The 576,716-nt window shown below is 21.6% G+C and overlaps 158 protein-coding genes and 1 pseudogene across 158 annotated transcripts in view, besides 1 other annotated feature; 76 read left to right on the forward strand and 83 right to left on the reverse strand.

Moving 5' to 3' along the window:
* Positions 1-1,717: 1,717 nt before the first annotated feature.
* PY17X_1202000 (fam-a protein) lies at positions 1,718-3,185 on the forward strand (the record flags this gene model as incomplete). The annotated part of the gene is made up of 6 exons (XM_722057.1): positions 1,718-1,851; positions 2,017-2,239; positions 2,331-2,400; positions 2,538-2,647; positions 2,744-2,962; positions 3,102-3,185. 6 exons carry the CDS (start codon positions 1,718-1,720, stop codon positions 3,183-3,185), a joined length of 840 nt encoding a protein of 279 aa, XP_727150.1.
* Positions 3,186-5,435: 2,250 nt separating this feature from the next.
* PY17X_1202100 (early transcribed membrane protein) lies at positions 5,436-5,858 on the forward strand (the record flags this gene model as incomplete). The annotated part of the gene is made up of 1 exon (XM_022956674.1): positions 5,436-5,858. The coding sequence occupies one exon, from the start codon at positions 5,436-5,438 to the stop codon at positions 5,856-5,858; it is 423 nt and encodes a 140-aa protein (XP_022812540.1).
* A 1,129-nt stretch (positions 5,859-6,987) lies between these two features.
* Positions 6,988-9,099, reverse strand: PY17X_1202200 (PIR protein; the record flags this gene model as incomplete). The annotated part of the gene is made up of 3 exons (XM_022956675.1): positions 6,988-7,095; positions 7,190-8,941; positions 9,082-9,099. 3 exons carry the CDS (start codon positions 9,097-9,099, stop codon positions 6,988-6,990), a joined length of 1,878 nt encoding a protein of 625 aa, XP_022812541.1.
* A 2,909-nt stretch (positions 9,100-12,008) lies between these two features.
* PY17X_1202300 (PIR protein) lies at positions 12,009-13,199 on the reverse strand (the record flags this gene model as incomplete). The annotated part of the gene is made up of 3 exons (XM_022956676.1): positions 12,009-12,074; positions 12,163-13,047; positions 13,185-13,199. 3 exons carry the CDS (start codon positions 13,197-13,199, stop codon positions 12,009-12,011), a joined length of 966 nt encoding a protein of 321 aa, XP_022812542.1.
* Positions 13,200-15,674: 2,475 nt separating this feature from the next.
* On the reverse strand, positions 15,675-16,847 carry PY17X_1202400 (PIR protein; the record flags this gene model as incomplete). Its single annotated transcript, XM_022956677.1, has 3 exons — positions 15,675-15,740; positions 15,832-16,704; positions 16,830-16,847. The coding sequence occupies 3 exons, from the start codon at positions 16,845-16,847 to the stop codon at positions 15,675-15,677; spliced, it is 957 nt and encodes a 318-aa protein (XP_022812543.1).
* Positions 16,848-19,350: 2,503 nt separating this feature from the next.
* Positions 19,351-20,458, reverse strand: PY17X_1202500 (PIR protein; the record flags this gene model as incomplete). The annotated part of the gene is made up of 3 exons (XM_022956678.1): positions 19,351-19,437; positions 19,524-20,306; positions 20,444-20,458. The coding sequence occupies 3 exons, from the start codon at positions 20,456-20,458 to the stop codon at positions 19,351-19,353; spliced, it is 885 nt and encodes a 294-aa protein (XP_022812544.1).
* A 2,615-nt stretch (positions 20,459-23,073) lies between these two features.
* Positions 23,074-24,157, reverse strand: PY17X_1202600 (PIR protein; the record flags this gene model as incomplete). The annotated part of the gene is made up of 3 exons (XM_022956679.1): positions 23,074-23,160; positions 23,247-24,035; positions 24,143-24,157. 3 exons carry the CDS (start codon positions 24,155-24,157, stop codon positions 23,074-23,076), a joined length of 891 nt encoding a protein of 296 aa, XP_022812545.1.
* Positions 24,158-27,396: 3,239 nt separating this feature from the next.
* Positions 27,397-28,292, reverse strand: PY17X_1202700 (fam-c protein; the record flags this gene model as incomplete). Its single annotated transcript, XM_720501.2, has 2 exons — positions 27,397-28,095; positions 28,212-28,292. 2 exons carry the CDS (start codon positions 28,290-28,292, stop codon positions 27,397-27,399), a joined length of 780 nt encoding a protein of 259 aa, XP_725594.2.
* Positions 28,293-30,457: 2,165 nt separating this feature from the next.
* PY17X_1202800 (PIR protein) lies at positions 30,458-31,540 on the reverse strand (the record flags this gene model as incomplete). The annotated part of the gene is made up of 3 exons (XM_022956683.1): positions 30,458-30,544; positions 30,632-31,390; positions 31,526-31,540. 3 exons carry the CDS (start codon positions 31,538-31,540, stop codon positions 30,458-30,460), a joined length of 861 nt encoding a protein of 286 aa, XP_022812546.1.
* A 3,569-nt stretch (positions 31,541-35,109) lies between these two features.
* PY17X_1202900 (fam-a protein) lies at positions 35,110-36,557 on the forward strand (the record flags this gene model as incomplete). Its single annotated transcript, XM_022956684.1, has 6 exons — positions 35,110-35,240; positions 35,384-35,621; positions 35,711-35,780; positions 35,950-36,053; positions 36,147-36,377; positions 36,534-36,557. The coding sequence occupies 6 exons, from the start codon at positions 35,110-35,112 to the stop codon at positions 36,555-36,557; spliced, it is 798 nt and encodes a 265-aa protein (XP_022812547.1).
* Positions 36,558-38,388: 1,831 nt separating this feature from the next.
* Positions 38,389-39,938, forward strand: PY17X_1203000 (fam-a protein; the record flags this gene model as incomplete). The annotated part of the gene is made up of 6 exons (XM_022956685.1): positions 38,389-38,465; positions 38,635-38,890; positions 38,986-39,052; positions 39,214-39,323; positions 39,425-39,658; positions 39,834-39,938. 6 exons carry the CDS (start codon positions 38,389-38,391, stop codon positions 39,936-39,938), a joined length of 849 nt encoding a protein of 282 aa, XP_022812548.1.
* A 1,485-nt stretch (positions 39,939-41,423) lies between these two features.
* PY17X_1203100 (PIR protein) lies at positions 41,424-42,613 on the reverse strand (the record flags this gene model as incomplete). Its single annotated transcript, XM_022956686.1, has 3 exons — positions 41,424-41,516; positions 41,607-42,473; positions 42,596-42,613. 3 exons carry the CDS (start codon positions 42,611-42,613, stop codon positions 41,424-41,426), a joined length of 978 nt encoding a protein of 325 aa, XP_022812549.1.
* A 2,291-nt stretch (positions 42,614-44,904) lies between these two features.
* PY17X_1203200 (PIR protein) lies at positions 44,905-45,973 on the reverse strand (the record flags this gene model as incomplete). Its single annotated transcript, XM_022956687.1, has 3 exons — positions 44,905-44,991; positions 45,078-45,851; positions 45,959-45,973. 3 exons carry the CDS (start codon positions 45,971-45,973, stop codon positions 44,905-44,907), a joined length of 876 nt encoding a protein of 291 aa, XP_022812550.1.
* Positions 45,974-49,585: 3,612 nt separating this feature from the next.
* Positions 49,586-50,821, forward strand: PY17X_1203300 (fam-a protein; the record flags this gene model as incomplete). Its single annotated transcript, XM_022956688.1, has 5 exons — positions 49,586-49,716; positions 49,846-50,092; positions 50,181-50,250; positions 50,371-50,480; positions 50,561-50,821. The coding sequence occupies 5 exons, from the start codon at positions 49,586-49,588 to the stop codon at positions 50,819-50,821; spliced, it is 819 nt and encodes a 272-aa protein (XP_022812551.1).
* A 742-nt stretch (positions 50,822-51,563) lies between these two features.
* Positions 51,564-52,724, reverse strand: PY17X_1203400 (PIR protein; the record flags this gene model as incomplete). The annotated part of the gene is made up of 3 exons (XM_022956689.1): positions 51,564-51,629; positions 51,718-52,587; positions 52,710-52,724. 3 exons carry the CDS (start codon positions 52,722-52,724, stop codon positions 51,564-51,566), a joined length of 951 nt encoding a protein of 316 aa, XP_022812552.1.
* A 3,043-nt stretch (positions 52,725-55,767) lies between these two features.
* PY17X_1203500 (fam-b protein) lies at positions 55,768-56,738 on the reverse strand (the record flags this gene model as incomplete). Its single annotated transcript, XM_721416.1, has 2 exons — positions 55,768-56,496; positions 56,670-56,738. 2 exons carry the CDS (start codon positions 56,736-56,738, stop codon positions 55,768-55,770), a joined length of 798 nt encoding a protein of 265 aa, XP_726509.1.
* A 1,806-nt stretch (positions 56,739-58,544) lies between these two features.
* PY17X_1203600 lies at positions 58,545-59,714 on the reverse strand (annotated as a pseudogene).
* Positions 58,545-59,714: a sequence feature (YIR protein, pseudogene;~PIR protein, pseudogene).
* Positions 59,715-62,700: 2,986 nt separating this feature from the next.
* PY17X_1203700 (Plasmodium exported protein, unknown function) lies at positions 62,701-69,005 on the reverse strand (the record flags this gene model as incomplete). The annotated part of the gene is made up of 2 exons (XM_022956690.2): positions 62,701-68,763; positions 68,895-69,005. 2 exons carry the CDS (start codon positions 69,003-69,005, stop codon positions 62,701-62,703), a joined length of 6,174 nt encoding a protein of 2,057 aa, XP_022812553.2.
* Positions 69,006-73,673: 4,668 nt separating this feature from the next.
* On the forward strand, positions 73,674-74,939 carry PY17X_1203800 (conserved Plasmodium protein, unknown function; the record flags this gene model as incomplete). The annotated part of the gene is made up of 1 exon (XM_726375.2): positions 73,674-74,939. One exon carries the CDS (start codon positions 73,674-73,676, stop codon positions 74,937-74,939), a length of 1,266 nt encoding a protein of 421 aa, XP_731468.2.
* Positions 74,940-77,154: 2,215 nt separating this feature from the next.
* On the forward strand, positions 77,155-79,552 carry PY17X_1203900 (transformer-2 protein homolog beta, putative; the record flags this gene model as incomplete). The annotated part of the gene is made up of 7 exons (XM_022956691.1): positions 77,155-77,209; positions 77,769-77,886; positions 78,004-78,092; positions 78,553-78,630; positions 78,766-78,853; positions 79,089-79,382; positions 79,528-79,552. The coding sequence occupies 7 exons, from the start codon at positions 77,155-77,157 to the stop codon at positions 79,550-79,552; spliced, it is 747 nt and encodes a 248-aa protein (XP_022812554.1).
* Positions 79,553-80,034: 482 nt separating this feature from the next.
* PY17X_1204000 (conserved protein, unknown function) lies at positions 80,035-81,278 on the reverse strand (the record flags this gene model as incomplete). The annotated part of the gene is made up of 3 exons (XM_022956692.1): positions 80,035-80,083; positions 80,421-80,510; positions 80,803-81,278. 3 exons carry the CDS (start codon positions 81,276-81,278, stop codon positions 80,035-80,037), a joined length of 615 nt encoding a protein of 204 aa, XP_022812555.1.
* A 1,213-nt stretch (positions 81,279-82,491) lies between these two features.
* PY17X_1204100 (conserved Plasmodium protein, unknown function) lies at positions 82,492-84,039 on the forward strand (the record flags this gene model as incomplete). Its single annotated transcript, XM_022956693.1, has 1 exon — positions 82,492-84,039. One exon carries the CDS (start codon positions 82,492-82,494, stop codon positions 84,037-84,039), a length of 1,548 nt encoding a protein of 515 aa, XP_022812556.1.
* A 1,677-nt stretch (positions 84,040-85,716) lies between these two features.
* Positions 85,717-88,431, forward strand: PY17X_1204200 (conserved Plasmodium protein, unknown function; the record flags this gene model as incomplete). The annotated part of the gene is made up of 1 exon (XM_719580.2): positions 85,717-88,431. One exon carries the CDS (start codon positions 85,717-85,719, stop codon positions 88,429-88,431), a length of 2,715 nt encoding a protein of 904 aa, XP_724673.2.
* A 1,140-nt stretch (positions 88,432-89,571) lies between these two features.
* On the forward strand, positions 89,572-93,843 carry PY17X_1204300 (DnaJ protein, putative; the record flags this gene model as incomplete). Its single annotated transcript, XM_022956694.1, has 1 exon — positions 89,572-93,843. One exon carries the CDS (start codon positions 89,572-89,574, stop codon positions 93,841-93,843), a length of 4,272 nt encoding a protein of 1,423 aa, XP_022812557.1.
* Positions 93,844-95,455: 1,612 nt separating this feature from the next.
* Positions 95,456-96,354, forward strand: PY17X_1204400 (conserved Plasmodium protein, unknown function; the record flags this gene model as incomplete). The annotated part of the gene is made up of 5 exons (XM_022956695.1): positions 95,456-95,580; positions 95,712-95,792; positions 95,939-95,969; positions 96,063-96,148; positions 96,294-96,354. The coding sequence occupies 5 exons, from the start codon at positions 95,456-95,458 to the stop codon at positions 96,352-96,354; spliced, it is 384 nt and encodes a 127-aa protein (XP_022812558.1).
* A 2,218-nt stretch (positions 96,355-98,572) lies between these two features.
* Positions 98,573-101,800, forward strand: PY17X_1204500 (conserved protein, unknown function; the record flags this gene model as incomplete). Its single annotated transcript, XM_022956696.2, has 1 exon — positions 98,573-101,800. One exon carries the CDS (start codon positions 98,573-98,575, stop codon positions 101,798-101,800), a length of 3,228 nt encoding a protein of 1,075 aa, XP_022812559.2.
* A 1,445-nt stretch (positions 101,801-103,245) lies between these two features.
* On the forward strand, positions 103,246-103,951 carry PY17X_1204600 (conserved protein, unknown function; the record flags this gene model as incomplete). Its single annotated transcript, XM_722779.2, has 4 exons — positions 103,246-103,254; positions 103,447-103,500; positions 103,646-103,804; positions 103,889-103,951. The coding sequence occupies 4 exons, from the start codon at positions 103,246-103,248 to the stop codon at positions 103,949-103,951; spliced, it is 285 nt and encodes a 94-aa protein (XP_727872.2).
* A 1,747-nt stretch (positions 103,952-105,698) lies between these two features.
* PY17X_1204700 (ribosome-binding factor A, putative) lies at positions 105,699-106,458 on the forward strand (the record flags this gene model as incomplete). Its single annotated transcript, XM_722780.1, has 2 exons — positions 105,699-106,076; positions 106,231-106,458. The coding sequence occupies 2 exons, from the start codon at positions 105,699-105,701 to the stop codon at positions 106,456-106,458; spliced, it is 606 nt and encodes a 201-aa protein (XP_727873.1).
* Positions 106,459-107,127: 669 nt separating this feature from the next.
* On the reverse strand, positions 107,128-107,586 carry PY17X_1204800 (N-terminal acetyltransferase A complex catalytic subunit ARD1, putative; the record flags this gene model as incomplete). The annotated part of the gene is made up of 1 exon (XM_722781.1): positions 107,128-107,586. One exon carries the CDS (start codon positions 107,584-107,586, stop codon positions 107,128-107,130), a length of 459 nt encoding a protein of 152 aa, XP_727874.1.
* Positions 107,587-109,426: 1,840 nt separating this feature from the next.
* PY17X_1204900 (conserved Plasmodium protein, unknown function) lies at positions 109,427-114,541 on the reverse strand (the record flags this gene model as incomplete). Its single annotated transcript, XM_722782.2, has 1 exon — positions 109,427-114,541. One exon carries the CDS (start codon positions 114,539-114,541, stop codon positions 109,427-109,429), a length of 5,115 nt encoding a protein of 1,704 aa, XP_727875.2.
* Positions 114,542-115,848: 1,307 nt separating this feature from the next.
* Positions 115,849-116,739, reverse strand: PY17X_1205000 (40S ribosomal protein S20e, putative; the record flags this gene model as incomplete). The annotated part of the gene is made up of 2 exons (XM_722783.1): positions 115,849-116,105; positions 116,640-116,739. The coding sequence occupies 2 exons, from the start codon at positions 116,737-116,739 to the stop codon at positions 115,849-115,851; spliced, it is 357 nt and encodes a 118-aa protein (XP_727876.1).
* A 2,877-nt stretch (positions 116,740-119,616) lies between these two features.
* PY17X_1205100 (membrane skeletal protein IMC1) lies at positions 119,617-120,453 on the forward strand (the record flags this gene model as incomplete). The annotated part of the gene is made up of 1 exon (XM_719527.1): positions 119,617-120,453. The coding sequence occupies one exon, from the start codon at positions 119,617-119,619 to the stop codon at positions 120,451-120,453; it is 837 nt and encodes a 278-aa protein (XP_724620.1).
* Positions 120,454-121,667: 1,214 nt separating this feature from the next.
* On the reverse strand, positions 121,668-125,108 carry PY17X_1205200 (MKT1 domain-containing protein, putative; the record flags this gene model as incomplete). Its single annotated transcript, XM_719528.2, has 1 exon — positions 121,668-125,108. One exon carries the CDS (start codon positions 125,106-125,108, stop codon positions 121,668-121,670), a length of 3,441 nt encoding a protein of 1,146 aa, XP_724621.2.
* Positions 125,109-127,947: 2,839 nt separating this feature from the next.
* On the reverse strand, positions 127,948-131,565 carry PY17X_1205300 (uncharacterized protein; the record flags this gene model as incomplete). The annotated part of the gene is made up of 1 exon (XM_720782.1): positions 127,948-131,565. The coding sequence occupies one exon, from the start codon at positions 131,563-131,565 to the stop codon at positions 127,948-127,950; it is 3,618 nt and encodes a 1,205-aa protein (XP_725875.1).
* Positions 131,566-133,390: 1,825 nt separating this feature from the next.
* Positions 133,391-134,393, forward strand: PY17X_1205400 (conserved Plasmodium protein, unknown function; the record flags this gene model as incomplete). Its single annotated transcript, XM_022956698.1, has 2 exons — positions 133,391-133,776; positions 134,000-134,393. The coding sequence occupies 2 exons, from the start codon at positions 133,391-133,393 to the stop codon at positions 134,391-134,393; spliced, it is 780 nt and encodes a 259-aa protein (XP_022812560.1).
* Positions 134,394-134,737: 344 nt separating this feature from the next.
* Positions 134,738-135,725, reverse strand: PY17X_1205500 (60S ribosomal protein L13, putative; the record flags this gene model as incomplete). Its single annotated transcript, XM_022956699.1, has 2 exons — positions 134,738-135,334; positions 135,714-135,725. 2 exons carry the CDS (start codon positions 135,723-135,725, stop codon positions 134,738-134,740), a joined length of 609 nt encoding a protein of 202 aa, XP_022812561.1.
* A 2,239-nt stretch (positions 135,726-137,964) lies between these two features.
* PY17X_1205600 (WD repeat-containing protein, putative) lies at positions 137,965-145,613 on the reverse strand (the record flags this gene model as incomplete). Its single annotated transcript, XM_022956700.1, has 2 exons — positions 137,965-143,618; positions 143,726-145,613. 2 exons carry the CDS (start codon positions 145,611-145,613, stop codon positions 137,965-137,967), a joined length of 7,542 nt encoding a protein of 2,513 aa, XP_022812562.1.
* A 2,356-nt stretch (positions 145,614-147,969) lies between these two features.
* Positions 147,970-151,038, reverse strand: PY17X_1205700 (uncharacterized protein; the record flags this gene model as incomplete). The annotated part of the gene is made up of 1 exon (XM_722255.2): positions 147,970-151,038. One exon carries the CDS (start codon positions 151,036-151,038, stop codon positions 147,970-147,972), a length of 3,069 nt encoding a protein of 1,022 aa, XP_727348.2.
* A 3,079-nt stretch (positions 151,039-154,117) lies between these two features.
* PY17X_1205800 (uncharacterized protein) lies at positions 154,118-156,265 on the reverse strand (the record flags this gene model as incomplete). The annotated part of the gene is made up of 1 exon (XM_720914.1): positions 154,118-156,265. One exon carries the CDS (start codon positions 156,263-156,265, stop codon positions 154,118-154,120), a length of 2,148 nt encoding a protein of 715 aa, XP_726007.1.
* A 3,644-nt stretch (positions 156,266-159,909) lies between these two features.
* On the reverse strand, positions 159,910-160,512 carry PY17X_1205900 (conserved Plasmodium protein, unknown function; the record flags this gene model as incomplete). The annotated part of the gene is made up of 1 exon (XM_022956701.1): positions 159,910-160,512. One exon carries the CDS (start codon positions 160,510-160,512, stop codon positions 159,910-159,912), a length of 603 nt encoding a protein of 200 aa, XP_022812563.1.
* A 1,539-nt stretch (positions 160,513-162,051) lies between these two features.
* Positions 162,052-166,298, forward strand: PY17X_1206000 (conserved Plasmodium protein, unknown function; the record flags this gene model as incomplete). Its single annotated transcript, XM_022956702.1, has 6 exons — positions 162,052-162,140; positions 162,356-165,110; positions 165,288-165,445; positions 165,610-165,714; positions 165,843-166,058; positions 166,172-166,298. 6 exons carry the CDS (start codon positions 162,052-162,054, stop codon positions 166,296-166,298), a joined length of 3,450 nt encoding a protein of 1,149 aa, XP_022812564.1.
* Positions 166,299-166,529: 231 nt separating this feature from the next.
* Positions 166,530-168,061, reverse strand: PY17X_1206100 (conserved protein, unknown function; the record flags this gene model as incomplete). The annotated part of the gene is made up of 4 exons (XM_022956703.1): positions 166,530-167,033; positions 167,178-167,278; positions 167,402-167,638; positions 167,923-168,061. 4 exons carry the CDS (start codon positions 168,059-168,061, stop codon positions 166,530-166,532), a joined length of 981 nt encoding a protein of 326 aa, XP_022812565.1.
* Positions 168,062-168,840: 779 nt separating this feature from the next.
* Positions 168,841-170,247, forward strand: PY17X_1206200 (ADP/ATP carrier protein, putative; the record flags this gene model as incomplete). Its single annotated transcript, XM_723321.1, has 3 exons — positions 168,841-169,048; positions 169,179-169,511; positions 169,754-170,247. 3 exons carry the CDS (start codon positions 168,841-168,843, stop codon positions 170,245-170,247), a joined length of 1,035 nt encoding a protein of 344 aa, XP_728414.1.
* Positions 170,248-170,835: 588 nt separating this feature from the next.
* On the forward strand, positions 170,836-171,789 carry PY17X_1206300 (conserved protein, unknown function; the record flags this gene model as incomplete). The annotated part of the gene is made up of 1 exon (XM_722551.2): positions 170,836-171,789. The coding sequence occupies one exon, from the start codon at positions 170,836-170,838 to the stop codon at positions 171,787-171,789; it is 954 nt and encodes a 317-aa protein (XP_727644.2).
* Positions 171,790-172,196: 407 nt separating this feature from the next.
* Positions 172,197-174,500, reverse strand: PY17X_1206400 (methionine--tRNA ligase, putative; the record flags this gene model as incomplete). Its single annotated transcript, XM_722552.2, has 1 exon — positions 172,197-174,500. One exon carries the CDS (start codon positions 174,498-174,500, stop codon positions 172,197-172,199), a length of 2,304 nt encoding a protein of 767 aa, XP_727645.2.
* Positions 174,501-175,284: 784 nt separating this feature from the next.
* PY17X_1206500 (U3 small nucleolar RNA-associated protein 25, putative) lies at positions 175,285-178,272 on the forward strand (the record flags this gene model as incomplete). Its single annotated transcript, XM_022956704.1, has 1 exon — positions 175,285-178,272. The coding sequence occupies one exon, from the start codon at positions 175,285-175,287 to the stop codon at positions 178,270-178,272; it is 2,988 nt and encodes a 995-aa protein (XP_022812566.1).
* A 165-nt stretch (positions 178,273-178,437) lies between these two features.
* PY17X_1206600 (conserved Plasmodium protein, unknown function) lies at positions 178,438-178,907 on the reverse strand (the record flags this gene model as incomplete). Its single annotated transcript, XM_022956705.1, has 3 exons — positions 178,438-178,486; positions 178,662-178,729; positions 178,839-178,907. 3 exons carry the CDS (start codon positions 178,905-178,907, stop codon positions 178,438-178,440), a joined length of 186 nt encoding a protein of 61 aa, XP_022812567.1.
* Positions 178,908-179,391: 484 nt separating this feature from the next.
* PY17X_1206700 (conserved Plasmodium protein, unknown function) lies at positions 179,392-180,387 on the reverse strand (the record flags this gene model as incomplete). Its single annotated transcript, XM_022956706.1, has 2 exons — positions 179,392-180,241; positions 180,359-180,387. 2 exons carry the CDS (start codon positions 180,385-180,387, stop codon positions 179,392-179,394), a joined length of 879 nt encoding a protein of 292 aa, XP_022812568.1.
* A 751-nt stretch (positions 180,388-181,138) lies between these two features.
* Positions 181,139-182,139, reverse strand: PY17X_1206800 (conserved Plasmodium protein, unknown function; the record flags this gene model as incomplete). The annotated part of the gene is made up of 2 exons (XM_723923.3): positions 181,139-181,968; positions 182,130-182,139. 2 exons carry the CDS (start codon positions 182,137-182,139, stop codon positions 181,139-181,141), a joined length of 840 nt encoding a protein of 279 aa, XP_729016.3.
* A 1,276-nt stretch (positions 182,140-183,415) lies between these two features.
* PY17X_1206900 (nonsense mRNA reducing factor 1) lies at positions 183,416-187,309 on the reverse strand (the record flags this gene model as incomplete). The annotated part of the gene is made up of 1 exon (XM_723922.1): positions 183,416-187,309. The coding sequence occupies one exon, from the start codon at positions 187,307-187,309 to the stop codon at positions 183,416-183,418; it is 3,894 nt and encodes a 1,297-aa protein (XP_729015.1).
* Positions 187,310-189,192: 1,883 nt separating this feature from the next.
* Positions 189,193-191,025, reverse strand: PY17X_1207000 (DnaJ protein, putative; the record flags this gene model as incomplete). Its single annotated transcript, XM_034637620.1, is given in 3 exon segments — positions 189,193-189,468; positions 189,485-189,805; positions 189,820-191,025. 3 exon segments carry the CDS (start codon positions 191,023-191,025, stop codon positions 189,193-189,195), a joined length of 1,803 nt encoding a protein of 600 aa, XP_034493567.1.
* A 1,216-nt stretch (positions 191,026-192,241) lies between these two features.
* Positions 192,242-194,485, reverse strand: PY17X_1207100 (peptidase, putative; the record flags this gene model as incomplete). The annotated part of the gene is made up of 2 exons (XM_022956707.1): positions 192,242-193,823; positions 193,971-194,485. The coding sequence occupies 2 exons, from the start codon at positions 194,483-194,485 to the stop codon at positions 192,242-192,244; spliced, it is 2,097 nt and encodes a 698-aa protein (XP_022812569.1).
* Positions 194,486-196,776: 2,291 nt separating this feature from the next.
* Positions 196,777-197,700, forward strand: PY17X_1207200 (conserved Plasmodium protein, unknown function; the record flags this gene model as incomplete). Its single annotated transcript, XM_022956708.1, has 2 exons — positions 196,777-197,323; positions 197,561-197,700. The coding sequence occupies 2 exons, from the start codon at positions 196,777-196,779 to the stop codon at positions 197,698-197,700; spliced, it is 687 nt and encodes a 228-aa protein (XP_022812570.1).
* Positions 197,701-198,859: 1,159 nt separating this feature from the next.
* Positions 198,860-200,614, forward strand: PY17X_1207300 (conserved protein, unknown function; the record flags this gene model as incomplete). Its single annotated transcript, XM_722187.2, has 1 exon — positions 198,860-200,614. The coding sequence occupies one exon, from the start codon at positions 198,860-198,862 to the stop codon at positions 200,612-200,614; it is 1,755 nt and encodes a 584-aa protein (XP_727280.2).
* Positions 200,615-201,319: 705 nt separating this feature from the next.
* On the reverse strand, positions 201,320-202,899 carry PY17X_1207400 (uncharacterized protein; the record flags this gene model as incomplete). Its single annotated transcript, XM_722186.1, has 2 exons — positions 201,320-201,472; positions 201,652-202,899. The coding sequence occupies 2 exons, from the start codon at positions 202,897-202,899 to the stop codon at positions 201,320-201,322; spliced, it is 1,401 nt and encodes a 466-aa protein (XP_727279.1).
* A 1,559-nt stretch (positions 202,900-204,458) lies between these two features.
* Positions 204,459-205,641, reverse strand: PY17X_1207500 (CCR4-NOT transcription complex subunit 5, putative; the record flags this gene model as incomplete). Its single annotated transcript, XM_022956709.1, has 5 exons — positions 204,459-204,529; positions 204,642-204,801; positions 204,992-205,052; positions 205,151-205,298; positions 205,524-205,641. 5 exons carry the CDS (start codon positions 205,639-205,641, stop codon positions 204,459-204,461), a joined length of 558 nt encoding a protein of 185 aa, XP_022812571.1.
* Positions 205,642-208,161: 2,520 nt separating this feature from the next.
* On the reverse strand, positions 208,162-208,862 carry PY17X_1207600 (DNA/RNA-binding protein Alba 3, putative; the record flags this gene model as incomplete). Its single annotated transcript, XM_022956710.1, has 3 exons — positions 208,162-208,271; positions 208,447-208,609; positions 208,812-208,862. The coding sequence occupies 3 exons, from the start codon at positions 208,860-208,862 to the stop codon at positions 208,162-208,164; spliced, it is 324 nt and encodes a 107-aa protein (XP_022812572.1).
* Positions 208,863-211,320: 2,458 nt separating this feature from the next.
* PY17X_1207700 (conserved Plasmodium protein, unknown function) lies at positions 211,321-212,435 on the reverse strand (the record flags this gene model as incomplete). The annotated part of the gene is made up of 6 exons (XM_034637621.1): positions 211,321-211,374; positions 211,488-211,514; positions 211,661-211,704; positions 211,803-211,869; positions 212,129-212,151; positions 212,300-212,435. The coding sequence occupies 6 exons, from the start codon at positions 212,433-212,435 to the stop codon at positions 211,321-211,323; spliced, it is 351 nt and encodes a 116-aa protein (XP_034493568.1).
* Positions 212,436-213,021: 586 nt separating this feature from the next.
* Positions 213,022-215,568, reverse strand: PY17X_1207800 (uncharacterized protein; the record flags this gene model as incomplete). Its single annotated transcript, XM_726050.2, has 1 exon — positions 213,022-215,568. One exon carries the CDS (start codon positions 215,566-215,568, stop codon positions 213,022-213,024), a length of 2,547 nt encoding a protein of 848 aa, XP_731143.2.
* Positions 215,569-216,251: 683 nt separating this feature from the next.
* Positions 216,252-217,061, forward strand: PY17X_1207900 (conserved Plasmodium protein, unknown function; the record flags this gene model as incomplete). Its single annotated transcript, XM_022956712.1, has 1 exon — positions 216,252-217,061. One exon carries the CDS (start codon positions 216,252-216,254, stop codon positions 217,059-217,061), a length of 810 nt encoding a protein of 269 aa, XP_022812574.1.
* A 304-nt stretch (positions 217,062-217,365) lies between these two features.
* PY17X_1208000 (cell differentiation ATP-binding protein) lies at positions 217,366-217,947 on the reverse strand (the record flags this gene model as incomplete). Its single annotated transcript, XM_726051.1, has 1 exon — positions 217,366-217,947. One exon carries the CDS (start codon positions 217,945-217,947, stop codon positions 217,366-217,368), a length of 582 nt encoding a protein of 193 aa, XP_731144.1.
* A 1,213-nt stretch (positions 217,948-219,160) lies between these two features.
* On the forward strand, positions 219,161-220,134 carry PY17X_1208100 (conserved Plasmodium protein, unknown function; the record flags this gene model as incomplete). Its single annotated transcript, XM_022956713.1, has 2 exons — positions 219,161-219,268; positions 219,457-220,134. The coding sequence occupies 2 exons, from the start codon at positions 219,161-219,163 to the stop codon at positions 220,132-220,134; spliced, it is 786 nt and encodes a 261-aa protein (XP_022812575.1).
* Positions 220,135-221,906: 1,772 nt separating this feature from the next.
* Positions 221,907-223,262, forward strand: PY17X_1208200 (uncharacterized protein; the record flags this gene model as incomplete). The annotated part of the gene is made up of 4 exons (XM_726262.1): positions 221,907-221,924; positions 222,365-222,502; positions 222,631-222,709; positions 222,796-223,262. The coding sequence occupies 4 exons, from the start codon at positions 221,907-221,909 to the stop codon at positions 223,260-223,262; spliced, it is 702 nt and encodes a 233-aa protein (XP_731355.1).
* Positions 223,263-225,032: 1,770 nt separating this feature from the next.
* On the forward strand, positions 225,033-226,735 carry PY17X_1208300 (PPPDE peptidase, putative; the record flags this gene model as incomplete). Its single annotated transcript, XM_022956714.1, has 9 exons — positions 225,033-225,225; positions 225,330-225,389; positions 225,484-225,557; positions 225,652-225,653; positions 225,802-225,891; positions 226,190-226,230; positions 226,315-226,406; positions 226,531-226,613; positions 226,714-226,735. The coding sequence occupies 9 exons, from the start codon at positions 225,033-225,035 to the stop codon at positions 226,733-226,735; spliced, it is 657 nt and encodes a 218-aa protein (XP_022812576.1).
* Positions 226,736-227,948: 1,213 nt separating this feature from the next.
* PY17X_1208400 (transmembrane protein 147, putative) lies at positions 227,949-229,653 on the forward strand (the record flags this gene model as incomplete). The annotated part of the gene is made up of 8 exons (XM_022956715.1): positions 227,949-228,025; positions 228,193-228,265; positions 228,361-228,417; positions 228,534-228,598; positions 228,689-228,789; positions 228,896-228,960; positions 229,080-229,204; positions 229,401-229,653. The coding sequence occupies 8 exons, from the start codon at positions 227,949-227,951 to the stop codon at positions 229,651-229,653; spliced, it is 816 nt and encodes a 271-aa protein (XP_022812577.1).
* A 97-nt stretch (positions 229,654-229,750) lies between these two features.
* PY17X_1208500 (roadblock/LC7 domain-containing protein, putative) lies at positions 229,751-230,557 on the reverse strand (the record flags this gene model as incomplete). Its single annotated transcript, XM_022956716.1, has 4 exons — positions 229,751-229,876; positions 230,019-230,070; positions 230,174-230,240; positions 230,464-230,557. 4 exons carry the CDS (start codon positions 230,555-230,557, stop codon positions 229,751-229,753), a joined length of 339 nt encoding a protein of 112 aa, XP_022812578.1.
* A 948-nt stretch (positions 230,558-231,505) lies between these two features.
* On the reverse strand, positions 231,506-234,007 carry PY17X_1208600 (rho GTPase-activating protein, putative; the record flags this gene model as incomplete). The annotated part of the gene is made up of 5 exons (XM_022956717.1): positions 231,506-231,946; positions 232,055-232,905; positions 233,128-233,240; positions 233,588-233,701; positions 233,919-234,007. The coding sequence occupies 5 exons, from the start codon at positions 234,005-234,007 to the stop codon at positions 231,506-231,508; spliced, it is 1,608 nt and encodes a 535-aa protein (XP_022812579.1).
* A 3,144-nt stretch (positions 234,008-237,151) lies between these two features.
* Positions 237,152-239,140, forward strand: PY17X_1208700 (RING zinc finger protein, putative; the record flags this gene model as incomplete). Its single annotated transcript, XM_721501.2, has 2 exons — positions 237,152-238,222; positions 238,325-239,140. The coding sequence occupies 2 exons, from the start codon at positions 237,152-237,154 to the stop codon at positions 239,138-239,140; spliced, it is 1,887 nt and encodes a 628-aa protein (XP_726594.2).
* A 1,225-nt stretch (positions 239,141-240,365) lies between these two features.
* PY17X_1208800 (conserved protein, unknown function) lies at positions 240,366-240,995 on the forward strand (the record flags this gene model as incomplete). The annotated part of the gene is made up of 1 exon (XM_721502.1): positions 240,366-240,995. The coding sequence occupies one exon, from the start codon at positions 240,366-240,368 to the stop codon at positions 240,993-240,995; it is 630 nt and encodes a 209-aa protein (XP_726595.1).
* Positions 240,996-241,994: 999 nt separating this feature from the next.
* On the forward strand, positions 241,995-242,333 carry PY17X_1208900 (conserved Plasmodium protein, unknown function; the record flags this gene model as incomplete). Its single annotated transcript, XM_721503.1, has 1 exon — positions 241,995-242,333. One exon carries the CDS (start codon positions 241,995-241,997, stop codon positions 242,331-242,333), a length of 339 nt encoding a protein of 112 aa, XP_726596.1.
* Positions 242,334-243,057: 724 nt separating this feature from the next.
* Positions 243,058-243,387, forward strand: PY17X_1209000 (conserved protein, unknown function; the record flags this gene model as incomplete). The annotated part of the gene is made up of 1 exon (XM_721504.2): positions 243,058-243,387. One exon carries the CDS (start codon positions 243,058-243,060, stop codon positions 243,385-243,387), a length of 330 nt encoding a protein of 109 aa, XP_726597.2.
* Positions 243,388-244,585: 1,198 nt separating this feature from the next.
* On the reverse strand, positions 244,586-248,794 carry PY17X_1209100 (AP2 domain transcription factor AP2-I, putative; the record flags this gene model as incomplete). The annotated part of the gene is made up of 1 exon (XM_721505.2): positions 244,586-248,794. One exon carries the CDS (start codon positions 248,792-248,794, stop codon positions 244,586-244,588), a length of 4,209 nt encoding a protein of 1,402 aa, XP_726598.2.
* A 4,127-nt stretch (positions 248,795-252,921) lies between these two features.
* On the reverse strand, positions 252,922-255,459 carry PY17X_1209200 (conserved Plasmodium protein, unknown function; the record flags this gene model as incomplete). Its single annotated transcript, XM_722914.1, has 1 exon — positions 252,922-255,459. One exon carries the CDS (start codon positions 255,457-255,459, stop codon positions 252,922-252,924), a length of 2,538 nt encoding a protein of 845 aa, XP_728007.1.
* Positions 255,460-257,655: 2,196 nt separating this feature from the next.
* Positions 257,656-259,269, forward strand: PY17X_1209300 (eukaryotic translation initiation factor 3 subunit D, putative; the record flags this gene model as incomplete). The annotated part of the gene is made up of 1 exon (XM_719442.1): positions 257,656-259,269. One exon carries the CDS (start codon positions 257,656-257,658, stop codon positions 259,267-259,269), a length of 1,614 nt encoding a protein of 537 aa, XP_724535.1.
* A 3,272-nt stretch (positions 259,270-262,541) lies between these two features.
* Positions 262,542-268,640, forward strand: PY17X_1209400 (histone deacetylase; the record flags this gene model as incomplete). Its single annotated transcript, XM_722893.2, has 1 exon — positions 262,542-268,640. The coding sequence occupies one exon, from the start codon at positions 262,542-262,544 to the stop codon at positions 268,638-268,640; it is 6,099 nt and encodes a 2,032-aa protein (XP_727986.2).
* Positions 268,641-272,183: 3,543 nt separating this feature from the next.
* Positions 272,184-283,105, forward strand: PY17X_1209500 (zinc finger protein, putative; the record flags this gene model as incomplete). Its single annotated transcript, XM_034637623.1, is given in 3 exon segments — positions 272,184-275,183; positions 275,197-275,430; positions 275,444-283,105. 3 exon segments carry the CDS (start codon positions 272,184-272,186, stop codon positions 283,103-283,105), a joined length of 10,896 nt encoding a protein of 3,631 aa, XP_034493569.1.
* Positions 283,106-283,778: 673 nt separating this feature from the next.
* On the reverse strand, positions 283,779-284,951 carry PY17X_1209600 (structure-specific endonuclease; the record flags this gene model as incomplete). Its single annotated transcript, XM_721686.1, has 1 exon — positions 283,779-284,951. One exon carries the CDS (start codon positions 284,949-284,951, stop codon positions 283,779-283,781), a length of 1,173 nt encoding a protein of 390 aa, XP_726779.1.
* A 1,047-nt stretch (positions 284,952-285,998) lies between these two features.
* On the forward strand, positions 285,999-287,380 carry PY17X_1209700 (AP-5 complex subunit sigma-1, putative; the record flags this gene model as incomplete). The annotated part of the gene is made up of 7 exons (XM_022956720.1): positions 285,999-286,103; positions 286,220-286,341; positions 286,460-286,564; positions 286,658-286,703; positions 286,828-286,908; positions 287,093-287,144; positions 287,283-287,380. 7 exons carry the CDS (start codon positions 285,999-286,001, stop codon positions 287,378-287,380), a joined length of 609 nt encoding a protein of 202 aa, XP_022812581.1.
* A 586-nt stretch (positions 287,381-287,966) lies between these two features.
* PY17X_1209800 (26S proteasome subunit 4 protein) lies at positions 287,967-289,711 on the reverse strand (the record flags this gene model as incomplete). The annotated part of the gene is made up of 2 exons (XM_721689.1): positions 287,967-289,261; positions 289,663-289,711. The coding sequence occupies 2 exons, from the start codon at positions 289,709-289,711 to the stop codon at positions 287,967-287,969; spliced, it is 1,344 nt and encodes a 447-aa protein (XP_726782.1).
* Positions 289,712-292,287: 2,576 nt separating this feature from the next.
* Positions 292,288-295,245, forward strand: PY17X_1209900 (protein GPR89, putative; the record flags this gene model as incomplete). Its single annotated transcript, XM_721123.2, has 1 exon — positions 292,288-295,245. One exon carries the CDS (start codon positions 292,288-292,290, stop codon positions 295,243-295,245), a length of 2,958 nt encoding a protein of 985 aa, XP_726216.2.
* Positions 295,246-297,732: 2,487 nt separating this feature from the next.
* On the forward strand, positions 297,733-298,893 carry PY17X_1210000 (zinc finger (CCCH type) protein, putative; the record flags this gene model as incomplete). The annotated part of the gene is made up of 1 exon (XM_022956722.1): positions 297,733-298,893. The coding sequence occupies one exon, from the start codon at positions 297,733-297,735 to the stop codon at positions 298,891-298,893; it is 1,161 nt and encodes a 386-aa protein (XP_022812582.1).
* Positions 298,894-300,590: 1,697 nt separating this feature from the next.
* On the reverse strand, positions 300,591-302,767 carry PY17X_1210100 (tubulin subunit beta; the record flags this gene model as incomplete). Its single annotated transcript, XM_721120.1, has 3 exons — positions 300,591-300,879; positions 301,067-302,019; positions 302,672-302,767. The coding sequence occupies 3 exons, from the start codon at positions 302,765-302,767 to the stop codon at positions 300,591-300,593; spliced, it is 1,338 nt and encodes a 445-aa protein (XP_726213.1).
* A 2,117-nt stretch (positions 302,768-304,884) lies between these two features.
* On the reverse strand, positions 304,885-306,294 carry PY17X_1210200 (uncharacterized protein; the record flags this gene model as incomplete). Its single annotated transcript, XM_721119.1, has 1 exon — positions 304,885-306,294. The coding sequence occupies one exon, from the start codon at positions 306,292-306,294 to the stop codon at positions 304,885-304,887; it is 1,410 nt and encodes a 469-aa protein (XP_726212.1).
* Positions 306,295-307,986: 1,692 nt separating this feature from the next.
* Positions 307,987-309,094, forward strand: PY17X_1210300 (Plasmodium exported protein, unknown function; the record flags this gene model as incomplete). Its single annotated transcript, XM_724249.1, has 2 exons — positions 307,987-308,070; positions 308,249-309,094. 2 exons carry the CDS (start codon positions 307,987-307,989, stop codon positions 309,092-309,094), a joined length of 930 nt encoding a protein of 309 aa, XP_729342.1.
* An 849-nt stretch (positions 309,095-309,943) lies between these two features.
* Positions 309,944-311,002, reverse strand: PY17X_1210400 (adenylate kinase, putative; the record flags this gene model as incomplete). The annotated part of the gene is made up of 2 exons (XM_724248.1): positions 309,944-310,549; positions 310,880-311,002. 2 exons carry the CDS (start codon positions 311,000-311,002, stop codon positions 309,944-309,946), a joined length of 729 nt encoding a protein of 242 aa, XP_729341.1.
* Positions 311,003-312,029: 1,027 nt separating this feature from the next.
* Positions 312,030-312,854, forward strand: PY17X_1210500 (diphthine methyl ester synthase, putative; the record flags this gene model as incomplete). The annotated part of the gene is made up of 1 exon (XM_724247.1): positions 312,030-312,854. The coding sequence occupies one exon, from the start codon at positions 312,030-312,032 to the stop codon at positions 312,852-312,854; it is 825 nt and encodes a 274-aa protein (XP_729340.1).
* A 575-nt stretch (positions 312,855-313,429) lies between these two features.
* On the forward strand, positions 313,430-314,620 carry PY17X_1210600 (conserved Plasmodium protein, unknown function; the record flags this gene model as incomplete). Its single annotated transcript, XM_022956723.1, has 1 exon — positions 313,430-314,620. The coding sequence occupies one exon, from the start codon at positions 313,430-313,432 to the stop codon at positions 314,618-314,620; it is 1,191 nt and encodes a 396-aa protein (XP_022812583.1).
* Positions 314,621-315,534: 914 nt separating this feature from the next.
* On the forward strand, positions 315,535-318,117 carry PY17X_1210700 (uncharacterized protein; the record flags this gene model as incomplete). Its single annotated transcript, XM_725330.2, has 1 exon — positions 315,535-318,117. One exon carries the CDS (start codon positions 315,535-315,537, stop codon positions 318,115-318,117), a length of 2,583 nt encoding a protein of 860 aa, XP_730423.2.
* Positions 318,118-318,629: 512 nt separating this feature from the next.
* Positions 318,630-320,396, reverse strand: PY17X_1210800 (conserved Plasmodium protein, unknown function; the record flags this gene model as incomplete). Its single annotated transcript, XM_725329.2, has 1 exon — positions 318,630-320,396. The coding sequence occupies one exon, from the start codon at positions 320,394-320,396 to the stop codon at positions 318,630-318,632; it is 1,767 nt and encodes a 588-aa protein (XP_730422.2).
* A 1,609-nt stretch (positions 320,397-322,005) lies between these two features.
* PY17X_1210900 (uncharacterized protein) lies at positions 322,006-323,001 on the forward strand (the record flags this gene model as incomplete). Its single annotated transcript, XM_725328.1, has 1 exon — positions 322,006-323,001. The coding sequence occupies one exon, from the start codon at positions 322,006-322,008 to the stop codon at positions 322,999-323,001; it is 996 nt and encodes a 331-aa protein (XP_730421.1).
* A 560-nt stretch (positions 323,002-323,561) lies between these two features.
* PY17X_1211000 (metalloprotease, putative) lies at positions 323,562-324,992 on the reverse strand (the record flags this gene model as incomplete). The annotated part of the gene is made up of 3 exons (XM_022956725.1): positions 323,562-324,398; positions 324,612-324,716; positions 324,879-324,992. 3 exons carry the CDS (start codon positions 324,990-324,992, stop codon positions 323,562-323,564), a joined length of 1,056 nt encoding a protein of 351 aa, XP_022812584.1.
* Positions 324,993-327,100: 2,108 nt separating this feature from the next.
* Positions 327,101-328,315, forward strand: PY17X_1211100 (protein phosphatase PPM10, putative; the record flags this gene model as incomplete). The annotated part of the gene is made up of 1 exon (XM_725325.1): positions 327,101-328,315. One exon carries the CDS (start codon positions 327,101-327,103, stop codon positions 328,313-328,315), a length of 1,215 nt encoding a protein of 404 aa, XP_730418.1.
* A 499-nt stretch (positions 328,316-328,814) lies between these two features.
* Positions 328,815-330,416, reverse strand: PY17X_1211200 (tubulin--tyrosine ligase, putative; the record flags this gene model as incomplete). Its single annotated transcript, XM_725324.1, has 1 exon — positions 328,815-330,416. The coding sequence occupies one exon, from the start codon at positions 330,414-330,416 to the stop codon at positions 328,815-328,817; it is 1,602 nt and encodes a 533-aa protein (XP_730417.1).
* A 1,663-nt stretch (positions 330,417-332,079) lies between these two features.
* PY17X_1211300 (conserved Plasmodium protein, unknown function) lies at positions 332,080-336,052 on the reverse strand (the record flags this gene model as incomplete). The annotated part of the gene is made up of 2 exons (XM_022956726.1): positions 332,080-332,170; positions 332,469-336,052. The coding sequence occupies 2 exons, from the start codon at positions 336,050-336,052 to the stop codon at positions 332,080-332,082; spliced, it is 3,675 nt and encodes a 1,224-aa protein (XP_022812585.1).
* Positions 336,053-337,302: 1,250 nt separating this feature from the next.
* Positions 337,303-346,391, reverse strand: PY17X_1211400 (kinesin-4, putative; the record flags this gene model as incomplete). The annotated part of the gene is made up of 3 exons (XM_022956727.1): positions 337,303-337,399; positions 337,604-337,729; positions 337,909-346,391. 3 exons carry the CDS (start codon positions 346,389-346,391, stop codon positions 337,303-337,305), a joined length of 8,706 nt encoding a protein of 2,901 aa, XP_022812586.1.
* Positions 346,392-348,447: 2,056 nt separating this feature from the next.
* On the forward strand, positions 348,448-350,830 carry PY17X_1211500 (heptatricopeptide repeat-containing protein, putative; the record flags this gene model as incomplete). Its single annotated transcript, XM_022956728.1, has 2 exons — positions 348,448-350,592; positions 350,732-350,830. The coding sequence occupies 2 exons, from the start codon at positions 348,448-348,450 to the stop codon at positions 350,828-350,830; spliced, it is 2,244 nt and encodes a 747-aa protein (XP_022812587.1).
* Positions 350,831-350,926: 96 nt separating this feature from the next.
* On the reverse strand, positions 350,927-351,718 carry PY17X_1211600 (ribosomal protein L43, mitochondrial, putative; the record flags this gene model as incomplete). The annotated part of the gene is made up of 2 exons (XM_719156.1): positions 350,927-351,232; positions 351,383-351,718. 2 exons carry the CDS (start codon positions 351,716-351,718, stop codon positions 350,927-350,929), a joined length of 642 nt encoding a protein of 213 aa, XP_724249.1.
* Positions 351,719-352,769: 1,051 nt separating this feature from the next.
* On the forward strand, positions 352,770-353,633 carry PY17X_1211700 (PI31 domain-containing protein, putative; the record flags this gene model as incomplete). Its single annotated transcript, XM_719157.1, has 1 exon — positions 352,770-353,633. The coding sequence occupies one exon, from the start codon at positions 352,770-352,772 to the stop codon at positions 353,631-353,633; it is 864 nt and encodes a 287-aa protein (XP_724250.1).
* Positions 353,634-354,327: 694 nt separating this feature from the next.
* PY17X_1211800 (DNA2/NAM7 helicase, putative) lies at positions 354,328-359,184 on the reverse strand (the record flags this gene model as incomplete). The annotated part of the gene is made up of 1 exon (XM_721697.2): positions 354,328-359,184. One exon carries the CDS (start codon positions 359,182-359,184, stop codon positions 354,328-354,330), a length of 4,857 nt encoding a protein of 1,618 aa, XP_726790.2.
* Positions 359,185-361,862: 2,678 nt separating this feature from the next.
* On the forward strand, positions 361,863-362,693 carry PY17X_1211900 (succinate dehydrogenase subunit 4, putative; the record flags this gene model as incomplete). The annotated part of the gene is made up of 3 exons (XM_022956730.1): positions 361,863-362,134; positions 362,390-362,451; positions 362,674-362,693. The coding sequence occupies 3 exons, from the start codon at positions 361,863-361,865 to the stop codon at positions 362,691-362,693; spliced, it is 354 nt and encodes a 117-aa protein (XP_022812588.1).
* A 15-nt stretch (positions 362,694-362,708) lies between these two features.
* Positions 362,709-364,706, reverse strand: PY17X_1212000 (MORN repeat protein, putative; the record flags this gene model as incomplete). The annotated part of the gene is made up of 6 exons (XM_022956731.1): positions 362,709-362,810; positions 363,067-363,173; positions 363,317-363,406; positions 363,526-363,648; positions 363,755-364,366; positions 364,529-364,706. 6 exons carry the CDS (start codon positions 364,704-364,706, stop codon positions 362,709-362,711), a joined length of 1,212 nt encoding a protein of 403 aa, XP_022812589.1.
* A 413-nt stretch (positions 364,707-365,119) lies between these two features.
* PY17X_1212100 (ankyrin-repeat protein, putative) lies at positions 365,120-366,754 on the forward strand (the record flags this gene model as incomplete). The annotated part of the gene is made up of 8 exons (XM_022956732.1): positions 365,120-365,128; positions 365,221-365,257; positions 365,419-365,486; positions 365,719-365,916; positions 366,015-366,062; positions 366,280-366,330; positions 366,469-366,541; positions 366,690-366,754. The coding sequence occupies 8 exons, from the start codon at positions 365,120-365,122 to the stop codon at positions 366,752-366,754; spliced, it is 549 nt and encodes a 182-aa protein (XP_022812590.1).
* Positions 366,755-367,637: 883 nt separating this feature from the next.
* PY17X_1212200 (eukaryotic translation initiation factor 2 subunit beta, putative) lies at positions 367,638-368,442 on the reverse strand (the record flags this gene model as incomplete). The annotated part of the gene is made up of 2 exons (XM_022956733.1): positions 367,638-367,713; positions 367,808-368,442. The coding sequence occupies 2 exons, from the start codon at positions 368,440-368,442 to the stop codon at positions 367,638-367,640; spliced, it is 711 nt and encodes a 236-aa protein (XP_022812591.1).
* Positions 368,443-370,097: 1,655 nt separating this feature from the next.
* PY17X_1212300 (dolichyl-phosphate-mannose--protein mannosyltransferase, putative) lies at positions 370,098-371,810 on the forward strand (the record flags this gene model as incomplete). Its single annotated transcript, XM_022956734.1, has 7 exons — positions 370,098-370,222; positions 370,336-370,387; positions 370,773-370,833; positions 370,995-371,116; positions 371,266-371,411; positions 371,525-371,630; positions 371,745-371,810. The coding sequence occupies 7 exons, from the start codon at positions 370,098-370,100 to the stop codon at positions 371,808-371,810; spliced, it is 678 nt and encodes a 225-aa protein (XP_022812592.1).
* Positions 371,811-372,121: 311 nt separating this feature from the next.
* PY17X_1212400 (50S ribosomal protein L22, mitochondrial, putative) lies at positions 372,122-372,988 on the reverse strand (the record flags this gene model as incomplete). The annotated part of the gene is made up of 1 exon (XM_022956735.1): positions 372,122-372,988. The coding sequence occupies one exon, from the start codon at positions 372,986-372,988 to the stop codon at positions 372,122-372,124; it is 867 nt and encodes a 288-aa protein (XP_022812593.1).
* Positions 372,989-374,144: 1,156 nt separating this feature from the next.
* Positions 374,145-375,673, forward strand: PY17X_1212500 (conserved Plasmodium protein, unknown function; the record flags this gene model as incomplete). Its single annotated transcript, XM_022956736.1, has 5 exons — positions 374,145-374,210; positions 374,314-375,074; positions 375,218-375,313; positions 375,434-375,482; positions 375,611-375,673. The coding sequence occupies 5 exons, from the start codon at positions 374,145-374,147 to the stop codon at positions 375,671-375,673; spliced, it is 1,035 nt and encodes a 344-aa protein (XP_022812594.1).
* An 813-nt stretch (positions 375,674-376,486) lies between these two features.
* On the reverse strand, positions 376,487-377,507 carry PY17X_1212600 (inner membrane complex sub-compartment protein 1; the record flags this gene model as incomplete). The annotated part of the gene is made up of 4 exons (XM_022956737.1): positions 376,487-376,696; positions 376,868-376,942; positions 377,136-377,209; positions 377,435-377,507. 4 exons carry the CDS (start codon positions 377,505-377,507, stop codon positions 376,487-376,489), a joined length of 432 nt encoding a protein of 143 aa, XP_022812595.1.
* Positions 377,508-379,756: 2,249 nt separating this feature from the next.
* PY17X_1212700 (conserved Plasmodium protein, unknown function) lies at positions 379,757-382,224 on the reverse strand (the record flags this gene model as incomplete). Its single annotated transcript, XM_725539.1, has 2 exons — positions 379,757-380,003; positions 380,150-382,224. 2 exons carry the CDS (start codon positions 382,222-382,224, stop codon positions 379,757-379,759), a joined length of 2,322 nt encoding a protein of 773 aa, XP_730632.1.
* Positions 382,225-383,492: 1,268 nt separating this feature from the next.
* Positions 383,493-384,240, forward strand: PY17X_1212800 (BET1-like protein, putative; the record flags this gene model as incomplete). Its single annotated transcript, XM_022956738.1, has 4 exons — positions 383,493-383,624; positions 383,785-383,841; positions 383,953-384,027; positions 384,157-384,240. The coding sequence occupies 4 exons, from the start codon at positions 383,493-383,495 to the stop codon at positions 384,238-384,240; spliced, it is 348 nt and encodes a 115-aa protein (XP_022812596.1).
* An 856-nt stretch (positions 384,241-385,096) lies between these two features.
* On the forward strand, positions 385,097-386,887 carry PY17X_1212900 (protein ARV1, putative; the record flags this gene model as incomplete). Its single annotated transcript, XM_022956740.1, has 1 exon — positions 385,097-386,887. The coding sequence occupies one exon, from the start codon at positions 385,097-385,099 to the stop codon at positions 386,885-386,887; it is 1,791 nt and encodes a 596-aa protein (XP_022812597.1).
* Positions 386,888-387,405: 518 nt separating this feature from the next.
* PY17X_1213000 (proteasome subunit beta type-5, putative) lies at positions 387,406-388,218 on the reverse strand (the record flags this gene model as incomplete). The annotated part of the gene is made up of 1 exon (XM_722393.2): positions 387,406-388,218. One exon carries the CDS (start codon positions 388,216-388,218, stop codon positions 387,406-387,408), a length of 813 nt encoding a protein of 270 aa, XP_727486.2.
* Positions 388,219-390,123: 1,905 nt separating this feature from the next.
* Positions 390,124-390,651, reverse strand: PY17X_1213100 (conserved protein, unknown function; the record flags this gene model as incomplete). Its single annotated transcript, XM_722392.1, has 1 exon — positions 390,124-390,651. The coding sequence occupies one exon, from the start codon at positions 390,649-390,651 to the stop codon at positions 390,124-390,126; it is 528 nt and encodes a 175-aa protein (XP_727485.1).
* A 427-nt stretch (positions 390,652-391,078) lies between these two features.
* On the reverse strand, positions 391,079-392,719 carry PY17X_1213200 (heptatricopeptide repeat-containing protein, putative; the record flags this gene model as incomplete). The annotated part of the gene is made up of 1 exon (XM_722391.2): positions 391,079-392,719. One exon carries the CDS (start codon positions 392,717-392,719, stop codon positions 391,079-391,081), a length of 1,641 nt encoding a protein of 546 aa, XP_727484.2.
* Positions 392,720-394,464: 1,745 nt separating this feature from the next.
* PY17X_1213300 (DNA repair protein RAD23, putative) lies at positions 394,465-395,571 on the forward strand (the record flags this gene model as incomplete). The annotated part of the gene is made up of 1 exon (XM_724196.1): positions 394,465-395,571. One exon carries the CDS (start codon positions 394,465-394,467, stop codon positions 395,569-395,571), a length of 1,107 nt encoding a protein of 368 aa, XP_729289.1.
* A 3,852-nt stretch (positions 395,572-399,423) lies between these two features.
* Positions 399,424-402,363, forward strand: PY17X_1213400 (uncharacterized protein; the record flags this gene model as incomplete). The annotated part of the gene is made up of 1 exon (XM_718587.2): positions 399,424-402,363. The coding sequence occupies one exon, from the start codon at positions 399,424-399,426 to the stop codon at positions 402,361-402,363; it is 2,940 nt and encodes a 979-aa protein (XP_723680.1).
* A 1,281-nt stretch (positions 402,364-403,644) lies between these two features.
* Positions 403,645-405,452, reverse strand: PY17X_1213500 (heme oxygenase, putative; the record flags this gene model as incomplete). Its single annotated transcript, XM_022956741.1, has 6 exons — positions 403,645-403,770; positions 404,151-404,290; positions 404,477-404,558; positions 404,636-404,797; positions 404,896-405,022; positions 405,169-405,452. 6 exons carry the CDS (start codon positions 405,450-405,452, stop codon positions 403,645-403,647), a joined length of 921 nt encoding a protein of 306 aa, XP_022812598.1.
* A 1,307-nt stretch (positions 405,453-406,759) lies between these two features.
* Positions 406,760-409,945, forward strand: PY17X_1213600 (RING zinc finger protein, putative; the record flags this gene model as incomplete). The annotated part of the gene is made up of 9 exons (XM_022956742.1): positions 406,760-407,947; positions 408,057-408,177; positions 408,345-408,405; positions 408,505-408,615; positions 408,740-408,801; positions 408,918-408,955; positions 409,055-409,138; positions 409,239-409,339; positions 409,447-409,945. 9 exons carry the CDS (start codon positions 406,760-406,762, stop codon positions 409,943-409,945), a joined length of 2,265 nt encoding a protein of 754 aa, XP_022812599.1.
* A 1,160-nt stretch (positions 409,946-411,105) lies between these two features.
* PY17X_1213700 (conserved protein, unknown function) lies at positions 411,106-412,332 on the reverse strand (the record flags this gene model as incomplete). The annotated part of the gene is made up of 1 exon (XM_718735.1): positions 411,106-412,332. One exon carries the CDS (start codon positions 412,330-412,332, stop codon positions 411,106-411,108), a length of 1,227 nt encoding a protein of 408 aa, XP_723828.1.
* A 1,697-nt stretch (positions 412,333-414,029) lies between these two features.
* Positions 414,030-414,912, forward strand: PY17X_1213800 (rhoptry associated adhesin, putative; the record flags this gene model as incomplete). The annotated part of the gene is made up of 2 exons (XM_718535.1): positions 414,030-414,581; positions 414,679-414,912. The coding sequence occupies 2 exons, from the start codon at positions 414,030-414,032 to the stop codon at positions 414,910-414,912; spliced, it is 786 nt and encodes a 261-aa protein (XP_723628.1).
* Positions 414,913-415,971: 1,059 nt separating this feature from the next.
* PY17X_1213900 (cytochrome b-c1 complex subunit 7, putative) lies at positions 415,972-416,865 on the reverse strand (the record flags this gene model as incomplete). Its single annotated transcript, XM_718536.1, has 2 exons — positions 415,972-416,342; positions 416,658-416,865. The coding sequence occupies 2 exons, from the start codon at positions 416,863-416,865 to the stop codon at positions 415,972-415,974; spliced, it is 579 nt and encodes a 192-aa protein (XP_723629.1).
* A 1,869-nt stretch (positions 416,866-418,734) lies between these two features.
* On the reverse strand, positions 418,735-419,899 carry PY17X_1214000 (hypoxanthine-guanine phosphoribosyltransferase, putative; the record flags this gene model as incomplete). Its single annotated transcript, XM_718537.2, has 3 exons — positions 418,735-419,319; positions 419,451-419,544; positions 419,883-419,899. 3 exons carry the CDS (start codon positions 419,897-419,899, stop codon positions 418,735-418,737), a joined length of 696 nt encoding a protein of 231 aa, XP_723630.2.
* Positions 419,900-421,676: 1,777 nt separating this feature from the next.
* On the reverse strand, positions 421,677-423,458 carry PY17X_1214100 (phosphoglucomutase, putative; the record flags this gene model as incomplete). The annotated part of the gene is made up of 1 exon (XM_022956743.1): positions 421,677-423,458. One exon carries the CDS (start codon positions 423,456-423,458, stop codon positions 421,677-421,679), a length of 1,782 nt encoding a protein of 593 aa, XP_022812600.1.
* A 2,016-nt stretch (positions 423,459-425,474) lies between these two features.
* Positions 425,475-427,109, reverse strand: PY17X_1214200 (GMP synthase [glutamine-hydrolyzing], putative; the record flags this gene model as incomplete). The annotated part of the gene is made up of 1 exon (XM_718538.1): positions 425,475-427,109. One exon carries the CDS (start codon positions 427,107-427,109, stop codon positions 425,475-425,477), a length of 1,635 nt encoding a protein of 544 aa, XP_723631.1.
* A 1,699-nt stretch (positions 427,110-428,808) lies between these two features.
* On the forward strand, positions 428,809-432,892 carry PY17X_1214300 (NLI interacting factor-like phosphatase, putative; the record flags this gene model as incomplete). The annotated part of the gene is made up of 3 exons (XM_718539.3): positions 428,809-432,271; positions 432,450-432,651; positions 432,802-432,892. The coding sequence occupies 3 exons, from the start codon at positions 428,809-428,811 to the stop codon at positions 432,890-432,892; spliced, it is 3,756 nt and encodes a 1,251-aa protein (XP_723632.3).
* Positions 432,893-433,742: 850 nt separating this feature from the next.
* On the forward strand, positions 433,743-436,010 carry PY17X_1214400 (conserved Plasmodium protein, unknown function; the record flags this gene model as incomplete). The annotated part of the gene is made up of 1 exon (XM_724007.2): positions 433,743-436,010. One exon carries the CDS (start codon positions 433,743-433,745, stop codon positions 436,008-436,010), a length of 2,268 nt encoding a protein of 755 aa, XP_729100.2.
* An 873-nt stretch (positions 436,011-436,883) lies between these two features.
* On the reverse strand, positions 436,884-438,143 carry PY17X_1214500 (autophagy-related protein 18, putative; the record flags this gene model as incomplete). The annotated part of the gene is made up of 2 exons (XM_724006.1): positions 436,884-437,896; positions 438,014-438,143. The coding sequence occupies 2 exons, from the start codon at positions 438,141-438,143 to the stop codon at positions 436,884-436,886; spliced, it is 1,143 nt and encodes a 380-aa protein (XP_729099.1).
* A 1,928-nt stretch (positions 438,144-440,071) lies between these two features.
* PY17X_1214600 (zinc finger protein, putative) lies at positions 440,072-442,225 on the forward strand (the record flags this gene model as incomplete). Its single annotated transcript, XM_022956744.1, has 4 exons — positions 440,072-440,150; positions 440,291-440,357; positions 440,489-440,583; positions 440,805-442,225. 4 exons carry the CDS (start codon positions 440,072-440,074, stop codon positions 442,223-442,225), a joined length of 1,662 nt encoding a protein of 553 aa, XP_022812601.1.
* A 951-nt stretch (positions 442,226-443,176) lies between these two features.
* On the reverse strand, positions 443,177-446,942 carry PY17X_1214700 (U3 small nucleolar RNA-associated protein 13, putative; the record flags this gene model as incomplete). Its single annotated transcript, XM_724004.2, has 2 exons — positions 443,177-444,604; positions 444,795-446,942. 2 exons carry the CDS (start codon positions 446,940-446,942, stop codon positions 443,177-443,179), a joined length of 3,576 nt encoding a protein of 1,191 aa, XP_729097.2.
* Positions 446,943-450,927: 3,985 nt separating this feature from the next.
* Positions 450,928-453,456, forward strand: PY17X_1214800 (uncharacterized protein; the record flags this gene model as incomplete). The annotated part of the gene is made up of 1 exon (XM_720481.2): positions 450,928-453,456. One exon carries the CDS (start codon positions 450,928-450,930, stop codon positions 453,454-453,456), a length of 2,529 nt encoding a protein of 842 aa, XP_725574.2.
* An 827-nt stretch (positions 453,457-454,283) lies between these two features.
* On the reverse strand, positions 454,284-456,083 carry PY17X_1214900 (conserved Plasmodium protein, unknown function; the record flags this gene model as incomplete). The annotated part of the gene is made up of 1 exon (XM_722399.2): positions 454,284-456,083. One exon carries the CDS (start codon positions 456,081-456,083, stop codon positions 454,284-454,286), a length of 1,800 nt encoding a protein of 599 aa, XP_727492.2.
* A 1,129-nt stretch (positions 456,084-457,212) lies between these two features.
* Positions 457,213-460,799, reverse strand: PY17X_1215000 (conserved Plasmodium protein, unknown function; the record flags this gene model as incomplete). Its single annotated transcript, XM_022956746.1, has 11 exons — positions 457,213-457,274; positions 457,377-457,490; positions 457,610-458,090; positions 458,232-458,454; positions 458,581-458,642; positions 458,797-458,865; positions 458,990-459,172; positions 459,254-459,361; positions 459,496-459,570; positions 459,678-459,778; positions 459,902-460,799. 11 exons carry the CDS (start codon positions 460,797-460,799, stop codon positions 457,213-457,215), a joined length of 2,376 nt encoding a protein of 791 aa, XP_022812602.1.
* A 4,151-nt stretch (positions 460,800-464,950) lies between these two features.
* On the forward strand, positions 464,951-469,395 carry PY17X_1215100 (phosphoinositide-specific phospholipase C; the record flags this gene model as incomplete). Its single annotated transcript, XM_022956747.1, has 4 exons — positions 464,951-468,747; positions 468,883-468,961; positions 469,113-469,174; positions 469,296-469,395. The coding sequence occupies 4 exons, from the start codon at positions 464,951-464,953 to the stop codon at positions 469,393-469,395; spliced, it is 4,038 nt and encodes a 1,345-aa protein (XP_022812603.1).
* Positions 469,396-471,226: 1,831 nt separating this feature from the next.
* PY17X_1215200 (conserved Plasmodium protein, unknown function) lies at positions 471,227-477,649 on the forward strand (the record flags this gene model as incomplete). Its single annotated transcript, XM_720091.1, has 1 exon — positions 471,227-477,649. The coding sequence occupies one exon, from the start codon at positions 471,227-471,229 to the stop codon at positions 477,647-477,649; it is 6,423 nt and encodes a 2,140-aa protein (XP_725184.1).
* Positions 477,650-478,240: 591 nt separating this feature from the next.
* Positions 478,241-479,398, forward strand: PY17X_1215300 (conserved Plasmodium protein, unknown function; the record flags this gene model as incomplete). Its single annotated transcript, XM_022956748.1, has 3 exons — positions 478,241-478,485; positions 478,639-478,869; positions 479,287-479,398. The coding sequence occupies 3 exons, from the start codon at positions 478,241-478,243 to the stop codon at positions 479,396-479,398; spliced, it is 588 nt and encodes a 195-aa protein (XP_022812604.1).
* A 732-nt stretch (positions 479,399-480,130) lies between these two features.
* On the forward strand, positions 480,131-482,142 carry PY17X_1215400 (conserved Plasmodium protein, unknown function; the record flags this gene model as incomplete). The annotated part of the gene is made up of 4 exons (XM_724663.1): positions 480,131-480,199; positions 480,383-480,470; positions 480,634-481,561; positions 481,767-482,142. The coding sequence occupies 4 exons, from the start codon at positions 480,131-480,133 to the stop codon at positions 482,140-482,142; spliced, it is 1,461 nt and encodes a 486-aa protein (XP_729756.1).
* Positions 482,143-482,991: 849 nt separating this feature from the next.
* Positions 482,992-486,111, reverse strand: PY17X_1215500 (initiation factor 2 subunit; the record flags this gene model as incomplete). Its single annotated transcript, XM_724664.1, has 1 exon — positions 482,992-486,111. One exon carries the CDS (start codon positions 486,109-486,111, stop codon positions 482,992-482,994), a length of 3,120 nt encoding a protein of 1,039 aa, XP_729757.1.
* A 1,503-nt stretch (positions 486,112-487,614) lies between these two features.
* On the reverse strand, positions 487,615-489,512 carry PY17X_1215600 (GDP-L-fucose synthase, putative; the record flags this gene model as incomplete). Its single annotated transcript, XM_022956749.1, has 7 exons — positions 487,615-487,670; positions 487,825-487,891; positions 488,000-488,035; positions 488,132-488,196; positions 488,282-488,458; positions 488,597-488,879; positions 489,165-489,512. The coding sequence occupies 7 exons, from the start codon at positions 489,510-489,512 to the stop codon at positions 487,615-487,617; spliced, it is 1,032 nt and encodes a 343-aa protein (XP_022812605.1).
* Positions 489,513-490,803: 1,291 nt separating this feature from the next.
* On the forward strand, positions 490,804-494,745 carry PY17X_1215700 (merozoite surface protein MSA180, putative; the record flags this gene model as incomplete). The annotated part of the gene is made up of 1 exon (XM_719992.2): positions 490,804-494,745. One exon carries the CDS (start codon positions 490,804-490,806, stop codon positions 494,743-494,745), a length of 3,942 nt encoding a protein of 1,313 aa, XP_725085.2.
* Positions 494,746-496,038: 1,293 nt separating this feature from the next.
* On the forward strand, positions 496,039-498,736 carry PY17X_1215800 (male gamete fusion factor HAP2, putative; the record flags this gene model as incomplete). Its single annotated transcript, XM_719993.1, has 2 exons — positions 496,039-496,266; positions 496,478-498,736. The coding sequence occupies 2 exons, from the start codon at positions 496,039-496,041 to the stop codon at positions 498,734-498,736; spliced, it is 2,487 nt and encodes an 828-aa protein (XP_725086.1).
* Positions 498,737-501,114: 2,378 nt separating this feature from the next.
* Positions 501,115-507,459, forward strand: PY17X_1215900 (SPRY domain-containing protein, putative; the record flags this gene model as incomplete). Its single annotated transcript, XM_022956751.1, has 2 exons — positions 501,115-506,932; positions 507,188-507,459. The coding sequence occupies 2 exons, from the start codon at positions 501,115-501,117 to the stop codon at positions 507,457-507,459; spliced, it is 6,090 nt and encodes a 2,029-aa protein (XP_022812606.1).
* An 834-nt stretch (positions 507,460-508,293) lies between these two features.
* On the forward strand, positions 508,294-509,268 carry PY17X_1216000 (MO15-related protein kinase; the record flags this gene model as incomplete). Its single annotated transcript, XM_720462.1, has 1 exon — positions 508,294-509,268. The coding sequence occupies one exon, from the start codon at positions 508,294-508,296 to the stop codon at positions 509,266-509,268; it is 975 nt and encodes a 324-aa protein (XP_725555.1).
* Positions 509,269-510,363: 1,095 nt separating this feature from the next.
* On the forward strand, positions 510,364-514,329 carry PY17X_1216100 (conserved Plasmodium protein, unknown function; the record flags this gene model as incomplete). The annotated part of the gene is made up of 1 exon (XM_022956752.1): positions 510,364-514,329. The coding sequence occupies one exon, from the start codon at positions 510,364-510,366 to the stop codon at positions 514,327-514,329; it is 3,966 nt and encodes a 1,321-aa protein (XP_022812607.1).
* Positions 514,330-515,067: 738 nt separating this feature from the next.
* On the reverse strand, positions 515,068-522,060 carry PY17X_1216200 (uncharacterized protein; the record flags this gene model as incomplete). The annotated part of the gene is made up of 1 exon (XM_718918.2): positions 515,068-522,060. One exon carries the CDS (start codon positions 522,058-522,060, stop codon positions 515,068-515,070), a length of 6,993 nt encoding a protein of 2,330 aa, XP_724011.2.
* Positions 522,061-527,456: 5,396 nt separating this feature from the next.
* Positions 527,457-528,308, forward strand: PY17X_1216300 (uncharacterized protein; the record flags this gene model as incomplete). Its single annotated transcript, XM_723235.1, has 1 exon — positions 527,457-528,308. The coding sequence occupies one exon, from the start codon at positions 527,457-527,459 to the stop codon at positions 528,306-528,308; it is 852 nt and encodes a 283-aa protein (XP_728328.1).
* Positions 528,309-528,646: 338 nt separating this feature from the next.
* PY17X_1216400 (conserved Plasmodium protein, unknown function) lies at positions 528,647-532,944 on the reverse strand (the record flags this gene model as incomplete). Its single annotated transcript, XM_022956753.1, has 11 exons — positions 528,647-528,700; positions 528,992-529,049; positions 529,168-529,426; positions 529,634-529,709; positions 529,965-530,358; positions 530,560-531,412; positions 531,547-531,887; positions 532,046-532,096; positions 532,229-532,447; positions 532,683-532,736; positions 532,892-532,944. The coding sequence occupies 11 exons, from the start codon at positions 532,942-532,944 to the stop codon at positions 528,647-528,649; spliced, it is 2,412 nt and encodes an 803-aa protein (XP_022812608.1).
* A 569-nt stretch (positions 532,945-533,513) lies between these two features.
* On the reverse strand, positions 533,514-539,600 carry PY17X_1216500 (conserved Plasmodium protein, unknown function; the record flags this gene model as incomplete). Its single annotated transcript, XM_725956.2, has 1 exon — positions 533,514-539,600. The coding sequence occupies one exon, from the start codon at positions 539,598-539,600 to the stop codon at positions 533,514-533,516; it is 6,087 nt and encodes a 2,028-aa protein (XP_731049.2).
* Positions 539,601-542,485: 2,885 nt separating this feature from the next.
* Positions 542,486-543,487, forward strand: PY17X_1216600 (FAD synthetase; the record flags this gene model as incomplete). The annotated part of the gene is made up of 1 exon (XM_723229.1): positions 542,486-543,487. The coding sequence occupies one exon, from the start codon at positions 542,486-542,488 to the stop codon at positions 543,485-543,487; it is 1,002 nt and encodes a 333-aa protein (XP_728322.1).
* A 987-nt stretch (positions 543,488-544,474) lies between these two features.
* PY17X_1216700 (CWC16 domain-containing protein, putative) lies at positions 544,475-545,560 on the reverse strand (the record flags this gene model as incomplete). The annotated part of the gene is made up of 1 exon (XM_723230.1): positions 544,475-545,560. The coding sequence occupies one exon, from the start codon at positions 545,558-545,560 to the stop codon at positions 544,475-544,477; it is 1,086 nt and encodes a 361-aa protein (XP_728323.1).
* A 1,151-nt stretch (positions 545,561-546,711) lies between these two features.
* On the reverse strand, positions 546,712-549,371 carry PY17X_1216800 (cysteine--tRNA ligase, putative; the record flags this gene model as incomplete). The annotated part of the gene is made up of 3 exons (XM_022956754.1): positions 546,712-548,334; positions 548,612-548,766; positions 549,152-549,371. The coding sequence occupies 3 exons, from the start codon at positions 549,369-549,371 to the stop codon at positions 546,712-546,714; spliced, it is 1,998 nt and encodes a 665-aa protein (XP_022812609.1).
* A 713-nt stretch (positions 549,372-550,084) lies between these two features.
* PY17X_1216900 (methionine aminopeptidase 1b, putative) lies at positions 550,085-551,560 on the forward strand (the record flags this gene model as incomplete). The annotated part of the gene is made up of 1 exon (XM_719850.1): positions 550,085-551,560. One exon carries the CDS (start codon positions 550,085-550,087, stop codon positions 551,558-551,560), a length of 1,476 nt encoding a protein of 491 aa, XP_724943.1.
* A 675-nt stretch (positions 551,561-552,235) lies between these two features.
* PY17X_1217000 (uncharacterized protein) lies at positions 552,236-553,567 on the forward strand (the record flags this gene model as incomplete). Its single annotated transcript, XM_719849.1, has 1 exon — positions 552,236-553,567. One exon carries the CDS (start codon positions 552,236-552,238, stop codon positions 553,565-553,567), a length of 1,332 nt encoding a protein of 443 aa, XP_724942.1.
* Positions 553,568-554,145: 578 nt separating this feature from the next.
* PY17X_1217100 (nucleotidyltransferase, putative) lies at positions 554,146-555,750 on the reverse strand (the record flags this gene model as incomplete). The annotated part of the gene is made up of 1 exon (XM_719848.1): positions 554,146-555,750. The coding sequence occupies one exon, from the start codon at positions 555,748-555,750 to the stop codon at positions 554,146-554,148; it is 1,605 nt and encodes a 534-aa protein (XP_724941.1).
* A 1,086-nt stretch (positions 555,751-556,836) lies between these two features.
* PY17X_1217200 (heat shock protein 60, putative) lies at positions 556,837-558,777 on the reverse strand (the record flags this gene model as incomplete). Its single annotated transcript, XM_719847.1, has 2 exons — positions 556,837-558,437; positions 558,639-558,777. 2 exons carry the CDS (start codon positions 558,775-558,777, stop codon positions 556,837-556,839), a joined length of 1,740 nt encoding a protein of 579 aa, XP_724940.1.
* A 979-nt stretch (positions 558,778-559,756) lies between these two features.
* On the reverse strand, positions 559,757-561,852 carry PY17X_1217300 (tubulin binding cofactor c, putative; the record flags this gene model as incomplete). The annotated part of the gene is made up of 9 exons (XM_022956756.1): positions 559,757-559,909; positions 560,073-560,205; positions 560,323-560,390; positions 560,480-560,552; positions 560,707-560,780; positions 560,899-560,953; positions 561,073-561,293; positions 561,392-561,552; positions 561,795-561,852. The coding sequence occupies 9 exons, from the start codon at positions 561,850-561,852 to the stop codon at positions 559,757-559,759; spliced, it is 996 nt and encodes a 331-aa protein (XP_022812610.1).
* A 1,213-nt stretch (positions 561,853-563,065) lies between these two features.
* PY17X_1217400 (ribonucleoside-diphosphate reductase small chain, putative) lies at positions 563,066-564,601 on the forward strand (the record flags this gene model as incomplete). Its single annotated transcript, XM_022956757.1, has 5 exons — positions 563,066-563,152; positions 563,290-563,322; positions 563,442-563,578; positions 563,737-564,394; positions 564,509-564,601. The coding sequence occupies 5 exons, from the start codon at positions 563,066-563,068 to the stop codon at positions 564,599-564,601; spliced, it is 1,008 nt and encodes a 335-aa protein (XP_022812611.1).
* Positions 564,602-566,561: 1,960 nt separating this feature from the next.
* Positions 566,562-568,122, forward strand: PY17X_1217500 (enolase; the record flags this gene model as incomplete). The annotated part of the gene is made up of 2 exons (XM_022956758.1): positions 566,562-566,604; positions 566,825-568,122. The coding sequence occupies 2 exons, from the start codon at positions 566,562-566,564 to the stop codon at positions 568,120-568,122; spliced, it is 1,341 nt and encodes a 446-aa protein (XP_022812612.1).
* Positions 568,123-570,375: 2,253 nt separating this feature from the next.
* PY17X_1217600 (uncharacterized protein) lies at positions 570,376-571,890 on the forward strand (the record flags this gene model as incomplete). Its single annotated transcript, XM_722235.2, has 1 exon — positions 570,376-571,890. The coding sequence occupies one exon, from the start codon at positions 570,376-570,378 to the stop codon at positions 571,888-571,890; it is 1,515 nt and encodes a 504-aa protein (XP_727328.2).
* An 850-nt stretch (positions 571,891-572,740) lies between these two features.
* On the reverse strand, positions 572,741-573,472 carry PY17X_1217700 (conserved Plasmodium protein, unknown function; the record flags this gene model as incomplete). The annotated part of the gene is made up of 1 exon (XM_022956759.1): positions 572,741-573,472. The coding sequence occupies one exon, from the start codon at positions 573,470-573,472 to the stop codon at positions 572,741-572,743; it is 732 nt and encodes a 243-aa protein (XP_022812613.1).
* Positions 573,473-575,055: 1,583 nt separating this feature from the next.
* Positions 575,056-576,716, forward strand: part of PY17X_1217800 (Rab3 GTPase-activating protein non-catalytic subunit, putative) — a gene marked incomplete at both ends in the record, with an annotated part of 1,803 nt that continues 142 nt past the window's right edge. Inside the window, one exon of the mRNA XM_724222.1 lies at positions 575,056-576,716. This exon is cut by the window's right edge and continues 142 nt beyond it. Within this exon, the coding sequence (XP_729315.1) occupies positions 575,056-576,716 (1,661 nt within the window).

Consider the following 576,716-nt stretch of genomic DNA (forward strand, 5'->3'; position numbering starts at 1 on the left):
TTGACCACTATTATAATAAAAATAAAACTTCAATAACCATACATTTTTATAATATCATTATCAAACTTACCACCATTTTAAATCAAAAATTGAAAAGTATATATGTACAAAATAATCAAAATTTATTTTCATAACAAATCCAAAATAAAAGACATTCCATTATATATTTTCCATCTAATATTCCAATTCCTTTAACAATTATATAATCATAATAGTGATAATAAATAAATAATTCAATTTATTTCTCTTATAATTATTTTTAGACCCTGATCTTTAATACTTTTATTTATAATAATAATCTCACACATGAAATATATTATTTCTATTCAAATCATATAAAATATGTATATCCCCCAAATAAATCACCACACTATAACAGTAAATACAACCAATAAAAAAAATTGTACAAATTGTATAAATTGTATAAACACATTATATTCCACGGAATTACCGATTTATCATCATCCCCAAATCTTAAATCATAATTTAATTATTCTATTAACTTTTTATTTTTCTCATATTCACTAAACATATATTATCATACCTCGAACATTTAAACACTATCACCTCTATTTTTACATATCTCAATCACAGAGCAAAAAATACAATAAATAATTTAAATATAAAATTCCATCATATACCAAATATATTTAATTAATTCCCTTCTTTTTTAATCAAAATATACAGAAATTATAATTATAATTTTCTTTATAGATATTACACCACTATATTTATAATAATGAACGAAATATATCTGACTTATTTAAAATTTATATACTATTTTAAATTCAGATTCATAAATCCTAAACCCTTTCATCGTTTTATTTTTTTTTATTAAATTTTTATTTAATTTTGTTTTGTTTTATATTTATATATATTTTTAATTTTATTATAATTTGTATCAATTTGCAAGAAATAATGTATGCCATTACTATCACCGACAATATATAATTTTGACCATTTAACGAATTAGAAAAATTCTATTAAATTTTCAATTAAAGTAAAAAATAAAATTACAGAAAGCATAATTCACCATAATGTAAAGTTTATCATCCTATTATTATGATGAATTGGAATATGATTATTATAGTTATAATAGTTGCAACCATATATAAATAATCAATTTCACCATAAATTAAACTCTTTAATACATAAAAATATAAAAAACATCCATACTCAAATAAAGGAGAAAAATAACAAAACTATTATTTATTTTTGATTGCGTTTCTCTATGTTTTAAATTATCGGTGCTCATTAGGTAATACGCGTATCCATCCATACAATTTTTTCAGATCCATATAAATGGTTACAAATCTTATATACATAGATATTTTATAAAACTATGCTTTAATTTTAGCTAACTATAAAAACCAAAAATTTGTGTTCCCATAACGCGTAACATATAAAATATTGTAATATTAGAAAAATTAAAATCATAATATTTTTGTTGGTCTATAATTTTTGTACGTTGTTTTTTTTCTTTTGCAACGCGTTCATTTAAACAAAGAATAAGGCAAATTTATAAACCTGATGAAACATAAAAATTAAAAATTTGAGATAAAATTTTTCCCATTTAAATAATTATATAATTTTTTTTTTTTTTGAATAAGTTTAATTTTTTATAAATTCCTTGGATATTCTTTTCCTTCTATTTTAAATCTACTTATATACTGTTTTTACAATTTTTAAATTAATATTTTACTTATCAAATCAAAAAATGAATAAAAGATATATTACGATTACTTTGGCACTTTTAAGTCTTGCAGGATATATGCAAAATGTAGCACTTGAAATCGAAACTGATGCAGATAGTGCTAAGAATTCTACACCCCTTCCCCAAAAAGTTGATATGTATGAAAATATGGAAAAATAAATACATATAATATAAATATGCATATTCGCCAAACACATCCCTTCATAATCATTAAATATTTTAAATCACATTTTATAAATTCTTTTTTTTTTTTTTACGCATTAAAAATAATCTCACTTTCACCAATAATATTTCGTATACAGACTTGAGAAATACAAAGACAAAGTATGTGAAGACTTTGAAGAAATTTCAATGGCAGTAAAGCATGCAAACGAAACTGCAAAACTTTTACTAAAACTTTCTGAGACTAGTATAGACAATTATTCCCCCTATTTTACACAAAATAAAAACAAAATTATATACTCTAAGAAATTTGGAAATATAGATCTTGGAAGATTTCATTTTACGATTCCGTCTCCCTCTAAGGTATCAAATACCAAACAATATTTAACATATAAAAATAACTTCAAATTAAATAATCATTATTATATATATCCATATTTTTATTTTTCATTAGTACTCTGATGTAATAGAGAAGCTCTGGGATTTCGATGGTACCCAAAAATCAGATCCCAAGTTTATTAATGGTACATAAAAAATAATCAATAAATTTAATATGTCCTTATCACCCTTTATGCATCTTTCAATTTTACTGTTATTTTCATTAATATTTTGTTACATTCATAATATTTCATCTATATGTCCAAAATAATCATTTTTTTAGGACATCTTACTCGTGTATACGCCCCATTTTTAATCATGATGGAACAATCTAACATAAATCAAGAAAATAGTTCCTTCAGAAAAAAACTAGCTTTAGCCGCAAAAGTTAAAGTAAGGATATATTTTTTCCATTATTTATATTATTATTCATATTATTATACATTAATTTACACAATACATATATTTTGTTATTCATTAATTTTGTAGCAATCAAATGATACAACTGTAATTGTATGTCCTTCAAGAATTCTAAATTATCTCGGTGAAATTGATCAAAAAACTAATTTGATAGAAATTTTCGAAGATACAAGATCAATCGAAACTGGCATTAGTCCTGAGGGAGCATTAATCAAATTACGTGCTAACATAGCTGGATATGTGATTAAGCAAAAAAACGATAGCGTTCATGTTACTTATATCAATTCTGTAAGCAATATCAAAAAATAATCATTTTTTTCTCATTTTAAAATTTATCTAAAATATAGTTTCTCTATAACTCATATATTTTATGATATTCATACACAAATATGACATATTTTATATATTTATCCATTTTATTTCGTAGATTTATGATGATCCCCGTTATACCGAATCTATCTACGATAGAAGGAATAGAGGTATGACATATTCAAATCTTCTAGCCTTATAACAACGCACTTGATATAGTAAACAACAATATACCCCAAGTAAAACTCTTTCAACACTTTAATATTGTAATCGATATTTTAATCAAATTAATTTATGTTTATACGTAATATTTATTTAAATTACCGCCACATCATTTTTATCGTTTAAAAAATGATTATTTAGTATGTAATTTTTTTTTCCTTTCGAATTAAAATATATTGAATATTTTTAATTTTGTGACGAAATCAAATAATTAATGCTACAATTCAATTATTTTTTCTGTATTATCCCCCTTTATATTAATTCTATCACTTTTTTTACGTTAAAAATTTATGTTTCGTACTTTATTATTGTCATAAAACTTAAAACTTGTTAATAATTAATTGTATATCAATATACAAATATCATAAAATATATCGATCGTCATTCTCAAATTAATTACTTATCATTTACTTTTATCCACTCAAATATAAAATACTGTATGTATAAATATAACTTAAATATATATCTATATTTTTTGATTGTCTATTATAATAATATGCAATTTAATTAATATTAAACATAAGCATATTGTCTATTTTAAATATAATGTAAACAATCTATTAAACACACAGTTTATTATAAGTTTATACCTTCATATATAACGTATGATACTATTTCAGGTAGGAGTCATATATTAAATTCAAATAACTCTCCCACAAAATAATGAGTTTAAATAAATACAGTTACCTATCAAATAAAACAAATTTCTGTATATTGTACTACGTATACCTCAATATAACCTTAAATTCCGATTAACGCTTCTTATATAAAAGAAATTATGATACATTTAATAAGAACTCTTAAATATATTTACCACCAATTTAACAATAAAATATAAAAATTGCATAGTTCAACACATTTAACATTAAGTTATATTAACACGAAATTAAATTCTTATAATTTATAAAAATATATTTCTTTATTTCTACTTTTCATCCTCATTTTTTCTTACATATTTAGACTTAATATAAATCTTAAAAACTACAACTTATCATATACATATTTTTAATAACTTGTTTACTATATATATTTAAAACAATTCTTTAAACTAATAAATGTTATCAAATTATAAAAAATTATGCAAAATTATGCAAAATTATGCAAAATTAAATACAATATAACACTTAACCCTAACTCGAATATGGGTTCCACAACATAAAAACTATATAAAAATTATGCAAAAATTACTTCAAAATAGACAGTTTCTTATCGTATACCAATCATTATTACTATTCCTGGAATAATCACTACTCTTCGAATCATATATAATGATTCATTTTCTTCTGTATTTTTTTTAGTTTTTCTCTTAAATATCATCTTTGAAGTCGTATATCAAATCCAAATAATATATGCTCTCCATAGATAGATATGTAACCACTTTATTTATATAATATATCTATGAATATGTAACATCAAATATATTCTTTCTATTCAAATCATATAAAATATGTATATCCCCCCAATAAATCACCACACTATAACAGTAAATACAACCAATAAAAAAAATTGTACAAATTGTATAAAAACATTATATTCCCCGGAATTACCGATTTATCATCATCCCCAAATCTTAAATCATAATTTAATTACTCTATTAACTTTTTATTTTTCTCATATTCACTAAAAATATATTATCACACCTCGAACATTTAAACACTATCACCTCTATTTTTACATATCTCAATCACATAGAAAAAAATACAATAAATAATTTAAATGTAAAATCCCATCATATACCAAATATATTTGATTAATTCCATCCTTTTTTAATCAAAATATACAGAAATTATAATTGTAATTATAATTATGATTATAATTTTATTTATAATAATGAACGAAATATATCTGACTTAAAATTAAAAATTTTTATACTCTTTTAAATTCAAACTCATAAACCTGCAACATAAAACTGGACCGTGGAAAATAAACATGATATATTTCCACATCACATCTTCACGAAAAAAAATATATTAAATTTTTATTTAAGTATATAATTAAAAAAAATTATATAGTATAAATACTATCATTTTTTTATATCCTTTAAAAAACATTTTTTAATTACCAAAAACATTAAATATTCCTATTTTAATATTATTTATTGGATTTTATTTTTTATCTTATTGTTATAATAAACTCTTATAATTACATTAATTCCCTTTATATATTTATTATATATTTTCCTATTATTAATATTATTATATTATAATTTTTTTTACTTAATTATGCAAAAATGAAATTAACAAAAGCATTATATTTTGCTGCCTTTTTATTGGGCATAAATGTATTAACCCCAGGATCTAATAATTATGTTGAAGCCAACCCCGAAATTATAAACAGAATAAAAAAAAAAAATGCTAATAATTCATTTATTAGAAAAATTAAAAATAACAATGCTGCAGTTATATCTACTTTATTTGCAACATTAACATTAGTATTTGGTACTACGTTTGCTGTAATGCATTATCAAAAGAATGGAGTTACTAAAAAACCATCATCGGACAGTAAAACAAAACCCTTAACTGTCCCACGCAAAAACCCAAACACAATATCAGATAATAAAAGTACATTATCAACAACAAAAAGTGATACAAAACCATCACCATATAATTATACCACAACAGAGTATCCACCAATATCACATTGTAGTTACTGATGGATATTATCCATTTTTATGCCATATTATGAGAATAAACCAAAAATTGAAGTATATCACACACTCTGTAAAAATTAATTGATATAATTAATATAATTAAACAAGTCGAATTTCATTAATTCGAGCCATTTAAATATCTTTATGTTATACACATCCCTTTTTTGTAACATTTTATTTTAATTTATATATCCCATATATATATGTAATCCTATATTGGATTTATTAAAATGTATCAATATTTAATATTGCAATTCACAACTTATATATATCCGCATGCTTCATTTAGAATTATTTAATTCCGATACACCATTGAAACAACTTTTTGTTTTCCGATATTTCCCCATTTGTTACCATAAAAAACATATTGTCCATATAATACATATATGTCCTTTATAGTAAAAATAAACCGTGATTTATTCTGTATTCCCAATAGTATCATGACATATATTTTTATTTGTAAGTGATATTTGATCTTAATACTATTTATAGTAATGAAATTAATGAGATTGTCAGAATGATTCAATACAAATGTTACGTCATATGTAATAATTTTTTATATTGTTATTTAAAGCATATTGCCAATGTATTTTATGTACATATATATGAACATTATAATAAACTAACTAAAACACTGTTTGCTTTAAAAAACAATTTCATATCTATTCATAGAAAAAATAAAATATAACATAAATATAAACAATATAAGATAACAGTTTATTTATTTTTCTACTGTTGTAACACCACGTTGTGAAAATGTATTATTAAATAAAACATAATTGTAGAATAAAAATAGACAGTTTCTTTAAATAAAAATATTCATAAAATGAACATATTATGATATATATAATTCAATATAACCCAACCCTAACCCTGAACCCTTGAAATTTTGGAATATGATATGTATATATTTTTATTTTTTATAATATATTACTATATATATTTAAATTATTTTTTCTATTATAATCACATTTATAAACTTTCATAGACAAATAAATATTATCGAATTATAAAAAATTAAATAAAAATATAACTCAGGACCATGCCATATAATCTTCCTCTATATGTTTCTATATACTTAATAATATCATTTTTTTATCAACTCTATAATTATTCCATTAGTTATTTTCGATTAATGTATTTGCAACTTCCTTTCGGTATTATTTTCATTACACAATTTTTTAATCTTTTCCATATTTTTTTTTTTCTTCAACTTTTTTCTCCACCCAAATGGTAAATACTAACATAAAAATAGTAAAAATATATAATTATTTGTTTTTTATGCATACACAAAATATGTAGTAATACATATTTTTTAATTTTCTTTCTATTACCTTATACATAACGGCTAAAATAACGAGTGTTGCAATAATCATAACTGGATATGCAACTAATTTGTATTCTTTAAATAAATTTTCTAGAAACCCGATTTCAGATATCTCATTTTGTACATCGGATTTAATGGCTCTTGCTTCAATTCCTAGACTATGCATTATATTGGTAGAACCGTCTGGTGATTGAGATCGTTTCTCAGAGGGAATATCTGAAATTTTGTCTTTTCCACTATATGTTGAGTCAATTTTTTGTGTAGAAAGTGACTCTTGTGAATGATCATTTCCTTGACCATCTGATATTTTTGCTGGGGCATCTTGCATTTGCGTATTTTGTTGTACTGGTGTTTCTCTATCTGGTAAAGGAGGGGTAAATTCTAATACATTAATTGGTGGTTTATCCTCTAATGTTCTAGTTTTTTGTGGTTCATTTGCTTCCAATACTTCTTTAAGATATTCCATTATATCAAAATTTTCATAATAATCTGCATAATTACTATAAGTCTCATATAAAGGAAGCCATACATCCTCGTATAAATGTTCTTGAATATCATTAAGTGAACTAGTAACATATTCTTTGTATTCTTCAATATGCTTTTTAATTGAATCCCCATATTCTTTTAAAGCTGACAAATCAAAAACATCTTGATTGCTTTTTGAGGTTTGGGGCATACTTATGCTATCTTGATTAGTTTCTGACTCACTGCTTGGATTTATTTGACCATTTAGACTTTTTTGATGATCTGTACCTGTTTGACCATTTGGACCTTTTTGAGTATCTGTATCATTACTGAAAATCTTTAAGGCTGTTGGACTATCTTTTAATTCTCTATCACCTTTTAATGAAGAATCTTCAGATTTTGGCATTTTAATCCCTTGCTGATCTTTAGATTTAGGCTCTGGAACTTTTAAATTATTACCTGTATCTTTAGAGGGACCCTTTTGAATCCTTTGATCCTCCTCTTCTTTTTTACTATGTTGTATAGTTGGTGTACTTGTTACTGGTTTATCTCGAACACTCGGAATATTATCTATATTTGGGGGGTTACACTCTGGACCATTGAAGTTAAATTTTTTAAAATTTCCCATAGAATATGAATCTTTTCCATCAGATGTTGTAAGTTCTTGAAGGAGTTTATCTAATTGATTATCACCATTATCCTTCTCAATGGCAGAAGTTCTAAAGTCTTCATATATTTTTTTTAATTTGGCCAATAGATATCGATATGAATCACATTTAGAAAATTTATTGTAAAGGGATATATATTGATTAAAACATTTTCCAGAATTTTGAGAAAGAGTCTTACTTTTGGCACTGTTTTTTTTATGATCTACAATTGTATTACATATATTATTAAGTAACGTATATATTTCATGCAGGTGTCTAAGATTAGCATTTTTCAAATCATTTGTATAATATGAAGTATTCCAATATTTAAAACTACCCATATATTTCTTTAAATATTCATCATAAGCCGAACTTAAAGTAATTTTATTAGCTTTTTCGTTGTCTTTTTCTTTGACTACATCAAACAATTTATGAGCTAACCACAGCATAACATGATCAGAATACTTGTTTTCATTAGTGTAAACCTTCATAAATAAACCCTCACCCAAAGCACCAATACTTTCAATCGTATTTGAGCATGTTTTATTATTAATGCAATAATCGCGGTATTCTTTGGATTTGTTAATTTTATTATGTACGTCACTATTACCATTAAAAAAATCATCAGCTTGAAGAAATAACTCACACTGAGAAAAAGTATATATAAATTAATAAAAATATGTATTAATACAAAATTTATTGAATAAAATTTAATGTGACTTGTAAACAAATTAAACATAATAAAATAAAGGATAGCCATGTTTTATTTTAAAATAAAATTATTTACCATTTTTAGATCCCCCATTGTAATAGAATTTTGTTCTTAATCTATAGATTGATATCATATTGTTTTTATATAAAATATATATATTGACAATATATATACTGTAAATGAGCCTCCTATATCACATTTAACGTATTAAAAACATTAAAAATTTTAATAATAATTTAAAATTAATATGGAATAATAATACAATAATATTAATAAAGAAATATTATATTTACTGTTATTGATATTTGCTAAATTGCCTTAAATTATGGTTGGTTTAATACATATTTAACCATATGTATATATAATACAATTTATGCATAAAGTCAATATTACTAATAGTATTCTATATAATTAATTTTATTATAAAATATTAAGGAATTTTATAATGAATTAAAAAAATATATACTTAAACATATGTTTTAATATAGAACATAAACAACAACCTAAAACTTAAATACTGTATAAATCAAAAAATTAAGAAAGTATTATTATAATCCTTAAAAATATATAAATAGCCATTTTTTTTAATATATTAAATTTTTATATATTTGTTTCTAATATTATATACCACTGTTTTATTAAAATATTGTATTTTCAAATTAAGTTGCATGCTCCATTTTTATCCAAATTACATAATTTTAATATTATTTTTATTTAATATAGATAAATTCATAATTTATTTTAATAAGTTCGATAACTTTATTTTTATTCCTATATATTCCAATTTAGAAATATATCTTATTATGTAATTTTATAAAATATTTTGCACATCTTTCCCCTGGTTTAAAACGACATTTAACATTGAATCCGTATTTATTAAGCTATTTATAAGTTTAAATAAGCCTTTAAATGTAAATTTTTTTTTAAATAATACTTAGTAAATATTAACAAATAAATAAGTATTGATGGAAATTTTAAAGTATAATAGAAAACTATATGTAATTAGGTTGTTTATTGCACTTTGAGAGGAGAGAGATAAGGGAAGTATCATTTTTTAAGACAAAGCTGTACCCATATAAGACTCACCTATTCTACAAAGTTTGATTATCCCTTATATTTTCTACCATTAAAGCTTTCAATTCATGTATATATTAAAATTATTCATTAAAATAACTTAGAATTATTACTTTTCTAAATATATAGTTTGCTTTTATAATAAAATATATTTAGTTCTATAATGGAAAACTATATTTTAAGGAAACTATAGAATTATTAATATTATTTTGCTTGGTAGCGTTAATTCTAATATTAGCACATTAAAAAAATACTAACCCCAAATTATAATATTTCATTTGACGCTTTGTGCATATAATTTTAATCTTATTACAAGTTTAATAATATATATAATTAATATATAGCAACCTATTCGAATCAAATGAATTTAATGATTTCTTCGTATTTAATACTTTATCTATTATTATTTTGCTAATATATTACTGTATAGTGAAACGGAATAATTAACCCACTTAATACAAACATTTTGAATCAAAGTATAATATTTCCGTGTTTCATTGTTTAAAGTATAACATTTTAGAACATATATACTATCTCGTAAAACGATATATTTATAATACATATTTATTAATTTATATATTATAACCTAATAAAAATAATATTAGTTCGAATTAAATTAATTATTATTTGCCTTTTCTATAAAATTAATATTAATATTTAATTATATGGATTTTTCGCAACAAAAGAATATTCCAATATTAGTTATTATTAGAACATTTTATTAAATTATATGCATAGATATATAATAATAACGCTATTCTATTTATCATATTATTTATAATTATTATAACAAAATATGATATTAAATATATTAATATAATTATATTTTTTTAACTATTTTAAATATAATATATTTATACCTCAAAACTATAAAGCTTAAAAATTAATAGTGATTAATTTAATATTATACCATTATAGTAAATAAATTAATGTATATAGAAATATTTCTATAGTTTGAATTTAATAATTTAGCATAAAATGATGCTATATATAATCGAAAAATAAAAGGATAGTATACATATATCTATAATGTAATTTTTATTATTATGCATATTTTTATTGTATTATTAAATATGTTAGATGCATAAAGCATCTTTTATAGATAACGTTGCATTGTCGAATCTCGATCGATATACCATGCATCTATATTTTATGACTATCAATTATATATTGGTAATATGTTTAATTAACAATAAAAATATACCCATTAACCTGAAGATATATTATAATGTAGAGGAATATTCAAAATGAATCATCTTATAATTCATATCCAGATTCATATATAATGCCATTATTACAGTTTAATTGGTATAATATAATTTAAATTAAAGCAACTATACCACAAATAATAAGTTTACTAAATAAAATGTTTCATCAAATAAAGAAACATTACGTTATGTATAATTCGATATAACCGCAGATTAACAAATTTTATATAATAGACAATTATGATATTGAATAATACGACTTCATATATAGCCAACATCTATATTAATATATACAATATAGACATTTTATTTTAATCATATAAAATCAGCATGAATACTCAATTATATATATTATAACTTATGAAAAAATGTTATGTGACCCTTTTCATATTAATGGCAGTACCTATTTTCTTGTATATTTAGACATCAGCTAGGGATTAAACATGTGGAGATTGTAAATATATTTGATCAACATTTACAGGCCAATAAACATTATCTAATTATTCAAAATTAAATACAATATAATACTTAACCCTAACCCGAATATAGGTTCCACAAACATAACCCTGACCCACAACAGAAAAACACCATAAAATTATGCAAAAATTGTGACCAAAAATTACTTCCAAATAGACAGCTTCTTAACATATATCAACCATTATTACTATTCCTGGAATAATTACTACTCTTCGAATAATATATTAATGATCAGTTTCTTCTTTATTTTTTTAGCTTTTCTCTTAAATGTTGTTTTTGACCTCGTTTCCGAAATCCAAATAACGAATACTAATATAAAATGTTAAGAAACGTATTATTTTTTTGTTAACATTTCGTATATTTAATGAAAATAATTTATAAATTCCTTATTATTTACCTTATAAGAAATTCCCAAAAAAATTGGTATTGCAGAAAATATCGATAAAACTATAATTAATTTGTTTGTTATCGACGAACTTGATGGTGTAACATCAGAAACTTGTTCAGAATGGTCTTCAGAACTTTGTACACGAGGTTTTGTTGTTTTTATCGATGAAAGGTCTGGAATATCGTTACAATCAACATTATTAACATTACAATAATCTTTAAAATTGTTATAATCAGTTGATAAATTAGAAAATATTTGACTATATGAACTGTCTCCACTAATGCTAGAATTGTCATTAAGTTCTTTATATTTTTCAACAAATTTTTCAGCATTTTCTAAATTTTTCTTAGATTTTGGGTCGTCTGCATCAACCTCAGTATACATTTTACATAATGATTTAAATGCATCATAAAATTTAGACATAATATTAATATTCATCAAATATCCGTTTTTTTCTATGAACTCCTTAAAACTCTTATATCCCGTTTTTTCATTTAATGTATCACTACAATCATTATAATTATTATCTTTTATTTTTTTTTGACAATTATTATAATCCTTATTATTTTCTATATATTTAGTATAAAAATCATTTAAGTTTTTGATTTGTTCATCTTTCTTTAGGTTTAACATATTATTTAACCACACCATAATGTAAATAATAAACCTTTTAGACTCATCATTACTTAAATTGTCAAAATTAATAATAACAGCTTGCTCGAACAACCATAGACATCCAGCATTTATCCTATCGAGATCAGTCTTACATTCAGTTTCCCCTGAACCTCCATTAGAGCAATAATTCCTAATATCCCCTAATTTATTAAAATCATTACTTGTAGAGCTGTTTAAATCATCGGGTAAATAATTTATCAATCTATCTAACCTTGTACACTAAGAACACAATTAAAAAAGTATAATAAAAATATATGTTAATGAAATTCTTATAAAATCAAATTTAATGAATTTTATAGGTAATATAACATCGAACAATATAAGGAAAATCAAATTTTATTAAAAAAATTATATACCAGGCGATAATACATTGCAATTTTATTTTGTTTATAATATGTAGATTATGTAACATCATATTATTTTATATATTTTACGCTTAATAAATGACAAAATAATTGAACCATATCATAAAATTGTCTATGGTTAAACATGTTATTATTCTTAATACCAATTTAAAGATAATATGGAACAATATATAATTTTATGGTAGTTATATAAATTGCCTTATTTGTGGGTGTTTAATGCATTTTTACCATATGTATATAAATACAATTTTACATAAATTGTTATTCTTAATACCTTTCCGTATAATTATATAATAAAATATAAATAATATTATAATAAATTGAAAACATATCTTATGCATATTTCTTAATATAGAAAATAAACAACATCATATCTTTTGTTTTAATAAATGGTGTCCAAAAATTAATATACTGCAAAAATCGAAATAATTAAGAAATTTATTGTTATTATAATCTTAAAAGTATATAAATAGTCATTTTTTAAAATATATTAAATATTTACATGCTTGTTTCTTATAATATATAGTATATTTTTTTTTAAAATTATAGTATTTTCAAATTATGTTGCATGTTCCATTATCTTTGCAAATTACATAAATTTATAATATTTGTAATTAATATAGATGAATTTAAAAATAAGTTTAATCGTTAAATAACTTTATTTCTATTCCTATATATTTCAATTTAGAAATATACCTTATTATCCAATTTTATAATATATTTTGCATACTTTTCCACTGTTAAAACGGCAATTAGCACTGAACTCATATTTATAAGCTTAAATAAGTCTTTGGATATAGATTTATTTTAAAATAATACTTAGTAAATATTAAATATTAACATATAAATAAGTATTGGTGCAAATTTTAAAGTATAATAGAAAACTATACGTGATTAGGTTATCATGTTGACCTTTAAGAGGAGAGAGATAAGATATATTTACTCTTTTAATATATAAATTAAGTTGAATATTCGTTAAATGCTTTACATAGTTCATTTTTATCTCATATATTTTATTGTTATAGTTATCAATATATATACATTCAAATAATTTATTTAAAATTTTATATTTTATTAATTCTACGATAAAAAAATGATAATTTATATTACAAAATGATGATTCATTAAACAATGATAATATAATATGTAATAAAAAAATGGCATTTAACATGAATTGAGTATTTATCCTTTTCTATATTTATCCAGTTTTTTAGAATATAAAACCACATATCCCAATTTGGAAATTTAACAAATATATAAAAATTATATCATTATAATGTATTATTATGTGTCTTTTCAATAAAATTAATATTTAATTATATTAATATTTCTCAATAAAACCACATTTCAATATTAATTATTGGTATTTTATTAGATTATATGCATAGGCATATAATAATATATTTTATTTACCATATTATTTATAATTATTAGAACAAAATATGAAATTTTATTAATATACTTATATTTTATTTTTTAAATCTTTTAAAATATTATTTATACCTCAAAATATAAAATTTAAAAGTGAATAGTGATTAATCTATTATTATACCTTATGATAAATAAATTAAAGCGTATAAAGCAACTTATATTAATATTAATTAATTTTAATACAAATGTAAAATACAAAAAGAGAATAGTAAATACAATTAAAACTTAAAAAATATTGTATATGTAGTTCAATTTTTTATCTATTACTAAAAATGTTATAAGCATAATAATAATTTGTAGATTATGTTGTATTGTCGATTCTCGGTAGATATCCCATGCATCTATATTTTATAAATATCTATTATTATAGCTCATTTGACATAATATAATTTAAATTAAAACAAATGATACAAATTATATAAGTTTTACTAAATAAAATTTTCATCAAATAAAGAAACATATTATGTATGCATAATTCGATATAACCACAAATTAACAAATTTTATATAATAGGAATTATGATATAACAAATATCTATATTAATACATGAAATATAGATATTTTATTTAACCATATTAAATCGGCATGGACACTAAATTATATGTATTATAATTTATGAAAAAATGTAATGTGACCCTTTTCATATTAATGGGAGTGCATCTTTCTGGTTGTATATTTAGATTTCATTTCTGGATTAAGCATATGGGATGGTACATATATTTAATTAATGTTCAAATTATAAAAAAATAAATACAATATAACACTTAACCCTAACCCAATATGGGTTCTACAAACAGAATTTCAACCCTGACCCATAACATAAAAACTGTTTAAAAATTATACAAAAACAGTACAAAAATATAACAACTATGCATATATATCTTTATATTTTATTTATTATATTATTTAATTATTCTTATAACCCCCCAAAATATAGTAAAAAACTACTTATTTCCAAATAGACAGTTTCTTAACATACATCAATCACTACTAATATTTCTGGAATAATTACTATTCTTTGAATCATATATTAAAGACCCATTCTCTTCTTTATCTTTTTAGCTTTTCTCTTAAATATTGTTTTTGGGATCGTTTCCGAGACCTAAATAATGAATACTAATATAAAAAATAAAAAAAAATGTATAATTTATTTATATTCACAAATTACTCGATGTTGAATATATTTTTTAATTGACTTGTTATTTACCTTATATGCAATTCCTAATAAAATTAATATTGCAACAAATATAAGTGAAATTGGAATTAATTTATTTAATATCGATAAACTTGGCGGCATTAAGTCAGGATCTGATATTTCAATTTCAGAAACTGATGTTGATGTTCCAGGCGAGGAAGTATCCATTTGTGATACATTAGGACTTGAAGTAATTTGTGTTTTTTTTTTCGTTGTAAGTTCTGGTAGTTTATTTCGCATTTTAGGATTAGCAACAGTCTTTCCAAAAACAGTATAATCATTTGACATTGTACATAATAGTTTATTATATGAATTGCCTTCAACATTATTATTATCATTAAAAAGTTTTTCATATTCATCAACAAATTTATTAGCATATTCTAAATATGCTTTGCCACCATCTTTTTTATCAACATTATTAATCATATTGCATAAAATTTTGAATGCATCATAAAATTTAGGCACATTTTCATTAGAAATATTCACAACATAATTGTGTTTATTTATAAGATCAATATAACTTGTATATTCTGTAACACCAGTTATGGACTGTTTATATTCATTGACTGTTTTCATATGCTTACTATAAAATTCATTTAAATTGGAAAATTGTGTATTTAACATTTTATTTAACTTATAGCCTAACCATACCATAATATATACAGCAACACCAATCTTGGCATTTGCATTATTCGAAAAATTATTACTATCCCCATAAAATTTATTAAATAACCATAAACATCCAGCATCAATCTTATAGATATCGTTATCGCAGTTTCCAGATTTAGGGCAGTATTTCCCGAGCATTCCACGAGAAAAATTATATTTTCCAGATTCATCTAATTCATCGGAAAAAAATTTCCACATACTTTCAAATTCTCCACACTAAGAAACCATTTTAAAAAATCAAATAAAAATGTCTATTAAAATGAACTTATTATTGATTTATAGATAATACAATATCAAAAATTTGTAATAACAAATATTTTTATTCACGAAATTGTATATACCACTCTACTAGTTAACATATTGGAGATTTATTTTTAAACTATAAATTAATCACATCATATTAATTTCATATATATTGCATCAAAATATGGGACATAAAATTGGGTTCTCTATATAACAATTATCTGTAGTTAACCACATTTTATGTTTAGTATTAATTTAAAATTAATGAAAGTAATAATATAGTAGTAACACCATAGTAAGTTTATATAGAATTTATGGAAATTAGCTAAATTGCCTTAAATTGAAGATATTTAATACATTTTGGTCATATGTATAACATAATTTATGCTTAAATTTATGATTATTAATAATATCCATTATAATTTTATTATAAAAATTTAAGAAATTTGTAATGAGTTAAAAATACATATCCTTGTATTATGTCTCAATATAGAAAAATACAAATTTGTTTTTCATGTTTTAATAAACAGATTTATACTCATTAATCTGTAAATATATAAAAATTAATAAATCTATTATTGGTATATTTTTTAAAAGTGTATAAATAGATATTTTCTAATATATTTTAAATGTTTATATAATTGTTTCTTATAATATATAATATAGTCTTTTCTAAAATTATAGTATTTTGGAATTAAGTTACATGTTCCACTTTCTATACAAATTACATAATTTATATCGTTTTTAATGAATATAGATAAATTTAAAAAGAAATTTAGTGCGTTAAATAACTTTATTTTTATTCCTATCTTATTCAATTTAGAAGTATACCTTATTGCGTAATTTTATAATATATTTTATGGATCATTTCCATTCTTTAAAACAACAATTATCACTGAGCGCGTATTTATAAGCTTAAATATGTTTTTATATGTAGATTGTTTTTAAAATAATACTTAGTAAATATTAACAAATAAATAACTATTGATGCAAATTTTAAAATATAATAGAAAAAATGCGTAATTAGGTTGTTATTTTGACCTTTAAGAGGAGAGAGATAAGATATATTTGCTTTTTTAATATATAAATTTATATAAATATTCGTTAAATATTTTATATTTTATATTCTTCATCTTTATCTTATATATTTTATTTTTATAGTTATCAATGTATATACATTCAAATAATTTATTACAAATTCTATATTTTATTAATTCTATGATAAAACTATTATTTTTGTGATTAAAGATGATTCACTAAACACTGATAATATAATACGCGTTAATATGGAATAATAAAAAGAAATTTAATATTAATTGAGTTTTTAACCTTTTCTCCATTGATCCAGATTTTAAAATATAAAACTACATATCCCAAATTGGATCTTTAGCAAATATATAGCATTGATACCTCATAATGTATTATTATGTGTCTTTTCAATAAAATTAATATTTAATTATTTGAATCTTTCTCCATAAAACCATATTTCAATATTAGTTATTTGTATAATATTTTACTGGTTTATATGTATATAATAATAAAGATATTATATTTATCAAATTATTTACAATTATTAGAACAAAATATGATATAAACTTTTATTAATATACTTAAATTTTTTCTTTTAACTATTTTAAAATATAATTTATTTATACCTCAAAACTATAAAGTTTAAAAATTGATGATGATTAATCTAATATTATTCCTTTATGATAAATTAAAGCGTATAATGTAACTTCTATTAATACAAATGTAAAGGGCATACAAAAAAAGAATAGTAACTACAATTAAAACTTAAAAAATATGTATATATAGTGTATTTTTTATGTATTACTAAAAACGTTCGAACCATAATAATATTTTATAGATAATGTTGTATTATCGAATCTCGATCGATATTTTATGATTGTCTATTATATATTGATAATATGTTTAATTAACCTTAAAAACACACATATTATATGAAGGTATATTATATTGTAGAGGAACATTCAAAATTGATCGAATTATATTATACTTTGATATATAAAAATATTATACTGATCGGTTATAAAAATACGATTTGAATCAAAATAAATATGATACAAATAAGTTTTACTAAATAAAATGGTTCATTAAATAAAGAAGCATATTATGATATGCATAATTCAATATAACTCTATATTATTAAGACTTATATAATAAGGAATTATGATATTCCATAATAAAACTTCATATATAGCCAATATCTGTATTAATATATACAATATAGACATTTTAATCATATTAAATCGGCATGAACACTCAATTATATATATTATACTTTATGGTAAATATTGTATGTAGCTCCTTTCATATTAACTTATGCTTCTTTTGGGTTGTATAATTGGACTTTTAAACTTGATTTCGAAATTAAACATACGGGATAGTACATATATTTAAATAGTGTTCAAATTATAAAAAATGAATACAATATAATACTTAACCCTAACCCCAATATGGGTTCCACTAATATAACCCTGACCCACAACATAAAAACTATATAAAATTATGCAAAAATTACTCTCCAATAGACTGTTTCTTAAAATATATAAATCATTATTACTATTCCTGAAATAATCACTCTCTTCGAATAATATATTAATGATTCATTTTCTTCTTTATATTTTTTATTTTTTCTCTTAATTTTTGTTTTTGAAATCGTTTCCGAAATCCAAATAACGAATACTAATATAAAATGTTAAGGAATGTACGATTGATTTGTTAAAGTTTACATATATATAATAATTTTTTTTTAATTCCTTATTATTTACCTTATAAGAAATTCCTAAAAAAATTGCTATTGCACCAAATATCGATAAAACTATAAATGATTTCTTTCCTATCGACGAACTTGATGTATCTACAGATGTTAGTGCAGAAATTATTGTTTTTATCTCTGGAATAGATGAACTATCGCTACATTTATTTTTTAAATTATCATAATCAGTTGATAATATAAGCAATAGTTGCTTATAGGAACTATTATTAGAAATACTGGGCTTTTCATTAAGTTCTTTACATTTGTTAACAAACTTTTGGGCATTTTCCAAATGTTTTGTGCAATCTTGCTTGTTTTCATCAAATCCAGTATACATTTCACATAATAATTTAAATGCTTCATAAAAATCAGATATAATATTTTTATCCATACCCAAAAAATATTTTTTTTTATTTAAAAGATCCATATAACTGGTATTATCTTTAGTGCCATTTATAGACTTTTTATAATGTTCACTACCATTTATATATACAGTATAAAAATGACTTAGGTTGCTGATGTTGTTTCCTTCATTTCTGATTAGGCTTAACATATAACTTAACCATATCATAATGTATTCAACAATGGTGATCTTACTTTTTTCGACAGACTCAACCATAGAAGATTTCCCAAAAAATCCATCAAACAAATATAAACACCCAGCATTAATTTTTCCGAGATTATCATCACAATTATTATTACAATAATCTTTGAAATCTTTATCATTTGTAAATTTATAGTTTCCATTGCTCGATTCATATGTAAAATTCGTCCATAGATTCTTGAACCTTTCACACTAAGAAAGCAATTAAAAACAATTAATAAAAACGCGAATTATTAAGAATTTTATTAAAATAAAGTTTAATGATATTTATATATAATACAATATCAAAAAATATAAAGGAAATTATTATTATTAAAAAACACATATACCAGATTTTTATCCATTGTAATGAAATTTCATTTTAGATTTATAAATTGAGTAGAATCATGCTGTTATATATATACTGCACCAAATATGTGACACAAATACTTTAATCCTATATATATAGCAACTATCTGTAGTTAAATATATTATAAGTTTTTCAATAATTAAATTAATATAAAGTAATAAAATAATATTATTACTAAAGAAACTTTATATTCCTTTTTATGATAATTAACTAAATTACCTTAAATGGAGGGTTGCTTAATAAAATTTTGATTAAATATAGATATGATGCATTTTATACAAAAAAATCTATTATTAATAAAATATGGTATAACTTTATTATAAAAATGAATATATTTATATCTTATGTTTTAATAATTGCCTTTCTAAAACTTAAATACTGTATATATCTAAAAAATAAAAAGTCCTATTATTACTATAATCCTTAAAAGTATATAAATAGTAATTTTTTAAAATATATTAAATACTTATATACTTGTTTCTTATAATATATAATATTGTTTTTTCTAAAATTATATTATTTTCAGATTAAGTTACATGTTCCACCTTCTATACAAATTACATAATTTATATCATTTTTAATGAATATAGATAAATTTAAAAAGCAATTTAGTGCGTTAAATAACTTTATTTTTATTCCTATATACTTCTTTAGAAATATATCTTATTGGGTAATTTTATAATATATTTTACGCACATTTTCCTCTGTTAAAATAACAATTAGCACTGAGCCCGTATTTATAAGCTTAAATGAGTCTTTAAATGTAAATAGTTTTTAAAAATAATACTTAGTATATATTAAATATTAATACATAAATAAGTATTGATGCACATTTTAAAGTATAATAGAAAACTATGTGTATTAGGTTGATATATTGCACTTTGAGAGGAGAGATAAGGGAATTGCGTTTTTTTAAGACAATGTTGCAGCCATATGATATTTACCTATTCTACATAGTTTAATTATATTTTATATTTTCTGCCATTAAAAATTTCAATTCATCTATGCATTAAAAATAACTTAGAATTATTTTCTAAATATATAGTTTGCTTTTATATTTTAATAAATAATATTTATTTATATAATGGAAAACAATATTTTAAGGAAACTATTTAATTATTAATATTATTTTTCTTGGTACAGTCAGTCTAATTTTATCGCATTAAATATACTTAAATAAATGTTATAATATTTCATTTGATCTCGTATGCATACAATTTTAATCTCACCATACCTTTAATAATATATATAATTAATATATATCAACGTATTAAAATCAAATGAATTTAATGATTTGTTCGTATTTAATCCTTTATCTATTGTTATTGCTATTATTATTGTTATTGTTATATCACTGTAAAGTACAACGGAATAATTAATGCGTTTAATAAAAATACTTTAAATTAATGTATAATATTTCCTCGTTTCATAGTTTTTAAATTAAGTATTTTAAAAAATTTATATTATTTCGCAATAATAATATATTTGTGAATTTGTATATATACAATAACCTAATAAAAATATTATTGGTTCAAATTAATTATTACATACTTTTTCTATATACTCTACATTAATATATAATTGTATATATTCCCCAAATTTAACATATTTCAGTTTTAGTCATTTATACAATATTTGGTTCATTTATATCTATAGATTTTATAATAATATCATTTTTTTATATAACAAATCGTTTATATATACTATATCAAACTATAACATTAAATTTTATTAATATACTAATATTTTTTCTATTAACAATTTTAAAATATAATTTATTTATACCACAAAACTATAAAGTTTAAAAAATAATATTGATTAATCTAATGTTATACATTATGATAAATAAATTAAAGTATATATAACTATTTCTATTATTTGAATTTAAAACCTTAATAGAAATATAAAGAAAATGATACTATATATAATTGAAAATTAAAAGGACAATATACATATATCTATAGTACATTTTTTATGTATTACTAAAAATGTTAGATGCATAAAATTCCTTTTATAGATAACGTTGTATTGTCGAATATCGATCAATATATTATGAATATATATTATTACAGTTCAGTTGGATAACATCATTTAAATTAAAATCAATATACTACAAACAATAAGTTTTACTAAATAAAATGTTTCATCAACCAAAGAAGCATATTATGTTATACATAATTCAATATAGTCCCTGATTAACAAGTTTTATATAATGAAAATTATGATATAGCATAATATGAATTAATATATACAATATAGACATTTTATTTTAATCATATAAAATCGGCATGAACACTCAATTATATATATTATAACTTATAAAATTTGTTATGTAACCCCTTTCATATTAGCTTATGCCCTTTTTGGTTGCATATTTGGACTTTTGAACTTATTGAAATTAAACATACGGAATGATACATATATTGAATTAGTATTTAAATTATAAAAAAATAAATAAAAATATAATACTTAGCCCTAACCTGAATATGGGTTCCAAAACATAAAAATTATATAAAAATTATGCAAAAATTACCCCTCAATAGACAATTTCTTAAAATATATAAATCATTATTACTATTCCTGAAATAATCAATCTCTTCGAATCATATATTAATGATTCATTTTCTTCTTTATATTTTTTATTTTTTCTCTTAATTTTTGTTTTTGAAATCGTTTCCGAAATCCAAATAACGAATACTAATATAAAAACGGTAAACGTATTATTTTTTTTTAATGTTTGCATATATATAACGAAAATAATTTTTTAATTCCTTATTATTTACCTTATAAGAAATTCCTAAAAAAAATGCTATTGCACCAAATATCGATAAAACTGTAAATAATTTATTTCCTATCGACGAACTTGATGTATATACAGATGCTAGTACAGAAACGTCTGTTATATCTGGAAGGGATGTACAACTTTTACATTTATTTTTTAAATTATTATAATCAGTTGATATAGCAGACAATATTTGATTATGTAGAGTACTTTCAATATTACAGCCATATTTGAGGTTTGCATATTTGCTAACAAAATTAGTAGCATTATTTAAAAATGTTTCGCCATATTCATTACTTGCAACATTATCGTGCATATTACATAATAATTTGAATGCATCATAATAATTAGACATATCTTCAATAGTAATATTCAAAAATTCATTTTTTTTATTTAAGATATCTTTAAGATTTGTAATTCTATAGGCATCAGTTACAAATTTGTTATATTTATGATTATTTATTACATTATTATTATAAAAATCGTATATTTTGGTGGTACTATGCTCTTTGTATTTCTTTAATTTGTAACTAAACCATGAAATAATATATAGAAAAAATGGATTAGCAATGTTTTCGTTATAATTTTTAGTTTGGGACATAAGATAATATTCTGAAAGTAACCATAAAAATCCAACCGTAATTTTATCGATATCAGTAATGCACTCATTTTTTCCTGAATCTTTATTATAGCAGTAATCCTTAAAATGACTATTTTCATGAAATTCGAGTGTTATATTGTTGTTTAATTCATCGGGTAAATACGTCCTCAAAAGAACAAATTTTCCACACTAAAAAACATTTAAAAAAAATTGATAAAAATATGTATTAAGAAAATGTTATTAAAATAAAAATTAATGAAGTTTATAGAAAATATAATATCAAAAAGTTTACATACTAGACTATCATCCATTATGATGGAATATAATTTATAATCTCTAGGTTAAGGGGATATCATATTAGTTTTATATATATACTAAAATAGGTAATGCAATTATTTAACCCTATATACAGCAATTATCTGTAAGTAAAAATATTTTTATTATTCTTAATATTAATTTAAAGATAATATAAAACATATATACTTTTATGGTAGTTAGATAAATTATCTTGTTTTGGGGGATGTTTAATACATATTTTATTATATGTATATATAATATAATTTTGCATACGTTATTATAAAGATTAATATACTTTTATAATGAATTTAAAGTATTTTTGAACATAGGAAAGGAATATATTTATATCTTCTGTTTTAATGATTTCAATTCTAAAACTTAAATACTGTATAAATCTAAAAAATAAAAAATTATATTATTACTATAATCCTTAAAAATATACAAATAATCATTTAATAAGATAAACTAAATTTTTATATACTTTTTTTTATAATATATAATATAGTTTTTTTTTTAAATTATAATATTTACAAAATAAGTTGCATTGTTCATTTTTTTAATTACATATACATAATTTTAATATTATTTTTATTTAATATAGATAACTTCGAAGTCTATTTTAATGAGTTCAATAACTTTATTTTTATCCTATATAATTTAATTTATAAATATACCTTGTTGGGTAATTTTATAATATATTTTGCACATCTTTTCCACGGTTTAAAACGACAATTAGCACTAATTCCATCTTATTATGCTATTTATATGTTTAAATAACTCATTGAATGTAAATAGTTTTTAAAAATAATACTTATTATATATTAAATATTAATACATAAATAAATATTGATGCAAATTTTAAAGTATAATAGAAAATTATGTGTATTAGGTTAGTATATTGCACTTTGAGAGGAGAGATAAGGGAAGTATGTTTTTTTAAGACAAGGATATAGTTATATAAAATTTAACTATTCTACATAGTTTAATTATACCTTATACTTTCTATCATTAAAATTTTTAATTCATATATATATTAAAATTCTTCACTAAAAATGTCTTGGAATTATTTTCTAAATGTATTGTTTGCTTTTAAATTTTAATAAATAATATTGTACTGCATGTTTTATAATAAACTATATTTTTAAGGAAACTATAGAATTATTAATATTATTTTGCTTGGTAGTGTTAACTCTAATATTATCGCATTAAGGATTACTTAAACAAATGTTATAATATTTCATTTGATCTTGCATGTATACAATTTTAGTCTTATTACAAGTTTAATAATATATATAATGAATTTATACCCATATAGTGTACCAAATGAACATAATATATTAATCTAATATTACTATTGTTGTTTTGGTTATATCACTGTATAGTACAATGAGATAATTAATGCACTCAAGAGAAATACTTTAACCAATTAGTAATTTTTCTTGTTTCATTGTTTTAAAGTATAACATTTTAGGACATATATACTATTTCGTAATAACATTATATTTAGATTATATATTTGTTAATTTGTATATATATAGTAACCTAATATAAATATTATTAGTTCAAAGAAATTAATTACTATATATCTTTTCTATATAATCTATATTAATAATAATTATATGAAGTTTTCAAAATATAACAATATTTCAATATTATTTATTGGTATAATATTTTACTAGTTTATATGTATGGGTATATAATAATAACGCATTCTATCTATTATATTATTTATAATTATTAGAACAAAATATGATATGAAATTTTATTAATATGCTTATAATTTATTTTTTAACTATTTTAAATATAATATATTTATACCTCAAAATATAAAATTTAAAAATTAATAGTAATTAATCTAATATTATACCTTTATGAGAACTAAATTAATGTATATAGAACTATTTCTATAGTTTGAATTTAATAATTTAGCATAAAATGATACTATATATAATCGAAAGTTAAAAGGACAATATACATATATCTATAGTACATTTTTTATGTATTACTAAAAATGTTAGATGCATAAAACATCTTTTATAGATATTGTTGTGTTGTCGAACCCCGATCGATATTTTATGAATCTATATTTTATGACTACATATATATATTGGTAATATGTTTAATTAATCTTAAAAACACACATATTAATATGAAGATATATTATAATGTAGGCAATTGTTCCAAATGAATCGAGTTATAATTATACTCTGATATATAAAATTATTATACTGTTTGATTACAAAAATACGATTTGAATCAAAATAAATATGATACAAATCATAAGTTTTACTAAATAAAATTTTCATCAAATAAAGAAACATATTATGATATGCATAATTCAATAAAACCAAATATTAACTTTTATATAGGCAATTATGATATATCATAATATGAATTAATATATACAATATAGACATTTTATTTTAATCATATAAAATCGGCATGAACACTCAATTATATATATTATAACTTATGAAAAAATGGGATGTGGCCTTTTTCATATTAATGGTTGTATCCCTTTTTTGAGTGCATATTTGGACTTCAGCTCAAGATTAAACATACGAGTATAACACATATATTTAACTAGTGTTCAAATTATAAAAAAATTAATGCAAATAAAACTCTAACCAAAAACATCAATTCAATAGAACAAAACTATAACACACAGCACAGAATCATTACCAAAAATACAGGTTCCCCCAAAAGAAACCCTGAATCCTTTCATACATATATATATTACCATAATATTATTGACTCAAATAAATATAATGTATATATGAAATTGTTTATATTGTTATTCTATTAATAAACTTCAAAAAATGAAATTTTGTCAAGTTTTACTTTCATTATATAAAACATAAACATATGTATATAATATAAAATTATGTGCATACAAATAATAAATTCTATGATTATAGAAAATGGATAAATCTTATTTCAATTATTATTTTCGGAACATTCTTTCACAAATTACATACTATAAATAAGTACATACAACGAAAAAATTCATATAAATATATATATGTTAGTATTTTATTCAAATATATAATCAAAATATATTACATTTATTTTAATAATTACATAATAAAATTATAAAATTAAAATATGAGCTCGTAAATGTATAAAATACTAGCATAATTCATTTGTCTATAGGTATCACATGTCAAACATTGTAGTTTAAATGATAATTATAAATAATTATTTGGTTCGTTTTTTAGTTCGATATCATTTGAATATAATTATTATATGAAGATTATTTACTTTTTTTAGATTTTGAAGATTGTTTTTCTAATGATGCTTTTAATTTTAATATCTTCTCTAAATGTTCCTGATTTTTTGGAGTAAACTCACGCTGATAAGTTCCAAATCGAGATGTTATTTTAGGAAGAGATTCATTGCTATCTGAATATGTTACGGTTATTTGACAAAATGGGCGATCTAAGGGTACTTTACTATTTGAAGATGCGTTTGATCGTTTATTTATTCTATACATTTTAAATATATTAAAACAATTAAATCCTTTATCATCTTTATCATCTTTATCATCTATATCATCTTTATCAGCTATATTATCTTTATCATTTTTATCGTCTATATCATCTTTATCATTTTTATCAGCTATATTATCTTTATCATTTTTATCGTCTATATCATCTTTATCATTTTTATCGTCTATATCATCTTTATCATTTTTATCGTCTATATCATCTTTATCATCTTTATCGTCTATATCATCTTTATCATTTTTATCGTCTATATCATCTTTATCATTTTTATCAGCTATATCATCTTTATCATTTTTATCATCTATATCATCTTTATCATCTTTAGGGTTGCAATTATTGTCATTCCTTAATTGGGTTTCGCATTTAAATTCGATCTCATTTTGTTCGTTCCTTCTGTATCTTTGTCTGGTACTACGGGTGCATTTATTTCCTACACCATAATATACCTTAGAACGATAATACAAGGGCATAAACATACTAATATATATACGTCACAATATGTAAATAACCATTATTATATAATGTTCTATATGTTAATTTATATTTTGTTTTGGCAACTTACTCTCTGTTCAGAGCAATGTATTGGTACAACCAAAAGGGCATAGATGACGATACAAACTAAACTAAATATAATTTTATTCATTTTCTTATTAATAAAAAGTGTTACCTCGAATGTGTAAGCTTTAAATAATATATATGTTTTACTATTTTTCAGTTTCCTTTTTATCTACTATTATTGTAAAACAATAATGCTATTATTTAATATTAAATTATTAGAAATATATTCTTATATAATTTTTTTAATTTTAATTTATATAAATAATTTATTTCATATTTATGAAAGTATTTTATAATAAAATTGTGTGTTGCTGTTATTTTAAAGTATCCACAAATTTATAATTCTGTAATTATAAGTTAAAAAAATATAATATTTTATTTTTATTTTAATATAAATAATAACAATAAATAAATAATATAATTTATTTTAAATGCATAAAAATGTATATATTTTCTCTATGTATTTTTTGTTTATTTGAACCATTATATTTAATATAATAAAATTATTTTTAATACTTGACATATAAGTAGATGAATGCATTAATTTATATGTATATACCACCATATAAATATATAATAACTGCTATCATCAGAAATATAAAAATACCATTTATAAAATCCTTATATTTACGTTTTTTTCAAATAACAATCCATTTTCCAAAGATTACATTATTTTAATTATAAACAAATAAGTTTATGTAACAAGTTCAACCTTAAATATATTTTTTGCATATTTTTATATAAATAAGTCTTTAGTATAATTTAAAGGATCATTTAATATATGTTTGATACTTTATAAACTTATATTTTTCTATTGTCGTTTGTCTACAAGAAAATTAGTATATATTAATTGTGGTAATAAAATATTATATACATATGTATTGTAAATCAATATATGCAAACATATGAAAAACAATTAACAACAGTTGTTGTTTGCATCTAAATACATTCATATTTTTATACTTCTCAAATGTTTGATGCTGGTTAATAGTATTCTATATTTTATTTACCACTTTTTTGTAAAAATGTTTATTTCATAAATTGGTGTGTAACCATTTTATTTATAAATACATCTATGAATATATAACATTAAATATATTATTTCTATTAAAATAGTATAAAGTATTCGTATTTTTAAGTGTAATTCAAAAAACAATACATATAGAACCAATATATTGAAAGAGATACCAATTTATTTTTATCTCAAATCGAAAATGAAATATACTTAATGCTACTATTATTTTCATCATATTTATTTAACAAATGTTAAAACAATTTCTGTATTTAAACAATACAATATTTTGACATTTATAAATAATAATTAAAGACAAATAAATGTTATAATTCAGTTATAATAGAGAATCTCATCATATAGCAAATTTATTTTACGTTTTATTATAAAATATGAAACAAACTTTTGACATGTATCATATATACACAATACTTCTTCATATTAATAGACAAATTTACTATTTAGTATTCTTTAAATTTATATATTTTTTAAATTAGACATAAAATATAAGTTAATTAAATTTATCATTCCAAAGAATAATCTTTTCATTTATAAACAATAAAAATTAACAATATAAATAAATTAATAAATGGCACAGGATCGGCCTGCATAAGTTTGTATATATTTAATAATCCCATTTTCTCATAACGCAATTTATTATTTTACTATATCTTCAATTTATAACTTTTTTCATGTTTGTTCCTTACTTCCCTTCATTCCACCCCAGTTTCTCATATTTTGCGTTGTAATTATTTAAATCAGCGCTCTTTTCTAGGACCAAGTTGATTACAATGTTTGATCAATTTCCCCATAAACTAATAATCTCAAATTAATAATCAAATAGAAAAAGACATAGTCAAACACATTTACCATTAAGTAATATTAACACGGAATGCAATTCTTATAGTTTATCAAAATATATTACTTTATTCGTTCCTTTTCATCCTCATGTTTTCTTACATATTTAGACTTAATATAAATTTTAAAAACTAAAACTTATCCTATACATATTTAAAACAATTCCTTAAACTAATAAATATTATCAAATTATATAAAATTAAATGCAATGTAACGCTTAATCCTAACTCAAATATGGGTTCCACAAACACAACCCTGACCCACACCACAAAACTATATAAAAATTATGCAAAAATTACTTATTTCCAAATAGACAGTTTCTTAACATATATAAATCATTATTACTATTCCTGAAATAGGCATTCTCTTCGAATCATATATTATTGATTCATTCTCTTCTTTATATTTTTTATTTTTTCTCTTAATTTTTGTTTTTGAAATCGTTTCCGAAATCCAAATAACGAATACTAATATAAAATGTTAAGAAGTATACAATTTATTTGTTAAAATTTGCATATATAATAAAAATAGTTTTTAATTTCCTTATTAATTACCTTATAAGAAATCCCCAAGAAAATTGATACTGCAACAAATACAAATGTAATTGAGATTAGTGTGTGTTTTATTACTGATCTTCGTGAATATGTTGGAAGAGTTGGGAAATTGATAGATTGAGCAGAATTACATTTATTTTTTAAATTATTATAATCATTTGATAATGTAGACAATATTTGATTATATGGACTACCTTTAGTATTATTATAATCTTCATTAAGATCATCATATTTTTTAGCAAATTCTTTAGCCTTTTCTAAAAATTTCTGGCAATTTGAAATGTTTGCATCAATTTCAACATACATTTCACATAATAATTTAAATGGATCATAAAATTTAGATATATCTTTAATATCAATACTCATCAACTCTTGTTTTTTATCTATAAGATCCTTATAGCTCTTATAGTCACTAACATTATTTATATCCTTAATATACTCCTTATCGTTATTTATATATTGGTCATAAAATTCATTTAGATTGTTGATCTTGTCATGTGACTTCTGATTTAGTTTATAACTTAACCACGCCAAAATATATCCAACAATATTGATATTACCTTTTGCATAATTCGTGTACGAATACGAATCCCCAAAAATTGCATCAAATAACCATAAAAATACAGCATTCATTTTATCGATATCAGTCTCACATTTTATATCAGTACAAAAGGTGTTTTTAAAATTATTATTAAATTGATAATTTCCCTTGCTCAATTGATCGGGAAACGAATTCCTTACAGCAAAGAACTTATAACACTAAAAAAACATTTAAAACCAATTAATAAAATGTGTATTATTGAAAATTTTATTAAAATAAAGTTTAATGATATTTATATGTAATACAATATAAAAAATGTAAAGGAAATTATTATTATTAAAAAATGCTTATACCATTTTGTCATTCATTGTGATGGGATTTTATTTTTGATTTGGAAATTGAGTAGAATCATCTATTTTATATACGTTACCCCCAATATGTGATGCAAATACTTTAACCCTATATGTAACAACTGTCTGTAGTTAAATATATTATAACTTTTTAATAATTAAATTAATATAGAATAATAAAATAATATTATTACTAAAGAAATGTTCTATTTATGTTTATGATAATTAACTAAATTGCCTTAAATATAAGATTGATTAATACATTTTTGATCAAATGCATATATACTGCATTTTATAAAAAAATTGATGTTCTTACTAACACCTGGTATAACTTTATTATAAAAATTAATATACTTTTATAAAGAATTTAAAGTATGCTTGAACATAGAGAAGGAATATATTTATATCTTATGTTTTAATGATAGCCCTTCTAAAACTTAAATACTGTATAAATCTAAAGAATTAAAAATTATATTATTAGTATAATTTCTAAAAGTATATAAATAGTCATTTTTTTAAATATATTAAATATTTATATACTTGTTTCTAATACTATATACCATATTTTATTAAAATTATAGTATTTTCAAAATAAGTTGCATGCTCTATTCTCTATGCAAATTACATAATTTTAATATTACTTTTAGTTAATATATATACACTCCAATTATATTTTAATATTTTCAATAACTTTATTTTTATTACTATATACTTAAATTTAGAAATATACCTTATTGGGTAATTTAATAATATATTTTCTGCATCTTTTCCGCTGTTGAAATAACAATTAACAATGAACCCATACTTATTACGTTATTTATAAGCTTAAATATGTCTTTAAATGCATTTTTTTAAATCATACTTAGTAAATATTAAATATATAACACATAAATAAGTATTGATGGAAATTTTAGAGTATAATATAAAACTATGTTTAATTGGATTGTTATATTACCCTTTAAGAGGAGAGAGATAAGATATTTTTGCTCTTTTAATATATAAATTTAGATAAATATTCGTTAAATGTTCTACATTGATCATTTTATCTTATATATTTTATTGTTATAGTTATCAATGTATATGTATTTAAATAATTTATTAAAATTTCTATATTTTATTAATTCTATGGTAAAACAATGATACTATAATATAATATGGAATAATAAAAAGACATTTAACATTGAGTTTTTAGCTTTTTCTCTATTTATCCAGATTTTTATAATATAAAACCACATATCCCAAATTGGATCTTTAACAAAATATATAACATTGGTACCTTTATAATGTATTTTATGTGTCTTTTCGATAATATTAATATTTAATTATGATATTTCCACAATAAAACAATATTTCAATATTAGTTATTGGTAGAGCATTTTACTAGTTTATATTTATAGGTATATAATAATAACGCATTCTATCTATTATATTATTTATAATTATTAAAACAAGATATGATATGAAATTTTATTAATATACTTATATTTTTTCAAATAACTGCTTATAGTATATTTCCAATTTATGTATACCTCATAACTATAGTGTTTAAAAAATAATAGTGATTAATCTATTATTATACCTTATGATAAATAAATTAAAGCGTGTAAAGCAACTTCTATTAATACTAATTAATTTTAATAGAAATGTAAAGGGAATACAAAAAGAAAACAGTAACTACAATTAAAAACTTAAAAATGTTAGATGCATAAAATGCCTTTTATAGACAATGTTATGTTGTCGATTTTCAGTCGATATTTTATGACTATTATATATTGGTAACATGTTTAATTAATCTTAAAAACCAACGTATTAATACGAATATATATTGTAATGTAGATGAATATTCAAAATGAATCATCTTATAATTCATACCCAGCCACATATAAATCCTATTATCACTGTTCGGTTATCAAAATACGATTTAAATTAAAATAAATATGATACAAATAATAAGTTTTATTATATAAAATGTTTCATCAAATAAAGAAATATATTGTGTTATTCACGATTCAATATATCCCTGGGTTAAAAAACTTATATAATAGACAATAAGAGTTCTTATGTATAGTTAGCCAATTTTTCGCAATAAAATATATAATACGAAGTTATAATATTGCCACATTTAATATATATGAAATAATTATATAGAATTATATAGAAGTATTATAACTTATGGAAAAACGTTATGCGACCCCTTTCACATTAGCTTATGCCGCTTTGGGATTGCATATTTAAACTTCATCTCATGATTAAACATACGGGATGGTACATATATTTAATTAGTGTTCAAATTATGAAAATTTAAATTACAGTATATCCTGAACCCTAACTCAAAACGAAGATTCAGTGAACGAAATAACCCATAATACATAACCTTGACCCATAAAGGATTAATGCTTCGGCATTAAGATTATTATAATTAAAAAATAAATTAATTATATATATATACTTCTTGACTTTACAACTTTATGTTTCATTATTTTATTTTATATTTTATTTTATATTTTATTTTATTTTATTTTATTTTATATTTTATTTATTTGTATTTTTTTAAATTTTATATATACTATGTTTTACTATTAAAAGGGAATTTATAATTTGTGTTAATTTATAAAAAAACATAGGCATCAACATTATTACCAATAAATAATTTTTATAAAATTAACAATTTTGCTAGAAAAATGTTTAGTAAAATTTGTATTAAAAGTGACAAAAAAAATCACTTAATGTGTGATTCTCACAATATAAATTTTAGCATACTATTATTATGATGATATAAAAAATATTGTTATTATAGTAGTATTATTAATATATAAAATTAACTGAATTTCTCAGATTAAATTAATTATTTTAGTATTTAAAAATATAGTCGTATTCTATATTAATAAACACTATGCATCATCAAAGAAATTTTGTAAAACAAATGGAAAATAATGGAAAATAATGGAAAACAATTATTTGAATATAATTACTAATGTAAATATATAAATTATATTAAAATAAATACATATTTTTATATTATTTTCTTACTTTTATATTTTTATTTTAAATGATTAATTTTATATTAGGTAAAAACAACATATATTCTTTCTATTATATATAAATATAGTATATGTGTAATCCTATGCGCATTTTTTTCTATTATATATTAATGTAAATATATATGTAGTTCCATGCGTAATGGGATGTTTTATATGTTTTAAATTGAGTTTAATCAATTATAAAAATATAAAACTTGTGTATTCATAATGCTATATACTAAAAATATCATTTATATAATATAATTAAAATTATTTATTTTTAGATATTATGAATAATAATCAGTTTGATATTCATTATTTATAAAAGCTTCTGTTATTGAATTATTTAAATAAAAAATATATTAAACTTATAAATTTGATAAAAACATACAAATTTCTCTTTTAAATAATTTATATTTTTTTAAAATAATTAATTGTTTTTTATACTTTATTGGAGAAAATTATTTGCTTTAATTTTAATTATGTTGTGCAACTTTTCGAGTTATTAATTTTTAATTAAAAAAAATACTAATATATATTTTAATTTTTTGTTTGTAAAGTTTAAAAATGAATAACTTTTATGTTCAAATTTTTTTTTTTCTTTTAAGCATCTCCCTATATGTGAATAATAAAACCCTTGCAACTGATCCTGCTCCAGGAAAATCTACAACACTCGAATCAAAATATAATTATCTTACGTAAGAAAATACAACAATATATATATATTATATATTTCATTATGAAAATATTAAATATACACCATCGAAACAATGTTATAATGTAAATACAATACCTTTATTTTTATACACATAAAAAATATGTACATTTTGATCAATGATAGTCCAAAAGAAATATATGAAAAAAACGAGCACCTATTATGTACTGATCCAGAAGAAACTATAAAAGCAGATGAAGTTATGAACGAAGCTTTAAGACAATTAGAATATCATGCTGAAAATGTAGATGATTATGAAATTTATGAAAGATATGGTAATAGTGCTTTTTTTTTATTAAAAAAAGAATGTAATTCCGATCTAGATATTAAAAAAATGAAATATATAGCCAGTAAATCCTATGAGGTATCAATTAACGAACAATATTAAAGTTATAAACCAAATTAAAAAATTATTATAATTTATATAAATATATTTCTCTTTGTTTCCATTAGTATAATGAACTAATAGGCATGTCATGGGATCCCGATTATGCCAATTTTTTAAATAATGGCTTTTTGAAAAGTATACAAAACATAAATAATTAGTCAAATTAACATATTATTGTTACTATTTATTCGATATTTCATGATTTATTATTTCCATTGCTATATGATACTATTTATTGTTTCCCATATCTTTAAATCCATAATATTTTAATTTACATAATGTAAAATTATTATTTTTTTTAAAGTTGTCCGTGTGTACAATCCAAATTTAGTAATGGTACAACAACGTTACAAAGATAATTCTACGGACTGTCAGAAATATTTTTATGCCTTAGCTGCAAAATTTGAAGTAAGGAAAACTTTCCTCGTCTATTTCATTATAAATCATATTGTTCGTATTATTCACAATAATTTATGCAATATATTTTTATTAATTTTGTAGATATCAAAAGATAAAACTATAATTGTCAAGGCTTCAGCAGATATAAATGATCACGACCCTTCCAATGATAAATATCAAAACGAAATCGTAAAAAGTGCAAATTTATTCAAAACTGATATTGATTCTGAAGATGATATTAGAAATGGAAAATTAGAAAAAACATTTGTTAACCTAGCTGGATACGTCATTGAAAATACAGGCGATTGTGTTAATATCACCTATGTCGAATCTGTAATCGATATACATATTTTAACAACATAATAATTTATTTCAACATTTGTTAAAAACATATTGTTTTAAATAAATGTAGATATTTATAATATATACTATATATTGCAAAATATTTAAACATTTTATATATTCATCCATTTATTTTTTTTTTCTTAGATTAATAAATATTGTACCATTTAACAAAAATTCATTATTGGAACAGTTCTAGATTATTTGTCACTTCATAAATAAACATATATATTTTTCAGCACCGTAATATTAGAAGATTTATGTTAATAAAAAGATTTATTTCCATGCAGAATTTCCTTTTTAAATTACCATCATAAAACATATTTTTCCGTTTTGAAAAAGTTTATGTATTTTTTTTTGTCTTTTAATATTATAATGCATTAATATGTATTAATTTTTTGAATACTACAAATAGAACTGTTATAAATTATGAAGATCTTTTATTTATCATATTCCTTTCATTTAATGCGTATCACTCTTTTTTGTTTACAAACGTAAACATCATCTATAGGCTAAAATTTGGGGGGATATGCCATATATTCAAACGATTTATTATTTATGTATACTATTTAAGATGTTAAACTAATAAGTTTTTCAAAATTAAATCAAACGAGACACATAAACCTCGAAAAAATACTATTATTAATGTCATCAATTCTTTCTTCTTTTACTCATATATAATAACTCTTTGAAACTTTTAACATAAATATACTATTCATGCCTTCTAAAAAAACAATGTGTTTATGGTTATTTAAATATAACTCATAAGAATCACATACCATCGCTATCTTATATATATATTTATTTAATATATTTTCAGGTAACCAAATATTATTAAATATGAACAAATTAAATCAGCTTGTACCCAGAAATAGAACCATAAACACCTCAACACTGAGAAAATTGTAACTAAAAAATAAAGATATTTTTTGTATTTTAAGCTTTTTATTTTATATTATATATCTTGATAAGTGAAAAATATGTTTTATAATTCACATCAATTTGGAAAAAATATGTATAAATACTACTAGAAATACACAATTTTTATCGCCTTATGAATTATATTAGAATATATAATATAGTAAAATTTTGATTAATATCGATAAAAAAATAATATAAAACGGGAGCTACAATAATGCAAATTTTATTAAACTATTTTATCACGAAATGACAAATATAATTATTGTGGCATTGCACTATAAATAACACGCATGCACAATTGTGTTGTAATTTTTGGATTAAGTCAAATCCTTTTGATATTTAAAAATATAAAAACCATAATTAAATTCAAAATAAACAGCATGCTTATTTTTTAATATAATTATTAATTTAGTATCCTTCCTATCATAGTCGTTCATTTACTAATGTATGCATCAATAATTATATTAAATTGATGTTTATCAAATGTTGCATTAAAATTTATAATCTATATTTTAAATTATTAGTTTGTTACTAGGTAAAACAACACAGAAAAGGCTAATATAGGATTTTCGGCATATGTGCAAATATAACCCCACATATCACCACATATATATTTTAGTTTTAATTCAAAGAACTATAAAATAAAAAAATTGTACATTAATAATGCAACATTAAAGATATTATATAATTAAATCTATTTATTTTTATCATTATAACATTTGATAAACCAAAACCCATAATATTATGCACATTCGTTATTTATGAAAGCTTCGGTTATCCTCTGCTTGCAACCAAACTAATTAAATATAAAATATGTTGAATTTATAAATATAATAAAGTTATAAAAAACTGACATTTAAATACATATTTTTTATTTTTTAAATAAATTTTATTTTTATTATTTTTTCGAATATTTGTTGCTTTGATTTCAATTTTATTTACACAACTTTTCGAATTCCTAATTTATAGTTTTTAATCTAAAAAAAATATAATAAATTTATTATTATTTTGTTTATTAAAATCGAAAATGAGTAAAGGATATATTAAAATATTTTTTTCTCTTTTGATCTCATCCATATATATGAGCAATAAAGCCCTTGCAAGTGAGGGTGATGTAGGTATTGAAGCTATACGAAGATTGATTCGATCATCTAACACGTAAGAACATATGACAGTGTATATATTCGTATCGAATATAATTTTGGATTTATATCTTCCATATATGAGAATATAATCCGTATTTATGGAAATGTATATCTACATAATATTGAATAATAAACATATCAGTCTATAAATCCATTTATCTTTTTTCTTTACAAATTAAAAGCAGGTTTAGTTTCCTCAATGATTATTTAAAAGAAACAACCGAACAACCCTCCTTCGACGTATGTATGGATCCTAAAGAAACTAAAGAAGCAGAAAATTTTATGAATGAAGCTGAACTCTTATTACAACAGCATGCTGCAAGTACAGATGATTACAAATTGTATCGTAAACACGATGAGGATTCAATTGAATATTCTAAGAAACAAGGAAATACAACCATTTATAAATTTAATCATAAAGTCAAAAATCCCGATAAGGTATGAATTAACGAAGAAACATTTTTAAGTCATGAAATTAATTTCAAATTAAAAAATAATTCTACATATATATATACTTTTCCCCTGTTCATTAGTATAATTATATAATAAGCATGATATGGAATCCAAATACCAAATATTTTGGTGATAAAATTGTTAAAGGTATTAACCAAATAATCGATCAATTTAATATACGATTCACAATATCCAATATTTCATCTTTTATTATTTTCAATATCCTATAATATTGTTTTTTATCTGTTAGTCGTTAAATTTCGTAATACCCGAATTTAAATATGTGTAAAAATATATTTTTTTTTTAGAAAAAGTTGTACGTGCATACTCTCCAAATTTAATGATGATCCAACACCGTTACAAAAATGATGATATATCGTTCCATGGATATTACTATGCTTTAGCTAAAAAAGTTCAAGTAAGGAAACAATTTTTTTCGCACATCCCTCTAAAAATGAACATTTCCACATTATATAGTGCAATTTATACAAATCATATACATTTTTGATTCATTTTTAGGTATCAGACGACACAACTATAATTGTCTATGCATCATCAGATATAAATGACTACAACCTTGGTGATGAAACAAAATATAAAAACACTATTGTAGAAAGTGCAAACTTATTCAGACCAACAATTAATTCAGAATATGATGTCATAAGTGGAGAATTGACAAAAATGTTTGTTAACTTATCTGGATTTATAATTCAAAAAAAAAGCGATTGCGTTGATATCACCTATCTCAACTCTGTAAGCAATCTAAAATTTTTAATAACTTAATAATTTTATTCCACAATTTATTTTGTTATTTTGTTATCCTATTTTAACATTTATATAAATGTAAATATTTATAATATATGATGTTCACCCACACAAAACTATAATATTTTCTTTTATATATTTTCCATTTTTTTTTTGTTCACAGATGAATATTAATACCGCTATTTTTGAAGATTTATTAATTAGAATAGTTCATTCATCAGAAATACTAAATATTCTGAGATCAACCGTCATAATTTCCAAGAAATAAATGTGCATTCCTCATAATGTTTTTGATCATTTTAATGCTGTAATACATTATTAATAAAATAAATATGCTTTCACATATGATTTCTATTTTAAATTATTGCCATAACCACATTTTTTAATACAGTTTGATTTCTATATAATTTCTTTACATCGTTTTAATATAAGGATGCATATATTTATTTTGGTGAACGACATAAATATAACCATTATAATTTGTGAAAAATATTTCTTTATTATCCCTTTTCATATTAATATTGATAATCCTTTTATATGTAAAAATAGATAAATTAGTAATTTTCTGGTACTATTCCCCTTATTTTCATTATCCTTATACAACCCCCATTGTTATTATTAAGCTTAAAAATCATTAACTATATCAATCACCATCCTCTAAATAATCTATTAATGATTTATTTTGTCTTTCTTTTTTTCTATTTTAAATTTTATCTTTGGAAGTCTTTTCGAATTCCAAATAATGAATACTGATATATTTTTAGAATTATAGAAAAGGAAATTATAATTCGAAATCAAATGAATCGACTATACAACATTATTTTATATAGATTATTAAAATGCATATATTTATATTATAATATTACACAAGAATGCATTTTTTAATTGTCTTTATAAACCAAATTACTTATATTAATAAGTTTATTTATAATTTTTCAATATTTATATAGACTTTTAAATTCAGATCCAAAGAATCTGAACACAAAACAAAAACAATTAATTAAATTTATAATTCTAAAGAATTGTACTTTCTTTTATAAACAAAAAAATCAACAAAAAAAATAAATTAATAAATGGTACAGGATCAACTTCCATAACTTTCTATGTATTTAACAATTCCATTTTCTCATAAACTCAATTTACTACTTTACTATCTCTTCAATTTATAACAGTTTTCATGTTTTTTCCTTACTTCTATTCATTCTCCCGCAGTTCCTCATATTTTGCATTGTAATTATTTAAATCGGCGTTCTTTTCTAGGGCCAAAACGATTCCAATGTTTGATAAATTTCTACATAAATCACAAATTAACAATAAAATACAAAAATTCATAGTATAGTTCAACACATTTACCATTTATATTAACACGAAATGCAATTCTTATAGTTTGTAAAAATATATTACTTTATTCGTTCATTTTCATAGTAATCTTCATCGTCATTTTTTCTCTTACATATTTAGACTTAATATAAATCTTAAAAACTACAACTTATCATATACATATTTTTAATAACTTTTTTACTATATGTATTTAAAATAATTCATTAAACTAATAAATAACATCAAATTATAAAAAATTAAATTACAATATAATACTTAACCCTACCACGAATATGAATTCCACAAACACAACTCTGACACACAATATAAAAACTATATAAAATCATGAAAAAATTACTTATTTCCAAATAGACAGCTTCTTAACATATATCATTCATTATTACTATTCATGGAATAATCACTACTCTTCGAATCATATATTAATGATCCAATCTTTTCTTTTTTTTTTTAGCTGTTTTCTTAAATATTGTTTTTGATCTAGTTTCCAAAATCCAAATAACGAATACTAATATAAAATTAAAAAAAAATGTATATTTTATTTATATTTACAAATTCCTCAGTTTTGAATATATTTTTTAATTGAATTATTATTCACCTTATATGCAATTCCTAATAAAATTAATGCTGCAACAAATATAAGTGGAATTGGAATTAATTTATTTAATAGTGATAAGATTGGTGATATTATATCAGAATATGATACTTTAGTTTTAGAACTCGATTCTACCGTTTCACTCGAGAAAACTATTTTTGTTTCTTTATAATTTGATGCAACAACATTTTCAGCTGTTTTTTCTGTTGATAATGAAGGAAAATTTAATGATGTACCAATGACGTCGCTTTTTTGCAAAACAGAATAATCACTTGATAATGTAGAAAATATTTTACTATATGAACTGTCTTCAGTACCAATATTATTATTGAGTTTTTGATGTTCAGCAACAAACTCTTTAGTATATTCGAAATGTGTTTTTCCAACGCCTTGTTTACCAGCGTTATTAAACATATTGCATGATTTTTTAAATAAACTATAAAATTTAGACATATCACTAATATCAATGTCCATCAATTTTTCTTTTTTATTTATAAGATCAATATAATTTTGATACCCCGTAACACCATATATATTGTTTTTATACTCCTCGACATTTTGCATATGCTTACTATAAAAATCGTTAAATGTGGTAATTCCGTCTTGTTTTTTTTGATTTAACTTATAACTTATCCATGTCATAATGTATGTAACAATATTCATATTTCCATTTGCATTACTTGAAAAATTATTACTATTCCCATAAAATTTATTAAATAACCATAAACATCCAGCATGAATCTTATTGATATCACCTTCACAGATTTTTTTAGGGCAGTAGTTATTTAGCGCCTCAACTTTAAAATCATATTCTCCAGATTTAGTTAAATCATCGGGAAAAATCTTCCAAAAAGTATCAAACTCTTTACACTAAGAAACCATTTTAAAAAATCAAATAAAAATGTCTATTAAAATGAACTTATTAATTTATATATAATACAATATCAAAAATGTGTAATAACAAACATTTTTATTCAAGAAATTGTATGTACCACTTTACTAGTCAACATATTGGAAATTTATTTTTGAACTATAAATTAAGTACATCATATTAATTTCATATATACTGCATCAAAATAGGGGCGTAAACTTGGATTCTCTATATAACAATTATCTGTAGTTAAATACATTTTATTCTCAGTATTAATTTAAAATTAATGAAAGTAATAATATAGTAGTAACAGCATAGTAAGTTTATATAGAATTTATTAAAATTTGGTAGGCTGCCTTAAATTGGAGATATATATTTTGGCCATATGTATAACATAATTTATGCTTAAATTTATGATTATTAATAATATCCATTATAAAACTTAAATAATTTTGTAATGAGTTTAAAGTACATCTCCTTATATTTATGTCTCAATAGAGAAAAATACGTATTTGTTTCTCATGTTTTAATAAATAGATATATACCCCTGAGCCTGTAAATGTGTACAAATTAATAAATATATTATTACTATAATTTTAAAAAATATAAATAGTTATTTTTTAAAATATAATAAATTTTTATATACTTGTTTCTTATAACATATAATATAGTTTTTCAAACTATGTTGCTTATATCTCTATGCAAATTATATAAATTTATATTGTTTTTAATGAATATAGATAAATTAAAAAAAAAAATAATGCATTAAATAACCTTTTTTTATTCGTATATACTCCAATTTATATGTATACCTTATTGGGAAATTTATATTTTATTTTACACATAATTTCCATTCTTTAAAAAAATTAAAACTGAAATCATATTTATTAAGCTATTTATAAGCTTAAATATGTTTTATAGTATATTTTTTTTAAAATAATACTTAGTAAATATTAACAAATAAATAAGTATTGATACAAATTTTAAAGTATAATAAAAAAATATTTGTAAATAGGTTGTTATGTTGCCCTTTAAGAGGAGAGAGATAAGATATATTTTCTTTTTTAATATATAAATTTAGATAAATATTTGCTAAATGTTCTGAATTGTTCATTTTTATCATATATATTTTATTGTTATAGCTATCAATGTATACACATTCAAATATTTTGTTAAAAATTCTATATTTTATTAATTATATGGTAAAATAATGATAATATAATATGCGTTGATATGAAATAATAAAATGGAATTTAACATGAATTGAGTCTTTAACCCATTCTACAATGGGTTCAAATTTTTATAATATAAAACCACATATCCCAAATTGTGTCTTTAACAAATATATAAAAATGATACCTTTATAATGTATTATTATGTGTCTTTTTGATAAAATTAATATTTAATTGTATGAATCTTCCACAATAAAGCAATACTTCAATATTAATTATTGGTATTTTACTAAATTATATGTATAGTCATATAATAATAACGAGTTCTATATATCATATTATTTATAATCATTAGAATAATATATGACATGAAATTTTATTAATATACTTATATCTTATTTTTTAAATCTTTAAAAATGTAGTTTATTTATACCACAGAACTATAAAGCATAAAAATTAATAGTGATTAATATATTATTATACCTTATGATAAATAAATTTAAGTGTGTAAAACAACTTATATTAATACAAATGTAAAATACCAAAAAATAATAGTAACTACAATTACAACTTCAAAAAATGTTAGAAGAATAATAATGTTATAAACTGTGTTACATTATCGATTATTAATCGATATTCCATACATCTATATTTTATGAATATCTATTATTACAGTTCGGTTGGACAACATGATTTAAATTAAAATCAATATGGTACAAATAATAAGTTTTACTAAATAAAATATTTCATCAACCAAAGAAACATATTGTGTTATACATAATTCAATATAACCACAGATTAAAAACTTTTATATAGGCAATTATGATAAAGCATAATATGAATTCATATATAATCAATATCTATATTAATATATACAATATAGACATTTTATTTTAATCATATTAAATCGGCATGAACACTCAATTGTATATATTATACTTTATGGAAAATATGATATGTGACCCCTTTCATATTAGATTATGCCCCTTTTTGGTTGCATATTTAGGCTTTTGAATTTCATCTCGTGATTAAATATACGGGTATAGTACATATATTTAATTAGTGTTTAAATTATAAAAAATTAAATAAAGATATAATACTTAGCCCTAATCCGAATATGGGTTCCACAGCATAAAAACTATATAAAAATTATGCAAAAATTGTGATCAAAAATTACTTATTTCCAAATAGACAGTTTCTTAAAATATATTAATCATTATTAATATTCCTGAATTAGTCACTCTCTTTGAATCATATATTAATGATTCATTTTCTTCTTTATATTTTTTATTTTTTCTCTTATATATTGTTTTTGAAATCGTTTCCGAAATCCAAATAGCGAATACTAATATAAAAACGGTAAACGAATTATTTTTTTTTTAATGTTTTCATATATATAATGAAAATATTTTTTAATTCCTTATTATTTACCTTATAAGAAATTCCTAAAAAAAATGCTATTGCACCAAATATCGATAAAACTGTAAATAATTTATTTCCTATCGACGAACTTGATGTATCTACAGATGCTAGTGCAGAAACGTCTGTTATATCTGGAAGGGATGTACAACCTTTACATTTATTTTTTAAATTATTATAATCAGTTGATAAAGTAGACAATATTTGACGATGTGGGGAACCTTCATTATTATAGTCATTGTTGAGCTCTTTATATTTTTTAATAAAATCATTCACATTATTTGACAATGTGGTACCATAATTATTCGTTTCAACATTATCATACATACTACATAATAATTTGAATGCACCATAAAATTTAGACAGATCTTCAATATTAATATTCAGCAAATCATTTTGTTCATTCATAAATTCCTTAAGATTTGCAATTGTATAGGCTTCTTTTATAAATTTTTTATATTTATGATTATTTATTACATGTTTAGTATAAAAATCGTTTATTTGGGTGGATTGGTGATCTGAGTTTTGCTTTAATTTGTAACTAAACCATGAAATCATATATAGAATAAATGTATTAGTATTATTTTTATTATGTTTTTTATTTTGTATTGCAGAATAACATTGTCCAAGTAACCATAAAAATCCAATCGTAATTTTTTCGAGTTCACTTTTGCAGTCTTTATTAGGGCAATAATTTTGGAAATCACTAATTTGTTCTAGATCGAATTCTGCCTCTTCATCTAATTCATCGGGTAAATACTTCCTCAAAATATAAAATTTTGAACACTAAAAACCCATTTAAAAAAAATGATAAAAATATGTATTAAGAAAGTATTATTAAAATAAAACTTAATGAAGTTTATAGGAAATATAATATCAAAAAGTTTACATACTATAGAATCATCCATTATGCTGGAATATAATTTATAATCTCTGGGTTAAGGGGTATCATATTAGTTTTATATATATATATACTAAAATAGATAATACAATTATTTAACCCTATATACAGCAATTATCTGTAGATAAAAATATATTTATTATTATTAATTTCAATTTAAAATTAATATGGAATAATAATATAATATTATTACTAAAAGAATATTATATTTTTGTTTATGGTAATTAGATAAATTACCTTATTTTGGGGGGTATTTAAACATTTATTATCATATATATAATACAATTTTGCATAAATTGGTATCCTTAATAACACTCATATGAGCATTATTATAAAAATTAAAGTAACATTATAATGAATTTAAAATATATCTTCTTATACATATGCTTTAATATAAAAAATAAACATCATATCTTTTGTTTTAATAGCTGTCCTTCTAAAACATAAAAACTGTATATATCTAAAAAATAAAAAATTCTATTATTACTAGAATCCTTAAAAGTATATAAATATATTTTTTCTAATATATTTTAAATATTTATATACTTGTTTCTTATAATATATAATACAGTTTTTTCTAAAATTATAACATTTACGAAATAAGTTGCATTGCTCCCGTTTTTAATTGCATATACATAATTTTAATATTTTTTTTACTTAATATGGACAAATTCATAATTCATTTTAATAAATCCAATAAATTTATTTTTATTCCTATATAATTCAATTTAGAAATATATTTGATTGGGTAATTTTATAATATATTTTGCACATCTTTTCCACGGTTTAAAACGACAATTAGCATTGAAACCGTATATATTGTGCTATTTATAACCTTAAATGAGTCTTTGAATGCATATTGTTTTTAAAATAATATTTAGTAAATATTAAATATTAACATATAAATAAGTATTGATCCAAATTTTAAAGTATAATAGAAAACTATGTGTATTAGGTTGGTATATTGTCATTTTAGAGGAGAGAGATAAGATATATTTGCTCTTTTAATATATAAATTTATATAAATATTTTTTAAATTTTCTACATTTACATTTTTATCCTATATATTGTATTGCTATTGTTATCAATGTATATGCATTCAAATAATTTGTTAAAATTTTTATATTTTATTAATTATATGATAAAACAATGTGTTTATGATTAAAGATGATTCACTAAACACTGATAATATAATATGTGTTAATATGGAATAATAAAAGAAAATATAACATGAGTTGAATCTTTAACCTTTTCTTTATTTATCCAATTTTTTAGAATATAAAACTACATATCCCAAATTATATTTTTAACAAATATATAACATTTATCCCTTTATAATGTATTATTGTGTCTTTTCAATAAAATTAATATTAATGTTTAATTATATGATATTTCCACAATAAAACAATATTTCAATATTAGTTATTGGTAGAGCATTTTATTATATTATATGTATATAATAATAACACTATTCTATCTATCATATTATTTATAATTATTAGAAAAATTATTAGAACAAAATATTATATTAAATTTTATTAACATTCTTATATGAAATTATATTAATCATTTGAAATATAACTTATTTATGCCCCAAAACTGTAAAGTTTAAAAATTAATAGTGATTAACCTATTATTATATCTTTATGATAAATAAATTAAAGTGTATAAAACAACTTATATTAATACTAATTAATTTTAATACAAATGTAAAGAGAATACAAAAAGAGAATAGTAACTACAATTAAAACTTAAAATTTAGAAGCATAATAATATTTTATAGACAATGTTATATTGTCGATTCTCGATCGATATTTATGAAACTATATTTTATGGCCATCTATTATATATTAGTAGTGTATTTAATTAACATTAAAGCATACCCATTAACCTGACGATATATTGTAATGTAGAGGAATATTCAAAACTAATCGAATTCTAATTTATACCTCATATATAATAATATTATACTGTTCGGTTATTAAAATACGATTTAAATTAAAATAAATATCATACAAATAAGTTTTACTATATAAAATGTTTCATCAAATAAAGAAACATATTGTGTTATTCATGATTCAATATAGTCTCTGATTAACAATCTTTATATAATAGACAATTACGATATTGCATAATACGACTTCATATATAATCAATATCTATATTAATATATACAATATAGACATTTTATTTTAATCATATTAAATATATATTAACACTCATTTTAATATATTATAACTTATGGAAAAAATGGTATGCAACCCCTTTCATATTAATGACTATATCCCCTTTTTGTTTCATATTCAAATATAATCTCGAGACTAAACATACGGAATAATAAATATATTTAATTAGTATTCAAAGACCAAAAATATTATCAAATTATAAAAAATTAAATTACAATATCCCCCAAACAATAGACCAAAATGCAGATCCAATGAATAAAATTATAACCCATAATATATAACCTTGACCCATAAAACAAAAACACTTCGACATCAAGAATATTAGAATTAAAAAATTAATTATATATATATTTTTTGACTTTACAACTTTATGTTTCAATATTTTATTTTTATATTTTATTTATTTGTATTTTTTTAATTTTGTATATACTATGCTTTACTATTAAAAAGGAATTTATAAAAAATCATGGATATCAATATTACTACCAATAAATAATTTTTATAAAATTAAGAATTTCGCTAGAAAAAATTTATTTAATAAATTTCGGTTAAAATTGGTAAAACAAATTACAGAAAGCTCGATTTACCACCATATATATTTTATGATGAATTATTAGCATTATTATTGTGGTAGTAGATGCTGCAACCATGCATAAACTTAACTATAATTTTCAGACTGAATTCATTTTTTTAATGTTTACAAATAAAAGACATTTTTATACTAAAAAAGAATCATCATATAAAAATTGAAAAAAGAAATAAAAAAAAAATAATAAAAAAATTATTTTAATATAATTATTAATATAATTTTTATATTACTTTGGTCGTTTATTTATTAATGTAAGCATATATAATTATATTAAAATTGCATGCTACCCAAATTATATTAAAACAAATATATATTTTTATTTTAAATGATTGATTTTTTATTAGGTAAAAATAGAATCGTTTTTTTCTATTATATATAAATATAATTATATATGTAATTCCATACGTAGTGAGCTGTTTATATATTTTAGACTAAGTTTAGTCAATTATAAAAATATAAAACTTACGTATTCATAATGCTATATACTAAAAATATCATTTATATAATATAATTAAAATTATTTATTTTTAGATATTATAAATAATAATTAAATTATGAATCATAATATTTTTGATATTCATTATTTATGAATGCTTCTGTTATTAGCGTTGTTTTGTGATTAAATTAATTAAATAAAAAATATATTAAACTTATAAATCTGGTAAAATAATACAGATTTGTCGTTTAAATAATAATTTGAATTTTTTTAAAAAATATATTTGTTTTTTATACTTTATTGGAGAAAGTTATTTGCTTCAATTTTAATTATACTTGTCCAGATTTCCGAGTTATTCATTTTTAATTAAAAAAATACTAATATATATTTTGTTTGTAAACTTCAAAAATGAATAAATTTTGCATTCAAATTGTTTTATTTCTTTTAAGCATCTCCGTATGCGTGAATACTAAATCCATTGTAGCTAATCTTGATCCAACAAAAGATACAGAATCCAAATCAACAAAATGTTATTCTACGTAAGAAAATACAACATATATATTACATATTTCATTATGAATATATTAAATGTACGTCTTTGCAGAAATGTTATAATATAAATACAATAACTTTATTTTTGCACGCATTAAAAATATGTTCATTTTTAGAAATGATGACTCAGATGAAATATATGAAAAAAACAAGCACCTATTATGTATCAATCCCGAAGAAACTATAAATGCAGAAAAACTTATGAACGATGCTGTATCAAAATTAGAATATCATGCTACAAGTAGATATGGTTATATTTTCGATGGAGAATATCGTCCTTACAATATGCTTTTTTATAAAAAAAAATATCGAAATCATACAGTTGTTGAAAAAGTTGAATATACAATTAATGATCCGAATAAGGTATCAATTAACGAACAACATTAAAAGTTATAAACCGTATTGAAATTAAAAAATAATTATAATATTTATTTCTCTTTACTTCCATTAGTATAACGAATTAATAAAAAGGTTTTGGGATCCCGATAGTAACAATTTTTTGTATGAGAGATCGGATAAAAGTATACAAAACATAAATAATTACCCAAATTAACATATTATTGTTACTATTTATTCTTTCCCATATCTTCAAACTCATCATATTTTAATTATATCTATGCAATTTTATAATATGTTTTTAGGAAAAATTGTCCGAGTATACAGTCCAAATTTAGTAATCATACAACAACGTTGGAAAAAATGGCCGTGGTCTCGTGAGAAATATTTTTATGTTTTAGCTGCAAAATTTGAAGTAAGGAAAACTTTCCTCGTCTATTTCATTATAAATCATATTTTTCGTATTATTCAAATACACTTTTATTAATTTTGTAGATATCAGAAAACAAAACTATAATTGTCATGACTTCAGCAAATATAAATGATCACAACAGTAAAAATAAGAAACCCTTTGAAAACACATTAATAAAAAGCGCAAATTTATTCAAAACTGACATTGATTCTGAAGATGATATTAGAAATGGAAAATTAAAAAAAATGTGTGTTAACATAATGGGATGCATTATTGAAAAAAAAAACAAACATGTCGATATCACCTATGTCGAATCTGTAATCAATATACAAATTTTAACATAATAATTTATTTCAACGATTACTAAAAAAATATTGTTTTAAATAAATGTAGATATTTATAATATATTCTATAATTTCCAAAATATTTAAACATTTTATATATTCATCCATTTATGTTTTTTTTCTTAGATTGGTCGCCATCTTCCCAGTTACCTAAGACGCATAATTAGAAAAGCTTCAAAAATTTTTCCCCCTCATAAATAAACATATATTTTTCACCACCATAATATTAGAAGATTTATGTTAATAAAACAATTTATTTACATGCATAACGGTTGCTTTAAAATATCATCATAAAATGTTCTTTTGTTTTAAGAATGTTTTTTTGCATATTATTTGTTTATGTCTTTTAATATTAAGATGTATCTATACATATTAATTTTGTGAATACTATAAATATAACTGTTACAACTTATGAAGATCTTTTATTTATGATATTACTTTCGTTTAATCGCTATCACCTTTTTGAATTGCATATTTGAACTTCATTTCGCAATTAAAAATACGGAATGGTACATATATTTAATTAGTGTTTAAATTATAAAAAATTAAATAAAGATATAACACTTACCCCTAACCCTAATGTGGGTACCACAACATAAAAACTATATAAAATTATGCAAACATTATGATCAAAAATTACTTATTTCCAAATAGACAGTTTCTTAAAATATATTAATCATTATTAATATTCCTGAAATAGTCGCTACTCTTCGAATCTTATGTTAATTATCAATTTTATTCTTTATTTTTTTAGCTTTTTTCTTAAATGTTGTTTTTGAGGTAGTTTCCGAAATCCAAATAACGAATACTAATATAAAATGTTAAGAAGCATACGTTTTCTTTGTTAATGTTTACATATATATAATAATTTTTTTTTTTAATTCCTTATTATTTACCTTATAAGAAATTCCTAAAAAAATTGCTATTGCAACTAATATCGATAAAACTAGAATTAATTTATTTACTAGTGATGATCCTGATAATGTAGTGTCATAACTATGGGTTATCGTTACATGATCTGGTTGATCTGTTCCACTCGAGGATTCATATGTTTTAATTGCTTTAGAACCTTCTACATCAACATTTTGGGATGTTTTTTCTGTTGGTAATGAAGTAAGATTTATTGTTATATGTTTAATAACCCTGTTTTGTTCAAAATTATTATAATAATTGGATAAAACACGTAATACTTTATTGTATGAACTGTCTTTAGTATTATTATTATCATTAAGGAGTTCTTTATATTTATCAACAAATTTATTAGCATCTTCTGAAAATTTGTCATTTTTACATCCCGTATAAGCAGTATTCATGTCACATAATAATTTAATTAATTCATAAAATTTAGACATTTTATTAATATTAATATCCATATATTCCTTTATTTTATCTATGATTTTCTTATAACTGCTATAATTTTCATCATTAAGTTTATGCTTAGTGTACTCCGTGTTATTTTCTATATGATTAGAATAAAAATCGTTTAATGTCTTGATTCCGTCATGTGACTTTAGGCTTAATTTATAACTTAACCATATCATAATACATACAACCACATCCTTATATCTATCGTCATAATTTGAAGTACCAGATTTACCAAAAAATTCATTAAATAACCATAAACAACCAGCATTAATCTTCTTGATATTAGTGTCACAATTATTATTAGGGCAATATTTACTAAGCATTCCAGAACTAAAATTATATTCTCCGGACGCTTTCAATTCATCGTGAAAAAACTTCCTTAAAGTGTCAAAATTATTACACTATGAAACAATTTTAAACAAATTTAATAAAATGTCATTAAAATTAATTTTATTAGTAATATACAGATATAAAATATCAAATAATGCAATAAAATTAAATATTGTTAAAAAAATAAATATACCAAAATATAAGCCATTATAATGGGATTTCATTTTTTATTTGTAGGTTAATCTGCATCATGTTATTTTTATATAAAATTTATATACTGACAAAATATATCCTGTAGATGAGCCCCCTATATCACATTTATCGTATTAAACATATTGTTATTTTTAATAATAATTTTAAATTAATATGAAATAATAATACAATAGTATTACTAAAAGTATATTATATTTTTGTTTATGGTAGTTAGATAAATTACCTTATTTTGAGGGTTATTTAACACATTTTTTATCATATGTATATATAAAGCAATTTTGCGGAAATTGTTATTCTTAATACCTTCCGGTATAATCATATCATAAAATTAAAATGACATTATAATGAATTAAAAGTATATCTTCTTATACATATGCTTTAATATAGAACATAAACGGCATCCTAAAATTTAAATGTTGCACAAATAAAAAAATTTAATAAAATTATTATTACTATAACCCTTAAAAATATATAAATAGTCTTTTTTAAAATATATTAAATTTGCATATACTTATTTCTTATAATATATACAACCGTTTTATTAAAATTATAGTTTTTTCAAATTAAGTTACATGCTTCATTTTCTATGCAAATTGTATAAATTTATATTGTTTTTAATGAATGTAGATAAATTCATAATCCATTTTAATGATTCCAATAACTTTATTTTTATTCCTATATACTTCAATTTAGAAGTATACCTTATTGCGGAATTTATATGTTATTTTACGCATCATTTCCACGGTTTAAAACGACAATTAGCACTGAACCCATATTTATAAGCTTAAATAAGTCTTTAAATGCATATTGTTTTTAAAATAATACATAGTAAGTATTAAGCATTTATTATACCGTTTAGTTAATATTAAATACAACATATAAATAATTATTGATGCAAATTTTAAAGTATAATAGAAAACTATGCGTAATTAGGTTGCTATATTTACATTTGAAATAGGAGAGATAAGAGAGGCATTTTCTTTTAAGTCTGTACCCATGTAAGATCTACCTATTCTATATAGTTTAATTATGTTTTATATTTTCTACCATTAAAGCTTTCAATTCATCTATAAATTAAAATTCTTCATTAAAAATGTATTAGAATTATTTTCTAAATATATAGTTTGCTTTTATATTTTATAATAAACTATATTTAGTTCTATAATGGAAAACTACATTTTTAAGGAAACTATTGAATTATTAATATTATTTTTCGTGGTAGTGTTAATCTAATATTAGCACATTAAAAAATACTAAGTCAAAACTGTAATATTTCGTTTGATCTTGTATGCATACGATTTTAATCTGATCCCCCGTTTAATAATATATATTAACATATTCGAATCAAATGTATTTAATGATTTGTTCGTATTTAATACTTTATCTAGGGTTAGTACTATTATTATTGTTACCCTGATGCAATATTGTATGGTACAAAAAGCTAATTATTGCACTCAATAGAAATACTTTAAATATATGTTAAAGTTTCCGTATTTCATTGTTTTAAAGTATAATATTTTAAAATTCATATTATATTATAAAATAATATATTTAAAATATAAATTTTTGAATTTGTATATATATGATAACCTAATAAAAAATATTATTAGCTCAAAATAAATTAATTATTATTTGCCTTCTAGATAAAATTAATATTAATATTTAATTAGATGAAGGTTTCACAATAAAATAATACTTCAATATTAGTTATTATTATAACATTTCATTAGATTATATGTATAGCCATATAATAATAACTCATTCTATCTATCATGTTATGTATAATTATTAGAACAAAATATGATATGAAATTTTATTAGTATACTTATATTTTTTTTTTAACTATTTTAAATGTAATATATTTATACCTTGAAACTATAAAGTTTAAAAATTAATAGTTATTAACCTATTATTATATCTTTATGATAAATAAATTAAAGTGTATAAACCAACTTTTATTAATCTAATTAATTTTAATAAAAATGTAAAGGGAATACAAAAAGAGAATAGTAACTACAATTAAAACTTAAAAATGTTAGATGCATAAAATGTCTTTTATAGACAATGTTATATTGTCGGTTTTCGGTCGATATTTTATGACTATTATATATTGGTAACATGTTTAATTAATTTTAAAAACCAACGTATTAATACGAATATACTTTGTAATGTAGATGAATATTCAAAATGAATTTTATTATAATTTATAGCTACATATGTAGTATTATTATTATAGTTCAGTGGCATAATATAATTTAAATTAAAGTAATTGTGACACAAATTATAAGTTTTGATAAATAAAATGCTTCATCAAATAAACATATTGTGTTATTCATAATTCAATGTAGTCCCTGATTAACAAGTTTTATATAATAAACAATTATTATGTAGTAAATATGTGCGATATAAACACTTTATTTTAATCATATTAAATCTATATTAACACTCAATTGTATATATTATAACTTATGAAAATATGTTTTGTGGCCTTTCCATATTAATGGCTATACTTTTTTGGATTGCACATTTAGACATCATCTCGATATTAAACATACGAGGATGGTAAAAATATATGATCAACACTTACAGACCAATAAATATTATCAAATTATTTATAATTAAATACAACATAATACATAACCTAAAACATAAATTCCATAGAACAAAATTCTAAACCTAACTCTAAACCTAAATCTTCAATATAGCTTATAACTTTATTAATAAATATGTTTAAACGATTTTATTTAAAATAATTAAAAATATTAACTAAAAATTAGTAAATTCCCAATTTATTAATATAAAATATGTGTATGGGAATAAGGATAAATGAGTTTTGGGGGAACACTAAACAATGATAAATTAATTATATAATGTGATCATATATTAAATTAAAACATATATAATAATAAAAAAACCAACTAAATCAAATTTCATTATTCTATAGAACATAAAAAAATGTAACATTTATGCCATAAAACATTAAATATATTATTTTTAATCATTTAAACAAGTATATAAAACATAATAATAAAGATTGGTTATCTTCGTGATTTTTTTGATTTAAAGGGTGATTTAACTATTTTACAAGTATTTTTAATTAAGGAAAGAACATTCGATATAAATAGTACTGTTATGCACTTCCATCCTGATACAAACGTCACCAAAGATTCTCTAATGTAGAACAACGCTTTATTAAGTATTTTTTCCCCTGCTTTGTTTACATTTTGATTAACTTTTAATTTCTTATAATTTTCTTTTGATGTAATTTCATTATATTTATCTTCAAAATTAGTATTTTTATTCTCCAAAACATTTTCATAAATTTCCAATTGTTTAAAGTCTTCATGTTCTGATACATAAATATTTTCATTTTTTTTCGTTATTCTTTTATTATGTAACGGCTGTATTTCTAATTCACCATTCCTTCTATTATCAAGCTCTTTTTTTGCTTCTTCTAATTCTTTTCGAAGTTCATCAATTAACTTTTTAGCTTTATTATTATCTACATTATTTAAATCGGATGATGTATTATTTTCTTTATGCATCTTTATATGTGAATCTAAAGTATCTCGAAGATGCATTATTTCTTCTTCATAGTCACTATAGTCATTATCGTCATTACCGTCATTATAGTCATTACCGTTATTAAATCGATTTACAAGACTCAAAGTTGATTGATAAAAATCACTTAAATCGAATTGATTGTCTATATCTGCTAATATCCTATTATTTCTAAAAAATTTTATATTCCTTTCAAGGCATAATTCCTGCAAAGAAATGAAATATTTATTAACATATATATAACTAATTTAAAATGTTTCTTTAACTTAAGTGTTTTGCCAATACATGAAACAATAATATAAGGCTAATGTAAAACAAATAGATACAAAAACTATAATGAAATATTATTAATAATAAAAGAAAATAATGTGCAACTTACATTTTTGGCATATTCAAAAAAACAAATAATAATTGAAAAAAAAACAAATTTTAAAATACTGATTCTCATTTTGAGCTTTATTAAATAAATGAATATAACTATAAAAAAACTATGGAATTTATTTCATTTTCAATATAATTAATTAATATAACAATTGTAATAAACTTTGCTATATTCATTAAAAGTATTTATGGATAATAAATATTATATTTTTTTTTTTTTTTTCAAATAATTAATTTTCTCTAAAAAATACATAATTATTAATATTTTAATTATAAAAAATATATGTATAAATAATTTTCCCTAAATTTTTTTTTTTTTTTAATTTGTTATACAAATAATCTTTTAATATAATTTATAATACATTGTCGTGTTTAGTTATACAGTTTAAATATTTTATAAACTTATTATTTTCTATTATTGTTTACATGTAAACAAATTAATAAATATCAATTAAAATAATAAAATACTATATACACATATTTTTTTATATGAATTAATATAAATATATATGAAAACATTAACAAAGCACCATTGTTATTTACATTTAAATGGTTTCTTATTGTATTTCTCCAATTTTAAATATTAATTAATAATATTTTATTTACCACTTTTTTGTAAAAATATGTTTTTTCATAAATTGGTATGTAATTATTTTATTATAAATATATCTAAGAATATACAGCATAAAATATATTATTTCTATTAAAATAATATATTATATTCGTATTTTTAAATGTAATTAAAAAAACAATTAATTATAATTAAATTACAAAAAATAATACTATAGAACCAATATATTTTTATCTCAAATCGAAAAATGAAATATATTTAATTCTATTAGTTTTTATTTTTATCATATTCATTTAACAGATGTTAAGACACATTTAATAGTTAAACATTATATGATCTGTATTTTTATAATAATAATTAAAAACAAATAAATATTGTAATTCAGTTATAATAGAGAATTCCATTATATAAAAAAATTATTTTATGTTTTATTATAAAATATGAAACAAACTTTTGACATGTATCATATATACACAATACTTCTTCATATTAATAAACAAATTTACTATTTGTATTCTTTAAATTTATATATTTTTTAAATTTTACTTCAAATATAAGTTAATTAAATTTATCATTCCAAAGAATAATCTTTTCATTTATAAACAATAAAAATTAACAATATAAATAAATTAATAAATGACACAGAATCGCCCTGCATAAGTTTGTATATATTTAATAATTCCATTTTCTTATCAACGCAATTTACAACTTTACCATTTCTTCAATTTATAACTTTTTCATCTCTTTTCCTTTTCCCCATTTTCTCCCCAGATTTTCATATTAAATATTGTAATTATTTAAATCGGCGTTCTTTTCTAGAACCATGTCGATTCCAATGTTTGATAAATTTCCACATAAATCACAAATTAACAATAAAATATAAAAATTGCATAGTTCAAAATATTTACCATTAAGTTATATTAACACAAAATGCAATTCTTATAATTTATCAAAATATATTTCTTTATTGTTCCTTTTCATAATTATCTTCATTTTCATTGTTTCTTACATATTTAGACTTAACGTAAATCTTAAAAACTCCAACTTATCCTATACACATTTAAAACAATTCCTTAAACTAATAAATATTATCAAACTATAAAAAATTAAATACAATATAATAGTTAACCCTAATCTGAATATGGGTTCCAAAAACACAACCTTGACTCATGACATAAAAACTATATAAAATTATGCAAAAATTACTTATTTATAAATAGATAGTTTCTTATCGTATATCAATCATTATTACTATTCCTGAAATAGACACTATTCGAATCACATATTAATGATCCATTTTCTTTATTTTTTTATATTTTTTCTTAAATGTTGTTTTTGAAACCGTTTATCAAATTCAAATAACGAATACTAATATAAAAATGGTAAACGTATTATATATTTTTTGATAATCCCATATAAGAAACCATGAATATAATTTTTAAATATTATATTTTTAAATTACTTATTATTTACCTTATAAAAAATTCCTAAAAAAATCGCTATTGCAACTAATATCGATAAAACTGGAATTAATTTGTTTGCTATCGACGAACTTGATGATGTATCTTGAGAACTTTGTACACCATTTTTTTTGTTTTTATCGGCGAAATGGATGGAATGTCATTACAATTAACTTTATTATCTTTACAATAATTTTTAAAATTATTATAATCATTTGATAATGTAGACAATAGTTGATAATAGGGGCTATCTTTAGTAATATTCGAATCTTTGCTAAGTTCACATTTTTTAACAAATTCTTTAGCGTTTCTAAGCATTTATTACAATTTACCTTGCTTGCATAAAGTTCAGTATACATGTTACATAATGATTTAAATGCAGAATAAAGATTAGACATATCATTAATACCAATATTCATCAAACATTCGTTCTCTTCTATGAACTCCTTAAAATTCTTATAACCCGTTTTATTTTTTAATGTGCTACTACAATTCATACCATCTTTTTTACAATTAGTAGAATCCGTATTATTTTTTATATATTTAGTATAAAAATCTTTTAATGTAGTGATTCCTACATGTGTTTTTTGATTTAGTTTACAACTTAACCATATCATAATGTATATAATAAACACTTTAAGCTATTCATTACTTAAATCACTAATATTATTAACAACATTTTGCTCGAACAACCATAGAAATGCAGCATTTATTTATCGAGCTCAGTCTTACATTCCTTTCCCCCTGAATCTTCATTAGGGCAATAATTCCTAATCTTCCCATTATCATGAAAATCGCGTTCTGTAAAATTGTTTAATTCATCGGGTAAAAAGTTTCTCAATGTACGAAATCTTGCACACTAAGAAAACATTTAAAAAGGTATAATAAAAATATATGTTAATGAAACTCTTATAAAATAAAATTTAATGAATTTTATAGGTAATATAATATCAGCAAATATAAGAAAAAGAAAATTTTATTAAAAAAATGCATATACCAGGATATGATCCATTGTAATTTTATTTTATTTGTAATATGCATATTATATAACATCATATTTTATATATTCTACGCTTAATAAATGATAACATAATTGAACTTTAATATAAAATAGTTTGTGGTTAAATAAATTCCTATCATTTTTAATATTAACTTAAAGATAATATGAAACAATATAATGCTTTTATGGAACTCGTAAATTTCCATAAATTAGGGTTATTTGTATATAAATTTACACATAAAATTATTATCCTTAATACTTCCGGTATAATCCTATCATAAAATTAAGGTGACATTGTAATGAATTTAGAATATATCTTATACATATGCTTTAATATATAAAATAAACAACGTCACACCTTTTTTTTAATAAATAGTGACTCAAAACTAATATACTCAAAAATCGAAACAATTATTACTATAATCCTTAAAAGTATATAAATAGACATTTTTTAAAATATATTAAATACTTATATACTTATTTCTTATAATATATAATATAGTTTTTTCTAAAATTATAGTATTTTCAAATTAAGTTGCATTTTTCCATTTTCTATGCAAACTTATATTGTTTATATTTAATATAAATAAATTCATAATCCATATTTGTGAGTCCGATAACTTTATTTTTATTCATATATACATCAATTTAGAAATATATCTTATTGGGTAATTTTATAAACTATTTTACACATAATTTCCATTCTTTAAAACAACAATTATCACTGAACCCATACTTATTATGCTATTTATAAGATTAAATAAGTCTTTAAATTAATATTGTTTTTAAAATCATACTTAGTATATATTAAATATTAACATATAAATAAGTATTGACGCAAATTTTAAAGTATAATAGAAAACTATGCGTAATCAGGTTGTTATATTTAAATTTGAGGTAGGAGATATGAAGGAAGTATGTTTTTTTAAGACAAGGCTGTAGCCATATAAGATTTACTTATTCTACATAGTTTAATTATATTTTATATTCTCTACCATTAAAACATTCAATTCACGTATGCATTAAAAATGGATTATAATTATGTTCTAAATATATAGTTTGCTTTTATATTTTTAAGGAAACTATAGAATTATTAATATAATTTTGCTTGGTAGTGTTAATTCTAATATTAGCACATTAAAAAATACTAAGTTAAACTTTTAATATTTCATTTGATGCTTTATGCATACAATTTTAGTCTTATTACAAGATTAATAATATATATTAACATATTCGAATCAAATGTATTTAATGATTTGTTCGTATTTAAAATATTAGTATATTACTATCGTTTATGTAGCTATATTGTTGTATATTGTAGTGTTATAATTAATACACTCAATAGAAATGCTTTAAATCAATGTCGAAGATTCCTTTTTCCAATGCTTTAAAATAAAAAGTTTTAGAACATATATATACACTTTCGTAAATATAAGATATTTTAAATATTGACACATTAATTTATATATGTATAACAAGAAAAATATATTATAAAATAAAAACAAATTTATAGTTATATACCTTTTTTATAAAATATACACCATATAATAATTATATGACGTTTCTTAAACCAAACAATATTTTATATGTATATGTATTAGAATAACAACATTATTATATGTACCAAATTGTTTGTAATTATTAAAACAAATATAGAATGAAACTTTATTAATATACTTAATATCTACATTTTAACTATTTTATAATATAATGTATTATATCATTTCGTAATATATATAAACTATCAAAATTAATATTGACAATATAATTTTATACCTTTATGGCAAGTAAATCAATAAAAATTTATAAACTGTTTCTATGAATAAACATTTTAATAGAAATGTAAAAAATAATAGTATTATAATGGATGTCTAAATAAGGTTGTATATATATAATATAACGTATTTCTCTATTAATATACATAATTTAATAGAATCACAAATATAATGATTAACATTTCTTAAATATATAAAAATTTGTAACATGTCTGTTAATAGTTCTTATATATGATTAATCAAAAATTAACACTGGAATGTAAAATTTCTATATTAAATTTTAATTATATATGTTATATGTTGTTTAAATTAAAAGAGCAAATATAATATGAATATTATAATTTGTAATTGTCTTTTATAGGATTTCTTCATATTAATTCTGATTAATCATTCCATGTACCCATTTTTGTTTCATCTAGAAGTTAAAGAATGAAATTTTAATATATATATATATATATATTTAAAGAACCTTTTATTTATATTATAATATTAATACATAGTAAAATTAAATTTCTTTTTGAACCCTAATTACAAATTTTTAAGTAAAATTTTTTTTTTATGTAAGAAACAATTTTATATTAATTAAAAAGTTATTTTATAGAACTAAAATTGTTCATAATGAAGTAGAAGACACATAAAACAAAAAAAAATCATATAAAAACACATGCAATAGTACATAATTGTCTTTAAAATATATGAAAAATTACTAACATTGTCATACATTTTATAAGTATAATACTAAATCGGTACATTACATTATAAATTGTAATAATTACAAAAAATAGATACGAAAAATAGATACGAGAAATAGATACCAAAAATAAATACGAAAAATAAATACGAAAAATAAATACGAAAAATTAATATATAGCTTTACATACAAATCATTTTATTATAATTAATCCAATAAAACATTTGTAAATGATCGGAAAATTATTAAAGTAATAATTCGAGATAATACATACAATTACATAAAACAATACAAATTTATTATTAATAACTTGGTTTAAAAAATAATATTAAAAACTAATAAATCATAGTTTTTTTATGATATAATATTATTTTTATGAATAATAAACATTTTCATGTTTTAAAGAATAGACAAATAAGATATTTTCGATTAAAATTTTTGTTTTTTGATGTGATTTTCATTATTATTTTATATGTTTATTATCAAATTTACATCATTTTAAAACTTATTATATTGTTTTATTATGCTTGGATTATTTTTTTGTAGTTTTTTTATTTGCAACATCCTTATTTGGAACTTTATTGAGTGGAACTCGTTGTGCAAGTGGTCTATCCGGAACAGTAATTCGTGGTGCTTGTTGTGCAAGTGATTTATTTGGAACATTAGTACCTTTAACTGTTTGATCTGTCGCAGATTTGTTTGAAACTTGTCCTAGAACTTGTTGGCTTTTAGTTTGTTGGCCTGGTGTTTGTTGGCTTTTAGTTTGTTGGCTTGTAGTTTGTTGGCTTTTAGTTTGTTGGCCTGATGTTTGTTGGCTTTTAGTTTGTTGGCTTGTAGTTTGTTGGCTTTTAGTTTGTTGGCTTTTAGTTTGTTGGCTTTTAGTTTGTTGGCCTGGAGTTTGTTGGCTTGTAGTTTGTTGGCTTTTAGTTTGTTGGGCTGGTGTTTGTTGGCTTTTAGTTTGTTGGCTTGTAGTTTGTTGGCTTGTAGTTTGTTGGCTTGTAGTTTGTTGGCTTGTAGTTTGTTGGCCTGGTGTTTGTTGGCCTGGTGTTTGTTGGCCTGGTGTTTGTTGGCCTGGTGTTTGTTGGCTTGTAGTTTGTTGGCTTGTAGTTTGTTGGCCTGGTGTTTGTTGGCTTGTAGTTTGTTGGCTTGTAGTTTGTTGGCCTGATGTTTGTTGGCTTGTAGTTTGTTGGCCTGGTGTTTGTTGGCTTGTAGTTTGTTGAACTGTAGTTTGTTGGTCTGGTGTTTGTTGGCTTGTAGTTTGTTGAACTGGAATTTGTTGAACTGGAATTTGTTGAACTGGAATTTGTTGGGCTAGAACTTGTTGACCTGGAAATTGTTGACCTGGAAATTGTTGACCTGGAAATTGTTGACCTGGAAATTGTTGATCTGGAAATTGTTGACCTGGAAATTGTTGGGCTGGAAATTGTTGGGCTAGAACTTGTTGCCCTGGAATTTGTTGGTATGGAACTTGTTGATATGGAACTTGTTGGTATGGAACTTGTTGGTATGGAACTTGTTGGTATGGAACTTGTTGGTATGGAATTTGTTGGTATGGAATTTGTTGGTATGGAATTTGTTGGTTTGGAATTTGTTGTTGTGTATCTTGTTCCCCTGAAACTATTATTTGTGTACATTGCGGTCCTGAAACTATTATTTGTGTAATTTGTTGGTCTGGAATTTGTTGACTTGGAACTTGATGATCTGGAATTTGTTGACCAAGAATTGGTTGTCGTGAAAATCGTTGGTCTGGAATTCGTTGGTCTGAAAATCGTTGGTCTGGAATTCGTTGGTCTGGAATTCGTTGGTCTGAAAATCGTTGGTCTGGAATTCGTTGGCCTGAAAATCGTTGGTCTGGAATTCGTTGGTCTGAAAATCGTTGGTCTGGAATTCGTTGGTCTGAAAATCGTTGGTCTGGGATTCGTTGGCCTGAAAATCGTTGGCCTGAAAATCGTTGGTCTGGAATTCTTTGGTCTGAAAATCGTTGGTCTGAAAATCGTTGACCTGGAATTCGTTGATCTGGAAATCGTTGGTCTGAAAATCGTTGGTCTGGAATTCGTTGACCTGGAATTCGTTGGTCTGAAAATCGTTGACCTGGAATTCGTTGATCTGGAAATCGTTGATCTGAAAATCGTTGGTCTGGAATTCGTTGATCTGAAATTCGTTGATCTGAAAATCGTTGGTCTGGAATTCGTTGACCTGGAATTCGTTGATCTGAAATTCGTTGGTCTGGAATTCGTTGACTTAGAACTTGTCCTCGAAGTCGTCGTCGTGAAACTTGTTGGTCTGGAATTCGTTGATCTGGAGTTCGTTGGTCTGGAATTCGTTGATCTGGAGTTCGTTGGTCTGAAAATCGTTGGTCTGGAATTCGTTGGTCTGAAAATCGTTGGTCTGGAATTCGTTGGCCTGAAAATCGTTGGTCTGGAATTCGTTGGTCTGAAAATCGTTGGTCTGGGATTCGTTGGCCTGAAAATCGTTGGTCTGGAATTCTTTGGTCTGAAAATCGTTGGTCTGGAATTCTTTGGTCTGGAACTTGTTTATCTAAAATTTGTTTATCTGAAACTTTTTGTCGTGTAATTTGCTGACCAAGAATTCGATGACTTGGAATTTTGGGGTCTGGAACTTGTTTATCTGAAATTTGTTTATCTGAAACTTGTTTATCTAACATTTGTTTATCTGAAACTTGTTTATCTGAAACTTGTTTATCTGTAACGTGTTTATCTGTAACTTGTTTATCTGTAACTTGTTTATCTGTAACTTGTTTATCTGTAACTTGTTTATCTGTAACTTGTTTATCTGTAACTTGTTTATCGGAAATTTGCTTATCGGAAACTTGTTGTCGTGTAATTTGCTGACCAAGAATTCGTTGACTTGGAATTTTGGGGTCTGGAACTTGTTTATCTGAAATTTGTTTATCTGGAACTTGTTTATCTGAAATTTGTTTATCTGAAATTTGTTTATCTAAAATTTGTTTATCTGAAACTTCTTTATCTGAAGTTTGATGACTTAAAATTTGTTCATGTGTAATTTCCATATTTAAAATTTTTTGGTCTGGAAATTCTTGTTGTATAATTTTCTGGATTGAAATTTGTTTATCTAAAATTTGTTTATCTAAAATTTGTTGATCAAGAATTTGTTGACTTTGAATTTTTGGGTCTGTAACTTGTTTATCTGTAACTTGCTTATCTGTAACTTGTTTATCTGTAACTTGTTTATCTGTAACTTGTTTATCTGTAACTTGTTTATCTGTAACTTGTTTATCTGTAACTTGTTTATCTGTAACTTGTTTATCTGTAACTTGTTTATCTGTAACTTGTTTATCTGTAACTTGTTTACCTGTAACTTGTTTATCTGAAATTTGTTGTCGTGTAATTTGTTGACCAAGAATTCGTTGACCAAGAATTTTTGGGTCTGTAACTTGTTTATCTGTAACTTGTTTATCTGAAACTTGTTTATCTAAAACTTGTTTATCTAAAACTTGTTTATCTGAAACTTGTTTATCTGAAACTTGTTTATCTGTAACGTGTTTATCTGTAACTTGTTTATCTGTAACTTGTTTATCTGAAACTTGTTTATCTGTAACGTGTTTATCTGTAACTTGTTTATCTGTAACGTGTTTATCTGTAACTTGTTTATCTGTAACTTGTTTATCTGTAACTTGTTTATCTGTAACTTGTTTATCTGTAACTTGTTTATCTGAAACTTGTTTATCTGTAACGTGTTTATTTGTAACTTGTTTATCTGAAACTTGTTTATCTGTAACTTGTTTATCTGTAACTTGTTTATCTGTAACTTGTTTATCTGAAATTTGTTTATCTGAAATTTGTTTATCTGTAACTTGTTTATCTGAAACTTGTTTATCTGTAACTTGTTTATCTGTAACTTGTTTATCTGAAATTTGTTTATCTGAAATTTGTTTATCTGTAACTTCTTTATCTGTAACTTGTTTATCTGTAACTTGTTTATCTGTAACTTGTTTATCTGAAACTTGTTTATCTGTAACTTGTTTATCTGTAACTTGTTTATCTGAAACTTGTTTATCTGAAATTTGTTTATCTGAAACTTGTTTATCTGTAACTTGTTTATCTGAAATTTGTTTATCTGTAACTTGTTTATCTGTAACTTGTTTATCTGTAACTTGTTTATCTGTAACTTGTTTATCTGTAACTTGTTTATCTGTAACTTGTTTATCTGTAACTTGTTTATCTGTAACTTGTTTATCTGTAACTTGTTTATCTGTAACTTGTTTATCTGTAACTTGTTTATCTGTAACTTGTTTATCTGAAACTTGTTTATCTGTAACTTGTTTATCTGAAACTTGTTTATCTGAAACTTGTTTATCTGAAACTTGTTGTCGTGTAATTTGTTGACCAAGAATTCGTTGACCAAGAATTTTGGGGTCTGTAACTTGTTTACCTGGAACTTGTTTATCTGAAACTTGTTTATCTGTAACTTGTTTATCTGTAACTTGTTTATCTAAAACTTGTTTATCTGAAACTTGTTTATCTGAAATGTGTTTATCTGAAACTTGTTTATCTGAAACTTGTTTATCTGAAATTTGTTTATCTGAAATTTGTTTATCTGTAACTTGTTTATCTGAAACTTGTTTATCTGTAACTTGTTTATCTGTAACTTGTTTATCTGAAACTTGTTTATCTGTAACTTGTTTATCTGAAACTTGTCGTGTAATTTGTTGACCAAGAATTCGTTGACCAAGAATTTTGGGGTCTGTAACTTGTTTACCTGGAACTTGTTTATCTGAAACTTGTTTATCTGTAATTTGTTGCTCTGGAGTTTTATGATCTACTGTAGGTTTATTTGGAACTGTATTGCTTGTTACAGATTTACATATTGTATCTTTGTTTAAAGCATTCACATTTGAATGCCCTGTAACATTAGTTCTTTGTTTTCCATAATTATCATTATTTGTTTTGTTCACATCAGCATAACAATTCTCTGAAATTTTATTCGCATTATCTTGAGATTCATTATTAGATGATCCAAAATTCATAATTATAGTAGTTTTTTCTTTATAAGTTATTTTTGGTAGACAATGTTGATTATTAGAATCTACAACATCCTTGTTTTCTGCATTTTTTATTTCATTATTGTTTGATGTATTTTTTTGTTCGTTGTCTAGTTTATGACTATTATTATCATTTTTTCTACGTCTAGCCTTTGGTGTATCCTTTAATTTGTTGTTACAATATTTTTTAAAGGTTGCATAGTCATAATTTACTTCAATATCACTTGAATCGGTATCGTCAATATAAGGAATATCATTATTTCCATTTTTAGCCTTTACTGTATCCTTTAATTTGTTTTGATGATATTTTCTAAAAGTTTCATAGACATCAGTTTCTTCATTATCACTTAAATCGGTATCATTATCACTTGAATCGGTATCATTATCACTTGAATCACTATCGCCATCACATCCGGGTTTGTAAGTATAATCATTATCACATTCACGTTTGTAAGTATAATCATTATCACATTCACGTTTGTAAGTATAATCATTGTCGCATTCACGTTTGTAAGTATAATCATTGTCGCATTCACGTTTGTAAGTATAATCATTATCGCATTCGCGTTTGTAAGTATAATCATTATCACATTCACGTTTGTAAGTATAACCATTATCGCATTCACGTTTGTAAGTATAATCATTGTCGCATTCACGTTTGTAAGTATAATCATTGTCACATTCACGTTTGTAAGTATAACCATTATCACATTCACGTTTGTAAGTATAACCATTGTCACATTCACGTTTGTAAGTATAACCATTATCACATTCACGTTTGTAAGTATAACCATTATCGTATTCACGTTTGTAAGTATAATCATAAACTTTTTTATTTTCATCTACATAAGCACCGCAATTTTCATCATAATATGTCTCTGAGTTCTTTGTATCCTCTAAACTTGAATTATCATCATTTAATTTTGAATTATTTTCATCAGAATAATATTTTGAATATATACTATTAACGCGCAAATCATCCTGAGTATCTTTATACTTATTTTCTTCAGGTAAATTATTAGTAAAATCGTATCTTTCGACTATATAGTTTCCTACTTCCTTAATTTGTGTTCCACAGGAATCTATATAACTTGATAAAAGTGTTTTTATTCCTAAAATTTGTGATTCACAACTATTTCTAAAAGAGTCAATATTTTTCTTTACTTCTTCTATTTTTAATCCATAAGATCTCATATCTGATACATAATTACTAAAATTCAATAAAGTATTATGCGCTTCTAGTAGGGCTTTATTACGTTTTTCAATAGGAGCCAACGCTTTATTTCTTAATTCTAAAAATTTACTTTCAGAACTATCAGTGTCATTATCAATATTGGGATATATATTTTTCATAAAGGATATTTTGCGCATATTAATTCGTTCTTTAGTTTTAGGATTTGTTTTATAAAATGAACAAAGGGGATCATCGTATTCTTCCGCAACTGTAGATTTATTATTATTATTATTATCGTGTGTCTCATCTTCAAAATGTGATGCTAATATTCTTATCCCCTGTAAATTGAATTTATTTTTTATTACTATCTCATCATTGTGCAATGTAACAGGGATGTCCTAAAAAGGTAAAAGAAAATTATTATATTTTTATTAATACAAATCGAAATAAAGAAACAACAAATAAACAAATAACTACACATATTAAATGTCTTATTGCGCATTTTTGAAAATTTGCATTTTTATATTACATTAGTGAAATATCCTAATGTCCATATGAAAATTAAGTTCAACAATAAAATGTTTGTAATAAAGATTTTGTTAATCCTATACTCGGATTCTATTCTCTTTTTGGCACACATCGGTTAAATATTATACATATATAAAGGTGTTATATTTTTCAAATAGTGAAATATATGACACTTATTAATTCTTTAATAATCATTTTATATTAATTTTAAAAGGTGTTCATTGTTGTATATAAAAAAACACAAATTAGTAAATGTACACAGAAGTATAAAATAAAATAATATGAATTTATTCAAATAAATTTAAATTTAATTAATGGATATATTAAAATTTTAACAAACTAAACAATTATAGATGTTGAAACATGTTAAGAATTTATAATTCATAAAACTATGTATATTACAACCGGAACACAAATATAAAAAATTTATATACTAAAACTAATGGTTAAATAATTATATGATACAATTTCATAACCCAAAATACATGCATTGATATGGACACCCGTGTTTATTCTAAAAAATTTCAATTCGCATATCCTAAACAAGTATACATCAACACATTTAATAATAAAAAAAACACAATATTATGGAATCCGTTTAATATTAAATGAATTATTTTTTACGTTAATCATTAATTTATTGTTTTCCTTTTCATGCATAACAAATGTAGTGATATAATTAAATGTCAAAAAAAATGTTTATACAAAACCAACACACACAATTTTGGGTGTTTTAGATAATTTTTATAAAAATAAACATATATATATTTTTAATTTCATAACAAATAAATATGTAAAATATAAAATATTTTTATTAGTATTTTTTAATTAATTTTACAATATATATTTAAATTCGTGGATTTTAACTGTCAAAAATAATTTTAACTGATCCCATACTCTAAAAACACCAGTTTTTATGGTACTATATTTTTTGTATTTATTTAATTTTTTTAAAATATAATCTTTATTTTTGTTATTAAGGATATAATATTATTTAAAATATATTTACTATTATATTATTTTATTTTAGTTATTTTTATAATAAAATAAGTATATGTAATTGCATCTAACATCCAATTATGAGGTATTTTATTAAATCGAATTATAGAACCATTTTTGTTCTGAATCGAATATGTTTATTATGACAATAATCATTAAAATAAGGCAAAATATATGGGTCAAATATTATTTTCACTATAAATATATTATATATGAATTATTTTTGGTAAACATTATTTTTGAAAACATATATTTATAAGGTAATAAATTATTTTTAATTTATTGAATTATAACATATAATATAAATTTAGACGCTATGAATCAGTAAAAAAATATATCCTATACTTTTATAATAATAAAACAAAGTTATTTTATCTTTTTTTGTATATCTTTTTTCTTATTTATCCTTTTTATATCTTCCTATCTATCCTCCACTTTTTGTTGATCTAATTATTTTATTTAATAATTTATTTTATTACTTAATTATATAAGGATTATGAAATTATAACCAAAATAAAAAAAAAAATTATATTTATAAAAAAATTACCTGGTAAATTAAAATATATAGACTTATTAAAAAAATAAAAATTTGGCTAATAATGATTTTCGATATATACATATAACATTTATAAAAAATAATAATATAGGAAAAAATTTTGGATATAAAAAAATTGGCATTAAATATCAAGATATACATTCACGGAATCAAATTATTTATATAATTAAATACTTATATCAATTAAATATATGATTATCAAAGATACAATGTAGTAGTAATACATGCATTAGCTATGAATTTTAATATATGAAAAAGGCTATGAAAAAATATCATAATATTTTATAAATTTTTAAATGCTATTAAAATAAAATTATGCAATAGAATTATTCAAATAGAATCAAAAGAATAGTATTATAAATAATATGCATATTTATAAACAATTACATATATACTATTAACCTTATGAAAATAATACTATAAATAATTTAATATATCCAATATTTCATAGAATCTATGGATGAAATAATATACTGTATGAATATTATATCTGAGCGATATGTAAAGATAAGACATACATCACTATATAACACTCACAATAAATAACAGTGTGGCAAAATAATAATTTTTTTAAACATATGGCAAGTATTCGTTAATACTTTAATACATGTTTTCATTCCTTTTCATAAAATATTTAAGCATAAAACACTTAAAAGTAAATTATATTATACTAGATGTGATATGGTCCATGATAAAACACCTTTAAAATCATTGAGAAATTTTTGTAAGAAAAAACCCACAACCTTGATCAGTGTAATTTTTTACTCATAAATGTACTTCATATATTTTGAGTTTTATTCATTTTTTTGTCCATTGGTATTTTCACCTTTTCATTTTTGATACCCTAATTATATATAATACTCACAGTTCATTCAATATATCCATCTCAACGATGCTACTAACAAAATCTTCATTTTTTATTTATAATTCGAAAATATAAATATCTACCATTAAGTGCTTCACATTTAATATTTTTTTATAATCCGAATTACTACTATTTGATAAAATGAGAATCATGTTATTTAGGCATATTTTTTTGTATATATATTTGAGTCAATATCTTCTGTGAGTATGTTATTCTTAGAATATGGTAATTTGAAATACCAATATCCTCAAACTCTTCATTATTACCATTAAAAAAGTGTGCTTATTGAAATTTAGGAATGTATATACAACCATACTAATTTGAACCAGAACCTCAGTATATTTGTAAAGCCTATTGCTGCTAGCTAGTAATTTAAAATTGTCATAATTGTTATTATCATTATATTGATCAAAAGTAATTTTAAAACATTGAAGATGATATAAAATATATCTTCATTATTTTATTTTGAAAATATAGTATATTTACAGACTCAACACTTTTTATTGTTATATTCTGAAGATCTGAATCTTTAGACAATGTCTATTTTTATCATACTTTCCAAAAGTTTTCCAATTTGTAGATTCCCATGCCAAAATTATTTAGTTTAATAAACTTGTCATTACTTGAGTTGTTGTCTTTAGCATCATTAAATTCTTTAATTTTTTATTTTGTATCATATTTATCATTAGTATTATTGAGTTATAAATAGTTTAGGTCTTTCATAGTTGTTACTAAGGATTTCGAAATAAATTTAAGGATTATATTGTGTTTAATTAAGTTCTCATTATTTTAAATAAATGTAATTGTTAACTATAATTCTCATAATACCATATTTTTGATCATCTTTTATATCAATATTATAATTTTGATCAATTTCATCATTAAAAAATTATGCCCTTTTGCTCATAAATTTGTTTGAATCTTCACCCTTGGTAGTATTATTTCCAAAATTATTGATCGTTCCATATATACATTATTACTATTATTATCAAAATCAGAACTTAATGAACTCGGAGAAATTATTCGTCCATTTCATATCCCTCTGTTGTTGCTATTACAATCAGGAATTGCGCAACTTGAATAATGAATTTACAATATCGTAATCAAATGACAACCCTATTTATTCGAATTATTAAAATTATTAGAACTATTATTTTAGTATTAACATCGTTAGTGTTTACATTTTCATCACCTTTAAATTTTTAATTATGTCTTTTTAAAATAAAATATAATATATTTTCCTGATAGATGAATACTTATTTGTCAAATATCAAATATTTATTATGATGTTGTTATAATCTTATATTAATTGTCAATATTTGTATTTTATTTGGTTTTTAATATAAAATAAAAAACAAAACCAATAATAATAATAATAATAGAGAATATTATAGAATTTAATGAAGCAATAAACAAAATTAAACTGAAAAATATTTTTAGAAAATAAAATTTTGTCAATGCTTATATTCTCAAAAATGCGGAAATTAATATTTATGTTAACCGTCATTTTTTGTATATATTTTTTTTCGCTATGTAAATACTCCAGTATTTTGCGTTAATAATTTTTAGTGGGTTCTCCCTTTTCCACATTGTGCTAATTAAATAAAATTATATATATTACAATAAAATCATATACAATTTGAATAAACTAAAAGATTTAATTTATAATTTCATGAAAGTATATAAGACAAATGAAAACCAGCTCCACGTTTTTACACGAATAATTAGTTGAAGGATTTTTTTTCATTGAACAACAATAATATATATATTTATACATACATAAACAAATGGCAGTAAATATCCCTTGAATAATAACATAATTTTGGATAAATACGTCTTTTCTATTTTTTATGTATATCCGTCTATGAATGTTATGTTAAATTTTTGATATCACTTTGAAAGAAAAAAAATTTCATAGTTGTATATTATTAATGTTTGTTTTTTTTTTGCAATATATTTATTATATTTGATCTCAATAAACAAACAAATACCTATTTTTATGCTATGTTCAAAAAATAATATATATAACCATTAATTATAATGCTATTCCAAATAGTTTTCAAATTATATATCTCAAAACAAACATTCGAGAACAATACTGCTCTCCTATTTCGCTATTTTTTGGCTAGATTTTTTTATGCTATAATTTTTTTTTTTTTTGGCTATTTAAAAATTTTTGAATATATCCACAAATTTTACAACATCAAAATATTTCTTGCTCTCCATATTCAATAAATATATTATATTTTTTCTCGGTACTTTATTTTACACCATATTAAAAGATGTTTACTTAATATGCAACATATCGTATTTATTCATTTATATATTTTTTTATTTTTTATACACAATAATTCTCATAAATGTTTAATTTTTTTTTTTTTCTTTTAACAATATATTTACTCTTCGCTACCTGCGTTGTCAACGTAAAGGCCCAAAGCGAAAGTATTATAAAGACTGAGAGCATAGAGATTAGTTACGATGAAAATTCAAGACATTTATACATCGATAGCATTAATAAGGACAATTGCAATAAACAAAAATATTATATAAATGAGCAATGTAAAATAGATAATCCCATGGAAAATAATGCTGAAAATGAGAGAATGTCATGTTTAAACGGAGACAATTGCTCTGATATATTAACATATATATATGAAAAAAATGGAATAGATATAGTTCATGAAAAAGATTATCACAAATTCCCTTTTTACGATGATTTAAGTTATGAAATAATGGGATGCGATAAAATAGTATATTTAAATAAAAATATAAAGTGTGTATGTTGTATAGAAAATCGAAACAATGGGCTCGAAGAAAACACAGAAGAGCCAATCATAGATTTAGAAAAAACAAAAATTGACAATCTTTATAATTTCAAAGAATGCAAATGCATATTAAATTATCAATTAAAAAAAAATGAAATTATTAATTCTAACAAATGCGATAACTTTAATTGTGCAGAAGGATTTTGTACCCTTCAATTAAATGGACAACCTTATTGTTCTTGTTTTGAAAATTATTATTTTGATAAAAAACTTAATTCATGCACAAAACATGAACAACAAATTCAAAAACATGATGATGATTCAATACCAAAAAGTTTATCATCTGATCCAATAAATGATCCCCAAAGTTTTGACCAGGACGAGGATACAAACAATCACAAATCCACTAGCCAACATGAAGATACATCAACAAATAATGATACCAATGTTTTAATCCCAGATCCAAATCTTCAGGATTGCCAAGAAGATAGATTAACAGATGAAACTTCACAATGTAAAAAAGGAAACAAGGATAATGAGAATAATACAAAGGAAAATATTTGCCTTAGGTTAGAATGCTTTATTAATTCAAACAAACCCGAATGCGTTTGTTTAAATAAAAATGGAGATAAAATATCAAATAATATATTTGATGTTTCAAATATATCTATCTGCACACTTAATAATATTAATTGTGATTATGGTATATGTAATAACATATTAAATAAAAATGAACTTGGATGTATTTGTGATAAAAATTACAAATATAATCATTCATTAAAAACGTGTATTAGTTCCTCTAAAATACATATTTTAAATTTTACAATCTTATTTTTATTGTTTTTATTATCATTTATATAACATGAATTTCAAAAATTCATGTGTAACCATTGTTTAGCCATTTTAGCATACACTAAAAGATGCTTTATCATATTTTATTACGAGGTATTCACCCAATAATATATATACATATATCGTTTTAAACCCATAAGAACATCCTCACACTTATTCAATTATTTTATAAAATATAAAAATATGTTTAAATATATATATATATGTATTATGCACCAATTTGTATGGTCTTAAACAGACGATATTTATTCCTTTAATTTGAGGAGTTGTCGACTTATATGTATACCAATTTTATTACAACCGTATGTATTATATACTAAATATTTATGGTTTTGCAATAATTAATTTTTTAATAAAATATTCCTTTTTATAATATAAAATTTGCCATTTATAAATAGAAGCAACATAAAGTTCATAATGAGTGTCGAATTCGCGAATTTTACAAAGCACGAAATGGAATTCACATCATTAGAAACTAACATTTTCAATAATTGAAAATATAAAAGGTTGCTTTATTAAATATTCCAATGGAGAGTACAAATACATGCCATTGAATATACTCATACATTTCTTTATATATATAATTAGCAATTTAATAATTTGTTGATTAATTCAACCACATTAAGCATATGTTCTTATTTTTATTATTATATGAAACTATATTTCTTGTAAGGTATTTTAATACTTTTAACAAGTGCTGTTAACGGTAGTTAAAATCATAACACCGCCCAATAATTTTTAGCATGTGTTTTTTTAAGTATTACATTGAATATATTCCTTAATATTAAATTGTATGTACTAATGTGTTGTATTTTCGAGTCCAGTTGTTATGTCAAAATATTTATTTATATTCCTTTTTGTTCGATGTCTAACATTTTTTTTATTTAGTACGTGTACATAAAAATAATGAATTATAATCGTTCCGGAATATCTTTGCACACAATTTTCTGCATATATGGAATATTAATTTATAATAATTAAAAATTGCTGAACACAAAAATACGAAAAAAACAACTATTGTTTTCTTCACATTAACGTATTGAATAAAATTGTCAAATTGTCTTGGTTATATTTCTTTATTATTTTTTAAACACTGAACTACTCAATTTAAAATAATTAAATCCCAATTAAAAAGCATAATAACTTAGTAACATGAGACCAATATAATTTTCTTTTTTTATATACAAATTACAATTGCAAAATAAAATAAATCATTCTCGAATTTTATTCCCCTTTTTATTATTATTTATTTATTTTTAATATAATTTTTGTAATAATTTTATATTATAGCTACAATTTGTTAACAAAAATACAAACAGCCATATACCGTTTTGTAGTATTGGTTATATGCAAATATTTGTAATTATTAAAAAAATATATTCTAAATGTGAGCCCTTCAAAAACAAGTAATTTGAGTTTATAATATAACCACACAAATGAGTTAAAATATGTGCCATATTATAAAATAAATAAGTTAGTAATATATATAATTCTATGTTTCATTTATAAATTGATATTATATATATTACTTAATAGTTAAATTTTCCTCACACCAAAGTATTTTTAAATTAACAAATTGATCATTTAATCAAAAGAAAAAATATAATAATTTTATTAAGGAAAACATGCTATTTTTTAATAAGAATCCATTTATAATTTTCTTTTTAATTTATGCAATAATTAAATATAATTTGTATTTTTGTATATAGCCTCAATAAAACATCTTTTTGAAAATTACTAAGGGACTCACTTTTTTCGTTGTTCGCTTTTCCATAATAACATAATATTTTAGATAAAAATTGTATAATTTTTTATTTATATCACAAAGTGCATAAGCTTATGTAGTATTTTTTTGTTATGATAGCATAATGCTTGAAATTATAATAAAGTAACCTTTATTAAATATTTGAATAGAACGAACATTTTTACATATCACCTTATGTATATAAAAAATATAATATGTATATTATTTATATATATAATTACATAAATAGCTTATTTATAAATATTTTTTAAACTACCTTTTTTGTTCAATCTTTAAAAAAAGCAAACAAAAAACGTTTATTATTTAATTAACTCCTTATATTACTATAAATCATATACTTTTGGCATATTATATCTTTTTTATTATATTATATATTTTTACCTTATGTTTTTTTGATAAATTGTAAAATTTTGTATATCAATTTTTGTGAATAAATTAATAATATATAACAGTAATAAAATGAGTTATAGTGATGAAAAACGAAAATCAGAAGATCATGATCATAAGAATGACGGTAATTCATAATAAAATATAAAAAAATATATAAATATATAATTACATTAAAATTCATATACACAATTGAAAAAATACGAAAAAGAAACTATATGAATATATGTTGTAAAATCAAATTTATTATATTTATGTTATATATTATTATACATTTGTATGCTATAAGTACATTGGTAATATCAAGCATTAATAAGTAAATCCTATATCCATCAAATATATGAAATGATGTTATTATATACTGAAAATAATAAATGTCAATACATTCACATATTGTATTCAGTTTCTTAGAATAATGTCAATTCAATTAGTATATAGAAATATTTATGTATACTCTACAGCATATGCATAGTTGACTGCATAAAATAATACACATTACATATACTCTTTATATGCCTATTTATTTCTTTGATATTAAATTAACATGACTTTAAAATAGTTCTTACCTCAAAAATCACAACAATTGAAAACCAATATATATGTATATATGAATTTTTAATACTGTGCATGGTTTTATTATTATAAAATATTATTTTTTATATTCCCTTTTGTTAACTTATATACAGGATCAACTTTGTATGTATCAAATTTAAGCTCAAAAATAACAACCACAAAACTACAAGATATATTTGAAAAATATGGAACAATAGAAAAATGCTACGTTATTAGTAACCCAATTACTAAGTAAAGAACAACCCCGCAAAAACATGCTTTCTTGTGAACTTAATTTCTATGAATTAGTTGTTTCATAATTTTTTTTGCGATATATAAGATCCCACATTTTTTTTTACCATAATACAGAGAGTCGAGGAATTTTGGGTTTGTTACATTTAATTCATCTGCTGATGCAGAAAATGCTATGAATAAAGCAAATAAAATGGATATAGAAGGTTATTAGCAAATTCAATAAAAGCGAAAAAAATATTTATATGCATGTTCACGCAGTGATATATATATATATTATATGTATGTACAAAATTAATGTAATTGTTTCTGTAATCTGGCTCTACACTAATCAATACTTAAACATAATCAGAATAAGAGTTGCATTAAAATGCTCTCATACAAGTTTCAAATAAAATTCTATACAAACAATACTATATATTACTATCAAACATATATTCATTACTGTCAAACGCATACAAAAAATACATAATATAAATAAATAGTTATAAAAATTTGTCAACTTTGAAATAGTGCAAATCGAATACATGACTAATTATTTTATGCATTTCATATATGTTAACAAATATGCATATGCTCAATTTGTTGGATTTGTTTTTATAAATATCAAAACACAATTTGGAACAAAATTAAATAAATATTCTGCCTCAATTTTTTTAATAATAGGAAGAGTTATTAACGTAGAAATAGCCAAAAGAAATGAGCCACATGAGCCAACTCCTGGAGAATACAAAGGAGTACAAAGTAAGTATTTGCTGCAATAATTCTTACTAAAAATACAGTTTATACTGTTTATTTTTTTGTGTTTTCTTTGGATGTATTACTATATTAATACATTAATATATTATATTTTTTTTTAATTGCATAACCTAAATAAAGATATGCTGAAGAGGTATCCAATGCGACATGACTATTACGGAAGGAGATATGATCCACATTTTGACAGAAGAAAATATGATTCAAGAAGGTAAATTAAACATAATATATATTCATTTTACCCAAAAAAATTATAACATATTAGTATAATCTTCTTATGTGAATAATTATATAAAATATTAGTTTCTTGTAATGTCATACGATGTTACACCTTTTCCACTTTGACAAATTATATAATTTGAATTATGTATATATAAATATATCCATTATATAATAATATTTATATATATTAATATATATTAATATATTTCTTTCGTATTATATAGGCCTAATCCCTATAATCGAGATTATGGAAAAGGCTACGGATACAGAAATACTTCATTTAGGCAATATGATAAATATAATAGAAATTCTTATGAGCATAGACATTATGACCGACGATCTATAGATAATAAATATCACAAAAAAGGAGATTATTATAAAAGACGTTCAAAAAGTAGTGATGATGAAAAAAGATATTCAAGAGATGATAGTAGAAGAAGAAAAAGATATGATAGAACTAGAAAATCCACAAGTGTATCAGGCAGTGAAAGACATTATCGAAATTCTTCCATTGATAGGTAAAGTTGCATATCTTAATATTTTCTCTCAATAATATATTTCTTTTCTCCCTTAATCAACTGCCAAACAACTATTAATCATAGATACAATTATACTATATATAACTTTTATAATCCTTATTATTACATGTTTTTCCCTTTTTAGGAGTTCATTCCAAAGACGAAAATAAAAATTTTAACTGATGTTAAATGAAAATTCTTTTAACATTTGAAATATTATATATAGAGTTCTATATTTTTTATTATTTACACTTAAACAATTTTCCGTTTTTTCAAATAAAAAACAAAATAAAAATAATATAAAATTAAAAAATTAGCATTTGAATATTTCATAAAAATATAAAATTTTAAAATTATAATGCACTTATAAATATTTACACATTTATAAACTCAAAAAATATATTTAAAAAATTTTTAAAATTTTAATTAAAAAAGTAATTATTATTATCTCATGTAATAGTATCAATGGCAGAAATAAAATATCAATAGTCATCATACACCAGCGATAATTCATACATATTTGTGCACGTTTCATTATCAGTTATTGTAACAGAGAATGGAAAATTTTATAAAACATCTATGAAATAAATAAATACTATACTGTATTCATTTTTTTTAAAATATAAATGATACATCTTACGTTTGGGTTAATTTACATATATCCATCGTCATATCTCCATCTTTTTAACAATTTACTATAACTACAAAAAAAAAATAAGGCCAAAATAGTTCAAAATAAATAATAATTATAAAAATATGAAGCAAAAAAAGTATTTCTAAAAAAATAATTCCACAAAGCATTTACCAAAATATACATATGAATATCTTCATCAATAATACTCATTAAAAAATATATGCCACAACATAAAAATATAAACAAAATAATCATTAATGTAAAAAAGGTCTAAAATAAAATGATCTCACAAAGTCCCTCATATTTCATAATGAACATACAAATAAATAAACAAACAAATGAATGAATGAACAGATGGAAGACATGCATATTCATTCTATATCAAATTTATTAAAAAATTTTACTTGAACGTCTTTATAGGCAATCCCGCTTTTTGTCTACAATAATTTTCACACATTTGCAACCACATCATTAATTCGGCCCTGGTATTTGCCCTATAAAAATATAAAATGTATGTTTATATAAAAGAAACTTTAATTAAAAAACTATGAATTATTATATTTTTAATTCCATTATTATTGATTATGGTTTGTAAAAATATGATATTCTCAAACTCTACAATGATAAAAAAAAATATGATCACATGCGCAAAATCAAAAACAACAAAATAGTTAGATATATAAATAAATAAGTAAAGGCTGTAGTATTTCTAATTCAAGTTATTGGCAGACAAAAAAACACAGTGTGAAAATGAATATGTAATTCTTCTATTTATATATTCCCTACCTTATTGGATGGATTTGAGAAAATTCAACGAAACAATTTTTTCCCTTTCCTTGTATGCACTGTTCTGGGAAATTTGAATAAAAAGATGTAACATACTCTTTTTCACTCTCTAAAAAATTTTCATTTAAATATGCAGCAAATACCCAAAACAAAAACCATTGGCTATGACAAGGATGCTTAACATTATTTGAATTTAAGCTTTCGTCAAATAAATAAAAGTTTTCTTTTTTTATTTTTTCAATATCACTTTCATCTCCCCCATTATGTTCTTTAATATTCATTTCACTATTTACTTGATGATTTCCCCCAATATTATTATTTTCAATGATATTTTTTTTATTTGTCAATAAATTATGTTGTAATGTGAAATCTTTTTCTCTTTTGTTATTATCATCTTCGGAATATTTATTTCCATATAATTTTTTTTTGGTATCATCACGTTTTTCAAATATATTAAAAGACAGTTGATTCCCCATCACGCTTTAATATGTATTTTTTATTTGCTTTTTAATTAAGCCGAAAAAACACTTATTTATAAAACATTATAATTTGAATAGTTTCCAATATACTTAGAAAATAATATAATGTATAACTCATTCACCGCGAATCATCATAATGGCTGCTAACATATATATATAAAGATATATATATAATATATACAGGTATGTGCTACAAGTTCAATAGTCTATCTTCCTTTCAGCTTTTTTCCGTTCTCTTAAATTTCCTTTTCACCAGTATTTTAAATATTAGCATTATAATTTTCCTTTTTTATTACTTTGCTTGTTCCCTTCCTTTATTATACAATTCTCATTATCAATTTTGTGTATTTATTTTGCTACATAAGATTTCTATTATAATATTTTTACAACGATAAAAAAAATTAAAGATCGAAATAAGAAAAACATAAAATATATATATATTTATTTTATTGATTTTTGATTACTCATAATTTCACAAAAAATATAAATTCTTCATAATTTGTTCCTTCTTTTGATTATTAATACATATGTGTGAATTATATGCATACTTTAAATCATAAAAAAATATATCTATATATATAATAATTTTTTACATAATGTGCTATTTAAAAAAAGTTACACCTGTTTATTATAGTTTTATTTATTATAGAATATAATTACATTGGAGAAAGATATAAAATAGCATTCCACAATTTTTCATAAATGAAGAAATTCCAGAATATTAATATTTAACTTTTTTTTGTAAAAAAAAGCAAGAAAAATAAACAACGAACATTTGCATGTTTATATTTCCCCATAGAATTATCACCACTTAAAAAACAAAAAAAAAAACATATAATACACAACGAAACACCCAACATATATTGGTAAATCACAATTTTATAGGAAACATACACAAATAAAACATACATATAGGTGATTATTTATTTACTTATAGAAATATATAACCAAACTATATTGTAAAGCGAAAATTCATAAAAATGACTGATTATTTGACATAATAAAAGTAATATTGTTGAATGATGGGAAGGGATAATTAATGGAAATATTTATTTAAACTACATTTTACCCCCATATTAGCATATTAACATCTTATCATATTAAATAAATTGTCAGATGAACGCATCGATATATTAGTAGTTTATATGATTCATACGCTCTTTAATTGCTTTGTTCCTTCTGTCATCCTTTACACACAAAAAAAAACATAATGCCTTATTCAAAAGATGTTACGCATAAACCCATTGTTATTATTTTTATCATATTTTTATTTTTTACGCAATTTGTTATAATTATATGCAATAAAAATAATATATTGAGGGATACACATTTTCTGAAGTATAAAAAAGCATTGCATCTGCAACCAAAAGATAAAAGGAAAACAACAACACACTTTAATTTTATATACCCATATAATAAACTGCACATAAGAAGCAATGAAAAAGAACATAAATTAAATGATGATCTTAAAAATATAATCTTATTATTTGGAAGGATAGCTGAACCATACTATCCTCATACAATAGAGCAGTTTAATAATTTTAAAGAGCCATACAGCAAATATATATATACGGATAATATATATAATTCAACAAAATGGGCAAATGTTTTTAAGGATAATGAAAAGGTTAATAAAAAACAGTTTTATCAAAAAATATGTCAACTTAAATTTAAATGGCCAATTAATGAAGATGGAAATATCACAGAGCATGATTTTTACAACTTAGTAATAGAAAGATGTTTAAATAATATTAACATAATACGGAACAATATACACAACTTAAAAACACTTTTTATACAAATTTTACAAAAAAAACAAATACATAATGAAACTAATCCATATAATAATGAAAAAGATACATTTATCGAAAAAGAAGAAATTTCACGTGCTCAAGATTTATACAAAAAATGGGAAAAGGAATTGTTTACAAGTTCTGCAACAAATGAAGAGGATATCTCATCATCAGAAAAAAATATGCAAATGCAAAATGATATGAAAATGAAAATGATGGAAGAATTATATAAGTTTAATTTAAGTGACATGTTTAAACAGCATAACAGATCCTACACTAGATTACTAGTTAATGAATTATTTACTAGAGAATATCCATCAAAAAGAATAACAGATATGTTTTTATATTTAATTTTTCAAAAAGATATAGAAAGATTTTCTTATGATGAATTTATAATGCATCTAAATATATTAGGAAAGAAAATACTACTATATAATTGCAACCATGATTCAAATATATATTTTGATAATTTTTTTTTCTTAATGAAAAATGAAATTAAAAAAAAGCCAAATCATATTAAAAAAAAAACACAGATTCCTTTTTCAGATTCTAAAATTATGAAGACAAAAAAGGACTATACTATTAATAAAAACTCATATTGTGATAACAAAAATCCAATTAAAATTATAAAAAATAAATCAAATCATAATATTATATCACAAACAGGAATGAAAAAAAAAATAAAACCACACCAAAATCCAATTAAAATAAACCCCAATACCACAAATCAGATATTGGGAAAAGATAAAATGCAAACCTGTGAAAATTGTGGTAAAATAAAAAATATAAGTAATCAATCAAGTTTTTTATTATCAACAAATTTAGACAATCAAATAGACATTGATCACAATGAAAAAACAAAGAAAAACATTCAGAGAAACACACAAATCGGAAAAAATTGTTTAAAGAGTAAACTAATTTTTATAGTTAATTATATTTTAAACACGATCAAAAATATTTTTTAAAAAAGCAATATTTTTGATACTATTACATATCCTTAAGCTAACATTTTATTACTCATTTTAAACACATATGCTCCTATTTAAAAACCTTATATTTGTGTTTAATAAAAAAAAATATCATTTGTACAAATTATATCCTATTAAAGCAGTTACAAGTTGATCTACCAAAAGCAATAAAAGTACTATTTTATTGTATTCCCTCTTAAATACAATGAAGAAATTCCCATTTTTTTTGTATTGATTTTTCCCTTAGTATGAGTACTAAGAAATATAAATACTTTTATGTTTTCTTACTTTTAGTCTTCTTTTATTGTCATTAATTTTTTTTATTAATATTTATAATTAATTTTGTTCATTAAATAAAACATTATATTAAAGTTCGTTACAAACTTTTTATATTATTTTTAATGCATATATTTATGTGAATATTTGCATATTTTGCACATATTATGTAATATATATGTAACTAGTATTGTATATTTGTTTACCATATTTTTAATTCTTTAAAATATTTTATAAAAATATATACACATTTATTCCCTACAATGTACATGTCATTTACAGATATACCACTATATCAAGTATGTAATTTTTGTTCATATTGTTTTTTTCCTATATATACATCCCCTCTGAGTCATTAAATGTTTTGTTATAAAAATTGTACATTTATTACGACTTTCGTCTTTATTTTTATGCTTATAAAGTTAAATAAATCAAAGATAAATTATAAAACAAACAATGAGGTATATAAAATTAGCACTTTAAATAATAATTATTATTACCAAAGTATAGACCCTTTTACACAAAAATTGTAAACTCCCCTCATACCCATTTTTTATTTCAAAGCATTGTTGTCGTCATTACAAACGTTATTATAGTTTATTATTATTTGATTTTGTTTTATTTTTTGGTACAAATCGATTCACCATCTTTCATAGAGTGAAACTTAAAAAAACTTAAGGCCTTTATTTATTACCCCTTAATGTATTTTTTTGTTGTAATAAACTATTACACAAGCGTATGTGTTAATTACAATGATTTATTATATTTTTTTAACTTATTTAACAATAATATAATAATCTATGTTTTATGCAAAATTCTCATAAAATTACATGTAATTTTTTTCACTGTTTTAAACAATTAAGTAAAAATAAATTAAGTACGAAAATTCCATAATAATTTTTTTTCTTATATATTATATTTGCAAGCATTGGTATTACATATAAGCCTTCTTGTAAATTCGTTTCCTTAGCTAATTTTCCGTCCTACTTATTTATTTATCATTATTTTTTTTTTTTTTAGTGCACATTATATTTTTACTACTATTGCTAAGCATTATTTATATGCTATCATATTTATTTATATATTTATTATATGTTTTTTACACCTTTTGCATCATTTTTTTAATGTATATAAATATATTTACATTCATATGATTTTTTACAAATATAATCCCAAATAAGATTTATTCCTTAGTCCTTTTTTTTATTTATATTCGTATCTATACAATTTCATATTTTCTTTGGGAATATTCTTTATATGTGTGTTATACCTGTATATATATTATTTTTAATGAACCATTTCAAATATACACACGTATTTCCTCGCTTATTTCGTGTGATTATATAGCAATTTGATTTTATATTTAAAAATACTACATGCTAAAAAGAAGCCACAAAAATGATTGGTAAGTTTATTTCCCAAACATATGACAAAGTAAAAAATAATGCTGACAAAGTCAGGTTACATGTAAGTATTCAAGCAATAAAAGCAAAAGAAATTTTTGGATCTGTAAAGCCAAATACTATTGATGACCTCGAAGTATTATTAAACTTGGAACTTCAACAAATTGATTCCGCAGAAGCGCTAGTAGAAACATATAAAAAATGGATATACAATTTATCTCAATCTGAGGAAAGTGGCTGTATAAGATACTATAAAAATATTAATAGGAATAATGAAAAAAATATATCAAATGGAATAAGACAAAATATTAATCGCTCATTTAATAGCAATAGTTCCTTTGAAATAAAAACAAATAAAGATTCATCTATAATACCATCTATCGTAAATTTTGATTCACTAAATAGCTACAAAAGCAATAGTAGCGAACAAATTAATACACATGATAACAATATTAATACAGTGCAGGTAGAACCCACTTTTTCCGAAAAAAAACATAGTATCGAAAATTCAAGTGTTTCATCAAATCCATTACATGATAATTTTAATACTACAGCCAGTATTAGTGATATTACAAATAATAAAAATGATAATGACAATAGTAATAATAAAACATTAAACACTTCCCAAGAAGATATTTCTTTAAAAAAAAGGGATTCATTTGAAGAAAACAGAAAACAAAACCAAATTAACACAAAACAGCAATACGAAAACAAAAATAATATTAGATCAAATCACTTAAATTCTGAAACAATGACTAGCAATATATATCATGATTGTTATGGATATAATTTCAAAGAAATTTTTTTAAAAAGTAATATATTGGAAAAATCTATTAGTTTAATAATAGAAAAAAGAAAAATACGATTATCATTAGTTGGGCCAATAGAAAAAGACGATTTAGATAATCCACGTACTACTATATTAAATATGTTTAAACATTGCTTAATAGGAAATGAAAAATTGCATAAAAATATTTTATTCATTATATTAACAACAGATCAACTGTTTGATAATCATAAAGAAATATTTTTAGAACTTTTTAGTATACTTAAATATGATTATAAAGATGTATACTTATCTAATATAAGAAAATTAGTATCATCTGAAATTGTTTCACTAAAAAATAAAATTCAATCCTATGATAATGAATATTCACTTCCTAATAAACTATCGAACATAATTAATAATACCCCCCAAATAAGTGCATCTTATACTGATTTAGATAAATGTACAAAATATTTATATTCAACTGAAAGTTTTGAAAGTTTATCAACTGAACTAGTTTTTGACGATAATAAAAAATCTCAAAGAATACAAGAAAATTTACTAAACCAAGATTCTACATCTAGCCAAGAAACACATACAGACAAAGAAAATTTACATTCTGCTGCGCAAGCCAAACAAAAAGATCAAATAACACATTCAATAGACCCAAAACAGACCAACCTAAATAACATGGCCGAAGAAAATATTGTCCAAAAAGGAAATCCAGACAAAGAAGAAAGATATATTGACACAAAATCAGAAAAATGTGGATACAAAACAATAGACTCTTTGACTGAAGAAAGAGAAATGATCGAAATTAATAAAATACAACAAATAAAAATTTTAGCATCTTCTAAATTATTAGAATTACACAAAACAATCGAAAATATATTACTCTTATCAACTAAAAATCGAGAAAAACGAAAAGACGATATTAAAATAAAATTAGAAGAATTAAAAAAAATTATGAATGTTTGTAAAAAGGATTGTGAAGTAATTCTTAACGAAACCGAAGATTCAAAATTACATTTAGAAAATATATATGTCAAAGAATTAAATATAAGAAATGATCATATTAAAAAAGCTCAAGAAAATATAAATAAAATCGAAAATGATATAGATGAATTGACAATAAAAAAAAATGAACTATACAAAGAATATCAAATCATATGTAAAGAAATTAATATGAAAAATAAAGAATTATCAGAACAAATGTCAATATTATCTTTATATAAAAAAGAATTAAATGACACAGAACACAACTATTTAAATAAATTATCCAATACTAATAAATCAAAGCATATGAATCAAGAAAGAAAATTGTATATATCTAACTTAGATATTATTTCCGATGAAATATTAAAAGAATATGAAACTTCAGATCATTTAGATACAGAAAATTTATCCTCAAAATCAGACAAAATTAAAATACCTATTATGTATGTAGTTACAAAGCACCTAAATTATTTAAAAGACAAATTGCTTCTTTTAGATTTATTGTTAAAATTTTATCTCAATCAAATTAACGAACAATTAAAAAATAAACAAAACTCAGATATATTATTTACAGAAAATAAAAATGCTATTCATAATGACCAAAATGCTGATTGGAATAAAAAAGAAAGCCTAGAAAATGATCATGTTCAAAATACCAATAATGCCGAAGAAAATAAGCCGAGGTTTGGTTCTTCTTTACATTATGATGAATACGAGAGAAAAAAAAAAATTACCAAATATAAAAATTCTTATTTTAAAGTTATTGAACAAATTAGTAAAATATGGATTACTATACAAGAATTTTATGATTTAAATAAAGAACAAATTGACCAACAACAAGACGAATTGAAACAATCTGCTCATTCTATTTATAAACAAAGTGATGAAATATATAATTCTATCAAACTATATATAACGGAAAACAGTTCCCTTATGTCATCTATTTAGTGAACAAGAGAAGATATATATATATTATATTATTGTATATATTTTTCATTTTATCTTCTCTATAAATATGCCTAATATAGTTATTATTTTATATTATATTTGGTAATTATTTATCATGCCAATTTTTTTTTTTATATTATAAACACCTTTCAGATCACTTTTAGGCGATTTTGCCTTTTTTCTTTTTTTTTGTAAATAATATTTACACTACATTTTCCGTAACCTTTATTTTTAGTTTAACCCAAAAATTGTTTTATCTAAATTTCTATGTAGAATAATAAAACACTTGGAGTTAATAAAATAACGTGTTTTATTTTATGGTATATGAAAATAAAAAATATTAAAAAGTCCAATGAAAAAAAATCACATATAATAAACTTTATTTTTATTTAAAATTAATTAAAATTATTCACTATATCCCCTCCCAAAACGAGCTAATATATATTTTTTAAGATGAAAACATTATTGCATTATACATACACATATCTATACATGTATTTTAAATACTCACTATCTAGTGTATGCGCAATTGTGTAACGTATATATACACACGCGAATGTAAAAATATATATTTTTTTTAACATTTTGATTGCCCAACTTTTTACACCTCAAGTTTCCATTTCATTTGCAAAATATATTAATTTTTATAGAAAGGAGGGAAAACAAATAATAATAAATTAACGTTAAATTATAAGAAAAAAAAAAATAATAATACACATAAATAAAATATGAAAGTATATAAAAAATATATATTTTTTTTGTTTATTTATTCAATTATCTTTTTATTGTGATCTGTTATTCCTTTTCCATATTCGTACTAAAAACATCCATAACACATGATACATAATACATAACATATAAAAAGCAAAATAACGTAGTAAATATAACATCAAAAAGGCAATGAGAGATTGTTATAAAAAAGAGAAATAAATATAATAAAAATATGTTTTTTTTTCTCAACAAATACTACATAATTCCAAATACTGAGGGGTTTACATAATATTCACACTTAATTTCATATTAATAAAAAATATCAATCGAAATTGTCATTCTGTAACATCCCGAATCAAAATATAGCAAAATAATAAATATGCTTCAAATGGCATTTTAATACGTTGAAAAAGGTACACCATTTATAATATGAAAAAGACGAATAAAACAGGAAATTTATCTTTAAAAAATAATAATGATAATAATGCTTTAAATAAATACCCCAATTATTTTAATATAAATAAAATTAAAGAATTATATAATTTCCAAAATGATCATGACTATGAAAAAATTTTTAATATCTCTGGAAAAAAAACACTTGGGACAAGAAAAAGAGATAAACTCGGCGAAGGAAATTATATATCATTATCAAAAAGTGGGAATAATATGATAATGCAAAATAAAAAACTAAATGATGTTACAAAATCTGCTAAAATTACAAAAGGGAATCGAACAAATTCATCTGAAAACATTACAAACGATTTTCCTCACTCTAATGAATTACACACATCTATGTCACAACAGGTATTTACTAATTTCAACTCACCAAAAATTAAAAAAAGCCAAAGTAGCAAGGAAAATAATTCACAAACAGTTCATAAAAATAAAAAAATTAAACTAAACAATGTTTATGATGAATCATACTTTTTTAATAATTTTTTGGACAAAACACCAACGAAAAATATGACCAATAATAATATAGATCCACATGATCAAGTTTATATAAAAAGAAATAGTAAAAAAAATATACAAAGAAATAAAAATAATGACTCAGCTACTAGTCCTAACAATATATTAAACAAATATGATTTCATTCGATATATATGTTCTCCTACTAAAATTGGATGCAATGATAATAATGAAAAAAATAAATCTGATATATCGAATAAACAAAAAGATATAACTGATTTACAAAAAATACAATATTATAATAAAAAACGAAAAATAACACATGCTGAAATGGTCAATAATTCGGATTCTAATGCTCAAATTATTAATCATAATAATAATAGTAATAATAATAACAATAGTAATAATAATAACAATAGTAATAATAATAACAATAGTAATAATAGTAATAATAATAATAATAATAAGCAAAGCACATTTTATTATTATATTCAATCCGAAAACAATATACCAAATAAATTACCAGATTCAACGTGCTATAATAAATATAAAAATAATATGCCTATAAATTTGTCTATTGATATTCCAAAAAATTCACTTGACGAAATTAACACAGACATAGAATCAAAAACACCTACAAAAAAATATACCAATACAGATCAAGATGATTTTCAGGATAGTAATAAGAGAACACCAATAGATCTAAACAGTGCGGAATCCATAAATAGACTAAAAAAAAACTTTTTTATAAACAGTAAAAAAATTTTTATAAATGATTTCAAAAAAGAAGATACAAAGGATAAAGCAAAAAATTTCGATATGAATAAAAATGAATCCGAAAAAAAAAAAATGTATAATAATTTAGGTAATTATGAGAATGACAAAAATGTTGAACAACCCCAACCTACTCATGATTGCAATAATTTAGAGGGAATTAATTATAATAGTGAAAATTTCAAATATGTTGGAAAAAATGATAATTCAAATTTTTATAATAATGTAATTAATTCAGATAACAATGAACAAGATTGTGATGACAATAATCATGATGAACAATATTATTTTGGTTATTTTAACAAATTTAAAGAAAATAAGAAAAAAAGTTATAATATTTCAAAATCTTTATATAGCTATTTAGATCTTCCTTATAATTGTTCTAAAGATGAAATCAAAAAAGCTTATAAAGACAAAATAAAAATTCATCATCCTGACAAAGGAGGAGATATTAAACAATTCTTAGAAATCAAATTGTCTTATGATATTTTAATTGATGAAAAAAAAAGAAAAATGTATGATAAATATGGAAACACTATACTTGAAATATTGATGAGTGAAAACTTTAATGATTATAATATATCATCAGATGAAAAAAGTTATGCAACAGAAAAAGACGATGAAGAAAATGAAGAAAAGGAAGAAGATATTGATGACGAATCTTTAAGAATATACGATTTATTTGTACAAAAATATAACAATGTTTCATATCTTCATAATCGAGGAAGTCTAAAAATGAACAGCAATCAATATAATCAATTTCAAAAATTAGTTTATCATTTTTTTAATAATCAGCAAAATTGCATATTTAAAAATATTTTTTATATATATCCTATTTATTCTAAAAATATTCCCCCATTTAGTAAAACCGAAACTTATAATAGTAGCAAGAAAAAAAAAAAAAAAAAAATATATACTAACATAAATGATAGTAAAAATTCTACAAATAGTTTCAATGAAATTCATTCTGAATATGATAATGATTATGCAAGTATAAATAAATATGATGGATACATTGAAGATAATGATAAAGACGATTATACCCAATCAAACGATAGTTTATTCGAAAACTCATCATATTCAGATATAGGAAAAGAAATTACGATTAATGATATAATAAAGAAAAAAAAACGTATTAATATATTTGAAGAATTAAATTTGCAGTTTAATAAATTTTACAATGATTCTATAATTCAAAAAATAAATCATTCTGAAAAATTTATAAATACCTCTCAAAATTTACATCATAAAATACCCCCTTCTCATACAAATAAACCTTTTGAAACAAAAAATAACGATACTACTCCTTTTGTGAAAAATAATATTTCAAAAGATGTAGACTATACACAATTTACACATAACGACAATACATACAACTCTAACAATGGTTATGAAGACAAATATAACTTTTTTAAAGATATACAAGTCTCTCCAATTAAGTACAAAATTATTAACGAAAGCACTGATAAGGATGTTGATTGTTTTTATAAATGGTTTGATTTTTTTTTTAAAAATGATATAGATATACCCCCTCCAAACGATCAGAACATTCAAGAAAATCAAAAAGAAAATGAATTATCAAAAAAGAAAGAAACCCCAAGACAAGAAAAAGGACAATATAATCCATATTATGAAGAAGGCAAAAATATTCCACTTTCGAAAAAATGTCAAGTAGGACAAAATTTGAATTATAAAAATAAAGAAAATCAAAATGATAATACATTCCCACAAAGAAATATATACACAAATCAAACAAAAGATTTTAACACACAACAAAAAGCTATACCATTTCAAAATAATAATAATATATACAATATAAACAACGTTCATATAAATAAACCTACGGAATATACCCCTTTTAAAAGTAATCCTAATATGTTCCAATTTTTTAGTCAAAATAATCAATTTTCCCCACACACATACAAATATGAATATCCTTATAGTCATTCATATACCATTAATAAATGTGATAATAATAATCATTCAATTTCGAATAAAGAAAATATAAATCCATATTCTTACCATAATAATTCCCCAGTAAATACAGCTTACCAATATATATCTGATTGCCAAAATGAAAATTTACAAAAAACATGTTTTTATAGTAATCCTTGTTACAATAATATGAACCAAAATGTATCATCACCTAATTTATATACTCCAATAAAAATCCATGATAAAAAAAATGCACAAAATTCTGATAATATCCCCATTGTATATAGTTGTGAAAAAAAGAAAGATGATATATTGATAAATATTGAAGAAAAATATGGTTTCAATTTACTCAAAAAAAATGAACAAAAGATTAAAGACATAACATATGATTTTAATTATATTTATATAGGACATAATGTTAAAAAAAAAAAAAAATTTCTTCTATTTATAAAAGAGGAAAGTATAAAAAATTTTCTAAAAATAAAATTATTAATTCATAAAATAAAAAACAAGTCAAATTTAAAACACATATCGTTATTTCAAAAGGAAATTGATAAAATTATTAAAAATATAGAATATATATTATTATTCGTAACATGTAAAGATGAACTAATACCTTTAACCGATTTCTACTTGTTGGATAAAAATGTATATTCAAAGGAACATTATTGTATACCTTTACACATAAAAAAAAATACCATAATTTTAAGGCCAACTTATTTTCATTTAAAATGGGTTATATATACTCTACAATCATTTATCCTTTTTAATTTGTTTTTTCAAAAAATTAATAAATATATGTGCTCTTTCCCATTTTTTAATTATAAATATAACTATTTTAAAAATTTTATCATATCCGAACAACAAACAGAGAAAGATACTATTTCAAACACATATATTTTCTTTCATAATTATATTATCAAAAATAAACAGAAATATATTAAATATTTCCCACACAAACTAAATTTATATCTTAAAAAATTGGAACCTATAACTCCATCAAATGGAAAATATATACAAATTAATTTATCTCCCCTTTTTGTGTTGACACCTTATAAAAATTTCGATATAACCGAGTATTAAGACGACAAAAAAAAAATTAAGACATATATTATCAAAACACAAATAAATATACCAAAGAATAATTCATATGCATGTTAGCATCATTAAAAATATTCGAATTATTTATTCGCTGAACTTATCTTTTAAAGCGAATATCAACTTTTGTATATTTTATGCAAAAAAATAGAATAAATAATAACATGTGTTTCCCTAATATAGTAGACCAATATTTATAACCCATTTACCAAATAGAAACAATAATAAATATTCCCTATATTATGATTCATACTAAATATTAATAATTCATTAACATAGTATATACTAATGTTGTCACTTTTTTATAATTATATTTGTTTTACATGTAGTAAAATATGTACCTTTAGTTAATATTGTTTCTAACAATTTTTTTAAGCATTTTATTATTTCCTTTTTCTTTATATACTTCTATTCCCCTGTTTATTAATAACATTGTTTATGTAGATTTATCATATTTTATTATCTTCTAATATATGTTATGCTGTAAATTTACTTGTATCCCCACGTTTGTATTCAATACATTGTATTTTTATGCTAAAAAAATATACATCATTTTATGCTTTCCATATGTTTGTGTAAATATATTCATGCATATATATAACCGAAAACGAAAAAACTTCCATTTTTATATTTTTTTTTAATTTGAAATTCTAAGATATTTCTTTCCGATCCCATAAATATTAATATGCGTATATTCCAATTAGTCTCATATATTTTATGTATACAAAATAAAAAACATCAATGTTAATTTTTATTTCAACCTTACTAGAATAAAATGCAAAAAAAATACACCCGATTTCTACACATTCTATAGTTATGATATTGTAATTTATTCTTTTATATATATTGTGTATGACATTTTTCTTATATGTATCAAATTATGTATCCCCCTCTATACAGAACTATTGCCCATGTAACTTAATTATAAATAATTTATTATTATATTACCTATTTATTTTATGTACAATACATTTCAATAATAAATAAAAGGAAAAATACTATATCACAACATTTCTTCAAAGTTAAATTTACAAAAAAAAAAACAAAATGCAACACATATGCAAAAAATATGGGTATACATTCAATTAATAAATATAATAATAATAGACGAAATGTATTTTTTTCACGTATTTATATTTTCATACAAATATAGCATATAAGAATATCCATCAATTGCAGAATAATATAAACAAAAATTAAAGAAAAAAATATAATATACATATGCTGCAAAAAATATATAACAAATATCAAATAAAATAAAAATAATTAATAAGCAAAAAAAAAAAAAAAATATATATATATAGCCACAAAATTAATAATTATAAAAAATATATATAATAAAATAATTAATGTTATAAAATATAAATCACCAAAAGTATAATATAGAATAATATATTAATGCATTAGTACAACACATATGCAAAAAGCGCACATACATATAAATACATGGCCCACATTTTATCATAGGAAATTTTTAAACAAAATAAATAAATATTCAAAAAATAATATAAATATATAATGAAAAATAAAACAAATTCTTTATTTTAGCATATAAAAATATAAAATTAAATTAATTTATTGATATCTGTTAAAAAAAATGAGTCAATTGAATAATAAAATTTTAAAGGCTAAAATCGAGGGTGTTAAAAGTGACGATCTGGATTTATTTAAAAGTTCATTAATACCATTCGATGCTACATTCGAAGAGTATAATCCAGAAGAGTAAGTATAAATTTATATATCCATTATATATGTATATTTTTGTTAGTCTATATTTTATACACATAACAATATTATATATTTTTTTAAATCATATATGTCCACTTTCCCTATTTCATTTATTTCTTTTCTAGGGAATCGATTATAATTCAATTTAAAAACCCCATTGAAAAACAACATTTAGATGTTTTAGGAAACTACACTATTAAACCAATGTAAGCAAATCCATATATATGTATCCATATTTAAAGGAATCCTAATTTCCTTATTTATATATGATAACATTATATAAATATTAAAAAAAAAACATTAAAAATTTAAATACTATATTATAAATTAATCCATAACTTTCTCTATATAGAACACTTGAAAGCAATGAAGATAATAATCAGGTATAATATATGCATCCATAATCATATATATTATCTTTATTATTATTTATATAAACAAATATATTATTATATTTTTACCCTTCGCCATTTTAGGAACTAAGAAAAAGGAAATCGAATCTAATATGCGACAGAATAATTGTCGATGATCATGATATTATTAAATTTTTTATGAAAACTACGTAAGATACATACATATATATGACGTGTTAAGTCTTTTCTCAATATATATCATATATTTAAAACACATTCATATATACAATTATATACCAATATTTTCTTGAATCGTTAATAATTTTTATTATTCTCATTTTTTTTTTTTTTTAGGATTATTATCCCAGTTATATTTGTGTTGTTGAGTTTGTTAGTATTATTTTCCATTTTTTAAGAACAACAAAAACAATTTCCACAATCTAATTATATATATTCTATTTAGTTACTATTTATTATATTTATTTATTAATGTATTATAATATCTCTAATTATATATTTGTTTTTTTTTGTGGAAGAGAGTGATTTTGCATGTTGCCAATTAGGAATAAAAAATAAGAGGCACTTGCTGCCTTTCTCTTATGTTTATTGTTTTCTTTTGATTTTATTAAATTGTTTTAACTAATTAATTATTGTTATTTTCGATTATACTCAAAACTACTATCAAAAAAATGTAACTCATAATTTGCCATTCCAATGTGGCATTAAAACTTTGTATTAAATTGAATTGATACACTATTATTATTATTAATTAAAAGAACAATGTAATATATTACCAAAGTAAAAACTTCAAAACTGATTAATTTAGTAAAATATGCCTACTTCGAAATAGGTTTATCCCTTCAAATTATGAAATATAAGTTAAATGAACATATTTATATTTGCCGTTTTGGCTATATTATTACATATATATTCACAAAAAAATTATTATAGACACAAATTTAATTTATATTATGTATTATTATTTTGTAATAAATACCATATCACTTTTGAGTAAACCAGTTCAATGGTTTCGAAGTATCTTCTTACATTTGTTTTCACAATATTTGTTGGGAAATGTATTATTATCAACATTAATATGTGTTTTATATTTTTATATAGAAAATTATGTATCATAGAATTATATATATTCATTTATGTTAAAGGCCAAAATTAAGGAGAATAAATTGGAAAATATAATTACCCTTGATTATTATTTTCACAATATTCCTATATATAAGTATATTGAATATAAAAAGAAATTTATAAAATTATTTTACAACAAATAATGAATAATATTAAAATATATACAATGAAAATTAAATATATTATTTTCCTACATTTACCTTTTTTATATGTAATAATATTAAAGGAAATTCTCGAAAATTAATTGTCTAACATGTTTTTTACATACACACTTATTTATAATTTTTTTTTGAGAAATATCTTAGTATGTATAGAAAAATTATTTTGTTTTTTAATTTAAGTTATATTTTATTTATTACATGTTTTTTAATTTATTTATCGTAGTTTATATTTTATAATGTTATTTTATTAATAACATTTTTTTTCAAAACAAGTTGGTGCACTATTTTACACACGCATTTTTTTTTCCAATTTTTTTCCTTCCACACATTGTATACTTATATAATTACAATTAAATAAATCTCCACCAAATGCTTCCAAATATTAAAAATTACATATACCGTAATCTACAATTATTTTTTTCTTCTATTTTCTGTGTTATTTCGAAGATTACTATATATTTATTTCCATATGTTTATATATTTACCTATATATATGTGTAATATATTTGTCGTTGGTAATTTTGTATTACTCTTTTTCGTATAATTAATATATAGTTATCTTCGACTTTCAAATAATTTAAAAAGAGAAAAAACAACAATTTTTACATTTAATCTTTCAGTTTATTATGAATTCATTTTTCATTACATAGGAAAGTTTAGTTTTTAATTTACAAATTTTATTATTTTTTTAGTAAGCCATTGCTGGCTTATGTTGCTATTACTTATCGTTTATTTATATATTTATTTAGTTTTTTATTAATATTTTAATCTTTAATAACCTATAAAAATGTGTTATGCTTTAAAAATACATTATATATAATGTGTATACCATTTTTCGTGTTATTGTATTATTACTCACATTTACAAATATGTAAGACTTTTTCATTTAACACAATTTTTTTTTTATAATTCTTAATATTAAAATTATTAATTTTATTTAATATTTTTTTTGCAATTTCATTTTTATATTTGTTCTAAACAAATGGGTACATTTATGTATGTCCACATGTTTATCTCTTTCAAATATGTAATTCTTTAAAATGAATTTGTTAATTTTTTAATTATTATAACACACACTTTAAACTTTGCATTTTTTTTTTTATTTGGTATATCCTTCTGTATGTATTCATATAATAATGCCAATGTTTATATACACTCAGGCATATCAATTTATTCGTGGTTTTAGCCATAAGACAAATTAAATAATACATTTTAGAGAAATTATATATAGTGGCTATGCGAAAGTAAACCAACAAAATACAAATCTACAATCAGAAGAAGCATAATAAAATAATTTTTATTTTCGTTCTTTTATACGCTTCTCAAAAAATGGAAAACCACAGTGCACATTCGATAGATATAAAATCAGAAGACTTTGTTGTTTTAATAGCATTGCAAAGCTTACAAACATTTATAGTAACTGGATATGCAGCTATTGATAGTAAAAAGTTAATTTTGGATTTTAAATATTTATGGACAGTACTTCTTGGAACAATATTATTTATATCTTCATTAATCAGTTTTGTTATAATTAGAGCATTTGTATATTCAAAAAATAGTATAGGAAAATATATATTAGAATTATTATTCTTTTTTAGTATAATAATTACTTGCATATTATCAATTATATTTGATTCTTTTAAAATCTCAAATATGCAATTATTATTTTTTGCATTTTCGCTAACTGGATATTCTTATTATAATTTAATAACATTATTATTTTTTAGTGTATTATCAGGTATATTAATTCAATACAATTTAGCTATAAGTGGATATATGCTGAATGCTAAATATTTACTTTTCAGTGATATAATTTCATATACTTTACAAATAATCGGTGGACATGCATTATATTTTCGTATGTATAAATTATGTAACCTGATTGTTATGTCAAAAAAAAACCCTTGTAAATATGTAGTCATATCAAAAGAAGTTAAAAATTTAGAAGAACAAATATTTAAAAAATTAATCAAATCATATATTTGTATTAATTCAAAAACATATTCAGATATTTCAAGTGTAAATAATAATACCAACAATGACCATAAATCTATAAAAGATGGTTTACTTGATCTCAAATTTAAATCACTAAATATCCATAGAGACCATAAATATATGAGAAAATATAAATTATTAAATAGTACAACTGAATTCAATAAATTCAATCATACTGATAGTTTTTCAAAATATTATAATACAAAGTATTCTAAACTATATCATAATTCTACATCAAAACTCCCCAATATATTTCCATTAAAAAATGATTCAAATATAAAACAATCAAATAATTTACATAATTTTTTATCGAAGAAAATAAGTAACAAATCTTTAAAAAAAAAAAAAATTTCACTCAAAAAAAAAGCTAGTATAGTAGGTAGCTATGATTCTTTAAATTCTTATACAAAACAATCAAATAAAGAAAATCACGAATTGGCAATTCAAATTAAGGAATCTAGTACTGAAGAAAATTTATCAAAACATAAAGATAAATCCTCATTAGAATCTTTGACAAATCATCATTCAGTTATTAATATACCTGATAAAAATATTCCATTTGGAGTCCATTTTCCAAATTTTGCGAAAAAAATAGATAAAGCATCTGAACATAGACAACATGAATTAATTGCCTCAATTGGAAAAACTATCAAAAGGGATATAAAACAAACAAAAAAGAAATTAAAGCATGAACATATTAAGCATAATAAAGGCAAAAAAAAAAGTTCAAGTAAAAAAATACACATAGGAATAAGTTCTGATAATTCATACACCTCTAACTATGACACACAAAATGAATATGTCAATACATATCCAGCTAAGAAAAAAGACAATAAAATTCTTAACAAAAATAAACCACATAATATATATAATGAAAAAGTGGGGTATCAAAATTCGGTTGAAACCAGTACAAAGATTCCCATGCATGAAGATAAAACAGAAACATCTAAAAATAAAATAAATCATATTCAAAATTATAATTGCAATATTTTATCATGCATTTATTATGAACAAAACAACACTATGGATAACATTCCCATTGCGAATCAAAATGAAAATAATTATATTCATAAAAATTATATAATATGTGGTCAACCAAATTCCACAAATAAACTAAGTGATAATAATAATTATGATGATATAACGGCTACCGAACATACTATTGATATATTAAATGATGAAATTCATGAAAAACCCGAATTAATAGGAAGCGAGCAAAACTTATCAAAAGATGGTATATTCCATTATAAAACTAACAGAGGTAGTATATTGAGGTACAAAAACAAACATTATTTTAATGATGATGAATCATATAAATTTAAAAAATCTTTAGACACCAATAATGATACCAATTCATATATATACCGATCAATTAGTTGCAACATAAACAATTGTAACAATAATAATAATAATAAAATTATAAAATTCACACAACCATATTGTAACAAAAACAACGAGCTAAATTATATCAATAATCATGGGTTTAATTATAAATATGATAAACATAAAGCATTAAAACAACATCAAATTATGGATAAAATAATAGAACTTGATATATACAATACTGAAGATTATGAAAAAACATATAATAAAAATGGAATATATTCTATTGCAAAAAAAAAAAAAAAAAAAATTTCAGCAAAAAACGGAAAAACATATACTACAATATTTCTTGAAAATACAAAAATTAATTTACTATTTATATATATTCCTAGATTTTTTAAAACAATTTTAGATGCATCAAAAAAAACCTTTCTCAATTTAAAAAAAAAAAAAATATTAATGCAAAATGCTATATGGAAAAATAAAGTATTTATACCTGAATCAAATGCAGTCGGTATATTCAAAAATCCAAACATAGAACAATGGTATTTATCATGGATGGATGAATTTAACAAAAATATTATTATCAGAACATGTTTTATGAATATATATTTAATTATATATATTATGTTATTAGATTTTATTACAGCATATAAATTATATAATTCTAATATTATACTTAACCCTTTAAAAAAATATAATTTTTTAAAATACTACATCCCAAGATCAATTATCAATATTTTCATATATATTTTTTACATACTTTTTATCTCTAAAATGAAGAAAAGACAATATTGTAATATTAAAAAATATTATAATTCGACATTACTATTATGTCTAGCTAAATTTATTATAACTTCTTTTGATATATATATAGCTCTTACCTCTTTAAAATATTTTACATCACCATATTATATATATATGTATATACATATGCTAACTATCCAAACTACTATATTGTTAATAGTTAGATATCCTACACAATATTTTCTATTCTTTATATATATTATTATGTTTATCTCTTTATATTGCTCTTTTGCAATTATCAAATCTTTTATGGAATTTAGCTTTATTATCACATGTATATCATTTAATATAATATATTCATATATATTATGCTCAAGAACAATTGAAACAAACCGAAGGATATTATTCTCAAAATACGAATTGCCATATATATTATACCTGAAGGAAATTGTGCATTGTTTAAGTACTACCCCTAGTTGGCAATGTAACTAGCCAATATGTGTAAATTTGTGTACCTTCGATTACCTTTTTTTTTTTTCATAAAAATTATTACCTTTTAAAGTTGATATAATTCGTGATGAATATGTACACACGTATTGATAATATATAACTATATTGTCTGATATATTATTTTTTATCCCCTTTACATTTTAAAAAATATATTAATATATTTTTTTTTGTTCGCTTATAACTTTTAATGACATAACTTTTTTATACCCTATTTTTTTCGTAATTTTTAAGTTTCATTTTTTTTTTTCACTTTTTTAATTCCGCTCTATACTTGTTTACAAACATATTTTTAAAATTCTATTTTTAATTACACAAATATATACCCTATCAATATATTTGTATAAAACTTAAAATTGTTATTTTATTCTATTATAACTTTTGAAATATATATCTCATTCAATTTGAGAATATCATATGAATACAATCCATATTCCATGAAAAATCATTCTATAACCGTGTAAGCCTTTATGATTTTTTTATCTTTCATCCTGAAATTTTATTTTGGAAATATGCACATATCTTTGCTAGTTTAAAATGGTTATATGAGCAAATATTTTTTTTTCTTTATTTTCATAAAACTTGCTTATTGATTTATAGAGTAAATAATAGTGTGTACTCATATTAATTTGATATACTTCCAATATTATACTACTAACTCATACATTTTATAAAATCAGATAGATATATTTGTCAAAAATTGAAAACTATTATGTATGATATATACACATTAGTGTATTTAATTCTTTTGGTATTGTAGCAAAATATTTATTCCTTGCATTTTAACTTTTTTTTCCAAATTAAATACTTAAAAAAAAGCAAATAAAAAATAAAATATATCAAACTTATTAATATATGAACATTTCCATTCGTTGTAAAAAAATCAAATTATTTTTTTACATATATAATTAATATTGCATTATGTATGCCCAAAAAACAAATGTAATAATTCATATATTTAAACGGTCCAAAGTATATATATCCATAAATTTTATATTTTTTTATAACATAATTTGGGATACTATAATATTGTTACTTCATTTTGATATAATATTTTTTCACTTAATTTTTTTTACTTTATTTTTTTCCTCAAAAAATATAAACTTAATATCACTATTTTGAAAAGTACATAATATTTTTTGTATATAAATATATATATTTATTTAACCTAAAAAATTTTGAATTATTGCATTTGCTAAAATAATCAAATAGCCAATGCTAATCCTTTTCACAGTCCTATAAAGGTATACACTTTTTAAAGTGACAATAATATATATATGTTACATTTGCAACCCAAAAGAGGGGTACTGTGTTATATCCCCATAATTGCACATTACATAAATTTAAATAATGTCTCATATTTCATTACATTTATTTCTAGGCAATACACTTCTGATAATATCAATTGGCAACGTTTTAAATCAAACAAAATGCTATTCGTAAGAATAAAAATGATAAAATAAACTATTTTTTTCATTAAATAAAGTATTATTATATCTTGATAAAAGGGACATAATAATATATGATGAATATTTCTCATAAAAAAATTTAGAAACACAACTCCTAATGATATACCATAAATTTATAATATAAATTTCAAATTTCCCTTTTATAACATTTTTTTTACACAGAAAAACTCCCCTATCCGATATATATCACATGAAATGAAGTCAATTCCCAAACCGGTATGCCTAATAAACCCCTAATTTGCTATTAACTATTTTTTTATTTCTTTTTCCATTCCTATTAATGTAAATGATCCTATAAATTTTTTATGTCTCCCTTAAAAAATATTCACACAAATATATATTTAATTATTTTATTATATAGCCTCCAGGAACAGGGGTAGTATTTCATGGGAGATTACAAAAAGTTAAATATGCTATAAATTTTCCAAGTTATATATTTATAATATTTTCGGGATTTATGGGAGCTATGTCAGGAAATTTTTTTTATAAAAAATATATTTTACGAAAAAACCCTCCAAATGTAAGCCATTTATTTACTTGAAAAGCTAATGTACATATTTACATGCATATATATACACTTATGTATATACTTTTTTTCTTATAGCCATTAAGAGATCCAAACGACTTACCACCTGAAAAGCATCCACACACACCCGAAGATGATTAAAACATTTCATGTCCACACATTTGTATACTAACAATTTCATTAATTATATATTTAATATCCCATAATATTTGTTTTTCTTACAACGATCAAATAACGCCCAAGGAATATGTATATATATTAAATAATATAAAAACCTCCAATTTACATTACCTACTTTAATATATGTATTATATAGTAAGAAATAATAAATATCTTTTTATCAAATCAATTAAAAAACAATACACAGATAAACAGTATCGATTATACTTGTGAGAATTTTTTTTTTTTAAGTATAGCCAATATATTTATACTGACTAATAACAATATTTATTTATACAGGAATATATACAACAATCTTTTAAATGATTTCAGAAAAAGCTAAGATCAAAAAGGAAATGGAAAATACATATACCTATCCTTTTTAAAAGGGCAGTTTTGTAAATATAAATAACAAAATAATTACATAATTTTTGTGTAATTAAATACGGATAATTCATTTTTTTAATATATATACCATATCAATTTTATATTTGATTAAAAATGCATATTTAAGCCTTGAAACTACTTAAATTGCATATTTACATGTTTTTTTATGTTAAATAATATATTATTTTTTTAACAACACACACATATATATATAGTATGTGTGAATTCGCGAATAAGCACACCAAACTTTACTTTTTTATGTTAACAAATTTAAAACAAATTAAAACATACACATTAACAGTTTCGTTATTTTAATTTTTATTATAATACAACCATGCAACACTATTAAGCAACACCTTTCTACACACACATATATGCATACATACATATATATGCATACATATATATACATACATACATACATATATATACATATTTGTGCTTGCATATATAAATCTTATTTTACGTAGCCTGTTATAGTAATTTATAATTATATTATATAAAATAATGCTATAATGTTGATATTCTCAACTTAGTAAAACATTTTTCTCTCAATACTTATGGGAACGATCTACCCTAAAATAGCAATCATAAAAATGTATTTTGGATAACTATATTGTGTCCCATGCATGCCTCTTAAAATGTTAATACATTTCTTATCATATTTTTCATTTTAATTTTTGTTCATCAGTTTTAAATATAGTGTGATATTCTTTTTATATTGTATATACATACATTAATATTAACGAAGCTAAATATATAACTTTATTTTTACTTTTCTTCCCTCGTTATTTTATATATATCATATAATCATACATTTTTAATATGTTTATATTAAAATAATTTAAATGCGTTATATATATAATGTTTTTTTAAGTTTATTTATAATTATATACATACCTATTTAGAAACTTACGCGGATACTTGAAATCTCAAATTCTCCAACAAAATGAATAAGCTCATAACTTAAAAAATATAATGGATAAAAATATATATATAGTTAAATAATTTTTAAATAAATAATGATATATTGAATGCCTCGCTTTTTTCCCTTCATATTTTATTTTTTTTACCAATCCTAAAATTAACAAAATTTAAATAAATTAAAAAAAAATATCTAATTATGTACCAAAGTTGCAACATTCCAAAAAATGCCCAAACGTTTTATTATGGAAGTAGCACATATTCAGATATGTGTATTATACATATAGTTAGATAAATAAGGCAAACAAAATTGATATAGAGATATAAAAATACAAATGAATTTATTTCTTACCACTAAAACGATGATTAAAGTTAACTATATGTTTTTTTGTTATGAATGTAATTGAAACAAGCTGAAATGTATTTATATCTTATAGTTTTATTATCCATATTTACAAAAATTAATTACACATTAGTCATTAAACATAAAGCGAATATATTCAATCATATACATTTCCTTAATACACATATACCAAGAAAACAATTTAACAATATAATATATTTAACAAAAAAAGAAACTCCTCGCCATGAAATATATAGAAAACGATTTGAAAAAGAAATCAAAAATGCATTACAATCAATAATATATAAAAAAGGAATAAAATTTAATTACAAATATCATATTGATGAAGATATAATAGAAGGTATAACAATTCATAATGTTCAGCTAAGCCCTGATTGTTCTGTGGCTAAAGTTATTATCGAAATAATGGGAGATTCTGTTGATTCAAGACAAGTATATAACATAAATAAAATCTTCACATTTTTATTGTTCTTTTATAAATTATATACCACTTTATTTATTATTCCTTCTATTATTATATGTATATATATATGTATATATTTTTTATGCTCTATAAATGCCCCTTATATTTATATCACATTTTTAGGGATACATATGGATAAAGAAAAATTGCAAACACATTCGTTACAAATTAGCTGAACTTATTAAACACAGGAAAAGAGTTCCCTTTTTAAATTTTGTTTTAAGTAATTTAAGTGAACAAACACAATTATTTTGTGAAATTGAAAATATAAGGGAATATTATGGCGACATGTTTAAGGACGAATTAAATAACGAAATATTATTTGACAAAGAATACCCACAGGAAAATTAAACTTAAAAAAGAGAAAATATTTGACAATTGAAAATTTTCATCATGTACATCCACATATGTACATGTATTTGCGTCCTCTATTCTTTTCATTTTTTCATATTTTCATTTTTCACATTTTTTGTATGTATATCATTCAAATAAAGCAAATTTTACCACCCTGGCAAATACATAAAAACAACCATACCCTTGTTTTTACCGTCTTAAGTTTTTTAATATATTGATAACCCCAACATGGAATAATTACAAAACTAGGGAAATCCTCCAATTTTTTTTAAGTTTTAAATTTATATAATTAAAAAAAATATATATTAAAAGTAAATTTATTCTTAATTTGAATATTATTAACAAGTTTTTTAATTAAAAAAAATAATAAAATATAATATTAAAAAGTGTGTGCAATTGTGTAATGTACAAATTTTAGTTTAAACAAAAAACAACACACTCTTATCAATTTAACAATGAAAAATTAAAAAAAAATTATTGTCTCTTTGCTTTTAACGGATTATTAATATGTACAAATTAAAAAAAAAAAAGATATTCTTACAAAATATCATTTACCTAAAAATTGATACATGTATCTTTATTACTATATATATATTTTTACTATCTAATTATTATTTACATAAAAAAATAAATCTCTTCTTCTATAAAAATTAATTTCCATTACAATTATTTAACAAATTTATGTTCCATTTGATACGCATCTTCTTTATTACCATAATATAGGTGTTCTATTCCTTTAATTTTGTAATTTAACAGATTATAGTATAGATTTAAAGCAGCACTATTACTTACTCTTACATGCAAACAAATACTATTTACATTGTATACTTTATTAATAAATTCATGTGTCTGTGTTATTAAATAATAAGCTAGTTTTTGTTTTCTATATGTTTTTAAAACTGCAACAGACGTTAAATGCCCTTTTTTTTCATCTTCTTCCTCGAGTTTACCTAAAGTGTACCCACAAATTTTTCCCTCATAATCTTCAGCTAATTGGCTTAAAGAAGGCCATGATAAATCATGATAAAAATAATATCTCATGTTATAATTTTCTGGCAAATTAACACTATTACATTCTTGCATTGCAAGCAAATCATATACGTTACTCTTTCTTATTGACAACATTTTATCTTCAAACTCTTTAAATGTTAATATATATAATCATACGCAAATATATGCTCAGTTCGAAAATATTCCCCAAATTATTTCTTTATATCAGATTACCAAAAAATAAACACTTTTGTTTATATTTATATAAATTAAAGGCTTCTCAAATTTGTACTTTTATTTTATGTAGCTTTTTTCCTTATATCAAAATTATTATTTTTCCTATAAAATATCCATATATCAACCATAATCATAAAAATAATAAACAATATATATACTATATCGAGTTTAAAAAAAAACATAAATATATGCCTTTGTAACATTTCATCATTGGCAATATATTTTTTTTTTATTATTTTATAACTTCCAAAAATGACATTCGTTCGACTTGCAATGATATGCAATCCGTTACGCTTCAATATGTACAAATATATATACTAATATATATATATATATATAATACCAGTTTCATTCCTCATAATAGTTTTAATTTTATTGTTTGTTTACTTATTTTTTATCCTTTAATTAAGTATATGTATTTTTTCAGTTTTTATTTCACGTTTTATAACATTTATAAAAATAAGTACGTTATTTTTTTTATTTTCACAATATTCTCATAACCCTTCTTATAAAAATTGGACAATATTTATAAAAATATATACTTATATGCATAATTTGATAAATCATAAAAAGTATATTTTTACATTCATGAAAATAAATAAATTTTCAAACAAAACAAAATTATTAGATTCTCTCCAAAGTTGTAAATAACCATTATGGAAATAGTGTAATGCGTGAGTATATGAATAAATATATAAAATTATAAAATGATAAATTATAAAATTATAGTTTTTTTTATACTATTATTTAAACTCTTTAATCTATCATAACTCTAATAATTAAAATGGAAATCCCCGAAAGACAAATATCACCTAATATTTACTGAATCATCGTCCGGTGTTATTAAATATATCAGATAGTATGAATAGGAATAAAATATATACATTTTTATATATGCATATCAAAAGTCTGAATAAATAAAAAAAAAAATAATGTTTATTGGTCACATAAATAGTAATATTTCTTGAGAAATATTTACATAATATATTTCCCTCGAGTCTAAGTATTTATATAGGCATATATAATATGATCCTACATATGGATATTAACACATTAAAAAAATTTGTCTAAAAAATTCCATAAAATTTAATCATATCAAGTTTCTTTTTTTCTTAATTTTTGTGAAAAATAAAAATTAAATTTGGTAAAATATAAACAACATTGGCGTAATTTAATAAATATGTATATATAACAAAATAATATAAATCAAGTTTTACAACCATTGAATAAAACTTTAGACAATCATACAAAATAAATAAAAATTGGTATGATAAAAAATTAGTAAAAACTTAAAAAAAAAAATATATAAGTATTGTATCAAGCTAAAATATTTAGCAACATTGTTCCTTATCCCAAACAATCAGGACAAACTAAACAAATGAATAAACAATAAAAAAAAGTTAAAAAACAAGAAATAAAAAATGACAAACTAAATAGAATAAAAATAAATATAAATTAGACAAATTAATTAGGAAATAAATGCATTGAATATATATTTACTAGCCATTTAGTTCATCTCCCATTATTATCCACACTTTGGGTATCCATGTATTTCGTTAAAAGGGAAAAAATAATTATGATACTAAAAATTTATAACCAAAAAACAGCTAATAATTATATCTTGGCACATATTATATATATATTCATAAAAAAGTAAAGGCTAACTGTTTTTTTATAAATACTCGACAAGAGAAAAATAATAATCCCATGCTAATTTTAATCTGTTATATTACTCCTACTATTTTTTTATATTACTACAATTTCTTAACAATGCAGATCTTAAAATAAGAAAGTTATCAGAGTAAGTAAAAATATACCAAAAAATTTTCGAAATAAACATTAAATGATAAATATCAAAAGGCTCAGCTAAATAACCGCTAGCTGTATTTTCCCCATTTATAGCTAATTTACGCACTTCTGGGCACTTCATATTTTCTGGTATCTTCATAAAAGCATTATGTATATCAATAGATTCACTTAGTTGCACATTTTTTAATTTATAAAATTTACATCCCTTATTTTTAATATATCTCATAGCTATTTCTTCAGGTACCAATTTATTATATAATGTAAAACCGTCTTCAAAGAAATATTTCCATTCATCATCTGTTATCATACAACATGATATATGAATCATATAAATTAGAGATGTCTGTATCATAAATAATGGATATAATTCATATAAACCTATCTGTATTTCATCATATGATATTAGTCGTGATAAAAATATATCATTCGATACATGCCATTTTGGTACTACTTTATATGTCATTTTTTTCTTTCCCCCTTTTTTTAATAATTCTTCAAATAATACATTGTATTCATTCGAATTTTTTATGTAATCAGAAGGGTTTTTATTATTTTTTGTATTCCCATTTTCTATATATTTATTTCCACTGTTATCATTTCCTCTTTCTATATAGCTACTATGTTTCGAATTTTTTGTTTTTTTTGTTTTCTTACCTTTTACATCAAATAAATTGCAAATATTGTTATGCATTTTTTCGCCTTGTTCATTTTCCATAATACTTTCATTACTACTAGTAGTAAACGAACTGTCTATGTCGCTTTCTGAGGTTGTTTTTTCTCCGTTATTATTTTTATTTTTATTTTTTTTCAAAGAGTACTTGTAATTCATGTAATAAGATGAGCTAACCATATCAACTAACTTATTTTGTGTCAAACCAACTGCTTCATTAAATTCTCCAGTATTAACACCAAAATTCCAAGATATTAAAACAAATAATTTTATAATATCTAATACTATTTGATTTCTTAAATATATAGTTTCTTTTTTACACCCTTTATATTTTAATATATTTAAAAATTGATTTCTTGAATTAAATATATCCACGTTATTATATTTATTTTTAAAATAGCTTGTTGGTAATGGGAAATCAGGAATAACATATGGTATATATCTCATACAATTCATAAAACCATTAAAGTTCATATTTTTTGGTAATATATTTTTTTGATTAAATATATGTTTAGGTAAATCTGGGTCACAAAAACATATACCAAGAAAACATTCATTAATGGATGCAAAATTTGGAAACCCTTTTAATTTTCCTAAATTTTCAACAAACATTTTAAATGTATCTATATTTATTTCTTTTACTTTTTTTCTAGTATTACCCAAATTAAAAAATTCTTCATACATATTCGACATTTCTTCAATTGTTTCATCCATCTTATCAATATTAATATAAGTATTTGTTTTTGCTATATGTTCATCACTGTTGCAACTATCTATAGTACCTATTTGAGATTCTATAGTTGACCAATTCGATTTTATATTTTTTCTTTTATTTTCCATTTTAACTTTTACAGTCTCAGCACTGTCTAAATTAAAATATTCTACATTATACCCATTTTCTTTTATTTCAAAATTATTTATTTCATTTTCCTTCTTAAAAGTATTATCATAATTTGGATCTACTAGTAACCTGTATTGTTCATATATATTTTTGGTTATGTTAAAACATAAATTTGCATATTTATTATAATTATTATTCAATGGGTCCATAAAATCATCACCTTTACTACTATTTAGCATGGTTATTAATTTTTTATGTTCTACATCAAATACAAGCAAAGTTTCAAAAAAGTCTTCTACAGAATCAAACTCATAATAATTAAGTATATACTCTTTAAATTTTCGAATTTTATTTTGTATTCTTTTTTTTTGTATATATCTATAATAATCTGATTTATATGGAGGTTCACATGAATATAAACTATCAAAAACGGTTTGTTCTGTCATTTCTTCTTTTAAATCATTTACCAAAGCATGATGAACATATACTGGCTTATTTTTGTTGTTTCGTATTCCTACATCTTCTGAATCTTTTACAAAAAAAAATGCATCTTTAGGTATAAATATTTTATCAAGAAAAAAAAAACTATTTTTAAAATGTTCAGTTACTTCATTTGTTAATTTTATAATGTTCATATTATTTCTATCTATATTATATTTATAATTTTTATACATTTTATTTTTTTCTGGATTTAACATATAAAAACAACCTTTATTTTCATCATAATTTATAGGATACGATTTTAGTAAATAAAACAAACTTTCTAAAATTTGAATTTTATTACCAAAATTTTCAAAATTTTCACTATTATGTTTTTTAAATATTTCATAATTTACATATTCTTTAAAATAATTTTTATTCATATTTTCATCTATCTTATAGTTTAACATTTCACAAAATTCAGATATACTAATTTTTTTAGACAATTTATGCTTTATATATAAATACCAAAAAATACTTTTTATTTTATCTAAATTAATTATTTCATTAAATGATATACCAAGACTATATAAACATTTTTTTACTTTATATATTGTTTCCAATGATTTCACAATATTCATATCAAATTTAGAATTAGACTTATTCATTCTACATTTTAATACTTCATCAAAACAATTATCATGCTTATTATCCCCATTATTTTTTTTTCCCATATTATATAAATCGTTTTCAGAATATTTCCCATCGTTAAGTCTGCTATTACTATCACTTTCATATGCTGAAGTATTCAAACTGCTTCCTCTTTTATATTCATTTTTTTCTATATATTTTATAATTTTTTCATATCCATTTTCTTGTAATAAAAAATTATCAATACTAAATTTATATATTTTTGATTTTTTTAATTTTTTTAAAATTTTAAGCAATTCCATAATATGATTGGGGCTCAACTCGTCTTTAAAATTTATACTTTCTTTGTTTGAGTTTTTTTTTTTGTTCATTTTTATTTTTTTTTCCTGTTCATTTTCTAAATCACAATTTTCTGCATTGTTATTCTCAATACTATTCTCAACCCTATTCTCAATCCTATTCTTCTCTATTTTAAGAATTGAATTTTTTTTCACTTCATTAGTGTTACAACCTTTTTCAGATAGTTCATTTTCCTCTTTACTAATATTACCAATAGAATTAAAAATATCTTCTTGATTTTTATGATTTAATTTGTTTGTATTCCCAATTAGACATTCCTTTAACCCGTCTATATTTATTCCGATTCTCAAATTAGTTGAATTGTTTACTTTTTTGTTTTCTGCATTTGTTTTTTTAATACTATTATTTTGGATATTAGATTCTTCTATCATATGCTTACTATTTATTTCTTCATTTTCTTTATAGTTTTCCCCTTTTATAAAATTACAAAAATTATCATATTTATTTATTATATTATCTTTGTTTCCTTGTTTAATTATTTCAAAATTTTTAACGTTACACAATTTTGCATTAATAATATTCTTATTTGATTCAATATTTGAGGAATTATCACAAATATATTTTTCATTTTTTTTAATTATTTCATTGGTTTTACTTATTTTCCCTTCTCCTTTAATATCTTTTATCTCATTGCAATTATTTTGATTAAAACTATCTTCCACATTTTTCAACTCACACATTGTTACAACTCGTTCTTGATTTTTAATAACGTCATTTCTCACATCATCATAATTTATATGATATTTAGAATTCAAACAATTTAAATCCCAGATATTATTTCTTTCTTTTTTGTTTTTATTACAAGGAAGAGTACTACTACTAAGAGGGTAATATTCAATATTTTCATCATTTATTCTACTATTTTGTTGTGATAAATATTCTTGATCCTTATTACCGTTAACTAATACACTATTATTATTTTTCTTATTTTCCTGTATATTAAAGGAATTAACAGCTTTTAATTGAACCAACTTCTCATGATTTTCAGATTGAGATATACTTCCACATTGTCTTATATTAGGGATCCGAGTTTTATGATATATACTTGAGCCTATTGGGAATTTGGTTAGTGTGTGTGATTTAATTTTTGCATTAGGTACATCAATTGACTCTTCCCTCCATAAATTTACATTTTGTGTATCATTTTTTATAGAATTATTTAATACCATACTATTACAATGTTTAATCTTATTTCTCTCTATATTATTTGCACAAACTTTGGCGCCATTAATTAGAGATATATTATAATTATGAGAAGGTATATATTTATTTTTTTCACCAATTATATTTTTATTATGCATTTCATCATATTTGCTTTTAACAATTTCAAAACAATTTTTCATTGTCTTTTTTGTGTTTACATTAGTTTTTTTTTTTGAGTATAATTCTGGTATATTTTTACAAATGTAATTATTATTATTATTGTTGTAATAATAATTTGTATTTTTTTTATTATTGTTATTTATGTCTCCATTATTTATAACTGTATAAATATTCATACTCCTTTTTAAATTTGCTGCACATTGATTTTTTTGGGGGACATAGTCTTGCTCTTGCATTTTTTCAATAATTTTTTTTTTTCCGTCATTAAAACAGCTATTTAATTTTAAATTATTTGGAAATTTTATAAAACTGTTATTTATTTTATTATTTTGTAAATCCTCATTTTCTGTATTTATATAATTTAATGTACCAATTTCTACACTATTACACATTCTTTTTTTAAATGGAATATTATCTTTATAATAATAAACATTGTTATTTTTATACATTGGATATATTCTATTAACTTTAATTGGACTACTTGTTCTTGCATATAAGGTAGGTAATTTACCTTTTATTCCATAAGTCACATTTTTTTCTTCATTTATCCCATTTATGTTATTCAATAAATGCGCATTTTTTAAACACTTATTTAATACTACATTATTTCTGTCTTCATTCGTTATATAATTATTATTCATTTTTGTATATATTGTTTTATCCAAATTATATCGAGCATTTTCTGAATTTACTTTTCTTATATTCATGTAAGATTGATCCAACTTATTCTCATTATTACCACAGTTTGTTATATTTAACTTAGTATTCAAATAAAACATTTTTGTTCTGATCTATCTAGTTGAAAGTCTGAAAAAAAAACAAGAGCATTAATAATTATCGCAATGTTATAACACAAAAAATATAGATTATAAATTATATATCGTCGATTTTTTGTTGGGCATTTTCCCCCCCTTTTTTTGTTATCATTCATTTGATGGACTAACAAAAATAGATTATTAATTTGTCATTTTTAAAAGTACACACCTTTTAACACAGTACCATATATAATACACACATATACTACAATTTTAATACAATTATAAAAAATTAAATCTTTTCTACATAAATAAATAAAAATAAATAATATATATATATATATATTAATAACCAAAATAGAAATAATTAAGCCATATATTTTTAATATATCCTTAGAATTAATCATTTGTTGGATAATTTTTTATATAATATGTTTTCCATCACCCATAGTTGCCATCACCTGTATTTTCATAAGGATAAATATATCTACATTCAAATATAAAATACAATAAACAAATATAAATAAAATAATACTAGGACGGAATAGATAAACTAAATATATACAACGTTAATATTTTCACAAAATGCATAATTTTTAATGTTACATTGAATCAACCATTAAACACCGTGTTGTGCACTGAATTGCATTTTATATTGTATGATAAAATTAATATTCTATATTATAAAAATAGTAACAGTATGATGTAGTTATAGGTAAATCGATAAATTTTTAATCATATTTTTATTTTTTAATATAGACAAGTAATAATATCATATAATTCGTATTTTTCATTAATACATATTAAAGAAATATGTAAGGGTGGCATACAATAATTTTATAGAAAACGTTATAATAAATATTAATATCATGCACAATTTATATGAAGTGACATTTTTTATTATGGATTTTTGTAGAACATCGAATTGTATTATCATAATTCACCTGCACCCAACTTCATTAATAAGGGTATTTTTTTCAATACCATTATAAATGTTGTTTAATTTTTATACTATTCTAGAATTAATTTTATATTATACTTTTACAAAATTATTCAGTTATATCTTAAATTCTCAAAAAATATATAATATATGTAATAAAAATGAAAAAATATATATTTTTTACAATATAATTTAATAATAATTTATATTTAAAAAAATTATAAATTCGATAAAATATAATTGTAAAAAAATAAAATGGAAGAAGTATATTTCTAAAAATTATTTCTACATAAACCTTAATTTAAAAATACTCATTTGTCTTTTTTTTTTTTTATATAAAATTAGCATGTACTTCCGAAAAAAATATATATTATATATATCTGCATTAAAATTAAGAGTCTGTTATAATAACTTCAACTTCAACCACTGGATCTATATTGATGGATGTCATTTGTGTAACAACTTCACATTGTGAATATAAATCAATAAGTCTTTTATAAATTCTTAATTCAAATCTGTCCCATGTGTTTGTACCTTCTCCACAAGGTGATTTTCTTGTTGTTATTCTTAAGGTTTTGACTGGTAATCTTACAGGTCCAGATACATTTAAGTTTTTTTCCTTTGCTCCTTTCATAATATCGCTGCAGACTATTTAGGGATAAAAAAAATAAATACATGTATTTATATTCGCATATGTTATAATGAATATTTAGCATTAATATCCTCAAAATCTATGATGTGTAATATATAAAGCACTACATTATTCCAACTTCATATAAATTAATGGGAACTAATATTCGACACATATATATATATATACATACGCATTTATCAATAAACTAAACATTTAACAATGACAGTGCTATATGCATACATTTAGTGCCTCTTTATCATAATAAAAATATATACTTATCAATACTTCGTTTTTCATATTTACTATACATATATATATGGATATATCAATATAGTACTATAATAAGTTTACACTTATTTATAAATATGTACTTGTAATAATTAAAAAAAAACATAGGAGGCAGTACAACAAATATACATAAATAAACATATATATATATACATACATACATAAAGGTATGTGCATAAATATCCATTTTCAAAAGCTTTCTTTAAATAAAAAACGTATAAATAAAACATATTCACTAAATATAAAAAAAATTTAATTACCTTTTTCTATGGCTCTCAAATTCTTGGAAGTTAAAGCAATACGAATACGACGAAGTCTATACTTCTCATTGTCAATGGCTCCTTTCATTAATTTACTCATTTTGGATTAAACAATATATTTGAAAAATATTAAAAATAAAATTTTAAATAAAAAAAGTTAAATAATGAATTCGTTTCGTTTTATAGAATAATTTTGTTATTCTTTTATTTAATAAGTACTATAATTGTTACTTATTTTATTTCCTTCTTACGACATTTTTAAATATAAAAAAACATTTTTTTCCTTTATTAAGGGATTTTTATTTTTTTATTATATTATTGTATCTATTAATTTCTTGTAAAAAATATATAATATCCATAAAAATATAGTATATATAAAATATATTAAAGTATTTATATAAATTAAGAAATAATATTATGCGCATATACCAAATATATGCACAATATATTGTATACATAATAAAATGGATTAAAAAAGGGATACATATTAAGTATACCGTAATATATAATAATATTTTAATAATTTATTTAATGCATATTTTTTTACAATATAATTATTATTCAACTATACTATTATTTTAAGCCAATATCTAAATTAATAAAATTATGTTCCCTATTTAATGCATAACCATGTATTTACATTTCTCTTACCTTATAATAATTGCTCTCATTATTTTTTTTTTTTAAACTTTTAAAGTTGCTTGGTCATAATAAACTTTTGTATAAATACATTTTATTCTATTTCCCAAAATACATTTTTTTAATGATTTTATGTTATTTCAATTATTTATTTGTTTAATTATAAATCATGATATTTAATGTTCCTTTTTATTTACATATAATAACTTTTTTTGTAATATTTTTATTATGAGCAAAAGATCTTTTAAATGTACACCTATATCACCATAGTTCTCACATAAAAACTATATTCTTTATATGTATAATATCAAATTAGTATTTTTTTATATATAAAATATTAGCAAATAATATTAAGTGAAAAGTTGCATTTTATTATAAAAAAAACTTAATAAATGTATATTTACGAATTTTTTGAATATTTATTTTTTTAATAAATATTTATAAGTCCCATTTTTCTTTAATTGGCTCAATTAATTTATAATCATAGAACTTAAAAACAACCTTATTCATGATAAATTTAAAAATGTTATTTATAATTTTTTTACAACACTATTAAGGGGCAATTGATTTATTACTAGATAGCTAACATAAGTAATAGAGTGTAGATGGGAAATAAAATATAGAACTTTTAAATTTCTCATAAATATTTGAATTTACTATATTTTATTTATATATATAATAACGTTATTCTTAAACCTCACATTAGTATACAAGTTAAAGACGGAAAATTAAACTAAATAAAACTTATTTAACTTTTTTAAGTAAATAATTATAATAGAATATAAATATTGGTATTATAATATAACAAAATGGACATCTTTTCTTTTTTATATCTAACCATTTGCTTATAAAATTTATAAATTAACTTTCCAAAAATTTGAAAGTTTATTTTTTTTTAACATAACATATGTATCCCATTAGTTTCCATTCACCGAAAAATAATATTATTTATTCTTAATAACTATATATACAAATACTATAATTTTATAAAGTATCACTATTTATATACACCCCATTGTAATACATATTGATATATATACATGCTTAAGTTCAAATAAATATTCTTAAATATATATATTTTCCCCTAAGATATACAAGAAAATTATAAAAAAATCCTTATTTAATAAAATCCTATATTGATGTTCTACAATTAAAAAATAATATATTATACAAAAATATGAGTTCGTACAGATAGCTTAATTATAAAGACTGCGATAAAAAGCGAAGAAAATATTCGTTGTTGCTATTATGTGTATAGCTACATATATGTAGCAATATTAATAATAGTAGGAAAAAAAATATTTTTTTTTTATTGTTTGTACAGGCATTAAAAAAACGTGAAAATATAATATACATAATATTTTTTTCAATATACTTTTAATTCTTATTTGCAATTAAGATAATTCATATTTTTTCAAACATTATTATTTATGTATATTGTTCCGTATATACAGGGTGTGTAATATAATTGTGTATATAATAAAATTAACCTATTTTATATAGGTTTTACAAATTTTCATCTGATTTTTTTTTCTTTTTTTTTATGTATAACCATTTTGTGTGCAATTTTTTTTTTTATTTTTTTTAGTTTACAGCTGTACATATTATATTATACCACACAACAACAATGTTGTTTTTTGTGTGCATATTTTAAATAAAGGGAGAAATCTATATATTATAAAAGAAATTACACTATTAGTCTTTAATTAAAAATCGTTTAATATCTAATTATATTATCCATAATTTATATTTTATTACAATATTTAAAATACATAAGTGCATTTAGTATGTTGTGGCAATTATTTACCTGAATTGTTCATGACAATATATAGTATCAAGCTATTTTTTTTTTTTTTTGGTAATTTAAGTAATAACTATGTAAATATATTTGTAAATTTAAAAATAAATAAAATGTAATGTACATTAAAATAAATATAAATGCACAATTTTAATAAATTATAATATTAATTTTTCTTTTTCTTTTATATAATATACATTTTTTTTTTATGTTTTTCACAAATTTATTTCTTCTTAAAACTTAATAGAAAGTACTTATTAGTTCTATTTTGATTTTTATTTTTACAAAATAATAGTGTATTTTCTTCATTTGTTTGTATATATTTTTTAGTTTAATTTCTTGTTTTTTGTTGAAGTATAGTTATTTTTATATTTAATCATAAAATTTACACATGCTCCGTCTCGTTACCATATATATGAATTTTATGTAATAGTATAAATTTTAATTCATTTTTTAATAATATTAATTTTTAATCATTTATGATTTATTTTTATATATATAGCAAAAATTCAAATTTCTTTTAAAATAAAATAAAATAAAATGGATAATTCACATTTAAGCAGAAACAGTTATCAAAAAATAGATAACATAGACACTAAAGAGACATCAACCGTTGATAGAAAATGGGTTGCTCTTACAGCTTACCAACCAGTTGATGTTGTTACAAAGACTGTTGAAGTTCCAGTTATTAAGACTGTTGAAAAATTTGTTCCAAAAACTATTATTCAAGAAAAAATTATCCATGTACCAAAAAACGTCACACATATTGTTGAAAAAATTGTAGAAGTCCCAGAAGTTAAATATATTGAAAAAGTCGTTGAAGTCCCTCATATTCATTATAAAAATAAATATGTTCCAAAAATCGAAGTTGTAGAAAAAATTGTTGAGCGCCAAAAAATTATTGAAAAATGGCATGATAAAATTGTTGAAGTCCCTCAAATCAAAGAAGTTGTTAGATATAAAGAAATTGAAGATACTGAAGAAGTAATAAAATATGTTCCAAAAAACGCCAAAAACATAAATTGGGAAGAAGAGTACAAAAAATATACAGAAGGAAAAGCAGGAAGATTCAGTTTAAATAATACATACCAACAAAAAATGAATTCGTATAACCAAATAAATGAAAATGCATATGCTAGAAATTCACAAAGTAGAAGTATTAATATTATGAACAGCAAAAGTGTAAACGATCAAACTAATATGAGAAGTGACGATTTTTCTCAAGTAAATTTCTTTAATCAATATAATGGAGAAAGCATGGATCAACACATTATGATGCCATCATCAAGTTTTAATATGAATGGAAGCTTCCAATTTAAAAGATTACCATCTGAAGAAGCTAAACCCGTTGGATGTTGTACCGGTACATGCAGATAAATTATCCATTTTAGGAATCTGTAAGTTTCGTGAAAAATACAGTTAACAAAAACACACTCTAAACTAAATAATTAAAATTTCTTATGCATATATAGATTTACTTTTACATATACCAATTTTTGTCCCGATTTTAATTTAATACATCACAGTAAAATGAATACAAAAGTAAGATATTTCTAACTTTATTTTTTTGTTTTTTTTGTATAACAAAATGTATCCAATATTTTTACACAGATGAGCACCATGAATAAAACAATATTGTGTACATATATATGTGCATATGTTTGTTTTATGTTTGTTTTGTATTTGTTTTATATTTGTTTTATATTTGTTTGGTTGGAGGTGAAATACAAAATTTTGTTAATTCCGCTACAACTATTATAATGTATACAGAAAAACATAATCCTTTTTTTGGTTAAAATTGTTATACAACACATTTAATATAGCTTTCACCCCAATTTTTAGTTTAATTTATTATCAAAAATGAATATAATTATGTACATATATATTTAAATGATATAATGAGAGAATGAAAGGCAAAATTGGCAGTATTGTAACTGCAATATAGAATTGTTTATATATATCTACTAAGTGGTATATACTTATTATATTTTTTCATCCATACTTTCTATTTTATTTATTGCCTTCTTTCTTTTCATTTTCTTTTTTTGTAACATTTATAATTAATCCTAACTATAAACTTTATTTTAATTATATAACATCATTATTGTACTATATTTATTTTGTGTATTTAAAAATATTATGTACAACAAGATAAAATCGGGTTTAAAAAATAATGCAGTTTTAGATCTGTTTACATAGTAAAATATGTATATGAATATAAAAATTGGAATTATACGACTGTTCACATTCTAGTAATTTTTATCATATGCATATATATATCTATATTTCACAAAATAGAAAAAACAAAATATAACTGAGATAGTATACGTGATAATAATGAAATATCGACTCTAAAAGTGTTTGATACTTATGACAGCCCTCAAAAAAATATATATACACACATACATGTATGTGTAGTTAATTCAGTTTACATATGCTGTTTTATTTAACTGTTTTTTAATTTTTGAATTCAAAGCTAAATCGAATTAGTGAATAATAACAATAAAATCACTATTAATGAAAAAAATACATATTTTTAATTAAAATAAAATAAAAATATCACATATACATGTATATACAGGATACACATTTTATGCATTGTGATTTGAACAAATATCAATGTAAGTTGCACATTTATCGAGACCTATATATTGTATTTTTTTTTCCAAAAAACTATTCGCGGCTTTCATATCTGAAACCAAATCATATACATTCGTATGCTTTTCTAACTTTATAATTAAATTTAGGTGGTCTCTCCATGTATTAATTGCATTGCACAAGTCAATTATCGGGTTTAAAAAACTTGGAAATTTTTTTCTTACTTCCTTTTCAAATATATTAAATTTATTTCCTAATTTATCTTCCTCGGCACCAGAATTAACATTTTCATCATCCATACCCATTTTATTACTATCATTGTTACATTTATTATCATCTTTTTCATTTATGTCTTCAGAATTTATATTATTTTTATCCTCTTCATTATTATTGTATATATCTGATTTTTCACTTAAGTTATTTTTTCCTAACTCATCCGATAACTCTTGATTATCTTGAGTGCTACAATTTTTAATGTTATGCATTTGTTCTAAATTTGTGTTTGTATTTATTCCATCAGCAGCAGAATTACTACAATTTTTTTCATCTTTAGTATTTTTAGCTTTATTAATGGGATCACAATGTTCGTTATTATTTTCTATTACAATATCACTAGTTCCATTGCAACTACTAGCTATACATAAATTTTCTCTCTTTCCATCTGGTGTTGCTTGATTATAATTTTCGATTGAAATGTCGTGTTTATATATTTCGTTTTTTAAATCATCAAAATCGAATAACAAGAAATATTTTGTTAAAACTCCCATAAGATGATCTGTTACGAAAAAATAAGAAATGTCAGAATTTAATTGGTTATATAAATTGTCAGGTAATAAATGTATTAACTCCATATTCGTTATAAGTACATTAGCAATACATGCTTGCATTAATTGTCTTAATGTTTTTTTAATTATTTTTACAACAGAAAAAAATGCACATAAATCAAAATCAATTAATCCATCATATTTAATTTCTTTATTTGTATTAGAACTATACAAAGAATAGATTCTAGATAATAAAAGAACACTCTTTTTATCTTGGTCTTTTAAATTTTTTGAATTATTAATTGCTGAATATGCATTTTCTGGATATTTCTTTCCATTTGGAGGCAATAAAGGTTGGGTAGTTAAAAATCCGAATTTTAATAATTCAAATATTATTAAAATATTATTATCAATACTTTTATTTTTACTTTCAGATAATAATAAACCAAATAAAGTAACTCCACATCTTTTTGTAAATATACCTAAATTTTCAAGAAACATATAATATACTATACATAATATGCTATTAAAATTTTGATTATTTGTATTAAGTATATTTTTATAATAATTATTATAATTTCGTATTATTTTATCATTGTATTTTTCTTTATTTAATTTTTTTATTTTATAAGCTTCTTTTTCTTCTTCATTTTTATCATTATTCCCTTCAGAACTATCCCTTATTTTTCTGCTATCCTCACTACCAATATCTGAATTTTTATCTGAATTATCATCCCCCTCAGAATTTGATAACTCTTCTTGTATTGCTTCATTTTTACAAACAAGTGACATATTCATACTTTCGCAATATAAGTGCCATTTTAAAATAAATTGTAAATTCACATGCTTATTATTTTGCCGTTTTGTTTCTTCAATAATATTATTTTTATTTATATTCCATAAAAACCCATCAATTAAACTAATGTCTAAATATGTGAATTTGTTGTTTTTTTCTAATATATTATTTATATAATAACCATAATCAAAAAATTTTATTTTCCTTTTATAAAAATAAGGATTTAATTTAACAGATATCAATCCTAATATTCTACATCTATATTCTCTTAAATCAATCAATGAATCCCTATATTCAAAAGAATCTAAAATTGGATGTGTATAGTCAATCCATTCTCCCTGAGCTAACACACATAATATTTTTTTACTTAAAAGCCCAATTGACATTAAATAATATACACATGTTGGAAATCGAGATCCAATAACTTTTATGTAATCATGTGGAACTCCTTCATAATCCATATCTTCATTTTTATCACCATCGATTTTTATACTATCTTTATCCTCATTTTCTATATCTTTATTTTTTTTATGTTCAAATTTTTCCTTCATATTAATATTTTCATCATTTTCAAATTCGTTTTCAGAATTATTTTCTTTATCTATCGAATCACCTTTACAATCCGAATCAGGTTTTTTCGAATTGTCTTGTTGTGGTTCCTTACCATCCTCTATATGCACATTATTTTTCATATAATGTAAATTATCTTTATATATCTCTTCACTTATTTTATTGGGTTCAATACTTTTATCACCAGAATTTACCTTACCAGAATCAAAACTATCAACAAGGGTATCTATTGTGGTAAGGTCTTTTATTTTTTCATTGCATACATTATATAAATTACCATTAATACTAAAACTTTTATTATATTCACTATCTTCGTAATTTTCATCTTTAATTTTTTCAGCTTGATCACTTTTATTCAACAAATTATTATCATAAACATTATCAGTATTATAAAAATTTTTATCTTTATATGAAAAAAAACCAACTTCTCCTGATAATAATAAAACTATAGGAAATTTCAAAATAGATTTACATACACGATATCCCTCAATATAACTTTTTTTTAATTGATCATTTGGGAAATGTTGTAAATAACTAATTAGAGGTGACTGTTTAATAAATTCAATAGCATTACCAAAATTAAATTCTGAATTTCCACTATTAAAATGAGATAGATTAAGATAAGGAAAAGTTAAACAATATTCTGTACCAGCTAATAAACATGCATCTATAAATTGTTCTTTATTTATATTCCATATTTTTAATAAAATATTTAAATCTATCCATTCAATATAATTTTCTTCCCATATTATATTTATTATTACATTTTGAGGATTATATAAAATCAATGTAGGAGGACCTAATATTGTGTCAATTATATTATTAGCTAAAAAATAAGATAATTGAGAAATAGCTAAATAAGGTGCATATATACATTTATATCCTTTACTTTTTAAATAATGGAATAATACAAATGCCAAATAAGAATTACATATATTAGATACTTGAGAAAATTTTTCATAAGATAATTTTAATTCATTATTAACATAATATACCCAACCTTGTTCTATATTTTGTTGGTATTGTGCAGAAAATAATTTGTGAGATTTTGGTGTTATACCATCAAATACAAATATTATATCTATATTATATTTTCTAAAATATTCACATTGTTTATCTACTAAATGAAATATACATGGAGATATACATCCTGACACATCACTTAAAATATCTTTTAAATTATCGGATGCTCTTAAAAAATACAATGCATCTATTCCTAGTTTTAAATTTTTTATATCTTCTATGCTGCTTCTTTTTAATAACCCATGTTCTGTTAAATAACTTTGCAAATGTCGAACCCTCATTTTTTTTATTTTCTCGGATCTTCTCTTTCTACAACATGCTAATTTCTTCTTGTTATAGAACCAACCCTTTAATGATTATGCACACATACACACATATAAATAAATAAATAAATGCATATATATTTATATGTGCTATTAATTATCTAAAGATATATTTTTCGTTTTTCCCGGGAAATTTCTAACATCCGTTGTAGTAACTTGTGCCCTCCCAAAATAAACGCATATATACACGAAAAAAATAAAAAATAAAAAATGAAAAATTGAAAAAACAACAGAAATACTCAAATTATATAAGTTCCGAAATAAAACGCGCGCGTAAGTGTGATTCTGATAAAGAATAAGAAATGGGGATAAAAATGGAATAAAATGAGGATAAAGATGGAATAAAATGGCGATAAGAATGGAATATAAATGGGGATAAAAATATGACTACGTATGAGAACGTGGGTGGAACTATAAATATTGAATTATGTAGGATGTATGCAATTTAAAGAAACCAAACTTTACCGAAAAATTCAAATATACAGATAAGGCATGAAAAAAATTGAAGAATACCATGAGCACATTTTCTTTTTATTTACACACAGAAGTATTTAAAAATATATACATGTATAAATATATATGGACTCATTTCATTGGGTACGAACATATTTGTATACAATTATATACATAAATAAGCAAATAGATAATAAACATGAAAATTTATACATATATATGAATATGGATTCATTCACCAGATTAAGCAACTTACTTAAATGTGTTCAATCAACTTACAGACTTATATAATCTATATTTTTTCAAAAACTTTCAAACAGTGGAATTAATATATCGCTTGTTAAAACTCTTTATATATATATAGAATTTATGCACACACACACAATGTATAAATATACATAAAAATAACCATTTAATATATACATTATATACACATTTTTTTCAATGTATTTTGCACACATATATTTATTTTCTCATTATATTATACTATTAATATGTTCCTATATAAAATGTTTAACTTACGGCATAAAAAAAAATACTGTTAAGAAAAATTTAAGAGTAGAATGAAACATTCTATGCATATATATACATATAAATGCATAATTTATTTGATTAATTTTAACATATAGAACGGGCTTTAAAACTTTATCATTTCAAGGTATATAAATTACCTTAATAAGGATTTAAATATTATAAAAAAAAAAATTAAGTGTTAATTAAAAAAACTGACACATAAATTTTAAAAAAAGTAGCTACATAACTACGCTAAACATAAGATAGTTATTGTATATACATATATATAACTATATCAAACTTATATTAATTTAATTATTGGTCTCATATTCGTTTGTAGAATATTAATTTGTTTGTTTTTTAATAAATATATGTACACATGTAATATAGAATAGCATTTAAAATCAACATAAACATTATGTATATATTTTTTAATTACTATTTAATTGGTATTTCATTTATTTCTTAACGTTTTGAACTAGGCATATGCATATAATATGTACAATTTTTATCTAGTTAATATCCGTGTTTTAGCAAAAAAAAAAAAAAAAAAAAAAAAAAAAATACTTATAATAAATACAATGTATCATATATGTGCCAATAGATATATATATATAACATTTCTATGTTTTATCCCCTCTCATATTACATATGCCTTTAATCATCCGTCCAAAACAAATGTATTATTATATATTTAATTATATACATATGTAGCATGCCTATAAAAAATATTAAAACTTATCCTGATTTATAATTGCATTACAGTCGGTTTTCTGCAAAATAGTACACATAAGTACAATCAAAAATTATTTTGGCTTTATTTATTTTCCAGAAAAATGGTATATCTATAAAAGAAAAGGTGTACATATAATATATATTATTTACTTATAAAAAGCAAAATATATTTTAACTTCGAAATAGTATGTATATATATATATATATATATATATTTTTTTTTTTTTCCTTTTTTATAAAAAAATTATAATCTCTAATTTGTAAATATACTATTAATTATAATCAAATTATGGCTAGAGAATTCTCATTTTCTCCTCTAAAAAAATCATATTTTAAACTTTAAAAATTTTTTAAAAGAACTAAAAATTTAAGTATATTATATGTTCCTCTATAAAGCCAAGTTGTTTTAATACATTATACAAGTGTTATATAAATATTGCCCTTATATTTCATCCATATATATTTATTTTCTTATTTATTCAGTAATATAATCAGTTTTATACATGTTTCAAAACCTTAAAGTTAAATATAAAGCCTTTTCCAATTAGTAAAAAATAAACCTTATACATACATATCATTTTTTCTGTATTATCTAAAAAATATTTTAAAATGCATAAATTGCTATAAAAGTTTTTATATTTATAAACCCCGCATATATAAACAATAATATAAGAGTTATGCGAAAAAATAATAAATATATATATACATACATATGTATGTAGAAAACAATGGAGTCAATATTGTGAGATAAAACTTAGTGTGCATTTGTGTGTAAAGAGCACATTTTCGCTATTAAGTGTAATAACAATACTTTGCCCACAAAAAATTGTTACTTGAATTTTCAAAAAAAAAAATAAAAAAAAAATAAATGATGATTTCTCATTGTAGTGATATTATTCGCTTGTAAAATATTATACTATTTTCAAGTTTCATTTTTTTTTTGATAAATATAAAACCATATTGTGAAATATATAAATGAAAAAGATTTTCTTGTATGTAATATATATCGGTGTCATAAATTATATGAATGTATATTAAATTCTATTACTTTTAATATAAGATTATAATCTCAAAAAAAAGTATATACCAATTTTTGTTAGAAATATTCGGAAAATTCTCCTTTTATATTTAATAACATTGGGTCATCAAAAAATCTATTAATTGTTACATCCTCAGTAAGCCCTTTTCTTCGTCTAGTTTTTAACAAAAATTCTCTAGCTAAATGTTGAATAGGTGAAGGTTCTAATGGCCTTAAAATAACCGATTTGTCTAAAGGATCGCCAGGTACAATATGCCAATGATCAAACATACTTAAACAAAATGCTTGACCACTGGTATGGGTTCTTAAATCTGTTTCAAAACCAAATGATTCTATGGCAGGTATATAAGCATGTACCATATATAATGGTGTTCCTACTTTTGGAAAATCTTTTAATACATGACCTCTTCTTCTTGATAAAACATTATATACTGAAGAAACCGAATCACCTGAACATATTATTTCTGTAAATAAAATGGGTTCTAATAATCTAGGTGTAGCTAATAAAAATGAAGAATAAATTGCTCTTCTTGTAGTTGGAATAATTTGACCAGCTCCTCTATTAATTGGATCATCATCAATATCTGCCCTTAATATTTTTACCTTAACATTTTTCATATTTTCTTCTATTAATGGTCCTTCTTTGGTAGCCCAACAAAATCCTTGTATTATATTATTTTTTATTGAATATAAATTATCTTTATTTGTTTCATTATATAATGATTCATCCATTAAAATATTTGGACTATTATTTTCAGGACCAAATTCCCAAATAGATCTTATAGATAATATATCCCAATTATGCTTATTTGTTAATAAGGATATAACATCTTGATCTATGTTATAGTTTAATGTACTTTTCCTTTTTTCTGTATCATCATCTAATTTTGTATTTTTTTCACGATTTTTTTCGCGATTTTTTTCATCTTTTTCCACCTCTTTATTGCTATCGTCATCGTCATCATCGTCATTATCATCATCATTTTTTTTCGAACTTTGATAATTTTCCAAAAGATCTACTCTTTTATCCCCCCCCTTCATTAATAATTTATCCATTGTATGCAAATATTCATCTACGTTGCTCTTGTCATTTTTCTTTAAATGAACAAGTCCTTGAACAATATCATCCATTAACTCTTTTTGTATTGGTTCAGAAATCATATATATTTTATTTTTTTTATTTGGTGTTTCAGCAAAACAATTCAAAGCTGATGCTTCAGTAATTGTTTCATTAAATTGAACAACTGGATCGGAAACCTTTATTTCTAAATCACCATATAATTTTCTTAAATCATGTAAAACACAATCAAGATATAATTCTCCTGTTCCTAGAACTATGTGTTCTCCAGATTCTTCCACTTTTGTAGATGCCAATGGATATGTTTTATCAATTTTTCTCAACCCGTCTAACATTTTTGGTAATTCTGAAGGGTTTATAGGTTCACATGCAACTTTAAAAACAGAATTTGCACAAATTATATATCTAAACTTTTTGTTAAATGGGTAAAATATTTCTGCATCTTCATCATCGTTAAAAAATATTTTTTCATCATTTAATCCATCTCTCATGATATTTATATCAGTATTATTATCATTTTTTTTTTCAAATTTTTCTTTTTTCTTATTTCCTTTTTTCTTCATATTTGTTATTGTACATGTTTTATTTACACATATATCAATTCCACCTATTAAAACAAAATTACCAGCAGGAACCTCATCAACTTCTACTCTATATCTTCCTTCATATATCCATAAATGAGTAATAACTCTAGATATCATATCTTCATCATCATCTAAAGTATATCCTTCCCCTAAAATTCGAACAGTTTGTCCTTTTTTTAATGTACCACACATAACTCTACCAAATAAATCTAATACTAAACATTCTGGCCTATGATAATTTTTTACTATATATACCATTAAGTTATCTGTTTGATCTCCTTTTAAACATCTCATCATATCATAACACACTTTCGTTTTGAGTGATCCAGAATATATACTTAGAGTTTTATTTTTTGCATTTTCTAAAGGGGATGGACAATTATCTATTACTACATCTACAAATGCTGTAGTATCTTCAAAAATCATTGTACATATTTTTTTTAATAAATATTTATTATTAAATAAATAATCTGTTTTTTTTAAAGTTACATTTAATTTTTTTAAAAAAGGTATTAGAAAATCTTTTTCTTCAGATGTTACATAACCAAATATTTTATAAATAGGGAAAAGAATAAATTCAACAAAACTTCTTTTCTGATTTGAATAAACAGGAGATGGAACAAATTTAAATTTTTCTTCATCATAATATATATCACCCCATAAATATTTTGAAAATTCATCAATATTTATATTATATGAATTATGTAAATCACAATAAATTTTGCTAAATGATTTCAAACTAAAAAATATTCCATATAAACTTGAACTAAATAATACATTATTCTTTAGTGGTGATAATAACCAACTATTTTTTTCTTCCTCAGTTTTATTTAATAAATTACATATAGTTTCTATTTTCATATTTATTTCTTCAATTGTATAATTTATTTTATGATATGCATCATTTGGGGGTAATCTTAAATCCATTATTAATTTGTCTATACAATTTATTACTAATATGATTTTTACATTTTCATATATACATGCTTTTATTACATTTTCAGTCACATACATACAACCATCTACTACATCTACAACCAAACAACAACATTCACATACATTAAGGGAACATAAAAATTCGTCAAAAAAATTTACATGCCCAGGGGTATCTATTATATTAAATAAATATGATTTATATTTAAGATTTTGTGATTTTTTATCTAATAATATATTATTAGGAATGTTTTCATAAACTTTATTTTGAAAAATTAATGATATAGGTATAGATTTTATTGATAACCCTCGAGCTTGTTCATCTAATCGTGTATCTGTATAACTAGTTAAACAATCCATTCTCTTACTATTATATGGAGTTATTTTTTTTTCATTTTTTTTTATATTTTTTTTTATAACTTGATCAAATTCGTCACTTAATTTGAAGAAACTAACACTACTACTTCCACTATTATTATTTCCTCCACCACTTTTATTTACAAAATAATAATCTCCTTTTGTTTTTTCTCGAGTATATTCAATTAATCTATCTACTAAAGTAGTTTTTCCATGATGAAAATGTCCTGCAATACATATGTTTCTAATAAAATTTGTATGTGACATTAACTCAGAAAGGTATTTAAAACTAAAATTATTATTTGGTAATGATGTTTCTACTAAATCAAAATTTTTTCGATTTGCTTCTACATCTAATTTTTTTATAAAACTTATTCTTTCTACATTTGCATTTATTTTATTTATGGTTGCTTGTTCAATATCTTGAGTATCTTCTTCTTCAATAAAAACTTCAGCACCATCATATATTTTTTTCAATTCATCAATATCATTTTCATCCATTTTATTATCTTTATTTCCATTTGTATTATAATTATCCTCATCTTCATCTTCTTCTTCATTTTCATCTTTACTTTCTACATCACTATTTGATTTCTCACTTCTATTTTCACTATCTCCATCTTTGGATTCATCAATTTTATCGGAATATTCTTCTTCATCACTATCTATATCATCTCCTATATAATTCCCAAACTCGTCATATAAATTATTTTTTGATTCCATTTCAAAAATACTATATCTTTATATATGTATACATAAACTTGGAAAAAAAACACTATATAATAATTTTGGTGATTTTTCCAATTTTTTTATATTTAGTAAAAAAACAAATTCAATCAAAATATGACATGCAAATACTTTACTAACACCATTTGCATATTCTGGTATATTTATTTTACCATTTCTCAATTCTTAATTTTATTCGTTTCTTCTCTACTTTCGTTTTTATTTTTAATATACAATACATAACATATATAAATACTTACATTTGTTTATACATATATGTTCATCTTATATTAATACGTTAATTCCCTTTTATCCTCTTCCATTATTAATTGGTGTGTTTTTTATCTCTGTATCTTTTAATAAGTTTTATATTTTTTTTTTTTTTTTTTTTTTTTTTGTTTTCACACTTTCTACTTATAATCTATAATTAAGACTTTATTTTTTTTTTTTTATAAAAAGTGATGAAAATTTTCGTTCTATTGATAAATTATTTTTGCTAAAATTGTCCTAGCAATAATACAAGTCAAATAGGAATTTATTATTTCACTTCTTATAATTTAATATTATTATTTATCATTTTCTTATAATTTAATATTATTATTTTTTTTTTATTCATCATATTTTATATCATCATACTTAGATCGTTGATTGGCTATATATATTTTTTACGGTATTATAGGTATACATATATTTTAATATGTTGAATAATCATAATTTATATATTCAGAAAATTTATTTAAAAAATTATGACATAAAATAATGCATATACATTTAAGGGAAGTATCACTTAACAATTATTCTTTTATATTTTTTTGAAAAAGCGGAAAATATCACGAATATAAATTATATTGTTAAGTTATTATAAACCAGGATTTATTTTTTCTGATTTTTGAATTTATTTTATGGAGAAAAACCCTCAAAATGTCCCAATCATCCATTTGGTCAAAATAAAATCCCCAGGTTTATTTTCCTCTTCTCCTTACTTCTCTTCTTTTTGCAAGTTGGGAGTATGAATTTTTCGACATATTTCCAAACGCAATCCTACTAACATAAGGCCGACTTATAATTTCTATTTCACATTTTATGTGTTGTTCGCTAGCTTAATGTATAAATCATTGTAAGACGCATTTTCAAAATGATAACTCTTATAGAATTAAAAATTTATTTCAGTATCTATATTTAATAAAAAATGAGAAAAAATAAGGAAAAAAATGAGAAAAAAAATAGAGAAAAAAAATAGAGAAAATAATAGAGAAAAAAATAGAGAAAAGAATAGAGAAAACTGATTAAGACTAAAGATGTGTTTTTCGCAATTGTACACAATATAGTATTCGGTCAAATAAAACTATGATTTTCTTTCATTCTATATTTATTTTCTTTATGTTAAAGATAATAATAAAAAGTGTTATGGTATATCTTCATTTTGTATATATACCAAATATCATTATAAAAATGAAAAGTACACTATAATGCACCGTTTGTTTTTTTATATTCTTCACACACATATATGTTCACATATAAATTAATGTATATTATTATACATTCTTTATTTATTTCTTTATTTCTCCATTTCTTTTATAAAATAAAAATCGTTTTCTTTGTCAAAAATGTTATGAAAAATAAATTATGTAAAAATAAGACAAAACAGTCAAGAGGAAAACTAAGTTCATATATGATAATTTAAGAAAGGTACACAAAAAAACTGATATATCTATTTTTCTATTAAAAAAATTAAAAAAATAATAGTAATAGTAGAATATAGTAGGAATACAAAAAATCGACAACATAGTTAACGTCCCAAATAAGGACTATATATAATCCAATGGATGTAAATAATTATGTAGACTCAATAAATATTAAAAAGCTGAGAAATGAGTTTGTACAAAGTATACTAAAAGATGAGGAATATAAAAAAAAAGACGATAAAAAAAAAGATATAGTAAAAACATGTAAAAGTTATAAAGAATTTTGTGATATAGTAAGTGTAATAAATATGAAACCAATTAAAAAATATGAAGAAAAAGTTACATATGAAGATTATCTAAATATGAATATTTCTACAAATAATTTAGATAACTTAAAAAAAAAAAAAAATCGTCTTAAATTTTTTTCTATGAACTATTTGGAAAATAATCAAAAAGCAGATCAAAATTATCCCCTTTTAAATGATAACCAATCAATAATACGAAAAAAAATAAAACAATTCTTGTAAGATAATATATCATTTAATAATAATGCATCAAATTATATGTCTAACGAAATTGTTTCTATTGATAAATATTAACCCTAAATTTAACTATACACACAATATGCATATAATTGAATTGCCGTAAAAAATGATAAATTTTGTCATAATTTGTCATAATTTTGTCATAATTTTATCATAATTTTGTCATAATTTTGTATATTTTTTTTTCGATTCCCTTTTTAGAAACATTTTGGACAAGAATAAAAACAACTACTACAAATTTATAAAATTTAACTATAACTGCGACGAAATAAAAGACGTAATAAATTTTATAAAAAATAATTGGAATATTTTCTTTGAGATTGACCAAGTGGATGTTCATAATAATATAATAAATAATGAACAGATAAATAAAAAGAACAATTTTACATTCTCAAATTTAATACACTTTTTTTTTAATTTACTTAAATATTGGAATGAAGAAAAATTATTTCTTTATTTTACCCATGAAGAACTAAAAGATATTAATTCAAATATCAACATTATTTTCCAAAATGTGAAAAATACAAAATTACCTTCCAATGAAGATCATATAATAAATGACATTGAATGTTATATAAAAAGTATAAATTTATGAAAATAAGAAAATGCAAAATTGTTCATATTTTTATTATTATATTATTTCCATATTTTTTATGTATACCTTTTTATTATTTAATGTTAAAATTTCGTTATATGAGATACGGATCTTAAAATGTTTATTTATGGAACTCGTCTACATATAACTTATAAAATGATAATTCATATTTTCTTAGAAAAATAATAATAAATATTATTTTATTTTTTATTTTAAAAGTTTATAATGAATATTGGTAAGTAATATTTCAGCATTCTATTAATTAAATTATACTCTACATTCACAAACATACAGATATAAATACATATAATGTAGGGGTGTAAAAAAATTATATGTTTTTCTCTTTATATATATCCAAAGTTTTCCAAAATTTTGCGTTCTTCTGGTTTAATTAATCCTAATGCTTCTTCTTTTATTTTTTTCTTTTCATTTAATGTGTTAACTTTTTTTTTGTAATATATTTTGCTAAGTTCTTTTCGAACTTGTTCCTTTTTTTTTACTAATTCATCATAATTCCAACCAACTCTTGAACTTAATGTGCCTAATCTACAGAAACGTCGGTGCTTTTGTAATCTAAATGCTCTTAATGCACCAGGAAGTACATACTTTTTTTTCTTATCATATGGATATGGCATACCTACAAGAACCTTTAATTTACTTAAAGCTATTTTTCCTTTTGGAGTTTTATGTGGTAACATGCCTCTAACACATCTCCATAATATTTTTGATGGTTCTCTTAAATGAAGTGGTCCCTTTTTAGGGTTTGTATTAGTTCTTAATCTTAAAAATTCTTGATATTTTAGTTTATTTCTGTACAAACTTCCTGATATGTCAATATCTTCACACCTAACTGCTACTATTCTTTGTCCATTTAAAAGTTCTTTGGCAATAATGGAAGCTAATCTTCCCAACATATGCCCTTTACAATCAATAACATATTCCTAAAAAAAAAAAAAAAAAATAATAATATATAACAAAATAAATACGCATAATAATATTTTATTTTGAAGCCTATTAAAAAATATATAACTCACAAAATGAAAAATATAAAATCTATGCAACATTATTTTTCTCATTATTATCTCCCCCTCCCCCTCTCTAACAAATTATAAATACATTATTTATTTTTCCCATAATTTTACTATTTAAATATTTTATTCGTATTTCTTTTTATAAAGAAAATAAATAATTTTTTTAACCCAACATATCAAGCTCAAACAAATAATATCCCAACAATATAAATAAACATATATTTATGTAAAACCCTTAGTCATATGTATAAAATATTTTATATCTTAATAACTATCAATATATACTTACCTTTTTGTACATTTTATATAGATCCAATTGTAAATATAATTTTAATTGTATTTTGAAAAAGTTACAAAAATTCAAATCACATAAAATTTATTTCTTTAAATGTGGCAATTATGTATACAAAAAAAGTGTCACATTTGTAAATATATTTATAAAATCATTAAATAAAAAATGTTTTTTTTTTTTTTTTTTTTTACAATATATAATATATATAAATTATTAAAAGATTTTAAAAAAAGGAAATATTACATAGATAAATAAGCAGTTACATATTTATGCATATAAAATAAATGAGCATATTATATAAAAATATAAATATTATATATGTATATATTTTTTATAGAGATATTCAAATTAATAACCTATATTAGTAAAAATATATTTCCTTCATATATATATATATATATATATACATACACTTGGGGCATTGAAAATATTCTTACAAAATTTTGATAATAATACTATATTTTATACCCGCATAATATTTTTACATTTATTTTTATTTTTTTCGTGGATATAATAAAAAAAAAAACGTTATAATATATCGGTATATTTTCCAACCCTTTATTTCAATATTATTGCAAATCTGGCAAAATGTATTATATAATGTAATTATATTAGCACTTTATTTAAAAAATAAGGAATTAAACTATTTTTATGTTTTATTCTTAAATAATCATAAACCAATTTTTAAATTAAAGTAGGGTACCTCATAAATATTATCAATATTTAATAAAATTTTATAATATTAATAATTAATTGAATTTCATTTGTTCATTTTTTCATTTTTTCATTTTTTTGTTCCTTTGTTTTTTTTTTCATTTTTTTAAGTGTCAAAAAAGGAATACCAAAAATACAATCAAAAGCAAAAAAAGGGTTTTTTCCATTATCCTATAATATTTATTTGTACTTTACGTTATTTTGGTAAAATATATAAAAACAATTGAAAAATGGAAAATGCTAATTATAATATATGTTAGTTATATTATTATATAAATTTGCTAATTATCCCTATTTAATATAAATATTTATTTCACCCCCCCTACCCCCTTGGCTCTCTAGTTGATACACCACTGCTTAATAAAAAAAAATAATTTACATATTAGTGTAAGAAAATCTATAATATCTCATTTTTATTTATAATTATTTATATGTACAAATAAATAAATAAATATGTATATATATGTAAATATAATATTTATTTACTTAAATTTTAATTTGGAAAAATATAACAATTTCAATTTTATCCCATATAAAATAACACCCAAATATGTATTTTTTTTCTAACCATAAAACTGTTGTTTTATTTTATAAATAATCTGGGGACACATAACACAAGTTTATTTATATACATAGTATATATATACCCCTAAATTAGCTGAATATATAAAACTTCATAACTCAAAATAAATATTCAAAGGGAATATACGTGTTAAATTTTAATGGGCTTTAAGAACGTACACAGTTACATATTTTAAGGTTAAAATTTGTTTAACATTAAACATGCAATACAATACAATGAACAATTTTTTTTTTTTTTTTTTTTCATTCTATTTTATTTTTCCATATATATGCCCTTAAAAGGTTATTAAAATTTAATATTGCACACACATATTGAAATGCCTAAAATACGGTCATAAAATAGTAACATATTTTATTTCCTATTTAAAATATGGTAGCTAATTTCAATAATTACAAAAAGTATACACAATATATATTTTATATTAAAGAAAAAAACATTTATGGCAACGGAAAAATTTCCAATAAATGAAAAATAAATAATATGTTTCTATATAAATGTATTAAAAAGTAAAATATTATCTATATATTCAAAATGTAAAAATAGTTTTTAAATGGTTATAACCCCATCAACAAAAAAAATAAATAAATATTTATTGAACACAACAATACAACACAATAGAGTAAATCACCTTAATGAGCAAACTCAAAAAAATATATTTTTTTTTAAGTATATTACTCGTTTTATATAAACGGTATGTAAAAATAATAATCAAATATGTGAATATAAAATATATATGTACAATAAAAATTAAAAAAATTATAAATTTTACAATTATATAGAAATATGCAAAAACGGTGAAATATAATGTGCTTATAAATTCCCATTTTAAGTGGGTAAATTTCAAAAAAAAAAAAAAAAAAAAAAAAAACAGTTATGTGTATAGCTAGATCATTGTATTATTATAAAAGTATCGATATCTTTCATAAATTTTATTTTTTCAAATCCAACTCTTCAAGTATATATCAAATAAGTAACATTGTCTTCTCTACGTAATACCCATTCATTTTTCTTTTTATAAGTAATATTTATAAAATTATCCGACAAAAATAAATAACTTAATTTAATTTTAGACAATTGTATATCTCGTGAGCATTTTGATTGTACTTTTAAAAATCCACTAAATAATCCAGCATTTGAACAATTCCAAATTTTAAAAGAAAAATCTAATTTTGAATAAGATGCTAAACATGTTCCAGTAGAATTAAAATTAATACAATTTACACTTTTTTTATGCCCTTGAAATATTTTTAATTTTTTTGCATTTTTTAAATCATATAAATATATACACTTATTAGAATTATTTGCTACAGCTAATCTTTGAGTAAACTTATTAAATGCACAAATTGTAAAATTTTTTACTAATGTATAAATTAAACTAGTTGATAATTTTAAACATAACATCCTTACATTATTTGATGGGTCTAATGAGATTAGCAATATATCTATAATTATATTCATATAATAATTAAATATCCATTTATAATTTTTTATTAATATTATTAACAAAAATAATATTTTATTTATATATAATACACGTTTTTGTAAATTATTACTTATATATTGTAATGTCTTTAAAAATAAAAATGGTTCAATACGTCCTATATTTATTAAAATTTTTAAGAAACTAATATTATTTAATGACAAGGTATATAATTCAAAAATATTTAAAATAAAATGACATATACTTATATAATTATTCTCATTAAATGGGCATTTTTTATTTGAAAATATTTTATTTATATCATTATTTATATTACACAATTCACCATATATCTTTTTTTTTTGCTCTTCCATAATTTTAAACTTATTTATGTTATTATTATTTCCTTCATTCTCTACATTATTAACAATAACACTATCACATTCTCCTGATTCACTAGCTTTACAAACAACTGTTTTTATTTCACTATTTTCATCTGATATAACATTTTCATATGAGCTTAATTCTAAATCTTGTTTTTCAAAATGGTGTTCATTCATATTGCTACTACTATTATTATTATCATTGTTAGATTTCATTATGTAATCCTCTATGCAATTTTTTAAATTAATTTCACTTGAAGAATGGTGTAAAGATTCATTCCCTAATGTATTTGCTAATATATAATAATCTTTCAGATTTTTATAAAAATTTTCATTTATAATTTGTTCGTTACAAATAAAATCTTCATCTTTTATATTTATACTAAAATTACTATATGTAACATTTTTCATGTTATTAGTAAAAATACCTTTTTGTATTAATAAAATAAAATCCCAAGTTATTGAAAAGCTTAAAGACAATAAATGTATAAAATGAAATAATTTAAATTTATTAAATTTATTATAAGTATTTTCTATCAAATTTTGTGTATCCACAAATATATAATAACATATGTGATGGATAATTAATGTAGCCATACTTGCATTTGAATAAAATATTTTGGAATTTCTTAAATAAATTGATTTAACAACTAATAATAATAATAATAATGTTAAACATATTTCATCAGCATATACATAAGGATATAAATAATGTGATCCAACTCTTGGTATAATTATTTGTATTATGTATGCCCCTGTTGTATCATATAATGATATACTATCATTATTTTTTTTTATAATTCTTTTTTTTTTATTATTAATGCGCAATATTTCGGTAGCTAGTTTTGAATATTTATCTAAACATTCATTCTTCATATTTTGTATTAATATAAACATAAATTTTTGCAATTGAATTCTTATACTTTTATCATATGGATACATAGATATATAACTTAATAAAAATAAATTTATTTTATTATTATTTGGTAAATTATATATTATATATTTTTTTAAGTTTATTAATATATTATCATTATATTTATCTCGACACATTTTGAACCAAAAATTTATAAATCGTAAAATAAAACAAAAATACAAAGTGTTCACATACAAGCTTTCACAACATATTTCAACTGAGTTATCATTAAAAAAGTAAGATATATCTCTCTTGTTTTTTTTTTTTATTTTTTTATTTTCCCTTTTCGAAAATATGTTTATTGGATTCATTATTTTCTTTTTAATATCTCCTTCATTATATTTACTTCCTTTTATTTCACTACATCTATTTGAAATGTGTATTCTTTTATCAATGTCACTAACCCTATTTATACTACTTCTAACTGTTTTACCAATATGTTTATTATTCTTATTTTTGGGGATATACAAATATATACTTGATTTACTAGAAGAAGAGTCACATGAATACCACCCATCCATTTCATCATCTATATAATCACACATCCATTGTCTGTGTTTGTGTTTATCTATATTTTTATTTCTTTCAATATTTCGATTATTAGAACAATTATATTGTAATATATATAAATTATTATTCTGTCTATTATAATTTTTATCAGTTTTTTTTTCACAATTTATTTCAATATCTTTATATATTGAATTACTACTATTTGGAAGTTCCCATTTATCATTCACTTTTATTGGATACAAATTACTATCTTTATTTATTTTATATTTTTTTAATATATCTCGATTATTTTCACTATTCCAATTTTCTTCTCGACTCTCATAAACATATTTCCATTTATGCATTAGTGCACTAACTTTATTCTTATTCTCATTTTGCTTAGTCCCTAATTTAAGACCAAAATAAATGTATTTTTTTCTTAACGAGTCATTCAAAAAATATTTATTTTTAAATTGTTTGTTATATATATCATTATAATCTATATTTAATGAATCATAAAAAAATTTTTTTTTTTTTTTTTTTTTCCTTTTTTCTGCTGATAAAAATTTGTACATTTCCTTTTTGTATGTTCTATAATTTATAATGTCTTCATTTTTTTCCACATTTTTTTCCACATTTTCTGCATTCCCTTTTTTTCTGGATTTTCCCCGTTTTAACTTCAATGGGTACATTTTTGAAAAATGAAACAGTTGAGTATACTTAGGAATTATTAGCGAATAGGTAGATTCCTTTCCTTGTATACACATAGAAAATGGTAAAGATGGAAAATCGGTTAAGAAAAAAAATAATTCTTTACATAATTTTGTACATTTCTCAGGTAAAAAATAATGATATAACAATCTTCCTAATGGTAATGCCTTTTTCGATAAATGATTATCTCTAAATAATATATGACTAATAACTGGTATTTGACTTTTTACTAATAAATATGATTTTTTTTCTTTTTTTCCTCTAATTATATTTTCCATTTTATTAAATTTATTTTTCTCAAATTGTATCTCCTTATTATCTATTCCATCTTTCTCACTCAAATAACTATCATTAGTATTAGTATCATTATCTCTATTTATTTCCATTCCATCACTACTTAAAAAATGCTGAAGCGATTCTAAAGAAGGTGATGATGAAATTAATGAATAAGAACATGAACTCGGTTTATCAGAAACATCATCAAATATTATTTCACTTTCTGTATTGAATTCATGTAGATATGTGGTTTTATTTTTTTTAATTTTAATTTTATTTAAAAGTTGAATACTTGATACACTTATACCTAACCTAGTATATACATTTTCAAATGGAATATTTGATATTTGAGAATATTGAGAATCGTATAAATATCTTAAAAAATTTCCACTTTTATAATTATATATATAGACATAATTATTTACTAAACTAATATATAATAGTGAAGAATAACTATTTATATATACATTATTTATTAATTTAAAATTAATTTCATTTTTTTTTTCTAATTTTTTAAAACAACAATGAAAACATACATGAGTCATAATTTTTAATTTTCTTTCCATTTCATATCGTTTTTCCCATGTTTTCTTTCTTAACTTCATAATATATTTTTTTGCTTTTAATAATGACATACTATAAATATATGAATTATTATTTTTTACTTGATAATTTTTTATTCCATTTTTACAGTTTAAAATGTTTATTAGTTTATATTTATTTTCTGGATTTATCCAACTTGGCCTTTTAAAACCAGTATTAACATAATTTATTTGACTATTACTTTTTCTTTTTTTTTTATTCTTATATTTTATTTGACTATTGCTTATTCTTCTAACATTTATTCTATCTGTCTTATTACAAATATTTATCTCAAAATTGTTGCTTCCCTTTTGTTTTATCATTTTTTTTTTTAATCTTTCTTTTTCTTTTTTTAAAAATAATACACTATCCATGTTATCTTCTGATGATAAAATAATGTTACATTCATCATTTTTACAAAAAAAATTATTATGATCATTATTATAATCGATTTTATTCAAATTTATTAAGATCATATAATTACTTGCATCACATGTTAATACAAAAGATGTTTCTTCTTTTTCTTCTGATATATTTACATTATCTTTTTTTAAAAAATTCTCTGTAACAACTTTATATATACTACATATATATGAAAAATGACAATTTTTTATAAACTTTACTAAACTAAAATTATAAACATTCCATATTAATATATCTCCACTATTTGTTCCCCCAATTATATAATTATTTTCGACATGTAATACTGTTATAAAATTTTTTTTTTTATATATAATATCTGGAATGTATAAATCATATATTATTTTTTTATTTTCCACATATTTATAACAATTTATTAATACACACACAACTCGACTTTCCCTATAACTAATTATCACATATAAATTTAAATTATTTTCACAAAATGTATATGTAATTATTTCTTTATTTTTATTCTCATCATATTCAACATTTTCTTTTCGATTATAAATATTAGTATTATACATTTCTTCATTATTTATTTTTTCTATATTCATATTATAATCCTTTGTTGTTTCTATTTCCCTTTTTATTACATCATATTTATATCCTCTTTCATTATCTTCTAAAATATTATTTTTTTTTTTATTACCTAATAACCATATACTATCTATTTTATTTGTCTTATACCAAATGTTAAATAAATATTCATATACTATAATTCTGTTTAGTTTTAATTTGTTTACAAATAAAAAAAATACATCATCTTTCCATATAGATGATTTTTTTTTACTGTTCACATTTTTACGATAATTACTATTATTTTTTAATTTTGATATATTTGTATCTTCATTATAGCTATTGCTATTTTCCAATTTTGTTGATTCTATTGAACATGTGTTTTTTTCAATTTCACATAAATTCGACTTTTCATTTAAACTATTTTTATTTATACTGCTATAACTATAACTCGATGTATGTACCTTATAAATGCTGCTATATTTATTACTCGTCTTTTCCTCATTATTATAATCATTATTTAGATGCGCAGGGTTTGTATTCTCATTATTGTTGTTCTGTCTTATCTGACTGAACATACTACTACTATTGGAGAAATTATGTTCATAGGTATCTGCATCTTTTTTAGATGTGCTATATTTATTTCTGTAAAAAAGAATTGGACCAGGACTCTTAAATGAACCCAACAAGTTTTTGTCAACCTTCATTAAAAAAAATGATTTTATATTCGATTGAAAAGACAAAAACATGCTTGAAAATTTTAGAGGTAAAGTATAGCAATAAAAATTCCCTTCAGTTGTCCAGGCGATAATGCACCCACAAATATTCTTAGACATGTTCTGCATAATATTGAATGACCTTATTTTTGAGCTGTTGCTTTGGGACGCGCCTGCACAAAAAATGAAGAAGAAACGAGTGAAGCGGGAAGAAGCGGAAAGAAGCGGTAAGAAACGGGAGCACAAATATAAATGTGTGAAATAATAATGGGAAAGGTACCTGAAGAAAACCGCCAAATTGGCTTACGCAAAACTTGCATGCCAACCCAGTGGGCATTTTGAGTGCGTCTTTTGCAAGATTGATCAAAATCAGGACAAAATAAATCCATAAGTGGAACAAAAGAGGAATTTGCATTTTTTCTTTCATAAATAATTAACCGGTTTTTCTGTAAAATTATAATGTAGTTATCTATAATACCTATTTGACTTGAATTACCATTACCAGATATTTCTAAATCTGATTTTGATGATGGCAGATTTGAAATAAAAATTGGGTTAACATGATATACCCCATCAATTTGTTCATAAGTATCTTCTGTATTCTTTAAATGTTTATCTTGAGATTTTAAATTTATATCATTTGGTATATTTATTTTATTTTTTATTAACTCATCATATATACAATTTTCTGCAATATCTTCAATTGTTTCATTATACATTTCAATTTCAGTTTTATCGGTTCTTATAACAAATCTTGTTTTGCTTTTATAAAAATTTAATAAATTTGTTAAATCCCAACATATTATATCTCCATTATTTAACCATGCTGATATTAATACTGGACAATAAAATAAATCATGTAAATTTTTATATGTTTCTTTTTCTCTCAATTTTATATATTCTTCATCACATTCTTCCCCTTGCATATTATTGTTATTATTATCGTTATCTCCTACATTCCTACTATTTGAATTATTTTTTTCTCTTTTTTCATAAATGTTAAAAAATTTTCTTTTTAACAATTTCATACATTGTATTAAAGATCTTTGATTCTCTTTTTTTAAATATGGTACTAAACCAGCAGAAATACAACATATTTTTAAATTCGAATTATTACTATTATTATTATTATTACTACTATTAGTAGTAGTAGTTTTTTTTTTAGCATAATATAGTTTATAATTTAAAAATTGAGAGTTATAATAATAATTATGCTTACTATATCTATCCCGTTCATTTATATTATTAACTAATGATGGAGAAAAATATTTTACAGATTTTTCTTCATATACCTCATTAATTACTTCTTTACATCTTTCATTATTTTCTTTATAATTATCCATGGAAAAATTATTAGATTCTAAACTATCAGAAGATGATGAAAACATTTTACAATTTATATCACTATTAGCAATATCATAATGTGTATCATTACTATCTTCTACATCACTCAGTTCATTACTTTTATTACCCTCTTCATTACATTCCTTATTTTCTATAGATAAACGAGCTACAATTTCTTTATCTGTATTTGCCCATAAATCTATAACTAATATATCTTTATATCCAGATAACAATATAAATCTTCGATCTTGTAATACTTTCATATTATATATATAAAAATTATAATTTTTAAATATTTTAAAACATCTTCCTTCATCTAATGACCATAAAGCAATTGTATTATCAACATATAACGAAATTAATATTTCTTTAGATACACATTGAATAAGATATGAATATGATAAACCAAAACATAATTGTGTTACACTATTATTACATCCATTATTTTTATTATTTAATAATATATTATATGGTATTAGTTTTATTCGATTATTTATTTTTTCATTTTCATCTTCATCATTTTCAATACGTTTGTTAAAACTGTTACTATTGCTACTTTTCTTAACCTCTTCACAATTTGAATCATTGTTCGTTTTTCCCAAATCGGTTGATGATATTTTATTTACACTTTCATTACTTGCTATGTCAGCCTCATTACCATTTTTATGCTTTTCATTTTTTTCCACTCGAAAAAGTACTATGTTTCCTTCAGAACTTCCCAAAGCTAAGATATTACACTCATAGTTTAATCCATAACATGATATATTAAAAGGAGAAGAAAAGTTTGGCCATATTACTGATCCTAGTTTTAAATCTTCATTCATTCTTATTTCATATTTTTATATTAAAATTCAAAAAAAAAAATATATATATATATATATGTATATAATTTGTATCCCCATACATAAAGATAACAAACTTTTTAATTGTATATACTTGTGTGACAATTTTACTAAATTAAAAAGAATAAATAAAATCTATAAATAAAATTATGTTATATTTAATAATACTTCCAAAACTAACTATATTATCATATCTTTTTATAATAATTATATTTTCATAAAGCCCATACATTTTGATAATGTATTCCCCTTTAATTCATTATTATTTTTGTAATTTATTTTTATATCATTTTCAAAATTTATTCTTTGTGTATTATCCTTTTTATATTTTTTTTCTAATATCAATCTACTAATAAGTGCCACTAAATTTTTATCAAAATTTTTACTCATTTGTGATAATTTTTTTTTTTTTTTTTAATTTTAAAAAATATTTTTACCTTTTTCTCTATAATTAAAATTATCATTTTAAACAAATTTCCATTTTACTGTTTTTTTTTTTTTTTTTTTTTTTTATATTATGATATATCTTTACATTTCCCATCGAAATGATCCATCTCCATATTTTATATCTCAAACTTCCTATAATATCTATTTGAAAGATTGTTATATATATATATATATATATATTTTTATTTATTTTATGCCCCTATTTATGAATTATTACATGTATACATAAATACACATCAATGATATAAATAAACATTTGTGCATTCTTTGTTTGTGTTCATTTTATCTAAGGAATAGAAAAGTAAAACCATGACATCCAATCTTATTTTATTCATATTTCCTCTTTATACAAATTGGAAAATATATATAAAATAGAACAAATTTATTTAGAATTAATAATAACCAAATACACACACCTATATTAAACTCTTAGCTACTTTTACTTTCAAACCTTTCTAAATAAATAATTCAAATTAATGTCTATGAAATGGTAAAGCAGTATGTATATAAACAGGTCCCCTAAAGTGTATATTCTATATTTCTCAAAATAAAATAAAAAAAAAAAAAATAAAAAATATAGCCTTTATGATAAGTCTTTCCCCTCAATAACTGTAAAAGAGCATATGCTCACTTTTTTTATATTTCAACTTAAAACGAATAAAATATACTTTTTCAGTACATATGCTGGCTGTCTTTACCCATAACATATATATATATGTATATACTATTTATAATATTCCGATTTATGGAAATAATTTTAATTTGATTGTTTCTAAAAGCGCATTAAGGTTTTCATTATTAAAAAAAAAAAAAAAATTAAATGAAAGATACGAACAAAATAAAACATAGACCAACAAATACATAAACACTGAAGCCGCTTCTTAAATTTAAATAAATTCAAAAAGGGTAGAGATGGAATGAAAAGTAATAAATAAATTGCACATTAAATTATTTAACTTGAAATAAAATATTATGAAATGTCAAACAAATTATTAAAAAAAATAAATAAAAAAAAAAAACACGTATATATATATGGATATGTTAATATATACCCATATATATAGACACGCGGTTATATATATAGCATATTATCATTCCATCGACATGCTTTCATTTAATAACATATAAAAAAAATAATGAATATGCATTATATACATATTAAAATAAACTTCTACGATATATGCTTTTTTTTTTTCTTTTTTTTCCATGTCATATATTTAAATATGAATTGTATTTTATATATACGTAACATGGAGAAAAAAAAACAAAAAAGAAAAAAGAAAAAAAAAGGCAATAAACATTTTATTTTAAAAAATATAAACAATATATATACTATTTTTAAAATCAAAATATAAATATTTCATTAAAATAAGTGATGGTATATAATATAAAAAAAAAATATAAAATAAAACAAATTTTTATATATAAAATATTTAAGAACAAAATAGACACATTCGATGATTGAGTCATTATATATAGAAAATACACATTGCGTATATTATTAAAATAGTTTCTCAAATTAATAATTTATTTTCTATAATTTTTTTTTTTTTCTCCATATTTTTAATTATTTGCAAATTTATATTTCCTAACATAGCTTTATACAGACATTGATTAAATTCGTTTTTTTTTTTTTTTTTTTTTTTTTTTATCAAAGCTGTAATTAATTTGGCTATATTTTTTTATTCATCATTATATTATTCTTAAACTTAAACAAAAAATAAAATAAACTATCATAATGGTAAATCATTCCTTCCAGTTTTTTTTTTTCTTATAAAGACTATTTTCGGGTTTCTTATATTATAAGTTATTTCAATAAATAACTATAAAATCTGGGACAAATATTTTATTTAATTTTTTTATTAAAAAAAACTAAAGGGAAAACCCCATTTTAATCATTGTTAAGATTTTCCTTCATATCATTAATTTCATCTTTTCCCGTTCCCCGAAAATAAGTATCACTTTTATTAGTTTCTTCATTTCCACCGTCTTGCACCGAATATCCCGACTTGTTATTTTTGTTCATTTTATCTGATTCGGTTGTATTAGCTTCTTTTTCATGTTTATAATTTGTGTTGTCATCTTGCATTATGTTTGAATCCTGTTTGTCATTATTTTTTTCATTATTTTTTTCAGATTTTTTTTTTTTTTCTTTATTATTATCATACCCTTTTAGCCAGTTAAATTTGTTAAATATATAACTTTTAACAGTTTTTTGCTTTTCTGGGTTTTTACATTCATTATTGTTACCATTATTTTCTTCGTTATTTTCTATACTATCAATTACACAAGTATCCGATTTTTCATTTTTTTCACTTTCCTTATCATTATCCCTATTATTATTCCCATTCATTTCAGTATATTTATTTTCATCATCATAATTTTCACAGTTTTTATATTTTTTTCGAATTATTTCTTCTTCAGTATCATCATTTCGACTCCTTCTACTACCACTGCTATTATCTCTATCATTATAAGATAATTGCACTTTTTCATACATCCTTTTTTCATTTTTTTTTGTTCCATTCTTGTTATTATTTCCCATATCATCAGAATTATTTTTTTGATCTTCTTTATCATTTGTATTACTAGTTTGAATATTGTTAGAATCGATAGGAGTCGAAATAGATTCATTTCTTTCTTCATGTAAATTATTAATGTTTGTACAAAATTCATTTATATTATTAAAAACATTTGGAAAATCCACTGAATTAGAATTTATAGAATTTGGTGTATTATTATGATTACTTATATTTGTTATAATTATACTTGCAGTATCAAATAAATTATTTCCATCAAATAAGCTTTGTAATCCTGATAAATTTGAGCTCGAAAAAAAATTTGATGCCCCAAATATATTTTCTCCTATATGTGGTGCATTACTAGAATTATCTCGACCTTGATTATTTATTTCATTCGAATTTTCACTATTTATATCATTTTTCTTTCTATCGTTACATCTGTTCCCATCATTTGAACAACTACTTTTCTCCTGGTTATTATTTCCACATTCTTGATTAGTGTTCGTTTCATTTCCCCCATTATTTTGAAAATTATTGCTACTGCTACTATTGCTACTATTGCTATTATTATTATTGCTACTATTGCTATTATTATTATTGCTACTATTGCTATTATTATTATTGCTACTATTGCTACTATTATTATTGCTGTTATTATTATTGTTGCTACTATTATTATTGTTACTAGTTGGGAATCCATTTATTTCATCTATAGAACCAGTTATATTAACAATAACATGTTCAGGTCGAATTTGACTTTCCTCAAAAATATTTCTTGTATCTGAATTTCGATTCACACTTCTATTAGATGCTTGTTGTGGAAAAAATATTCTACTCACTCCTGAACCATCACTATTTGACCCATTTATAAAATTATTAAAAATATTTTGTATAATTGACGATGTGTTCATTGTTGCAAAATCACCCAACCCATTTAATTCATGTTCATCACCAAATTGTAAAAATCTTGCTTCAGTTCGATTCCCTGATTCACTTCCTCTTCTATTTCTAGAATCAGTTCTATCCCCATTATCATTAGATTCTCTATTTCCATTATCATTAGATTCTCTATTTCCATTATCATTATCTGTTTTTTCTTCCATTTCATTTTCGTTATTCCTTTCCTCATTGTTAGTTCCTACCCCACTTTCATCCTGACCAACATCAACATTATTCGAATTATTAAGAGAATTATTTCGAGATATTTCAGAATTTATTCGTTCTCTTAATTCTTCTCTTTTACAATTATATTCTTGATCATCAGTAGGTAATTCAAAACGACAAGTAGGACAAGAATTTCTTTCCTTTAACCATGGGATAATACAATCACAATGAAAAACATGTCTACATCGTTCATTATCTGTTATTCTATGAACTTGATCATTTTCTTTATATTCTTCTCTACATATAGCACATGATTCTAATTCTTGAGCTCTTTCAAATGTTAATTTTTCTATTTTTAAATTTTTTATTATTTCTTCAGAAGCTGGAGGAGGACCATTTCTGGATGGGTCGCTCTCCATAATAATTGTTAATACTTGATCTAAAGAAATATTATCAAATGAATTTGTTAAAATATTATCAATTATATCATGAAAATTTAATCTAATTGGCGAATTTAATGGAATGTTAGTTATATCTATAGCTCGAGTAATAATTCTCGGATTTCTTATATTTCGATTATTGTTATTTTGGTTAGCACCGTTATTATTATTATTGTTATTATTATTATTGTTATTATTATTATTGTTATTATTATTATTATTATTATCATTATTATTATCATTGTTAGTGCTGTTATTATTTGAAGTGTTGTGACTACTTAGATTGGATGGCCTCGAATTTGTTCCAAAGAAAACTCTACTAAACCAATCATTTCTGTTTCCATTACTATTATTAACATTTCTGACATTATTGCCATTTGTATTCTCGGCACTAACATCATTAGATCTGTTTGAATTCGATGAGGGTTCAAAATTAGAAGTAAAATTTATATTACCATCAACGGTTCTAAATCCGGTGCTATATATTTGTTGATACATATTTCGGAAGAACATCATATCACTAAAAATGTTATCATTAGGGTTAAATGCATTACTGCTATTTGTATATTCAATTCGATAGTTACTACTACTTCTATTATTTCCTACTCTCCCATTATGGTTACTACTATTTGTATTATTATTATTATTACTACTATTTCTATTGGAAATATTTGGATTATTTTGATCACTATTATTGGCATTTGATTGACTATCCCTATCATAATTAACTGAATGGAAACTAACTGGATCGTCTTCATCAATTTTTTCTACAAAACCAACATTATTGCAACTTTTACATTTTAATTCCCCATCACAAATAATTTCAACATCACTTGTTCTTTTTACATCTTCACAACTATGACAAAAATATTCATAATCATCAACCTGATTCATAATAAAGGCTCTTTCTTGTTTCTTTTTTGCCCGTATTTCGATATATTTAACTAGCCGTTATTATTTTTTTTTTTTTTTTTTTTTTAGCTATTTGCCTATTTAATTTCCTTTAAAAAAAAATTTTTTTATTGACAAAAAAATAAAAAATATGCAAAAAATAATTCAATATTTTTTTCAAAATATTTTAAAACGTGTATTTCATTTTTCATTTATAATTTGTGACCCAAAATTTTTAACAAAAAAACCCACGAAAATATACATATATCTGATATAGCTAATATAAAAAAGTAACATATATGTAGCTTTTTATGGGCGGTGTTTGTTTTCTCTACTTAATTATACATTTGTTTGTTTGTATGTTCGTTCGTTTTTTTTTTTTTTTTTTTTTTTTTATTTCCTCCCCCCCTTTTATTTTTGTTGATATATTTATGCTTACTTTATATATTACATACATAATCATATGCTATAATCCCGATTTACCAAAAATGTAAACATACATAATATATTTTATATAATTTTATCATGTCAAAATTTGTTTCTTTTTTTTAATTTAAAAAAAATATTGTAAAACAAAAAAAAAAGCAAAACTCGCATGTACATATAGAGTAACTATATATAGTACAAACTTATGACATTAGAACTTGAAAAATTTTTATATATAATAAAAATCGTAATTATTTTGATGCTATAAAAAAATAATTTATAATTTAATGGGGTTATATTTAAAAAAATGAAAAAAATTACTTTAAAATAACATGAATATTTCTTCCTATATTAACACGCATTCATTAATTTAAACATTTACAATAATATTTTTATATTTACTAAAAAAAGGAAAACAATATTAAAAAATATAAACTATATATGTATATAATTATTATATGCGCAAAATATAATATATATTTTTTTTAACGTGAAGCTTTTACACTATATAACATATTTATTTATATTATTTTTTTTTTGTATATCCCTTAATATATATAATATAGAATGTAATTTAAAACTCTTTTAAACTCACAAATATTTTTGCATTTTTAACAATTACACCACTGCAAAATATAATATATAATTTATATCCACTGATTAATAATATACATCCCCTATTAATTTTTATACTTAATTTATAATATATATTTTTTATATCTAAATTTTGTAGGAACACGCATATATTATTGCGAAACAATTCTTATATTTCTTAAAACTATGTGCTTTTAAACGCATATAAATATAAACATAAATATATGTAAATATGTATATATATATATAATATACATTATTACATTAATATAATGGGTATTTGCATATCTAAATATAATATTACACATTTTTTTTTATCATTTGCACTTTTAAGTATAATTTAAGCGAATAATTTTTGTGCATTCTATTATGTATGTACGCGTTTTATGCTTAAATTTACATACTATGTAAAATGCATAAAGGAGAATTAATTATTTATTTTTTTTATCTCCTATATTTATTACGCCTTAATACTACATATTTTATAATAAATTTTTAGTATTCCCCCCCCCCAAAAAAAAAAAAAAAAATATAGGGAAAGTGTCATTACATTCCTTATTTTTTGGTGTGTGGGGGGATTGTATTTCGTGTGTGTTACTAAAATATGTGTAATAAAAAAACGAGGAATAATAATAAAATATAGTTTAAGTCATGGAAACAATAATGCCCACTCATAATATATATATATATAATTATATACATATATATATATATATAATTATATACATAGATATGCACGCTATAATTACACAAACCCTATTAAATTCTAATATTACACAATTCCGTGAAACATTTGTCACCCATTAATATATTTTTGGGGGTTAGGAAAAAAAATACCTTAAGACCATATAAAGGAATATTTATTCATGTTATCGAATTTCAAAATTTTCCATAAAATAATAAAACCTTTATGATATTTTACAAGATATCATAATTTTATATGTTTGCACAATTCATATACATTTAATAATTAAAAAATATATTATCACATAAACCCTTCACTATCATATTTATTTTTGTAAAATCGTAAAATTATATTCAAAATTTTTAATTTTTAAGAAAAAAAAATATTACACAAATAATACATTGAGTAAAATATATCGAGGCATAAACGCATAATCAACAATATGACATAAGTTGTAATAATTTATAGAGGTTCCATATGTATATAATATATATATATATATGTATTATATTTTTTTTTTTTTTTTTTTTGCACACATTTTATTTGGATAAATTTCTGTTTGCTTTTGGTTAATAACTTTATATTCCTTAATTTTTTTTAAATTACCAAAATTTTCATATACTAATGTGTAAAAATTAATGGCTATATTTAAACAAAATGCTAATTCATACAACGCCTATATACAAATAATAATTATATCATGTTTTCCTCTTAAAATATTTTTTAAATTTAAGTTTTAATTTCCCTTTTTTTTTTACTATTATTAGTTATATTGACATGTTATATTCTAACAAATTCCTAGCTTTAAATATTTGCATATATGGTGATAAATATGGATTGTCCAAATGACCACATATATATTTCATGCATAAATATATTTTAAGTATATTTATTATTCCGTTAAGTTTATATTTTTATCATAAAATTAATAAATAATATTAAATTATAAAAGAATATAACGAAATAATTACAATTTGCAAACTATTACGAATTGTATAGTTTTATATTATGTGAAAAAAAAAATACACACACAAAAGTTATTTATTATATAAATTTAATTATTTTTGGTTAATTTTTCATGTAACCACAATGTTGTAATTGTCGCTAAATATGAAATAAGGGATTAACCAAACATTAGTAAAAAAAATAAAAATAATAAAAATAAAAATAAAAATAAAAATAAAAAAATGACAATAGTGATAAAAAAATAACAGTGATAAAATAGCAATAGTAGTGATAAAAAAATAACAGTGATAAAATAGCAATAGTAGTGATAAAAAGGGCATAGCGCGTATACACACGTCAAATATTTTTTTTTAATGTTTATTATCCATTTGATATGCGACGAAATTTATTACGAATACTGTTTTTAAATGATCACTTTTCAGTATTTGTATTATCATCATAAATAACATCTCTATCATCTTTTGGTGAATATTCATCTGATGTTTTATTATTTTTTCTATTTGTATTTCTTTTATATGGTTTTCTTTTTGAATTAGAACTTGGACTTTTTTCAGCACTTCTATTGTTACTTCGCTTTCTATAATCTTGATCTTTATCATCACCTGAGTATATATTTTCTCTATCACTTTTATATCCATGTTCTTCATCTCTTGTACTGTCTTCTCCTTTAACATTTTCTTCTTTTTCTATTGAATATTCTTCATCTTTTATTTTTTTCGAATTATATTGATTTTCTGTTTTATTATTTCTTCCATATCTAGTAGATTCTGTTTTTCTTATTTTTTTTGAATCTTCTCTATCTGAAAAATTATTATCTTGACCTTCTCCTAAACTTCTTCTATGATAATCTTTCCCTTCATCACCATCATTATATTCCTTTTCTTTTCTATCTCGATCAATATCTTCACTTTTATTATTTCCTCTTTTTCTCGTATAATTTCCTTCATCATGTTGTCTATGATTACTAACACTATTACTATATCTATTATATCCTGACATATCATCATCTTTATTTATTTTATTTTTTTCATAATTTTTATCATTTCGATATTTTTCTCGATCTAAACTATTACCATCACGATGTATTTTATCTCCTCCTGAACCCTGATGATTATATCCTTTATCTTTATTATTATAATAATGATGATCATTTTCTTTTTCTTTATTTTTATAAAATGAACTAACTAAAGAATCTGTATATTTAACTACTTCAACTGGAACCCCATTAAATTTTTTTCCATTTAAAACATCAATAGCTCTTTTCATTGTTTCATAATTATAATATTCTATTATTCCATAATATTCTTTATTATTACCATTATTGTTATATACAACATTTGCATAATTTACTAACCCAACTTCTCGACCAAAATCTTTTAAATCTTGCCAACTCACTTTTTCATCTATATTTTTTACTACAATTCTTAATGAATTTTTTTTTTCAATTGATTCAAATTTATTATCTGAATAATTTCGGGAATATTTATTTTCATAATTTCTTGGATCATTTCTATAATTATTATATACATTCCCATAACTATTATTATAATTATTTTTAAACGGGCTTAAATGATGTGCTTGTACGCTTAACTCTTCCCCCATATAATGTTTCCCATTTTCTCCACTTATTGCATTTTCTGCATATACTGGTTTTGAATATTCTATAAATGCAAATCTTCTTTTCCATTGAATATTAATAATATCACCATATTTGGAAAATTTTTTTCTAACTTCTTCTTCTCTTGCATCTGGAGATATATTTCCTACAAATATTTTACATGGATCTCCTTTTTTATAAGCATGACTTCTCATTTCTTTTGATCTTTCTCTCCTCATTATTCCAATATTCATATTATTATGATGTCTATCATATTCTCCCCTTCCTCTATCTCGATCTATAGAATATCTTTTCGTATCTATTCTATCATTTCGTACTCTATAAGTATTATTGTGATAATAACTTCCTCCATGTTTGTTATTATTCCATTCATGGTTATGCCCCCTATCATATCTATATTTGTCATTATATTTGTCATTATATTTGTCATTATATTTGTCATTATATTTGTCATAATTTCTGTCATAATTTCTGTCATAATTTTTGTCATAATTTTTGTCATAATTTCTGTCATAGTTTTTTTCATAATTTTTTTCATAATTTTTTTCATAATTTTTTTCATAATTTCTTTCTTTTGAAAAGTTTCTTTTAGGGGATCTATTATAAAACCGATCCCGAGGATAATTATGATGGTCGTTATGTGGGGGTGCATTATTATAATATTTTCTATCTTTGGAATTATTTCTATTTCTATCTACATTTCCACCTTCATATCTTTTATTATAATTATCATCATGAGGTATCCTATAATTTTCTCGGCCTCCATTTCGATCTCTTACATTTTCTCGACCCACACTTCGATCTCTTACATTTTCTCGACCCACACTTCGATCTCTTACATTTTCTCGACCCGCACTGCGATCTCTTACATTTTCTCGGCTTCTTGATGCATATCTTCGCCTTTCCCCTCCATAATATGGTTCCTTTTCTTTTGTGTGCATATCTGCTTTATTTTTATTATAATTTGTTCTCGAATTTTTTACTATAGAAACAATATTTCCTTATCTATATTATTCTTACTTTATTAAAATTATGTACTATGTCAAACTACTCTTAATTTGTATCTGAAACCGTACATGCATACATACATGCATACATAGAATATGTATTATTGAATTCAAGTTATACAACAAATAGTTGAAATATAATATCTCTCACAATACAAACATTACACAATTAAATATACGTAAGAATGTCTAAGCAAGTTATTGCTTTGATGCTACTATTATAATAGGGAAAATAAGTTATAGGAAAATAAACGTGGCATAATTTATATACATAAAATTGTACATACATATATATATGTGCATACTTGATCAGGTATATAATATACAATCTTGCATTCCCATTTTTTTATAAAAAATTTTATAGTGTATAAGCAATAATTATATATAAGCAGGTCATTACTTATATATAGAAATATAGAAATGTAGAAATGTAAAATGTAAAAATGTAAAAATGTAGAAATGTAAAATGTAAAAATGTAAAAATGTAAAAATGTAGAAATGTAGAAATTTGTTTAAACCGTTATGAATTTTAATTTGAATTCAAACTCTTCATTTCTAATATATTTTGTGTTAATTCATATTCTTGTACATTTTAATTTTTTTTAATTTTTGCTTATATTGTGATTTCTGGTTTTAATTCATATAATACATATTTAACAATTTTTTTTCCCTTTTTAATATTTTAAGTTATATATCATTTTTTTTGCATTGTATTTTTAACTGTTAAGTATTCCCAAATATATATAATATTACCCACATAAATCGTATAATTTTTATATAACTATATATATAGGCATTTTTATGCTAATGTTAAATATTATAATATTTTACAATCTTGAAAAATATAAATAAGTTAATATATATAAACATAAATAATTATTTACATATTTCAATTAATCATGCCATTACCATATATAATAAGAAAAAATGTTAATATATTTTATATATAAGAAAATTAAAACTATATATGTACATATATATATGTATATGTGCTTATTTATAAACATTTTTTTTGTGACTAAAAAAAAATATTATTATTATATATGCTTTCTTAAGGATATAACGCTCAATTTTTTTTTTAATTCATCTTTTAAATAACATTTTAATTGTTTCATTATTAACATATATTTATTTACATGTGTAATTATATACATATCAATATAGTTTTGTATTTTTCATAAGTTTTAATAAAGTTTTAATAATATTTTAATCTAATTATTAATATTAAAATATATATACTTGCTTATGAGATAAATAAACCCTTTGTGTTTTAAAAAAAAAAAAATTACTGACAAATTTTGCATTTTTTATGCCCTTATGTATAGTCTGCATTTATTTTATTTTTTGCTAATAAACTCATATGTAAATAATAATTATATATTTATAATTTTAATTGCAAACAATAGGTATAACCCATCATAGAGAGGGGAAAACGAAATAAAATTTTATAAACCTTTGTATCTTTATTATTTTATTATTCTTTATGCATTTTTACAAATTTTTTATACCATTTCTCGCAATAAAAATATATTGTATACAATTATTTGCAAAATATGAAAATAAAAAATTACTGCCAAATCTCTATAATACATATATGTGTGTGTTTATAACAACCTTAAGAGCCTATATACTTATATATACATATACATATATATATTATAATTATGGGCAATGGCTGCATTTTTTATTTGCGCCTGTTATATTATTCTTATTTATTGCATGTCTGCATTATTCTCATAAAGCGGATATTCTTCAATTATTAATATTATATATTTTTAAATAAAATTACAACATCCCCAAAATTTATATACATATATACCACATAAAAAAAAATAATCTCGAACAATTTTAATAAAAAATACACTTATTCTTATATATAATGTTAAATATTCACATATTATCATTATGGACAAAAATTATAAGTAATAATTAATCCCTTTTAATATGTATGCACAGTTCATAAAAAAAAAGAAACACAAAAAATTATACAAATATTTGTTCTTTTGTTTCATTCTTTTCTGTATGTATCATATAAAGTTTAATGTGTTATTATTTTACTTAATAAACTATTTGAAAATTATTGACAATTTAGACATTTTCCATATTTACTGTTTTAAACTTGTGTATATTTTATCTTTTTCCCCACACTCTCCATATTATATAATTGCCAATTATTCTCTCAAAAAAAATATGTACAAAAAAAAATATAAAAAAAGTCTTTAAATTAATTCTTTTGTTGAAAAAAATAAACATATTTAATTATTATTATTCCCCATTTTATATTCTCTAGTTACACACACATATATATATATATATATATATATATATATAATTATTCATGCATAGTATCTCTTAATAAACCTCATTTTCTTTCTACCTGTTTAAATTAAAAAAAATATATGAAACAATTTTTATTTTAGACTGAAATTTAAAAAAAAAAAAAAAAAAATTTGAATTCCTTTTATCCTCATATTTATTTTAATTAAAACTATATATAATTATTCTCAATATTATACCAAAAAAATAAATATAATTAAATAAAAAAAATATATATTGAAAATAACTATAAAACTTTTAGCTTTATAAATTTTGTACTTGAATTAAATTAAAATATAGTAACAATAATAACCTCTTTACATATTAATAGTTAATTTGAATTTACTGGTATATTTATATCCTTTAAATATATAATACATAATATATTTTTGAATATATATTATTACAATTAATATTCACAAATGTGTGTGTATATATTTTTGACATTTTCATATGACTTATAAATAATTTCTTCTTTTTTTTTCCCTAAAATATATATTTATTTCTATAGAATAATTTATTCGATTGTATTTTTATATATTATTTCCTTTAGTAACATTTTTTTTGCATTTCGTATATTCAATGATTATTACAAATTTAATGTCCAATAACAAAAACATATATAAATAAAATAATAACGTGATAAAATATAATTTGGAAGTATATAATTTTTTTATAACTTTTCAAAATATTATCACAAAAAACAAAAAAAAAATAAAATAAATAATTAAAACAGAAAACGAAAAGGAAAGGACAACTGTTAAAAATAATAAAGCCATATTCATAGTAGTAACCATGTGACGATAATAAATTGTATCTTCTTATTTCTTTATTCTTTTATAATTGACTCATACATTTTTAATAGTAATAAAAAATTAAATAATTATCTACACAATTATCTACATATATATATATATACATATGTTTGAGTTAACTGTTTATGCTATCATAATTTCTAAGCAGCATCATTCCCTAATCTTAAGTTAAAATATTCATATATCCACTTCCAGTTTATAAATTTAATATTGCACATATATTCCCCTATAATCAAAACAGTATATACATATATTTATTTATACTATAAAATTCAAAATTAATTATGATTCCTTTCAGTATCCATGTATATGTATGCATATGCATACGTGCGTGTGTGAAAATATGTTTCACCTTTTTATATTGATTTTTTTGTTGTTTTTTTTGGTGTTTTTTTTTTTTTTTTCGGAATACAAGAGTTTATTAAATGCCTTTATGGTGATCTGTATTTACGAAGTTTCATTAACATTGTTTAAATAATTTTCCAATTCAAACATTTTTAAATCAAGAAATTTATCAGTTTCTAACAATTTATTATACTGATTTTCATATTCTTTCATTTCTATTAATAATTTACTTAATATATCTTTTAATGAATTAAATTTTAAACTCGCATTTATTTGTTTTTCAAAATCTTCAGTACCTAAACATTTATTTAAGCTAATATATTCTAAATTATAATTATTATTTAAATTTTGTAATTTATTGTTTAACTCTTGTTTTATTAATTCATTTCTCCTATATGATATTTTATCATTTATTTGAATTTCTTCTGCTACATTTTCAAAAGACTCTTTTAAAAAAGTTAAAAATTTATTAGCATAATCATTTAATATATCATCATATTTAACATCTTTTACTCCTTTTAATTTTTCTAATATACTTGTAGCATTATATTTTTGTTCAAATTTTATATTTTCTGTTAACATTAATTTTTTTAGTAAAATTATATTCTCTTTATATGAATTTTCATTCTCCCTTTCTCCTTTTTCTGACGAAATATCAGAAAATAAAAAATTCCAAATAAATTTTAATTCTTCAACTGTTGACATTGTTTTTTTTTTTTTTTTTACTATATATCCCCAATGTTATATTTTTTTTTTTTTAAGTATATTTCACACAAAAAAAAATAAAATCATCATGCCTCTTTTAAATTTTTATAAAACTTATTTTAAATTAATAAATTTGAATTGCTCAAATTTTGAAATTTCGCAATTTTACAAAATTTTACAAAATTTCACAAAATTTCACAAAACACATTTTACATAAAGTGTATTCAATTTTATGTGGGATAAAATGTATATTTTTAATAATTATAAATTAAAATACAAAAAAATTAACATATGAAATAAACCAATCAAATTTATGTGCATATATGTTGCGCTTATATGTATTAAAAATATTTATGTAAAGCAAACGCATATTATCCCATATAAATATAATAATATAATATAATAATTATATATATATATATATATATATATATGATAATGATAGTATACAGGGTTAAAATAAATTTTCTCCTTATATATAAAAAAAAGCGAATATACTCGAATTTTACAATACATTCACGTATAATCTTACATTTTTTTATTTTTATTTTTTATTTTTATTTTTTATTTTTATTTTTATTTTTTATTTATTACTTTAAAAATATTAAATTTACGAACTTTTTCCTGATCATAAGCAAAATACACATATTACATATTCATCATAATTTTTATATGATATTAAATTTAAAAAAAAAATAATATTTAATTTTTAACAATAAAATTCATAAATTATGTGTGTTTCCCTTTTTAAAGAGAAATAAGTATAATTTAAATTTATAACTATTTATCTCAAAAAATAAAACCTACAAATATGTACACATATAATGAGATATATGAAGAGTAATATGTTCATATATTATTTGCACACACAAATATCTTTTTCTCTTGTATATAATTTTACAATTAACAAGACATGCTTGTTTAACAATCAGTATTATATTTAAGACCCTAATACTTATTTTCACAACTTTTTATTTTCTTCAATATATAAAATAAATATAAACAATTAAACCTTAAAATATAATTTCCTCGATCTATTACCAATCTTATTACATTTTCAATAACCTCATGAGACTCTCCATTTCATATTATTTGTTCAATCTTAATAACTTTTATTTTTTTTCTGTCCATTCGCTATATCTTCCTTTTTTCATAGTTTCAAATAACTTTCTGAAAATATATTTTTTTAAATGTTAAGTATCGCTAGAAATAGCATTCAAAATTATTTGCACACATTTTCGCACCTCTTTTGCATTTAAAGGTTGTAACAAATGCATGTATGTTCATGTAAAATATAATCATATAAATTATATTTTTCAACTTGTTCAATTCAATGATTATTAAGGCTCTATATTTCAGGGGTTAAGAATTCCCTTTTAAAAAAAAAAAAAAATGTTATCTATTTTGATGTTTCTCATATTCTAAAATAGTGTCATGATCTTGCTTTTATTTTCTCCTTACCCGATCATAATTATTTCGCTGATTAATCAAGTATGTATATAAATTTTTTATACTTATTAATTCTTTTAATTTTTTAAAATGACAAAACAATTAACCAAGGAATATTATTCATATTTTTCGGAGTCTCGAAAAAAAACGCTAATGGTGGAAAAGGACATAAAAACAAGGTATTACTCGGAGCCGAACAATGACTCTAAATTATGAACAAAAAATAGTAGAAAAAATTGTAGAAAAAATTGTAGAAAAAATTGTAGAAAAAATAGTAGAGAGAAAACACTTCCATGTCTCGAACTTATGTAGCTCCATTTAGTACATCTCTAATTTACATATTCCTAACTCTCCCCCCTCCCAATTTCTGTACTATTAATTTTTTTATTCATAGAACGATATTCCTTATAAAAGAAAATCTGAAACATATTTTTGTGTTAGACAATGTAGATGCAACAGTAGGGTTATCACTAATGAATGTTACTATATTTTTGCTTGGGGGGTTAACAAATAATACAATAAATGTTTGTATTTCAACATATTTACAAGGCATGATATTTATTTTAAGTTTATTATGTTATATTATCCAAACTAATTTCCAAAAAAGTATTATATCTGATATATTTTTTGTTATTCTTTTATTCGTATCTTGTATTTTCCCTTTTTTGTCAATAAAATTAAATGGCGGTTTTAATAGTATTATATTTTTTCCTATATCTATAATGCTTTTATTTTCAAAATATCATTTAAGAAATTTATTTTTATTAGAACTTGGATTGATACTAAAAATTTTAATATTAGTTATGGCTATAAATGTTAATGAAATAAATATATATATAATCTTATTATTATTATCTTGTTTTTTTTTTAGTATTTTATTTTATAGATATTTATATTTTTTTTCAAAAACAGTTTCTATTAGCTTTTCGACACCAAAAAACTTAATGATGATGTTTCCATACATTAATGAATATCAAGAGATATGCTTACTTAAATTAGCTGATATAATAATAGACATAAATAATTATATGGATGTAAAATTAAATATATTTTGTCATGATATTCCACAAATTAATTTAACAAAAGAAAAAAATAATTTTGAAAATTTACAAATGAATATTAGTAGAATCATAAATAAATTCTATACTTTAAAAAATCAAAAAATATTTTTAAATTTCCCTCCCTATTATTGTCTAAAAGCATTATATTATAAAAAATTAAATTTAATGACATTATATATCGAAAAAAAAAAAAAAAAAATTAAAAAAAAATATTCAAATTCTCATAATACACATTTATATTTTCTCTTAGAATTATCTAAAAAAATGAACAACTCTTTTATTTATTACGACATCCCATACAACCACTCCCCTCCACATCTTCCATTAAAAAATGGGGATACTAAAGAATGCGACCCTGTCGTGAAATCGGGCAAAGAAAAAGAAGATATAATAAGAAATGACAAAAAAAAAAATATCATAATAAATTACAAAAAAAAAGATATAATAATAAATGACAAAACAAAAGATAGAGTAAGAAATGACAAAAAAAAAGATATGATAATAAATGAAAAAAAAGAAGATATAATAAGAAAAGACATACCAAAAGATAGAGTAAGAAAAGACATACCAAAAGATAGAGTAAGAAATGTCAAAGCAAAAGGAGATGTAAGAAAGGAAAACACATCCAATGAAGTAAACAAAAATAATACAAAATCGAAATCAAGGAAAAAAGAAATAAAAATAATAAGAGATAAATTCCGGAATAGTTTTTTTTACTCTAAAATATGTTCTAAACAGATAGAAGACAATCCCCCTAAAAAAATAATAATTGATCATGTAAAAAAAAACAAAATAGAAAAAAAAGCAGAAATAAATAATTTATTTACAAGTACTATTGGAGATGATTCTGAAGCAAAGCTAAAGGTTGTGAACAAAAAAGAGAGAAAATCAAAAAGAGATGACAAAAAAAGGGACGACAAAAAAAGGGACGACAAAAAAAGGGACGACAAAAAAAGGGACGACAAAAAAAGGGATGATAAAAAAAGGGATGATAAAAAAAGAGACGACAAAAAAAGAGATGACATAAAAAGGGATGATAAAAAAGAAGAACGAGAACGAGAACGAGAACGAAAACGAAAACGAAAACATAATTCCAAAAAATATGAATCAACTCTCGAATCGAGCGCTACTGAAAATCTTACGATTATAAAACCGCATGTTGTGAATAAAAACAAAATAACAAAAATTATAGAAAAGCCGAATTTAATATCAACCGAAAAATACAGAGATACAAAAGATGAACAAATAAAAAATAAATTGAATAAAATTCGAAAAAAAAAAAAAGAAGAAAGAAGTAAAAATCACACAAACCAAGAAATACAAATCGAATTAGATATAACATATAAAAATCTAAATCATAATAACACAAAAAAACACAAAAATAATAATAAAAAAAAATTTATCGAACAAAAAAAACACGGACATGAAATATACACAAATGTATCAAATCAAGAATTATATAAAAAATCTAATATAGAAAAAAATAATGTCTTAGATAAAAGTGAGGATTCTATTTATGATAAATATATAACCAACTATAATGATAAAGCTAATTATAAAATTTTACCCAAATTTCCAAAAAGTTTAGAACAAAAAGAAAAGAGAATAAAATATAATTTCAAAAAAAATAATAACAACATTTCCAAATGCAATGAATTAAAAGAAAATGATTTTATAGAAATTAATAAAAATCATAAAAAAAAAACAAACTTAAAGGAAAAAAAAACATATTCTTTTTACTCAAATGAGGATCAATACATATCTGATGAAAAAATTATTTTTATAAATTTATCATGTTTATTTTATGTATTAATTCATAAAATTAAACAACTATTAAAATATATAGAAAAAATTAATTTAGTTGTTCAGTCAGTTGATTTTAAACAAGGAATTTCCCCTAAACAAAATTTTCTTTTGTCTTTTATAGATCAAAAAGCTGAACGCTATTATATATTATGGTCTAATATGTTTGATTTAATTTATCACATTGAAAATTTTATAATACATATTTTGTTAATACTTGTTTTTACTTTTTCTACCATTTTTATTCGAATAGCTCCTATACACCTGAGTCGGTCTTATGTGCTGGTACAACAAGAAAATAAAATAAAATAAAAGAAATAAAATAAAATAAAAAATTAGTAAAAACATTAGCAATATCAACCAATTTAATATTAAACCGGTTTAATTATTTACACACTAATTTTTCTATACTCTTATTGGAATGCAAAAAAAAAAAAAAATTTCCTTTCTTTAATTTGATAGTTCAAGATACCAAGCTTTATAATATGTTTTATCCTACGATTTTTTGTATCCCCAATAATTGCTATTTTAATTTTTATGCCAATTGTAAGGATTAAATCTGTAAATCCTAAAAACGGTTTTATTGTTAAAATCATATTTTTTATTTTGGGAATTTATATGTAAGAATATTTCTATTTAAAACAATACATACCTTTTCATTATGAATTAAACACACAGTAACACAAATGTTACACATAAATATTATGCACAAATGTTATACACAAATGTTATACATAAATATTATGCACTTTCCTTTTTTTCAAAAAATATAATTTTATTCCAGTATGATTTTATCTGTGATAGATTATATATGGACCATTTTTTTAGTTCACAAAAATTTTTGGAATCTAGAACAATCTATTCAAATATCTTTACTCAATGCATATAAGTAATTAAAATTTTATAATCAACATTATTTTTTTATATCTATTCATGTTCATATTATTTATTGATGTTCCTAATTAAATAAATAGATTCATACTAATAACTATTTTATTATTCCTTTTTACAATGTAGATCCAGCCTATTTTCAGAATCTGAATTTGTTTTTTTTGTTCCAGTTTTCTATTTTTTAATAATGCATAGACTCAAAAGTTTGTGGTATTTATATATAATATGGTTATTTATAATAAATATAATATATTGGATTTTTATTACTTCACCATTAGTAGGAATTAAATTAAATATCTCTCTCATAACTCTTATTATTATGTGTGTTTTATTTATTATTAGGTACTTTAATAAATATAATGACATGCATAATGGAATATTTCCATTAATATATTAACATACATATATTATCTCCCTATTATATATTCACAATTTTATTTTATTTTATTTTATAGACCTTTTGAAATCGTAAAAAGAGACTTATTTTCCAGATTCGTTTTACCCTATATTTTATTTTTAGATGATATTTTACATTTTGTTAACAATGAAAAGAAACTTAAATATTTGTCTTACATAGATTAGTCCCCATACACATACCCAAATATGTACCAACACCTATACATACATAAAATTCAAAATTATTAATATTTTAATTTATAAATAAATGAATAAGTTTTATTAAAACAATAGAGAAAAAAAAAAAACAAATATTACAATTAAAAATGCGTATAAATACTGGTACAACCAAAAAACACGTAAAAAAAATTCGGAAAAAAAATTCAAAAATTTCAATACAAAATTTATCTTGATATATTATTCCAAATTGGAATTATTCAAATCATCTACCAAATTTGGGTCGTTGTCTAAATTTTCCAAAATCATATTTTTATTCACAGGAGAAGAATTATTTAAATCTACCAAATTTGGGTCGGTGTCTAAATTTTCCAAAATCATATTTTTATTCACAGGAGAAGAATTATTTAAATCATCTACCAAATTTGGATCGTTATTTAAATTTTCCAAAATAATATTTTTATGCACAGGAGAAGAATTAAAAAAATTGTCTACATTATCATCCACAAAACATTTACACGAAAAAATTAATTCATATCTTTTATCATTATTTATCTTTTTTATTTTGTTTGATATATATAATTCATCAAATAGTACTGAGAAATATAATATATTAAATCTTTTACAATCATTATATAATGATTGAATTTCCCTTTTGTGAGAATTCAATATTATATATCCTAAATGCAATGGAATTGTGTAAATATATGTAAACGGTTTTAATAGCCTATATTTTATCTTCAACTAGCCAAAAAAAAAAAAAAAAAAAAAATTAATATATATATATATATATATGTACAAGTCAGGCAAACAACGATACAATATTTTCGTTTTATAATGTGTGCATTGTATTATTTACAGCATATTGGCGAGTTTTTATTTTCATACAAAAATTTCAGTGGTAAGCCCATTTTCATTTTGATTTAATGGAATAGCGATTTCACTTTTATGTTGTAAAGGGAGTTGGTTAGAGGAAGCATCTTCGACTCCTAACATGTGTGTAACAAATAATTTTTATTATATAAAAGATAAAACTATTTTGTTATATATTTTTAAAAAAAGAAAAAGAAATTATATAGCTATATATATATTTTTTTTTTTTTTTGGATTACCTCCGTTATATAAAAAGCATGTAGGATTTGCCCCCATTGGATAGTAAAAATATTTTACACTTTTTGCGTGAAGTGTGTAAGATAGTAAAGTATCGTTTGTAATATTTAAATTTATATTTAATTTCCCTCCTATAATTACTTTATTATCTTTTAATATAAAATTAAATATATTATCATCATTTTCCATAATGTTTATTTCGGGGGTGTAGGATGTCGTTAAAATTCCAAGTATTATTCCTGAATTTTATACATTTCATATAAAGATAATATATGTATATATATGCACACACATATAATGAATAAGCATACAACCATGGAGATTGATGCTAGTATATATGATCAAAGACGAATAAGGAAGTATATACAGTATTCTTTCAATTTTAAACGTGACATGCATAGTCTTTTATACGAAAAAATAAAAAAATAAAAAATAAAAAAATAAAAAATAAAAAATAAAAAAATAAAAAATAAAAAATAAAAAAATATATTTATTCACTTTTTTTTTATTATTCATTTCAAACCTCCTATAAAACATATTATAAAAGATATCATCAAATAGGTCATATTAAAGAATACTGATTTTTTATTTATTCGTTTCTTCTTGGATACTCCATTTTCATACATACTTTTTTTTTTATAATAATAATTTTCACTCTCCATAATTATTTTTAAACTTAATAAAATAACTTAAAAAATCGATATTAATAATGACAACTAAAATAATGGAAGTATGTCCTATATTTTTATTTGCTGAAAATCAAAAAAATAAAACAATCTGATTCCTAGCTTTAAAGCTCAATGAAAAAAACACCTCCCTTAAAAAATAAAAATATTGTGTCAAATATTTGATCTATTCATAAAGAATAAATCTTTAAAAAAAATATAATAAATTACATAAAAAAATAAAGTGACAAAATACCGAAATAGAGAAATGATCCAATAGCAAACACATGATAAATTTCTCCACAAAATATTTAAGACTATGTGTAAAAAAAAAAAAATAAGGTATAAAAATATAAAATTAACAGTTATAAATTTACAAAAATAATGCATACATCAATAAAAAAAACATATTTCTATCATTTCATATTTTACATGAAAAAAATTATTAATATAGAACTAAAAACATTTTTAATTTTATTTTAATAGAAAAATAATATATTAATAATAAATAAAAAATAAACAAACAAGTATGTAGAAAAGATCAAAATGAATGTAATAATATTCTCATTTTAAACATAAATTTTTGTGAACAAACCAAATTAAAAATTTATTATCCCTTCAAAATTTATTATAATATTCTATTTATTTTTTTATGAAATATTATCATTATTATCATCATTATTATTATCATCATCATTATTATTATCATCATTATTATCATCATTATTATTACCATTATTTATAGACTATTCAATCTTATTATATATTTTCATCATATGGAAATTTATTATTTAAAAAAAAAAAAAAAAATAAGTTATAAAGGGCTATTTATAACAACTTTTTTAACCCATGGGGGGGCAAACATAATTTCTAAATTTGCCGTTTCACCTTTTGAGAGAATTGTAATTATTAGACAAATACAACCTGTTTTTTTTAAAAATATATTGATTCAGCCAAATTTTACATATTTAAATATAATAAAAAGTAAGCAAAACGTCCTAAATACTTTTCTATATAAAATGACAACTACATAATATATATACATGCATACTATTATTGCCTAGCTTATTCACAAAATGAAAATTTCGATATTTTCTTCATTTTATTCATTAAGGTATATATAAAAACCAAGGGCTTACATCATTTTGGTGGGGATATAATGCTAGTATTTTTAATTTTCTATCATTCAGCTTTTTAAGATTATTATTCCATGATCAAATAAAATATCATTTATCTGACCGTATTAAAGATAAAGAATATTTAAAAAAAAATTATTTTTTGACAACTTTTTTTTTATTTTATACATCCAGTTCTTTATCTTCAGCTGTTTCATACCCTCTAGATACAATTCATAATTGTATGGCATTAAATCATGAAAATCTTAAAAATAAAAAATTATATAAAAGAGGAGTTTTTTTATTTATTTATGACCAGCTATTAAAGAGAAGTAATAAAAAAAAAAAAAAAATAATAATATATTTCTATATCTCATCCATTTTTATTTACACCAAATCAAAATATAATACATATCATAATACTTTGAATGTCTACAATTTAAGTCATATATTTATGTTCATATAAATGTGTAAAGGTTAATACTCCTATACATATATATTATCCTAATAATAAGGAGAAATTCATATGTATGTATATATGTATATTTTTTTTTTTTTTTTTTTTTTTTTTTAGAAATCAGAAATTTATATGCAGGATACAGTTTATGCTTATTAAACTTCATCCCATATTTAACAATCACAATTAAATTGAATGAATTATTTACAAAATATTTTACCGAAATAAATTTTGATAAAAAAAATTACAACTTTCAAAATGATAAGAAAAATAATATTACATTGAACGAAGAATATAAAGAATTATTTAAAAAAAATCCAAACTTTTTTTCTTATATTGTTTTAGGAGTCTTAACAGGATATATTGCACAATTTGCTACATACCCCCTTGAAACTTTGAGGAGAAAATATCAATATCGTGTTATGTATGAACAAAATTTTCTTAAATTTATAATTCATAATAATAAGTTAAATAATATAAAACCCAAAACATTTGTAAATAAAATGAAAAATATGTACAAAGGATTTACAGTACATTCCCTTAAACTTATTCCTGAATATTTAATATTCAGTTGTTTTTTTTATTACGTTAAAAATAATATGCCTATATAATAAAACAATTATTATTTTATTATATATATATGTATATTTTTTTTTTCACATTTTTTTTTTTTTTTTTTTTATCACTATTATACATGTGAAAATTATCCATATTTTTTTGTTAAAATTAGTTGCTTTAATTACGCACACATTTAATAACTGCTTCATTTTTAACTTAATAAGAATTTGCCCAACTTAAGCAAATAAGCAAACAAATAAGCAAACAAATAAGCAAACAAATAAACATTTACTGTTTATACATCGTTGTATACATTTAGCATGATGCATGCGTAGCTACCTCCTCTTTCCTACTGCAAACAATGTACCGCCATTTTGTGGGAAGCTAAAACGACATATTATTTTTAAATTTCAAATTTACTGTACAGAAATATATTATGATAAAAAGTGTCGTATCAAATAAAACTAAAAAATGTTATAAGAATTTATTTTTTTTTTTAAATAGCATAATATGGATATACAAACATTTGTGTTAGATTTTTGGGGAATATATATAGTGTAAAAATTATATAATTAACATGACATTTTTATATAAATAAAATAATTATTCTCTTAAATACACATGATGTTTCACGAAATAAAATGAGTATATACAATGTGAAATTTATTTTTTTTCCAAATTTAAAAAATAATTTTGTTAAAATTCAAAAACAATATGGTGGTACCTCATTACTAACAAAAATAGGGCAATCCTTTAATCAAGAAAATATAAAAAATATAAAAACAAAATTAAATAATTATCAAAAAAATTCATTAAATATATTATCGAAATCTAATGATACTAATATATTTAAAAATTTTATAGATATATTTAAAAATAATAATATTAAAGACAAATTAAAATTAGGAGATGATACAGAAAAAAAGGAAAAAGAATTTTTTAATTATTATATAAAATGTTTAATGAAATATGAAGGTATTTTTACATATAGAAAATTTAAATTTTTTTTAAAAGATTTATGTGATTATTTTAAAATATATAGTATCACATTTAAATATAAAAAAAAAATGAATCCACAACTTGAAAAATTAAAAAAACAATATGAAGTTTTAAATTCATTTTTACCTCATGAATTAGATTCAGATGATTATAAAATATTCCATTTAGAAAGCAAAAAACATTTAGCAGCTTCTGCTAATGTTGATTTAAATTTTATTAATGAATTGCTTTTATTTCATGATTCTTTAAAAACAGATAGAACATGGTTTTATCGAAAAATTGTATTCAAAAGAAAACTTCCCGAAAGTTTTGAAGAAAGAGAAATTGAAGCACCATATGATAGACCCGTAATCAAAAATTTTAGTTACGGAATTAAAGAATCTTCATTAGAATATGAACAATATATGAATAAAAATGGAAGAAAATTAAAATTTAAAAGATGGATTTCTAAAAAACATCCATGGTTTAGACAAAACACATCAGGAAAAAATAGATGGGCTACTAGACCATATACAAAAAAATTCCCATATTTATATTATTCAAATATACCTAAATACATGTATCTCTCTAGAAACAAACCTAGAATTAAAAAATAATCATATTTTAATTACTAAAAAATGAAAAAATAAAAAAATAAAATAAAAAAATAAAATAAAAAAATAAAATAAAAAAATAAAATAAAAAAATAAAAAAATAAAATAAAAAAATAAAATAAAAAAATAAAAAAATAAAATAAAAAAATAAAATAAAAAAATAATAAAATAACATTTACAGTCTGATTAACTTGAAAGAATATTCCATATTTTATCACTCCCCCATTTTCACAATTTGAAAAATAGCATATTACTAGAATCTCGCTTCGTATTTTTTCCTCTTTTTTTTCGTCTCTAGAATTGTACAGAACCAATTTGGTCGCTCATAAGAACCACACACACTGGCACACATCAAAATAAAGTCCCCAACCAACTTGGCTCGATTTGACTCAACTTTTTTTATATATTTTTTATACAATTTTTATCAAACTTGTTAAGACAAATTTGTCCGTTTGATTATCCAACATATTTATAGAAATAGAATCATTATCAATTGATTCAAAACCTATATTTTTCAAAATAGACAAACTAATATTTGGAATAAATGGATACATAAAAATAGAAAAAAATTTAATAGATTCAAATATTTCATATATAATAAAATTAAATTTTGTAGAATTATTTATTATTTTCCATGGTTCATTATAAGTATAAAATTTATTTATTTTTTTTATAAACATAATTAATTTTTCTAATAATAATGGATATTCCATATTATTAAATAATTTTATTAAATATGTTTTGCTATTTTTAAATTCGTTTAAAATAGTAAAATTATATAAATTATTTTTTTTTATAATTTTATAATTATTTTCAATACATAATGAAACAATTCTATATAATAAATTTCCAACTGAATTTCTAAGAAAAAATTCAAAATTTTCCAAATTTTTTTCTTTAAAATTTCTATCATCATATATATTTCCACTTCCAATAAAATATAATCGAATAACATCTTTATTATATTTTTCTAAAAGTGTAAATGGACTTATAATATTGTTTAAACTCTTTGACATTTTTTTATTTTCATTTTTTATTAATCCATGACATAATATATTTTCAGGAATTTTTATTCCTAAACTATTTAATAGACATATATATAAAATGCCATGAAATTTTAATATATCTTTTCCTATAACTTGAATATAAGGATTCCAAATTTTTTTAAATAAATTTCTAATATTATTTTTATCATCCATTTTTGAATTAGATAAATTTATTTTATTATTTTCAAAATTATTCAAATCGTTATATGTATCTACTAAATTTAAAATATCGTTATAAGTACATAATATTCCTTCTTCATTTTGTGTTATATTTTTTAAATCAAAATTTTCATCTTTTGAATTATAATACAATTTTATAACATAAGCAATTGAAGATATATATGATAATAATGCTTCAAACCATACATATATTGTTCCTTTTTGTTCATCTGGTATTGGAATTCCCCATTCGGTATTGTATCGACTTATACATATATTTTTAAAATCATTTTGAATATGATACATTATCTCTTTTTTTAAATAAGAAGGTGATATTATATTTTCATTACTTTTATAAAAATTAATTAAAAAACCTTTAAATTTGTTTATGTTAAAAAAGTAGCTATTCTCTTCTTCAATATAGATGATATTACTCGTAGCGATGTTTTTTTCGTCTTTTTCGCCTTTTTCTTTTTTTTCCTTTTTTTGATTTTCCATTTTCTCGACTTCCATTTCACTTAAATATCTTTCCTCATTTATGCTATAATATCCTCTATATACATCCTTATATATATATCCCTTATTTAATAAATATTTCCAAATATTCTGAACAAATGTTTTGTGAAATAAATTTGAAGTTCTATAAAATAAATTTATGTCTACATTTAACATTTCATTCATTTTTTTATAAAAATTAGAAATATTATTTAAATATTTATTTTTATCCATATTTAACTCTTTAGTTTTATTGTCTATTTTTAAACCATGTTCATCCATACCAGAAAAAAAAATTATTTTTTTTTTATTTTCTTCATTTTTTATTTTTTCAAATCGATATATTGTATCAACTAAAACATTACAATATGCATGTCCGATATGAGGCTTATCATTTCCATAATAAATTGGAGTCGTTATAATTATTCCCTTTTTATTTTCCTCATTTGTGTTTACATAATCAAAAATTTCTTTTATCTTTTTGCTGCAACATTCACTTTTGCTAAATTCGTTATTTTCTATGCGATTCGGCAATTTGTTTTTTTCTCCATTTTCCATGCGATTCGACAATTTGGGTTCTTCGCCATTTTCTATGCGATTCGGCAATTTGTTTTTTTCTCCATTTTCTATGCGATTCGGCAATTTGGGTTCTTCGCCATTTTCTATGCGATTCGGCAATTTGGGTTCTTCGCCATTTTCTATGCGATTCGACAATTTGGGTTCTTTTCCATTTCTTGTATTTACAATTGAATATCTATTTAAGACAGACAGTTTGGGCCCATATAAATAGTGATATATATATTTTTTTTTTTTTAAGTGTGTTTTTAAAAAATTATAACTTTCCAAATTGTTATATCTTTTTCTTTTTATTTTTGAAAAAAATGATGGAAAACAATTTTTTATATTCTCAAAATTAAGAGACCCAATGCAACTATTTTTGTTTATCCCATTACATACTTTTATAATCAAAGATATTTCGAAAAAAAAAAAAAAAAAAAAAAAAAAATATTTCATAATTTATTATAAAGCTATATTATATACATAAGCACATTTCTTCTCCTCGTTTATTTTTCTCGCAAATTTATACTTTATAATTTTTATATTCATGGTTATAAATCGGCATACATATACGTATAAATATGGATACATATAGATCTGCATACATATACAATTCGACATCAATTCAATGGATAAATGGTAATATCATACTACAACGTTTGTGAAAGTAAAAATGGTGTTACTCTAAAATTCGTTTTAACCCATTTTACAGAATATCCAAATCTGGTTTCATTTTATTTTATTAATTTTGTTTTTTATATTTCATCACAAACATTTTTGTACTTATTAAAAATGCATGCTGTATTATTATTCCATTTCATTTCTTTTTAAATTTTGATAATAACTTTTACTATTTAAACAAGTAAAAAAAAAAAAAAAAAAAAAAATGTATACATGATCAATTTGTTCACCTATTTTAATATTTTTTTTTTTTTTTTTTTTTTTTTTTTTTTTATATCTATACAGACTATGTATATAAACAATTATGCATATTTTAATTTGGTGTTTTTTTTTTGTAACTCTGAAATTATATTCATTTTTTATTTCATCTATATAATATGTTTATAATTTTTTAATAATACATAAAATTAGCAAACTTATTTGTTAGTCAATTTTATTCTTCTTATTCGATTATATTTATAGTAGTGATGCAAATAGTAGCTATCATTTGATTAGAAACATAAAGGAAGCAAAATAAAGAAGGTCACATATCACCCTTTCATTTCAACATTGAAACAATATGAAAAAATATAAAAAAAATAAAAGGAAAATAACATCAATTAATGAACTATACGAATTAGAATATGTTAAAAAGGAAAAAAAAAAAAAACTTAAAGAATTGAAATATAAAATTAACAAACGAAATGAAACAACACCACAAGAAGATGATAATATAAAAAATTTTAAAAACAATAATGATGATGAAAATGAAAAAAAAAAAAAAAAAATTGATAAAGCTTTGTTAGCAAAATATGAAAAATTAAAGCAACTTGAAAATACACCAGAAAACAATCAAAATAATGAAACACAAAATATAAATAATAAATCATATAAAACATTCTTACAAATTTTACAAAAAAAAAACAAAAATACATACAACCCACCACTTAAACCCAAACCTCCCCATACTCTACTGGACCCAAAGCAAGCTCCACAGTTCAGAAGTGAAGTGGAAAATGGGAATGAAAATGGGAATGAAAATGGGAATGAAAATGGGAATGAAAATGGGAATGAAAATGATAAAAATGGCAACGATAAAAATGGCAACGATAAAAATGGGAATGACAAAAATGAGGCATCTTCGTTTCAAAGCAAAGACGAAATATATATGAACATTTTAATAAACAATATAAAAAGTCAAAATGAAGATTTCCTTAATGTTAAAGAAAATGATACTGATAATAAAATAGCTAGCGAAAATGATCATATTTTAGAACACAAAGATATTTATGCAGATTATGCAAACAAATCATATAAATTAGTTGAAAATAAAATGGACTATTATTTTACATTTTGCCAAAATATTGATGATTATTTTATTAAAAAATTTTTACAAATAAAATCAAAAAAAGAAAAACACAACAATGATAATGCAGAATTAAATAAAAATCAAACAATAGAAAATATGTATGTTACTTCTAATTTATTTTTACAAACAAATATTTTTAAAAAAAAGACAAATCAAGAAAACCAAAAAGAATACTCCTCTCAAATTGACCAAGTTGAAATACAAAATGAAGATATAGACGAAAAAACTAATAATCTATTTTTTAATAACATAAAAATAAAACCATATTTTTTTTCAAATTATATAGAAAAAAATAATATCACATATTTTTTAATGACAATTTTGAAAACACATCCAAAATCTATATTAGATGATAATAATTATTATAATATATATGAACCTATCATAAATAAATTAAAAATATATATTTCAGAATTCAAATATCCTCTTGAATTTTTTAATAACCAAATATATGAATATATGCAAAATTATTACAATGTAGATATTAAAAAGGTTATAAAACAAGAATCAAATGAAGAAGACAATATTGATGATATTAAAAAAATGAAAAAAAAATTGAAAAAAAAAAAAATGAAAAAAAAAACATTTCGAGATGTATCAGCTATTTTAGAAAGAGATGAACTTAAAGCATACTTCCATTATATAAATTCATATGTCGATGTTTTTTATTCAAATCAAAATATTTTGAATTTCCATTTTATAAGATTACTAAACAGTATACATTGCTTAAATCATTTAAAAAAAAAAAGAAAAAGAAAATTATATATAAAAAAAAAAATTGAAAAATTAGAAAAAACACAACAAGTAGAAAAAGAAAATATACAACTAAAAGATGATTTTTGTGATGAAAGCTTTTCAAAACCCAAAGTTTTAATTTTATGTCCATTTAGATATATTTGTAAAGAATACGTAGATATACTAATTAATATGTTATCATTAATTGAAGTGAAAAATAAAAACCGATTTATTAATGAATATGATCTACCACCTGAAGAAAAAAAAAATCTTAAAAATATGTATATAAAAAAAAAACAATCATTTGATTATATTAATTTATATAGAGGTAACAGTGATGACTGTTTTAGGTTAGGAATCAAATTATTTGAAAATGAAAAAAAAATACAATTATATAGTCCTTTTTATGATAGTGATATATTAATATGCTCTCCTTTAGGCTTAGAAATTATTATAAAAGAATATAAAGAAACAGAAGAAAAAACAAATAATATATATAATGATGATGAATATAATTCAGATGATTATGAATTAAACGATACTGAAAATTCAGCAAAAAAAACAAATAAAAAAAAAAAAATTAACACAAATAATAATAAAAAAAAAAAATTATATGAATATGATTTTTTATCATCAATTGAAATATTAGTTATTGATCAAATTGATATTATATTAATGCAAAATATATTAACATTAAAAAATGTTTTAAATTTTATAAATAAACCATTATTAAAATGGCGTAATGCTAATATAAATCGAATAGCTAAATATGCCATAGATGGATATATAAAAAATTATAGACAAACAATTATTACTTCAAATATTATAGACACAAATTTTATCTCATTAATTCAAATGTCAAATAATTATAGAAGTTATTTAAAACTATTTATAAAAAACGATGATGATACTATTTTATTAAGTGTAAGAAATATACTTAAAATAAATCAATATTTCAAAAAAATTGAATGTGATGATATTTTAAAAATTGAAGAATGTATAATCAATTTTTTCTCAACAAATGTTATCGAAATTTTAACTAATATAAAGCAACTTATTATTTGTATACCAACATATATAGAATACATTAGATTGTATGAAATATTAAAAAAAAATGATATATCTTTTAAAGGTGTTAATGAATATACCACTGAAAAAAAACGAATAAAAATCCAAAAATTATTTAAATTTGAAAAAATTAATATTTTACTAGTTACAGCTCGTTTAATTTATTATGAACGATGTACTTTTAAAAATGCTAATCATGTCATCTTTTTCTCTCCACCTAAATTTCAATTTATGTATTTTGAATTAATTAAAAATATAACTATAAATTCACCAAACGCATCATCTATGTGTTACTACACTAAATATCACACATATGAACTTGAAAGAATTGTTGGACAAAAACGAGCAATCCACTTAATACATGAAAAACCAGGAAAAATCACTTTATTTAAATGAAATATATAATCAATCTCATTTATAATTATCCAAAAAAATATAAAAATAATTATACATTCTCTATATGGCTACAAACTGACATAAATACATGCCTACAACATATTTATTTTTTTTTGGAGGGGGAGGGGAGAATATCAATCTCTTTTTTCAAAAATCAATTTTTTATTATAAATCCTTTATGATGTTTTTGTATATATCAATATTTATTCCTTTTCTAAAAAATAAGGAATATCAAAATAATTTCTTTGTTTATTTTTTCGAAAAATTGTTAGGCAGTTCTAGCGATTTTTATATCAAAACATATGTTACTTAACTTTTTTTATAATAATTTCATTAAATTATTTATATTTGTTTAATTTGTTGTTTTTTTTATCATTTTATTGTCTTACTTTAAAATATTAATTTTCAAGAATTCGCCAAAACATTCAATTTCTAGATCTTCAAGTTGCGACATTGCCTGTAATAAATACATATACACACACATGTATGTATTACATGTTTTATGCATGTTTTTATGGATATTTTTATGGATATTTTTATGAATTTTTTTTTCTTTCAATTTTGACTTTTTTAGCTTTGGCTAGCTGTGCTTTATTATCTGATAAATTAACGTTTTCACATGACCCTTTATTCATTCTTAACTTAAATAGCTAAATAAAGCAACTGATTATAGGGAATACCAAAATAATCAAGCGAAAAAAAATGAAGTAAATAGGATAATTAAAATGTTTAAACTATGCGGAAAATCAAGGTAACTGATATCAAAATAAAACTTTTTGAAATATATAAAATTAAAATAAGGCTACTCGTAATTGGCAAAATAAAACTTTTTGAAATATATAAAATTAAAATAAGGCTACTCGTAATTGGCCAAAATAAAACATTTCCAAAAAATCAATAAATAGTCTAAAGAAAATGCAATGTTTCATATAAAATAAAACAAAATTAAAAAAAATAACATAACCTTATTAAAATTGCGGCATACACATGCATTAAAAAAAAAATATAGAGGGAAAAGTTTGCACACATAACTAGCTATATTTAAAAAAAGTATATATTTACATTGCTGTTCATATTTTATAAGTTTTGGTTTCTTAAGCATTATATATATATCACATATCACATATCAAACAATTTAGACAATTGAAGACTATTAATTTTCCCGGTATCCCAATTTTTCGCATTAAATACTCTGATAAATTTAATGTTTTTATATAAAATATTTTTGAATATTTTTAAACTATTTAAATTTATTTCTTTTATTAATATGTTTAATTTATTATCTTTTTTACAATTATTGAAATATTCTGAAAATAATTTACTAGTTACAGTACCATCATCATAAATTGGTTGATTTTCATTATCACTTGCTTTAAAAAAATCATGGCTAATATTTATCTGAAATTTTTCAAGATAAAAATTATTAAAGAAGTTATTTAATTCATTTGACAACTCTTCCTTTGAATAAGTTTTATTCTTATCTATATATTTATCTATAATAGGAATTTTATTTAAATATGAATTCATTTTGTTGGTTCCTATATGCAATGTTTCTTCATTATTTATGATATGTTCATTTGTCATATTGTTTATTTTATCTTTTAATTCTTCCAATAATTTGTTATTATTCAATTGGTAATTTAAATATTCATCATCAAATTTTATAATCTTTTTCTTTCCTTCATTATTCTTACTATTTATTTTAATAGCATTATAATTTTCTAAAACATGCTCCATAAGAAAGCTATCATTTCCTTTTATAGTTTTTATGATAGTTAAACCTAAATTTATTATTTTTTCAATATTTTTTTTTGATTTTTCATATTTTTTTAGTTTGATTACGTCTTCATCTTTTTTTCGAGGGTTTTTAGTTCCATCATATTCTTTAATTTTATCAAAGGAATAATATAAATGAAAAATTTTATTTTTAAAAAGAACATCTACTATAGATGACACACCTCTTTCAAATCTGCATTAATTAAGAAATTGTATAAATCTATATATAAGAATCTGTGATATGCATTCTCTTTCTTTTCAACATATATGCATGCGTTTTTTCGCATTGGATGTGTTGGATTTATTTTACTTTTTTGGAAAGTAAGTAGAGCGTTCCATTTTGCTTTCTTTTATCCTGTCTTTTAATATTCACCAATTTTAACATACAAAAGAAAATGGTGCTAAAATGGCAAAGAAAATGATACTAAAATGGCAAAGCAAATACAATTTTAATCATGTCACGTATTTCATGGGTTAATGCTTGAAAAGGAATATTCACTAAATCTGTAACATGAGGGTTATAAAACCATATTTTCTTATTATTTTCTTATTATTTTCTTATTATTTTCTTACTATTTTCTTATTATTTTCTTATTATTTTCTTATTATTTTCTTACTATTTTCTTATTATTTTCTTACTATTTTCTTATTATTTTCTTACTATTTTCTTATTATTTTCTTACTATTTTCTTATTATTTTCTTACTATTTTCTTATTATTTTTTATTCAATAATAATGTGCATGTAATTATATCCCTGTTTATTCAAACGAATTCAAAGAATCATTTAAGCGTACAATAAAAAGATATACATATGACGAGTGTATTTGCATACAGTGCTTTACAAACAATAAGCGAATTATTATAAATGCACAAACAATATATTTATATATTAGTATTTTTTGGATAGCTTCTCTTTATATTTTCAAACTTTTTAAATGAATTATTATTATAAGTAAAAGCTGGAATTAAAATAATATAATTTAAATTATTTTAATATTCTTAAAAATAGACAAATATAGACATTACTTATTTATATACATGTGCATATAAACATCGAAGCCTATATTATGTATAGTGTGTATATATATATTATTTTGTGATATCTTTATTTAGTTTTCCTCCCTCTATTTTCATATAGTCATTTGACATTTTAATGGATGGTAAGTCGTTATAGTAATATGGTATTAATGGTAGTAATGTATATGATTTTGATGAATTATTTTTTTTTTTTTTTTTTTTTTTCATATTGTAATCATCATATGATGAATATAAAATTTTATTATATATGTTACCAAAATCATTTATTTTGTTTTTTGTTGTAGTTTTAATATTTGGGTATTTAAAATATGTATGAAATTTCCGAAGCGGAAAATTAAATCTAGGAGACACTAAATTATCTTTAATACATGTTTTTAATTTATTTTTTAAAAAATTAAAATTATTAATATTATCACACTTAAAAAAAAAAAATTGTAATAGTTTATTTACATATCTTTTTAAAATTATTTCTAACCTAAATAGCTTATATATCATTTGGAAATTTTTATTGTCTACATTAAATTTCTTACTATAGTTTACATTATGACTCATATCGTCATTCTTGCTTTCGTTTGTGCTTCTCCGTTTTTTCTCCAAAAATTTCTCACTATTTGAGATGTCGAAAAAAATACTACAATTTTCTATCAATTTTGATTTAATTTTTCTTTCTATAAACCATAAGCTGTAGTATATAATTTTTTTTTCAACGTTTTTTTTAAATTTATTTGTTATTTTTAATCTATCAATAAATATTTTTAGTAATTTCTTTTCGCTAATTATCTTATTCAAAATTTCTATCCCCCTTCCTGTTTTTAAAGTGCTTGCAACTAGCTCCTTCCCTTCTTCAAATGTTAGAAATTCTTTTTTTAATTTATCGCTAACTTTAAAGGGGGAAATGGAAACACCAAAATATACATATATACATACATATACATATATATATATATATATGTGTGTGTGTGTGTGTGCATTTTGTAACTTATTATATTCATTATTCCTCATATATGAGTTTTTCTTCTTCAATTTTTTATAATTTCCTTACTCAAAGCCATTTAGAATTTTATCCACTTCGTATTTTATTCACTATTGAGAAATAAAAACAAACTATATGTATAGACATATGTTACGAATAAATCTACTAAATATATTATCAATCTATTTAGACAATAAAAAAGAAAGACATAATTTACGAGACCATACACAAATAATTATTTTATATTTTTATTTATTACGAAATTGTATTTAGTGTGCTCATTCAACTGTTTTATTCTTTTCTTTATTTTTCTTAACAACTTGACAAACACGTGGTTATTGGAAAATAAAATAAACTGTCAAATTATCGCATTTCTAATCAATGAAAATATATCAAAAATGTATCAAAAATGTATCAAAAATGTATCAAAAATGTATCAAAAATGTATAAAAAATATAAAATAAGTTATATTATTTATTCTTTCCTTTTTGGATGAAAATCATTTTATTAAAGAAATAAGAAATAAGAACGAATAGGGCATAATATATATTTTTTTAAATGTTATAAAAAATTCTGAACGTTCAGAATATTTGAGTTGCTAATTATTATAATAATAAAATATTATTTTTATTCCAAAAAAGGAAGTAAATGATTTAAATGAATAAAAGCCATTGGGCTTAAGTATGTTTGTTCTACAAACACAAAAAACATTTTTCTAAAAATTTTAATTATTCATTTTTCAATGAAACGTTATTTCATAAAAACAATCACCAAATGCATGTATAAATATTCTATATGTACAACTTATTTTGTTTAAGTAATTTTGCACACTTAATGGAAAAAAATGGTAAACCTTTCACATACACAAATATACCCAATATATAAATATACATGATAAAAAATAAATATATTTTGGTGATTCCTTTTTTATTTATTAATTAAACATAATTATTATAGAATAAAATTCCAAAAATCTTGTATTTATTGAATATTTATCTTGTTATTTTTTTTTGTTTATTCAGCTACTATTATTATCATAGTTATTCTAAACTGTCTAATTTAGTTAATATTCGTTGTCTTCTTATTTTATTTTTAATACAAACCTTAATAAATAAAACTGTTTAAATAAATTTATTTACATTAAAAGAAGGTACCTATCTTTAATATCCTAGTTTTGGGGTTATTTATTTTCATATTTTTTTTATATAATGCCAAAATAATGCGTATATTTTCGCCGCCTATATTTTCGCCGCCTACATTTTTACCGCATTTATTGCCTATTTGGCCCGTTTAACTGCTTGCCCCGCTTAACCGCTTAACCGCTTTCCCCGTTTTGGACTGTCAAAGTGTTATAACTAGTGGAGGTTCTTATTTTGTGGATTGGCATCATTATTTTGATAAAATAGATATGGAAATATGTCTCCATTTTTCGAACTAATTTTGTTATCAAGGTTAGTTTCATTAAAATTCCAACTCATGTAATTAACATCTCCATCAGCAATATTTTCAGAATTATTAATTCCCTTAAAGTTTGGAATGTCATCTGATATACTACCATTGGATTGAGAAAGCTGACTAAGATTGCTAATATAAGAGTTAAGAGAATATTTATTTTTTCTTTTTCTTTCATTAATAAAATTATAAATATCTTGATCAATAACTGACTCATTACAAATACTACTATTTGACATATTTTGACTCAAAATAGAATCATTTCTTTGATATTTAAATTTATGATTATCTTTATTATTTCCATTATCTCTTGTATATCTATTTATTCCTTTATCATATATTTTACTACTTATATTTTTTAAATCTTGGAAATAATTAAAATTAATATATTTTGATGGTTGCTTAACTGGTGTTGGAATGTTAATTGTTATTGGTTTTAAGTTAGATAAACATCCCTCTACAATTAAATTTTTTTTTTTAAATTGATTTAATAAATTAACCCAAACTGAATTTACATTTGTAATAGTTTCATTAGAATTAATTTTTTCTTTAGAAATAAAATGTTGTCTAGATAAAACTTTTGCATTACCACAAATTATTAATCCATATTTTGCTCGTGTTAATGCAACATTTAATCTTCTTGGATCATTTAAAAATCCAATTCCTAATTTTTTATTTGATCTTACACATGATAAAAGAATAAAATCTTTTTCTCTTCCTTGAAATGCATCTACAGATGCAACTTCGATATCTAAACAATGTTGATAAGAAATATTTTTTTGAAAAAGTGATGTAATATATGCTCTTTGTCCTTCATATGGAGTTATAACACCAATTTGTGTAGCTTTTAATCCCGCATTTAATAAAGCTCTAACTAAAACTTCCATATTTTGTGCTTCATTTCTATTTAAGTAACTTGTTCCAGATGCAGACATTTCTTCAAGTCCATTAGAATTATAAAAAAACATTGGATATTTAGAATTTGGCCATGGGAAATTTTTTAAAGGATATTCTCTTTCTTTTAATGTAATACCATTTTGTAAACATCCATCATAAAACACATAAGATGGAAATTCACTTAAACATGGATGCATTCTATATTGCACTTCTAATCTAAATGGTGTGATTCCTAACATAACCAAACGTTCAAATAAACTTTTTCCTAACCCAGAACTTGCTGCTTTTTTACATACAATTATAGGTCCTAATTGACAATGATCTCCAACCAATACTATTTGTTTTGCTCCAGTAACTATTGGAACCAAACATTCTGGTTCAGTTGATTGAGTTGCTTCATCAATTAAAACTTGATTAAAACGGAATCTTTTTAATCTTTTATCCATTGCACCTACACATGTAGTACATATTACATCTGCTTCAGTTAAAATTTTATATTCTGCATGTAAAATTAATTTTTTTAATCTATTTTCATCTTTTTGAGATAATTCACCTACTTCTTCTTTTAATTCTAATAATTTATTTAATTCTTCTCCTACATCTGTTTTAAGTAATTTAACTTGATTATGTAAATATAAATAATCAGCTATACTAGATACAGATTCTCTACTTCTTGCACATAATCTTACAACTTTTAATCCGGTTCTATGAATACGAACAGATAATTGATCAACAGCTACATTACTTGGTGCAGTAACTAAAACCTTTCCTCCCATTTTTGTTTTATGCATATGATACACTAATGTTGCACATGTTAATGTTTTACCAGTTCCTGGTGGACCTTGAATTAAAGAGAGTGGAGAATTTAAGCTTTTTTTAATTGCATCTATTTGTGAATGATTTAATGGAGCTAAATTAGGAGCAGAATAATTTACAATTTTATAAGAAGTATATAAATTATCATTTAATTTTTTATTATATTTCTTATTATCATTATTTAAATTAAACTCTTTTTTATTATAATCTATTGGTTCATCAATTATATCATGTCCTAACAATTTGTGATATAAATAGCCACTTAATGAAAATGAGTTAAAAGCAAATTCATTTAAAGCTAATTGCATACGATCATAAGCAGTACTTTTCCAAACAAATTCTACAACAAACCCTGTATTTATATTATAATTCCATGGTCCATCTATATTATATAATACTTTTAATTCTAATGCTATTTCTTCATTACTATTTAATCTAGATATATGACCTTCACAACCCCATATATTACCATTTGGATATGTATATGATATTTTTAATTCATCTCCTACTACTATTCTTAATTCACTTTCTTCTTTAATATATACAAAATATGCATATCTTTTTTTATTTAAACCTACATCCCATCGTATTGTAACATTAGTTTGTTTATGTCCCTCTTTTATTGATTTATCATAATTTGATTCTAATTCAATTAATGGAGAAAATGTTAATTTATAATCTATTGCATCTGTATATTTTAATTTTACTTTTTTGGGTTCATCATCTAATATTTTTAAATCTAACTCATTTATATATACATCTTTTTTATTTTTCCAAAATTCTTCTAACTTATTTACATTTACAGATGTTGTTAATTTACCTTTTTTTTCTGCATCATCTTTTCGTGGAATATTTACAAGCCATTCTAAAAAACATCTATCTTCTATAACTGGTTGCCAATTTTCTAAATTACATTCTTTTATTTTGGATTCTCCTTCACTCTCTTCATCTTGAATAGGTATATCTCTCTTCATGTTTTTATCATTTTTGCAGTTTTTATCATTTTTGCAATTTTTTTCATTTTTTTCATTTTTGCAATTTTTATCATTTTTTCCATTTTTTCCATTTTTATCATTTATAGAAATATAATATGCCAAGCATGGATCCCGACATAAAATAATAACTACCCCTTCTTCTAATGTTGGTAAAAATCCTAATAAAAAAACATTTCTACATCCACAGTTATAACATTCTAATATCGTTTCCCCAAGGACACTATTTTTATGTAACTTTATTTCTTTATGTTTTGATCGAACTAGATGTGTAACAATATGACTTCCACATGTTCCATAGGACCCATTACAAAACCATCTTTCACATGTATTACATTGTACAACACTATCAACATAATCTATTTCACAATATCTACATCTATAATATTTTAATTCCTCATTTTCAGAATCATTATTACTACCTTTATAGATGCTTGTTATATTTTTATTATTTCTTTTATTATATTTTTCTCCATATTCTTTTACATTTTTTGAGGAATAACAATTTTTATCTCTTATTTTTCCTTTTTTTTTATTTAATTTTTTTTTTATTTTATTATCTCGAATATATTCATCACTCAAAATATCTTCACATTTATTTTGTACTTGTTCATTTTCAGAATCAAAATAATGTTTTTCATTCTTGAAACTGATTCGGTCTTTACCATTTTCTTCTTTATTCATACAATCCACACTGGATTCACTATAACCTCTTAGATGTGATTCATTCCATGACATGGCATATGATTCTACATCTGAGCATGCTTCTGAAAATGATACCAATTTCTGGATTCTATTTTCATCTATATCAAAATTGGACCTCTTTTTCTCAGATAATTCACACAAATAATTACTTGAATTATTATTTTTTTTTGAATTTTTTTTATTTATATATTCTGTGTTTTGTATTTCTTCACAACTAGATCTTCTATCATTATGTTTCATTTCATTTATATAATCATCATATTTAAATAAATCATTAAAATTACATATTTCATTATTTTTCTTCTTATTATTTTTTCTATCCACTATATTATATAGATCACAAAAATTGTCTACATCTATTTGGTTACAATTCTGTGCTTTATTCATAATCTTTTTATTTTTCACAAACCTTGAAATCAAATATTACAAATTCAGACAAATATATAAATCATAACCTTACTATATAATTATGTGTATATGTCTGTATAAAATATGATCTTAATATTTGATATATACACATCTTTTACAATTTTGTAGAATCGTAATAGAATCACATATAAGCTATACACACATGATGTTATTTATAACCATATATCCTATTTGGAAAATATTGTAAAATATTAGAAACTATAATTTAGTATATATCACTTTTTTAACATATTATAATCAACTTATATATATTCCCCTTTTTCATATTTTTTAAATAAATATGGATGTTATTTTTCCTTAAGATATATCTATACACCTTTATTTCGACTTTTATCTTTTCTAAAATATATAATTTATTTGAAAAGGAAAAAAAAAAAAAAAAAAAAAAAAAAGGTAGAAGGGATAAATATGTAAACAATAACAACGAAACATAAATTTTTGTAAAAATGTAAAAAAATAATAAAATGCAGAAGAAAATATAAAACCTTTAACTATATGCCCCGAAAATGTTATCTTTTTTTTTTTTTTTTTTTTTTTTTAAATAAGAATATTTATTATGTCAAATAAAAGAAAGGTTGCGTATTATATGTTAGTACATACACAGATATATACATACATATATGTATATGTATATGTATATATATATACATACATTTGTGTACACAAATAATATAGAGTTTGTATGTTTCTATAAACATTTTTCAAAGCATACATGCACACATGTATTTATAATAACATACTATTATCAGCCCATGCACTTTTCCTTTAAATTTTATGTATTTTTATTTTTTTAATATTATATAAATAAATATACACATATGCTTAGTATGTTTCCTCGTGTGAACAATATTTCCCATAAAATGAAAAAAAATAAAAATATAAATATAAAAATATAAAACATCCTTATTACTGTTCATTCCTTCTTTAGTTATTTTTTATTTTATTATTTTTTAGTTATTTTTTATTTTATTATTTTTTATTTTATTATTTTTTGTGTGAATATATCTCATAATATTTTTAACTTTTCAATATCATACATGCATATATGAAAAATAACAATATATATAATATCTTTATCTTGTACTTTTTTTTATTTAAATGTGAAAAAAAAATATATGACCATTTGTTATCACAAAATTGTTTGTATATTTTATTATCATTTTTAAAAAGAAAAAATATGGAATTTTATTCTTAAGCTAATATAAGTTTTGTCCATTTTGTATAGAAAACATGTGTACTATTAGCGATTCAAATTGTAAGCAAATTATATCTATATATATCTATATGTATCCATTTCTACATATCCATGCTTGCATTCTTTTGTTCACCCTTTTTCATGCCTAGCACAAGTTCGATTCGTTAAAAATTGGGAAGTTGAAAAGGTGGGCAAATAAGACAAACCGTTATAAACATTGTCTATACATACAAAAGATCAAAAGATCAAATAATGAAATGTAATAAAATTTGTATTTGCATATGTGTATATTAATGTAGAATATGAAATATGATTAGATACTAAACAAATATACATAATAAGAAACTGTATAGCTACAAAACAATTCAAGTTTTACTTGGAATAAAACAATTCAATTCTATTTGGAATAAATATATAATGTTCGATTATTTTCAGTTATTTGATAAAATTCAAATTAAGTGGTTATGCCAAGTCTTTTCATCATTTTGAAAAATATTGATACTTTGACACATGTTATAAAAAAAATTAATTTTGTAATAAATTATAAAAAACAAAAACAAAAAAAAAATAATGAAGCATAATTAAAAAAAGAAAAAGAATTATTTGAATTCTCGTAAATATAAAACAATAACAAATTATATATTATTTATTCTCCCTTTTTTTTATTTTTTTTTTTTGTTTTAGAGGGGGTTACACAAATTTTATTAGCCATATGACCCTCAGTTTTTATATGCTCAAATAGCTTGTTTCTTGAATCAAAAGTTTGATTGCATATTTGACATTTTAAATTTTTAGAATTATCTTTTGTATCCATATCTTTACATTTGTTATTTTGGTCTTTATTTTTTTCTGCTTTTTCACAATCGTTATCTTGGTCTTTATTTTTTTCTGCCTTTTCACAACCGTTATCTTGGTCTTTTTTTTTTTTTTTTTTTCTTTTTTTTTTTTTTCTTATCATCCGAACTGCTTAAAGAATTATTCTCCTTTACAATATCTTCTTCATCCAAAAATTTAAATTTTTTTTTTTTTTTTTTATTCGCATATCTGGATAGGAAATCATCATTTGCCATTAAATCTATTGGTGAAGAATTTTCACTATTTTCTATATTATTAAAAATAGGGGGATTTTTTTTTTTTTTTTTTTTTTTTTTTTTTTTTTTTCCACCTTGATTTCGTCTGTCATTTCGCCATCTTCGCCATTTTCGCCATCTTCGCCATTTTCGCCATTTTCGCCATCTTCGCCATTTTCGCCATTTTCGCCATTTTCGCCATTTTCACCAAATATGTCGTTAAAATCATAATTTTTTGTGCTTTTCAAAAAATTGGTTATGTGCTTCTTTGACTTTTCATGTGAGTTATAATGTTTCATGGTTTTAAAATTCTTTTTACACACTTCACATCGATAAATAATATTTTCTTTTACGACATGTTCAGAATCAACAAGATCATCTATATGATCAGTTTTGTTTATATTTGAATGTTCATTTTCATCATTTTCATCATTTTCATCATTTTTAAAAATAAATTCTCTTTTATTTTCATTATGATCTAACATTTCTTCATCATTATAATATCCTGCTTGTTCTTCTTCCCATTTCTTTTTATGTTCTTCGAATAATAATTTTCTTTCTAACAATTGTCGTTTTCTTTTATTTTCGTTTTCTTCATTTTTTTTTCTTTTTTCTTCCCCAATTTCTACGATTCTATTTAAATATCTAATATCATATTGTTTTAAATGTTGTACTAATGATCTTATATTTTCATTATAATTTTTTCGTTCTTTTATGCTTTTTTTTTCACTTTCTTTTTTTAAATTTCTTCTGGTATGTCTATTTTCAAATTCGTATGATTTTAAATGTTCATTAAAAAAGTCAAATTTTTTTATAGTACTAAAATTATTCCAATAATCATAAAACTCATCAATACTTTTCCCAGACGTTTTAGAGTTCCCAAAACTCGGAGCATTAATTTGATCGCCTTTATTTTTATTATCATTTTTATTTTTATTCTTATTAATTTTTGCTAATTCTTCATTTTCTTCCTTTACAATATCTTCAAACAATTTTCTATAAACATTATAAAAACTTTTTTCACAATTATCATCATAACCATCAAAACAGTTATTATTAAAATAGCCCCATATATTTATATTCACTTTATAATTGCTATATGAATAATTTTGATCATCTTCTTTTTCTTCGTTTTCTTCTTTCCCTTTTATAATTTTATTACGATTAATGTCATACCATTTCCGTCTTTTTTGATCAATTAAACATTCATAAGATTCTTGAATTTTTCTAAAAATATGTGTATACTTTTTTAATTCTTCTTCTGAACAATTTGAATTTTTATCAGGATGATAATTTAATATTAATTTTTTATAATTTTTTTTTATATCATCAATTGTTGCATTTTTTTCAACTCCTAATATTTCATAATAGCATTGACACTTTTCAATGTCTCTCTCTTTCTCTTCCATTTTTCACATTGAAAATAATTTGTCTGAATCAAAAGATAGAGAGAGATATATAAATATGTACTCCTTTTGAATCTATAGAAAATTTTGGATACACTTTTCTGTATAACTATATATGGTCCCAATTCACCAAAAAGAATAATCTTATTTACATCACTATTTTTTTTTTTCTCTTCCTACAAACTAGCTATATATTCCTCGAAAAAAATATATATTCCATAATTATTAACACTAAATTATTTCTACTCGTATATACATTCTCACCAAATCACCAGCCGACATTTTTTCTCAAGCAAGGACCTTCTACGCTCATAAAAAGAGCTACATAAAAAGAGCTAGATAAAATAATAATAAATATGTATATATGTATATATATTTATTTATGCAACTGCAAATGATGATATTCTTAAAAGATTTCCAAAAACATTCAATGTAAATTAGTAGGAATTACTAATGTTACTTCAAATAACGTTAAACAATCTATACCCAAAAATTATTAACTTTTTCCCTTAATTTGAAAAAAAAAAAAAAATAACAATAATAAATGTACGTAAAAATGTATTTTTTTTTATATAAAAAAATTGAACGAAATTAACAAAATGAAACGAAGTTGAACGAAATTGACGAAATGAAACGAAGTTGAACGAAATTGACGAAATGAACTTAATTTTGCCATAACTACAATTCTTATATTTAAAAATAAAAAAAAAAATTATCACATTCTTACAAAAATATTATTTTTTTATATAGGCAAAAAATATTAAAATTTCCTTTTTATTTAATCTTAATATATTATGATTTTTTTGATGTTGTTATTTACATTAGTATATGTATACAAAACAACGATAAAAAAAAAAAAAAAAAAAATTGAAGACATATTTTTAATAAAACTTTAAGTTAATTTTTTTTAAAACTAAGTTATTAATTTAATATATTTTGTAAGTAGTAGGCAAAACTATACAAAACAATTCTATTATCTATGCTTGCTTTATTCATTTTTCCGAAATTATTTTTTTTGTAATATTTTAACACAAGCCGATAAACTATTTTACTCTTAAAAATGGGGTTTATTTCGAAAGAGTATTCCGCTTCATTCCATTTTGTTCCGCTTCGTTTTGTTATTTCCTCGCCCCCTTTGACAGAACTGTGGAGAAGGAAACACACTTATGTACATGTACAAAAAAAATGTGCAATATTTGTATCGGAGGTAAAAATTTAGCTACTTAAAAAAATTTCCACTTTTTTTCGAATTTATTAAATTAGCTATAATGGAAGGGTAATCTTCTGTTCTATAATTGTTAAGCAATATATCATAAAATTTTTTTTGAAAAGATATTAAGGTATTATTTTTTTTTAAGTTAATTTGATTAGTTGGAATATTTAAAAGGACACGTATTTCTGCAAATAAATAACTTAAAACAGCCCCAGAATAACAACTTGAAAAATGATATGGAAAACTAGTAGAATGTATTGAATAAAATGAAGAAAATTTATAAGGAAAATATCTTTCAATAATTTCATAAAAATTACATAAATTATCTTCTTCTTTATTTTTCCCTTTTTCAAAATTATTAATTGTATTTGAAAAAAACAAATGGGGATTAATGTCATGTATAACATAATCTATAATAGAATGTGAATATATATTAGAAAGTCTTGAACAATCAAATTTAATTGTTTTAAATAAATTTTCACTTATTTTTAAATTATTATCAGTTTTATTTGACAATATACTAATTATATCATAATTATTAGCTAAATGCTCATTTATATGTGAAAAAAATTCAGCATAATCTAAAGGAATGTTAAATAAATTTGATAAGCTCAAATTATTTGATAATAATAATAAATGATATGCATGCCCAAATTCATGAAATAATGTTAATATTTCAGAAGAACTAAATAATTTATTTTTAATAGGTACCGTTCTAATAAATTTATAATCTATTAATACATGTCCTGGACTTATTAAACATGTATTTGGAAGAGAATTCATTGAAGGAATTTTAAAATAATCTTTAAAATTTATGTCCATATATGGAATTATATATATATATCCTAAAAATACATTATTAGACATATTCTCATAATTATTTATTGTACTTCCCTTTTTCACATTATTTTGGTACCGTTCTATTTTATATATTATACTATCTTTTGGCCATTTTTTTTTTATTTCCTCATTTTTAATTTCTTCATAAAAAAAATTATATATTCTTGATATAATTTCCATAAAATTTTTTAAAACTATATTTTGTGGAAAATAGCTATTTATCAAATATTCATCTGACTTGTTCATAATTTTATTGTAATAATAATACCAATCATAAATGGCTAGTTTGTGTGCATTATTTTCCCAATAATTTTTTTTATTATTTTTATTGTTAAATTTACTAGAATTACTTATTTTTAATATATCATAAATTATTTTATCATAATCTTTTTCTATTTTTTCTTTAATTATATTAAGAAACTTTTCTATATTTTCATAATTATTTTTTTCCATTGTAAATTGTGATATAGAATAATGTCCCCAATTTTTATATCCTAATTTATTAGCTAGATCATATCTTTTTTTTAATATATTTATTATATCATTATTTAAATTTAAATTTTTATATGGACTGTTAAGTAACTCAAGTACTTTTTTTCGAATTTCAGAATCTTCTACTCCATTTAAAATATATTCATAATTATATTTACTTATCGGAATTTTCAATTTATTTTTGTTAAAAGTATATTCATGATTTTTTTTCCATTTTTCGTCTATTTTTATTTCGTTTTTGTCTATTATTAAATACCTAAGAAACGTAGCACAAAATAGTCAATATATAGCACTAGACCAAGATCGAACAAATGTACATTAAAAATGTTTAATCAGAATAAAGGAGAGTAATATAAATTGGATACACAATGTAATACATAAATATGATAATGTATTTACATACCTAACTTTAACATTATTAATTTTTTTCAAATATTTTGAACAATCTTCTTTTAATTCATTAAATAAGTTCCCAACCAATTTATCATTTCTTATACGTATACTATATGGAATATTTTTTTCATCAAGTTTTTGATCATCGTTATTTTTAGAGATATATTTAGAGATATTTTCTTCAATATATTTCAGTATTATTTTTTTACTAAATGTTTCCTTTTTTAATTTTGTGTGTGTAGCTAACAGATAATATAAATTAAAACATTTTTCTACGATTTTTTTTTTTTGAATATTATCATTAATTATTTTATTTTTTGTATTAAGAAGCTTATTAATTTCACATGAAATAAAATAAAAATTAACTGAATCTTTGTCTATAGGAAAATTAATTATTTTAGAGTTTTTGACATGATCTATAATTTCTTTATACAATTTTTTTTTTTCATTCCCATAAAAAATTTTAGGAATATTTGAAAAAAATACACAAATGCATTTATTTATAACATTATTAAAATTCACCATTTTATTAATGTCTCTTTATTTTACAACATATACATATTTTTTTCCAAATATTTATAATTTCATAAAACTTGTCATCATTTAATAATGCTTATTATTATTACTATTACTATTTATTATTATATAGTCCAGAATTCCCAATACATTTTCCCCCTTTACATTTTAGTATAATAGTATGTTTTGAAAAAAAAACCTATATTTTCATATTTATCAATATTTTTAAATTGTAATATTATTTTTCATCATATTCAATTTTATTTATTTTGCCTTAATATACTTTCTATTATGCATGGAAAAGAGAAAAAAAAAAATAAAAAAAAAAAAATAATAAAAAAAAAAAGAAAAGAAAAAAAATAATAATCCTTTTTTATCCTAATTATAATTATTAACCCTTTTAGTATTATTACATATATAATTCTTCACTAAAAAAAAAATTTATAAACAATCGAAAAATATTTATATACTTGAATGTGTGGAAGGAAAAAATAACATCAGCATTCATTTATATAGAACAAGGAAATGCATAATTTTCCATTTTTCTTAACCTATATATTCAAATTAAAAAATTAATTTAAAAACAACTCTTCAAAAGAATAGCACTATTATATTAGCTACACATTTTTTTCCCAAAAACGATATATTATTTTTTTTTTATAAAAATTGTAATATTTATGACTATATAAACAAGTTTGTATTTACCTCAAATTTTTTAACCAACAGTTGATACAACACGTTTCAAACGTAATGTTAATAAATTATTTTTGTACATATTTTATTTAAAGTTTGAAAAAGGTGTAAATAGCCAAAATGGCAACAATGATAATGGCGACAATAATAATGGTGATGTATAACTATGTAAGAACAAATATATATGCACACCATTTATGCAAATGTGAATATCTTAATCTTTCGCATAGTATACAACTTATTTAAATTTCTGTTTTTAACGTTTTCCTTGAACTTGGTTAGTTCCACTATTTCATCTTCCAAAGAACAAAATTATTTAACCAATTCAAAATCGGACAGTTATTTTTCTCGTAAAACATTACTCTCACATCTTTTTCTTCTTTAATCATGTACAACTAAATTTAATTTTTATAATAATTTTTTTCGTTATATACACTATTATATTTTCTGTAGAAAAATTGTATATACATAATACATACATGATATTACTTTTTTTATGTTGCCCTTTGGTTGCACATAATTGCATAATTTTAGTTTGCCAAATAGGATATATTTTTTTTTTCAAGATGGCAAATTATCCATGTTAGACATTTTTTTTTTTTTTTAACAATTGTATCTTGTAACGTTAAAAAAAATTATGAATTGTACATGTATATATATATATTTTTTTTTTTGTTTTCGAATTATATATATTGATAAGATGGTTAATTATAATAAAGATAAAAAGGTAAATTTATAATGCGTAGATATGTACACATATGCATTATTAACAAACAATTAATTAATAAATGAAATTATAATTCAAAAAAATATGTACAACTTCTTAACGAGATCAAAGGAAATATAATTTATTCAGAAATATCCACAAAATATGGACATAAATATTTAACCACAACATCCATCTCTTCCCAAAAAAAATAATAAAATACTATCATTAATAATAATAAAATGTACCAAATTAATTTATAAAAAAAAAAAAAAAAAGTGAAGCGAATATAATATCGAAAAAAAATATACACACTATATTATAGATATATATTTATGTACAGATTTTGAAGCGACTTAGAATTTTCCTTTTAACGTTTCATAGATCTTTCCAAAAATAATTAATAATGAAAAGGTATAACCACAAAAATGTATACTTACACACTCATTATTTTAATTTGTAAATCTAATAAAAATTTTTATGAATATATAAATAATTATTAGATCGCTAGCTATTGTTAGTTATATATATTATTTTTATTTCTATATTTGCATACTTCTATAATTAGTGATTTTATTTATCAAAACTGTCCTTAAAATTGGGGTTTTCCAACTTTATGCCCATTTCGTCCATTTCGTCAATTTTTTCCATTTTTTTACCCAATATATTCCCATGGTTGCTTTATTTCTCTTTTTTTTGCGAGTAGAATAAAAACTCTAATTTTTGTAATATATAAAATAAGAGAGGCCACAAAATAAAAATAAAAACAGAAAAGTTCAAAACGAATAAGACGACCCAAAATAGTATTACTGCCAACATTATCACCCCAAATAGTTACCGCAAATAGTCACCGCCGATACACCACCGCAAACCCTTTTCATCATTTTTAAGAAAAACAAACATGCCTGATAATTTGGAGCTTTTACATTTTTATAACATTTACAATGATAGAAGAAATAAATGGAAAATTGGGATAAATAAATTAAATTTGAATATTGAAAATTATAAAAATATGAAAACAAAAATATTCTTATATGTCTTATGGAGTATATTATTATTTATATATTTTTTTGAATTTTTATTAAATTTGTTATTTCTAAAATATATACAAAATATAAATATAATAATTAAAATTATTTTTATATTTTCAATATCTGAATTTATAACAATTATTTTATTAACAACACAAAGTATTTATGGATATTTATATGATAGCTCACTAATATTACAAAAAGCATCTCAATCATTTTTTATTTTAAGTGTTTGGTGTTTTTTAAAATTATTATTTTATATTATCTTAATAATTTTATTATCAGCCTTCTTAAATTCAAATATTATCCTTAATACACAATTGCTATATTTTTCAAATCAAACTTTATATTTTAATTATCTTATCAAACTAATTATAACAATTACGGCTGTTAAATTTGTTCTCACCTTTTTCACAGGTAGGCCTAACTTGGCCATCCATTCTGTCTGCACGTAGTATCTACACTATTATGCATCTACACTATTATGCATCTACACTATTATGCATCTACACTATTATGCATCTACACTATTATGCATCTACACTATTATGCATCTACACTATTATGCATCTACACTATTATGCATGTAGTATGTATACTATTATTATGTATTTTTATATTTTTTTTTTTTTTTTTTTTTTTTTTTTTTTTTAGGCCAAAAAATAAACTACGTCTTTAGCTGCATTCGAACGTCAATTATTTTAAAAAATAAAATTAGGAAAGATCTTGAAAAAAAATCATTTTTATTTGAAGATCAGACATATGGAACCTTTACTATGAATTTCAATGTGTAAATATTTATTTGTAATTTTTCATTACATATTTTTACACTTATCTGTATTTATTTTTTTTTTAAATTAACTAATTTTGTTTTTCATTCAACCCATTAATTTCCGTTGTTCTAATTTAATTATTTTTATTAATTTTTATTCGATCTTAGTTTTTTTTTTTTTTTTTTTTTTCAACATTTTACTACAATGTTTTGTACACCCTCCTTTGTTTAGTTTTTATTTTTTAATTTTTGACATAATATTATTTTTCTTTATTTTTTACTTCTCTTAATTTCTCTTTATTTTTTACTTCTCTTAATTTCTCTTTATTTTTTTACTTCTCTTTATTTTTTTTTTCTCTTTTTTTTAATTATAAAATACCCTTTTAAATAACATACAACTGTGCATATCATCATAAATGCATACTGTTTTATTTTTTTTCCAAAAGTTTTGCAAAAAAAATTATATGCACACAAATATTTTTATTTTTTAATTCTTTCCCTACCTTATTACTAATTCAATTAAATTTTTGTATATTTTTTCTGGATACAAGTTTGTTGTATTTTTATACTTTTATATTTTTATACTTTTATATTTTTATACTTTTATACTTTTATATTTTTATATTTTTATACTTTTATATTTTTTTGTTTTTTGTTTTTTGTTTTTTGTTTGAGGCCCCGAATTCGATTTCAAATTTTATGTAATACTATAGAATCATTTTTCTACCATTTCCAACATATCTAATCACTCCACTTATTCACATAAATATTTATTTGTTTCGTTTCTGTGTCTTTATAATATGTTTATTGAAAAGTAGAAGCTGATGAAGTATACAGATATTGGTCGCTACATAAAAAATGTTAATTCATAATTCAAGGATTGCCAAGAGAATCTAATCGACCTTTTTTAAGAATTGCCAATATAATCCAATCGGCTTTTTTTAAGAATTGCCAATATAATCCAATCGGCCTTTCATGTACATGTGATAATAACAGAAAATGGAAAGGAAACAGAATAAAAAGAAAAAGAAATCGAGACAACTCGGGAAAAGCGACTAAAATACGATCATTCAAATATGTCAACACATCATAGTAGCCTATCAATATATGCATTCATTTTTGAAAAAATGAGAACAAAATTGAACAAAATTGAACAAAAATAAAAGCGAAATATAGCCAAAATGAAAATAGTATGTTTTATCTTTTTTCTGATTACGCTGAGTAATATAAATGCAGTCAATTTAAGAAACTATCGTCTTTATTCCACCAAAGAAACATCATTTTTTCGGCCCCAAACAGAAATTAAGAAAAATGAGAAAAAAAATAAATCCACAGAAATAAGGAAACTCAATTCTGTCAATTTGAAAATGATCGAAAAGGGACATACAATAAAACAGAACACATGTAAAAAAAGAGAAAAAAAAAAAAAAAAAAAAAAAAAAAATACACTTTTTCTAACACAAAAAATGTTCAAAAATAATGTTCAAAAAAATGTTAAAAAAAGCGTTAAAAAAAGCGTTAAAATGATTTTAGCACCAAAAGGGTCAATTCATGAAAAAAAAACAAAATATGTTTTAGAAGATCCTATAAAAAGATATCCATGGGAAATTAGTATCCCTTTTCATGAAACAATAACAAAAGAAATAAGTTCAGATTATAATTTTTTAAAAGGTGAATGGGCATATATAGATCATAGAAAAGATGTAAGAAAACCTTGTGGGAAAATAGAAGGGGGGTTAGAAAATTATGATGGAAAAGGGTTAAAATTAAAAAAAGGTAAAGATAGACAAAGATATAAAAAAATACCATATTATTTAGATCATGGTGTAAGTTGGAGAAATTATAATTTTGATGATCTTATACAATTCGATTTTGAAACAGATGGTAATCAAGATCAAACTTTTTTAGAAACTGAAGAAGATTTAGAATATAGACAATGGGGAAATTGGAATTATATTAATGCAAAAGAAACAACACAATTAAATTCATTATGGAGAGATCCTGTTTTATCTAAAGATCTTTCAAATCTTATATATCCATGGAATCATAAAATTATAGAAAATCATATAATACCACATGGTCACATAATACCAACATGTTCAATACCTGAATATAAAATCGAATGGGAATTAGCAGCAAGAGGGTTTTTTGGTGGATATTTTGAAGATCCTAATTGGAATAGAATCAAACTTTACAAAATTATGAAAAAACTTATTATAGAATGGCATGAAATTAATAAACATAATAATAAAACTAAAGATCAAATTAAAAGAATAGATGAAATTAGAACTGAATTATTTGGAATTTCAAGTAAAAAAAAATATACATCAAAACAAATTAAATTAATTAATGATCATGCATATTTAAGAGCTAAAGAAATTTTACTTGATCATATAATTAATCCTAATAATGATTCAGATTATATTTCATATTTCCTGGATAGACATGAACCTATTGATTACATTGGAGGGGGTGACTATAATTGTAATCAAAATGAAATACAAAATAAAACTATTGTACTTAATATGTGTGTATATCCAGTTAAACAACAGCATGAATCATATTCTAATAATATGTCAATATCTGAAATGGCAGAAATGTATCATTATTTTATGACTGAAATAAGAAATGAAGGTCGATCACATCAATTATCTGAAGATCCTAATGATGATAAATATCAATCTTATGAATTACAAAATGAAAGAAAAAAGTTTCCTGCTCTTGTTGCATTATATAAACCTTTATGGTCGAATAAAAAATATGGCGAAGAATTTGGAGATGCATTAACTCCTAATCAAAAATTGTCTTCTCTTAATTTTTCAAAATTTAATGTTAAGCTTTCTTTGAAAAAAAAAAATTATAATTTAGACAACCAGGCCCAACATAAATTAAACTATGTCGATGATTACAAGCACATTGACGACACATATGTGTAGTGTCATTTGGCACGTTTTGCCACGTTTTGCCACGTTTTGCCACGTTTTTCTAATATTTTTTCACCTTTTTTTTCACATTTTTGCCACGTTTTTCTAATATTTTTTCACCTTTTTTTTCCAATTTTTTCACATTTTTTTTTCACATTTTTTTCCAATTTTTTCACATTTTTTTCCACTTTTTTTCCAATTTTTTCACATTTTTTTCCAACTTTTCCAACTTTTCCAACTTTTCCAACCTTTCCAACCATTTTACCATAGCACGTGTAGGCGTTTTAATGAGAAAAGAAACATTATGAAATCGAATTTATACGCATTGTTCAAGTGTTTTAAATGGCGGCATAGAAAAATGCCTGTGAAAGGGATACACAGGTAAATAGATAAAAAATGGTGTGGTAAATTTAAAAAAAAACAAATAAAATGAAGGGAATATATATTTCAAAATTGTCAAAATGTAGAATAGTTACTAATAAATATAAAATCATGAAATTACCTGGCAACATTTAAAGAACTTCTATAATATGTCAATGTTGTTATTATTATAAAAAAATAATATTCGAATATAGGAATAATATATGTAATCAATTTAAAAAATATCAATAAATTTAACAAAAAGATAACATACATATTTATACACAATAAATGGTCTAATATACTTCTTACCACAAATTCTACATTTTCCATATCTCAAAATTATAATTTTAAATCTTAAGACAAATTTAACAAAGCCCCATAACATTTCATATAGTTACACAATTTATCAATTTCGACTTCTTCTTTAAATATGTCCAACCCTTTCTGTATAACAAAAATAATATCTCCAGCGAATTCGACCGGTTTCTCTATAGGGGCATAGTTTAGCTGAAAATGGGAAAATGGGAAAATGGGAAAATGGGAAAATGGGAAAATGGAAAAATGGAAAAATGGGAAAATGGAAAAATGGAAAAAATGGACATTAAAAAAATTGAAAAAATTACGACCACAATCTTATGCACTTTCAATTTTTGCACTTTCAGTTTTTCACTTTCATTTTTGCCCACCTTTTTTTCTCGGGTATCAAAAAAAATAATGTCTAATTGAGGAGGAGGTTGAGACTCAAAAGCAGGTAGAAAATATAAAGTTCCATTAAATTTTTTTTTTAATTTTATAAATTCTATATAACATTCATAATAAGGTTTTAAATCATTATAATATATACTTGTCATTTTTATAGAAATATTTTTTAATATAATTTGTTTGGAATGTTTTGTATCAAAATAAAAATCAGGAATTATTTCTGATGATATATATGCTAATACTCCACGTCCTTCAATTCCATCTTTAGAATAATGTATTTCTAGTTGACCATTATTTTCATTATTATAAATTAAATATATACCTTTATTTAAATTTATTTTTGTTTTTCTTACTTCTGGTGGAGGGCCTATACAATATTTTTCTTCGGGTGGGCTAGGTGCAGCTGCTGCTCCAAGAAAATTTAATTTTGCTTTTTTTTTAGTAAATAATTTACCTTTCATATCTTTATTTATTAGAAGAGTACCTTTTTTTTTCGGGGATATTATTTCATCTTCTTCTTCTTTTTCTTCCTCCCCAATTTGTAATTCTCTTTTTTCTTCTTCTTTTTCTTCTATCAGTTTTAATAATCTTTTATTTTCCTCTTCTTCCTCTAACATTTTTAATCGTCTTTTTTCTTCCTCTTCTTCCTCTAACATCTTTAATCGTTTTGTTTCTTCTTCATCTTCTTCCAATAATTGTCTTTTCTTATTCAATAGTTTTAATTCATAATCATCATCTTCATATCCAACTTGTAGTTCGCCTAATTCTTCTTCATTACCTCCACAACAAAAACAACATAAAAATTTCCCTTTTTTTTTTCCAGTTTCATAATGTTTAAAATTTACATTTCTATTCTTTTCAACTTTCCCTTCATCTCGGGAATATCTTTTATCCGCTTTTTTTTCTACACTTTTTTTCCTACTTTTTTCTACACTTTTTTCTGCACCTTTTTCTACACTGTTTTTCCCACTTTTTCCCCCACCTTTTTCTGCTTTTTTGGGGGGATCCTTTTCTAAACGTGCCTGCAATTTGTTGTCCGTTGGGTTCGATTGCTTTTCCACGTATATTGACTTATTCTTACTATTTTTTTCCTTCTCTTTTTTTTCATTTTCTTTGGCATTATTTTTTAATTTATTATGACCATGATCTTTCGAAGTATTTCGCTTTTTACTTGTATTTTTTTTTTCATCCTTACCACTCCTCCTTTCTACTGTCTTCACATTTTTTTTCATCCTTTTTGTTATGACTGTGTAATTGAAAATTTTTTAGTCTCAAATTTTTAACAAAAAATTGGTGAAAAAGAAACAAAGAAACAAAGAAACAAAAAAACAAAAAAACAAAAAAAACAAAAAAAAATGACCAAGGGAGAATGTTCTAAAAACAAACAAAATTCTTATAAGTAAAATAAAAAATACAATTTCTCCCACACACAAAAAAAAAAAATTTACAAATATATATCCCCTGGCATAGTACTTAAAATAATGTTATAGAATTTCTTTCTTGCATGTATATATTTTAAATTATGAAGAAAATTATAATTTTTTTAGTTTTATGTGTGTAATGTATTATAGGTTTTATTTAAAATTATGAATATTCTTTTTTGTTCTATTATGCTATACTAAGAATAAAGTAGTATAAAACTAAAATTGAAAAAATAAGACATCCCGCCCCAAAAAAAAAAAAAAAAAAAAAAATGGACTGTCTTATAGTTACATACACAATAATATATACAATTAAAAAAATAATGTCTATTTTGTTAATAATAGTGTAGAGAAAAAAAATTAAAAAATAGCATGCATGTATACATTAATGCATGTTTTAAAATTTTCAAAGAACACAAAAATACAACAAAAATTAAAACTTTAAATTTGCATATAAGCGTGAAAAATACTCTCAGATATTGTTACATCATAAATGGTTTTAGCAAAATCAGCATATGCATATATATAATATAAAAAAAAAATCAAATTTTAAAACGTTTTAATTTTTTCATAATTTATAAGAAATTTATTATAGTTAAAATATGTTTGCATCATATATGCCAGTTGTAATAATATTAACATGCATTATCCATTTTGTAAAAAAAAGAAAATAAAAAAAAAAAAAAACAGTGAATTATTTGAGTTAATTTTATTCACCAAATGTTCTATAAATTAAGGAATGGTAGTATATAATAAACAAATATTCTGTCTTTTCTACATTTATTTTTATTTTTTTAATATTTTTGTGTTTTAAATTTACATTTAAACAATAATTTTTATAAAGACATAAAAGCTTATTATATTTTTATAAAAGAAATTAATGTTATATTACAACGTCAGTATTATATGCTTTAAGCTTATTCATATGATACAGTATAAAAATAACAAAAATAACAAAAGCTTTAATTTTGTTGTTAAAGCTAGCTTTTATTTATATACCATAATCTATATATGTTAACTTATTTTTCCTTACTCTCATAATTTTAATTAAGTACCTTAATGATATGGAAACTTTGTTTTTATTTTTTAAAATTATGTATTATCGTATAAATTAAAAAAAAAAAAAGACGAAAATCGTGAAGAAAAATTTATTAAAAATAAAATATAAACATTGGTCATATAATAATGCCAATATACTTGTAAAAAAAAAACAGAACTATATACATCATAAAATATACAAATAATAAAAAAATATAAATATATTATTATATTGTATATATATCTTATTCTTTTCTAAAATATATATATATATGTGTGTGTGTGTGTGTGGCCATATTTCCTTTATTGGTTTGCATATCTTTACAATCACATCATATGGATGTCTCATTTTCGAGATATATATGCTCAAATAAAAAATTTTCTTTCAGTTGGTTGGACCATGCTAATAAAACAGGGACAAATAATAGGTATATAAAACATGGTAGATAGACGGATAAATTATAAATAGTTTTCACATGAACATTTTTAGCTATATAGCTATTTTTAATTATTACTTGTTTCATAATCAAATGAAAAATATGTTCCTTTCTCTGATTTATCATTTGAAATTCGGATATTATTTCCATAAGGGAAAAACCAAGTTGTGTATTTTTTGTGATATTTCCATGACTTTTTTTTCAACTCTTTCGAAGCTAAATGCTGCTGATAAGTTCCCTTTTGCCAAGGAAAAATAATGGCACATGTGTGTGCAATTTTTTTTTTTTTTCATAGTTGTATATATATTTACATGACTTGTTCATAAATAAATATTTTTGTTCATACTATATCGGTCTCATTTTGCACATGTAGGAACAACTATATATACATATATATACATACATACTCGTAGTTTTAAAGAACTTACTGGTTGATAGTAAAATATAAAAAATAGTGTATCCAGATTGAATTTTTCAAATAATTGGGGGCTAAATAAATGATTAATTTTTTATTTATAGATATGTATGTTTGTGTATATATTTGTATTAAAAATTTATTATTTATATTTTCCTTTTTTTATTAAAACCTTTGAAATTCCAATAAGGGTGTTGTAGGAAAATATTTACATGGGTTCCCCCATAACATTCTAGGTATGTATTGCCTATATTGTTCTCTATCACTTTTTATTATACAATTTTTATAACTTCCTTCGATCAATTCTTGTAATTTTAATGCTGAAATATGTGCATAAAATAATATGTTAATAGAAAGCGGTAAAATATATTTTGGCGAGCAAATTGTGGCACAAACACACACATATATTTATATAAATATTTGACAGCTTGGCTATATTTTTGTATAAAAAAGTATATAATTTAAAACACAACTTTTTCAAATATATACAAACATATGTATGCATATATACAGTTATATATTTTTTATTTCATTTTTTTTTTTACAATTTCTTTCCAACAACATTTGAGTAGATTTAGACAGTTTACTATTGTTGTTTATCTTTACTTCTTCATTGCCTTTTATCGAATTATTTATATCTTCCTCATTTTTTTTTTCGTCCATATTTCACAAAATGTAAACTATTAAGGTCCAGTGGTGGTACATGTATATTATATATATGTATATATTTCGAGTTTGTTTATTTTCTATTTTTGATAATTAAAGCAAAGCTCATTCGAGGTCATTTCTTTTCGACGCTGCCAATTAATTCAAAGAAACTTGTGTTTGTTAAAAATAAAAATATAGAAATCGATATATATATATGTACATACATACATGCATACATATATGCATAATTTAATAAAGAGAAAGACTAGAATGATACGATTAAAAAAATATCTGGTCAGTTAAAAATAAGCTATTTATATAAGGGATAAGCTAATAAAATGAGCATCATATTTTGTGTACAGAAAAAAAGTCAAAAAAATACATCATGATGTTATACAAAAAACATGAAATAACATAACAAAATTAAATAATCTTATACCAATTAATCATAATAAAAACTGGGGGAATGTTAAAATAATAAGTATGCATATATAATAAAATACTAAAGACGCAAAATAAACAAGAATGAAATAGGAATAAGGTATTTAAAAAAAAAAAAAAAAAAAAAAAAATTAATAAAATCTGTGCACACTAAGGTTTGTAATTTAATATAGAAACACCAATAAAAGGAAATATAAATTTATAAAAAATGTACATATGCATATTATCAGATCCTGCAATTAAACAATATTTTACTTTCCATATTTTTATATTAATCTAGGTATCATCATAAAAATTTATAAGAATAAATTGTAAATATAGAATATAAAAAAGAAAATTGTATATATATTATTCTACCTATTTTTTTACACATTAAATTTACTTATACATTGTAAATCACATAATGTTATAATTAACTGAATGTATAAACCCTTTTCAATTTGGTAATGTCATGAATAAAAATAAACTTGAAATTTTCATAAGATTTATTTTTTTGAAAAAAGAATAAACACCAATGAGGTTTATATTAAACTGAATTACATAAAGGTTGTTCTATTTTTATATGAATATTTTATGCTTCATTTATATTATCCTAAATATATTGTAGCTACATATATAACTCCTTGGGCTACCAGATGAATATTTATTGTATTATACACAAGAGTGTTTTTTTTTTATGCATAATAATATATATCACGAAATAGAATGAACTGAATAAATAATAAAGTAAATATTTTATTCTACTATGTTTTTCAGTTTTTTTATATTAAACAATTTTAACATTAGATTTTACAATATAAATTAAACATTGATTGAATGTGTATGTTCAATTTTGCATTTTAACTACTTGATTAATAAGTATTATAAATAATTTCACATATGCATATTTAAGTTATGCTGATAATAATGATACACACACATAGATATTTTATTTGTATTATAAAAATGTACATAATATTCCTCCTCCAATTTATGGCTAGTAGATTAAAGTATATATAAATATATTGGGGGTGGTGGTCTTGTTACTTAAAAAGGAATAATAAAATACTTCAAAAATATTAACGTTCATATAATATATAATTTTACTAAAAAAAAATAAAATATATTTTTAAAAGTGGTCATATAATTCATCCATAAAAATATTTTTATATCGCATTTTTCAAGACTTGTAAATTAAAATAACCAAGTATTATTATAAACATTTTAAAAAACGTTCTACATATTTACCTTCCCTCATTTTATATATTTTTTCCACATTTTAAAAATGATTTAGAAATAAGGAGTAGTATATACACTTATTTCAATAACCAAGTGAAAAATAGAAAACATATAAAAATCATCATTATATGTGTAGAAATGTATAATTTTATATATTTCGTATTAAAAATTTTTTTTTACATAAATGTTTTCAAAACATGTTTATGCAATTTTTTTTGTATATGTACAAACAATATGAATTGTTTAAGACCAATCAAATTAAAAGTTTTATGTAGGAAAAAAAAAACATATATATACACACATATATGAATATATACAAAAAACAAAAAGTATATAAAAAATCCTTTGAATTTTATGTATATAAAATATATGCCTTGGTCCTTCAAAATATTATAATATGTTTCCTTTAAATTCCTTTGTTTCGTCTACTATCTTCATTTTTTAAATTTACTATTGCTATGTTTTTTCAAGGATTGAAAAATATGTATTATACATAATATTATATTATATTATATACATATCCATACAATTCAATACAAGAAAATATATAAGACGGTCTTCTTATAATTATAATTCTTTCTTTACATGGTATACTTTTTCTTTTATTTTTTTTTCAGTTTATGTTTTTAGGTCATGTGAAATATATATATAATAATATATATATTCTGAACATGCATAATTTTTTTTGTTTGTCTCTTTATTATGGAATAAATAATTTTAAATTAAACCCGCGAGTTTATTTTGCATATGTATTGTAACACACATAAATGTTTTAAATACATATATTGCTGGGTATATATATTTGTGTATGTATATATTTATATATAATTTTTGCATTGCATATATGTATATATATGTGCAATATATTTAATTTATTTAATTAGCAACAAAGTCTGGGTGTTTTTTAAGAACAATTGTTATTTTTGGAATTCTTCTATTAATTCGATCTGAACTGAAATAAGCTGTTTGAATTTTAATAATTTGGCCTAACAAAAAAAAAAAAAAAAAAAAAAAAAAAATAGTTAGTCAATAAGCTATAATTTATGAACAAGTCATATATTCTTTGAATAAACTTAAAAAAATGCATGCATTTATTATAATTGTGTACATATCAATGAACATATATATATGTACAACTATGAAATATGGAAATAAACATACCGATATCTTCCTTTTCCATTATGGATGCTGCACCAATTGCAATTTTTGTAGCACTACCCAAACCAGTTATAATAACTTCGTCAAATGGGCTTTTTTCTTCATTTCCTGTGAACATTCGTTTTCCTATTCTGGCATAGAATGTTGGTTTCTTTGTCATGGAGACCTATATATACAAAAAAAAAGAAAAGGAAAATTAAAAAACAATAATGATAAATAAATAAATAAATAAATATATGTATGTATGTATGTATGTATGTATGTATGTATGTATGTATACATAGAATAATATATTATATAGATATATACATATATATAATATATATATATTTTTTTTTTGATATATATTAAATTGAAGAATTTATTACTTGGATAGAGTTTTCAGCTCTTTCTTGTGATATATCTTCAGTGCTTGTCATTTTTATAGTTTTGTTAAAATTATAAGAAAAAAAAAAATTGTAACTTAAAGTTTATGATAAATTTTATTGAAAGTTTTATATATATATTATATTTTTATATACAAAAAATATAAATAATAATGTAGAAATGGTAAATAAATGTGGTATATATTATAAAACGTTTTAAAAAAAAGTTTATGTGAAAAAATGTAATAATTGTTAATATTTTTTTGAAATAAATAATATAAGCCCCTTGAATAAAAATTAAAATTTTAAAAGATGACCCTTTTTTTTTAATTAATATATTATTTAAATAAAAGCATATATATATAATATAAAATAATAAAATAGAAAAATATTTACCCACAAAATGTGCTTTATTGATGTTTTGATGTATGTATATGCAATATATATTATATACTATTTTATGGAGTTATAAAAAATAGAATTTATTATGTTCGTATGAAAAAAAGATATTAAAAAAAAAAAGAAATTTCAAGTTATTATTACAATTTTAAATATGTAAATAAAGAAGATACGGAAAAATAAAAGTGTCATAATAATATTGCTATATTATATATGTAGGTGCATGTAAATATATCTTGATAGATATATATAGGAAAAAAAAAATTATAATATTTTTACTATATAATAATGATTTATTTGTATTTAAAGCAATATATATTATTCTTATTATTAATATTACTAAAGGGGGTAGAGTTATTAATTTTTATTTTTAATAAAAATTCGTTACTTTTTTCACTTCCACACGAGGTTAATATTATATACTAATTAAATGAGTCGTGCCAAAAAAAATAAAATGAAATACAATATATATATAATCTACAAAAATTAAGTTATATATTTTTTTAATGTAAAAAATTATTATATATATATAGTACACACAATAATATTGCTTTTTGATAGCCAAAATTTGCAGTATTTATTTTTTTTGCTATTTTTTCATAAAAATAATTTTTCAAAAATTAAAATAACATTATATATATATATAACAATAATATAATAAGTTCATATGCAATCTCAATTAATCCAATCAATCCATCCAATCAATCGTTGATACAAAATCGGTTATAGTTTGAGTTTTTTTTTTTTTTTTTTTAAAGTACGTACATAAGGGTAGGTACGAAACACATACAATTATATATAAAGATTTTTCAAATACATAAAATATTATATTTTAATGTTTATATCGCTTTTATACATATTTTTGTTCATTTTGTTCATTTTGTTCATGTTTGTTCATGTTTTTCATGTTTGTTCAGGTTTGTTAGAAATTAAGGTTATGACCGTTTATAGAAGAACTATATTTTCATATATGATGCTTTTATTTATTATTTATTTTATTGTAACGTTTGCAAGTAAGCATAAAATTGGTTCATAAAAATGAACATTTTATACACATTTTTTTAATTTTATAAAAATAAAAAAATGAACAAAAAATAAAAGTTGCAATATGAATATAAAAGTTAAGAAATAAACAATATTATAAAATAATGTGTAAGTAATTATTTTTATATTTTTGAGAAAAGTTTATTATAATGTTGATTTTTGTATAACACCTAATAATCTCAATCCCTTTATCAATTTTATTATATATTATTATTATTATATATTTTATTATTATTATTATTATTATTCGATTTATATTTTATGTAAGAGAGAGAATATCTCACAAATATACTAGCCTTCTTATATTTTAGTCAATATCTATATGTAACTATAACTTCTTTTTTTTTTTATCCCCACGAAATAAGTGTATTAATATATAAAAAGATAAAGAGAGGAATACCATTAATTTCTATATATTTTCTTAAATATGTTTTTTTACTCATTTTAATGATCCTATTTCAAATTTTGTTCCCATACAAATGTACTTATATATATATATATATATATATACATGGGTAATGTAAAACACACAATAATATTATGACCATTTAAAAATATAGAAATAAAACTTTTCAAGGGGCTTTAAATTATTTACAATTTTGATTTCAAGTTTTTTTATTTGTTTATACAACGCTTAATATATTTATAATATACTATTTTTTAACAATATGGTATATTATCATTTTTTTTTTTTTCATTATCGATTTTTAGAATTAATTTCAAACCCTACTTGCATCCTTATCGCTACAAATCATATTCTCTTAACATTTTTGTGATTTAAAATAATAGGGAAAAAAAAAAAAATATATTTTTTATGTGTGTAATATTTGAGATAAAGTATTTTATTATAATTATTTTTTTTATGCAAATCAATTTTTATTTACACATTTTAAATAGCTAATAATAATTGAGTTTATTAAGAATGTTATATTTTATTTTTTCAAAACGTTAGAAAAAACGGAAAAAAAAGAAAATATATTACAAACATGTATTATTGTCTAAAGACATTCAAACATATTAATTTTATTTTTTTATTTTTTTACTTATTATTTCCTTCTACACATTTTTGTCATATTGAAAAACTTTTATAAAGTTTTAAATACTCGTTAACTTCTTCTGATAACTAAATTAACAAATTTTATAAATTAAAATCAAATGTATTTAAATTGGATAAAATATATATATATGTATATTTACGTATGCACAACTAATTTATCTCCCTTTTTTTTTTTTAACTTTATTTAAGAACATTTTTTGGTCAATCTGAAATTAAAAATATATAGACTCTATGTGTAAATAAATTATGATATAAATCAAAAGGAAACAAAATATGTAAAAAATTTAATAAATGAAAATATATAAATTATTTATTTTTTTTCTTGTTTATATATATTTATCAAATTAACTACCGAGTCAAATGTGCTCATAATGTTGTTCATAACGTCTTTCACAGCTACAAAAAAAAAAAAAATTATTTACAACATATACTTATTTGGCTTATTTTTATAAAACGAAAAATATAATATTTTATAAAAAAAAAAAAAAACATACATTTGTGTTTATGGTCATCGATTTCTTTCATATACTTTTCGTACAATTCACTGGACGAAGGTTTATTCTGAAATTTTGTATAGAAAAGAAAATTAAAAAAAATATATATAATGTATAAATATATATAATATAAATATACATATATGGCGTAATACATTTTCAGCTAGCGAAAAAAATATTTATTTGTCTTTTTAAAAAAAATAATAATGCATATATAGTGTTATAAGTTAATTATTTTATTTTAAGCTATTATTCCTTGCCGTAGGTAGTAATATCATAATAGGTGTATCATATTCCTTTATTTGTTCACCAATCTCAAACTTAACTTTTTTATTATCACCATTATATGCTTAAATAAGCGAAAAAAAAATATAGCTCGTTTTAATTATTATATATATTTGCACACACATTTCAATTATAGAAATTTCACAATTTTATATCGCTTAAACATGTTCAGAAATATCATGCATATTATTATTTTTTTTTTTCGACGATACATAATTCTATATTAAAATGATCATCTTTTTCCACCTTCCCTCTGACGAAATTTATTCCTTCATGATAATTTGGTGTAAAATTCATAATTTTGTAGAACAAGGTAAATAAAAGAATTTTAAAAATATAACTGTGCATGTTAACAACTACTGGCTTATTAAAACAGGAAAAGAGAAATCACAGTTTATACTATAATACAAAAATATTGTATTGAATTGGCACAAATAAAGGAAACAATGTAAGGTTTTGTCTAGTTCGGAAAAAAAAAAAAATTTAAATACTTTATGACTAAACAATGAAAAAAAGACAAATACTAAAGATACAAATTATGAAAAATTATGAAAAATTATGAAAAATTATGAAAAATTATGAAAAATTAAATTACAAAAAATAATAGTTATCCATGTAAATATTTTTAAAAAAATATAGTGATTAAAACAAGGGGAATATGTATGATAAACTTAGTAATATATACATTTGTTTTAAATAGAATGAAAGAAATAATATATTAAGACAATGCACTATAAAATATGGGTATTAACTACGACAACAAAATAAGCAATTAAAAAGGCAATTAAAAAAGAAATTAAAAAAAGCAATTAGCCATTTTCTCAAATATGTACCCGTATGCAAAATCATGCACACATATCTTGTAGGCATTTTTTTTTTCCAGCTAGCCAAAAATTAACAAAAAATAGATATATATATGATTATCACCATTTTATTATTGCGCGTTCATAATATTATTCCGTTGTACATTAATTGCGTCAAACTTTTCTTCAGAATTCATCCATCTCCAAGAATAAAAAGGTATAGCAATTATGTTATAGCCTTTTGTTAATAAATAATTTATTTTTATTAATATTTCTGTTTTTGCAAAATATTTTTCATTATAAAAAATATCATATGGATTGTAAGAAATGTCATTAATCAAAAAGATATCATGTTGCTTTTTTTCATCATTATTTACATCATTACTTACTACATTATTATTTCGTTCTAGTGCTGTATTAATTAAATTTAATTCCTTTTGCTCATTAGAAGAATAAAAATAGTTTTCTGGCCCTAAAAATATATAAGCTATATAATTATCATATTCTAATAGTGGAATATAATACATTCCATCCTTGAAATTCATTTTTAAATTTTTCGTAAAACTTTGAACTATACTAAATAACTCTAAGGCCAATATTTTATTTACCATAATAGTAGGTTTTAATGCATATGGTAAATTTATATTATCTTCATTATAACTATTATAAGAATTATTACATTCTTCATATTTTTCAACGTCTTGATTTGATATACCATTTTTATCATCTAAGCTTCTATTCCATAATTGAACATTTTTATAATTATAATCTATGAAATTGTATATAATATATTCTTCCATTATGTAGCTATTTTTTTTTTCATTATATTTCTTTCCTTTTTTTATTATTGATGAATAGTGATTTAAACATTTTTCTAATAAATCTGTATATTTCTCTCCTTCATTTTGATCTATTATTTTATTTCCTTTTACAATCAATACACTGTCTTTTAATTTAAACAAATTAATCATAGATGATAATATTACACTATGATTATCTACATCTTCGGATGTATGAAAAATTTTGAAATATCGATTTATTAATTCTACATAAAAATTTGTTTCTTTATCAATATAAAATAAAAAATTTTCTTTAAATAAAGTGATATCATTGAGTTGCAAAAATGGTAAACCCCATATTATTGGAATTTTTAATAATGACGAAAATAATTTAATTAAACATGTAAAATTTATATAATCTTTTAATCTAACTATTTCTTTGCATATATAATTTAAATAAAATTTAAATTTTTTTTCATATTCATCATTTATACTATTTTTCACTAGAAAATTGCATAAAGACTCAAATATATCTACACATAAATAACAAATAGAATTTGTATTTAATTTAGTTCTTAGATCTATATTAGAATAATTATTATATATTTCATTTTCTTCATTTAATAATCTAAAATTAAATAATCCATTTTTTATATAATAATCATTAGGATATTCATTTCTTTTAATAATTTCCAAAAAAGGTGCATCATTTTGTTCCAATTTTTGTTCCACATCAGATCGATACATTTCATTATCATCATTATTTACATTGCTCAAAAATAGTTCTTCCTTTATTTTTGTCTCTTCGTTTTTATGTCTATCAGTTTCACAAAATTTATTCTTATCTACATATTCTACCAAACTTATATCACCATCGTCTTGTTTATTTGATTCCACTTCTAGTAATTCCCTTCTTGTGTTAGTGCGTAAGAAATTATTAACAAACAATATGATTTCATCATATTTAAATTCTATATTAATATTTTTTATCTGTGATAATATATTTATAACTTTTATCGCTATTGGAAATTCTAATTGTAAAAAGTTCACATCAGTAAAATATTTATTTATATCATATGTATTGATATATAATTTATGTAATGATATAATTAAATCAGCTAATTGAATATTTGTAAGTTCTGAAATGTGTAAAGGTAGTTTTTTTTGAAGAATTGTATTAATGTCATTATTTATAAAAGAAAATTTCGAATATATATATGCAATTTTTATTAAATGGTTTATGTCTAAATTGTTTTGATTTTTTACAAAAATATTCACAGAAGAATATAAAAGCATTTCTTTTTTTATATTTAAATAAGAAAAAGATATCAAAACATTTATTAAACTTTCAATATCAAACATATGCAATATATTTAAAGTTGCAACCGATATTCTGTTAAATAAATTTATATCTTTTATTTGAACTTTGCAAAAACTTAAACATATAGTTGATATATTTTCTGGTGTTGCTAAATTTATTTTATTTAAAAAGGCAAGAGATAATGAAGCAAATAAAGGAATAAATAATAAATTTAATTTAGAACATAAAAAACATATATCACATATTTCTTTTATTGAATATTTACAACTCTCTATTGATATTTTATTTAATAAATTTTTTATAAATTCTTCTTTTTCATCTAATTTATTATTTATTTCTAATGATTTTATTATCCTATAACAGTCTTTTCCATCAAGTAAAGTTATTTCACTATTTACTCTCGTTTTAAATATTTCATAAATATCATTATTGCTCTTTGATAATCTTATAATGTCAAGCGAATATTTTCCTAAATTTTTAATCGATAATTTTCCGATATCATTTTTATTGGGTATATAAAAATACCTTTTAAAACACCACAAAAATATCGTATTGTTTTTTGTTACTTGTTTAATCATATTTTCTACACTTCAAATCATTACAGCAAGCCACCAAAAAATACATTTTTTCAGCAATATATTTTTTTTTAAATAATTAAAAACTTATACCAACAAACATTGCAATATTTTTATTCCTTTTCAATGTTTTAACAATTTCTCAACGCGAATATGTATGCATTATTATTTTAAAAAAATTTTCTAAGGAATTATGTGTATGAAAATTAGTGAAAATCGCTAATAAGTAAGCACATAAATAGTAATAATAAATATGTATGCATATGATCTATGGCTGTACATCACGTCGTAAAACTACCTTGCTTGGTCATAATTTTTTTCTCATTTTTTTTTTCACATTTTTTTTTCCTATTTTTTTTTCTTATTATTTTTTCGCATTTTTTTTTCCTATTATTTTTTCCTATTATTTTTTCGCATTTTTTTTCCTATTATTTTTTTGCATTTTTTTTCTATTTGGCTGATTAAATGAAGAAGGGGCATCCGAACAAATAAATATTTGTACACAGGCTTTCCCCTTGGGTACAATCCAGATCAAGTATATTTAACTCAGGGGAATGCAACTATTTTATTACAGCTTTCTATATTTTACTATATATATGTTTTGTTTATATAGCAATACAAACACCCTATATTTTTCGTAATAATAATATTTTTTTTATTTTATTTTTTTTTTTTATTTGTGATTGATGGCTCCCTTTAAACCTTACAAGTTCATAATTTTTGATAATAATTTGAAAAACAGCCATTTTTACACCAAGATAATTTCATATTTGAATTTATCACTTCTTTGCAAAGAAATTTATATAAATGAAAAATATAACAAAATAAATTATGAAAATGTGTGCAATAATAAGCTTGTATTTTTTTCAGAAAATAATTTACTAGAAAAATTAAAAAAAAATGTATCAATCAATGGGGAAAGTATGCATAGTAAGTCAAATTTGCTGACCATAAATGAAAATATAATAGACATACAAAAGGCAATTAAAAAGGATTTAAGTTCTAAATCTTGCAAAGTTCAAAAAAGTGAAAATATACCTCAAAAAAATGAAAATAGCCAAGCTATTGACGATACCAATAAGCTAGTAAGCTTTCTTACTTATGATAACCGAGGAAAAGACGAATTTTTAAAAGCACTAGATCTAAATAAATTATATAATGTAGATCATATAAATATTTTATGCTTAAATAATTATAACTCAATAATAGATTTATTAAAAAATAACCCTTTTGAAAATAAAAGAATTTCAATTTTTTGCCCTTTTCATATAATAAATAATGATGATAATATATATCAAAAAGAAATTATAAAAAAAATTATAGATTTTATATATCCTATAATTAGTGATTTTCTTCCACTAAATTACAAACATGTTTATATATCCGATTTGATTAGAGCTATAATTATAAATTCAGAACTTTGCCAAACAAGCTCAAACAAAAATCTCGAAATATTCAAATTTATAGACATGATGGAAATTATTGGAAAATCTTGAAATTTTATCATTTTGAGAATTTTATTATAGATAATAAAATTAAAGGTTAAAAAAATGGGGAAAAAAAATGGGGAAAAGTAATAGGAAAAATATAAGAAGTGGTGCAAAAAAATACAGAGGTGGCGCAAAAATAAACCGGAATAAATTTGTAACTATACTAATGTGAGCACATCAAATTAAGTCGACTAATCTTAGAAACACAAGCTAATGCTTATATACTAAACATATCGACAAATTGAAGCCTGGATGGAATAAAAAAAAAAAATCAAATTAATTGTTAATGTAGTTTTCATTGTGATAAATGTCACCCATCTTCGTCTGCTTGGCTAATTAGTTTCCATTTTTTTAAAATATTAATAAGTGCTTGTTCAGAAAAATTGTCTCCACCTAATTCATCAAAGCCTATTATGGAATGCTCCGTTTTTCCATTTTGTATAAGCATTAGTGTAGGAATGCACCATATTTTTAATCTATCACATAAAAAAGGAGATTTCTCTGCATTTATTTTTATAAAGTTAATATTAATATATTTTTTAGATAAATTAATTAATTTTGAATCTAAATATTCACATCTCCATGTAGTATTCCTATAAAAATGACAACATACATTAGTTGAATTTTTACAAATATCAAAAAATTCTTTTTCAGATAATATTTCATTATATACACCATGACCCATACTTAATAATCTTCTATTCTCATTATGCCTATTTTTTAATTCTTGTAATCTTTTATTTTTTATATTTTCCAATTCTTCATCATTATCATCATATATTTTTCTTTCTAATGTTTCATATTTTTTTATTTCATGGTCTATTTCTTTTTCTTTATCTTTTAGAGCTTCTAGTATTTGCCCCTCTATATTTTTAGTTATATTATTATTCATTTTTGCATATAAACAATTCAAAACTATTTATATGTCTGCATGTATGTATGCATGTATGCATGTATGTATGTATATATATATATATATAACAGATTGAACTTATTATAAAATCACCATGTTTTTTGTATATACATATACATATACGTATACATGGGTTGTTTGGGGTATGTATGTATATATTTATATGTACACAGTTCTATATGTATTATTACATATATATATATAGAACTTAAAAAATTATAGCCAGTTTTCGTTTTGAGGACATTTATTAATATATCTTTATTTAGTTAGTATCTCTTTTCTCATTTATTTAAACTCTTAACTCGATTTTTATATTTACCATGTGTATGCATGGATGTATGTATAGTAGATTATAGATAGAGAAAGATATGTTCATATAATTATATATTTATGTACAATATATAAATTTTATAAATTAGTCTTTATTTATATTAATATGTACACAATTTTTTATATAATATATATTTTTTTAACTTATACATAAATAATAATAATAATATATACAATCGTATAAGTGTGAAACAAATTTATAATTTTATTTTTTTTAAAACATAAATTATTTGGACTTAAAAAAAAAAGAGGAGATACGTTAATTTCCACTAAAAATATTAATATAAAAAAAAAAAAAAAAAAAAAAAATATACTATACAATATTTATGTGTGCCTTATTATGTGCCCATTTGTACTCCTTTCTCATTTTTTATAGAATTAATTGTTTGTGTTTTTTGTGAATTTTTTCGAACTTTTTTGAATTTTTGTAATTTTTTCCAAACTTTTTCGAATTTTTTTCGATTTATATTTCCATTGTAGAATGTTTTTGTGTTGGTCTCACTTTTTTTTTTTGAGTACAACATTGAAAAGAGAGTAAAATAAAAATGATATAAATAGCACAAAATATTTACTTGTTAATTTGTTTGTTTATTTTATTTTATTTATTTTATTTTTTTTATTTTTTATTTTTTTTTTTCGGAATTTTCTTTGCCTTTTTTATGGATTATTAATTTGTTAAATTTCCATAGTTGAAAATATTAAGATTGTTCAATTCTAATTATATATGATAAATTTTTGCCATTATATAATATATCTACTTTTGCTTGTATGTAGATATATATATATTATACAAAAAATTACATAATTTATTTAATTTGCATAATTTATTTAGTATATATACATAAAAAATACATCTTTTTTAATGGAAGTCGAATTAAATAGCAACCACAATGATGCTTTTTCTGCATCAGCAATTATTGGAGAGAAATTGTTACGCGGGTGGACATTATTAAATGCCAGTTGCCACATCGTAAGGATTCTAATACGTTCATTTTTTCTGACCTATTTTTTATCGTCATTTTTATCGTCATTTTTATCGTCATTTTTATCGTCATTTTTATCGTCATTTTTTATCGTCATTTTTTATCGTCATTATTTACCTGATTTTCTGACCGCTTGCAGTGCAAAGTAACCCCGTTGGTAAAGGAAAAAAACAAGGAAGAAAGTTTTTGTGCATATTGCAATTTATATATTAGAAAAGAAAAATGTGAAAATGAGGAAGAACCCAAAAATAATAATACATCTTTAGAAAATAAAAAAATAAATAAAACCATTAATGAAAATGAGAATAATGAAGAAATAAAAGATACTATAAATAATACAAAAAATAATAATATATTTGAAAACTCAAATATAAAATATATAAAAGAAATAAAATTACAAAATGATGAGTTTAATGAGATACTAAATAAAAATAATATTTTTCAAAATGAAATTAAAAATTTATTTGAATATAAAAATTATATAAAGGAAAGATGTGGATATGATGTTGGCAAATGGTTAAAAGTAGACAATAATAATTTTGATCAAAAAAAGGAAGATGCAAATTCTTACATAAAAAAAAACAATTTCGATAAGAGCGGCATTGATAAGAGTGGTAGTAATAATAATATGGATGTCCCCGATTTACAAACAAATAAATATAGTCAAATAGAAAACGAATTATTAATTTTAAACAAAACAAAATATACTCTTATTAAAAAATTAGAAAAATATTCCCATATCTTAGATAGTACAAATATAAAAGCAGAAGAATTTGAATATACTAATGAAATAAAAAAAACTATAGAAATATTAGAAAAAATAAATAACCTAAAAAAAAACCTTGTTATATAATTGTTGAGATAAAGAAAGACATAAACAAAATAGATCCCAATATGTAATAATAAATCACTATATATATATTTTTTTTTTTTTTTTTTTATTTATTCATTTAAAAATTAATATTACTCTAATTTATGTACATACTTTTCTATATCTAACTTTTTTTTATAAATATCATTTAAACATAACTAGCTTAATTTGTTAGCTAATGCAGTCATATCTTGTCAACACAGTTTCGATATTTTCCCAATTTTTCCAATTTTTCAAAATTTTCAAAATTTTTAAAATTTACGATTTTGTGTACCCACTTTGTCAAGCGGCTAATACCAACTTAGTCTCGTTCTTAATCCAAAAAAATGTAAAAATAAAAAAATAAAAAATGTAACCCCATCATGCTAATTTGTAAGCTCATTGTAATATTTATTTTAAAGTATACCCAATTTGTTATTACTATATTTCTGAGTAATAAAATGAAAACTGTCCAATATCTCACCAATTCACTAATTTTGACAATATGCCAAATATAAAATAGCAATAGCAAATTTAACAACAGAGTCAGTATATATGCTTCCTAAATATTAAATACCAACTTAGATTGTCATATAATTTCCTATTTTCCTACCCTATATAATACCATACTTATGCATACATGCATACAATATGGATTCATTTTTTTGCATTAATTTAGTTATATATATGCATGTATAGCAGATGTATGGGTTCCCATTTGCTCTTAACTTTTAAAATATGTAGATAAATATTTAAACTAAAATAATAATTTATAAAAAATAGGAAATTTTTTTATAACATATATTTATAATACATACAAAATGTTATAGAAATGTTTATTATATGATCTTTTAAATTTAGTAGTTATAGATATATATAAAGGTTTATAATAGAATAAATGAAGATAGATAATATATTTTCTTTTCTTTTTTTTTCTTTTCTTTTCCTACATATATATTATAATATATTCAGTTGTATACTATTTTGATAAGTTTATTTAAAATAAGGAAAATATTTATGCATGTATAAATTAAATGCATACATATTTCATCTATAACAAATATGCTCATATATTAGCAAAAAAAACAAAAAAAAATCATAAAAAAAATATGATATTATAAATATTTATAGAATATATAATGTAGTGTTATAATGTAGTACTATGCAATATTGTAAATATTTAAAAAAAATAAAAAAAATAAAAAAATAAAAAAATAAAAAAAACTGTATACCTCCCCCCATTGTGAATTAATCCGAATCACCATGCTTAAAGATATTATTTTGGCAATATGAACCCCCATTTAAAAATAGCAATATATTAATTAGTATTATTTTTAATTATTTTTTTTCCCGTTTTAAAGTGTAGTATCATGCATATATATATAAATACAATACATACAATATGTATATAATATTATTAATTAGCATATTTGAAATAAAGAAAATATGAAAATATAAAAATATATATTATGGTACATTTAAGAATGTATATAAATATTTTATAACCACTGAAAAGAAGATGAAGAATAAGAAAACTGGGAAATTTTGTAGCCAAATTCAAAAACTATAAATTATAAAATATAAATAAAATATATAACATAAAAATATATAATATAAAAATATATAAAAAAAAAAAAAAAAAAAAAAAAAAAAAAACATAAAATAAAATAAAAAAATATTAAATTAGAAAAATAAACAAATTCATTTGGAAAAATAATATATTTGATTTTTCTTTTTTTTTTGTTTTATTTATATAATATTTAGTATATTTAACCATGGAAACTAATCAAAATGTAAGTCAATATTCATATTTTCTACTATTTTATTATTATTGTTGCTATATTTTCTACTATATATATATGTAAATTGTTTGTTCTTTATATCATATATTGTAAGCCCTTGCTTTAGATCTTCACATTCTGTTCTCTACATACATCATATTAGTATGTATATATATATATATTATATATACATACATGCATGTTAAAATAATACATATTCTGTTTAATATTGTCTCTATATTTTTGTAAAAGAAATATAGAAACAAATCAAATTGAACCATATCACTACTTTATATATGCATGCACTGATTATTCGTTCAATCTTATTCTTTTAATTGTGACTATTGCAACTGCAATGATATTTTGATTCTTCTTTATTATTATATTATGTTATATTTTTTTATTTTTTATTTTTTATTTTTTATTTTTTATTTTTTATTTTTTTTTTTTAGAGCCCAACAAAAGGTTGCAGAGTATATGTAGGGAACTTGCCCTGGAAAGTAACATGGCCTATTTTAAAGGAACACATGAAAAAAGCAGGAGATGTTTTAAGAGTTGACATTTTTGAGGATACACAAGGACGATCAAAAGTGAGTTACTCATCTATGCTAATATGTTCCAAATATGGATACGTTCACCCATTGAAGTGTTTTCCATTTTTTTTTTTCCCATTTTTTTCCCATTTTTTTTATTTTTTTTATTTTTTCCCCCATTACAGGGATGTGGGATAGTAGAATATTCGTCGTGCGAAGAAGCACAAGAAGCAATCAACCGTTTAAATGATTCAAAATTAGAAGGTAATATTTGATCTTAATTTTATTTATAAAAAGTGTTTAGTTATTTGTTTTTATTATAAAATAATAATTATTTTTTTTGAATGTAGATCGACTTATATTTGTTAGAGAAGATAGAGAAGAAAATTCAGGAAGTTTTGAAAAAAAAAGGTTTAGTAATATTAGAAAAGATAAATTCTATGATCCAAGAAGAAGAAGAGATTTTGAATATAGAAAAGATTTTAGGAGAGATGAATATAAAAAAGATTTTCGAAGAGATAATAGAAAAGATGAATATAGAAAACCTAATGATTTTAGAAGAGGCATTAGAAGAAATTGCACATTAGTAGTTTATAATTTACCTCCACAAAGTACATGGAAAGAATTAAAAGATTTGTTTAAAAAACATGGTCGAGTAGTAAGAGCTGATTTAAAAAATGAAGAAACAACATCAAAAGAACTTACAGGAACTGTAATTATGGAAAGTGATTATGATGCTAAAAATGCAATCGATGCTCTTAATTTTTGTAATTTTGATGGATATATATTAAAAGTTAATTATGAAAATAACGAATAGCCAAAATATACATACATATATACAAATACAAAATAATAATTCAATTATATCTATTTAGTTTTTTATTTATAAAGTCACACACATGTATGTATGTATATATATATGTATATATGTATGTATGTATATATATATGTATATATGTATGTATGTATATATATATGGTGTATATATGGTGTATGTTGTATATACTTGAAAGATATATAAATGTTGCAAAATAAATGCATTAAATTAAATTAAAAAAAAAAAAAGAAAGATAAAAAAAAATATTTTATGTGGAAAATAAATAAGTATGAATTTATACACACAGAAAAATGTATATATAAATATATTTTTTTCAATTTTAAGAATTATTTTTGTATTTGAGATTTTCAAAATTTTTAATATATTTTAAAAACATATTACAAAAAAAAAAAAAAAATGCATAATATAATATATGTATTATTAACTTTGATATTTTTCTATGTTTTTTATATCATAGAAAATAAATAAAAAGCAACTCCATAAAATACCTATTTATTTGAAATTATAAATTATATTAAATAATTTTTATTAGGCATATATAAAGATTATTAATATACTACACACTTTTATCATCTATATATGATCATATTTATATACTAAGTTAGGTAAGGAAAACAAATAAATTCTCAATTTAATATATATTATGTTACACACCATTTTGAATTATGATATGTACATGTGTATACAATATGTACATGTGTATACGCGTTTTTTCAAAGTGTTGTATACATTATGTGAAATAACTAAAATTAAAAACATGCCAATATATTCCTTAAATGTATACATTTATATTTAAATTAAGATTTAAAAAAAAAAAAAAAAAAATATAAAGAAAGAGAGTAGGAAAAGCATATATTGGAAAATGGGAAAATTTTATAAAGTACATTCATTATATAATTCTGATAATAATAAATAGAATAAATAAACATACACAAAGTCTGTAATTATAACATTAAAAAATTTCCAAATAAAATTATTTATTTCTTCTATTTTTAACGTTTTTTTTTTTTTTTTTTTTACAAATAATTTTTTTCCCCTTTTTATTTTCCATTTTAGTGCATAGTATATATAAAACAAATAAAAATAAAAAATAAAAATAAAAAATAAAAAATAAAAATAAAAAATAAAATAATGATAAAAACAAAACGATGATAAAACAAAACGATGACCAAAATAAGATATTTGCAAAGTTTGTAAATGGAAAATTAAGTAAAAAATAAAAATTTTTCAAATATTGTATGTTTAAAGACATTTAAAATAAATCTTATTTATATTGTTATTTAATTATATATATTACTATTTTCCATAATATATACAAATAGTGTAATATACAAATAGTGTAATATACAAATAGTGTAATATACAAATAGTGTAATATACAAATAGTGTAATATACAAATAGTGTAATATACATATTTGTATATGCAACAAAAAAACAAAATTAAATTAATTTTTTACATAACCATTGTTTTTATTAAATGAACTAATCAAAACTTTCTACTTATTCTAAATTAACCGATATAATTATATGTATAACACAATTATAAATTTGTTCAAAAAAAAAATTAAAAAAAAATTAAAAAAAAATTAAAAAAAATTAAAAAAAATTAAAAGAATTCATTATTGTATTATTCCCAATATACATGCTTCTATATATTTTTAATTAATATGACTTGTACATTTTTATTAAAGTATTTTTTTTTCCAAATATATTTGTTTTATTTTCAAAGTATTTATATTTCCGTAGAAATGCAAAGCAAAGAAAAATTAAGAGGTGGGAATTCTATAACACTGGACAATAAAGATGTAGAAACATCTCAAATTAATGATTCTACTACAATATATATACCAGATGTTAATTCAAGCATGGTTTATTTAAATATATACGATTTAGATCCTGTTTCAAAAGTTCTTAATTCTGTTGTAAAGCCTATTGGAACAGGTACATATTCATTTCAAGCATTTCAAACACTTCAAACACTTCAAAATTTATTTATCTCTTTCTACACATCTTAATATATCATTACAACCATTTCCATCTTAAAGGCGCTTTCCATGCTGGAGTTGAAGTATATGGTTATGAATATTCGTTTGGTTATGTGGCGGGTAAAGAGATAAAAAATTCGGAAAAATTCGGAAAAAATGCAGAAAAATTCGGAAAAAAAGACCAAATTAACCCACATTCATTTTTTATTGTTAGATGGTAAAACTGGAGTAATGAAATCGGATCCAAGATATCATCCCTATCATGTTTATCGTGAAAGTATTTCTATGGTAATTTATTTTTCACACACACACACATATTATATATATATATTTTAAGGACAATAAACATATTTTTTTTTTTTTTTTGCATTTTTTTTAATAGGGGTAAGGAAAATTACATAAAAAATAGTATCATTAATAATAATATAAATTAAAATCGGATTTGTTTATATAAATAAATAAATATATATATATATATAAATAAATATATATATATATATATATGCACATATTCGTTTTCACATTTTAAAAGTAAAACACCATTGACAAAAACCGAAGTTAATCTCCTTGTCGACGTTATGAAACTTCAATGGATTGGAGACACATATGATATATTATCAAGGCAAGATATTATGAAAAAATAAAAAAAAAAAAAATAAAAAAATAAAAAAAAATAAAAAAATAAAAAAAAATAAAAAAAAAAAATAAAAAAAAAAACTTCATTATTATACAAGCCTATTTTATCAAGCATGATAAAACTCGGGGGAAAGTATAATAAATAATTTATTTATACAAATTTGTAATAAAACAACTGGATTGGAAAATATGGCACATTTATTATTTGTTTGCTTATTTGTTTGCTTATTTGTTTGCTTATTTGTTTGCTTATTTGTTTGTTTTTTGTTCATTACTTTTTTTAGGAACTGTTTAAACTATGCCGATTATTTTTGTAATTTATTAGGTAATGCACAAAAAGTTGTAATCATAAATTTGTGTAGACATTTAATTTATGCAATTATTTATTTTTTTAATAAAATATTTATAGATGTTGGAGGGGTACCTGATTGGGTAATGAGTTTGCAAAAAAATCTAATCTGGGTCAAATCAAATATTAATGTTGCATCTAGTAAATTGAAGGTATTAAAAATGTGAACAAATTAAGAGATAGCCAATTAGCATTACATGGTTGTATGCTTACATGTTTGTTTGTATATATTTTATAATACGAAATGACTAATGGGAGCTTCCCTTTTTTCCATAGGAATTAAATAAAGCTTCTGGATTGCCAAATGTTTTAAATTATGTTAAAAAAAAGTGCATCAAAAAAAATGAAAATCCAAAAAAGTAAAGGAGAAAAATTTATATTTCTTTATATATTTACAAAATAATATAATATTTTATTTCAATTTTTAATCCGTATTTTATTTTAAAACACTTATTACAGATGTAAAGTTGTTTTAAAATAAAGCTATTTTTAATTTTAAAAATTATCAAAGACAAAACAAACCCTTATACTATATATTATCATACCATTTTTCGTTTGTTTTATTTCAATGTTCTATTTATATTATGTTTTATTTGTTTTGTTAATTTTTTAATCTCCTAATTTTTTATAGCTTTTAATAATAAAAAAAAGGTGTGCATATATCAAATATAGTATAATACAGTATAATATAATACAGTATAATATAATACAGTATAATATAATGCAATATAACATAATATTATTTTTTTTTTTATTTTTTTATCAATTTTAACACCCTAGCGTAGCATATTATATGTATGCATGTATATATCTTATTTGCGTTTTCACTAATTTGTTTTTTTTCCTTTTGTATGGTCTATTCCCCATATATATAGATTCATTTTTTATATGCACACACATATGTTTATATAAAAATTTATGTACTCTCTTTGATGTGTTTCGTTATTTTCCGTTTTATTTTATACGATTTGTTCGTTGTAAATCATATATATATTATATACAAATATATTATATATATTTATACAACAAATATAATTCAGTATTTTGTCATTTCATTCAACTATATATAGCATGGCATGACCTAACATAACACGATATGACATGACAAAGCATAATATAAATATTAATTTGTGTGAAATTTGCAAATGAACAATCATTTACACACTATTATTTTTTTTTCTTATCGGATATTTTATAAAAAGAGTAATAAAAGATAACATAATTTATTGCATATTTTTAACAGCTTAATAATAAAACATTTTCTTAAATTAACTAAATGTGAAATAAAAAAAATAAAAAATATATGCTCAAAAAATATACATAAATATCTTATCCACTTTTTAATATTTCATGTATCCACCACTTAATAGGGAAAAAATAAAAAAAATAAAAAAAAAAAAAATAATAAAATAAAATAAAATAAAAGGATAATTCTTAATATGTGCATACATAGTAGTTGAGTACACTTTTTCTTTTTCTTAAAAAATAAAAATAATAAAACATCTTGCTCACGGATAATATTTCGTGTATTTTATATATGGCTTTATTTTGTTATTTATTATATCTTAGCTACCAAAAGGTTATATATATTTTTCGTTTTATTGTATAGTTACATAAAAAAGTTAAAACATATTTATGTATTATGTAGGATAATATTTTAAAAATAAAAATTAATATACAAAATAAATACTAAAATGACGCTTTTCCATTTTGTTAATTGTTCTATATCCGTCTTTGCCCCTTATTATATAATATCAGATGGATATAAATTGTAAATTTATTAAAATAAGATATTTATATTTTTAACACTTTTTTCCTATATGCTATCATTTTTTGTGTGTATTATATTTTTTTCTTTCAATTTGTAAACCCATTTCATTACTCAAAATGAATTATTATTATTTTTTTTATTTTATTTTATTTTTTCTACTTTATTAGATCAAAAAATGAAGGATCCACAAAATTGTTCTTTATAACATTCTTCTATTACTTTGCCTCTCAAATTGTTAAGGTTATATATAGTTTGACTTCAAAAAAATTTTAAATATATATTTATATTCATATATAACTGTCAAAATATAATAATTTTTTTTTTTTTGTTTGTAGTTGTTTGCATTGGCTTTCCTTTCAATAGGACTTATACAGAGCATGACAATTTTCAATGTATAAATACAAAAAAAAAACAAAAAAATACAAAAAAATATGCACATACATAATTAGCACCCCCTTTTCTTTGCTATCCTTTATCTTTAAAACATATTTCATCTTACAATTTTTAGATCGTTTTTCAAGAGGCTTGGAATTTTATTGATTTAATAGGGCTCTATTATGTTTTATCACATAAGTATGCATTCAAACTAGTTCATATATATATATCCTTACTCAACTATTTATTTCAAATAAATATATTAAAATGATATATACAATTTCGTAGGCAAATGCATATGTTCAACATAAAAAGTAGGATATTGTCTACTGGCCTTAGTTGGGGGTTTTGTGAATCAGTTGCCACAAACTTTTTTCCTTTTTTAATTGGTAATATATCCATATATATCATGAAATATTAATAATATATATTTCCTATTTTAATTACTCTTATTTTATTTTATTTTATTAATTTTTTTGTCTATAATTTTTACAGGAGGGAAATCAGTTGATTTTTCTTTGAAACATATTTATAGGTCTATATCAGCAAACACATTTTTGGTACGTTTTTTTTTTTTTTTTTTTTTTTCAAAAACATATCAACTTAATAATTTTAGAAGGAAAATATGCATACATATGTGTGTATTACATTTTTATGTTAATTTTTTTTATTTTTGTAGATCTCTAATTTGAGTAAAACTTATTTGTTATATTTATGGATAAAAAATGTGCAAAATAAAAAAAAAGTCAATTCAGTTAATTCGCTTTTAATATATTTCACGTTCATCCTTCCCCTTATAAATAAGTAAGAAAAATGAAAAAATGACCAAAATAAACAGAACGAAAAAATGTCGGATTGTATTTATTGTTGCAATACGTTTTTATAAATTCACGAAAAAAAATGAAATGAGACCTTTCTCTTTTCCCTCAACTGTCTTATCAAATAGTTCACATGTTGAAATGGTCATTTCTTATCATTTTTTAACTTCTTTCATTTGCAGAATTATTTTAATAAATGAAGACATGATTAGTAGCGTGATATTTATTAAGTTGACTGTCCTTTTTTTCATTACCTTTATTTTCTTTTGTTCCGTAAAATATATTTTTAATTCACAAACTGAGAAAGTAGAAATCGTCAAAGCCAACTCTTCACATTCTTATGATAACGATGTAAATGTTAAGAATGAAGATAACGAAAACGATATGAATAAAGGATTGAAAAAAAAATATAATAGAAAAAAAAAAAGCAGATAAATTGTGTTTTTAATAATGGCTATTATGGAAGTATAAATATGTTAATGGCATATACATAATAAATGATTTACAGTTTTGTTTTTTATTTTATTTTATTTTATTTTTTCTGATTGTACATGTCTTTACAATTTTGCTGTGTAATTAGGGAATATTCCCCATAATTGCATAGGATATATTCTGTTTCCTTGTTTGTTCGGATTCTTAAGTTATTATTAAATTCGCTCTATAAGGAAAAGATTGGCGATAAAAACATGTATTATATGGCAATATTATATATAATCATATACCACACATATATCCAAATTGTTATTATTTTCATTAATTTTTTATGCCATTTTAAGTTTATATTTTTTTTTAATTTTTACTTCTTGAGGAAACAATTCTTTAACACACTTTTTTGTTTTTGTTAATAACCCTCTGTAATTAAAAAATATAAAACAAATACAATAAGCTATTAGTTTAAAATTGGAAAAAAAAATATATTATTTCCTTTATTTGCTTTTTGATTTGATAGACTTACAAAAATAGTGACGCTTGCTTAACTGCATGCTCATAATTGGCATCTTCGTTGTACTTCAATGGGATACCTATGTTCATTAATAAATTCGAACATGTATATATTTTTTTTTTTTTCGAAATTACATTGCATTTTTTATGCCCTTACAAAACAATAGCAACATGTCTACACAAATCACAAAATATCAGTTCTTGCTAGCGAAATCAATATATACAATTTTTATTTGAAGACACATATTTATATGGAACATATTACTTATATACATGATTTTATTTGTGTGTGTATGTGTTTACCGTCAGAATTTATTAATACATATGATACAATTGAAGAGTTATTGCTCATCCAGGCGTTTAGTGACTCACTTATTTCACTTGAGGAACTAGCCATTTTCTTTTCGCTATTTTTTTTTTTTAATATTTTTTTTTTCAATTTTTTTTTTTCAATATTTTTTTTCGCTGTTTTTTCGCTGTTTTTTCGCTGTTTTTTCGCTATTTTTTTGCTGGTTTTTCCCTATATTTCCTTTTTTTTTATTTCTGTTCTCATATTGCATTTACTGCCCCTCTTTGTTAGGACACCGTTTAAAAGAAAAATTAACACAAATTTAATCGTAATAATAATGCAACAAATATCAATACTAAAGATTTACTAATATAAAAAAGACATATATGAACATTAATTGTTCATATGTTATATATTTTATGATAATACACGCAGTTATGTACTTCTATATTCGTACATATGTGCATATATGTATATAAATTACAAAAATGTGGAATATTCTAAAAAATAAAAAGATAAATAAGTTTTTATACTTTATAGAGGTAGCATTAATTAACAAAAAAAAAATTATACAAAAAATGCATAAAAATTTATAAGAGCTATCATTATATTGTATGAAAGAGAAAAGACAAAGAGAAGCCAGTATGTGCACTTTCCATTTTTACGCTAATATGTATATGTAGTACATCTATATGTGCATGCAATTTTTTGTTCATTAATAATATTTCATTAAATGCACAATTTCGAGAAATTCGAAATTTGCATTATCCATATATGGCCATAATTACGTATCACAAAAAAAGAAAAAATTAATATGCAAAAGCCCCCAAAATAATCCCATAAATATCATCATACACGGATATATTGTGTATGTATATTATATTTTCTTATTCAAATTAATTCTTTTTATTTCTTCATCGCTTTATATATTTATTGTTAATACGCATCATTTTTTTTTGAAATTTTTCTCAATATATTTTCTCTTCACAAACACACATATATTTATAACTTTTTACACTGCTATTTCTCTCATTAGATACGGAAAATATCCCCTAATCATTCTATAGTTTCACTTTCCCTTTTGAAAACAACTTTTTTCCCTTCCGATGCAATTGACTCCTGTTCCTTTACTTGTCCTTTTTCTGCTTCTTCTTCCGATTCTTCTGATTCGTCTTCTGATTCATCTTCTGATTCTTTTGACCCACCTTCAGACTCTTCTGATTCATCTTCATCTTCAGATTCTTCTGCTTCTGCTTCTGGCTGTGTTTTGCCATCTATTTCGTTCATTTTTTTTTTATTTAAATTTTCGGCACTATTAGAATATCCAGATCCTAGAGTTTTATTTGATTCGATTGACTTACTTTTTTCCTCATCTTCATCTTCATCACTTGATTCGTTTGTTTCTGAATTTTCACTTTTATCTGCATGTGAATTTGTGTCGTGATCAGTACTCTCCGAACTATCACTATCGCTATCTGAGACGTTAGTATCTTTAGCCTTTCAAAATAAAAAAAAAAAATAAATAAACAATAAATCAATATAATGGACAAATAAAAGGGGACTATAACATATTTTATTAATGAAAAAAAAATATATATAACATACTATTAAGAATTCCGGATTTTCGATAAGCAATTGCATGCACTTATTAGCCATAGGTATACATTCCACAAATAAAAAATGTGTTTTTTTTGGCTTAAAAAATGTTGGTGCGAATATTTTCCCTAATGTTTCTATAGTCATATTATTTTCATTTGAATATTTTGAAACAGTCTGAAAGAATTGTAATATACATAATATACAGTCTCTAGTTCCTGGTTTTAATTTATTATATAATTTTTTAATATTTTCTTTTATTGTTTTATTTGATGCTGATACTGTTTTTAAATGATATAGTCGTGTAAATGCATCTTTTCCTAATAACCCATGTTTTTGTGTATCTAGAAACAACCTAAATGAACATACCAAAGAAGGAATATTACTAAAATCGGTTGTAGGTTCTCCATATTCTATATCTCCAATTATATTATATATTGTATTTGCATCTGTTTGTAAATAAAATAAATCTTTTGTTGTAATCGTCTCTGGTTTGCATAAATAAGTTAAAAAATCTACAAGTATAGAAGGGATATGCTTAAAACCATTATAACTTTTTCCAAATCGTTGACATAATATTTCTAAATCTGCAGAAAATGGTGATATTGGTATTCCTTCCCCTAATAATACTTCTTCATTTCTTTGTACAATATAAGGAAAATGCTTTAAATTTTCAGTGGGATTTATATTTAATTTTAAAAACAAATCTTCTAATTTTTCGACGTATTCCACTTTTTTCCAAAATTTTGTTGAAACAAATGGGGTTAATATAGTTAGCAAAGATTTGGAAAAAAAACCACTATGCACTAGGTACAATTTTTTCAGGTTTTTTTTATATGTTCTTGGTAAAGTATCATACCCTAAAAAAATAATATATATATGAAAATATGTTCATGTTAAAATATTTATAAAAAAATAGTAAAAACAATATTAAGATATATGTTTATAGCTCGAAAAGACATATCAGAAAAATACATGTTTAAAGTTTAAAACATTATTCCCTGTTTCCGAAATATATATAAATTTTTCACATATTTCCATTATAGTATATATACAAAAATATATCCATGAATTTTTCTTACATTGCTTGGCATATCCATATACCATATTGCTAAGCCAATTTGTGTGCGTTTCACATAACACAAGCACATAATTATTTTTGACAATAGGATCTAAAGTCATGATTACATATCTCCTAAAAGAGAAAATTAAAAATAGACAAAATTAAAAATAGATAAAATTAAAAATAGATAAAATTAAAAATAGATAAAATTAAAAATAGATAAAATTAAAAATAGACAAAATTATATATGGAAAGATGATAAAGAAATGTATTCATTTTGATGTTATAAAACAAGTATCATAATTTAAAATAATCCATTTTATTTTCATTTGCTGATTTGTTAATATTTATAAAATAATATAAAACAAAACAAAACAAAACAACGTAGTCATGATATATGACATCCATTGATATACACATTAAATATTTTTATCGAAATTATATTTTATTTATGCTTATTTTTATAGTTTTTAAGTTACAATGTTTTCTCAGGATCCGCTCCAGATGATATTATAAAACAAGGAATCAATAAAACAATATGAGAGCCATATCCATCTTTCCCTATTGTTTTTAGTAAGTCTGTATTATACAGCCTAAGAAGGAATAAAATTTCACATACATATGAATATATGAATATATGAATATGTATAGGTATATTATTTTACACATATGCGTATATAGAATTAATCATTGGTTTTAAAAATGGACATAAATAATAATCCACATGAATGTATATGCAAATAATAAATAACAAAAACAGAATGGAGGAAATTTCTTATTTATATTATTTTTCATAAAAAAATTATATACTCATCAAAATTTTCAGATTGTGATTTCTTCAGCAGTTTTTCGTATTCCAGCAAAATTTCCTCAGGAACTTCAGTATCGGAATCAAACATTTTTTAATTATAAATGTTAATAGTAAAAAATACAAAAATAATATGAACAATAGATATTGTACATATAAAAAAGTGGGGACACAAAAAAAAAAGTAAATAAATCAGATAAATGAAACGATATATATAAATATTATATCTTCATTTATTCATGTTTAAAAGTGTACAAAAAAATTAAGCCCCTTTATAATGCGGTGATAATGACATTAATATTCATGCAACTTTCCGATTTAACTTCATTTTAAATTTTCATAGCTATTTATAACATTTTATGAATATTGGGTTGTCTTTTTTTTTTTTGAGTAATTAAATAAAAGATTTTTTCCCTCTTTTTTATACCCATACATAATATTTTATTATCTTTTATCTATGAATATGTTTCAATTTAAAAAAAAATAAGCAAAACAAAAATGTTAAATTCGCAGAATAATTATATATATATATATATATATATATATGTATATGCTAATTCATTTAAATTTCACATATCCGATTTTTCGTGAAGATTTATATTTCGTTGGAATTATAATAAAATAACATATATATGATTTTTTTTTTTTTCTCTTTTTATCTTTAAATTTATATAATTTTTCGAATTTTAAGTAGGGCGTGTACATATTTTTATATTATTTTTTTTTTTTACATTTTTAAAAAAAATTTAAAATATGGCATGTTAATAATATATTAAAATCAAACAAAACATTTTGTTTTTTCTTTATTTATGCTCTCTTTTCGTAAAAATAGAATTAAGCTATTTATTTTATTTATTATAATTATATTTTTACGATCATTATACGTTAAAATATTATTTATAAGTCAAATGTCACGTCTCTATGATAGCAAGTTTAATAAATTCGATGGCGAGCCTAGAGCTTTTTTATTATATCTCAAACTTTCATTCACCAGCCAAGCGCTATATACATACGCTATATACATACGATATATAATACGATATATAATACGATATAAGCATCACACAGGTATAATGTTGATATACCGTCAGTTCACGGGGAGTGTTCTCAAAAATATAGCTAAAAACATGCTCTTAAAAAAAGGTGAACATATCCAGTATTAACTATATTTATTATTTATATATTTATAAATACAATATACACTATCAATATGTGTGTATATTGTAATAACGTCCAAATAAATATATGCTTGTTTCCGCACAATGAAAAAGGACTTTCATAATTGCACACACACAACAAAGCATATATTTTTTTTTTTATTCTAGCTATAAAATAAAATCCTTAATAATCATTAAGTATATATGTATAATTATTCTTCGTAATTTCTAACTTAATATAACATTTTTGTTATGTCTATACTCTTTTCATTTACCTTAACACACATTTATAATAGAAAAATGCAAAACTTTTTTTTTTTAATTATTACCATGAATGCATATTCTTATATAAAATGTATGAACTGTTCATGTAAAAAAGAAAAAATATAGCCAAAATTATGAACGTAATAGTAACCGAAAAATAAACAAATTAACTAATCAAAGACATCATCATGATGCACATATATTTAATTTGGGAAGTTCTTAGATATTCTATAAATGTTATAAGGATGAAAAAAATAAATTTAATATCCTTAAAATAAATATATATTCATAATTTAGCTATTTAGTTATATATATGACTATGTCGAAAATATATGTTCTATGTGTGCGCGTGTATACACTATATATCTTTGCATTTTTCCAGTTATACATTATTTTTTTTAATTTTTAATAAAATAATAAAAAAAATAATTTTCTATAAATAGGTAAACTACTCTCGATTATATAAAAAAAATGGTGGTAAAATAATTAATATTAATTTCATAATTTTTTTTTTTACAACATATGTTATAGGCAACTGGTGCGTGCAACCAACGGGATTTTAAAAATAGAATTGCATAATTCAGTTGCAAAACAAAGTTGATTTTTGTATATTTAACAACATAATACTAATTTAACGAATCATTTTAAATATAAAAATACATATAACAAAAAAAATTCTAATTATTATCCTCTTACCCCTAAAAAAAAATATATAAAAATATAGTATATATACCTCAAAATATTTTCCGCACATACCGCATACATAATCATAGACTCCATATTTTTTTTTTTTCGCATGTTGTTTTTTTTATATTTATTTATTATGCATATTCTAATTCATTATCATATATTTTAAAAAATAAATATATATTTGAAATACATATAAATTATTTAATATATATTTTTTTATTTTCTATTTGAATAAAAGTATTTTTAACTTTATAGAATATTTTTTATTTTAAACAATATGTCATTCTATTAAAAAATAAAATGAAAATTTTCTATACACATAACATATTTTTTTAACAGCGACACATTTTTATGATTGTTAAAGTAAGATGTAAATTTCTACAAACATTGTATTTCATAATATTTTTTTTTTTTTTCGTCTACATTTTAATTTTTTATATACCTGTATTTTGATATATGTAATAATTTTTTACCGTTTTATTATTTTGTCTATTTTTATATTATTTCCGTTATTTTTATTCATTTTTATGTTAAATTATTTCCTTAACAAAAAAAATACAACGGTTCTTTTAATCAAAGATTACCAGTTTCTATTGTAGAATGTGTATATAAAAATAGTTGAATTATTTCCCTCAATTTCATAAATTTTAATTATATAATAAAAAATATACATAAAAATAATAATAAATTGAATGATATATTTTTGTTTTAATTAAAAATAATTCTTCTTTTCAACATTTTGACAATTTTTTTTCACATTATAATTAAATAAGTCAAAAAGGTGGCAAATCGAATTTTAGTAAATAAAATTATTTATATCTATCCTGTATATTTTCTATAATTTTCATTTTTAAGTTTGACTTAATTTTTTTTTTTTTTCCGAACCAAACAAATTTAACACAATTTATAGTAGTTAAAGAATTTTATCCTCTCACAAATTTTAAATTGCAATAATATAACAGACAGAAACGAATACACATTGAATCGGTAAACATCAAACATACATGTACATAAAGACAAATCCATTCCTACGTGCCATTAAATATATATACAAAAATTTAGACGAATCATAGATAATAATATAAAGGAATATTTTTATGCATAAAGAATGAAAATACATAGATATGGAGAGAAAAAGTGGAAAAAGTAAATATATGCATTTTTTGCCTATAATTAATTCACAAAGAAAATTAAATATATTAGAAAAAAACAATGTTTTAGAAAAAATTCATATATTACCAATAAAAAAAAAAAGTTCAAATTATCATGAATTGTACAATAAATTGAATAAATTAATAAATGAAAAAAGTATATTGTACGAAGGAATTGTTATTAGCTTAAAAGATGGTTCTGAACATTCCGACTTGAAACTAAGCAAAATTCCTCATATAAATGAAAAAGAAGAAAGCATAAAAATAAAAAATAAAATAAATAATGATGATGTTTTTGGAATCGATAAAATTTCAACAGATGAAAGTTCTTCTGATGAAAATCAGACATGTGATGTAGACCTTCCTTTAAATGATAATAATAATGATAATAACGATAATAATGATGATAATGATGATAATGATAATAATGATGATAATGATAATAATGATGAGAATGAAAAAATGTCAGAATTAATTGTTAATAATGTCGATTATGTTATTATTAATTGCATACCATCAAAAGGTGTACTTAATCATGATACCTTAATTTATACTGATGGAAAATATGTTGATTATTTAAAAAAAATAGAAATAATAATAATAAATGATAAACATTATAAAAAATATGAGAAAAATATTAAAAGGAAATTTATTTCTTTTAAAAAAATGCTACTTAAAAAGAGTAATGATTTTTTTAATGGGGCCATGTCTTTATTCCCATTATATTTTAATTTTATTCCTGAATTGTGCATGTCAAAAAATAGAAATAAAGTTTCAAAAAATGAACAGTGCTCGATAGAAAGGATACCCAATCTTGGCACTTGTGATGAATGCGATACAAATAAAACAAACAAAACGAATAGAACAAACCAAATTAATAATATTATAACACAAAAATTTTTGACGACCCATTTAATTCCCTATTTCAAAAACAACAGAAATAAATTATTTTATCCTGGAAAATTATTTAATGTAAATAATTTTTCTTTTCTAGTTTCTAAAATAGATGTCGACATAAGTGCTGGTTTTATTGATGATTTAACTGTAAGTCTTTTTAACTCATGATTTTGCATTCTTATTTTTTTTATTCCTTTTTTTATATCTTATAAAATATTTATTTATAATTAATATTTTTATATACTATAGGAAATAAACCTTAGGTTTGATAGTTATGAAGAATATACCCATGTACATATTGTTCCTCTTTATGATACCTTACCAACAACATATAACTATAATTTGTTTATAGATTATATAAAGCCATATATAGAGAGACATTATTTAAACACGTTTTCTATATATGATACATTTTTTTATAGAGGTGTACAATTCAAAATTATGGGGGTAGAACCAATTAATATGAAATGTGGAAAAGGAAGAATAAGTGCTAATACATCAATTTATATTCAAGGTTCAGTTAAACCAACATTTTTTGATGTAATCTCAAATAAATCATTTAATTATATAAAATCGTTACCATTTGAATATAAGCCTTATGCAATATTAAATATTTTACAGCACCTCGACACTGATTCATTATTAAGATTATTTCCGTCTGCAAATATAAATATGGAATCTTCTACAAAAAATGAACAAACTATATTACATAGTTTAGCTCCTCTTATGTATATATATAATAAAGAAAACATTTCTTACGCTTCAAATCGGGGCGATTCAAGCAGAAGCGATTCAAGTAGAATCGATTCAAACGGGGGCAATTCAAGCAGAAGCGATTCAAACGGGGGCAATTCAAAAGATGTTATAATTGAACAGAGCAACGGACATAGTGAACTTAATAACAACATAATAAATGAACAATGTGTAGTTTGTTTTGAGCATTTCATAAATGATGATAAATGTATTAAATTAACATGTCTCCATACATATCATTGGAAATGTGTACAGAATTGGTTCAGGTTTAATTTGACATGCCCTTGTTGTCGCCATAAATTGAACATTTAAATTGAATCGCCAAAAAACCAAACCTATTTATGTCTCCATATTTTTTATTCGGCATTTTATTCATCATTTTACTCGGCATTTGTTTTATTTACATTTCGGGATATGAAGATGCACCATTTGAATCGGTTCATCTGTCAATCCGTTTTTGTCTTTGTTTTAGTATAACTTAAATATGTATATATATATGCATGTAATATATAAATTATAAAATGTTTTTTTAAACCATCAAATATAGTCTTAGCATTCGAAAATATTGTTGTATATATCAAAACAACAAACTAGATGATAAGAAAAAACAAGATAAAATTGGTTCACTGTATGTGGAGGGTGTTTGCTAATTTTAAATAATTGTTTTAAAAGTGATTCGGACATAAATAATATATATATATTTATATATATGTATATGTATATATGTTGTATGGATGAACTATCCTTGACTTTGACTCATTGCTAATGTTAATATATTTTGCTTAAACTTATTCATAAAAATTGTTGGCAATAATACATTTCATGAATAAAAAAAATGAATACCAAAATGATAATTCATTAATTTCGGAATGATGTTAATACGCAAAACCGATATGTACTATATATTTTTATCTTTATTTTAACAAATGAAAAATTAAAAATAATTTAAATAATTTTTTTTTTTTTTTTTTTTTTTTTTTTCTAATTTTATATAATTAAAAAATATAAATACCATAATAGGATATATATAAATATCGTAATAAATTTATTTGATATTTTTTAATTATAGCTGTATATATTTTTATTAATTTTATAAAAAATAATAAATAGCTGAAGAAAAAGAAATAGCAAACATTATTCAAATTTTGGTTAATATGATGATGTGTTATTCTAATTATTTTATCAATTAATCTCATATTATTGTATAAAAATTGATTAAGTATATTTATTGTGACTATATATATAACAATTTGATTAGTAATGACTCAATAATGATCCTACTGCTAACGTCATTATATATAATCGAATTAAGCTATATAATAGGTTATTTAAATTTTTGAAAATATAAATGTATTAAAAAGGGATGTAGCCAAAAAAATACAACATATTTTTTTGGCTATCTGTGTTTAAAAGATTTTTATATTTTCCATATTTATCAAGTCTGTTATTATGTCTGAGTGTGCAATTAAAATTGTGAATTTTTTCTTTTAATTTTTTTCCAAAAAAAAAAAAAAAAAAAAAAAAAAAAAACGAAAATATGAACTTTGTGAAAACTTATATATATAAACAAGAGTATACAGAAGAAGGAATAAAAGAATTGGAAAAAGATGCAAGAAGTGTAAAAGAAATTGATGAAAATAAAATTCTAAAGGATTTGCCAGAATTTAAAAGAGGTAATAGCTTTTTAAGTTTATCTGAACAATTAGAATTAAATAAAAATAATAAAGGAACTACAACAAAAGAAAATCAAGATAATGGAAATTTAGATGATATTCCAAATATAAATGATGAAAATATAGACATATATGGAAATAATGAAATACATAATAATTACAGTGTTGAAAAAATTAAAGAAAGAGAAAAAGAAGTTGCTGATGAATATAAAGAAGCAATAAAAAATTATGTTAAAAAAAAAGAATTAATAAATATAGCATCACATGATGATATTTTGAAAGACGATATTAATCATGATTTTAAAAAAATAAAAAAAGAAATTATTAATAAAAAAAAAAATAATAATGAAATAAAAACAAATATTAAAGCTATAATTAAAACTACAAAAAAAAAAACAGATAATAAAAATAGCCATAAAGAATTATCTCAAAATACTGAACAAACACAAATTCCTTTTCTCTTATCTGGATATTCTGACAATTCAGATGACTAGCGATACATCTCCGTGGCTGTTTGCATATTGTTGTATTTGAATAATATAGGGTATCACCTGTTTTTATATTTTCCTCACCTTATATTTTCCTCCTTATTTTTTCCATTTTATTTTCCCCATTTTATTTTCCCCATTTTATTTTCCCCATTTTATTTCCCCAATTTTATTTCCCCAATTTTATTTCCCCCATTTTTTGTGTCTCCATTTTTTTCCATTTTCAACTTTACAACAGCTTTGCATTCCCAACATTAAGGAGGAGTGTACATAAAACTATGCATGAATTTTCATACAATTTGTTTAAATATTATATTCCACAAAAAATATCATAATTATACCTTTGTTTTATAACATTATTATTATATGCCTTCTCAAAAAATAGAGGTTTATTTATTCACCCTCCATTTTTTATTATTTTATGCGGGAAACGTTTTATAAAATATAATTATTTTTTAATGTCATCTTTCGTAATTAAAAAAATAAATAAAATCCGGAACAAAATATAAAAATATAATAAAATTAATTTGTTTTTTTTAAATTTGTAAAAAAAAAAAAAATAAGAGAAATAGTGAGTATAAAGCGATGAAAGAAAAATAATTTTAAATCAAGTCGCAATCAAAAAGGGAAACCCAGAATATCACAATATCACAGAATATCCCAGAAAATACATTATTGCCATAATATACATTTTTTTACATATTTCTATGTGCTTATTTTAATACAGTTTTACCAAAATATATATTACCGAATAAAAATTGAACAATAATTAATTTCTAAACAATTCGCGAAACAATTCACGAAACGATTCACGAAACTATTCAGGTGAGTGATTTACCAAAGTATTTTTTTTTAATTAAAGGCTTGTCAATAATAAATAGAAATACCAAACATATTCGTATTTTCTACATTTCAAGATTATAGAAAAGTACAAGAATTGGGGTTTATCATCATATAGATATTATTTTTGTTTGTTTTCATTTTTCTAAGTTTAACGATTTTGCAATGGTCTTAAAAGATAAAAAAAAAAAACTTCAATCCTTGCGATATTTAAAAAATAAGAATGCAAAAAAGTATCCTGAAAAAGAAACAAAGCAAAATGAAAGTGATGAAAATAAACAAAATTATTTAGATGATAGTGATTTACCAAGTTATAATAGTAATGATGATGCATTAATTAAAGATAAGGATCAATTTTCATATATCCTAGATTCAGATGAGGAACCATATGAAATAAAAAAACAAAATAAAATGAATATATCAAATAAAAATAAGCAAAAAGAGTCACACATAAATCTTGTATTAACATCAGTAGCTTTAAATATTCCACCAGGAATGATATAAAAAAATTATAGGAATATGTATATAGATAGTAGTTAGTAAATATTAATTTTTTCGAAAATTATAACTTATTCTTTTTTTTTTTTTTTTCAAATTAATGATAGTCTTGTGATTTTCCAAATCTGGCTAGTATTATAAGTCTATCAGCTTTTCAGTGAACTTATTTTTTGGTATTTTTCTTTTTATTTAATTGTTACAATAAATAAAGTACTATAAACAATAATTTTTTTTTCATTTTATATTTAATCCCATCAAAATGTATTGATGTTGTGTGTGTACATATATATATACATATACATATATATTTTTTTTTTTTTTTTTTTTTTTTTTTGTTGTTTTTGTTAAGTGTTCATTTTTACGTATAAGATTTTATTTCACCAACTTTTATTTTGTAAATCACACAAAATGTTTAAAATAAAAAAAAATATATTAACTTGAAAAATAAGCGATAAATAACGAGAGATTGTATTTTTTTTATTCATGAACCCTGAGACTAGTTCTCTACATTTTTTGTAAAATGTGTTTGAAAATTAATTTAAATATGTGCATATATACCTAAAAAATTATCCAAAAAATGCAAAAAATGTAAAAAATGCAAAACTAATACATTCACTACTAATCGTTAATAAAAGAAATATTTGTGTATACAATTTTGATTATTTTATATATCATAATATTTTACTATATATATCATATAAGTATCTATAAGGGAAAAGATGAAATAAAAATGATTAAAATAGGTCGAATAAATTTATACAAAAAGATTAAGGAAAAAATTCCTTATGGAGTTAAACAAAGCCAAAACTATAAAGATGCAAAAAAACAAGAAAGATTATCTTTAGAGGCTAATAGAAAATTAAAAGAAAGCCGAGGTATGTTATTAGAAGGAAAAAAAAACTTATTTATGTGTTTAAGGCAAAATAGTGATATAAATTGGTATAGAGCTGGTCAAATATTAAAACATTTAGAAATCCATCAAAGAGCTAAACCAGAAATTACTTCAAAAATGAGAGAAAAAATTACAGATATTGCAAATTTTGTAAAAAAAGGAAGATAAAATTTGATTTTTTATAAATCTATTACCCCATAAATATATTTTGATATTATGATAATATTTAACAAATCAAATTATTTCAAAATATCCACATATTTTATGTAACTATAATTATTTAATTCAAATAAAGAAAATATTTCATGTGCTTATTTAAATTTCTTACCATGTTATAATTGTACATACATTCATATTTTTTTTTATATCCAATTGTGCTATATATAGTGTAATGTAATGTAATATAATGTTTTATAATGTTTTATAATGTTATATAAGCCTTTTGTTTTATAACCCTTTTTTGTGTGTATAGCTTTTTTTTTTCTTTTTTTTTTTTCTTTCTTTTTTTTCAAATTATACATATACATACAACAGTTGACTGGAAAGAATATTGCTAACTTAATTCACAAAATAATTCATGTTACTTTTTTAAGTATTTTTTATTAATAACGATGAGTGTGGATAAAAACATGATATGATAAATTTACAATTATGTTTATTAAAAAAGGAAAGACGAAGCATAAGAGTGAAGAATAAAATAATTATAAAGATAAAACAGTAAGCTAAATTTAATAAAAAAAAATTAAACTAAATTAAATTAACACATAATAGCATTCATATGTATAAAAACACGCATATATTTTGGTACGTACACACATGATACGCACATAACACAAATATACGTATATACACACGTACATGATAATAATAATAAAATAATAATATTAATATGGGATATTATACATTAATAATAAATAAAAACATATTAATATTATTTGATTAAATTATTCAAAAAAAAATAAAAAAAATTAAATTATTAACAAGACAAAAATTGAAGAAAAAAAAAAAAAAAATCAAAAGCGAAAAAAAAAATGCATAATAATAAACCCATAATGAAAAAATATGTACATACTATGTATGATACAATATTTTTATTTTGTGTTCAAAATATTTTTGCTAATTTATTAAGGTTTATTCTTTCCAAATAATTTAATACTTCATGTATTTAAATAATTTATGACAAAATAAAATTACAATATTTGCCATTGACACATTCAATTTATATCCATTACACACTTTCATAAAATAATTCAAATAAATATTTCTATCATCCCATGCGACAAATACATATAAATAAAAATATTATTCATGTGCTATTATGTACACGTAAGACATCCCCACTAACTTAAATTTTTGATATCACTAACTACTCTGTTTTTATTTCTGATTTTGAATTCATATAATAAATAGATGAATCATTTATATTTCCATTACCATCTTCATTTCCATAGGTATTAAAATTATTACCTCCATTTTGGTCATATGAATTATTTGTATTATTATTTTCACCTTGTATATTATTTCCCATATCATTATTATTAGGAATATTAGTTCGATCTCTAATTATATTATTAGTTCGTGTTTGTAATTCAGTAATATTTGTATTATTGTCATTTATATGATCCATTAAATTATTTATCATATCTGAATTTATATTTCCATGATTATTATTACTATTATTTTGGATACCATATGTTTGATTTAACATATTTCTGTTTATATCATTTGCCATATTGTTTGAAGATATTGTATTAATATTATGGCTAGCTAGTTCATTATCCATTTGACCATATACAGAATTATTATTATTATTTGGAACATAATTTATTCCATTATTTAAATTGTTATTTATTTTATCTTTTTCATTGTTTGCATCTTTGTTATTTCGAATGCCATCATTAGGAGTCATGTAATTATTATTTGTATTGGAATTATTGTTTCTATTTATAGAATCTAAAAATTCAGAATTTATTACATTTCCAGAATTATAATTATTATTGTTATTATTTGCAACATGATTTATTCCTACATGCTCTAAACTATTTTTATTATCTTCAATCAAAAAATTGGTTAATGGATTCATTTTATCTCCAGATATATTATGTCCATCTATATTTTGTACATAATTATTTATATTATCATTGTGTGTATTAACATTATTATTATTTGGAATAATATTTCCTACTCCTCCTGTATGTAAATTATTAAAATTATAACTATTAATTTTGTTAACTTGATTTATATTATTATTCATTGTATTTCCAAGATTCCTCCCATCCATTCCGGTATTATCATTTTCTAAATTAGCATCTTTTGCATTTATATTTGATGGATCCATTATTTTATTATCATTGGGTGCATTAATAACTCCATTCGGGTCTAATCCATTTATTGCATTTAATTCAGCAAGGTTATTCATACCTGGCGGTACTACAACCATACCATTATTTCCAACACCCGGGGTAGTGTAATTTTTAAATGCACCGATATTTCCTGGAAAATTATTATTAATTGGATTTGATATATTGCCTATATTAGAAATATTTCCAGAATTACCTCCATGCATATTCATATCCATGTTTGGATTATTACCAACTGCCCCGTTTATCATTACCATATTATTCATCATATTATTATTTCCAAAATTATTTGAAGCAAAATTTGGTGCATTATTTTCAACAGCACCGTTACCAAAATTATCCTTAAAATTTATATTTATCATACTATTTTGATTATTTCCATTATTCATCATATTTTTTGCATCAATATTAAATATATTTAATAATTCTTCATCCGTAAAAGGAACAGCTTTATATGCACATTTAACTGTATGTACAGCTAAACTATGTGCTTTATTGAATCCCCATTTTTTTAATAAATATTTTGAAATTTTGGGTTCTTTTGAATTCTCATTTTCTAAATATTTAGCAAACCATGAATATGAGTATGGATCAAATCTCACTCCTTCAACAGGTGTTAATGCATTAGCTCTTGCCGTTAAACTTTCCATACGTCGGCCTCTTGGAGCTCTAGTTCTTTTTGTAGGAGAGAAATCATTTTCACTATCTTGCCCATCACTATGTGGAATTTTATTATGTACACCCCCTCCTATAGCCCCAAGCATTCCATGATGTTGATAAGGATTTGCTCCAGAATTAGTTACATTACTTCCTAAACCTTGACCATTATTAAAATTATGCATATGTGGTAATAACATATTTCTATTCATCCCTTTATTGGCACCATTAGTATTATCATTCATGTTATCATCATGTTCTAACATTGAATTATTATCTAACATTGAATCTATATTATTGTTTAAATTATTATTTAATAAATTTCTTCCTCTTTTATTTCTATTTTCAGTTGTTGTTGCACCAGCTTGTTCAGCTTCCAATCTACATTGTATAGCTAATTCTTTAGCTTTTTCAAAACCTAGCTTTTTAATTGGAAACCGTCGCATTTGGAAATTTTTGCCAATTGACCAATAAGCTAGCCATGAACCTTTTCTATCATTATATGAAACCCCTTTCATAGGTCTAGTACAATCTTTATCATATGGATCCATACATTCTAACAATTCTCCATTATCATTAATTCCCCCATTATTATTACTAGCAATATATCCTCTTCGTATACTTTGTTCGATTTCATCTAATGATAGATGTGAGTCTTCGCTTAGTTTCCTTTTTGGTGGTCGACCTCGACCTCTTTTGATTCCTTTATTTGTTTCACTTTTTAATAAATCTTTTTTGGTTAATATATCATTGGGTGCAGTAACTAATGTCATTCCTAACATTGCATTATTATTTTCACCATTCATATTTCCCATATTGTTCATGCCATTTAATTGATTTATCCCATTTAGGGTATTCATTCCACCAATGTTAGACATGCCATTAATTGTATTCATATTTCCACCTCCCATATTATTCATACCATTTTGAAGTGCTCCGAGATTATTACCATTTGTCATAATCATATTACAATTATTTCCCATGAGTGCATTATTACTTCCATTAGGTGCACCGTTATTATAATTTGGATCCATTTCATTACTACTCATTTGAGTATTTATAAGACTAACTTTTATTAATTCATTTGATATTCCATCCATTGCTTTTCTACCATGTACATGAAACATTGGTTTACATCTGGCGCCAGCTTTTTCTGCTTCTTGTCGAGCTTTAACAGCTAATATTCTGGCTTGTTCAAAACCATATTGTTTAACTGAAAAATATTTTCTTATTTCTCTTGTATTATCATTCCAAGCAGCTAGCCATTGTTGTTTTTTAGGATTAAATCGAACACCTGGAATTCTTGGCAAATATTCAGGATGACCTTCAGTATTAGGTTTATTCCAACTATTCATTGTATCATTTTTTTTTATTTTTTCAAGTTTTATATTATAATTTTTATTATTTATATTAGTACCATTACTATTCATTCCGATTAAATTATTTCCATTATTATCATAATCTTGAGTTCCTCTTCCATTACCACCATTATTATATGTACCGTCCATAAAATTTTGATCCATAATATTATTTTCATCCATATCTGAATCATATAACATTTTATCTTTTAAATATTCTTCTTGATAATCGTAATCAGATTCTTTATTATTATTATTATTATATTTTGAAGTATCATCATTTTTATTAGTACTATTTTTATTTGATTTTTGTTCATACTTTTTTAAATAAGATAAAACATTATCGACATCTGCATTATTAGAATTATCTTGTTTATTATTCATCATATATTTTAAATTATTAACTGATTCATTTGGTAATTTTGTTCGCATAAGACAATCATAATAATCGTCTACCATATTTTCATTTTTATCACAATAGTTATTCATATTTCCTCCACTATTTTGGAAATTATTTTGATTTATAACTTTACCATTAATACTTAAATTTGCATTATCTTTTGATGACCCTACTACATTTGCTAAATTAAAATTATTATTTACATTAGTGTCATTTGGTCCATTCCCATATTTGTTATTATTATTATTGTTATTATTAGTATCGAAATTCGAATTGTTAACGTAGTTTAGTTTTTTATTTATTATTGCTTCTTCATATTCATTATGTAAATCATAATAGTTCATATAACTATTTGAATTTTGTTGTGAATCTGCTGCTCGCAGAATATTTAATTGTTGTTTTAAATAATCACAAACAGAAATATTCCAAGTAGATGGTAATTTATTATAACTTAAACATGGGCCAAACACGGCTATATAATTATGTAAATCTACAACTGTTAATGCATTTTTTAATCTATTTAAATGATATAAAAATGATATTTTTTCATCAGAATTATTTGAATCAGTACACATATCCTTTAAGATAACTATTAATTGTTGTTTACATATTTCTACTAATGATGGTACATCTAATTTATCTTGTTCAATATAATTCATATATATTTCATCTTTTTTTTCATATGCTACTTCATTTCCACCTCCTTTAACATTATTTAAATTTTCTGCTAATTTTTCACTATTTTCATTACCATCTTCGTTTTTTGTATTAATATTATGCTCATTAACTAGCGTTTCCATATTTCAAAAAAAAAATTCATTAATTACATATATTTCTAAATATCTTTATGGCTACATAAATCGACCTATTTGTGCACTTTTTGATGCACGTATAGAAATTCACATTAAATAATGTAATAGTATATATGCATGTATAAATAAGGATATATTTGCATTAAATTATACCTTCATTTATACATTATACATATATAGTTGTATTTTTGTCTAATAATTAAATGATATCTCCCTTATATATAAACATGTCGAATACACTTATACGTATATATATATATATGTATGTATTCTTTGTTTTTATTATTTTTTTATCATATATTTTACATATTATATATGCCTTAACTTTCTTCAAACATATACAAGCATCTTCTTATATTGTGAAGCTATCATATATTGAAATTAAGAGCATTTATAGTTGTTTCCTAATAGCCCATTAATACATATATAATAATGGAATCACATTAATATATTTATGCTAATAATTAAGCCATGTTAAAGCTCCTGCATTTTTTTAATAATAATTTAAGTACATACAAAATATACATAAAATATATACTCTCTATCTATATAGAGATATATGTGTCATTGATACATAAAAATTATAAAATTGCAAAATATACAAAAAAAAAAAAAAAAAAAAATGCATATGGTTCTATATATAGTTCATCAAATTAACAATATAAGTGTGGCTCATTTTTTCTCGTTAAAAAGTTATGTATTGCTATTGTTATTTTTTTTTTTTTTGTTTTTGTTTTATAAACATATATATATATAATATCATTCAGTCTTTAGTGCAATCACCCATTTTCATATATATCACGTGGAAATGTATAAATAAAATATACAAGTAAATAAATAATTGTATACATGCACGCATGTATATCTATTAAAAATGACATGCACTTATATTAACAAATATATATGACTATTTATTGTGCTATCATATATGTGCAATATATACATATATAAATTAAATTTGTTCTTTAATTGCAAAAAAATTTAATGTATTTTTAATTAGCACATGTATGTGTAAATAGTGTTATAAAACGAATAGATATATAAGTATGTATAAGCACATGTATGTATATATTATATATATTACAATATATACAATATATACAATATATATTATATATATTATATATATATATACATATATATATATATATATATAACATATACAAGTTAAATGTGTATGCATATATATTCAAAATTCAAAAAAAAACTAAGAAAAAAGTAAATATTCTTAATTCTGTAATATATGCTCTTGGCTTATTATCCTTTTTTACGCTTTTATTCTTTTTTTTAAGTTTATTTATATAACCTTTTGTGCTATCCTTTTGTTAAATTATTCTTTTTTTTTTCATCTAATTTTCTCGTTTCAATTCTAAAATTATATATTAATGTATATTTATATATAATTTTTTTTGAGCACTTTGTTTTCTTTTTTTATGTTTTAAGTTATATTTATATTTAATGTGCATAAGCAAATTTACGGAAATCAAAAAAAAAAAAATTTCAATTTAAAATCATAAAACATAGAAAAAAAATTCTTTTATATGACATTATTATATTCATTTTAATATTTTTTTTATGTTTTTTTTTAAATATATATTTAGTAGGATTTATATATAAATACTATTTTCAAAAAAATTGGTGAAGTTTTTATGCTTATAATATATCTTAAAATATATTCTGCCTTTTTTTGCATATATATAATAATAGTATATATATAAAATGTCCATAATATTTATGTAATGTATGTATATATATATGTAAACATACCATATATTGTTTCAAGCTTAATATATGCACTTTTGTGGGTTTTTTTTCATGAATGCACTCACAAGCAAATTTTTCCACAGAAAATGGTTAAAACATATATGTCAAATATTATATGTATGTAATTTATTTCATTGCTATAAATTTATTCACATAATAATATATAGTAAGCATATATATATATTTACTTTAAATACATTTATGAATTATAACTGCATAAAAATATACGATTTCTCTTCATGGAAAATGCACAATCAATTATTTATGTTAATACAAGCATAAAGTTTTATAAGGATTTTTTTTATTGGAACTTATAAAAAAAATTAATTTTTTTTTTTTTTTATAAATTTAAAAAACATTTACAAATAATCTACTTGTGATATTTTATTTTATAACATCATCGTCTCTTTTAATTTAATATATTAAGAACCATCAATATATTATATTATATATATTTTTCCATTCTAATTTTTATTATTTTATAAATAAGCTATATATTTATTTTTTTATTTTATCGCATGAAACCAGATTTAATATACATTTTATATACGATAGATATCCATATATATAATATGTATATGCAATTGAGTATGTATATATTATATATATATATTATATTTATATTTTTTTTTTTTATACAAAATAAATGGGCATATGCATGAGATTATTCTAAGCATGCAGGAATTTTTATATGCCTTCATGCGCATTTAAAATATTTGTAGCTTTTCTTAAAAAATTCCTTTTCTATATCCATATATATATAATTGCAAAATAAAAATATAATTAGAATATATTTAGCATAAAATCTAAATTAAAAAAATATATTTAATGGAAAATATTATTAAAAAAAAAATTGTTAGCATGTATATGTAGGTTAAATTATTATTCTAAGAAACATCAAGTTATAAACATAAATTATTTTTTTTCTCTTAAAATTAAAAATAAAAATAAAAATGGGAAAAATATCCCATTGAATATTATAGGCTAGAAAAAATTAAGATATTTTTTTAATCTATCTTTTCAACATATTTTACATTTTCAATAAGTGTGAGAAAATAAACTGTTATTATTATGTATATATTATATGACAAAATAAGGCTAATAAATTATTTTAATATTTCTTACTTTTTATGATTAAATTATAAATTTTTATTTTCTATATTTTTTTCGTTAAATCTGTTAATTTATTTTTACATATATTTTCTCCATTATAACATTCAGGTTTCATTTTTTATAATAAGTTGTAAATTATATTTTATATTTTTAAGAAACAAAATATCTACACTCTATTTTATTTTTAAATTTTATCATCTTGTTAACTTTATTTTCATATATATAAATGAATATATTGAGATGTTATTGGAAATATTTTAATTCTATTCATTTTTTCCTTCAAGTTTTGTCTCATTTTGATCTATAGTTATAATGCCATACAAAATAAAACCTATATAATAAATTATGTGCATATTTAAACTAATAAAGAATAATTCAAAATTTAGATAAATAAATATCACATAATATATAAAATGTGACACCAACAATTATATATATAACAACTCGCTACTTACTACTTATTACTATAAATTAATATGTGGAACTTAATATATATAATGATTTATTTTTTTTTTAAATCGTTCAAATATAAAACTTTGAGATGACATAAAAATAGTAGTGCATATAACACTATCTAGTATATTCTATATAATTATTTTTATATTTTCTTTGTTTTCTTATCTTTATTTTTTTTACTTTATATACTAATTATATATGTCCCACAACCAAATTTAGATCTGACATAAAATATTATGTGTTTACATATTTGTTTGACATGAGTTTTAAAAAAAAATACCATATGAAAAAATATATGAAAAAATATGTGAAAAAATATGTGAAAAAATATATACATTTTGTCCACATTATTTTTATACGGTATATACTATACGTTTACAAAGATAGGGGGAAAATAAAAACTGTCTAATGTTTAGCAAAATAATCGATTTTTGTTTTTTTTCAAACGTGTCTAAATGTAACAACTCAAAAGTGGAAACTCAAAAGTGGAAACTCAAAAGTGACAATTCAAAAGTGATAAATCAAAAGTGATAAATCAAAAGTGATAATTCAAAAGTGACAATTCAAAAGTGACAACTCAGGTTAGACACAATTTTTGTGAAAAATTTTGTCGCAATTCTTGAGAAATTGTTTTTATAAAAAACATAATAATAAACAAGCTGGAATTTTAAGTTCCACTTTTCAAAGAAACTAACATTATTGTAAATTGAAAAAAAACTAAGAGTATAACTACAAATATAATAAAATAAAAAATGACTTATAAATAATATTTATGAACTTAATTAGTTTTCCTCAGAATATGTTCTCATAAGTTTGCTCAATAATGTTAATCTCGATACAGCCATTCTGAGATAAAATTTAAACAAAATAACATTTTTTATATCTTCATTAAATGATTCAAATATTTGTTTACACCCACCAGTCAACCCTTCTATATATTGCAAAGAATCTATAAATTTATTTTGTTTTATATTATTGAATGCATAAGATAAATTTAGTAAATTTTCTTTTAAAATCGAATTATTTTTTAGAGTTCGATTCAATATTATATTAGAGGTTGTATCATAATTAATATAAAAATAAGAAAATAAATTACTTAATATTTTATATAAATAATTATTTGAATGTTGATAAAAAGCTTCCTTTACACTCAATTTATATAAATAATAAAATTTATTTTTAATTTGTTCTTGATTATTATTAGTTATTTTATATGTACATGTAAAAAAATTATCTGGTAATTCTTTAAGGGTTTTTTCTAAAAATGTGTCTTTTTTTAAATTTTTTTTTAAATCTTTTAAAATTGATTCTATTGATAAATCATGAATTATACAATTTTGTAAATAAACCAATTGATGTTGTATATCATTTATATACTGTAATTTTTTTTGTCTAATTTGATCATTTTCTATATTTTCCTTTATTATATTTATATGATATGCATAGGTATTTATTTTTTTTAAATAATTTTCTTCAATTTCTTTTAATTCATTTTTCATTTTATTTTTCTCTATATCTATTTCTTTTTTAGTTTGATCAATTATATTATTTTCAAAGCTTTCTTTTTTTTTTTCATAATTTTCTCTTAATATTTTTTCTTCTTCTTTTAATATTTTTAACATTGATTTTTTTAAGACTTTTTCTACTTTTTTTTTTTTTTTTAAAAAAATATCATTATATTTAACTGTTAATATTTTTTTTAATATTTCCTTTTCTTCTTCCAATAATATATCTTTATATCTTTCTGTAACTAGTTCATTTACATACATGTCAACTATTTTATTTTGTAAATCTGTTTTGCTTAAGCTATTTATATCTGCTTTAAAATTTGTTAACTCTTTTTCTAATATTTTTTTTATATATTTATCATTATTTATTATATCTCCTTTTTTATTATTAATTGTGTTATCCATTTCGTCAACATTATAAGTTTTATTTTCTTTTTCAAGTTCAATAGTTTTTGTTTTTTTCTCAGGAATTACTATAGATTTATCTGATGTGTTCTTTGGCAAAATATTTATTTTTTCGATTTTGTCTATATATATTTGTTTTTCGTCTTCTTTATGTCTCTTATTTTCATTGTTCATATTTTTACCTAATTGTACATCTTCCTTGGATACAATATTTTCATCACTTTTAATAATTACATGAAGATTGTCTTTGCTATCCTTAATATTGGATTCTTCATTTACAATATCATTTTGTTTTTCTTCCATATATTCTTCTTTTTTAATATTTTCAATTTCATTTAATTTCATACATTCTTTAAGTTTTATCATGTTTTTCTCTATGTTGTCTGTTTGTGTTGACAAATTTGTTTCCATTATAGATGATGTTGTTTTGGGTTCTTCTGTGTTATCTTCATAATTGTCCAGATGTTTAGTTTTTTCATACAAATTTTTAATAGAATATTCTTTTTCATCTTGTTTTATTTTGGTGTTAAAATAAAAATTATTTTTGTCTTGTAAACATTCAACATCTCTTAAGTTAATTTGATCAGATTCGTCTATTTTAAGGTTATTATTATTTTCATAATTTTCGAAATTTTTTAATTTTTTAAAAGCATGGATTATATCTTCTATATCGTTATATATATTGTCTTTATGTAAATCTTCATTTTTTTCATCACAATTTATATTTCCATCTTGTTCATTCTTGATGCATTCTTTTTCATTTTTCTCTTTTTTTACTGTATCGATTTTAGCTTCGTTTATTCCTAGCAACTTATTTATCCATAGTGTCGAATTTGCGAAGTTTGCGAAGTTTGCGAAGTTTGCGAAATTTGTGAAATTTGTGAAACTTTTTATAGCAACCTGAATAAACAAATAAGTATAATTTAATAAATAAGAAATGAATTCACTAATATAGTTTAAAATAATATTTAAATTTACATTTTGTTTTATATATTTAAACACATTATCATTTAATTGGCATGTAAATCTTTCAAATCTTATTTTTGCTAAGTTTATTTTTACATGTATAATACTATTTAATTTTTGATCTTCTTCTATATAGTTTTTTATATTTTTAACTAAATTTATACTTTCATATGTACCATAAAATAAGAATGTTACAAAAATCATTCTTTTTAAATATGCATATGTGTAAGAGGTTGTATTTTCTTTTTTCTTTTTTATATTTTTTTCAATTTCATTATTAATATCGTTAATTTTTTTATCATTATGTATAATTTTTTTATCTATTTTAAAATATAATTGTTTAAATTTGAAATTAGTCTTGTTATAATTTTGTCCAATCCAAGTATTCTCATAATTCTTCAAAACATTTTTGTATCGTAAGATATTTCGTAAATATGTCATTATATTATCTTTCCCTTTGTATATATTTTTATTTGTTTTTTATAGAAAGTTGAATTGTAAGTGTATGTCTGTGTGCATATATTTACTGCAAGATTGCTAAAATATATACACACATATATATGTATACACATTTCAAGATATATTCAAACTTATTTCAAAAAAATGCATATTCCTACAAAAATATCTCTTTATAATACAACACCTTAATATAAGCACATGTATGTATAACATATATTTAACCAATTATATTACTTATTTGGTAAAACATTTTACTTTATTTTTTGTCATATTTGAATTTGCATTCTTATTATATTTTTTTTTTTTCCAGAGTTATATGATTTAAAACATGTCTTCGCGAAAATACATGATTTTATAACAGAATAATTCTTTTATTATTATATTTCATAATATCATAATTTAATATAATTTGATTTTCATATGCTTGCCAAATTTTGTTTGTATTTTCTTATTGAAGAAAATTATGAAAAAAAAAACAAAAAATCGAACAAAATAAGCAAAAAAGTTAAAACAAAATTACAAATAAAATAATGCTAACTTAGTAAATAAGACTTTTGCTTACACTAAGTTGGCTGCAAATTTAATTCATAACATATTAAAAAATATGTATAAAAAAAAAAAAAAAAGAACGCTACACCTATTTACAAAATAATAAAATTAATATATTTTGGTGATATGTTGTATGTTATTTTTTAATTTATAACATTTTCTACTTTGGTCGTTGTATCTCTTTTTTTTTAACAAAAAGGAAGAACTATATGAAATAATATAATGATATATTTTTTCTTTTTTTTTATTTTATTCTTAAAATATGCTTTGCCAAATTAAATGGAAAATCAACAATGTAAACTTTGTCCAAAAAAAAAAAAAGTATTGTGGAAAAAAAAAATATATATTTCATCTTTTGAATAAAATTTCTATATCCATAATTTGACATATTTGAGTATATATATTTAAAAAATGTGTAAAAAAAACACCAAACAAATAAACTAAAAATATATTAATCCTATGTTAAGTGAATAATATCATATTGTTTTATCACACACAAAAAATCCCAAATAAATAAAATATTTGAAAAAAAAAGAGAAAGTATATAGTTTTTCCTATTATAGAATAAATAAAATAATATATACCATATTTATACCATATTTATTCCATTTTTATATCTATTATATTATAAACAAATTTGTATATCCCTGTTTTAGTATTGTTCTAATATATAGAAAGGGGTGAGATATAAAAAAAAAAAAAATTATAAAAATATTATAAGAGGAAACAAATATGCATATAAGTTCATAACCTTAAAAATTATATAGTTTAGCAAATATCATATCTTCGGAAATTGGTCAATTTTAAAAATAAATAATAATAAAATAAGCAACAATAATATGAAAAAATATATTATAAAAATAATATTTACCAGTACTACTAATATTATATATATGTAAGTATGTTAAATTACCCAAAGCCTAAAATTAACATACCTACTATATTTAATTATGCCTTATTTTTGTATATAACGAGTGGATTGGGAAAAAAATAATATTACTATGGCATGCCATATATAGTTACCATATATATATATATACATGTGAATACATATTTTATATACTAAATATGAATTTTTTCGAAATTTCAACTACAACATTATAAGCTTACATATGATATGCACTAAATATATTTTTTTCCCATTTTAGCAAAAAAAATATTAAATTTTCATTTTTTCCCTTTTTTTTTTTTTTATGTATTTTGTATTATACATATATTATTTTTTATATTTATTTAAATTATTCTTTAAAGGTATAAGTATACATTGTTATAGAAATTTAATGCTCGAAAAAGCTGTTGGCTTTTAAAATTTAATATATGGAATTTTAATGAATGTCGAAATTTGATATATATTAAGAAATAGTATAGAAAAATTACACAGTATAATATATACATATGTATATTTATTTATCGAGTTAAGTGAATTTTTTTTAAATTTGGTATATTTTACAAAATATATTGATTATCACAAAAATCGGAAAATTCCCTCCATTTTATTATTTATTTCCTTTTAAATTTCTTAAAAAATAAGTTAAAATATTTATTATTAATAAAAATATAGTCAAAATATACATAACTAATCTAATTAAATATAGTGATTTATCCCAATTTCAAATATATATACACAAAATGTCAACGTTTAAATTATTTGGTGTAGTAAACAACAGAACATGGGGACCTGACATAAAAAATGAGGAGTTGGTAAATTCCTGCATGGAAGATATAAAAAAATATCAATTTGAACCCTCTATGAAATTTGAAAAGATCGGGAAAATATGCGATTTTACAACCACTAGCTATCAAAAGAATATAAAAGATATAAATAAAAATTCAGGAGATGGTGATAATGCATTTGAAGAAGAATTACAATTTCAAACTGTTGATTTAAGAACAGGACAAAAACCTAAAGGTACTTTATTTAATAAAAAGAAAATAATAAATAAACAAACAACCCAAGCATTTACTCAAAAACAACAAGAAGAAGATAATTTATATAGTAGTAGAATTAAAACAGCTGAACAAAAAAAACAAAAAATGTTACAACAAGCTAAAACTGCTAGATTAAATGCTCGCCATAGAATATTTACAGAATGGAGTAACGAACCAACTCCTTCATGGACAGTAGATTGTGAAATTATGTTTAATGAATTACCTAAAAAATTAATTAAAATTGATCATTTAAAAATTGAAGATATATTTTTCCGAGGAAAAGTATTATATTATGATAAAAGATTTGAAAATATTAATGTTAAAAATCCACCTTTTCTTGCTCATTTAAATAAAGATGCAAATGTATTAGTTTGTAAAGCTAGTGATGATCAAACATTGATGGAAATTTTAGATAATGAAGAAAAAAAAGCTAAAGAAAATAATTCAACTGGATTAATTATTGTTTCTACTGATCAAATATTATCATGTCTTATGTCATGTGTGCATTCTAAATATTCTTGGCATTTAATAATTAAAAAAAAAGGAAATAGAATTATTATAGATAAAGATGATGATTCTATTATTGATTTATTAACAGTAAATGAAAATTCATTAGATGCACCAACTCAAGATAGTGAAAATAAAATAAATTCATTACAAGCCTTAGGTTTAGAAGCAGTCAAAATTAATGAACGATTTAAAAATCATGTTCAATTAAATAATCAAATAGCTGAACAATATGATAATACATCATTTAATTCAAAACAATGTAATAATAATTCTAACATTCTTTATAGATATAGAAAAATTAATCTCCCTCCATTAATTCATGGATCATCTAAAACTAATTGTACAATTATCACAAGAGGAGAAATACATTCAAAAATAAAAGGATCAAATAATGCATATGTTTATATTTGTTCATTAAATGAGTATGATATTAAAAGTCATAAAAATTGGAGATCTCAAATAGAAAATCAAAAAGGTGCTTTATTAGCTAATGAAATACGTAATAATACATATAAGCTTCATAAATTTATATGTCAAGCTTTGTTAAGTGGTTGTGATGATATTAAATTAGGTTTTATATCCAGAAAAAATGCTAATGATTATGAAAATCATAATATATTATCTATTCAATCTCATAAAACAAAAGATTTGTCAACACAAATTGGATTAAAATATGAAAATATATGGGGTATACTCAAATTTATTGTTGATAACATTTCAGACAGATCAGATGGTAAATATGTTATTCTCAAAGACCCACTAAAATCTTTATTACGTTTATATTGTACACATGAAGATGATTAAATATGTTTTGAAAAATAAAAATGGGTATAGAAAACTCATATATAAAATTTATATACAATTTGTTAGTTTATAAGTACATGAAACTTACTATAATGAAATGTATTTTACCTTGATATTTTATTCCCATTTTTTTTTTTTTTTTTTTTTCTTTATCCCTATTTTTTTCCCATTCTTATTTCTTATTTTTTTCTTTTACCATTCTTAACAATTTTCGATAATTCCCTATATCCTTATTTATTACACACATATCTTATTTTAATTTTATTACTATGCATAAATTACAAATATACATGTGTGCAAATACCTTATTTACACATGAATATGCGGAAAATATATAGTTCGACAAAAATGCTCAAGGGGTTACGAATTTGTGTTATTTCCACTTTGTTTCGCAATTCCTTTTTTTATGTTATGTATACAAATGTGCATATGTATGAAGAGTGGCTTATTTTGAAAATATACATGTATGCATATAAGGAACAATTTATATATATATATATATATATATATTTTTTTTTCTTATACTTTTTACAATACATATACAAAAAAATGTGCTTATGGTTTTTAACACATAAGTTTTGCATTAAAAATTTAATAACATAGATATGAAAGTATATCGTTTTTTTTTCTTATTATGCCTAAAACGCTTCTAATGAAAAATGCACACAAAGTTGCGTTTTCATAAATTATAATAATTCAAACAAAAAGGAAAATGGGGATGAGGATAAAAAAGTAAAAATCCATATATAGATATGAACGAATCAAAAAAAATGTACAAATATTGTACTATATTTCACCTAGGAAATAAGAATATTTCTGTATACATATGAATATTTTTTTTATATTTATAAAAGTGGAATTAAAAATAATATCAACGGTGCAAATTATCACAATGGAAAGGGAAAAATTAACAAAATAAAATTAGATACTATTATACAAGTTTTATTACATTTATTAATATGCTTAAATATTCTATATCTGTATATACAAATTCATTATTTGTTCAATTTAAACAAGTTCAGATTAAGAATAATCCTACAAATAAAAAATAATATTGGAAAAAAAAATTTTAATGGCGCTTTTTCTTAGTGTGCTTTAATACTTTTTCAATATGTTTTAATTTCCTTTCTATGGTTTTTTAAAAATTTTTTTTTTAATTATTTCAGCATTTATTGTAGAAATAAATATTCCATGAGCACACACAAACAAAACATATATGCATACCCAAGGGTAAGGTCTTTTTTCACATGCGAGTTAATAAAATAGCAACGTATATTAGTGGATTAGATTATTGTTTGATCGTTATTTTTCTAAAAAAATACTTTAATAGTAATGCATTTTTTTCTTAGTATTTTATTTTTTTTTACTTTTATTTAGTTTAAAATTTATGTTATCTCCTGATGATAATGATTTAGTAACATATTTAGAAAATATATGGTTGCAATAATAATTGTGAAACCCTTTTATATTAAAATATAATTTTTTAGTTAAAAATGTTTTTACTTGATATATTTTATTATAATTGTACCTTTATATATTTTACTTATAATAATATTTCACATTAAATTTCATTATATATTTATTTTCCGCCTATTTGGCAATACAGATTTCATATATCCAATATAATATTTTTTTATGAAATATGTATATATTATTATTCAATACTAATTAATATTTGCAAAAAAGAAAATAAATTATTATAATAAAAAAATAGGTATCACGATTTCATAAATATAACTTTTTAGAAAGTAGAAAAATTATTTTAAAATACTTGTAACATGCATACATTATATATTTTTTCTATGTGATCTTAAAAACAAACAAAAAATTGTCCCTGAAAATAGTAAATCCGCTTATATATAATTTCCCATTTTCATCCTTTCAAAAAAAAAAAAAAAAAATTTATTATGTATACATATAATTTTGATATCACCTTTCTTTCCCATTATTTATATTTTATTATATATGCGCATAAACTAATTTAGTTAATTTTTTTTATCCCAACTATTTGAGTAATAAGAATAAATAGTTTCAACTAAAAAATGCTATAATTTTAATGTTCTTCAATCTAAATATATTTTATTATGACTCAAATATAACTATATAATAATAATGTTTTTTCTATATTAAAAAAACAAAAATAAAAAACATATGTAATATATTATATATTCCAATTTAAATGGTTTGGCAACGAATGAATGTTAGGTGTGTTTTTTTCTCTCTTTTTTCATTGTTTAGTTTTGTGTTTCCTTTTTTCTTTTAATTATATTTATTTTTTATTTTTTTTATTTTTTTTTTAGTATTTTAAACTAAAATCAATTTTTTATAAATACGATTATATAACTAATTCTTTAATGTTACATATGCATCCATTTATTTACTTTGTACTATTATATTATATTATACTATATTATACTATATTATATTATATATATATATATATATATATACTATTATTATTATTATTATTATTAAATGCATGGTAAAACTTATGCCTATTATGTGTATAGTTTAATATTGTTAAATAAAAATTATAATAATAAATATGAATACAATTATGCATCCCCATATATGCCCGAGTAAATAATTCATATTTGTATATATATTTTTATTGTGTATATATCATGATTATAGAATGAATTAATATTTTCTATATATATAGCTGTGTAATTTTACATGTTTGAAGACTGGAAGTTCTTATATATAGTATATCGAAATATATATATAGGAGAAAAACATGCAATAATAATAAATTATACACATTACACACTTATATTTTTTTAAAAAAATGAATTTTATTTGCATAATATATTTACTTCATAAGATTATTGACTAAAAGAATTAGATAAATAGAGTAGTAAATTTTGTCTAAAATATTTTATACTTAAAAAAAAAAAATAAAATCAAAAGTTAACTTTGATTTTAGCACTTTTTATAAGAAGGAAATATAAAACAGATATTTTCACAAGAGCGATATTAAAAAATAATAAAAAAAAAAAGAAGAAAAAAAAAAAAAAAAAAATTGGAGATGAAAACAAAAATATGGAAGTTTACTAAAAGATAAATTTTACAGTATATAAAATATTTATGATAATAATATTAAACAGAAAAAAAATTAAACGTTTTTTTGTATTTGCACGTAAATATATACACATTGTATGAATAATATACAAATATATATATTTGTGTATGTATAAAATATATACATTTGCATATAATTTATTGTAAAAAAAATAAAATATATTGCTATAGATTAAACACAAAAAAAAAACATGAAAAAGACCGATTCAAGCAATAATGAGAAGAAACAAAAAAAAAATAATTCAATTAACCAAGACAGTACAACCAATTTGAATCTTTCAAAGAAAAGAATAATATTTAATAACTTAATTGTAGACAATTTTAGAAGTATAAATGATATAAATAATTATTTAAGAAACTCTTCATTAAATTCAATTGAAACTCAAAATAAAAATGTGATAAATGATAGCTATGTTGAAAATTATCTCAAAGATAATAAAAAGAAAAAGTCTCATAATTACAATTTTGATATAGAATCGATCGAAAAGAACCTAATTACCGAGAGTTTATTTAATTATGATAGTAATGAAAATATTTTTAATAATAATATTTCTGACATTATAAAGCACAGTATTACAAATAATAAAAATATAAGTAATGATTTGAAAAGAGTATTGAAAACAAAAGGAAAATCTATTCAAAAGGAGAGACGAAAAAAAAAACTTAAACACATTACATATACAAATAATGATACAAATAAAAAAAAAGAAAAAAGTATAATAAGCATAATTAAAAAAAAAACGAAAATTTCTAATATTTCCGAAAATATTTCAACAATAGCTACAATTTCTAATAATACAAAAAAAACTCACAAAAAACAAAAAAAAATATTTTTTCAAACTTCTAGTAATAATGAAGATGAATCTAATAGTCATAAATATGCATTAGATAAAATATATGGATCTTTGAAAAACAATAATAGTTCAATAGATCCTGTGATAAATAATTTTTATATTGAGTGTGATAATAATAATATAATTTCATCTGATGAATACTTAAATTATTATAAACATGGCTATTATAAACCACCTAGTGATATATATGATAATGATAATTATATTCATAATAAATATCAAATTTCGAATATATATCCGAACACAAAATATAGCTACAATAATTTTAATTCTATTATTAAAAAAAAAAAAATCTCAAAAAAAACAAACAAATTTGATCAATCAGAAAACGATTGTATAGGATTTTTGTGTGATGAAGAATATATGTGTGAATATTTACATTTTGATGAGAATCATGTTGAAAGTCCAGATAGAATAAGATGTATACTCAAAGCATTAAAAGAAAAAAATATAATTAATAAAATGGTTCAGATAAAATGCAGAGAAGCTTTGTATGACGAAATTAAAGAATGCCATACAAGAGCTCATATTAATAATATATTTTATTCATTAAAAAAAAAATTGAAATATAAAAAACAAAATGTTATTTACCCATTTGATAAACATGATACTTATTACACTTTTCACACTGGGACTGTTTCAAAAAGAGCAGTTGGTGGACTTTTAAATTTATGTGATGCTATATTGTCAGATAAAAATGAAAAATTTAAATACATTGATTTTAAAAAATCGCTTCGTTATAATTATAATTTTTTTAAAAATAATTTTCCTGATAACTTAAAGAAATGTATAGGAAGAAATATTAATCATAGCACACATTTAAAACGATCAAAATCTGATAGCAATTTATCTTCACTGAAAAATTCACGACGTAATTCTTTCCTTAATAATAATAACAACCCTAAATTTAATACCAATAACTATGCGAATTATAGTGACAATTTCTTAATTAAAGAAGGGAGGAACAAATTGCCAAAAAAGAAAAAAACATCATGCTATTCTTATAAAGCTATGTGTGAAAATTTTAAGAATAATATAGACACTTCTTATACCCAAAATTTAGAACACTCTCAGGAATATTTTCCTAATTTTAATAATAAAGCAAAATTATATAACAGTGATTCGAGTAATAATAATAATAATAATGCATATACAGATGATGTAGGAATTGAAACACACCAAGTGGCGCCGTTAAATTCTTCCGAAAATCACCTATTCAACGAATCTAAAAATAATAACAAATTCAAAAAAATGAGAAGTTATTCAACTACAATATGCAATATAAAAGATAGTGATAGTAATAATATAAATCATATTTCTGAAATAAAATGCGGATTTGCTGCTATTAGACCCCCTGGACATCATTGTAGTAGAAATAATCCATCTGGATTTTGTATTTTTAATAATATAAGTGTCGCTTGTAAATATATATATATTAAATATGGAATAAAAAAAATTTTTATTTTTGATTGGGATGTACATCATAATAATGGAACACAAGAAATATTTTATAATGATAAAAATGTTTTATGTTTTTCTATACATAGATTTGATTCGAATAAAAAAACCAAAAAAAGAAAAAGCAAAGAAATAAATAAGGGGAAAAATGCAAAAAAAGATTCTTCTGTATATAATCAAAAAAACGAAAAAAAAAAAAAAAAAACTATCCGTGCAAACACAACTAGCAATATTAGTACTGCTGAGAGTGTTGCTACAACTGCAAACCTTAATAACTATAATAATATTATTAAAAAAAAAGGAAATAAAAATAACAAAAATGAAAATGTAGAAAATGGCATAGATTCTTATAACTCATCATCTGCTAATTCTGTTACAAATAAGAAAAAGAAAAAAAAACCTAAAAAAAAAAAAGCAAAGAAATCACGTACAGCAACTGAAGAAAATGGATTTTATCCACGAACAGGTGCTAAAAGTGAATTGGGAGAAAAAAATGGATATAAATTTAATATTAATGTACCTTTAGAAAAAGGTTATAACAATTGCGATGTATATTATGTTTTTAAATATTTATTATTGCCAATATTACAAGCATTTCAGCCTGAATTTATTTTTATATCTTCGGGTTTTGATGCTTCAATTAAAGATCCGTTAGGAGAATGTAACTTAACTCATACTCTATATGAATGGATGACACTACAATTAAAAAAATTTGCAAAAATTTATTGTGAAGGGCGAATAATATTAGTTTTAGAAGGAGGCTATAATTTAAATTATTTGCCAAAATGCACATTGGCATGTTTAAAAGCTTTAATTAAGAAAAACATAAAAATACCAAAGCAAGAAGCAGCACGCAGTAATAATAACAATGGTGGTAATAATATCATGCTTAATAACCATACAAATGAGGAAGATAAGAATAACAAGGAAACTAATCATAATAATAATGACAATAATAATGACAATAATAATGACAATAATAATGATAATAATAATAATGATAACAATAATAATAATAACAATAATAATAATAACAATGATTCACAAGAAAGTCAGTTCAATTTAGAAAAAGATGACCTTTCTGACAAGCCACTTTATACGTTTACAAACGAAAATACCGATACACATGCAGAAAATGATAGCGAATCTCAATTAACTAAAACTCAAAAGAATGTTACCATAAATAATGATAACACAAGTTCAGTGATAAATAAAATGAATGAAATAACCTCAACTTTGGAAAATGAAAAATTAATAAAATTAAAAAATGTTTCAAGAGAATTTTTAAATACATATGACCATGAAAATTTTTATAAATTTAATAATTTAGAAAATTATCCAAAAAAAAGTGATAAAATATTCAATTATTATTGTGAAAATCCATATCCTAGTAATAAAAAAAAAAAAAAAAAAATATTTACTCGAGGAAAACTTCATTATTCTACTTATAAAGTTATTAAATACTTTTTATGTATATTAAAAGGTGAACCATATTATTTAAATGTTAATTTACCACCTTATAATAAATTTGTTAAAAAAAAAGGATTAGAAAATGATTCTTCATCAAATCTTGGTCATAAAATAAATCTATGTAATGAATTATATAACTCATCTGATGATAATAGTTATGGAAATGAAATTTTGAGTGGATATGCAAAAAAAAAAATTAAAGAATTAAACATGCACAATCAACAAGCCAAAAAAACAAATTCATTATCACCATCATCATCATCATCTAACATTTCAAATAGTGACTTATATTTTTCAAATGATGATCTAGATGATACTGAAACCAATTCGGATAGTAATCATTATAGTATGCAAAAAATTATTACACTCAATCAGCTTAAATCAAGAATAAATAGTACTATTAATAATAGCAATAGAAATAAAAACAATAAAAATAAAACTCAAATAAATGAAATGGAATTTTCCAATTCTATTAATAATAATTTTGAAAAAAACAATGAATTTTATGACTTGACAAATTATATTGATAACGATTTTTTAATTAATATGAGTAATAAAAAAAATGAAAACAAATCAGAAGAAAATTTGCATAAACAAACTATTGCTAACAATTTAAAAAATCAAGATAATTACCAAAATTATGAAATTTCAAATGTATCAAAATATAATGGCATACATAGTTATATTAATGGAGACTTAACAAATATTAAATATAATCAACGTCAATTACAAAATTCATTTGCAATGTATACACAAAGTAAAAAGGGATATATATTTTTTTATGGAAGTGGTCATAAAAATCAATGGGTATTGCCTGTAAATAAAAAATTAACCAAAATAATAAAACTATGCTCAAAGTCAGAAGCCTTTTTTTATGCATGGTTATATCTATGCTGTGATAAAAAAATTCCCATTACAAACACACAAGAAAATTATTCTTCAATATTAGAAGATAATATAACTGTTGAAGGAGCAAAATTAAATAAGTACTTTTCTGACCAAGAAATAAAATTAGGTAAAGAGCTTCTCAAATTTACTGTTCCATGTTATCAAGTTTTTTTAGAAGAAAATCAACTCATGCAATTGGGTCGGGTAGAAGAAATGTATGAATCTCTAGATGAAGCAGAACGAAGTGAAATAAAATCAGAAAATAATAATTCATACCAGTACAATGAGCATAGTAATAATGCTAGTGGCAATAATGCTTCGAGTACAAATAGTATGAACGTTAATAAATATATAACATATGATTCACAAAGCAATTCTGATACGAAAGAAAATGACACTCCAAAAGAACCAGAATTTTATGAATCAAAAACAATGATGAATGAAAATATAAATTATGAAAAAGAGAGAAATGATTTTTTTGATGTAATTGAAGAAAACAAAGAAGATGATCAAGATAGGGAAAAAGAAAATTGTGAAGATATGAAAAAAGAAAATTGTGAAGATATCGAAAAGGAAAATGGTGAGAATAATTCTGTCCCTATAAATATTGATAACAATAATGATCTAATAAATGATACATATGAAAATAAAAATCATTCAAATAAAAATCATTCAAATAATAATTCGTTTGAAAATAATAATGATTACATAAATTTAATAAATAAAAATAATGATCTAAAAAAAAAAATATATGGAAATGATTTTAAAACAGCTATCTGCTTACGCAATGTATTAAGCTCTATGAGACACCCATGTGCTATGGATATAAAGATGGGAATAAAATTATATGGTGATAATTGTGATGAAGAATCAATACAAAAAAAAATTGAAAAAGCGAAAAATAGATCTTGCTTATCACATGGATTCCATTTAACTAGTTTAATAGGATGGTGTAAAAAAAAAAAACAACCATTTTTTATATCAAAAGAAGATGCACATTTAATAAAAGATGACGACAAATTTGTCGAAGCTTTTTTATCATATTTCTTAGCATGCGATAATATACAACTATCCGTATTTTTATTAAAAAAAATTCTTATAATATTAGAACACATGAAATTATTTTTTGAAAATCAATCTTATTTTGCTTTTTGTGGATCAAGCTTATTGTTTGTCTTTGATTCGGATCCTTCAAAAAGTCAATCTGAAGATAAAAATAATGACGAAAATATTAACAACTATGATAATTCAAATATCGAAAATAGCAATGATGATAATGATAACAATTTTACATTTGAACAAGAAACAGATAAATCAGAAAGTAGTAAAGAACACGATGATTATTATCAAGAAGAGGAAAAAAAAACATATGACGAAATATTTAATTTTAGCGATTACATTCAAAAACAATTTGAGGAATCTCTAACTACAGAAGAAAAAATTGCTTATATGGATTCAAAGTTAAATGCTAATGTTTTAAAAAGTGCCGGTGTCTACATAATTGATTTTGCTCATGCAAGCTTAGATAAGAAGGAACAAGATCATGGATTTTTATTGGGAATAACTTCTCTTCATCGCATAATAATCAAAACTATTGAAAAAGTAAAAGCCTTGATTTGACCATTTTGATATTTTAAACCCTAAACCGTATGGTACATACAAAAACATTGGGAATAAAAAGAAGTATCTCTCTATGCTAATTTTTATTTTCATTTTCAAGTGGCAAAATAAAATTGATCAAAGCGAAACAAAAGAATTTCCGTATCTACACTATCATATGGCTAAAGGTTTCATGGATATTATTAGTCCGTTATTTATTATTAATAGTTATAAATATTTATTTTATTATTTTTTTTCATAAAGCAATTTAATTCTTGATAAAATAGTTTTTACTTACACACACATAATGTATAAGTGTATATATTACTATTCTATTTTTTATAAATAAATACTTTAAAAAAATATATTTTTTTTAAGATGCTCAAAATCCGTAAAAAGTTGTACTACTTAAAAATATTGTAAAATTTGACATATATTTTGTAGCCCATTTTATTAAAATAAAATTCATTTTATGTTTCATTTTTTTCTAAATAAATACCAGATTATTATTATACAATCGTATGTTTATTTATTTTACTATTTTTTATTTTCCCATTTTTTATTTTCCTATTTTTTATTTTCCTATTTTTTATTTTCCTACTTTTTATTTTCCTATTTTTTATTTTCCTATTTTTTATTTTCCTATTTTTTATTTTCCTATTTTTTATTTTCCTACTTTTTATTTTCCTACTTTTTTTAATATTAAAAAATTATATTTTTGTGCTATAATAAGATATATTACTTTGTTAAACATTCAATACATATTGGTTTATGAAACAGTGTATAAATATATAAATGCATTGCGTGTATGTAATATTTTTCACAAAAAAAAACTATTATAAAGGCAGCCTTTTTAACATTATTTTATTTTATACTTCGCACTAATAATCATCTTATTTATTCAAAAGGTTATATAAATATTTTATTTTAAAAAAAATTGGCATTCTATGTATATGTTGTCGAAACATATATACATTATATGGTATACTTATTACGAAATCTTAAAATTCTAAATATTTTTCACACATAAAATATATTGATTATTTATAAACTTCAATACACATTTTACATAAAAAAAAAAAAAAAAATAAAAAATAAAAAAAAACATTACAATGAAGTTTAAAACGTATAGCCAATTTATAGGAGTAACGATTTGTACTATTCAGAATAAATCTTAAAGCAATGAAATTCTTATTAGTTTTTTTCCATACATATCTTTACACATTAAATACAGAAATATTATTATTCAATGATCTTTAATTGTGCATGTTATAAAAATTATAAAAAAAATTACAGCAAATACTCAAATAGTAACACATATTTCATTTTTATATTTTTTTGACAATTCTCAATTTGTTTGATGTATGTCATAAAAATAATATGTACATGTGTATAACAAATATTTAAGTATCCCATTTGATCCTAATATTTTGTACATTTGTTTTCCTATCTTCTTTTTAAAACGCCCATTGAACAATACTATATTTTCATGAAAAATAAATGCATTGTTGTTCAGGAGTTTAGAACCAATAGTGATGATCCTTGTATACATATATATATGTATGCTCGCAAAACCATGTAATATATTTTCGTTTTAATTATAAAAAAAAATTATTACTATTTTTTTTAAAGGAGAGTGAATGAAATTTTGTTGTTTTATGGTTAGTGTCACATAATAGATACAGAAATTCGCAATTACCAAGTGTTTTTTTCTCTCTAATAATATTAGGTTCACATTAATATTATACATTATATATACATATTATATATATTTTTTTTTTTTCTTTTTTTTAAGCTTTCATTATAAAAAAACTTTCTCTATATTAATTAAACATTAAAAATATAGTGAATAAATAAATAAACATATAATATATATATACTATTTTTTTATTCCAAATTTCTTTTCGTTTAATTTTAAAATTGTTTTTTACCTTATACAAATTAGGTAATAAAATTATATATTATATAATGGGGCTTTAATGCGAAATAATGATACAAAAGAGTTTATAAATATTACATAAATTTTTATGGATTTTTTAAATCAATGAAATAAATTTATATTTATATTTATATAAATGGAATATGAACCAATATCATAAAATTAATACTTGCTTTTTATGCGTATATATTAATATAATATTACAATTTTTTACGATATTTTAAGCAGTGTTTAATTATTTATATATACGTAATATCTTTACCATTTATTTATATGCCGATTTTTCCATGATATATATAATATATTTCCATATAATTACATATATACATATATTATTAAATATACTTGATTTTTCGTGTTTTTTTTTCTCTTTGGTTTGTTTGTTTCTATTTATTTAACATTTATTTTTATTATATTTATTTTTCTTTTCCGTTTCTTGCATAAATAATAAAAAATATATACTTTTATTTTTCAATTGTATCTTATTTTGTAAGCATTTATTAATTTTTAATATATTTTAAGGTTAATTTTATGCCGTACAATTTTCATTTTGTTAAGGTTTTAGCGTTTAGCCTGTTTATTTATATATTAAATATATTTATTTTATTATTTATTTATCATTATATATAATATATATAATATATTTTATATATTTTTTGCTTTTAAATCATCTTTATTAAACTTAAAATAAGTGAATACATGTGTTGTTATTTATATACATAGTAAAACGCTTAAAATGGTAATATATAGTGCATATATATAAAATATATAGTTCTTTCATATATTTGTATTAACAAGTGTTACATAGTTATATGCCTATATATATAATATATGAATGTATAAAGGGGAAAAATATAATATGTACATTATTTATCAGAAAAGGTAAAATTTATGTAATTTTTCCAAACATTTTTGTGTATATTTAAAAATAATTAATATAAACGTTTTAAGGTTATATATTTTTTATTTTAATTTTATTATAAATTTTTTTTTCTTATACATTCTTACATTATTTTACTTTTTTTTTATGAATAATAGGGCATTAAAAATTTAATAAATTATGCAAATGATATATATTTTTTGAAATATATTTAAAACAGACACATTGCTCTAAATATATTAACACGGGTGGTGTATCAGTTTGTGTGTGTATTCTTACAACTTAATATATATTCGTATTTAACTATTGCTTTGTTTGTAATTAATATAAAAATAGTCGCATTTTCAAGTGTTCTTAAATTGTGAACAATTTTTTATTTATTTATAAAAAAATAAGCAACGAAAAATATATATGTATCATGATTTTTAATGGATGATCGATCAAATTTTTATGCATGTTGGAAAAGATGTTTTATTTGTAGCCCTTTTTTATGTCGTATATGCATGCATATACTTCATATTTAAGCACTATTATACATGTGCTTGTTAAAAAAAAAATAATTTATTTTTTTTTTGATATACATACATATAGGCTAGACATATCGATATGTGTATGTCTGTATGTGCGTGTTAATATATATATACGACGTATTTACTCTTATATATATGTATGTTTGCACTAATCAAATAATTTTTTAAAAATAAAATATTGACAAATTTTTTTTGACTGGTATGCGTACTTTATAATGGAAAGGGGTAGACCTGCCGGAAGGAGAAACAATGATTTGATGAGCACGTGGAGAGAAGGAAATTCGAGAAATGATAGTTCAGATAATCATCAATTTTGGTCAAACATCGAAAATCAATATTTTTCAAATTTTGATAAAAGGATAATAACTACATTTGAAGATCATATAAAATGCACTGATTATATATGTAATAAAATAAAAAATAAAAAAATAAAAAAAGAAATATTTCAAAATATTAAATGTCAAAAAAGCTCGGTTAAAATTAAATTAAATATAAATGATAAAAAAAGTGAAAAAAAAAAAAATGGCGTAGAAAACATTTCACAATATATGTTTCAAAATAATCAATTCCTTAATAATACTCCATTTGGACAGGAAAGTTTAATCAATCAAAATAATAATCAATTTTTAATAGATCCTAAAAATGATATAAGAAATTATAAAACAAATAGAAATCCACTAATTAACGATAAACAATATATCGGAAATGTGGACCATATAAATAATATAGAAAATATGATAAACATAAATCATATGGACAATCGATTTAGAGATTACTCAACAATGTTTCGTAATGAAACATGTTTTATCGATTGTATGCCAATGGCAGGTAATAATTTATTATTAAATACAATGCATAATAATCTAAAAATAGAAAAAAATGAATCAAATTATCCTGATGATATGAATAAAAATACAAATATATCCTCAATAAGCAATACTAACGAAACAAATGATATAAAACAAACTAATTTAAATCATGCTGATTCTTCTGATAATAAAAATATAAATACTCAATTTGGTAGTACAGATACAGATGCTAACATGTTTAATTCTAGCATCGATAATAGTGATAAAAACATTGTCATTAATAATTTAAACACTGATAATTCTAACGATTTAATCCAACATGAACATACAGAAAAAAGTAATAGTCCCAACATTAATGATCAAACAAATGTAAATGAAATTGATAATAGTGAAAATAAAAATCATGACATAAATGTCAATGATTCAAATACTGAAAATAACACCGATGTAACTAATAACAATGAATTGCCAAAATCGAACGATAACGAATGTAGCGGAAACAGTAATGATAATGATAATAATAATGTCGACACTCTCGATAAATCCGAAAATGACGACAATGCGAAAGGAAGCGAAATAAACGATTTGCAAAATGGATCGGAAAAAAATAATACACCGGTTTCCAATCGCTCACAAAATGAAACATTCCTATCTAGTGAAAATAAAAATGATGTCATCGAAAATGTCGTTATGACATCAAATAGTAATGAAGACAACGACAAGAAAAATGACAATGATGTAAGTGATTCTGTTTCTCTAATTAATAAAGAAGATACAACTGATGATTTATCAAATACACATAATTTATCTAATGATCTAAATAATTGTGATCCTTGTAATAATAATATCATAGAATACTCTTCAATTAAAAACGAAGAAAATTTGAATCCTAACAATACCATGTCATATGAAATGAGAAATATGAATAGTGAAGATGTAATGGAAAATATAAATAATACCACAAATGCAAAAGGAATGGATTCATCTTTTATTTCAAACATTGACAATAATGATAACAATTATTTTCCTCCATTTAACAATTCATTTAAACAATTTAATAACAATACATATCCTAATTCTATGAACAATCCTTATGATAATAAAATAAAAACAAATATGAATATCTATCCAATGTCAATGAACAATTTTAATCGAGATATGTATTCCTCTAATGGTATTCAAGCTCCCAATATGTACCCTAATATGTATCAAAATAATAAAAGTGATAAAATTGAGGTAGATAATAATCAAAATGATTCTAGCAAAAAATCTTCTATTGGAAGTATTTCTACTAATACTGCAAACATAAATAATGATTCGCTCAAAATTTTGTATCAATATGGAAATAAAGGAATGGTTAAAATGGATAATATTCCTTTAGGTAATAATAATTTTGGAATAAATGAAGAAAACATGTTATTTATGAATAAAAATATGACCATTTATAATAATGGTATACCTGGGGATATAATTAATGGATCTAATAAATCTTTAGCTTTTAATGATATGATAAATTTTAACAGAGAAATGCAAAATTTAAAAAATAATAATTTTTATCCAAATGGATATTACAATTTTAATGAAATGGGAAATTATCAAAATGCTATGGCATTCGATAAATATAGTAATGATAAATATTTTCAAAAATTAAAAAGTGATAAATCTAAAAATAAAAGAAAAAATGGAACAAAAATGAGAAAACATAATCAAACTGATGAGCAAGAAAATCAATATAATTTTGGACAAGAAAAAACTCACACTAGATTACGAAGTTCTAGAAATGATGGAAAATTTTTTAATCCCTTTTTAAATAAAAAATATGATGGTGTGGGAAGATTACCATATATACATAATACGCCAATTCCTAACGGTTTACATATATCTATATATGTGCCCAAAAATTATGATTTTTCTGAAAACAATGAAAAGCCAAGTATTTATGACAATAAAATTGAACATGTTGAAACAGAAAACAATTGTGATAAAATCACAGATAATCTTGATAATCCCGATGTTAACCCTCTCAATAACACTAATCAAGTTTGTGATACAAAAAAAACATCAGAACAAGAAGACACATACGAAATAGAGACATTGGCAAGATTATTAACGGAAATTACTTTAGGGGATAAGAAATTTTTATCAAACCGACATATAACAATGGAAGACAAAGAAAGGTGTTATAAATGTTTTTTAGACGAATTAAAAAATTATAATACATTGCCAATTATATTAGGTAATATATTACCATACTGGAATAAACAAAAAAATAATAATTTGGTATACAAGATTAAAAACTTAAGAACTAACAATGCAAAACCAAAGTATATTCCAATTCAAAGTGTGAATAAAGTTTTAGCACGAAAAAAAATTAAGAAAAAAAAAATACTCAAAAAAAAAAAAAAAAAAAAAAAAAAAAAAAATAAAAAAAAATGATACGGTCACAGTTTTACATAGTGATTCAAATTTAACTGAACAAAATGCTTTAAAAAATGAGAATGTTTCAAATGCAGACAAAACTAATGAAGAAGTAAGTACTGAGCAAAATATGTCAACTAATAAAACTGAGAATGAAAAGGAGAAAACAATCATAGAAAATGATAATGAAAAAAATCCATCTTCACATATACAAAATAATGAAAATGAAAAAAAAAAAAAAAAAAAAAAAAAAATCATGGAGAAGTTTTTTTCTAATAAATAGTATTAGTAGTAGTAATAATAATGAAACTGATGATAAAAATGATGATAAAAATGATGATAAAAATGACGATAAAAATGATGATAAAAATGATGATAAAAATGATGATAAAAATGATGATAAAAATGACGATAAAAATGATGAAAAGCCACAATCAGAAGAAGGAAAAGAACTGATTGCAAACGAAAGTAACAAAAAAACATGTTCTAATGATGAAAAAAATAATATAGTAGATGCAAATGAAAGCAGTACAATTAATGAAAAAAAAGAAAAAATAATAAATTTAAAAAAGTCAAATCTTAAAAAAAAAGCAAAAAATAAACTTCGCCATTTGGGAACGTGTGGAAAATTCGGATCATTTAATTTTTTAAAAAAATATAAATTTAGCATACCAAAGAATAGTACTGTTCCATTTAATAGCTCTATATTTTCTCTTCAAAAAAATCAACATATGTCAAATGTTTATTTTGAGTTTATATTGACAAATATTAATTTAGATAAATATAAACGCAATATATTAAATGTAAATTATAATCATAATAATTCTATTAATAAAAAAAATAAAATACATTGTATCAAATTGTCCAAGCTACGAAACACTAATGCTAACATTTCAACCAATAGTAAAAGTAAAAAAAATATAAATCAAACTTTGCAAGATAAAAAAGAAAATAATGAATATACAACTACAAAAAAAAATGAAAACACAATAAATAGTAGCAATTATTTAGATGGAATAGTAAATACAACTAGCGATAGTTTCTTTGGCGATTCTATTTTATTTACATCAAGTAAAATAAAGCAAGACGAATGCACAGATTCTGTAGAACAATCAAATAACATTATTAATTCAGAAAATAATACTGAAAAAAAAAATATTGAAAATGAGACAAATACAGTTAATGGAACTAGAGAAGTTGATGTATTTTTAAAAAATAACAATAACAAACATAGTACATATATTAAAAATATAAATGAAGAAATATGTGTTTTATTTTCAAGATATATGCATAATATTAAACAACAAAAAAAAATTATTGTAAAATTATTAGATAATATAAAAAATGAAAAGAAAAAACCATATAAATATTGGTATTCAATAGAAGATAAAATGATTAATTTTTATATAAACGAATATTTAAAAAATAAATTAAACACTAAACATACATATACATTATCAAAACAAATTGTCGATTTATTAAAATTAAGATTAACTATTAATCATAGTTCTCAATTACCTAATAGTTGGACTGAAAAAGCTTTATGCAATATTTGCAGCTTAGGTGAAGATTGGGATGATAATCCGATTGTTTTTTGTGATTGTTGTTATACACCTATGCATTCTTTTTGTACTGGATTCAGAAATGTTAAAAATCAAAATATAATAAAAAGAAATCCAAATATGTCTGATAAAGGAGATTCACAAAATTGTGATAATGAAAAAGAAGAAAGTTCGAAATATAAAAATAATAATTATAAATATGGGACCCAAAATAATGCATATAATAATACTAACGGAGTTAATGAAAAAAATGAGTATTATCAACAATATAATAAAGAAGGACAAATTGCAAAAAATTATTTTAATAATAATGAAAAAAATAATTACATGCATAGTGATATAAATAAAGATGGAAATAAGTATACACATGATAACAATAATTGCTCTGGAAAACATGGTATTGATAAAAAAAAAAACAAAATTAATTTAAATGTTATAAATTATTTAATGGAAGATAATTTTATTAAACTAAACTCTCCAAATAGTATGTTCAGTTCAATTGTAAGTAATAATAATGACGAAAAAAATGATAATGAAAAAATAGATAGTGAAAAAGAAGATAACCAAATAAATTATACTATATTGGATACTCAATTGAAAAATAATGAAAATATGAATGTAAAAAATGAGCACGAAAATAAAGAAGATGAATGTTATTATAAATGTGGGTTAAGTGATACAAATAATGATAATAATACTGGCCAAACTGATGAAAAAAAAGAATCTTATTTAGATACTTCGATATTTACAGATGATAAGGAAGAAAGAAAAGTTGAAAATGAAGAATCGAATCAAATAAAAATGGAAAATCCAATTATCGAACAAAACATAGATCAACCAATAGATCAACAAAACAATAAAAAAATAAAACAAGAAACAAATAAAATTTCTACTGATGTGGCAAAAACTAATACTGGATATCCATCAAATACAGAAGAAGAACAATGGATATGCCCACTTTGTTCTTATTTAAGAAATCAGATATTATATATTGAAGATTCGGTTGCATTTAAAATTATTAGGCATTTAAGTGGACCTCAAAAAAAAAAAGATATTGATTTATTAATTAAATCATGCAATGAATATACTAATGAAAATAATAATAACACTCAGGAATCTGGTGATACTGCTAATAATGAACAAAATAATAATAAAAATGAAGTTGATGATAAAAAAAAAAAGGAAACATTTTCTTATACACCACCAGAAGAAATAATTTTTCAAAGCAACTCTCAAATGGATGCATATAAATATAAATCGGTTATGCTTTTATTTGACATTGAGTATGATATAAATTATTATAAGTTAAAATATCAAATAGAAATAAAGGATAGTCATGATTTCTTTGAAAAAATTGTTCTTAAAAATCCGAATATATATAAATATAAAAATATTTTTAATACTATTATGGTTAGTAAAATTGATAAAGATAATAATTATACAAAATTTTTAAATGAAAATATTAAAATGTTTAGACAAGAATCTGTTTATATTAATCCAAATTTTGAAGATAGTGATTCTGATGATACAGAATATGAAAAAAAAAAAAAAAAAAGGGGTCGAAAACCTCTATTAAATAAAAATGAATATTCTAATAATAAACTATATCATGATAAAGTTTCAAACAAATGTATAAATAAAAAAAATAAAATACGATCAAAGCAAAATAATATAGTTAATAAGCCCCCATATAATAAAAATAATAACGTCACTTTAGATGCTAATGGCAATGTAATAGTTAGAAAAAGAGGAAGACCACTTGGAAGCACTAAATTAAACAAAATGAAATTGCTTGCTCTTAAAAATAAAAATATTACAAAATCTGAAATTACTACAAATGAGAATCATGAATATACAATTCAGGAAAATCAGGATGATTCTATTACTACTGGTCAAAATTTATATACTTCGGATCTACCAAACAGTCAGGTAAATACCTTTTCTTCAAATTTGAATGAATTAGACAATATTAATAATAAATCAAATCAAAATGATAAAAAAAATAATGATGACTCAGATGGCTCTCCATGTGACATTAATAATGAAGAAGAAACAATTAAAATGGATTTTGAGCTAAAAAAGGAAAATCAAAGTTTAGATATTTCTTCCAATAAAAATAATATTGAATTTGGCCATTCCACTATTTTTCCAAATGTTAATAATAATACAAATGAAACTAATATATATTTGGGATTGGAAGAAAATGGAACATTACTAAAATATAATTATAGTAAAAATTTTTCATTTATTTTTAAAATTCCAACATGTTGTATCTGTGAATTTGGTTCATTTTATCAAGGAGGAGGACCAATAAAAAGAACAAAAAAAAAAAATCAATGGTGCCATATTCGATGTGCATCAATTAGTAATTGTATAATAGAAGACAAAATTGAAATTTGTAATAGAGAAAGAAATAAATATAAATGTTCATTATGTTTACGCACTAATAATATAGGTATAATAAAATGTAATGTTGCTGATTGCTATAAATATTATCATATATCATGTGCAACTTCTTCTAATAAATATTTAATAGAATTAAATGAAAATAATAAATTAGTTTTATTTTGTTCAAATCATTCTCAAAAAAAAGCGCCAACAGAAATATTAAGAAAATATCAAATTTTAAGAGAAAAAGAATATGCCAAAAATAAATTAGAAGATAAAATAAATGTTGGAAAAATGTTTGATGCATATACATTACAAAATTATTTAAAAATAAGTGACATGAAATTATTTAATCTTTTATCATTATCTTCTTTATCTATATTCAAAGATTCTGTTTATTTCAATTATGATCAATATAATCAAACTATGAAAAATTATTACAATAATAATAATTATAATCCAAATGAAGATTTTACAGATCTTTATCAAAATTTTGATCAATATTTATTAGGCGAAGGAAAAGGCATTTTTGACAATTCAGGATTAACTAAATCTTGTATGAAAAAATCACTAATTAAAGAAAACGATGATTTAAATTCTGAAGCTAAAAATGAAAAGGATCAGATAGATGTGAGTGATAATGGAACTAAACAAAATTCTATTAATGAAGAAACTGCACAAGATGCAGAACGTGAATATGTTGATAAAATTAGAGAACTTGATAATATTAAGGAAGAAAATGATAAAGCAGAAAATCTTTCCCATGTAAACAAAAGTGAAGCGGACCAAACTGAACAAAAAGAAAATAATAAAAATAGCTATGATGGTGAAAATATGCTTTTGGAATTAGAAGAAACAAATAAAGTAGAAAATATGCCCATAGATATATTCGATATAGAAAATATCAATAAAATAAGTACTAGAAAATGTAATAATATTATAAGTATAAGTAGTTTTAAAAATATATATAATGAAAATTTATTAGATGAAGATTCCTTATTAAAATTAATAATATACGATTTTTTAAACCTTCAAAAAGATATACAAGAATTTAATAGTAACATATTAAGTGATAAATATAAAAGATTAAAAAATTTTGAGACTATATTATTATTGTATCCGCATTTTAATGATTATCAATTGAAAAAATTATCTGAATTAATATTAGAAAAATATAATTCAAATATTTTAAACATAAAAACAGATGATTCATTTTTTGCATTTTTTAATAAATTTCTTTCATTGTTGAATAGCAAAAATCTGATGATATGCAGTGTTTGTTTATCAAAAGCAATTTATACTGAAACTCGAAAAGATGCAAAAAAATTGGAAACTGAGGAAAGTCAAAGTTCCATAAATACTTCTAATATTGATAGCCCAAATAATTCCATTAAAACTACACTAAATGAAACAAGTCAACTAAAACGAAAATTAAGAGGTACTTCTACCAATATAAATGATAGTTTTGAAAATAAAAAAGAAAGAAGATTAGGATCATTAAGTGTTTTAAAAAAATGCTCACAATGTAATGTATTTATATGCTACTTTTGTTGTCATAGAATGAATATAGACATGATTAAAAATTATATAAATAATGATATAAAAATGAAATCAATTGAAATTGCAGAAAATATTAAAAATAAAGATGCAGTTCCTCGCCCACATGTACGCACAAATAAAGTTGGAAGACCATGTAAAAATCCTCTTAAACTACTTGCAGCAGCAGCAGCAGAAAATTCTTCTATAACTTCCTTAGCCCCCAATGCAAATATTCCAACAACTTCTGAATCAGCCACAAATTCCAAATTAGAAAATAACGAAAATTGTCAAAATCAATCAAATGTTTTGAAAAATGATTCAAATAATCTTAATACTCCAATCAATGAACCTTCAAAAGATAATCCGAATTGTGATGTAAATGAAAGTAAAGAAGTAACAGTTCAACAAAAGGAACAACAAAATAATGATAGTCAAGGTATTAATAATGGTATAAACACCAATTTAGATGCAGAAAAAAATACAGTAATTGTGAAAAAAAATAAACCTGGAAGAAAAAGAATCGATCCTAATAATAAGAATATCATGTTGAAAAACACTATTCCCAAGAGTAATGAAGATGAAGAAGAATTTATATGCCCAAGATGTGAATATTTTAAAATAAAGAAAAAAATTGTTTTTTGTTCTTATTGTCCAAGATTAGATGGATTTTTAAACTGTTTTGAAGATAAAGTAAAAAAAGAATTATTATTTGTTCATCCTAAATGTTTAGAATATGTTAATACTGCTTATTCAAAAAAAAATAATATTAATGAAACCAAAGCAGGAGTTTTAAAAAAAGTATGCAGCTATTGTAGAATAAAACATGGTATAGTTATTACATGTAGTAATACAGATTGTGATGCTTCCTTTCATATATCTTGTGGTATATTATTAGGATGCAAAATGGACAATTTTTTTGGAAGAGTCGATATATATAATCCTAAAAAAGCTTATTGTTTTAAACATACTTTTCAAAGCTGTAAAAAAAATACATTAACTAATTTTATTAATACAAATAAATTATTTTATTTTGAAAATTTTTTATATTTCCCATTCAATCATTTATATAATTTCTTATTGGGTACATATATTTTTAATTATTTAAATAAAAAATGCATAAATCATTTATTGAAGCCTATCAAAATATCTGACCCACCATCTATAAATGCAATATTTGAAAAAACACAATTTAATATTATGAAAAAGAATATGATGATACCATTTAATGATTACAGAAAAGCAAATAAAGACAAAATGGGTCTTAATAGCGAATTCGATTCCTCACAACCCAATGCAAATATATACAGTAATGATATTGTTAACAATTCCAATATGTCTCAAAAAATGTTAAAATCAATGGGTTATAAAAATGAAATAAACTCTGCATTATCTCCATCAATGAACTCATTAATGAATATGCATCCTGACTATATGTCAGCAAATAATTATAATTTATTAGATCCTATGAATAAACTAAAGGAAAATGGATTAGTCTCAGATAAAAGAAATATAATGAATATGCCACCAGAATATTATAAAAATGGCTATTTAATGCAGAATGCACATAATAATAAACAAGCTAAAAATAGTCATGGATTTATTGACGATGAAATAACTGGAAATACAATTCCCACATCAGAACAAAATGATACTAATGAAATGAAACAATTTCCAAATTATGGTTTTAATCCTAGATCTATTGATAATAATAACCTTATGTATTATAATAAAAAAATAGAAGGTAATTCTACTATGCTTCCATTTTTTAACAATAATATGGATCCATTAAATCAGCAAAACCTTTATAACTATTATGGTCATAAATATGAATCAAATATAGATAAAAATAATATTTTGAATAAAAAAGGAAATAAAAATAATGGCATTAGAAGGAAAAGAAGAAGAAGAATGAATCAAGATAGTGCAAATCCATACAAAAAAATTAATACAAAAGTTATGAACACATTAGAAAATAATAATGATACAGAAGCTCCTGTACAAGTAAAAAAAAGAGGTCGCGGTAGAAAAAATAAAAATCTCAATATTGATAGCACTAATTTAGATAGTATAAACCCTTATAAGCAATCTTATGATGATCCAAAATCATATTTAAATCATGATTTTATAGACCCAACTAAAAATTATAGTAAATATACTAAAGAATTCGATACAGATTTAATAAAAGATGAAAAAAAATATACACAAAAAAATGAAAACGATATTAATGATGGTCAAATATATTGCCCAGTATGTAAATTTGTTTATGAAGAATTAAGTGATGGTTCACCAGCTGATGGATTAAATTGGATTGGATGTGATAAATGTGAAAGATGGTATCATTGGATATGTTGTAAATATTCTATTGACAATCCTCCAGATATGGAAAATGATTGGTATTGTAGTATGTGCTTAAACAGCTAATACCATGTTCATTATTATATTTTATTTTGTTACCTATATATTATTATCTTTACTTTATCAATTTTTTTGTTTATCCCTTATTGATTACTACTAATGGAAATATATTAAATGTACTAATTTTTAAAAAAACACTCTGACTATTTTGAGTTATATATACACGAATATATGCATGTAGTGCATACTTATTCATCCATACAGATATACTAAATATTTATATGTGTCATTATTAAAAAAGTGTTATATTAATATCTTGAATTCTGTATTCGTATATTAGCAATTTTCTACATTTGCCTATTCATTACTCATTATTTCTAATTTTTTTTAATAAATAATATGACAATTTTTTTTCTGTTTATGCAAAATTTAATTTTATTTTGTTAATATATTTGATTTAAATTTTTATATAATATACTATTGCATATGACCACTAAGCCAAATATTTGTGTTCTTTCAATATTATGTTATTTTAAAAATTTAAAAAAATTTTAAGAATTCTATGTTTTGTAAAAAATAAATCGTTTCGCATTTAAATAAAAATAAAGTAAGAATGAAATATATCATAGTTTAAAAAAATAGCATATAAAAAAGTGACAAAAAAAGAAAGAGGTATATTTAAAGCTTACATTATTTTATCGGTTTCAGCTGACATGAGACACAAGAGTCGATGTGTCAGCTAGTACGAATTAAAGAAAATTTTTCTTGCCTGTTCATATGTAAATTCATTGAGGATATAATCCTTTAATGACATCGATACATCACTAAGTTTTTGGTTGAAGCGCTTGGTATTAGAATATTTATCAAATGCACTTGATTCTAAAAAGGTTTCTATAGTTTTATATTTCTTAATAATTTCATAAGCTTTTATTGGACCAATACCTGGTATTTTTGCACTATAATCGCAACCTGATAAAATACAAAAATCTATAAACTGTTCATAATTTATATCCAATTCATTTAAAATTTCATCTTTATTAATTATATGTCTTTTTTTTTTGTTAGTTATAAATCTGATTAAATTTGGGGCTCCGAATGCTAATGCATCTGTATCATCAGATACAACGATATCCTTTTCATGAGAACATTGGATTGCACACTCTTTTTCTGCATCATTTTTTGTTATAAAAATAGGGATTTTTTCTAATAACAGATAGTTATATATATCATTAGCGGTTTGGGAATTTATTTTTATAAATATATTTTTTTTAAATAAATCATGAGTACCATCTTCATCAACAATTATCTCGACCTTTTCTTTTTTTCCAGTTTTTTTTTCACATATTTTATTTGGGCTTCCTTTTTTATCACCAAATGGGGTAATTATATTTGTGATTTTTTTTGAACTCCCACTGAGAATATTCCCAATGCTACTATTACTTGTATCGCTTAATCCATCAGAAGAACTCAGTATATTTTTATGAGCATCTACGTTTAGTATATCGAACAATTTTTTTTTTTTTCGTATTGTATCTCTTTCTTTCCATACATGTCTTTTACATTTGTAGTCGATAGGTTGTAGTTCACATCTAGCCCCAATATCTTCAATTATATAAAGAGTATTTATTTTTAATGATTTAAAATATTCATGTTGATTTTTTAATAATTCTATACTTTTTTTAATAATATATTGCCTTATTAATATATATGTACCTAATTCATTACCTTTATACTTAATATCCCTGTTTTTGTCATTTAATATGTGTTTCCAAGCAACATACATAAATTTGTAAATAAAAAATGTACCATCAATTATAAACTTCTTTCCTTCAAAACTTTTTATGTCATCGATTTTTTTAATGGTACTAGGAATTTTTTTATGTATAAATGATATAAACCCTTTAATGGTCATAATATTCTATATCACTTATATAAAATCTGAATGAAGCAGAAAAACAAGAAGCAAAAAACACTATTTATGTTTAATATGGCTAATTATATATAAATTAAGGTCCTATAATATATCATGATATGATACATTATATACACTACATTAATATACATATGTCTGACACATACCTATTTGGGTAAATAATGGGGAACACATTATATTTCTTAAATTGTAATAACCTTACAAATGTTTTATATTTTTTTTTTTAAATTAAAAAAAATTCATAATTTAATCCGTTCTTTCAACAATTTTAAATCATCTTGATATATATTTATTTTATTCATTCATTGTGGTTACTTTATATGTATATATTTTATACTTATTGTTTTTTCTTTTTTTTCTTCTATATGAATAATACTTATTAGGAATGTATACACTATACGAAGACAAAAATATCATATAATATAATCCATAATACAAGCTTTCATAATAATATAAGTCATTTGGATTAAAAGTGTAACAGCTTAAAACATTAATGCAAAATATAGAGCGTATACACAAAAAAAGAAAATTATATATATAATATTTTTTTTTTTTTTCATTCTTTCTCCTTATAAATATATGTATATATTTATTTATAAGTGTAATTGCATATATCTTTGTTTTAAAAAATAAAGTAAAAAATCACAATTCTAATATATCGTTTTTTTATAATAATAGTTTATGAGAAAAAAAAAATATATAACCGATCCATTTATATATCTCCATACCAATTTTCTAATTGTGTAATTGACTTATAAATTATTCAAAAAAAAGGAAAAAATATAAAATATATATGTGTATATAATTATTTTTTCAAATATATACTTTTCAATGATAATAACAGACTTTATTATATTATTTGTATTATTATAGTGCATGTAAATAACCTCATTTATTCATTCTCTCTATGATATTCACCATGTTTTGAATATATTAATATATTTGGTTATCCGTTTGTGAATTCCCTAGTAAATGTACCTATATATATATGTGTGTGTGTGTGCTTATAAATTAAAAAAGGAAAAAATGGTATATGGAATAATAATTCATTCTTCTGAGTCAGAACAGCTTTATTTTAGTACTTATTACAACTTAGTTAATAATGATATAAATCAAAATTCTAGACAGCAAGTAAGAAGCACAAAAAATTTGTATTTGCATATTTCAAAACAAATGACCCAATAAATGAATAACAATAATGTGAAAATGTTTTACCTTAATATTGTATATGAAATTTTATTAAATAGATAATTATTAAAAAGGTTATTGAAGAAATAAATTATTATAAAGAAGATAAAGAAAATAATGAAAATATTAATAAAAAAAATAAAGATAAATATTTAGATATATTTGGTGTTTTTATCCCAAGGTACTCAAAATATTATAGCATACATATTTAAGCGTATCTTTATTCATGTTTATAATTTTTTTGTATATCTATTTAGCTCAATAAAATTATTTATACAAAAATGTTATCATTCTAATAGGACATCCAATGATGAATTTAAAATAGACAATGAAGGATTTTTCAAAATAGAAAATATTTCCCTTTTTAAAAACAAAATAAATATAATGTGGAAAGTTTTAAATAAGTATGTTAAATCAATTTAAAATGTACATTTTATTTATATTAAATATGTATATAATAATTTACTTTATCTCTTAACTTCCCCTACTTTTATTAGGGTTTGCTATACCCTGATGTTTTTCCCACATGAAAATATTCACATGGTTAATAACAAAAATAAATATATCTGCCTATATAATAATATAAAAAAAAACAACACATGTGCTATAAATAAATCATATGTATATGAGTAATGAACATTTTTTTTGCTTTCGAAAACATTAATAGGCTGACAATTTCCTAAATACATTAATATATGTTTTAATGGATAATTACGAACATTTTGGAAAATCCAACAAAAATAATATGGTTATATAATTTATCGATATATACATTGCACAAGATATTATTCAAATACTTTTTAATAATTTTTTTTAATGATTTTTATGTATCAAATCATATGGCAACATTTCTGTTACAACAGTTCCTAAAAAGATGTAACATCATCTCATATTCATATAAAATTCATTTTCAACTTTTGACTTTTTTATAGAACAAGTTTAACCCTGATACAGTACTAGCTATACTCTACTTTTTTCTTCCAAGTTAATAAAATTATGATAACTATATGTTAAATTTAACATTTATTATTTATCAGTTGCGTTTAATATATACACGCATACATATTTCATTGCTTATCATATATGTTCATACATATGATTAACTATTCCTCATATTCACAGAAGGACAATTTATGATTTTAACGCCTGACTATGTTCAAATTTTAAGTAACAAAGTTAAAGAATTTCTAGGTGAAAAATCAAACCCAAAACAAGAATGATGATTTTTTAAAAAAAAATAAGCTAATTATATTTTATCGTCTTAGTAATACTTAATATGATTAATAAAAATTCTCTGAAATATACAAATAAATTATGTATCTGCATTTTTTGCATCCATTTTTATGAATATTTTTCTCATTAGCTTTATTGTTTGGCTCATAAATTTTCGTTTTTTTTTCAGTACATCATATACCATTATTTTTATATTGCTTTTAAAATAAGTGCGTAAATTGTTTAAAGTTTGTAGAAAAAAAATACAAGTATATATTTATATATATATACGCATGTACCTATATATATGTATTAACAAAAAAATTCACAATTATATAAAATAAATATATTGCTTCATTTTCCTCGCTGCTTACAATGAGCATAATAGTATAGATATATCCATTATTTTAGCCCAATGTTATATTTCATTAAATTTGTTAAAAAAAATTTATTCATTATTTTTTTTTTTTTTACCTTTTTATGCACTAATCAATATGTATGCGTCTTTGCACATATAAATAAATATATGCACATGCGCATATTTATGCAGTTACGTATGTTTACGTACCTACATATACACAATAAAGAGTATTTTTACAAATATAGTCCCTCTGGTATGTTTCCCTTTTTCTGATACAAAGCTTTATCTCTTGCCTTACGTAAATCGAGTTGAGTTATTTTCATTCTTCTTTCTCGAAGAGCTAATAAACCTGCTTCAGTACATATAGCTTTGATATCGGCACCGGATAATTCATCTTTTGACATTACAAATTCTTCTAGATCAACATCAGGAGACATTGTCATTTTACTAGTATGTATTTGGAAAATTCTTCTCTTAGTTTTAGTATCTGGATTTGGCAATTGAATTTTTCTATCTATTCTACCTGGCCTAATTAAAGCAGGATCTAAAGAATCGATTCTATTAGTAGCCATAATAACTTTAACATCACCTCGTGAATCAAATCCATCTAATTGATTTAATAATTCTAACATAGTTCTTTGAATTTCTCTTTCTCCACCACTCGTTGCTTCGTATCTTTTTGTACCAACTGCATCAATTTCATCAATAAAAACAATAGAAGGTGCATGATCTTCAGCAACCTTAAACATTTCTCTAACTAATTTGGGACCATCTCCTAAATATTTTTGTATTAATTCAGAACCTACAACTCTTAAGAATGTAGCAGATGTTTCATTTGCTACAGCTTTTGCTAATAATGTTTTTCCAGTACCAGGTGGCCCATATAAAATTACACCTTTGGGGGGTTTAATACCAATATCTTCATATAATTCAGGATGAGTTAAGGGTAATTCTACTGCTTCTTTTATTTCTTGTATTTGTGATTCTAATCCACCAATATCAGCATATGATTCTAGTGGAGCCTTTTCAACTTTCATAACAGATACTAACGGATCAACTTCATCTAATAGTATACCTACAACACTATTAGTTTTATTATTTAATAAAACTGAACACCCAGGTTCTAATAAATCTTTATCGACAAACGATAATATATTTACATAATATTCTGGACCTACTGAAGTAGCTATAATTCCATGATTTTCATCAATCAATTCTTCTAATGTTCCAACACTCATAGGTGAACCTCTTAAATCGTCAATTTTTAATTTTCCATAATTTTTATCATCAGTTGTTTTTATCTGTTCTTGATTTGTTATAAATTCTTCTTCTAATAATAAATAATCTTTTATCCTTTCTAATTTTAATAATTTTAATCGACATTTTGTATTAGGAGTGACAGTAGGCAGTTTGGAATGTCCAGTGGCTCCCTTTTTCTTTTTTTTTCTTTTTCCTATATGTGATGGAGGTGAGCTTTCTAGCTTTTTTTTTTCCTTATCTTTTCCTTTGTCTTTATCATCCTTTTTTCCTGCGAAATAAAAATAAGTAGTAAGTATAAATTAATGCAAATAATTAATGGAATAGATATAATGAAAATGAAAGGTTGCAAGTGATCATTTTTTCTTATATAAGTATGTATATATATATATATGTATACAAAGAAGCGTATCAACGCCATATCATTATTTATATCTTTATTAGCGCAATTATTTCCCCAATTATGTCCCCTTTTCTTTGAGGATTTTCTCATTAAACAAAACTTTGTAATAATTCCAAAAAATATGCACAGGAATATATACATACATTTCATGTAGTATATATCCTCATTGATACTTCGTTACATTTATGTATTGCAAATAAACCGCTTCAATCATAGATTACATTTTTTCTTGATATATACATATTTTAGAAAAAAATAGTTTTATCTACCTAAAAATCCATAGGGATTATTATTCATACCACCTTGTGCATTCCCCATAACTATACCATATGTTTATAAGCATGCGCAAATATGTACACAAATATATATTTTTTTCTTTTTGTAATCAAAATACCAATCTTTAGTATTTTCTATCTTTTTTGTAGCTATATAAACAATATATTCATTTACATACGAATTTCATGCATATATTATATGTAACAAATTTATATGTATCAATAATAATATACAATATATTTTTTTCCTAACAAATCCCATAATTTTAAAATATTTAATATTTCTTTTAGAATCTTTTTAATTTAAACTTTTTTCCTTTTGTTTATCAAGATATTCATTACTTTTAATTAATTATCCACATGTTATTTATTTTAGCAGTTTTTTTCGTTTTTTTGATGTTCGCACTACTCACACATTAATACTTTGATTTCTAGAGATTGTAATCATTAAGATAAAGCATTACGCATATAATGTATATATATTATATATATATAAACGCATACAATATACATATGTATTTTGCATATATATGCAGTAAAAATAAATATTTCACCTTAAAAAAAATTAGTATTAAGAATATATGGCTAATGCCGAAATATTATATATTTTGTTTTATATTCAAAGAAAAAAAAGTTAAAGAATTATTTTTTATGAATTACAATTTTTTTTTAATTATTCTTAATTAAAATAAGGGAAAATTACCAATATCTTTATGTAGCATTTATATGGAATTTACGTACACAATGCTTATTCATTTGTAAAGGCACATGATATTATGTATATTTCCTATTTAATATAATTAAAGCAAAATAAATAATTAAGCAATATTATCACCATTTTTTCGATCATGTGTTGTATAAATTTTTCAAAAAAATTAATGCTTTCCCATGTAAGCATTCACGTATATATATATATATATATATGCTACTTATATTTATATATTTGCATATGTATATTCATATAATGTATTCCTGAATACTTTACATATATAATAATAGGGTCTTATATATTACAATAATAAAAATAAACTTCTTGTCCATACTTTTCGATTGTTATTATTTCTATCCTTAATTTTTTTCTCTATATCTTATTTTTTTGAATTAAACACACAGTTTGCTATATTATGAAGTATGTTTATATATAAATGTATTCATAATTAGTATTATTAAAATAAACCAGTGATACCTCGCATTTTTCTATATTTAAATGTAATATAATATAAGTTTATAAAAAGAAGTTATGATTTAATTTGCCTATACTAAAAAAACTGTTTCTACACCCATTATTTATGCAGAAATTATTATTTCCAATTTATGCCCACATGTATAAATGAAAAATTTATATGAATATGTATTAAATTATATACTGTTCAATTAAAGAGTCTTAAACTTTATTGGTGTTGTAGTAAATACCCCAATAATATCAGGCAAAAAATTTGTCCATGTTTTTTTTTCATATTTGCATCTTGATATCAGTCTTATAAACTTTTTATATGGTAAATAAATTTTTATTATTAAAATTTAAAAAAAGTTTTAAACAAAATATTATTTCAAAAAATACATTATTAGCCTTTTGCATTATTTCATGTTTTCCTTTGTTTTATAAATCCAACAATATATAGTATATCTACATATGCATATTTTTCCATATATCTTTATGAAAAAATACATGTGCACAAATGTAGTAATAGCAAAATACACCTTTATTTTTATTCTACGTTTTTCATTTTCTCATTTTAGTTTACTATTAATTTACATTAAATTGTGAAATATATGTAATATAGTAAAAATTGTTGATGTAGACAATTTAAAAATGATGGTAAATATTTATAGTATTTATAATTGTGTAATATGTATGCAAAGGGTAATAGCAAATGCCTAACTGTGCCAAATTTTAATAATTAAGTATATAATTATGTTAACATATATTTTTATATATGCATAATTTTCGTATAGATATTTATTTTTTTTTTAACATTTTGGTATTTATTGTTCGACATGTTTTAAAAAATAGTAAACAATTTTTTTAACTTATATTTTAATGTAATTTCCTTGGACATTTTTATTTTATTTAATTACAATTTCTCTAAAATATAGTTTTTTTATTTTTTTAATTATTTTTTGGTACTCTCACTTAGCAATTGATTTGTGAAAATATTGGGGAATATAATTTAAAAAAAAATATATATATATAAATAAATGCGCAATACAGTTTTTCAATTTGCCATTTTTTTGTTTTTGTGTTTTTCGAACATTTTTACATTTCAGCATATCTAATCGTGCATATAATTTGTAATGTACATTTTTATTGCCTAAAATGGAATAAATTTTTGTAAAATGGAAAACAATAAAAATCGAAAAAAAATGAAGAAATAAAAATATTACAAACGCAATTTATTCTATATGCAATGCATAATACTAACATTTATTCATACATTCTTTTATATATAAAATTGTCATTAATTTCCACATATATTTGTACGTTAAATTATAGTTATACATATTCGCTTGTATTTTCCTTTATTTTTACGTAATATATATTTATATGTGTGTATATTTTTAAATGATGATATTTCTGTGTGTGTATAATAAATTCCCATTTTGTTTATTACAAATAAAATGTATACAAAATTTGTGTGTGAAGTGATAGCTATTATTTTTCTACACGGGATATTTTATAAGGTATCAGCGCATTACTTATTAAGGTATTTGGACATATTGAATTATTCAAACCAATTTAATAAGAACATATTTTTCATAACCTTTTTAGTATGTATGTCTATATTTTCTCTTTTTATATTGGAATTGTCTAATTTGATATCAAATGTTATGATAACATATATTTGGCATATAAATATATGTATATTAATGTGCTTATTATATATAGTTATACCAATAGAATTTATTAATACAATATTTGATTCGAGAAATTATAAAGAAATATTATCTCCTGGATTTTATTCGCACTCGCATATAAAATTAATAAAAAAATATTATATTAAGATTAGTAAAATATATAAAGAAAAAAATGGAGGAAGTAAGAAGATTAAAAAATACTTTTTCATATTTAGAAGTATCATATTTTTATCCTTTTTATGGCTAGGCTTAGTAGAATTGAAAAAAATGATATATAAAAAAAATTACAATTATGTTATTGCAGATGACAATACATTAATATTTAGGGAATATATATTATATACAAAGATTCATCAAAATCAAAATCGAATTAAAGAATTTAATAAAACAATGTTTTATTTTTATATCCAAAATAAAAACAAATGTATCGATTATGATAATATAAATCAAGAATATGAATACAAAAAAAATAAAAAGACAAAAATTCAAAATATTTTTTACCAACTTTATAATTTTATTAATATATTAATTTTTATTGTATTAAATAATTTTATGTATTTCTATCAATTTGTCATTAGAGAATTGTTAATAAACTTATGTGCATTGGGTGTGACAACAAATTCTATTGTTGCTGGAATATCATCTATGTATTTTATTTATGATTATATTATAACATTTATTTATTATTTAAATTTACCTAAAATCCAAATTCAAATTTATAATATAGAAGAAAGGATTCTCATCAATTTTACTAAATATATTTTTAAAAAGGAACAATTACAAAAAATTGAAAGTAAATTTAATATAAAAAATACCATTAATAATAATTCTAGCGATTTTCATGTTGATCCAAAACATGATATAAAACTTTTAACATCAAAAACAAGTATCTTTCCTCTAGGAATTTTAAATAAAAACAAAAAATCATTAAATTCAGATATAGAACAAAATAAAATTGAAAGACAAAGAAAAACAATAAACATCTCCAATTTTATAAATAATACATCTTTGATGGAAAATTCGAATATAAATATGACTACATTTAATCCCAGAAAAAGAAGTAACAAAAATAGTACCAGCATATTTAAAAATGTCAATGATATTAATTATCGAAAAAATAATAATGATATACTTCATAGTAAAACTAACTTAACTATCAATGACCCTAATGAATATTGTAATAATAATCAGGAAAATAATACTAAAAGATTTTCTTCTTTTATTGGTTTCAAAAATAAATTGAAATCTATGTGCACATTTAAAAGTAAAAGTGGGTTTGATTCTGAAAAAGATATACAATATAATTATTGTGATTTAAATATGAATTTAGTAAGTAATAATTATAATAACATTAACGCAAATGAATATGATGAATTAAATTTACATTCTTTAAAAAAATCCAAATTGCGAAAAACAAATGGTAATTTAAGTGATCATGAGTCAACAGCAATTAATTATTTTTATAAAAATATAAATGAAAATAACGATCGTGTATTAAAAAGATCAAATAGTTCTCCTTATTTTTTAATGAAAAATAATTTAAATATTAGTTCTGATCAAGAACAAAATGATAACTCAGATGACGAGCAAATCTTAATCACCTGCAAATCACTTACTACTCCTAGGAGGTATGTAAATGATTTTGAAGATAAACAAATCAATAAAGATTTTGTCATGACCGACAGTAAAAATGATAATGATAATGATAATGATGATAATAATAATAATGTTAGTGATATAAATAGTGAAGCCGATGTAAATTTCGTTGATGACAAAACAAACAAAGAAGTGTCAGTTCCAAATAAAGTTTTTAAAAGTGTGTCGTTTCCTGAAAATCAATACATGAATAATTTTTATAATAAAACCAATAGGGAACAAATAGAGGGTTTAAAACATTTATATAAATTAAGAAAAAATAAAGTGAATATAGATAGTGAAAATAAAACACGATTTTATGAAGCAGGTGATATACATCATTCTTATCATGATATGGATGGTTATAATAACATAAATGGTGATAAAGATATTTCTTATAATAATATAAAAAATACAAAAAATGTGGACAATAATATAGAAAGCTATAATAAACTTAAAAAGGAAATTGAAAATATTGTTTATACAAATACAAGTATGTATTATTCTTTAAATGATATATTAAGTCGGAAAATTGAAATACAAAAGAATACAAATAGTTTATTTGGCAAAATAAATGTGTTTTTAAATTCAATTATGTTTTTAACTGTTATTTATAAAATTATTGCTTCGACATTAAATATTATATTTATAAGAATATATATAAGAGATCCATTTTCAAAATTAATTGAAAAAATTTGCTTATTTTTTAATATTAAATATAATATAGCTATTATATATGCACCATATATATCATTAATATATATTTCATATATCGTTGCAATTAATATGAAAAAATTTCTACAGCAAGTTATACAAATATCAACAAATTTTTCTTTTTATTTTAAATTATTCTCCAATATGTGGATACTTTTAATTTCAGAATTAATGGGTCTTTATTTTGTAACAAATTCATTAATTTTAGCTTCATATTTACCAGTAAATTATGAGCATATAATGAATTTCGCCACAGGAGATAATTATGACTATAACGTTTTTCATATACACTCAGACCATGTTTTTATATCTTCGTTTGCTACTACTTTTGCTTTTTTTGTTTTACACATGTTATATTTTTATTTCTTTTAAAGTTTTTACATATTTTTTTTAAATGTATTTTTTTCTCAGATTTGTACATTTTTTTTATTATTACTTTGTGAATACATGTCGAAAACAAACAATAATAATAATATATGCACATATATATGTATATACAAATGTGTGTATCAATATTTTGTTAATTCATTCATTTTTATTTTATTATATGTGAAACTTTCTTTATTTTAGTGTTTTTGTCCATTCATCACCTCTATATGTACTTCTTTATTTTTATTTATATATATGCATAGCATATATATGTATATATGCCTGCATTTATTATTACTATCCTTTTTTAATTAACTTTTTCCAAGAACTCCTATATATGTGTCTACATATATTATATATAAGCTAATGTGTGTGTCCATAAACTTTTAGTTATTCATAATTTAAAAATTACTTTTTTTTAAGAATAAAAGTGTAAATATGCACATAATAGAGAATCATGGAAATTATACTTATCATAGTAAGAATTATGGTATATACAAGTTATTAATTTCTTTTTGTTTTTATATTTATAATTGTCACCATTGTCAATAACAGTTTCCTATATATTTTTTTGTCAATAACAGTTTCCTATATATTTTTTTGTCAATAACAATTTCCTATATATTTTTTTGTCAATAACAATTTCCTATATATTTTTTTTTGTAAACAACATTAGTATTTAATTATATCATTAGAAGGTGATTGGTGTAATTGAATATATATTTTTTTACTTCTCCCTTTTTTAATCCTTAAAAATTTGGCTCATGCACCTCGAAAAATGTTCATGTAAAAGGAGATGTTTGGGATTTTTTTGGCATCAATTTTTTATTTTTATTCATATATAAATAATTTAAAGGTTAGCTTTTAATCTGGTTGTTTAATAAAATTAAAAAAATTAAAAATTACATAAACTATAGGGATGCTATAAATAATATTCTTTCATATAAAAAAGGATATTACATAACAGCATGCAATATATGAGTCTTATTGATTTTGAACATTCTGTCTATTTTCAAATATGTGGGGTCTCCTTGATAAAACAATTAATTTTATTAATTTTTGTTATATTTATTATATTTTATTGCATTTTTTTATTCCACAAACTTTTATTTGGTACTTTTAATGGAATTAATTTTTTTTAAATGATAAATATGGTAGTTTAAAAAATTAAAAAATTATTTTCGGAGACTTATTTCGAAAATTATATAGAATTAAAAAAAAATAATAAATACATGTAATTAAAGAAAGTATATGCATGTGCATGTATGCTATCTAACATTTATATACAAATAAAATGTTCCGTTTTCTTTTTATTTAATAATTTATTTTCTTAAAAAACAAGTAACCATGCTTTTCCTGAGAGTGAAACTTAACAATAGTTGCAAATATATATCATTTTGATACATAATATACAATTTAATATATTTTTCATGTTGGTTATATTAATATAAATCGACATAAAATAGACAATTATTTAGACACCCTTAAAAAAAAGCCTAATGAAACATGTTTTTTAATAAATTTTGATTTTTTTTCGTTTTAAAAATTAAAACTATAAATATAAAAAGATTAAATTCGATTATAATGTCCTTGTTACATAGATCATAAAAATGTGCAACGTCTTTACATTTATTTATTTTGTCTATTATGACAAATATGAGATCAACTAGGAATTATTATCAAACTATTATTTTTAAAAGTACATTTATAGAGTTTCATTATTTGATCATAAATTTGCTATATATCAGATATCACATTAAAGCAAACACAACAATTTTCGATTAAATTTGATCCTATTTTTTTAAAATATTCAAGCATGTGTATTATGTAGATGTATGCAATGTGTATATTTTTTGTTTTATATATTTATAAATTCCTTTTTAAATATATATTTATTTAATTTATATAATTATATTATTTATTATATTTTTCATTATTTTATAAAAACACATATTTCTTCTCATTTTCCATTTTATAATATTTTTAGTGACATTATTGTTCATTTTTATATCTTTTATAAAAAGTGAAAACTATTTTGATATTTAATAGAGTCTACTTGTAAATTTATGTATACATATATATGTATGATCAATCTGGCAGCACAGTTTTTTTTAGTTGTGAATAATTTATATACGAAATTTTTTCTCTATAGTTTGTTACACTATTTTTGAGCATAGCAAGTAAATGTTTTCCATGTCTTATCTCGATGTATTTTAATTTATTTTCATAATTTTTTTTCTGAACATAATTAAGTGATAACGCCGTTTTTTATTGTTCTCGTATTAAAGAATATATTTATGCATATATGAAATATAAAGTTGCAATTGAATTTCCATCAATAGTTATTGTTTAATATAGAATTATTTGTACTTAAATTTATATCTTGTGTTCTCCCTAATAAATTATATTTTTATAATAAAAACTTTTATATACTATTATCTACATATTATTATTCTCATCAAAAAAAAATTTTAATTTCATATACTAAAAATGAATACGTCTATTGAAATAAAGCATCAATTTTCTAAAACCAAAATATGCAAACATTTTTTAGAAAACAAATGTACCAACAAAAAAAACTGCAACTATGCCCATGTGTTAGAAGAATTAAAACCATTACCAAATTTAAAAAACACTAAGTTATGTAGCAGTTTAAAAAAAAATATACCTTGCAATAATCATCTTTGTGGATATGCCCATGGAATTGAAAACTTACAACCAAGTACCAATTTGTCTACATACAAAACTAATTTATGTTATTTTTGGAAAAAAAAAAAATGTATGAATCAGTGGAAATGCAGATTTGCTCATGGAATCGAAGAAATAAGGCCTCTCAAAACAGAATCACAAATAAACCTCCACACTAAATATGACCGGAATTACCAAATTAACAAAAAAAATGAAAACAAAGCACCAAAAAAAACAGAGAAAAAAGAAGAAAATATAATCACAAAGGATACGAACAAAATAGTTGAGAAATTTTTGAATGGAAATCAGAAGAGAGCAGAATTTTATTATGCTAACGAAAATATAAATTGGAATTTTAATTTGAAAAAACAAAATTCAAAATATAAGCATGAAAACGGTAAGAATAAAAGAGGAATAAAAATTAGAAAGGATGATAGTTCTATGATGTACAATTTTAAACTATTAGAAAATTTATCAACTATAGACACCGATTTTTCCTATTTTGATGAATCTTTTACGTATATAAATGATAAAGATAACATAAATGATGGCAATGTTGTAAATTCATATTTTGATATATTTCCTACCATGTACATGAATGATTATCCAACATCTGGTTACAAACAAGTTTGTGGAAGTACGAATTGTAGCAGCAAAGAAGATAATTATAACTACATTCAAATGTTTGAAGGGGAAGAAAATTTATCTTATGACATTAATTCATTTAATTTAGATTTTCTTACACAAGAAAATGATTGTAGTACAATTTTTGATAAAAAAATATGTACAGATATGAATAACAACACTCAAAAAAATTTGAAAACAAATCAAAATGATCAAGAAGAAACAATTTCGAATCGAAGTAAAAAACATTCAGAAACAAATTCTGAATATATAAACGATATTTATAAAAGCATAAATGAACAACTCTCCAAAAAAAGAGAAAATGTATATATATACTAATAGAAATTTGGAAAAAAAGAAATATAGTATATTTTGATAATTGCATGTAAATAAGTAATAAATTTTATAATTTTTCTACACTATGTAAAGAATAAAATATGAAGTAGTAACTATGTTAAATATTTAAAAATATTGTATGAAGTAAAAAAAAAATTTACAAGATGAATAAAATGAAAAAGACACTTATAAAGCTAAAGAAGTAATTGGCCTATCAATATAAATACATATTTTTCATAGTGTTTTTATAAAAGTAAAAGAAATATATTTCTTCATTAATATATTTTTTATTACCATATTACAATGCATTCCTATTATTTCCTTTTTATAACGAAACTGGAAATACATGTATATATGTAGATATACTAATTTTGGAATCTATAATATTTTTTAAGTAATCGTGCTTTTTATTTACAAAAATATTTTTATTTTTTAAAAAAGAGATAAAGATCATTTATCATCTTTTATTTTTTTTATTAATGCAAATTAATATTAAACATCTATATAATGCATATATGCATCCTCAATTTTGTTGTTTACTGTTCGATCTGTGTGCCATAGTTTGTTCTGTTTACTATCTTTTTATTGTCCGTTTTTTGATTTAAAGTTATTTTTCATACATTTACATAATCTTCCAATTTTTTTTTTTAAATTTATTTATATTGCTATTTTTGAGTGCATCGAAATTTGTACTCAAATTGTTTTTGTATATATGTTGTGTGTGAGTAATAAAACGATATGGCACTTTTCTCTTCTATCGACTGGCATATATTTGCATATTTATTTTTAAATTATATATTTCACTAAACCTTCAAATAGTTGTGTTTCAAAAAAATGATGAAAAAATATTGGTTACTAAATTTGATGTGAAAGTAATACACACATATGTATGTAAACAAATACGGCTAAAATAATAATATTAATATACCAATTTTTTTTCAACCATTTGTTGGTTTGAGTATACTAAACCGTTACATATTTATTAACTTAATATATTGTTCTATTTCAAGTTATAAACCATTGCACAATTTATATTGGCATTAATTTCCACTAATAAATTAGTAGAAATATTTTCTTTTTAGTGTCAAAAATCTAAATATTTGTAATGTATATAGTTCCTTATTAAGACGTTAATTTTTTTATGAAAAAACATTGAATTTATAATAATATATATGCACTTTTTTCATATAGAATAAAATGGGTTAATTATAAATATGTATTTCTATGATATCGTAGAATACGAATATTTAATTACATAATCATGCATATATACGTGTTCATAATATACATAGGTACATATGTGTATAAGTGCATTATTTCACGTTTATGATGTAAATATAGAATATATATGTGTATATACGGATATATATATATAAATATATTTCTTATGTGTCATTTTCGCCCTTTTGCTTTTCTTTTTTCTTATTTTTTTAATATATAAAAAACTCTATATAAGATGCAATAATTTGTAATCGTCTACTTTCTTTTTTTCAAACATATATATTATGAATTCAAATTATCATGACGAGCCTAACAATGTTTCGATCAAAAAAAAAGATAATAGAAAAGAAAAAGGGGAATGCGAAATTGGAGGGGAAAAAGATGAAGAAAATCCATAAATATATATATACATATTAAGAGATCACTGTTTTTTAAAATTCGGATGCTTCTTTATGCATATAGGATGATTGTTTAACTTCTTAAGCTTCAACATCTCCTTCTTCTTCTTCAAATTCGCCTTCTTCTTCAGCAGTGGCATCTTGATATTGTTGATACTCAGAAACAAGATCGTTCATGTTTGATTCTGCTTCTGTAAATTCCATTTCGTCCATACCTTCTCCGGTATACCAGTGCAAAAAGGCTTTTCTTCTAAACATAGCTGTAAATTGATCAGAAACTCTCTTGAACATTTCTTGGATAGCTGTAGAATTTCCTACGAAGGTAACTGCCATTTTAAGTCCTTTTGGTGGAATATCACAAACACTTGATCTATTTAGAGAAAAAAGAAAAAAGAAAAAAAATGTATGTCATTCAGGGAAACAAAACAAATTTATTATGAACTCACAATGTAAGATAAATCAAACAAATAATATGTAGAAAACAAAATTCATTGTCATTTCTCATAATTGGGTAAGGGTCAGAGAATCTTAGATGAAAATTTTCATAAGTATCTTACTTAGTATTGTGTGGAATCCATTCAACAAAGTAAGAAGAGTTTTTATTTTGGACATTTAACATTTGTTCATCTACTTCTTTAGTTGACATTCTACCTCTAAACATAGCACATGCAGTTAAATATCTTCCATGTCTTGGATCACTAGCACACATCATATTTTTAGCATCAAACATTTGTTGAGTTAATTCAGGTACAGTTAAAGCTCTATATTGTTGGCTTCCTCGACTTGTTAAAGGAGCAAAACCAATCATAAAGAAATGTAAACGGGGGAATGGAATTAAATTAACAGCTAGCTTTCTTAAATCAGAGTTTAATTGACCTGGAAATCTTAAGGAGCATGTAACACCTGACATAGCGGCTGAAACTAAATGATTCAAATCACCATATGTTGGTGTTGTTAATTTAAGAGTTCTGAAACAGATATCATATAAAGCTTCATTATCTATGACTTGGACTTCATCAGCATTTTCTACTAATTGATGAACTGACAATGTTGCATTGTATGGTTCAACAACTGTATCAGAAACTTTTGGAGATGGAAAAACAGAAAATGTTTCCATAATACGATCTGGATATTCTTCTCTTATTTTGCTAATAAGTAAAGTTCCCATACCACTACCAGTACCACCACCTAATGAGTGAGTTATTTGAAATCCTTGAAGACAATCGCATCCTTCTGCTTCTTTTCTAACTACATCTAATACAGCATCTATTAATTCTGCACCTTCTGTATAGTGTCCTTTAGCCCAGTTATTTCCTGCTCCAGTTTGTCCAAAAACAAAGTTATCTGGTCTAAATAATTGACCAAATGGACCTGCACGAACACTATCCATAGTTCCAGGTTCTAAGTCCATTAATATGGCTCTAGGTACGTATCTACCTCCAGTTGCTTCATTATAGAAAACGTCAACTCTTTCTAATTGTAAATCACTATCTCCTCTATAGGTACCGCTCTAAAGAAAATCAAAATTATGCATATTAATTTTGTGTAATAAGTGGTAAAAAGTGTTCAATAAATGCAATTAACATGAATTACATAAATAGTGTACAAAAAGTGGCATATATATGCAAAGTAAATAATATGAAGTATCATTTTCAAAATAACAATCCATGAACTTATAACACACGACACGATAGTTCAAATAAATATTCAATGGCAAAACGCTTAAATACAAGTATATATATTTATATGAAAACACAATGTCAAATATGGCTCTTTTTCTTAAGAAGGGGTAAAATATGTTATTTTCATAAAGCCCAATATTAAATTGATTACATAGTTAAATCACACACATGTGCATGCATAATATTGCTCCCAAAAATATATCTATGTAAGCATATGTATACATATATATTCACATATGGTAACATATTAAGAAGTTCACATACTCACAAGTATATACACATTTATATATACACATCCCATAGTTTTGTACATAAATACATACATAAAGTATATACATAGGTATGTGTAAAGGTCTATATATATATATACATATACACTGGGCCTATTGATATTAATTCTCTATATATACACATAAATTATAACAGTATGCATGCTGCTCATGTATACAGAAAACTTATATTTCGTTTATAAGTCCTTACTGGATCTATTCCATGCTCATCAGAAATAACTTCCCAAAATTTTGCACCAATTTGATTACCACATTGGCCTGCTTGAACATGTACTATTTCTCTCATTTTTATTTAATAAATTAATTTCAAAGGATAATATGATTATCTTTATTTTATGGAATATTACTTCAAGAAAGTATAAATATACAATTTTGTATTATCAATATCACATAAAAATTAAGTCACTTTTCTTAACTTAAAAAAAGCATGAAATAAAATGTCAGAAAAGAAAAGGTGAATTAGATATAAGAAAAATATAATAGTTAAATAAAAATAAAAATAGGAAATGAGAGAGTAAAAAAAAAAAAAGGAAAATAAAAATATAAAAATGTATAGAGATTATATATATATATAAATAAATATGATAAGCTAAAATAAAATCATTAATTCACGCATTTATGTTTTTTTTCCTATAAGTGTGTAAAAAATAAATTAGTGCGTGAGTAAAAAATTTTGTATTAATACTACAAATAGTAAATTTGTCGTACATTATTTTTTATTTATTAGTGTATAGCAAAAAATATACATACTTAAACTTTGTTAATGCGCACGTAATAATATTCCCCTAAGCATATGGAGACTTACAAATAGTATCTTGTAATATAAGAAATGCAAATATATTATAAATTATTTCCGTTAGTGCTATATGAAAGTATTATTTATATAATTTATGTATTTTATTTTGTATTATTTATATTATTTTTTTTTTTATGATAATTTTTTCCGTGTGTGCGAAATAAACAATTAACTTTTTTTAATATTTAGTACTGTAATGGTTTAAAAAAAAACATATATAAAAAATACTATTGCGCTTATTTAATAATATCGTGGAAATTTATAATTATTACCGCATGTAAAAGTGTACACAAGCATATGTAAGGGTATAATAAATAAGTACAATACTTATTTTTAATATTTTAAGCTTGTATTCGTAGAAATTTATCGCGTGAAAATCAATTGTGTGCATAGCTAAGTGCATATTTATACATTTTTTTAAATATATTTTAATTCTGCTATGTAGCAATTTTATATATTTCAATGGTTTTCCTAAGTAGACAAAGCGTGAATTTTAAATTTTCAATGTAAATGCACGTGCTCAATGCTATACATATTACAATAGCACATAAAAAAGTACTAATTATTTTTATTGCATACTCACATATAAGCATTTGCGTGGACAAAGAATTAAAGTTAGTAAAAGAAATACATATTTCTATATTTCAGTATTATATACCCACATTTGTGTTTCTATGAAATGTAATACCATTTTTACTATTTTTTTTTTGCGTATCGTAAAATGTGGATAATATATGATAAGCAAATTGAGAATAAAAAACTTCTTTCATTCTTTTGATATAATATTAAGAAAAAATATTATAGAGATATGATTGTTTTATTACCTAGTTGAACTCTTATTTTTTTTATAGTGAAATAATTGCTAAAAGGCATTTTTAGTAGTATCACTATAAAAATATAATATAATAATTTTACCTTTTCACGAAAACAAAAAGTATCATAGAAATAATTATCATTATAAAGTACGCATTATAGAAGCTTATAAAACTTTGGGGTATAAATATTTATTTTATATGTATATTCTATGTACACAAATTCATCGTTTTAAAATATTACTGTGTGTATACCATGTTGTATAATTTTCCAAACTGCTTTTTTACAAGCAAACGATGAAAAAAGATGAGTGACATCATTTTTCTACCATAACACAGGCAAAAATAAAATATTATTTGCCATGCTTATACAATATGCTAATAAAAATTAGATACAATTTTTCAATATTATATTCTCAAATTAATATTATATCTGAGTTAAAAAAATTGAAAAAAATTAATTAAAAAAAATAAAACAAACGCATATATGCATGCTCATTTATACATTTAAAAAATAAACGCATAATATAGCAAATTAACTAAGCATGTAATTAAAATATACACATTGTGTTAAAATGGTAATTTAAAAAAAAAATTATATTAATAAAATAATGTAATTCATAAATGGAATATGCCAAATATTAAAATATAAGTTGCAATAAAACGAAAAATTGAAAAAGGATTAATTTAAATAAAAAAAACTTTCATAACATTATATATATATTAACACAAAATATATATATGCAAACATGCATATAATTCCTATCCTAAATCATATTTTGAAACCATCTACCTTTACTTTCTCTTTTGCTTTTTGATAAACTTTTTGTTATTTTTGTCAGCCTCACGTTTAAATAAAAAGTCTCTCTTTTTGTTAAAGGAATTATTATTTTTGTTGTTTTGCATAGAATTGGATTGGTTAGGGTTATATTTTCCTTGTTGCATATTTGTTTGTCCTTTTGAATTATTTGTATTACTTAACTTGTTTTGCAAACTGGTAGTAATATTCTCTAATCTTTTTTCTAAGTATGTTTTACAAGTTATAGCAATTGAAGGTTCAACGAAATTACCAAGAGCGTCAACTCTAGAACACAAAGAAAGCTTTGCTGCTAAGGATCTACTTATACGTCCTTTAGCTTTTGCTGAAGATTGTCCTACTAATGTTGCATGATAAATTAATCCATATTTTGGTGTTTTTGATTTAGTTTTTAATGCTCTAAATAAAGCCTTTTCTGAACCTAAAATTTGTAAAGTTGAACTTGGATGTTTAGCTAAAGATATTAAAGAGCCTGCTCTTGCAATTAATTTTGCTCCTATTAAATCACCGACTAAATATGTTAAATTAGGAGCTATTGAATGCATTCGAAATTTAAGATATGTAGCTAATGATTCTCTATAATCTGTTAATTCTAATAATCTATCTGCTAATTCATTGATACAATTTAGATCATCTTCTTCTATTTCTGTACCCATAGATATTTCAGCTAGTTGTTTTATTTCTTTTTGTATTTCTTCAGTAGTTTCTTCTAATAAGTTTACATTTTTAGCATTATTTCGAAATCCTATTATTTTAACACATTTTGCATATATTTTATTGTCACTTACAACTTTGCCTAATTCAGGAAAATGCCAACCATACCATTCTTTTAAACGCATCGAAAAAACATTTATCTCTTTATCTAAATCTTCTAATAACCCTACAGCTTGAATTATCATCAAATCAACTTTATCAGCACTAAATTTTAATTTAAATCGGTTTAACGAATGAGATAAACTTAATTTTAACAATTTTGAATCTTCCTCTTTTACGCCTACTAAAAAACTATACAAATGGGTTTTTATACCTCTTATTATTTCTTGTGTTGAATTTGTATATGCTATATTTATATCATATTTTTTTTTTATTAACCCTCCTAATGTTTTATCACAAATAGCTAATGTCTCATCTAATTTCGGCTTAACAATATTTTTTTTTATAAATTTTTTTAAAACCTTTCCTAATTTTGATTCAGTTAATTTATTAATATCATCAAAAGCATTTTGAAACTTTTTAAATTTTGTAAAGCTGTATAAAGATACATTTTTTTTTCCTTCTTCTGCGGTTTCAAAATATTTTGCAATATCGCTTGCATCTGATTCTATTAATTTGCTATTCTCAACTTTAAACAAACCATATCCAGCCGCTGTTTCTACTAATATCAACATCTTTACATATATTCATGTAATATTTCAAAATTTTTTTTTATGAATACCTTAAAAAAGTAAAGCATATATTTTTCATGAAAACACAAAAATATCTTTAAGTTTGCAGATTTTTCTTTTCCGCAAGCAGTTTCTTTTATATTTATTTTACAATTCCCTTCTTATGTTTATTTTATATTTATTTTTTTATAAATAATTTTTTAACTTTCAAATTTTCATATTTTAAACAAATTAAATATTATAAACATTTTATTATATAAACATATATTTTAAAGTTATACATGCTATTGATTTAAATCGTGACTTTCACTAAAATATGTATTTTAAAAGTTAAAAATTTACAAATATTATATTTTATTTTTTATTTATGATTCTACATTTTTTAAAGATAATAATATCTTCATAATCAAAAAAATATCGAAATATGCTGTAAAATTTTCATAAAAATTGGGACATTATTTTTTTTCCAATATGCAAAGTAAAATTAGCGACCAATAATTTAATTATATTAAAAAATATATATTTTTTTAAAACCTTAATCTTTATATATATATATATATATATATATATATATATATATATATATAAACTGGAATATGCATTTTTTTATAGGCATTAAATTTAAGGTGTATATGAAATGAAAAAATTATATTTTTTATTTTATATTAAATAAACTCTTAATTGTATTAAATATCATAAAACAATGGAATTATTTTATATAGAATTCCAAAAAAAATGTAAAATATAATTGTTCGAATATTTTTTAAAATACTCAAAATAGCAGCATAAATATATTCTTATCATTGCATCCTCTTTTAAATATACATGCTTACGATCATATTATGTCTCATTTTTTTGTTTTATATATTTAAATTTTTTTTCATAATACTTTAATAAAATGGTTAAAAATAAATATTAAGTATAATAATTGAGAGAAACATTCATCTTTGATATAATAAATAATAACAATGATAATATATTTACATTTTTTCATATTTTGAACTCCAAATATATATGGTAAGATTTGCCATATTGAGAAAACTATTCACTTTCCATATGTTTGAAGTCATATAATTAATACCAATTGCTATTGTTCTATATAATTTATAAAACATAGTACAACCCAAATTTTAGGGTGGTGCTTAAAGAACAAAAACGCGCATAAATATATAAATAAATAAAATATTATTGGAGACTTTACTAATTATAAAAAACAATTAAAAATCTATAATTTTGTTTTTCAAAAATAACAATAATATAATATTTTTACCAACAAATATGTTATTTATTTTTTTAATGATATTTTCTAATGTTTTAGAAAAAATATTATATTTTTGATTTGTTCTATATAGTATAAATTTATATTTTTTAAAACAATAATTTTTTTATGGTGATTTGACTTAGAATAATTTGTTAATACTTTTATTTTCGTTTTGATATATCTACATAATAATCGGCTGTATCTTGCTATAACTGCCTCTATATATAATTAAATATAATGAATATGTTTATTATATACGTTTGCAACCATAGTCATTTGCCAAGTAGTGATATAAATGTTTCTTTACCCAAGTTAATAATATAATCAAAAAATTTTAATAAAAAATATATAATTTGTTTGCTTTTTGTTTTTGTGTTTCAATAATGTTAATAATAAATTCGATGCCGAAAGAATGAGAAAATAATATATAATCAATGGGGGTAATAAAGCATAAGATTTTTATGGTATTAAAAATTGTCAATATTATATTATTTATATTGAGCACCCAAATACCATTTGTAAGAAAAACAATACATATTAAAATTTTTAAATAATTTTCATTTTTTATTAGCAATAATATTATGTTTTGGCCCGCATTGTGTCGTTGGACGCGTACATATATCATATAGTTATCCACAATATATTCGCTACGTATATATACATACATGCATATACTTCTTATATTTTCATTTGCAGAATAACAATGAAATAAACAATTTTCGAAAAATAATAGGCTCTTCATCTTTCAAATATACAACCAGAATACTATGTTGTGCATCATTTAAGAAAAAATTTAAAAAATTCTGTAAAAAAGCATTTTGCTGCTACAAAAATCAGTGTGATGACAAAAACCAGTATGATGACAAATACCAGTGTGATGACGAAAGTCTGAATGGTGACGAAAGTATGGATTATAGCGAACTTCTGGATGATGACCGTTGGGGTGGTATATACAAAAATAAACTAGATCATATTGTCAAATCGGCAAATCGTGTCGATATAAAATCGATGAGTTCATGTGATATTAACAAAGCTTTGCTTCCATTTAGAATTAATGATGAAGAAATTGAAAATTTCGAAGTAACTGAACTAATACGTAAAGTTAAATCCAGGGAAATCACTATAACCCCAAAAGTAGCGAGTTTGATATTTTATGATTTCCATATACATATACATAAAGATATACAAATTCTTTTTAAAAGAGCACGAAAAAGATTAAATGCCTTAGCAATACAAAATAAGTTTTCACGTGACGAGCATACATTGTGTACAATTGCATTTAAAAAGGTGATATTTCGAAAAAGTATATGTACAATGTATCGATCTTTACGTATTTATGAGGAATATGCTATATCTTATATAGACCACTTAATACCAACATTTCATATTTTCTTAAAACAATACTGTGATACAATATGTATTATTTTAAAAAAAATCGAATTAACATTTTTTCGTGCTGTCAACAAAATGATAGCTACCGTCGATATAAATCAAATAAGACTAATAGAAGATGATGAAAAAGAACTTTTTTTCTTTACTTAATATATTTGTTAATTAGCTATATCATTGCTCCATTTATTTGTCATCATTTTTTTTGTTATTCCATTTTCTGTAAAGATTTTTAATGAGTCTTTAATTAAGAAGCTCATGCAAATTTTAAATATCATTCTTAAATATATTTGTGTCATATTATATATGCGTCGATTTATAATTATACAAAAACTTTCAATATTTAATTAGTTTATAAAATAAATTGTATATATTTTTTGAAAATTCCTTAGCAACATATAAAATTAATTAAACAAAAAACATTCACCATAATTATACGTTAATCAACTTTATTTATGACCGATAGGCATAAGAAAATGGAATAATTATTTTTGGATAAATAATAATTCCGCCTTTACAATAGTTTAAGCGTATTAAATATATCCGTCGTGTTTTATCTCTGGACGTTTTCGTATTTTAAAATTATTAATACATATTTATGTCTTATTGTCATTTTATTTATTTATTTATTTTTTTAAATATAAAAATAAACATAACGTAGGATACTCTTTTATATTATATCATAGTAAAAGCTAAAAATACAAATATATGTTTACGTATATGCATATTTTTATATAAATCGATAAGTAATATATATATTAGTGATTATAGTATGCCTTATGGTATGCCCATGAATATTTGACGAAAAATTAAAATTTTTTATGTTGTAAAAGAAAAAAAATTAGAGCATGATATATCTGTTATATCGAATTATAGCGCAAGCATACGATAAAACAATAAAATTTATTTTTTTTTTAAAATATTGCCAATTTATAAATGTAATTCACACATGTGTTTGATAAAAAAATGAGAAATTAACCATCAATTTTAATCCTCTTTTTATTAACCGCTTATGTGTTGAGATATATTTTTTTCAATATCAGCTGCTGGTTTTGTAGCATCCAAACTAATTAATAAATTTTTATTTTTATAATAATTTATTAATGGTGTCGTTTCATTTTTAAAAACACCTAATCGTTTTTTTAAAACAGCCTCATTGTCATCATCTCTTTGAATTAGTGGTTCATTAGTTATATCATCTTTAAATGGTGTTTTTGGAGGGTTTAGAGTTTTATGGTATATTCTACCAGATGGTTTATGTATCAATCTACCACATATTCTTTCTACTAACACTTCATCGGGTACATTAAAATAAAAAACACCATTTAACTTTATTTTATTTTTATCTAATAATTTATTTAAGTCTTCAGCTTGTTTTACATTTCGTGGATAACCATCTAAAATAAAACCTTTTTTGCATTGAGGTGATTTTAATTTATCATCAACTAATGATAATACAAGCTCATTATCAACTAATTTACCTTCATTTATAATACTTCTAATTTTATTTCCTAATTCATTTTGTTTTTCTGCTGCTTCTCTTAATAAGTCACCAGTAGATAAATGGCAATAACAATGTGACTTCTTTAAATTTAATGATTGTGTTCCCTTTAAAGTAAAATTAAATAAAGTGTGTTGGGCATGTATGGTAATATATATTTTTCATGAAAAAAAAATAAATGTAAAGATTCATATATACATATTCAAATATATCTCATTTCCGTATATATTATAATTTATATACATATCTATATGAAATATAAATATGTTTCTTTTGTTAATTTCATTAATATTTTACATACTACTAACAAATACACTATAATTTTATACAAAAAAATATACGTTATTTTTTTCCGTATCATATACTAGTCAATATTATTTATCTATAATTTTATATATACTTTTCACATGTAAATTTTTCATCTATTTATTATATACTTTTCCAGATCCAGGAGCCCCTATAAATACATATCGTCCATCAGGCTTGCTTAAACAAGCATATCTTCTTTTAAGCTCATTCAACAGATCAATTGTTGATAACTTATCTAGACTTTCATTCATTATTAACGAAAATGTTATAAAAAATAAAAAACATTTGAATATTTTCCAAATTTTCAAAAATAATAAATTAGAAAATAGGTGTTTATTTGTAACTTTCCAATAAATATAAAAAATATATTTTAAAGGAATATATATATGGTAATGTCAAGCAAAATCCTGTTTTAAATGGATCTTTTCATAAATTATTTTGATGGTTTTTTACTTTATAATAAAATTACAATTTTATAAACATAAGTTAAACGATTATTATCCTTAATATTAATTTTGGATATAAAATATATTATTATAAATGTATGCACAACTTACATATTCTTTTCAGTTCATATAAAGCCACCAATATGATCAAAAAAAAAATATATATATATACATATACGTAATAAAATAATAAGAAATATAAGCAACAAAATCAACGTTAAAATGCTACTAAAATTAAAAATACATCAAAATTTTTAAGAAAAAAAAAAATATAAAAATACAAAAAAATATAATGGAAATCCAGTACAATCGGAATATGGTTAAGTAAAATCTTCACAGTTTTAATTAATAGCGAAAAATAAATGTCCTTTCCCCTTATAATTAAACTACATAATATATATAATTTTTATTGGCATCATAATCTTATATGTTGTATGCAAAAGGTAGATATGTTCATGACCATATAATAAATGTTTATCCTTCTTTAATTTTATAGAGATATAATTAAAAATATGAAACAAATAAAGCATGAAAAAGCCATGAATATTTGTATATATGTATAATTCTTCAAAAGTTTAAAATAAAAGAATAATTACCCAATATTTATAATACCGTTGAATATACTATTTTAAAAAAAAAAATTAATAAACAGGCCCCATTCTTCTGTGTAAAAACGACACATTTATTTTTATCTATAAAAACAAAAAATATATATGATATAAAATGAATTAATTTGAAAAAATAAGTGTATATATTAATTTGCGCGTATAATATCATACATTTTTATGAACATACTCAATCAGACACTTATAAAAATTTCATATTTGAAAACATGGTATTATATATCATTGGATTAGGGTTAGGGGATGAAAAGGATATTAGTGTTAAGGGAAAAGAATTAATAGATCAATCAGATGTAATATACCTAGAATCCTATACATCCATTTTATTTATATCAAAAGATAAATTAGAAGAATATTATAAAAAAAAAATATACGAAGTTGATCGTAATTTTGCTGAAGAAAATTGTGAGCAAATATTAGATGAAGCAATTAATAAAAAAGTATCTTTTTTAGTTGTTGGAGATCCATTATGTGCAACAACACACCATGATATTATTTTACGAGCAAAGAAAAAAAATATAGATGTACAAGTAATACATAATGCATCTATCATGTCAGCTATTGGAGAAAGTGGTATGCAGCTTTATAATTTTGGGCAAACTGTATCCATACCATATTTTGAAGGAGATTACAAGCCAACTAGCTATTATAATAAAATCAAAATTAATTTAGATAATAATTTTCATACTTTATGTCTATTAGATATTAAAGTAAAAGAAAGAACAATTGAAAATATAATGAAAAATAAAAATATATATGAACCACCTAAGTTTATGACTGTTAATGAAGCAATTGAACAACTTATATATTGTGAAAGTGTTCATAATGAAAATGTTATCACAAAAAATACATTAGCTATTGCAATTGTTAGAATAGGATCAAAGGATCAACAAATTGTATCTGGAAATTTATTCACGTTAAAAACACAAAAGTATAATGACCCTTTACACTCTTTAATAATATGTGCCCCTAATTTACATGACATAGAAAAAGAATATTTTGATATGTATTCAATTAATGAAACTTCCATTTGATTTACATATTCATATGACTATTATCAGCTTATATGTATATAAACTTTTCTTAATCTTTTTCTTCTTATATTTGAATAATCTCTTTTTTATGTCTTAAATTTTTAATTTAAAGCAAATTCAGAAAATACAAAAAATTCACATATTTGTTATCATTATTATTTTTTTTAATTTATTTTCAAGCATTGAAAAATACATACACTTGCTATTTTATATTAATTCACGTTATACATATTTTGAAACACCGCTTTTATGCTTCCTTCATGGATATTCATATGATAAATGTTTATCTTTGCACACAACTAACTAAATAAAAAATTGTTAAATTTGGAAATATTGTGTATTTACACACATTTAATTTTCGAACATTAAACAAAGTTAAATATGGAAATAAAATATGTTCATATAATTTTCTCACTATTTATATATCATTCTCCTTTTATTTAAAAATAAGGAATTTAATTTTATATTTATTATACAAGCAAATATGTTATATTTATGAACATTCCTATAAATATAACGGCTATTCTATAAGATAAATTTTGTAGGAATTAAAAAAAAAATAAAATAATGGTAAAATGATTAATCTTCGTGGCACTTTATTTCTTTTGGCAAATATTTTTTTTCTTTTTCCATATTTCTTTAGCTGTCTTTATGTTGAAGACACTATTAAAATTAAAATTAATAATATAAGAACAGGAGATTTTATAAAGGTATGTTGTGATGATTTTTGTTCCTTTTTAGATTATGATGTAAATAAAAAAACATATTTATTTATAAAAGAAAATAATATTATTTTATATAAATGTAACTACATTTTAAAAGTATACAATTCAAGAAATTATATTTTTTATTTCATAAATTATATTTTTTTAAAAAATGAAAATAGTATAATCGAATTTGGTGATTCCTTTGAAAATGAAAAAGGAGATTTTACTTTTTGGAAACCTAATTTTGAATTAATGTATATAAAAAATAAATATGTTTATATTCCTAATGGTTATTATGAAATAAAAAAGGCTAGTAACAATTGTATGGGGATAAATCCCTGGAATGGAAAAAATAAAAGCATAACCTCATTTATGCAAATAATTAAAGATTTTATTTTGGAAATTAAAAAAGGAAATTTTATCATTTTTGATAACATATATAAGCAGAATGCACAATATACTAGTTCTATTCTACCAAATTGTAATAAAGAAAAAATAACTACTTATAATGGCATTGCTTTCCCAATGATGACAACGGGGAAGACAAAAAAAATACATACCCCATTCTATGAAATATATTATTTATTAATAGATACAATTTTGTATAATCCTTTCATATTAATAATTTCTTATATTTCACCCCTTTGGAATTCAATTATTAAAAAATATAACGCAACTCTAAATGTATATTTATATAATAACGATAACAACCATTATGACTACTGGGGGCAAACAGAAAAAGATAAATATAATAAATTTATAAAAATATATATTAAAAATATTTCAAAAAATAAAACTATAATAATATTACTTATTACAATAATAATATTTATATGCATATTTATATTGAAAAGAAAAATATGGGGAATAAAAACTCAACAAAATACCAAAACCAAAAGCTCAAGAGTTAATCAAAATATACTTGCTGAAATACATGTTGAATATAAGAATAAAGTACAAACAAACTTTGGATCGAAAATAAAAGATATTACTGATGAAGACTTAATAAATTTAATAGCTCATAACAAGGCTGAAACAATAATTGTTTGTCAACCGTAGAAAAAATATCCCCATTCATATGCATATCTATTCCACCTAAGCAATCTAACATTTTTAATCTTAAACATATGTTTTATTTTTAAGAAACATCACTAATTATATTTTTAAATAACCATTTTGTTCCCATAATAATGGTCTTTTATTTTCCGAAAATTGTAAAAGTTTTCAAGAATAAATATATGAACAGCCATTTATGGATAATACATTTTTTTTATAACAGTTTGAAGAGTGTTGTTGTATTTAAAATTAATTTTTTCAATTTAAAACAAACCCATTATATTCATTTCGATGAATTTTTTTTCATTTTTTTTCATTTTTTTTTCGTTTTTTTTTCGTTTTTTTTGTAGAGCTGGTAAACCAGTGCTTTACCGAATATATGTATATAAATACATAATTTTTATATATTTCATATATAAAGAAAATTGGGAGGGTATATATATTTTTTGTCGTTCATTTCTTTTGTATTTATTATTAGCATTATATTTTTTGGTGGTGTTTTTCTAAAATACTCATTTATGTACCTATTTATGTACCTATTTATGTACCTATTTATGAAATGACTACAAATATAATCAAATAGGGAAACATATTGAGGGTAAATAATATAGATATATACAACATGACCCTTATATATATACATTTATTTATTTTAATAATAAAGGTAATATAAAATTAAAATAATAAATTGATAGTTGAACTATAATATGGCACTTCGCATATGCATATATACAAGTATATATAGTACAATTCCATAAAAGCTATAAATTTTAAAAGCCACTAATGTGGATAATACAAAAAGGTGATACAACATCCATATATAGATTCATGCATATCATGAATCGTAGATTTTGGTGAGTATAACTCGAATGACATAAAATTAAAAGCATAACTAATAAATAGAGACATCCTTAAAAATGTGTGATTCATTTGAAGTAACAAAACTTTTTGATAATGAAAGTGTAAGTAGCCATTTGATAAAACTGGGATCTTTTAATATTTTATGTGATATTCCCTTAAATCCTGAAGAAATATTAAATTTCAAAAGAGGCGCATCATCAAATAATGAAAAAAAGAAGAAAAAAGAAGAAATTTATAATGAAAAAAAAAATATAAATATAACAAATTTAGAAACTTATTCTACATCTAATAAACTACTATTAGATATAAGTGTTCTCCCTATAAAAATTCATATCATTTTAATTTCATGTAGTGAATGTATGATCGGTTTACCAATATTGTGTAGATATTTTGATCTAACTGATACACAAATAATATGCACAAAACCAACATATACATTTTCTATAAATGCTGTGAAAAATTTACAAGAAAAAGAAAAGTATATGCCTTTTGAAGATGATCATGCTACAATATTTGACATTTTCAACAATAATTCTACTAATGATTATGCAAAATCTGAATACGATTTGAATGAAAAAAATTTTAATAAAAAAAAATATTTTGATATGAAAATAAAATTAAAAAATTCTTTACATTTATTATCTTATAAAGAAAAAATAAGTTTTAGACAAAATGATGAAACAATAAGTATAACATTATATAGTAGTGGATACTCGTTAGGAAGTTCAAATTTTTTTATCGAATATGATTACACAACTATATTTATTATAAATAAAAGTTCATATAATATTAAACGATATCCCTCTGTATTTGATTCATCTTGTTTACCAAGTGCTGATTTTGTCCTTTTTACATCATATCTTAATAGTGATAAAAAATATTTGATTACCCCCAAAGAAAAGGAAAATAAAAATGAAATAGAGATAAAAAAGAATCTCGATGTCGAAAATGTAGTGTTAAATTCTATACCAAATGAAACAAATCAATCAGTAAAAAAAAATGATTCTAACAATAGTAAAAAACTTTCCAATGATTCTAACAATAGTAAAAAACTTTCCAATGACTTTAACAATTGTAAAGAAACGAATGAAAATATTAATGAAAAAATATCAAACAAAATAAATGTTTGCTTCGACAAAACATATAAAGATACCCTAAATAAAATATGTTCGATAGTTTTAAAAACCATAAAAAAAAAAGGTTGCGTTTTAATACCTGTTGATTTGTGCTATCTTTACTTTCTCGAATTAGTAGAACTCATAGGAGTAATAATAAGTAAATATTTAACAAAAGATGAACAAGTATTAATTTTTAGTGTTATGCCAAATATAAATAATATTATACATCAAGCAGATTTATGTGCTGAATGGGTTGAGGAATCAAAGAAAAAAAAATGTAGCCAAATATCAAACCCTCAAGGTCCTTTTTCTATAGATATTATGATAAAAAATAATCGATTAATTGTTGAAAATTCAATAAATGATATTTCCAAAAATTTTAGATATCCATGTGTTTGTTTTATTCAAGATAGTACACTTCGATTTTCTGAAGCCAATATATTATTAGAAAAATGGGGAATGGATCAAAATAATTCTATTATTTTACTTGACCCTTATTATGATCCTATTTCTGTATTATATCCATACAAAATTTATGAAAAACATATTAATGTTTACTATTGTCCCCTTTGTTGGGATTTAAATGAAATGAATATCCTTCATATTATTAGTACAAATAAAAATAAAAACTGTGTCTATTTATTATCTCATAAATTAGAAAATATATTTTTGAAAGCTCAGACAAATACGAATTTAAGCAAAGGGGAAGAAAAAAACAATAGCAATAATGTCAATGATTCTAAAAATAGTAATAATCGAAGTAGCAATCCTAAAATTCCAGAGAATTTCACTGAAAAAATACACAATATCGAAATAACATTGCTTTTAAAAAATAATATCATATTTATTCATTCTTTAGAAAAAAAAAAAATTATTTATAACAATTTTTTACATTTAAAAAAGAAAATGCAACCAATATGCTTCACATCAGATGGAGAAAAAAATCTAGAAAATGTTTTAACTTTGATAGAAAATAATTTTTATGGTGCTGAGACGCAATGTGCATATACATCAACCCTTTTTGGTGATTATATAAAAGAAGAAGATATCCAAAAATTTATAGAACATTCAGAAACCGATGAAAAAATGAAAAAAGATACTATGGACAATACATATACTCAAGAAGACGATAAAATAGATAACCTAAAATCAAAAAACTCCAAATCAAATGATGCTGAAATTCCACTAATGTTTGGAGCCATTGATCAAAAAAAATTCATAAATCTTTTGGTGCAAAGTGGGTACAGCTTAAGTGATTTAAAAATAGATGAGTCAAATAATTCGAACGACACACAAAATTCTGACCGAATAAAATCTGACCAAATAAAATCTGACCAAGATACTAGACATTATGATAAATCAGATATTTCAAAATCAAACTATATTTGGAGAATATTCATCGAATCAATAAATTCAAGCATAACGTGCTACACAAAATATGATATAGAAGTTTTCACAAAAGATGAAAAACTCAGAAGCCAAGTTAAAGATATACTTCAAAATTTATCAATCAAATTGTAGAGATACTAAAACAGAATTCACAAATACGTGAAACCGAAATTGTATAACGAAAGACTTATAACACACATTTACGAGGCAACAATTACCATTTGCATCGTCAGTATCGTGTTATTTTATTTTTTTTTGTTTATTCTTACTTTTTTGCTCTAATGCACTATACACATCAGTGTGGAAGCATTCCATGTTGGTTAAAAAAACAAAATTAATTATATTTTAAAATAAAAAGTTAAACATAAAAATAAATATACTAATTTGCATACAGAAGAGTATGCATAGGCAAAATTGGGAATTTTTTTTTAAATGTTTAGGATAAGAGCATGTGTATAGTACACCACAAATATGTATATGTATATACATGCATATGTACGTGAAAAAACATAATTTTAGAAATCTACTGTGTATTTTTTGTAACATATAAATAATTTCAGTGGCCAAATGAAATAAAATAAATTATTCTTCACTAAAATTATTTCATAAAAAAGGTAAAGATACTTTTCTTTTTATGTTTACCATCAAAATTTTCGTTTCCAATTCTTCTTATTTGCGTGGAAATTTCCCCATATTTTACCTTGGAGTTTAACTCTCTTCAAATAACCAGGAGGGTTTTTTTCCATTTTATCTCGCCTCTGTTTGTAGTATAAATAATATTCATCAGGCATATTTTCCAAACTGTTATGAATACCTTCTATTTTTAATAAAGATTGTCCTTCATTTAGAGAAGCCAAATATTTTGTTTTAAAAAATCCATCTGGGTCAAATGAATTTTCAGTAATTTTGTTGTTGTTATAATATTCACTAAATATATTATCTGATTTAATTTTCATTAAATTTGTTTCTTTATCTATTTTTATAGATATATTTGGTAATATATAACCAGCTAGTTTTCTATCATAATTTATATTCTCGTTATTTAATTGATCATAATCTAATATACAAACTGTGCCTATTTCTTGTATTATATATCTTTGATAGATTTTTGCATTTATAAAAATATTTTTAATTTTGTCTATATATTTTTTATTAATTCCAGGCATTATTTCGTTACCATTTATTATAATCGTATTTATATGATTTGCTTTTTTTTGTATAAATTCTCGTTTTGTTATATTATTTATTTGTGAGTTTTCAAAAAAAATTATAAAATCACGAAGTAAATAATTGTTGCATATTAATATATTTATTTTTTGTTCACTATTTTGTATTTCTTCAAATAAAGTTGGACCATCAATAAAATCAAAATCAATATTTTTAAAATCATTTTTTATAATTAAATCATGAATTGAAAAGTTATTATCTTTATTACTTTTCATATTATTTTTAAACCATTCCATGTAATTATTTTTTAATATTTTATTTTTACATATTTCTGGATATATTATTGTTGCATTCACATTTATCATACTAAATACTATATCAAAATATTGGATATTATTAGCAGGCAAACATATTAATACATTTTTATTCTCTTCATTAAATTCTATAGCATTTTTTATACTTTTACCTTGTTCTAATATATCAGATAATTTGAATTTTATGCTTTTATCACATTCATTTTCTTTGGATAATTGCATATGTAGATAGTTATCATTTTGGTCTTTTTCTATTTTTTCTTCACTTTTTAAATTCGCAAGTTGCTCAAAATTTTTATCTTTATTTGGCATTGTAATTTCATTCCCCTCTACATTTGTTTCCCATTCTTTTATCAAATCATTCGATTTTTCCATGCTATGAAATAAATTGTGAGCAAACTTTTCCTTGCCTTCTTGTAAATCTTCTAAATATTCATGGGGTGTTATTATATCTGGTTTATCATAACATATTAAAAATGGTAATTGCAAATTATAAGCTATTTCTTCAATATAATGTTTATAAAAAGGATGACACAAAATTAAATCGATATTATTTTCAGCTATATAAAAAGAATATTTTTGTTTTATTTGTTTTGATTTATATATTGGTGTAGGTATTGATACATAATCAAAATTATTTAATAAAATGCAAAATTTAAAAATAAGTTGAGAATAACAAGGAGGGAATAGACATCCTATTCTTGTTTTATTCTGACTATTATTCAAAATGTTTAGACAATAATTTAATTTAAAATAATCTCTAATATAGTATAGAAGTTTATTATTCATAATATATATTTCTTTTGAAAAATGTGTTGATGTTACTATATGATTATTAGTATAAATATTAAAAGGCTCGTTCAGTAAATTTTGAATTGTTCCAAACAATCTCCTGGTTATTCCCAATTTCCTGAATAAAATTACCCCCATTTTTTACGTCACTTTAATTCACAAAAATGTTAAAAAAATGAATTTGGTTAATGTAGAACAAAATAAAACCAAACCTTCTAAATTATTTACAATTGTATTTTATGATCATTTTTATCCCCCTTTTGTATTTTTATTTTTTTTACTTTATTTACGTCCTTTTATTATATTCCCATTATTTATATAGTCTGTTATCAACATTATTGGCTCTAACCCCCAATATTAAAAATCGATGCTAATACAAATAAATAAAATGAATTATCCTTTATACATACTACACTTGGAAAATGAATAAAAAAAAAATATACCAATTTTTGGAGAAAATATTAATTATTAAAATTGTTTTATACTTTATATTTCTTCCTTTTTCATCACTTATCGTTACACATATATTAACTACGATTAGTGTATACACGTTGAATAAAATAAAAGTGTCTCACTGCAAAGTATAAATATATATATTGCTTAAAATTGTAATATGTTTATAAATCTGGTACAAATTAAGAACATCTTAAGCTAGTACATAAGATTTAACAGTAATAAGTTGGAAATACTATTACCCATTTTAAATCGAATGATGGGTTACAAACATATAAGGTTTTATACATATAAAAAAATTGCTAATTTACACATTTTTAATAAAGAACATACAAAAGAGTGAAGTAAAATAAAGCAAAGTTGTATATAGAGAGACTAGAAGAATGGCATAAAAATTGTACACAACTACTCAATACTAGTAAACATTAAATATTACGAATAAAATAAATAAAAAGCTATAAACATATTGTTTTGTTTTTTTTCAGTTTGATAATAATATTAGTAATATTAATATAAATAAAAATGTATACAATCACACATGTATAAATATATGCCTATATATACATCATTTTTTCTGAACACATTTATTCCTATACCTTACTTATTACATATAAAATATGTTATATGTCCTTCTCATGAATTATAATATTTTTTTATTGAATTATTTTTATTTATTTAACTATTTTCACTTAAATTGTTAAAAAAATATATATATATGATAATATAAACAAACTTATGTTCATAAAAAAAATATAACGTAACTTTTGTTAAGTATATAAGGTAGGTGCCCAGGGAAATTTTGGAACGAATCGTAATCATATTTTTTTGATTTTTTTTTGATTTTTTTTTGATTTTTTTTGATTTTTTTTTCCATCACCAATATAAAAAAAATGATATACGAAATAAAACGATTCGACATTTTTTTTTTTTTTTTAAAGGGTATTATTCCTTAAAAAATATATCTTATATATATAAAGTTATACGTATATGTTATATGTATATACTTTTCGATATATTTTTATTTTTGTTTTCTCCTTTTTAAATATATTTTTAGCATACAGAAGGGGAAAACATATTCTTCTACTTTTGATATGGATTTATATTTTTGGAAAAGGCAAATGATAGAGCAACCAAATAAATAAAAATTAAATAATTAAATGATTAAATAAATATATACATTGGGTATGTATCTTAGTCTATTGCCATAAACACGTTTTATTATCATGGAATAATTCCCTTACCCAAACACAGTATAATGTTTATATAAATAAAAGTGATTATAAAATTAGGAAAAATGGGAAGAAAAAAGCGAAAGATAAATATAGAATTGAAACCATTTTGTTATTATTGTGATAGAGAATTTGATGATGAAAAAGTTCTTATTCAGCATCAAAAAGCGAAGCATTTTAAATGCTCGCAATGTAATAGAAAATTAGATGTAGCTACTGGTTTAGTTGTTCACATGATGCAGGTTCATAAAACAAATTTAAAAACGGTACCTAATTCTTTGCCAAAAAGAAACGATCCTGAAATTGTTATAAGAGGTATGAATGGAGTACCAACTGAAATAATTGAAGAAAATCTAAATAAATTAAAACAAAAATTAGGTGATAAAAATATTAAACGACAACAAAGAGTAAATTGGGCACAAGTCACTATGGCTCCAACAATGGAACAATTTTTACAACAAGCACAAATGGGAAACTTTTATTTTCCAGGTTTTAATTCACCACATATTCAACCTACTAATAATATGATATTAAATAATAATATTGATTTAAAAAAAAATATGCCATATATACCTTTATATCCACCAGGTTCAAATAGTAATGCTCCTATAATTCAACCTCCACCAATTGGTGCTAATATATATCAAAATATGCTTACACAAATACCATCACAACATTCTATAGGGTATCCTGGAAATTTATCATCACAAAATATTAACACTTCACAAAAATATCCTCCAAATATTAATTTTCCTACTCTACCTTTTCTTCCAAAATTACCACATAATACCTTTCCATCAATGGATTCGAATTTTATGCCTCAAAATATTTGTCCACCACCTGTACCTCCATCAGCTCCACCAAGTGGCCCCCCATTATTACCTCCATCTGCCCCATTAATACCATCAGCTCCCCCCAATTTAGCTCAAAATAAGGCAAATAATTCAACTGAAAATATTCCTGACCAAACAAATGAAGATAAAGCAGAAGATATGAATCCTTCCAAAGAGTCCCCAAACAGTACTTCTAATAATGATAATAGTAAAAAAGATGATAAATAAATAAAATAATAAACGTACAGAGAGGAATACTATAATGCAAATGCATGTTTTATATATATTCCATATGAACCAAATATACCAATTTTAAGGGTCCTATATAGTATCAGTAAAATTTTTTTTTTTTTTACCTTTTTTCTGTTTTCATTTTATTCCTTACACAAAAATACACACATTGTGAGTACTTTTGTTAGCCATATGCATACAATTTGCATATATTTTTTTTTATTTGAATTAACCATAACTTGGCATATTTTATGAACAGAATATTAAAAGATTAAAGAAAGTTAATACAAAATTAAATAACTTAAAAAAATAATTAAAATTGGATACAAAAAAATATTAAAACAAAAATTACTTGTACATGCATAATACAAATGAATATACAATATATATATTGTTTCCTTTTTCTTTTATTTTGATGGCTACAATTTTTAATAAAAAGCAAAAGGAATTTCATCAAAATATTAATTATTTTTATTCGATGCAAAATATATTTTTTTTTAAATATAGTCATTTCCTACTTGTAGAATTTGTTTCAGTATTTGTCAAAATAATATGTTTTATGGGTTAGTATTATCATCTAATATATATTCTACTTTGTTTTTTTTTTGTGATTTAATATATGTAGTATTATCAGTAATAATTGGTATATGTACTGGATTTGTTATATTTAAGTTTTTTGAACATAATTTTAATGTCTTTTTAGTTTCAGTATTTGATTGATTTGAATTAATAATTTCTAAACAATCATTATTATTACAAATGTTATTATCTCCATTATTTTTTTTGCAATTGTTATTTTCAAATTTCGTCAATTTTTTTCTTTTTTTATTTTTTGGAATAGTACTCATCGAATCAATTATAATAACGTCATTTTGTATCAAACATATTTTATCATCATATTCTTTTTTCCTTTTTATTAAGTTTTCACGTTGTTTTTCTGTTAAACAACTTTCAAGAGATACGTTTATTATTTCTCCATCATTATTTATAAAATTATTTATTAATCGTCTTTCTGCTGCTTGTGCAGCCATAAGTTTGGGCTGAGAATAACAAATAGAACTTTTCTTAGTATTTTCAATTTTGGAATCGTCGCCAATTAAAATTATTAGATTGTTTTTATTGTTAGCCCCGTTTTTATAACTATCACTATTTTTATAACTATCACTATGTTCATTGATATTGTTGATTAAACTCTTATTTTTATTATTCACATAAGTATTATTTATATTGTTATATATATACAATTCATTATATTCACAAACTAATTTATCCAATAACGCATAAAAATTTTTATCGTGGCGTTTATGTACTAAATGTACTAATTCATGCAATAATGTTCCAATTATATCATTAAAGTGAAATATTTCTCCCCCTGGTTTTTTTCGAAGTCTTATCTGTGGACATATAAAAGTGACATCCAAAAATATATAACTATCGTAATTATATACAATCATGAACCAACATATTATCTCAAAATATAAAATGTACAATATATACGATTAATAGCTTTTTAGTAATTTGCAAATTTTATGATACATTAAAATAATATCTCCATGAATATATATATATATAATTAAGGAGTAACAAAATAAAATAATTTATAATACCTTAATTTCAGATTTCCCTACAATATTGAGACCTAGCAAGTTTGGATTTTTTGGTAAAAATTCGGAAAGCAATTCAACCAAAAAACGTCTTTTTTTCATAATTGGCTAAAAAAGAAACAAATACACAAAAGAAAAATAAATACAAATTAATTTATGTCATTAAAATTGTTTTTATAAAATAAACTTGCAATATGTTAATTGTATAATAAATAAAAGGTGCTACGATTATTTTATCAATGATATTTTTTCTATGTTTCAGACATTTACCTGCACCTTTTCAGCAGCCTTATTTAATATCGTCTTAGCTTTATCATCATTGTCATTTAAAACTTGAATTTTGTGAATTTTATATTTTATATCATCCAAATTTTTAATGTTCATGTTGATAAATAAATTATACAAACCTGCTTGTCGTTAGTCTTAGTTTTTTTTTCTATATATTTGTATTTTATTCCCAATACACGCATACATATAAATACATATATATATCAATGTATTATTTATAAATCTCGAAAATGTTAAATTTTTATAATAAATTCAAATGAATGAACATATACATTTTATCAGTTTCTTTCTGTAGTCACGTCATTTTATCGATTAGTTTAAGAAACACAGGGAGTGTGTCACTTTATTTATCCATACACACACATCTAAACAAATATATTCGTACTACTTTCACACAAAATCAAAACCTTTTATAGAGCCAAAACACATATAGCTTAATGTTGTTAATTTTTAAGTGTATACTGTATTTACGTATCTACTGGCTCTTTATAACAATTTATTTACTAATCCTAACAAGAAATAGGCCTATTCATTTTTTGGGGATCTTCAAAATAATTGCCAATCATAAAAACGTAAATATTTTTCCCCAATATTATATTAACTATAACTTAAAAAATGGAACAAATAAATAAATATATATGTATATAATATATATAATATTTATTTATTTTCTCTTGCAAGTATTTCAAAATGTTTATATAAAAGGAAATACTTTGAAATTTTGAATAAAATTAAGATTAATATTATTTAAAAATTGTAAAAGAATTATTTCAATATTATTTTGTATAAATATATTCCCATTGTTATTTCATTGTTTTATAAAATTTTTGAAATATAAATTTTATGTATAAAAAAAACATAGCATATGAAATACTGCCATTATTTTTATACATAAAACTTATAAAAAATATACAACGTAAATGTTAATATTAACAATAATATAATGAAAAACCCTTTCCTCTATATATATTAGTAAACACAATATAATCGTAATTATAACAATACAAAAAAAAATGACCAATTTTTAATATTATGAATAAGGTTTTAAAGGGTTTTCGCCATTTTATGTAATATAACCATTAATACAATAACCTATATTGTTATATTCCTTAATTTTTTTTATAAAAATAGCTAGTATTATAACCTAATATAATTTAAGTACTAAATAGTTATATATACAGCTTGCTTATGTTTATACCTTAGATGATAGTAAAAGTTATTCTTCACTTTTTTCGTTGTATTATATAAAACCAATAAATATACAAATTTTATGAAACTAAAAATGTATAATTAACAAATAAATTAATGATAATATAAAATAGGTGAAAATAATCATAAATATCTTATTAATCAAATTTGGATAACCATTGACTATATGGTAGTATATGTGCGTTGAAATTATTTATATATTTTTGCCACAATATAGTTATAGTTTATTAAAGAAATATAATAAAATATAATATAATAAAATATAATATAATATAATAAAATATAATAAAATATAATATAATAAAATAAAATAATATTATTCTTTAGTAAAATATAATTATTTAACCCAAATTACAATTTATTTGTTGTAAAAAAAATTAGAATAAAATTAGTTTGATTTTTATCACTATTATTTTGTATTAGCTGTAACGTATATATAACATATTATCTGTTTCGTTTCATATAATGTATACAGATATATATGTATTGTTTTTATAAATATATAATATTTTTAGCAATCAATAACTTAGTAATTATTTTAGTATGTACTTTAGTATTGGTTTTTATAAATATATAATATTTTTAGCAATCAATAAGTTTAGTATTTATTTTTAGTATGTATTTTAGTATTAGTTTTTATAAATATTGTTAGAGTTCAATAATTAAGTACTTTTTTTAGTATGCGATTTAGTGTTTGTTTTTATAAGCGTATAAATATTTTTAGAATTCAACAGTTGTATAGCACTTGTTTTTAGTATGTGTTTTAGTATTTTGTTTTTAACTATTATTTAATTATTCTGATTAAGATTCGGTAATTTAATATGTCATTTTTTTATATTTGTATTTGAATTATCTTAATTTTTTCAATATAAATTAAGAGAACAACATATATCAAATTTATGCTTATATCCATACATATATTTAATTAATTAATTAACATAATAAGTTTGAAAGAAAACTATTAGAAAGACATTTTTATTCTATATATTTCAAAAATGACAAAATGCGTACTTCCAAAATTTGCATTTTATATACTCACAGTTTCAAGCATCCCTCTAATCTACATAAATAATGTGAAGGAATTTTCTTATAGTTTTATAGACAAAATTAATACATATGTTAATTTGAAAAAAGGAAATGAATACGATATACATTGGAATAATTTAAGTGGTTATTCAAATGAAATCAAAAACCAAGTGTTGACAAATACGAAAGAAAAATATAAATTAAACATTTTAGGTAGAATTTTAAGTAATTCTGAAAAATCCTTATACACCCCTAGCAAAAACATTTCCAGTACATATTCCTATGATGATGTTTCACTTTCTGAAGATGATAATGTGTCCAATATATTACCAAATGACGGTATTTATTATTGTTTCCGAAGTATTATAAATAGCATATATAAAAAAAGGAAACATAAAAAACATACTTCCCCTATTTCTAAACCCATATCCAGCATGTTAGCTTCCAAAATGCCTGAAAATAAAAAAGAACCTAGTCCAGATTTGGGACCTTATTCCATTAATTATACAATTAGAAAATTTCCTCGTACAGACAAAACTAACGGATATTGTATGAAAGGAAACAAATTTATGATTCTTGCTCGTGAAGGTACTCCAACTTTGTTCACAGTAGATTCAAGAAAATATGCCCGTTATTTTTTAACCCTTTTTAAACAAATTGTAAATGGTAATAAACGAATTAAATCAAAAGATGCTGTAGAATATGCATTTAAAAATAATTATTATAACGGAGCAATAAGTATTTGTGCAATAGTTATTAATGATGATAACACAATATCTGCAAGTTTAATTGGAAATCAACAATATATAATTATACGAAATGGACAAATTATACATAAAGGAACATATACTGATGGAAAATATAAATATTTCGGTACTGTAGGACCTGCTGGTCATAATGATCTTAATTGTTTGATTCATGAAGAAGTCCCAGTAGAAAAAGGTGACATTATTATTTCTGGAAGTAGTGTCATATGGGATGCTTTACAAGATGATCAAGTATTAGCTATAGCATCAAGTGTTGATTTTAGTATATTATCAAAGGCAATAGCAAGATCTGCTTATATCTATACAATATCCGAATTGGAAATCATGCGTAAGGACTATAGTTCTATGAATGTCCACAATAAAGGTTTGTATGATATTGATGACGATATTTCTGTGGCATGTGCTCGCATTAATTAAATCATTCCTTTAAAAAAATAATATGAACATGAAAATATAAAAAAATAGAAAAAATTCAAATAATTTGAACTTTTATTTTTTTTTATTTTCTAACGTGTTCTATATATATTAACAACATAAAATAGAGATTGATGTGTTAATATAATTTAAATTAATACATATTTTACTATTTTATACTATTTTACAACTTTTATTTTACATCGATATAATTTACTATTTTGAATGCATTACATATATTTTATTTTTTATATCATCATCAACATTTTTGTCTTTTTTTGTCTTTTTTATCATTATAAATGTTATTAAGAATAAAAACTGTTAGTATACATTTATTCAATGCTCATAATATTGTATATAGAATAATCATACATAATATACAATTTTGTATAAATAATTGTTATTCTTCACAAACTATATATTCCTTTATCTCAAACAAATTTTATGAATTTTAAAAAATAAAAAAAAAAGTAACAATAGAAGCCAATAATAATGCAAAATATCAGCTCTGAAATTGGAATGCTTTACATGCATCCACATCATATACCACACCAACTTCTTCATAACACGATGTAGAGCAATTACTAATGTTCATATTTGTTTTGCTTAAACATCCTTTGTCATATTTAACCTGTTTTGGTGTTTGTATTATATCTTGATTTTGTGCTTCATTTTCTATTAATTTCCAATTATCTTTCTGATTTTTTCCTTTTTTTTTTCGTTTTTGATCTTCAAATAAATATTCAAAAGAACCTGTTTTTGTGATATATGGTAAACCTATTGACTTATTCCAAGCATTTGAGACAAATAATACAAAATTTTCATAATCTAATAATTCTTCTAAAGGATATATTCTTTTATATCCTCCTAGATGCTTATTTTCATAGATAAAATGAGATAATGCTATTTTTTTTTTTAGTTCAGTTTTGTTATTTATTAGTAAATCACTATGTTTTTTTCTAAATTTTTGTATGTTTAAATATTCTTGAATATGTATATGTCTATATTTGGAATTCATATATAAAAGATTTAAGGTATCCCTTATAACTGCATATTTTACTTGTTCATCTACCAATGAGCAAGTACTAAATGACGGTGAATGATTTACTTCTAATAACCATGGTTTTAATTTATAATCTAATAAAATATCAAACCCTAATATTTCAAAACACATACTATTTGAATAATCACTAATATGGGATGCATTATAATAATGTTTTAATTCAGGTTGTATAGAACATATGGTTTTAACAATAATACTTTCAATTTGTTTCATTATAGATTCCATAGGTAATCCTTCTTCCTTTAATTTTGCTAAAAATGTTTTCCAACTTCGTTTATGACCTATTGTTGCATCATTAGGATTTAATGAATTTTCAAATTTATCTGATTTTTTATTAATTGAAAAGTTAGTCAAATGCATATTTACTTCTTTTAAATTTTTCGATTTTGGTAATTTATATTTTTCTATAGAAAATCTTACTAATCCATCTTCATGTAAAAATATCCTTAAAGGATCACAACCGGTTACTAATACATATAATCTTATATCAAATTTTAAACTGTTTATTAATAAAGGTTTGTGTATATATTTTTGTATAATACAACTTTCGTATTTGTTTATATTATCTAAGCTTTTTGTTAAATATATTCCTTTTCCTTGACATGAATTTTTTAATTTAACTATATATGTTTTTGAGGAACTTTTTTTTTTTTTAAAGTAATTTTTAAAATCAAAATTATCATTAGGCAAAATCCATGTCGGAGGAAAAAAATTATAACTATGAGGAAAATTTTTTTTTATCCTTTTTAAATTTTTACATAATTCATCTTTTCTTGTTATCCCTTTCATTCCAATAAAATGATTAATTTTCTGAAATTTGTGTAATTTCCTAAACCTATCATCAGATATCGATGTGTCTATCCACATAACATCCCAATCAATTGAATCCGGACAAGATTCAGTCCAATCGTCTGATTCGTTCACTACTCTTCTAATAATATCATATCGTGTATTGGCTAAATTAATTTTATTTAAATTCTTATTCCTTCTAGGAATACATTTATGATTATTTTGATCATTATGTAGAAGATATTCCTTCATTATTTTACTATTCTAATTTATTTCAACTTTCGTAACATATATCTATGTAACTAATAATGCCTCTTGCTAGTTTATCATATCTAGCTCAATCATTCTATATCATAATCTAATTTAAAAGTAAAAATTGTCACAATCAATATATATACATACTATATTTTTTTTAGTGTATTGCCCTTGCTTTCCTTCAAATAACATGGCATATATCATTTCACTTGATATGTTATTTAAATATTTATTTATCAGTCTTCTTTAAAAATTGTACATACTAAAAAAAAGAGAAAAAATGAAAAAGTAATATAGTACGAAATATTTACAATAATAAGAAAATTATAATAAATACATATTGAAGCAAAAGGAATTTCTAATCACGATATTCAAGACTAATATATTCACGCATATATATATGGACAAGCACAATTATATGAACATAGATCTAATTTTCTTATAAACATTTTCATGAAATTTAACAACCACTGTTTATAGCATTTTTAAAGATATAATCAAATATATTTTTTTTTATAAATTTGTGTATTATGATGAAATTCATACAACACTTACTTGAAGTAATTTAGAAAAATTTAATTGGTTTTATATTATTAATATAATAAGACAATTATTTTTTGTTTAATAACATTTATTTGTGTGTGAATAAGTAAAATACAGGAATTAAAAAAAAAGAGAAAGCGAAAGAGAGGTAGACCAAAATCTCCAAAAGTAACTATATAAATATGTATCTACAGATTAATCCGACTTTCTTTTATAGGTACAATCTTTCAAATTTTTTTATGTTGAAAAATAATTTTGTAGAAGTATTTTTCTTTTTTAATAAAAGCATAATATATTATTATCCAATATGAATATGTGATTTTCTTTGTGTGTGTGTGTGTGTGGATTTTTTTTTATAGCACTAGGGGAAATGAAAAAAAATATGAACAGCAAGGTGATTTATTCATAAATGTATATATATAATATATTTTTTGAATATAACGTTAATACTTAATTTAAAATAATAATTTAAATATATATAGAATAATATCAGCTCTATATGTTTAATTAAATGATAAATTGTATGATACAAAACAATCTTGTCTATTTGTTATATAATAATATTATTCAGAGTTACAAAAAAGAATGATACATGTTTATATTCTTTATTATAAGTTTTATGCATAATTGTGCAAATAAGAAGCATATAAGAAACATATATGCATGTAAATACACATGCATACATGGAGATACATATATATGCCATGTGACCTAATTAAATTTTAAATAATGATATGCCTCCTTTTGTAATAAAATGCAGGTAGATAAAAAAATGATTAAAACAAAAAAAAATGTATATATATATATATACTGTTTATATGTTGATAATGAAATTCATTAGTTCCATGATTATATATACTTGGTCAATGAAAACTTTAGCTATTAAAAATTACAACTTTACTCTTAAAACAATATAATATAGAATATTATAAAACATATATACGCTATATTATATTAATTTTTTAATGATAATTATTGCCATAAATAATAATGTGCCAATATGCATACAAAAAAATGAACATAGTTATAAAATAAGATCGGTAATAAAAATAATAAGCCCATTTAAGGTTTTAAAAATCCGGAATGAACAAAATTCAAAGTATATGACAGGATTGCATTAATCTCCTGGGCAGTCTACATGTATTGTATGTTTTAAAGAATCAAAGCTTGTGTCTTGAGATATATACTCCGCCCATAAATTTGTTTCACTGTAAAAAGAGAAAACGAATAAATGGAAATATTTCATGAATAAATAAAATAATAGGAAACAAAAAAATGGAATATAAAAAATGAAATATAAAAAATGTCATGCATAAACAATTAGCTTCACAAATGAATATATTTTTTGTTATGCTTAATATTCTTTAAAAACAAATAAAATGTTGTAATTAGTTGTTTGTCAATAGGAATACTGCATATGTTTTATTGAGATATATAAAAAAGTATAACTGTGATATGAAATCAATCCATTGTCATGTAATATCATATATATGTATATATTCTTACGATATATTATATGTATGAGACTCCTGAACTATGAGAGATATCAAATCATCACATCCTTGAAAATAACGGTGTGCCTTTTTAATTTTAGTTCCACAATACTTTAAATGGTTTTTTATAGAAAAGGCGATTCTATGAATTATTATCAAAGTGTTTATATCACAATCAGTAGAAATGCTATAAAAACAAAATTTTAAGATTTTCTTTAAATTTAAATTATTTTTAAATTTATATTTCAAAAGTATAATTGTACTCATCGATATAAAATGCTGTATAAAATTTAAAACGCATTTTCTAGAACTATAGAAAAAATATTTATGTCCATTTTTTATAAGGCACTTGCAAAGGTTCCTCAAATATTTATAATTAAACAAAATTAAATCATCCTTATATTTGAGAAATTTGTATTTATTTTCTTTTTTCTTTCGATTTTTAATTTTTGACTTCTTTATTATTATGCTTTCCTTATTAGTGGCAACTTTTGAAATTGTTATTTTAATCGTATCCGTTAATACATTTAAACATGTTATGAAAACATGTAAGGAAGTGTTTAAATAATATTCATTAAAACATTTTTGAAATTTATCTTTAAAAATGATATGATTTTTATTTATATTATTATCATTTTGGCTACTCTCTAGGTATTTTTCTGATGTATCATAGCATATCCTTTTCATTTCACCATTTTCAAAACAATTGTTATAGAATATAACATGATCCTTTTCTATATCATTCATTGCTTTATTACAACACAAAAATATTAAAAAGGTAATTTTATTCATTAATTTAATACTGTTTTTATTATTATATATACTTATATATAAATGGTAAAGAAATTCTATGGATGAAGAAAAACAATTGCCTATATTTTTTGCTGGTAAAAAATATTGGTATTTTAAAATTATGATTTTGCACATATTTAAAACAATTTTGTTAATTTTATTTCGATTAAAAATATAATCAGCCTCATTTTCATACATGATAAGTATTTTAAAAAAGTCAAAACAAAATGTAAAATAATTAGCTATATCAGGCGATATATACCTAGATTTTTTTACACATAAATAATTTTCGCATATTTTGCTATAATTTAACCACACATTTTGTAAAAAAATATCCTGCTTTTTCATTTTTTTTAAATCCAATTCTATTTTTAATTTGTCTTTTATTCTATTATAAAATATTTCAAAGAAAGATAATTTAGAAAATTTTATATTTTTTTTATCTAGATCTTCATGTTTAATGTTATAAAACTGAGACCATAAATAATAATATGAATATGATATTCTAAGTAAGAGTGTTTTTAAAAAGCTAAAATTATTTTGATTAAAAAAACCCATGATATTCTTTTGCTTGTTACTTTTTTTTGTTTTTTCTTCCAATTGTTCTTCATCTTTTGGAAACAAAAAGTCTATAATTACAAGATATAAATCTTCTAGCAATATAAGAATAGGTTTCGAATCTGTTTCTTTTGTCCTAAGCTTAATTTTTTCAATAAGTTTCTTGATTTCTGTTTGATTAAATAAACCCATTTTATGTATGTCATTTTTGGTGTAAAAGTTTTCAATAACTGTCAACATATTTTCATAATTACATAATTGTGAATTTTCTATTTTACTAAAATTTTCAAATACATATATTGCTTGCATAAATAAATTCTTTGTTAAAAAAAAAAAATTCTTAGAATCTTTACATGGAAGATTTCGACATATTTTTTTAATCATATCAAATGAATGTATGAAAAAAAATAATAAAGAAATATTCCACCATTCTCTATTTCTAACAAATTTAAAAAGATAATCAAAAGTTTTGATCATATTTTCTATTTCGATAATAATATTTCTTATTTTAATATTTTTATCTTCAGGGTTTTTACATTTGAAAAATAATTTATTTTTTTTTATACTCATTTGATAATATATATAATTTTTGAATAATGGATCATGACATATATAATTATTATAGAAATTATTATATTCTGTTTTTTGAAATTCAGAATCTACATATATGTTCATACTAATATTATTTATATTGTCTAATAAAAATAATATAACATTCATAATTCTAATTATTTCAATTTGAGCCCATATATTTATATCAATATTTTTATCCGATTTTTTTATATTATTCAGGAAAATATTTGTATCATTCATATTGAAAAAATCTAATGATGAAATGAATTCATTTGCATATATGCACATATCTGGATTGTCTACATAAAGTAAATAAAAAAAAGGGTTGATATTTTTTACTAATTTCATAAAAAATAATTTTTTATATTTTTGTTTACATTTAATAATTAAATGCATATAAAAAATAATAAATCTTCTCATCTTATCATTATCATTTTTAATATAAAATTTGTATAATAATAATAAATCAAAAAGTAATAACTCCTGTTTGTGTATTTCACATGTGTTTAAAATTATATGTACACATTCATAAATAATATATATTGTTAATTCGGTATTTATAATTAAATGAATAATTTTGGTATATATTTGAAGAAATAAATTATCATCTATATTGTTAAATATATCATAACCATTTTTAATGGTAGGTAAAAAATATGACTTTATTATAATCATTTTATTTGTGTCATTTATATAGTTACTATTTTTATATTGGCTATTAATGTAACTACTTATCATATTATTATTTTTCAATTCTTTATAACAATTTTCTGTTCTAATTTTTTTATATAATATAGAAATTTCTTTATCCTGGTTAGACATATCTACCTTTTTATTCTTTTCATTATTTTTATTATTTTTATTTTCATTATTTTCACTATTTTCATTATTTTCACTATTTTCATTAGTCATGTGTATAATCGAAGTGGGATTGTTCAATATATGTGTCTTATAAGATGATATAAAATCGACATATTTATTTATGTAGATATTATCAAATGTGTAATCTCTTGTTTTGCTCAAATTATCCCCCTTATAATTTTGATTAATAATAGTGTTTCCAAAAAGTAGTGAGTTGGAAAATACATTATTTACTATTTTATTAATATCTTGTATGGGCATTGATTTGTTAAAATCAATATTTTTCTTACATTTTATTTTTTTTTTACATTCCAAAAAAGTATTAGATAAGATAAAAAAATTAATATAATTTAATTTTGCAAATATTTCAATGCTGTTTTTATTATTTGACCAATCATTATCATTTATTATTAAATTATAAAATATTTTAAAAGAATTATATTCTATATAATTATTTATACTACCAATCCTATTTAATAATAAAAACAAAGTATTCAAACAAACAAAATACACATTTTGATGTTTAAAATTTTTGTGATTTTTTTCAATTATATCTAAACATATACTTATTAATTCACCCAAATTTCGATTATCTGGACATTTCAATTCTTCATATATGGAATTAATTAAAAAGTCTTTATATGTGCTAGCTAAATAATCACTCAAATCATCTAAATCATCATTATCATTTGTATAATTATTTAATAATTTTTTTAAGTTTTTTATATTTTCCTTTTTTGTTTTATCATTTTTTTCAACATCACACAAATGGTTATCAATTGTGTCTGATAGTTTCCTTTTTTTATCATTCATATTGAAGATATATTAAGGAGCAATAACCATATCTACATATTTTGGGGTATATATATATGTGAATAATTTCATATACATATTTATGCTATAGCTCTATGAAAACATCATTTAAGCCACGAAACGGGGAATTATTATATTGAAAAATGAATCAATTTTATTAAGAATTATATAATTAGTTTGAAAATATATTTATCCCTATATCTGTTTTTTTTTGTTTTTCCTTTTTGATCATACAGTTGTTTTGTATGATATTTATCCACTTTCTATGGAAACGATTTATCCTTTATAAACTTAAAGATTAGCAGGTACATTAAAATTTATATAATATCACAATACTTCATTTCTTAAGAAAGTTAAACAAATGTACTTAAAAAAATTATTTATCCCTTTCTATAAATACATTAACTATTTATGTGCGGTATGCATTAATTTTTTTTTTTTTTTACTAAAAAAAGCTTTATAAAATAACTCTTTTGCTAAAAAAAATATATATTATTAAATAAAATAAAAATTATATAATAGCAACTATTTAAAATATAATCCACAAAAAATATAAATAAATAAATATGTTTAAAAATATAATAAAACATATTTACATGATGGTCTCAAAATATGCATATATTTTTTTTTTTAATCTCCCATAGCGTATTATAGAAAAATATAATAATGCCATTTTTTGAAAAATTTATTTTCTCTTTTTTTTTTTAGCTTTGTTTCATTATTACATAAAACATATAAAGCTCTTAAAATTTAAAAGGAACCCCTATTTTGTTATGCAATGTCACACAACCATAATTTTTGGTCAGTAACAAAAAGTTATACTATTTCCAGATATATAAAAAAATATATATATATGTTATAGATTGTCTTTTTTTATGATTATTTGTTTATAAAGGAAAAATAATAATTCAAATTTTATTTTCATGTAAAATGGTTGAAAATATTGTGACTTAAATTTATAATATAAATAAAAAAAGAGTGGAAATAATTTTTCCCAAATGATGTTAAAAGTTGTTAAAGAATTTTGAAAAAATTAATGATCATAAAATTGCTAAAATAACAAATATTAATACATTTTTTAAATTTAAATTATAATGCATTAATTTTTCCACAAAAAAAAATATTTTTTTTTCTTTGTGTGTATGATTTATAATATGATATTTAAAAAAGGATTGAAAAAAACGTATATAAATAAATGCATGTATATTATTATGCTGCATGCATTTTCATATTAAAAATTGTTTATTCTCTTATTTCTCATAAAAAATTTTAATTGATCCATCATTGGATGCTGTCAAAAATGTATTTTCATGATAGGCAATTTTATTGATAGGACTTGTGGAATGTCTAAAAAAAATAAATGCCATTATATATATATTATTTTTATCACTAATACATTTATAGAATAATTATTTATATGTGTGCATAAATATTTTCAGCTCGACAAACAAAGGATGTCTATTTTATTGCATATTATAAGGCCATGTAACAAATCACAGATTTAAGCACATATATACATATATATATATACATATTTATATGGATAATTACCTGAACATTTTTCCAATTTTATTAACCATAAGGTTCATGCATGTGTTATGTAGATCCATCCCCACTAGAAATTTGTCTGTTTCCTTAAAGAAAATATTACAGTCCCACATTTGAATAAATCCGTCTCTGCAAAGGTTTAAAGTAGATAGGCATTATATATGCACATATACACATGCTAGATATGCACATGTTGGATAGATATGCACATATTGAATAGATAGATAGATAGAAACGAGTTGAAAATACATGCACAAATTTTTATGGTTAATCTAGTCAATGAATTTTGAACTTTTTTGCAATTATACCTGTCCGTTGTAATAAAGTTATTTCCTTGATATTTTGACACACATGTTATATCAACTTTGTGGGCATTTTTAATTATTTTCATAAATTTATTAAATTCATTTGATGCCCCATCTGTTGAATAAAGCCAAAAACGAAGATGAGAATCCCTACTTCCAGATACAACTAATGAATCATAATTCGAAAAAATGTTTTTATTTTCATCAATATTGTATGAGTGATTTTTATTTTGTATCAAATCTGTAAGAGGAAAATAAGAAAGGGATGTACACCAATCATAAGATGGTGGATAAAAAGATACCCATCCCTTTTTCCATATTTTTACAGTTTTATCTCGGCTTGCTATTATAATATTTTTTAATATATTTGTATTTTTTAAATTGTTTTTTGTATTTTTTTTCATTGGTATATGCGTTATATATTCGATTTTATTTGTCACCGGTATTTTAGCTAGCCACATATTATCACCGTTTTTTCTTATATCAAAAACTTTTATAAAATTTTCATTTCCACATGCACATATGCAATATTCGGATTGAAAATTATCTACCTCTTTTATTATTTTTAGTTTATCTTTTGAGTTTTTATCTCCAATATTAGATATATAGTTATGACTTGCAATATTTCCATTTTCACAATTTTCTCTATTATTATATTGTCTATCGTATGTCTCATTTTCATTTAAATTATTAGTTTGATTATTTTTAATATTTCCATTATCATTTCCATTGTCTGATCCCTCATTAGGAAAAGATAAAGTATCAGGCTCATCAATTAGTCCATTTCGGTTGCTTAACAATGTTGGGTCCGATACTGCACCGTTTGGAATTCCATGGTGCAATATAAAAGGGATATAATTAGATCTATCATTTAAAAGAGAAATTAATAAACTTCCATCATTTTTATCACTATAATAATATTTTTGTAAAAATTTTGGACTTATTCTAATATCAAATAAATGTACATAACTATTAATACCAGCAAAAAAACAATTATTTTGAAAAGATATAATTAAGCTATTTATAAATGTACTTTTTTCATTTTTTATATTTATATGCTCATAATTCCATATCTCTTTTTTATTATCCCATAATTTAATACTATTTAATGAGCTACTTAAAAATTGTAATGTGTTATTGTTTGTTTCCTTTACACATAAACCACTTACTCCATATTTATGACAATTTTTTATGCACATATTTTTGTAGCTTTTTTCTAATACTAAATTATTGTAGCTGTCTCCACCAGTATTTAAATTTTCATAATAGTTATAATTTTCATAGGAAATATTATTCCCTCGATTATATATATTACTATTATTTCCATATATGCAATTAGTAGATTTTCCTTCTGTATTATTAATATTTCTTAATGTATCAACTTTAATAGTTGTTATATCTTTTATTTTATTTTTAAATATATTAATACTTTCTTCGTGTATTTTTTCCATCTGTTTTAAATATTCTTTATCTATTTCACAATTAAATGAATTATTTTGTTCTGTTTCAATACCAATACAATTTTTATTGTTCATTTCGTTTCCTTTATTTTTATCTATAATTTGTTCAATACATTTTGTTGGGTTACATAAATTATTTTCTTCATCATTTATCATTAAATTTTTGTTATTTTTTCCATTTTTATTATTACTTGTTCTTTTTTTTTCTTCATCTATAGTTTGTCCTTTAGATGGGATAGAATTGTTTGTTTCTATTTTTCTTATTTTTGTTTTTAAATTTATTGATCGATTTTTTGTTTTTTTATCTTTTCCATCAACCATCAAACTATTTTTTAACTTATCATTATTATTAACAAGTTTTGCATTTATTGTTTCTGTAGAATCTTTTGTAACATTTTCTTTTACTAAATTACTGTCACATTTTTTTTCCATTTCTTTACACATATTTTTATTATTCCCATTATTTTTTAATTTTTTGGGAACCATTGTACAAATCTTGCTTATATTTTTTTTAATTTTGCTTATTTCTGGTTTGTTTATAATTCCATATATCTCACTCTCATCATTTATATTGTCATCATTATTTATATTATCCTCATCATTTATATTATCCTCATTATTTATATTATCCTCATTATTTATATTGCCCTCATTATTTATATTGTCCTCTGTATGCCCCGTCAGATTAATTCTATTTGGGTTTTCCATTTTCTCAGGATCTTCGATAAAACTAATGGATGGTTTATTTACCGTTTCATAATATGTAACATCTTCTTTTTTATTTTTATTGTTTGAAGAAATAAATTGAGACATATTTTCTGTACAATTTTGTGTCACCAAATTATTCACTATTTCGCTACAATTTTCATCTTTTTCTTCATTTTTATCAGAATATAATATATAGCAATTATCTATTGACTTACGTTTAATATAAGAATTTAAGGGCATATCAAATAAGACTTTTAATCCTGGATAATTATTTTTTTCCCCTAATTTTTTTATACATTCCTTATTATTTTCACAATAATTTATAAAATTTTCAGATTTTTTTTGGTCTATTTTTTTATTTATCAAATTAACAATTCGCTTATTGGATATCTCAACTTGTGTATCAATATTATTTTCATAATTTATCGGATCCGAACTTTTTATATTTTCATATCCAATATAATCTAAATTGGGGTTTACAAAACGATTGTTATTTTCCTCCATATTTAGTTTATCCATATCATGTAAATTATTTGAAGATTTTTGATTATTTTCATTTAATATATTAGGGTTAGTAAAACTTGATAAAATCATCCTTTTTTTGCTACAATGATCTAAGTAAATATTTTCCATTAATCTTGATTTATTACTTCTTTTTTTTAAATTTATTTCATTATTATTTTGTTCATAATTTGTACCCATTTCTTTGTATAAACTATATGTATTTCTTCTCTTATATTTTGAGATTGGGTTTTCCAAAAATTCATTATCTAAATTATTTGTCTTATATAAATATGCAGTATTGTTAGGATTAAAATGTGTGCTATTTTCTGTACCTTCACAAAAGCTGGAATTGAGAATATTTTTTCCTTGTTTAAGAATTTCATAATTTTTATGATTTTTAAAATGATCATCATATTTTATATTTTCTATAGACAATTTTTTTGAATAAAATTGAGAAAAATAATTATTTTTTTTTAAAAGTTGATCAGGTGGTGGCATAGTAGAATTATTCAATAACAAATCATTTGTAAAAACAAAATTATTATAAATTTTTGATATAAATAAATTTTCTGAATAAATAAATTTTTTTAATGAATTTACTTTTTTTTCATTTTCTTTCCTTTTTTTATAATTATAACATAATTTTTTTAATAAATCTTTTACAACTTTTTGTAACATCATTTCTTCTTTTTTTTTAATCAAATTTTTTTTTAAATTTTTTATATTTTCATTGGATTCTTTTAATTTTTCTTCATAATATAAAACATCTTCATTAATTTTTTCTTCATAAAATTTGTTTGTTAGTGACTTTTCAATTTCTTTATTTTTTTCTCCTGTGTTTATTACCAAATTTATTGATTCATAATTTTGTCTATTTATTATTTCATTTTTCTCATTATCTTCTCCTTCATTTTGTCTTTTCACATATAATGCTTGCAATATTTTGGATACATTTTTATTCATAAATTTTTCTTTTTCTAATTTTATTCTAATAGGTGATATTTTTTTTTTTATATTTTTTTTTTTTAAAAAATCTTTTAAAAATTTATTTTTTTTTATATCATTTTTTAAAATATTCTGAAACACATATTCTTCATCTTTAATCTTATTTATCGATTGAGCTAAACTGTTGTTTTTCTTTTTCAGAAATCCTGAAATATCAGAATTTTTACATGCTGAATTTATACAATCAGAAAAAATACTATCTATTGTTGAAATTTCCCATTCTCCATTAAGATCTAAATTATTCTTATCACTTTCAGTATCATATTCCACATCAGTATTTATATTTATTTCATTTTTTATTTTTTCATTTATGTTAATTGGTACAATATTTGCCTCATCAACTAAATTTGATTCATCTATTAAATTCGATTCATCTATTAAATTTGATTCATCTATTAAATTTTCTGTCTTTTCTTCAATAATTTGGTCATTTTTTTTTATTTTTTTTTTATGTTTATTATTCGTAATATTTCGAATGATATTAACATTTTTACTCTCATTTTTTTCAACTTTATCATGAATATTTTGTTTTTTTTTCAATTGTTTTAATTGCTCAATTAATTCTTTATTACGCTTAAGCAATTTAGAATATGCTTGTTTACTTATTTCTTCTTTCTTTTTTAATTTATTAATATAAATTTCTTCTCTTTCATGTAGTTTTGATATTAAATTTTCTTTTTTTTGTATAATATTATTATGTTTTTTTTGCTCTTCTTTTAAAAGTGTGCTTGTTTTTAAAAAGTTGTTTTTCATTTTCATGATATCGACTTTTAAATGTTTTATTTGTTGTTCATTTTCATTTAATTTTTTTTGAATTTTCTCTTTTTCTTTTGTTATTTTTGTTAAATTTTGTTTCATTGATTCGATATTTTTACAATTTTTATTATTATTATTACTATTTATTTGTAAATATTGTAATTTTTTTTTCAAATCAACAATGCTATTAGTTAGTATCTCATTTTTGGTATTGTATTCCTTCTTTTCTTTATTAACTTGTTTGATTTTGCAAATATCTTGTTTTATTATTTTTTGCAATTTATTTAATTTATTCTTTAAAAAATTTGGAGATACATTTATATCTCCACTGCTATTTGAATACATACTTCTATAGGATTCATTTTCACTACCCTCATCATTTTCACTATCCTCATCATTTTCACTGCCACTAAATTGTTTATGTTTTATTTTTGTTTGCCTATTTTTAAACTGTTTTAACGATTTTTCTATACAACCCTTTGAATATTTTAAATCAAAATTATCAGAAATTTCATCATCATTATCTGTGGATTCGTTTTTATCATAATAATGATAATCCTCATTATTAAAATTTGTTTCATTTTTGTTTTCTCTCTCTTTTATTACCTTTTTTTTGTCAATTTTTTTTTTTAATTTTTCTGAATGATCAAGTAAATCGTCATAAATATTATTACTTGAAAAAAATAAATCTGAAAAGACAAAATCATGATAATTTTTATTTCCATCCTGATTTTTCAACACTTGGTCATCCTTACCATTTCTATTATTAATTTTTGATAACATTTCCTTTCTTTTTTTATATTCCCTTAAAACTTGAAAACACCAATCTTTTTCATTTTTATTTCCATTTAAATAATTCATTACATATTCCACAAAAGCTGTATTATTTTTGGTATTTCTACTTATATCTATATCTGTATAACATTCCCTTATTTCTTTTTCTGTTTTTTTTCGTTTAATTTTATTTTTTATCTCTCTTTCTAATTCAATCTCGCTATAATAACCCTTCCGAATTTTACCACCCCAAAATAAATTATATACACTTTTAAGTTTGTTCAAAGAATTGATTGATTTTCCAGTATCCTCATCAATATTATGTCTGTTATTATTGTTGTAATTTTTTTTTATTTTTTTTTTTGTCATTTTTTTTTTATCATTATCCTTTTTGGAAAAAAAAAATTTGTAACAATTTTTACTTTGAGAATCTTTGCCAGATTTCACACCTTTTCCTTTATTATATTTTTCATTTAATTTAACTTTTGAACCTTTTTTCATTTTTTTAATAATTTTATTTAGTTCATTAATTTTTTTTTCATATCCTTTATTTTTTTCAAAAATATTAATATATTTTTTATTTAGATCATTTAATTTTTTTTCATTAAATTTATTTAACTCATATTGTCTAAAAATATCTTCTACATATTTTTTATCTTTTTCTAAATTTAAAAATAAATATTTATTTTCCAAAAAGCTAAAATCAAAATCGTTACTCTCTTCATTTCCTTCTATTATATTAATCTTTTCACACATTCCACAAACTTTATTTAATTTTATTGATTCCTCTTCCTTCTCATTTTTTTCAACACCATTATCAGTACTACTTATGATTCTCTTTATTGTAGAATCATTTTCTGGTAAAACTTCATTTACAAATTCGAGGTCAGTTTGTTTGTTTTTTTTATAAGGGATTATATTGTTTGTCATCTCATTATTATCTTCCTTTTTACAATTTATATTATCTAAATAATTACTTTGACAACATATTTTGCTGTTTTCTATAGAATTTAAATTATAGATTTTATCATTTTTGTGAATATTTGTAATAGATAATACTTCAGAATTGGTGGAAGGAATTATATCAAAATATTTTTTATCATTTTCTATGTTAACCGATTTTGGAGAAATGCAACATTCTGGATCTTTGGTAGAACAAGTAGGAGAATTAACACGATTGACATAACTTTTTCGTATTAAGGATATATAATAAAATATTAAACACATTAACTTTTTTCTTTTAATATTTAAATTTTTAATTTTTTTTAAAAGTATACAATTTTGATCAGATAATTCTTTTAATTTTTTATCATCAGCAAAATTGTATTTGTCTTTACATTCAACTTTATATTTTTTTAATTCTAAATTTAAATTAAATAGTTGTTTTCTCAAATCATTAATTATTAAATTATTTATATCATAATTTATTATTGGGTTATTTTTTATTTTTTTTGTTCTTGCCGCATATTTAACTGTACTAAAAGTTTCATAAAAATCCGAAGGTTCGATACTTATACATGCAATCATAATAGTTTTACTATTTCCTCCTAATGAATCTTGTAATATTCTTGTTAATTTTGAATTTCTATATGGTATATGTTGAACTTTTTTTTTACTAGACAAACCATAAATAACATTACTTAATGACAATAAACCATAATTAATATTGATTGCTTCTTTCAATCTGTTTCCTTTTGTTTCAGTTCTTTTTGCTCTTTCACTTCCTGCTAAATCAACAAAATGAAGTTTAGAACAAATTATTTCTTCTTTTTTTTCATTTTCTTCTATTTTATTAGCATTATTTGATTCAGATGTGGTCATTACTCGTTCATTCAAAGATGCATTAGTAGAATCTTTTATATCATTATTGATTCGTTGATTTACCTTTTTTCCATTTTTTCCATTTTTTACATCTCCACTAACATTTATTTCATTTGTTACTCCATTTTCTACTACTACTTTTTTTTTTTGAATTAAATTAATTGTAAAAATTGCATGTGATCTACTCGATTTATCATTCATAAATGTTCTTTCTGTTGTTCTTAATAAATTTCCTTTATGTAAAATTGCAAATGAATCATCTACATTTGAAACTTTAGCAGTTTTAACCCCCATCAAAATTATTTCCTTTTTATTTATATCTTCTCTTATTGATATATTTTTATTTATTTTTTTATTATTATTTTTTTTTTTATTATTTATTTTTAAATCCTTATTATTAATAAAAGTACCAATAGTTGAAGTATTACATTTATTTCCAATTTTTTCATCATAATCTTCTTCAGAAAAATCGATCAAATCTATTATTTCTTCGTTATATATTTCAATATATGTACATGATGTATCAAAAGTTACATTATTTGTTTTTTGTTTTTTATCAATCATATTAAATATATCATTTAAAAATCTTGGCAAAATACCAATATTTTCTGTTACTTTATTTATATAATCAAATCCCATAGTATATGTTTTACCTGACCCAGTTTGCCCATAAGCAAATATTGTACAATTATAACCATCAAATAAATTTTCTAAAAATTTATCAGACAAATATGAATAAACATCTTCTTGTTGACTTTCTTCTTTAAATACTTTATCAAATAAAAATTTTTGATTATTTATACATATACAATTATTATTATATTTTATATTTTTTTCATCATTACAATTTACATTTTTTCCCAAATCTTCACAAAATTTTTCTCCTTTTTTTTTTGGTCGAATCCTTACAACAACTTGACAATTATTTTTATCAAATGTAGTTCCTTCTTCACATTCTCGATTATTTTGATCACTTAATATTTCCTCATTATTATCACTTAAATTACAAATTTCATCATAATTTTTATATTGACTTATTTTATTTATTCCAATTTTTTCATCATTAGAACTTGAATAATTATCAAAAATAGATTCTATGTCTTTTTCAGTAGATAAAAATGTATTTACATTTTCAGACTCACGTTTCTTATTTTCTACTATTTCATCATCATTGTTCTTATCTACTTTGTTATTATTACATAATTGAATATTTTCATTTTGAATAATTATGGGTATATTTTTATTAAATTCGATATTACAATTATTTATATCAATTTGATTATCTATTAATGAATTATTTTCTATATTTTTATTTACATCTTTTAAAAATACATTGGAATTTAACTGTTCATGTTTATCAGGTTCTATATCAAAAATGCTCTGATCTCCCTTTTTGTTTTTTTGGCTATTTTGTTCATAACTTCCATTTTTATCTCTATTCCCTAAATATTCGCTCATTATTATTTTTCATAAATTTTAACACAAATGAACCCACATTTACAAATATATTTATCTTTGCACATATTTATACACATTTAATACATGTAATATATATATACATCTATATGTACAAGAGCCTGTGGAAATACTACTGAACCTGTGTTCTATCTATGGTTGTGTGGGGAAGTGATGGGGTAACTAAGTTTTCTGATATTGTGGGGCCAAAAAATGTATAAAATAAACGAAATAAACGAAATATACGAAATATACGAAATATACGAAATAAACGAAATATACGAAATATACGAAATATACAAAATATACGAAATATACGAAATATACGAAATATACGAAATAAACGAAATATTGCTTATAATGATACCAACAAATTGGTGAGCTAATATTTTAAAAGGCCCCACTAAATCTGCTAAACATTTGTAGTTTTTTTCTATTTTCAAATTATTGTAAATACTAATTCATAAAAGTGTATAAATATATATGCACAAACTTTTTATATTTTCTTAGGGTTTTTATTTTGTGCATATAATAGCATGTTTTTATATCTATTGGACATAAACAAAATAATATACGCTCAAAATATTTTTTGTTATTATCCTCTGATAAGGCATATATATAATGTATATAGATAAAATATAAATATGAAGCTTTGATATATGAATATGGCTTAGATATTAAAAGACTAGGCATTCAAAAATCACATAAATGTACACATACATACAAACACTTGTGTTTCGAAATATATAACACACGTTATTTGAATTTACTAACACGATCACCTTATTATGATAGAATAATATATGTAGTATTTCAAGGTAATAATTTATGTAACATGTAAAAAAAATAAATAAAATAAATGTAATATAAATGGAAAAATTAAAAATAAAACGAAAAACAAACAAAAAATAAACTCATACTATACACATTATATATGTATATAAATACAATTTTACACTTAAAAAATGGGCTTATAAATAAATCGTCTTATATATTATTTATGTACTTTTTTGCGCATATTGCACAATTATTACTTGTTCAAATAAATTTTGACAAAAATTGTATTTTCAAATTTTTTATATTTTAACGAAAATTCATGTTTCACTAAATAAAAGCAATTATTTTATAATAGATTATCAAAAAGTATAATATGCTTATGAAAATATTTAAACTTATATTAAAATTATAAAATATAATTATTTAAAAAAATATATTTTATAATTATTGTAGTTACAGCACAAATTTTATTTCCCAATTTGAATAAATCTCCAAAATATATTAAGCATATTTATTAGTGTTACACATCATTGATTGCTATCACATTTTTTTTTCTCATTATATTTCTACTTGTTTGGTTTATTTTTATTTATTTATTATTCTCAGTTATATTATTGTTTTGTAAAAAAAAAAAATGGAAAAATTGGAAAAATTGGAAATTATATAAAATACCATTAAAAAAATAGCGACAAAAAATAAAATTGTATACGAAAAAAAGTAGCTATAGCTTCAAGAAAATTATTAAAAACAAATTAATTTAAAAGGATATGTCAAATATAAACCGTTTTAGTTGTGTGAATAAAAAAACGCATGTAATTCCATAAAGTTTAAGTTTTCCACATTTTTCGTTAAAATGTATTTTCATTTATTTGATACCCTATCACTGTTAATCACCACTGTTGTTTTTTTTTTTTAATGAGCATGCAACAACATAACGCAATGTATAAATTTTTTTTTAATTGAGAAGCATATTCAAATAAATATACACAAATTATATAAGGATATACATACTGCTTTAAATCTTCTTTTATTTTATAAAATTTATGAACATTTTAAAAATACTCCTAATTATGTTTGCGTGTCATGAATAAATAATAATCACAATAAAAATAAATACAATGGGCTCAAAATACTAGCCCAGTATATATTTTTTTTTTTTTGATGATTTTAAAAAATTCCAATCTCTTCCTACAAAACTTCACATTTCGATGCTGTATATCGAAATGAAAAATCACATTATTACATATACATCTTCGATTGTTATAACTATATTTGAATAAAAATGAAAAGCATTTTGGAAAGAAATAGATTTAGAATAACCCATAAATTTACAAGGTTTTATAATAGTACTGAGAATAATGAGCATAGAAAAAATAATAACTCTATTGTTAAAAGCGATAATTCAATAATAAACTACAAAATGGTATTAGGGATTAAAAAAATTGAGATTTCCAATTTATCATCATTATGCAGAGATTTTCATAATATTTTTCGAATAAATAAATATGCATTGGTAAAATATACAAATGATGTATTACCATTTATAAAATATTTAAGAACAAGCGAAATAGTTATGATTTTACACCATTATGCACATATAAATTATAATAATATAAATTTTTATAATAATGTATGGAATCAAATCATAAATAAATTATATGATATAGATTGTAAAGAGCTAGCTTTAATTATATATAGTATGGGTAAAATAAAATATTTAAATAATAAAGATATGATTTTACTTTTTGAAAGTGAAATAAAAAAATGGATAAATAAATTAAGTGGTAGAGATTGCTCATTAATATTAAAAGGATTGAACAATTTAAATTATAATAATAATAATATATATTTAATGATATATGATCGAATATTAACTATTGCTGATGATCTTAATTTATTAGACATATGTATAATACTTAATACACATAGTAAATCTAAAAACATAAACATAAATATTTTTGAAATTTTATTAAATAAATCTTTATCATTTTATTCTTTTTTAAATGAGCAATGTATTGCTTCATTATTATGGAGTGTTAGTAATGCCAGTATAAAATCAGAAAAATATTTTTCTCTTCTTACTCTCAAGCTCAGATTGTTAATGCATGAAAAGTTAATCAAAAATTCTGAGATCAGTCAAGAAAAAATACCCGATAGCAATGCACAGAATGTCGACATAAAAAAAGATGCGACCCGAGATAAGGCCCCAATTAACGACCCCGACAGCGGCAAAGTTTTAGAACGACCAAACAACGACAAAATTTTAGAACGACAAAAACAAAATGTAGAACGACCCCAACGAAATGTAGAACAACCCCAGCAAAGTGTCGAGCGGAATAATCAAGGGAAAATTACTAATGACAATGACAATTTTTTTGAAAATTATAATGACGTCATTTCAGAATCACAACCATATGACAGTGAAGATAAACAAGATGATGATAATTTAAAAAGTTTAAATTACGAAATAAGTATGAACAGTTCATGTAAATATGAAAATTTAATACCTTCGATTATCTATTCATTTGGAAAACAACGAACATATTTAAAAAATAATATAAATATAGATAAAAAATTATATAACCACATTATTAACAGTTATAATGCTCAAAATTATATAAATAAATCACCAGTTGATACTGTGTATATATTTGATATATCTAGAGATTTTTTAAGAGATAAAAATGTGTTTAATAATAGTAATATTAATGATAAAAATAAAATAAAATTAAAAAAATATCAAAATAAAAAATATTATGAACATATTATTTTTATAATAAATAACTACTTAACACATTTTATAAACAATGTACATTATAATGATTTAAAAAATATATTATTTGGGATAGCAAAAATAGAAATGTTTATAGATAAAAAATTATTTAATAATATTTTTGAATTAATTATATTTCATGTTAAAAAAAATATGTATAAAAGTTATGAAATAATTAATTTATCAAGATCTTTATCCTTATTACCACATGTACCCACAAATATATGGATAGACATTTTTGAATTTTACAAAAATAAGTTTATTTCAAATACAAGTGTAAAAAACAATTGCTATCTATTTTATATATTTTCTTTTGTTAAAAAAAAATTAAATAATTATAATTTTGACATATGTTTAATTGAGCATATAAATAAAAAAATTGTTAACATTAATGAGGATGATGTAATAAATGTAATAAAAGCTTTGATCAATCTTAATTATTATAACAACGAATTAGTAAATAACATATCAAATTATATAGAAAAAAATTATACAGCTTTTAATTTAATAGATATTGTATATATATTAAAATATTTCACATCCATGGATTTAAGGAATACAAATATTTTTTCATTATTTGCTTTAACAGTTAAAAAAAATAATACAAAACATAATTATGCTATAATTTCAACAATCTCGTCTTTTTATTTACAGGTTTGTGACTATACATACATGTTATGCATATTATAATAAAAATGTATTATCTTTTTATTAATTAATCCTTGTTTTTTTATCATTTTAACTAGTGGTTTATATTTTTTACAAGCTATATATTCCATTTTTCTCTTTATAGATGAATATATTCCCTAAAACAATTGAGGATATATTATTACAGGAAAAAAAAAGTAGTGAAATTTGTTTCAAAACTGAAGAAATTATTTGTGATGAATAATTTTTTTTTTAAATGCTTTAGAGTTTTCACTTTATATTAATAATTTGTACATTCAAAATTTTACTATGTAATTTCTTCATTTTTTTGTAAATATTTTTAAGCTTTATAAAATTTGTAAAAGGAATTAATATGAGGTTCCTTTGTATCAGCAGTAGATGTTGGTTCCCCTTTTTTTGTTAAGCTATCTTCAAATGGAAAACAAAAAATATTTTTTAAATATTTCTGATCAAAACCTTTAGGAAATAAATTCTCATTCCCCCACCTTCCATTTCCCTTTATAACATCATGATTTAAATTTAAGCTTTCTCTTGTATATTTTGGCAATTTAATATTATTTTTTTTTTTTTTTTTTAAGTATGAAATGGCATTTAACTCACTATATATGCTGGGGCACCACAAACCCTAAACAACAAAATGTTGATAAATAAATCGTCAAATATAAAATGTGTGTATCGACTATTTTAAGTATGTATATATATATATATGGAGAAAATAAATATAAGTATGTATACAATTTACTAAATTAATAAAAAGAATAATTTTTTAACTTACTTGAATAGTTCGTCTATTTGAATAAACTTTTGGACCTCCATGTTTTAAAAAATCTGTATTTCCAGCACTGTCTTTATATAAGTTGATAATATCAACAATATGTTTCGATTTAATATCTTTTAATGATATTTCATATCTACTATTATTTATATATTCAAATGTAGCTAGTGGCTCTTCATATTGTTCATGATGAATTTCAAAATTTAAATGTTTATTTTCTTCTTTGTAATCTGGTAAAATAAATCTCAAAAAAAATCTTACATTTCTACTGCTATGCCCTGTTTCACTATATCTTAGTAAAATTTTTTTTAATTGATACACACCATTTGAGCACATGGTTTTGTTAGCAAAAAAAAAAAAAAAAAAAACAGTCACAATGTTTTTACCCTACTCATATATGTGTGTGTATATATCCCAATATATTTATATATAATTCCTACATTTTACATATCTATAAATATGTATATATTCATACATATTACATGTAAAATTTATTGATATAATCAGGGAATACAATCATGTGCTCTCTTTTCAAACACTTACTATTTATTGTTCATTTATTTAAACATGTAACATTTTTAGCAAAGTAAATAAAATTAATTAAAATTAACGAAAAAATATATCTTCAAAAAAAAGCAAAAAATACATATAATATAATTAATAATTCATTTTGTTTTCCCCAAAATGACGAATTTTTAAAATAAAATATCGAAATAAATGTATATTAAAAATGTATAAATATGTATATGTACATGTACAAATAGTGTAACTATGTTTTCTTTTTATTCCAATTTTTTTATTTTTTTTCATTAAACCTTTGAACAATTAACTCCATTACTTTGTTTATATACTATCTTGCAAAAAAAAAATCAAAATAAGCTTACACTTTTAATATACCCTAAAAAAATACGCCAAAAGGAAAGCTATATTTTTGAATTGGTATTTTATCAAAGCCATAACAAAACAATTTCTATATATTTATAAATAACCACCATTTATTATTATCACGTTGTTTTATTTATTATCCTTTTTCATTAACTTTTATATATTTATTCGGTCAAAACATAAAACATTTTACAAGTTATGAGAAAAATGCAATATATCGAATAATTTTATCAATTTTATCAATTTTATCAATTTTATCAATTTTTTCTTATTTTTTCTTGTTCTTATTTTTGCAAAAAGAAAAACTTCGAATTATATATAAAAATAAAAGCATATTAAATAAACTGTATGATTACAAATTCTGCAGAATTTTTATATTATTATTTATTTAGCCCATAACGTCTTTTCCCATAAATTTTATCAGCTCATAAACTGAAATAAATATTTTCAATTTTAATAGTATTTCCTTTTTTTTTACTAAATATTTTTTTTTGTCTTTTAAATGGAAGAGTGTGAAACCTTCGAAGAGCTAATACAATTATTTGGGGATTTAAAAAGGGAAGATGTTTTTGTTTTATTCATCCATAGTTTTATTTTAGATAATGATTTTACTTACAAATTAAATAAAGAAAAAGAATGTAAATATAATGAAGATAAGAAAATACAAATCTCAAACGAATATATAAAATATACCCCAGATAATACAAGTGATAACTTTTTTATAAGTAAATTATTAATAGATCCAGAATGGAAAAATAATTCAAATAATTATAATTTTATGTATACAAATAAAAAAAACAGTGAAAATGTTACTTACAATTTAAATATATTGAAAATCGAAAACTCATTAGTTATTCAAATAATTAATGTAGAAACCCCTTCAAATATACATTCAATTACGATAAATATGGATGAATATATAAATGAGAATAACAAAGAATGTCTAACAATTAAAGAAAAATTTAATTTAAACATACCCAAATTAAAAAAATTATGTCAAACACATATATTATTTAATATGCAAAATAATGATAATAAACAAAAAAAAATAAATAATAATAATCTTATTATTGAAACAAGTGAACATAAAATTAATATGAACAATTCTAATTCATCAGAACAATTACGTGCTTTTCAAAATTTTAATGATGATCATTTTGATGATAAAAATCCAATAATAAGACAAAATTTAATACCTGATTTAAGAAATGGTAATAATATTTTAAAACCTGATGGCTTATTAGTAGGACCAAATAACAAATTTTTTAATCCGCAAAAATTGCGTTATGACCCTATTGGCCCATTTGGAAATGAACCAAATGCCGATATAAATCCTTTTGAATTTCAGAACAATTTTCCTTTCTAATTTTTACACTATGTGTGTATTATTCATTTTTTTTTTTACAAAAATTTATATGTAATTCCTTCAATAATACTATTTTTAAAACCGTTTTATTCTTTCATTTATATTAAGTTTATACATATATTAAAATGATAAAATAATTTTATATAGCTAGCTAGCTAATTTTTTTTTTTTTTTTGTACACACTTTCAGCAAGATATATTACCCCCATGTATTCATACATTTTTGACATGATATTAATTTCAACTATATGAGCATAAGGAATTTTCCCTTTTACTCAGTTAAATATTAAGTTAATTATATTCACAATTTTACACTGAAATAATAGCTATATGTAGCCAATATGCAAATAAAATTGTAGAAATAAATAATCTAAATAAAAATATGAACTATTTTATGCAATCTCATGAAGAATGTTTTTACAAAAAAAATTATTATAATAATATCCATATGCTTATAATATATATATGCTTGCATATGTATAAAACAGGATTAATAATTTAAAATATAAAGTCAATCCCTTAAAATAAGGATTAAAAGGAAATGGTGTAGCAGTATGGTGTCATACACTATACATATTTTATTTAGTAAAATTAGCTATTACTCACTCTAAAAAAATATAATAAAATCAAATATTTTCTTCGAGCTTTTTTCTTTATTTTTGCTTCAAATTAGTGTGTATAATTAATGTGTATAATTAGTGTAAAAAAATGTTTGAAAAATTTGGCAAAATGCATTTCACTGCAAAAAGGAGTCCTGTATTTTTTTTACAACAATTATTAAGTGTATCAATAAAATAATTATTATTCTTTATATGCAATATCTTATCACGATCTTGTGTTATGTTCAACATATTATTTAACGACTCTTTATCATCATTTTTTAAATTTGTCATATTATCCTCATTATTTATTGAATTATTTTCATTTAAATTATTTGCAATAAGATCAGTACCCAGTTGCTCTAAATTTTTGTTGACAAAAGATGATGTTGTTATTACATTTTTTTTTTCATTATTATATATACTCATTTGTAAATCATTGGATTGGCTAGACAAATTATTATTAAATGTCTCTTTTATTTCTTTAAAACCATTATCATTTTTAATATTTTCTTCATCTTTTTCTTCATCCTTTTCTCCATTTTTTTCTTCATCTTTTTCTTCACCCTTTTCGTCATCTTTTTCTTGGAAAGATTTGTTATCGTCCTTATCAAGACTATCATTATACAATTCTTTAAAAAAATCGGTAATTTCTTTTTCATCAAATTCTTTATCTGTTTTTATATTATCTTCTAATAAATATTCATTTTTTTCATTTGGTCTATAATTTATATCCCCTTGATTATATATATTGTTTTCTAAATTATTTTGTTTAACATTATTTTTATCAAAAGAGTTAATAAAATCTTTCAAATTAAATGTCTCATTCTCATTTTCATTGATTGGAATAAAATTATAGTCAATTATATTTTTATTATAAAATGAATTTTCAATTTTTTTATTAATTATTTCATTTTTATCATCAAATATATAATCTTCATTTATATCTTCTGATAATATTTTCATTTTTTTCAAATAGTTTTTTTTTTTAATTTTAATTATTTTTTTATTTATTTTGTAATGTTCTATTATTTTATTCCATGCATCACATTTCTTTAAAAATGAACAATTTCCAAAAATAAATAAATTATATCTAGCACGTGTTAATGCCACATTTAAACGTTTATAATTTGAAAAAAATGGATTTGAATCATCCATTTGTTCGTCTCCTTCTGATTCAGATAATTCATTTATTGGATGTGGTTCATCTACATTTTCTTCTAATTTTATTTCATTTAAACGATTATCATTATCATTATCATTATCATTAGATGATTTAATTGGATCGTTTTCTATACTAAGATTATTATCTTTTTTTTTTTCATTTTTTTTAAAAACACCCCTAGTACGAACACACATAAATATGATAATTTCTTTTTCTGTTCCTTGAAATCCATCAACTGTTCCTATATCTATAAAGTTTGAAACATTATTTTTGTATCCTTTTTTTTCGAAAAAAATTTTTAAAGCTTTTTTTAAGAAATATTTTTCAGCTGCATATGGGGTAATAATACCAATTTTTTTATACCACTCTTTAATATTTTCTGAAGTAAATATATAATGAAGAAATTCTAAAAACTGTAAAACTATTTCACTTTCGTGTATATTAATATATGAATTTTTAATTTTTTTTTGTTTTGAAAAAGGTATGTCATAAAAAACACAATGTTGTAATAAGGGAATAAAAAACCAATGAAAATTTTCTTCATTTTTTTGACATAATAATATATCATTAAAATTTGTTGGTAAATTTCCAAATTGGTTTTCTATAAATTTTGATAAATTTAAATCAGTTAAAATATATTTCATATTTTTTTTTTTCTCATCATCATCTACTAGTAGCTGTTTAGTATATTTTTTTATTTCTAATTCTTTTAATAATACAAATAAAAAATAATTAGCATCTTTAATTTTATTATTATAATAATGTCTATTAGGAAAATGGGAAATATCTGGATGCATTCGATATTGGATAGATAATAAATTATATTTATATTTATTAAATTTATGTATTTTTTGTAAACGTTCAAATAAAGATCTAGAATAATTATGTTTTTTAGCAAATAAAGAAAAAACTGTTGCTGATAATTGTTTTGGATCTCCTACTAAAATTATTTTTTTACATGAAAAAGACAATGGAATTAAAATATCTAATTCAATAGCTTGTGAAGCTTCATCTATTATTATAGCATCAAAATGATTTATATAATTTGTTAGTGAAATATTTGAACTTGATGATAAAGTTGAACATATAATTGTTGAGGTTTTTAATAAATTTTGTTTATATATTTTATTATCATCTTTTTTATTTAAATATAAAAATAACTGTTCTTTAAATTCTAGACTAAATTCTAATAAATCAGAACTTACATTTCCACCAATTCTAGTAACTATAGGATTAAATAAATTTCCATCTTCATCTAAAATTCCTGAATTTGATGAAACCAATCGTCTAAGTATTTCATCTATTGCTGCATTAGATGGTGCGCATACAAGTATTTTTTTATTTTTTATTTCTTTTGTTTTTTTTATATTAATTTTTTTATTATTTTCTTCTATTGACAATTTAGCCATTTCCCTATTTATATCATTAACACAAAATTGATAGCTCGATTTTTCATTTTGTTTATTATTTTTTTCAATATTATTTAAATTGGATCCAATAGAATCCTTATTATTTACATATGAATTATAAAATGATTCTGCTAAAGTTATTAAATTTTTAATTCTATTTTCATTATTTTTATGTATATCTTCTTCATTTGCAATATTTGTATTATTATTTCCATTTGTGCTAAAATTTAAAACCTGACTTGATGCATGCATAATACTTAGATGTATACCATATGCATTTTTATGTTCTTGTTTATTATTCTTATTAAAATAAAACGTATTTATTTTACTCATTTTTTCATTTTCAGAATAGTTATCAATAAAATCATCATATTCTAATGCATCAAAACAATTTTCATTAAAATAACAATAATCATTTTTTTTATCATAATTTATCCACCCATATGGACTTTTTTGTATTTCTCTTTTTTCTTGAGTTAAATTCCATCCTAAACCCTCTTCTCTATTTTTATAATCTTCATCAATTTGATTTATATTCAGATTTCTTTTTCTTATCAAATCATTATCCTCCATTTTATTCTCCATTTTATTTTCTTCACCTTTTTGATAAAAAATTAAAGCACTAATTATCCCTAAAATAGTTGTTGTTTTTCCAGTTCCTGGTGGACCCTGAATTAAGGTTACCCCTTCATTTAAAATGCTATTATTTATAGCACGTAATTGGCAATTATTATATATATTAAAAAATTTATTTTTTAATAAATTTGGTACATAATAAAATCCTTCAAATTGTTCATTTGCATTTTCTAATTCATCCATTTTGAAATTTTGAAACTTATTAAATTTTTCAATTATCTTTTCATCGATTTTCACTATTTTTTCATTTTCCTTAATTTCTTCAAAATTATTTTGTAATATTTTTTCTCTATTTAAATGTTGTCTAATTTTTTCTTTTAGTTCGATTTCTTCAATTAGTTCTTGATCCAATTCTGTATTATTTTCACTAATTACTATTTGAGATACGTCTTTTTTTTTCATTTTCATTATTTTTCCTTTTTCTTCCTCATTAGTATATTCATCTATGGTATCTTCACATTTGCGTTTTTTTATTGGAATTGAATTTTTTGATAATAAAATATTGTTTGGGTTCACATCCTCTTCATTGATACTTATCTGTCTTTCTGTTTTTGATCCCTTTTTTGATCCTTGAGTTTCTATAATTTCGCTAATTATTGAAGAATTTCTAAAATTGAACAAATAGTTAAATTGTCTAAGTGTTGAAATTAAGTTAGTAACTTTTGAAATTTTAACAAAATAATTATTTAATTGATCTTTGTTAAATATATCATATATTATACTTTTTCTAACTTTATCAATAATATCAAAATTTCGAAAATTTAAATTAAATTTTATTTTTATTTTTTCTTTATTTTTTCCAACTACATATCCAAGTAAATGTCGAACACAATATTTTCTAACCATATATATATTTCCATTATTTTTATCATTTATTTCTTCTTTTTTTTCTATTTTTACATCATCTTTCATATTATTAACATTACAATTATTTTTTTTCTCTTCACCTATGGTTGTAGAAGTTTCTTCTTTATTTTCCATATATATACATTTATCCAAAGATTCAGGGTTTATTATTTCTTCATCACTTTCATTTGATGAACATTCCTCTACAGTTTCGTTATCATTTTCAACTTGGCTATCTGATGAGCTGTCTTCTTTTTTTTTTAAAGAAGGATGTGTAGATGAAAAAATTAAATCATGCTTCTCTGTTTTTTTCGGAACAAATCGTAACAAAATTAAATCTCCATAAAATATATTTGAAAAAACTAATTCATCAAAAGGTATAGTAATATGAAATTCATAATTATATATTTCTTTTAAATCATGTATAATATTAATATTAAATTCTTTAAAACTTTCATTTTCTTTTTTATTATTTATTAATTGTTGTGTTTCTATTAAAAATAACGGAAAATATGAATAAAAATATTCTTCAAAATTTTTATAAACAGATGGTAATGTATTTATATTTATATCAATTTTTAATCTATTTTTTACAGCACACATATTTAAATTATTTTCACTTCGTAAGCTAGTATAATAATTCCATCTTAATATTATCCTAATTAAATAGTCTGAAACATCTATATATGTGTTTTTTTTTTCTATAATATATGATTGTAATATTAACAATACTTCATCACTTGTTTTATTATCATCTTCATCTTTATTTAAATTTAAACCTTCATTTTTTATATTTTCTTCTAATTCATGAAATTCATTATTTTCAAAATATTTCATAAATATATCCCAATTAAAAAATATCTTTATAAAATATTCATCATCCCATTTTTCCCACATTTTGTACAAAATATATTTATTTTATTCTATTTTATTCTATTCCTATATTCCCAATCTTGTCATATCAACAATTTCAAACATATGGTATGCATATATATATATCCCTTTGTAGAATAAAACAGCGTTGTTCTTCTTAAAAGGAAAAATAAATGATCAAGTTATTTTAAATAAAAACATTTTTTCCATCAATTATATATATATATATATTTATATTATCATGAAAAAAGCGAACAAAATTAGAGTAATATTTCTTAATCGCAATTTTCAATAACTTATGGGATAATTTTGCTATAGTTAGCAATACACCCACATTTTGTTAAACTTCCCATTTCCTATTCGCTACTTATATATATTATTGCATTATATTGCGAACAATTTTAGATAGAAAAATGGAAAAAAACGGCGGGAGAAATGCATATTAAAAATATATTTTTTTAATTTATTTTTATCACTATTTTTTTATCGCTATTTTTGCCACTTTTCATGTTTTGGGAAAAATTAATATGCGCAATAATAAGGCAAAGCATATTCCAAATGCTTTATTTTATACGCCCTTAATAATATATATATATATATATTTTTTTTTTTTTTTTTTTTTTTATTTACAACATCATTACTTTAATTAAAATTAATATTGCTATATTTTTTATATTTTATACATTTTTTCAACCACTGTGATATTTTACAAATGTTAGAGAGATAAATAAGAACATTGTTTATGTAAATTTATTATATACTATCCCCATTGTTTAGTTAAAAATATATAAGAAAGCACATAAAATTTTAGTGAGATATACTATTTAATATTTATGATACATTTAGTAACATAAAGGAGTATATCATAATAAGAATGCAAAACTAAATTGATAAGCTATTTATAATTTTATTCTACTAATATATAGGAAATATAAAACCCACTTTATAAAAATTTCATATTAGGAATATATTAACGTTACTATAAATCATGAAAAAAATAAAATATGATTTCAACAAAGCTTGAAGAATATATGATATTTAAATTTGTTTGGCAAGGTTGAACATTCAGAATTTACAATTAGTCAATTCGTTAATTGGTTAATTGGTTAATTAGTTAATTAGTTAATTGGTTAGTTTTAAATATAGTTGGCCAAATTAAACCTTACTAATGAGTATGGAAAGTTTTATGATATTTGAATTGAATTTTTTTACCAAGAATTTGTATATATTTATTTAATAATAAGATTGTCTTAATTATTAATATAAAAAATAAAATATAAACTAAAAATATAATGATATTACCAATACAACCAAAAATACATGAAGAAAAGACGAAAAAAATATATGCTTTTTTTTTTGTATATTAGCAATATTGTACTTATAAATAATAATTTGGTTCAAATCTTATAAAAAAAATTCAATAAAAATTATTTATTTTAACAATAAAAAATATATAAAGAAAAAATAACATATTTTATTGAATATATTTAAAACAATAAATATGTAGATTCCTCAAAATTGCGAACAAATTTATCTTATTTATATTTTTATAAAATATAATAGCAACGAAATAGAATGGTGCTATTTTAACAGACTACAATTTGATATGCTATAATTTGATATGCTATAATTTGATATGTTATAATTTGATATGCTATAATTTTACATGCTACAACTTTGCATGCTATAACTTTACATGCTATATTTTTGTATGCTACAGTTTTGTATGCTTAATAAATAATGATATAATATTTAAAAAAATATTATTTGATATATATTAAAACTGTAATATATATGGTTTGTTGTATTATATATACAGTTGCTTAATTTTAATGAAAAAAAAAAAAAAAACATTAGACGACTTGAATATGTTATTACTGTTAGTACCACGTGTTTTTTGAGGGAAACCATAAATATAATATATTTTTATAAACTCCAAAAAATATAATTTTTAATAATATGATGAGTTTAATAATGATATAATATAATATACTATATTATGCTTAAGTAATACAAAAAAATAATTTGTTTCATTCTTTTTTTTTATATTTGGTATTTTTCTAAAACAATCAATCAATCGGTGTTATCGACATACAAAATATGTGCATGTGCATTACATTTTAAAATATATAGGTACATATAAAAATAAAAAATATGCAATAATAATTTGTATTTTTATGATATCTATATATTGAAAAATATTTATTAATTTTTATAAGCATAAAATATAATTTTTTTGCAAATATAGAATGTATATATATAAATATATTTAATATATGTTATTCTTAAATAAAAATTATGATTCTATAAAAAATGATTTTTATATATTAAAATAAATAAAAATATATAATTTAATTTTAATAAAAAAAAAAAAAAACGAGGAAAAAAAATAATATAATTTTGTTTTTATAATTAAAATAAGACCAATATTATAAAAAAAACATTTATATTGTTAAGGGAATAAAAAAAAGAAACAAATCCACGAAAAAATAAGAATAACATAAAATATTATGATATAAAAAAAAACGATTATTTATAATTTCAAAAAGAAAAAAACATTAATATATTAAAAAAAGAAATATATATATAGTATTAGCTTACCAGAGCTTATATATTTATTAGAAGCAAAATATACAATAAAGATTTCTTTATCAGAAAATTACTATAATATTCATTTATAATATATAAATAATTTTTCGAAAATGAAGTTAAAATTAAATATAACTAAAAAAAAAAAAGGATTCGGAGAATCGATAGCAGATAGTTTTAAATCCTTTTCAAATAAAATATTTGGAACTGGAGTTGATAAATATTTCAAAGCAGTTAATGCTGCTATAATATTATTATTTATCACAGTTTTATATTACATACATAAATTTAAAACATCAACTTCAAGATATAAGAACATAAAATTATTATATATGTACTATGGATTTTTAGTATGTCTCACTGGATTAACCATTAGCATTAACTGGTAAAATATAAATCAATCAACAAATAAATAGCGCACACATGTATACATATATGCAAAAGCCGCAAAATTATATTTCCTTAATGCATCGAGCTGTATTGAAGACATATAGCAACTGTCATGGAAATATATTTATACAGAATTTATTTTTTTCGAGTGAAAAAATTGATATTTATTCATTGTGCCATATTATACCTTCCTTACTCGTATTAATTGATTTATTATATTATTTTATTTTTTTTTTTATTTGAATTTTAGGATGTATTTTGAGCACACAAAAAGCAAAAAAAAAAGTAGAATCTCATCATTAGATGTCAAAAGTAAGAAATAAGGAATTTTATATTTATATGCGTTATTATTATGCATACATAGTAATTTTCAATTTAATGGTCAAGTTTATAAAAAAAATTTACTTTAATTTGTTTTGGTTTTTAAATGTTGTATAGACACCATATTGATGTACAGAAAATATATATACATATATTGTGATTATATAAATATGAATTATTTCATTTTTTATTTTTTTTTTTTCCCTTTTTTAGTGGCGTATAAAAAAAAATAAAGGAATCAAATTTATTCAAAATGAGGATCTAGTATATGTGATGTATAATGGCTTACAGTTCAAACAAACATTCGGATCACTCGTTTTATTTGTTTGTTCGTTTTTTTTTTTAGATTTCTGTGAATAAAATAATTTTGTTTGTGTATTATGTATACATTATATTTATATTATTGCTTAAATTTATTTTTTTATTATTATGTTTTTTAATTTTAATAATATATATATAGAAAGAAAAGTCAAATAATCAAAAACAACATACTTAAAATAACACATTAAATTGGCTTACTATAATAACAATCATTTTGACAATATTTATAATATTTTTAAATAATTTTGTAAAATTTTTTTTACTCTTTTATTATATCATTCTTACCTTTTCGTCTTTATAATAATGAACATTTAATTGTGCCCCGTCCTTAAAATACCATATTCCGTCACCCGTTGGTTTATTATTTTTGAAGTTTCCAATAAAATATGTTCCTAAATTTAATAAATAAAAAATTCATAAATAATCGATCAAATTAATTATATTAAGATGAATTAAATTAACTATATGAACCAAAACATATGGTCATATAATAAAATGAAATAAATATGTTATGCATATTAAAATGAATGCAAACCATTTGGTAATATCCATTTCCCATGAGATAAATACCCATTTTCCCAATATCCCTCTAATACACTTTTGCACTTTTTATAAATATATTTTCCTACATTTATAAGCAAAAAATTAACAACAAATAAAGACCTTCCATATATATATACATACTAATTGGCATGTTTAATTATATAATATTCAGTTGTAATATGAACAACATATAATTATTACCATATCCATTTTTTTTTCCAAATCGCCAAGTACCTACATATATGTCTCCATTTTTATATACCATCAACCCTTCATTGTGCTTCATCCCGTTGGAATAGTTTCCATAATAATAACTTTTCCCTTCTTCATAAAATGTTTAAATAAAATTCATAAATTATTTATTATTAATGATAATACATAAAACATTCAAACTTGTGCATACCCACAAAATGTATAACAATATAATTACCATTTGTACTGCATGTAATGTTTTTTTTGGCCTTCAATTTATTCGAATCTTGCATAAGACTTAACAACTTTTCACTTAGTTTTTTCTTTTTTTTATTGCATTCCTCTTCACTATTTTTTTTGCTTCCTCTTTCTTCGCTTCCCTCACTTTCCCCTTCTTCATTTGGGCTTCTCTCACTTTGGCTCCCCTCATTTGGGTTCTCATCATTTTGGCTTCCCTTACTTTGACTTCTCTCACTTTGGCTTCTTTCACTTTGGCTTTCCTCACTTTGGCTTTCCTCACTTTGACTTCCCTTACTTTGGCTTTCCTCACTTTGACTTCCCTTACTTTGGCTTCCCTTACTTTGGCTTTCCTCACTTTGGCTTTCCTCACTTTGGCTTTCCTCTGTGTTGTCTAAATTTTCACTACTCTTGGATTTTTTTCCTTCTGATCTACTTTCATTTGACTCATTTTCGCTTTTATCATTATCACTATATTGCCTTTTTTCTCTGATCTTTTTATTTCCTTTTCTTTTGTTTGTATAATTATTATAAAAATATGTTCCTATCCCATTTTTTTTATTGTGTTCAAATGTCCCTTGATAAAGATCTCCATTAAAATATTCATATTCCCCTTTGAAATAAATAACGTAATAAAAAAAAAAAAAAAAATATTTTGAAATATATTAAATGGATTTAAAAGTGGGTAAAATAAAGCATTTTTGTAACAAACACTTTTTAAAATGTGTATATAATGCAAAAATTTAAATATATTTTAATAATTATAAATGGCAACCATATCCATGTTTTTTTCCAAGTAAAAAATTTCCATAATATTTTTCTTGTGTCTTATAATTTTTACAAGGATAAAATATTACAGTTCCTATTCCTGTATAGTTTTTCAGTGAAGTTGATGGTATACCATCATCCTTAAATAACTTCAATTTACTTTTCTTATTTTTATTTTTTCCCATTTTTATTTTTTTTTCTTAATAAGTATAAGAATTTTTTTTAAACGAAATAAAATGCATTTGAAGTGTTAGACATTTTTTCCCTATTGTAACAAACAAATCGAAAAATGTCTTTATTTATATAGAGAGAGAGATAGATATTCTATAATATTTATATTTTTATGTGTATATTTCTCCCCTTATAGACACAAAGAATAAAATGCAAATTTACTCAGTAAAATTGTGTATATATTGCGTATATGTGCAAAAAGCTATATTAAATAACTAGCTACAACAAAGAGAAAAAATAGAAATAAATAAAAAATATATAATAGTATAAGAAAACATAACTTAAAAAATGTTTTAATAAAAATTGGAATTATTTATAATTTTTTTCGAAAATCCAATTTATACGCTAAAGAAAAATTTGCAAAGCCATGGCAACTGTTAAATATTATTATAATAGATATTTTCCATTTTACATATAAATAATTTTATTTTTTTATCAAAAACAAAAAAATATATTTTTTTATTTCAGGAGGAGAGAATAAAGTTGCTCGTAGCTGCGAAAAAGGGTAATGTCGTATTAATACTTTTCTCCTATTTTTTCTATATTATTCATCCATATTCCGCTTTATATCATACTCGCTATTCTTATTTTTTTATCCATTATTCATTTTATTATATTAATTTTTTGTTTTTATAAAAATCAAATATCTAATAATTTATTGTGTAGGTGTTTACGAAGATGTCATTAATTTGTCTAAATTGCAAATTCCGTTAGGAGATTATGTGCAACCCCCGGTATGTTGAAAAACGGGCTTCTGTAGACATGACATTTATAAAAGAAAAAAGTCATGGTGCAAATAAATAAATATAAATATATATACTATTCGGGTAGTTATTTACCAATTAAAATTCAATACTCATGCACATTTTTAATCCGAATTCTAAACAAAAATAAATGTCTATTCATGTTCCTTTTATTCTTTATTTTTTTTTTTTTCCAATCCTATTATTTACATTATTACAACAGCACAATAGGACAGCTTTTTGGTATAGTTGTAGAAATGGAAATTTAAAAATTGCAAGAATAATTTTAAAGAAAGGAAGTAATATTAATCATAAAGACGCAAACGGAATATCCCCTCTACATATTAGTGTCAAATATGGCCATTTAAATATCGTTAAATTCCTTATTGAAAATAATGCCAATATAAATATTATGGATAATGTTAAAAATAAAAATTGTGAAAAAATAAAATCATAATTTTTATTATTTATAATATATATACAGTTTATATATCATTACTATAACCTTTTTTGTTTTAGGAAGGACAAACACCTATTTTTTATGCCATAATAAATAAACATTATGAAGTAATATTGCTATATTATTTTATTCGCATATAAATATATATATACAAATAATTATTTGCACACCTATATCAATGTAAAACACACTTTTTTGTGGCACACTTTTATATGCTAATTTATTAAAATGTTTCAAATAAATTAATATTTTACCATTTATTCATAATTACATGTTTTACAAAAAACGATTTAACCTACAAATTTAAAATGATAATTTTTCTAGACTGCAAAACTATTGATAGAGAATGGTGCCAATGTTCAAATAAAAGACAACGTAAGTTTAAACATTCTTAATATTCAAATAATATATATCAAAGAAAAATAATATTATGAACAAATAGCTATATAATATGACAAATCAATATAATTATCGTTTTTTTTATTAACAGAAATAATTTTTTTTTTTTTGTAGAACAATGCAACTGTTTATGATTATGCTGATTTTATGGGGAGAACAAAATTATCTTCATATATATTATATAAAAGTATTAAAATTAAAAAGAAAAATAATTTTACTATCTACTAATTTGTGTGGGATTTATTTTTTAAATTAGATATTATTTGGGTCTATATTTATACTTATTCATGCGGACATAAATATATATATATATATTATATTGTTCACATTTTTAGGTAACGAACTAATTGCCAAGAATGGCAATTATTTGACAAATGAAGACAATGAAACTTGTGAATAAAGCTAGGCTAAAAAAATATATAATCTTTATGGTTAAAGCCTATTTTAGAACTTATTTTTTAAATAACGTTATTTTTATTTTTTATATAGACAATTTAAAATAGTGTACCGAATTATATATTTTGATAACCATATTATGCTTATATATACAATGAATAAGCATTAAACAAATATGAGGGTTTATCAAAAAAAATACTTTTTTAAATATAAATAAAAAATGAAGACAATTTTCAATTACTATTATTTATTTTGACAACTTTCACCACATTTAAAAGACGATTGACGCCTTAAAATTCATTGATATATGCAAAATATTAAACAAAAAAGGGGAATTATAAAAATTTGTTTGGGGTGGTGTTAAATTAAAAATGCTAATAATGAGCAAATAAATATTTAGTGAATATTCTTAACCATAAACAGTCATGGTATGTAAGAAAAAAAATTGCCGATAAATATCAATTGGCCAAATGTGAATCAATGGCAAATATCATGTATATATAGAAATATTATGAAAATATTATGTACAAAATTTACTTTGCATTGACCTCAAAGTAAATTATTTAACGAATTGAAGTGCATGCATTGGTATATATAAATAAATATATATATGTAAATGCATGGATTTAATTATTTCTAGACATTTATTTTAATTCTGTATATATATATAAATATATATATATTTCTCCGTTATACAAATATCATACGCCTTCTACTTGAAAACCTATGGTTATTTTTAAGTTTTATACAAGTTTTGAAACTGATTTTTTATATTACTTTTATATAACAAAAAACAAAAAAATTATATTTTTTTACTTTATTTAAAGATCGTCAGATATTTATGCGTAGTTAAATTAGTTTAATATAATACTTGTATATATTTATCCTTAGTTTGTGTGTTTTGCTTTTCTTCTTTCTCCTCTTCCAAGGGCGTGGAAACCACTCTTGATAGTTGTAACAGATCTACGTTAAAAAAAAAAATGGGAAATAAATTGAAGAAAATTATAAATAAAATAAAAATGCATAAAATATCTACAAATAAAAAAAGAGTAATAACCTTTTTGCTCCACAAGCGTTACAATGTTGATGAAAAAGTCTCGTTCTACTATCTTTTTCCATAGCAGTATTTGGGCTTTTACACATTTGACAAGTAACATATTCTGTTATATATTTTCTTAACAATGCTTCGATATGTTTAGGTCCATATTTTCCTTTTAAAACTAATTGCCCTTCTCCTGCTATAGATCCTTCAGTTCCTAATTCTGCAAGGACAAAATGAAAAACGTGTTCTTCATTCCTGTTCATAATTGTACATATATCTTTAAAATTAATCCATGCTACTTTTTTTGAACCAACTCTAACAACTTGTGGTGGTTTTATTGTATATTTTTTTGATATGCATAAATCTATATTATGTTTATTAACTAAATCTTGAATTCTATGTAATAATTCTTCATATGGATATACTGCACCTTTTTCAAATACTTTTCCTGTACCATCAATAATAACTTCGACTTTGTTTACAACTTCCTTTTTTTTTTTTTTTTTTTTTTTTTCACCAAAATCAAATAATTGTGTTCCTTCATCATTTGCTTTGTCAACATCAACAAAGGCTTTGCTGGCGTCTTCAATTTTTTCTTCTACTTTTTCTTCAACTTTATCTTCTATTTTTTCTTCCATTTTTTCTTCCATTTTTATATATTTTTTATTATTATATATCTAATTAAATTATCCTGTTTCTTTCTCTGTACAATTCCTTTTATATTGATTCTCTTTTGGTAACTATATATATTTTTTATTTATTTAGAACTTTTTTTAATTTAAAAGTAAAATTATCTTGGCTCATCCAAATATTTTCTATATAAAACTTCTTTTTATTTTTCGATTTATAATAAATGAAAAATAATAAACTTTATAAAAACTTATTATTTTATAATATTCTTAACTATAGGAATAAGATTGATTATACATATGTATGTATATATATATATAAACATATAATTTAGGGTTGTTCAGATATTTATATCATTTTTTTTTTTTAAAACTTTTATATATTCACAGTAGGGGCTTTGTTGTGTGTTTTATAGGTATACAATTTAATTGTTATATTTTTTTATCTTTAAATAGAAATGTTCTTTTAAAAAATATATATATATGGAACAATAATAAAGCTAACAAGCATGGAGATATAGCTATAAAATGTTCTACATATGAATATCCAGATAGTAATATATGTATGCATAATAATTTATACTGTTTTCACTTGTTTAGTACAAACTTTTAAATATATGCATAATATTTATTTGTAAAACTATAAAAAATGCTTTAAAAATATAAGAAAAATAGCAATAGATAAGCAAAAAAGGTGTAATAAAAAATGAGAAATAGTTAAATTATAAAAATAAATGAGATGATATATATTATTATATAATATATTGATAATTATATCACAAATAAATAATAATAGTTAATGTGCGCAAAAAAGCGAAACTGCTAATTTTAATATTTAAAAAATTAATATAACGATCATATATAAAAATGCCTAAGAAAAACCAAGATTTATTTATGTAGGTAAATATATATATAATAATAATAATAATAATAACTTGGGATTATATATATAATACTAATAATTGTAGTAGGCTTAAAAATAAATAAAACCAAAGAAAAAATTGTTTTGAGGTGTTAACATATAATTTATTATATTTTAACAATTTTAATAAACAAAAAATCGCGGTTAATTTTACTTATTTTTTTTTATAATACCATATTTTTAAAAGATATAAATATTAAGGGGCAAACAAATAAAAACTATAATGCGTATATATGTCACTATATATAATTTTAATACTACGGGGAACATATATGAAAATATATATTACCCATTTCACACGGTTTAAAATATTACATATATTACTGTTTCATATTTGTGATGACCAAATTTAAGAAATATTTTTTCAACCTATTTAATTTTATTTATTATTTTTTTTTTTTCTCAATTTTATTCTATATTTCAATAGAAAATTTCGAATTTATATTACATATTTTTCTCTTGTATTATGCTGTATATATATATATATACATGCCCTATATATGTTTCCCATTAGTGTTATTTTGCATTAGTATATGCCATTTTGTATGTATATAGTATTTCCATATTTATTATCTCACTTTACTGTTAAACTTATATTCGTTTTTTTTATTATTTTTTTCTCTATATATATTTATTTATATGTATAAATATTTATATAAGGACATCATTAAACTATACCATCCCATGTTCCCTTAATTGTGCAAAACTAAAATAAAATTTTTTAAAATTTGTTAACAGAATTAATAAATTAAAAATGATTTATAATCACCATTTTATTGGTATTTTTTTTTTGGTTTTGTTTTTTTTTAAAGTATATAATTGTCTTTATGTAACTGATGGTAGCGCAATAATTTTAGAAAATACTGGGACAAAATACAAGTAATAACTTTAGTTTGTAGATATGTGCAAACAAAAAATACATAAAAAATTTATGCATTAAAAATAAAATAAAGTATCTTCTCCACATTTGTTATCTTTCTTTTTTTTTAAAGACTTTTTTCAACGGATATGAAATGGGGAACAGGTTCCGGAAATCAGATAGTGGTAATCTATTAAGACCATATATATATATATTTATGTTAAACAAAAATAGTAGCACATATTTATAAGGTCAATAATTTATGATGGTATTGAATTTGACATATAAAGAGTTTTCTTAAATTTAAAACGAATTTTCTTAAATTTTAAAACGAATTTTCTCTTTTTTTGTTACATAACAAAAATAACATTTATACTACATTCTTATTTATACTACATTCTTATTTATACTACATTCTTATTTATACTACATTCTTATTTATACTACATTCCTATTCATACTACATTCCTATTCATACTACATTCCTATTCATACTACATTCCTATTCATACTACATTCCTACTTATACTACATCCCTATTCACATACACATTTGAATTTCCATTGACAGACTACTATAACTAGTAATAAAAATGATGAAGAATTATTATGGATTGTTAACCTTTATGAAGGTATAAATAAATTGTAAAATATTTTAACATTTTTTATAAGTTCATATATCAAAAATTATATTAATGAATTTATTTCTATGATTTTGTTCTTCTAAAATTCCTTTTTATATATCATATATCATTTAGTTTAATTGTCTTTATTTTATTTTATTTTATTTCAGAAGGTAAAAGTATGATGGGGAATAAAATACAATGTGATGAAATTGTAACACTAAAGCATGTTAAGTCAAATGGCTATTTAATAGGTTCTCAACATTATTCTATATTATCTAACAATTTTGAAGTAAAAAAAAAAAAAAAAAAAAAAAATTTCAACAAACATTAATAGATATATACAATAAATAAATATTCCCATACTAATGGAGATTTTCCAATTTTTTATATGTCTCATAATTTAAAAATATCAATTTAATATATATTTATTTTTTTTAGTTAAGTATTGATAAAGATAATTCATTCGGAAGATTTCAAGTTATTTGTGAAAATAAAAAAGGTGGCTCCTACTGGATGTTGGGTGAAAATGTTTATTTGAAAAGTTTGAATCAGAATGGATACTTATCTACCAGCAAAAAATACGAGTAACCATGCATTTGCATACACATGGGCACATATGAATACACATGCATGCGTATGAATATATGACTCTCTTTATGTAATCCTATATATTTTATTTCCCTTTTGACAAATATAGGTTTAATCAGTATAATTGCCACAACTGCCCAATCTTATATCACTTAGAAACATGCATTACAAAAAGTAGCTATCAAAAGAATGAATATAAATGGATAGCTAAATCGGTAAAGAACTGTTTATACATGTGCAAAGACAAATATGGAATTGTGCAATTGTACGATTATGCAAATGTGCAATTATTTTTTAATTTTTTTTTTTATTTTTTTTTTGCTCGATAGGGGGTCATTATTAGCGCCTTTGGAGAAGAAAAATCCAACAAATATAATGATGATGACGAACTTTAAAGGTGCAAACCTATTTAGATATAATTTTTTTTTATAACTCATATTCGCATATGTGTATATGCCTCTTTTTTTGTATTTCCAAACTTAACAAATAAACTATTTTTTTTTAATTAAAATGATAAATTTTGCAAACAAAAAAATGAAAATAAAACAAAGGATATAACAAAACAATAAACGGAAAAAATAATAAAATTCTCATAATAATAAAATTCTCATAATAATAAAACTCTATGATAAAATTTTCATGATAAAATTCTCATGATAAAACTTTCAGGATGATATATATTTGCCTAGTTATCTGTTGGGGTTTATTATTTTTCCAACATTTGAGTAGCCTGGTTTCTTTGCATTTGTAACTCTTGTTTCCTTCTGTCTATATTTCTAAAATAATTTTGTATCCAATTATTTCTTGACTTATAATAATTAAATTGATATATATTATTTAAGTATCTTAATTTTTCTCTAAAATAATATCTTGAATTTCCACAAATATATGGATACCATTCTATTAAATTATCTTTATTAATTCGATTTTGATTTAAATATAATCTCATATTATGTGATAAAGATCTTGGAACATTTCCTCTTATAAATATTTTATGATAAAATTCTTGAATATTCATTTGTTTAATTGTATAAGTGAATGTATTTCGATAACTTTTTACTAACCCAAAATGTCCTAAAGCATGATATTTAATATATTTCATAGGAGTATTATAATGTATTTGTACATTATCAATATATAATCTTGATATATCTCCATTAAAATTATTTATAATTTTATTTTTTGAATCTAATAATGAATTAAGTATATTATTTATTCGTATTTGTGGTATAGATTCTAAAAATATAATTGCATCTTCTAAATGTAAACCTTTTATTAATCTACCAAAATTATTTAAATTTCTCAAACTTATTTTTAATTGATATACTTTAAATGTCCAATATATATCATCTTTTCGATTTTTTATTTTTTCTTCTTTTTCATTATATATTTTAGGTTTTATTCCTTTTCTTATATATCTTTTTTCATTATATCTATGTATAATTCTTCTTCTCCATTCCCAAAACCCTTTTTTTCTATAATAAGGATTTCTTAATTGTACATTTGTATTTATATTTCTTTTATTTATTAAGTTAATATTATTTCCACTTCCTTTAATTAAATTTATTAACATTGTTAAATCTCAAATTTTATGTATAATTATTATTTTTTTTTCAAATTTATTATAATCAATATTTTATCATAAAACTTGTGTATAAAAATAATTCTTTTATTAGTGAATTATAGAAAAAGAAATGTGTATATAGAAATCTTTTATATTTATAACAATTTGTAAACTTTAACTTTTATCAATTATTTTATAAATAATATGATTCACATCTTTATTGTCATTCTATATGAATTTCACACTTTCTATTTTATTAACTGATTCTCTTTTCGTTTCTCTCCTTTGTTTAATATAAATTCATTTATTTCCCTCTTCACATTATACTTATAGTTTCCTTTTTTTTGGGGTGGAAGATAGAATTTGTTTTTATCTCTAAAAGAGTTTCATAAAGTGTAATGTGAAAAAGAAAGAAATGTTTATTTACATTTATGTATACATATTGGGTAATATTGTATCTATGGATATTGATTTTGTGAATAATTCAAAAGAGAAAAGAAAAAAAAAAAAAAAAAAAAAAAAACTTCATACTACAATATATATTATAATTTGACGGAATACAATAAGTACCTATTCAATTATTATACACATTATTTTTTTCTTTCTTTTAAATAAAAAATTATATTTCATCTATCTCAAATAAAAGGGTTTGTTTAAAATTGGCATATAAACAATAAGCATTATATTAATATGTTTTTTAGGGAAATAATTAAATTGCTATTTCATGAAAATTTACATATTTTTATAAAAAAAATTATGCACTCTACATAAAATAAAGATACAATTTATATATTCAAAGTAAAAAAAAAAAAAAAAAAAAAAAAAAATAGAAACTAATAAAATATGTATAATTCAAGGGGTGAAAATATCCATTTTTGGAGAGTTAACAAAATTATGACAATTCATAATTACCCTATTAATATACATAAAACAAGAATTATATTATTTTTTTTAACATTTTTTTGTATGCTGTTATTTTTATTCATTTTTGACTATAAATATTGAGATCATATTATTAAAAATATTTAGTACAGTAAAGGATAGTTTAATCAAGTAATTAGTTTAGAAATAAAAACAAATTTAATGACTATATTGTAATAAAAAATAATTTACAAAGATTAGTGTATACTAACTAGTGGTATATAATTAGACACACTATTTTATAATGGATCTAAAAAGTGCTGGAAATGTTTGGGATGCTTTGAACGATCTATACAAAAATGATAAACAGGTTTAAACAAAATATAGAGAAATAACAACAAATGACTTTGCAATATATTATGTAATTTTTCAAATAAATCATTTATAAATATTTTATGTCTTTTTTTTTATAGTTATATGATAAGTTCATGAAAAAACATCTAAATGAAATAAATGATTCTAAGCCTATAAAACCAAAATATTGTTTTTGTATTTGTACAAATGTAGAAAAAGTTTCTATAAAGACTTCAATAAATGAATATAAAGAAAAGGTATGTGATTATTTTATTTATATATATCATACAAAAAAAATAAAATCACCAATTCTTTCCACTGATTTTATTGAAAATGTAAATAACTTAAATTTTGATAACATATATATAAGTACATCAAAAGTTAAAGGTGAATCATCTAAAGATATGTATGCAGAAGCTGTTATACATACAAATATTTATAAAAATATGAATAACATAAATTTTAAAAATAAAATTATAACTCGAATATTGGAAATTATATATAACTCTGAAAGGGCTATTAGAAATGATATAGTTATAAATACAAATTCATTTCATTTTATTGATTTAAATTATATTCCAAAAACTACACATTATTTAAATACGAAATATTTTGATAATGATATGTTAAATGAACAACCACATACAAATATAGATGAAACTGATATTAAATTTTTAAATATTTTAAATGAAAAAAACAAAAAAAATAATAATAAGGAACAAGAAAAAGAAAAAGATCAAATATTAATACATGATTCATCTAATGATATTTTAAAAGATATACATCCAATCAAAACTGTCAAAAATACTCAAATTAATAAAGTCGATAAAACGAAAATACCAAAAGAAGTCAAGTCATATCAATATACAATCATTGATAGGTATCTTCCTCTATTTGTATCAATTTTAACTTTTATAAATTTCCATTTCTCTTTATATTCCAACACAGAAATTTATTATATAAAAAAAGAACTAAAAATAAGTTATTAATATATGCATATTCATTTTCTAACAATTGAAATAGGTTCCTTCATATCATCATGACATTTAATAACATATCCTACACAAATCTGGAAACATTAAAAGATGGGAATAATATCTATGTATATGTTTCGAATAAGTACTGCTAATCATAAAAGATAACTACTTAGATATAGCAAAAAATAATTTTCATTTTATTTTATTGCATTTCATAATATATATCACATAATTGTTTTCGTTTTTTGCCTTTTTTAAACAGATCCGACGAATGTATGGCCCTACATTTCAAAGAAAAATTAAGTGATAATGTAAGACAAAAATGTGGAAAAATGGGTTTATTTGTGATGCTATGTGTGGTGTTATATGCATATCTTTATATAATAACATACAGTTCATACATTCACGTAAAAAATGTGACTCCTTCTTATCTAACCAGATTAAAGCATATTTCAATGAGGCCTTGTTAAAACTAACCATAAGTATAGAATTGCTATATTGAATTAAGATATATAAACATATTAGATACTCATAATAAATGTGGATAAACCATTATTCAGTTAAATTAATTTTTTTGTGTACGCACATATGTACATGTTTACGTTTCATTTCTTTATATAATGTTACAATTTTACTTTCATTCGATTTTATTATTATTTATTTTTGTGCTTATTCTTTTGGAGTTAGTCATATTATGCATTTTTCTTTGATCTAACAAATTTGTTTCTATAGACATATTCTCCTATTTCAAAACACATTATATTTCTTTTTGTGCAAAAAAATGAGATATATAATTGATGAATAATACAAAAATAATATCAATTCAATTTCATATTTTAGCACATTAATTGAAACAAAAAAATATTTAATTGTAAATTAGGTTTTTTTAAAAATGCATGAAGCTAAGTAACGAAAGGTGCAAAAAAATATAAATGAATAAAAAATAAATAAATGTAAATTCTTTGTTCAAAATTAAGAAAAATTTTAGAAATATGCGAAAATTATAAAAGTTGTTTGATAAATTTAACATTTTGTTAATAAGCAAATAAAGTTGGTGAATGAAATAAGATCATGGGGGAGAAGTGAGGAAATAAAATAATAATAATAATAATAGTAGTAGTAGTAGTAATAGCATAAATAACAGAAAGTAAAACCGAAACTGTAGCGAAAATAGTGGCGAGTAATAAATAAAACGAAATTGAGCATGTAAAATATATATTAGTCAAAGGATGTTGAGATAAAGCAAATATTTATTAATTTGGCCAAAAAAAAAACGTAAAAATACTTGTTTAAAAGCTTTTAACTTATCAATTTTTTAATTTTTTTTATAATCTCTCATAATATAAATAAATAAATTTTTGTCTTTCATCACTTCAAATTTTATAGGTATACAATTACCACTATCATCTAAATGTAACGCCAAACAACAATTGCCACTAATTAAATTTGCTTGTGTTTCTACTCTTTTTAATTGTTCTTCTCCATACAATAATGATCGAATGTCACTGAAATTAATCATTCGTACCTGTAAATTATAGTGAATGAATAATATTGTTGTTTTATATGTGTCTCTATATGTGTGTAAAATTTCAATCTCGAATTTATGATATGTAATAAACATAAAATTTAAAGAAAATTGTAAACATAAAAATGTAACAAAATATGAATATCCTCATATTATCTACTAATATACTACCTTTTGGTGGCAGGATATACATAAAGTTTTTTCAGTGAAATTTGCTTGTAAATTACAAGGTAATTTGGTTCCATCCTAAAAAAAAAAAAATTAAAATAATATCATAACAAAGGTATATAAATATGCATAACCCACAATATGTTATCATTATTCTGTTGTATAAAAATATTTAAATTTTGACAAAAATATAGATATTTTTTATTCTATATATATTAAGAAAAACTCAAAATTGTAACGTATGCATTAATGATAAATATAATGTATTTACTTGTAGCAGAACAACTATTTGGATGTTATTTTTTAGTCGGTTTTTAAATTCGTTTATCTCAGCATTTGAAAATGCTAATAAAAAAAAATAAACATAGAAAATATTTTATGAATGCTCACGTATATATATATATTTGCACACATATATGAATCAATGGGTCAATGCATATAGATATATGTTGTACATAGTATACATATTTTAACTATTTCAAAACACAAAATATGCAAAATCAGCTATTTTAGAATACAGAACGAACACGTTTATTATACATAAAAAAAAAATTGTATTCTTATTATTACTTTCTAATATTTCATCATCGTTTACGTATTTTTTAGTTTCATCTATTGAACAACAGGATACAATATTCCCCATTTTGTCGTTATCTGATTATCTTTTTTTATTATATAAAAATTTATGTAGAAATAATTATATGCTTATTTATACTGTTTATATAGTAAAAGCTGCTATATATAATGTCTTAAGAGTATATATTCTGTCTATATATCTATGTATACATTTATTTGCTTAATTTATTCTCTAATTTGATCTTTAATTTACTTTACAAATTAATCATTAATTTGCTTGTTAAATTTATGTTAATTATTTATACAAACACACACACACACACTTATACATATATATATAAACATACACACTGCTTTGTTTTCTGTAAATATTTTTGTGTAATAAAATGTGTGTAGTATATATATAATAATGCAAAATGATAATTATATGTTTTTTAACATTTATATTTAAATTAGAAATATATCCAATATTATATAAAATTAAAAATTTTAATAGAAACATGAATAGCTTTATATATCATGTTATGCTAATGTATCATATATTTCTTAAATACGCCATATATAATTTAATGGAATGGAAAAAATTTTTTTTTGGGTATTTCATTTTAAGCATGTTTCGCAATATAATATGAAATAGCTTTTAGCTTATTCTTCTTATTTTTTTTTTTTTTTATAATTTTTTCTTTCTTATTTACGCAATAAAATAGCAGGAAAAAAAAGCCATATTAAATTTTTATTTATTTGTCCACTATATGTATTAGGAAATTTATTCCCTGTTCATATTTTTTTTATCATTTCAAAAAAAAAAAAAAATATAACTATTTTTTAGCATTCAATGGCTATTTATTAATTTGTTTTTTTATTTATTAATATATTATATACACACTCTTAAAATTTTTTAAAGTAAAAAAAGCTTGATGTTACTACATTTTAGTATAAATGACATTGGCGATTTGGGGATAAAATTCTATTTTAAATTGCTCTATAATATTATTAAATACACGGGAATTATATATAAATGAAGAGAAATAAAAATAGAATTCCTTTTTTTTTCATTTTTAAAATGTGTGTAAAATATATTCACCTTTGTGCAAAAGAAAAAAGCACGAAATACCCTAGGAATAATCTTTATTATTTAAAAGACAGAATTAAAATTTAAATTTCATTCATGGGAAAAAATGCTATAAAAGTATAAGTATCATATGAGCATACAACTATTTTTACATTGCTTTATTTTAACATATATAACTAATATTTATTTAATTAATTTGCTTGGTATATATGCATATAAATATATTTACTTATTTATTCCTTTCTAAAATAACTTATTTAATGAAAATGTAGCATGTATATGCACTTACATACTTTCTATATTAAAAAAATATACATATACCTTATTTTATTTTGTCCTCATTTTTCATTATACTTGAAAAATATATGTGATACAAAAAATTAAGTAATCATGTTCAAAATTGACTATAATTATTTTTTTTAAATAACTTTATTTTTTTCTTGTTCTTTATGAGGGAATATATATAATTTTGTTTATATTATCACAAAAATGGTAATACTACATAATTATTATATATAATACATGCATATATTTGTGTGAATATACTCATGTAGATTCAATAATAATTACAACGAAAATTTTATGTTTAACCTTTCATTTAATCCAAATTTTATTTTATATGCTAAAATACGCCTTTTGGAAATATATTATTTCAACAAGCTCTTCCTTTAGACAATATCATAAACACGATATTTCGACTTTGAAAAAATACTATATTCTTAGATTTAAGCATTACATTATTGTAATGTAGTCGAAAAATAAATAAGTATAGTATCTATGCATATAACTTAGAACATGAAGATGTAGATATATCTATTTTAACATAACTGTATTGGAAAGGCAATTGAATAATAGATAACATATAAACGTAATTTATTTTCTTCATCGATTTAATGAAGCTAAACATTTTTTTAAATATTTATTCATTGAGTTTGTTTAATTTGAAATGTTCATATATAAGGATATTTATAACCAAACAATTTTTTGTTGTGAAAAGAAAATGAAATTTAAGAAAGTTATTAAAAAATAAAACAAGATTAAAAATATGGAAAATTCACTGAATTATATAAAATTAAAAGCAAAATTGAAAAATAAAACAAATATAAGACATATATGCATATACAACATGGTTCATTATTTTTTTACTCAAATTACATATTATATATTTTTCATAATTAAGCACTAATTTGTAAAAAAAATATATATGATTTACATGTGTATGCATAAAAAACTAAAGAGGGTTTTTATGATGGATCTTTATTTATATCAACGCACGAAACAAATAATATAAAATAAATTCTATAAAAGTCGAAATAATTACACAGATAAATATTAAATTTTTCTTGGTATATTTCAATAAATTTAATAATCATTATATTTATATACTTTTTTTCTTCTACATATTTTTCATCGTTCTCTAAAATAACATCCTCATAAATTTTTTTGTAATCTATGTCACCTTCTTGATCATTGATTATTTCTTTATCATACCTGCGATGAGAAACGGAAGTAAAAAATGTGGAACAAGACATTACAACATGTATATATACTGAGACATATTTTGTATGGGTTATTATATTCATAAACACCTTTATTATTTCAATGCATCAATTTCTTCGTATTTTCTTTTAACTTACTTGTAAAAGAGATTAAAGATGTAGAGCATGGATTCCATTGGGTTGTTGTAAAAAAAGACAGAAAGAAGCATTAAAAAAATAAAATATGTTTTAGATATATTTTTGAATGATATTTCATTAAAATAAGTGTTTTTGTACATTTGAAAAAGGTCTTGATCTTTGAATATAATATTAAAAGTGTTAAGAATAAACTCAGACCCATAGTTGTTGTAAAAAATTATAAATATCAAAGGCTTGATAAGCTTATAATTTGCATGAGAATATATTAAAAATATTTCAATTCTTTTATTAAAAGATATAAATGGTAATAAATAAGAATAGAAAAGTTTTAAATATATAGGGTCATAACAAGATTTTGTAAGTAAAGATTTTGCAACATTTTCAATTACATGTATATTGTATATTATATCATTATATGTGTTTTTGTTAATATTTTGTACATCTTCACTATTAAAACACTTATCATTTTTTTCTTCCTTTTTACCAAAGGAATTATCATAATCTTTTTTTTCACAGATATTATTGATATGAGAATCAATTCCATCTTTTATATCCCAATTATTTGTTGGTGCTTGTTCATTTAATTTTTTGATTTCTTCTTTTGGCACATTTTCCAATAAAGATGAAGTATCATAATTCATTTTAATTTGTTTACTTTTTATTTTCAATTTATTAAGGATATTATTATCATGAAAATCACTAATTGATGGAAGGCTTGAAATATCATTCTCTGTATTATTTATATATAATTTCATGAAATTGTCTAAATAAATATGTTTATCATTATCCAAAGAACTGTTATAAAACTCGAGGATATTTGGTTCTGGATCTATGTAAGTATCACCTTTTTCTGAACCTTTGTTACTATTGCTACATAATGAATATATATCATCATTATCAAATTGATTTATATCATTTAATTCACCAATATTTTCCTTATTTTCATTTATTTCTGTCCCATATTTCACTTTTTTTTCACTTAGTATATCCATCTTATTTTCATTTTTCATAACATTCTCATTATTAATATTTTTTGAAATATCTACATATTTTAAGTTACTTGCTTTACCCAATTTATTTGATATAATAAACTTACCCCCCTGTCCATCTTCCTTTATTCCTACACGAATTGAGTTATCATCAAAAAAATACTTTTTGTAATATGAATGGATATATAATAAAAGAAGTTTCAATTTAATTTCATAAAAATAATAATATGGGAAATCTAAAGATAATAATTGATCTATTAATATTACAACCTTCATAACATTTTTTATATTAATTAAAACGTATATATCTAAATATATACTATGTAGTGGGTAATTTATTTGAGAACATTGAGATATTAAATCTTTAAAATTTTTTTCTGTTGATTTAGGGAATGTATATTTTAGTATTTTCCAAAAATTCTGCATAATTTCTTCATCATTTTCATTATATAAAACAATTTTTTTTTTTTTTTTTTCATTTTTTAATTTTTTTTTATAACTTCTGTCTCCTTTCCGTTTGTTATCCATTGTCATATAATTTTTATTGTTCATCTCAATTTTGCCATCCACTTCATCATATATAATATTTCGAGCCAGGATCATAAAATCATTTATATGAAAATATAGATAATCAGATAAAGTACATATGCAATGTTTTGGTACAAATATATTTTTATTGTTTTCTATTCCATCTAAATCATTATTTGACAATAATAAATTATAAATATATAGAGAGAATTTAGAATAATACATTTTAACATTGCTTTGTAAAAATAGCAAAACACTTAAATGCAAATCGCTATGATAAAATTTTTGTCCACCTTTATAAAAAAATAAATGTATTAAATTTAGGATTCTTTTAATATATAAAACTTTTGTAGATAATCCGGATAAAACAATAAATAATAATTTACCTGCATTTGTATAAGACTCTAAATTGTTATCTAATAATAATTCTAAAATTGTGGATTCTATATTTACATAATAGGAAAAGTCTACTTTTTTTGCCCCTGCGTCATTAGGGCCCATATATATTTCTATAAAATTTTTTTTTTTACTACATTTTTCTCTTTTTACCCTCGGCATTTTTTCATACAAGTTGGCGAAATTAATAAAATGTCTATATTTTAATTTAGCGCAAAGTCTACACACTTAATAATTAATGTGTATATTATATCTAATGTAACATTATTTTGTTATCATATTAATAATAATGATAATTGCGCTTTTAAATACTGTTTGGTTATGATCCAATCAAAATGTAAAAAATATGCACATGTATATATGTGTGCATTTTATTATACATTTTAACTCATAAAATTTTTTATATATTATTTGTTTTGAATAATTTCAAGGCATTTTTTATATTTTTACAATGGCTTCGAATAAAAAAAAAAAAGGTATAAAATAGATTAAACAAAATAATCGTAAACGAATTCAATAATACATAATTATGCTCATTCTATATTGTATATCCTTGCTTGCTTTTTTAGGTAATTTTATTTTTTTTTGTAACATGAGTCTATAATACAAATAAAACTGGTTACACAAATGATAATAAAAAACAAAAATAATTTTAAAAAATTAGATAGCACACGTAAATATATGCTACAATATGTGCTACAATATGTGCTACAATATATGCTACAATATATGCTATAATATATGCTACAATATATGCTATAATATATGCTATAATATATATATTAAATCGACAGTATAGTTAAATTTTGGGGATAGGGACTAAGTTATACTTGTTGATAATATTAAAAAAATTGTACATAAAAAATTAAATTCTGTATTTTAAAATTTGTTTAAATATAATATAAAAGTATTTATTTATTTTAACTATAATATATATCCCTTAACTGTTATACGAAGTTTATGCATTTCCATTTATTCACAATTTGTTGATATATATTTAATAACATATTTATAAAGATTCAATGCTCTCTTTCCGTATTCGCTTAAATATATCCAAATGTATATTATGTGTATATTAAATTCAATAGATTGTTTTTTTTTTTTTTTTTTTTTTTTTATGCAAATTTATTTTTTATTAAAACGCTTATGAATAAATTTCGTCAAAATCAATGACTTTTATTATTTAAACACAACTTTAGTAAAAGGGGGAAGAATAAAAAAAAAAATAAAAAAATAAAGTTTGATTTTAATAATATTTTATAATAATATTTGGCCAATGTAATTATTGATGTGAAAAAAAGGCATAGTTTTATTATCATAACAACAAATTATTTATTAAAGAAATATTTACTGGCTTAATAGTAGAATTAGCTTATTTTGTGTACCAAAAATATAGAAGGTAGAATGTTTTTTTAATTTTTTTATTTAATATGGATTTTAACTCGAGAAAGAAGAAAAATAAAAACAACTATGATTTATATAATGAAAATATAAATATTTATTTAGAAGAAAATGATAATTACATCCTAGATTTAGAAAGCAAAGTTCAGACCTTAAAATTGGTAAATAAACTTATTTTTATATTTATCACCAATTTTTACATATATATGCATATTGCATATACCTTAAAATTTTAAACTAACACCTGTTTTAATTACATAATTGCAAGAACACTATTTTATAGTTACTAATGTTTTCAAAATAATTTTTCCTTTTTTTTAGATTGGATCAAACATGAGAGATGAAGTCAAAACGTCTAATTCGCTTTTACACAATTTGGTAAAATGATATGCAACTAAAATTTTAGTACATATTTATTTAGTCTTTTTTTATTATATTTATATATGATCATATAAGTTGCTCATTTTTTTTGTGACTATTTTATTTTAGTCGGATCAAATGGATAATGTCAATAGAAAGTTGACAGGTGTTTATAGAAATGTTAAAAATATCATAAAAAGAAAGGTAAGGGAATAATGTAAAAATAACAAAAAAAAAAAAAAAAAAAACCATATTAAAGAACAAATGCATATAAACCACATTTAAACAAACCGAGGGTCCTTACATTCACAATTTTTGGAATTTTTTTTATAGGGGAATAAATATATGGTTTACCTTGTATTATTTTTTCTATTTTTGTTATTTTTAATGAACTATTTATACAGAAAAAGAAGATAAGCTTATGTAATGTATATGTATATATTTGTGTAATTATGCTTTACACATAAAGAAATATGTATATCATATAAATTTAATTTTTTTAAATAGTCTTTAATTTAAACATGTCCAAGCTGATAAATTTATTTTAATTTCATCATCGCCGTTATTATATGTATATATGCATATATTTTATTTTATTATTATTATTTATTTGTTGTGCTCTTTTATTAGTTACTCATTTTTTATGGTTAATTGTTTTATTAATTACCATTACATTGTTATTCTTTTTTGTTTTATATTTTTTTTATATCTTTCCTTTTTTGAGGTGTATTATTATTTTTTATTTTTTTGTAAACATTATTTTATACTGCCAAAAAAAATAACCCAGAGAAACATAAATTAATAAATGAATGAACAATAAGCGAAGAGTGTTAAGAATGATATGCGTGCATATCGCGCATTATGTGTATATTATATATATATATATATATTAATATATGTAATATTAAAAAATGAAAAAAAAACTAGTAAATTTGTAATTTTGGAAAATACAAATTTCAGTTTTTATAAAAAGTAAATTCGCATATTATATATATGTGTATATAATATAAAAATGCCATATCGTTAGTGTGTAATTAATAAGTACAAATAGCCCATATATTGGTCTCATTCCCCTTTTTTTTAAACCCAAAATGATTTAAAAAAAAATGTATATATTATAAACTGATTAATAGCTATATAAGTTAACAACTAGGTAGCTATTATACAAAAAATAAGCTAGCCATTATACAAAAAACAAGTTAGCCATTATACAAAAAACAAGCTAGCCATTACAGTATTAAATTTTCATTTCCACACACATAACGACGAATAAATGATTTGCATAAAATGTGGTTGGTGTAATTCCCAAATTTACACCATTTTTGACAAAAGGAACATAAAACTGAACGAATGTCATAACTGTAATAAAATATGTGATGAATATATAGAAAAAAATACTTTTATAATATTTATGAATATATTATTTTTAAGACCAGAAATATATAGACATATTATTTTCAATAGATTAAAATATAGTGATAAATTTATACATGTATTTTTTTTTAAAATAATAATAATATTTTTAATAATAAATGTATATTTACATCCTAAATTTGAAAATGATTATGAAAATAATAATAAATTTACAAATATATTTTTAATGAATACAGATTTAGATATATCTATTCAAAATACATTACCAAGTTATAATTGTTCTTCTTATACATTATTTACATATAAATATAATGAAAAACATAATTTATATGGTTTATATAATATTTTTCATAATTCAAATATATCAAACTTAGTTAATATATATAAAAACAATCTTTTAACTTGTATTTTTAACAACAAATTTAAAAATAAACATATATGTATACCAAATAAATATAATAAATACTCTAATCATGATGAATGGATTATAAATTTATTATTACATAATAATAAAAATAGACAATTTAATACTCATAATGGACATAAATACAAGGTTATTGGGAATGGCAAGATAGATGAAAAAAAAAAAAAAATAATCATAAAAAAACAAGAAAACGTTAATAATATTATAAATGCAAAACAAATTACTAGCGATATTAATATACCGAATACAAAAAGACAATATGGAATAACAGATTATCTCGAAAAAGGTATAAATTTTATTAAAAATAGAATAAAATATGAATCAATTTTTTATGTGAAAAAAAGGAAAACATTGCTAAAAAATAATCTTATAACCTTTAAAAATTTTGATGAATACACAAACTTGAACCAAACAATAAATGTGCTTATATATGATCATAATAAAGGATATAAAATAATTTTTGAGCATATTGAAAATAAAACATATGATATAATATCCTTTTTACGTAATATATTTTTTTATGAACCAAATTATACTCTCAAAAATAATTATTTAAAAAATGAAGAAAATGTCTACATACAAAATTATAGTAGCAATGATATTTGTGATAAAAAACAAAAATATGAATTTAATGTTTTTGAAAAAAAATGTTCAATGTGTTATGAATACGAAAATAGTGAATATAATATAAATGGCTTAGAACATATTTGCCCATATTTTTTAAAAAATATAAGTTTAGTTCTTGATAAAACTAAGATGGAAAAAAATATAAAGGATAAAAAAAATATGGATCAAAACAATTTTAGTGTTGAACAAATTAGTATGTATTCCAAAATTTTATACTCAAATTTAGACAACGAAAAATATATTTTAAAAATATGTAATTCATCATTCTCATTAAAAAAATTAAAATTTGTAACAATTAATTATTTAATATATTTTTTACTTTTATGTGCATTTACATACTTTTTTAAATTATATCAACAAAGAAAATATAAAATAAATATTACTATGGTTAAATATAATTATCTATTTATGCTTTTTATATTAAGTAATTATCCATTATTTATATATTTTATTTTAAAGATATTTAATTATAATTACATAAATATATATTTAAATATCTACACACTTGTTTGTAACATAATAGCTTATCATATATTTATATCAAATGATGGAAATTACATTTTTTATTCTATATTTTCTGTATTAGCTAGCTACTTATTAAAAACTTTATTTATGATTCAAATAATCCCTTATATTTAATAAAGATATCAATGTGTATTCAAATTATAGTACAATGAATTTTATTTCAAGGGCGAATAAACTCATAATTTTTTTTTTTTTTTAAATTACCTCCCTATACACATGTATATATATTAATTTTTTCTACACATTTTTTTTTGACAAAAATTATGTCCATTCTTACTTATTTGATGATACCAATTTTGTTTATTTCATATTACATGATATACTTTGTTTTTTATTTTTTACTTTAAAAAATTATATAAAAAACTTAAGCTTTTTTCGTATCTTTTAGTTATAAATTATTAAAATATATAAATATTATGTACATAAAAATGATAATTGAAATCAGTATATTCCTTTGTTGAAAAAAAAAAAAAAAATTCATAAGAATTATTTCATTTAAGTATTGAAATAGAAAAAAAACAAAAGTAATTTATAACAGAATTATACCCATGCTTTTGAAATAAAAAATATTCCAGGAAATACATATAAGTATATATATATATATGTGTACATTTACAAAGGCAAGACATATATTACATAACATATTGATCCTTTTGTGATGGATTTGTATAGTGATAATGTAAGTCATATACATCTTCACCTTCAATAATTTTGCTATATCCATTTTTATGTATATAAAAAACTCTTACTTTTCCACCTGAACCTCCATCTCTAAATGTAGCATGATAAATTGCATTTCTACCAAGTTCAACTGCTTGTTCAACTGATAAATTATAATCATAAGCGGAATCTAAAATAGAATAAGCATATGTACTACCACTACCACAACTAAATAAATTTCCTTCAACCTTTTTACCTTCATCATCAATATAAAACATATTAAAACCAGTATGATCATAACCACTTAATATTATTCCACAACATAAACCATATCCTTTGTATTGATATAAAATATTACTTAATATTGTACTAGCTGCTCTAACTGATATTTTTTCATTATTTCTTAATTCATATATTTTAATTATTTGACCTAAATATTTTTCCCAATAAAAACAATCAGCTGCTCCACCTGCCATTGTTCCTAATATGTATTTATTTATTTCAATAATTTTTTCTACATTTTGAGAAGATATAAAAGAACCCATAGAAGCTCTTGAATCCACTGCAACAATAATACCTTCCTTAAATTTAAATGCTAATGTTGTAGTACCCTTATGAAAATCAAACAATTTTTTATTTTCTGTTTTTGCATATTTTATGAAATCTCTTGGAACACTTATTGGGGCTACACAAAATTCAAGTTCATCAGTAGTGTTGACATTTTCTTCTTCATCGTTTATCAAATTATCAATTTGGTTCATAAAGTCAGTACTGTATTCCATCATTTTTGCTACACTTATATTATTATTATGTATTGGAATATGTGTATATGTTTAATATAATAAATCTAAAATTTTCACAAAGGAACTTTAAAAAAGTGTTAAGATTTTTTTTTTTTTTACTTTAACAAAAAACTGTAATTATTATATATATATATATCGTATTAAATATATATATTATACATAATTATAAATATTTTATTATTTTAATAGTTCTTAACCTTTTTTTTTCTTTTTGCATTAATTTAATTCTTATATTTCCATAGATTGATTTATAAACCTATGAAATAAACTTAGGTGTTCATTTTAATCCTACTAAAAATTTGTTTGAAAAAATATAAAATAATATGAGTTTATAATTGGTAATTGAAAGTTAATAGGCTAATATACTAACAATGTCAAAACTATATCGTGCATATATATAAAAAAAAAAATATATATACATATACTTTTTTACACTATATATATTATATACATTACTGCGGGTATCGCTTTGTACAAATTATTTTTACTTAATTTATTTACTCATCCACAATTTTTATCATGTTTGTTTGTTTATTTATTTTGTGTAAGAAATATTTTATGTAAGAAATATTTTATGTAAGAAATATTTTACGTTGTGGTTACGAATAATTGACACTAACTGATGGAGTGTTTTATAAACTATTAACATCGAAAGCAAATTAAAAAGATAATACTAATTCAATGGTATATATTTGTGTTTTTATTTTAATAATAATGCTTATTACATTAATTACACTTTGGGTAGGGACCTACATATAATTTATTTTCTTCAAATTTTTGTAAAAGCATATAAATATGGATATCAATTAATCTGAAAAAAATTACATATTTTAATTATATTTAAAATGTTCATATTAAAACATAATGTAGCTTTTTATTATTTAAGCTTATAAAGTTTATATCATTTAAAAATATTTTTTTGTCATCTTTTAAATAGGAAATAATGATAATAAGATTATAGGTATGTGTAATTTACCGTAATGGGATTTTCCCCTTTCACATTTAAATACATATAATATAAAAATTAACATTTTCATCACACCGTTGGATTTATAAATTTGTTTATATATGCTAATAGGTAAAGTATTGCGTTTTTTGTTTCTTTTAAATACTTATTCTTCGTACTATGAAATTTACACTATATATAAAACCAACGCAACTCCAATAGTAATTATTCTTATTATGGATCCAATACAAATAAATACTCGTATAATAACAAACTTAGTTATTCCATCGAGTTACACACATATGTTCCAATTGTTTTGGTCTTATTATTGTAAAGAAATATTATCCTTTCTTTAATCCGAATTTCGCATAAGTGTATATCATTTAAAATATAAAATATAAAATATAAAAGCTACACTAGTATAATAAACACATGAAATAACGATTTCACTAAGACAACTGTTTTCTAATCGACAACAAATGCCTATGCAACGTTTTTAAAGATGCATTTTATTTTTTCGGATACTTAACCCCCCAAATATATGATATCACATAATATGATATCATATAATAATGGATACGCTATTGTTTTATTTATTTTGTTATATTTCAAGTTATGTGTATAATTTTATAGTAGACATTTACTATTATATTATATTCATCTTCATGTTTTTTCGCAATATAATAAATGTATCATTTTCTTTTATAAACTAATTATAAATGCAAACAAAAGTGAATGGTTTACAAACAATTTTATATGAATACCAAACAAAAAGAAATATGAGAAATATTACGCTCATAGGCATATATAAAAAAATCGAAAAAATATAGGTGAATATGTATACACTCTTTATATGAATAATAAGAAAAAAATATATAACGAATCACTTAAATATATATTTAACTACAGCATTTTTTCAAAATATTTTGTCTATAAGAAATTTATGCCTTGTAGTCATTTTGTTCTGTCTGATTATCAACTATCTTCTTTTCTTCCTTACTAATAATTGCATTTTTCTCCGCACGTATTTGCTTATAGTTTTTGTTTTCCCATCCTGTACCTCCTTCTTTCAAAACATTAGCCGTTGATAAAAATACGTTCAAAAGCATAAACATAATAACCATACTTGTACTCAACGTAACTAACAGAATTACTATAGATGTAAGATTATAATTATTACTAAGTGATATATAAGCCACCAAAATAAGAATAAATGATATAATAATATCAACTATATGTATAATTATAAGTCCAGTAACAATGTAAAATATAATAAAATTCTTAAATAATATTCCAAGGATAGCAAAACAACATAATACAGCATATAATACGAGATTAATTGTCCTAGCTGTCGTATTCTTCTCCGCGAATAATCCAAGAAAACGGACGAAAATAATCACTGTTGATAATATACATCCTCCTCCTAACGGTAAACAGCAACAATTGGACATTTTTCCTAAACGGCCCATCTTAAATATTTACGATTTAAATATAATTTTTTTTTTGTAAATGTGATTTTTTTATTTCTGATTTTATGAAAAATGAATATTACATAAAAATATATGGATATTCCCTTGTATTAAAATAAGTCTTAATATATATACATATACATTCATACAAAATGGTTTTCGTGTTTTAAATTACAATTTAATAAAAATTAATAAGTCACACATATAAAATATGAAAAATATAAAGATGAATAAAAATACATAAAAAAATAAAAGCGTAAATTAAAATACCAAAATATATTTTTTGATAAATAGCCAAAAATCGTTGAAATTATAAAATTATTTCAAAAAAAAAAAAAAAAAGTATATATAAACATGCACAACGGATGAAAATATGCAAATCATAAAAAAAAAATTTTTTTTGGCTGTTATAAATATTTAATTTAAGCTATCTGATTTTATGTTTAAGGATTTCTATCAGATCTTCATCATTATTTAACACATTTAATTTTTGGAAATAAAACATTAAGGAATATGAATTATGTTCGTTTATCTTTTTATAATTAATTATAATGTAATTTTTTATACTATATATAATAAAATTATTTATGTGGTTTAATATTAAAAATATATTTAAAACTTTTATAACGTCCTGAATTAAACAAACATCATAATTATTTATGAATAAATTTATTCCATTTTCCCATAGCTTTAAACAGCTAATTATTTTTTTTTTTAATCCTTCAGAATTTGGCTTGTTGACACATTTTATTTTATTAATGTCCTTTTTGTAATTTTTATTTTCATAGCTATAATTCTCCGGATTTCCTTTAATAAAAATTTTATTTACGTCAAAAATATCAAAATTAAAAATCGTGGTGTTTTCATAATTTTTTAAAAGAATGGACAATGAATATAGAATATAAATTTTTAATTCATCTGACAACTCTATATTTCGAATTTGTGATATAAATATTTCTAATTTTTGCAATGGTATAAGTATATTATATCTTGAATATATATAAAATATGTTACTAATTTGGCTTGCATTTAATAAATTTACATAGCTTGTCAGTTTATCATTAAATACATTTAAAATATAGTTAAATAAATTTGCGTATTCAATATAATAATTCATACTTTTATCTTTATACATTTCGATGTCTTTTCTTTTTTTGATATTATTACATTCATAGTTTTCTACAACATCTTTTAATAAAGGTAAAAAATGTATACAATTAATAACTTCGTTAATACTACTTTTATGCATACAAACATTTAATTTAAGAGTTGATAATTTTAATATATGATTATAATTTTGGTTGATCTTTATATATGTATACAATATTCTGCATATGTCTACTAAATTCGCGTCATCAAAAAGAGTAATAATTTTTTGAGATAATATTTTAAAAATATTCATATTTTTATATAATATACTTGCATAGCAATAAGAGATTACACATATATCTCTAATATGCACATGCTTATGAAATACATTGTCAACAATTATATTATCCAATTTAATAAATAATTCGTCATCCTGTATTTTACATTTAACTAAGGCATTTAAAATCATAGATATTTCAACTATATTATAAAGTGTGTGCACTTTTTTTTTTAGTTCATCTTTTAACAAAATTATTAAATCTTCTTTTTTCCTTTTTGAATAGCTAGATATTAACATAGCTAGATTTGATGTATTGAGATATTCGCATTTTCTTTTTATTATGGGAATGAAACTATCATATAAATTAGTTTCATATCGAGCTTTACTTAAACAAAATAAAAATGAAGCGATTTCTCCAACTTCAAATCTGTCTATTATTTCATAAGATCGCCTTTCAACTTGTTTCCAAATAAAATCATTTTTTATATTTTCTTTTAATAGCATATTAGAAAAAATGCATAAAACAGAGGAATTCATATGCTTAATCTTAATCTCATTTTGAATAGTTGTATTAAATTCATTTGTATTATTCCTGTATACAAAGTAGGGGCTTATTTTTGTTAAATATCTTTTAAATATGTAATTATTAACTTTATTTACTTCTTTACTTTCCTTTAAAATATTCTTAAGCTTGAACATTGACGTAAACTATTTTATTCAACCAAAACTGAATTTGTTATTATAAACAAACATGGGAAATTATGTATGTCCCCACATATGTATTGCTTGTATTATTTGCTAATATGCAAGTAGGTCTATACATATTATGCTATATTATAGTAGGAAATTATATTTTAAATAATTTTAATAATATATATTGCACATATTTTTAATACTATTTTTTAATGAAAACATATTGCAGTGCTTAATTATTTTAACTTTGCATAAAATTATCAATGAAAACGCAATTCTTATTATAAAAACACATTTTTCTATATTTTTAATTCTAATTTTTGATTAAAAAGGCAATACAACAAAAAAATGAAAAAGAAGCAAATATTCCACAACCATATAACTATTACATGTATAAAATGCTTATAAATATTTCTAATATTATAGGCATATACCATAAATATAAAAGGGATATACATAGATTTTATAATGAAGTTCCAATTATAGAGTAACAATCCAAAAGGACTTAATAAATGGCATATGCATTATGAAATGTTCTTAACAAAATATATCTCTCTTAGCTTAAACAAATAACAAAAATGTAAAACAAACGTTTTTTTTTGTTGTGTTATCGACGTATTTTTTCTTATTAAATATTTAATATGTTCATCGAAGAATATACATATATGTGTATGTATATATTACCAAAAAAAACGATCAAACAAAGCATACGAAAAAATAACAAATTTTAATTTATAAATCCATATATTATGCATTCTATGGAAATATATATAGTTTTCTTCTTTTTATTAAAAAAACATTTCAATTTAAATTTTTTTTATTTTATATATTCAAAAATATACAATAGACTATTGTTAATTCACATTATCGAATTTTGGATATAACATAAATTAACACGTATATAAAACTGTATGCATTATATAATAATCTCCATTTTTTTTAAGGGCTCTTGTGCTATAGCTTATAAAAAATAATTATATATTATTTAGGAAAATAAATACAAAAGTAAAAAAAAAAAAAAAAAAAGATATAATAATAAAGATAAATGAAGATAGTAATAAACACATCATATAACAATAAAAAAAATTAAAACAATCATATAAATATTTCAAATTAATTGTATCTTTTATCATTAATTTTTTTTATGAATAAAAAATAAAAAAATTAAACATAACCAATCAAAATTATCAATATATTGTTTTCATTTGATCGTATCGGATTTCATATTATTCAAATTTTATCATTATTTGCATCTTTATGGTTTTCATTATATATAAATATAAACAATTTATGTATTTTATTTCATGTTTGGATTTTTATAAAATTACATACATCATATTCCTTATTATTAGCTTTTTATATTTTGCTTGATATACATATATTATATGTATTGCATATATATACATATTTATATACCTTACGTGATCGAATATTCTTCCATTTCATCGCTCAAAGGTAATATAGTTTTAACACTTTGATATTAAATGATTTATTTGTTTCCCATATATTACATATCACGAATATAAGTGTCACATGCAAATATATATATATAGTTATAGAGAAAGACCCAGACAAATAAATATATTTATTGTGGCAAATAATAAAACTTTATATAAGTAACGATAAATATAAACCTTTTATATGTTTACTTGCTAACTTATGTATATGGTCTCTGAACCAAATATTGAGTAATTTGATAATTTACTCATTTTTGATAAAATAAAATAGTATATAAAAAAAAAGTAGGTAAAATGAAAATAAAAGTAAGGACACTGCAAAATACCGAAGAAGAAATAAATGTAGATAATAATGATACTATTTTGGACTTAAAGAAAAAAATCGAAAATGTTTTTCCTGAAATGGCTTGTGATAAACAAAAATTAATATTCAGTGGAAATATATTAATAGATGAAGATAAAGCCGTTGATATATTAAAAGAAAATGATATAGTTATAGTTATGGTAACTAGAAAAATAATTACAAATAAAAAAAATAATTCAACAAAAAATGCAAATGAATTAGCTTCATCAGATTCTTTAAAAAATAAGGATGAAAAAAATAGCGATGATAAAAATAATGATAAAACAAAAAATACAGATACAGAAAATAAAGGAAATGAAAATATTAGCAATCCAGAATCTATATTATTAACTGGTGATAAATTAAAAGAAACTATAGACAATATATGTGCTATGGGGTTTGAAAGAGAATTAGTACAAAAGGCAATGACATTAGCATATAATAATCCTAATGTAGCTATTGATTATTTAACTAATGGTTTTCAAGATATTATTGATGATGGTCATGATATATCTGAAATGAAAGATTCATCTGAAAATCCAAATGACCGTGATGAAAATTATTCAAATTTATCAAACCTTTTAATGAATTATAATTTACTAGATGAAAATGAAAGACAAGAAATGTCAGTAAATTCTGAATCACTTAGAAATTCTCCTTTTTTTAATATTATTAGAGATGCTGCATTATCAAATCCTCAAAGAATTCCTGAAATTCTAGAAATGATTGGAAGATCAGACCCATCTCTTTTAGAGTATATTAGAGAAAATCAAAATGAATTTTTAAATGCTCTTCAAAATTATGATGGTGATAATAATAATGCAGAAAATGATCTTATACCAAATTATGAATATGCTGATGAAACAAATCAAAACAATGATAATTTTAATATTCCTATTACATCATTAAATGAAAGTGAAATGGAAAGTGTTCGAAAATTAGAGTCACTCGGTTTTCCCAAGCATGTAGCTTTAGAGGCTTTTATTGCTTGTGATAAAAATGAAGAAATGGCTGCAAATTATTTGTTTGAAAATATGAACGATTATACATCAGAGTAATAATGAAAAAAAATAACGTTGGAAACAGTATTGACTGAAAATATTTATATATTATATGATGATTTAGCTTTTATATGCCCATATATATATTTGAGGAAGATTAATATTATATGGAATTTTTTTTTTTTAGATTAACTAATTAAATAATACTATTACATTAGTTATATTTATTTTGTCAGATCATTATTACAGCTTACACATATTCTGTCTCAAAATTGGAAGAACTATAGTATATGCATAATATCTGTGTATGTATACAATAAATTTGAATATAATTAAACCCTTGCTAAATATGGCCAAAAAATATTTATTCTTTTTATTTACTATTTTAGTTCGTACTGTTCCCTTTTTTTGCTATTTTGTTTTTCTACACATTTTATAGAAATATTTTTTATTGATGGGACACATTTTTTTTTATTTTTTTAAAGTTTTTATTTTAAAATTAATTTTTTTTGCAGAAATGCGTATTGCTTGCCCAATAATTATATTTAAACATATGTAAATAAATTTATATTGCATATATTTTATTTAAGTTTTTTTAATTTTTTTTTTTATTTTTTCGATACTCATAGCTATGAGAAAAACGTATTTTTCCATATTAGCGTACAATTTTGAATTTCAAAACATTTTATTATTTCTCAAATTATTTAATTATATATGCATATTTGGACACGCACACATACCCATTGTGTTATGCCTATTTAAATAGCCAATATTCTCAATTTTTAAACTAATAAATATAGACATTATATATGTTTATATATATACGTTTATATTATATATGTTTATATTACATATGTTTATATTATATTGATATGATACCACTTTAAAAATGTTCATAGGTTTTTACAATTTAGTCTATACAAAAATTCAAGTTAATAAAACAATGTATATTATTGTATTTGTATAATATACTTGAGTAATGTCGATATTATTTAAAAAAAAAAAAAATACTATTTATTTTCGTTCAAATTGGAGTATACAACTAAATGGACACACAAATATGTACTTATTATATTTTACATTTAACTAAATTAAGAATATAAACATTATTTTAATATTACATAAAATAAATATAAATGTTTTTATTTTGTCTTTCTTTGCAGTAAATTAGCGTTTTCTACAATTGTTAAAATATATAAGTTTTAATAAAGCTGAAAAGCTTTAAAATTTATGGTATCTTAAGGTATGTTTTTCTCTCCTTTTGGAAAATAACATTTATTTATTATCATCCAATTTTATATAATGTAGAAAATAAAAAGTATTATTAATTATATCATAACAAATTTACGCTTACATATATAATTATCACATTTGAAACGTTTTTTCATAGAAAATATATTTTATGTTTTCAAGTTTTATTTTTTATTATTTGTGAACAAGTTTATGGTGTATTATATGAATAATATTGAGCAATTATAAAATACCCCAGGTTTTTATATACATTTCTTAATGTGTTAAAATTTTTCCTCATAAAACGATTTTCTAGATATTAAAAAAATAATAAGATATTAGCAACAACACGCCCTTTATATATATTATGCATTATGCCAGTAATATACTTATGTATATTATCTGTTCCCTCTTAAAGGCACAACAGCGTTTTTATGCACGCATTTATGGAAAAGTAAACGAATAAAAATAAAAACAAAAATAACAACAAAATAACAACAAAATAAAAACAAAATAACAAAAATAAAAACAAAATAAAAACAAAATAAAAACAAAATAAAAACAAAATAAAAACAAAATAAAAACAAAATAAAAACAAAATAAAAACAAAATAACAAAAATAACAACAAAATAAAAACAAAAATACTCGTATGCTATATATATAATATGAGCCTTATATACAATTTATGTCGTATTTAAATACTGGATACGTTTAAAGCGTAATTTTTTATATATAAGGGAAAAAATAAATCCATAATAATATGTTTTATATAAATTTTACAAAAATATCGGTACATAATAATATATACAGCATTTTAAACATTTAGCACTATGTATTATATATATATATATATATCTATAATGTATATATTTTTGTTTCCAACGTAATATTATAAATGATTACAAAAAATAATAATAATTATTAATACACCGCTAAACTATTCGCATATTATAAATATACTATTACAATGCATCTCCAATTCCCTTTATTTATAACAATTTTTTGTAACTGTTTTTATGCTCAAAAAAAAGTACATAATAAATAGCGTAAGGGGCGGAGCGATATACTATTTATACATATTTGTAATTGTGCGTTATAAAATATTGTATTCTCCCTTATATATTTTTTTTATTTTTATAGTTTATTTATACAAATAGAATAAGTACCAAATGTGAATATAAAGTAAATATATATATGTAACGTTATTCAAAAAAAAAATTAACGTATTTTATGTACCTATAAAAATAAACAAATTTACAAATGATAATTAAATACACTTAATTTATATATTATATATATATATATATTATGCGAATAATATCTATGACATTTTTTTTTTTTTTTGCGTGTATAAAGGATACACTATTTTTTAAAGAATATATTTATGACAATTTTTGGCTTATATATGCATAGTGCTAAAAAAATAAATAAATGCAAGTGCTAACAAAATATAGAGAATAAATAAAAAAACAAATTCCCCAAAATATATTTAAATGATATATCCTCAAAAAATAATACCCATTAAAAATAAATAACAGTGTGAAATATATTATATTTGTTAAAAAAAATATATAATATTAAATACATATTTTTGTTATATCCCTTTGTTCAATATACTTATAATAGTATTTTTAAAAAAATATTACATTATACATGTATATATAAAATATACACAATATCTATAAAATAATTATAATATAGCAATTGTTATATAAAAATTAATCCCCCTATTACAATAAATTATCCTTATATAATTTTTTCCCTTTTGAATATTTATACATTTTTATAAAATAAAAAAAAAAAATGTTAAATCATTGAATTAAAAATTAAAATATAATAATTTTTAATATATAAATTATATTATTGTTGATAAGCATTTTATAGAAAAAAAAAAGTAAATTGATAAATAAGAAAAAAATGAGTATAAATTACTGAAAAACCCTTATCCACCTACATTTGTTGATAAAGTAATTTTATGTTCAGTTGCGCTTTTATTTAAATTAGAAAAAGTAATTGTCTCTTTTTATAAAAGTATTCAAAAAAAATAATTTTAATGATAAGCTTTTTTAAAAACTTGCTAATAAATTAAGTTTTTTGAAAAAAAAAAAAAAAAAAAAAAAAGTTGGAAATATATATAAATATATAGAGAATAAATTCTTTGTATGTAAATTATAATGCTTCTTGTGAAAAGAAGGACATTCGACAATTGGGCATAATATTTATAAATAAAAAAGTTATATATACATACATATTGCTAATAAGCATATTGCATTTACTTTTGAGACTATAGCAACGCATAATAAAATCAATAAAGAAGAACACTACCGGAAAATACTTTTAATTAGTATAAATACAGATATAGATCTGCCAAAAAACTATAATTCTTTAATTATCAAGAAAAAACATATCGAAGTAAGGCCCCTCAAAATAGTTTATACATACATATACATACATATACATGCATATACATATATACATACATATACGTGCTTGTTTCGTGTACTTATTTCGTATACTTGTTTTATTTGGCCTTAAGTGATTACATTTGTTTATCTACTTATTTATTTACTTCTTACTATTTATTTGCTTCTTACTATTTATTTGCTTCTTACTATTTATTTGCTTCTTACTATTTATTTAATTGCTTACCTATTTTTACTATTTTTTCTTTTCACAGAATGCATTTCATAACTAAAATGGGAAGAAAAGCCAAATCCGTGGCTTCAGGAGGAAATAAAAAAGAGGAAGCTGAAAAAGTAGCTCCAGTAAACAATGAAAAGGAAACCACAGCAAATGACAAAAAACAAGTAGGATCCAAACCCAATGAAAAAAATGAGCAAAAAAATAAAAAGGAGAATGTAAAACCAGCAGAAACAACATTAAATGGACAACTTAATGGAAATTTGCAAAAAAAAAAAAATAACACTCCTGATTCAAAAAAAGGAAATACCGATGCTGAAAAAGAAGGTGCTATTAAGGAAAAAGACAACAATGCCAATACTAATAAGGGTCAGAAAAACAATGAAGATCAAAAAAAAACCCAAAAGAACAAAAATGCAAAGAATGAAAGTAATGAAAATAATAAGCCAAAAGGAACTGATGTAGAAGATAAAAACAATAACAAAAAAGTTGAAGGCAATGGAAAAAATGCTAATAAGAATCAAGATAATAAAAAAAAAGGAAAAACTGAAAGTCCTGCATCTCCACAAAATGCTAATAATAAAAACAATGACAAAGAAAAAAATGTAGATGAAATAAAGAAAGAAGAAGCTAAAAAGGATGCGAAAAAAGATTTAAAATTAAAGGAAGATGAAAGAAAAAAAATTGAAAATGATCTAAATAAAAAGTTTTTAAAATTGTCCAAACAAGATAATTATAAAAATATTAGTGATAAAATAGAAGCAGAAGTTAAAAGAAAAGCAGAATTTGAAGCATTTATAGGTACCATAAATTCATCAATATCTAAAATCAATGCACAAACCCCCAGACCAGTTAATATGAAATTAACATCTGCAGATATCGAAAATAAATGTAAAGAAGCAAAATTAAAGAAAAAGAAATTAAATCCAAAGAGTGAAGAAGAAATGGAAGAAGTTAATACTTATATAAATTATTTAGAAGATCAATTAATTATTACAAAAAATTATGAAAGCTTTAAAAATTTCCAAAATCGTTTATTTACTTTAAAAAAAACATGCGAAGAAAAATTAAAGGAAAATCAAAAAAGCTTAAATGAAATAAAAGTACACGAAAAAAAATTAAAATCTGTAGAAAAAATAATTAAAATGAAAAAAGAAAAACAAAATATTCAAATAAAAGAAAATGATATAATAAACAAAGAATTTTCATTACCTAATGATAAATATAATACATTAATTAAACCATACAATTTCCTTAATAGAATACAAACAAAATACTTTGTATATGTAGATAAAATAAATAATAATAATTTTGAAAACAAAACAACTTTGAATATATCTGGATGTAATGAAGATATAGAAAATTTTATTTCTTATATAAAAAATATAGATTTTACTGAAAAAAATTATGTACATTTGAGTAATAAAGTATTTAAAATTATGCTTAATATGTGTGATGGAAGTTTTAAAAAAATGGAAGAAGATACAAACGTATTTGTACATGTAGATAATGAAACATTATATTACTGTGGTATGAAAAATGATATCACAAATTTAAAAGAATTAATTGAAAAAGCTAATAATGAAAAAAATTCAAGTGCTAAAAATGTCTCAAAAACAATTAAATTAGATTCAGTATTAGGACGTGGTTTTAATAAAGGTCTTTTAAAAGAAATCGAAACAAAAACTAATACATTAATAAGAATGAATTATGATGCAAAAACTTTTGATGCTTCAGCTACTATAAAAGGAAGTAAAGATGCAGATATACAAGAAGCAGAAAAAAAATTAAATGAAATTCTTAACAGTTTAGAATCTGAATTTATAAAATTTGAAGAAAGAGAACTTTTTGCATTATATAAAAAATGTGCATATGAATTAAATGATATCAGAAAAAATTTAAATTTATTTGTTATACGACATGATAATGGTATTAGTTTAGTAGGAAAACAAGAAAATATTAAAAAAGCTCTTGAAATTTTAGATCATGCTAAAAATATAATATCTAGCAAATCTGTTAAAAAAAAACTAACCGAAGAAGAAGCATTTCTTTTTAATGCAAATTACAGAAATCAAATTAAAGCACAAACTGGAGCTGAAGTTAAAATATTTAATAAAACAAATTATAAAGAATTAAATATAAGTGGAAATAAAAGTAATATTGATGATGCTATTCAAATGATTGATGATTTATTAAAAAAAAGAAAATCTGTTGAAGTAGCTATTAATGAACGAGTTATTGCATTATTATTATCAGCAAAGGCTCAAAAAATTAAAGAAATCGAAAAAGATACATATACTAGTATTCAAATTAATAAAACTAATTATATTGCTCAAATATATGGACATGAAGATAATATATATTTAGCTAAAGATGTTTTAGAAAATCTAGTACAAACTGAAGGTAAAGATGAAAAAGATGCAAAAGAAGGACCAGATGGAAAATCTTCATCTAATAATTCATATATAACTGTTGAAATAAATATAGATACTGAACATATAGGAAGTATAATTGGTAAAAAAGGAAGAACTATTAACAGAATACAAGAAGATACATATGTTAAAAAAATACATATAGACAAAGAAAATAAAAAAGTTTTTATTCAAGGTACTCCAAAAACAGTAGAAATTGCTCAAAAAGAAATAGAAAAAATATTAAGTCGAACTAAAGAAGAAAATTCATACTATGATCGATATAACAATACCAGTAATAGTAGACATATGCCATCAAACAGTAATTATAATAGTAACACATTTTCCCCATCTCAAAGAAAATCACACAAAAGTTCAAGATCTGGAAAATCTAATTATAGATCTGATTCCTCCAAAAATGAAGTTTATATTAACACAAATGATGAAAAGGCCTTTCCCAGTTTACACGATGTAACTAATATTCAATCCCGAAAAACAAAAAAGGCAATCATTTTAGCTAATACTAAAAAACATGACACAGTACAAAAAGAAATCGTTGCAAATTAAATATAATTCATAGGGGAGAGTGATATAGACATTCTTAAAAAAAAAAACAGTAACGGTTTTAGGTAGAAAAAACATCTAGGATTTGAAATTCCATCTAAAGTAAATGCTAATAACTCATATATATATATATATATATATGTACGGCATCTCCATTACTGTGTACCCTCAAACGCTTAAAATGTTGCATGTGAGTACAGTGCAATTTATACAGGTGTATGGAGCCTGTTTTACTTGAATCATAAAATATATTATAAATATAAAAACTAATTAACCATATAAAAAAATTCAAAAAATACAAAAAAAATTAAAAATAAAAAAATATAAAAATATAAAAATAAAAAAATATAAAAATTAAAAAATATAAAAATTAAAAAATATAATAAAAAAAAAAATAATAATAAAAAAGAATAGCATAAATAACATATATATATAGTAGTTGTATTATTAGTGATATTATGTAAGCTTGTATAATGCATATTTGTCTATCTGTATATTCACATAATACATATAAACATATTATGTTAATATGCCTGTGTCTTGTATAAATATAAATATAAATATATATATTTTGTTTACATATTTTTTACAAATTTATTATGTATTGTTTGAATTTTTATCATTTAAATTAAAAATAGATTTCCATTTATAATAATTTTATGTTAATATATATATTATATATATATATGAATTTTAAAGTTGAATATTAACTTTTTGAAAACCAATGTAAAGATAATTTATTTTATGAAATATTAAATATCCTATATATTGTAAAAAAAAAAATAATAAAAGTATTATGTATAAATTAACTAATTTTATATCATTTAAAAGACTCTTAATTTATTATTTATTTTTTATATTATTCTTAATGGCTAAAAATAATAAGCAATATGAATAAATTAAATGAATAAGCATAAAACGGCTTATATCTTCATATTTTAACAACTACACAATCAGTGTAGTTCGTCATTTTAAGGTTGGCATTATCTTAGCTTAATAAAGATCCATTTTAATTAGAAAAAATTGGTCATATGTTTTAAAGGTTTTAAAAAGATAACAACAAAAAATACACCAAACAAAAAAGCAGAAAAAGCACTCATTGCTTTTCTCTATAGTGATTAATGTCGATAAACAATGGATGTAATAAATATATGAATATATATATATATATATATTTATTTATTTGCTTGCACGGCAATGTAATGATATTTTATTATCCAGAATAGTGGATTAACAAAACTATAACCATTAACAACAATAAATAAAAATTGAATGGTAAAACAATCACTTTTTTACATTTTCAAAATGTTTTGTCAAAATCATCATTTTATCGGTGGCATCATGAAGACTAGCCAAAAAACTATCTTTTTCCCATCGTGTCCATTTACGGCTCATTTTATTTAAACAATACTGAAAATAAAAAAATAAAATATACATTTTAATATTTTTAAACATACATTAAGCGTGTGTACATTTCGGGATATGTAGAAATACAATGTTGATTGCATTTAATAATATTTTTGGCTATATAATGAGTATAAAATAATAAAGGAAACATAATAAGAATATGCATTATTAGCATATTTATTATACTAACAATTACATATATACTTATTAAATCATATGTATATGCATAAAATAACTAATTTATCCACTAAAATATCTTTGAAATGGCTTCATAATATTGTGAATGTTATTTGCACACACACATATACTTATGAATTTTTTATATGTAAAATTTAAGTATAAACAGTTAATAGTGATGTTTATTATAAAGTTTATATACTGACCTCGAAATTAGACACATCAGGAACATATCGTGTTGATTTTAACGTTTTAATTATGTTCAAATATTTGCAAATGCTATTTAATAAATGTTCTTTCGTTAAATGAAAATTTTTGTAAAATAAATAAGAATGAGCTAAAAATTCTGTACAAAAAAAAAATATATATTCATACAATTTTTATGATAGTTTTTATGCATATTAGACATTTTACAGCTATATATAAATCATAAAATGTTGAAAGTATACAGTTATTCTATCATGATAAAGATTATTTTCTTTTATTAAAAAAATATGTAAATTCACATTTTCTTTCTTTAATTAATTATTACTTAATTTATTTTTTTCGGCTAATTCTTCAAGATGGTAAATATAATCTCTACAATATTGGCTAGCTGTTATTGTTTCTGAATTCTAAATTTTCGAAAAAAAATAAATCAATATAAAAATGAAAAATAAATAAAATTATGCATAATTTTTATAAGTTTTACCTCAACTATGGATGTAAGATAAATTATATCTTCATAAAGATAATTAGTTAACATCATAGGACCATTATATGTTAGAATAGAAAATTTATCTTTGTTAATAAGGAACAATTCATCAATTTTCATAAAAATATTATATAAATCGATAAGAAATTGTATAAACGTCTGCAAAAAAAGACAATTAAATATATATACCATAATAAAAGGAATACATAAATGAGGTTATACATTTCTTAATAAAATGGTTGTTAGCATATTTTTACCCGCCTATCAAAACTGGTATTGTAATCATTAATATTTTTATATATTTCTCTATTCTTTTCTCTTTCCTTCAATTTTTCAGTTTCTATTTTAGCTAATGTTGGAAATACTTCATTTCTAACAAAAAGACTTTATATATGAAACAAAAAATATACATGCATATATATATATAGGAACAATGTAGGGCTGTGTGCATGTAAAAATTTACATAATTACGCATTTGAGATAACAAAAGTGTATGTTTCAAATTTTCTATACATGAAAATAAAACTTACGAATTTTCATGGATATTATATGAATCCCTTATATTATAGTTAATATTATTTTTTCCTGTCCCACTTCTTTTTCTATAATCATTTATTCTTTGTAATTGAATTTCTTTAAAATTAACAAACTCTTTTGCATTAATACGATACTTTTTCTTATATTTAAACAATTTCTTTATAAAAAAAATGTCATTACTGTTTTTTTTATAGTCTATGTTATAATATATCTTTTCATTATGAACAATGGACAAAAATGCATAAATTAAAAAAAATAATAATGACGTATAAATCATATTTTATAGTTTCTTCTTAGCGTTATAAGCATCTTTAACCCTGATACATCAAACATCTTAGCATTTTTTTATCTCTTTATTTTTTTACCAACATACATACATATATTTATTTACTTCAACTTTATATAATTATTACATTAAAAATACGAAAAAATGTATATAATTTTCACACTTCAAAATTTTCCGCTTTTTAAGCACTTCTCTGTAATAATATATTCCAATTTTTCATCATTTTCTAAAGTATAATTATTTTTCATATTATATATTTTTCTTTTATTTATTTTTTATATAATTTGTGCATAAAAATATGTAATTATTTTATACTTAAAAAAAAAATAAAATATAATATAATAAAAAAAAGGAGAAAATGTGCATTCCATATCGTCAAAAAAAAAAAAATAGATATATATATTTTTTTTTACAAGAAAATTGTTCGATTATGTAACACATAAAAACTACAAAATTAATGGGATAATATAACCCATTATTAATACAATATATTTATATACCTGTATCTATTTACATATCTGAATTTATAATTTCATTGTGGTTTGCGTTTTATTATTTTTATAAATTTATACGCATTTAAAACATGCGCTATATTTGTATTATGTTTTTTCCCCCGTCTTTATTTTTATAGTAATAATTTTTTTTCCATATAATTTGGTAGAGGAAAATATATATTTTCCATTACTAAGAACGAGAAAAAAGGTGGGGGGGGAAAAAAAAAAAAAAAAAAAAGTTTTAACAGATACATAGGTTATTTTCATTATTATTTATATCTTGTATGCCTATATAAATCCATTTTACAAACAATATTACTTTTTGTTCATATCTTTTCTAAATCCATATAAAAATTTGTGTTAAAATATAACCATTGGTATGCTTCTTTATGTCCATATTATTTCCTATATGTTTTGATAGGCTAACACGAATATATATGATTTTATAATTTTGTGTTTTTTCCAAAAAAATTAAAAAAAATATATATTAACAAATATACACAACTGAAGTAATATATACGTTAAACTTAATTTCAAAATTAATAAGTTTTAGTGATAATTTACTAAGTTGTATATTACACATCGGATTACAAAGCCTATAATATGGGGTAACGCGAAAAAAATAATAAAATAATAAAATCTGAGATGAAAAATGAAAATATAAAATTTTCACTCAGTAATTTATATGGTCAATTCGATAGAGACAAAAACAAGTCAAATAGAATTTGCAATAAAACTGGCACATCTATATTGCCAATTAATAATCATAAAATATATAAAAATAACAAAAATAATAGCGTGTCAATGATTCACAATTTTGAAATTAACAAAACCGACAACAGCTCAAACAACAACCCCTCATATATAGAGAATAACATAAATGACAACTTGGAAAAAGATATAGAGGGATCAAATAAAAATAAAAGTAAAAAAACGACGAATGAAAAAGGGAAAAATGCAAATAACAAAAAAGGAATAAGTTTAAATTATATAGTTAATTATAATAGATATGAACCCAAAATATCAATTTTAAAAAAAAGCATATGTATTTCTACAGCGAAAAATATAAAAAATAAACGAAATAATAACCAAACTTCATCAAATATTTCTAACAATAATAATAATAAAAAAAAACAATATATAAATTGTAATTTTAGGTATTATGTGTTGGAAAAAAAATATTTAACAAATTCTTTAGATGGAGATAATATAGAATGGAAGCATATAGAAAAAGTGGATTACATTATTTATGACGATACAAATTTAGCTTGCCCAATTTGTCTTGAAAATAATATAATATCACCAAGGATAACAAAATGTAGACATATTTTTTGTTTCCTATGTATTTTAAAATATTTTATAGATGAAGGAAAAAATCAAGCATGGAAAAAATGCCCTATATGTTTTGAAATAATTAATGAAAATGATTTAAGATGTGTTAAATTTCAATATGTTAAAAAATATGATATAAATGATAAGATAAGTATGTGTTTATTATTTACACATAATAAAAAAATTGATATAAAATGTGAAAAATTATATTTTAATAAAAATTTTAAAGTTACTAATAATAATTTTATTAAAAATAAAAAAAATATGGATTTTAAAGATATTGTAAATTTAGATACAACAATTCAAAATTTGTATTCTTTTAGTCAAAATAATTCAGAAAAAATACTAAAATTAAATTTAAATTTAGGAGTACAATTTTGTAAAATTTATTATTTATATAACCCTCTTTCTCTATTGTTAAAAGATTTAAAAATTTTATATTTTATTCGTGAAAATAATAAAAATAAATTTTTTATATCCGATCAAGATATTATACAAAAAGCTATAACCAATATCAAATTCAGGATAGCAGAATATATGAGTATACCAATTGAAAAGTTGGATTCAAATCTTTTATATATTGACGAAGGAACAGAATTGGACTTGGAAAATTTGGCTGATTCTTTTTACTTATACAATAATTTGGCACAAGAAGTTTATGTAATTATCCTATTTTTATTTATCCACTATATATCCAAATGCCTTTTTTACTCTCAATATGTATATATATGCATATATATTCGTCTTGTATTTTTTTTTCACTTTGCAGGATAGTATAGAACAAATTAAAAAAGAGATGATAATTGATTCTCTCGGAATGCCAACGAAAAAAGGTGTATCTTCAGATCGAAGAGAGAGTACTGATTCAGAAAAAAATAATAATGAAAATGGTTAGAATAAATAAGAAAATAAATATATGTGTTCATTTTCATATAATATGTGTATTATAAATTATTATGTTCGATAATCTTTTATATTTTTAATTTTCAAAATCACTTGTTAATATATAATTCGTTAATTTTATAATATTTTTTTTTTTTCATTTTGTTATTTGCAGAAATATATTTCTATCAAAGTATCGATGGACAATGTATATTCCTCGATCCTTTCGTTTTAAAGTTTGTTTTAAAAAAAAACAATATATCAGACACCCATACAAGTATTTTTCTATATTCAAAAAATATTGTATAAAATATATTACGCTTGCACTTTAATAGGTTAATTCTTTTTGAATATAATAATGACATGGATAAAATTCCCAAATTTTTGTATAACAAGCATATTACATATATTGAATCCTTTGAGCTAACTGAAAAAACTAAGAAAAAGTAAAATATATCACAATTAATGATCATATAATAAATAAATCACTATATATGTATGTGTATATTTAAATAAGTAGGTATCTTATATGCATGATTATTCGTTTTTTTTTTTTAATTTCTATAATAGATACACATTTTTATCATGCTTACCTCTTGGGATAAATGTTTCATTTGCCACACTAAATATTGGTAAAATTATATTCCCCTTGTTTAACTATATAATAATGTAGAATTTGTGCATGTATATCCACACATTGCTCAGAATATATATACACACATACTTATCTATTATTCATTTTTCTCAGATGATGTTATATCTAAAAGAACCCAAACTCACTTTGCGGTATTTATAGACCATTCATTTATTTTCATTTATTTTCATTTATTTTCATCATCGCTACCTTTTTCATCTTTTCTTTTACCTTATTTTTACGAATTATAGAAGGAAATATCAGAGCGAAATAAAAAGAATTATAACATTTTAAGTAAAAAAAAGAAGGAGGAAAAACTGTTTCAAGCCTTAGCGGTAATAAATCATAAACCATTTTGTGTTAATAATATATGTGTATACATGTTTCATATGTATGTAATGTATACATGTTTATAATCCATTTTGTATGTAACAGAATGAGGAAATTGCTCGAAAGGAAAAACGTTACTGGGACCTCCCAACTAATACAATAAATATAAACATCCCCGAAAAAATTGGAAGTTCTAATAAATTAAGGTATATATATATATATATATACATTTATATAAAATTCAATTTTTGGGTTTTATTTTAATATGTATATAAATATATGTATGATCAATTTTCGTTGTATTTATTTTAAGGCTATCAAATCAAATAGGAGGAAATATATATTCTCAAACAGAAATATATGAAGATGAAATATTAAAATATGAAGACTTCATGCCATCAGAAGAATTATATTATATAAATTCAAATAGTCTAGATTATGATCAATATGAAAATCAATTTTTTGATGCAATGGAATTAAAAAAAAAAAAAATGAATAATAATTTTGGTGACAAAAAAAAGAAAAAGAAAAATGATATCGAAAATTATAAGAAAAGTAAATGTGACAACAAAAACATTGCTAATAAATCTGCTGCTGCCACAAAACAACAATCCTTAGATGACGATGATCAAGTTTATCAAATATCCAAAAGTTTTCTTGATGTTGCTAAATCTAATTGCAATACTAAAATTGATATTAATGAAAAAAAGGAAGATAATATATCTATTGGTAGTGGTACACTTAGTATTAATTTGATGGATTGTATTAAAATCAAAACAACTAAAAAAAAAAAACCAGAAAATAAAAACTAAATGAATATATTTCATTATTTTAATAGTTAAAAATGCAACTTTGCATATTCAGGCTGTATTTATTTATATATATTTTTGTTTTAGTATTACAAATGTTTGCATTGCGCAATTACTTTTCTTTTATTTTATATACTTACATATATATAATATTTCCATAGACTGTCTTTTAGTGTCGTTTTTTGTTTACATTTATCATATTAAATATATATATATATGTAACACACACATTTTTTATTTAATATCTCCTTTTATTCTTAATAATATACTATGTTTCGAATTACATTGTATTCTTTATTTACCTTATTATGTGAAATATTTTTTTTTTCTGTTTATTCTTAAGTACACACAATATATTAATCTTTATTATTACTAGATAATAGGAGATTGTATTTATTTTAAGTAAGCATAATATTTAATTGTTTTGAATATTAATTTTTTTATTTGTTAAAAATATTCATTATATGCTTACTATCGTTTTTTCCATTGTTCTTTTAATTTTTTGATTTTTAAATACATTTGTCAATTTTCACTTTTTTATTTTGCTAAAATTTTTATTTAAAAAAAAATTGAATAAAAAATAAGTATATAGCATATTGACTTTTATGAGATAACTTATGTCTAGTTTGAAATATACATAATTTATTTGTTAATACATATAAATAAGAGGGAACAAATTATCCTTAATCTCTTTACAATATTTATTCAAAGCCTATATAGGTAAACCCTATTATACGTGATAATATATTCTTTAGTATATTTTAAAATTAAAAACTTTAAAATAGGAATTATACTAAAAAATAAATGTCGTTCATCAAAAGAGTTGATAATTATAAATGGAATATCCAAAAAAAAACATTTACTTTCCGAATATAAATGGCAAGAAAGCGTATACAAAATTAATTAAAAAAAATGAAAATTGCATGATTTAGCGCAATTACAAAATAGTAAAAATGAAATTTATTGAATTGAATTAAAAAATATATTTCATAATTTCATAATTTCACAATTTCATGATTTCACAATTTCATAAATTTGTAGAAAAATATGAAATATGTATATCGAAAAAATTAAGCATATATGTGTATATTCATCGTATATATTTATAAACATATCCTTCCATAGAATAACATGTTATATTTTATAAATACGGGTGCATAAATTTAATTGGATTTTTCTTTATCTTTTAAGTATTTTTTTTCCAAAAATGCTTGTTTGGATGCTTCTAATTTATCCTTTAGTTGTATGTAGAACATTATGTTGTTATTGTCTACACCTTTAGAATATGATTTTTCTTCAATTATTTTTGAAAGTATAGCTATTTTATCATCAAGAAGTTTAATTTTTTCATCATTCGAAAATGAAGAATATAAAATATGAGCTCTTTGTTTATGTGGAATATCTCCCTGATTATCATCAGAATTATTTTGTTCAAATTGATCTTCATCTTCTTCTAAAAAATTGAATGATTCTTCTAACAGTGTTTTATAAATATTGTCTGCCTTATAAATTTTATCATTATTATTATTTTTATCTTTTACATCATATCCTAAATCTTTATATAAATCACTAGTGGATATATTTCGATTGAAAAGGGGATTTTCATCATCACAGTAATTAATATCACTACTAACTGTAGCATTAGTAGAATTACTATTATTATTACCAGTATCAGTTTGATATATTTTTTTTTTGAAATCTTCAGAATTTATATATAAACTTTTTTTTTGTAATTTGGCTAGCCAATATATATTTTTTTTTTTTATATTCGATTGCCTTCTAAAAAGAATAGATTGAGTAAGTTTTTTTTCTAATGATAAGCGATCTTTTAATATAGCTTTTCTTTTTTTATCTTCTAATATACGATTTCTGATTATTTCTCTTCTTTTTTTTTTATCTTCTTTAGTTTGCAATAATAATTTTAATTGTTTAATTCTTTCTTCATTAGTAATTTCACTTAACTTGTGTAAATATTGAGCTCTATATATTTTTCTTAAATCTCTCATTTGTCTTTCCCACATATATAATTCACATTGATATGGAGTTATTCCATTATACATTTTATTGTACATTTGTTGGTATACACTTTCATTTGATAATAAAAATTCTAATCTTCTATCCAGTATTTCTTTTCTTACATTTGGAGGTTTTATAATTTCTAATATTTTTTCATTATATCCAACTTTTGCTCTTGGTATTATACGTGGCATTCCTAGTTCACAAAATAATCTTTCTTTTTCTTTTAATCTTACTAATCTTTTTACAGGATTACTAAAAGGCCCTATTTTTCTTTGTGGTTTTTCTCTTAATTGTGCTCTTTTGAATTTTCCGAACACTCTCATAAAACGAGAGGCATATAATACCCTTTGAAAATTATTTGCATAACTCATTTTTTTTGTTATTTTTTAAATTTATTGTTTAAAAGTTGAAATGCTATTATATATGCATCTTGTTCCTATTGATTAGTGTTTCCTTTTACACCATATAATCCATATATATATTAAGAGAGTAGTAATGTTTGAATTTCGTTTTTTAGGATATATATATATATGAAAAATATTTAGCTTTGGCTTGAAATGCTTTACGAATTTCACATTATTATATCATGATTTTATACATAGTTTTATAATATCCAAATAAAATAGTACATTCCAATAATTTAGGTGAATTATATTGGAAAGAAGTTTAATATGCATAGTTATTTTTCTTTTTTTTTAATTATTTTATTTTCTACACTATGATGTATTTTTCCTGTGATATAAAATTCGACACCTTTGACCAAAAATTAATTTACCAACCCTGTTTACATTATATTTATGAAATTTTCGAATAATCAAAATTTTTCATTTAATTCTATGTATCCATTTTTTTGTTTAGCAGTTGTGCTGTTGTTTTTATTTATTTTTTGACCGTGTGCTCCATTTTATTGGATATATCTATACATATGTATATGTTCGTTGTAATAATAACCATGTAAATAAACATATGTATGTATATATATATATATATATACATACATTTGTGATTGGATATTCTTGTATGCATACATTTATGCTTAAAAATGTATATTCAGATATATACACTAGCATATGCATACAAAGAAAGAAAATGCTAAACCACGAATAAACATCAAGCAAAAGGAAAATTGTCAAACTTTACTATATATATTTACTTTGTTAATTTACATAAATAATAATTTATTTTTCATAATTTTTTTTGGTTATTTTATAGAAGAATGGTGGTAGTATATAAATTTATTACAACTGTTAAGTCTTTTTTTTCTTGTTTTTCTTTTTTACATTGTTTTTATTAGGAAAATATTTATCTATCGTTTCATATATATACTAAAAGTTTCATGCACCAACGTACAGCATTAAAAAAAAAACAAATTATAATAAAATAACTAATGAATAAAATAATAAAACAAATATAATATATTTATACTGCACACAAAATTATGACATATTAAACTGCACTATATCTCAAAATATTTTTATTTATTTTTATTTTTTTAAACATAAAAATTATTATGGTAGTTTAAAAGGAAATAACTTTTTTTTTACATTTTATATTTTGAAGGTTGTCTAGTTAATGCATTTTTCAAAATATTAACTTAAAAATCGTTCGAACAAAATAAGTCTCTCTGTTATTTTTCGTATATGTTTTTTTTTCGCTCTCTATTTTTAATAATTAAATAAAAGAATATATGCTTACGTAAAAATAATCATTACGTTATGCTAATACACAGAAGATAAGCATTGTTTTTTCATACATATAAAATTGATATTTATCGATATAAAAAATTTTAGTGTATCATATAATTTTGAAATATATAGAATATTTCGATAGTGATCAAATTATTTACTCTGTAATTTTACTATTCGGGAAAAAGTGAAACCGCACCACAAAGGAAGAATAATAAAATACATAATAAAAGACCAACCAAACATATATAGACATAAATAATAAATATAAATAATGTATATAAATAATATATATAAATAATATATATTATTTATATGCATTCCACCCAATATATATTTCTATATTCAACAAAATTAATTACACACATATATACTTTTAAACAATGAAAAAGATATTAGTTTTTTTTGTTATTTGTTTTTTTAAAATATGGAGAGAAACTGCTGAATGTTCTAAATACCCAAAAAGAAAAAAACATGGAAATGCTATGAAAGAAAATTATTTAAAAGACGAACATTTAAATAATTACAGCTTCATGATGGTTAAGCCAAATGACGAAAAGGTTATGAATGACAATGCAAAGAATATCAATGCGAATAACAATCTGAATAACAATATGAATAATAATGTGAATAATAATGACAATAATAATAATCGTGACAATAATAATAATAATAACGACAATAATAATAATAACGACAATAATAATAATGACAATAATAATAACGACAATAATAATAATAACGACAATAATAATAATCGTAATGATAACAATAATAACAATAATAATAATGAAGAAAAAAAAAATGATGTCCCACCCGAAAAAAAAATTAATAAAGAAAATTTATTAGAATATGGAACACATGACAAAAATGGGCATTTCATTCCTTCTTACAAAACATTAACAGATGAAATATTATCGACAAGCAATGCATTGGTATTTTTTTTATATTATACATTTATATATGTTAAATGATTTCTTTATTCATTCATATTACATATTTATTATAATTATTTTTTTTTCTACATTACAGGAACGAGCTTCAAATTACCTAAAAATTACATGTTCTCATCTCATGAAAATTCTCGAATTTATTCCAGACTCTAAGATATCAACACAATATATAAAAGTTGATAATAAAAATGTTTACTTAAAAGATATTAATACTGAATGTCAGGATATTTTTTTTAGTTTAGAAAAATTAACTATGACCACAATTGTTCTTAATTCAAAAATCAATAAGTTGGTATATGTTCAGGATTCTTAAAAATCCTAAAAATGTGGGCATAAATCGGAGAGCAAAGAAAGAAACGCAAATAAAAGGAAAACATACATAATGGAAAACCGAAGAAAATTAAATAGAAAAACAAATTAAATATTTTATATAGTTTTCAAAATTTTTCATGATATAACATCCATCCGTCTTATAAATCGTTTTTATTGTTTGTAATCCTATAAAATAAATAAATATATATATATATATATATATATATATTATGTAGGTATTATCATATTTGTTTTTTTTTCATTTCATGTATATGATATATATAAAAAATGAATACAGGTATTATGTATGCACATGAACAATAAAGCTTTTTGAATAACTTTTTTTATTCATATTTTATTATGATTTATATTTATTTTTTGTATATATTACTCTTATTTTTGTCTTTTTTTTCGAAAAAGTAATATCATTTGTATTTGTTGTTTTATCGTTTTTTTTGTTTTATGTTTTGTGATTTAAGAAATATTATTTATTTTTATATTTTTTACTTTTCATTCGTTTTTTTTTGTGAAGGTTTTAAGTAAATATATAGCATTTGAGATTACAATTTTAAAAAATGCGGAAATATGACCTTTAAAAAATATATACATATTATGCATATATATATGCATATATTTTTGTATTCATGATTTTAAAAAATGTGTATATGTATTGGTTTTAAACTTTTTATATTTACATTAAAAAAAAAATTAATTTGTAAAAAAAATATATTTGAAAGAATAATAAAAATTTTCATACTTGAAGGGTTTTCTATAAATACATAGATATGCATAAGAATTAGCATATTCCCAAAACATACTCGCATATTTATATGCCACTGAATATGTATGATGTTGGAAAACATTTACTAATGTGCCAATTTGTGTGTGCATTTTCATACTTGAACAATGTATTATTCCCATATAATGTAATTTTACAAAAAAATAAAAAATTAATTAAAATTATGGAAATATTAAAACTATAATATAAGCATTGTAAAAATAGATAAATATATACAATAACTTTTGATTTATGATAAACTATACATATGTATGAGGGTTTTTATTTTTTCTTTGAATGTGGTATAGCAGCCCCATAAAGATTTGGAATAGATACAAGAAAATGTAAACCTGGTTCTAAATCACCAAATCCTGTTGTTCCACCTGAATACAACCTTCTATCATATGGATGGTAGCCCAATAATTCTTCTTCTTCTTGTAACTGAAATTTTGCTTCTTCAATATATGGAGCTAAATATGGTATATATGGGTCATAGTTTTGCTCTGATGGATGTAAGTATAGTCTTAGGAAATTTATGTGTGTGCCTCTTAACATTCTTCTATATCTTTTTATTTTTATATCTTTTGGTAATAAAGATATGGCTCTTTCGATTACTGGATCTTTATCACTGTACATGTCATCGTACATTAAACCTAATTAAAGAAGCAAAAATTATTAAATCATCAATTGTTAAATGGCAAATGACAATATTTGGATACGAGCGCCACAATTGAAGTACTAATACACAATAGACAATAATAATGGATATAAAATAACTTTATTTTACATATAACTAAATAATTAGTTCTCATTTTTATCGAAAAATTACAATTCATTTTATTTCAGTATATCTTTGTTATGATAATAAATGCTTATTCTTTAAAAAACAAACAAAAACATACACAAAGGTCGGGAACATAAAACGATATTTTTCCTATGCATATATTTATCACATTTTTTTGTATTACCATGTTCTCTCAAAAATTTGGTCGTTGCACAATATTGCCATCTTTCAAAGGGTCCTCGGATAAACTTAAAATAATAAGGGAAAAATGCATTTTTGAAAGCTTCAGTTAGTCTATTTGTTTTTCTCTTTGTTGGTTCATATTCTAATTTCTTAATATCTTTTGAGCCTGCTTTTATAATGTATTTACAAATTTCTTTATGTAATGACATTTTTTTTATTAATACCTATATTTCATTTACTTTAATTCATTATATGACATTTGCTATATTTCATATATATGCACATATATAAATACACAGTTACAAAATATAGTAGTTACAAAATATAGCAGTTACTAAAATTATATTTTATGTTAATAAATTATCTTCTAATTGTTATAAATAAAGCATAGTAATATTTTTATAAATTATTACGTAATGTCCATTCAGCAAATAATTTATTTCCCCAATTATTTAAATCATGACTAATTTATATATAATATAATTTAACTAAAATAATTAGTCAAAATAAATGTATAATAATGTACAAAAATGTAAAATAAATGTATAAAATAAACACATAAATAATATAAATAAGTGTATATATATAAATGGAAAAATATTATGTATTGTGTAATACATACGTTCCAAAAAAATTATTATATTAAAAAATTCACGAAATTGTGTTAACATATATTTAAAAAAAAAAAAAAAAAAAAAAAGTGGCAAATAAGAATGAAAGTATCAGCAGATTGTATAATCATATATATTATCATGTATTTATAGTACATAAATGTAAAAAAAAAGAAAAAGATAAAATGTCAATAATTTTAAGTACTAACAAAAAACATTTAAAATTTATACACAAATTAATTATAATATTTTGTAATGGAAAATATTTGTTTTTTTCCTTTTCATTCCGCAATAAAATTTATGCAATAATTAAACGAACTGGCAATATTCTATACTTGTATGTTTTCATATGGCATAGCAACTTTTTTTAAATATTAACGAAAAATATGAATAACTCACACAATTATATCAGTTTATATATTTTGTTTTAATTATTATTAATATTTGGCAATTATATAGCCTTTTCTTACACATTTATTTTAATATGCTATATTTTTGGTTTATTCGAAAATATTTCTTTTTCTATTATGCATAAAACAACTATATTCTATTAAATTTAAACTTATTTTTTAAATAACAAAAATTTTAATAATAGAAATTGTAAAATATATTGATATTATCATCACACATTCACATTATAACCTTTTTAAGATAATCATATTTTTGCATATACACACACGTGTGCATATAATTCTTAATTGCCTCATATATTAAGTTGGTGTTTCATATATGATAAACGAGAGATTTTAAGAAAACGTAACTATTTTTGATCGAAAAAATAACTTCAAAAATATATATGTTTATTTCTTTACCTTTTCATTAATTACTATGATGATATTGTATTAAAAATGTTTTCCTATTTTGAATTATATTTTTTGTTAAAAAATTGTTGCGATATTATGTATTGGCAACCTTTGAAATTGGTTAGAGAAATAATTTAGTAGAATAAATTTTTTAAGAATGCTTTTACTTTTATATACGTAGTAAATAAAAGTTTTATATGTTTTTTGCGTATATTAATATACACACATATATATATATATATATATCCACATATATATCTCATATCTAATATAAATAGATATATACATGAAACGAATATATTCATAATAACACTATAAAAAACAATTCAAATTGAATAAATATAACAATTTTGTTATATTCAAATAATATAAAGCACAACTCCTCCACTTAATAAAATGAGTCATGTTTCGGAATTGTGTAGTTATTAACTTCACACACGCTTTAATTAATTCACACACTATTATATATATGTGTGTATACATGGATGAAACCATATATATAGGCAATAAATGCACAATATGCATTTATTTATTTTTTTTAATCTACACCTATATATGCAAATATACGCACAAAGCGCTTTAGAGTTATAACAAAGCGGAAAATATTATTAATATAGTTAATATCCTCATATTAAAATATTTTAATTAATTTAAAAGTATTTTTTTAAGAGGATGGTTGCATGAATGATTTTATTCCTTCGTCACCAATTATGCAAACGTGGTTAAGGTCTCTAAAATTTTCATTATAATCTAAACCACATCCAACAATAAAAAAGTTAGGTACTGAAAAGCCAGTAAAATCAGCTTTAAATCCATTCCATACTGGAGTTCTTTTGATATATAAAGCTGAAACTGCTATTGTTTTGGGTTCGAATTTTTTTAAATACTCACAAAATTTTGTTAATGTGTTACCAGTATCAATTATATCTTCAACAATTAAAACGTTTTTGCCTTTTAAACAAGATAAATCTTCACTAACTATTTCCAATCTACCAGTTGATTGAGTATTACAATATGATTTTACACGTACATAATGTTCTCTATATGAATTAGTTGATGCATCTCCAATATAATAATTATGGATTCTATCTAAATATTTCAACAAAGATGTAAAAAATGATCGTGATCCTTTTAATAAGCAAACGAGATGGAATTCTTCACCATTGTATGTTCTACTAATATCAAAAGCCATTCTTTCAACTCTACTTTTTATTAACCCATTTGGTATCAAAATTCTTTTAAGATAACCCTATATAGATAAAAAAAAATATATATATAAGTTGAAAATTTTAAAACTACTATTATAAAACAAAGAAAAATACATATGAAGATGCTTTGAATTTTTTTTATAAGACTGAATCACTTTCGTTTTAGTTTTACTTTATAATGATCGGGGATTACAAAGGAATCAAATTCATATCCATCGTCATCTTTTATCATAACGGGCTCATAGCCAAGTTCTCCAGCTCCTGGACTGTATATAAGAAGTACATATATATATATGAAATAATATATACTCTTTTATTCGTTATATACACAACATATACATATTGTAATCATTATAAATGAGTGGCTAGCTTAAATCGGAAAGCCATGATAATTACATGAATTATAAAAGGCACGTGCACAAATATATTAAAGTATTTATTGTAAATACATATACATATATCATAAAAACTTTTTTCGGAACACCTTGTTCACAAAATAGTGAAGTATGCATATTAAAAAAAGGTAACTAACACAACAGGATATAGAGAGAATGAATATAAACCATATATGAATATATATTTAAATCTTTAATTTATTTATTACTTGTTTGGGATTTTCATTTTGATATATATGTTTGTTTTTAGTAAGATTGAAAATGCTAATAAGCACTGTATATTATACTCAAGTATATAAGTATATAGTTTAAAATAAGCTTTATATAAAATATAAAGTTTCTTGAAAAAAAATAAAAATATTTAAAAAAAAAATATAAAAATATTTAAAAAAAAAATATAAAAATATATAAAAATTTAATTATTTTTAATTAATTTATTTAAAATTTTATTTAAATTTTATTTAAAAATTTATTTACAATCAATGCATTATTCTATATTTATAATTTTTATTTAGAGGGGTGTAATTAATTTTTTCGGTATTTTTTGAGAGAAAATAAATGCATGCGTTTAAAATGTGTTATAAAAGCGGTGTAATCCTTTAAAAAACTTAATAAAACTATAATAAATAATTATAATTTAAATCGGATACTATAAGAATATTGGATTTAATTTTATAAATTATTAAAAAATATTGGAAAAAACGGGAAATAACAATATATATTACTAGTAACAATTGGAACGCATGCAACATATAAAATATATGAGGAAACTATTTTTTAATTTTTACCGAAAAGCAATATATGCAAAATTGTTATTTATTTTTTTTTTTCTCAAAGCACGAAAAACGATAATAATGAATACGATATTCCATATAATCTCAAGCACCTTTCTCTTTTTTTTGTAAAAAAATACTATTTATAAAATTCTCCTTTTTCTCTTTTCACATATAAATATTATATAAAATATTTAAAATGAACAAAACAGCGGTATAGAATTTTCCAAATATAAAAATATTTTTATTTTCCATATATTAAAATAAAAACGCATGCAACAATTAGTAGGAGTGCAATAAATTGTGCACTACTAATAATATGACGTACTAATAATGTGAAGTGCGTTTAGATATTTTATTAAATACTTTATGCATGGCTCAACTGTCCATATAATATATATATATATATATATATATATATATATATATATATATATATATATATGTATGTATGTATTTTCCGTGGTGCCTTTCTTCATTATCGGTTCCCCATATATATAGCATGCTTATGTTCCATTTTCCAATATTCGTATTAGAATTGCATATTACACTATATGACATCTAATGATGTTGAAAAAGCATAAAGCCCAATTCAATAAAAGATATAAACATTTTCTTTGTATTTACATTTATAAGATAAAACTATACAAGTTATAATTTTTATAGTATTGGGTGGGGGAAAGAAATATATATAAATTATTACAATAAGCATAAGGATATATAAGCATGTAGATGATGTGACTATACTAATAATAGTATTGACATTTCTAACGATGAAATAAAAGGAACAAAAAATGCATACAAAGTTTTTATGGAAAAAAAAAAATAAATGTTGAAGATTAATTAAATCTTTCGAGTTCTTAAATAAGTTTACAACATATATTAAGATGGTGTAAAATAAATCAAATAATAAGAGGTGTGTAAATTAAAATTATATGTAAATTGATCGTGAAAATAGTTTTATACAAAATCTAAATGTTAAGACGATAATAATTATTCATACACATATATGTGTATACATAAATAACTATACTGTTTTGGTTTTCGAATTTATTACCTCTTATCTATTTTCTTGAATTTAGCGGTTATCAAATTTTTAATTTATTTTATGATTTATATATATACATATTTTTTAAGTATCACACTAGTAGTAATGTGTATATATGTTTAAAATAGTCATACACTCCATAGTAAAAAAGTTGCGTGAACAATTTGATAGATTCTGAAAATTTAACATCTTTTAACGTTGTATTTATCTGGTTGCATAAATACTGGCATAACCTCATCTATTAATTTGTCTATATCATTCTTTGCTTCTTCATAAGTTTCTCTAGATATTTCACCATACCATTTTACTTTGGGTTCTGTTCCACTTGCTCTTATAGTAACGATAGCTGTGTTTTCAAAATAAAGTGTAATATTTTGTGAATCTGGTGTTGGAGCAATTAATGATTTTTTATCAGATGTCTGTGAATCATAACCTGTAGTTAGATCCCTAATATGCAAAATTTTATATGAAGCTAACTGCTGTTTATAATTTCCATTAGATCTAAATTCATCAAATATGCTAGCGACATCATTTGAATCAAAAACAGTATAATATCCATTATTGCTTACAAAATATCCTATTTCTTTTCTAATATTTTCTAAGTATTGATGAAATGTCAAATTATTTTCATATAAATATACAGCCATTTCTACCCAATAAGCTAAAGCAGATATACCACACTTATCTCTAACATGTTTTGTCAATGCGTGTCCTAAAGCTTCTTCATAACAATATAATGTATTATAATTATTGTCATTATATTCTATAGCTTTATTAATTAACCATTTAAAACCTGTTAATGTTTCATCATACATATACCCATATTTTTGACATAACATTTTTAACATCCTTGAACAAACAATAGTACATAAAAAGACATGCTTTGATTTATCTATATTTTTTTTCTCATACTGTTTCATAATAAAATATGCAAATATTATTCCTAATTCATCGCCTGAAAATATTTTCCATTTATTATTATATTTTTCGGCACAAGCAAATCTATCTGCATCTGGATCATTAGCAACTACTAATGGACTATTAACTAAATCAGCTAATTCGATTGATAAATTTAATGCGCCTTTTTCTTCTGGATTTGGAAAAGTAACAGTCGGAAAATCTGCATCTGGTAATGCTTGTTGAGGTACAGTCAGTAAATTATTATATCCAACGATTTGCATAATCTTTTGAACAAACTTTCTACCTACACCATGCATAGGTGAATAAACAATAACTAACTTTGTACGTGAATTTCTATAACAGCTAAAATTAAATTCGTTTTTTAAATCAGATGTAAACATATCATACATCTCATGATATATATCTTCAACTAATGACTTATCTTTTAAATAAAAATCTTCATTTAAATATTCATATATATCATTCCATGGTTTTAAATTATCTAATATGCAATTAGATATATTTTTATCAACTGGAGGAATTATTTGTGCCCCATTTTCATCATATAATTTATATCCATTATCTATCTTAGGGTTATGAGAAGCTGTTATCATAACCCCACATAAGCAATTTTTTTTAAAACTTGAATAACATAAAATAGGGGTAGCAACTGTTTGGCCGAATAAATAAACCCTAAACCCTTTTGATAAACATACAGATGCTGCAACATGAGAAAAAGATTCTGAATTATGTCTCCCATCAAAACCAAATATTATTCCTCGATTTTTACACAAATTTATTCCATATTTATTTATTAAATATTCACATAAACCTTGGGTTGTTTGAATTATTGTGACTACATTCATTGCATTGAAGCCAACACCCATTTTCCCTCTTAAACCAGCAGTTCCAAAATTAAGCCTTTTTAAAAACAATTTATTTAATTCTTCCTCATTGTAATTATTTATTACTTCTTCGGTTTGATCGGACAAATACTTTGGTTTCGAAAATAAGTTCCACAGCTCAATACTCTTAAGCAATTCTGGATTTTTTATCTTATTCATTTTGCGAGATTTTGTTATATCGGTGTAAATTTAGGCTCCTATCTAGCTAGCTATATATATATAATATAATATAAATGTGAGGAGTTATTTTTACTATGAAGATTATCGATTATTTATTCTGATTTTATTAATTTGTGATGTTACAGACGAATCAAAATTGTTACAATTAAAATCTCGAAAAAATCTCGAAAAAATCTCGAAAATATCTCGAAAAAATCTTGAAAAAATCTTGAAAAAATTTAAAAAGGAAGGCGCCCTATATATAATTAAAATTACGAGTTTTATTCAAATAGTATATATAATAATATGTAAGCACCTGCTAATATTGTGTTTTTTATATTACGTGAAAAAATTATATAAAATAAAAGTAAAAAATACTATAAAACGAAATAATAATAAATTATTAAAGGCAGGTGTCTCTAAAACAAAGATATTAGTGTAGAAAAAAATATGTAATTATAAAAAAACGAATAAACAATAAAATAAAGTGTGCTAGATCGTGGATAAATGATTGGAAATAAATAATATTTGGATAACTAAAAAAAATTTTGATGTAAATACAAAAAAAATATGAATTTAAATAAAAAAAATAACGGTGGGCTTAAATAAATCAAATAGCTACATGTTTATATAAATAATAAAGCTAGACAAGAACGTATAAAGTATTTTTACATATGTTTTATTTTATAGTATATAAACACAGATACATATTATATGCGTATAAAATAATAGATAATAATCTCATTAATATACAACACTATAATATTATGGTGGGCAATATGTTTACATGTAGTAGTTACAGCTTGAATGGTCATAAGCTTCTCAAAATAAATTATTAATTTTAAATTAGCTATGCATTAAATATATTGCATATATATAATTAAAGCAACATAAATATTTTTTCCTGTTTTTTTTTTTTTTTTTAAATTAAAAATTTAATTACATAAAAGTATATATACATAAGTATTGATCTCTTGAGTCCTATATAGGCATGCTATTTTTAGACCCCATATTTAACAAATATTATAACTATATTATATAATTTTTAATGTTAATATAAAAAAAATGCATTAAGTACATATTAACCATTAATAAATATGTGTGTATGTACACTAATTAAAAAATGCGAGAAATAATATGACAAATGTCATTTTGACCCTTATAGTATTTATTATGAATTATAATCAACTTCCAAATGTTCTGCATTAATTAAATGTTATAACGCTAAATTTGTCATGTAACATGGACTATTATTTAATATAATTCCTATTTCTACAAATCCAACAGACTAAAGAAATGTGAATAATTTAACTATTAAAATAATTCCAATTAAAATGGTAAAGTTAAATTACTAAAAAGCTGCTATTCAAATATTACACAAACAATATTGTAAATAAATGTGTAAAATATTTTTTATATACTTCACTTTATTTCAATTTAATTATGTTTACTATTTTGTTTGTATAAATAAAAATACTAAAGCACCTTGCTTTTTATGCGCCCATTAAACTTACGGGGATATTAATTATGTCAATTAATAAAACGGTTTAATATATTATTTAAAATGTGTTCATTTTTTTATGCATTGTTATCATAACAATTAATAAATAAGGTATATACATATATATATATATATACATATATATAACTTTAAATATATTTAACACACAATTTTATATTTACATTCATATGGCATGTATAACAATTTTGTGTATTACGTCAATCGAATATGTTATTTCCCAGAAAAATATAATAAAATGAATAAAACACATTTAAAATTTTAAAGGATAAAAGAAAAAAAAATATATTAGCATATTTATCGAAAAAAATAACGGGGAATAGGCAATCATTTTATTTTTGATTTTTTTGTTCGGTTTTTTCTTATCATTTCTCATTTAACAATTTAATGGTTAAAATTGTATTTATATGTAGCTAAGCTTATTAAAAGTTAAAATAATTTTTACCATCTTATGTTAATTTTTTCATCACTCTGTTAAGTATTTTTATATTATTTTTTTACTCAAATTCTATTGTGGATGGAGGTTTAGAAGAAATATCATAAAGTATTCTGTTAACTCCCTTGACGTTACTCAATATACGAGTAGTTATTTTTTCTAAAATATCATGGGGGATTTTATAATAACTTGCTGTCATAAATGATGTTGTTTTTACGGCTCTTAATGCACAAATATGATCATAGGATCGTGCATCTCCTCTTACTCCTACTGATTTTGACGAAAATATGACGGCAAATGCTTGTCCTATATCATCATATAGATTATATTCTTTTAAAGAATTTATAAATATATCATCTACTTCTCTTAAAATATCTAATTTATGTTTATCAATTTCTCCAATAACTCGTATTGCTAAACCAGGTCCAGGGAATGGGTGTCTATTTGTTAATTCTTTGGGTAAGTTTAATTCTTGTGATAATTTTTTAACATCATCTTTAAATAAAAATTTAAATGGTTCAAATAATTTGAATTTTAAATTTTTTGGTAACCCTCCTACATTATGATGGGTTTTAATAGTATCTGATAAATTTTTCGAGCATTTACTTTCTATAATATCAGGATATAATGTTCCTTGTAATAAATATGTTTTTTCAATGTCTATATCCATACTATATACTGCTTTTTCAAATTCTTCTATGAATAATTTTCCGATTATTTTCCTTTTTTGTTCTGGATCTGTAACACCTTTTAATTGATTTAAGAAATTTTCGGAGGCATCAATTTTTGTTATATTCATATCTGGAAATGTACTTTTTATAAATGTATAAACTTTTTCTCCTTCATTTTTTCGTAATAATCCATTATCAATAAAAATTCCATAAAAACGATCTTTAAATATTTTATGTGTCATTGCAGCAGCAACTGTGCTATCAATTCCTCCTGACATAGCAGCAATTACATAATGATCATGTGCATGCTTTTTAATATTATTAAATTCAACTTCATGATACTTTATAGGATCAAATGTTTTAGTACATTTACATATTTTATATGCAAAATTATAAAACATCTGATCTCCATCTACTGTTTCATATACTTCTGGATGATATTGAACACCATATATGTTATTTTCTTTATTATAAAATGCACAAATAAAACAATTTTCACTTGAATTTACCAAATAATAATTTTCAGGAATTTCAATTACCTCTTCTGTATGATTCATCCATACATTCATATTATTCGTATTTTTTATACCATCAAATAACAAACAATTAGAATCCTTTTCTAATAATTTATAATTCTTATATGATTCATTATTTTTATAATCATTTGATATTAATGTTACTTCAGTACTTCCATGTTCAGAATTTTTAGATTTACCAACTTTTCCATTCATATGGAAAGCTATTTCTTGCATACCATAACATATACCAAATATAGGAATTTTATTTTCTATAAAATAATTTAATACTTCTTTTTTTATATGAGGGCCATTTTCTGCATTAACTGAATGTGGACTTCCTGAAAGTATAACTCCCTTTATATTTAAATTTTTAATATCTTTTAAATCAACATTATAATCTTTTGTTTCACTGTATATTTTTATATTATTCAATCGTTTGACGATTAAATGGAAATACTGAGATCCAAAGTTTAAAACTAATATCATATCATAGTTGTCTCCTTCCATTTTGATATATTAAGTATAAAAATAAGGGGAAAAGAAAAATTACTTTTGTATATATATATATATATATGGAAATGTGTATTTTTTATTTTTTATTTTTGTGTTTCTGTATAATTGTTTTAATTATATCTACAATTGCTTTATTATATACATATCAAATATGATTATTATAATTTAACTATTGTTTGCCTAATTTATTAATTTTTTTTTTATTATTTTTTTATTTCGTTATTTTACATTTGTTTAATAATCATTATTTAATAATAAATTATTCTATAAATTTTTTAAATAAATTCATGTCCATATACATATGTTGAACATAGCTTGTCATATAGACACTAATTGTTATCCAACTGTACATTGATATCTACAAGTTTTTATAACAATAAACAATTAGTTAATTTGTTTAAAATTCTTACAAGTAAAAAATAAAAAAAAATAAAAAATATGAAATGACAAAAGAATATATTTTAGTTACAATCCTATATATATATATTTTGCATATGAAGGTATTTAATTAAAGCAAAATTTAAATTATTTAAATTATTTTTAATTATTTTAATCGATTTAAAAAAGTGAACGTTGTGCTTTTAAATGATGGAATTAAAAAAACTTCATTAATATATAAATTTTCGAATAATTATGAATAAAAAATTAATCAATAAATAATATGGAACATAAATATAGCAATTCCAATATTACCATAAAGAGGAGGAATATTTTTGCCGCTGTTTATGCACATATTTATTTATAATTATGCATGTATATATATATTCAGTTCACAAATACGTATTTTCCTGAAATATAAGATCTAATTAAGGGACTATTTAGTCTATTTATTCCCTTTTTTGTATGATTAATATAAAATATAATATTCGACATATTTTAAAAAATTATAAATAATTATATTTAAAAAAAAACGCGCAAAAAAAAGGTAAATTTGTATGCTTAATTTTTTTTTTGGAACATCTTTTATATATTTGTAGTAGCACAATTATAAATTGTTTTGTAGTGATAGCAAAAATAAAATAATTGAATTACATAATATCGAAAATATTTATTTATAAATTGGCAATATAATAATACAGGTGAAGTAGAAATATAATTAGATATATATAAATTTGTACATAAAAAAATGTATAAATAATGCATATATAATAATATAACCATCAAATAATAAAATACCCAAATTTGGAAAAATAATGATAATACAAAATAATGGCATGCAACCCATTACATTTGGGAATTTTCTTCTAGATATCTAAAACATTGTTTTTAAAAATTTATATGTTATACATTAACCATAATGTGTATGTGTATGCATACAAGCATCCATATACGCATTATTATAAACATATATATAGTATAAATAAAATCGATCGTTGGTGTTCCCTTTTCATTGATTTATGCTTTATTTTTCTAACTCCGTATTTTATTCCCCAACTATTTTTTTTAATATTTTCCCGCCCTAACACATCCATTATCTGTTTTTCGTTATTTGAATATTTTATTTTTATTTCTTTTTTTTTTTTTTTACAATATATATAAGGAAACCCTTGTAGAATAATCCTTTATATAAGTACATTGAGCATGTTATTAAAAAAGAACTATGAAATATTTTAGAAGATATATTATCGTTTGAGTTCATTTTTTTTAGTAAATTGTTTTTTTTTTTTTACCATTTTTTTCAATTGTAATATTAATGGACACAAACAAAGTATATCTACCCAAAAATATAACGCTACCCTGTAAGTTAAAATGGGCGGTAGATGATAATTCTATGGTTAGTTCAAACCAAATAATTGCTTTTATTATTGAGACTAAAAATGAGAATATAAATGTTCAAAATGATGAGTTAATAAACAATAATAATAATTCACAAAATACTAATCAACATAATTTTGATCACAGTACAAATGAACAGAATAATGCAAATAAATGTATTAACAGTATAGGCACTTTAAATGATGAAAATGTGAAAAATAAGGAAAATGAAATATATGCCGAAAATACTAAAAATGATCCAAATTATCAGAAAATTGTAAATAGCCAAAATAATGTCATAAATTTTATACTAAATAGTAGAAACACGCGTGAGATTAAAGAGAGTAATCATATATTCTTACGATGTAATAATAGCGGTAGAATAAATATTTTAAAAAAAAATATAAGCCCTCAAAAAGATGAATATGTATATATTGACAACCCTAATGAATTATTATGTGAAATTAATGATGAGGAATGTAAACATGAAATAATATTTTCAGGATTATGTGCAAATTGCTTTATGAATCAAGAAGAAATAAATAAAAATAAAAATGAAAAATATTTTTTATCACCTGGCTTTATAACAAATGAAAAAAAATTATTTATAAATACAGATAAAGCTATTGATCTAGAAAAGGAAAGAATACAAAATATTATAAATAATAAAAAATTATGTTTAGTTTTAGATTTAGACAATACATTATTGCAAGCTTCTTTTTGTATTCATTCTGTTCATATTGAAAAAGATGTAATAAATATAACGACTGATTTTGATGACGACGATTTTGTACAAATGTATAACCACTCAAGAGATGAAAACCGACCTAGTGATAATAATCCTGAAAATGGAGAAATAAATATTAAAACAGAGAATGGTCCATTAAACGATGGTAAAGATTGTTATAAAAAATTATATAACATTCTAAATCAGGGAATAGAAAAAGATGAAATAAATTCTGAAATGTTAAAATTTTTTTTTAATACAAACAAAAAAAAAAACAATAAACTAGAAAATGATGTTTACCATGATATAAAAATGAGCTATGAAGAGTATCTTAGCTTTTTAGCTAAAATTAATACATTAAATTTATTAAAATATAATGGAAAATATATACATTATGAAGATTTAAATGATGAAGCCATAAAAGCAAAAATAAAAAAATTCGAATCATCAGTGTTAAAAACAACTGTAAAATACGACAAAGGATTATATACTATATATTATAAATTAAGACCAGGTGTAATTGAATTTTTACAAAAAATGAATCAAAAATATGAAATATATTTATATACAATGGGAACAATAGAGCATGCTAAATCATGCTTATTTTTATTAGATCCATTAAAAAAATTTTTTGGTAATAGAATATTTTCAAGAAAAGATTGTACAAATGGAATGAAACATTTAAATCGAATTCTTCCAACATATCGAAGTATATCTATTTGTGTTGATGATAGTGAATATATTTGGAAAGAAACAAATTCGTGTATTAAAGTTCATGCATATAATTATTTTCCTGAAATTCAATTTTTAGGAGATATAAAAAAAAAAACATATTTTTTAACAAAATTTTTTTCTATGGCTCAATCATATTTAAACTTTTCAACAGATATTTATAGATTTATTAATTTTAAATGCAATGAATATGAAGAAATCAAAAAAAACTATTTAAATAACATTATGATAAATAATATATATACACAAAATTTATCTATTCCTTATTTGGGTCCCATGGGTATACAAATGGAGGGCCCTCATGGAAATATGAATAATACGATATTTGTTAATAATTCGAATATAGTAAAAAATGAAAATACTATAGAAAATGGAAACCTTTCCGAAGAAAATAAAGACAATATATCTAATGGAGTCAATAATATTATCGATAATACCCTAAGTATAAACTTTGATGAGGGCAATGATGAAAATTCTAACGAGATGCTTATAGATTTGGAAAAGGAATTCGAAACAGATAATGAAAATGATTCAAATTTAAAAAGAAAATCACATAATTCGAATAAAATAAACTTGGTAACTGATCACGAACTAGTTAATTATTCATATCCTCTTGATACCACATATGCTAACCAAATAGAAAATACTAATGAATCAATTTTAAATATTCAAACAAATACAAGTAATATCGAAGAGGCTAATAATAATGCCATATTCGCATCATTGGAGAATGATACTAGCTATTTAGAAGGCATTTCAGGAGGTAAGGATATGTCTGAAATACAAAATAACAATTTAATTTTCTATCTAGATCAAGATAATTCCTTTTTAAATAAACCTAATGATGAACATAATATAGACATGGTACATTATTCTGAATCAACCGAGTCATTAAATAATAATACAAACATATCGAATGAACAAAATATATTAGCTGATAATTTAGATCAATTTTATAATAAAGATGAAAATGATGATTTGGATTTGAATTTAGATGATGATGAAGATATGCTTTTTCTAAATGATGATATACTAAATAACGATCTCAATAAAAAAACGAAAAAAAAAAAAAAAAATAACAGTAATGATATAAATAAAAACGATAATGCATCAAAAATATATACAACTAAACACCCACCTTTATATGATGAACAAAATATGCCAAATAATATTAATCAAACTAATTATTTACAACCGAAATTAAAATATATATCTCCAGAAGATGAAATGATTTTTAAATTTATATCTGAAAAAACATTTAAAAAATATGAAAATTATGTAACACATTTTTTAGACAATTATTTTAAGGAGCGCGATTTTAATAACAATTACCAAATTAAAAAAGAGTCACAAGAACCTGAAAAAAAAATTGCAGATTCCATGATATCAGAAATTACTTCTCAGTTTAAAATAAAAAAGGAAGAACCAAACAATAGTAGTGATATGTTTGAGAGAGAAAAAAAATATGATGGATCAGATATTCACGAAATGAATAATAATCATGAAGAACAAATTCAAAAATCAAGAAAAGGTAGAAAATTTTGTGGGGAAGATTTAATAGAATTTCAAAATGTAAATAAGAAAAAAAAAACTAATTTAGAATATTCAAATGAAAACAATAACGCAAATAAAAGCTGTGCAAACATATCAAATAACAAATTAAACTATAACGACGGAAATGAAAAATATATCAACGAATATTATGAAACATTTTTTATTCCCAAAAATTTAAAGGAAAATAATTTTCAGGACAATGATAAACAATTATATTATTTAGTAACTATACTAGACGAAATACATTATGTGTTTTATAAACTTTTTGATGACTTTAAAGCAAATAAAATAAATGAAAAAAATGAAGACTCAAAAATATATAATTATTTTTTACGATATCCAATAGTTAGAACCATATTAAGGGAATTCCGAAAAAAAATTTTAAACAGTAATCACAAATTGCATATATTTATATTTACTATATATTATCGTATGTATTATTTTTTGTTAAGTCTTAAAATGGTTCATTAATAGAAAAGTGATACACCCCTCGTATATATAAGTATGACTTTATATTCATAAAATTTACATATATGCATGACAATATTTTTTATTCTGCACCTCAGATTGTACGTTTAACATATCCCATTTACCTGATGACATACAAAGAAGCGATTTTATAGACAACATTTTTAAACTTGGAGGGTTTATAAATAATAACAATTACAGCCACATGTTGACAATAAATAACCCATTAAAAACTGAAAGTGCAGAAAAAACAAAATGCTCAAATTTAATGCTAATTGAAAGAGCTTTATATACTTGGAAGTAATTATTTCCAAAAAAAAAATTTTACTAATGTGTATATATACCAACTTATACATAATGTAACTTTTGTCATATAATATTTATTAATTTCTATGGATATGTTTTTATATTTTTGTTCATACATTTTGTGTTATCTATTTTTTATGATAGATTTCCTGATGCAAAATATTATGACATGAACACATGGAAACAGCCATACAGAAATTTCTGGGATGTCCTTGAATATGAAGAAAAAAATTAAAAAATCTAATTTTGATTTATTTTTAAGATAACATTTACGTGCCTTTTGAGTCATTTAATTCAAATTTTTTTATTATTTTCGACATGTACTTTGGCCATAGTGTGTGTATATATATAAGAATATATATATTTGGTATTAGCTTCATTTCTTATATTCTACAACATGTTTCACCACATTATTCGTAAATAATTATGAAAAAAATATATGTTTATTTTTTTTTCTCTTTTTTTTGTTCTATATTGAAATAAAAGGATTAAACATGCTTATATATGTGTCATACATGAGTATATACATATGAAGGATATAATTTTCCTTTTATTATTTTTATATATTATATGTATGTATATATATATTTATTTATTTATGAATTTATTTATTATTTCACATACATTTATTTATATGCTTATCAATTCGTTAATTATTTATTTTTATTATTTTAAATATTTATATCATTTTTATTATTTTAATTATTTTTTCTCTTGCTTTGCTAAGTAAATCATGAACCACAACTAAACATGTTTTTAAATTTTTTTCAAAACTATTTATTAAAAATATAGAACATGAATATTTTAATGGATTATATATTTATGCATATAATGTAGGGGAAATATATAGCCAGAATAAAAAAAGTAAAATAATATTAATGTGAAATGGCCAGAAATTCCCATGTTTATGTGTACATTTATAGCTCAATTACAAAACTGCTATAAACAGAAAGGTAAAAGAAAGAGCTACATTTATTTTACATAAGGAAAATATACACATATTTTCGATATGTATTTTGAAGCAAATAAGCCCGTAAAGATGTAAATGTTCATATTATTAAATTTTCCAAAAAATAAATAACATTATGAGACTAAGCGGGATAAGAAGGAAAGTAGACCCGTTATTAATCGTTAGCAAAAGACTACCTTCTTATTTAAAAAAGGAAAAAATAAATTTATCGAAAACGAGTAAGAATAATAATGATAATAGTAACAAATTTAATAAGAAACATGTAAAATATAATCAAGTCCCCGCATTTATTCAGGATATAATAAAATTCACAAAAAAAAATAAATATAACTACGAAACAGATGATGTATTAATAGATAAGAATAAAATTATTTATTTTAACAACTTACTAAATGAAATTGAAAAGAATAAAAATTTATTAACATCCACGTTAATACATGATATATATCAATGTTTATACAAATTAAATTATTTAAGGATAGATATTATTTGTAATTTATTTAGTATATTAATAAATAATACTATAGATTTTTCAAACTTAAGAGGATATGTTAATTGTAATTTTAAGGAGCTAATAAATATTACACAATATTTATATCATTTTCAAAACATATGTAAAAAAAATATACAGTCTATTCTTTATAACAACAAAGAACACTTTAATCTCATAGTTGTTCAACGATTTGTTAAGGAAAATGGGGATAATATAAATTTCGATAATAATAGTTATAAAAATATAATATATACGAATATATACAATTATATAGCTAAATATGATCAAGCAGAAAATATAGACATCTTAATACATTCTATTATAAAGGCAAATAACCATTCAAATAAAAAAAGAGAAAAACAAATAAACGGAATACCATTCCCATTTGATGGTCTATCAATTGACTTAAACCCTCAATGTCAAAATTCGGATCAAAAAAAAATACTTGAAAAAAATTACCCTATTAAATGTGACAATATAGAAAACAGTGATTATTCAAATAATGTGTATACAGAAGAGAATTCCCCAAAAAACGAAACCTCAAATTCGTCATATATGCATTCAAATGCAAAAGGTGTAAAAGAAGGCGAAGAAGAATTGTTAATTGAATATATAAACAACTTTTACAAATTAAATGACATGTTTACATTTATACTAAATAAAGTACTAAATTATTTTAACGAAAACAGCAATCTATTTGATTTTTATAATTTAAAATTATTATTCTTTTATCTAGGAAAATATAAAAAATTCGATATAAATTTAATAGAAAAAATATCGAATAAGCTTATTGAAGAAATAGAAAATATTAAGACAAATCATAAACTTGTATCAGATAATAATGCATTTGAAGAAAATAAAAAATATAATTATGCAAATAATAATCAACGAAAAAAAAAAAAAAAATTTATAAATACATTTTCAAAAATTGACTCAAAAGAATTTTTAATTATACCATATACTATCGGTGTGTCTATGAATACACATTTTAATAATTATTTAATTGAGTATGTAAATATTTATATACTTAGTTTAATAAATTCAAGAATTAATTGTGATGTTGTAAATATTATTTATTGTTTAGTTGGATATAAATATATTATGATTATTTTTTTTATCATGTATAATATTTTTAAATTTAAGGAAAAAACTATGCAAGATATTAATTATTTAAATAAATACAATACATTCCTAAAAAGAATAATTAAAAATAAAATTAATATTTCACAAATATATTCTGAAAAAATAAATATAATATCAGAAAAAGAAAATTATTTTGCACACAACATCAATGAAATTAATACCAACTCGAGTATCAATCCCAATACTAACAAAAAAGTGGAGACATTTTTTGAAAACAAATTATATAATTATGAAAATGAAATGAATAATAATTATAAATTACAAAAAATGTGTTCCAATTTGAAAAACCAAGAGGAAAACGTTAATAAAAATATAGATCAAAATAACAATATTAATAACCATAACTGTTCACATAATATAAATATAGACCACAAAATAAATCATTTAATAAAACCTGATTATATTTTCAACTTCCTATTGAAGGAATTCGAAATAAATGTTAATAATATATCACTAATAAATACAAATAAAAATTCTTTGAATAATAAATATAATAGCAAACAACTTGAAGAATTTTATATTTATTATAAAAATATGTTTTATAAAATTTACCATTATTCTATATTTTTACTAAATAAATATGATATTAAAGATATGCTCAAAATATACCAAACTTTAAAATCAATTTCGTTAAATGACGATATTATAAATAATATATACACAGAAGTACTTTGTGATAAAATTACTCTTAATTCACCGAATAACCAAAATGCTTCAAGTTTAATTAACATTATTTCGGGAAAATAAAAAAGGTAACGAATATGTTAATATATATATTATTTCTTTTATTGATATACTTTGTGTATGCGTACAATTATTAAATAAGCTTTTTAAATTTAAAATTACTTTTTTTAACAAAAGTGTTAATATAACTGTTTAAAACTTTCACTTATGAATAAAATATTTAATAGTGGGCATAAAAAAAATATATAATAATAAACATTAAAAATCCAAAGGAAAAAAAAAAATGAAAATACAACATATAAATTCATCAAAGACACGTTACAACATATATTTAAAAATTTCAACTAATGAATGTATAAAATGCACAAATAAATTATGCAAAAAATATAGATAAGAAAAAAAGGTCCTTAATATAATGTTATTAAGGTAGATATGTATTAGGAATATATGCATGCTTGTATGATTAATTTGTTTTTCGTACATTGGAAGCAATAAAATGAATCACATTCCATGCAGTATCTTTATAAATATAATATGTACTTTAAAAATAGTGAAACAAAAAAATTATTATATATATAAGAAACCATACATGTGTGTATATACATACCTATGTATTCCATATGTAAAAATGATATTTATATTATACATAAAATATCACATATATCCACTTCATTAATAAACTAATTAATTATGTTATCTTTCACAACAAATACAAATATATATTGTGAATGTGCGCACCGAAACAGCAAACTCAAATAAATATGTGATCGAAAATATAATATGTCTATCAAGTATAGATATATGTGTTGTGACAAAACGTGCGTAAAATATACATATGTATATATTTTATAAACTTATAATATTGTTTCTGCGGAAGTAGTAGTTATATAAAAAAAATGAATGCGGGTCTTCTATTAAATAATAATATATAAGTTTTTAATCAAAGCTATGGGAAGATATTTTAAGCATTTCTCCTCCTATATGCTCATTAAATCTCAATTTATAAATAAGTCCATTTGAACATATAACAATAATACAATTTTGGTCGCTTACAAATGCACAAATTGATGATATTTTTTTCCCGGGGATTTTATATGATGAAAAACTCCAATCACTATTTAAGTACGGATGACAAGGTAATAAACATTTAATAGAGGATTTTTTATTTTTTGATTCTTTTTCATAATTTAGCATAACATGTGAAGCTATATTTTTTCCTTTAGATATGATATCTACTTTTCTTGGGGGTCTATTTCTTTTATATATAGAAAATACATGTACAGTATTTCTATTAGAAGTTAAGCACAACCAATTATTATCATTACTGATATTTAAGGATAATATTTTTGCATTTTTAGTACCTCTTCTAAATTCGTTTAATAAACTTCCATCGAAAGTATTAAATAATCTTATAATTGTTCCTTTTGTAGAAGCGGTTACTAATAATTTTCCATCATTACTTAAATTTATACATCCAATTGGATTATCATGAGCATATATACTTAAATCGGTTTTAAAATTTATATAAGGAAGTTCTTCATGAACATTTTCACTAGCATTTTTTTCAAATATATGAATATTAACTCGACCTTTTATAGGTGACAAATATGCTATAATAATATTTTTATCAATATTTGATAAGCAACATAATCCTGATGGATTTTTTGTTGTATTCAGGGTTTCTAATAATATTATATCTTTTAATCTGTATATACATAATTTATATTCTAAAATGACCACAATTATTTCTCTTAATAATCTCACACCGATAATGTTTGATGAAAATGTCAATTTTGCTATTTCTCTCATTTGTCTATCATCCCATATTATTAAAACATTTTTTGCCCACTTTCCTTTTCTATCATTTTTGTTTCCAGTTATTGCTAAAATATTGCAACGATAAAGCATTTCTGCTATGTATAACCCATTTTTATTCCGATCAGTTAAATCTAAAATAAAAATAAAAATAAAATAAAATAACAATGTTTGAGGGTGGTTTCGTCATATATCATGTATATATCCGAATCAACATTTACACATGTTATTTACACAGGTAATGCTATTACCTCTACTATACGTTTGAGTGAAAGGATTTGTATTGTAAATCTTAAATCCTTTTTCGTTGGCCATACACAGACAGCCATAATCTTGATTAAAAGCTATATATCTATTATTATCTAATCTCAATGATACCATTTTATTTTTTCTTTGTATATAAATTGGGAATAATTACAAAAAAGCAAAAAGAAATAAGGGGATTGACACAATATTTCTGTTATTATAGAGCAAGGTTGATGAATGGTGCCTACACATGTATATAAATATATATATGCGTATTAGCTACATACACATATATATATTATGTAGACGTATATGTAAACATATATACATATGAACATATATTCCCTTTTTTTTAATATAAACTACATACTGTCATTATTATTTTATGCCCATCTAAAAAATAAAAAAAATTATCACCTCACAAAGAATTAAAAGAATATATTTCAATTACTAAGTTAAATGATGAAACAAAAACTAATTATATATATATTTACAGTATGCATATGTATATATTTATTTAAAAGTTTAAAGTGGGAGTTCTAGTAAAATAATTTCTTAGAACAGTTAATATTTTAGTACAAATATAACTACATATATTACATGAAAAATAATCATATACTTAAAAAATAATACACTTATAAACATTAATTATAATAAATATATCCTTATTCATATTAATATATATTTATTATGATAAAAAAAATACTATAATATATATATATTTACTGAACTTGTGAGAATAAGAAAAAAAATGAGGAAATTCCCATGTAAAATATATTATAATATATATTGACATTAATACCATAAAATAATGAAAGAAACGAACAGTAAATATATATATATATTATTATAAATGGAAAAAATTATATATATCATTAATTAAAAAATATAAAATGACATAATAATGAAATGCTATAAATTATTATATAAATATTATATTTATTTATTTTAATTACTATTTATTTTATTTTATTATTATTACATTTTCTATATTTTATTATATAAGCATTTTAAAATGTAGAAATTAAACTCGTACCTAAAGCCAATTGTGGCGGGTTAAGTGAATATAAAAAGGAAATGTCGTGCGAATACTTTTAGTATTACACAAAACATACAAAGAAGAAAATTACCGTATGGTAATTTTTTTGACTCTTTAATATATGGTAAAATTTATATAAAATGCATTATAAATATGTTAAGCATAATTAAGGAATATACGCATTAATTTTTTTTGTAACGTACAAACCAATTTTTATTATGCATATAAAAATACGCTCACATATACTTATGTATATATATACAAATAATATATATATATATATATATTTTTAATATATATTAATTCATAAAAAAAATAATAATACATCCATAAATGAGGCTTAAAATTTGTTAACAATTTTTTCGAACAAAAAACGTATATTTATAATTATCCAAATCTTTAAGAAATACAATATTATTAAAATTAATACACTTTTTGGTATAGCTAATTATTTTTATTTTTTTGTCAGTTCAAATAGAAATATAAACTTATATGTGTATAATACATATGTTCATACATATATATATGGTTTATATGCATTATTTTTTATGTAGATCGGTATTTATAAAATAAAAAAGCATAATTAAGAATTAAATATCTCATTTTATTAAAAAAATAAAAAGAATAAATTTCCCCACCACCATTTTGGGGTATTTTTTCCTACTGTCTACTCATTCGTTTATTTAAAAAATATATTTTTTAAGTTTTTTTACATTATATCTATAATCTGATCATATATGGGTATAAGAATATGGGAATACCTTAATTAGAATGGAAACAATATGTGTTTTATAATTACAAAATATTATTAATAAAGGAATTCCCTCAAACAGCTATTGCCATTATATGTATGTGTATAATAATATATTTTATTATATAGCGCTTTATGGCAAATATAATTTTCTCTGTACAAATTTAATTATATCATTTTTTATGTTTTATAATAAATTATAAAAATATATGGTAATATAAATCTCTCGAAATAAAATAACGATAACATACAATAATATATAATAAAATGAACATGAGCGTGCTCCCACTTTTTCACATTTGCTCATCCTTTCAACTAAATAATTGCTTAGATCCCAAAAATATATATGAAAGTAAAATAATAAAAAAATCGAATAGATACATATAAATATGTTGTAACACCTAATATACGCATGCTTAAAATTATATTGCACGCTATAAACACTTAATTGGCTTAACATAATTGAATTTCGTTATTTTTATTATTTTACAGACTTTGTTTGCTCTGTGTGCTTAGATTTATGCGATACCCCTGTAACAACTTCGTGCAATCACATATGGTTAGACCCCCATATATATATGCCCATAAATATTATCTTTATATATGTATACATGTCTGGATATTATCTGTTTTACACTTCTTCAAAATAAATCTATATATTCATTCTTTTGTTTACCCTCCTATTTATAGCTGTTACAAATGTATGTATTATTCTCTGCTTCATAGAAGAATTTGTCCTATATGCAAAAAAATAATTAAATATGATGAATTGAAAAAAATATCAGGTAAAGCAATAGCACTGCATACCAATTAAAATATATAAATAAGGACTGGAGGAATATGTATATTTTTCTTTCTAACCATCACTTCATTATATACACAACCATATAAATAGACATCGGCCTTATTGATACATACTTATCATTCCTTAAGACTTAAATGTCCATTTATACTTCGCCTCACGCCATCACACATTTTTATTTTTTTTCAATAAATTTCTTATCAGGAAAATTAAAAAAAGAATATGAGCAGTTAAGAATAAAATGTTCTTTATGCAATGAAGAAATAAGAATAAAAAATCAAAAAAAACACTTTGGTGTGTGTAAATATAAAAAATGTAAAAATTATATATTAGGATGTGAATATTTTGATGAAAAAGATAAAATAGAAATGCATGAAGAAGAGTGTGAACATAGATTAATAAATTGTTCAAGTTGTTCTAATCTGTTTCATTATAAAAATATAGTTTTTGTATTATCATTAAAAGAGAAATATGAACTTAATATAAGAAATCCATATACATATTATTCGTATTATTATAATTTATTATTAAATACAAATTTTAATTTTTTTAATTATAATTACTGTATAAATAAAAATATACATAGTAATAATTATATATCGAGAAAAATTCAAATTTTTAAAAAACTTCAATATAATTTAGATCACCATTTATTTTCTGTTAATAATAAAAATAATATATCTCTCCCAATAAACAGAAATATTCCTTTGAATGTTTGTAACCATGATATATATGATAGAACTAACAATAACAATCACACAAATAATTATGACAATAATACTGGTGAACATAAAATAGTTGGTGTAGAAAATAATATAAATGCAAATAATAATTCATCGAATTTACATCAAGGGGAATCAAATATACCAAATACAAAATTTACAAGCAATAGGAATACTCACACATCCGTTAATAATAATGCTAACAATTTTTCTCTAACCACATTCTTGCGAAATCATGCAGATTTAGAATCGAATATAGCAAATGGTATTGGTGAAGCTAACATTGAGATAGTAACCAATTTTGGTGATTCAATTGGCATTCGCGGATTCACTGATATTAACTGTTTTAATGATGATCATCATAATTACATAGACAATACTAATTTTATTAGGGATTATAGTGATGTAGAACGGATAGGGGAAAAAATATATCTCTGTGGAGAATATTATATGCGCGAAAAAAATAGACACTTAGAAAAATCTATTTCAAATTGCTCTTCAGAAGATAGTAGTAATGAAGAGTCAAGTGCTGAAGAATATTTAGATATATTACCATTAAGAAAAACATACAATTTTAACGAAAAAAATAGTAAAGATACACTAATAATAATAAAAGAATTATTCCAATTTGATAATATTAATTTGAGTAACATTTATGTTGATAATAAAGATATATTTCTTTGTAATAAAAACTGTTTTATTAATACAATTAAAAATCTTAAAGATGAATTAGATAAATCTCTAACTCTATTATATGTTTCGTGTTGTATTGGAATGCCTATAATGTTTTCACTTGGATATATGAGCTTTCTTACAACTAAGGGTTTTTTTAAACTTTCCTTTTTGATAACTACTACTTTCATCAATTTTTCGCGTAGAATTTTCAATAATTTATTCAAATAAAATGCACAATTTTATAAAAATTGCAAAAAATAATAATAAATTTTTCAAATGCTAAATAAGAATAAATAATTAAGAAATGCTATTTTTTACCAACTATGTTTAGTATATTATTAATAAATGATCACGAACATGGTATTTATCATTTTATTTGTTTTTTCAAAATATGAATGCATATATTTTTTTTAAATAATAACTTTAGTTATAACCTTTTTGGTGTCAATTATTGTATGCTTAAAGGGCATACTTTTTAAATGTATTTTAACCTAATATATATTCCACATTTTATGAAAAATAATTATATGTTTTAATGATTATATTTTATGTTTTAATTTTTTTTTTTTTTTTTATCTTTTAATACTATAAAATTAAGATATTTATGATGTATATGCTTATCTATATCATATACATGAGTAACTCCTTTTCCGTTGTGGATATACTGTTGTAAATGTGTGAAAATAGTTTTAGCATTATTTTTTTTTATAAACACACCAAAAAATAAATCAATACTAGAAATGAACATTTCATAGTATAATTTAGATTATCACAATTTAATACAAATTTTATTGTATTCATATAGTTTACAATATATAAGTGTCAGTAAATTTTGCTTAAAAAAAATTTTATTACACAAAATATTATAAAACAAAAATATGTGGAAAATGTCAAATTAAAAAAAAATTTAAATGTTTTACAAAAAGCATTGTTGATGCACATCATATTCCTTTACACTAGGATGAATAAACATAACATTTAGTATCAACTAAAGGCATTGAAGGTAAATTATGTTCCCTTCTAGGTTTCGAAATTAATATATTCCATAGAAATTATTTTTATTTATGTATATATGGATATTCCAATTTAACTTTTTATTCGTGTGAATCCATGAGCTTTATCCAATTTTTGTAACAGTTCCTTCCTTAATCTTTAAAATCGTAAACTTTTAATTATAAATTAGTTCATCATTTTAATATCCCCTTTGTAGTAATTTATATTTATTAACTCAAAACATTTCGATTTTTGTAAATCCTTTAAATATCTATTTTTATGTCTTGGTATGTAACTGTTGTAAATATCAAAAAAACGCTGATAGTTGTTAATCTTGCATATATCAGAATAACTGATATATTTAATTAAGCTATTTAGAAGAAAGTTAGCTATATATGCAAATCTATGATTCATAACAAAAAAAGAAATAAAATCCATTAATTTGTTAAGGTACAAAAAGTAAGAATGTTCGCTTGTGGTTTTCATTTTTTTTAAAAATATAACAAAATTTTCATCATTATTTTTATCTTCTTCATTATTATTTTTTTCATCGTCTTCTTTTCCTTGTTTTGAAAAAAGAGATTCACTAATTTTTCTTTGATCAGGATTTTTAAACATTGCATGGTTTTCTTTTGTAACGCTATTTTCATTATTTACTAACTTATCCGATTTATCAGATTCCAATTCTAACAATTTTGTATAAATGTATTTTTCTAATATATCAGCATTTTCTAAATGATTTTGAATATTAGTGATTTTAGAATCATCATAATATAAGCTCTTTAATTTATTTTCTTCGATATTAGTATTTATTAAATCAGCATTGGAGTTATCTATGGATATATTATTTTTTTGAACATTTGCATTTAATAATTTATTGGGCATTTCTTCATCTTTATAATAGCTTGTTTCCTTTTTGATAGGCATTGAATTTTGGGAATTGTTAGTTCTATCCATTATTCTTCTTATACCATATTCATATTCAAATTGCTTTAATATATTTAATATATTAAATGTGTGAGAATTTAAATAATTCTCGATGATTGTTTTAAACTTAAACTTTTTATTTAACTTTAAACAAATAAGTAGCGATTCATTAATTTTATTTTCTTTTATTAAATTTTCTAAACAATTTTCATAATATATATTTTTTTTTTTCTCATAAATATTTTCACTAACTTTTTTTTCGCTTACATTTTTAAAAAAAATTAAATCTCCATTAATAGAAGAAGAAACTATTTCATTATTATTATTATAACTCTGTAGACAAAATATTTTATCATTATGATAATTAATAGTTGATAATTTTTCACTATTTTTTATATTTATAATACTTATATTCCCATTACTGTACCCATTAATCATACAATTGTCATTTAATATTAGCATTTTTGTAATATTAAAATCAAGACTTTGAATATTTTTTAGGCACTGGAATGTGTTAACATCCCATATTCTTATACTTTCATATGTACTACTATACAAAAGACTGCTTGTTTTAGAAAAGCATACATTTTGAACTGATTTGGTATGTCCTTCTAAAGATGATATCAATTTTAGAGTATTCGCCTCGAATAATTTTATTGTCTTATCTTTGCTGCAAGTAGCAATCATCTGCACAAAAAATAAAATAAAAATTCAAGCATGTATATATATGCAAATATTATCGTTTAAAAGGGTACACTCATTCAGGTGCATATATATATATATATACATACGCATGTGCACAAAAAAATAAAAAACATAACATCAAAAAGAAAGATAACTTTTCAAGAATGAGGAGTATGCTCTCATGTTTCCTTACCTTCGAATTTTGTGATATTGTTACGTCATTTATCATAGCCTTATGAGGGTATATAGTAAAGTTGCTTTTAACAACCTCGTTATCATAAATTTGATCGATTTTTCTTTTTTTTTTATTATCTTTTAAATTATCTAAATTAAATGAAAAGTTCCAAAGTTTTAAACTACTATCTTCACAAACACTAACTAGTAATATTTTTGGAAATTTTTTCAAATTAACATCAATAGCATTAATAGTATATAAATTATCTTTTAATATATATAAGCAACTATTATTTTTTAAATTCCATACAAATATATTTTTATCATTAGATCCACTAAATAAAAGAAGGTTTCTTTCGCTTATTTTAATACACGATACAACATCTTCATGCCCAATTAACAATTTTTGTGAAATTAAATTATCCTCAAAATTTAATATTCTTATAATGTTATCTCCTATTAAAACTGCACATTTATTTTTCATTCTATTCTCTGATTCGAATGTTTCTGTACCATATTTTAAATGTATTGAACCCTCATCTTCATCACTACTTTTACCATGTTCGTCATTAATTATAGGCTTAGGGTTTGAATTAAAAAATATCATTTCAAAAATTCCTTCCAATTTACATGCATATGTTTTTATTAATTTAAAGCTTCTTATATCATAAATTAATATCGAACTGTCTTCTCTAAATACATATAATTTGTGTTTTAATAAAACAAGTTTAATTATATTACTTTCATTAATTAGATATTTATTTTCTTTAAATTTATATATTATATTCCCTTTTAATGGGTTATAAAAAATTAAATTCCCACAATTGTTATGGGTAAGTATTAACCATTTTATATTTTCATCTTCTATACTTATTTTACTTTTTTTACTTTTAAAAATATTAGAAGGTATAATTATAGCATTATTTATATCATTTGCTAGATATATTTGTTTAATTGGACTTTGTGTAATTATATTACTACTTTTTTTATTTTTTCTCTTTTTATTACTACTAGCATTGATATTATTCTGTTCATTTTTAAGCCTTTCAAAATCTTCTTCACTTTCCAAATTTAAGGCGCTTAAATTCCATACGTTCATAATTTTATCATTACCTATACTAATAAATCCTATCAATGTTTCTTCTTCTCCCTCATCTTTTTCTCCTTCTTCCTCATTATCACTCTCATCCTTTTCTTCTTCTTTTTCATTCTCATCATTTTCTTCTTCTCCATCATCGTTTGTCTCTCCCTCGTTCCCCTCAATGTTTGCTTCTTCATCTTCTCCCCCTATATTTTCCTCGTCCATATTTTGTGCTTCAATTTTTATTTGATCGTTTCCACTTTTAATTGCCAAAAAAAGAAAATCTACTATTCCACTCATATGGTCTTCACATGATATAATTTTTTCTTTCTTGTCTATATCATAAATAAAAATATTTTTTGTTGTGTCTGCGCTAATAATAAAATTTTTGTACATTTTTAAATTAGTAATTCTACTGTTATGTATTTTATAAGATAATGCCAATTTATATGTGTTTAAATTATATACATTAATCAGCCCATTAATATATCCCACTATTAATTTTTTATATTTTATATTACTATAGCTAAAACATGATATGTTAATATTATTTGTTTTCCATATTTTTTTTTGCTTTAAATATATCCAGTTGTAACTATAACTATATAATTTTTCATCTTCACGATTTTCATAATCATATAAATAAATATTTTTCTCTGCACTCTCATTATTTATGTCCGTTTCATCATTTTTATTCTCATTATTTTCTTCTTTTAAATCATTAGGAACTAAAATATAATGATGAATATTGTTATCATCTGTTGATAAAAAAACATTTTTATCAGAATAATAAAAATGTCCTATAGAATTAAATAATGATATACAATTTTTGTTTGAATATTTTTTATAATGATCTTCTTTTATGTCGTCAATATCTATACATGATTCCAAAACGAGAGTTGGATACATAACGTTGTATAAACTTTGAGATTTTGCATTTTTTTGATCATTAACTTTGAAACAATAAATATTATTGTTACACAAACTTAAAAATAATTCATATTCCTTTGAATAATATACATTATTATCACCATCGTAAAAGTCAGAATACTTCCTATCAATTTCCATACTAGAAATTACCGACATCGTGGGTAGTTCAAAACATAAGGATGATAAAAAAGGAAAGGAAGGGGGGAAGTAATAAAAAATATTAAAAAAAAATAAATAAACTGAATAAAAAAAAAGCGTTGTAACATAAACTTATTGTCAATGGAATGCTACATTTATGCTTTTAATGCAAGTATAGAACGATAAATATATTTTTCCATATAAATATGTAGAGACTATTTTTAAAAGGCTATAGACCAAATTTATCAACCAACGCTTAATTATTATTTGATTTATTCAGCTATTTAAAGAATATGTAAGAAAATAAAAATATTATATGCATTTATTCTCGAATATTTTTATGTATATCTTTTGTTTTTATTTTTATTTTTGGCCCCCATAAAATTAATCTGATATTTTGAAAGCTATTTAATTTTATACTAACTGAATAAATATATATATATTTTTTCAATAGTATAAATAAATAAAAAAAAAGTGCGGACACAAAACGAAGAAATAATAACCCGAGAATAAAACAAATTGACAAAAAATATATAAATTATTCCTATGCTAAAATTTTTAATGCTCCCAATATGTAGTATACTCAACAAATTTATTTTAAAAAAATTCACGTAGATGGAAATTTTTTTTTGTTGTATTAAAAATAATTTAGAATGGAATTTTCTCTTTATATATATGCATACAAATAAATTATTTTTTAAAATAATAACATATAATTGAGGTAAAAAAATTAAAATTTGATTCAATCTTTTAATATATATTTTACTTTTTTTTTTTTTTTTTTTCGCATAATCGCAAAATTTGTTTAATAAATATAACATACATAATTATATAGATCTATATTGTTTATTTCCTCACTATTTATAAGAAAGACTAATTAAAATATAGTTATTTCTTACAAGCAATATTTTTTATATTTTTTTAAGTCAACAATTTTATCTTTATGCATAGACGGGTAAACATTTGCATTTTCAATATATTTATCATTCTTTACATTATTAATAAAAAGGGTTTCAAAACTGGGGATTAAATTTAAAAGTGGACAATCCAAAAAAACATATTGAAACAATGCACAAATAAATATTTAAATGAATAGTATATTGAAAAATAAAATAAATATGTCCATATATTACAGTTGTATATACATAATACTTGTGCGTCGTATTGCGCATATACATAGGTTATAAAAGGGCCTTTAACAATTCAATAAAATTTTAATATGATGCATTTATATTTATTTAAAATGTGTATGCATAAATAAATAATGATTATATGATAAGTAAGAATGATATTTTTGCTTATGCTTTTCATAATATAGTTTATTTTTAAATCATCATCGATTTATTATATGAGTTAATATAAACAAATATCTTTGTATGCATTTGAAATATGAACATAATATGCATCACAATTATGAGTAATAAATATAGAAAATATTTATACCCATAAAGATTATGCACACATTGTGTGGCACATGACATATTATGTTAATCATCTTAATTTATAAATTTAGTGAATCAATCTATGGTTTGAGATTATTATAATTTTAAATATTTTATTATAAACAAAAAATGAAGCTATACCAGCAAAGCGATAAAATTTAATACAAATAGTGCATTTTATACATACGTGGATAATATTATATTTATTTACATGGCGATTCATAATGTGTAAAACGATTTAATTTTACACAATATGGTAATGTGACATTAATTTCACAGCTTTCATCCTATCATTAAAGAAAAATAGTGTTCATGTTATTTTATTTTTTTCGATAATAATATGTGCTAAATAAAAATTCCCTTTTAGCCATAATATTAAAGGTTTTATTGTTTTGTAAAAAATTTATAGGCTCCACAGAGATACATATATTTTATTCACTCCTCTTTAAATAATAAAATGCACTAATTATTTTTATGTTATTTCTTTTATTTTATACTCATAGATTTTTAATTAAATAATCCTTTAATTAAAATATTTACTTGCATGTATGTATTTATTACTATTTTAACTTTATTAAAATATTTATCATAAAATCATACAATTAATACATATAATAATATGCATATGTATACCATAACGTGAAATAAAAAGTATATATTATTACCTTAAAAGCACAAAAATATATTGTAAAATAATACATATAATTCAAATATTTGTATACCAATTAAGCGCGAAAATGCTTTGTTATACTAAAAAAGAGAATATATTATCACTATTAAATATTATTATTAAATTCCATCCTTTTATTTTTTGCTCAAACAATTATTAGATTTCAATAAATCAAAATAATGACTTTTGTAATGCATTTTAATATAACAATTGTGGAAATATATTGATTGGAAATTACGTATATATACATATGCATTATCATTGGTTCATTTCCTGTAGCATCTGGATATAAAAAATGTTTCTTATGGAATAAAATAGGAGTACATAATTATATATATATATATATATATAAATTGTGGGGGGAAATCTATGTATAGATATATTATAATTAAAAGAAAATTCAGAATATTTTTTTTTACCATTTTGATAATATTATAAAACTGTTTAGACAATTCAAAAAACGGCGAATTTATATTTGAAGAAATAAATAAAAAAGGGGTAAATATCATCGTAAAAATTATATACAGTTGATGACAAAAGTTATATATTTATAATATAAAGTCATTTGTCGCTTTATGCATATATAACAAAAAACAATTACACTTTCCTTAATTTAACAATATTGTGAATAGAACTAATTAAATATATAAAATATGCATTAATAAATTTACACGCTCGCATTATACGTATATATATTTATATATTATATATATTTGTATATTATATATATTATATATATTTATATATTATATATATTTGTATATTATATATATTATATATATATTTATATATTATATATATTGTAATATTATATATATATTATATATATTGTAATATTATATATATATTATATATATTGTAATATTATATATATATATATGTATATTGTAATATTATATATATATTTGTTTAAGTAATGTTACCTTAAAACAATAGATTTAACAAATATATAATACATAATATATTATTGTTATTTTGTTTTAGAATATTTACAATGTAAATTTTTGGTGCAATTTTTTTTGATAGATTTTCTTTTTGTCCATTTTAAATGGCATAGTGTTTGAAGTGTTTATGTTAATTATTTTTTTTGTATGGGAAATTATTTGTTCAATTTAGTGGATTTTTTCAAATTTTAGTTTCGATTGACAGTCAAAATTTACATAATTATTAATAGTGAGATTTATATTTCATTGATTTATGTAAATAAATAAATATATATATATGTATATATATATATATTATGCACAGAAGTATTGTTTATGGAAAATATAATAACTATTATGTGTATTGACGCCACGTCTGCACACACACATATATATACACGTTTATAACATACATATACAACTGCCTAACTATAAAATACTACATTTTATTGTTATTACTATTGTATTTATTAATGTTGAATAAAGACATATCTCTTTAGCAACAATAACTGGATGCAATTGTCTTTAACTGTTTCTTATTCCACGTCGTTATATAACATTTATGCATTGTAAATAAATGAGTAAAAATAATATCTTTTAATTAACGTTTAAATAATTATTTTCATTTAATGCTGCCTCATTTCTATATAAACACCAATATGTATATGCATATGTATATTGGAAAGCATCATACAAACCTAATTTAACAATTTTTATTTAGATGATATAATATCATTCAAATTTGTATTTGTATTATTTTTTTTTCGTAATAACATTTCAAGTTAATAAATTCATATTATCTCATGTCTCCATCTGTGTATATACAAAATATAATGCTTATATACTTATGTATTCATTTCTGTGTATCATTAGCTTTTTATGAAGTTATATAATTTAGCTAGGTGTCTTTAAAAAAATAAGTCAGCATATGCATATATATATGTATATGTAGAAAGAAAAGAAATACAATGAGCAGCATAGATGAATTAAATAATGAAGAAAACAAAATATCCCACCATAATTTGAGAAAAAATAGAAAACCAAGAAATTACGATTTTGAATATTATGAAGATGCAATAAACAAACCAAGGAGGCGAAGGAGAGGAAGGAAACGAGGGAGAAAACCTCACAGTATTTTAGCTAAAAATTTGAATTCAATGAACTTAGAAGATGATAAAAACCAATATATTAGAAGAAGACAAAAAGAAAGTATTACATTTGAACAAAATGATTTAGAACAAAATAGAAGCAATGAATATTTGATTAATAATAATTTTTTCACATCAGAAAAAACAATAAATGATCAACCTCCGAAAAGAAGAGGTAGAAAAAGAAAAAATTTTAATTTATTAAATACAAATATACCTTTAAGAAATAATAACATCAAAATTGATAGAATATGTGAATATTTATCTTATAATACTAATACTATCTGGAAATATATGGGTTCAACTGTAAAATTCCGATTAATAAATGATCAACAAGAAAAATATATTTTTTTAAAGAATATGAAAAAACACATTATATTTGAAATTATTAAAATAGCAATGTTTGCATTACTAAAAATTAATATAAATGATAATAATATTTATGCACTAAATGATATAGTTAATAAAAAACATGATAATAATCAAACCTGTCAAAATGAAAATGATATTATTGATTCGATTGAAAAGAATGGTAATAAAATACCTCAAAATTTAAATTGCAATAATAATATCCCTCAAAGTAAAAATATTAATAATAAATGTAATGATAATAAAAATAATATAAATAATGACCTTCCTGAAACATCGGGGTCTGATAATCCAAAAATCTACATCAATAATGTTTCGAATAACCATAGAAAAAATAGTATTGGTAATAATGAAAATAACATCGAGAATAGTAATGAAAAAACAATGAAACATAATGATGTTGAGAAAAATGTGGTGGTTTTTGGAAATATAAATTATAATAATTCTAAACAAGAAATAATTAAAAGATTGGAGGACAAAAATGATATATTAAATCAAGGTGTAACTGTATCGGAAATACTTGATTTTGTAAAAGAAAAATATGAAAAATATTATGAAAATGTTAAGCAATATATTGTAACAACCTTGAATATTTATTGTGCTTTAAATATGTTTAAATTAATTAGAAGAGGTCGATATACTATTTGTAAATATATTAATTTTAATATATTTAAAATCAAATATTTCAAAAAATATTATAAATTTGTTTACACATTAAAAGGTGAAGAAGAGGTATTAACGAATGTCAAAAATTATTTAAAATCATTTTATTACGATAAAACAAAAAATGAACTTGTTGGAAATTCAAGCAATTCCAGATCAAGGGCAAATTCTTATAATAAAAATTCAAATGAAATTAATTGGGATGGCCAAATAATTATTAAAAAAACTCGAAAAAGACGATCTAAAAATTTAGCAGTATCTAATAATGAAATCCCATTAAAAAGGGAACGGATTGATCAAAGTACTACTTTAATTGATTCAAAAGAATCGGTTCAAAATATTAAAGAAGAAGTAGCTTCAGGTGATAACATCCCTTTAGCAGATTCTATCGACACAAAAAAGGAAATTCAAATTAATGAGAACACAAATAACGCTAGTCCTATTATCAACGAAGACCCTACGGGGCCAATTAAAAATACAAATACTGTTGAAACGGGTTCTGAACACCAACCACAAGTAGCTAATGAAAATGTTATAACCAAAGAAGTCTGTGGAGAAAACGAAGAAAAAGAAGTAAAGGCGCCTAAAAGAACTCGAGCGCCCAGAGCACCCAGAAACTCTAGAAACAGTGGTGCTAATAAAATAAAGCATATTAATATTAATTTAAAAAATGTGAATATAAAATGTATTAGGGTAGCATACGGAATAAAACATTTTTTTTGTTCTTATGATACAGTAGAAAAATGTTATGATGACTTTGAAATAATAAATATTTCAAAAAAATATGGCACTTTAAGAAATAGTATAGTAAATATGAATTTAAGATATAATTTTTTATACAATTCCAAAAGATTATTAAATAATTATATTAACAATAATACTAATGCTAATAATAATTATAATAGTACATCAAGCATGATACTAAGTAATAATAATAATAATAATAACAACAGCAATATGAATTTAAATAGAGATAATCAAAAATTAAAACATTCACAATATGGAAAAAAAAAAAAAAATAATAATGAAAATGATTCAACTAAACATGAAAAATATAATTATCTTAATTTTAATATAAGTTATAAAACATTACGAAAAAAATTAATTTGTCTAAGACATGTAAATACAAGCAAAAGGGAAGAAAGAGTACATAGACCAAGGAATGAATTAAAACACACAAAAGAAAAATTGTTAACTATAAACAATGATAATTTAGTACAAACATGTTCAATAAATTCTAATTTTTCTAATATTGTTAGTGTCGACGGATTATCATCCATGAACTTTGAAAGTGTATGTTCCCAAAAAAGTCAATGAAAAAGGAGTATATATACATTGCATTACATTTTTTATTTTTTTAACAAAATTTAAAATGAAATACAATACGATTGAAAGCTTCCCTTTCGATTTTTTTAAAATGATATTATTTAGGTTGGAGTTATATAATACGAACATATAAATGTATTATACATATATTAAGTTTTGTATCTGTATTTATCGTTTTATTTTTAAAGAAAATACAGATTGTCTCTAGTTAAATTATATTTTTAATGTATTCCTTTATCCAACGAAATTTATAGATCATTTGATGATTTAAGGGGGTATTTTATTTTTTAAAATAATTTTTTTTATGCATATTTAACCTGCATGTCCATTGTGTTAAACTTTTTTTTTGTTATTAATATTTTTTGAATAAAAAAAATTTTACTTGTCATTAATTTATGATTTTTTATTTAGCAATATTGCTAAATATATTTAGTATGATAACTTATTTGATTTAATATTATATAGTAAACCCTATCATTTATGTGTAGTCATTTTATAAATATATTTTTTTATGTGAGCAGTCGGATCATTTTTATTTTTGACCCCCAATTTGTAGAAAGTCGATAAGCCACGCTACAATTTTTTACATAAATAAATATATGTATATATATGTCTGTGTGTGTATGTAGTCATATTAATCGTGTTAATCATTGTTGTAAATAATTAACAGGTTTATAGAGACAAATGCCTTAGCCTTAAAATTGTAAAAGTTTTTTAAAATATTTATATAAGTTTAAAAATTCCAAAAAAAAAATGAGGAAGTGAAAAACTATTTATAAGTACATAAACATCATAATGCCCATTTATTATTAGCAATTTTATTTAGAATTTTGGTATTTAATAAAAATATACAGAATGTATGTTAAAATGCCAACAATAATGAAATGAATATAATGGAATAAATAAGATATAACCATGTAAAATGTAATTTTAGAATGTGTTTGATAAGTATATTTTAATGTCTTATCAATTGGAATTTTAAAATCTGTTATTAAATAATTAGTGTTTGTATCTTGAGGATTTATCAATGTTTTAATATAATTCAATAGTTTTACTATATCATCTTTATATAGAAAAAATTTATTGTACTTATTGAGATTCTGATCAACAATGTTAAATTCTTCATTATTTTTGATATTATTTGTATATGTTGTTGTATCATGTTCTATTTCTTTTTCAGTTTCATTTGACATTATGTTAGGTTTTATATATGTATAAAGAGCTTCGAATAATACCTTAACATGTTTTCTGACATTATTTGGTTTTAATTTGGTTTCTAATAATGGTGTTTTTGCAAGAAAAGTAGAATTATTATTTTTTGAACTTAAAGTAAAACTATTAAGATTTTTCAATACAAAATATTCATGAATATTTGGCAAATGCTTATTATTAATTTTAATTTTGCTTGTTTTAACTTTTAATTCTGTTTTAAAATTACTTTGAATTTTGTTTTTTAAAATATCGTAAAATCGTGATAACTCATTTTGTTTTTGTGCTTGTTCGACTTGGTGAAGAAAAACATTTGCTTCGTTAAAATCATCTAAACAAATAACGAATTCAATATTTTCTTTAAATACTTGATTTAAAGAATCTGTAAAATTCTCTATACCATAATAATAATTACTAAAAAAAAACAAAATATTATAATTTATGTCTTCTTTTTTGTATACTTGGGTAAATAAAGATATTAATTCATTCATTAATATAATCCCTGAATTTTTTGAAGTAGTGTGTGATGCAAAATCACTGATAATATTAAAGACATTATAATCTAGGGTTATTACAATTGTCTTTTTTTTTGTAAGTAGAAATAATTCATCGCTTTGTTTTTGATTAAATATTGTATTTATATTTATATCATCATTACTTAAAAAATAATATAAACTTTTTGCATTAAGTTTTTTAATATTCATAGCATTTGAAACAGGGACAACATTAACACTTCTTGTTAAATCAAATATTGAAAATTTACTTTTATAGTTTTTATAAATGTTTTCTACTTCTTTATTATTTATAACAAAATAAATAGCTTGATTTAATTTTAAATTTAATAATAATTTTTGAGCAAATAAAATTCTTTTCTCTAATACGTCATTTGTAACATTCTCAAATTTCTTAGGGTCTATATTATTTATCTTAAAATACTCATCTCTATCGATATATAAGTTTTCAGGTAATATTATAACTAACCCACCATTCATATTTTTTGTTAAAAAATGTAATAACAAATATATATTATTATCATGTATTATTTCATATAAATTTATAAAACCTGAATACTTAATCATATATATACTATTCGTATGCTTATTAATATGTTGAATTTTTTCTTTTATTATACTTTCAATTTTTGTTTCATCTTCTAGTTTTGCTATATTATCAATATCCGCTTCGTTGCCTTCAATTTTTACATTATCATATAATGATAGTAAATTTATTAAATTGTTTTTAACCAAATTATTGACAGATCCAACGTTTTCATTATTATTCGAAAGGTGTATTAAAGGGTAACCTTTCGTTTCGTATGTTCCTTTAACGAATAATTCATGGTTTAAAACAAAAAAAACCAAAAACACAATTTTTTGTAAATAAACAAATTTGCTAGCTTTTATCTTCATTTTTTCCTTTTAACTTTTTTTTTTCTTTTAATATATTTATATTTTACTACAACCCTACTATTTCACACAATCGCATATGTATACACACAATACATATAACATATATATATTATTCCTTTCTTGTTTTATTTCTTATTTATTCATTTATTTTTCATGGGCACATATTGTATATACAGATTAGAGCATCCATACCGTATATATACCTCTACTTTATTAATATAAATATTATTCACTAAAAACATATAATTGTTTTAAAACTTCATAAGTTAAAATTTCCTCAAGGAAAGTATCTCAAAAAAAAAATAAATAAAAATAAATAAAATAAATAATGTGTATTATGTGCATATATCTGTCAACGAAAAAAAAGTCAATATAATTTTGTTTTTATAAAAAAAATATTCATCTCGCATAAAATGAAATAATTGTATCTCTGAACAAATCTTTATATAATATCTTATACTAATTTTTAACTAATACTAAACCTCTTTATCTCCCCCCCAAAACCTATATACAGCTTTAATGTGTTTGGAAAATTTAAAAAAAAATATAATAAATATTAATAACGCACTGATCGTTTAGGTTCATTCATAAAAATATGTAAAATGTCAATTAGCAATGAAATAATAAACAATTAAAAAAATATATAATATGCCTATAATATATATTATAAAACATATATATAATTTTGGGGAAAGACATTAATTGAGAATTTTTACCTATATCATTACACTTCGTAGTATTATACATCACTTACATTTATATTTTCCGTTTTATAGGAAAATTATGTTTTAATAAATAAAAACTCTGAGCATAATATGTGCAAAAAAAAAATTGTATATTTATTTAAGAAAGAAACAAAATTTACATAAACTGATATGTGCTTATATTTATTTACCACATATTTTTATTTTATACGAATATGATAAAAAAGGTAATTGAATATACTCTAAAATTTCACAAATCACTTTTTGGAGTTATATAGTTTAATTACTACTAAAATTAAAAAATATATTTATGTATATTATGAGGTTGTGAATTAGGTATCCTGATATAATTATCTTACATACAAATCTGAAATAATTGTATCTATTTTAGTTTTATTTGTTTTTAAAAATGGTTTGCTTCCAATTTACCATACACAGTTGTAATAGTTTGGTGTACATCCCTTTTCGCTAAATGTAATCGTTCTCCCTAAAATAGTAAAACAACAAAATAGTAAAATAATCAAATAAAACGTCAATTTCTTATTTAGATACACATATAAAAATGTTAGATGGGAATAAATATGATTACTGGTTATATCCCCATAGGAGTAAATGTATCTTATGTTTAATATATCCTTTACGTCCATTCTCTTTAAAAATTCGTTTGAGATGTAAAATTCAACATCACTGTAATTTTCACCATCTTGAGGATGATATAGAATTATTAATATAAAAAGAAAGTAAAAAAAAATGTATAGTTGTGTGACGATTTTACAGAATATTACTTTTATTGTTTTTCTGTGTTTTGAATATGTGTAATACCTTTATAATTTCTACATTGAAGAGAATTATTTTTAGTTTTATCTACAGCCTCTACTTTTATACAGTTTGCTATTTTATTATCTTGGGAATATTTTTTTCTAATATCGGTGTCTTTTTGCTTCAAATAAAAATAATGAATTACATCAGGCTCGGGAAATAGTTCTTTCGTCTTTTTTATCTTTTTTTCTTTTATAAATGTAAATTCTTTATTTTCTTTTAATTTCTTTAATAATCCAATATATTTTTTATATAGCATTTCATATTTATTTTTTAATAAATTATTTTCATTATTTAAATTTTTTAAAAGTTTTTTTAACCCTTCAACTTGTTTGTCTCGATTATTATCCACTGCAATGGATTGATTTGTATTATATAATTGCACTAATGATTTTCTTTTTCTTGACATTTTTACAACGGGTTCATATTTAGATGAGGCAAGATAATCAACTCTCGATTTTATGATACTACTAATAGGCTCCTCCTTTTTTATTTTTAAAAAACATAAAAATATATATACGATATAGTATATAAAACATAACACCGATTTATTGGCACACACAAAATTTATATTAATATATATAAAAGTTCACAAGGATAAAGTTTTTGTATTTACAAATTATACCTTCGTCAGATGTAAAGATGGTGTCTCTACTTTTTTCATTTCCATTACAAAATCCTTGAGATATGAAACTTTCTTATTTAATGAATCTATTTTTTTTTTTTTTTTTTTTAATCCTTTAAATAATTCAAAGTTTGTTTTTGATAAAAAGTAACATTTTTCGTTACTTTCTAGTAATTTATTTTTTATCCTCAAATAGTTGTCTAAAATTGTATCACTTCGGTATCTATATAGTGTTAATAAAATAAAGATAAACATCAAAACAATTGCTATAACAATAGAAGGAACGAATAAATATATATATCCATTAATTCGAATGCGCTATATCCCTTTCATAATTTGCATTTTCTACCTATTAATTATATCCTTTTTTATTTTTAACTGAATCGTACTTTTTTTTTCATTTTGAATTTTCTATGACATAAAAAAAGGGTACAGAATATTTTATTATTAATATTATATATTTATCTTAAATATGATAAACATAACACATATCATGTTTATAAAATATGTTATATATGTTTTTTTGCATTTTATATATTTGTAATATTAAATAAGATTTGCAAACCTTGTCTTTTAGTTCTATTGGTAGGGGTATCTCATCTTTTTCTACAACAGAAATATTATTTGCTTTTATCTAATGAAAGAATATGAAAAAATATATAATTATTACTTATATTGATGTAACATTTTGGAGACATCCTACAAAATAAAAATAATATAATTAATAAAATTTTGCATTTTTATGAAAATTTTCCTACTTTATCTTTCTTGGTATTAATTTTTTTATTTTTTTCTTGAATCTTCTCTTGCAAAAGTAGTTTTTCACCCTTTATTTTTTCATTTAATGAATTCACAATATTCAATTCTTTTTTCAAATTTTTAATTTCTCTCTCCAATATATTTTTCTGTTTTTCATTGTTTTCTTCTTCTTTTATTAATTTCTGGAAAAAAATCAAATATTATAGTGAGTATGAAAAATAGAGATAAATAATATATATATAATTTCATTTCATTGCTCAAACCTTTGATTTATTCATATCGAATTCGTATCCTTCGATAATTTTATTCATTTCGATTTTTTCTCCTTTCATTGTGGTTATTATTTTATTTAGATCTCTAATTTCTTGAATCTTACAAAATAAAATATTCAAAAAAAAATAAAAATAAATAAGTAGCTACACATGTATAATATTGTCTACTATATTTATGGAAATTAATCAAGGTTTCAAAATTTATCTATCATATACAGTGGCCTATTTGTTACTTGATCATCGTTATGTTCAACAGCATCTTCGAGTTTTCGGCTTAAATTAGCATTAGATCGATTCAGATCATTTATCTGTATCAAAAAATCAAATAAATAAATGAATACTCTGCCTTATTTTTACACACGCACAAATATGTATATATAATGGGCTCATGTGTCGTATGAAAACTGAAACTTACCTTGTTTTTATATCTGTTTATTATACCATTTATATTGGTGTTCAACTTATGTATAATATTTTCTAACATTTGCTGTGTGTGTTTTTGATCGATATCGCTATCTAAAAAATAAGCAAAAGATAAAATATATTTTAGTCAAACATATATATATATTTTTGGATTCTTATATTGCATCATTTTGTTATTATTTTACATATATATATATATTTTTTTATTGTGTCTACCTTGGCCAATTTCAAGGGAACTATGATTATACTTTCTCAAGTGAACAATCTGTTCTGAATTTTCTAAAGAGTCGTCATTTAATATTTTATCTGTATAATTTATTATTTCTTTTTTGTGTTTAATCATATTCATAATTTTTTTTTTGTTTTCATTAGAATTATTTAATGCTATCAATTCTGAATCACTTAAATTATCTTTTAGCACATTTAATGCTTTTTTTTTAGACATAAAATTATATGTATGGCATTTAAAAATGGGAAACATACAATTATAAGATGAATATATTGAAAAAATTTTATCACAATTACTATTATCTCTTAAAAAATAATTATTTTTCATATCTGTTATTTTTTTGTTGCTAATACTATTTAATTTTGAATCATAACTGGATTTTCTATGTAGATCATTATTATGTTTTATATTGCTAGATGTGTTTTCATTTTCTATATATTCCTTATAATTTTTTGATTTGTTTATAGAATTATTTCCTATTTCAGATGTTTCCCTATCAATGATGCCTGCATCGACATTATTATTATTAATATTATTATTATTATCACCATCATCATCATCATCATCATCTTTATAACTGTTTTTACTTTGTTTATAGGATAATTTATTTTTTTCATTTAACTGTGATTTATTAGAGAAAAATAAAGTTTTTGATTTTTTTATTTCATTAATTATTTTATTAGTCTTTGAAACTAAAGAATTTTGTTCATAATTGATTGGAAATAGTGATTTATTATATTCTAAGCTATTAAATGTTTTTGATATTTCATTTGAGACAAAGGACTCCAATTTTTTACAATTTTCATTTTCCCCTTCATTACATTCACATAATTTGTCTAACAAATTTATAATTTTTATTAATTTTTCTGTGTTCTCTTTGTTCATTTCGAATAATTATCATTTATGTGTGTTATAATGTGTATAAATATATATTTAATATATTTAGTGCCTATAATGAATAAATATATCCCTTAAAATAAATCGATTAAAATGGATTAAATATAATAACCTTATATTAATTATGCGTTATGTTCTTAGATTTTCTTAACAGTTATAATTATGCCTTCGGGCTTATGTTGTCTTTTTCATAGATTCGTTTTCAAAAATATTTTAATATAAACAGCTTTAGCATATATTTTTTTTATGGTGTAAATTGTAATAAATTTAGAATTTTTGTTATTTGTAAAATTATAAATTTTCTCATTTTAATAGTCATTAGTTTTTATTTTTTTGTTTACAGGTACACAAATTAACAACGCTATATTAAAAAGGCATAAAAATCGAAAATTTAAGGGTAAAATAAAAAACAGTATTTCAAAGCTATTAATGTGTGGCATTTAATTTGTTCACAAAAATGTATTATAGTTTGAATATATAAGAAGATAGGAACATATAGAACATATTAGATAATATATACGAATTCCCAAAAATGTAACCATTTCGCGTTTTTATCAAGAAACTTAAATATTAGCATTATATTGCGTTACTATTATAACAACCTGCCTTTTTCGTGATATCCGATAACAAATAACCCAATTTATAAATTAAAACGGTAAATATTCAATATATATGTGTGCTATATTTGTGATAATAGACTAAATTATTTAAATATAGCGAGCATCACAGATGGGGATTTGCATGCATGTAGCTATGCTTGAAATATATATATTTTTTTTTCATTTTTAGAAAATACTGTTAAATCAATACAACTTTAAAGGCTTAAAAACTGTTTAAGTATTATTAAATAATTTATAAAGAAATACGTAATAAAAAAATAAAAAGACAACCCATATTTTCGAATTAAATATATTTATATAGATGTTTGATTTACATGCTGAATATATTTACAATTTGTTCTTAAAATAAGTTTGGCTTTACTAATAATTATTATTTTTTTATACATTAAAATATAGGACATTATAGTATATTATAAACACATAATGAGAATTATTAAATATATTTTTTTTTAATAGATACTGTGACGCCTTAATTAACTTTCTTATTACTATAAAAAAAATTAAGGTGTCACATAATATGCAGATATATATGTAATCCCATGTTGTGTTGATTTTTTAGAAATAAAAACACAGGCTAGAAGTTGTATTTATATAGAGAACGACAAACTTATTTTAGCATGCTCAGATATAGCAATTTAATTTTTATTTTCCATTTTTAAAATTAATAACCTTACACCTGATTTGTTACTTTTTATTTTTCATGTTTATACATATTTTTGTGTTAATATATTAAGTCTATATATGTATTTAAAAAAAAGTTTGCATTTACCATTATGATTTGTATCCATTATACAAATGTTTGTAGCTATGCAGGTATTTATATATAGCATGCCAAAATTTAAGATCTTTTATTATTTTTATTTGGATTTATAAGAGTTCAACTGAAATGGAAAAAGTAAAATAAAAAAAAAAATAAATAAAATGAAATATGATAAATTAAGAACAATATGAAATACCAAAGAGTGAAGAACATCCAAACCATATTTTGCTAAATATGTGCTTATTTTATGGACAACATTATATATTTTTAAATTCAAAACAGAGAGAAATAAAAGAAAGAAATATTATTTTGATCCCTTTGTTATGAAAGTCACAAAATATTAAAAAAACAAAATATTTTTAATTTAAAAAAAAGAGCCTCATGTATATTATGTTTTCTTGTATATCATTATGTTGTATATGAATAGGTCCATTAAGGCACATATACATAATAAAAATATAAAAACCTGTAAATAAAATATCAGTACAAAATGGTATATACAATAATATTTTTTCCCATTATCATATATTTTTTACTTTGATATTTTAAAGTTTGATGGATCATGCATACATAATAATATTCACATAATAGTAGGCCATCATTAATATTAATTATTAATATATTTGAATTGCATATATATATAATATAAATAATATATATAATTTTTTCATTATATATATTTATTTAAATAATAAGCATAAACCTTTTTATAGGAATTGGCATTGTGTATATATCATATTAGAAATATCATTTTTTCGCGCACTTTTGCGTATTCGTTTATGCAATGTATGGTTTTAAAAAATAGTATCAATATATTATATATATATATATATATATATATGTTTTATAAATAACGATAAAGCGATTTAGGATTTTAACGTTTTTTTTTTTTCTATATTTATATATTATTGTACGTATTAATAATGCATTTATGTCGATAAATAAATAAAATAAGTCGTATAATATAAAAAAAAGTATTAATACCAATAAATAACAAAATAAATATCAAAATATTTATAGCTTTAGGTTTCTTTTAAGCGTTTCCTGCACAAAAGACTAATTAAAGCAATTAAATATTATTGAATATGCAATTTTATTGAGTATTGGTGAATTGGAAAATTTATTATCACGTTTTATGGGAATACATTGTTTTTTATGCATTAATTATTCTTTATTTATTATATAGCATAAAAATGATACATACTGATTATGTAAAGAAAATTTGCATTTATAATTTAATAATGTTGCATTTACATATATAATAATAAAATTTACTTTTTGAAATACATATAATGTCGCACACAAGTAAATACTAATAAATATATATATATATATATACATATATATGAGAAAACGAAAGCCGAATTATATAAAAATATATACACACAAAATATGGACTGATATTACTTAACGTTTTTTTTTTTTTGTTTTAAATTTATTTTATTTTATTTTTTTAAACATTTCAGTAGTTTTGTATATTGACGGCGAACTAAATAATACACATATAAGTTTCAGAAAACATGAAAAAATTGTAGCATATATATGATAAATTGAAGAAAAAGCAAATGGAAAATGAAATTATAAACTTTTATATACTTTTAAATAATATGTGAATTATACTTATTTCTTCATTTTTATTTTTTGTCTAATTATCACACTTATCATTATAACTATTCACAGTATATGCATTATTATTGTAGTGACTATTACTAATAGTTCTTTGATTTATGCATGAACATTTTACAATTCCCTTTTATTAATATAATGCGAAAACTCAATTAATATATAGCATACATATTTTTTATTAAAATATAAAATTTCATGAATATATATTTAAATTAATTCATGAAAATTTATATTTATGTATATATACATATCTACACACTTATAAAAAATATAGACTTGTCATTTTTTGTTCCAATTTGAATAAATTATTCTTAAACGTGCTATATTTATAGTATTTTTTGTACTTTCTATTTCTTTATACTCAGTATATATTTGAAGTTCATGTTTGGTCATTCGTAATATAACATATGTTTGTTTTAATTTTAAGAATAAATATCAATGCAATATGCTTTATACTTTATTTACAATTTTAAATTTATTTTAATTTATTTTATATTCATTTTTTTATCCTTATTTACAATGTTTTATTAAATTGAGAATATGCTTATATTAAATGTAATTACTATATATGCATGAAGAGATAAGTTATATTTTTCTCGAATTCGTATATATATGAGTAAGTACCGATAAATGTCTATGCTGTATATGATTTGATGAATAATATTACTATTTCTTGATTTTATGCAATCATTATATATATTTTATTTACTTTTTTTTGTTTATTCTTTTACTGTTCCAATTGAGGCAAGTTTTCGTGTGTATATAGTATATATATATTATTTACATATGTTTAATACATCTTTATCACTATTCCATAATTTTTTCATTATTATAACTCTTTAAATTTTTTATTAACTCCTTCTTATGCAAATTAAATTTCTATCTAATTAAGGAATATAAAAAGGACAGCGAAATTATAATATAAACAAAAATATTGAAGATAATAAAATATATAACAGCTATTTTTGTAAAGGAGCTGGGGAATGTATACTTAGTTTTACATAATAGGAATAACATCGTGTAAATATTAAGGCAATTTTTAATGACTCAATGTTTGTAACATATATATAAAGAGATACACAACTATTTATATAGACAGATATATATATATATTTGTGTTTTTTGTGTTCCTCATGAACCTTAATGAAAATAAATCACAAAATGGATTTAATAACGCGATACAAGAAAATGACGATTCAATGAGTTTGGTATCAGAAGGCTTGGATGGAAGTGGAAATGAGGATTATCGAGAAAATGAAATAGAAGACTATAGAAATAATAGGAAAGAAAAATATGAGGGTAACAATAATGCTAATACTCATGAATCATTGTTAAAAAATAATAAGGATAATATCGACTCTAAGTTAGGTTTTGATATAAGGAATGTACTGAGACATGCATATTTACCCGTATGCATAGAAAAAATGAAAGAAGGAGAATATGTATATAAGTGGAATAATAATAATATATTTCAAAAAAAGACATTAAAATTTGTTTATTTAGATACAAATAATTATTGCATAAGATGGAATTCCAAAAAAAAAAAATTAAAAGAAAATAAGAGTCTAGCATTATATATATGTGATATAATACAAATATTAGATGGATCTGAATCTACATTTTTTAAAAAAAAAGAAGAAGAGAAGAGTTTATCCATTGAAATTATAAGTATAGATCGAAATTTAAGAATTACCTTTTTAGATATTCAAAGATGGAAAATGTGGCTTTTTGGCTTAATGTACTATCATTATAAATTAGTTAATAAAAGTTCAAGAGAGCGAAAAAAATTAAAACCTTTTATATACGAGTCTAATAAATTATATGATAATTATATAATATCAGGATTAAAAGATATTAATGTTTTAACATTATCACAATTATATATTATTTTAAGAAGTTTAAATATTTATATAAACATGAAAATATTATATCATTATTTTTCTATATATAAAAATAAAGGCACTATAAATTATTATGGTTTTACAAAAATATTAGAACATATATTTTCAAATAATCATATTTCTATTCATTTTAATATGTACAAAAACAATGATTCAAATTATATAGATAAAAATCAATTTATTAATTTTTTAATTGATATACAATGTGAAGGAAAATCTGAAGAACGTATATTTAAAATTCACAAAAAAGATAATTACCCTCGTTTAATTCAAGATAAAGTTGAACAAAACGAGATAAAAAAAAAAGAAGATAATCACGCACAAAATTGGAATAATAATCAAGTCTATACAAATCAACATATTATTAAAGACAAAAATGAACATAATATTAGTGAAAATATTTCTAATGATAATAAAATATCGAAAAATAATTCTATGATTGATGAAATAACAAATGGTTATGATTTAGATTATTGTGAATGGAGAAATTTAATGAAAACATTAGATATTAGTGACAATCAAAATGAGCATAATTTACAATGTAATGCTAATATCGAACTCAACAGTTTTATGGTTTCTGACCATTCAAAACAATATGATAAAGATTATGCAATGATTTTAAATATATTGAGAGATAAATATGGAGTTTATTCTACTACTAATTATAATGATAAGTTTTATATGAACTCACATAACAAATCAGAAAAAAAATATAAACGTGAAATATATACATATGAAGAAAACAACAGAAAAGAACAAACTAATGAAATCTCTAAAGAAGATAAAAATAAAGACGATTTTTATTTTATACGAACCAATATTATATATAAGTCATTAAATACAATAAAAAAATATAATATTCCATTTGTTATAATCAATGAAGGTAATCATTATTTGACACAAATTGGATTAGTTTATTTTTTGTTATCAAAAGAAAATAGTATTATGTGCCCAGAATATGCTAAGGTATATCAAAATATGAACTTGCCTTTATGTAATTATTGGATTAATAGTAGTCACAATAGTTACTTAGGTAGAAAACAAATATTTAGTGCAAGTAGTATCGAACAATATATATATATATTAATAGATGGGTGTAGATGTGTTGAATTTGATTGCTATTATTTTAATAAAAATATTGTTGTATATCATGGTTTATATGGGTACAAATTAACATCATCCATATTATTTTGTGACACTTTAATTGCTTGCAAAATGTTTGGATTTTCAACATCACCCTATCCAATAATATTGTCATTAGAAATTCATTGTAAAGATAAACATAAAAATTTAATCGCAAAAATTTTAATATATATATTAGGTAATCAACTTTATATACCCAAAACAAAAGACGAAATTAATAATATAACACCAAATAATTGCAGAAATAAATTCTTAGTTAAATATAAACATTTTGATAATAATTATACTTCAAGCTTTTATAGCATATTTGAAGGCTTAAAAAATGTCATGTATGACGAATTAGGATACTTCTCAGATATTATTAATGAACAGGAAGACATAGATGTTGATGAACCCAAAGAATATCAAATTATAGAAAAAAAAAATGAAAAATATAATAAAATTAGCATTGAAAATCAAAATATGGAACCAGAAGATCGGGTTAATAATTATATCGAACAAAATAATTCTAAAAATACTAGTTATAAAAATAATCAAGTTCAGAAAACAAATAAAAATAGTGATCAAAATAATTTGTGTGGTAATGAAAATGTCTCACAAAGGGACCGACATGAAGTGGACAGTAATTACAGTAGTAGCTCTAGTAGTAATTGCCTATATGAAAATAATACTATTCATAAAACTCAAATTGATGAAAAGTATAGAAAAAATGATAACTGCTCAAATAATAATTCAGGATTCAATAATAGTAGCGTTCCCAATAATACTAACACTTCAGATTCTATTACAAATTGTGGTAAAAATATGTCTGAAACTGCTCATATGTCAAAGGAGGAATATAAAAAAAAACAAGATAACGAAAAATATAAAAATAATATATTAAACAAATGCTCATGCTTAAAAGGATATGTATTTAGAAATTTCCAAGAAAATAGAACATACAATGAAATATGTTCTATTAGTGAAAATAAATTTATAAAATTAATTAAAAAAAATGAAGACGATGTTATCAAATATAACCAAAAAACATTAACACGTGTATATCCATCTGGTACTAGATTAGCTTCAACAAATTTTAACCCACTTATTTTTTGGAGTGCTGGAATACAATTTGTTGCATTAAATTATCAATATAATGGATTAAGCATGTTATTAAATAAAGGGCGATTTTTAGAAAATGGAGGAAAACATTCAGGTTATATATTAAAGCCCGAATTATTACGATTTAATAAAAAACATGATTATAATGTCTTATCATTAAATATACAAATATTATCATTACACCAAATTAATTTGCTATTTTCAATTAAAAATAAATATCAAGAAAAAAAATTAAAAAAGGAACTATTCAAAATGGACATGATTCAACGTATACAAACTCATAAAAAAATTAGCAATAAAAGGAAAAAATTTAAGTATTTGCAAAAATTGGAAAGAGAAAAGAAAAGCCCACTTCTTTCAGATATACAATCAGATGATAGCAAAAAAAAAAAAAAAATTAGTAATGAAACATTATTAAAAAAATTTAAAGATAATGACAACGATGTTAATTATATTCATAAAAAATTCGCAAATATTGAAAAAGAATATGAAGATATGTTGACAGAATATAAATCATTTTTGTTATGTTCCACATTATCCCATAGCAGTAGTTTTAATAGTTGTAGTAGCGTTACAACAACATCAAATAATACTACAGATTCAAATAAAAAAGTATCATCTAAATCCAAAAAAAAAAATTTTTACCAGGCTTTTCTAGAATTAAAAAAAGCAAATAATTTATTTTTCTATCTCTACGTTACTATTTCTATACATGGTTATAATGAGCAAAAATGTTATTTTAAAACAGAAATCGCCAAAGTTAACTTCTATGACATAAATTATTGGTAAGTTCGTAATTAAAATTGAATTTGCTTTTCATCATATAAAACATGAACATAAAAGTTTAAATAGCTAAATTTACAATTTTTCATATGTTAATTTATTTAAACATTTTAAAATTATTTTCCTCACTTTCTTAGCTGGTCCAAACCATCTAACTTCCAAATGAAAATAGTGCACCCATCACTGGCTCTTATTGTATTTGAATTAAAATCATATGTAAGTTAACAAAATGTATTATTTTTCACACATTTCTAAGAAATAATAAATTAAATTAAATTAAATAAAATATCCAAATTGTGACTACATATAATGTTTATACATTTTTTAATGACCAAGTAAAAGCATATATATTTTTTTTTTTATACAGGACACTGTAAAAAGTGATATTATTGCATGTGCTTGTTTCCCAGTGAAATGTCTAAGAGAAGGGTAAAGAAAAATAAAATACAAAAACGAAAAAAATGAACAACAAAATTAGTTTTTGTCTTTGCATAAATATTTCTAAAACATTTGTTTATCATTGATATTTATGATTTTTTTTTAAATGTAGTATTCGATTCGTTCCGCTGTGTGACAAACATTTAAAAGACATAAAAGGATCAGGAATTTTAGTTAACTTGAAATTTGATAAAATAACTGAGAATATTTAACAATACGTCTTTATTTATGTTTAAAGATTGTGAGATTATATATGAAATTTTATATGGTTTATATATTAATTTTCATTTTGTAATTTTTTTTTAAGCTATGTTTTGTTTTTAATTTTATTTTGTCTGCATGACGAAAATATTTGTTAAGGTTCAACGTATGTTTTGTCATATTTTTAATTATGTTATATACATACAATATACGTTGCATTTGTTTAAGCATTTATTAAAACTTAATGGGGAATTTCCCTTTTTTCCATTAAACTCTATAAGTCACTTATTTAAACAAATAGAGTATATTTTATAATATTATACAAAATTATTATTGTTACTGTTATAAAAGTAAATATATTTTAAAAAAATTAGATATATTTATGAAGAAATATATATAAATATAGTTGTGTATATTAAGAAAATATAATTTAATAATTATAATTTTTTAATTTTTCTTAATACACACTATAGAGGGTGAACATAAATTATGAATGATAACGTGCTCTAGTATGATAAAAAAGGTAACAATTGCAATAAAAATCAAAATGGCACTTGAATGTCTTCATATGTTTATTTTAAAATCGAATTTGAAGTATTCTATTTATTATAAGAAATTGGTTACGAAAAAAAAAAAATGTTCTACTATATTATTTATTAATACTACAGAGGTCCTCTTTTTAAATAAAATTACCATTGTGTAAGTATATTTATATAGGTACATTCACTATTTTTTTTCCAAGCCAAAGCCGTTATTTAATTATACACCATTCTAGCAAATAAATATGTATTTATGCATGTATGCATACAATTTTATCTTTATTAAACCGATCGTATAATATCCTTATCGTGTATGGTCTGTAAATACACATATGCAAATTATATGGATACATTCGAAATCTCTTCAATTTTAGATCTTAAAATGCTTATCCATTGTATACATTTTTCATACATCATAAATAAAAATTTAAATAAAATAAAACGAGAAAACGAAATATTGCACCATTTTATTTTGTTAGACTACTAATATTAATGAGTATGTATATACATGCCTTAAATGTATGTGAATGCGTTTCTTTTAAGCACAAAAAATATAAATATTTTTAAAAAAACTTACAAAAAATATAAAACAATAATAAAACAACCAAAAAATAAGGAAAAATACACCAGCAAAACATTGCTTAAATTGTTTTAAAAAATATATTATGAAATATGCTATTTTTAAATTTGTTCAATTCATGCTTATAATATCGTTTAATGATACGGTCTGAAAATCTCAACGAAAAATAATACCACAAATGGGCTTTTTTTAATAAAACGTTTTAGTATCATATGTAATTTATTAAGCTTGTGTTGAAAAAAATCTGCATTACGTATTTTACTTTTGTTCTCTTACTTTTTTTTTGTCCTCACACATTGTACTTATATATATATAGGTAAACAAGCGATATATATGTATATGCTTATTTTTTTTTTTTTTTCATTTTTTTATTTTACTTTTTTTTTCTAATTTAATTTACATGAATTATAAACATATGTCAAGTAACTAGTAAATGGATTTGGGGGGCTTCCTTTATACAATATTTTTGTAACAGGCTGTTACAATTTCTTGCAACGATCGCTTATCTGTATATAATCATATAAAATGCATGAATGCATACATTTTGTGGGGAAAAATAAATATATTATATATACATATTTAATGGTGGAATTTATTAACATTTAACAAATAACAAAGGAATTTATGAATATATAAATGCACGCGCACACAAAAAGATCATAAGTATACACACACACAATATAATTCAAAAAAAAAAAGACAAATTAATTATATAATTAAAAAATGAAAGGCTCAAAAGGAAATACTAAAATGATGAAATGCAATGATAATATAGAAGATAATAAAAAAACGTGGTTAAATAATTTTAATGAAAAAGATAAAGCAAATTTAAAGAATGCAGGTGGTAAAAGTATAAAAAATGTAGCATTAACATTTTTCAAAGAACATAATATTTATAATCGTGAAAATATAGAAATATTAAATTATTTTTGTCAAGAAAAATTAGATGACAATTTAGTAAATGATGAGATAATCGAATTTTTACAAACTGCATTTTTTTTATTTGAGTATTTTATTAAAGTAAACACTTTTAAAATAAATAAAAAAGAATTTATTGAAAATGTTTGCGAATGTTGTAAAAGAATATTATTAAAAAATATTATTAAATATGAAAAAGAAATATTAGACTTTTTATTAAAAAATTTAATTAATTTTATTAACAAATATTCATTTTCTTTTATTTATCAATCATTATATAACATATACCAGTATCAAAACAAAAATTTTAGAAAGCCAAATGAATATAGATATGATAATTTAAGTTTTATTCTCAATATTGAATCTGTTATTGTAAATAACCAAACACTTTTGGTTAATAATAATGAATTTATAGCAGACACTTTACTTTTATTAGATGAAAATGACGAAAAATACATCAAAGAAAAATATTCTACGATTAGAGGAGTTTGTGAAGACAACAATAATTTGGACTCTAATCAAAATGGTTCTTTAAATATAGATAGACAATATAACTTCATAAGTTATGATCTTATGAGTAATGAAACCATTTCAGGGGAATTAGAAAAAAACAAGGATAAAGAAGATGACGAATCGAACGATGAGAGTGGAAAAAAAACAAAAAAACGAACACGAACAACCCAAAAGGGAAATAAAAATAATATAAAAACATCAAAAAAAAAAGACACTATATTAAAACAAATAAGTGATGATTTATCAAATATTCATAAAATAAATAAAACAAATGGAAATTACATTATAGACCAAGAATTTGTTTGCCTATATATGTTTGTATTTTTTAAAGGTTGTTTTGATAATATAAATTTTTATTTAATAGAAAAATTTATTGAAAATTATTATATGAATGAAAATAAAGAAAATATCTATAAAGAATTGTTTTTATTCTTATTTTTAATATATAAAGACAAAATGCACAATATTGTTAATAGAATACTAACAGATACAATAAAAAGTTTAAATAATAGTGACAATATAGATATACGAATGCGAAAAAAGAAAAAAAAAAATAACGACGATAATTCACTAGACACAAATTGCTATGTTTCAGATTGTTTATTTTATTATGAATTATTAATAAATATAATAACATATAATAATTTACAGTATGAAAATAATTATGAATATTATATAAACATTCTTAAATTACTAAATGAAAACGATCATTTTCAAAATTTGTTTATACATTCCTTTTTTTTTGTTTATATCAGTACAAAAGATGTTAATATAAGAAGTATACTTTTAATTAATTTTATAAAATATCATTCAAAAAAGCATCACATTTTATTAAAATTACTTAGCCAAATAAAAAATATTTTCGCAATAATATATGATATAAACAATAATAATATTATATATAATATTAATACATTTAATAAAATGTCTATTTCAGATTTTATGTGTTGTGGAAATAACGAGTTAAAAGTTAAATATAGCTACCTTTTTCATATCGCAGAAAATATTATTATCGATAAATATATAAACTTATTTTTTAAAGAAACATATTATATTATTAGTAGAATTAATCTCAACTATTTTTGTCATGCTACCAATTTATACCTTTGTATATATGACAAAATTTTTAATAAAACAATAAATATTATATATGAAAATGAAATGAATTTAAATGATGAGGCTTTTAGTGCGTGTAAAAAAATATTAAAACCTTTTCTATTTATCTATGTAGAATTATTTGATAGTTTAACACAAAAATTAAAAAAAAATATATTTGATGATAAAGTTATGTTCTCATTTTCCTTTATAAAAAAATACCTTTTAAAAAATATGTATGAAAGGACATACCTACAAAAAGATTTATTTGGTGTCATATATCAAATATATTTTTTTATATACACATTGAAATATAAATTTATTAACTTTTTGAAAATATATATAGAAACAAAAAGAAACATAAAAGAAAATCTAGAGGCTTTTCTTAAACTAAAAATCGAGTATATCAAAACGAAGAAAACAGATGAATTAGAAACCGATCAAATGAATTATTTGAATATGAATGAAGGTGATAATATTAATGAAAATCTCAAAAATGACGCTGCAGATAATAATAAACTAGCTTGCCTTGATCAAGAAGAATGTTCAAATTCCAAAAAAAATAGTGATAATGATATTGAAGATAATAGCAACAATGAAGATGAAGAAGACAGTAGTGATAGTGAATATAGTTATTCGTATATGTATAATAACAATCGAAAAAATAAAAAAGAAAATATAAAATCTCAAGAAAAAAAAAAAAATTCAAAAAAAAATGGGAATAAACAGGATGACGATAAAAAAGAGAATAATAAAAATAATAGTGATGAAGATGAAGAAATAAATAAAAATTTGGATGAATATATAATGATGAATGCTGGACAAGGAAATAAGTTACCATGCAATCAAATGGAAATGAACAAAATTAAAATAATTAATTTTTTTCAAAAAAATTACCTTTTATTAAGATATTTTGATGCTAATGTGGAGCAAATATTAGAAGAGTATTGCACAGACGAAACACTCACAAAGTTTTCTTCTACTTCTTGTACATTAGAATCAAATAACAATAATATAAAATATTATACCGAAAATGGACAAATAAAGAATAACATATTGAATGGAATAAAAGATAATAGTAATAGTATAAAAAGTGGTAACTTTATTGGAAAAAATAAACATACAACTGTAAATTCTGAAGAAAAAATAAGGTTTATTAAAAAGTTAAGAATATTTTTTGATAAAAACATACCAGTTGATGAAATAATAAATAGTATGTTTATAAATAATAAAGATAATGTCTATAGCAAAATTTTAAAAAATAATTTGATAATAATTAAAGAGTTCAAAAATTTAAGACTGGATGTAATTTATCCTATTTTTAATGCTAGTTTAGCATTACTATTTGACGATTTTTATTTTTTCATTATACAAAATATAAAGTTAGTGGTCGAGGAAAAAGAAAGATGTTTTTCTGATTACAAAATATTTTTAAATATATCTTTTATTTTATTGCACATGTTTGCAAAAGATATTAAAATAGAAAAATATTTAGTTTCGATTTTTTATATGTTAAAGTTATCTCTTAACAAATTAAGGTCAATCGAAATTTTCGAACAAAATGGAAAAGAATCTGCAATGGATACTATATACAACAAAGATGAAAAAACTTTTCGAACCAACATAAAATATTATAACCTTAAAAAAGATAGTAATATTTTTAAAAATATATCAGAAGAAGAAACAGGGCAAACATCTTTAGAATCGAAAAATAAGGAAAATAGCTCATTAAATAAGATAGAAGAAAAAATGCAATTACATCAAAATATTTTATATATTTTTTTTAAATTATTGCAAAACATTTTAAGACAAAATAATTTATATTATAATTTTAAAAGTATAATATATGATATATTATTTTCAGAATATTCAAATAAAAAAATCGTATTCTCATCTTTGAAATGTGTTATAGACAGATATAAATTGGAGGAAACATACAACTATTGTTTAACTATCTTGAATTCTATTACCGTGGAAAAAAATCATATATTATACAATATAATAAATAATGATAAAGTACCTTTGTTAGAACCAAAAATAGGTCATACTGATTCAAAAAAAAACGAAAGTGATGAAGATAATAATACAAATGTAATAAACGACCAAAAACAGACAAATAAAAGTACAAAACAAGTTAATGAAAATAACACTCAAAATTATTGCCTTAATAAAAGAAAATGTAATAAAACAAGCCAAAATGATATCTCTAATAAATCCATTAATATGGGCAAAGAAAATAACCCTGAAATCGAAAATGAAACTACTGAAACGAATGAAGCAAATGAAACAAATGAGGGAAGTACAGATGGTAATGTTAATAAAGATCAGAATAATTTATTGTTAACAATTTTACAAAATACGAACGAGTTGAAAAAAATTGTTTCTGATCCAAAAAATGGAAAAAATCCAAAACTATCCTCTCTCTATATAAATTTACTTATATTGTATTATGTATTTTCACAAAAAGGGAAATATAAAAATCAGAAAAGAATATATTATAATTGTATAAAGACAGACATAAGCAATTGCTATAATATTATAAATAAATTACTGTGTATCTTTTATTATAATGATAACTTAAATTTGTACTATCATAAATATTTAAAATACTTATGTTTTAAAATTTTTAAGAAAATATATAACTTATTTTCAATAAAAGAAGTAGATCTATATATCGATTTTTTGAAAAAAGGAAATCAAATAGACAATAAAATATATAATGATAAAAACATAAATGATATAATTTGTTTAAAAAATGAAATAATATCTTTTTATGAATACATATTAAATGAGGAAATTGAAGTATATACAAAAAAAAATGGCAATAAAATAAGTAACAAAATAACAATTTCTGAGAATTATAGATTTTATTTTGCTAATAATTTAAAATGTGATCATATTGTATTAAAAAACGATAACTTTATATTTATGATTAATTCACTATTATTTATTTTTAATATAAAATATGACAAAATAACATTTTATAAAATCGTGTCTATAATTTTAATGGAAAAACCAGAAAATCGAAATTATATTTTAGAAAAAGTTATATCATCAATAAAAAAATTTTTCAATTTAAGTGATATATATAATAATTTAAAAAAAACATTTAATAAAAATAACCAAATAAGATTACCAAATTATATTGAAAACCATTCGATGTTGTTGTATATTATTAGAACGACTATACTCATATTTTTATTAATTGATTATAATCATTTAAATAAGCAAGACATTGAAAAAGAAGACTATATAAGCTATAATTCTTTTAAAAATGATTATATCAAAAAAAAATCTATAAAATATTATTATACTCAATTAAACTTATTACTTTTCAGAGTTTTTTATAACGAAAAAAATATACCTTATTTTTTCAAAATATTCTTTAGTACTTTATATTTTATATCATTTAAAAAAAGTGATGAAAATTTAGTTTATTTTTTTGAAAGAGTATTTGATCATAAGGAAAATAATAAATTCTCTTTTGATAAGGACGAAAAAAGTGTCGATTCAGTGATAGAGGCATTGGCTAATAAAAGGCAGGATGAAGACGCTTATTTATCGGAAAAGGGAGAAGAATTAGAAAGGGATGAAAATATTGATATAGATAGTGACGATAAAAACATTAAAACAAAACAAAATGATTCTAAGAAAAACAAACAGAATAAAAATCATAATGAGAAAAAACAATCCTTAAAAAATAATAATAAAAAACGTAAAAAAAAATCTTCTGAAAGTGAAAGTTCAGAAGAAATGGACGAAGAAATATTATTAGAAGATTTCAAGAAAGACTATCATAAAATTTTAAGAAATAAAACACAAAAAGAAAAAACAATACCAAACGATTCTAATGAAAAAAAAAACACTAATAATAAAAATTGTATTAACAATGATAAGGATTATAAAAAACGAGCTGCCATAATCGAAAGTTCCGAAGAAAATTCTTCAGATTCAGATGTATCATACAAAATAAACATAAAAAATAGCAAAAAGAAAAAGACTAGTAATAATAAAAATGCACAAAAGAAAGATGAACAGGAGGAGGAATCCAACACAAGTTCGAGTGATGAACAAATTGCAAAAGAAAATAAAAATGATGATGAAAATTCTGATGGTGAAGAAAAAAATGAGGAAATTAAGAAACCAAAAGAGATTGAATTACAAACAGAAAATGAAATGATACAAAATAATGAAAATGGATACGAACAAAACACACATCAAGAAATGGAAGATATAAGTAAAATTTATAGAAGTTACCAATTTAATGGATCATTATGCTTAAAAATTTTTAACCATTTTATATTTTTATGTAAAGGATATCATGAAGATTTAGAATTAAAAATATACAATGGAGTAGTTACACACTTAAAGGAAAACAATAGTGATAGGGAAAAACTAAAAAAACTTTTAAGAAAAAATTATAATGATTATAGAAAAAATCCCATCAAGTATAAAAAAAAATTAGAATTGCTCAATATAATTGAGACGAAAATTATTTTCCTTAATTTTATAAAAGAAAATTTAAAAAAAAGAAAATCTCTTATTTCAAGAATCAGTGAAGTTAATCTGAATATTTTTAAAAATAAATCCATGTTCCAAATTGAACTGGATTTAATATAAAAAAAAAATACATATATAGTTGTAAAAGAAAAATTAAGCATCTCATGTTTTACGTTTACTTTTTTTTTTATCTGTTACACTTTTTCATTTACTGTTCTTTTTTCTATTAATCTTTGTAATATTTTTCAATTTTTATATTATTAATTTTTTAAAATACCCAAAATTACTGTGCGTGTTTATGTTACCCGTAAAATTGTTACGTATAACTTTTTGTATCCCCAAAGCATATGTATGCTCTTGTGTTTAAATCTTTAAAAGACTTGAACCAAATTAAAAAACATTTTTAAAATTAAAAAGGAAAATAAAAATGGGTTTTTTCATTACCAATGACATTTCACATTTTTTTTTACGTATTTTTCAGCTATCTATAAACCCAGAATAATAAAAAAAAAAATGAATAAGCCACAATATTTTAAAAAATTTATGCCTTAAAAAATACATTTTTATTTTTAGTTAATTTAACCTTTTTTTTGTATGATTTTCTTATATTTATATTGACATATATATAAGAGTTTCAAATTTATATTACAACACACAATTTTCAGGGTTAAAATTTATTTCCCATTTGTGAATAATTGCCTATATAATAAAATGAAAATATCAATATTTGTTTTGTTTTTAATTTTTATTAAAAATATTATTTGTGAAATTAGGGAATTAAGTTTTCACGAATTCGAGCGAATGCTAACAACAAAAAATTATCATCAAAACAAAAATTATATATTAGAAAATAAAATTAATTACAAAAAATCACATACAATTAAAGATTATTTATATTTAAACACTGACAACGATTTTGTTCTTTATCTATATGCTAAATGGGATGCTGATTCGAAGTATAAATATATGCGTGTATATATATTAGCTAATAAACAAATATAGCCTTTCATATGCTATACCCCAATTAGCCACATTTCTTTTTCTATCTCATTATATATATTTATTTATGTTTACTTATTCATTTAATATGTATTTTTCACTTATTTTAGTAATCTAATAACAGTTTTTAGGGAAGTAGCAAGAATAATAGAAGAAAAAAATCTCAAAATCCCCTTTTACACTTTTAATGTAGATAATGCTAAGGAATTTTGCAACTCAATAAACGTCACTTCCCTTCCATTGATATTATATGTATCATCTGTTCATAAAAAAAAATATGATTCCTTACTTCAAAAAATCGTAAACTCAAGTAAAGACATAAAAATAGGCAACGCCTTCAGGTAAATAAAGAACTTTAAAAATTAACGAAATTCATAAAATTTACATTAAAATGTACCAAATTTATTATATTTTATATTATTCTAATTTTAAACGAACATCATGTATATATTACAATTGTATGAATATACATTATATGTATATATAGAAAAAGACCTCAAAAATATAAACGATATATATAATAAAATCTTATAAAATATATTTTAAAATGGTGTACATATTACAAATTCATAGTTTAATTATTCTATAAAATAGTTGTAATTTTAAAAAGATGTGCAAGTATATATTGTTATATTTTTGTGCATTTATTTGGTCGACATTTTATTATCCACTTAATTCGTTTTTACTATTTATTATTATGTATTACTACAAATTTTAAATAATTTATTTAAATGTTCATTTGTTTATTATTACCTTAGATATAGTGGAGATATGTATTGCTATGATTATATAGTGGAGTGGGTAGAAGTTCATCATTACTTTACAAAGGCTCTTTTATTTATGAAAAGGATTTTTATGAAAAGAGTGTAATAAAACCAAATGAATAAATATTATACATACATCTATTTTTAACATTATTTAATCTTTAATTTTTTTTATAGAATTTTACTACCATGAACAAAATATATGTTGATAATTTATAAATAAAAAACTAAAACTCTATTTTTTTTTTATTGTCTTTGATTTTTAATTGTAATAAACAACGTTTTTTTAAAAATAAATTATTTTAATAATTAAAATGTGTACATTTCTGTAAATTTATAAATATAAATATTTATTTTTTATACACTTTATCCGGGTTTCATATATTGCGTATAAACATTAATGTAATATACCACCATCTATTTTATGGAATACCAAAATTCCTTTTATTTACTTTCGAAACTATTTTCTATGCATGATTTTTGTTCATGCATATATGTGCATAGAAAAAAATATTGCACAAAACGTTGTATATAGGGACAATATTATAATTTCATTATTATATATTACAATATTTTTTCTATTATTTTTGAATACTTCCAATATAACATTTTTATTACATAGTTTTTCTTCAATTCTATCGAATTATACAAATTATATTAAATAAGAGTAATTTTTTTTTTTACAATATTTATAATTTCTCCTTGTAATGATTCCATTTCGGGGGAATATCATATAAAATATAAGACACTTGCTTATATTATAGAAAAAAAAATCACAAAATAAAAACATCAAAATACAGAAAAAGGAAAGAGAAACGATAGAGAGACGCACCAAAAAATGAAAATATTGTATTTGATTATACTATGCTGCATTACTTCCTTTAGACACTTTCAATTTTGTTCAAATGTATGAAAATATGAAAATTAATTATTTGTATTATTTCTATTTTTATTCAATTAAATTTATAATCTTTATTTATGTGTTATTATTCCTTTATATATTTCATAAAAGTGAAAATTATGTATATGTGTGTAACTATTTTTTTTCTTAAATTACACATATATATGTTAACTTTTCAATAATTCTTAGAATAATGTTGTCGAAAATAATAAAACACCCCAAATATTTAGGAAAAGGCCCCGCAAAAATAATAAAAATGATTTGACTAATGTAATAGGTAAAACTCAAAAGGAATAAAAATAAACAATAAAATAATTGAATAATGTAGTGATAAAATCACTATTATGTCCACATGTATAGATTGTCGATATTGTGATATGATCCTAAATTTTGCTTATACAGTTGATTCTATGAATGTTTTGTATTTTTTACATTTATAGATTTCTCTTTTATAAACACAAATAGCGAGGGAAATAAATCAGAACATCCTGAAAATGAAAAAAACAAAAATAATGAACACGTCGAAAATAAAGAAAACCCAAAAGTAAAGGACAATCATGATCAAGAAAAAAATGACGATAAAGGCAAAAAGGATAAAAAAACAGACAAAAAAAAAGATATGGAAGATGATGATTTTGATATAGAAGATTTTGACGACGATGACGATGATGATGATGAAATAGATGAAAAAAAATCCAAAACAAAAGGAAATAACGATAAAAATAAAAAAATAGAGGAAAAGAAAAATGATGAAAAGAAAAAAGATGATAAGAAAAAAGACGACAATAAAAAAGATGCCAAGAAAAAAGATAAAGACGATGATGATGACGACGATGATAATCTTGATGACGAAGGTGATGACGATGATGATGATGATGAAGATCAAGAGGATAAACCCTCCAAAAAAAATAAAGGAAATAATACAAAAGACGAAAAGAGTAATAACAAACATACAGAAAACTTAAAAGCTGAGAAAAAAACAGATAAAGAAATAAAAAAACACAAAAATAACGAAGATATTGATAATACCCATAAAAAGGAAAATCACAATAATAATAATAATAGTAATAATAATAATAGTAATAATAATAATAGTAATAATAATAATAGTAATAATAATAATAGTAATAATAATAGTAGTAATAATAATAATAATAATAATACCGAGACAAATAATAATCATCATGAGGATAATCACAACGAAAACAATCAATCAAAAACAAACTCAACCAATTCAAATACAAATCATTCTGAGCAAAATCATAATGGAAATATAAGTATGCCTAATGTAATGGAATCAATGTCCCCCATAGTTGGGTATACTTTTCAAAAAAAGGACAACACACCTATTACCCATCCCATTAATACGTACGTACATTTATTGCCAATCTAAAACGGATATAAACATGTGAAATCATATATATCCATATAGATTTACCATATAATGATCAATTAACTGGCACCTTAAACAGTGCCCTTCTTATGTTATATTTTTTCCATTTTAGTAAGACTTACAATAGTTTTATTCTAAATTATTTATTTATTTTTATATACTTTTATTTTTTCCCACTAGGATATCAAGTGAAGATATAAACATTCCTGAAGATATTAAGAAAGACTTTATGAAATTATTAGCAAGCGTAATTAAACTTAACACTAAAGATAGTTCACATCCTTCTAATCAATTTATAGAAAATAATAAATCAACGAATCCATTATTACAGAATAATCCTAACCATGAGCATGCAAACAACTCATCATTTATAAAAAACATATATTACCATTTCAAAAACCATTTATCATATTACATAATAGGAACGATAGTTTTGTTTATTTTAACATTGCTAATTCAGGCTTCAAATGTAAGTGATGATAATAAAAAAAAAAAAAAAAAAATTAAAAAAGATAGGAGCCAAATTTCCAATTACAGACGAACGGTTGAGTGCTAATAGATATAACTTTAAAAAATATACATATGTGTATATATATGTACGCAAAGCAGATACACTTATGTATGTATGTATGTTTACATGTATAGACAATAAAAAAGTGCAGTTTGAACAAAATTTTTAACTTTTATTATACACTAGTGAGTATATGTAATTTAGACCGTTTTAAGTGTTTTTTAACACCTTTATAGTTATATATATTTATTTGGATATGCTTACATGTATATTATTTTATTATTATTTTTTTTTAGTAGAACGAATCATAAAACTGCTTATGGGAACTCCATGGGTTACTATAATATTGAGTTTTATTTATCTTTTTTTTTTATTTATTTATATACATAATTAATTACTATTCTTGCATTTATAATTTTTTCTTTTTTATTATCCGTTTGTTTATGAAGCCATAATTTATTATTATTGATAATATTTTTGTTTTTAATAGTGTTTTTGTATAATGTTTTAAAATATAGCTTGTTATGCTATCGTTACATAACATGTTTCTGCTATAATGAATTTTTTCAGAAGAAAAAGCATTTTCCTTCTCTTTTTTTTTTCTTTTAAGTTTCGATTTTATATTTTAGACACAATAAAACTTTTGTTTTAATTTTTATTAAATAAAATAAAAATAAAATAGAAACAACCAAAACAAACATCATTAAAAATTATATTCGTTGGATACTAAAAAAAGAAACACGATCTAGGTACATGTGCATATATATTACTTATATACAAAAAAATAAATAAATATTATAAAATAAATAAATAAATGTTATAAAATGAATAGGTAAATATACGGATACACATTAATGGCTAAATAGACGAGTGATGATAAACAAAATGAAAATTTTAAATATTATTTTGAATAAAAACGTTCAAGGAGTTTTTATTTTCACTTGTATATACCCCCACTTCGGTAACAATGTAACTAATATAATTAAGTGGAGTGACATCGTTACATATATTAGCTACATAAAATGATTTATCGGTATTTGTTTTTATTTTATCAATATGTGATAAAACAGAACTAAATAGATTTGTTTCGTTATGTCTATCTCTGCATATATTTTTTATGTTTAAATTTCCAATAGAACTGCAAATGGAATCACAAACATTATTGCATGAAGTTTTTTCTTCTTCAATTTCATTTTGTTTTATTTTAGGGTTTGAATTATTCGATGAGATATCTAAATAATTTTTAAAGTTAATGAAATAACTATTTTTTTGTTCATAAAATGCTTTATCATTTTTTATATTATAAAATTGTTTATTCTTTTTATTCATATTTTTACAATCATTAGATACATTTGTAAAATTGTGTTTGTGATTAATACATATATTTATTGTTTCAACTTTTTTATTATCATTTGATTCATCTACTATTTTCATAATGCTTTTTGACGAAACAATTCTTTCATTACTTATATCTTTAACTGTGTTTCTGAAAACTGGAGTTTCTTTTTTTTTCAAACCAGACGCGCTCTGGCTTGTTTGATTTGTATTATTTTCTCCTATGCTAATTTCATCTTGATTCGTTTTATTAATGTTTATTTCTTCGTAACTGTTTTTCTTCATTATTAGTGTGTTCATTTTTTCGTCTTTAACAACTTTTATAAAAAGAGATGTTTTTTCTTCTTCATGCAAGGAAAAAATATTTTTTTTTAATATATTATTCGATGTTTGATCATTTTTATTTTCTATATATAGAGAAGATGATTGATTATCATTAAATTTTTGAATATTACTTTTGTCAAAACTATTGCTATCATGCTTGCATTTTATAGATGCATCATTATATTTTGGAGACTCATTTGGATCACATATATTATTGATATTGTGCTTTTTTTCATTTTCTTTTCTTCTTTTTTTATAAAATTTATTGGGATTTCCTGAAGAATAAATAATAGTTGGTTTTGGACATTTCATGTTTTGATTCAAGGAATTTGTGCTTCCTATGTAACTTTCATTATTTATATTGCTAAACAAAATTTGATTCGATTTTATATCTGGATATGATTCTATAAAATTATTCAGTTTTTTATTAAATTCTAAACCTGAATCTACTGCAATTTTATCATTTTTTCTTATAGATGGAATATTATTATGATGATGTTTTGAATTATGATAATGATGCAAATATATATAATCATAGACATCTATATTATTATTTATATTATTCATACTAAAACTATCTATAATTATTTTATTACTTATTTTATATGTTTCACAAACTATATATACAGGAACATTATTTACCTTTGAAATCATACAAATCATACTTGTTCCTGCATAACCATATATATTATTATGCATAATAGAATCAATACCTAATAAAACTTTAGTACACTTTTTAATATTATAAGATAAGCTACTAAGTAATGTATATGTAACAGGTATACCCAATTTTATATATAATTTTATATTGTGTGAATTTTTATATGGTTCTGAATCTACTAGGAAAATTTCGAACGTTTTTCCTTTTTTTTTTGCATTTATCATAGATATATATATATCATAATCAAAAGTATATATTAATAAAATATCCTTATCTTCAATTATATATTCTGATACATAATTTGATATATTTATAGATGGAATAATTATCTTAGTTCTTATATAATTATTAATATTATTAATAATTATTTCTTTTATTTCGTCTAAAACATGTTTACCTATACTTTCTGTTACCATATTTTTAAACCATCTAATTACTTCTCCCATACTTATGCTATGCTTTTTACACATTATAATATAATTTATTTCTTTATCAATCACAATTTTCATATGCCTATTAATTGGCTCATAAGGGGGTAATGTATAATCTTTTATAAAAGATTTTAATGCCATTAACAGATCAACATTCCTATGGTTATGTGTTGTATTCATATATTTATTGAAATATATTCCTGTTCTTAATATATTTGTGTGTATTTCGTTTTGATTAAGATCTAACAATATTTTATCATATATATTTGTCTTATCAAATAAATCAAAATTATATAAATCTAAGTAATTTATTTTATTATCATGCGATAAAAAATTATATTGCTGAGTATTAGACAAATTTATTTTTCCATTTAAGATATTAGGAAATGGGCATGTACTAAATAAATTTGTTTTATTAGAAGAATTGTTTTGTTTGTTATTATTTAAACTTAATTTTGTTTTATTGTTTATAGTGCTTGTTTTTAAAGGGTCATATGTTATTGTGTTTTTATTTTCTTCATAATTTTCTCCTTTTTCATTCTTATCATGTTTAATTTCTTCCCTTTTTATTTTATTTTTTTTTATTTTATTATCATCATCATCATCTCTTTCATCTTCATTTTCTTCTTGGGCATTTTGCACCGACACACTCTTTCCTTGCTTCTTTTCCTCGCTATCAATTTTAGAACATTCTTTATCTGTGCATGTATTGGAATAAGTTTTCCCCATACAATTATTTGAAATAGTTTCATTGTTTTTATTAATACTTTCGAATTTGTTGTTACTAGTGTTTGAACTTGAAATACCACTTATGTCATTTTTTTTGTCTTCTTTTGTTACCCCACTTATATCTACCTTCCTCCTATTATGGTATAAATTATATTTCAAGGATGTACTTGGATCATCATCAATATCATCGCTTTTATCATTATCTTCACTTTCTTGTTTCAATTTTAATACCCTATTATAATATATTGGCTTACATATTAAGCATCGATGCTTTGTAAAATAGGGACATTTATATATATTATTAATAATACATAGAATGGAATAAAATACTGTACTTTTTTCATTACAGGGCTTTACAAAACCTTTAAATAATGTGTGTAGAAGAGTTTTTTTACTCGTGTTTTTATTTAATATTGACACTTTAACATATTTTTCGCTTTTGGAAAAATTCTTTTTAAATTTTTCTTTATTTATTGTTCCACTCACTTTTTTTTTTTTTCTTTTAGAAAAAGTTAAATAAAATTTATCATCCATTTTCTTCCATAGAAAATGAATAATAAAAAAAAATATATTTTTTTTGAAAATGTTAAATAATATGGGAATACTACAAAATGAATAAATGAAGGTAAAGTATATTATGTATATATCCAAATATACATATAAAATCTATATTGGTTAATCATATATATAAGAAACCAATTCCATAAATAAAAAAATTGATATTTATATATATGTATTCGTGATAGTTCAAAAGCAATAACCACATATAGTAGTATATACAATTTTCTAATATTATATTTGTATAATAATATAAGCGCATATTTAATTGTATGTATATATAAAATACATAATGAATATTATATTGTATATATATATTATATATATATGCATATATTCTTGTTCATGTGTGGTTTCTATGAAAAATATGCATATATAGCTTGACCATCTCTTGTAATATTTCTGTACGCATCATAAATATATGAACACGGTTATTATTATATTAATACTAGATATTGCTAACTATATCTTAAGAATAACATATATTTTTTTTAACATTGTACTTAATTCCACTGTTGAAAATTTTGGTTTTATGTAAAATTAAAAAATACACCATTTAAAAGATATTTCATTATATGAAAATGTAAATAAAAAAAAATAAATAATATATGTATATAATAAAGTATATATATTAAAAATTAGAAAGGAATGATATTCATATTAAGATATTGTATTAATTCATGTAAAAGTTGTATTTAAATATACATATATAATATATAACAAAATAAATATACACAGGTAAATTTTCTCCAAAATTAATATAACATTATTTAAAATCTTTACATGTTTTGTGGCATTTCGCACACAGTTTTTCTATAAATTGGTAGTTTAATTGTTTGGTAATCATAATAATAATAACCTGGCTAATTTTAATGTTATTATGTATATTTGTTTAATGTGAATAATATAGTATGGTATTTTCAATATATAAGGGAAAGTGTATATATATTGTAACATTCCCTACACAAAGAAATATTTATCGTTTTTTTATTATACTATTATTAGCATATTATCAAAAGTATAAAATACACAAAATAAACTTCTGCATTGTGACATATTTTTAATATAATTTATCAAAATTTAAAAGAGATTATTAGAGGAAGTACAACTTAAATAAATTCTACATTTCACCTTTTAATAATTGATATATATAGTATAATACTTATAATTATATACGTATATTAAATGCTATGTCGTAAATTTTTTTTGGTGTGTTTATGAATATTTTCAAAATAAAAGTTATTTATGAAAAAAAGCATATATAATATTTCAATATATTACAAATATTGTAAATAAACTAAACCATAATTGTGTGATATGTTGGCAATTATATGTCTACATAATTTATTAAACTATTTCACATTAATTTTACTTTTTATAATATAATTTTTTTATAGATAATATGAGGTAAAACTAATAAAATTTAAATATAAAAATTAAATATAGAAATTAAATATAAAAATTAAATAACAAAATATATCATTTTCTTATGCTTTTATATTCGGAAATGAACCAGTCAATAGTTTCTTTTAAACCTGTAATGTCACATTAAATAATGTATTTTAAAAATGTATAAGCATAGACATGTATAGTCAATATATAGTATAATATGCTTCATTTAAGTTATATAAATAAACTTTAAATCTGAATTTTATAGTTTTATTCTATTCGTAATTTTTTCCATCTAACCTTTATCTATATCAGTAAATGAAAAAGAGCTATTTATTATAGACATTAGTTTATCGTTGGACGCCGTCTGAAAAAAAATATACATGTATTTTATTTGTGTCCATTTGCTTTTATTTTGTATTATATTTTTGTTATTATTATTATTTTAATCCTTATAATAGTATTAAATTGGAACCTTCTTGTGAATTCCATTGTCTTGCGTGTCATCAAACTGGGAAAAAAATTAATTTATATATTTTTCACACGTCACTTATTTGTTATTATGAATAATAGTAAAGGGAATTGCTTTTTTTTTCTATATATTTACCAATATTTCGTTATTAAATTTCATATAATGCTTTATTTTGTTCGCCAGTTCTTTGATACTTAATTCTGGCAATGGTGAAAAAATATGATTAATTAAATATTATTTGAAAAACAATAACAATGAAAATTAACAGATATATATTGTGATTACCATTTGAAGGTAAATTCGTGGAGAAAATAACATTAAAAATGTTATTCTTAATAATGGTTAAATTTTGTGAATAATAAGTATTGAGAATATAGTACAAAATATTACTTATATCTCTATTGTAAATAAATTGACGAATAGCTGAGCCATTTCCCATGAGTTTAACATCTGTGTTATTAACTAAAAAAATATTAACATTTTGAATTATAATATAATTAAACTATCAATAAGCGATTTCTACCTAAACATTCACAATTAATATATTTTATGTAGTAGCGTGTATATTATATCATAAAAAAGCTATTTGCTTTCAATTACCTTTTGCTAAATATATCTTATGAATAATAGAAGGTATTACATGACCATTTTCTAAGTTAAAGTTATCATATTTACCATAAATATTTGTAGGTATTATACACATCCACTGATAATTATATTTTTCCCTATAACATCGAACCAATATTTCTAAGACTCTTTTCGATGTACTATAACCTTCATTACTTAAATGACACCTTCCATCATGAACATTTTCTTCAATTAATGGTAAATCGCATTTTTCAGGGAAAATACACGTGGATAGTGCAAATATACCTCTAGTTATCTATAAAGACGCCAAAAGGAGCATATACATATATATATTATATATATATTATATGTGTATGTATATATATATATATGTATGTTTTAAACCAAAGGGTGGCATTTATGTATTGTGTATAAGTTATCATTTTAATATTTTTTATTCAATTATTATTAAAGTATGTCTTTCCATAGTCTTTTCTTTTTTCGTTTTACACATTTTTTTGTAATTATTTTTATAATAAATATAATTAACATATTCGTATTATTGCTACTTTTTTTTTTACGAATTTATTCGAATTATTACCGAATATTTGTGACAAATTTTGACTATATTTAAATTAATATCTAAATTGTTTAACAAAAATTGTAAATTGTTATTTTTATTCGCGTACAAACCTCCCACATGGGCTGCAAAATGTATTATATCAGTAAACTTATTTTTTTCAAAAAAATTTTTAGTATCATCATAATTTTTTAAATTACACATTTTAGAACTTAAAAAAACATATTTTTTAATTACATTTTTATCATTAGAATTTACAATGATTTCATTTTCACTTTCAATGAAATTTGGATTTTCATTTTTTACCACTTCCCGAAAACTATTTCCCAATAAACCAGTACCACCAGTAATTATGCATACTCTTGACATATTTTAAAATAAGTAAAAAGAAATATAAAATAAAAATAAAATTAAATTAAAACCGAAATATAAAGATATTTGGAATTATATTACTCTAAAATAAACATAAGATAAAAATTAATATACGATAAAAATTAACATGGGATAATAATTAACATAGGATAATAATTAACATAGGATAATAATTAACATAGGATAATAATTAAAATAAATAAAAATTAACATGGGATAATAATTAACATAGGATAATAATTAACATAGGATAATAATTAAAATAAATAAAAATTAACATGGGATAATAATTAACATAGGATAATAATTAACATAGGATAATAATTAAAATAAATAAAAATTAACATTTGCATATAAATATTCTTATAAAATAAAAATTTTCAGAGCACACTAAATATTATAATGATCACGGTTATGTAATTGGACGAATTACACAAATAATATTTTGTAAAAATGGTGTAACATTATTTTCATAATATATTGTCTATATTTATATTTTTTCTAAAGTGTAAATTAAATTTTTTTTTCGTGGCAATTTTTTTAATTTAATTATTTTTTTTATTTTAAAGGATGTTACGCTTTTATTTTTTGCATGAGCGCACATGCTTTATTAATATATACACACTTTTTTTTGTGACGTTATAGAATTTGCCAAGGAAATATTGGATAATTTTTTTTAACTGTTTACTATTTTCCAAACAATTAACAGCATTATGCAATTTTTACTTTATATAGATTCTTTACATTGAGAAGTTGTATATTTTTTTTATCATAAACGTAATATTTTAAATACAATTTATATATTTATTATTTTATTTATTATTTTATTTATTTTTAATTCATTTTTGATTTATTATTTGATTTATTATTTGATTTATTATTTGATTTATTATTTGATTTATTATTTGATTTATTTTTGATTTATTTTTGATTTATTTTTGATTTATTTGTGACTTATTTTTGATTTATTTGTGACTTATTTATAATATTATTTTTTTAAAATGCTCACATGAAACGAATATATTAATTATTCCATTCTTCATTATTAAAAATCCATTAATTGGATATTTTTCTGAGTCTAAGTAATAAATATGTTTATATGTACACACATAACGAAACTAAAATTTTAAATAAACCAGACACAGAAAAAAAAAAAAATATATATTTTTTAAATTAAATAACAATACCAATAAAAAGATGAACGAATTATAAACAAATTAAATAATCGATTGTTATATTTATTCATTCATATATCGATGTTTTACCTAATTAAACTTTTTAATTAACAATGTTGAAAATATTTTATTTTTTTTCTGTTATATTTTATTTTTTATTAATTTCTAGATACAATGCAGACCACAACGATCAAAATTATACTAAAAAAGCTATCTTATTAGCTTTATTAAAAAATAAATTCATTGATAAAAAGGAATATACAAAATATGATGATATAAATAATGCACTTCAATATGTAAAAAATTCAAAATTGAATATAAACAATATTAATAAATTCGAAAACTTTTTATCCTATTTATTAAAATATCACAATATAAATATTGCATTTAATGATATAGACACTAAAATATTGTATATGTCTGGTATATTCGAGGGTATTTATGTTGATTTGGATATACTGGACAAAGATTATGTAGACACATATTTTAATAATATTCATGAGCAATCTTCTAATATAATTAAATTAATTTTACGTAGTAAAGTAGTGACTCCAGAATATATAAATATCCCATCTGAAGAAGAAAATTTTGAAAAATTTAATAACAATTCGTTTTATGAGAAATATGAGGAGGCTCATGAAAGTTTAGAAGAAAACAATAATGATGAGCATGAAACTAACGAGAACAATATCGAAAATGAAATATTTAATAACAATGAAGAATACAAAATACACAATTTAAGTGAAGAAATAAATAAAATGAATGATAATATCTACAATTTTATTGAAAACATCAATGATGAAAATAAAATGACAAATATGGAAAATTATATTAAAGACTATCCTATGTTGGATGATGTTAAAACAAAATATACAAATGATAATATCATAATAAATATTTATAACACATATTTTGGATATTTTGACCCCAATGCAATGGAAAATCCACGAAAACTTCCAAATGAACATCCATATATTTCTAATTTAAATCTGCAAATCGGTAATAATATACTTAAAGATACAAATGGAGTGAATTCCAAATTTGACGAGAAAAATAAATATATTGCATATAGTGAAAATAAAGAAGAAATTCAAAGCATTGATAACGAAAACTCCAAAGATTACAGTGATGACAATGTGGAAAATGAAGTATTAAATAATGAAAATGATTATGAAAAAAATATAAATAATAATATTGAGGATTATAATAATGATTTGTATGTAAAAGGTGAAGATGACTATTTAACTTTTCAATACACATATGAAAATCCATATTACACATTTGGTTTACGTAATAGCTTACCGAATAAAAATAAAGAAAATGACAGTAATCATGATATAAATATTACTAATAACAACGAAAATATGAATGAACAAAATAATAAGATAGATACAAATGATTCAAAACATGATTCTAATGATTTATCCAATAATTTAACATCAAAAAATAAAGAAAAAATGGAATTATTAGGTGATAGTGAAAATAAAAGTAGTATAATCCCACATGTTTTCCCAGATCCTAATAACAATAGGCCTGTATATAAAAGAAAAGAATTAAAATCAGACAAAATGAAAACAAAAGCGGATTTTATAGATAATGAGATTTCGAAGAAAATCAAGAATAGTATGTATGTTAAGATTGGACAGAATGGTACAAACAATTTTTTAAGTTTTTTTGAATTTAGAGATTTATCATCAAAAACAAATTTTAACAATTTATTATTATTTATCGAATATTTAAAAATATTCAATATAACTGAAGCTATTATATTTATAGAAAAACTTAATCAATTAATTTGTATATCCTATTGTATGGAGATAACTGATACATTAGAGTTATCAAATAATGACATGATATTATATGACGGTATGTCTATATTATTTACCAAAAAAAATGTAGATGTAAAAATAAACAACAAAACATATCATATTAATTTACCGACTTTTAAAACTATATTAAATTTATTAAATATAAATAAAAAAACTATACCTTTAGTATGTCCATGTAAATCTTATACTAATTTGATACTTAGTTATTTTAAAAAATATGGACCAAATGCAAAGTGTTCTTTTTATCATTATAATAAACCATCATATTTAGAAGAATATTCTACATCTAGAGTTTTAGGCCAATTAGCTTCGATGCAAGAAAAATTACCTTTTATTAAAAGAAATGGAAGAACAGAATCAAAATTAAAAGTTGATATTAATGAAGAACCAGATATTTATAGCAATATTTTTTATCATAATTTTAGACATTCTATATCTACTAGAAAAAAAAAATTAGACATATCTAATAAAATAGATCATTCCGATAATGACATAACTTATACAGATGACAATTATGTTAATATTTATTATAATTCTAGTTTAATAAATATTAATGATAGAACAAATATAAGTGATATTTTTATTGATGAAATTAAATCAAAGGTATCTCGTATAAATTCTTATAAAATAGGTAAACAAATTTTCACCACATATGGTAACTTTGGAAAAGATGATCATGATTTGGAATTAAAAGACACTGTGTATGACCCCAATCATTCACGTTCAAAAAAACTTAATAATTATGTTAATAATAAAAATGAAAAAACTAAGAATGATCCAAACCAAAATAAAAAAGAAGAATTCCAATTAAAGACAAATAATGGAGATAAAAATAAAGATGATAATGTTAGTAATATTGAATTTTCATCCATAAAAGATAATATCAATAAAACTGAACTTAAAAATTCTATAAAAAATAAAAAAAATGTTTCAAATAAAAAAGAAAATTATAATAATTTGATAAAGTCTAATATTTATGATAATGATAATGTTTCACCAAATGGTGATTTAAATAACAAATCTTCATATTTGACTAATGGAGATGGTGGAGATGATGAAGATGATGACGATGATGACAAAAATAACGCCATGAAAGAATTATTAAAGTTAAAAAATTCTACGAAAGTTAAAAATAATGTGAAAAATATACATGGTGAGAAGATAACTGAAACAAATGTAAATAAAATAATAAATGCCAAACATTTGATACAATTTTTTAAAGGCACAGAAATATGGAAACCAATTGCTTATTGTCAACATATAGCATATATAAATAAGTCTCTTGATGATATAAGATACAACGAAAATATTATGTTCACAGAAATTTTTGAACAAAATCAGGTGATTCTTTACTTTTCCAATAATGTTCAAAATAAAATTAAAATAAGTATAGATTATTTTCTATTTTTATTAGAAAAAGTATCATTAGTAAATTATGTTGAAAACTTATGTAATAACTTTGATTTAGGTGTAATTTCAAAAAGGAAAATGAATAGTTCAAATATAAATAACATTTCATCTATACATTTATTTTTAGAAAAAAATATAATAAATTTTAGTGAACAATTTGCAAAAAAAAATAAATATGCAAATGAATTATATAGTTTATCTACATCAAACCTTTTTTCATCTAAAAGAGACATAGTTTTAATGAAAAAATCATATAACAATATCATTTTTGATGAAAAGGATATCTTTGATATATTCAGTTTATATTTGGATGAATTCATAACAGAAAAAATGATTGAAGAAACATTTTTAATTCCTTTTGCTTTTATATTTCATAAAGAGAATATATCTACACATGGAAAACCAACATTAAATGTATATAGCAATGAACATATAAGAAGAGACAATAGAGGTGCAATAAATAAATTTATGTTTTATGGTTACAAATATATTATAAATAATATACCCAATTTTTATGCCGATATAATTCCAAACGTCCCTATAAAAAAAAATAAGTTGAAAGAATACACGCTAGTTATATATAGTGATAACCCATCTATGACAAATATAATTATTAAAACAACAATTAATGTTATCAATATAGCCTTTTTGTTAAGCATATTGGAAGTAGTGTTAGATACAAGGGCAGAACAACAATTCTTTTCACATGAAAATAAATTCTTTCCATTAAATTCATTTATTATTTTAAATGAAGGTATTAATCATTTGTTCTTTAATTATATGCCTAATGAAAATGGATCAGAATACCAGTTATAATATACACCCCTCCTCAATTTGGTCCAACACAATGTAATACGAATTTTATAAAATTATATAAATTCCACATAAATTATAAAATAATTTTTTATGTATTCCAAACAATAATAGAAGGACAAATATTTATGAATATTTTTTGAGAAGGCTCTCACTAGGCATCATTGAAAGTGCTATGTTTTTTATTTTTGTTTTGTCTTTCATTTTAAATTGTCATACTATATTCCATTTATATTATAAGATTAGGATACATAAATGGTAATATAATAATAAATATAAGTTATAGATACCTTTTTATTTACAAAATTTGTGTTCAAACTTTTTTTTCGTAGAATTTTTAATAAGCCTTTGTTTTTAACATTATCTTTTTAATTTCTTTGAAATTATTTAATTTTTTTTTGTATAATATTTGACTTATTATTTATTAACTTTAATAAATATTTTTAATTTTAAATAGTTCATCTAAGCAACAACAATTTTGTAAAATTATATCGTACTGATACATGTGTATATATGTACGTTATTATTATTCGGACATATAAATGGTTATAAATTATAATATAACTTTTATGGAAATAATAAAATATATTATTATTGATTCATATTGTATTCTATAAAAATATAAATTTATATCCTTATGGATTACTAAAATAAAAATGCAGAAAAAATTATTTCAAGACAAAACACCTTTTATGATCATGTTGGAGAATAAATGGACTAATGATTTAGTTTCTAATAAATTAATTATTTATTTATATTTTGTATACATTAATTATATTTTTTTATGTAAAAAACGAAAAAGAGGGAAGACAAGATTCGTAAGTTCGTATATTTTTAGATACCTGAAAATAATTTTTTACAAATATATTTCTCCCTTTATATAAAGACAAAAACGGGGTGGAGATATATTAAAATTGAAGAAAATATAAAGAATGGGAAAAATAATAAGAGAATAAATAATAAAAATAGAAAAATAAATAAAATAGAAAAATAAATAAGAATAGAAAAATAAATAAGAATAGAAAAATAAATAAGAATAGACAAATATCTTTAATAATAATAAAAAAACTGAAATATATGTTGATGTTCAAATACTCGAAATTATTATTTTGTTCGCGCTTGTTTATACTCAAACGCATTGAAACGTCAATATAATATTTGAATGTGGTAAAAAAATATACAAATAAAAGTATATGGAAAGAAGGAATGTATAAGATTCACAAATGCAAAAAGGATTTTAGCTTTTTTTATTATTCTCTTTTTATAATCCATTCTTTAATATTTCATTTAGAAAAAATGAAAAATAAATTGATAAATTTAAGGTCGAAGCACATATATAAATTGATTATTTTTTTTTTTTTTTGTATTATTTTAAAATATTATAAATGGTGTGACTCTAAAAATAAAGTTTTTTTCATTCAATTAGTGTATTCTTTTGCAAAAAAAAGTGTCTGTACTTCATCATCGGATGATTCAACATGTCACACAGTAACTTTTGGTGAATTGGACGTTTCTAATAATTCGGTGTGTATTTAAAATATTCTCGATTATCATTTTCCATGTGTATGAATATATGCATGATATAATATTTGATTAATTTTTAGTTTAATTGTAATGGTTATAAAACCATATTATAACACACATTTTATGTGTATAAGCATTCATGCAGTTTATTTTTATTTCTAACTTGAATATGTGGACATATCCAATTTTTTTTTTTTTCTTTTTGTTTCAGGTAGTGAGATTAAAAGTGATGAGAAAAGGAGGAAAAGGATATTTCCTGACAATTCGAAGAGATTACGTAACTGTCTCATATTATTTGAAGTATGTAAAGGATATTCCTCTAGAATTTAGAGAAGTTATAGATATATTTAATAACCATAAATTTGAGCAATACACACAAGAACAAATAAATAAATATACATATACATGTAATGTACGTAAAATTGAAGATATAGATAAATATGATGAAAAAAACCCAACTAAATTTCATGAATATACACGAGGAGAAGCATGTAGATGTCAATCATATAATTATTTTAAAGATGATGAATTTATAAAAAGAGCGAAATTGAAATGTATTTATTATAATATGCTATTTACTGAATCAGCGACAGTATATAGTAGACATTGTCCTTTTGTGGATTTAATGCATTTTGCAGTTTATGATATAGAATATCCACCAATATTTAATACAATTGTTAATATAACAATAGAAGAATATTATTACAATGATGTATCATCTGTTTTAAACAATAAATCTGATTTAGTTACAAAAGAAAAAAAATATCAATTAAATGATACTATAACAGAAATAAGAGATGATTATTTTGATTTATGGTTATTTTTAAAAGGTGAAACACATGGAAAAAGAACCCTTATTAATTTATCAAATGATTATATTGTTATTCCATCATCACCTATTAATAACAAAGATGTTATAGCTAGTGATATAACACGAAATTGTGGACTATCACAAAATTCACCATTATTAAAAGGTTGTAATTATTCAAATGTATGTAATACTATGCATCCATGTTTACGAAAAGCTATGATGTTACCAAAATATATGTTTGATTTAAGTGGTAAAACATGTGGTAAATTAGGTGTATCTTTAAATACTTGGAGGAAATCAGAAGGTAATTTTTGTGGATCGGAAGCTGGATATTGTATATCAAATAATCTCAAAAAATATTATGATGCCCATAATTCTGCATCTACAAAAGATGGTGTTTCTCTTTCAAAGTATAAAGTAAAAAATGTATACAATTCAGAACCACAAACTAAAATATATGAATCCTATAAGGTGCCTGATTACTTAAAAGATAAAATTAAGAGTAATAATCATGCGCAAATAGATGAAACTGATTTAGATAATAAAATTTTTTATAAACCAAATGTAGCTGCACATAGTCAATTTATTGATTATAAATATAATGGAAATCATAGTGTAGAAATAAAATTCGAAACAGATGCTTTAGAAGTATATGAAATAAGACCAATTTCCAATGCAACAATTACTCATGTTACTACACCAAATGATTGTGCATCTACTAATTCTAATTCAAATGAATGTGTCCTTATTATTCATGTATGGAATAATAGTAAATTTGTAGGCTCAAATTTCTCTTGCTCAATCACATGTACAAATAAAGAAACTGGCCAATTGGCTAGTCACATTAACCCTATCGCACCTGTGCGTGCATTTATTGGACCAAATAAAAATTATGCTTTTTATTTTATAATAAAATTTCTAATCAATAAAGAAATTACAACATTGTGCAAAGCTATTGTAAAAGATTCTAATGGGAAAGAATGCTCTATAGAAGAATTCGAATTACAATCAAAAGAAAGTGTACATATAGTTGAGTCAGAGATAGATGAAGGATTACCGCAAGTAGTAGTAGAACATCATCCACAATCACCTGATATTAAAAATCCTGATGAATATGTATGTAAATGTACTATTAATTTATTATGTTATGTAATTAATTTTAAAACATGTTCTAACTATTATATAAATGCAGCTAAAACGCTAATTGGGAAATTTGCTATTATAGCTATATTAATTATATTAGCACCTGCCTTAATACCTCTTCTACCATTTTTTTTAAATTTCTTTTTTATTTTTATATCTACTATACTTAAGTTATATCAATCTATTATAAATACAATAGGACAAATCAAAATACGAAATAATGATAAGCCTATTATTTATAAAAAAAAAATTAATGACATGAAAACCAACTACCTATCTGCTTCTTCCTATTCGTCACTATCTGATTCAAGCAGTATATACTCCACTGATTCAATATCTTCGATGAGAAAAAATAAAAAAAAATTCAATAAAGGTAATATGTCAAGCAATATAAAACAGAAAAAGGGGGAAAAAAAGGTTAAACAAAAAGAGCCAACTAGAAATTCAAATCACATTTCCCATGAATATCCAGATACGTCCCCATCAGGCAAAAGTAAAATATATCCATTGCGATAAAATTACATGGAATAATATTTGCAAGTTTGTAAATAAAATTTTATCATTAAGGGAAAGAAATATAAAATAAAGAGAGAAAAAAATTATAAAAAATATTACATAAGAAAAATCGTCCTCTTCATCTTTTTCAATTTTTAAAATAGTTTAATATGCATCACCTTTTGTATTACTACTTTTTTTTATGTTTAAATCGTTTCATTTTTTTAATTTGTCATATTTTATTTTATATCGTTTTTTATATTTGTCCTATTTTATCATAATTTTTATTGTTTATAAAGCACACATGCTATATACATGCATATATTTTTTTCGATGGATTTTTAACTATTGGATGGAGGGCACACAACATAGATATGCTTTATCTTTATGTTTTTTAAAAATTTGTTTACACATACGAAAAAAAACTTATTCAATAAGATAGTGTTAAAGCTAAAACTATACACTATAAATAATCAACATAAATATGTATGCATACAAAATTGCACACCTATATTATATAGGTCCTCTAAAAACCAAATTGTCAATAGCTTCGTTTTTTATATTTTTTTACATTTTCCATGTGCCGTTTTTTTACACGTTTATTTTAATTAATTATATGTAAAATTTATTCCTTTAATATGCATGCACATATCTCTCTATATATTTATATTTAGCCATTATGTATAAAAAGATAAATCGTTTTTACATTTTGTAAACCTTTTTTACCAATTATCCATTAATATATAACTAAAATATTTCTTATTTACATGCCCGTTATTGAGTTAAATAAAATTTATGAAGTCGTTTTTTTTTTTTTTTTTTTTTTTTGAGTTGAAATTATATGAAATAGCAGATGAGTTCACATTTTAAGTAAAACATAAAAAGTGTAATTTTACGTTTCTTTTTTCGTATTTTTTTTTATGTTTTTTCTTGTTTGTGATTTAATGTATCTAAGCAGTTTTCATTGTTTTTATAGGAGCTTATCAACATGTATATTGTGGATAATATCATACTATAAAAGGCTATGTACAATTTCCAACATCTTTTTATATTATTTGTGAGACTCTTTATTATGTTATTTTTTTATTCTACAATCATTTTTTTGTACTACTTTTTTAATAAATTAAATGAAAATATATAATATAAATGTGCATAAGTGTATATTATAAATATATACATATTTATATTTACATTTTTAATGCAGAATTATATATTGTGAATATTTTGTATGGATTTTTATACACCTCTTTTTTTTTCATTCATCCATTCATTCATACATTATAACGTATTATTATTCTACTCTTCATGTTCTTTTATTTATAGCTGATTTAAAAAGGAAATACTTCCAATAATAGTATATACGTTATATTACATATTTTATATTGTTTAACCGTGTTTTTATTTATGCTTTATACATATGTGAATATATATATATAATTATTTATTACAAACAAATACATGCTTACATGCATATATGCAATATGTAAAGCTATAAAAAATTGAATAAATGATATATAATAAAAAGGAATGGAAATATTATGATTAGACAGATAAATATAATTTCTTTAATTCATTATGTATTTTATGCATTTATTTTTTTACTTAATATATAAAAAAAATTCTATGTTATTTTAGTAAATGTTATTAAAAAGAATTATAACAAGCATAAAATAAAAAAAATAAAATATAATAAATAATTGAAAAAAAAAATAATAAAAACAATTGTTATCAAAATAACGTATAACAAATGTATAATATATTTATAAATGAATTAAAGAAAATAATAAAAGGACACAAATAAATGGGGTATATAATGACAAATTATTTTAAGACGATTTATGTTAAAAAATTTGCAGCTTAAGATACATACATATTATATGAAAGAAATATTATTTGGATGCCTTGCACATATCTACATTATATTATATTTCTATACAGTTTTAATTGTGAAATGCTTGTATTTGAAGTACAATCTTCATAAGATATATCAGTATATACACATTTTGTATTATTTCATTTATTCAAATATTTATTGTTTATATAATTTTTTATTATGTTCACATATTTTTCTACATTTCATTGATTTCAATCAACGATTTATTTTTACCATTTTCATGATTGTAATCCGGCTTATTTCTTCATTTTGATTTTCATTACTTATTATTCTTCATTTTTTATTATTTTTACCTACCTATTTTTATACTATTTATTTATCTTTTTCCCGTCAAGATTTTCTCTTTACAATAATTCCTTCCCTATTGTACCTCAGGACTGAAAATGACTAAATGTTTTAAAGCATTATGTGTAAAAAATAAAATTACATTATATAGTCATTTTTCAATTATTCTCAAAACACAAGAAGAGCTTGCTTCATTTTTTAATAATAGGGGAAAAAATATATGAAGCATTTAATTATGAAGCACTTATTATTTACCGTTTTAAGAAAAATAAAGACAAATGATAAGATTATAAAAGATAAAAATTGTACACATAAAATAAGAAAAGTGAAGAAGAAAGAAATATTGTTATTTAATAAAATTTCGAAAATGATTGATAAAAAAAAAAAGCGAAATAAAGAATTTTATTTTTTCTATTTCAAAGAAATAAACACCAAAAAAAAATATAACAAATGCATAAAAATATCACATTTCTATTCAAAATTTAAAGCTAAAAAAAATAAGGAAAATCAAAATAACGATGATCACGTAATGGATGATCATTGTAAGGTTAAAGAAGTATTGAATTTGAAATGTTTATATCCAAACAAGCATATGCTGATTAAGGATATAACCAAATCGATACAAAATAAATTAATGAGAGAATGGTGGAATGACGGAAAAACAAAAATATTATCCTATAATATAAAAGAAGATACAATAAAAGATATCTCAATTAATAATTTATTTATGATATTAAATGATATATTATGTCTGTCTTCTCATAATTTTATAAATCCTCAAAAACGAAGACATTTTGCTATATATATGATTTACGATAATTTTTTCCAAATAATCGATTTATGTAGTAATAGGTCCTTCGGAATGGATATCAGAAACAGATGTTTCTCAAAATTAAATATGATTATCACTCTCACTCAAAATAATAAAAGTAGTGAAAACTATTATGATGATAACAAAAATGGAGTAATATATATAACAATGTTACACAGAATAAATAAAATAATAAAAAATTGTAAAATGAATGATATATTATTTTGCATATATTTCAGAAAATTAAACGAATATAATTCATACAAAATAAAAGGAATGATACTAAATAATAATAATAAAGACAATAATAGAAATGTATTACATCAAAGTATAAATATTTTTTATTATTACCCTTTATATAATATTATTAACGAAACAGTGATTTATTCTATAAATATAAACATGCTTAGTTTCTGTTATTTTAATAATAAAGGAAGTAATAATTTATTTTTAAAAATATTAATATATAAAAAATTATATTATATATTATTAGCATATTATAAAATATGGAGTAATAGAGAAGTGTTGTTGGCTTGTTTTTTTTATACCGTAGTAAAATTTGTAATGCACATATATTTATATATAATTGTGTGCCTTTATTATTTTTTAATATCTTTCTATAAATTTATTATAAATATTGTATTGTGTTTTTTAAAATACAAAATCAATTTATTTTGTAATGTTGAGGATATTCAAAAGAAGAAAATTTTAATACCGAATTTTGAAAAAAATGAAATCAGCAATTCATCCTTTTTACACCTCTTTAAAATAACAATTATCCCCGAAGATAATTATATAGATACAAAAATAAAAAATTCTAAGAAAAATATTAAAATAGATGGAGAATATAAAAATATACCATATGTGAATCGAAATTCGTATTTGTTTAATATGTGCTTGAAAAATGAAAAAAATGTTTTATCACGACATTTTTCTTTTTTTCCAATAATTTGTTCGATGGAAAACAGTACCTATATCAACAATGACGAGAAGAAAAACAAAAAATGTATTCTTTTACTAAGTAAAAAAATTAATAAAATAATGAAAGTTTCCCAAAAAATAAAAAAAAAAGGAATATCAAAATGTAGCTACAAAAATAAGATAAACAAAAATGGAGCTAGCTATAATAGAGAATTAATACTGATAAAAAATGAGAAAAACCATAAAGTAAATATGAAATGTTGGAAGGAATACGAAAAAAAGAAAGAGCAAACTGAAACTGATGGAACCATATCTGGTTCATATTTTGAATGTGAAGATGAACATGATGAAGAAGAAGAAGATGAAGAAGAAGATGAAGAAGACGAAGATGATGAGGAAGATGAAAAAGGAGAAGAAGAAGATAAAGACGAGGAAGAAAAAGAAGAAGAGGATGAAGAGGAAGAAGATGGGGAAGAAGAGGAAGAAGAGGATGAAGAGGAAGAAGATGAGGAAGAAGAAGATGAAGATGACGACGAAGAAGATGATGAGGAAGAAGATGAAGATGATGAAGATGATGAAGATGATGAAGATGAGGAAGATGATGAAGATGAAGAAGAAGATGAGGACGAAGGAAAACGTCGTAATCAATATAAAAAGGGAAAAATATATAATAAAAAAAAATACAAAAAAAATTACAAAAAAAATTACAAAAAAAAATTCACAAATGCTATAAATGAGGAATCAGAAAGGGAAACGACAAAAGAAGACAACTATTACTTTAAGAAAAAGGAGTTATATCTTAAGAAAAAAAATAAAAATTTTAAACATAATTACATATATTTGAATAATTTATATAAAGAAAACGCATATATAAATATTGCAAATATTTCTAATTTTATATCCGTAAGCAAAGACAAACTAACAGCCATGTATTCTGCTTGGGGCAAGCATGCAGATATCGCATGTGTTCAGATAAATAAATGTGCTTTGCGAGATTGTAGTATTTATTATTTTGAAGTCGAAATATTACAGTGTACGAATTTTTCAAAAATAGTTATTGGAATGACTAGTAAAAATTATACCGTTAATAAAAACCCAGGTTTTGAATATAATTCATTTGGCTATAAAAGTGATGATGGTAAAAAAATCATCGATGGAAAACTTGATAGTTATAGCAGTGGATATACAAAAAATGATATAATAGGTTGTGGCATTAATTATTATGATAATAGTGCCTTTTTTACAAAAAATGGAAAATATTTAGGAAAAATATGTACTATAAATCCTAAATATGATTATTATGGGACTGTTGGTTTAAGTACATTAGGAGATAAAATTAAATTTCATATGAATAATTTTATTTTTGATATTTATAATTTAATACATGAAGAAAATGAAAAAGAAAGAAAAATTATAAAATCAATTTATATACAAAAAGATATTTATTCAGATATTATTAAAGCACATTTAATAAAATCTGGATATTTAAATACATATAAATCTTTTATAAATTTTTTAGATCAAAACAAAAATGCAGATGATAATAGTAGCTCTGGATGCTCTTCACACACAAAAAATTGTATAGATAATATGCTCAAAAATAAATATAATTTACCCCAAAAATCTTTGGATAAAAATGAACCCATTACATCGAATATAAAGGATAATGCCAAAATAATCAAAGACAGCGAAAAAAATAACAATAAGGAAAATGAAGAGGTCAAATTGGAAGATACTGGATGCAATGGGAATAATGGCAATGCTGAAGTTTGTCCTTCAACTGACCCTATTAATGAAAATGCCAATACCCCCAAAATGAATACAAATAGAAATAATAATACAAAAGATAATACCCATAATGACAATAGTAACTTGAACAATAAACAGACAGATATTTCACATAACGATAATAAAAATATCCAACATACATGCCAAGATGATGAAGTGCAAAAATCTAATATACATAATACTACAGAAACTGGAAAAAACTGTGAAGATTCAATGAGGATTGTTTCTAACACACATGATGCTTCTACAAATACCGAAATGGTTATATCAAACGAAGATAAAAATAGTTCCATAAATAATAAAAATTGTGATAATAAAAACTTGATGGAGAGTGTTTTAATTAGCTATATAGATAAGTTTGATAGATTGAATAAGGATGATAATGTGAATAATGAAATATCAGCGAAATGTGATAATGAAGATGCAGAAGGGAAAGAATGTAAATCTTCTGAAGTCATAATATCTGATAAATCTGAGCTAACCAAAAATGAGAATATCGAACATGAGGAAAAACATATAAATAGTGTAAAATCAGATGAAAAAACAGGGAACAACGAAAAAAATGAAAAAAATAATAACGAACTAGCTGATAATATTCCTGTAAAAAAAAATGATTCAACTGTGGACAAAAAAACGGAAGAGGATCAAAAATATGAAGATGATGAAAAAAAAAATAAAATTGAATCTTTAGAAACAAATGTGGTTAAAAGTTTCAACCCTGATTTACTTAACAATTGCACAAATGCGAATATGGATAGTATTTTATTTCCATCTCGAAAAAATAATTTAAGTAGTTTAATAAATGCAAGAAAAGATTCAAGTTCAATATTATTGAGTAGATTAAGGAATAAAAGAAGTTTAAGCACAAAAGATAATTTAAATATGTTAGGAGCAAATCTTACGAGCACTAAAAAAGAAGCTAAAAAAAATGAGACTGATATTAATAAAAAAATTCATCTTTTATTTACAGATAAATTTAATATTATAAATAATAATGAAAAAAATAAAAAAAATAAAAAAGAAGGAAACAAAAGTTCTTCTGATAAAGAAAACATACCAAAACATTTTAGAAATTTATATTTATCTGATGATAAATTAAAAAGAATGCAAGACACATTAGAAATGAGAAATACTATAAGAAATAACATACTAAATGGTAACATTATTAATGTGTTAAATATTTTAGAAAATAATTATTCAGAATTATTTACTAACGAAAATGGACATCTTCATATAGCAATGCTGTACACACAACAATTAATAGAAATTTTAAAACCCCATAAAAATTTTATTAAAAAAATCGCAAAAAAAAATCAAAAAAAAAATCAAAAAAAAACAAAAAAATATTATAATAATAATTTAGAAGAGGATACATTAACTCAATCCAGTTTGGAATCACATGAAACTATAAGTGATGATTATTTTTATTATGACACTAAAACGGAATGTGATTCCTCGGTTAGTCTATTTTGTGATAGTTCAAATAACGAAGAAAATAATTTCGACCCAATGAAAATAAATATATATAAAAATGAGATTAAAAATGGATGTAGTAGTGTTAGAAAACAAAAAACAAATTTGGATAATTATAAGACTAATACAAGTAAAATAATGGAAGGTCAAAATATTGGCACTGACACTAGTACATATAGTAGCAGCAAAAAATGTAATAGCGATAAATGTTTCAATAAAAAAGAAGAAAATAATATTTCATGTGATGTTTTTGATCAAACTATGAATTTTACTCCACTTAATGGAGATATATTAAAAGATAATAATACAACAGAACAAGATAAAAATGTTATAAATTTTAATAAAAGTGAAAACTCTAACAATTCAGATAACGTACTTAACAATAAAATAGATATAGAAAAAGATAAAAATATTATTGTGAATAAATCCGATTTAAAAGATGATGATAATTTGAATACAAAAAAAATGGACCAAATTATATATAAAAGTATACAATCGAATTATGATAAAGAATTTTTTGCGAAAAATAATTTACAAGAAGAATATCAACTACATTATAATAAGTTATCAAAAGAATATGAATTTTTTGAAGATGATAATCCATATAAAAATAAAAAATGCTATTATGGAAATATTTCTAATAGCGATAAAATAAGAGGCAATGAACAGTATATAAATAATAGTAATTCAGAAAGTGAAATCAATTCAGATTATGATAGTAATGATTCAAATTTTAAAAAAAAATATTATGAATTTAATGATATAGATTTTGATCAAATATATAAATATATTTATAAAAAAAATAATGTGTCAGAAAATGATAAATTCAAATTTAAAAGAGATCATTTATATTTAGCATTATTATGGATAAGAGAAAAATTGTCTTTATTTAACAATTCTCAACACCCCGCTATTCGACAATGTATTCAAGATATTACATCTCTAATTGCTTATCATAAACCATATAAACAAAAACTTGTTCGAATGTTTTTTTCAAAAAATAGGAATCTCCTAACATTTAATTCCGTCAACGAGGGTATTTTAGGTAAGATTTATAAATAATCTTTCATATTCATGTTTTATTTATATTTATTGTCTTTTTAATATGTTTCGTATGTAATATATTAAAATATAATAAATGAAACAAGACATAAAATTTTATAAATATTGGTGTTTCATTTGAGCATATTCTACAGACATATGGTGTATGTTTGTTTTTTTCACTGTTATTCATTCAAGGGAAATCCAATAATATGTATATATATTTATTTATATACTTGTTTATATTTTTTTTTCGAAGGTTTGTGTCTTAATGTGCCCATATATTCCCCACTGGAAATTATTATAAAGCATTTAATTTTATGCCGAAATTTATTGAGAGAAAAAAAAGGGAATATCGGTATAAAATATGATTGTAGTTATGTATGTCAGCCTTACAAAAGATACATGATTACAATTAAAAATCAAAAAAAAAAAAAAATATATTTTAAAGAAACCACAAATAAAAAAAAAGAAAAAGGAATATTAAGTGGGAAATTCACTGAAGATAATATATTATCAGTTTTTCAATAAATTTCATCGAGGATTGTAAGTCCGTGGCTTTTGTTTTTATATTACCCTTTATACATATATGTATACACTAAGACAAGCTAAAAAAAAAATTAATTAAATTCAAATGATTTTTCAAAAAAAATTATACTATACAAACATACCCTTAACTATTATATATGAGTGAACTATATGCAACTAAATCATTGTTTATTTTTTGTCCTTACAATATACCCATATATATAATATATATGGCATATTTTTGAAATGTGCCCAAAAAAATTTTAATTAAAAACATTTAATTATGTGCCTTTATTATAATTAGAAACGGATAATACCAATTGGTGTTTCCTCATTGTAATTTTTCATTACATATATTTTTTTTATAATATTCATTATATTCCTTCATTATTTTTTATTTGATTTTTTTTTTTTTTTTTCAATAATTTTTTTTATTGTAAAAAGAAATGAATATTCTTGCTACATACGCAATACATATATAAAAACATAACGGTGTTTCCAAAATAACAGAGTGATAAAAATATATCATAAAACATTAACTATATAATACCTTCAAAATATTAAATTGCGGGGGGGAATTATAAAATATGCATTTCCAAAAAAGTAAAAACTAAAAACATAAAAAATCGTTACAATATTGGCATAAACATATGTCAAAAAAATACCATTTAAAAATGTTCGCTTTTAAAATGTATTAATTGATACACACTAAAAAATAAATAAAATAATAATAACATTATAGAATATTAAATAATAAATTAAAAAAAAAAAAAAAAAAAAAAAAAACTTGTGCTAAAACTCAATGTTTACAATATCTTACTTATTACTTAATTTTTGATGGAACATAATTCAAATGAAAGATACATATTTAAACCAAATTTTTTGGGGGAGGGTTCGTATGGTAAGGTATACAAGGCTTATGATACCGTGTTAAAAAAGGAAGTTGCTATTAAAAAAATGAAACTAAATAAGATTAGCAATTATATAGACGAGTGTGGTATAAATTTTTTAATATTAAGGGAGATAAAAATAATGAAAGAAATAAAACATAAAAATGTAATGAATGCTTTAGATTTATATTGTGAAAAAGATTATATAAACTTAGTTATGGAAATAATGGATTATGATTTAGCTAAACTAATTAATCGTAAAATATTATTAACAGATAGCCAAAAAAAATGTATTCTTTTACAAATTTTAAATGGCTTAAATACTTTACATAAATACTATTTTATGCATAGAGATTTATCACCAGCAAATATTTTTATAAATAAAAAAGGGGAAGTTAAAATTGCTGATTTTGGTTTATCTTCTAAGTATGCATTTGATATGCATTCAGGTAAAATGGCAAATGATAAATATAGTAAAAGAGCTTTAAACTTAACAAGTAAGGTTGTTACATTGTGGTATAGAGCCCCTGAATTATTAATGGGGAGTAATAAATATAATTCATCAATTGATATGTGGAGTTTTGGTTGTATTTTTGCGGAACTTTTATTACAAAAGGCATTATTTCCTGGAGAAAATGAAATAGATCAATTGGGGAAAATATTTTTCCTTTTAGGTACACCAAATGAGAATAATTGGCCTGAAGCAAAACACCTTCCTTTATATACTGATTTTACAAAATCAAGTAAAAAAAATTTAAAAAACATTATAAAAATTGAAGATGATGATTGTATTGATTTATTAGCTTCATTATTAAAATTAAATTCACATGAACGTATTACTGCCGAGGAAGCGTTAAAACATCGTTATTTTTTAAACGACCCCTTACCATGTGATGCTTCACAACTTTTCATTGATATGTAATTCACCAACAGATAGTGGCAAGTTACATAAGTATATATAGAAATAAATCTATATATTTGTTTTATTTTTTGTTAATTTTTTTCAAAGGACAATTTTTATATGTCCAAGTTTGAATTGTCTGAAAATCCTTATTTAATATTTTTATAAATTTTATATACTTTTTTCAAGTCTATTTTTTTTATTAAATATTCTAGTTTATCTCCTAAAGAAAATATTTATACACATGTATATATATATTTATTCATTTTATAATTTTCTTATACTATTATGGTCAAAAAAGTTGTAACATTTTTATTTTCCCAGTAAAACTTTTACAACGGATAAGTATAATTTTTTTTTTTACTTTTTATTTATTTATATATTTTTATTTTATTTTTTTTTTTTATGTTACATTTTTTCATATTTGGTATGTTTTTTTATTTTTATGTAAAATGCAAAAGAAAGCAAGTTACAATTTTTCGACTAAATTTATTATTTTCTTTATTACAGTAAATTTAATGTACTTATTTTATATTCTCATTAAGGGACTACTCGAATAGCATTCTCTTGGGGAATAATTACAATATACGATTGCATATATTTATCTATTTTTTAAAATTTAATTATATTATTAAAATTAAAGGTATTTCGTTATAGCATTGATAAAAATATTTTATGATTTTTTTTATAATGACCATATAAAATATAAAATTATCTTAATATATAAAAAATATAAGTATAATACTTATAAAAGTTTAGCTAGCCATTTTTTTAAATAACATTTTGAGTATTAATATATTTAATTAAATAATTTTTTTCGTTTTTATGTTTTTGATTTTTTTAGTTATTATTATTTTTTTTTTTTTTCTTATACTTATTTTCACATATGTTTTTACCTTTGTCGTTTTTTGGTTGATTTTCATTTTTTAATAAGCTTTTCCAAAGCAGCTTTAGCTCTACAATATACAAATTTATAATTCATATTTGGAAAATAAAAATAATAAATTTATTTGTAGCTCGAAAATGCCCTTTGGATGTAAACAATGTTACCATTAGAAGAAAATATAAAATTTACAAAAAGTTGTAATGCAATCTCAATCTTTTTGGTAAAACAATATGGATGACGGCTTGTTTGAAAGATCCAAAAATAAAGGAGAATGGTGTGCAAGAGACAATTTAAATAAACTATTAATAAACATAAATGAAGAAGAATATGATGAAAAATTCGGGAATGACAATTTTTATGAAATATTTGATCGATACAACAAGGTATCATTTAATAAAAAAATATATGAAAAAATCATTAAAAAAATATGTTATCGAAATAATTTGAAATATGTTAATTATTATGTTAATAATTTTGAAAAAATAAAAGACATTAAAGTGTTAAAGGAACGAGGGGAAGATAGGATATGTGTTTTAATACTTTGTTTGAATTATATTTATTGTAATATAAATAATGAAATAATGACAATATATGAGCTAAAAAATCAAATTAAAAGAAATCTATATAAAAAAAGAAAAGTGTATTGTAAAAATTTAGCAAAAATTATATTTAATATTTGTAATCGATTGAAAATTAAAAATTTTATGAATAATGATTTTTTACCATATATGGAAAAATATATTATAACTATAATTAATAAAATGAAATTATTAAATAGCAACGCTATTGATCTTAAAAAGACTTTGCAAGTACAGGAAAAAAAACTTAATGCTTTTGATGATATATTTGAATATATAAACAATTTTAAAGATAATTCTGAATTGATATTAGATAACCCAGATAATTCAACAACACATTTGATCGAAAATGATATTGATGCCCTTATTGGTAATTCTATTGCATCCATAGAAAGGTCAATAGGAAAATCAGCACTCGAATCAATAAATAGCGAATATAGTGATGAATTTATCAATAAAAATGATAATAAAGATATCTTAAAAAAAACATTAAAAGTAAAAAATGGAGATCAAGAAATACATGACAATCATGATGTAATATCTGAGAAAATGCACACAAACGATGATTTTTTTTATAACTATATTTTCTCTGAATGTGCAGATAAAAATGATGAACATTCTTGTGATAATAACAGTACATATTCTAATAGTAGCGAACAGTTGGTTTTTATTAATAAAAGGGGAAGAAAAAAAAAACAAATTCCAAACAGTGAAATGAAAAATAAGAGAAACAATAAAAATGATACACTAAAAAAAGTATATAATACAACAATATCAAATATAAATGAGGATAAAAAAAAACAATACCCCCAAATATTAATTGAATATTTAGAAAAAAATTTTAAACCACTTTCTCTATATTCATGTATCTTATATTCGTTTTTTATTATATGGAATCAAAAAGAAAATATGGATACAAATTTATATCATAATAAAAGTAGATGGAGTGGTGATAATTTACATTATTTTTTATGCTCATCGATAATTATAACATTTAATATTTTCAATATAAAAATAACAGATCAATTTATTTGTTTTTGTCTAGATGTTAATCAACAAACAATAATAACCCAAAAAAAAGAAATTCTAGAATTTTTCTTATTAACATTTAATGAATTTCTTGAATTTAATTTAAATAAACACAGAGATGTTTTTTTTTGTCTAAGAATAATATTTAGCAACTATTTATTACTACAAATGTATTTATTTTATATTATAAAAAATTATGAATTAACTAATAAAAGAGATTTTTTTGTGTCCTTAGAATTGCTGCAAATATATATAGCCAAATATTTTAGAAATATAAATAAAAATTTTCTTAATTTGTCAGATATTATAATAGATTATAATTTCTTGTTTAGTTCAGAATATGTTTATAAAGATTTCCACGAAATTATTTCACAAAATTATGATTTAATACACACTAAAAAGTTATTAAAAAATGTTATAAAAAAACGTTTATCAGAGAATGAAAAAAAAATATTTCAGGAACACAGCTTTAATGAGTTATATGATATAGATTTAAAAAATATAAATATGTACATGAAAAAAATATTTTCTTATAACATATTTAGTGATCATAAGTTAAAAACAAATTTTGGTAAACATGGGGAAAACAATCAGTGTATGTATCAAAAAAAAAATGATAATATTAATAAAAATTCAAGCAAACAATTTGAAAATAGTGTAAGAAAAAACAATAATGATAGTAGTAGTATTTATGAAAATAATACGAATAATGCCGATAAAGATAATTCCTCAGAAAATTATACAATTTTTTGTAAAGACAGAGATATATTGTCAAGTTATGATAATATATGTACAGAAAATCATTGTAAAGATAACAAAGAAAAAGAATTTATCATTTTCAGGTATAATAGTAACATGTTATATAACTCAAATGAAAATAATAATGAAAGTGACAAAATAAATAATGAAGAAAATAATTATGAGGAGTATTATGAAATTGATAAAGTTAATACGACATGGGAAAATAAAACAAACAAATGGAATACAACTATAAATAATAATGATGAAAAATATTTGGAAAATGAAATGGTAATAAAACCAAGTATTATAAAAATTGAAGATGAAGAAAATAACTTAACAAATGTAGAAAACTTAGATGATGTATTTGTAAAATATGAAATGAAGTCAAGTAATAATAAATTAGCTAATTTTATAATAGAAAATTGTAATAATTTAAAAAAAAATGAACGATTTATTGATTTTTTTAATTATATTCATGTTTTAAAAAAAATTAATTTGTCTACAATAAATGAAACAAATTTTGAAATAATGCATTATTATAATATAAAAATAATTGTTCGATTTTTATTTTTTAATATATTAAAGAGTATTATATATAATTGTTATTGCGCTGAATTTTTTACTCCAAATAAAATACATCAATCTATTACTAATCGAAAAAACCTTAAAAATGTATCCCCACTATTTAAAGGTCAGATAAACAATCTAAATGATCAAATAAAAAATAAAGTAGCTAATAAAATTAAAGAATTCAAAAATAAAAAACATAAATTTGAAAAATATCTTATATGTGAACAAGCCTTTTACATAAAATTTTTTAAAAATTCAAAAATATTTAAAGAAGATATTCAGCAAATTTTAGAGGATAACAATATAATCTTACAAAATGTTAAAACATTGTTATATTATTCTGATAATGAAGAAGGGGAAAATACAAATAATGGTACTAAGTCAAATAATTATGATAGCAATTCTTTAAATGCTCTTATTAATTCGTTTGAAAATTTGGAAAGTTGTGTAAACAATTGTAATTCTATTTATGATGCTAAGAGCCAATATGAAAACAATATAAAAAATAAAAAACGGAGAGTACATGATATAAAAAATACTAATAAAAATGATATGCTTATATCTGATATTTATACTCCTTCAAAAAAAAAAAAAAATAATAAAATCAATGATAAGAATAGTGATAATAAGAATAGTGATAATAAGAATAGTGATAATAAGAATAGTGATAATAAGAATCGAAGCAAAAATAAACAGAAAATAAAAATTCATTTATCCTCTTTAGATATTGTAAGTGATAATTCAACAAATTCAAAGAAATATAATAATAGAAAAAATGAATCATTCAGTTTATTTGAATATATATATAATATTAAAATGATGAAAGAATATAAAAACTTAGAAACGTTATTTGGACAAAATTATTTCACAGAATTATTTAATATATTTAATAATGTTAATTATTCATTTGGTAGTAAAAAAAAAAAATTAATAAATATGAATAGTTGTTTATTTCATACTTATCACATAATAGGCATTAAAAAAATATCAGATATTGGTTATAACTTTACTTTTAAAAGCGAACTTAATAATATATATTCTAAAGTATTAAAAACCAAAATTTCAAATGTACTATCAATACAAGATATCAATTATTTATTTAACAAATTTTTTTATTTTCTCTTTAAATATATTAAGTTACATTGTTGCTTTTCACAAACAAATGGTGCTAATTTATATTTTCACCAAAGTGATCAAGATTTGTCTACTATTTGTTTATGTAACACAGACAGCTGTTGCTATAAAATAAAAACAATTATCTTATTTGAAAATTTATAATTTTGACACGAAATACTGAGACCCTTATATATGTATATATATGCGGCATAAGTATTATTCACATCGTTTGTTATTAATATTTTTTTCACGATTTTTTTTTTGTATTAAAGATACATGCCCAATACATGTATTTTCATTATGACAAACATAATTTGTTTCTTCCTAATTTTATTAAGAGCATTTTATTTTTGTATTTACTGTGCATAAAAAAGCATAGATAGTATTATTAATTTATTTATTTTTTAAAAAACTGTTTTTATATATATATATATAGATATGACATAAAAATTACAAGAATAAAAAATCGTAATATTGTTTATTATTAATAAATAGGTTTTAAATGGTGAAAAAAAAATGAAGTAAATAAAATAAAATAAAATAAAGTAAAATAAAGTAAAATAAAGTAAAGTAAAATAAAAGTTATTATAAAATCAAACCATGAATATAACAATAAAAATAATATAAACAAAATGTATATATACATATATGCATGCGGGTGTATGACAATATCAACAAGGACGTAAACATCAACATAAATGAAACATATTTACTTAATAAACAGTATGCTTTAAAAAATAGCATTTTTATTAATAAGGGCTAACAATGACTATCACAAGCGATTCTATATACGCATATAATACGTATGCATACAGTCATACGTATAAATGTATAATATATATGTGTATATATATGTATATATATATAATATATATATACCAAAAACAAAACTATAAATAATCACAATTTCATGGCTTTTTTTGCGCTAAATATTAAACTGGAAAGGGTTCTTTTTTTATTTGTTTTTTTTTTAGAAGGTTCATCATTATTTTTACTTTTTTTGTCACGATCTTTTGTTGACTCTATACTTGATGATGACATAATATCTGTACTTACATTATGATCATTTTTAGATTTGAGATTTTTTTTTTGTTTATCATTTTTGCTTAGTATAGATGAAGTAGATGCTATAGTATTGTTACTAGCCAATCTTTTATCTTTTTTTATTTTATCATCAACATCAATAGTAGATTCAAAAATATCTTCTGCTACTGTATTTTCATTTTCGATATCTATATGACTATTTTTTGAATCTTTTCCATTTAATTCATATTCAATATTACCTTTCTTTAATTTGCTATTACTACCTTTTCTTTTTACGTTAATTTCTCCATTTGTAATATTTATAGAATCATCATTTTTTGTTGATGCTTTTTTTTCACCCTTATTCAATAATGTATCGCTATTATTAATATTATTAGATAAACTAGTACTACATGCAGAACCCTCCTTTTCGTTTGTCACACTATTATCATTTCCCTTCTTCTTAGTTTGCACATTTTTAGTTGGATTGTTATTAGTATCGTTAAATATATCGTTCGATTTTTTTTTTAAATTTGACTTTTTTTTTCCTTTATTATTATTTTTTTTATTATTATTATTATTATCATCATCATCATTGTCACTATTATAATTCATAGTAGTTTCCTTTTCTGTATCATTTGTGGTTTTAGTATTTTCTGCTTTTTCTTCATTTATACTATTTCTTTTTTTGGGACTTTTTTTTTTTTTTTCAGATAAATTTTCTTGGTTATTTGAACTTTGTTGTTCCAACCCATTGAATAAATCACTAGTTTTTGATGTATCTAATAATTGCGAATTTTTTTTTTCATCCTTTTTGTTTTTTTTATCTTTACCTTTTTTGCCAATTTCTTCGACTTCTTCGTTCATCTCATTTAATGTTGAATTGTTTTTTTCAGATAAATGTAAATCATCATCATTTTTGTCATTTTTGTCACTTTTATCATTTTTGTCATTTTTATCATTTTTCTCAACTTTGTCAGCCTTGGCAACTTTGTCATTTTTCTCAACTTTGTCATTTTTTTCATTTTTGTCATTTTTGTCATTTTTATCACTTTTATCATTTAGTATAGTATCATCATTATTTTTAGATTGGCCATCATCGTTTTTTTCAACAATTTGACTTGTTTCTAAATTTGTGGAGTTATCATTATGTATAGAATGAGATTTGGTATTATCGTCCTCTATATTATTTATATGTATTGAATTTTTAGAAATATCGATTTTATTATTATATCCATTTGCATTATTATAGTTACCGCTTTGTGTATTTGGCCCTGTTCCAATATTATGATCATTCATTTCATTTTTTTCTATTCCATCTAGTGAACTAAAATCAATATGTGGTCTTCCCCTCTTCTTTTTTTCTTCTCCTCTTTTAAAATGTGGATACTTATCGTCAAAATTATCATCAGCACCTGCACCTGCAATATCGCTTATCAGATTTTCATCTTTCTGGTTTAAATCAAAACTTAGGAAAAAATCATAAAGTTGGCCAACCTTATATCCCTTTAATTTTAATTCATTAATGTCTTTCAACATACTAATATTTGTATTACTTACTTCCATAATTAATAATCGTTTAATTAATAAAAAGAACAATATTGGAAGTTTCATATCTTTACAAAATTCAACTTCTTTTTCATTTAACAAATCTAAAGCTAAAAATGTTTCTATATTTAATTTTTTATCATTATTATTATTATTATCTTCTAATTCTTCACTTTTAATTTTATATTCATTTTTTGAACTTTTAAATGTTTTTGTTACTTTATTATCAGTATTTTCTTGTTGTTGTTTTATTGATTCTTTTGCTCTTCTATTTTTTTCCACTTCATATTCTTGCACTTGCTCAATATTTTGCAATCCCAAAGTTTTCCATTCTTGTAATTTTGTTAATCGCTGACGCAACTTTTGTTCTTCTAATAATAATTGTATAAAATATTCATGATGTTGAGGAGAAAGGAATCTAGATAAAGGTTTAAGAGCAGTATATAATTCTTTTTCTTCTTTTGTTCTTTTTTTATCTTTTTGTAATTGTGATTTCGTATCCAATAAACCTCTTTCAATAACAGTTCGTTTTCTATAAATTCTTTCATCTAATTTAGAATTATATATTTCTAATACTTGTAATTTTAATTCTTTTTGTTGAGGCAAATCAGATTCTTTAAATTCCATATCAGCTAATAATAATTCAGCATCATTATCATATTCTATATCAAAATCTCCTCTTAATGGCCAATATCCAATAATTTGTGTTCTTGTATTTTTTTTATTTTTTGTTTGTACATAATCTTCATTTTCGTTTATATCTTTTTCTATAACATGTTCAATATCATATGGGCTTCCATCTGGTTTTATTAATAATCTTTTATTATCAGGTAAGGGTGCACAACTAGATTTTAAATAATAATTATAATAATGAGTTTCACATTCTTTATTTGTTTTAGGAATTTTAGCTACAGAATTTACTAAATCAGCGACTTGTTCCCAATTACCAAAACCATATTTACTTATTCCATCCAATAATAATAATTCTTCTTCTGCACTCCAATTTAATTTATATAATGGAAAATCATATTTAGGTATTGGAATATAATTGTGATAATTATAGTGTTCACATTTTTCAGATTTTATTTCTTTCCCGCTACTAAAGCAATTTATACATAAATCAAAATCAACACAATCTGCACAACGTATACGAATAGTATGTGTTATATCTTTATTACATATATCACAATGATAGTTACTATCAAATATATCATCTTCTGTTACACCTTCTATAGTAGTATTATTATTATTATTGTTATTGTTATTGCTATTGCTATTGCTATTGCTAGTACTATTAATATTATTATTATTATTATTATTATTGTTATTGCTAGATACACTTAATAGCTTTCCTTTCATCATTTCGTCGTTTATCCTTTGCATTTCATTTAAATTTTGCATTGAATCGAAATTTGTATTTATTCCAATTATATTATCTTTATAAATTTGGTGATGAAAATTTACAGGCACATTTTCTTTAAATGGAAAATTCATATGTTGGATTGCCAAAAGTTGCTGTTGTTGTTGTGAATTATTATGATGCATCTGAATTCCTCCTTGCTTCTGTTGATTCAGAAGTATCGAGGGTATACCTTGTTGTTGATGTTGAATCATTGTTTGTTGTTTTTGTTGTAAAAGATTATGTTGCTTTTGTTGTTGTTGTTGAATATATAATTGTTGAGGTGTTAAATGACATTGTTGTAAAAGATATTGTTGTTGCAAATATGGATTATGCATCCACTCAAAAGGAATTTGTTGATGTGAAATTGGCTGTCCTGATGTTGATGACCTTTGTATAAAGGGTGCATTATGTGGTTGATATACATGTACCGGATTATTATTATTGTGCATAAATTGTGGAATATTTTGTTGATTTAACGACCCATGAGGTGTTGATGCAGTGTTACCTCCTCCCATTGGTGGCATATGATTTTGTTGTCTATTCATTTGTGGATTCATAGATGCAGGATTCATAGATGCAGGATTCATAGATGCGGGATTCATAGATGCAGGATTCATAGATGCGGGATTCATAGATGCAGGATTCATATTCTTTTGAGGTGGAATCATTTGTTGTTGTACACCTTGTGCATATTGAAATAATTGGTGTTGAACTTTTTGTAAATTTTGTTGAGGTTGTTGCATTAACTGTTGTGGATTAGTATTTTTTCCTTGCATCATATATTGAGAATTTTGTGGATGCAATTGCATCATATTATGTTGCATATTAGATTTATTACCTGGATTTGTTTGTAAGCTGTTTCTTTGAGATTGTTGCAAATGTTGCATAGATTGTTGTTGCTGTACTTGTTGAATATGATGTGGACCATTAATACTACCAATATTAGAATTATTAATATTTTGAGATGGATTATTTCCTTTATATGGAAATTTCATAGAAACTTGATTAACATGATTAGATTGGTTAGAAATTAATGATGGGTTCATAGCTGTAGTTGAATTTCTTTGACTATTATTTGCTGATTCAGTTGAATTTACAGAAGTTATTGGATTTCTTGGAATCTTTTGGCTAACCATAACATTTCTTTGATCATTTGGATTCATAGGAACCATTTGTGGAATATTTAATAATGGTGCATTATTTCCTTGTTTTTGTAATTGTGGTTGATTTGGATATTTATTTTGATTTCCTTGCATCATATTATATTGATGCATATTTTGTTCATGTAACAATTGTTGGAAATTTAATTGTTGTTGAATTTGAAATTGCTGATGTAATGAATTTTGCATAAAATTAGGAGGAACTATATTATTGCTATTATTTCTATTACCTTGTGCAGGATTATTTAATTTATTATTATTATTATTATCATTTTTATTATTATCGATCGAATTTTGAGTTCCAAGATTATATAAATTTTGTTTTGATTTTAACAATTGTGATGGTTGTTTCATATCATGCATTAATGAATCAGATGGAATATATGCATTACTATTATTATTTAAATTCATCATTTGATTTAATGATGTATTTCCAATTCTATTATTATTCATTTCTATATTGCCCCCACTATGTGATATCATCCCATTGGCATTCATCATATTTTTTATATTTTTATTGTTGATAAAATTAATATGATTTAAACTTTGATTATTCATATCTGTTATTTCTTCTGGCATCATTCCACCTTTATCGCTTAACGAAGCTGATGGGTTTCTATTAAACCCCCCATCTACTTTATTTTCCATATTTGAAAAATTATTTACAAACATATCATTATTTTTATTTATATTATCATCCATATTATTATAATCTCCATTATTCATATCATTGTTATATGTATTTCCGTTTTTTAATTTTTCCTCTAAATTATTTTTATTTCCATTTTTCCTTTTTTCATCTTCTTCATCTGAATCATAATAGTTATTACCATTATTATTATTATTGTTATTGTTACTGTTGCTATTATCATCACCTCCACCTCCTGTACCTCCTGCGTCCATGCCATCATTATTGCTATTGCCGAAAAATTTATTACCATCATAATTTCCCAAATTATTATTATTTACATCTCTAGAATTATTATTATTCGAGTAGTTATTATTAGAATAATTATAATTTTTATTATCACCATCGTTCATATTACTACAACATCTTGGAGAGTTTTTTTTATCATAATTTATTTTAGATTTTATTATATGCTTTAAATTATGTTCAAACTTATTTAATAATTTTTTATATTTTTTATCACATTTAAAATTGTTAATATATGGGAAAATATGCTTAATATTAAAAATTGTTTCTTTATTTTGACTACAAAATTTATAACGATCAATATCTTCTTCTATATTTAAAAATGTCTTTAATTTCATTTCTTTAAACATGTTACTACATTTTTTAAACATGTTAAAAAAGAAAAATAAAAAAAGTTTATAAATATATTTAACATGCCTTATATTATTTTTGGGGGGTAATGGAAATTTATTTTTTGCACTGATATATCGTTTTATTAGTTTAAAAATAGTATGGCGTAAAATGGATATAATTTTATCATTTATTTTGTAAGGAAAAGAAAAGGATATGCAACTATTTTCCATTTTTATTGTTTCTTCCTTAATTAGTTTTATTTTATTAATACTAGTATAATTTTTTTTTTTCATATTATGAATTAATTTCCTAAAAATTTGAATAAAATTTTCAAACAAATTATATTTAAAAGGATTTATTATCATGATTGCATAATTCTCATTCTTATTTTTATTATATTTAATGTTGTCAGTGATTATATTATTCGATATATTAATAGTCCCAATTTTTATAACCCTTAGATATTTTTTAGATAAAAAATAGTTAATAAATTGATAAACATTTTTGTCTATATATATTAAATAAAAAATAAATTTATTCGATATTTTGTTAATTTCAAAAATGCACTTAAACATTCTAAATTTATTTATTTCATCTGATATAATAACTAACTTTATATTTTTATTCAAAATAAAAGAAAATTCTTGATATTTTATCATTTTTTTGATATAGACCACTTTTTTAAAATCGTTTAATATATTATATAAGAAAATATTCTTTTGGAAATTTTTAAATGTAACAATCGATTTTATTTCATGTATAAAAAATGGGAAATTAGGATGAATAAATTTTTTTTTTTTTTTTTCATTTTTCTTTCCATTTTTATATGTTACTATTGTATTAAATGTCATGTTTGATATTTTTTTTTTTTTTTTTGAATCATTTAAAATAATAACTCTCTTTCTTTTACCATTTTTAATATTTACATTATTATAAATAATATTTTTTTTATATTTGAAAATATAATTATTATCATTATCTTGATCATTCGAAAGTTGAATTTCTCCTTCTTTCGAAAAATTATTTATTTCTCGATTTATAATTTTGTTATTATAAAATGATATATCATGATATGCTGTATCGTATTTTGTTAGTTTATTTTCATTTCTATTATTATACCAACCATTAGATATATTATACACACTTGTAGAAGAATTGTTACATTTTTGAGGGTTATTTATTCTATTTCTAAAATTGTCATCAATTATTTTATTATCATCATCATTGTTATAAATTTGGATACTATTTACATTATTTTTATTTTGATTGTTTACACATTTATACAAATCATTCTGGTCATCTTTTAATGCTTCCTTACTTAACGTTTCCCCATGTTTTATCAAAAGTTCTAAAATAATATGGAACCCAATTAAATACTTATAACATTTTATTAACTGTTCTGTATTATTTAAATAATAATTGGTAAATCCATTGTTTTCATATGGTTTTAATACACATGAATATAACTCATCATATTTATACACATTATTCATTATATATAAATAGTTATGAACAATTAATAATAATGGAAAATATATTTATCTATATCTATATATATATATAGAGAGAGAGGGAGAAACATATACATGTGATATATCATAAATGTATAAGCATGTGTTTATTTTTCTGATGCAATTATTGCTATATAGACTTATTTGTGTTCCCCCCTTTTCATGATTACATATGTATTTATTTGGTATTATATATTCAAATTATTCACAGCATTTAAAAAAAAAAAAAAAAAAAAAACGCAAATAATTTTTCTTTTTCTTCAAAATATACTAATCATTAAACGTAATCTATCATTCTCCTTTTTTTTTTTTTATGTTTCGATTGGTAATATTCAATATTATATTTGAGTATACAAATATAATATTAAAATTATAATTAAATATGATTATATAAAAAAATAATTCATAATTAATTACAATTTTTATGTCCATGAACCATAAAATTTATAAAAAAAAAACGAGATATATATGTAAAAAATATACATATTTTTTATTTCATCATTGTTTTTTTAAAATTATAAAATCATTAAAATAGTTTTAATATATTTTCTTGGTATTATAAAATATGTATTATTATTTCCTCTATTATTAAAAAAAAATGAAAAGGCTTCAGATTATTTGTATATTCATAAAATTTGCTATATGGGAATATAGATGTATAAATTCATATATATATGGGATCATTGCTTATAGTATTCCTCTTTACAAAAATATGTATAATTAATATACATTTATTTTGTATTATATACATAAAATATTAAATAATTTTTTTTTGAATTATTTAAATATATTTATGAAAATTCATAAATATTATATTTATTTTTAAATTTTATTTGTTTTTTTCTTTTTTTTTTTAAGTATAATTATGTTCCTTAATAAGTAAAAAAATGAAATTTTTTGTAAAGAAAAAGCATAATTTTTCATAATATTTTCCCTTATATATAAATAAAAGCAAGTAAATATAGGTAGTCAAAAAATAGGGTATATATTTATTTAATACATATAATATAAGCATATATAAATTTATTTAATTTAAAATATTTTTTATATATGAAATAAACATGGGCACGATCAAAAAAAAAAAAAAAAAAAAAAAAAAAAATAATAAATGAATAGTTGCTTATATATTTTACTTAACAATAAGGTATATGAATTGAATAAAATATATTATTTTATACTTAAAAAATAATAAAATAATTATACATTAATTATACACGCATTTTTTTTAGCATTATTTAGGTATTGATTTGTGTCAAATGCTGTATTGGTGCTTATTAAATTCCTTTTAAAAATATAATAATAATACATAATAAAAAAAAATATATGATAATCAACTTTTTTAAAAAATACAAATATATAAAAATTACATGAAAATAGTATCACACTTTCATATATTAAATAATAATACTTCATTTTTTTCCCTTTTTATTTTTTTTGTAAACATGGGAAATAATCAAAGGTATATATAATATGTTTCAAATCTCATTTTTTGTTCTATTTTATATGTATTTATTTTATAGCCATATTCATATACATGTTTTCATGAATTAAAAGGTAAAAAATATAACTTATAATTAATCCATCATTTTGTTTGCTTATATTTCGGTCACATTATCAATAGTTTCCATACACATAATATAATCTATGTATATATATATATTATATATGTATATATAAATGTATGTATATGTATATTATATATATATGTATGCATGTGTGGCTAGCTCTCATGTGAAAATGTACACACATGGTGTAGAATAAAGGATAGTCAAAATTACAAATGTTCTTAAAAATTAAAAAAAAAAAAAAAAGCCATAAAACAAGTTTATAAATAAAAATGGTAATATATATAATTTAATAAAAATATTAATAAGTTTCTTTACTGTTTTTCTATAAACATACTATTGTATGCATATAAATTGTACAATTATATATGTGCACACACCAAAATTATATAAAATATATAAGTTAAACTCGAATTATATCAAAATAGCTAATTAAGATAAACAAAACAACTATTCTCTCTGGTTATACATATAAACATTTTCACTATCTGTTAACAAAATAATAAAATATAAATACTAGACTCTTCATGGTTATCCAATTAATGATGAATGATGAATTATTAAAAAATAAAAATAGTATCGTATCATTTTGTTTAAATTGACTACTATAATAAACTGAAAAACAAATAGGAATATAATGTGTCTTATCATTTATTAATATTTTTGCAGATAAGACATCATAAATAATTATATACACCAAATGAATTATTATCATAAATATATATTGATAAAAAAGTATAACATTATAAATAATAATTTTTATTTAAACAAACTGTATAATGTCTATAAGAAATGATAATGTATATATGCACTGAAATATATAATCTATCATCATCTCATATATTTTTACACAATATATGTAATACATATTTACAAATTCAATAATATGATCAAAATATATGGATTCAATTTTCACATAGTAAATAATATCGTTCTTTTTATTTATATACAAACAAATTAACATACAATAAAAATATTTTGATTAATAATTTTGAGCCAATTATATTATCCCCATATATAGCATCACACAGCTATGCATAAATATACGCATGAAATATACGCATGAAATATACACATGAAATTATATATACTTATATAGAAATCTGCATATATATATACATACATATATACATACATGTATTCACACAATATATATTGTTAAGTATTCCATGAAATCACAAAATGGTACTAAAAAAATATGCATAAAAAGGGAGATGCAAATAACAATGAATGCTTTTTTATATATTCTCATAATATTAAAAAGGAGGAAAGAAAAAATAAATGAAATATGGGACAATAAAATGACAAAAGATGCATATATTATATTCACTAAATAGGATTATATAATTTAATAAGGTATTAAATTATGAATACTAATAATTTATGCGTTCTCAATTTCTTTCTATATATCTTTTACTTATAACAAGTAAAAATACGAACATAAATATTAAAATAGAAATATGGAGCAAACAAAAAAATAAAAATAATAAAATAAAGCAATGCGCTAAAAAATATATATGATGATACGTGAGGGCACTGCAATGATACACATCTATATTTCGTTATATGTTTGTTTTAAAATAAATATATAAAAATATTAATTTAATTATGGAAAAAAAAAATTAATATAAAATAAGACTATAAAAATTCTTAAGAATAAAATAATAATAATAAGTATTATATTATATAGAATAAGCCTTTTCCAAACAGTAGATGATATATATTACCATTTATACACATTAAAAAAAACACATATATATATATATATATACAATGCCCAAATTTTAATAAGCATATGAATTATACTCTTAAAAGGTGCTTAGATAATATTATATACTTTTCGTCTTTTTTTTGTAATTAAAAGAGTGCTATAAATATTGAAATCATTTTATTGCATCAAATATTATTTTTAAAAATCGAAAAATATTGCGCATAAAATATTGTCTATAAAATTATGAATATTTAATATTATAAATTATTTAATCCTTATCATATAATGGAATATTCATAAAATATTATGAAATATCACCCTAAAAATCAATAAAAATCACCCCCTTTGATATATTATTTTGTTTTCAAATTTGGGTCATTTTATAATATGGCGATATATTTTAATTATTAAAAAGTCAATGAATTTTATTTGTAATTATTTTCCTCTATTAAGACAAATATTAATAAAAAAAAAAATTATTTTCACATATACTATATGATTATAACATTTCAAAGAAGATGATAACATATGAAAATCGAAATTGCAAACTATATTTACCTCATCAAAATATATATTCCATCAAAATAAAAAAAAAAACATTACATAAAATTTAATGTATATTGTATTAATCACATTATATTGATGGCTGTCCCTTTAAATTTATGAACGTTCAGGCAAAAAGTTAAATTATAAAAAAAAATAAAAAATTATAAGTCAATATATTTATATTTAAATTTCGTAATATGTAATACTTACACCATTTTGATGTATAATATTTTATATCTTTTCATATATACACATTTATCAATGATTAATAAATATTATATATATACTTATTTATTACTTGATCATTTAATAAATGTAGACTTATTTAATATTACATATTTTTACTTTTTATATTTTTTGGAATATAAATTAAGAGATAAAAATAAAATAATTAATATTAAACCAATTCCCAAAACAACCAATTAGAACATTTATATGTTTTATAAATACAATAGATTTAACCATGTCATTTATCTTTCTTTTTATGTTCTCTTTTCTTTGAAACTATGTATTAAACATAATATCCACAATTTGTAACAAACATAGTTATATAGCCCAAATGGTGTGTATACGTATATACGCACACAAATTGATACACCTGATAATCGGGGGTACATAACGACATACACTATTTGGATAATAAAGCATTTTTAAACTTCATTTACCTAAATAACTCTGCATTATAATTTCCTAATTTTGCCATACTAAAAATATAATAGCAAAACATAATAGAAAAATATAATAGCAAAATAATACGCATTAAAATTATTTTTTTTTAATTTGAACATTTTCTATAGCTATATGATACCACATGATTAAATTATACACATAAAATACATAGATTGTAGAGAATAAAACAATCTTTCTATTTCGCTTAATTTTTAATTTTCTATACATACATTTTTTTAATGGCTTTTTACATATGAAATAAAACTTTTATTTTTTCATCCTTATAAATCTATATTTGTTGTGTATTTTATATTTTTTATAAAATATTCAAATTAAAGCTATTCATTCAAAATATTTTAATTTTTGACAAATAGAAATTACACAGTAAATTCCTATATTTTATATATGCGCTCCAAGATCATATTGCATTTATTTTTGTTATTTTTTTTTCAATAGATATCAGTGATATATTATTTATGATGAAATAAATTTTTATGAGACTTGCTAAAATTTTAAGAATGTTTTTTTTTCTTTTATATTTATTATTTATAATTTAATTAATTTTATACGTTATATACATTCTCCTCAACTAATAAAATGGAAATGTACTAAGAAAAAAATGTTAAAAATTATAAAATAATTACATGGTGAGAAATATAAATTAATGTATATAAATACATAAATTTGTTAAATGTACAAGGTGTTAAATATATATGCAAATTAATCAGCTTATTTATGCATATATAATTTTTTTTTTTTTTTTTTTGGAAAATTATTTTAAGATAAGAATAAGTACTCACATTAAGCATAATTTTTTATAGAGTCATATATGTATAGATTCGAAACTGGTTAGATTGTGGTATATAAAAAAAAAAAAAAAAAAAAAAATGAATAACTCTCAAAACTTTGACATACATAACTTGAGAAAAATAGGGAAACTTGGAGTAACTGTAGGGACAATACTTGGTTTAACATCATTTGGTAGTTGGTTACTTAACAACAGTTTATATAATGTAGAAGCAGGAAAAAGAGCAATAAAATATAATAGACTATTTGGTCTATCAAATAAAATATATGGTGAAGGAACCCATTTTTTAATACCATATTTTGAAAGATCTATTATTTATGATGTTAGAACAAAACCAAGAGTATTAATGTCATTAACTGGTTCAAGAGATTTACAAATGGTTAATATAACATGTCGTGTATTATCTCGACCTAATGAATATAAATTAGTTGAAATTTATCGAACTTTAGGTAAAGAATATGATGAAAAAGTATTACCTTCTATTATTAATGAAGTATTAAAAAGTGTAGTAGCACAATATAATGCTTCTCAATTAATTACACAAAGAGAAGTTGTAAGCAAATCAGTCAGAGATCAATTAGTTCGACGAGCAAAAGATTTTAATATTTTACTTGATGATGCATCAATTACTCACTTAAGTTTTAGTGCCGAATATGAAAAAGCTGTTGAAGCTAAACAGGTAGCACAACAAGAAGCAGAAAGAAGTAAATATATTGTTTTAAAAGCAGAACAAGAAAAAAAATCTACTATTATTAAAGCTCAAGGAGAAGCTGAAGTTGCCAAATTAATTGGGCTAGCTGTTAAAGATAATCCCGCTTTTATGGAATTAAAAAAAATAGAATTATCCAAAGAAGTTTCAAATATAATTTCAAAATGTCAAAATAAAGTTATGTTACCTGCTGATTCATTACTCATTAATTTTTCTAAATAAAATTAAAAAATGAACAATACGATAAATGAACAAAAATATTATTATTACATTTGTTAAAATATTTATTTGGTCATATATATCTTAATCCATGTACACATATTGTGCATTTATTAATGCATATATTCTTATTTGCAAAAGTAACGAAAATAAATCTTTGCTTTGTATAGCAAACTTTCTGTTAAGTTTTCTTCCCATAACTATGCTTTTTTTTTCAATTTTTAATTTATTCTATATTCTTATATGTCTTATGAAATTCGCTTTCATTTTATACACACATTAAAATGCTTATTTTTTATTTTACACCACTTTTTTGTTTTTTCCTGTGCATTTCCTTTTTTTTAAAATAACTCTTTTTCTTCCTCACAAAACAGTAATCTTTTATTAATATCTTCCTGTTAATTGTGTATAGGAATGTATACATACATATATATATAGCATGCTTTAATTTGCTATTTTTTGGGGGGCATGTTTCATTATGCATTTACAAACACACACACACATGAAAAATTAGAACAGCTTTGTTCTACATTTGATAATGAACAATCATAATGGTGCGCCATTTTTCGGCTTTTTAAAACACAAAACGTAATAGAATAAGTCTGAATCGACATGTCTCGTACATATCTATATATGTAATATATTCATTATGTCATTTTTAATGAGGATTTGGTATTTTTTCTTACATTCAATTCAACAAGGTTGTGAGGATGATTGAAAAAATGGCTATAGTATTCACACGATCTGAACAGGAAAAATGACCATTTAAAATTAGCACTTAAAATTAGCACTTAAATTAGCACTTAAAATGAGTAATAATTTTATTTTTTTTTCAATTTATTTATGTTATATATATTTATACCTTATTTGATATGTTTTTGAACACCATTTATGTATATGAGAAGCATAATGAATTTTTCTATTTTTATAAATTTCAAAACTTCTGTTGCTTTTATTCTGTTCATTTATAAAGCTTTTTTTTTTGGGTTCTGTATCGATTTCTGCTACGAAACCTTGTAACTCTTTTTTGCTTAACTTACATATTTCTTTTATGTCTATAATTTTTTTTTTTTTATTTGATTCCAATAATGTTTCAATAAAGTCAATTATTTTTAAATTATCTGAGTATAATGAATATAAATATATAGAACTATTTATACATGTTAATATATATGAATAAAAAAAAATTTTAGTAAAGAATCTATTTAGTTCGTATCAATTCTATATCTGACAAATTTGCTTTACGATTTTGACAAATTTGCTTTACGATTTTGACAAATTTGCTTTACGATTTTGACAAATTTGCTTTACGATTTTGACAAATTTACCTTCATTTTTTTCATCTAATACTTTGAACAATTTTGTTAAGGTAATTTCTACTAATTCTTGTGCTGGTATATTTGCCTATCAAAATGAAAATAAAAATGAAAATGAAAATAAAAATGAAAATACATATCCAGGAAATAATTTGATAGGAACTAATTTGATAGGAACCAATTTGATAGGAACCAATTTGATAGGAACCAATTTGATAGGAACCAATTTGATAGGAACCAATTTGATGGTTTAACATTTTATAACATCGTAGTTTATTGAATAAGCACATAAATATATACGTATAAGTTTTATTCATTTATTTATTTTATTTTTTTTTGGTACCTTTTCTGCAATTCGTATTGTCTTTTTTTTTGAGAATGCCCCATTTGCTCCATCAGTTTGACCGTCTTCTTTTTTTTGTTTATCATCCGTGATAATATTATATATCATTTGCATATTTTCTAATTTTATCATATTAATAATAATAGTAATTGCTACTTTTAAAAACAAATTTACATCTAATTCTAAATTTTTATCAAAATCTAATGAACATAATATTGTATGAATCGTATTTTTATTTAAATATAATTTATCACAATTATCTAAAACATATTTACAATCAAATATATGAATTTTTTTTTTATTTTTTAAATTATGTTTTACTAATTGTTCACATAAATATTTTTGTAACAAATCTGCATTCCTTTCAAAAATACTATTTCTAATTCCCTCGAACCTACAAAAATAAATAAAATATAAATTATAATCACATATTAGTGCATCTATGTATACATGGTGTTCTAAAATTTTACACGATTAAGTCATGTAATATATAATCATAATTGTTTTATATAAAAAAATAAGACATGAAATATCAATACATTCCAATGTTCTCAAAAAATTACAATAAGACAAATATGAAAATAAAAATATTTACCTAAGTTTTAAAATAACTTCTTTGATATTTTTATAATAGACATAATTATCATCATTATAATGAAAAATACGAATCAATAATTTATATTCTTGTTTTGATATAATATGATTATTTTCTTCTAGAATTTTTTTAAATTTAATATGATAGATGTATCCACTATCACATAAATCATATTTTTTAAATTGAAATAAAAGAGTATCATATAAAAAATTCAATTCATTTTCATAACATGCATATATTAATTGTTTATATAAAATTAAATTGTCAAAACTCATATCTATAAATAATTCTCTATTCTTTTTTAATTCATATAAATATTTTGGTAAGATATTTACATAATTGTTATAATATATAAACCCGTTATCTTCTTCATCAGCATATGAAATATATAACAAAAAATCGTAATAGTTGTTTGTAAAAATATAATTATAATACGATTCCATATTATTGTCAAAAATAAATATATTAGAATTTTGAGGTATCTCTTCAGGGTTGTCAAAAAATATATTAAACCCATTAAACATATTATTTATATATATATCACAATTTTTAATTAAATTTATTTCTTTATTATTACTATTAAATAAATTAGATAAATATTTTCTATCTTCTTTTTCTACATTTTTATTTTTATCGTTTCCTTCTGTTTCAGAATTATCATTTATACTTAAACATTCATCCGTATCACAAAAAAAATATTTGTCCGATTCATTTGTAGCCTCATTTAATTCGTGCTCCAATTTTTTTTCTTTATTTTCTTGATTTTCTTTATTTTTAAAATATAAATAGCTAATACACAATTTGTAGTTTATCATTTTTAATATCTCAACATAATTGTTATGTTTAACTTTTCCTATAAAACAAAAATATATAACCAAATTGTATAACTCATTATATTTCTGTCTTATTTTTGCGAACACTATATATGAGACCACATAAATCGTAAAAATAGTTACAGTTGCATTATTAGTAGTGCTATTTTTATACCCCTCTTTTTAATGTCTGCGTTGGAAAAGTAAAGACATAAATTTGATTTAAGAAAAGATAAAGCTTCATTTAATTTATCATTTTGATAGTTTTCTTTTTTATTTCGATCTAATTCATTTTTATCTATATTATTTAAATATGATTGAGAATTAATCTTTTCTAACTCATAAGTTTGATCATAAAAACAATTTTTATTCAATATATTTTCATTTATCGATTCGTCAGATTTTTCCTTTTCTTGATTATTTTTTCTTAATAATTCTCTTTCTTCTTTTATTTTTTGGAGTATTAATGAGACCTCTGTTTTTGGAACTGCTTTTGCAAATCTGGATTTCATAAATCTATAAATGTTATAGAAAAATTATGTAACCAAACTGTGTAAAAAATATAATTTTCCATTTTTTTCCATTTTTTTTCATATTTATCATTAAATAAATAGAGATAAAATATACAATTAAATAAATTTTTATATCGTAAAATATTTTTATCTCATTTTAACTTGGATGACAAATTTATGTTTCCTCTCAATTTTTCTTTGTCTTTTATTAATCTATGATTTTTGAAAAAAAAAAAAAAAAAAAAAAAAAAGTATATTTTATTAACAACACGAATATAATTTGGACAAATTTCATATTATTATGACCACTCAATTATTTTATTGAACATTTTCACATTTCGCTACTTATCAATCCATGCTTCACAGTTCAAGTTCATATCTAAAGTTCGTGTTAGAGTTTCGTTTTCAAATTTAAATGTTACAAAATATTTATCATTATTATTTGTATAGATACTAAAAGGATCTAAATTAGATGTGCTTAATTCGGTTACTATAAAATATGCATCTATTTTATATTTGGGGATAGGCTCGTTTTGGCTTTGGTGAAAAAAAATTACTTTATAACTGTTTATTATTTCGTGAGATCGATTAAAAAAGGTGGAAATTAAATAGGGTATAAATTAAATAGGGTACAAATTAAATAGGGTACAAATTAAATAGGGTACAAATTAAATAGGGTACAAATTAAATAGGGTACAAATTAAATAGGGTACAAATTAAATAGGGTACAAATTAAATAGGGTACAAATTTACATGTACATGTGTATTATGTCTAAAATGGTTATATTTTTATACATACTAATGCTCCCTTTTTTCTTCATCCCGGCCCGTGACATATATTTTATGGGCGTATCTGAATCAGTTTGTTACGAAAAAAATATACATCCACACATATATATATATCACATTTTAGAACGTGGAAAATGTTTATTTAGCATATACATACACATATATGTATAGATAGAGACAGTATTGTAGACATTTTCAATTTTTATAAATTTGGATTACTTGTTTGTCCATTTGTTTATTATACTGATTAATAATTCTATTTTTTCATCCATTTTAAATATTGTTATTATTACTAATAAATTATGCAAGAATAATTTTTTTTTTTTTTTTTTTTTTTTTTTTTTTTTCTTATATGACTATAGATCACAAACCTTTATATTATTATCATTACATTATTTTTAATAACATTTTTTTCGTTAAAAATGAAGATATAATATATATATTTTTTCAATATTTATGATAATTAAAATTATAGATTTAATTTTTTTTTTTATATATTGTACTTTTTTTCCAATTATATTGCGTCTCTCACTTTTAGCTATTTTTTATGCACAGAAAAAATTGTCTGAAATTTTTTCTCTTTGATATTATTAAGTATAAAAATATTTTTTCGTTCAAAAGTTAAATAAAAATTTATATTTAAAACAAAAGGGAGAACAATAAAATAAACCAATTAAATAATAACGTTATAAACAAATAATAAATTGATCTAACTGTATGATAAAAAAATAGATGTAGGAAATGTTTTATATTCTATAATGTAAATACAAAATGAATATATAAGATAAAATTTATAGATTTTTATTTTTTAAAATATTAGTAAAAAAAATACAAAGATATATTATTTTTCAGTTGAAAAAAATGTATTAGTAAATTGTGTATAATCCATAAAATTATTGTAATTATTATTTTCAAAACTGTTTTGTATAGATTGCTTAATTACATTTTGATCATAATCATTAAATTTAGACCAATCTGAACATACGTTTATATCTTGTATATAATTTTTTCCTAATTTAACCCCAGGTATGTTCATAATTTGTTCGAGGGTTAAATTATTTTCATCAAACGTTTCTATATATTTTTTATTATCTGAAATATTTGTTTGAAATTCTTTTAAAAATGTTGTTGGCATATTATATTTTGTATCATCTTTATAAATAAATTTGGTTTCTTTTGTGTTATTATTTGAATTGGTTTTTACATTTTGCCCATAACCTTGCCCATAATTTTGTCCATAATTTTGTCCATAATTTTGTTCACAGTTTTGCCCACAGTTTTGCCCACAATTTTGCCCACAGTTTTGCCCACAATTTTGCCCACAGTTTTGCCCACAGTTTTGCCCACAATTTTGCCCACAATTTTGTGTCTTTAAAACACAATTTCTGTTTCCATTTTCTTGATTATTATTTATTTTAAGTGTATTATTTGTCTGTTCTTCTAAAATATTTTTTTCCAAATTTGTCTTAGAAGAAACTTCACATTTAACTGTTTTTCCAATTATGTTTCCAACAATTTTATTCACTCCACTATTATTAATATCATAATTTATTTGGTTTCCTTTTGTCATTAAATTATCATTTTTTACTTGCATAAACAAATTAGTTTCACTCTTTACCTTTTCAAAATTTCTAATTGGTTTTAAAAATAAATTATTTTTGTCATATATATATTTTTCTATATCTTCATTTATATTATTATTCATATTTATTATTCTACTGTTACTCATTATATCTAATTTACTTTCTCTTTTTAAGAATGATTTATTAAATCCATTTGGTAATTCGATTTTGTTTTTTTTTATTATCTCATTAATAATTTTATTATTTTCGTTAGAATATACTTTTGTATTTATATTGTTTATTATATTTTTATTATGATCATGAAAATTTGCAAAAGGTGTTGTACCATTTAATGTGCTATTTCTTTTATGGAAATGAATAAAACGATCAACCCCAGATTCTGATCTAATTCCTGAGTTAGTTGCGGATTCATATCTAGATGTAGTTATTCTATTATTATTATTATTATTAACATAATTAGAACACGTTTTTTTTATATTTAATAATCCTTGGTTTCCTCTATTAAATACATTTGAATGATATCCTTTTTTATATTTCATATCAGAATTATCTACATGCATTTTATATGTATGTAATGTATTATTATTATTGTTTATTATATTATTATTATTATTAGACAAATTTTTATAATACATATTTGAGCCTTTTAAATTATCATATATTCCATTTGTGCCAACTTGATCATTATTTAATTTGCTTACATTTTTAATATTGAGTAAATGAGTGTTCATAGGATACATATTACTATTTCTGTAATTAGTTATATTATTTGTTTCTTTTTTTATATTATTATTATTTAAACTATGTTCTTTGAGATTACAAGATGTATTACTAATTTTGTTATTTTCATTTTTTGACTTATTAATACATTGTGATTCTTCTATTTTATTATTTTCGGCTTTATCTATTTCTTTTTTATCATTTTTTTCAGACTTTTCTATCACCAAATTTGTACTATTTTTGTCTTTTTCTGCATTTGTTCCACATCCTTTGTTACCACCATTATTTGCATCATTATTTGCATCATTATTACCACCATTATTTGCATCATTATTTGCATCATTATTACCACCATTATTTGCATCTACGTTTTTAGAATCCTTGTTTTCCTTTTCATCGTGCATATTCAAATTGATCGATTTGGTAGATCCTAATGTAAATCGTTTTATTCCGTTTGTCAATATTTCTGTAAATCGATGATATACATTCTTAGATTCCTTTTCATTTTTTTCACAATTTTCTTGAGATTTATTAGTTTCTTTTAAAATGTTTGCAAAATTTTTTAGCTTGAATAATCCACTTTCAAAATTTGATAAATTTTTTTTAGTCAAATCATTATCTCTCTTTTCGCTAGTTAGATTAGTGGGTGAATTAATAGTAGCATGAACATCACTTTTTGAACTTAAATATCTTTTTTGTGATTTATTTCTTCTTGCATTCATATTTGAATTATTTTTACCAGAGAAATTATTTATATTTCTTCGGAACCCTATATATATATTATTACTATTGTTATTTGGTATTTTACTATAGCTGATACTATAACGTTTGTTTTTTTCATCAATCATTTTATTCTTAAATTGATTTAAATTTGATATACTTTTAATTTTATATTGTTCATTATTTATGTCAATATTATTATTTTCGCATTTATTTCCAATAATATTTTTGTTTACATCTGATTTAGATGTACTAGCTACAGAACCATCTTTTTTTTGTGTCATTTTGTTTGTTTCATATATACGATCATTATCTACATTTATTCCATTAATGGCATTATTTATACTGATAGTACTTCTAACTTTATTGAAAGAGTTGATATTCATATGTGGTTCTTTTCCAAGAATTGGATTTTTATATGGATCTAAATTAGATGCAAACATATAGTCCTCATTTAATTTACTAATATATGAATTGTCTGTTGTAGAATTGAAATGTAAAGGAAAATGTAAACATGGATTTTCTTTATAATGAGCTGTATTATTATTAATACAATTTTTAGCTTGTATTATGTAGTTATTTGTATTATATTTTATGTTAGAATGGGGTTTCAATTTTTCGTTCCATAGATATTGATTAGAATTGATTCTATTATCAGTATTTTCATTAATTGAATTTTTTTTTATGAAATTATTTTGACACTTGTCCTTAAAAATATGAGGATTAAATAATTCAGGTTTTTCCAAAGTTTTATTTTCATTAATATATCCAGAATTTGTTAGTTTTAAAGTTTGTGTATTATAGTCATTTATATTACAAACAGCTGGAAATAAAAAATTACCTTTTTTATATAATGCATTATTAGAATTAATATATCTATTGTTTTTATTTATAATCATATAGGAAGGTATATTATTAGTATTGTTCATAGAACTAAATCTTTTCATATAATTTTGAACATTTTTCATATTGATATCATTTGTATAATTTCTCATATAATTATTTTTTTCATCATTTATTTTACCATTTACACAATTTGTAACTTCTTTTATTTTTTTATGAATTTCTTTTCCATTTTTACCTTGTTCATCATTTCTGACTTGGTCTATTTTTGCTTCGCCATTTCCAACTTGGTCTATTTTTGCTTCGCTATTTTCAATTTTGTCTTTTTTTGCTTCGCCATTTCCAACTTGGTCTATTTTTGCTTCGCCATTTCCAACTTTGACTATTTTTGCTTCGCTGTTTTCAACTTTGCTTTTTTTTTCCAACTTTATTTTTTTTTTTTTATTTCCATTTGTACTATTAGAGTTAATCTCATCAATTTTGCTATTACTATTCTTTACCACATTTTTACATTTTATATTTTTTTTAGAATTCTTTTTTATTTTTTTGTTTTTATCGCCTGAATTTTCACTATAATTTGTCATTTTTATATCATTTTTAATTTGTTCGATATCAATTATATTTCTTTCTTTTTTCATTTCTTCTGTACTCTCATTTATACTATTGTCAAGTTCAAATAACACATCACTATGTTCGTTAATTTCGCTACTTTCGTTAAGTTCGCTACTTTCGTTATGCTCGCTACTTTCGTTGCTTTCGCTACATTCGCTACCTTGGCTACTTTCGTTATTTTTTTTGTAATTTCCCAAAGACTTATTGGTGTTATTTATTTCGCTTATTATAATATCTTTTGTTAAATTTCTAGTATTATTTTCTGTATCATTTAATGATGTCTTTAAACTTGTTGTTATTTGTTTTTCCATTTTTATTGAAGAATCTTCATTAATGGCTTTATTTTGATCATCCTCTTCTTTTATAATTTCAGAATTGCCATTACCACTGTTCAACAAGGTTGTTCTACTCTTTTCCAAGTTTGCTCTATTATTTTCCAAGCCTGTTTTTGTTTTTTCGGGTTCGGGTTCTATATGATCACAAGAATGATTCTGCTCAGATTTTTCTAAAATCATTTTTGATGATTTATTAAGTTGTGATAATATTTCATTATTTTTTAGAGAAATCTTATTCATTTTTAAATAATCTAATATAATATTTTTTAAATTTTTATTTTGTGAATCATCTAATAATATAAGCTTAATTATTTCATTTAAGTGTTTAATTAAATTATCTACATCATTTGGTGTTTCTATAATTTGATTAAAACTTGATGAGAATTTGAAAACTAATAATTCAAATAATATTTTATCTTCTTTTTTAGTAGAACTACTATTTAGCATTAATAACAATATGTTATTAAAATGAATAATCATTTTTATAATTTCGTTAAAATAATTATTATTTTTATAATTTCTTTCAATAATATAATATTTTAAGTTATCTATATTTATATATATTTCTTCTTCATTTATTATATTATTTTTTATTTTTTTGTCTATTTTATTTTCCTTTTCTTCATCATTTTTTATATTACATTTTTTATGTTCTACTATTGAATTAAATAATAATCTTAAATTTTCTACATTTATTTCATAATTCAAACTTATAAAATAATTTCTAAATTTTTCGAATGTTATTTTTTCATCTTTAATATTTAATATATCATTTAAAATATCATTAGTAATATAATTTGTTTCCAAATTTAGAGATTCATCTTCAGTCAACATACTATTTGATCTTTTTTCTTTTAACGTAACATCATTTTTATTTTTTTTTTCTAAATTATTAAATGTTAATATGTTATCTATATCTATTTCTCCCTTTTCAGTATCTACTTTTTTTTCAATATCTTCTCCCTTTTCAGTATTTCCTCCCTTTTCAATATCTACTTTTTTTTCGTCAAAGCTTGTAGTTGAAATATTTGAAGAGTCAGATCCGTATTCATATATTTCATCATTATCTAAATTAGTATATAAATCATTGCAAGTATTATTTTGAAAATGTTCATCAGTTTTTAGTGTGTCTATACTTGTTTTTATTTCATTTTTATGAAAATCAAAATATTTTGATAAATTAGAAACGTCAATTTTATGTCGATTAAAAAGTTTATCTATTCCATCTGATTCATTTTCACTACTATTACTTGAATCAGAACATTCATTTTTTTTTTGAATACTATAATTATCTAATATTTGTTCATTACTTATTTTTCTTTCTTCATTTAATAATTCATTATCAGTTTCTTTTTTATCATATATATTATTATATTCTATCTTTTTATTCTTATCGTTTTCCATTTCATTTATTACAATCTTATCCAATACTAGATTTGTCATACTGCTAAAATCGTAATCTAATTTTGAATATACACTTTGTTTTGTTTCTTCAGATATAGAAGATATATCTATCAAATTAAATGCTTCACTAAAAATTGGGGTGTGACTTTTTTTATTATTGTAATTTAGGTCTTCCAAAAATTTTGAAACTAACTTTGGTTTTTCCACATTTTCTGATTTTTCCGCTTTTTCCGATTTTTCCACCTTTTCCGCTGTTTCATTTGCACCGTCTAACCTACTTGTGGAGTCAGATTTTTTTTTTTTTTCAGAACTAGCTAAAATGTTCATGTTTATACCTGAACATGTCATATTATCAGCTATATTTAATAATAATGTTTCTTCTTTTTCCTCATCATTATCATTTAGTTTTTCTTGGGTATTATCATCAAAATGTTTATTTTCATGAAACATTTTTTTTTCAACTTGAATTGATTTGCTAAAATTATTGTTAGAGCTATTTAAATTTAATTCGTTAAAAAAATTGTCAATGTTACAATTATTTCTGTCTTGTTCATAAATATTTATTTCCTTTGCATTATCATTTAATACACCTTTCATATCTCTGTTTAAAATATCAGAAAATAAATTTATCTCATTAGTAGGTTTATTATTTGATGCGTCATTTTCCTTATCTGCATTTATTACGAAATCTGTGCTACTACTCAAATTCATTCTTTCCTTTTTATTTTATGCAAATTAATTTTTTTAGTGAGCTATTTTTTAGAAAAATGGCATAAACAGTTGGATAAGTATATCAAAAATGGTCGTGAAAAATGAACAAAATTGAATAGAACAAACAAAATTGGATAGAACAAACAAAACTGGATAGAACAAACAAAATTGGATAGAACAAACAAAAATGGGTTAAGAAGCTGCAAAATATGTGGCGTTTAGCACAATTTGGATAGTTGCATTAAATATACACGTGTCTATTCGTATATACATATATACATATTACAATTTTTAGAATGTTACACTATTAATTATTTTATCGTAATTGTTATAAAATAAAAAAATAGTATAGATATGAAAAATTAATGATACAGTCCTGACATATAATACGATCCAAATTATCACAAAAGTAAAAAACAAAAAATTCAAAATTACAAAACTATGAATTTTCTAAATTTTAAATATCACATTGAATGTTTTTGTAAAACAAAAAATATATAACGAAAAAATAAACATACAAAAATGTGCATGACCAAAAAATAATGAATATATAATATATATACTATATTTATATATATATAACAAAAAATGTCTTGACAAAAAAGAAATAATCTAATAATGTATTATTTTGAGAAATATATAGAGAATAAAAATAAAAAACCTACAATCAAAACAATTTAACTTTTACTTTTTAATTTATTTATTATTTTTAATTTAATTTGGTTTTATTTAATAATTTAAAATAACTAAATATAAAAAAATAAAAAATAAAAAAAAAAACATTTATTTATACAATTCAAATATCATAAAAGAATGATACTTAAAAGACAGAAAAAAATATATTGGTACAAATATATAAAATAATAAAAATGCACAACAGTGCAAAGAGTATAATATAAATTAAGATATTATATTGAAAAGTGTGTAAACAATATTTCATATTAATTTAGTGAATTATCTGTTTTTAATTCTTTGTATCTTATAAGCATACATATTATTCTATTTTTATAAATAACAAATATATATGAAAAAATATATTAAAAATATATATCAAAAATATATTTTAAATAAAAAAAAAAAGGAATAGAAAGAAATACATTCCAAATAGTATAATTGGAACCTTAAAAAAAAAAATTAAAAAAATATGAATGTAAGAAATTATTATGTTCATAATATAAAAAGACCATGTCGTAATCAGAAAAATTCTATTTTTTTTTTTTTTTTTTGTTCAGTAGTAATTATTGAAAATGAAAACCGGAATAGATATTTCATGAAAAATAAAAGATATATAAATAAATACATTTACACATATAGATATGTGCATGTATATTCTTGTCAACTTTTTTAAGAACAAAAAATTCTACTTGTAAATCTTTTAACTGAGCATAGCTTTATAAGCTTGCCACAATGTATATATATATATATATATATGCATACTTGCATGTAGTCTATACATGTATTATTCTAGTTATAAAATTTGAATTGTAACAAAATATTTATGCTTCTACAATTAATGCAATCGATTTATAATTCAGTATATCTCTCAATGAATAAAATTTAACGTGTAGACAATGTCTTAAATAATATATTATGTTCATAATTTAGTGAAGATTTTTATTATAATTTATTTTTTTTATTTATTATATACTATTTAAAAATAGCAAAAGTTATAGACCATATATTTTTTGGTAGAATATTAATTTGAGTTTTATTAAAATAAAAATATAGACATATAGTTACATTATTCTAGAGTATTTTTTTTATGATCAATATAAAATGAAGTTATAAAATATAAACATTTTTTCATATGTCTAGCACATATATATATATTTCGTAATTCCTATATTCATTATATATAGACTAATTTATTTCCATAATTCTGAATGTATTAATAATATACACGTCAGCTATTTTGAAATAGTATATTCTTATACATACAATCATATAACTATTTTGAGGATCTTATATTTAATGTTAGAGCTTTATGAAAATATCTATATACTTTTGCACACAATATGTTTCAAAAAATTCATTTTAATTTCATTTTTTATAACACATTTGAGTAATACATGAAAATAATATTTCAAATTAATATATAATTTTTTTTATTTTTATAATAACTTAAACGAATTTTAAGTTTAGTGGATAGGAAGCGTTGTCATTGTCATTGTCATTGTCATTGTCATTGTCATTGTCATTCTTATTGTCACTGTCAATTGTAAAAAAATGGATAAATAATACCAAAAAATATTAACATAAAATATTGTGAGGTATATTTCTTTACTTTTTATGTTAATATATGCCATAATTATTAGTGTGGTTATTGAAAACAACATTATATAATATTCTCCAAAAAAAAAAAAAAAAAAAATATTAAAAAAAAAAATATTAAAAAAAAAAATATATTAAAAAAAAAATATATTAAAAAAATATTAAAAATTTACTGTTATTTATTATGTCCACTCATTATATGTGCAAATATTTTCCCCATAATTTTTCTTAACTTTTTATTATGCTTATATTATAAAATTAATGATAATAAATATAAAATGAAAAAATGTATTGATATAGCTTATTATTTTTATTTTTTTTTAATTTTTTATCTTATTTTTTGCTGTCAATTTTAAGTTAATACTTTGATAAGGGCTTTATATAATATTATGGAAATCTTTAAGAACTATAATAAATGATATTATTTTTATTCATTTTTTATAATATACATTGTGTTCATTTTTTTTCAAAAATAATTCCTATTTTTATTATATTGACCGTTTCTACATTTTTATAACTGAAATTTTAAAAACACGATAAAGAAATAATTTAATTATTAAAAAAAGAAAAAAAAAAAAAAAAAAAAAAATACAATGAGTTAGCATATTTAAGATATGGAAGAATGGAAAGACTATTCAAAATCATTGGAGTTGTATGAGAAAATTGAAAAGATACATAAAGAATATATAAATGAAATCAAACATTGTCAGACACGCACAAATTGTGAAAAAACAGAAAATTGTGAAAATTGTGAAAGTTGTGAAAATGCTGAAAAGGCTGAAAATTGTGAAAGCCGATCAAGTTATGGAAAAAATCGGGATATTATAAAACCAAGTATGTATAACTATGATGTAGTGAATTATTATAAAGATGAATTAATTTTAAAAAAAAAAATTTTAGAATTATCAGAAGATATACTTACAGCAATAAATAATATTTATGATATGTTTCGGCTTTGTAAAGAAAATGTGTTTTTATCATTTAATGGAGGAAAAGACGCTGTTGTCATTTTACATTTATTTAGATGTGCATATGCAAAATATTTATATGATGTAAAGAGTAAAATAATAAAACCAAAATTAATTTATTTTAAAGATGATACTAACGAATTTCCTGAAATTCATCAATTTGTAAATGAATGTGTATATATATATGATTTCGATATAAATATTATTAATGGTAAATGGGAAACTAGTATAACAGATTTCATAGAATATATCCAAAAAAAATATAGAGATATTTGTATAAATAAATTAAATATAACTCAAACAAATTCATCTTTATTATCTACTTCTATAGCATTTATTAATGGAACTAGATATAATGATACATATAGCGAAAAATTGCATATTTTAAATGTTAGTTCAAAAGGTCTTCCACCTTATTTATATTTAAACCCTATTTTTTATTGGACATATGGAGCTGTCTGGACTTTTATTTTATATTTTAAATTAGATTATTGTATTTTATATGATCATGGTTATTCTTCTATAGGCTCTATGGATGATACTATTAAAAACGAATTTTTAAAATGTAATAATTGTTATTTACCTGCTTACTTTTTGAAAAATTGGGAATACGAAAGATATAATAGGTTACTTCATAAGAAAAAATAAATATAACAAATTATTTCATAAAAAAAAAAAAAAAAAAAAAAAAAAATATAAAAAATTATATACTAACCCATGCAATTTTTTTTTTTTTTTTTTTTTTTTTTTTTCTTTTTTTTTCAATAAAATATTATACACATTTGATAAATATATTTCTTTTTTATTGTATTTTTCTAAATACCAGACGAAATAATATATTTTATCCCTCCCCCAAAAAATAAATATAGCTATTTTTTAGTCCCATTATTTTTATTGTTTTATAAATTCAAAATATCAAGAATCGTGATCGAGGCCGTATAGACAATACGCTTTTACAATTTCAACAGACTCTTTTAATAACCTGAAAAATGTGAGCAGTTAATAATATTTCTATTTTTTCAATTTACCACTTCATTATTACTTCATTTTATACACCTTTTTTAAGTAAAACATTTTCGTTTACAATTATTTTTCGCATTTTATTCGTCTATACGTGCCTCTCCTTTTGCTTTAATTTTTACATTTCATTGTTTAATTTTTTTTCAATTTTAAATAAAGGACGGTGTGCGGGTGTTATGCCCTTTGCACAGTCCAACTTGAAAAGCGAATAAACAAATAAGACGTTTTCAAATTTGTACTTAAAAAATTAATACCATTTAAGACAATAATGCATATGCATATATGTATATGTATATGGCTAGATAGACAGATGTAGGGTCTGTTTTATGTAACACACTAATCAGATGTTTAAAATTATAAATGGTGATAATAATATGTATGCAAAATAAAGGATTACATATAAATATGTAATAAAATTCACAAAAAAAAGGATACATATACACAAAAAAAATAGCGTAGTGTGGTATACTCGTTCAGAATAACAGAATCTGTTACATAAAAATATATTACAAAAACATCGTAAATTTAATTAATTTTTTTAGAAAAAAATATTTTCCCTTATTTTTTCATTTTTTCATTTTTCCCTTATTTTTTCATTTTTTCATTTTTCCCTCATTATTTTCCATCTCGACCACTGTCAGAACTATCGGAATTATACTCATTCAAAATTGCGGAAATATTTTCTTTTTTTTTAATAACAAACTTGTAATGTGTTTCCAAAGGTTTTTTCGAAAAAAATGATTTATTGTTCATATTTATTTCTGTCTTATTATTTGTTATGTTGTTACGCTTGAAAACAGTTTTATCTTTTTCTGTATTATTATCGTTTATTTCATTTTCTTCCTTTTTATTTATCGAATTATATTTGTCTAAAAAATTTGTAGATTTATCCTCTATTTCATTGGTATCGCTAATTTCATCAGTATCAACCACATCCTCTTCAAAATCATCCTCTTTTACAATAACATGAGCATTAGTTGATTTTATGTTCATTATATTTTGGCTTATATTTTGATTTTTCCTATTTTTGTTAAGAAGATCAAAGAGTTTTTTTTCATCTTCTGAATCGAGGTTATTCATAAATATATTATTTTTATTATTTTCCATTTCATTTTTTTCATATAATTTATTTAATGCTTTATTTATACTACTAAATTTGTCAATATGTCTTTTATTCATATTTTGTAATTCTTCTAATTGTTCATTAGTTTTTAATTCTTGTAAAGCATTATATGATTGTTTTTCAATATTTTTTATTTTATCTTTTTGATCATCATCATTTAATTTATAATATTCATCTGCAACTTCTTGTTCTTTATGAGCATCATATGTTCTTATACCTCCTTCTATTAATACATAATCACCATTTTTTGGATCTGTTTTAAAAATTAATTCATTTCTACATTCTGAACATTTTCCATAAAATTTCCAAATTGGAATATTTAAATATGTTTCATCTTTTAATTTTTCAACTCTTGAATTAAATTTCGTACCCACATAAGTAAAAGCTTTACATTTGCTACATTTTAATGTAAATGGATACATCATTCTTATATTTAAAAATTTCTTTTTCTTTTTATTATATTTATTATTTTTATTATTTTTCTTTTCTATTTTTTTCATTTCCTTCTTTTTTTCCATTAATTTATCCGGATCAAAATCCGGTGGAATATATTTGTTCAAAACTTTTCTTTCTGCCATTTTTTTTTAAATATTTCTAATAACTTAATAAAAAACATATCAATTAAATTATATAATCCCAAACTTTATATTTTCAATATATATCTTTTTGAAATTGTTTTTTTTATTTCATGGATATTTTATATAAAGATTATTATACATATGCTTGAGGCGTATGTGAAATATTTTGGAAAAGCCCAAAACAATTATCAAGGTTTTGAAAAAAAAAAAAAAAAAAAAAAAAAAAAAAAAAAAAAAAATATATATATATATATATATATATATACAATTAAATATTATCATTTTCATCCTAATTCAGCTATCTTTTTCTTTCTTCCATATTATTTTTTTCAATGATAAAAAAAAAAACTTGCATATGCTAATTGCAAAAAAAATTGTATGAGATTTATGAAATCATTTTTTTACTAGCACAGACGGACAGAAAAAGGGGGGGGTAGTGTCCTCATTATTTCATTAAACTGTGAGTATTATTTCGTTTATTTCTTTGCCTTTTCTTTCTTTTTTTCATGATACTTAGGCAATAACATGTAGAACAGTTTCGTATATCACAATTTCGTATATCACAATTTATTTTTATAACTTTTACAGCTTTTAACTCAGATAAACGATGAAAAGTCTGAGAATAATGAATAAATATTGTACATGTATTTATATGTGCAAATATTATAGATCAATTGTGTATGTTATACATAAAAAAAGTTATATAACTCGAAGCTTATATTAGCTTCCCCATTCAATATACATATCAAGTTTTTTTTTTAAAATGAAAAAAATTCAAACATGAATTTATCATTTTTTTCATGAAAATTGTTGCTTTTGTGCATATACACCGCTTTATGAAAAAATAGAAAAAATAGGCACATATATTGTTCAAATAAAAATGATATAAAATTTATGTTATATACTTTTTTACATAATTAAGGAAAACAAATAGAATCGATTAATAAGTGTATATATACAAACACTTGGATGTTAAGAAAAAAAAAAAAAAAAATCAGAAATAGTTTAACTTAAATTTTATAGAAAAAAAAAAAATCGACTATCCATTTGAGTTCCTATTATAGTTGCAAAATATTTTATTCACCATCTTGCTAACTTATTATGTAACATTCATACTTATATTACAATTTTAAATTATTAATTTTTTTTTTTTAATCTGAATCTTTTTTCTTGTTTAAATCACATTCTCTCTTTTCCTTCTCTTGTTGTAATTGATTTGCATCTAACACTTTAACAACAAATTCGTTATTTGGACGATCATCAATTAATATGCCCATATTGAGAAGGTGTTGATCCCTCAATATATCACATTCTTTTAATAATTCTTCATTATTTGTTTTAATTCCTTTTATAAATTCGTTATATTTGTTATTATTGTCAAGGGTAGCTGTATCTGATGTATCAGTTTTAATATCTTTAGATATCTTCCTAATTAATTTTGCATTTTTCTGTAAAATTGCTCTTATATTACTTCTATATGAACCAAGAACATGTAAAAGATTATCGAAATTATTTGATTTAGTTTTTTGTGCTTCATCATAAAATAAACCCAATGTTGTCATAATAAAATTTATATATTGTTTCAACTCTAATAATAATCCTATTTGTATTTTTCCATTTTGTAAATAAATATTGATCTCAGTAATTAATTTTTGAATAGCTACTAAAGCTTCTGGGGTATTAAAATTATCAAGAAAAAAATTATGAATATTAGTTTTAGTTTGTCTAAATATGTTATTTAATTTATTATCTGTATCATTCCAATAAAGATCACAATTATTTAGATCAAAATTTTTTATTTTCATATTAATTAATGCAAAAAAATTTGTAAAAAATTTATCAATTTCTATACATTGTGTCATTCCTTCTCCATTTGGACTATAATTCATAAAACTATCCCATTTATTAAGAAGAAATAATATACGTATCTGATTAGCTGTATATTTTTTTAACATACTTTTTATTGTTATAAAATTTTTCAAAGATTTGGACATTTTCAATCCTTCAATATGCAAATGACCAGAATGTAAAAAATAATTTACCCATTGACTATGATCAAAGAAAGCTTCACTTTGTGCTAATTCATTATCATGATGTGGAAATCTTAAATCTATACCCCCACTATGAATATCTAATACATTTCCTAATATATTACTAGCCATAGTTGAACATTCAATATGCCAACCTGGTCTACCTTTACCCCATGGTGAGTCCCAAGATGGCTCGTTAGGTTTTGATGATTTCCATAAAGCAAAATCATAAGAATTTTTTTTATTTTTTGATATAACACCCAAATCTCCTTCTCCTTCTAATATTTTTGTTTCGTCTTTAACAGACATTGGTTCCATACGTGCATAAAAATGATTAGGATTTTTTTTAAATGCATCTATATCAAAATATACACTACCTTCACTACTTACATATGCATATTTATTTTCAATTATTTTTTCTATAAATTTTATTATTTCATTTACATATTCGCTAACTCTAGTTATTGATGATGGTAATAGAACATTCAAACTTTTCATATCTTCCCAAAATTCATATTCCCATTTTCTAGCTAATTCAGTAAAATTTACTTTTTCTTCTTCACTCCTTTTTATTATCTTATCATCAATATCTGTTATATTTATCACCATAAATACATCATACTTAAAATAGTTTGTCAGTATTCTTCTAATTATATCAAAACTCACATATGTCCTTGCATGCCCAAGATGAGCTGCATCATAAACGGTTGGTCCACATGCATACCATTTTATGGTGTTCCCTTCCTAAAGTGGAGAAATGAAGAAAATCAAATAAACAAAATCAAATAAACAAAATGGAGTAAACAAAATGGAGTAAACAAAGTGGAATAAACAAAGTGGAATAAACAAAGTGGAATAAACAATGTGGAATAAACAAAGTGGAATAAACAAAGTGGAATAAAACTAAGACATTATTAGGTTGATTAGAGACAGTTCAATGAAATAATACTCCTATGTTGGTTTACTTCGAATTTATAATTTTGAAACTGTTTATTTAGCTGCAAAGCATGTATAGACTTACTTGTGGAACAAATTCGACTTTGCTATGAGTCAATGAATTATTCACCATCAAATTGGTAATTGTTTTATTTTCCTTGGATGGCATAGTCCATTTTGGTAAATTGCTGTTTGCCTCCATATTTGAATGAAATGCCTTTTTAATTATTATATATTTGTCTGATTAAAAATGTTGTAAAAAGGGATAAAAGTAATTAATTCACGGATTTCAATTATTTGCTATATATATTTTTTACTACTTTAAAGCGTCTACACACAATGCAATTAACAAAATATATTATATATATATATATATATATATCATATTTACTAAATTTAGAGCTGCACACAGTTTTGCATATAAAATTTGCGGGGAAAATATTTAATTTTTTAAACGAAAAAAATAATGCATCATGTATTTACGAAGATAACATTTCGTAAAAATCAATATAATGACATACACACACTTATATGTAATATGCTATAATATTTACAACATACACATGTTTTTTATTTGCATATATAATTTATGAACTGTTCATAATTTTTAGTATTTTTTTTTTACTTTTAATAAAATTATTCTTGCAATGCAGGTATTTTGGAATAAATAACATTCCCTTTTTTGAAAATTTCCCTTTTTTATTAAACTTATTTTTAAGGGATATATTTTTTGTTGTTTTATTTTTCCTATTATAGTAACTATTAATATTTATGGAAGAACAAAATAACGTTTTTCTATATATGATCGAAAAAAGTGTTAAACATAAAAATTTAAACAATTTCATTTAAATCAATAGTACATACATATAATATATTGTAAATATGTATTATAATATTCTGATAATTATCAAATACATAAATATAAAAAAAAATGCTTATATAAATCCATCAATGTTGCATTATCATTACTACTATATTTTATTATTCATTTATTTTTCGTTTTTTTTTTTGTGGTTATTATTATAATATACATATTTTATCAAAATTTTTACTAAGTGTACATTTTTTTGTATTTTCTATAAATGACAAAAAAAAAAAAAAAACGAAAAATATATGAATAATAAAATATAGATCAAGTTTATATGCAATACATATTTTTAAGGGCAGTAAAAATATTGCTATTAAATTTTGACTCCGTTATTAATACATATCATATTTTATTAAACCGTTTTATGTTTTTAATCTAAAGAATTAATTATATGCCACATGTAATGTAGAAAATTTATAACGTTATATTTTTCCATTATTATTTCTTTAATTTTTTTTATAATTTATTTAATTTTTTATTATGTTCTATATAATTCTGCAATATGCCGATTTTTTGCAAAAGGGCCATTTTCACCAATAATATATAAAAATGCATATGTATAAAAAAAAACGTATCTTTTCAATTTATTAAGAAAAGATATTATATTTAAATAAAAATAATAATAGGAATAAAAAATTTCAACCATTTGTAGTCATATTTATTTTATTTTTTCATTACTCATCATATTCAATGTCTGATAATACAAAGCAGAGTAATAATACTAGTAGCAATCAGAACTACAATAATATTAGCAAAGGATGTGATACAAAAAAGGAGCAAGTATTAGAAAACCAAAAATGTAGCAACAATATTGATTTTTCAAAATGTAGCAACAATAGTGATTTTCCAAAATGTGACAATACTTATGAAGATTCTACATCACTTAAAAGAGAAGATAAAAATATAGAAATCGAAGAATCAAGCAATAATAATTTAGTATGTAAAGGATGTGGGGAAAATCTAACAAAAAAATTGAGTTGCCCTGTATGTTTAAAAAACAAAATAAACAGCTATTTTTGTAATCAAGAGTGTTTTAAACGTTCATGGAAAGAACATTCTAAAATGCATAAAAGTGAAAAGGAGAATAATGAAAAGGATGAAAATAAAGGAACAAAACAAATTGAAAAAAACAATTTTACAGAAATAACAATAAAAGAATTATTGCCACAAAATTATGACCCTACTAATAGAAAATATTGGATTTATGATAATCATTTAAGTAATTTTATAAATTATGATTTTACAGGAAACCTAAGACCATGGCCTATATCAAAAATGAATTATGTACCTGACCATATTGAAAAGCCAGATTATGCCATTACTTCAATACCTGCATCAGAATTGAAATATAAAAGAAAAAGTGATATATATGTAAATAATAGTGATGAAATTGAAAGAATAAAAGAAGCATGTATATTAGGTAGGAAAACTTTAGATTATGCTCATTCATTAGTTTGTCCAGGAATAACAACTGATGAAATTGATAAAAAAGTTCATGATTTTATAATTAAAAATAATGCATATCCATCCCCATTAAATTATTATGAATTTCCAAAATCTTGTTGTACATCTGTAAATGAGATAGTATGTCATGGTATACCAGATTATAGACCATTACAAAATGGAGATATTATAAATATAGATATAAGCGTATATTATAAAGGTGTACATGCAGATTTAAATGAAACGTATTTTGTTGGAGAAAATATATCAAATGAAGCTAAACAACTTGTAGAAACTTGTTATTTTTCATTAATGGAAGCAATTAAAAAATGTAAACCTGGTATGTTATATAAAAATCTTGGAAATATTATAGATGCTTATGTATCTAAAAAACACTTTTCAGTTATTCGTACGTATTCAGGACATGGGGTAGGAAAATTATTTCATTCGAATCCAACTATACCTCATTTTAGAAAAAATAAAGCTGTAGGAATAATGAAACCAGGTCATGTATTTACAATTGAACCTATGATTAATCAAGGACATTATGCAGATGTTTTATGGCCAGATAAATGGACATGCGCAACTGCTGATGGAAAATTATCAGCACAATTTGAACACACTTTATTAGTTACTCAAACTGGAGTTGAAATATTGACAAAAAGATTTCCTGATTCCCCAAGTCTTGGATTTGATACAAAAGATGAGCTATACATTATGTGATTTATAAAAAATGATAAAAAAAAAAAAAAAGGCATAAATTATAAATGAATTAAATAATATGTTGTTATGTCGAATCAATATCATGGTACACAATTGTTAATGTGTATTTTTATTTTATTTTATTTTTTTAATGTTTTAAAATTATGTGGTTAATTTTTTTTTATTCGTATTTTCAATTTTTATGCCCACTTAAATCTGGCATATGGTTTATAGTTTTATTTTGTCTGAAATCAAATTCACCAAATTCACAAAATTCACCAAATTTAAATATTTTACACTTTTTAATAAAATTTATATTATGTTCATAATTTTTCATTGTTATAATAACTCAAATATATTTCTTTTAAAAAAGAATAAATTAAGAAAATATTAATATTTTTTATTTCGAATTGCTTACCTCATGAACATATTTATTGTGCCACATGTTTTATCTAATTTTAAGTTTGTCAATTAAAATATATATGCTAATTTACATGTACATATATTATAGGCATGTTTCTATTTTTCGAGCTACTCAACATATATACATGTGTGTAGCTATATAAAATAATTAGAAATTCGTTTTTTTTTTTTTTTTTTTTTTTATTAAGAGATAATTATTTTCAAACAAATAAATAGTTATATTTTTGCTTTTTTTTTAGTAAAATGATTTAAAACTATGAAATATTTTTGATAATGAAAAAGCTAATTGAAAAAAATGTAATTAAAATAAATTATAACACTTTTGTAAATCAATATAAAAAAGCTTTTAAATGTGAAAAGGATATAATTGATGAAGAACTATATGAACATTTTATTATAAACCCTTTTACTTATTCTAGACCATTTGGATGTTTGCTTCCTAATTATAACAACACAGAAAAATATTATTTAAATGGAATAAATATTTTTGAAATAGTAGATTATGTTACCATAAATGAGCGTTTATATAAATTTGAAAATTCTGGAGATAATAATGATGATAGTGATCAAAATGAAGAAGATTTCACCAATTTGCTCGGAAATTCAGAAAATGAAGATATAATAGACTATAGTAACAGTGAGGTGGAATATGGAAATGGAAATAAAAAGGGGATAAAAAATAAAAAATCTAACAAAAATAATGAAAGTATGAAAAATAAAGGATACCAAAAAACAGCTAATAACAACATGAATAATAATAACAACTTCACTACACAAGTAAAAAAATGTAATAATAAATATCGAAGAATTTTTCGCTTTTTACTATTTGATGGTAAATATTTTATTTATGCTTATGAATACGAGTTTAATGAAAATTTTAATTATCTTGAAACAAATAAATATAAATATCCAAAAATAATTTTATATAATAACCCAGTTATTAGACGTAAAGTAATATTATTAAAAAAAAATCAAGTTATTATTTTATTTAAAGGGAATACAACAATAGAACAAAATAATTCCAATATAAAAGATGAAGAAATATATCATGATATAGTTAACATTGTTCAAAAAAAAGATGAACTTATTCCTATTTCTACAAAAAATGAATCAAATTATTATAACTTATCTGGTAGTTATAATATGTCTAATCAAAATAGGAATCATAATGACGATCCAAATTATTTAAGCAGAGAAAATAATATAAGACATTTTTATTACGAAAATGAAAAATTTAAAAATACATATACCAATTCAGCCATTAGAAAAGACGAACAAAATTATAATTATTTCACAAATCAACAAAATAACAATAATAATGATAAATACAAACATTTTAAAAGTTGCTCACCCTTAAAACAGGTACCTAATATTGATGAAGATGTACATAATGAAGATGTACATAATAAAAATGCACATAATAAAAATGTATATAGTACAAATGCATATAGTACAAATTTTATTCAAACAGACTCAACAAGTAATAATTCAAAAAATAACAATCAACTAATAGATTTAACAGAGGGTTTTTTTTCATCGAAATTTTTCCAAAAATCACCGGATATAAGTAACATATGTAATGATGTTATTATTTTGGATGATTAATTTTTTTTGTTTTTTTTAGTAAATTAATAATGCTTATATGTCTAATATCCATATTTATGTAATTAGAAAAAGAAACCTATGAGAGGGTCAAAAATAAAATAAAAAAAATAAAATAAAATAAAATAAAATAAAATAAAATAAAAAAAAAAAAAATAAAAAAAAATAAATATATGACCCCCCACCTATTATTAACCACTACACCCGAATAGTTATATTTCATCATGCTTTAAGAACATATTTGAACAATATTTCGTGCAAAAATTGGTGGTATACACATTTATTATACTTTGTTTTTTTTTTTTTCAAACTGTATAAACAAGTTTATGAAAATTATTCTTTAAATCCCTATATTAGTTGGGCTATTTTAAGGGATAATGCGTTTTATGGCTTTTTATTAAAATTTTACATGAACAAAACGAAAAAAATATGCACAAAATGAAAAAAAATATGTACATAAAAAAATATGCACACACAATGAAAAAATATATGTACATAAAAAAAAAGTGCACACAAAATGAAAAAATATATGTACATAAGTAAAAAAATATATGTACATAAAGTGAAAAAATATGTACAAGCTAGGAATAAATTAGGTTGTCTGTCGATCTACACACATCCTCCCATGTTCCGTTGTTTTTTAAAATTTTATATGCTCGTTTCATCTCATATATAATTGTTTTATAATTTTGAGGTAAAATATTAGCAACGTTTTTTCCTATTTCGAATGGGTTATCAACGAAAAGGTAATAGGATTCGTAGCTTTTCAATGATGTAAAATTTTCATAATAATTATTTATGTCACGTATAGCTATTATACCACTTTTATATTTATAGCCATAAAACTTAAAAAATTCTAACATTAAGGTTGAAATGTCTACATGGCTAGCATGGTCATAATTTTTATCATCGCTACTTACTACACCATTTTGGATATTCATTTTTTTTAGTTCGTCTCTTATAATAGCATCGTCTTGGCAATACTTACAATCAACACCCATAACATAAAAAGATTTTTCATTTCTTCTGATTGATATATCTTGAAGTGAAATTAATATTTTTGGCTCCATAACATATTGTAAAAAATGAATTGCCATTAAAATTAATGAAAAGGATGATAAAAACCCTTTTGATCTATCATTTATATTTCTTTTTTTTGACCAATATTTTAAAGCTATTCCCATTAATTGTAATCTTTTATCTATACTTACATATTTTTGAATTAATTTTGAATTAATTACTGCTAAAATATTATTTACTGAAATATCACATGATAGTTGAAATGAATTTTTATGATCATCACAATAAAAATGTATTATTGGTACTTTTGCTGAAAATCTTTGTTCAATTATTCCGTTATGATAATTATTTAATATTAAACATATTTTTTTTAAAAAATTTATCTGATCTTTTCTATTAAGAAGAATTGGAATTTGTATGCATATATCTATGTCACTATTTTTCATCCAAAAACCATTAATAACAGAACCAAATGGAGTAACATGACAATTTTTAAATTGTTTATTAATTTCATTTTGTAAAAAATTTAAAAACATTTTTATATTCTTAATATCATTTTGAGATGGTCTTAATGCTATTTCTAATTTATTTAGTTCTTCATTTAAAGTGTTTATTTTATTACTTTCTCTATTATAATATAATTGTTCAGATTGTGTTATGCATTGGTTTAGGACTTTTTTTATTTCCAAGTGTTCATTATTTGGAAATTTGGAAATTTCATTATGCCTAGAATTGTGTGTCCTATTTTTATCATTATTATTTTTATGTAAATATATATTTGTACCATTATCTCTTTCTTTTTCTTGATTTATTTTGCTAGAATAATAATTATCATCTTCAATTTTTCTATAATACTCTTTATTTCCATTATTTTTCTCTAGCATATATATTTCATCATCTGACTCATCACTATTACTAATGTTATCCGAAAGGTCTTTAGCAACCTTAAAATTTGTTAATTGGATTTTTTTATTTATTTCATGTATTCTATCATGATGTATATATTGATTTTTTATAGTACTAAATTGATATACAAAATTCAAATTCACTATAACTGGTAATGTGAATTGTGACAAACTGTTTATATTTGAACAATAACTTAAATTATATATTTTTTTATTTTTTTTTATTATTTTTGAAATCATCGACAAAAAGTTAGAGTTCATTTCATTTTATTTATTCAAACTATTTTTATATATACATATATTATTCCTCAAAATGTATGATACACCATGATATTACATAAGCTGATAAGAGGTGGCATAATACTTATTTTCAAAAAAAAATTTATATCATATGCTTTTAATAATTTTGCATAGTGTTCGATTTTTTTTTTTTTTTTTACCACCCTTTTGGATCAAAAGTAAATATTTCCTGTTTTAAATATAAATTTATTTACGCAGTTATTTGTATAAATTATTTTTTGGGAAATAAAAATATAAGAAAATATATATGGAAACCCGCTCTTCATGAGTCTCAAAATTATCCCGTTGTTTTCGGGGAATATAAGCATACCCGATAGGCCGTTACATTGTTATACCATTGTTATACCATTATTATACCATTATTATACCATTATTATTATTGTTATTGTTATTTTTTCGATAATTTTTCGATAATTTTTTCTACTATCAGCATCATCGTTGCTGTTTTATTTTTGTGTAAAAGGCCATGATTTAAAAATCAATTTAAATAGTGAAGATGTGGAGATAGCAATTGCTCAACTTATTTACATAAAAAATAAATGCATGACAACTACACGTGCATGTGTATAGATATAATGATTTATCATCATGCTTTAAAATAATAAAATTCACAACTTACAGATATAATATAATGATTCCTAAATATTTCCATAGGTGTTATACAGATACAAAAGAATCGCTTATATATATGTATAAAAATAATAAAGTATTTTTATTTAGATATGTTTTTTTTTATTTATTTAAGCGAATTTAGAAAGGCATAAACTTGTGAATAAATACAGAAATTTAATTAATAATAATATGCTTGTAAGCTAAAAAAAAAATAAATAAAATTATATGCACAATTAGATGCATGGGTATATATGAGAACATTCTCGATTAAGCATATAGCTATATACCATGTTAAAATATGTCTTTGTGGTATTGTCAAGCACTTTTAATTAAAAAAAAAAAAATAAAGTATTTAAAGTAATATATAATATGGTAAGCATATTTCATGATTAAAAATTTTGAAATAAATAAAGTGGTATATTTGGTTGGTCATTTTTAATACATTCCACCCATGTCACCCATTGGGTTAACCGAATTCATGTGAGATGGCATTTCTTCACTTTTTCCATCTTTTGAATCTACAATTGCAACTTCAGTTGTTGTTAATAAAGATGCTATTGATGCTGCATCTGAAATAGCAGTTTTAACAACTTTGGTGGGATCAATAATTCCTGATTCTATCATATTTACATATTTTCCTTCTTGAGCATTAAATCCCATATTTGAATTTTTTTCTTTGAGAATATTTCCTGCAACAACAGATCCTTCATGTCCTGCATTTTCTGCAATTTGTTTGATTGGTGCTTTACAAGCATCTTTAATTATATTAACTCCGACTCTTTGGTCATAATTATCAGTTTGCACCGAATCTAATTCTTTTGAAGCAAATAATAGTGCACTACCTCCACCTGGTACTATACCTTCTTCAACAGCTGCTTTAGTAGCACATAATGCATCTTGTATTCTATCTTTAATTTCATTAACTTCAACTTCACTTATACCTCCGACTTTTATTAAAGCAACTCCACCAGTAATTTTGGCTAGTCGTTCTTGTAATTTTTCTTTTTCATAATCTGATGTATTATTTTTTATAGCATTTCTAATACTTTCACATCTTTCACTAATTTCTTCTTTTTTTCCTTCACCTTCCATAATTAATGTATTATCTTTAGATACATTTATAGATTTAGCTTTTCCTAAATATGAAATTACATCTGGATCATCTAATTTTAATCCTGCTTCTTCAGTAATAACTTTAGAACCCGTCATAACTGCTATATCATGTATAAGTGCTTTTCTATGTTCCCCAAATCCTGGAGCTTTAACTGCACATATTTTTAATCCCAATCTTAATTTATTTACTATTAATGTAGCTAAAGCATCACTATCTACATCTTCTGCAATAACTAAAAGAGATGATTGGTTTTGTAAAACATGTTCTAAAACTGGCAATAAAGATTTTACACTTGATATTTTTTTTTCATGTATAAGTATATATGGCTTATCTAATTCAACTTTTTGATCTTTACTATTATTAATAAAATAAGGAGATATATAGCCTCTATCAAATTTTATACCTTCTACAATTTCTAATTCATGTTGTAATGTTTTTCCTTCTGTTACAGTTATAGTTCCTTCTTTTCCAACTTTTTTCATAGTATCAGCAATTAATTGACCTATATTTTTATCACCATTAGCTGATATACTTGCTACATTAAATATTTCTTCAGTTGTGGTTACATCTTTTTTTATTGAATTTAAATATTCTAAAACTTTTTCAACTCCTTTATTTATTCCTCTTAATAAATCCATAGGGTTCATTCCAGAATCTACTGCTTTACACCCTTGTTGGAAAATAGACCGAGCTAAAATAGTAGCTGTTGTTGTTCCATCACCTGCTTTATCATTCGTATTTGCTGCAACTTGCTTAACCATTTGTGCTCCGAGATTTGCTAATTTTTTGTTAAACTCTATACTTTTTGCAACTGTTACTCCATCTTTTGTTATTTTGGGAGATCCAAATGATTGCTCTATTATTACATTTCTCCCTTTGGGTCCTAGAGTCACACTGACTGCATCTGCCAACTTGTTACACCCTTTCGTAAAAGCAAAAAGCGATTAACATTTGTCATGCACACTGCTAAGTAATGCTAAACAAAATAAACAAACTAAGCAATACTAAACAAACTAAGCAAAATAAACAATACTAAACACATGCATAATGCACAATATATACTGCGCAATGCACGATTGCTGCACAGAGATAAATTAAAAAACGTTCAATTTGATTATCTAACCTATTAACATAGCGGTTCTAGCATCACTTCCAAATCGAATATCTTTGGCTACATTCCTTTTTTGAATTTTATTTAACATCGAAACACATTTATCTGCATTTCCATTCTGTATTGTTTTCCCACACAATCTCGATAACATTTTGAAAAAGTTATAACAAATTAATAAAATGATAAAAAATGATAAAAAATGATAAAAAATGATAAAAAATGATAAAAAATAGTAAAAAAATGAATAAAATGATAATATTTTTGTATATATTTAAAATTGTGAATTATTATATAAATAGCCTAAGTAATATCTTAGAGAAATTACCAACATATTATAATATACGAATTGTTTATAAAAAAATATAAATGGAACATTAAAAAGTATAAAGTGTGAATTAAAAAGAAAAAAATATTTATGCAAATAGAAGATCTATTGCTTATATACAAATATAAGGATATGAAAAAAATATCTTTTTTAATTATATAAAAAAATAAAAGTGTATATATATATCATCCTGTGTTTCTTTATTCAAAATGGTAATTTTATAGGCGACGCTATTATTTTTTTTATGGGAAATGAAAAGGCCCCATACCAAATTGCCCCATGTAAAATTGGCCCATGTAAAATTGCCCCATTTATTAATACGGCTCGATATTATATCTGATACACAGCTTTAAACACAAAAGTATAGCCAAGTTAAAAATAAGCAAGTTTAAAGTAAGCAATTTATGAGGTGCATAACAATAGTATTCCTTTGATAATTCAGTACATGTATTAAAAAAAAAAAGGATCCAATTTTTAATAAATATATAAAAATGTGGGAAAATAAAAGAATCTACATATATTATTGTCGTATGAAATATAGAAAAATATTTACATTTTAATTAAAAAGAGATAAAATTAAAAGTGTATATAAAATAAATATTTTTTTAATTTATTTATATTATCTAATTGGTAATACCCCATATGGTGTTAATATACACAAAGGGATATATTTTGTGGAAAAAAATAAGAAAAAAAAAGAAAAAAATATGAAAAAAATATGAAAAAAAAAATGATGTTTACAAGATTATATAATACACATATGGATATTACACCAATGTGATTTAAAATAGATGGTTATTTTTTTTTAGTCTAATTTTTTTAAAAATAATGGAAAATTTTCTATAATATATTTATTATTTATTTCATGTTCTTGATTATATTCATCATTTTCCTTTTTTTTTAATTTTACTTGATATATTTGTGTTTCGTTTGAAATGCTGAAGTTTGGGGATGGGTCCTAAAATAAAGAAAAGCGAATAAAAATATGTAAAGAGCTGTTATTATCACATTATTTTTCAGTTTGTGTATATTTCTCAGTTTGTGTATATTTCTCAGTTTGTGTATATTTCTCAGTTTTGTTATATTTCTAAGTTTGTGTATATTTCTCAGTTTGTGTATACTTGACTATTTTGCCAACTAAAATCTAAAACTTGTTTCCATTTGTTCGAAGTTCTATTTATATTTATTTTTTCTAATAAATTTGGTAATTCATCAAAATTTAAATTATAAGGAAAAAAAAACAGCTTTTCTGAGCTAATAATTATAGGGAAAAAATGACGAAAAATGACGAAAAATGATGGAAAATTATGAAAAATTATGAAAAATGATGAAATAATAAATGTTGTATTTTCGCCTTTTTTACAGCCGTACCTTTCAATTATAGGAGAGCTCATCGAATTTATGTAAAAATTTGTATTAACAGTATTATGTATCCTTATCTGCAATATTATAAATGTGCATAAAAATAAATAAATTTAAATTTAGGTTACACCCTTGATTTTATTAATCTGTTTTCCTCTTATTATACCTGCTTAGAATTTACCAAAATATTACAATCAACACAATCATAAATTAATAAAGATGACTCAACTGCTGGGGTCCTATAAGTGCACAAATGATAAAAAAATAAAAAATATAAAAAATATATATAAATATATAAATATAAATATATATAAATATATAAATATGAATATATATTGTTCTATGGTTAAAAGACATATTACATTTTTTTGTTCTACTTTTTTAAAATAATACCAAATAGTGCAATTTGATATATTTTGTATAAAAACAGAACTTAATATATCAAGGATTATAATTTCACAATTATTCTGAAAAAAAAAAATAAATTCACTCCATTTAAACACACGAACTATGATAATAACGAAATAAAAAATTTATGAAATATATATAATTCACTTTTTTTTTTGTTTTTGTTTCTATAGTAACCATATTATTTATTAGCAAACTCGAATAAGTGCCTTCGCCTATTCCTCTTATTATTCTATTCAATAATTTAAAAAAAAAAAAAATTTAAAAAAAAAAATAATTTATAAAAATTACTATATTCACATTTCGTTATTTTATCTCAAATATATATGCATATTTAAGAGTGCAACCCACTTTATATTTTTATCATTTTGGAAAGATAAATTATGTTTATTTAGATCGAATTGCATGTCTATTATCTCATTATGTTCAGGATCTTCACTAACATAATCATTTTTTGGAATAAAAAAATTATCATCGAAATTTTTATTAACATTTTGACATTCTATCTTATTTTCATTTTTAATCATTTCATGTTTTAAATTATCCAGCTCTTTTGTTATTTCTTTTATTTTCTATTAAGTGGAAGAAGCGGCAAAGCATAACAAAGCATAGTAAAATAGCAAAGCATAACAAAATTTAGTAAAATTTAGCAAAGCATAGACGAATTAACCTTATCGTAAACAATGATCGAACTGTGCCTAAGGAGCTGGAAATATGCGTTTGAGATATTTTCTTTTAATTTGATACATTCAGAATATAATTCATTAATTTCATGTAACTTGCTGATATTAAATTTGTCATTTTTCAAATCTCCAACTTTATTTTTAATCTCTATATAGCGAAAGGTACATGCAATATATTTATATTTATGTTAAATTTTGACGATAAGACAAAAAGGAAAAGGTGGGGAGTAAATTATAACACTAAACTAAACACACACACACACACATATACTACACATATATACTACACATATATACTACACATATATACTACACATTTATATATGTAGAACATTTAAAAATAATAAAATAAATTAAAATAAAATAAAATGAATTAAAATAAAATAAAACCTTTTAACTTATTATGAACTAAATGATCACAATCATCTTTTGTTAATTTTCCATTCATGGTTGTTTTGTTTTCAAAACAAATAAATATAATAATTATATTAATAATTGGATACACCAATTCTAATCAAATAATAAAACCTTAACAATAATAGTAAGGAAAAATAAAAAAAAATAATATCAAAGGAAATAAATTATATACAAGGATAACATATAAAATAAAAACAACCCCCAAATATAAACATTGTTTTTTTTTTTTTTTTTTTTTTTTTTTTTATTTGATTAAAATAATAATTCAAATAAATGAAATATATACACAAAAGTATAAATTTGTTGGCTTTTATTAACAATGATAAAATAAATTTTTAAGAATTTTTAAGAATTTTTATGAATTTTTATGATTTAAAATAAGCAAATTTTTGTACGATATGTTAACAATAATTTTGTAGGAAATAATTTAAAATGATAAAACATAATTACCCAAAAGTATGTATTAAAGCTTTTAATAAATTGTGTATTATTACCAAATGTGTATTTTATTTATAATTTTTAAAGCTTGATATGTTTCCTAAAACGTGGAAAATGTATGAACTCGCATAGGAAAGTTAAAACTATATTAAAACTATATTAAAACTATATTAATTTTGTATTATTTTGTACTTTTTTTGCTTTGTATTTTTTAAATTGGGGAAAAAAAATATTCGGGCATTTGCTGGGAAACTACTATATAACTTTTAATTTCCTCTCATAAAAATTATTAGTATGTCTTTAAAAGTGTTAGGGAAATAATTAAAAAATAAAATAATAAAATAATAAAATGTATAATAATAATAATAAAATGTATAATAATAATAATAAAATATATAATAATAATAATAAAATATATAATAATTTTTATTTTAATCAATATTAAATTAAAAAACACATAAATACACACCTTAGGCAAAAAGAAAAAACGCACATGCGTGTATACTTTTGTGTTAGAGCAATCATTGAGATTAAAAAAAAAAAAAAAAAAAAAAAAAAAGGCAAAATTTATGGGAATATTATATAAATTGTAAAAATAAGATATATTTATTTTATGATCTTATTAATGGATTTGTCATTAATTATCATTATTTTTTTCGAGATTTTATTTTACTTATTTATTTTATTTTATTATATAATATTTTATTTTGTTTAATTTCATTTTTATTTCATTTATTCACATTTTAATTATCATAAATACTACACCAAATATTCATCTCATTTATTTTATTTATTATTTTGACAAAATGGATAAAGAACAATATCACACTCAAGAGGTATTATTAAAAGCTCAGTATAATGATGAGATATTGAAGGAAAATCAATTTAGATGGGTAATAAATAAAAAGAATAAATAAGCACACTAACATAAGCTAGTAAATATGTACATATAATTTTTATTTATTTTTTCATTTTTTCATTTTTTCATTTATTTTTCTCATATTTTCATCACTAATATGACTAACCTTAGGTTATGTTCCCTATAAAGTACAAAACATTTTGGGTAAATTCAAAAAACATGAAAATTGTTTGATCCTTGAATCAGAATATGTAAACTATATATTATGATATGTACATATATATATATATTTTTTTTTTTTTTTTTTTTTTTTTTTTTTTTAGAATTATTACAAAGAAATAGAGTCCCTTTTTTGGACTGCAGAAGATCATAACTTCGATAAAGACAAGCCCTTTTTGAATTCTATGGATAAAACTACATTATCTAAATTGCTAGAACTATTTTGCTTTTACAGTTTGAAGTAAGAAAAATAGTTAGCTCAATTTGAAAGGCACACACACAGTTTAATGTTATTTCGTCTGCCAATTCGTCTGTCTATTTGTTTTTTTCATTTTTTCCCATTTTTTTTTCCCATTTTTTTTTCCCATTTTTTTTTCCCATTTTTTCCATCCCTTTCAGAGATTTACACTTACGCGATGAGCAAGCAATCATAACGAGCAAATTGTTAGATATCATTCAAATACCGGAAGGGAGAGCTTTTTATGGGTTTCAAATGTGCATGGAAAATATACATAATGAAGTATATGCATGTATTTTTGAATCATATTCTTTAGATTCTAAACAAAAAAAAGAAATAATTGATAAAGTACTAAAATATGAAAGTGTTTTTAAAAAACAAAATTGGTTATATAACGAATTTGAAGCTAATATTCCTTTTTATAATAAGCTTATTCTTTTATATATATCAAAAGTACTTTTTAATGGAGGTTTTAGTATATTAGCTAGCTATTGTAAAGAAAATAATATCTTATCATCTTTTACTGGAGTACATGCAAAAATACAAAGAGATGAATATTTGCAAGGTGATTTTTCTGTTATGTGTTGTAATCATTTAAATAATAAATTAAGATATGAGAATGTATTAAATTATTTTAAAGCTGCTGTTGAATTAGAATATAATTTTTGTGTAGACATGTTAGATTTTGATTTTTTAAAAATAACAAAAGACCAAGTAAAACAATTTTTGCAATATTTAGCTGATACTATGTTACTTAATTTAAAATATCCAAAACATTACAATTCAAAATACCCATTTGCTTGGAAAGAATTCTCTAAGGTACTCAGTTTTTACACTTTACGCTGCAATTTCTACCACTTTACGTTGCCAATTTTTACCACTTTACGCTGCAATTTTTGCTACCTTTTTATTTCTACCACTTTTTATTTTCAGATTGTTGTCAGTGAAAATGCAAAGAATGAATCGGTTAAAAAGTCTAGTGATCTTTATGGAGAAAAACAAATAACCTTTGATGAAGATTTTTAAAAAAAAAAAAAAAAAAAAAAAAAAAAAAATTACATAACTGTACCTCATTATATATTGTCTCGTTTTATAAATTAGCAACTATTCTTTCATTTGTATCATCACCATATTTTTTTTTTATTGAGTTAACGTCATGAAAAAAAAAAAAAAAAAAAAAAGAAGAAAATGTTCCATATATTTTTTGTGTGTATTTTTATTATCATATTATTATCATATTTCCAATCGAATAAGATGAACGGAGTGAATATTTTCGTACATCATAAAAGTGTTTTACATTGTATATTTATATATGGCACATATGCATGTATATACATAATATTGTTTATACGCAAACTTGTATTCATTATTCATAAATATTACTATTTACAAAAAAAACACAATACAATTGTGCGTATATATACATATTTATATATATATACAAATATGCACACACATGTGCATAAAAAAAAACCCACATATTAAAAGCCATTTAAAATAGCTAAAGAATAAAGGATAGTAACATATGCCATAAATAACAATTTTGATATATACATAATTAATTTAAAATAGGAAACCGGTTATTATTTAAAATTGTAAAAGTAGTAACTATTTTTTATATAGTAATGTTTATAAAGTACCTAGAATTTTGTAATCATTTTACAATTATTTTATTTATATCATTATATGAACATTAATTTTGTTCTTTTTATCATTTTGTATTTCTATATTTATCACGGTGTTTTGGAAATAATTAGTTCGTGTAGGCCCAGCCAGGGTACTAACAAATTTGCATTTTTTTAATTCATATAATATATTATGAATAAACAAAAATGTGAAAAAAAAAGGAATGTATTGGAAACGGGGAAAAATGCTATTAAGTTCATACTGTTTAAGATCGCACTATTTAAGGGGGAAAAGACTTATAAAAATGTATAAACTTATTAAGCTTGTTTAAAATAGGAATAAAAAAAATAAACTAGGAACCCCCCTCTTTGCATTTATATATGCACTAATAATATAGGTGGTGTGTAGTAAAAAATTTGTTAATTTGCAAGGCTACCATTATATAGTAAAAAAATAAAAATAAAATAAATTATATAAAATTATTATATAAAATTATTAATAATATAAATATGTGCATATGCATGCTTACATATTTTTTTTATTTATCCAAAATATTTAATATTGCGCTTATAGAAATATGTAAGCAAGTAAATAAACGCATAAAAATGTCATAAATAAGTCATAAATAAACGCATAAAAATGCATAAATAAATGCATAAATATGTCATAAATAAACGCATAAATAAATGCATAAATTTATTAAAAAACGTTTCTGTATATATACTATATATGTTGCACAAAAAAATACTTTGTGTTATATATAGAGATACAGTTATATCCACACTCATCCCCTTATCTATTCGAATTTCAACAATACACTCATAAAAATAGCAAAAAACTTGCTACATATAATAACATGCATAGGAATAATATTATGTAGATATGTGCATCACAAAAATTGCAATAAGTTATATATGAGGTGCTTCTTTTTTAAAAATAAAATAATAAAAAATTAAAAAAAAACATAACCCACAATCCGATAACATAAAAATAATTTTCATATATTTCCTGCATATATTAAACTTTCACGCTTCTTATTTTTTTTTCTCCTATTTTAAATTATACTATTTTATGTATGCATGCCTCGAATATAAATTTTTAAACTTGTCATAAAAAATATATACTTTAAATTATTTTATAAATTATAAAAATATATTATTCTACAAATAATTACCGAAAAAAAAAAATAAACTTTTATTTAATTCATTCAAACAAATTAAAATAACATACAGTTTTACTTTCTTATTTGCTAAAACACTTTCACATTTAATTAATAAATTTTCGAATTAACAATTTTTCCCTTTTTACTTAATTTTCCCAAAATATTTATTTTTATTAAAATTTTTTTATTTTAAACACCATGGCTCATGTAATAACACGCATAAATGCTCGTGAAATATTGGGTAAGTTTCTTTTCCTATTTTCTCAATATTTATTAATATCTATCAATATATATTATACACCTATTTAAATATTTCTATATATTATGTTCATATAATTAACTGATCATTAGCTAGCTAGCTAGCTATTTCATGATAATTAATCCAAAAAATTATGAACATATTTTTTGTTAATAAAATTTATATATATTTTTTTTCCATTTTTTTTGTATTCCTTCTTTAGATTCCCGAGGAAATCCTACCGTTGAGGTTGATCTTGAAACCACCCTTGGAATTTTCAGAGCAGCTGTACCATCAGGAGCTTCAACTGGTATATATGAAGCCCTTGAATTAAGAGATAATGATAAAAGTAGATATTTAGGAAAGGGTGTGCAACAAGCTATAAAAAATATTAACGAAATCATAGCCCCAAAATTAATTGGATTAGATTGTAGAGAACAAAAAAAAATCGACAATATGATGGTTCAAGAATTAGATGGAAGTAAGACTGAATGGGGATGGTCAAAGAGTAAATTAGGAGCAAATGCAATATTAGCTATTTCAATGGCTATATGTAGAGCAGGTGCTGCAGCAAATAAAACATCCTTATATAAATACGTAGCTCAATTAGCTGGTAAAAATACAGAAAAAATGATATTACCAGTCCCATGCTTAAATGTTATTAATGGAGGTTCACATGCAGGAAATAAATTATCTTTTCAAGAATTTATGATAGTTCCAGTTGGTGCACCAAGCTTTAAAGAAGCAATGAGATATGGAGCTGAAGTATATCATACTCTAAAATCTGAAATTAAAAAAAAATATGGTATTGATGCTACAAATGTTGGTGATGAAGGTGGATTTGCTCCAAACATATTAAATGCCCATGAAGCTCTTGATTTATTAGTAGCATCTATTAAAAAAGCAGGATATGAAAATAAGGTAAAAATAGCTATGGATGTAGCTGCTTCTGAATTTTATAATAGCGAAACTAAAACATATGATCTTGATTTTAAAACACCAAATAATGACAAATCGCTAGTTAAAACTGGACAAGAATTAGTTGATTTATATATCGAATTAGTTAAGAAATATCCAATTATTTCAATTGAAGATCCATTTGATCAAGATGATTGGGAAAATTATGCAAAATTAACAGAAGCTATTGGAAAAGATGTACAAATTGTTGGTGATGATTTATTAGTTACTAATCCAACTAGAATTGAAAAAGCTTTAGAAAAAAAAGCTTGCAATGCTTTATTATTAAAAGTTAACCAAATCGGTTCAATTACTGAAGCCATTGAAGCTTGTTTATTATCTCAAAAAAATAACTGGGGTGTTATGGTCTCACACAGATCTGGAGAAACAGAAGATGTATTTATTGCTGATTTAGTAGTTGCATTAAGAACTGGACAAATTAAAACAGGGGCACCATGCAGAAGTGAAAGAAATGCAAAATATAACCAATTATTTAGAATTGAAGAATCTTTAGGTGCTAATGGATCATTTGCTGGTGATAAATTCAGATTACAATTAAATTAAACAAATATAGCTAGATTTAATTACTTAACATTTTAAAATCTTTGAGCATATACTAATTACGATCAAATAAATTATTCTACATGTATTTATATAGGTATTTAATTTTACTGATATATTTAAATTAAAAAAGGCTGTTGTATATATATTTTATGTTTGCTTTTTCTTATGAATTCGAATACACACAAACAAAAAAATTTGCATATATAATTATTATAATACTACTTATATATCCTCCTTTATTTTTAATACGATTTAATATAATTCTTAAAATTTATGCTCAAACTAAAAACTGTTTAATTAAAGAAATTGATATATGATGATCATAAAAAGTTATGATTTACTTCGAATTTATATATATCCTTTAACAGGATGCAAAATTTATTGATTTAAATTTTTTTTTTTTTTCTCATTTATTTAAACTATAGTTGAAAAAATAAACATATAAAATTCAACTATATTAATATGTGAAAAATATTGTTAATATTCTATAACATACGAGATAAAATAAATTTGTGAAATTCGGGGGAAGAATATTCTCAAAATAATAGACACACATTATTAAATGAATATTTTTATTATAGTTATAATCTTAGAAAGATAAAATAAAATCTCAATATGTGAGAAAAAAAAAAAAAAAAAAAACATACACACACATAAAACATTTGTATTAAATAGGTGTTAAAAATAGTATGCATATTGTAAAAGCTATATTATATTGTATTTATCCGTTTTGGATTTTTTTTTTTTTAACAGTTTAGTAGGAATATTAAAACCTATGGGTGTGTACCCTACCAACGTTATTATGTTTGTAAAATATAGACAAATCGGTAATTTTTACAATTTTCAAAAAATTATGAAATTTACTAATTTTGTGAAATGGTCGTATATATATTTCCATTTTATTTATTTCCCCTCCTTTTTCACTTTGCATTCAACTAATATTTTATTCATTAAATTGTTTAATACATAATTCCATGCAAATAAAAAACAAACATAAATTAATATAAATTTTTAAGATAGAAAAAGGACAATTATATATTTTTTTAATTTTTTCACAATTTTTTTATAACTTGTTCATAATTTTTTCACAATTTGTTCATAATTTTTTCGCAATTTGTTCATAATTTTTTTAGTATTCTATAAAATGTTGTTAAATTCAATTTGGTTTTTATTTTTTGCATTATAAAAAAATAAGTGAAACATATAAACTTTTGGTTTTTATTTCACTTTGTTTATTTTGTTTTTTTTAAATTAAAAATATAATTTTTTTGGTGGAATTTCCAGATATATGTTTTAGTACTATATACACCCATTTTGTCAGTTATTTTGTCAGCCATTTTGTCAGCCATTTTGTCAACTATTTTGTCAACTATTTTAGCTAATTATTTGTTAATTATTTTTTTGTTTTTTTTTGTTTTTTTTTGTTTTTTTTGTTTTTTTTGTTTTTTTTTGTTTTTTTTTCAATCAGATCATGAGTTATATGGAGAAATAATTAAAAGTTAAAAATGTTAACCAAGAGCTGAGTGAACAATATATTTAGCATTAAAAAAAATAAAAAATAAATATATATTGAATGCATTTCTACAATTAAAAATCCGTTGTCTATAAGACAAATGTATGTAAAAATTCATTTTGTCTTATTTATCTTTTAACTAAAAATTTAGGTTACACACATTAATGCAATTCTTTAAATTGTGTTGTAAATTGATATGTTTTCTCTCTGTCCTTCTATATATACATGAGTTGTTACACATTTTTTTCAAAAATATATCATGCACAGCAATATTTTTTTAATAGTTTAAGCATGCACATGACATTTTAATTTCTCTTTTTTGATCTTGATATATATATATATATTAAATATCCTATACCTGGATATATATATGCATGCACACAAATATCGTATATACATATATATATATTTTTTTTTTTTTTTTTTTTACATTTTCGATCCTATTTATAATTCATTTTTTTATAACTTTCAGAATAATCACTATTTTTACTATTACACTTTTGTAATTCCCCCAAAATATATTCAATAATACACGTACATATAAATATGCACATACATATACAACTGTGACATTGTTAATATTTTTGTTTCTATTTCATTTTTATTCATTACTTAATGCGCTTTATCTATGAAAAATAACCAAATTAAAATAATAAGATCTTTCAATAAAATATTACTATAATCATAGTAACATACAACATTATATTAACAAAAAATAAAAGTAAAGAGTGTGGCACCCTATGCATATATTTTCACATATCTCTAAGGCCAATCAAATGAATGCAAGACAATATAAAGGGAACATAAATTCAAGAAATAAACAGGTAGCCAATAATTCCATAAAATTCGATTTAAATAAAAAAAAAACTAGCCAAAAAAATGCAAGTTTTATACAAACTAATTTAAAAGTGAATACGCAAAAACAAAGTAACAATATGAGAAATAGTATAGGAAACAACATAAATAATATAGAATTAAAATGGCATAAATATTTAGATAATGTGTTAAAACTAAATGAATATGTAAAACTTCCAAATAGCATAAATAATGAACGTGATAAAAAAAAATGGAAAAAAGCACACACTTTAAGAAATAAAATGAAAGAATATGATCTTCTGACACGAAGAAAATTATTTAATAATAATATTATTAATAATAAAGCCAAGTTAAATAGAGAAAGATATATTGTGTTAAACCGAATTCCAAGATATAGAGAAGCATTCCCATCTGTTTTAGATACTTCAAATAAAATCAAAGAAGATATTATACGAACTTATCTTAAATCTCATGCATGTTATTTAGTTTCTGAAATGAAAAAAAATAATGATAACAATGATAATGTCAATAATATGAGCTTTCGAAATACCATACAAATGAATAATAACACAAATACCAATCCTGTTAATGTTACTGCTAAATCTATGAAAAATATGCAAAAAAAAAATATTAGCACAAATGGAAAGGGTAATAATTCTTTAAATCATTTATATAACAAGACAATAAATTATTCAAATGGAGAAAAAAATAAAAAAAATAATCTTTCATATAATTTGTGGGAAAAAGCAATGATGAAAAATTTAAAAAAAGAAAATATGATGAAACAACAAAATGACAATAAATATTTGAAAAAAATTGATCAAAAAAAAAACAAAAAACAAATATATAATTATAGAAATAATGCTAATAATAATTCGAAGGAAAATGATCTTAAAAATTATAATATTCAAATAAATGGTGTCTATTCAAATTTAAATAATAATAGGAAAAAAACAAGTATGCCTAATATAATTCCCAAAAATATACATATAGAAACGGATTTATATAACATTGGAAAAAATAAAAATTTATTTGATTATGGACAAAATGTTGTTGTTCATGATGAAAAAAGAGAGGATGCTTATGAAATTTATCCCAATACTCCCCAAATGAATTTTATTTCAAAAGAGCAAAATAATTCCCTTCAAAATTTGAATATGCATTATTCGACTGCTGATTCCAAAGATGATTTGCCAATTAGAGAAAATTTTAAAACAGATCATATGCGTGATGTTTCAAATACGCAATATCAATATTCAAATAAAACCAATTCTAATGAATATGTAAATGAATACTCAAATAATCGAATGGGGGAAAATTATGAAAATTATAATAAAAAAAAAACTAGCTGTGGTTATAAAAAAGATAGATTTTCTTTATTTGGAAGGATTAAACATAATAAAGATATAGAAGTAAAACTACTTTTAAACAAAGCCTGATTTTAGGGGAAAATTGTATACATATTACAGGATATAATTACCAAATTTTAAGACAATAAGTGAAAATTATTGAAAAAAAAAAAAAAATATATATAGCTAAAAATATGAAAAAAAAAATATATATAGCCAAAATTTGAAAAAAATATATATATAGCCAAAATTTGAAAAAAAAAAATGTTGCACACATGTATATATAGAATAAAAACCAAGTGCCAGAGAAACGAATAATATGTATTACAGTAATAAAACATCGTTTTTAACAATATTGCAATTATAGACCATAAAATTGGTAAAAATGCATAAAGTGTAGAAGGAAAATAAATATATAATTATATATATATATATATCGAAAGAAGGGAATAATGAAAATAAGTGTGTATTTTACATGCACATGTCAGCGTGAAAATTTTTGTTATTCTTCATTTACCTGAATTGTTAATAAAATTTTGGTAACATTTATTTTATCAAAATAATGAAATATTGTTTTTGATAAATTTACAATGATTTAATCTTGTGTATTCATATAAAAAATCAGATATGATACGCATGTTAAATTAAACAAGTTTTGCAATGTATAACTATTGGCATCTTTTGCCTATGTTTGTTTCGCTTGAAATTTAATTATACAATTTATCTTATTCACTTTTTTTTATGATATTTTACTGGACCAATTGAGTAATATTGTTTATATCATTTATATTATTTGCATTATTTATATTATTTGCATTATTTATATTATTTGCTTATTTATATTATTTGCTTATTTATATTATTTGCATTATTTATATTATTTGCATTATTTATATTGTTTATATTATTTGCATTATTTTTTCTCTGAAATAGTTGTTGATTATCGGCCACCACAACAACAGAATTTTAAAATTTTAAAAAATAAAATGAATATGAATTTTACTAATTTTTGAAAAAGGGAAAAAAATAATTTAATTCCAAGAAAAAAACAGAATAAAACTAAGCCATATTTTGAAAATTTAAAAATTATTAATTTTTTAATTTCATTAATCTTTACATTTTTCTCATTTAATGGCAAACTTGTATTATCTCCATCAATAGGTGGGTTTATATAACTATCTATAAGTCCGTTATAAAAATTACTTAGTGTATCAAATATTAAATTATCATTATTAAATAGTTCTGGATTATTTATAATATATTTTTCTACGAATTTTAATTTATATCTTTCCTCTTCAAAACTTCTAATGTTAAATGATTGAAAAAGTAATTCGTTACGAATTTTATTGTTTGTATTATAAACATTTTCATTTATTTTAGAATCAAAATTATTTTCCTTTATACTATTTGTTTCATTATCTAATTTATTATTTTCTTTATTTATCGATTCGCTATTTGGTGTATCAGTTGGTGCGTTGTCTAATTTGACATTCTTTTTTTTGTCATTAATTTTTGCAAAAACAACAAAATTTGGTGATTGAAAATAACCTAATAAACTGATTGATATTAAAAATATTAGATAGAAAATATTTTTTTTACATTTTTTTTTTTTAACCCTTTTATACATATGATCTACATTGCTCCAGGTATTTAATTTGTTTTTTATTTCCATTGAAAAAATAAAAATAAAAAAATAATACAAATAGTGATGTAGTGACGTAGTGATGTAGCGATGTAGTGATGTAGTGATGTAGTGATGTAGTGATGTAGTGATGTAGTGACGTAGTGACGTAGTGACGAAATAGCACTATATTAACAAAAATTTAGACTACACATAAAATGATAGGAGAAAAACACAAACTTAATATATTTTTTAATTTAAAATATTTTCATTTCGTATAAAATACTAGTTTTATTTTTACATTTTTTTTCTTATAAAATGTTGAAAGTTAAAATAGTATTAAAAATAAAAAAGACAATTTTTATCTCTTATATGGATCTGTATTTATAAGCACATTTTAGCTATACATTTTTTTTAATATCATTGTTCATATTATTTTATTTTTTACGTGTCTATTTTAAAATTATTATAAAAATCAAAAAATTGTTGAATATACAAACATAATTATATTTATACATATATTTATTAATTTTAGAAAAATTATAATTTAATACCATTTAATAACAATGCTTTTTCTAAAATCATTGGAAATGTGTGTATTACCTTTTTTTCTTTTATTTTTTTAAATCCTTTGAACGATAAAAATATATTTTGAAAAAGATAAGAAATATAAAGTAAGCATATTAATATATGAAAATTCATAAAATACTCTACTATTTTTTTTACATTCTTATATTTTTCACCAATTATTTTTTTATTTTTATAAAAACATATATGATCTTCCTTATTTGAGAATCAGATAAATAAATCTGGGAATTTATGAAAAGGTGAACCATATATGATTATATCCATTTTTCTCTTTTCTTTAAAATTGTTAGAAAATTAAGCGATTACCAATTTATTCATATAATACAAAATTTATCAAGCACATATATGTGTATACAAAATGACTTGAACTTTATATCTACACATTATAGAATATCTTTTATAATGCCAAGTTGTATTTTTCTATATCCATATAAAATGAGCAGCATATGTATAAGGGATATACATTTTCGCGATAGCTCGCTTTTGATTAATTCTTATCATACATATTGATAAAGAACATTTATTTGTAGCCCCTTCTCTATTTGTAACTCTCTACTCATTCGTAACCCATTTTCTACATATTCGTACATAATATGCTGCTTATATTATGCCAAAGTGGGAATAATATTTTTCGACAAAAATAAAGCGTATCACATAATAATATTTTTCGTACAAAACATTAAAATGGCATTTAAAAAAAAAAAAAAAAACTTATAATTTTTTTAATTTTTTTATTTTTTCATTTTTCATTTTTCATTTTTTATTTTTCATTTTTTATTTTTTATTTTTTATTTTTAATTTTTTATTTTTTATTTTTAATTTTTTTTAAATGTACAGAGTATATCATTTGTTTGGTGATTTATTTATATCCCAATTTTTGTAATTTTTTTGTTTTATTTTTTTTCATACATTTTTTCATTTCAAATTTGATGATTTTGATGAAGAAAAATTGGTAATACCCCAAAACACCACATAAGAAATAGTAAGCAACTAGCCAAAAAATTGGAAAAAATATATGTGTAATAATCCATATTCGAAATAAAACTATGAGTAATGATGGGTATAATAAGAGTTTAAATAAATATAAAGAGTCTGGAACAGTAGATAAAGGAAATAATAATACAAAAGTTATTTATTCACATCAAAATGTAAATTTATCAAATTTTATAAAAACAGGAAATTCACACAAAGGTGTTTGCCCCTATACAGCAATGGAAAAGGCATATGATTTGCCAACAAATTTATCAAAAAATAAAGAAGAGGAAACAAAATATAATTTACCAAATAATACAGAAAATGATAAAATAAAACTTGAAGAAATATTCGCACTTGAAACATTAATGCAAATATCAAATAATATATTTATAAATACAAATCATAGTATAACAAAAGAAGATATAAATATAAAAAATTGTAAAATAGTAATATATGAATCAAATAATTTTTTACAAGATTCAAATAAAGGAGATGATGAATTTATTAATATGCTATTTTATTTTCAAAATAAGAATTATATATTTTTTCTTATATATTGTTTAAATAAAAAAAATGTAGTCTATTTAAAATTTTTTAATCCTTTATTAATTGAAAAGGAAAATATAGAATCAATAAATTTATTTTTTATTAATAATTGCTTTCCTCATATTGTCTTAGGATTAAATAATGGAAAAATGTGTTTATATAATCATGAAGGTGTTATATGTATGCAAAATAAATTTATTGATTGTAAAATAAAAAAGATATTTATAGAATATAATTATAATTATATTTTATTTCTTCATGAAAATAATACAGTTATAAATTCAAATTCAAATTTAATTAAACATGCCTTAGAAACAAATAACAAAATATTACCTATTGATTATATATTTACTGTTAATAAAAATATACCAATAAATCATATAATACTTCGATATAATAATACATTAGATTCTATAAATAGAGATTTATATTCAGCATTTGGAAAAAATGATATTGTTAAATATATAAATAATTGCACATCAGAAAATGTAGATGAATTTGAAAAAAATACAAATAGTTTTAATTTGAATGGACCTAGAAATGCAAGTTATATTATAACATCCAAAAATATGACTTGGGCAATTTTAAATATAATTAAACCTAATGTTAAATTCGATTTTTTGATAAAAAGAGAATCTTATGGTGCTTCAGAAAAATTAAGTTCTAAAATTAATAACTTTATAAAAAATATATTTGTAAAAGATGGTGAATCATTATTAAATATATCTTCTAATAAAATTCATATAAATAATCTTAATCAAAATATATCAATAAATAATATAAATAATAATAACCATTCTATATATGCATTTAATACAAATATGATATACACATTTAATGACCCTAAAAGACAAATTATTGATATTTGTATATGTCCATGGAATAATTACTTAGTTTTAGCAATTGATAATTTAGGTAGATTGTGTTTATATAATATTTCAAGATTGAATATTTTGTACATGTGGAAAAGTTATAGATCAGCTTTTATGAGTTTTATAATAAAAAAAAATAATAACCAACTAGCTAAAAATATAAAAAATGATAATTCCACAAAAATTATTAACAGCAATATTTTTTATGTCACTTCAACTGATAAGAGTTATAAAAAAGGAATATTTTTTTATATTAAACCAAGAAATTTAATTGAAATATGGGATATAAATACATTATATAAAATATATGAAAT

The sequence above is a fragment of the Plasmodium yoelii genome (assembly GCF_900002385.2).
Source record: "Plasmodium yoelii strain 17X genome assembly, chromosome: 12".
In the NCBI taxonomy this organism is placed as follows: Eukaryota; Apicomplexa; class Aconoidasida; order Haemosporida; family Plasmodiidae; genus Plasmodium; species Plasmodium yoelii.